At 37.6% G+C, this 576,716-nt stretch overlaps 1 protein-coding gene across 1 annotated transcript; it reads left to right on the top strand.

Annotated features, from left to right (window-relative positions):
• Positions 1-199,019: 199,019 nt before the first annotated feature.
• On the top strand, positions 199,020-522,743 carry KHDRBS2 (KH RNA binding domain containing, signal transduction associated 2; the record flags this gene model as incomplete). Its single annotated transcript, XM_080343013.1, has 9 exons — positions 199,020-199,110; positions 270,148-270,275; positions 322,244-322,360; positions 368,397-368,543; positions 421,503-421,630; positions 422,979-423,174; positions 493,806-493,888; positions 508,748-508,806; positions 522,646-522,743. The coding sequence occupies 9 exons, from the start codon at positions 199,020-199,022 to the stop codon at positions 522,741-522,743; spliced, it is 1,047 nt and encodes a 348-aa protein (XP_080199139.1).
• Positions 522,744-576,716: the final 53,973 nt, after the last annotated feature.

Genomic DNA, 576,716 nt, shown 5'->3' with positions numbered 1-576,716 from the left:
TAAATATTTATGTGTAATTTAAGTTTGATGAAGGATTGCTAAGTCAACAAATCCTTGAATTCTAGACCTATAGATATAGAAGATTTCTATATTGTCATTGCACATATGCCAAGAGATCTGTACAGGAATCTAGAGTTTCACCAGTGAAGCTTCATAAAAGTTGTTAGTGAAAATTCAAAAACTATCTCATTTATCTGTGTTATACTGATGCTGACATTTTTGCTGGTTTGACTGAAATCAAGTTAATTTTCTTCATGTAGTTAGAAACTATTCTTAGTATCACAGAATCATAGAACACCAGGTTGGAAGGGCCCACAAGGATCATCTGGTCCAACCTTTCTTTCAAAATGCACAGCCTAGACAAGATGGCCCAGCACCCTGTTCAGTTGAATCTTAAAAGTGTCCAATGTTGGGGAATCCACCACTTCCTTGAGGACGTTATTCCAATGGCTGATTGTTCTCTCAGAATCACACAATAGTTGGGCTTGGAAGAAATGTCTGGACATCATCTAGTCCAACCCCTCTGCTAAAGCAGGTACACCTAGAGCAGATTGCAGAGGATGCAGAAATGAACAGAGTACTCCAGATGTGGCATCTCCAGGGCAAAGGGGGAGAATAACCTCCCTCAACCTGCTGGTCACACTCTTCGTAATACACCCCAGGATACCATCCATGAGGGGTCCTTTTCCTGTGACTTCCCTATGCCCGCTGTTGATCTCTCAAGGCAACAAAGATGATGAAGGGAGTGGAGCATCTCTCTTATGAGGAAAGGCTGAGGGAGCTGGGGCTCTTTAGCTTGGAGATGAGGAGACTGAGAGGTGACCTTATTAATGTTTACAAATATATAAAGGGTGAGTGTCATGAGCCAGGCTCTTCTCAGTGACAAGCAATGGTAGGACAAGGGGTAGTGGGTTCAAACTGGAACACAAGAAGTTCCACTTAAATTTGAGAAGAAACTTCTTCTCAGTGAGGGTAACAGAACACTGGAACAGGCTGCCCAGGGGCGTTGTGGAGTCTCCTTCTCTGGAGACATTTAAAACCCCCCTGGACACCTTCCTGTGTAGCCTCATCTAGGTGCTCCTGCTCTGGCAGGGGGACTGGACTAGTTGATCTTTCAAAGTCTGTTCCAATCCCTGACATTCTGTGATTCTGTAATTCTGTGTTTTGCTGGACTGCTGTGCTTGCAGTGTCCACCCTCTGGCCTTCATTGCTGGGAGCATGCAGCTAAGTATCACTTTGTATCACTTTTCTTTTCTTATTCTAATAAATCTGTTTCCATTTCAATAACAAAAATCAAATAGCATATTGGTTTTCTTACACTGAAACAGTAGACATTATATTACTAAAAGTAAAAGGTGTTGGATACTGTGTGTAAATTACATCAGTTCTGTGGGACTGATCATGTATTCGGGGAACTGACAGATCTACACTTCTCTTTGGTATTCACTTCTTTCCTGGCAAGAGAAAACTTGAAATAGCAATAAAAATATCTTACACAAAAAGAGCATAATTCCCAACAAACCTTTTATGAGTTTGTGCAAGAATGACAGATTCCAGAGATCTCTTTTAGAAACTGCAAGAATTTAAGTGTTCTCCTAAAAGTGCAACAACTGATTTCAATTAATATTGTTATCAGCTATTCTGGCAAAAAGAGGTGAAATTGATTCTAAGAAGCTCCTGCCATGCAGAGACCATCTGTTCCATCTTGCGCTGCACACGAACTGTTAGGCAGGAATTTGGAGGCAGTCTTTGCAGCAGGAATTCATCCTGTTGAATACAAAACTGGACAACTGATGCCAAGGGGAATCTGGATATTCAGAGAATGGTTGGATCATCAGCACTCAAAGCTATCCCTGAACTCACAAATACTATGTCATTCTTTCCTGCCGAGTCAGTGAGCATACATGCATTAGAAAGCCACTTAAGCACTGTGGCAGAATGCGACCTCCCCTCACTTTCCCTCTCTGCCCCCTCTCTCCCCCTCCCTCCTTCAATATGGAGGAGTGGGCACATCTCCTCTCTTTCTCTGCTACTTGAGGTTAACAGCTTCTTTTGTTTGGCCCCAGAGCACCCTGGCCAGGGTCATTAGCAACGGTAGGGAGTGCCGAAGCCGCTGTGTGCCTACGTCCAGTGTGGGGGACATTTGTGGGGGGCAGAGGAGCTTCTACAATGCCTGCAGTCAGGTCTGATCAGATAAAAAAAACGAGACTCTCGTCGAGACTCCGCCCATTGTTGTGTGGGTCTCTCGGAGCACGAGCTTAGCCACTGCCGCCAGGAGCCACGGCCCGCCCCCGCTCCCCGGGACGGAGTCTCCGCTTGCCTCACCGTCACAGATGTGAGTAAAACTTCTCGCAGGATTGCGAGTATATTTATACTTCCCATGCACATTTGCATGTGTAACTAGTCTGTGCACATTTGCACGTGTACTTTAAATTATTTTCCTCGCACAATCGAGAGTGTATTTTCCTCCCGTGCTTCCATAAGCACGTGTGGTAGTCCGTGCACAGTTGCACGTGTAAGTGAATTTACCCTCGTAGAATCGTGAGTGTACACTTCCCGTACTCACTACGAGTACGTGTATCTCTTTAAAATAATCCCGCACCGTATTTAGGCAAGTGTGTACTTCTCCGGGACTCAGGGACGGCTCCGGCATTGTTTTGAGTGAAGCCACGTGCATGCACTCTGTGGACCGCCTGTTGTATTAGTTGCTGCCCCTTAATAATTTTCCTCAACTGATATCTGAACCTTTATTTAAGTCACTTTTGGAGTGCTAAAACCCTGTTTCTCACTGGTTTAATAAAAGTTGTTTTGGACCCTGTCGTCCCTTAAATTAACCTTGGGGTGCCTCTGTGACAAGCACACAGGCATGTAAAAACTGAAAACAAATATCAATTACTGAAGGCCAAATGGATTAAAATATTACCCCAATGAAAATCTGGAGAAAAAAAATGCTAGTATTGTTGTATAGGTTGATAAGCTATATAATGATGTATAGCATTATATAACTGCATATAATGTGTGTATTATTTTATATATTAGAGTATAAATTATAAGGTAGGTATGCACTTACCTTGTTTTATATATTTGTGCTGTTAATGGCACTTCTAAGGTGCTAAAATAAGTCTTCTGACCTATCCGTCTTTGAATGTCTGAAGTGCATGTTCCTCTCCATTGATTATAAAGTACAAACACTGAACATACTTTAAGTTAAATCAGATAAACCCCACCCCTGTTCTTTTACAATGCCGTATATTGCACCTGGTATTACTTCAGCGAGGAAAAATACTTGAGCTTTTTAATAATTCATACAAAGAGAATTTTAGTCACCTGTATCAGGGCTGCATGCACTTCAGCTTGGATTGTTCTACATAAATAAGACAAACACAACACCTGTTGTTTTCTTTTTTTCCATTCAAATGTTGGTGGTGCTTTCCTTTATGCAGGCAAGTCAATTCTTTCAAAATCTGTCATCTGACAGAAGCGATTATTGTCTGCTCAGTCTTTGCTACATGAACCATAACATTTATGTCCAGTGGCCCAGGGAAGGGACTCTGAAGAGCACATTTCTATATAAGAAGCTTCTAACTTTTTCACACTTATTTTTCTTTGAATCCATCAATATTTTTTACAGGATGTGTGCACATACAGGTAAATGTCTTTTGGCCACAAAACACAGTGTTTTGGGCCACTGAATTATGCTGTCTCTCTTTTAGCTGAGCTCCTGCCCTGTCCACACTGTTATAGCATCACTGAGGACCATTTGGGCTCCTATGTGTTCTCCATTACCTTGTGATTATTCACAGATTTTGGAAGAGACTTCTACACTTAAAATATCTATATTTCTTACTGTCAACTGAACTTAAACATGCAGCTTAAAAAACTTTCAATCCAGAGACCCTTTTATAATATACTGGAAAAACTTAATAAGAAACTTCATACTTTTTTTTCCTCCCTCAACTGAACATAGCTTTTGAATTCTTTTATGTTAGCTCACTACTTTTAAACCACCCTTAACTCATATAATATTGAGGTAAAAGTTAATTAATATGTTTATTTATCAAATGACAAATACCATAGTTTGCAATTTTATTAAGACAAAAACATATGGGTGAAAAGAAAGCTTTTTTAGGTAGCATTAAGCTCATCTGTCAAGGTTCCTTTCAGCTGATATAATCCAGGTAATAAAATAATGTTTATCATAATTCCTGGGCACTCACATGATTCTTACCCCTGAACTTCTGTTAACAGAAGGAAGTTGGATTTGGACATGTTTTCTTTTATGAATAGTTCATATATATTTCAAACCTTTCATCTCTACTAGATATTTATGACTAAAACAAACAAACAAACAAATGAACAAACCAAAACAAGACCAAAAAAACAAGCAAACAAAACCAAGAATGTGCCTAGATCTTCTTTAAAATTGCTACCTGCTACTGCATGCTTTGAAAATTTTAGACTGATGTAAGCCTCACCCAAACATTTTTACCTCCTCCATCAGCAACTTCAATTCAGGGACCAACATGGTACATATCTGCCTCTGATAAAACCACAGTTCTCTTTATATTCAGCAAAAAAGAAGCAGGGTTTATTTTAAATGTGATTAATTTCATAACAAGTCATATGAACACTGTAAGCTTGTTACCAGCATTTGCTTGACACTGAGTATCAAATCAGACTGGTAATGGTCTTGTTGGGGTAATGACCTTGAGAGATATTGAGACTGCAAAGAAAGCACAAGACTTAAGTCTACCTGTTTAATATTCACTTTGTGGGTTAAGGAAGCCCTAAGTTCACACAGTGCCTCTCTGGTGCCTCTTTTCATCTGTAAAGCTGTTTGCTTCAAAATAATTTAAACATCTTGTTCCTCTTGATCTGGCTGCTTCCATTTTTGTCTTCAGTTCTATATTATATTCTGTGTCATCTATCAACATAGTAACTTTGCCTCTCTCATCATGTGCAGTTTATCTCTAAATATGCCCTCCAGCTGGTATTTCCATGGTACTTCAAAGGTGCAACCATCTCTTCTGTGCTGTCATTGTTACCACCTCTCAATCAGTGAATGAATGTCTGCTCTGAGCATGCAGCAGATGTTGGTTCTCAGAATACAGGTCACTGTTATGTTTGTCCTCTACATTTAGATGTGCTATTTTGGGAAGACTGAGCTTTTACAGGTACAGTCTCTCTGTTGAAGATGGGATCCTGGTGTCCATCTTCTTTGTTATACTATTTCACACAAATATTCATGTATCACAGTCACATTTAACAAGCATTCCATGAATCCTCTTTCCATTTCTTGGCTTCCTTTTAGATGAAGATACAGCCAATCTCACATGTTGTTGTCATATTTGGAGCTTTCCTTGGTGGTTTAGATTTTTTCTTTGTGAGTTTTTTTGTTTGTTTGTTTTTTGGCACTGTCACTTTCAACAGCTTGGGTATTTCCATTCTGCATGTGCTCTAGAATTTACAGTATTGAGCTCTTATCTAAACATTGACAATGTGTGGGGCTGGTCATAGGTATCTGCAAGCACAGCAGTCTAGCAGCACATGCTGGAACCCTGCATAGGTGCTTGTATTGTCTGAAAATCTGAATACTACATTTGGAAATTATGTGAAACCTGTACAGAAAGCTGTCCATTGGTCCCATATGTGGGAACAGAAATGTCATACCTCTGGAATAATTCTATAATGCTCTCTGTGGTAAACCACACATCATAAGCATCATATGAATAAGAACAAGTAGTAGCAGACACAAAAGCAAAAGTGTTATTGGATTGTTCACGTTTTGTTACACTGAGAGCAAATATTAAGCTTATACTCAGCTAGACACATAAAGCACATAGAGACAGCTTTTTCCACCTCAGGTGACAGTAGCCAAGTAATGGAAAGAGGATTCATGGAGTGCTTGTTAAATGTGACTGTGTGTGATATCCCTCTTGCCTCATAACGATCTATGCAAGTTCTCTTTTTTTTTTTTTTTTTTCTTTTTTTAAGAAAACTGTTGCACAAATTACTTACAAATCTATAAATTGCCTCACTTTAGTAGAAACTCATTCAAATGATCTATACTCACATTTTTCTTGTGAACCTTCCTAGCATTTTCCCCTACAGCCCAGAGACAACCAAACCTTGTAGTCTGAGACACCCCACAACTAAAGTGTAACTGTAGTTAGCTTCTTTTTATGCAAACTCCAGTTTCTGGCTCTGTTTGTTTTAACAGAGAAAGATGCTCTTCGGAAACTTTCTTTTGTAGAAAGTTTTCAAAGACTTTTTGAATAACTGACAAGCCACAGACCTTTCCATAGAAAAGAAGCAGCAAAGCTAAAGGTGAAAGGCTTCCAAAGTCAGCACTATCTCAGCAGATCCAAGGCTTCCTATGCATCTTCAAAGCAATCATTTCTACACAGGCCAGCCAGGGCAGTATTACTAACCTGGAACTGATTGCTGACATCAATAGTTTCCAAAACTTCTGTATTTGAGAATAAACACAGGAGAGCTCCATGTCAGAAATAAAAGGATTGTCTAAAGTTGCTCTCCTTAGCAGAACTGGGCTGAAGGAAACTACGAATAATTTGAGAGCACTTTCAAAAGATACTACCTTTGTTTTAGACTGTATCACTCCTTCATCATAGCAATGGACTTTTGTCTTGTCTTCAATGATCCTGAACTTAGCAAAAAACTGCTACAACAAAAACAGCCTACAACAGATAGGAGTTGCTAGTTGGTCCTTGAACAAAGAAAATCTGTTCCCTAAGAGTTGCTCTTGGAGGTTCAATCTTTTTCCATTTTTGTCATGAAATATTTTGTCACAAAATGTTTTGTCACAGTGTTCTATTTTCAGCTTTATCTCCTCCTCATCAGCTATGTAAAAACTCTCTGTTGCACAAACCTTCTTTGCATTTAGCATCTAATTTTATGTATTAGACATCAACTTAAAGTCATAAGCACCATTTTCATTAGTAGATGTATGAGACTGGTGTTGTAATACTGCCTCGCATAGAATTGTTGCAGAAGGTCATCTACTAATGCTGCTCAGTTTTTCTGGAAAGACAGCGTATCTCTCTTCCAGGGTTGTAACTGTTCTGCGTACTGTCCAAAGAGTGCCACGAGAGAGGTGCTTGTTTGTGTAGATGAGGTTCGTAGAGAGATGGTTTAGAGGTAGACTTGATGGTGCTTGGTAAATGGTTGGACTTGATGATCTTAAATGTCTTTTTCAACCAAAAAAATTCTAGGATTCTCTGAATTTAACACCTGTCAGGCAAGTGTTATAATGATTTATAAAACAGTTTAGGAATAAAAGAAACTCTGTTTTACCAAATATGTTAAAGTTGCTTGCTGTTTGTTACCTTCAGTAAGAAAGTCATACAAGGTCCAATGTATATTTTCAAAGTTTAAGATTTTAAGTATTTTTTTCATTCTAATTAAGGCCCAAAGGGAGAATCCCTTGTTGTTATCAAGGGTTATTTTCATACTGGGATTAAAAGATCAAATTATATTTTAAAATGTTTCTTCTCAGTTACTTCTATTCTGAATAAAATGTTGCCTAGCACATTTATGAAGAGGTACTAGTATATCTCATCTATTTGAAAGTATGTGATATATAAGTAATCTTAACCGTATGCAAACAGGAGTACAGAATTTACTGATTTTAGAAGATTCATTGCATGTGCAATAATGTTGGAAAGGCCTCATGGTAACAAGGAGGTGGAGGAAAGCAAAGATTAAATTCTTAATAAAGAGAGGAATGCAGATGGTTACAGTATTGAGCTCTATGGGGTCTCTCTACCATTGCAGAATTACAGTTGATTCTGTGTCCTGAGTAGGCCTGGTCAACCAGGAGGGCTGAAAGAAAATACATGTATGTCTGAACTCAGATCCTTGTTATTCTTCTTTTAACGGATTTGAAATGGAAGCCAGTATTCAGAATAGCACAACAGTCTACCATGCTCAGAAAAAAGCAGATTCTGAAACCACATAAGCTGATTGTTTACAAGGTAAATCACACAGTGATATTTCATCCATTTACAGAAGCAGAGGGTGTAGCCTACTTAATCAAAAGAAGTGGTGAAGCTGGAAGTGACAACCAGAAAAGTAAATGTAAATAGCAATTTTTCATAACTGAATGACCATCTATAACACATTGAACATATGGGTGAGAGACATTTAATGATAAATTTAACATTCAGAGAGGATATTGTCATAATTTATCATGATATGTTTAAAGGAACTGGAGAATTCAAGCATATTTACATAGAAATAAATGTTGTATTATCTATATGTGGTTGCAGTAAGACATTTTATGTTAAGTTGTACAAGTTGTTTCACTATAATCAATAGTAAAGTTAAATCAACCAGTTATGGAATAAAGCATGATTCAAGTGACTGGAAGAGCCAAAATTTGGTCCTTGGCCAGTAAAGAACAGAAGATGTTGATATCACAAGCAACTGCATCAGCACTTTGACTGGAGCAGAAAAAAGCAAACAAAAAAAGACTCAGTAAGTATGTTTAACACCAGAATGTTAAATAGCACCATGCTTATTACCACCACTCAGTACTGACATCAGAAGATTTGCAACATCAATTAGCAATTGAGCAACTTGTTACAATATTAGATAAGAAAGATAGGGCCTGGCATTGAAATTAGCCAGGTATGTCTCTTTTTAGGTACCTCCAACTCTCCAGGAGGACATTACCAGTTTTCTAGATTAATATTTGAGATTAAATGTGTCAGTGAAATATTGTAGAAAGAGAGTTATGAGGCACTTGGTGATACTTCCAGGGAAGATATAATTACTGATGATATGATTATTGCTTCATCTGATGAGACTGAGTATGATAGTACCCTGAGAACAGTAATGCTAAAAGCAAGAGATGAAAATACTAAATATCACAAAGATACAGTAGAAAGAAACAGAAACAAAATACATGCTGGAACTTTTATGACTTCAAAGTGACTAAAAAGGTAAAAGCTATTGTGATATGATGAATTCCAACAAGGACAATGAGACATCATTACAGAGAAATTATATGTGAAACATGCGCATTGTAATAGTTTAGGAAATACTGTGCTATATTTTTCCGTAATATGGATTTATATTTTTGCCACATTGAGATATTTCAGAAATCTTTGTAACAGAAAATATAAAGTTCTTCCATGGTGTTTATAGCATGGTTTATGTCCTCAGTCACTTACAATTTTGAAGCTATTTAGACACAGAAAAACACTAATTCTCTGTTCCCAAGACTAGAAAAGGCAGATTTCCTAAGGTTTGTTCTTGTAGTTTATTACTGCCTTATTAAAGACTTTCTAAAGGTCTGTACAAAAAAATATATCTACAGAGTAGATCATCACTCATCCCACAGGCCCACAAAAAAAAATGTCAGATTGAACTTATTGGAATACATTCTTCCAGAAAAATTCAGAGGGCACTTTATCTTAAAATTTGAGTCTGAGTCAGCAGAGGTTAATCACCTTCAGGAAATGCCTTTTTCTGTTTGCTATCTGTACAAGGAACCTGGGATGATTAGCTTAGATGTCGAACATTTAGGTATTTAAGGAGATAAACCACACAGAGAGCAAGTGAAGATTTAATGCCTTTCTGTTCAGTATGTACATATAACAGGGAGAATCCCAGTATAATATGAGTTTCTCTTTTACCATAGAGAAGTTCCAAGATGTCTCAACATTGTATCACTAAACTTTTCCTATGCAAATTCTTATTTTATTCTGTTTGTCATCTAAGTATGCCTTTGAAATTCTGTTTAAATTATATAAATTGTCTGTATAGTATTAATATACTTTTCTTATTAATCGGAGACAAGGCATGAAATTTAATAATTTCCCCATGACAAACCCATGAAATTTATCAGCCTGGCCCATGCTCTGTACAGTGAACTATTTATAATATATGGTTGCTAAAGGCAAAGAAAGTTAAAATAAATGAATAAACATGCAGAACTTTTCTCCTTATGGTAATTTTATTAATTACTTCTGTGGAATATAAGTTTTACATTATTCACAAGCTGTAACCACATCCTTTGACATGGTACTGTATGTTATTAGTATTCCACTTGATACTAAGCAAGTAACTAATTCTGAATGAAAATTCAAGAATAAAAGGAAAATATCCTCTCTGATCATTTTAAGTAGCATGCATTTAGGAAGCAATCCTTCTGCAGCCTCAAGACCGTCCTCAGTTGTCATAGGAACTCAAGGCATTCCCTGTGACTACTAGTTCTTGCTGCAAATTCATACTGTCAGCTATTATCTCTAGTGCAGTCAACTTCAAGTACCGAAAAAGACAAAATCTCCTAAGTTGCATGATTGGCTTAAGGGATGAAGAATGAACAGTAATCATTCTCTCTATTTATTCTTTGGCACTGAATGGGCCTTACATCAGTTTCCACAGTTTCTCTCACAAATCACGAAGTCCAAATGGTCAAGTAAGCACTTCAAGATCTTGGTTTTTTTGAACAAGGACCACTCTTATGGGGCTTATTGAAAAACTGGCAACACATTTTTCAGTCTCTGCTGCTGTACTGGTTTGTTATCTGTTGTTATTGTTCTGGTTTGGTTTGGTTGCCTGGGCACCATCCACATGCTGATCAGCTTAGACTTATTTTTCAACATTTTCATCTGACTTTCTCTTTCACCATTCTGTCAACAGTTTCAATCAGCCTTGTATTTATAAATAATATTCTCAAACGAGGAAGCAGGGGAATTGTAAAAAACATTATTTGGAAATTTGAGGCATGCAGGAAAATTAAGTGCACATGCTGGAAGACATACCTTGGATGTGGTTGTATTAAGGTCTCTGGGGGTTTCCTTTCCTTGTCATGACCATAAAAGCCACTGAGGGTGATTAATCTGGATTTGGACATCTGACTTTGAGAACTATCACTTGCAATTACAACTCTCACCTTTGTTGCCTATGTCACATTTTGCATCTGTCACTAAGGCTTTGTAGAAGTGAGAACCAAAGTGCTTAAGTATGTTTCAAAAACCCAACCTTTGTCTAGATTCTGTCATTGTACTCAAAATTTTCCAAAATCACAATATTTTGCATATATACAGAGTTTCAATGTATAATATTAATTTTCAGTGGAGGCATTTGATGATCTCAAAGTTCTGCTTTAATCTAATTTTCCATCTGAGCTAAGGTCAAGTTTCTTTTCCGGTGACCAAGATTGTACCAGCAACTTAGGCAGTGGCTGGAGAAGAAACTTCACTACATTTCTCAGGTCTTTCTAGACTGCAGAATTTGGTGCGCAATAAAGTCAGAATAGGAAACTCAGATTTCAAAGAAAAAAGGTCTAGAATTTTAAACAGCTTTTAAACATTTATACATTATCTACTTTTTCCTTTTAAAAATAGGATGTAAAAAAGTGCTTTATGAAATTTTATAAAACACTCTTTTTTTATTCTGACTAATGCATATACACATGCATAAATTCAATATATTGTTGATAAAGTGCCTAAAATTTCTTAAAAATGAAAAATAAAAAATAGCATAGCCTTCTATAAATACACCACAAAACTATACAGTATATTCATCTAAGATTAACAAATTACTCTGATTATTATTAATTTGGCATCCTCATGATGACCTACACCGAGCAAAATGTATAAAGTTATACAACACCAAATAATGAGCTAATATAAAACCCAGCACTGCTTTGTATTTCAGAGAAGATATTCTGGTTTACCCCACTGGCTGATATCTCATTAGAGGGTTTGTTTGATTGCAATGATGGACACTCTTCACTCCCCAAATCACCCACTTTTTGAGACAATTTGCCCTTACCACCTTCATACTTGATCTATTATGGTACTTTGTGAATTTTAAACAAAACAAAGCTGGGTTTGTTTGTTTGTTTGTTTGTTTTTATCCAAAGGTCTTTAAGAGTAAGTCTTGTTGCAAAGGGACCATAGTTAAGCAGTAATGGGATGTTATTTTTGCCTAGGCATAAACTTGCTGAGAAGGGGGAATGAAAGGTCACAGTAAACTTAACTTCCCATTGAGCCCTCATTCTTGCACACACACATGCACACACACACACACATACACACAAAAAGCTGCTGCTCAGTGATACCACTTCTCTCTGCCTGATAGAAATGGTAAAATTGATCAGCAGCCAGGATTATTTTGTAGTGCCTATTCCCTTCCTTAGCAACCCTGAGCAACCCTGTACAGCAAGACTGTACTCCAATTATGCAACCTGTACTGGGAACATGTCCCTGGTTAAGGGGCAAACCTGACACAGTAAGAAAGTTTAGTGTCTCCCCAGTGTTTATGAGATTGCATTCAGCCTCAGGTTTTATTTTAAGCAAGCAATCCTTATGAATTAAGGTAGTTCTGAGTAGTGTCTTATAATTAATTTCTTCCACTTAAAATCAATGTCTAGGGTAAATGTTACATTGTTGCACAGAGTTGTTAACAATAAATGCAAACACTGAACACATCAAATAACCAAATTGTTTCACACAACTTCAAGCTTCTCACAGCTTGCCAAAGGCTTGTTTGGAGATGCTCAGCCTCACAGACCAGAAGCTAACACACCCAGATAAGTAAAATCAAGTACTCCGTCTCATATCAAAGATGCAGTCTGTAATTCATTATGCCAATTCAACTGAAAGTTATTGAAGAGTACATGTTTCCAGTACTGCCAGACAATAAGTGGATTAAACGAAATTATAATGCATGTGAAGGTGTGAAAGATTTTATATAAAGAACAGAAAAATTCAAAGCTAATGTTTCTACAGAAGGCAAAAATTGTTGACAGGAAATTTAACCTGAGAAGAAAAACATAACTCCGCAATGTCATTCAAGATGCATTCCAATCCCCAAATAAAGTCACTTCCCAAGAGGAGCTCCCATTTTAATTCCACTTCAAAAAAACACACCTAAAAAAAGTTAAAATATGGAAAGCTTGATCTATAAATAAATAACGAGTAACTTCACCAAGAAGAAGTTGGGGGTCTTAGTGGACAGCAGGCTACACACGAGCCAGCAGTGTGCCTGGGCAGCACCGAAAGCTATTAGCATCCTGGACTGTGTCAACTGAAGTATGGCCATTTGATTGAGGAAAACAGCTACTCCCCTAAACTAAGTCTTTATTACAAGACATCTGGGATATGCAGTCTAGTTTGGGACCCCCAAAGGAGATACTGATTAGTGTGCACAAGTCTAGCAGACTTGCTCCATCCAGCATTGTCAGGGGCTGGAGCACTTACCCTACGGGTAGAGGCTGAGGGAGTCGGGTGTTTTTAGCCTGGAGAAGAAGCAGCTTTGAGAGCATCTAAGCAGCCCCCCAGTGCCTATGTGAAATATGGTGAGGAGGAGATGGAGACAGGTTTTTCACAGCTGTGAATGTCAGGAGGTTGAAACAAAATGACCATAAACTGAAAAATGAGATTCCAACATATGGACAATTATGACCATGATTAAACACTAGACCAAGTTTCCCAGAGTTGTCATGTTGTCTGCACTCTTGGAGATTTTCAATACCTGACTGGATAAAGCCCTGAACAACCTGATCTTAATTCTTTGCCAGCCTTGCTGTAAAGAAGAGTTTAGATGACAGACATCCTGAGGTCATTTCCAACCTGACTTATTCTATGCTTTTATGATTCCACATTACCAAGATCTTGACTTGTGTAATCATTTCCAAAAAAATTCATCACATTAAAGAATAAGAAAATATGGGAAGTCTTAATATATTTGCTGAGTATATTAATTCCTTTGGGCTTTACTGCAAGCTGCTTTTTTATTTATTCATTTATTTTTAATGAAATGGGTACAGCATATGTAATGATGTTTGGAGAGATGGATGAAAAGGAATAAAATATAACTATTACATTAGAAATGATTTTGAGATCTAATGTGAAAAAGTATTAGGAGTCAAGAGCTGTATGGGTTTAGAGGGAGATCTGTTGGTAAATGATGATATAAAGCGAAGCAAGTTAAACAAGGAAAAATATGCACATATGTACAAATATGCCATAATACCCTTTAGTCTAAAATAATAAATTAAAATAGAACTGTAAACTGTAAAGAACTGAAAAAAAAATCAATTAAACAAATGTGAAATGAACTAGAAAAACTTAAATGTACCTCTTCACTATGAATCATGCTAAATAAAAAAGTTATTTTGTAGACTACTTAACAAAAGCAAAATTGTAAAAAATGAGATTTGGATTGTAGAGGTCATATATACAAGACTGAAAATTAGAACAAAATACTGATGCAAAAATAATAATATTGTAATTATTCGTTTGTGTGACATAGCATAAAATGAGAATTTTTGTCAGGCTATGTAAAGAATTTAGATCAATTTTCAGCCTGAAGGAACTTGAAATATAGAAGAAAAAAGGGAAATGCTGGTGATGTGAGTTGTTAAAGTTTAAGAAGCAAGATAGTAATCATGCTAGGACTTGAACTTGCATCTCTCAGGACAGTTCTGCAGTCACCAGCTTACATTGCTTTCATAACGACACACCAAGGCATTTAACCTTTCAGCAATGATGAGGAATTCTTCCTGCATAATGAAGAACATAAGATCATATCCCATAATCTTTCTTAAGACACCCTGTTTATATAGGAGATAGCACATTTGGCCAAAACTAATTACAATTCTCAGTTTCCCTGGAGAGTAGGTTTCTATCACCAGCTTCCACAAATAACTGACAGTGAATTATCAAAGTGAATTTCTGTAAGCACCTCACCAGCTGAAGTGTATTTGCATGCTAGCAGGCAGACTTCAGTTAAAAAGATTAAAATAATAAGCCAATCTACAGAAATCTGTATAAGTACATGAAAAATTGTAAACCCCAAATCCTTCACGATTATATGTATTATTCACTGAAAATGAAGTCCTCATCCTAGCTTTAATAATGTGCATCTTAGTGGAAGGCTTGGCTCTTAAAGTGGCACGAAGTACTGCTGTTGGCCGGACTTGCAGGAAAACAGCACCTCAAGTTTTCATAACTATGCCACATAACACTCAGTTTTATCTTCTGAATAAATACAGAAAAGAGTGGAAGCTCTAAGTAGTGCATTTGAATTTCAACCGTGTCCAATCTTTCATCCACCAGTTCTCCCAAGTCCTTCTCTGAAGGACTGCTCTCAATCCCTTCAGCCCCCAGCCTGTATTGACACCGGGATTTGCCTCAACCCATGTGCAGGACCTTACACTTTGCCTTGTTGAACCTCGTGAGGTTTGCATGGGTATGTTTCTCAAGCCTGTCCAGGTCCCTTCAAATAGCATCCTGTCCCTCAGGTGTGTCAACTGCACCACTTAGCTTGGTGTCATCTGCAAACTTGCTGAGGGTGGACTCAATCTCTCTATGTCATCGCTGAAGATATTAAATACTGTTTGTCTCAGTATGGACCATTGAGGGACCCCACTAATTAATTATTTCTATTTGGACTTTGAGCCATGGAATTTAGATGAGGAAATCTAAACCACAAATATATTTTATTTTCTAATTGTTATGCCTACCAAATGTTTGTTTTATCTATTTTCTCACTTTGGGAGGTTTAATAATCTGAAATTTGCTTTAATTTTATAAATTCTATTATTGATCTTCCTGACATTCAAATAGTCATGTCTTGGAGAGCCTACTTTATTCTAAGCAAAATATATCAATATTGTCAAATGCTACACTGCATAGTTTATAAATATATTCAATAATGAGAACCAGCAGTTTGAAAACAACCCCACAAAGATAAACACAATGGTATACAAGCTTTCATCTGAAAAAGAACTAAAGCTGAGTGCCTTTCAGACTCTGATGAATACATACCACCCGTGAAAGAGCTCTCTGGGCACAAGAAAAAGAGCGTAATTAAGTACACAAACAGAAAAGTGGGAAAAGATGGATAAATTGAGACTCAGGGAGACAGAAAAAGAATTTGACAGAAGAACAGAGACAGGAAAAAAGAGTAGGGAAAACACTGACTGGAATACACAACCTAAAGTGAAAGAGACAGCAAGAAACTAACACTAACAACCCAGTTCATTCTTGCTGCGCCAGTGCTGTGCTGGAAAAATCATATTTGTATCAGGGAGTACTAAACTCTGCAAAACAGCAGTAGCTCTGGACAAACAGGGGTTGGAGGGAAACAGAAAAAGCAATAGAGTTAAAAGAACATACCAAAGGTGAAGCGGATGTGAGCACAGAAGGAAGCAATAATGAATAGAGCAGAAGAGAGTCCTGGCTTCTGTGCCCTCCTCCCAGCCAGCGCTGCCCTGCTGGGGCAGAGCGTGGGAGCCATGGGAGGGCAGGGGGGTCGCAGGGGCGAGGGAAGACAACATGCTGTAACACCATGAGAGTCATCTTGGAAGAGAAGATGAAATACTAAAGATTGAAGTGACCTGAAGTATGCTCAAAAGAAGGTAGAAAAAAAAAGAACAATGGAAAGTTTTCATAAACAAATACTGCTGGCAGATGAGTTCACTCCAGTGTGCGTAAGCGTTTTTTAAGAATAAATTTAATCACTAATATACTCTGTTTTATTTATTTGTTTAGTTACTAAGTGAACTGAAATGCATAGACAATCTTTTCCTACAGTATCTAATGCAGTGAAATTTTCATAACAACTTCAAATTGGAGAGTGTTAAATGAAATTAATTTGAATAGACTTCATAATCTATTTTTAAGACATCTACACCTTTGCTTGCTAGTTCAGGCTACTTTTGAAGCCAATGGGAAAAAAAAAATGAATGAGAATCACCTTCCCCAGTTTAGAATCTTATCTTATAAAAGTACATGGTGGAGTGCCCTAGAAACCATATTTTATAAACACTTTACCTTGCATTTTTCCATATAGATATGCATGCACAATATCTGCACTTTGTTGATATTTAAACTAAGTTTTACCAGCAACCATGATTTAGAATATGCAATGCCATATTCATATGGAAGACTACCTCATAAAAAGGATGACATTGAAACAGATTAATTCACATACAATGCTCTGACTCAGACAAAACCCAGATTTGCTATGAAAGGGTGAAATAAAACATAAATATTTAATATTAGTAAGACAGACGGTATACAAATTGCTTCATATTTGTTCAATATTTCATTCCACACAAAGTACTGAGATATCTAAAACATCTCAACTCTCAGTTTCTGTGGCTTGTCTTTCACTTGAAAGACAGGGAGTTCATGTGACTTAATTACTTAACTGTAAAGAAGTTCATCAAGGTTCCAGTGCACCAAAGAGTAGTTGTATGCTTAAAATTAAGCACCTGCTTAAATTGTTCCCTCGTGTGACAAATGACCTAAAAATGGTGATGCTATTTTTATATGTTGTGAGGACATTAAGGAAGAGCTAGTTATATAAAATAACCTTGGAGAAAGTTAATTATATACAAGCTAATTTTATTCAAAGTACATTGAAGGACAGAGAAAAACTGCTGAATTAGAGAACAGCAGACTTTTATAAACTAAGAAAAATTGTAACAGAAATGTTCAGAGATTTTGATCATTCTTATGGGCCTTCTTTGTAGCTTTTCTAATTTGAATATACCTTTTTTGACATGGGGGTCAGATATGTATTCAAACTGTAGGTGCAAAATAATATATCCTTCGATTTGTTCTCTATTCTTATTTTAATAATTTTTAACATTTGCCCACTTTTTTGTTTAGTATGTTTCTTTTTGTTTGTTTATTTGTTTGGTGGGGTTTTTTTTGTTTGGTTTGGTTTGGGTTTTTTGACTGTTATGTAGCATTCAGCGGATGGAATAACCTAGTATAACTTCAAGAAAAATTGAAGTGAATGCTTAGCCTTCAATTTGACATATTTGGAAAATATATTAGAAGTCTGACTAGATGCGAGGGCTCTTGAGAACCCTTACGTATGTTGAAAGCTACCGGAATGACAAGTATTCCCAATATTTCCTACCGATGTGCAATATGTTGTGAAACTGAGCTTGGAAACTTCCAGCTCGAACCTGGAATTAGGACATAGTGCCTACTTAGGATACAGAAGGATTTGAACCAACAGAGGATAGAAGGATTTAAATGTCAATGCCCTGACTAATGTAGGAACATTTAGATTGACTTGTGTTTGGCCATCTAGATGGAGGTGTGTCAAACTTCATTCATCTTTTTCCATTCAAGAAGAGTAAGAACTTGTTAAGATTGAAGAATAATGAGCACAACTTTAAAAGATGCCCACAAAATTTAAGGAAATGTGAATTTGCTTGAGGATCTGAATTACGACTTCAAGTTTCAGGCAAAAACAAGATCAGTAAGGAGATGCTTCAGGATGGACTTTGTTAATGTGGAAGCAATACTAGCTTGCTTTCTTACCCCATCAAGGAACGAGTACAGTATTGCTAACAAACTGACCCTCTTTTCAATGATTTCTAGAGCTGTCACATGGATTAGAATAACAACTGCTCAACAGATTATATGGTTTAAAATTCCATTTTCTCTCAAAGTCAGTGCATCATATCAAGACTTGTAAAAATTTCTGCCCTGTTGGATGGCTTGCCATGGTTTTACTTTATCTGCATTTTACTTAAACTTGTCTCAAACCCATGCTACAGCTGAGGGATGAAAATGTTTCCATAAACAATATCATTTTTTATTTTTAAATAAACCATTTCTTAGAAGTCTTTTGCCATCCAACCTACTAATCACTTCTGCACATACAACGGAGGTCAATAGAACTCTACATTATCTTTTTAGTTGTACATACGCTATTTTCTCTGGTAATAAACATATGATAAGATAGAAATCTCAGTATTGTGGTTGCTCCCAATCTTTCCTGCCAAACAGCTTTCCAGGCCTTTTTTTTCATGTCATGACAAACAGTGAAGTCAACATTCCTATAATATATAAACAACCTCAATAATAGCATACATTAAACATACAGCAAGAAGAAATTTTACAGTCCATTTCAATCTCTGTTCTCACTGCCATGTGCATTGTTCACTTAGTAAGACATTATTTGTCTTAATAATATTTACATTTGGCAACATGAGTGTTCAGTGTCTTGAAATGCAGAATTATCTTTTCTGAAATACAACAAAAAATAGAAATATAATTATGTTTCCATACTTGTGCCTTCAAATATCTGTATGCTTTGATCACATGAATGCCAATTGAAGTGCCATTAGCCATTTAGTCATAGACAAGGACAGAAGAATCTGAACTCTTAAAAATCATCACACAGCTACTCTGTTTACCCTGATCAATCAAATACAACAACAGAGAACTGGTTATGACTGAAATCTTAGTGCAACAAAATAAATAACTGATTACCATAGCATTATTTTTCTCAGATATTAAATATATATGCATCTGAAGTCTTTCAAAACTGTTTTTGGACTGCACCCCATTAGAACTTTTCACATATGAATATCTAAATTTAGCATTGAAATACCGTTTTAAAATCATGCTGAACATCTTTTTTTAGCATGTGAATATCCACACAAAAGTGCCACCTTCAAGGGATGTAAAAAATACCCAGGACCACTGCCTTTTGGTGAAAGGCCACTAGCTAATAAACCCACATTAACACAGGGTGTAACTGAGTTTCCAGCATTCAGAGAGAGGTCCTTGCACAAACACATTACTTACCAAGGTGTCATCAATAATGAAATCTAGACAGGGGATGAAAGCTTCCAAATTAAGAGTGTCACTTTGGACTTTAAACCTACTATTTTTACAGCCTCCCTCTAGGAGCTCTTCTTGCCTTCTGTAATCAGCACCAGAACTATTCACTTGCTCCCTGCTAAGCTTTTCTCTCCATGAAGTGAAGGTGACAATGAAACACTCTTCTGCAAGTTCCTCCTGGCAGCATTCCCACAATGCCTGCTGGACTGTTTTGATCCCATTTCATATGTCCACAATTTAAGCAGCACTACAGCTGCTAGTCTCTGAATTGTATCGTATCACTGCAGGGCACAATCCTGTGGTACCTGAGTTTTGAAGTAATCTTCTCAGCCTATTTCAATTTTCACATTAAAGAGCATGCTGCCTGGAACTCGATGATTACAGGTTTGTAAGGACAGGATCAAACAGAGGAAGATGCTAGCAAAGAGTCAAGAGTAAGAACATTATTCTGCACGCTTAGCTGTTTCTCTTGTCTCCTTTGAATGAATTCAGCCGTCTACAGCAGCACCAATCTAAGCATGGCCTTGCAGATAGATATTACTGCAGATACATTTGAGTGAATTTCTTATGTGTGACTGCAGTCAGGAAAGCAATTTATGAGAGAGCAAGTTTTATCGTTATCTAATTGTAGCTCTCGATTATTAAGTGCAGGGACTGAAAACCTAAGAATACCTGCAATATATAAAGAGATATTGGAGTGAACAAAAGATTCAGCATTCTGATTCAATGTGAATCACGCAAAGCCATTTATTACAGAAACAAGCCTCCTTATATATGCAACTATTCTCTGATCACGCGTCCACGCCCCAAGCATGCATTCACTAATTGGATATCATCTGTGTTCATGAGCTGTCCACGCACTGGAGTCTCACTGCTGATAGGTTGTTTGATTTACGTCATGTTGAAGCCCTGTTATTGTAGAACTGCCTCACCCCCACAGCAGGTCCTGTTTTCAGCTTTCCGAGGTGGCCTTGAAATTCCTTTGGGCCTGGCTAGTTCAGTAACAAATCTCCATCTAAAAGAAACCCATCCACAGAGAGAGGTACGTATATGATAATTTACTTGAGCAATAAAACTATCAATTATTTTGTCTGCTGATTAAACACTATGAACACTGAAGAATCAATTTATTTTTCAGGGCAATTCACTTTCATAAACACACTAACTGCCCTTCTTTCCCTGAAATCTGTTAAATGTTCTTAGCTCACATTAAATCAGCATTTTGGTAAAATTACTGATGGTTAATATCATAAAAGATAGTTCTTTGACAGTGAAACATTCTGTCATGTAGGAATGCTAGCTAGTGAAGGTCCATCTTCATTTACAGGCTGGTTTTCTATTCAGAGAGATGTGGTCTACCTTGACTTCAGTAAAGCCTTTGACACAGTCTCCCACAGCATCCTCACAGCTAAGTTGAGGAGGTGTGGTCTAGACAATAGAGTAGTGAGGTGGGTTGCAGACTGGCTTAACAAGAGAAGCCGGAGAGTGGTAGTCAATGGTGCGGAGTCTAGTTGGAGGCCAGTATCTAGTGGAGTGCCTCAGGGGTCAGTACTGGGGCCGGTATTATTCAATATATTCATTAACGATTTGGACGAGGGAATTGAGTGTACTATCAGCAAGTTTACTGATGACACTAAGCTGGGAGGAGTGGCTGACACACCAGAAGGCTGTGCTGCCATCAGAGACCTGGACAAACTGGAGAGTTGGGCGGGGAATAACCTAATGAAATTTAACAAGGGAAAGTGTAGAGACCTGCATCTGGGCAGGAACAAACCCAGGTTCCAGTATAGGTTGGGAAATTACATATTAGAGAGCAGTGTAGGGGAAAGGGACCTGGGGGTCCTGGTGGACAACAGGATGACCATGAGCCAGCACTGTGCCCTTGTGGCCAGGAAGGCCAATGGCATCCTGGGGTGTATTAGAAGGGGGGTGGTTAGTAGGTCAAGAGAGGCCCTCCTTGCCCTCTACTCCGCCCTGGTGAGACCCCATCTAGAATACTGTGTTCAGTTCTGGGCCCCTCAGTTCAAGAAGGACAGGGAACTGCTGGAGAGGGTCCAGCATAGGGCAACAAAGATGATTAAGGGAGTGGAGCACCTCCCTTATGAAGAAAGACTGAGGGAACTGAGTCTCTTAGTTTGGAGAAGAGGAGACTGAGAGGTGACCTTATTAATGTTTATAAATATATAAAGGGTGAGTGCCACGAGGATGGAGCCAGGCTCTTCTCGGTGGCCAACAATGATAGGACAAGGGGTGATGGGATCAAACTGGAACACAAGAGGTTCCACTTAAATTTGAGAAGAAACTTCTTCTCAGTGAGGGTGACAGAGCACTGGAACAGGCTGCCCAGGAGGGTTGTGGAGTCTCCTTCACTGGAGACATTCAAAACCCACCTGGACATGTTCCTGTGCGACCTCATCTAGGTGTTCCTGCTCCGGCAGGGGGATTGGACTAGATGATCTTTTGAGGTCACTTCCAATCCCAAACATACTGTGATACAATTGACATATACATATTTACTAATGTTTTTAAAAAATTAATGTTAAAAAATTAACATAATAAACATTCTTACTGATGACATAAAGAGTAAACAAGTTTTAAAATTATTTTTCACCCCTGGTTGTGGGACTGCACTATGGAGACTGAGATCCTTAGTGGGTACTTTGTGTTATTTTCCTAGTACTTGGTACCATCTATACAGATATAAATAAAACCAGTTTTTCTCCTGTTTTCTTCCTGCAGTAGATGGTTAGTAGAAAGAATATAGACTACAGAGCCTTGGCTTTAACCTTATCCAAGGTGGTAACTCTGCCTGTACTGAGGGTGATGAGGGCTGAAATATTTTCTATCCCCTTCTTTTCCACTCAGAATAGAGAGAAAGAAGCACAAGAGGAATCATGCCTGCACAAATTACTGGCACAAAATATTGAATCAACATTAAGGATCAGATTCTAACATCCTTCCTGTTCCATTCTTCTCTTTGCTACTTCATTCATCATCAGTACCTCTACAATACATAAGAATCTGTCTCTGGTAGATTAAATAATATGCTCAACATCTCTCAGGTGTTCTCCTTCTCTTTTCAAGACTATGAATAGTGGGAGATCGGTGTATTGTATTTTGGAATCTTTTACATTACATGTATCCACCTACACATCTACACATGCATTTTTACATGGACATACGTAAGTACTATTCTGAGTTAATCAAGACTGTGTGAAAGGAAAGTGAAGTGGAATAAAATAATAATTCTTCTGTGATGGGCCATGGTCTCTAGATGAGTGTTTTCTACAGTTGGAGATTCCTGAGAAAGCTGTCTTTGCTGTACAAAGTAAATTTCACATTACTGGAAGTCTTTGTTTCATAAGTTCTTATTAATTGTATTTAGATAAGCTGGAACTGGGCCATCAAATGCCTTGAATCCTTTGGATTCAGTACTAGTCAGAATTCCCAAGCTTCATAGCTAGATAGATCCTTCAATTTGCAATGGCCAAGTCAGAAGAACACACAAGTAGCTGTGACCAAGTCATAGCTGGCCAGCATGAATCAAATTTTTCTAGCCAGCTGGATTTGATAGAAAGCATTATTTTTGGACATTACTTCTGGCCACTATTTGGAAATGAAACATCAGTGGGGAACCCAGGACATTTCTAACACACGATCTAAACTGGCAAGCTGAATACATCTCCAAACAAAGGAAATAATCCTAAGGTTAAAATAATGGTAATTAATATTTTTATGAATTAATTCATCATGATTTGAAAATTGGAATAAATAGACTAATAGTTAAAATCCCTGATTATCCACACATGTATGCATCTACACCCATTGCGGATTAAATATACTAAAATGAATTAAGAAGTTTGATTATTTTACTTCCACTATTTAATTTTCCTTATGCAATCATGTTTCTTATTCTGATTAAAATTAGCAATTCAGTGTGCCCAGTTTTCAGGTTAAAGGAGCTTGTACTTTCCTGAAAGATATATAGATATTTCTTAAAGGACATATTATGTGAAGAAGAAGATATCAGTCACAGTGACTTTTCAGTTGTCTGACATTCTGGATCAGATGTACCTGGATGTCTTAAAAACATGTTCATAATGGTTTTGCAGATACACTGTTAAAGTATGAAGGCATTCTGTGATTCTGCATGAGCCCTATTTTAGTTTGAAAGGCAAACTAACTCAGAGAACAAAGTTACAAGTTTTGTCTGATCAGATGGACTGCTACAAACATTTTTCAAGCTTACTTCTTACAGGAGACACAAAAATCTGATTTTTAGTGGCAGAGACATGTAATCTTATTTGTCAGAGCACAGCTGCCTGTCTTCTTAGTGAGAAGTTAGACTGGAGGTGATATCTCACACAAATTGACAGCCATGTGTTGTGGGGGTCACTTGCACTTTATGAAGTAGTTATGACTTGAAAGTCCTTCTGAAAGCTTAAAAAAAAAAAAGCCTTACCTAAGCAATACAAATAGTTACATATAAATAAATATTTAGGCAAAAGTTCTATGTAACTTGCATTGGAATGAAGCTGCAAGATACACATTTTTGTCACTTATTCTTTAAGAATATTTTCTACCTAGAGGGATTTAAATTTGCAAATAACAGCCACGGTTCTGTAAGGCTTTTGAAGCAGCTGCTGTCATTAGTTGTGCGTTATGCAACAAGAAGCATGTCACTGTTATTTAGCAAATAAGAATGCATAAAATAACACATGCAAATATAGCAATAATAGTTTATTGATTCCAAAGTAATCAATGAGCTAAGGATATTAAAATATGAAAACAAGTAGTGTAAAAATCATTTCACAGTTCTTCAAAGATAAACAATAATTAAGTTTTCTTCTTTGGGAACCTAGTTGCCTGATTCTGAACAACAATGGGGAGAGGGGTACCTTGGAGAAGACATCAGCGGCAAAAGAGCCGCGGATGAAAAAAGCCTCTATGTACCTGATCTTCCCAGTTAAGAAATGGGAGAGAAAATCTCTCAAACAATTAGCAACAACCCAAAGAGACTCAAGTTGATTCATGTGCACTTCACTGCAGACTGAACTAAAAGAAAAAATAAAACAAACAAACAAAAACAACAACAACAACAAATACCCCAAAAAACAAACCCAAACACAGAACATTTTGTTAAAGAAATAGCTATTTAGCTCTCTTGATACTAATCTTGAGACTAGTTGACAATCCTTCTAGGTTTTGGGGTGAGTTTTTTTGCAGGGTGGAGGGTAAAATTGTTTGTTTGTTTTCTTTTATTCTTAGAAAATACAGAATGTCATGACAAAGCAGATGTCAAACATTTTTCTCTAGAAGGTTGTTGACTTAAATTACATTAATGTAAATCTAAGCAAGACCAATAATCATGTATATCTTCTATTCTTATCAACATTTCATCTATTGAAAGTGAGATTACAATTCCTTGGATGATAGAAATAGGCACATATCTCAGTTTTAGTACTATATTTTTACCAAGTTAAGACCTTTTTCTGGTTAAACAGTGTTGATTAATATTTTGGTGTCTATGAAGAAATGTACATGCTTCAGTGCATAAGAGAATGATTGAGTTTGTTCATCAGATTGGATTTTAGCACACAAGAAATAGGCAAACTATTAGTTTATTACACTAGTGTAACCTATTTATATCAACATTGTTATTCTCTGCAAAGGTGGTATCAGCCATATAATACTACAGCTGAGAATGTGATGTCTGAATTCAGCCAGACATTATGGTGTTTGAAAAGGCATAACTAAAAGCTTCTGCTTTTCTTCTCAATTCAGTATGGCAGCAAACAATAATAATGAACTAGAAAGACAGCAGAAAAGGCCAGTCATACCTACAGAACATTAATTGATGTTTTCCACTTCATACTTCTAATCCATAGTAAAACCTTGGTCCCTTCCAGTTGCTTTTAAGTAGAGACTTCATTTATCTTTTCCATCATTTTTGTGTTGACGTGGACAATTCATCTGTTTGATCCAGTTGTGTTTATCAGTTGAATTATTCTTTTCAATTTTTCTTTAGGATTATAACCTACCTACATATACATCCATTCTTAAGTAAAATAGTTGTTGATTACAGGAGCTGGGAAAACATAAGCTTTTAGTTGCAGTTAACACAGAGTTAAGCATTTGTACTGAGCATTATGGACATGACTTTCTGTTCTGTTTTCTAATGGAAGAAATTAAAAGACTGTGACAATATTGACTAGATCATTAGACAAACACAATAGCAGCAAAAAATTACAATATAATAGGGCCTGGGATAAAGTGATGGTGGCTTCTCAAGACCCACAGACTCATTCTTAAAATTTGCCACAGAATATTTCTTTCCTTTGGCCTGTTATTCCACTGAGCACCAAAGAAAAAAGCTTGTGCTCATTGACTGCTGAAGCTAATGAACTAATATTTGGCAGCTGTGATGCTGAATATATTGATCTGCAGGTAACAGATTTTGTGAGCTTTTATAGGACACTTCTGAATTTTTTTCAAAACCAGAAAGTAGCCTAGAACATATATCGTTTAGGCATGAGCTCTCAGTCAGTGAGTTGTAAGACAAGTAAAACTGTTAAAATCATTATTACTTCAGGATTTTGCCTGATTATTTTTCTTATCAGCCCCAAATGAACCAAATCAAGGAAAATATATTCAGGATTAAAGAATTTTTTTCATACTCTTAACCAACAGAAAGACCTTGAAGTGCAAATATAGCAAAGATTTCCACCATCAAACCAGACAGTCTCAGTAGCAATAAAATGCAAATACTTAATAAAACCAGGAAATAATATGATAAAACCCAAAACTTAAACCTCTACATTTCTGGACTGGCAGCTGAAAGCCAGATAGGAGAACCTGAGGGCCTAAGATGCCGCAAGATCTATCTTTTCTACGTCACAGAAATCTGTGCCATTTTCTTTGAGATGCTTACTTTCCTCATTCATCTGGAACAGAAAAACTGAACTTTAAAAAATGAGGTGAGCACATCAGTGGTCAGGTTGCAATCACCTAGGGCAAGATATTCACACAAACTTCATATTAACAAGAGTTAATTATGAGACTGTGGCTTTTAGAATATCTTATAAACTATTTCTATCCAGTTAAGTACCTAAGTTAATAAATTCAGCTCTTGATTTTATGTAGACTCAAGTATGTACTCAATCTTATGCAACTCTCTGAGATGTGTGGAATGATGCATTTAATTTATTTGCAGAAATATTGCCAGGGCAAGGTCCAAGGTCTTAATCTCACTTTCTTAAAGATTCATTCATTGATTTTTTTTTTTATTTTTTTTTTTTTTAATAATTTGAGATGCTTAAAATGAGCTTTATTTAGCTCAAATGAAAGTATCACGTTTTGTGAGACCAAGTCAAAGAATCATATATTTGAAAATAGTAGTGGGATCGACCCTATGAAAGCATGTCATTTTGAGGCAAGATGGAGATATATTACAACTAAACTTACAATGTTATGTAGAAACCGCATTCCTCCAGTGTAAGTTTGTTCTAGGTGTTGGGAACATGTCTGTGGCTGAGACGTTACACATGGCATATGTGCTAGACTGACGGGTAGCAAGCTGGTTCCTCCTCTAACAGTATGAGGCTGCTCAGGTATTCCTGTCATCCTGGGGACAGCGTGATCCCGTATGATTTAAAGGAAAATGTACAGTTTAATCATTGATGAATGTCACACTTGGAATTTAAAGGGTAATTTATGGAGGTTTGCAAATCCGTGTGTCAAGTTTCTTAAAACATGGTATGGCATTTGCTAAACTCATTTCAGACAGTAAATACCTCCTGTGTGACAAAAGTACTTCCCTGGGTAAAAGTAATTTATTGAACATCCTCCTCTAAAAATGATACAAGATCATCCTTCCTTTGATCATTTTAGTACCTAAGCCTTCCACCTCTGTATTTGCAAGATATATGCTTTGTCCTATACAGAAGGAATCTTTTAAAGGATGCAACCTTCTACAACTTACCCTTTAAGTATTTCTTTATCCAAGAAACTCTTTCTCTTTTTCCATCTGTACAAGAAGGTATGTATAGAATTCAAGTGTAAAGCTAGAACCATCACGATGTAGTTCAACTTATGATGGAGTGCTTCTCACCTTGCAGAGAAACCAACCAAAGATTAGGATTTCAAAGCTCCTAAGTAACTTAGAAAAATAAGGGCACTAACTTACAAATAATTGCAGGTTCTTGGTATCAGAGTATGTATATATATTTTACACAGAAAAAGATACAGTTTTATACACACACACACACACACCAGTTGAACTTTTGAGATCCCTTCCAACCTGGGCTTTTCTATATATGCATATATAGACAGATATATATGTACATACAAAAATATTTTAATATGCAGTTAACATATATATATATATATAAAAGCATCTCAATTAATATTTTAAAGTCAGTATGTCTTGATCATATGATTAGACAATAATAATAATGTTTTCCTTTTATAATTCTTAATGGGACAGCTAGTAAATGTTCCTGCCTCATTAATGTTCTCAACACTTTGTGAACTTGGTTTTCAGTCCCTTTAGAAAATTATATTTAGCTTCTTAAGTTACTAAGGAGGTCCTAATTTTTTTTTTAAGGAAAGAAAGATAAAAAGTCCAACAGATAAATATGACTTGAGAACTGGGATCACTATATTTACTCTGTTTCTCCACTAGCCCCTCAGCACAGAGATTTTAACAGAAGTCTTTCTAATGTTATCATATCCCTGTGCTGGTGAATCAATAAAAGGAATAACTACAGAATGGTCCCCATAATGCATTTTTATTTGGAAATTAGTGAGGTTGCTGGAGAGAAGCTTCTCACATGCAGGGTATGAGGGCATGGAAGGAAGAAATTACTTCCTAGTTTAAGACTGAAATTCTCAAAACCTCTGGTTCGCAGCTCTAGCCTCATCACTTCTCCAGAAACACTAGTGTTCTGCTCAGGCCTTTCCCCTGTTCCTCCTCAGGGGTCAGTTCCTTTCCTCATTGCCTCTGCTTAGTACCTGTGGGCTAGCCATAACCTTGTCAAGGAAAAAAAGAAATGGGAGAAATACATAAATGATGATGAGTTTTTATTCTTAAAAGAATTTTGTAGCCAGTAGTTAGAAGGACATAAAAGGAGCCTCTTCGCTCTTCTTATTTTAACGGCTCCTGTTCAATGATCACATACTAATGACTTAATGCCATAATCCTGTGAGTAATGTGCAGTCATTACAGGTATGGATTGTACTATAGACTGACTCTCCTATTCATAGGAATTGTATGCCTGCCCTTAGCCCTTAGAAGAATATATCTCCATTGTAGCTCTGTGGAATGTAAGCAGGTAGTAGCTGTCTTGACAAGAGTAAAGCTGACACAGATGTTCTTCCACAAGCTTTTCTGACTTGCTTTAGTGGAACTTCAAAAAGATTAATTAGATGGACACCAGCCAGAATACTATGCAAACATTAGATCAACACACAACTTTACAAGTGGAAAACAATTATGCCATGGTATCCAGATGATCATGGGTTTAAGATTAGAAATGGCAATTTTAGAATTCCAAGAATGTATTTCTTTTATCTAAATTCATCTGCTAACATCAGTGGGCGTTTCTATTCTTTTTCTAAAACTTCATCTGCAATAATCATGTCTTCCATTACGAATGAGCTCAATGCAGTTGCTCAATGTGCTTGCCTGGCTACTAGAGGCTGTGGACAATCCCTCAGATGTGGTGAGACGGAGGCAGGCAGACTGAGGCATTCAGAAGGAAGGTCTTTGGTTGAAGTTATTGCAGGGCTTTTCAGAGTTTATACCAGCTCAGCCTGAAAGGTGTTTATGCTGTGATATGGAAAGACACATGCTCAGGGTTCTTGCCTTTGTCCTCCAGTTCCATCTATGAAACAGATTTTCCCCTCCACTGCCTCTATCAAAGAGGATCCTTATCAGTGTGAGTGCTCAGCTGAAGTGTACCATCCAGTTGCAGAGAACAGCTCTTACTGGGAACGCAGTGGGAGCAAAAGGTGAGAAATGCAGAACTCCCTGTGGACCCCAGGTTTCTGTGGAGATAGTGCTGGCCTCTTCCCAGGACTTCCTTTAACACTGAAGAAATGCCATCAAATCTTCCTCTTCATTCATGTTGGCTTAAACTAACTATACCCCAGAGTTGCCTATTTCTCTCCTTCATTGGGAAACTAGAGTGACTAGCAGAGTCAGATACCTGACTGTTAGATACGTAAGGCTAGGTGAGATGAACAATGCCATTAACAACACCAAAAGGCTGAAGATCACAATCTAACTGTGAGGCGATAATGGCTTCTGCTACATATACAAGCAATTTCAGAAGCATTTCACTTTGTAAATGTTAATGGCTGACTTGAGTGATTTATGTTCAACAGCCTGCTCCTTACTTCAGATCTTACTTTACAGATCTCTTCCTGTGATCTCAGTGAAGCTTAATTGTACCAAACATGATTAAAAGCCTTTCGGTGAATGCTGATATTCACTCTTCTCCTTTTTCAAATATTATGTCTACCTACCCAGTCTTTTGTAGAGTTGTGAAACTCCGCAACTCCCTATCCTGCAACTGATCAAACATGGGAGACATCTCTGTAGTTATCAGAACAGTGCTTTACCTCTCACAGAACCGCTCTTTAATTAATGGCTCCAAGGTCTGGATCCTCAAGCCATTTTTATCTTCTGTCTCCTTTCTTTTATCAAACACCATGTCTGGTACACTATCATAATTTAGCTTCACGTTAACCTATTTACATAATTTTTTAACTGTTATAATTAGTTTTTCTATGGTCTTCCACCAAAAATATGAGTGATACAAATGAAGTCCAGATATTCTATTAAAAATATTAGCGCTTTATTTCATTCTTCAACATCTTTACTGGGGATCCTTAGTCTTTGCTCATTACTTAAAGGAAAAAAACCTTGGAGTCAAAAAAGAAGGGAAAGAAGATACCAACACTATCTCTCTCTCATGGACACAGAAATTGATCATTAGCAACTAAGAATATAGGCTGTCATGTTAATATGTCATCTTTTAAATTTGAGTTATATTCTATACATATGTATGTGTGTATGTATTTTTAAAGAAGTATTTGTCCCCAAATCTCTTGTCTGAAACACAGTATGCACACACAATTTATCCAATCTAGATGGTATTGATGCTGCAAGGGATAAGTCTTGCATATATTGAGCAAAAACACCAAAACCAAAAATGAAAATGTTAATATGTTTTCTAATTCCCCCTGCATTAATGTTTGCTATCTTTTCTGTTTGTACATGCCCTAAAAATCTACAGAAAATCCTAGTCTTCTGACAATAATCTTCTTTTTGGTAGTTACCTTTTGTACATACATGTCGAGTAACAATCCTTGAGCCCTTGGACTAAATCTATACTGATACATAAAATGTTCCACAGACTGACTGTTGTCCTGAAGCCAGCTGACATCCATAAGCAAAATATTCTCACCCTCATCCCATATAGGGTGGCTACCTCCTAGATGCCTATTGGGAAAAGATTCTGATGTAGGGACCTCAAACCATGCTTAGACTCTGCTAACAATTTAACAGCATGAAAAAGCATATACCGATGTTTAGTCCTAGGCTCTGGTACTGTTTAATTTACTTATAAGTTATAACCTTAAGATCCAGAAACTACATCTTGAAAACCACTACTTTGGACAACTTTGGACAGAAAAACTTGCCACTTAAAGAGCATGTGCACAACCTGTTCAATTCACTGGTTTTGGAATCAACATTCAGTGCCTCCTGACTCTGAAAGTCAGAAATCAGAAATCAAACTCTGATAGTGAATGACAGCACACCTGTGGTTATACTACCAGTGTGAAGCGAAAGAATTAGAAGGAGCCAAGGGTGTATGAAACATAAAGGCTAGAATTAATGTGGACACTTGTTGTCTGCCAATATTTCAGACTTGCTTATTATTTTTACCAATTTATTTGTTCTTACAAGCCTTTAAATAGGTGAAAAATTATATGTCCCTTTGTGCTAGCCTAATGGGCTAGAACATCACTCCATTTTCCCTTCCTCTGAGAAACAAAAAAGGCTTCCTATAAAGCCTTTTTTTTTAACCTTCTGAATTATTTATAAAACATATTTGACAATCAGTGTAAAAAGTATGGAAGCATAGGGGGTAGCTCTCTGGGGTACAGCAGAAGCTTTGAAATATCCAAGTCCCTAGAACCACCAGCTTGTATTCAAGATAATTCTGTAGTGAGAGAAATAGAGCAGGCTTTGGAGAAGACCTGATAAAGTTCTCCCTGCTGCTAATGACATTGAACATCCCACAATAGCCTGCATAAAACAGAGGACTGCTTTTGTTCCCGGAGCCTGACTCTCCCTGGTCCTGTGAGGCATGAAGAGTAATCAAGAGCTTTTCCTAAACACTGCTTTCAACAGTATGAATCTACAGTGCAGATATCCACCAGTAAGTTATTATTTCCATACTGACAAAGGTGTAAATGGTGTTCTACAAAAAAGAACAAAAACAAAGAAAAATAACCCCCCCTCCAAAAAAAAAAAAAAAAATCTGTTCACTCTAAATAGTGCACACAGGAAAGTTTTTTCTCTGCTTCTTTTCTTCAGTGGAGTAAAAAGCCCAGTAGAACTGAATCAGGCTGTAAGCTAAGGAGCAGGCGTCTTCTCTGTTTAAAGGGTTTGAATGTCTCACTCTGAGATTCAGTAGCCCCACAACTTTATGATACAGTACATTATAAAACTTGAATCTCTTGTCTTGTGTTTATCTAAAATGTAAATAAATACACTTTTCACCCTAATTCCGATATTTCAGATTTATCCATAATTCATATTAAAATCTACATTGCCTCCATCTAACAACAATTTGTTGAAATAGTAGCCTGGGGCAATCAAAGGAGAGAAACATAAAAAGTCGTTATTTTTTTCTGCTTTGCTCATGTTTGTACTAACAGGAATGAACTCAAGAGGCACATGTGTCTTTAGGTTGTTTATTAAAGAAAACCACTTCATTATACAACCTGCATTTGCTCTCCTGTATTTTTGAACTGTGCCTCTATGTTTTGTTATCCTCCGGGGTGAAAGTACCTATGATATTTAAAATCCTAAGCCAGTCTTCTTGTTGCTGCATGAAGAAACAACTTCCATAATATCAAGAGAATTTCACTGGTAATTAATTTCACCCATTGATGACGTATTGTGTAAATAATTCATATATGTGTGCAATACCAGAATAATTTTAAAAGGTTTAGAGGCTGAACTGTAGGAAGAAAAGGAAACAGCTAACTCCACGAGACACAAACAGTAGGACAGAAGACAAAGTGAAAGAAAAGCAGGAGAGGAAATACAGGAAAAAGAAGTACTACGCATATAAGGTAAATAGGACTGAGGAAGATGCAAACAGAAAATTGCAAGTTAGAATTAGCGAGACAGAAACCAGTAAAATGAAAAGGAAGACATTAGTAAAAGAGAGATGTGGGGTAGGTTTTGAGACACATCACTGATAGGTGAAACAAAAGACAGTCTTTCCCTCTGTCTCATGAAAGCAGCCACAGCAGACATCCTGTTCTAATGTTACTCATGTGAGTACCTTTGTTCAAACTATATCAGGAGCTAAGCTCAATATGCAGAACTATTTCACTGTGTTGCAATAAATATGCATTGGAGTGGTATCTGTCTTTTCCAGTTGTCTGATTCATCTGTCTCTGACCTAAGAAGTACAAGAGAGACAGTGCAAGGACAGGCAGAAGAAAGAAGTCCAAGTAGAAATTCTATGCTACTATGGTAAATGTAAAAAAGAAAATAAAAGTCTAGTGTGACCCGGGGGAAAGAAAAGGAAAAAGCTGTGACAACCTGTAAACTCAGTATGGTGAATGACATTTTTCAAGAAATCTCTTACACTCTCTGCAATTTTTAGTCAAGAAATAAAGAATAATTGTCCTCAATCTTCCTTCTGTCTCTGTTCCTAGGACAGATAAATGGTGACTATCTAAAAATGGGTGATGATGATGTCTTGTCAACTGTCCCAAGTTTGGAAATACACTACAGAACAAAGTCTACTAGGAAAGTTGTTTTAATATTCCGTGTAGTTCCAGAAATGAAAGATAAAATTAGTTTTACAAAGCCTCATCGTGAAACTGGTTTGCAACTGTTACCTCGTCAATAATTATATATAACATTAATTAATAATTTAGGTTCATTTACATTCAGGTATTCATAAGACATTATAAAATTACATAAAAACATTAAAATTTTAGCTTGTCCCCCCAGAAGGTGTCATTTACTGTTTACACTGAAAGCGAAATCTACCAAAAAGCCTCAGCAACAAAAGAATAGAATCTGTTTGCCTATCCTATGTTGCCTCTACTTTCCCAACAGTAATGCAAAATAGATTTCTAAGTTCTCACCAAAAACCACACCTGTGAGATCAGGGCTTGGCTTTTGTGTTGTTTCAGTAAATATTCTTTCAATATGTGTTCATGTAGTGCACATCTGGTTTTAGTTGAATTCATGCATCAGCTCATCTGCTGAACACAGTAGTGCTAAAAAGACATTTTCTTATAGCAGATTTGAACAGATGTTCCTTCCCGGATTTATATGAAGCATCACAAAGTGTTAAATACCAAGCAGCCACCTTTCCATGGAAGTCTTCAGCAGAAAGACAAGTAGATTCTGCCAGCACAACCAAAGACACTTTGGTCATGCTGCAGGTGTGTGCTGTGGGGCAGGCTGAATTGCTTTTGATTCTTTGGCTGTCCAGATCAGGGGCTGGCCAGTGTGCCCTTCAGCTGCCCCCTGGTCGGTCTTCATGCATTGAATCTCTTTCCATTTGAAACACAGGAAAAGGGTAGGGGATGTGAAGACTGATGGTGTGTGCTTGGGTTTCATTCTGGGGGACAGGTGGGCTGCACTTGAAAATGTTCCTAGGTCCCAAATTTTAAATATAGCCAAAATATGAGGTATTTCTAATGCTCCACAGTTCATGTCAAATCAAAACCAAAAATCTTCATTAAGAACACTAATAGGATGTGCTGCTCTAAAAGGGAAGCTGGTTTTAGCCATACTATACAAAGAGCATTCTAGAAGAATGAATTTAAAGTTACAGCTTGCAACATTCAGGTCTGATTCATATATACATAAATGCTCTTATACTCTTTTTCACTAGTGTAAAAGAAGCCTTAAAGCAGAAATAATCCCATGCTGAGACTTCCTTTTTTACCTAAAGAAAAAGAGATGTCAGCATAAATAAGAATAAGGTCTTATTCCACATGCCGTCTACTAGGTAATTAACAGGCTATTCTCAGTGTTAGCATATGGTTACTGACATGTTGTCATACTCAGTTCCTTGGAAAAAAATTCAGTTATGTCTGGCTTTGCTGAGTCCATCACTCCTGGCTATGACCAGCTTGCTTTGTGCAATTTCAGTTTGTAAAACTTAGGACAGAGTAATTTCACTCAGTCTCACTCACCAGAAAGCTCCAGCATTTCTGCATCAGGCCTGATCACCACTGAGATATTTCTCTCTCACTTTCAGATCAGTGTTGTCACCTGCGTCAGACCAAGGTTCTTTATTCTCTGCAGACTTAATCAGGGCAGGATCAAAGGGTAGACACAAGAGCTTCCTACATGCTATATCAGAATTTTACAGGGTATATCCTGAGTCCGAAAGACTAGCTTGTCAGCCTTTCCTACTGATGTCAATCAACATTTTTCTCACTTCCGTATTTAACAGTGGAATTGGAGACCATAGCAGCAGTGAGGGTGTGAACCTGTTCTCAGAGGCAACCTAGGATCCTGAACCAGAGCACAGACAAGCTTCAGTTGCAGTCCAAGAAAACTATGCTGTTATATAGTGTATGTGCAGATTTTAGACTGGGTCCAGAGTCCCATCACAGAAAGAAAAGCAGAACTGGCTAAATACAAAGGTTTTAAGAGACCTACATGTTAACGTATCTGTTTTTTCTGAATGGCACATCAAGTCCAGTATTTCTATTTCAGGTAGGACATATATTTCAGAAAGCCATCTAATCTTTATTTGATCACTTATCAACTGTCCACGTAACTGGTTCTGTTGGTTAGTGATGGCTCACTGTAAAAATGCATGTTTCATTTCTAGTCTTAATTGACCTATGCTCCATGTTCAGGCTCAGGGTCTATCACATCGATGATAGATTAAACTTCCCTCCAGTGTTGGAAGTACCTGCATTTATAGACCATGATCAAGTCACTTCTTAACCTTCTTTTTTTAAACTAAATTAAGCTCATTTAGTATCTCTCTGTAAAGACTTTTTGTTCAGAACTTTTGTCATTCTTGTAGCTCTTTTTAAAGCCATTTCCAATGTGTCAATGCTGCTTTAAAATGAGTTCATAAACCAGAACACAGTACAGGTCTCACTAATACCACAGAGAATCAAAAACAGCTCTGTACTTCTATTTTTTCTTCCTCTTTCTATTTATCTAAGAATCACATTCTATTTATTAGCCATTGCCTCACTCCATGTGCCTGGTAAAATCTAGTGCCTCATATTGATTTTTACTGCCCAGAGGATGCTTTCAGCCAAAATCTGTGTTGGATATAACCATATTTCACCATTTCAGAATACTTCAAAGTCTTCAGCATGCAATCTAAGTATGTAACACCTTAAAACATTAATCTATTTTATAGATGATACCTGCACAAATAAAAGGAATATTTACCTTATGTCTACACCATCAAATTTTTAAAATTATAAATAGACTTGACATATTCAAAACTTGTGCAGGATATTGAAGGAATATCTTAAAAATACCACTGGAAAAAGAAAAATCAGAGAGAATAATACTATTTTTTTCATTATGGAAGCATTATCTGACTTCTTTATATCATATTCAGCCATATTAGTTATACAGTGGTGTTGAACACTCAGTTAACTGATCTGTGGGTGACTTAATGAATCAGATTTATCTCACAACAATGTTTAATTAAAATGTGATTAATGACCACTACCGTGCTGTCACAAAGATACAGAAAAAAGTCTCATAGTGCTTGTTCTGTAAAATCTTTTTTTTTTTTTTTTCTTCTTGTATGATATGCAGTTTTCTTACAAGTACTCAGTGACCAGGCAGAACATTTCTTTGCATCACAAAAATTTGTGCACCACCCGCCTGTAACACCATTGGTGCTATCTTGATATTTGTCATCAGAAAATCATTTTAATTTTCCTTTTTCTATTTGATGCTCAATTGCATAGAACTTTGGGTTCTGTATGGTGGCACAATTAAGCTACTTAAGTTGTCAAGCTGGAGCACCATCTGCCCTAGTGCTTTGCGTGGTAAAGAGAGGACCTGTCTCCTTTGTGGGCAGGCAACACTCAGTATTTTCATAAGGTCAATTCTGAGTCAGTACCTCAGGCAGACACTGTTGTGCCGGGACACCTGATGTAGCTCTCAGTGATTTAGTTCAAGAATTAGAGTCAATACAGGCATTGCACATGCAAGTCTGGAAGGTGTAATTTGCCACACTGCTGAAACAAAACAGCATCTGAGCTAACTTGCTTAAAGCTGGAATGGGCCTATTGTGGTCTTCATTGTAGGCATACTGCAGTGACTCATTTTATGTTTTGATCCAGGTAGGATTCAAGCTTATGTGGGATCTGGAAGTTTCTAGCTTTGCTGGCTGAATAAATTATAGTGGAAGAGACAGGCAAGAAGAACCAAATTACAGCACACTGCACTGTGATGACAGGATCCTAGAATTTCTTCTAAATGTAGTAATTCATATATATTTGTAGTGTATTTTTGCTCAACTTGAGTCAATATTACTACTCCATGGTGAAAAATACAAACAAAAATATGTTTGCTTTTCCATCACTGACATCCTCAATTTGAGTCTGAATACAATCCATTAAAGTTCTCATTTTTCTGCTGATAGCTATGGTACCAGGGGAAAACATTATTTTTTTCACATCAATTCATGCTTTATTAGGTTATTTCACTTGTCTCTTTTTTTTTTAAGATCCTTTCACAAGGGATAATTTACAGGTTACTTGCTACTCTTTTGTGAGAGACAGATTGATTTGTTTGTTTTCAGAAGCAAAGGCATAAGTAGGCTTGTATCTGGATAAAGAAACATCAGCAGCACAAAAGACAATATTTTGTCAGATTACCTAAAAGTCACTTATGTTAGGGCAACAAAAAAACATTCTGTTTCATATTCTTAACTATATGAGATAGAAATACATGTACAAATGGCTGAAACTATCAAAAGAAAAAAAAAGTTTAATACAGTTTTTGTTTTCTTACTACTCAGAGTATATTATAAGGCATTGAGGTGATGTCAGCCAGAGTAACAATTAACCAAGAGAATTCTAATTCATTTTTGCCACTGGTTGGGGAGCTATATGTGCTGTCAGTAACAAAGTGGTTAGTGATCACACAGCTCCAACAGTCTCTCCCATCACAGTTTGCCTGCATCTGCCCTTTGCATCAGTACACTTGTGTGACATTTTGCCACTTTCAAGGACAAAGCATCACCACAGACTGTTGCAATGCGTGTTTATGACAGGCACTCCACACCTCTCTGAGGAGGGAAATAATTTTAAAGACAAATAACTCCCCCACATGAAATCCAGAAAAATCATTGTATCTTACAAATAAAACAAGACAGTGATTTAATGCAAATACGATTCCTGATACCACATCTGAACCCATTTATTCCTTTCTCCAACTGCACTGAGAACTGTGGAGAAAACAGGGAGAGGGATTTGACATACAGAGACTTACTGAAATGGCACTGGAGAACTATGGAGTTAAAAATATTACATTCTTACTGTTCGCACTGGCAACTAGTGTTACTATTGAAAACTTTATCTTTCATAATATTTGCAATGGAAGTAACAGACCTGTAATTGTACTAATCACATAAGAAGCTGTTTGAACAAGAGGGCAATTTATTGTGGTCTATTTCAGATTGCAGTCCTTAAGATTTATTTTGTTAAGGGCACTTAAACCTCGTGATGAGCTCATTTTTAGCTTTCACGTAAGTCTAAATAAATCAGAGAGATCCTGGAGATATGACTAGGTTTTCATGCCAAATCACCATTCTTTTGGTTTACATAGCAATGTTATAAAAGGTGGTGAGGCTTGTCCAGATCACAGGTGTTGCAGAATTTGTCTAATTAAAGGTCAATTTGCTAGGAATTGTGAATGAAGAACACGTTCTACTGCACCAGCTTTTTTTTTTGTCTAAACTGTGTCATGAAAATCTCTTTCCACAAAAGACTTCCTCTGTAACAGGAGGAATATCTGTCTAGATATTCAAATTATTTAAACAACCATTCCAATGCACATATGCTATATATAAAATACATATTTAAAGTAATGATGTACTTGGGTATAAAAACTATATCTAGAGAATTAAAATTAAAATGTTCACTTGAGCTCTAGCAGATGCATCTTATTTAATTTCTAATACTCAAAAATTTTTTAAAAGTGCATTTTTTAAATTCTGTAGTACTGATTCAGCCTGAAGATCCATCTTAGGAGTGGGTTGTGTCCCTAGTAATAATCCCATAAAAGGCCAATCACATTTGTAAAGCTGACATGAAGGATGATAAAATATACATTATGATATGGGCCAAAACATCATTCTTAACACAAGGGGTTTACAATTTGGTACACAGCAGCATAGCCCCTTTCAGCTGCTAACAAGTGAGCTGGACAAATAAGTGATAGGTAACTTCTGACTGCCTATTATGTGTGGTGATATGATCCATAACCTCCCATTCCCATCTGTGGTTAAAGCTGTAGCTATGACACAATACAGGAGTTTCCTCAGCAAAACAAGCTAACAGCACCTCAGGTCTAACACAAGCTGCTCAAGCCTTACCTGCACAACTGGTAGTCCCTTTAGTATTTATCTATAACACTTTTTGATGGTGCAGCTTCCAAGAGGTGACAGGCTCTTCTCTGCTTGTTGTTTCTCAAGACTGCAAGCAAATTCAGCATTGTTTTCTGTATATATCAGAAAAAGAAATTTGGTTAGCACGTTTCATATAAAATACCAACAAGAATCACATGCAGTACATTACAAATTATCCAGCCTTTCTTTGTGGAGTCACTTCAAACTTTCACTACATTTTACAAATGAGGTAAAGCAAGATGTAAGGAACAGGCTAGGTTATCTATGTGGATTTTATAGTGTCTGATTAAAACACAATTCACATCAATCATGGTTGTTCTGTTGAACTGTAAACTTTGAACCAGGTCTGTACAGGAAAGCAGAGATGAACTAGATGTGTGGCGGTGTTGGATGCAGGTACCCAGGCTCTGGCAGCCGGGGCTGCAGGGGAGTCTCTATGAGGAGAGACCGGGGTTGTCCCATGCTGTACACAGACGGTTTCAGCAGCTCCAACCACCCTCCGCAGGGCACAGCTGAGCGCCCCAGCCAAGGTGGTGGTGCCTCAGGGAAAAAATATTTAAGAAAGGACTAATAATGCCAGACAGAGAGACAAGGAGGGAACAGAAAGAGTGAGCAAGGTCAGAGAAGGAGGAGGGGAACTAGTGATTCAGGGGCTGGAACAGAAATTCACCTGCAGTCTGTGGAGAAGACCATGGAGAAGCAGATTGTCCCCTTGCAGCCCATGGAGGACTCCATGCTGGAGCAGGTGGATACATCTTTAGGGAACTGTGGCTCATGAAGACTCCATGCTGGAGCAGGGGAGAAGTGTGAGAGAGAAGGAGCAGCAGAGAGGAACTGCTGACTACTGACCATATTTTCCCTCAACCTTTGACACCTCTCAAGAGTTAGTAACAAAGGAGTGAAGCTGAGGCTGGAAAACAGAGAGAAGGATAAGGTGTTGAGGTGTAATTTTAATTTTTTTCTTTTTTTTTCTTTTTTTTTTTTTCCGCACTACACAAATGTGTTCCAATTGGCAATAAATTAATCTTTCCCAAGATTAGTCTGTTTTGCCCATGAAAGTAATTGGTAAGTGACCTCCCTGTATGTATTCTGACCCACAAGAAACAGTTTTCTCCGTCTCTTTTTTTTCTTCAGATTCTAGTGGCAGAAAGGCAGTGTTTCTTTTATGAGTTTAGACTGAAACTGATCTGTGATTTTACCCATTTCCACTGCTTTATCAGGAGTGCTCCCAGTTTTTTCCCTCAGTGATCACGTTGCAGCTCCTCCACAGATTTACCGCTTTTCTGGCACCTGGATTTGTATAATTTCCTTTGCTTCCATCACATCTTTAATGTTGTCCTTCAGAACAAGAAGAAAGTTTAATTTGAAGAAAACCTAGTTGTCATGGTGTGTGTGTTAGGTGAGGGAAAGCCACTAACTTCTAGAATGTACTTATTTGGCTTTAGTCAGCTGTCTTGTTTATTTGGCTTAGATTCTCTTTTTTTACTGGCTACTGAGGAGTGACAAAACACATCAGTAATGTCCCCTCAGACCTTCTGCAAAAGCCTTCTGTCAACTAAGTGACTATACATAACAAAAAAACAACAAACAAGCCAAACCAAACCAAAGCAGACGAAAACTAACCAAACAACAGAATGAGAAACCCCATCAAAACAAAACAGGCAATTAAAGATCTTTGTGATGGAAGCATTAAAAGATCAATAAATCAGGCCTCTTTCAAACTGCAGAGCAGCACTTTATGAGACTGACATTCATCAACTCCACACTTGCTGACAAGGCTTAGCTCTTACTCATTATCCGTCATTATCAGTATGTATTCAAATAATTAGCCCTTAACAATCTTGCCCTAAGCTCACCATCAGTATGCAGTACTGATGCTGCACATTCAGAGCCGCATGAGGAGTAGGAATCAGAGCTGATGCTGCAGTTGTCAGTGAAGGTCACAGCCCTAGTGGCCTTAGTCCTCGAGACTGGGGTGGCCCAGCTGGAGTACTCTTCAGTGAAGGAGACCAGTACTGAAGTGGATGACTTCTTCCCCATTTTAGCCCTTCCATTGTTGATGTTTTTCAGTTCCTTCCTCTTCCCCAAAGAAAAGCTGAGGATCTCAACTGCTTCCAACAAAGCTGATATTTTTCAGCTAAGGACTTGTTCTGTTTTTCATCCCACTTATTCTGCAAGAGTTTTCTGATTCTACCAGGCCTCTTTCCTGTTTGCTTTTCATTCTTTTTTTTGGTTTTTTCGTTCTTGCAGATTTTGCTACTTGAACATGTTTTGATGTTCACTGTGCTCTATTGTGCAATGGAGACAGAAAGCCTTATTTACCCCTTTTTGGTTATGTGCTATTTTTATATTTAGGCCAAGTATACTCCTAGAAGCATAACTGTGCTATAAATGCTTATACTGCTTCCTGTTATGCTCTTTGTGGGTTCAAGGTAAGTAATGCCAATTATACCTGACTTAGCATGTCTCTGCTTCTCTGGCTGCAATATGCCCTTCATTTGGCCAGCAGCTCTCTGTAGTCTTGCATATCTACCTTTTCTCCATCTACTTATTCTCTTAGTAATGGCTTACTGATATAGAAACTTTCATCTTTCACACAGCATTTTTGGACAATTGACAGTTCTGAATTCGATCTACATGACAGTGTATAGAAATAAGAAAAGAATAATCTATGAAGCATGCTTCTCATGCCTCCTAAAATCATTAGATTTTTTGAGTCCAAAAAAATGAATGTATATCTTGTACAAAAACATGCTGAAATAGTAGAAGTAAGCCTGAGAATGAATGGTATTTATATACCATATATATATGCATAAGAAAAGTCTATTTGTTACTGCTGTGGTTTAACCCCAGCTGGCAATCAAAACCACAATAGCTGCTCGATCACTCCCCACCCACCACCACCACCACCACTAGGGAAGAGAATCAAAAGGGAAAGGAGAAACTTACAGACTGAGAAAAAAACAGTTCAACAAAATAGCAAAATAATACTAATAGAACAATAATTATATATATAAAATATATAATACTTATATATATATATTTTATATATATATAAAATAAACTACAAAATAAGGGATACTCAATGCAATTCCTCACAAACTCCGTCCATGTCGAGCAGCCAGTCCTGGGAAGAGAGCACCCTGGTCCTGAACAGTTGATCCAGGGGAGAGAGAAGAAAAGGCCAAAAAGGCAGAAAGGTCTGGAAGCCAACTGCAAAATAGCCAAAAGGCAAAAGGCTAAACTAAAATAAACTCCTGAACAGAGCTTAACCAAAAGAGAGCAGAACCATAATGTGTGTCCCAAGCTGGAAAGCCCAGCTCTCACAAAATACAAAGCATGATGCTAAAGGCATGGAATATTCTCATTGATCAGCCTGGATGACAGTCAAGGTCCTTTCCACCTATGCCACCCTCCCTAGCTGCCTCATACCTGCAAACAGAGAACCCAGAAAGACCTTGACTCCCAGATAACAACCAAGATTACAGTAAATTCTTATATTATCTTCATTCCAACTCAAAAACACTGGGAAGTTAATTGAAGAAAAACAATAATTCTGTTCTGGGGTGTTATCTTATTATTTTCCAACTAAATCCAAACAACAGCCATGTTAGCTATGAAAAAGAAAAGTTTCTAACTGCATAAAAAAATTATTTTTATTTCAGCCAAACCAGCACAGTTGTGCATTTTTAAAAATTAACATTATATCAGTCCTACAAATTAGCTTTATTTTGCTAATACAGAAAATCGGTAGTTAATTACTGATCTTCAGTAGTTAGATTAATAACACTATTATCATCATTAAAAATAAGAAACTTTGATACTAACATGATTAGAGCAAATTTCATGAATAAAAATCTGGTAATGCAATAAACAGCTTCTGCAACATACTGATAGTGCTTCATGTGATTTATGGTTTTGCTTGCATGTTTAAATTTTTCCCATGTGACACAACAGAAATGCAATGGGTTGCACTATAGTCTGAAAACTCAAGTCCAGTCATTAAAGGAGATTCACTTTTAACCAAATTTCGGTGGTGGTTTGAAGCCTTTGTGATGTTCTGCAGTATGGCTGCATATGTCCTCATTTTGTCCAAAACACACATTGCATTATTAAGCTGTTTTCTGTAGCCATGAATTTTTGGTCACTACATTTTTATTTAATGTATGTTGATATCATGCTTCAGAATAGTGTCATTATTTCTTCAAGGCATCAAATTCTAGGCAGGAAGACTAGTTAGTATCGCAATTGAGTTTTGCAGGTAGTTCTTTGATGATAATAATTCCCCGTTGAGTGGTACGTAATGTGATGTATGGTTCTTGCACATTCCTTTCACTTCACATCACAGAACAGAGAGTAAGTAAGGCACACAAAAGGGGGTCAGTGAAGATAACTGAGGATGAAGTTTATATAATTCATAGTTTTGACACGTTAAACTCTCTGCTTTATTGAAGCTATTTTCCAGTGACATGTGCTTTGGAAATGGTAAATATCATAAGCACAAGTGAGGAAAAGGATTCCTCAAATGTAAGAAGCTAATAAGGATGTGACCAAAAAAACCCCAACAATAATAATGTAGCTACAGAGAGGTACCATGAAATCTCTATGGTGTGAATCCAAAGAAAGGAGACAGATTATTAATTAAAATATACTGATAACTCGGTCATCTTAGCAGCAACCTGTGCTGGGAAGATGAAGAAACATCTAGTTGTATTCTGAATTATGGGCTTCCAGAGTCCTGCATAACTCAGCAAAAAAAATGCACCACTGTCAAAACTTCAGTTGTAACAGAGCACAGTAAGGAATATCCTACAGAGGACCATGTTCTTCATAAGTCTCCTAGAGAACCACAGAAAGGACTAGGACCAGCAAAACCCACAGTAAACTTGTCGTTTGTCAGCTATTTAAGCTGCCTCGTGCTATGGACCATAACTAGCTTCTCACACCTTGTTTAGATTTTATCTCATGATGGATCACCTCTTAGTGATGCTCAACTATGACTTTGTTTTCACTGAACAACCCAATTTTTGAAAGAAAGTGTGTCAATGGAAAGTATTAAAAAGTAGAATTTGGAAAGGAATATGAAAAAATTATTTTCCTTCAATGTTTTCTTACGTTTATTGCAAGATATAGAGGTTTTTTCCATTTTCTTTTAGCTTTACCACTTTATCCCAGACCTGAAGAGTCACAGATGATGAGAGGTAGCAAGAAAGGGTGGAATATATTTTCTTTTAAGATGTAGCTGTTATGTAGAGTCATGCATCTTTTATGAAATTACTTTTATGAAAAGTACCTACCCAAAGAGACACATATTTTGTCCTTTCCTCATCTTAAGGATAATCAAATAATTCACATCTCACAAGAACAAGACCTAAATACCAGACTGGTTGATCTTCATCTTTTCTGTTCAAGTTATACTGCTAAGGAGCAGAGAACATCAGATTCATGAGTCAAAGGACTGAGAAAGGTCAAGTGAGAAGAATATTGTCTCTGTCACTGTTATTGGGACAACCAGTCTGGTGAGAAGAATTCTACATTCCTGTCTCTGCTCCAGGATTTGTTTCTCACTGTTAATTCTATACAGAAATGCTGGGTAAAAATGCTAGAAATATTTGTCGTCTTTCTCTCACAGGTGCCATAACATTTGCATAATTTTCTTCAAAATTAAATGACATCAGCAGGAGCGGTACAGAACACATATCCATCAATGCCACTGATAGCTGTGTTTCCAAAATGTTTTTGGTACAACGTCTTAAAATGTCTTGATGTGTGCTATGTGTATCATGATCACCTTTATTGCATTGTGGGAGTTTGGTGGAAGTATTGTTTTCTTGGCTTTCAAAATCAAGTTTAGGCAAAAAGCACGTTATTAGGATATTTGTCTGGGATAGTTGTGGTAACTCACTAGTACTACAGGCTTCAGTAGTTTCAGGTCAAACAAAAAGGCACTTGTTCAGCTTATGCATTAGATGGAAATTGAACAGTAGGATTTTCAAGATGACATCTCTTTTTCTTTCTCTAGACTTTCTGTTGCATAAGTATCCCTGACTAAAACTTGTCACTATCCTGAGACAGACACAGTAGCAGAATATGGTACCTAAATCTATGTGACATTTATCAGTTCCATATTAATCTAAACTGCTTTCTAATTGTATATACCATATGCAGAATAGGACACAGAGAGCAATACATTCACCGAGAAGTTTCCAACACTGCTGTGGTCACTTTTAGTGTATTTGGCACGGAATAGTATGATAATCTGAGGAACTCTTATTACTGGTTACTTTAAATGGATCAGACTTGACTAACGTTTACCAACCACAAATGATAAATCAATGGATCAGTCAGATATTAGTACATACAGCAGAGCCCTCCTGCCTGGCTTCCATTTAATTTGAGGAAGCCCACATGTGCCTGCAGCCAACTCTCTGCACAGGCAGAACATTGTGGACAAATGTAAGTTTCTCCATGGTACTAAACACTGGTAAAGCCAATGTGTATGATCAAAAGTGTATTTCTACAGTCCCCACAGATTCATAATGATAATTTGTAGGGCCAGATTCATAGGTCATGCACACTTCAATCTTGTGAGCTGAATTAGACCAAAATGTTTTTTTTTCTAGAAAGGTAATTCTTTGAACTGAAGACAACAAGAAATGGACATTCACCACTTAACCCGATATTTTGTATGAGCAGCTTTCTACTCTAACTATTCAAAGCATGTTTCTCAATTGCAGATTTCTTTTTTTTTTTTTTTTTTTTCTGGTTTCAGCTGCTAGAATTCTTCTATTCTTCTATTCTTCTATTCTTCTTATGTCTTGTCCTCACAGACTGCTAAGATTTCAGAACCTGGCCTTTTCCCCTTTTAAAAGTATGTGCACCCCATAATCTAGTAATCTCCTTCTCCAGTTCTTCTCAGACCCAGAAAAAATGAGTTTTTAAAGTATGCTTTAAGATTTTTCAACATTTCTAAAGTATGACTGTTTCTCTTTTTTGATTATATCTTCTAGGTTTTAGCGTCTTTTTAAGAATGCATGCATTCGACTGTGTATGTACTGCTCCAATGTTAGCTGCACTCATATATAGCAGTAAAGTTACTCTCTATTCTTGAATCACAGTATTCTGGTTTTATTTGAAATTACTATTACTATCCTTTATTTTTGGCAAATCTTTATGCTGAGGACACCTGCCGAGTTGTTTGGTCACAGCCTATATATCCTATGAACTGTTTGTTGTTACCAGATGTGTTACTACACATATGGTAATGTTAGAATACACCTTAGCTACCAAATGAACCATGTCAATCTGCATATCATCTCTTTTTCCAATATTATTTGTTATTCTTCCATCTTTTATTCCACTTGTTTGTGTTTACCAGAAGTTATTTCACATTTTTAATTATTTCAGATAATTGTTGAAAATATTGGGTAGCAATGAATCTTTCATCAGTCCCAACAGAACTTTAATACAAACAATCTCACTTGAGGAAAAATCCATTTTCTTAATTGGTGCTCCAAATATCCTAATGGTACTGTATGGTTCAGGTTTGTGGGTTTTTTTTCATTTGGTTTTGGTGTGGTTTGTAGGTTTTGTTGTTGTGATGGTGGTTTGGTTCTGGGGTTTTAGAGGCAGAGGGGAAGGCTGGCATTGTTTTTGTTGTTGTGGCTTTGTTTTGTTTTGCTTAGTTTTAATCAGAATGCTATGCAGTAATAAGCTGAACTGAAATATAAAGTGGAATACTGCCAAACAATTTCAACTGCAGAGATGACTTGGACGAGGTAGACCTATATTGTTGCAAATGAACAGAACAGCGATCAGTTTAGTTGCAATCAGAGGATGAAGTTGAATATGATGTTGAGTAGAGATAATTATTCCTATGCAAGCTTATCTGCTACTGTCATGTTCCATTAAAGTGTGCAAGATGAGTTTTCTCTGTCTATTATGAAAATAACATTAATGAGAAAATGGTGAGTGTACAGCCAGTAATAAATGCAAGATCCTTTGATGTTTTTAATTCACAAGGCCTGTTCTGTTTTAACATAGTAGTTGTATCCGTTTGCTGAAATTATTTTGGAAAGTCAAGACAATCATTCAAAATAAAGAAAAAGAGCAACATTTATATACAAGTAACTAGTATTTTTGCAGGAACAAGTTGTAATGCATTAGCAGTCTATATATAAATGATGTAACAGAAAATAATTCTACGTGTTCATGACAGGGAAGCCAACACTTCTTTTAACTTAATTTAGTGTATTCCCTTTGCATTACCTTGGTTAATTCTAGAACATCTAGTAGGCCTTGTGCTCAGAGTCCAGGCTGCCAAACATAAAAAGTAAATTGTCAGGAGATGTTCATATGTTATTAATTTATTTTGAATTCTTCCCTAACAGCCATCATCACAGTACCATATGACCTTAAGATACCACTTCAGATTGATAGAGAACAGTCAAGGTACATTTCATATTAAAAGAACTTCCGATATTTTATCTTTCTTTACAATATTTAGATGAGTTTTTAGTATGTGCTAGATATTTCCCAGAACTCTGAAGAGTGATTTAGCATATGGAGAACATTAAATTGAATAGAAAGAGTGAACAAAGGCCAAAATCTCTGTTTAGCAGAGACACTAAGGACAGGAACATCATGACACTATCCCAGTATATTCATTAAAAATTTAGGGATAACTGGGAGCGCGCTCACTTTACCAGTCCTACTGTTTAAATGTTTGTTCACAAAAGTAGCAAAGGATGTGGACCCCAAAATGCATCTCTTCACAGCAACACACAGTGTATAATAATATAGCAATCACAGGATCCTGTTAATCTGATGAACAAGGGAACTAATTCAAAACCACTCCACAGCTATTCTTAGAGAACTCTCACCACAGCATTTCCAAAACACAAATTACTTTTATTTTTCTATTCCCATTCAATGGAGAAGTATTGACAATGGCAGACAGCATGCCACAATGTGGCCATAATATCTTAAAGAGTCTGATCTATGAATTAAAAACAAATGTAATCTTGTCAGACTCAAGAGTCTCTTGATAGAAGATGTTTTCATTGCTTTTCATTAGAAATCAACTAAAATTATGACTGCCTCAGTAATCCCAAGAATAGAAAGTGGTGTATTCACAGAAATGTTGTTTGGAAGGTCATCTAGTTCAGCCTCTCATTTGAAGAGTCACTGCTGTACCACAGAAGAGCAAGGCACAGTGCTGAGCAGGGCCCTAAACCTGCAGCCAAGCAGCACAAATGGGAAGGATCACTGAGGTCACTGGAAGCAGAATATACATAAACACTAGTGCCAGTGAGGAACAACAACAACAACAACAAAAAATAGGGGCACAAAATGCCAACCGCCTGAGTACCTTCAGTCATTCTTTGAACTATGACTTCCTCAACAGACAGTGAGGATCATATCTTCTTTGAGATCAATTCAATCTTCACAAAAAACCCTGGAAGGACCAAGAGGCAGTTCTTGTGTAACAGATTCCAGTCCATCTTTGATGCTCACTTTTAGCCTCACTATTATTTTTAAAGCTCACTGTCATAAAAAACAAAATGACTCCTCTTGAAACCATCTAGCATACATTCCCTACCGAAACAATTAATTTGATATGATAGAGGAAAATTGTGCTTTGATATTCAACTCCTGTATGTTAGAAAATGACAACATGGTTCTCCCTCAGAGATATACACTTGATTACTGCACTGTTTAACAGATCTAACATAAAAAAGGATTAATTATTGTTTCAAATTCCACAGTTACTGAAATTAATGTGAAGCAATCATAACACATTAATTCTGTAGCACCAGAGCATGGGACCCTGCCCTAGCAATTAATGCACTGAATAGGAAAGGTCTTGTTTAATGATTCTGCCTAGTGCATTGATATGAATTAAAAAAAATAATTTTAAGATGCTTTGTTAGATAGACCTTTAGACTATCCCTTGTGTTATGCCACTCATTTCAGAGATTACTGAGCTAAATCTTCCCTGAGTTGTGCACATTTTATTATTGTATATACCCAAAAGACTCAAAGGGGGAAAAGAAAGGAATCCAGATTTATTACGGTACAGGGAGAAAACACACTGTGCAGATAATGTCACAGGATGAGCAGATCTGGTAAGACTTACTACATTACATCGCTTCATTTAATCTGAGATCCTATATAAGACGTATGTTTGTTAATTGTCACAATAACTACAAGTTTAATGGGGAGATCTGAAAATCTGGCAGTATATGGCTAAATGCCCTGAAAAGATAATCATAGCCCAGATAACGCCAAATGTGAAATGGAGGCTATGAAGCAAACATTTAATGTTAAAATTATGTCCAAGTATTAAACAGAATTCTACTATTGTTTCTATTCCTTCCTAGCAACATTTCATTGTACCTTAATAAGCAGAGAGTTCAGACCATTACTACTAAAAGCAATTGGCAGCTCCATGTTTTCAGTCCATTCAGTAACACAGTAATTTCCAGAGTTGCTTCTGTTTATAAAATGCAAGTTTGAAGTCAACCTGAGTATTTTAGTGAAAGCATTCAAATGTCAGCACTGATAGTGGTCAAATACTAAATTTTGACAGAATGTTTAGTATAAATATCTCTGTGAATATAACTTAACACAAATAGCGGTTTTAAGAATTATACTATGTCCATAGACAGTTAGAGAAAAGAGCAAATATGATGAGCTTTTCAAGAATGGTTATTCTTAATGTCATATGGAAACAATGCTGAATTTAAGGAGTGTCTTTTCCTTCATTTTGTGTAACATTTATGATAGTATAATAATTACTTCAAATAATTCAAAGTTATATACTTGTCTGTGCAAAACACCAGATCAAAACAAAACAAAAAACAAAAACAAACCAACCAAACAAAAAACCCCAAACCAAACAAAAATGAGAAAAAAACAAACAAAAAAGAAAAAAACAAAACAAAACAAAACAATATTGCAGAAATTTTAAAAGCACCAAGCTTTGTGCCACAGTATGGAAGGTAGATTCCAGATAGAATAGAAGGTAGATTCCAGATAGAATATTTTCTATTTGCCTTTTGTGTAAGAGATGATGATTGATTCTTTGCAAGGTCTAAACAACTGAGGTAGTCCCACACTGAAGGTCATACAGCAAATTGTATGGACGTGATGGCAGGTAAACAGACAGACTGGAATAAAGCATATCCATCCACATAACCATCCAGAATTGGGCAACAGAAAGAAAACAAACCAGAAAATGAGGCTTTATGATAGGAAGGATTAAAATTGCAATTCCTGCCCTTGTATGCTAGAATGATTCTGGTAGCTTATGATTATACACCACAGCCAGGTACAGAGTTGCATCAGATCAGTAATTTAATAAAGCAGTAAAAATTCAATGACAGAATAGTTACCTTCTGACCGTTACTCTCAATTACAGCTCTGACTGTCAATCTAAATGACAGCTACTAATGTGTCATTTAAAACTAACAGCTTAGTCAGTGTTTCTCAATTATTCAGAGATTAATGTTCCCCAAAGGTGCTAGTAATAAGGAAAAAAAAAACCAAAACCAAACAACTTTGTGTACATTAACAGTACTGTTGAAAGCATAATCAAATTGAAGAAATTGGAGAACAAAAATTCGGTGATTTTTTTATTATGTCAGCAAGGTGGTCAGTATTTCTTATCTTACTGCACTTGTACGCTTAGAAAAAGGTAGAGGAAAAGGATGTACACAAGATAACAATAGAAAAGTGTCTATGTCACTTTGTCAGGGGAAACATCCTTAAATCTTATTGTCTCCAGAAAGACATGTGTGCATAGAGGTTCTATGTAAATTCCAGAATCAAAATTATTAATTATTATTTTTAATCCAGTGGCTAACTCTAAAGATATCTATACATTCTAACATTTCCTGAAAAATTACAGTTTATTTAACACTGGTTGAAAAAATAGACAAGAGAACATTTTTTTAAAGGTGAACCTTTTTTTAATAGATTACTTCAGTCTTTGATACATATTAAGGTATTTCCAGAATACGCATTTATGAAGCGGTTAACTTAAAGCTGTAATCATTTCACAGTAGAACTGATAGGAAAGTTAGAACTTAAAAAAGTTTAATGATGCAAAATTCTCTTAGATCATGCTTACATTTTTCAGGTTAGTTAGCAAGTTTTAGGAATATGTTGAAAAATACAGGCACAGGATTTTACATTACTTTCTGTTTAACAAAAGGAATTAAACATCTCAGTAAACTTTACACATTTGTATCTTTAGAAAAGAAAGAGACTTAAGTCATGGAAATAATGGATTGTCTTGCAAATCATACACAGGATACTAGTTTACACATGGAGAGCTATACCTTAGCAAAAATGACTTGTAGTTTTTGTTATCATTATAGATTTGTGTCAGTTTGTCTTGCATTAAATTACAGTACAGTATTTTATCTCTCTAGGCCTTGAAGTAACTCTGGGGTAGCCCTCGACATCTACTGGCTCAGCACTACAATGCTTAATTTTTATCTGCTGAGCCTCAGAGCTTCAAAAGCAGATGATTAACTGCAGTAGGATTTGGGATCACAGTTCAAGACACTTCTCATCAGTCATGTTGCCTGTACAGCTACAGTTCCACTTCTGTTTACACCTTGAACAAACACTGTTTCTGAAGATAAGTAGCATTTATCTCACATCTAAGTGCATTTAAGACTCAGCCATGACATATGAGGTCTAGGACACAATCTCTGCTACCAGGTGAACATAGGGTTCTCCTGTCTCTTGCAGTCTTTCTAGAAATACCATTTTAAAAGAGTATCATTTACTGTCAAACCTATGTCTTCCAACAGATCCTGTTTTCCCTCACCTCACTTGTCAATTCAGCCCAAGCCACAAAATTAAGTTTGTTTGATACATGTTAACATGTGAAGAAACACTAAGTACAAGAAGTGACAGTTTATTGTCTACCTAGATTTGGTAAGTCTTTCAAAACTGTTTCCCATAAGATCCTTACAGAGAAGCTGATGAAATATGGGCTGGATGAGCAGACAATGAGGTGGATTGAAAATTGTGTGATTGGACAGGCTCAGAGAGTGGTGATCAGTGGCACAAAGTCTATTTGGAGGCGGCTAACTACCAGTGCACGCTGGGGGTCAACAGTGGGTTCAAATCCTCTTTAACATCTTAATTAATGATCTGGTTGATTGGGCAGGCTACACTCTCAGAAAGTTTGCAGGTGTCACCAAAGTAGGAAGATGCTGATATGCCAGACAGTCAAGCTGCTGTCCAGAGGGACCTAGACAGGCTGGAGATATTGTTTGTCAGGAATCTCATTAAGTTCAACAAGGTGAAGTGCAAAATCCTGCACCTCTGGAGGAACAATCCCATCCACCAGTTTATACTGGGAGCTGAACAGCTGGAAATCAGCTTGACAGAAAAGGATCTGGGGATCCTGGTGGACACCAAGTCAACCACAAGCCAGCAATGTGCCCTTACAGGAGAGAAAGCTAAAGTTATCCTCAGCTGCAGTAGGAGGAGTATTGCCAGCACACTGAGAGAGGGGATCCTTCCCCTCCGCTAAGCCATGGTGAGGCCAAACCTGGAGTACCATGTCCAGTTCTGATCTCCCCAGTCCAAAAGTGATATGGACATACTGGAGGAAGTTCAACAAAAGGTCACAAGGGTGCTTAAGGGACTAGAGCAGCTCCCATATGAGGAAATGTTGAGATATCTGGGACTGTTCAGCCTAGGAAAGAGAAGGTTTGGGGGTATCTCAGGAATGTATATAAATACCTGAAGGGAGGTTGTACAGAAACAGAGCCAGGCTCTTTTCAGTAGTGCCCAGTGACAGGATGATGGGCAATGGGTACACACTGAAACACAGGAGGTCCCATCCGAACATCAGGAAACATTTTTTCACTGTGAGGGTAGCTAAGTAGTGGAATACATTACCTAGAAAGATGGTGGAGTCTCCATCCTTGGAGATATTAAAAAGCTATCTGTACACGGTCCTTGGCAACTTGTTTTAGGTGGTCCTACTTGAACAGGTGGATTGGACCAGATGATCTCCAGAGGTCTCATGTAACCTCAGCCATTCATTGATACTTTGACATTGATTCTATGACAAAACATTTTTACATGCAAAAAATAACCCAGAAATTAATGAATAAGAAACTATCATGGCACATATCCTTAGTCTATTGCATTTCTAAGCAATTTCAGATTTCCCAATCTGAAAATAAATGCAAAGGGAAGGGGAGGGAGAATTTACAATAATTCCTAAACTTCAACAATTTATTTCTTAGTGAAGTATCACTTGCCTTTTACAGGACTGAGGTTCTCCCCCTGAGAGTTGGATGTTTTCTTAGGAAAACTTATGATAATTAGGTCAGTTTTGGGAATAAGACCCCCAAACTGCAAGATTCTATTTCAATTTTGTGCATGTATTTTTCCTTATTTGCTTCTTGTAGACTGAGAAAATAATGTGAAATAATAGTTTTCGCATCCTGTTTTATAAAGAATTGCTTACCAACATATGTTTTGTTTTGTTTCTAATATTTCAGAGGAAGAGCCAAAAATCTAATTTAATTAAATTTTTGTGCTTTCCCTCAGCAATTATTTTTCAAACATGAAAGATAACTACTCTTTTCACTCTGCATTGAGAAACCAGTAGAATTCACGTACTGTCCTCTATGCATTCCATCTAATTGGGCTGGGACTAGAGAAACGACTGCTCTGCTCAGGTATAGCAGGAAGAAGAGTAACGAATAAAATTTGTGGGAAATTAAGTTCTATGATGCCAACTTTTGTGATCTAGCATTGGTCAAGACTTTTTAAAACAAAGCTATAAGTCCGTAAGTAACACTGAGGGCTTGATCTAAGAACAGAATGACATGGAACTTCTTTTCTTTTGTATTTTTTCCTTTCTATTTTTTCATTTTTATTTTTTTTTCTGATTAGTGTCTGTCTTCAGTCAAGATATATTTCACCTGCTCAGATGGAAGAAAACCTGCTGAAACAGCTTATGGCTTTGAAGAGTATTCTTTGTCTGTTCTGTCAGTCGGGATAAAAATAGTAGTGAGAAAATGGGATAAGAAGAGTAAATCAAGAGTTTATCTCTATTTATCTTTCTTGCAAATATTTTCATGGCATTTTCCTTCTAATAAGTGCAAATTCACAAAGCACAGAGAAGTAGTTTGACTTTGCCCACCAAACAATTAACAGATATTTAGCACAAGCAGCAAAGGGATTTTATGACAGGTAGAAACAAAATTTTTGTAGTTGGTCCATTTGCATCTGTCTTTTACCTAACATAATAAAAGTCCTATTAGTCTGAATGACTGAACCTGTGTAAGAATCGAATTATACCAAATGCTGCTATATAAATATGATGATTCTGGGATTACTTCATTGATTGATCTTCCACAGGAAATTCTGAGATTTCAGTCTTTATATAACAAGAACCATATGCCTGAAATCTCAGGCCTAGTAGCAGATTCCAAAATTATTTGCTTTATTAGACCACCTCTAAATATGTGCAGATCAGAGGAGACTACAGCATTCTGAATGAATGAAAGAAGACTGTCTTGCTTCACTTCTGCATCAACCCTACATAGGAAATGACATAATGCAGGGAAAATATTCTTTCAAGTACAATATTAGAACATAGGGATGGCATTTGTTTAGTTTTGAACATCTCAGCATTAGTTGTCTAAATCTAAATTAGTCATTATACATACCTGTACAGTTAATGAAGGTAAAGGTGGTTCCAGTTCCAGATAATTTGACGTCTTGTATGCTAATCCTTGCAGGAAATACTGTGTCCTAGAGGTCACTACTTGCAGATGACAGTGATCTGGGTTTAAGGTTTGGCAAGTAACTTTCAATTGTCTAAGTTAACTTAGATGAATCACAATGCAAATGCCCAATAACAGCTATACCATTTTAGTATTTAATGTCTCTTTTTTAAAAGAAAAAGAAGTCTCTATTTTTATGCACAAATTTCAACAGTGAACATTTGTATGTTGCTTGAATTTATTTAAGAAATTTCAAAGTACTTTACTTTGAGCTATAGTTTTAACAACAAAAGATTGGTTGAAAATTAATGATAATTTTGTATTACTTACAAGTTTATCTTCAATAAAAATAAGTCTTATTAAAAGATTGACATATGAATACATACAGAATTGAAAAGCTGTAAAAACAGAAGGCACTACAAGTTTTTGGCCTTTGTCACATGTTATAAAAAGAAACATATATAGAATATGAAACAAATGCAGACCCTGTTTGTAATTAATATTGAAAACAGCCATGAGAATAATATGTTCTGTATACAAAAAAAGAGCTTTGAATTTTCTTTGAATGATGCCAGTTATACTGGAAAAACACCTATGTTTCCCAGAATTTTCTTTGCCCTGGCTGACCAATATCCAGAATTGCTTTCGATTAGTTAATTTTGTGCTGCATATAACTAAAAAGACCTCCTTCCATTACACAAAATGAGATAATGATACGGCTTTTATGAAGCATTGGCAGAGCTATTTTACATGTACCAGGATATAATCTTACCCAATGAAATGGTACTTAACTGGAAACTATAAGATAAAACAGAAAGTTAACCAAGATTCGTATTCAAGATTATTGAGAAGTTTGTTAGATGTGGGTCATTAATGTAAACTACCTGAGAAGCATTACAGGGATTTTGCAAGGCTGACCCTTCCCCTTCTCCCAATGGTATTTTATGTTTTTAAAATGCTCCTCAGTAAAACAGAATGCTTTCTGTTCAGATTTGGGTTGTGAGGTGCTTAACGTTGATCACGTTCCTTTAAAGCTGTTTCTAATATTTTTTTGAAGCCTGAGTGCAGTGTATATATGTGACTTACTCAATAATACTTATAACTTGGCTGATTCTTATTTAAGTGGTACTAGACATAATTAGAATCAATGATGGAATAGACTAAAATAGTTCTGAAAGAGTAATAATTGGGGTCTAGCAGAAAATAGCATACCCAAAGAAAAACTGTTGAAAATTGAAATATATTGCATAAATTTTCTCTGCAGAGTGCATGAGATTGAAATCAGAAATTTTTACAGATTTCAAATCCTCAGAGAACAGAATCAAAAGATATATTTTAAACCTCATGCACACCTACCTTGAAAAAAAACTTGAAAGGATGTGGCTCTATGACCATCTTTCTGCACATGGCAAGCATCAAACTGGAAAAGTACATCAAGCTTTAAAGAAGCAGACAGTTTAGCAGCTAGTCAAACTTTAAATACAGATTTCCTTCTCAAAGGGAAATTATGTATCAGAGATATCTGTGTTTCAAAACCCATGAAATGCATAAAACATTTAACTTTTGTAAGCATTTGCTGACACAGAAAGTAAGCAAGTTTGCTGATGATACCAAACTGGGAGGAAGGGCTGACACACCAGAGGGCTGTGCTGCCATTCAGTGAGACCTGGACAGGCTGGAGACTACGCAGAGAAGAACCTGATGAAGTTCAACAAAGGTAAGCGTAGTTTCCTGCACATGAGGAGAAATAACCCCAGGTGCCAGTACGGGGCTGACCTACTGGAAAGCAGCTCTGCAGAGAAGGACTTGGGAGTCCTGGTGGACAACAGGTTGACCGTGAGTCAACAATGTGCCCTTGTGGCCAAGAAGGCCAACAGTATCCTGGAGTGCATTAGGAAAAGTCCACCAGCAGGTCAAGGGAGGTTATCCTCCCCTTCTACTCTCCCCTGGTGAGGCTGCATCTGGAGTACTGCATCCAATTCTGGGTTCCCCTGTTTAAGAAGGGCAAGGAGTTACTGGAGGGAGTCCAGCACCAGGTTAAAATATGATTAGAGGGCCGGAGCATCTTTCCTTTGAGGAGAGACTGAGACAGCTGGGTTTGTTCAGCCTGAAGAAAAGAAGGCTGAGAGGGGATCTCATCAATGTTTGTAAATATCTCAAGGATGAGTGTCGAGAGGATGGGACTAGACTCCTTTCAGTGGTGCTCGATGATAGGATGAGGGGTAACAGGCACAGTCTGAAGCGCAGGAGATTCATCTGAATATGAGGAGAAACTTCTTTACTTTGAGGCTGACAGAGCACTGAAACATGCTGCCCAGATAGGTTGTGGAGTCTCCTTCTCTGGAGTCATTCAAAACATATCTGAACACATTCCTGTGCAATCTGATCTAGGTGAACCTGCTTTAGCAGGTGGGTTGAACTAGATGATCTCCAGAGGTCCCTTCCTACACTAACCATTCTGTGATTCTTTGATTCTGTAATACCTACCTTTGTCATAAGAACATATGTAAAGTACTGTGTGCCTTTAGTGTTTTGGGGTTTTTTTCTCAACATTCAAGTTGTAAATTATAATTATACACTGGGATAACAAATGAGTGCTCCTGGGTCTTCCAGACAGGGATGTATATGTGGTACCATACCAGAGTTACCATACTGGGTACATGAATATCTTTATGTGAACTCCGCAGGGCAATGTTCCATGTCTAAGAGGAGAAATGGAAGAGAAATCTGAGGAGAAGGCCCACACACCAAAGGCAGCAGCCACCCACAACTCACTCCATCGTGGAAGAGTTGCTCAGTCTACTACTAGCATAGTCACACTTTTTGCCACTTAATGCTGCCTAACCATGCTGAAAATGCTCGCAGATCTCAAGTGACTTGAGCACAACAGGTCACTATTCCAAATACAGGTTCAGAAAAAAGTTGAAGTCTAAGTGCAGAATCAAAGTGAATTGGGAAATCTTTATTTTCCATTCTTATTTTGTTCAAATTGTTCATAAAGGAGGGATGAAAAGCCAAATTGTAAATAAATTTAAGTCAGAAGTTCACCGAGGGAGTTGACTGTCTTCGCTGACATTGCAGATGAATCTATCTCTTTATAATGTTTTAAGAGGCAGTAGCAAATCTATGCAGGTTGTGTGCACCCTCTTGAGTAGTACCAAACACAGTATTTAAATGCTTATCTTACAATAATCTCCAGTGCAGCTAAAAAGAATTTCCCAATGTTTACATACAATTTGCAAACTAACATTCTAGGCAAACATGTCACAGCAAACAACACTATTTTTTTTAACACCATTTGGGAATGGGAATCAAAGTACATATCAATGAAAAAAATCTGAAACAAAAAGTGAGTGACACTTACAGGCTATTCTGATAATTTCTGCTTAATATTCCTGATTCTCTTTTTGGAGAGTTTTGTTGGTGCTTTCAAATACTACACAGAGGAGGAAGTTTGTACACAGTAATTTGAAAAATTAAAGAATAAACCTTGATGTAAAGAAAAGGTATTTATCATTTTCTGTAAAAAACTATGCCAAGATTCCTCTGAGAAGGATTTTTTTTTTAATTATAGAGTTGAAAGACTAAACTGAAATATATATCTATAGGGATACCTGAATGTTAGTTATTTGGCAGAAAATATACATAACAATATTGTTAGCCTTTGATAACAGCAGATGTTGCACCACGAGATACAGACTTTCCAAACTGCTTTTGAAGGGTTGATGTCATGTCTTCAGAAGTGATGTTTTTAAAGCCTCTTGAATTTTCTCTAAAGGTGAATCTAAAATAGTACAAGAATATTTTTATATATTTTTAATATTGAATTAATATTTATGTTATTTTTATGTGTCAAGATGAGTTCTGCAGATTTTTAGTAGAAAGAAGTATTGAAGTTTGATGGGGTAATTGATCAGAACTGATGATTTCTTTTAAAGTTGAAGCAGATAAACTTCTCTGCCAAGCCACCGTTAGCCTAAGGTTTCCATATGTGTTCTATCTTAATTGTGTTCATTTTATCGTCTTTCATTTTTTCAGGTTTGAATTGTCCAGACCAAATGCAGCCACAGAGGATGCCAACTGTTGAGGTATTTTATTTAAATATTGATACCATTTAAATATTCATACCATTATTCACATTAATTTCTTGATAAGAATTTACCAATTAGAATTTAGACTACAGCAGTACTAATACAACCCAATACAAGTTTCTAAGGAATAGAAAGAGTATATTTAGATCAGAATGCATTCTATCAAAAGAAAACAAATAATAAAAGATCTGAAATAAATATTTTAATGGTATCAAAATAGATCTCTAGCATCTATAAAATAGTGCATTTGGTAGACTGGCTTCGAATATTTACTAATTTAAACAAATAGTCAAGCTGACCACATTGTTAATCTAAATTTTCAAATTAATGCCTTCTCCAGAAAAAATAGGGACAAAACCAACCAAACAAAAAACCAAATCCAAACCAAAACCAGATTTGGTCTTAATCTGACATACTAACTCTGATTGGTTTTAAAATTACTGTTCATGGTGTTGCAGGTTCCCAGATGATCTGCTGCATGACTTTAAGAAAAAATATAAATCTTTTGTTCAAAACAGGATTTAATTTTTTCCACACTAAATGCTTAAATAGTCTGTATAAGTTGTCAGTTTCCCCCGTCAAGGTACAAAGGCCCTACGCTGTCCCAGTCTCCTTACATTGCTCCTTTCCTCCTTCTCCACAAACTCCACCTATTTATTTACTTCCTTTCATTCCTGGGTGTGAGATCTTTATACTCTTCTACTGAATTGTAATTGTTTCAGGATGAGTAACCTACTGCTGTTGAACTTGGTTTAGAGTTTAGCAAAAACTCAGGGCTAGATGGACAGAAACAGGAAGTATGAAAAGGGTTTGCTTTGCAAGTCAGAATGACAATGGCAGAGAGAGAAGCCTTGGGGTCTGGCCCTTGCTCCAGGCTGGCACTGATGCTTTTCAGACACAGAGAGAATATTCTCAAGGAGGAAAATATTCAAACTGTTGAGAAGGCAGATGTAAGGCTCCCTATTTTCTCTTTGCAGGTCTTCAGCCCATTCCCATTGAGTATGCTATGCATAAACAAAGAAATTTCATCAGTAGATGAAGCCTGAGCATAGCAAGGGTGATACAAAAGTAAAGCTCACTGGGTATGATTCTACGATTCCTGGACTGTAGGAGTTAAAAGTAAATTGGGCAAACATGCCCAAGTCAATATCTTCTTTGATATCACTGACATTCTAGAGACTGCTGGAGTTGCTCTTTGTCTATAGATTAGAAAAAAAGGGCTCAGAAAGAAGCAGTGAACACTTGTGGTTTTAAGGCTTCTGGTTTTGATATAAGTACAAACCAATTCCTTATATCTCTGTTCACAGATTTATGTGAAATAATTGCCAGTATATAATTTTGTTATTTGACCAATTAGGAATATTTGTAAATTTTATTTCTGCTTGAGTAATAGCTCTAAATCCAGTTGTTCAGCATAGGCATCAACTACATATCAATCTATCAAAAATACTTCAATATAACAACCTATACAATTGGCATATCTATAGAATATGATTGTCATAGTATATGCCAACGATCTGCAAAAAAGTATTGAAACTCATGGTTAGTAGTTCCATGTTGAAGTTTTTTATAACAATTACCAAGGTTTTCTCCCTATATAATGTGCAGTAGATTATGCCCAGAGTGCATGTTGCAGCCCAGTTTAAAAGCCATGAAGAAAGAAGTATCTAATGAAAACACTGAAAGCCTTTCAACTACAGAGGTGTAATAGTACTGTTGAAATGATAATGATGGTTTTCCACAAAGCTACTTCTATAGTAAGCTAAATTAAATAAGAAATATATAGACTCTTAGCACTCTACCCATGCATTTTAGCTATGATTGTGTATTATAACACTTCAAAAACACAAAAACAGGAACGTTCATCTTTTCTTTGGGCAGTTATTAGCTCCATTTGGTAGTTGTAACAATCTTGTTTCTAAGACTTACATGGAGATTGCTTTTGCCAGTTACATGTGACAACAATATTTTTCCTAATCGCCTATTCTCACTACACTGTTTGAAAGGAAAGCTGAGAAGACAGTGTATCAGGTAGATCCATGTTAATGTTTACTGCATTAGCTCATGCATCAAACATACCTTATGGAGGAAGTCAGAGCAGAAAGTTGTGAACATTGTTACCACTTATTAAAACAACAAGTGACTCTAATTATAATTAAAACATTTGTCCAGGGAATTATATTGTGTGTTGAACTGAGATTAAATTGGAGTATATGATATTTTGGAGTACATTTTCATTTCACTGACAATCTTTTTCGCTAGATACCTAATTGGTACGTATTTTTCTATACATGAAGTATAGTAGACATAGCATATGTGAATGTCTTTCTATTTTACTGTTTTTGTTCAAAAGCTTGTTCTATAGTCTAGAGATTCTTCACTTGAAAAAAAAAAAAATTTTCTTTGTAATTCATGGGTTGGATTCTCTGAAAGACATATACATTATTTTTCCAAGAATCAATAGAATAACTCAGATTAAACATGTATCTTTTGACTTCACTCTTTTGCAAGGAAACAAGACTTGGACAATATGTCAGGTTATATTTTTCAAGGGATAACAGATCACTTTAGGATACACATGCCTTAATTCTTGAGGGAAGCAATCAAGAAAAGGTAAGAAAGAAAATCCAGCCTTGAAATTCTGATCCCACAAACTAGGAAATGTAAGACTTACTCTAACTCTAGATTTTTTACTTACCTAATCTTTTAAAATAAATGTTCATGTGTGCAAAATTCTTTGAAGTAGTTTGCTTTTTCAACTATTGCAATTTCTAATAATGTATTTTTCCAACCTGTTAAGAGGTGCAACTATGTTTGTCCATTTCGTAAGAATCATGATTTCATGTCCAATCAGTGGCATTTATTGATAGCTTATCATTTGGACTTCTGAAGGCCTCTAATGTGATCCTAAAGCACAGGAATGCAGATGATATGGTTCTTGTGACACATTATTGCATATAATATCTTTTGTTCGTGAATGAGACACACAATGATTTTTTAAACATGTATGTTGTATAAATGCCTATCCTCACACAAAGCACAGCAGCACTTAAAAGTTATGCGCCAGACTCCATGAATGATTCTTCACAATGCTGAAGCTACTTCAGTAGTCTAAACAACAAATAGACTGTGTTAAATATACAATGCTTTTACAGTATCTAGGAAAGAAAGTGAGGGAAAGATGAGTGACATTGAGCCTCTTTAAGTCAAGGCAGACCTTCAGTAATCAACTTCATTTATATTGTCTTGATTTCCAGGACTGAGGGAGCAGACTGAAGTGGGCATAAACTGCTGAGGGTAAGCATGCACCAGGTCACACTGATCCCACCTCTACTGCTTGACAGATGGAACAGTTCTCCAGTGAGCTTTGTGTCTGTGTAGTCTGGGCCCTTTCTAGCATACACCATAGAATCATTTCAGTTGGAAGAGACACTCAGGATCATCGAGTCCAACCATAATCTAACTCTAGTACTAAACCATGTCCCTAAGAAACTCATCCAAATGCCTTTTAAACAGCTGCAGGGATGGTGACTCCACCACTTCCCTGGACAACCTGTTCCAATGCCTGACATCACTTTCTGTGAAGAATATTTTCCTGATATCCAATCTAAACCTCCCCTGGTGCAACTTGAGGCCATTTCCTCTTGTCCTATCACTTGCTACTTGGGAGAAGACACCAACACCATCCACGCTACAACCTCCTTTCAGGTAGTTGTAGACAGCAATAAGGTCTCCTCTCAGCCTCCTTTTCTCCAGGCTAAACAGCCCCAGTTTCCTCAACCACTCCTCATAAAACTTGTGCTCCAGACCCCTCAACAGCTTCATTGCTTCCTCTGTGCTCTTTCTAGTACTTCAATGTCCTTCTTATGATGAGGAGCCCAAAACTGAACACAGGATTCAAGGTGGGGCCTCACCAATGCCAACTACACTGGTGATAGCCCTGAGATTTAGTTGTTCCAGGTCAGGTCTTGTCTTAATTTTGTTAAGAAAGTTGATATGAAGGAATTATGACCTAGCTCAAACAATGTAAGATAAGTAGGACACCAAGTATAATTGTTGAGATGGTGATAAAACAGGATGCAAGAGGAAAATTACTGAGAGAAGGTATAAAAAAACTAAGCCAAAAAAGCACAGAAGTCAATGAGCTACAATGGAGATCAACATTCCCCTTCTGACTTTCAGTTACTTGAGTCACTTATTGACTGTTTCAGTGAGGATTCGTTTTCAGTATTATGTGAATCTGTTAATAAAAATCTTTCTTTCAGAGTCTCTTTGTAAACATTAGAGGACATTGGAACACAAGTGACCTGGAGAAGAAGGGTTACATGTCAGTTTATCTAATGTACAGCATGTGATCCTCTTAGCACTGAGGCTAACATACTCAATACATGCTGGAAAAGACTGTTTAACCCTTGTTGCAAAAAAATGCATCCTGTTGCTACTTCCAGTGCTCCTGTCCTTGCTGCCACTCCCATTATTATTCTCATGAACATGACTGAGAAACTGTGAGAGTATCTGAGGCCTATTAATGTGTTATCCTCATTATTTGAGATGACTAAGATGAATCTATCCATCCCTGACAAGGTTCAAATCTTCAGTATATGGGAAACATTGACCAAAGTATCCAAAACTACCAAGAAGGTGGTCATTACTTTCTTGTTTTTTTCAGCTCTTTATCTTTACAAACCAACCATTTAAAGGGCTCAGTCACAGTAAAATCTGACTGTGAAAGATAAAGCTTTCTTGTAGATCCTTGAGGAGTCCTCAGCAGTGGTCACAGACTTCGTATAACTAGTCATCACATTTAGATTCCATATGGACAGGATGAGACTGGGATTGCCATACACTGACCTGCACATGGATCTCATGGCTGCGTTGATGGGGAGGACACTCATGCCACTGATGTTTCTTAGATTGTGGAGGCATGAGACAGGCTGTACTCCTAGAAGAGTACATCACCTTGAAACTGATGTTGCATCTGTTGTTCTATGTGTATGACTTTGATGGTCTCTACATACCTGTGTGGATGGTTATCAGGTGAAGACTGTCAGGGATATCTTTTGGCCATGAGACACTCACACATGTGTTTCCCGACTTTCTGTTGAGCTTTTGGACATTAGTGAGCCAATTTGCACAATAGTTTTTGGATTTATGGGAGTTTTACTCTCAAAGACTAGACAGTTAACAAACAGAGAATGGACCCAAATACAAACCATCCTCTCAGCATCCTCTGAGATTTCTTCTCATTATAGAAGGAACTGTTTGGTTTGCTCCACAAGAAACCCATTGGCAAACTTAGATTCAAAAACTGCTGTGAAACAGTAAGCAAAACAACAGTCCAGTGTCCTTCTTCATTGTACTTTTGACACTGTACACAGCCTTTTTTTTTTTCTCCACTTTTATTTAAGTGCTGTAACTACTATTTTACTATGCAGTGAGTTACATAAACAGAAATTCTCTTCCTCTCGCATCTTTCGGTGAAGGATATAATGATTTCTGTGCTTAGCAAGGAACTTAGTGCTCTAAGCAAAACTACCAGATAAGGCCTTTTAGAGGACTTTGGCACAGGGAATAGTTTATGAATCCTAAATCACCATCAGTGAGAGACTGGAGAAGCTCCCACAGTTGTCTCACAAAAACTTCAGAAAATAATTGGTCATTATGACAGAAAATTGAAATTCAACAGTATTTACTTATTATACATTTCTAACGGCACATTCCTGTGGACTCAACCAACAACCCTTTGCAGTATGTTGCAAAATTTCTGGGTTTATCATGTGCCTTTTACTTTGGTGTTATCCACTAATGAGCTTATTTTGATAGCAGCTATTCTGCAGTTTAAAAGTTAGGACCATGTAACACAAAGTATCTCACTGCTGGGAGTTGGCATAGTAACTCTAGAGAAGTTCTAACAAAATCATGGTTAAAACAGACAAAAAGTTGAAAGAAATGTCACCTGACAGTTGATTAGGTACTGCATAAATCTATTATACCTAATCGTAGTAGACTACATATATATGTGTTCTCAAATACTCTCAGCTATTGCACAACCTGGTTGTTTGACTTTTATAGTGGTCACAACAAAACTGAATCTTCAGGAAGCATGAGAAAATGAAACAAGTGTGGCTTTAGTGAATTAATTACCTAAACACTTGCTATGTGAAGAGACAACAGTATCTAAACAAGAATTATTAAATAAGTACAGGAGATAAATTTTCTATAAAGTCAAAGCTTGTTCTGTTGAGATTAATAGCAAAAATTCCCGTTGTTCTTTATGGGAGCAAAGTTTAGTCTACAGGTTATATGACATTCACTAAAATATTCATAAGTTGTAATATAAGGTTTAATATAAATATATTTCATATTTCATTAATATGTCAAGGTGACAACTAATGGACTACAGATAAGACAAGTTTAAGAGCAGATTTTCTGTTCTGTTTGACATTTCTTTCGTTAACCCCTTCAGACTTTCAGGGTCTTGTAGAACAATCAGAATATTTAATTTGCTCCCCTTGTCAAAAACCTCTGGTAATACAACTGAGTAGAGGAAGCAGAAAGACATATTCCACCTTTTCTGGGACTGAAACAAGCAAAGTCACTGGTTTAGAAATCCTCTTATGCAGGAGGCTGTGCTGGCAGCAAGAGTTTTAACCATTGGTAATGATTGCATCAAGTTGCACATAACCAGCAGCACTCAGCACAGCACCATGACCTACAGGAAACCATTCCATTTGTAAAAGGTCAAACATTCTTTGCCTTAAGCTTTTGAAATGAAGCAGAGAAAACAATTTCAGGGCTATTTACCACCCAGTTCTCTGACAGCTTTTGTCCTAGCTTCCTGTAAGAGATATTTGCTTTTACAGTCACAATTCTTTAAGTAAATATGATGCTTGTGGCTACAAAAAAAAAAAAAAAATAAATAAAAAATAAAAAAAAAAATAAAAGCATTTGATTGTTTTCTTTGAGTCATAAAGCTTTTATCTTGTTTCTAAAATCGTAGAGTTTGTCTAGCAATGCATTTTTTTTTTCAGAGCTAATGACTGATGTCCTTTCTATACAGTTTAGGCAATCAGATAATACAGATGATCATAGAATAATGCTAGTGTTTTTGCTGCTGATGTAAGTATGACCACACTCAAAATCAAGCAAAAATTGTTATTGTCAAGTTCCAATTTTATGTTGCATTTATAATCCTTTTCTAAGCTGCTGACTTTGGGGGAATATTTGGAAACAAGATATAAACTCCCTTCAGTATTTTTTAAAGGCAAAGCAACATACACGATCAATGTATTTTTTTAAATAGGCAATTGAGTCTTGACTTACTGTGGAAAATAAAAACAGAAGATCTACCAAGAAATCCCCAAACCCCTAAATTAAAATAAGAAATGCCTTATTCACAGTCCTGTGGATATTATTATGAGACAAAATGTTTTCCAACCTTCTGCCACTTGTGGTGAATTTAAACATTAGTGAGCTTTTTCAGTGTGTCAGAAAACCATGGCACAACTGTTAGCCTTTGCCAACAGCAAAGGGAGGCTCAAAATGACAAGAACAGTGTATGTCATAAAAACAGTATATTAGTAAGAAATACCTGCAAAGTTTGCACTAATATTGCCTGCAATATGCCATATCCCAGAATGATCAGTCATTTGTATAGGCGTCCTTATAGTCCCCTCAAAACTGAAAAAACTTCTAGAGTATCCAACACCACTTTGCTTTCCAACATTTCTCTTTTTGTTCCTGCTACCCTCTTTTGAAACATCCCTAAAGCGTCATCAAGTTTACAACTCCATAAATCTGCAAGAAAGCCTTGCAGTGAAATTATGGTCATCTGTTTCTAAATTAAAACTATCATAACAGTGGGGGTTGATATCTATAAACTTGTTAACTACCTATAAACAACACATTAAAAGAAGAAAAAAACTTTCACCAACATGATGTATAAGACACAATTATGATGTTAGTAAAGACTTTAGTGTTATTATACAAATATAGAAAAATAAAGAAATTTTAATTAAGCTGTTGATTTGTGTGTAGTTTGTAGCTATGTTCATGATACTTAAGAACGTTACTGAGATTAAAATCAGTAATTTTCTAACAATTACTGCAAATATTCAGAGATTACATGGAACCAAACTATATACTGCCCCAGGGAAAAAAAAAAAAAAAAAAAAAGTGAGGAAAAATAATTATTTCAATGTTAACAAAGCCAGATACCCATCCCTAGGACAGACTCCTTATGTAGCTTGCTAACTGCCACAGTTCTAAGGGGAAATCAAACAGTAAATAAAGTATGGAGAGATGGAGTGGCACATCCAGTGTCATCTTAGCTCAGAAGTGCAGTGTTGGAAACAATCATTGACTATTAGCTTTTAGTCAAAAGGAATGTTCTTTTATTTAGAATAAACTTCTTAGCCAGACTTCTCAAATCTTAGATATTAATAATTTTACCACCATACTATCCCTGATTACAGTTATTTTAAATTAAAGAAATTAGAAGAAAAAAGAAAAATAGTGAAGATCTCTCTCATCATCCATTCCCTAAAAACAAAAGACATCTATTCAGGAATAAGTGATAGCTTTTTAATTTATGAACCAAATGAAAGACATTTCTCCAGAGGCAAATTTCAGAATTTGACCATTGTGGTGAAATGCACTCCAGTAGAGGCAGGACACCTTATCCTAGGCCTGAATATATCCCTTGCCAGTAACTTACTCTAAATCAGTCTTCATTCTACAGATTTGCTCAGATTTGTTTACTCATGTTTTCCATCTTGTATGCATTTTTCTTTGTCTTTTTTTTTTTTTTTTCTGTCTTCTCCTGTCTTGTCTTTCCACAGTAAGCAGCAAATGATCCATTTGTAACATTCACTTGGAATAGCCTCTTTGTGTTTAATTGATTATCTGATTTTTTAAAGCGTTGTCTTTCAAGATTTCTGTCTTTTTTCTCTTGCCTGAATCCTTTCTAATCTTTCTGAGTAAAATAATATCTTTTCTGAACTTCTGAATTTTCTTGTGTTTAAACATAGCATTCAAAACCTGTCAACGTTTACTGCTGTTTTTAGAAATATATTTAATTTTTCCTTCACAGACAGCATCCACATATAAAGTAGTATGTTAGATCACTTTGTTGTATCATCTTGCAGTAGCTAGTCATACCCTTTCTTTCCCAGTCAAATCTGATTCAACATTTACTTTTCTTATCTTACATTGTTTTAGTTCAGGTCATAATTCCTTCATATCGACTTTCCTAACAAAATTAAGACAACGTGCCTTATTTAGGCAACACTGAATTAAACCTGACCTGGAACAACTGAATCTCAGGGCTGAGGTATGACCAGTGCCATGTAGTTGGCAGCGGTGAGGCCCCACCTTGAATCCTATGTTTAATTTTGGGCTCCTCATCATAAGAAGGACATTGAAATACTAGAAAGAGTGCAGAGGAAGCAATGAAGCTGGTGAGGGGCCTGTAGCACAAGTTTTATGAGGAGTGGTTGAGGGAACTGGGGCTGTTTAGCCTGGAGAAAAGGAGGCTGAGAGGAGACCTTATCGCTGTCTACAACTACCTGAAAGGAGGTTGTAGCGTGGAGGGTGTTGGTGTCTTCTCCCAAGTAGCAAGTGATAGGACAAGAGGAAATGGCCTCAAGTTGCGCCAGGGGAGGTTCAGATTGGATATCAGGAAAATATTCTTCACAGAAAGTGATGTCAGGCATTGGAACAGGCTGTCCAGGGAAGTGGTGGAGTCACCATCCCTGGAGCCGTTTAAAAGGCATTTAGATGAGTTTCTTAGGGACATAGTTTAGTGATAGAGTTAGGTTATGGTTGGACTTAATGATATTAAGGGTCTCTTCAAACCGAAACAATTTCATGATTCTATGATAAATCATCCCAAGTAGAAAACTCCTGCTCTGTATTTTAAGTGTGTAATTCGCAGATGTTATTTTGTATATCATGTTTTTACATATCATATATATACATACACAGTGAGGATTGCTCTTAACTATCAGAACAGTAAAACTGCTTCAGCACTTGCCTGTACAACAACACTGAGAGGATAAAAAGTATATTTATCACAAACATTTTAAACGGCTCTTATTGCATGACTGCCCTTAGGATCCAGATGTACACATTACTTGTTACAAGGTATTTATCTTGTAGATTTTTCTGTTAGACCAGAACAAGTAGTGTAAATAAGCTAAAATCTAAAATTCTTTGGAAACTGGCAGAAGACACTGTCAGTGTCACGCAAGCACCTTTTGTGCATACAGCAGAAAAATAGTAAAACTTCTCATTAGTGTCCAAAGAGTAAAATAGACCTGTGACTTATGGTGGGAAAAAAATTATCCTCAAATTGCACAATTCAAATTGTGATATCAAGTATCCAAAAAATTCAGTGTTACATATCAACCTCAAAATATCTAACAAAATACAAAACAAGCAATCACAAATCAAGGAAGACTGGACTGGTAAATCTGAGATAGCAAAGTTTTCCATAAGATGATGAATTAGTAATTATTTAAACAAATTAGTAGCATGGCATTCTAAATTAGAAGTATTTTGTCTTTATTTTCTATTTGTTTCAGATTTTTCAGTGTTTTTTTTGTCATTTGAGATAATTGAATTGTTAGAAGATGTGGCACAAGGAACATATATTCCCCCCCCCCCCCCCATTTACAGGTGATACTTTTCAAGATCACTGAAAGTTACCAAAAATACTTTATGTCAAAAACTGTGATCTAATTATTTTTCCTTGTCATAGAGTGTTCTCAAAATTCCTGCAAATCAGGCTTACTATTCTACTTTATTGCTCAATATGTCCTCAGATTAATTTATGAAGTGTCAATAAATCATAAACTCTTTTATTCATGCTCAGAACGCATTCAATCAATTTTACCCGCTGCTGAACTTCTGATATTATCAAATCTCTGCTCTATCTTTGTGTGTTTACTAAATAATTTAGGAATATAGTATTGACTGATTATACATTGCTTTGAAGTGAAGAGAATCTATAGTTATATTAAAATTTCTCAAGCTGACAAAAGCTCCTTCAGTTTTTGTTGGGAAGATATGATTAACATGTTCCTCAACAGAGCACGAAAGATACTGTACAGAAGATCTACGTTAATATGTTTTGTGTTATTCCAAGGCTTTAATCTACGTCTCATTTTCCTACTCCAAGATATCAGACTAGCCTGTAGCATTCACAAAGAGACAGAAAAGCCTTCTGTAGGGACTATCACTTTGATTCTTTCAGTGAATAGATGTCAGAGAAATATGAAAGGTGCACACCAGGCAGGTACAAAAGACAATGGGCTTGAGATTTTACTGAGGTGTGCTGGCATAGTCCAAAAGAAGGGGATGGGCCTTCACCTACTGAGAAGCCTATCCAGTTTCTATATCTTTCTGTGCAGCCTTTTGTATTGATTGTACAATAAGCAATCTCAATAAAATGTGATCTTTAATTTTTTCTCATCTTACAAAGAACATAGTTGTTCAGTGGCATTGATAGGGAGTATTTTTGTTAGTGTGAGCATATAAGAGCATAAGAGGTTGATTAAATGCTCTGATTACTTATGGTGGAAGGTGCTGAAGATTGCTCTTGCAGGACTTCATAACCTCAGATAGTATTTCCCACAAACTGATGACTAGAACACATGAGTTATAAACTATTACCAAAATTCAGTGTGGTCAGGGTAAAGGTAACTATCATGGAAGTCTAGTCATTGTCTTACTTCTTACATCAATTGTTTTTTTGCTTTAAAGAATTAAATGACATCTGACCTTGTTCTCCAGAAAAATAAGTGTAGGTAGTTACCCTCAGGCCATGGATACTGATCAGATAAAAGAATCTAAGCTATGCTAAAAGGGAGCACAACACTTTCTGTTTAATGCTACCTAAGAGCTGAATTTGACAACTCCATGTTCTGTATTAAAGTTTTTTAAGGTGGCAGCCCAAAAAGCTGCTTTTTCTTACTGATTTTACAGTTCTTCCCAGATTATACCCAGGCACCCAGCAATAGTTGGAAAATTAAGACAGTGCCCTGATGAAGGGCAGCCCAGCATAAATTCTGATTTCAGTATGATGCATTAGAAAAATATTTTAAATTAGAAATTTGAAATCTAATTTGAAATTAGATTTGTGGTGCCTATACAAACTAAATTCTGACTCCACACTCACAGATATAACTATATATGTCTGTAATATATGTATTTTAAATTCATGGATAAGTTGACAAAAGTTCAGTGGAATGGGCACAGCGAGCAGGCATAAAAAAGGGGTAGATGAAATTAAATTGAAGGTATCATAAATAAATCACTTTCAGATAAAGAGATTTTGATAGACACAGCAAGAAGGAAGAGGTGTAAAATGAAATTTTCTTTCAAGTAAAGAAAATATAATATACAACTCAGAAAAGACAGGAAAAATGTTGATAAAGACTTGAGACAAACAAAAGCATAGACATGGGAAAAATATTGTTCATAGGAATAATTATCTTTTCCTTTCCTCAACACAGAATTAATACCTGAATGCTGTAATAAGGTTTTATTTTGCTAGACTTCATTACGTGTTCAAGACATGCTGCCACAGAACATTTATTGGCACTTTATGAAGTGTTATAAATAATTGAAACTAAGCTACAGTAGTCAGTTGGATAAGTGCTTGAAATTCATTATTATTACTTTATCCCTCTCCACACTCAATAGTTCACAAAATTTAAGAGTTTCCATTAAATGTGCATCTTCGTATGCCAATGCAAACATGTCCTGAGAGGCCCTCACCGAAGTCACCCTCCTGGCTTCTCCACCTTGGGCAAGTGACTCATTGTGACTTCCAAGAAACACTCTCTCCTGCATACACTGTTTCCCTGGAGTATCTCCTCTGTACTCACGTCTGCAGTGACAGGGTAACTCAGAGAGAGGTTACCTTGTGCAGCTTAATGTTTGAGTGATGTAATTCTGCTGGGCAAAGTAGCATATATTTTGGAAATCCTAAATGTGGGGAGGAGAATTGAAGTGATACTCTCTGACATGGTGCCTTAGGGAGGCTGCCCCTTAGTGAGTTTTAATCATTGCAAGTGACACAAAAATGCTCTGATGAGTGTGCAAATAACAAAAATACTGCCCCAACTGTTCTTCATTGTGCTTGTCCCATCCCATACTAATTATTAGGTAGGAGTAGCTTTATTTCATTCTGGAAGCCACCTTTACCAGGAAGGTAGTAACTTGTGTATCCTCCTGATAACCAGGCTGATTCATCCAATTCCTAATTTAGTTCAGAGAGTTAATACAATTCTTGTATAATGTGGTGTGTTGCTTTTAGTTTTGATAAGCAAGGAATTGCATTCTGAATCACTTCTCAGGCACTGAATATAAAACCACCATATCATTTATTGTTTTAGTTTGAAAAGCAACTGTACTCGAATTGGTCATTGATCAAACGGAGCTTTTGTCTCAGATTACAAGAGAAATTTGATTGTTACTCCTTTAAAACAGTAGCTGCAGCAATCTAATCAGCCCTTTCATTCCTGTAAATTCCAATGTGATTTGGTAGCCAAGACAAACACAACCATGACTATATTTTCTACTGTTTTAGGTGAGTATGGGTTTGTTGTTGTATAGGCTGTGAAAACACCTACCAGGTAAGAGTTCTACTTTCTTGTGTGTTACACCTGCAAGCCACTTGAAAATTAGAGTGATTATAGAGTATGCATTATAAATTTATGGCATCCTGTTAGAATGTCTCATAGGTGCAAATATCAAGGTGTTCATCATACTTGAAAATATATGTACAGAATAAGTGTAAAAGATGAAAATCTTTTTATCTACCAATCTATGTAAATTATTCTTGTTACTGCTGTTATATGCAATTATACTTTTATTTTCAGCTAGATTTATTGAAGGATTTAATCAATGTTATCAGGAATGCATTAATTCCAAAGACAATTTAACTTTCTACAAATATCTATTTGACAAGAAACAGGAATACTACCTTTTGATTGGTGTGTAACCTGAAAAGCTCATTGATGCTGCAAGGTAGTTTGGAATAGTAGGTTCTATTTTGGGTAAGATAAAAACCTTTATATGTTTTTATTAGAGAAGTGCTTACATGGAAAAAAAAAAAAAAGTTCAATATTTTAATTCTTGCAAATTCAACAGTTTCTGATACTTTTTCTGTAACCCAAATCATGGTCTGTCTCTGGCATAAAAATTAGTTACTGTGAAAATGATTATCAAATAAAAAAACAGGATTATGACCTCAGATGAGAAATAATCAGGAGAAGCAGATGAGCTTCTTCTGGCTGTGAGGTACCATCAGGTGGGCATGAGAAAGCTTTAAAAAATGCCTTTATATGTTTTTAAGATGATAAGGTTTAACTGAAGATTGATCGATCTGTTTGTCCTTTCTTGGAAAGGGTGATTATCATGAGGTGTTCCATAAATAGAGTGTAGAAGTCCCCCAGAAGGAGTGTAGCTTGAAGAAAAACATTTTGAAAGAGATGGAGGGAGTAAATAATAGTTTCTGCCAGAAAGCACTATATGAGGAGATTTTTATACAATGTGAATCAAATACTGTTCTTACTGGAATGATAAAAAAGCTTGACCTTCTGCAGCTTTTTGATCATTAGCGATCTTGAGTACAAATTTTTGTGGATCTGCAAGCTAAATCAGGCACCCAAAGGACAACTACAGTGGCCAAGACCCTGGGTGAATTCCTAACACTCACTGAAGAATCTTTGATCAACGAAGATTATGAAGACACAGAAAAATATTCTGATCTCCAAGGAACGCCATGTTTTTGTTATATTGCTTAGGACATGGAAGAAATTAAAATTCTTTATTCCCTTTTAAGAATACTGAAATGTCACTATTCAAGAACTATTTATGTCTGCCTGTGCAATCGCTATCAGGTACTCAAGATCCTAGGGCATCTTTATTTCTTCCAGTGATTGTTTCTCTCAATGGCATATTGAGAATCTTTCAAATTGCAAAGTAAAGTACTTAATTGTGAAAAGACTAAAAGTTATTCAGTAATAAATCCTGAAGAAGAGTCAGGAATGGAGGAGTGAAGTTGAGCTTCAGAAGAAGAGTGGAGTGGGACAAAGTTGGTTTGAATATTTTGTCATTGTTATCACCATCCTACTCTTTTTTCTTTTTCTTTTTTCTTTTTTTTTTTTTTTAATTTGCAATACATTAAATTAATTTTCCTCAAATCAAGTGTACTTTGCCCATAACAGTAACTGATAAGTGATCTCCCTGTTTTTATCTCAATTCAGGAACTTTTCCGTCTTGTTTTCTCCTGCTGTCCTGCTAAAGAGGGGGAGTGATAGAACAGCTGAGTGGCTATCTGGCAACCAGCCAAGGTCAACCTACTATTGTAGGTATTCCTACATTCAGGTATTTCTTCTGAAAAAAACATATGCTACTTACATACTAGGCTAATGCATGACTCTTCCATGGGTCTCACCACAGACTAACACATCTGTTTGTTTTTCTCACTTCTGACCCATTTAGAGAACACAAGTGAGGTTCAACTATGACTACATGCTGCCATATCTTAAACCATTTGTCTCCTCTGAGATAAAGAGGAAAAGAAGGTGAGAAGGAAAAGGGAAGAAGCAAGAGAGAGGAAGATATAGAGAGGGGAGTTGGCTGTGGCTCCCTTTGCTCTGCAAACTGGGGGTGCTCTTACCTAAACCTCAATATCTGGTGTCATTCAAGGCCACCCTTTACTCCTACGTTAGTGCATTCTGACCACTACTCCAGGAAGGGACACTTGCATCCTTTCTGTCACACTTGTTTGGCTAGCCTGAACACCCTATGTGAATTTGAATGGCCCTGGGAACACATACATGTTCAGTAAAATCATCACCCTGCTTTTTAATAACTCTAAGGGGAGTCTAGGCACCTAGTACAAATGTTTGTATTTTAACTTCCAACTGAATTCTACTACTATGTTTATCTACATTAGTCTTAAACTGAATTCTACTTTCATAAATCTACTTGTAGCTTTCTGGACACTGGCCAGATTGAGTCTAGAAACTGTTTAGCTGTATTACCAGAGCAGTAAATCTCCTCAGTTCCAGCTGGGGAAATGGATTGTTTCCCTACTGTTGTTCTCATCCTTTTATTCTTTTTCAGCTGCATGGCTATAGCCATTCCTGCAAATAGCTGTCTTGGCTCAGGGTCAGGTAAACATGGCAAATTAGATTCACATATCCAGACCTCTCACTGTGTGGGCAGAGCGAAAACGTGACTTGCTGCACTTATAAACATGTGCTCATTATCAAAATCAAAAGAGAAAATACTCTGACACTAAGGTGCAATGGAACAAAAATCTGGGCATCCCTTATTATAATTTCAGAGTTAAACAATCATTTGTTCCTCTTGTAAGGAAGCTTTCTTGTCATTTTCAGCAGACTGTCCTATGTGTTAAGAGATTTTTTTTGCCAAAACCAGTAAGAGCTAAGTAATAAAAATAATTTCTGAGAATGTCTACTGAAATTCTGTTTTCATAATTAGAAGGTTAGGCTTGTGTTGTGGTTTAGCCCCAACTGGAAACTGAGAAACACACACCTGCTCCCTCCTCTCTCCCTCCCTCCCTCCCTCCCTTCTTGTGGGATAGAAGCATAGAATCATAGAATGTCCTGAGTTGGAAGGGACTCACAAGGATCATGTAGTCCAACTCCTGTCCCTGCATAGGACAACCCCACAGTTCACACCATGTGTCTGAGGGCGTTGTCCAGTCTCTTCTTGAATACTTCCAGGCTTGGGTCCATGACTGCCTTCCTGGGGAGCCTGTTCCAGTGCTCCACCACCCTCTGGGTGAAGAACCTTCTAATGTCCAACCTAAACCTCTTCCTACCATTCCCTCGGGTTCTGCCATTGGTCACTAAAGAGAAGCGTTCGGCGCCTGCCCTTCCTCCTCCCCTGTGAGGAAGCTGTAGGCTGTGATGAGGTGTCCTCTTAGTCTCGTCTTCTCCAGGCTGAACAAACCAAGTGACCTTAGCCGCTCCTCATACGTTTCCTCTCCAAACCCTTCATCAACTTCATAGACCTCAATGGATGGGGAAAGAATCATAAAGGTAAAAGTGAGAAACCTTGTGGGTTAAGCTAAAGGCATTTTAATAGGGAAAGCAAAAGCTATTCACACCAGCAAAGCAGGCAGGTAGGTGTTCAGCCATCTCCAGGACAGCAGAACTCCATCACACATAATGGCTACTTGAGAAGACAAATGCCTTCACTCCAAACATCATCCCTTCTTCTTCCCCCGGCTTTATATACTGAGCATGACATCATATGGTGTGGAATATCTCTTTGGTCAGTTAGGATCAGCTGCTCCAGCTATGTCTCCTCCCAACCTTTTGTACTTCCCCAACTTCTCGTTGGCAGGCCAGAATGAGAAGCTGACAACTCCTTGACAGCTTAACAACTAAAGCGTGCATGTATTATTAACATTATTCTCATATTAAATCCAAAACACAGCACTATTCCAGCTAATAGGAAGAAAATTAACACTATCTAAGCTGAAACCAGCACAACTTGGAACAATCTACCTTTAACAAGATAGTTCAAGGGAATAGTTATCTACCAATTTTTAAAAAATTAAGTAGAATACTTTGTGTCATAATAAATTAGATTATCTTTCTCATTTGAAGAAAGAATGAGGAATATAAATAAAATTATTACATCTATGATTAACAGAAAAATTAATATGTTTTTAAAAATAGAGCAAACAATCTATATATGTGGAGAGCCGTGATATTACAGATGCCATTATTCTTTCCCATCCATTCATTTTCTCATTTGTATTAGAAGTTATGTCTCTGTATCTTGCTGAGGAAAAAAAAAAAAAAACGAGCTAAAAGAGCTTTTTTTTCTTCTGTTTTACTGATGCTACCTCACATTTAGAAAGGATTTAGTTAAAACCTATTTCTTCTATTACCTGTATCAACAGTAGAATTGTACCTAAATTGTAATTTAAAAGGCCATTCAGTTACACACCAGAAACAAGAGCGTAGCTTAGGACATGCTGAGGCCAATTGCAGGAGAAAATCATGTTATATAACTGCAGGAGGTGTAATTTGTCTTCAGATCTTTTATGATGGGGTTGTATCACAAGAAAGATTGAGATCACAAGACTTTTTTTATCTCTAGTTGATTTTTCTAAGCTTGCTGTTATTGGGAAATAAACATTTTTGTCTAATTTAAACTCACCACAACACTATTTTTACAATCAGTCTTCTGAACATATCTATGCTACAACCCTTCACACAAATATTTTTTGATGGTAATATCCTAGCTAAGAGGGACACTCAATAAAACACACTCTGCTTGACATTATCTTGTATGTCCATTTGCAAATGAGCTTGATACTGGAGTTACATGTACAACCTATTCAGTTTCCTACTACTGCCCTGTTAGTGGCTCTGCTAAACTCAATTAAGGACAATAAATGGACCTGCCCCATATGTGCCAAGTTTTTTACAAGATTTTGGAACTTCCTTTATTCCACTTTAAGCAGTTTGAGACAGAGGTTGTCACATGCTGAGGCAATATTGCCACAAACATTTGAAGTAACAAAGACTGTAAAAAAGTATAAGTCATCCTAAAGTTACAGTCATACCAATTATCAGCCTCCAAACCCACTTTTGAACTTTCAGTTCCCTAGTTATCAATATCAGATCTCTAATTTTATTCTTGACTTTTTATCTTACCTTAGAATCCATCACACTAAATCTAATATTTGAATAAAACTTATGCCAATATATTCATTTTTGTCTCATAACCATTGAGCCTTTGCTCTCAGAGTTTTATGTTCCATTAAGTATGTTATTAAATGTGACTTTCTAGCTTTATTTGGAGGCTCTTCTCCTATTTTCAAGAACTGTATTCTATTTTTTGTTACTCTAAGAAACTGAATGCTCTTATTTTTTTATTTTGCTAGCCGACAACTTAGAATATTTTTGCAACATCTATAACTATTCTTGATCTTTAAAAAATGTATCAGTTTTACCACACAAATCATCCTGACTCTCTCAGCATGCATTTTCTTATAAAAAGAACAGAATCATTTTGGTTGGAAGAGACCCTTAACATCATCAAGTCCAACCATAATCTAAACATAACATTAAACCATGTCCCTAAGAACCTCATCTAAATGACTTTTAAACACCTCCAGGGATGGTGATTCCACCACTTCCCTGAGAAGCCTGTTCCACTGCTTCACAAACCTTTCCATGAAGAAATGTTTCCTAACATCCAATCTGAACCTCCCCTGGTGCAACTTGAGGTCATTCCCTCTTGACCTATCCCTTGCTACTTGGGAAAAGACACCAACACCCTCCATGCTACAGCCTTCTTTCAGGTAGTTGTAAACAGCGATAAGGTCTCCCGTCAGCCTCCTATTCTCCAAGCTAAACAGCCCCAGTTCCCTCAGCTGCTTCTGACAAGACTTGTGTTCCAGACCCCGCAGCAGCTTCATTGCCCTTCTCTGAACCCTCTCCAGCACATCAACGTCTTTCTGGCAGTGAGGGGCTCATAACTGAACACAGTATTTGAGGGGTGGTTTCACCAGCACTGAGAACAGAGCTCTTCCTCAAGCTTTCTTGCATTCTTCCTTTCCTAGAGTCCACCTTGTACTATGGTTTGCAATTAATGTTTTGTCGTTTTGGTTTAAACCATTATTGAGAACCTAGAAGTCATATGCCTCTGAGCTGTTTTACTCTAGTTAGAAATAGAGTTTAAGAGTTCATCCACCCAGAACAAACAAATTAAAATCAGCAAAAATGAGAGTTACTTTCACATTACAAGACCATAGATGGTTAGGAAATTCTACTCTGCTTAACTGCTCTATCACGCTGTCTAAATAATATTTCATAATAGTGAAGATATCATTCATATAAAACAAGTATAAGAAAATCTGGTTGCATAACTCATATTTGTAGCGTAATTAACAGTCATATAAAGAAATACTGCAGGTAGGCAGGAATAAAATCAGGACGGAAAATGTTGTGTTCCAATTAAAAAGACACATAAAAAGTGAAAAGAAAAACTTTAAGAATATATTGGAGCTAAGAAAGAAGCTAAAAGGAAAGGAAAGACACATAGCAAAGAAAATAATGAATGACACAAAGGACAAATTTCTTTTTGTTTGATTCTTTCTAGGAAAAGTGAACAGTGACCAGATTAAATAAGTTAATTTAAAAATTGAGTAGAAATTTAGGGCAAAGTCCAGAAAGAAGAGTTTAAAGAATGTTGAGATAACATAGAGGCATGCAAGTTCAGAGCATCTGATGAATATGCCTGACAAAATAATCAAAGAACTCTTTGAACTATCAAAGTTTATCTTTAAAATTTCTCTAAGAACAGAGGAGGTATCCGTGAGATGAAAAAGAAAAATATATCTGTACGGTTAGAAAAAACACCTTGAGGAACTCTGCACTTCAAGTGCCTGGAAGTATTCTTAAACCAGTGAGCAAAATTTATAGAAAACTATATGTTAATGAAATTATAGAAAAAAAAAAAAATAACAGGCTTTTCAGGATGATGACAAATCTGTCCGAATTCATCCTTTGGCATGAAGGTATGCAGGTTTTGGCTGAGATAGAGTTAATTGTCTTCATAGTAGCTAGTATAGGGCTTTGTTGGATTTGTGCTGGAAAGAGTGTTGGTAATACAGGGACGTTTTAGCTACTGCTGAGCAGTGCTTACATAGAGTGAAGGACATTGGCTGGTTGGTGGTGAGCGACAGTTTTCATATGCATCACTTGTCTTTCCTGCATTCTATTTCTCTTTGTTATTTCCCTTTTCAGTACATTTTTAATTATTACTTTTTTACTAATTTTATCCAATTTTATTCTATTTATTAAATTGCTCTAATCTCAGCCCATGGGTTCTCTCACTTTTACCCTTCTACCCATCCTGCTGGGGGGCAATGAGAGAGCAGCTGTGTGGTGCTTAGTTGCTGGCTGGGATTAAATCATGACAGAAGGGAACACAAGGTAAATGTTATATAGACAGAAAGATAATCCTTTGAAGCATTTTGGCACTATCTTAAATGGCATCACTGTAAAAAGGTGCTGAAATCTTCAAATTGTCATTTGCTGGGGATATCTCAGGCAAACTAATACAGCTGGACCGGATGATTTCTGAGGGCTTGACAAGCCCTGTCGTTTGTGGTTTCTACCCTTACAGTCATCTGCTCTTCACACTGCATTGTATGATCAAGGAATAAAAGTGGAATTTTGGCAATAAGTATGATTGCTTTCGAGCTCCTGCATGAAGACCACACTGAGTCAGCCCACTTTCCTCCCTATATTTGTGGAATCCATAGGCTACTAGCTGCAGTCTGAAGAAGTGGCTGTGATTTACATAGACATGCTTGCAAATAACATTGGAACCTGCCCACCAGGTTGTCAAAGTGGAATTGAATTCAGTGCATGTTCAACATTGAATTCAGGATCTTAGGCAGTTTTGCAGGCAGTATTGAATATTATGTTGCCCAGACCAGATTTTTTTTCAGTATCTAAAATAAAACAGCTAATATTAAGATAAACCAAATTCATTTACTAACTTGTACATAACTGAAGCTGGGTTCATTAAAGTGTGTTGTAGTTGTATATTTAGGTATGCAACAGATGCACCAAAGAAGAAATCAAACAAGCACAATACTCATGAATGACTCACAATAATTGTTTCCATATCTCTCTGTTCATGGAAGTGAGTTGTTTGGGTTTTTTGGTTTTTTTGTTTGTTTGGGGTTTTTTTGTTTGGTTGTTTGGTTGGGTTTTTTTTTGTTTTTCCACTGAACAATTTGTCTAAGTTTGCAAACACACAGAATTAGCTTACGTCTAAAAACAGACTTATAGAAAAAAAAAGATTAATCATAAAAATATAGATTTAGCTAAAGCTGTGAGAAAATTAAACTGGCTGGTGAGTAGGAGCAAGAGGGATAAAAGCAGCATACATTATAAAATACCAAACTTTCAAATGCAATTCTAGTGAACAAAAACTGTTAAATCTGCATTTCTTTGTCTTAGTCTCAGCAACGATTTATGTGCAATGGCTGAGCAAGCTGTTCTTCATTTTACTCTGATAAAGATATCAAAAACCGATATCCTGCAATACAAGAGTTCAAAGACACATATTTTATCTCAGATGCTTGGAGTCTTGGGTTTTGGTTAAGGAAGTGGCTAGTCTAACAATGTGCAATATCTTTACATTAGGAAAAAAAGCTTTGTTAATCTTTACAAACATGGTGGAGTAAATATTAAACTTAACACATTCCAAATGTGAATAAAAAAAATATATTATTTTATTGATCTATGTAGCACCTGAAGTTGCAGAAGTTGGGGACCTTTCTTTAAAATTATATTTTGTAGTGTTGTTCTGTTCAACAGAATAAAAGTTTAGTTGGCTTCTTTAAATGGCTGCCCACCCATTTGTGTATAAAACTCATTTTACAAGAAACTCATTTATCACTGTTTGTTTTGGTTTTAAGAACTTTATTATCTGTTACATTACTGAGTCAAACTCAGACACCTTCCCCATATCAATGAGTTACTCTAAATTGAGGATCAGATGTTCTAGACAATAAGAACATGGATTTTATATTGTACTTTTGCCTCTGTGTGAATGCAGGCAAAATAAGACCACATATGTGAAGTAGTCACAGTAATGGAGGTCTATCAAAATGGTGGTGTTAGAACAGAATTGCTTTCTGATTAATACTAATCTGCTTTTGCTCCCTGTCTCAAGAGCACACAGAGAAAAAATTCTCCTTAACCCTGCAAATTATCACTTTCTGTTTGTTTTCTTCTCTTTGTTTCAAGCAGCTAACACTATCTAGGAAACAATTTATAGTATAATTCTTTCTTTTTAATTATTCAAATCTTCTGAAGCTTTCAATTTTTCTGCCAAATTAGTAGTCTCTGCATGAGGTAAATTTTATTTGCAAATATACAGCAAGTAGAGTAAAGCTTTGCCCCTTCTTAATTATCTTATGAGGGGAATCTTTTGAAAAGGCAATAACCTGAACAGTAGAAGAACAAAAAATTTAATATATAATTTGCCAAAGCAAACATAATTCAGGAGAACTTTGGATAAACTTCTTCCTTTCCCCTTTTCCTTTCCCCTTTTCCTTTCCCCTTTTCCTTTCCCCTTTTCCTTTCCCCTTTTCCTTTCCCCTTTTCCTTTCCCCTTTTCCTTTCCCCTTTTCCTTTCCCCTTTTCCTTTCCCCTTTTCCTTTCCCCTTTTCCTTTCCCCTTTTCCTTTCCTTTCCTTTCCTTTCCTTTCCTTTCCTTTCCTTTCCTTTCCTTTCCTTTCCTTTCCTTTCCTTTCCTTTCCTTTCCTTTCCCCTTTCCTTTCCTTTCCCCTTTCCCATTTCCTTTCCTTTCCTTTCCTTTCCTTTCCTTTCCTTTCCTTTCCTTTCCTTCCCTTCCCTTCCCTTCCCTTCCCTTCCCTTCCCTTCCCTTCCCTTCCCTTCCCTTCCCTTCCCTTCCCTTCCCTTCCCTTCCCTTCCTCTCCCTTCCCTTCCCTTCCCTTCCCTTCCCTTCCCTTCCCTTCCCTACCCTTTCCTTTCCTTCCCTTTCCTTCCCTTTCCCCTTCAGTGAAGTCCTAAGGCTACCTTTCTCAGGGTTACCAAGATGTAGTCACACTAACTTGAAAAGCTGACTTTGAATGTCTGTAAAAGTCATGCTTTTTGTATTGTGTAGGTGAAAGGGGTAGTAGCACCACATCCCTTTTTCATTTGAGATCTTGGTACAGAACATACCAATCTACTAGCAGTCTGTGGTATGTGACCCTGCTCCCAAAATATGACCTAATCACTGGCTAATAAACCAATGCTAATAGAAGCAACAATATATCATTGAATACATCTGAAGACTTGTCACGGAAAAATAAAGCACTTTAAAAAAATGCATAGCAGCCGAGTAAGGGAGTTGAGGAGTATGTTCTTGGACTGAGGTACCTTCCTTGTTTAGCTGTCCAGGCTTGGTTTTGTGTCTGGCTCCTGTTCCCTTTCATCTTCTCTTTGGTGCTTATGAAACATCCCTGCAGGATTTAAGGTAACCACAGGGAATAGCATTTATTAAAGGACATATTATGTGAAATTCATTTTTTATTGGAATACATATTAGCCAAAATACATGCATTTAGAAGAATGAGATTTTACTGCCAGTGTTCTGCTTATTTCTTCCACAGTTGGTATATGAAGATGTTCTCACTGAGTCATTACCAAAATTCATTTTCTTGGCATATTCTCAGACAATCTCCTGTTCCTCTCTCCTACCCACATCAACCACCTTTGACAGCAGCCAGCCAGGTGGTTCACTAACTGACTTAATAACTTATAAATTCAGCTTGCATACAATTTCTGCAGAACACACTCTCTCACTACCAACAGAATTTGCCCAGCTAGAGTAATAAATGGGGTTACCTCAGGGTTTAAACAAATGTGAAGTGTGTCCTTAATGCAACCAATTTAATCAAACACATCACTGAGTTCTTCTAGTATATTATTTTCATTTAGCTCACATGAGACCTCCATTATACGTTTGATCAGTTTTAATTCCTCAGAAAATTTAATCCCTGGCACAGGCTAAGCCTACACATTCAAAATGAGAAACAGGATAATTCCTGTGTCCCCTTATGCAGACAAGAGTGAACCTTTAACACATTAATTATTTGTGCCTTTACTTACTGTGACATCCATAACATTTTTTATAAACTTTCCTGTACTTGGAATGAAGAGCCCAATTTAGATATTTTCATTATTTAGTTATCTAAGGCAAATGTCTATAGAAACTTGCAGCTGTAATTATCTGAATTTGTGACAATTTTTCTGCATATTGAACACTTCAGTTACATCTATTATTTAAATACTCGAGTACATTTCTGGCAATACAAAGGATTCTACAGTGGGCTTAACTGACAGGTTCAACATTTTCTTTCAAAATATTTGACAGCATTTATAGCTGATGATCCAAATGCCTACTGAAATTTGTTTGTGAAGGGGTAGCACAGGTTATTGTGCTTAAATCTACTTAGAAATTATGAAGCTAAACCAAAAGAAAACCAACAATTTTGAGTTAATTTGTATGTTGTTTTTTTTTTTTTTAAGAGTGATTCTTGCATGTTGTCAGTTAATCAAGAGGTCAGAGAATCACATGGGCCACACAGGGACTGATTTATTTAAAATTTAGTAATAACTGAGGTCAGATGTCAAAATAAAAAAATTGGTTGGGGAAATGTGTTTGTATTTCAGGATAGATCCAAGGTCAATAGATTGTTCCTACTGAATGACAACCATTTCATTCCTGGATAGTGTGAACCTTCTGAAAATTGAGAAATGTATATATCTCTACTGTAATTGACACAGTGTTGAGTTGATTGATTAAGTTTGTTTTTAAATTTAATACATACATTTTGATTTTCTGTCTGTTTTTCATGTTGTAAGAAACATCACTTTAAATCTATGTATTGGCATTCTGATTGCCGTTATTGGTCACATAGTCACTATGCATCTTTTTTCATCTCAAGTTCTGAAGGTCAAAGAATTTCATCCCAGCCTGAAAGCCTCAAACTTAGCCTAGGTTTACCTTTGTTGCCAGTTCTGTTTACATCATAGTGTAAGACAACCTGTATAAATATCATATGAATTATATATTAAGTGAGGAAATGGTCAGATTTACAGGAAATTCATATCTTCATATATATAATATTTTTCCCATGAATTACATAAACTTTGAAATCCAAAACCCTAATGGTAGCATTTTGCACAATAGTATAACTAACTTATACTTTTAAAAAATAAATGAATTGAGAAGTATGGATTAGACAAGTGGACAGTGAGATGGACTGACAACTGGCTGAACTGGCAAGCCTAGAGAGTTTTCATCAGTGACATGAAGTCCAGCTGGAAGCCAGTTACTAGTGGAGTACTCCAGGGCTTGATACCTGGGCTAATATTGTTTAGCAGCTTTCTTGATGACCTTGGTGATGGGAAAACATGCTCCCTCACCAAGTTTGTAGATGATACAAAACCAGATGGAGTGGTTGATACACTAGTTTGGTGTGGCACCACTCAGGGGGACCTTGACAGTCTGGAAAAATAGGACAGCAGAAATCTTGTGAAGTTACAGAATGGCAAATACAAGTCTCTCACCTGGGGAAGAATAACTCTAGGCACCAGTACCAACTGGACAATATTTCAGAGAGATAAAATGGACCAGTGAAGAATGGAGGAAGATATTACAGATACAGAACAAGAGCTAAGAGATGACAAGGGTGAACAAAAGGAAGAAGTATCAGGTAGTAGAGGAAGAAATTATGACAGTGTTTATACTTATTAGAAATACTGGATGAAATATGAAAATCAAGAGAAAGAAGCAATAATAAACTCATGAAATTATCCTCTGAGTAAATCAAGAGAAGTCTTCTGGTTTCAAAGATCTGCAATATAAAAAATAAGATATTCTCTGGTATGTCATATGGGTTTTGAGATCACTGAATACACCTTTCAGTCCTTTCCAGTCAGAAATATCATCTAAAAAAAAAAAAATTTTTTAAAGAAAAAAAGTTAATACCTTTCAGATAGAAATATGAATGGTATCTTTAAGAAAAAAAAAAAAAAAAAAAAAAAGCAAATATTGTGGCATTCCAAGGTCAAAGGGAAAAAAAGGGGAAAATAACTTCAGGAAACGAAGAAAAAAAGTGTGAAGAGGAAGATGGAATGATATGATGTTACTTCTGGAGATAAAATGCCAAATCACAAAAGAAGAGTTGGCATCAAAAATTATTTTTTTTCTGACTTTCTTCTTCCAGTGACTGTTTATGGAGTCCCATGTTAATCTCCTCAATTAATCTGATGGCTTTCAGGTTGTTGAATCTTCACAAAGAAATACTTTCAAAAAATATCTCCTCCAGTTTGTGGAGGAGTGAACACAAAGGAGATGTAAAACTGCCACAGAAAATGTGAAGAAAAGGATTTATAGGGAAGAGGGAGAAGAAGAACAAGGAAGGCAAACTGTCTGCAGACTAGATGCAGGTAGCAGTAGAAAAGCTGTGTCAGTATTAATACTACTTAATTTTTTATTAGAATGCATATGGCATTGCTTCTCTACTGTCTTGTTGCTATTATGTGCTGTCCTGGAATTTCATCTACTAAGTATTTGGAAAAAAGTATAAAATTCTGCTTGGATGTAACATCTGAAATCATCTGTATTTAAACAGGTAAACTGCTTCTGTGTGGGATCTTTTTTATTGCCTACTTACACTAATAGTGTTTCAGGATGTAAAACTAATGTCCTTGTTAATCTATTATAGTGAAAACTCTGAGCCAAGTGAAAGCTACAACAGGGACAGAGTTTCTCACACACAAATGCCTGTCAACAGGCAACTGCCTCATTGAAGTGAAACTGTTGTCTGCTTAGTCTTTGGGCAAAGAAAGTGGAAGGGAATGTGTATATCCCCATTATTTGTAGATCAACTAAATTCAGCTATCAGAGATACCCTGTAAAAATTTAATAACGATATTTAAGCCAAATGTTGTGAGAAAGATGGCATTTTGACATTTCAGGTCTATAGCCATTATACAAGAATGCTCTTAGAGGCATTTCTAAACTTTCAAAGAGAAAAAAAATCACACCCTGCGGCTACACAAAACCAAGACCATTTGCAACCTCTCTCAGATTGTTTTTCAGTCATGTATAAACAGGGAAAGCTGGAAAGACACATCTGTTGTAGTTCCCTGCCACTGCATTCTGCTGCAGTTTCTGGCTCATTTTAGCCTCAATTTGAGCCTTTTCTTGTTAAATGATGCAGGAGAACCTATCATGTAGCAGCAGCTCCAATGGGTTTGTCAGGTAAATCCATAGAACAAATTTCCTGCATGTTCCCCACTGGATCTCTGCTTTCTTCTGGCAATTACTTTGCCTGTCAGTCACCACACAATTAAATAGCTACCTGGCTGTGCCAGCTTGAACTTTTGAATCTGACAAGAGATGGCTGAGGAAGTTAGCTTGGAAAATAGTTTAAAAGGAACCACTCCAAATGCCACATCAGTCATCAGCAGTCCTCCGCAATCGTCATTGGAAGACAACAGGAGATTAGATATTATGAGACTATCACAAAGTTATGCAGATTATTTTTACTGATATTTAATTTTAAGAATAATAAATGCAAGTCACACTGTCTGGGAAGAAAAAGATATTGCAATTCAATAGAGCTTGTAAGTAGGAAGATAAATCTAGCATAAAAATTACCATGTCAAAGAATTTTTAGATGTCAAAAGACAAATCATCCCTAAAAAGTTTAAATAATATTTTACTTGCATTTTTCAAGTAAACAAAGTCTTAAGAAAAGAGGGCTCTTTCTGTATAATTATGAGGAGAAAAGGGAAGGGAAGATTCCTGGGAAATCTGTTTGGAAAATTCTTTGTGCTCCTGGACAAAACAATTATCCCCAGTAAAACTGGAGTAAAAGGGACTCAGTCTGGAGTTCTCTTTCTTTCAATAAGTGATGCTGGTTTGGTCCTTGGCTCTCCTAACTGAGAGGTGCCTCAAGTAATGCCTAAGAAACAACTGGACCTATAAATAAGCAACTTAAAACAACAAGTAAAATATTTCATATGCACATGTTGCACGAAAAAAAAAAAAAAAGAAAAAAAAAGGAAGAAACAGGAAAATAAGTGATTATAAAGTGGCTACTGTCATTGACATGGAAGAGTTCATATTTTTCTAAAAGCTACAGTAGTACCTTTGGCAGACAAGTACCAGAAATAGTTACTCAAAATTTTCTCCAGCAAGAACTACTTTATTTTAACAGAGTTCAAAACTGGAGGCCAGCTGCATTCTTCATTGTTATTATTACAGCTGTGGGTTTGTTGCTAAATTTCTGTTGCAACAGTGGTGCACTAATAACTCCCATCATGGGATAATTTCTTTGGCCATAACAACTTCTGTGTATAAATTAACACAGGCACCTTCACTATGCCCCTGGTTCACCAAGTATTTTTGAGCATACCAAACTTTATGCATTTGACCATTTTTTATTTTTTTTTAATGTTAGCTTGTGATTATTTGCTTTGCTGAATATGGTCTTTTGGTGGACTAAAATCATTCTCTTTTTAGTCCTTTGGTTTTTTTTCACTATTTCCAAATCAAAGCATACTGCAGAAAATTGTACTTCCCTTAGAGAAAAGCAATTCACTCTTATCAAAGCCATTTCAGTAGAAAAATCTGAGTGATTAAAACCAAAGTCAGAACTTGCTTTTCTCTCAGTGAAGTTTTGCATTTAAATGTGAAATTTATATTTGTGAAGAACATGTGGTGTATACACAACAGTCATTTCATATCTCTATAAAACTCATGTACGGCATATGGATAAGGTATTTCACTGGCAGAATTAAACAACACTGCTTCTCAGGAGCTTGAAATCCATTATATACTTAGCACTAAAACTGTGTTAGTTTTAGCTTGGTAAACTAGACATCAATTGGCATGGAGATAGAAGACATCAGGCAAGATGGAAAAAGGTTTCCAAAAGTCTAATAAAGTTGCTTATTTTTCATTTGCATGCACTACAGATTAATCCAATGTAGTCGCTGAAAGGAATGGCAAATCTTCCTTTGATTTGAATGGATTGGAATTTCAGCGTCAGGTTTTTATCACTTGGAAGTAAGTTTCAGATAGGAAGATGTGTCACTGTGGCAGAGATGAAAAAAAATGCATAATTTGCAAGCAATTTTAAAGAGAAGAAGGAACTTTGAAGATTTCAGACAGGATTAAGGTATTATTCCAATAAAAATAGGAACCCTGAAAAAAAGTGCGGTGTAGATTGGTCATAGAAAGTGGAATTAGGAACTTCAAACAGGGAAAGATGAAATGCTTAGTGACACATATAAGCAGTGCAAAGCTGAAATGTTAGAACTATATTATCCAAACTATTTCTGATCTTACTGTTATTCTTATCATGCACTTACAACAGTACCATAACTTTTAGGTAAAGCGACTTGCCACATGGTTCCAGACAACTTTTTCAAGTTTTCCATACCTCAAGGGCTACTATGAACTAAAAAACTGCTGTGCAAAAAAAGCAATCTACACCAGTTTACTCCAGTTTGCAATTCCAGTGTGTAGTCAGATTAAATTCAAGAGATTGTAACAGAACGGTAAAACAATGATAGGATTACAAAGCAGAAAACTCAGAAGTTAGGAAATTCTAGAACAGAGAGAGATGTTATAATAGATACCCTTAATAATTTGCTATAATAATCTTTATAAGATTATATACTGCGTAATTACATTATCATAATTGTCACTGGATCCTTACCTTATTTAGGAGAGGAGATTGCTTGTGGTCTAGGAGAGGGTCAGGCAACCTGAATGTTTTAGGCATGGTATTGTTATATGTAAAAAAGGAAGAAGTTATGAAATAAGCTCAAGTACATTTTTTTTTCTGTTAGCTCTACCTTCTATATACATTGAGTAGCTGCAGAGTTATACAACAGGATGATTGACAACAAACCAGTATACAATATAAAGAAATTATCTGCAGTCATATACATTCACATGCATTTAAACGTCACTAAAAGGATACCTAATTTCTTTTGGAAATGGAGAGACCCACTCCATCTTGCCCTTTATGCTGCCTTCAATAAATTTTTCTCTAAAATGTAATAACTGTTGTGTGAGTGACAAATTAGACAATACAATTAAGTCATTTTACAGTACTCAGTGCAAATAAGCATGTCAACATTTTTTTCCAAAGCATGAAATGGTCATTTTTTTTCCCACTCAGATAGCTCAAAACCAGAAACAATTAATTTTATCAAACCCCTCCTTCAGTCAAAGAAAATAAATAGCCTTGGCATTGAAACATGTCTGAAGAAAGGTCATCCAAGCAAGGAATTATTTTCAGTTTATAAAAGCCTCAAAATAGTGGCTAAAGAGGAAAACATCCCTTAACCATTCTGACAACCATTGTAAGTGTATTATATATATTATCTTCAAAGTGGTGTATGACAATCATTGAAGATGTGATTGGAAGCAAAGAATGTAAAATTGTGTCCCTGTTTCTTTATATTTCCATTCAAAATTTTACTGATCTTTGGACTGTGAACTTGGAACAGGCAAGATTGTTTTGCTTTCTGTCTTTACATGGCTCCTGAACCTCTGAACACCTAATCAGCATTGGGACAGTTGCTGGTAGCGTGAGAGCAGAGGAAAGTGAACACAAAATGTCTTTCAGCTGGTGCTGCCTCTTTTATGGATTCAAGTGATGAATAAGAATTATATGAGCTAAATAGCATCCACGGAAGAGAAGTGAGGTAGAGAAAAATATGAGGATATGGACATACAGAGTTGCTGAGAGCTTAAAAACAGCATCCAAAAGAGTGTATTTGACTGGGAAAGGGCAACACAAGAGCCACTGCAAGGCAAGTCAGCTCCTATCAATGGCCTCTGAGATGGAACATAATATTAACACACATAAAATAGCACCGGGAGAATGTGAAGTGTGTGAAAAAAGAGGCAAGCAAGAGCAGCATGGATTTGTAATAATACTATATACCCATATAAGTAAAACCACCAAACCATTCTTCAAATGGGAAAAGTTCATTCTGAGCTGTATGCTGGTAGATACTGACAGTCATCCAGATACGAAACAAATATGACAAAGATCCTTTGGATCCAAGAGTATGATAAGCCCCACAACCATCACAACCAGCACTCCAGACAGCTTCCTTAACAAAAAGTAGATGCTTGCCGCTCAGCTGCCTAAAATCTCATACTCTTGTGACAAAAGTTGTTGAATCCTTCTAAGAAGAATCATAGAATAGCTTGGGTTGGAAGGGACCTTCAAAGGTCATCTAATCCAACCCCCCCGCAATAAGCAGGGACATCTTCAACTAGATCAGGTTACTCGGAGCCCACTGTCCGGCTCAGCTACTTCATTGTTTCAGAATTAAACCTGTTAAATCCCTACAAATCTTTAGAAGATATGAAGAACCGTATCTGCACAAGCAGTGTTACATCTAGCTCTCCCACATATGCAATGAGTGGCACAACCTCCAGTTTGTGCCTGTTTGAAGGTACCACAAGTTTTCCGTCTCTCAAATCCTTCATCTTAGATGATGACAGCAGCCAGTCTGGGCTCAGCCTGCATTAGAGATCACCACTGTATAAGCTACAGAAAGACCATGGGCCTGAGAAGGGTTCCTCAGTGAATGTGGTCAGAAGAGCAAAGAAAGGAGACTGCCTGTCCCACAGAAGGCTTGGCAGATCCACATGTGAAAGCTGCCACATATAAACAAAGAAATAAAGGGTAATAGGAATGACCTGTCATGAAGAGCACAACCAGTGAACAAACAAGTACCCCATGACTGTTGATGCAAACAGTCCTACCCAGGAAAACACTGGAGAATTGAAAAGATGAGGAACACAAGTGACGTTATGCCTGTGATCCACAGTACCTGTCCACCTCTAAAAGAAAGTCTTGAATGGAAATTCTAGGACCACAACCTATCAGACAAAAGCGATAGTTTCTTATATAAAACTCATTATGTATAATTATTACTATTATTTTCTTACTGTGCATATTGTACAATGAAGTGAAAGATTCATTGCAACTTTTTGTTACTTAACTTATATTCTTCCTCTATGATTCTTATTAGTACCTAGTTACATGTAGATGCAAATACAAGTGTATATTTGTTCGAAACCACTCTTCACATTTAGCCCAATTTTATCACAGCTCTTGGAATACTGATATTTTCTTAAAGTCCAAGGTATTACAATCAAATTATGAGAATGAGAATTTCACTTTTCCCATACATTAAAAGTAAATTTCTAACATAAAGGACCAGAAAGTCTTAAGAGCTCAGAAACAAAGAAGGAGAACTCACAAATTATTTTTAAATTTTCATCATTTAAGCCATTATTATAATTCCTTGACAGAGTGCTGGTTGTACTGGGAAATTCAACAACTTTACAACTAGCTTTCAAAAATTCCCCAACACGTGTCTTTGAGGTTATAAGATCCATGGTATGCTTTTATGCACTGGAAAGAGATCAGTGATGAGAGAATTAAAAGGATATATGTTATTGCAATTTATGGTGTTGCTGTGGCGACACAATTTGTCAAATCATGTGAATACTGTTCAAAAGCTTTCTTGAGCTTCTTCACTATTGTTATTTTTCCCACATATATTTCCTATTTGTCTTTGAGAGATAACACATCAGACAAACTGGAAATACAAGCTACAAGGATGCACTGAGTTAATAACGTGGAAGACTTGTTTCACTATGCTGTAAAATATACCAATAGTCTGGAAAGGTATACCTCTTCCAAATGAAAGATAGAATGCTATGCAATGTAGTCCATTAAACTCTTACAGAACAGAGTAAATAGGAAGGAAATACAACAACAGAGATTAGCAATACTATACCTGAAAATCAAAATGTGCATTCCAGTGATCTCCTTAGGATACAGTCAATGCCTGCACAGCTCCTGAAGCCTATATATATGTTCAATTAAAACACAGTCAACTAAAAGTAACTATTTTTTAATACCAAGCCTCACAAGGTCCATTGTCAAATTTGTGATTTATGTTGCTTATTTATACAGTGCAGAGAGGTGTTTCACTGCAAGAGTACCTAAACTCTTTAGACCACCAGCCTGTCAGAATTTGTATGACTACATGAGATCAGCAGCACTCTCAACAAACAATCATCAAAAATGACATATTAAAATGAGCCAGGAAAGAAAAGGAAAATAATAATTTTGAATCTGGTTATGGAAAACATCACTGGCAAGGTGATACACTGACTTAGTACTGCTCTACTGTTTACTTATTTTTTTCATTGCATGGAAAGAAATCAGCTGGGTCACTAGTTTCAAACTTTTTCAGTTGCAGGTGTCTGTAATTTGAAAAAAAAAAAAAAAAAAGGAACTTGTAGATTATCTATCCCAGATACTCCTGGTTCCAATATATTCCCAAGATCTTGTGTTAAATGGGAAAGCCTCAAAAGACTGAAAGCTGCTGTAATGGACCAAAACAAGAGAGAAGATCGACAGCATGACTAGTGTCCTACTGCTGCAAATTTGAGAAGATTTTAGGTGAACTGGTGACACAGAAAAGAAGATCTAACCTGTTTCACTAAATCCATCACTTTTCTTGAGCCCCAAAGTGTTCAAGGTGACCCCCTTCATGCTCTGAGCTGACAGTCCAGCCACAATCTCAACCTGGAATCAAAGTGCTCAGGAGAGAGAAAGAATTCCTATCTGAGTTTGGAGGTCCACTTACTCCTCTTCAATGCTATTTTACTTACATTCACAGCCCAAAGTAAAACTTCATCTGATCCTTATTAGGCAGTGAAAATGTATAAGAATATATATAAAAGGAGACTGCTTTCAAGCAAGTTCAGCTTTCGCTGAAATGGCAGCTAAGGCAACACAGGTTAATGGCACCTAATTTTTTTTCTCCAAGGACAGTCAGTAAAGAAATATAGTCCTTTCTAAAGACAGTCTGAGTTTAGGCTGAATAGAGTGACAATGTACAAAATATAACAAAAATGATCTGTTGACTTGTGACAGAGGCTACAGTTCTTAGGAGAGACCATAATTTTATCAGGCCCTGGAGCCTTACTAAGTACTGAAAAAATGGTGCAGTAAAATTATGAGTGCTATTTTATTTGAATATATATAAAACCAAACAAACATATTAGCCTAGTACAAGAGACTTTAGGATGTGGAATATATTACTGGAACTCAGCTAAAAATCAGCAAATTTAAATGTTTGAATTATCATTTCTTAGGTGCCCCACACTGAAGTAATGCTAGTTGTTTTGGAGCTTTGTATTTGGGGTAGACTTTATGGTGTTGACAGCACGGGCTGCAGGGGGTCTCTGTGAGTAGAGGCTGGGTCTGTCCCATGCTGGACACAGCTGGTTCCAGTGACTCCAACCACCCACTGCAGGGCACAGTTGAGCCTCCCAGCTGAGGTGGTGGTGCCTCAGGAAAATGTATTCAAGAAAGGGTGAAAAACACAGCATGGGCAGCAAGGAATGAGCAAAAAGGTGTGAAAAGCATCAGTGTGAACACTGAGGTCAGAGAAGCAGGGAGTTGGTGCTCCAGGTGTCAGAGCAGAGGAGCAGCCCCTGGAAAAGTCCATGGTGGAGCAGATACCCAGACTGTAGCCCATCGAGGACAACATGCTGGAAAAGATGGGTAACTCCTGAAGGAACTGTGGCCTGCGGAGGGCCCGTGCTGGAGATGGAAAAAGTGTGAGAGGGACGGAGCAGCAGAGAGGAGCTGCTATGGACTGACCACAGCCCCCATTCCTCATCCCATCTCCAGGGGCATCTGGAGTGAAGAAGTGAAGCAGAGCCTGGGAAAGTAAAGAGGAAGAAAGATGTTGGGTTTGTGTTTAGCTTTTTGTTTCTCATTATCTAAATGTATTTTAATTGGCAATAAATGAAGTTTAATTATCAAAAAAAATTAGTCTTTTTTGCCTACAACAGTAGTTAGTAAGTGATTTCCCTGACTTTATCTCAACCAACGAGCTTTTCCATTCCTGTTCTTCCTATTTTCTCTGCATCTCATCCTGCTGGGGAGAGGATGGTAGTGAGTGGGCTTTTGGCCCAGGCTAACCTGCCACAGGCTTTTATAAACTCTCTTCCTTAACCCTTTCTTTATATCTTTTGTTGCCTGCCTTCTGTGTTATAGCACTCTTTTGGGTGAACAAAATCAATCTCAGTAAATTTGGCCTGTTTCATCTTCACTTTACAATGAGATTATGCTCCATAAGTGCAGGTTCCTACCCTTGATTACAAACAGAGCTAGGAGTGATTAGATCAGCTGCAGATGAGTGCTGTAGAAAAGAAAAGTTAGGCAAAATCAATGCAATCCTTTATATCCACAACTATGCTGAGGTCTTAGGTGTGCATGAGTGGCAGTACATTTGATTTGAAAGGAACTTTGAAGAAGACTATAAACAGAAGGTTTTGAGCTGCTGTACAAGAGAAGCAACAAGTTATGTTTACTTGAATACTCAGGGTTCCTCTGTGACGTCTTATAACTGACAAAATATATTTTAGATTAACAAAATGGTAGTCTGGTCTTCAGTTATGTAAAGTAGATATACTTAAATAATCTTAAAATCAATCTTTTTTCATTATAGATGGTAGATGAGTTCATACAACCACAATTTTCTCTTCTCTAAATGCATGCTGGCTAGAATAATATACAGATACACAGACTGTAAGAGATGATCTTAAAGATATATTGTTCAAGTGACTTATGTTTGCAGATCCACAGGTAGGTCATCCCAACAAAAATATCCTATGTTCCAATACTTGCAATTTAAAAGGAGTATAAAATAGTTTATTGTAGGATCCTCAATTAAGTGTTCATTTATTATAAAATACAGTTGGAACACACGCTGTGGTAATTGGTAAGCCTGTATACTGCCTCATTATAAAGCAAAGCACAAAAATAAAGCTGTCTTTTTAAAAATATGTCTTTGTCCAAATGGATATGAGCTTGCTGTAACATCTTTATATAGGCATATGTGGGTTATTTTTTTGCTGTTCAGTGTAATGAATAATCCACATTTTTTTCTGATCAGTTTAACAAACCACCTCATATAACCTCTTCAGATTGTTGTTTGTGACAGACCGAACTGTTTAACAGAACTAACTTAGTCATAAATACTGTCAGATGTATAGTTAGGGAACTGTCACCTTCCTCACATCACTGATTATTGCAGTATTCATTCTACCCACTGGAAAAGAATGGAGATGCAGATACTTCCCTTAAAATTTTCCAAGGATATATATGTATATGTTCAAAAGAAGTATGTACTTCATAACCCAAATTACCATAACTTAAATACACAACATCTTTAATTTAGTATTGCTCTGAAACTAAAAAGTGAACTGAAAGTAGTAATGCACTGGTGGGGGGACATACAGGCAATTCCTCCTCAGTATGATAATATTTAGATTGGAGATAATCTAATCATGGGTCAATAAAAAGGGACATTCTTGCGTATAGGACTCAGGTAAAATTATTAATGTTTTTTATTACTCAGGGTAGAACAACTTGACACCTTAAGATAAACTTTTTCCCTTCTGTCCAGCCCTCACTCCTTCTCCTATAGATCACGTAACTAAACATGTAAGGCACAAGCTAATGTCTGCAGGCAACATGTCCAGTAAAATTCTACACAGCTAGTCTGAAGGATAATACATGTACACTTCAGATGTAGATAGGTGTTTTTTGGTATAAAACACATTCAACGGAGAGGTGATCATTGGATAATTTAACAGCTATTCTTTATCAAGTCTCAATGAATTATGTGAGGAGAGTGATTCTTCACAGAGGAAAAATATTTGGCCAAATAAGGGTGATTTTCACTGAAAGGCATTATGATATCAGGGTAAAATCCAAGTTTACTGAAAAATCTGGAGGAATTAGAGGCTCTTAAGTATAACTATTGCTGAATAATTTGTCAACATGAGAAAATACGACATTTTACTAATCTCAGTCTGGAAATTGTTAAACCTCTTTTCCTGAAACTTTCCATTTTGAGACAGATACCCAGCCCATGAAATTTCAGTCTGAGCAGCTAAGGATTAGCAATGTAAAGTACAAATGAAAGCAGGATGCTGGGCTAGGAAGAACTAAGCAGCCAAAATAGAAGCAGCATTGCATAAACAGGTAATAGCATGTCATACTTCAGTTCTGCAGATGAAAGAGAGGAATTCTGCTTGTGCAGCTCTCTGCTGTGCCTTCTTATAAGCAAAGATTTTTCTTTTCTCCAACATATGCATTATTCCTTTTAACTTGCTAGAAAACTCACTTAAATTGTCTTGGTTTGTATCATAATCCACTCTGTATTGTTGAATTTCCCTGAAATATTAACAACTGTTTCAGGTGAATCCTGTGTTAAATTAAATCACAAAAATATATAGCCACCTATTGGAGTATGGACAAGGGACACATACTGGGGTGACTCAAGTGGCAATTTGGAAGCTATGAACCTACCAGCATAATAAAAATTAAGCATTCTAAGTTTATTTCTCTCCATACATATTGCATATCTTGAAGAAGCATTCATAAGTGTCAGATGAAACCAGTTCGTGAACTGGGCAGGGGATTGTGTCCTGACCGTCAGGCGCCTTGGTTCAGAAATGTGCTGCAGACACTTGTTAAAATAAATTAATAGAGTGAAATGTCATAAAGCTCTGAGAGAACATCTGTATTTGTAATAAAAATATGCATATTTTCATGAGCACTGATACGTGACCATGTCCAAAGAAGAACAATGAAGCCGGTGAAGGGTCTGGAGCACAAATTTTATGAGGAGCGGCTGAGGGAACTGGGGCTGTTTAGCCTGGAGAAAAGGAGGCTGAGGGGAGATCTTATCACTGTCTACAACTACCTGAAAGGAGGTTGTAGCATGGAGGGTGTTGGTCTCTTGTCCCAAAGTACAAGCGATAGCACAAGGGGAAAAGGCCTCAGGTTGCACCAGGGGAGGTTCAGAATGGATATTAGGAAAAATGTCTTCACCAAAAGTGATGTCAGGCATTGGAACAAGCTGCCCAGGGAAGTGGTTGAGTCACTGTCTCTGAAGATATGTAAAAGACTCGTAGATGTGGCACTTAGGGACATGGTTTACTGGTACATTTGGCAGTGCTAGGTTTACAATTGGACTTCATGGACCTAAACAATTCTATGATTCTATGTAGAGTGCTAAATTACATAGAATCACAGAATCGACTGGGTTGGAAAAGACCTCGGAGATCATCAAGTCCAACCCTTGGTCCAACTCTAGTCCGTTTACTAGATCATGGCACTAAGTGCCATGTCCAATCTGAGTTTAGAAACCTCCAGGGACGGCGAGTCCACCACTTCCCTGGGCAGGCCGTTCCAATGCCTGACCACTCTCTTATAACAGGTCTCTGCTGTGGCTTTAGTACCACCTACCTAATGCTCCCAAAGTAATTCTCTGAGGTGATTCAGGATCTAACAGAGGCCACAGACCCCCTCCAGGGGCAATGAGGGTGTAGGAAATGTCTCCTGGAGGCCAAGACAGTCTCACAGTACAGGTAAGAATGACTGCAATATGCTCGGGAAGCCACAGCATTGCAGAAGGGACTTGGGACTGCAGGGTTTGCTGGGCTGCAGGAAGTCTGAGTGCCCACTGAAGATGAGAACCTGCAGGATGGACCCCAGAAGTCCAATATCTTGTAGAAAAAGTGTTTGAACATCCTGTCACCCCACTGTGTTAATTCAGAGGTATCTGCTTTACATATATAATTTGTTCATTATATGCATTTGGTATAAATATTAGATATGAAACATTTCTGACAAAATTTGTCCAAAAATAGTCTGTGTTAGGGTCATCTCTTGAGTTAGTTTTTGTGACTCATTCTTGATTATCAAACATATATATTCTACATATTATTCCTAGCCTGAAAGCTCATGAGTGAGTCTTCATGTATCACAGTTGCTAGGGAGATAGATCTGTACTCTGAAGCCAAAATAAAGCACTATGGATTGACACAAAGCTTAAAATCTAGCACTTATATGGACTAGTGATTGGATGAAAAATGACATTGTGTTTTTTAAAGTGCAGATGTGTAAACGTCAGCTGAAGCCATATCTTCATACAAAGCACTGCCAAAATAAAGAGTATAGGCTGCTGAAATTTCTGCTGACCTTACTATGTGCAAAGAATGGCCATCTTTTGAGCTTTAGCTTTCCCTCTTCTTAAAGGGCAGCATCTGGACTACCCAAACTGTAGAGGAGGTTTATACAGAAAGAAGGATAAATGTTCTTTTCCCCTGGATTTGTTACTGTTTTATGAATAGAAATTGCTTTCTCTTGGAACACCTGGTTCTTTGGTAGAATTTTGGAAGTGGCTGAAACTCAAAAAAGCTAATAAAAGTATAAGAGACAAGAATGATGGAAACATCAGTTATATATAGTTTGTACTGAAAAGATATAAATAATTTTAATAGAAAATATTTTCACAGAAAATATTATTATGTGTAGTAAATAATAGCATTACTTCTTTAAGAAAACAGTTTGTAAATATATCAGATAAAAGGTAAATTCTGGGACAATAAATTCCAGATACATTTCAAAGAGAAACCACATAAACAGGTGCTTTATATAAGTTCTTTATTAACCCAAAAAGAGTAAAAAAACTGATATACTCTTTTAGTAGAAGTTCTGTTGTGTTCAAAGTCTATAACAATCATTTAAAAATAATTTATTAGCATGTAAAAAAAATCTCTTGATGGATTGATTGAAAATATGTGTTCTAAAATTCCTGAAATCTCCAGCAGAATTAGGTACTATGATACTAAATCAACAATTAGAAGTGCCACTCTGACCTTACAGTTGTGTTATCTGAAGAACAAGAGAGGAACGTGATACATGAAAAGACTGGAACTGCTGCAGTCATTACAAAATCGCCTTGTCACAGGATGAGGTCCAGTGATAAACAAGGTCAGGCTAGCATGACATCTGCCCATGGAATATCATTTCAATGTGTTGATCTGGGTCTTTTACAGCTACGTTGTTTTCGGTCACTTAGAAACAAGAGAGAAAATCCATTGGAAAAAAAAAAAATGGCTTACTTAACAACTAATTAAATGCAGAGGAAAACAGGCAATAAGCAGAAATATATAAATATATTATTGGCACAATGGTGAAAGCTGTTGTTGAAAAGATTGCCATTTTACACTATGCACCATTTATGAGTGCTTTAAATGGGAAGGAATCTGGGTTCAGCTGTTCGTCTCTGGAAGGAGTCTTTCTGAGAGCTGTGCCTTATTGGCACTGGGCTGTGTATTCTGGGCTCCTGTGGAGGGAAAGAATTGTCATAATTTCTCATCTGACTGTCTCATGCTCTGTGCACAGTGTGACTGAATTGGCTGAAGTAAGACAAATCTTATTAAAACTGTGTTTACGCCTGTTTCTAGAATGGGACTCTGAAAACATAGCACAGAGACAGAATGATGCCTTTTGCTTTCATTACACAAGATAATTATTCACAATTCTACAGACAAGATACAATAGAAATGCATGCAGAGTGGATATAAACCCCTTTTCCTATTTTATCTTTCCTTGTAAAAAGTAGAATTATCTTGTCTTTGATTTTTTGATAGCAAATAATTAAATGCACTAAATAAATACATTACTATTTCTCAAATTCTGTCATTTTTGCACAGTTTATTCCTCTTCAAGACATATGATTCCTAGTGGTTTCACTTGGAAATATATTTGAGTCCATCAAGGAGCAGTTAATATTTTATGTTCTTTTGAATTATGAGGAGTAATTGACTTGCTGTTCAGAATAGTATCCATTTACAGTACTCTGAAAATTCCTTTGCAGAATGATTTTAATTCAAGGAAAACTGCACTGGCAAAAATGGACATGTGAAGAAAAAGGAACATTGCATTTTATTATCATATGTATTTAAGACCTCTGTATGAACTCATCACACAGGCATCTATCTACATTAGAATCACAAAGTATTCATATGTTGCAGTATGAGAGGCTCCTTCTTCCCCTGAATCAGGGAGTAATTCTGCCTGCCTCTACTTGAATGCACACTAAGTACTGAGACTGACCATTAGAAGCCTTCAGCAAATTGCAGCTCTTGCATTGCATGCTGCCCAGAGGTTGCTCTTTCTTCTCCTTTCTTGAAAAATGTGAGTATCAAAGGACTATGAAAGGATGAGCAGGTGCTGATCAGTGTCCTCACACAACACTCAGCAGATCTGGTCAGTTTTATCGAAGGGAAAAGAAAAATCAGATTTCTAACGGGGGAACAAGAACCACCCAACTTCACTGCACCCTTAGGTTTACACCGCAGAGGTGGCATGGCCCTCTAACTCTTTACAGATTTCACTGAAATACAGGCAAGTACAAAATAGGCTATATAAAATATTTTTACTATGCACTTACTATGAGATTTCGATGTGAGTGATCTTAAAGGTAGGTAAACAGTAAGAATCAGAGTAGATACAAACCAAGGCAACAGTAGTTTTAACAGTCTTTCACATAAGACTGTTAAAAGAAGAAAGAAAAACGCTATAGAATGGATGACTGTTCTCAGGTGACTAACTAAGCCGATGAAGCTTCTGTTTTGGTAGTTTCCATTGCATTGTCAGTCCATACATAAAGCCAACAGGAATATTATAGAAAAACATATAGATAATACAAAGAAAACAGTTTGGTGCAGAACACTCAACGGAGATTGATATTTGTAACACACAAGTAACTGTGAGTTTCTACATATCTCTGCACACATATATGGTCATCATATAGAAATTAAGATATTTACAGATAATAAAGTTCAAAATATAGCCACAGTAGCACTTTTGTGTCCTTCTAATAAAAATTATATTCCATCTAAAGCTATTTCCATTGTGTGTCCATGGACATTTTCCTTTACTTCTTATGTATGAGCCTTTGCTTCCTAAACACTCTTTTTTTCGGTTTTAATAAGTCATCTGTAATGACATGGGCTTTTGGTTCGTTAATAATTTCTAGTCATTGCTTATTATTTTATTTGCAATGTTTTTAAATCTTATACTTAAGTTCTTTCTTTGTGCTTTTTCTGAAATGCTTTCCAATTTTACTGCAAGTCCACACAATCTGTAGCTTGGCTTGGATGCTTTAATGCGATACTCATTTCTTATTCTCTTTACCTCCCACACTTTTTCAAATCTTTTCCTTCATGATCCTCAGTTCTTGTTCTTATTATGCTGATATTTAACTCCTACACTTGCTGTACATTTGTTTAGCAAGAAGTTATTTTATCCTTCCCATGCAATTTATTCCTTCAGCCTAAGGAATTCAAAACAGATTCCCTACTGAGTGCTATCTTAATCAGAAAGGTAGCACTCCAGGGCTGACTCTCCACTAACAAGTCCCTCCACACAGCATTTCTCTTTGAGCCTTTAATATTTTATTCCAATTTTCAGAAATTTAAAAGTTGAGAGGCTTACCAGTAAATTAAAGTGTTAGATGTTTCAGCTTTTTATCACTTAAAGACACTATTCTGCATTTCTTCTCTTGAGATGTTTTTCAAATGTTCAAATTTTGCAATTGAGCTCTTCATCAGTACACAGGCCTAAGATTTTATTGCGGCACCCTATTTATGGCAAAACCTAGACGGAAATATCCCATATATGTTAAGAATGGCCACACATCAGGTTAGACAAAATCATTTTGTACAGTGTTACAATATATCAAGAAAAATAATATGAAAACTGAGGGGAAAAATGAATTCCCACTAAGCACAAAAAAAGTACAAGGAAAAAATGTTAAGTAGTTCATCTGAGTATTTATTCTGGGATTTGATATATATGTTTGGAAGGTAAGAACTATAACACATGCTGTATCAGAAACCAGAACCTGAGAATGAGGAGGAAAGTTTAGAGTAGCAAAAGCCTGATTTGTTGCTAGCATGGAAATCTTATTTCCTGATAGGTTCAAAAAAAAAAAAAAAAAGATTTTCTGAAGCAAAAACTCTTAATGTTTCATTTGGGACTGGTGTCATCAGGTGCAGGACACTGACAGAATTCTCTGTTAATGGTTATCTGTTAACCTATGGGAGTCTTATGGAATCCATATCCTATGCAATTGGTACTGTTAAATCTAAACTATCAATGTGTTGAAAGGTTTTCAGATCGGAGTGATAATTTGAGCTTTCTTTTAAAGGGAGAATGTCTCCTGTTCATCAAACAGCAATTCAATGACCCATGAGTAGCTGGGATACATTTGAGCAGCGTGCTGAACAACACTCTTCAGAGCAAGCACAGAAATAGAGGGAATTATGGAATGATATGAAGCTATGTATTAAATTATATCAGTGATCAAATTTCCTCTGCCTCTGAAATGTAAGATAGTTTTAAATCTTTATTTTAAAAATCTCTATTAAATCTATCAACCTAACTAGAAAACCTGTAGTCAATCGTGGTACAAAAACAGGCACTGCTGGAAAAGATATACAAAAATGTCCACAGTGTAACTGTCAAAGCAATATAGAATCATAGAATCACAGAATGGTTTGTGCTGGAAGGGATCTTACAGATTATCTCATTCCAACCCCCCTGCCATGGAAAGGGACACCTTCCACTAGACGCCCCTGCTCAGGTGTTTGAGAACAGTAGCACTGCGCAAGCGCAGTCTGTTGTCAGCAGTTTATTAAAAGCCATACACTGTCCGTGGTCTACATAACCAATTATTTTCAATTGTTTTATATGCAGCTTAGAATCAGTTTATAGTTCAAAGAACCAGTATTAATGCTATGGGTTTTTTTAGAATAAAAATCCTATTCTGTTCATTGTCATTCAGTAACCAGATTTGTAAGCAATTTACATTTTGCCTGAAGTCAGCTAATCTTATTATTATTTAATCTCTTTATGCACAGACAAATATCTTGATCTTTAGTTAGAGGGCTGGATGCATGTATGGGAAAGTGTTGTGTAAACATCAAGGTAACAAAAATCGCAAAAAATGACAAGAAAAAAACTAACCAGAAACATACAACAGTTGCAAATACTTATAGTTCTGGAAAGTACACTTCTTTTAGTCACTTCCAAATGTGTGAAGTTGTTCTACTCACCCTTGTAAAATCAAGTACAAGGAGAGAAGATGAATAATCATATATAAAATGGAGACTTTTTAAAAAAATAGTTTGTGATTACTCAGTTACTGAAGCACTTAATGCTTTTCTGGACCATTTTTTCCTCATTCTTCATGACATAAAATTCTACACACTGAAATGTGACTTTGTAAAGCTATCATATTCTTATTCCACAGATCATTTTCTTCTGTCTGATTAGCATTGTATCTATTCATTTTTTGGAATCATTACCTTTCTTCTTAGGCTTGAATAGCAAACGTGAATCCAAGTATTTGCAAAATGGTCTGTCATCACAGTATTTTTCTTGGCTTTGAAGGTTGTAAAGAAGAAGCGAGCCCATGCTCTTCCCTCCTCAGCGTTGTTGAGCCACAACTCGAGCATTTGCCAGTAGAGCAGGAAATAATCTTGACTCATCATTGCAAGCAATTTTCCAGGTCAAATCAAAGAGGGGACATGAATCACTCAACCTTACTCCAGCTATCCCAAAGCTGGCTAGGAATAAACTGTTCCGTGAAGACAAGTGACATAGCCATAAATACCTGGGGGAAAGGGCATTCCTTTGTTCTCTTTCTTCCTGCTATGTCAGTGTAGCTCTACGCTACCTTTCACAGTAGAGTGTAGTTTTAACATCTAAGCTGTTGGTTGCATCTTGATTGACATCTGTAAAGATGTCCCTGAGAGCAAAATTTGACCTACTGGTACTGTGTTGCTGAGGATTATAGAGGAGACACAAAGAATTCATTTTGACTCTGAAAAATTGATTAGAAGTAATAACAGAAGTAAAAAGCAACTTTTCATTTGTGGGCTTGCTCATGTACTATGGATTCTCGTCAACCACTAAAATTCTGAGACATCATACTTCAATGGTTTTCCATATTAGCGTATGGTTTTTCATGTTTTTAAATACATATATATATGCCTTTTCTTTGTATTTCAACTTGATTAGTGTTCAAGCTCTTACCTTGGACTACTCAGAACTGGTCAACAATTTAACAATCTGTTTAACAATTTAACAGTAGGCTCTTGACCAAAGTGCCATCCAGCTAATGTCAAATAATGTTCTTAATCCAAATGCTGTGATAAAATGGTTGTGGGGGTTTATCTGAGAATTTATCACACATCTTTGATCCAACAAGCATACAAGTAACTATTTCAAAAACTCTCTCTGCTGTTAGAAATTATTTCCTGCTGTTCACTGAATAGGAATTGACTGACAATATAAAAGTTTTACAATACAAATCACTCTTTATTGAGGGGAATACACTCAATTTCTTGGTTTTCATACAGCTCAGGAACTCAGTTTTAGCCATTTTTATCAAGCACACATGATATGATGAATGGCAGGAGGTCTGTGCCCTTACAGACTTTCCTTGGTTTGTTTACACGTAAAAATTCTGTGAGATAAGCTGTCTACAGGCTGCTGTCCAAAGTGTGACCTTGGTTTTCTTCTGCTCTGATCATGGGTTCTGACGTCCTCTGATATATCGGATGGTACTGGTTTGCCAATATGGTCAGAGAACTAATCTTTAACTTTGTGGTGTAGCTGCCCATCAGGTTAAGAAGCTGATCATGTGGCTGCAAAATGGCTGCATGATTCTGTGTATCATGCACATACACCATGCTATCTGTATTTCTTTGAGCAGTATCTCTCTGTGGGAAGCAAACACTAGTAATCTGTTTGGAATAAAATAGGCCGTGCTGTTTTTTTTATTTCTATTTTCTGTAGATGAGAAGAAGGATAGTCGGGAAAGCACTTTCAAAACACCTTGGGGAGGTAGACCATATGTACTGCACAGATAGTCCGGTTTGCAACACCCTTGTTATCAAACACATCTTCCTGTATATCAGTCTGAAAGAATTTGAAAAGGACTTGAAAATGTTTATTCTATGTTCTGGTTTTTTGTTTTGTTGTGGGAAAAATCAGCTGAAAACCAAGAGCTAGGCATACCACTTGGGCCATTTCATTTTGGACTGCCAAAATAAATCTTCATTTTTATAAAGAGTGAGCGTAAATCATCCAATGTTAGATTTTATGGCTGGTGTTCTAGTAAAGCAAATGCATGTATTCTGAGTTTTTGTTGGGTAATTTGATATTTGGTAAAATTTTAAGATTCTGAGGTGAAAGATAATTATAAAACGAGACATGACTCTGTATTTAATATCAAAGAAGAGAAGAAACTGACCTGGAGACATTTCTATGTAAGCAGAGCTTAGAGCTTTGAACTGCAGCATGAAGGATCAAAAGTAGAGAGTTAAAACTATTTTGTGGCCAATCCTGGATTTTTCCTGACAAGTTCATCTAGGCACTAATACATCATCATAACAACAACTCAATAATTCTGATATTTCAAATTTCATTGCAGTCTATAATCAGTTAAAAATCAATGACACCCCAGTTACAGTGTGTATGAGGGCTAGGAGTTTTTATTATTATTATTTAGATGCTGTAGAAACAGAATTTAATTTTAAAATATTACAACAATCTGTCAAGATTTTTAAAAAATATGCACAAAATCATCCACAGTGCAAAAAAGAAATAGGAAAAAAAATGCTCAAAAATGATGGTTTATTTCATAAAGTAACAAATAACAGAAAATATTAACTGTTAGTGAGCCAGCATATTTTAGCAAAGTGAGTTTATTTATGCATTTAAATAATTTATCAGATAATAGTGAGATGGTGGGAAAAGTCATAGGAAACCATTTTAAAAGTTACAAAATTGGCATTTGACACTGGCATTGAACATTGACAATTTCACAAATCCATTATATAATCATTTCAGGTAAGTGATTTTAAGAAGACAATAAAAAAAAAAATTATTCACTATAATAATGAATGATTAAAAACTAGACTGTGAAAAGGTACTGAAAGCACACAGACTACAATAGTAAATTCACATTACTATGCTGTAAGCACCAACAACCTAGTGATACTAGTGGCAAAAGCTAAACATTTGTTAAAGTAGTAGGATGAGATTTCCATATATAACTAAGTTTTCATAAAATTTATGGTGTCACAAAACTATATTATCACTATAGGCTTATGGTCTTTGCTAAAGATGGGATTTATTTCAGCAGAAAATGGAGATGGCCTTGAAATTTTCCACAAAAGTGCAAGATGGTTGAAATATTTTTTCTGTCTGTATACGTACCCTTACGCAAAGTGATAAAGAACAGGAAATGTGGGAGGAGAAAAACATTGAGGCTTATTCAAAGGGCGTCAGCATCACCTATTCCATCATAGTTTTGAGACTGATGTAGGTCCCCTTCAAGTCTGCTTGAAGAGTTTTTCTGAATATCCAGAAACTTCTTTTTCTTTACAACTCAGCTACATCACTGGACTCTTAACTGCCTCCGAATCTGATTTCACAAATGTCTTTGTAGTTGTTTTTAAAACGCCTTTAGTAATTCGGAGAACAAAAAATATTGGCAAATTATTTTATAAAGACACAGATGATCACACAGGAGAGAAGACAAAGGACAGTCCATACCAATATTTTAAAATATTTCTCAAAGTTTGAACACTGTGTTGGCACAAGAGTGGTCTCCAAGTAACCCAATGAGTCAATATTTGCTTTCAGAAGGGACTGGTTCTTTTCAATCCATGACAAAGTGCCCCTATTCCAAAATTCATGGTGTTATCCATCAATCCCTATTTTGCCATAAGTCTGCATACTGCTTACATTCATGTTCATTTCAAATGGAAGTGAGCCCTGAAGCTTAATCCCCTAGACACTTTGCTTCCACAGACTCACTGTTCTCCAGCTTTCACTGCAGCACCGGGCAGATCATCCTGCTGCTTCTAAGACCCTGAGTCCACAGACATTAGTACCCAACCTGTGCATCACCAGGTCACAGCAGGACCTGTCTGATCCCCTTCATCACGTATCTGCTGAGAGAACCAGAACACATGTCATAGTTTTTATTCCAGCTTTATACTTTTATACCTGCTGGGAGGATAAACAATGACTGATCTGGCATAAAGTGGCAACCCCTAGTCTAGCATGAAGTCTGATGGTATAAAATTAACCTGTCATCAGCCTTTTTGAACAGAGTAGAGTCAGCAGAGATTATATTGGATTGGCACTTAAGATTGTGTGATTGTAGCACTTTCAAACTGGGAGCAGGACCCTTCAAAAGGAATTTCTCATGTTGCTGAAGTGGTCTGAGCTAGTGGCTGCTTTTCAAATTGAGTCCTCTGAAGCAAAAGTATTAGAAGAGGTAGGGAAATTATAGACATATTTTCTCAACACTGCTGAAATGGAAGCTCCTTATCTGCTAAGTCCATTAAATTCAGTGACCTTCTGCTTTTATTCCGATGCTCCGCTTTATACATGAGTAATCCCACAAAGTGACTCCCCTCTGAAGGGAGGTGCAGGTGTTACTGACTGCCTGACTGTGTCCTTTACCTTTCAACCTCTCTGAGACGGTCCACGTTTCTCTCTCATATATTATAAATGTGACATCCTCCTGGAAATGTCATTGATTTTTTTTTTTTATTTTTTTTTTAATTCTGACATGTAAATAAAGATAGGATTGTATTCTGATGTGTTTTATACTTTTAGAAAGAAACTCTCAAGTTAATGTTCTGCTTCTTTTTCAAAGATGTTTCAGAAAATTTTATTGGATAAGTCAAAATGAGCTCAAAAGTCTATTTAGTTTAGAAACACACATACAAATTTGCACCACACCAAAGACCTGTGCACCATTCCTCCAGTTCATGCCAGGATCTACCTTGCTTCTGTAGCTCTATGATATAATGTACATAAATTGGCAAGTGTTTTGGCTATCATACATGTAATTGAAAACACTGATATGGACATATATTATCATAGTGGAGTGCAGGTGTGAGAACTTTCACTTAAATGAGACTCCCAGGTGACAGTTTCATCAGTTCCAGTTACTAATTTGCCCTTTCTTTTGTAAACTCTAGGAAAGAAACTGAAAAAGCAAAATAAAAAATAATACAAAAAAACACAACGAACAAGAAGACCCACAACAACCAACAAGCAAATAACAGCACAACAGTGCACTTATCTCCTTAAAATTATAATATCTATGGAATTCAAAACAATATTTTCTAGGGCAACTGCTTTGATCATTTTTTTTGTAGAAAAAAAAAGCTAAAATTTTACAGGTGCCACAAGGTAAGTGGGCTGACCCACAGTGCGCAACCAGGTCTTCTAAGGGATCCAGTTTCTGAGCTCAGTGGGGTTTGGAGGCTGCAATTTCTTGGCTGATGCAGGTTTTCAGTCTCAGATGACAGCACTGGGCAGGGAAAAAACAAAAGAAGGACTACCTGTGCAGGGGCATACAGTATCTTCTCAAACATCTTAGTGACTGTTCACCCCCAGCTTCTTTCTCATCAGCTGATATTCATACTGAAAGTGTGCAACTGCATTTTCAGTCCAGAGCCACAACAGTAGTCATAGCATTCTACCTACTGTGACTACAGTGCAGTCTGCAAAAAGCAGCGATTCTCCTCCTTAGTTTCAGAGGCTGGAGGTGGCGCATGCCTAGGGCTGCAAGTGGGTGGGTGGTAGAGACCACAGTTTGTCTTGACGCAGCAGTAGCTGTATCTGATATTAACCCAAAACCTGGCTAAGATAGAAGACTTACTAAAATACTGGAATTTCAGACACCGCTTTTAGAATCTTCTCTGTGGTTACAGTTATGGATAATTTATACAGTAGCTTTCTTTGCTTTCACTGTGGATGTAGTTGGATGAAAATCTGATGGGAAGGATCTTTGTGCATTGCTAATTTGGATGTGTCTTGACAAAGCAATGCTAATGACTACTGTTGTCTGTTTCATTCTCCAAGTATGTAATGCAAATTGATTACTTAGGTGCTTTGATCTTAATAATTTACTTTGTGGTAGCAGATATACTTAAAAGTGACATAAAAACTGTCAGAAATACCAGACAAGATATAGCTATCATTGGATTGCTTTAATGAAAATAATACACAATTAAGCTGTAAGATTTTTTTATTCTCAATATTCCTGGAGGCTAGCAATAGGAACGTCAGATAAATGAAAAATAAATCAATAAAAAGTTACCTAGAAACCAAAATAATTGAGCAGAAAAATAATAGTGACCATAAAGCATCCATTAATATTTGGAATTTAAATCACACCAAAACTTTCAATGAAATAACTGCTTGTTTAGCAACTATTTCTCAACATATACACTGAAATTATGGGGGTTATGTAAGGACCTGTAAAGCAAATGGAAACTTGCTGTTCTATACACACATTATTTTTGCATATGTTGTAATATAATGGATTGCATATGTTGTGATATAACTGGAGAAAAACTTTTCATCAAGAAGTGACTGAAGGAGGACAGCCTGTTTGTTTGGAGTTCTAGGGGTTTTTTTTGTAAACAGAGGAACTTATTTTTCTGAAAATGCAATTTCAGAACAGTGAACAGTATTTGTCAAATTGGTCCTAGGCCTAGACTTAAAAAACTGTGAGAAGTCAGAACAGTTTTTGAAATCTCATTTTTCGAACTTGAAATCCATAGTGTTGGTTTTGGGTTTTGGGGGTGGTGTTGTGGTTTTCCCCAAATACAAAAGGTCCTATTTTTTAAAAAAAGGCTTATTTTTCTGGGCAAGTGAATCACCAATTTAGAGCTCTAGACTAAAACTACATTCTTCAGCTGTATCATCCTGAGATTTTCAAAGGGGAATTGTAAATGAGAATATTGATATTCATATCATAAAACTTCCAGTGCAAGTAGACTGTAATGGGAGAGATACTTATAATGTAAATGTCTACACCTAAGGTTGCTGCCCTAGGCTCTCATTGGGGTAACTGTTATTGTGTGTGAATATCACTGTAAATTAGATTTAAAATTTTATTAAATTAGTAGCTTCTTTGAATAGCCTTACCTCTCCACTGACTAAAAAGAGAGAGGGAAGACTGTTAGAAACAGGTGGGCTGAATCCCACCTGAACTGCTTACAGTGGCAGTACCACTGACTCAGCAGATCATTCACAGCATAAATGTGTTGCAAGTATACAGTATTTCAGTTCACACTTGCATCCCTAAAACTGGCTTATTCATGTTATCAAACCAGAATCTCAGACAGAGGCGTCTGAGGTGCAATAACCAGAGAAATAACGGGTCTTCTGCATAGGTACAATGTCAGATCCTTAGCTGGTAACCATGTCCTGGTGCTGTTTGGTTCTTCCATAGCTTCGGACAGGTGATTCAAACTTGATCTGTGCTTTGTATCACACAACTATACCAAATCTGTTTAGGATTAGCAACCTGAAAATAAGTTTATAGTTTCACAATGCATTTTACTTGGCGGAAAAGCCTACCTTCCTTCTCATTTCCATCAATATTCTGCAGTTTACTAGTTGTGGATTGGTGAAGGGTATCCTTTAACAGGGTAGAGGGTAAAAATTGGATCTGGATCTCTCACTATAGTGAGAGAAAACATTATTGAGCCTGTTTTTCCACTCAGGAAAAGGGAATGTGTAACTACATCATTATTTGCCCTCTTTATGCCTTTGCTGCCAAACATAGTTTATCACTTTTGCACCCTTCACAGTCTTGGTAATTTTGTAGCTTAAGATGAATTCTTCAAGTAAGAACAAATCTTTCTCAGAGTGTGTTTCCTGTTTATAAACATCACTGGCAGCTGTCATCTTGTCTTAATAGAAGAACTAGTTTAGACTTAGAGTTTCAGTTTGGATGTGCAAATATATCCTTATGAATAGAATAGGTTCATTTTTAATCACAACGAAATTATGAAGATGTAGACCAATTTTTCAGCAGGTATTGACTTGTTCTGTTTGTGTTGGAGGTATCTCAAAAAGTTATGAAGCTTGTCAAATATTGTTTTATTCAGCTTCAATGTACTTGTGCAATTTGGCAGAGTAATGGATCTACATTATCAATACTAAGAGGCAATTGCTGATCCAGTGACCAAAGAGTAAGGACTTGCTCATGTTTTTGTTTGTGTAAGGAGCAGACTCTTCTGAAAATGTCCCTTGTTCTGCACCCAGTTTTCACCGTGAAGGAGAAACATGTCTCAGCTCAATAGGAATGTTGATACATATTTCTGGATCTTAAGTATTTGGTCTCTTTTTCCAGACACCACCTCCAGCATAAAGAAGAATTGCATAACACCACTTCTTACTTTATTGTATATGCAAACATTTTGGACACCTGTGTGTCCATATGAAATTTAAGCAGAGTTCCATACGATGCAAATGTTTGCTTTTGGGGAACCCGATGCAACATGATAATGTCATCATTATCACTGGATTCACAGGAATGCAGATGGAATGTTCAGTTTTCCTTTAAAAATTGAGTCAGACAAAAAGAAGGAGAAAGTTTCTTGCTTTTGTAATTTTAGGCTTGCTTGGATTCAGAATTCAAGAGGAGTCCAGATAACATGAACGAAGTACAACAGAGTCCTGTGCAGTCCATGCCTGTTCATGCTGTGCGCACTCCTGAGATTATGAGGTGATGTAAAGATATCTCAAGAATAATTAATAAGAATAAGAATAAGAATAAGAATAAGAATAAGAATAAGAATAAGAATGATGTCATTTTATTTTGACCAGAAACAGAGGTTTAGGAAAAAGAATCTCCTTAAGCTTTTGGATTTATCTTTTTGACTTTTTGCAGATAAATATTTTTTTTTGTTTTAGGGGTTTGTTTGTTTGTTTATTTGTTTTTCCCAGACTATCATTTCTTCATCCTTAATCAGGAAAGACACAACTATAGAAAATAAAAGTGAAGATATTTAGGTATTTTTGGGTTTTTTTCCCTAGTTTTGTAGCCATGTGGAGAGTCTCATTTATTGATTATTAGGAAGTACTTGCTCTTTCTAACTTAAATTTTTATTTTGACATATACTATGCATAAATTACCAGTAAGTTGACTTCAGAAAGAGCTGTGTCTTAATTAATGGCTGTAAATCTGTGCTGTTTTATAGCACTTTAAACTTATTCACAAAATTTCTTTTCTTTGAATTATAGAATAGCCTCCAAGCATTTTCTAAACAGTGACAGTAATTTTTTTATGCTTTGCAAGTAGCTGCTCTATTGTCATTGATTCTTGCTACTGTGTTGATGCCATCAAGTTACACTGGTGCTGTATAGCATCATATCATTAATATATTTTTTTGTACATTGAGTCCTTGAAATTTTATTGTGGTTTTGTCTAGAGTTACTGAAAAGCAGGAAATTGACTCAGGAGGAATTGCATTATTCTGAAGGTTCCATAGCTAAGGTAGCATTTCACCCCCAATGTTAAAATGTTTGTTCAATCTGTCAAAAGAATGATAAAAAATAGACTGTCAAACATTACTTGATTTCCACCTAATCATGTACTACGGCAATAAGATGCTTCAGTGCTTGCATTGCTGTTCTCTGTGCACACTCATCGGCAGACCTGGAGGTCAGAGACTGAAGGCCAAGTGCTGTCATCCATGAAGGAAGTGCAAATTAGACATCAATACTGCACACACAAGCTGGAATTCAGGTTTTGTAGCACTAGAATAGATAACTTCCTTGTCCTGCAGCAACTAGATCATGCACTGGCAAAAGCTTTTAAAAATTCCAGTGTCAGTATTCTCCCAGCAATGTTTATGATGGGGTCATAGCTGTGGGAAGCAGCCCTGTGACTCTATGACAATAATTCACTATAAGCTGGGCAAATTACAATATTGACTTCCTTGTTCCATTCCCTAAAGAACCATAATGGCATGGTTTTCTAATGCATGTCTTGGGCACACTGCAAGCAATGCTGTGCATTCAAAGAGGAAAGGTGTTGCCTCTGTGGGCAAATAAAGTGTTCTCGACCTCCTTGTCCCCCCCATATTTTAGAGAATCTTAACAAGTGAATTATAGTGATTCAGGACTGTGGTTGGTTTTTTGGTTTTCTGTTTATGCCCTTCAAATGCCATTAGCAGTTCTGGTAGTGTACCAAGTATAGTTCTAATTTATTTTGAAATAAAAAACACCACCAATGGAATTAACAAATTCTGAAAAGTACTCACTCCTCCTCTAATTTTGTGACAGTGACACATATAGTGGCCCATGGGGCTGTCTGCTGGCTCTACTTTTCGCAATCTCAGTCCCATAAATTTCAGTGCAACATAAAACCCAAAGTTTCTTATGGTCTGTTTGCATTGTTAGTTTCAGACAAAATCTAACTCACACTTTTCATAATTTGAGCTGATTGGATGCCAGCAAGCAGTGCTGCAGACACTGTTTACACGTATTTATAGAGAACAGTGATTCAGCTACAGAAGCCTAGTTTCTCAGCAGACATTTATAGTTCAGCACAATTTCACACCAAAATAGATAAATGGCTTTGGTTTCAGAGCTGCTAGGCATCAAGCCATGTCAAAACACAAAGTCACTTTTTTTTGCCTGTCATTGAGTACATAGAAATATTCCTGGCTTTGAAAATTCTTTAAGAAAATTCTTTAAGTTCTGTTTGAATACCCTTGCCTGTCTCCAAGACAGGCATGCACCTTTAAATACAATCCTATTTCTACATACATATCTTCACCTAATGATTTCAAGAGACATTTGATCCAAGCAATGTCAGACAGAACAGATTTTCCCTAGATGTCACAGCTAAGGCATTACCTAAACAACACAATGAAAATGGTTCTTTACACAGTGACTGCATGAATGTTCTGGGTTTTTTGTTTTGGAAGGCACTTAGAAACACAGACAGTTTGCTGTAAATATTTAAATAACTTCCTTAAAATAATTTGAATCCCTGACTTTCCCTCAGAAATCAGGACTACAATAAAATGGGGGAGGAAAAAAAAGTACAGCTTTTCAAAAGGAATTGTTGTGGTTTGCATTTCATTGAGTTGCAAAATTTTTGCTCTATCTTTATCATAGGCAATTAAAAAATGCTACAAAAACATGAAAGAATTTTCCAGCACCATGAATATAAGACTTAATTTCCTACTCCTCATTATTACCTGAGCCATTTGGAGGTTGAGATTCCAGAAAACTAATTAGCAGTTGTCACAATGGTTTCCAGGCTTGAACATCAAGGGACATCTTCCGGAAGCAGCATCTCCTTATGGGAACTTCTAGTGGGCTGGTGCTGCTGGTGAGGAATAGCTTATTGAGGCTGAAAATTTTCATCTGACAGCTTGAATTTTTTTTTTTTCTACAGCAAGGCAAGATAAACCCTGAAACAGGTTGTCCAGACAGGTTGGAAAATCTCCATCTTTGGAAACAGACGAAGTTTTACGGGACAAGACTCTGAGTAAGCCGACTTCATTGGACCTGCTCTGAGTGGGGATTTGATTAATGACCTCTAAAAAACCCCTTCCAACATTTTCTGTGAGCTAACGTCCCTTTATTCAAGACATGTTGTACAACTGTTTTGTGTGAAGGTACAGCTCTTCTCTAAAATCCCAGTATTCCTTAATTCAATGGAAAGTACCCACTGAATGATCAGTGCCTAAAATGTCATCATCACAGTCTATAGTGTTGGTGCTCTGTGTCTGAACGCAATCCACTATGACTTCAACTCAAGATTGTTTAGTGCTGCCTTTTGCTGTTAATGCTTGCATTTTGTATTGCTTCACTGCTGTTTCAGGGTATGATTGAGGTTGCTCACCAACAGAATCAACAGGGAAAAAGTAAACAGTTTGTTGACATAATCAGTCCCTGTTATAGGTTTTCTCAATTTGGCATAGAAAACTGTTGGAAATCTAAATCTCTGGTGTCTACTGTTTCCCTGTGCCAGGAAAAAACAGTATGCTTTGTATTTGTGTGACTGCTGAGGACAGCATGCTCCAGCAGATATGAGGCTGCAAGCCAGATCTTTGACTGTTTCTCTGATTCCTCATGGGTAAGACCCACGCTTTTGAGTGGTAAGAGTTTCATTCATGGGTGGTTCATGGTTGCAGAGACATCATGATTTTAATTTTGGTCCATCTTTTTGAAACACTCTCTACACTGCCTTGAAATTGAGTTCATCTTTTTGAAATGCCCTATAATACCACCCCCTCTGAGATCTGAGTGGAAGATAAAAGATGAAAGGAGGTAAGCTATAAGGCAGCAGAGAAACAAACTGTTCTTACACATTTACTTAATATTTTGGAAAGAACTTGTTGACTTCTCTGAAACCTCTGTGTCTGTTTCAATATTGAAGACATTGTAGAATATATTGTCTTTGTCTAGCAAACCAGCATACACAGTGCTGTCAAAACACAATCTTAGTAGAGCTCATTTTCCTTTTTGTTTTTTCAAGTTTAATTAAAAAAATGCAAATACTACTGATACTAGCCTGCTAATTGGTATGTTGTTTTCATTAAGGTGTGAAATGCTTTTATGGAAGAAAATATATGGAATATATAAAAGATCTACTTGTCATTCACAGGCAGATTCACAGCTGTGCAAAGAGCTTGAGAACCTAACCTGGACTGAAAGGATTCTTCAAGTACAAAAGACTTCAGTTTCAAGGACATTTTGTGCATCTAATACTCAGTGCCTTCAAAAGTCAAGAACTATTTTCCACTCCTAACACCCAAACAGTAAGGAAAGTTTTAAAGTCCAGTACAGCAATTATATTTTTTTGATTTAATGAGGAATTAGCAACAAATAATCACTGGTATATTCTTGGGACAAACTCCAATAGAGCTGAAGCATAAGACAGTAGCAACACAATGGAATGCTCCTAGAGCAAACCTTAGGCACATCTCTGTTAGGTGATGGCTAGATGGGACTTACGCATTTGTGTTTCAGGCACAGAAATCTGTGTTCAGATCCCTTCTTCTGAGTCATGTAGAGGACAAAAGTATTTCCAACAATAGTTGAAGGGCACTGAGTATCTTGACAAGACATTAATCATGGTCCCATCCTGCTAAAGATATTGTCTGTGTTGGAGACCCCATCTCTGATCTTTGTATAATAGTAGAAAGCGGTGGCATTCAATTATCATTTTGCAGTTCTCACCTGTGGTTATATATAGGCTTGTCCTCTGGTGAAGCAGACCAATATTTCACCATGGTTAGGCTTCATTTGCCTTGAGTTGTTTTGACAAGTTAAGCAGCAATCCATAACCAACTGTGTTTTTTCAAGATCATAGCTTACTCTAAAGTCATGATTTTGTAAAGGACACAAAAGGGGCAAAATAAATCTCTTGTTACAAGGTGGTGAATGGGTGAGTGCTTAACTGCCTGGCATGCTAATGTTCCAAACCACTGTTCTTCTAAGTTCTACATTTGTACTGTATCACCTGTATCCAAGTTACAGATTACATTAATTTAATGATAATTCGCTTATTACAACAGAAAAACAAACAAACAAACAAATAAAAACAAAACAGAACAAGCCCACAAACTCAAATAACATTCCTGTCCTTATGAGAATATTGTGCTTATAAAGATTGAGCGTGTATAGACTGCTTAGGGATTTGTGGCAACTTTTGGATGTATTTGTCAGTTACCAATTGCATCCCACCTGTTACTCTTTTTCTCTAGCACTTTTAAAAGACAAAAGAAAATCATCTTTGCATTTGTAAAATAATTATCTTTCATTATTTTCCCTGTGAAAAACTGATATTTTCTCTTTTCATATCAACTCATCTTTCCATTTCTAACTTATATGTATTAGAGAAGTAACTTAAATGAGTCAAGCCTAGGGAGATCAGAAAAAAAAGCAAGACCAACAGAGCTAGTTCAGCAGAGTATTTGTCAGAAAAAGATAAATTAAGAGTGACTTTAAAAACAAAATAAATCTCGGTGAACACAAGTGAAAGTTTGGAAGAGAAGACAGAAGAAATTTGGAATAGCATTGGTAGCTAGTGAATGGTTTATAGAATCTTCTTATTAATAGAACAAAGAAATGACAAAGGTAGTAATAATTCGAGGCTACCTATGCAAAGACAAATTTAAATTGAAGATTATATTATAAGCTGGCACAATTTAGGTGATATCATATTTAACATATTGGGCTCAAGATATTGCTCATGCAAGCTTCTGGGCCATCATCATTCAACCTACTAAGTGATGAGTAAAACACTAAATGAAACAAAAGATTAGCAACCTTATAGTGAAATGTGTAGGCAATATGAATTGCAATGTAACTGCACACAAGAGAGTAAAAAACTCCTGAAGCTTGTATTAGGAAAAGGTATTACGGAAGTTGCATTTTATAACTAAAATAAGACTAATTTTAGAAATATGTCTATTATTAAAATGAAATAAAAAGAATGTTAATCCATAGAATAAAAAACTCAGACTATAAAAAACAAAATAGGTAGGACTATAGGAATGTAATATAACCAAGGAGATAAAAAATAAAAGGAAAAAAATGAAGTGACAGTTCAGGCTTTATATCAAAAGGAGTATTCAGTTCAAGGATTTTTTTCAAAATCTATAGTTATATCTCTCCAAGTTTTCCCAGGCAAATTAAATCTGTCTGTCAACATGGAAGTAAAACAGATTTTCATTCGATTATGATGAAATCAGAGTTGGACATCTTCCTCCACTTCAAACTGGAGTTCAGCCTTTGAAAGGTTATCATCTGAGAGTAGTTTGGAGAAAAGCAATAATAAAGGCCTGAGAACAGAATAAATTAAAACGTTTGTTAGTGTCCTATCTAACAGCAATTCCCTAACTTGGTAAGAAATACCACATTTTTAATTTGTCAAATACTTCACTATATACTTGCTTTTAAACGTTTTGTGTGTTGAAACTGCTGATGTCCCAGAACACAAAGACTAAAAACACGTGTGAGTCTTTGCTAGGTTAGGGCAAAAAACCCCATTTATTTTAAAGTACAATGTCTGGTTGAGGGTGGTGAAAGAATATACAATGGGGTTAAAGTCATTTCAATGGTATTGGTATATACAAGTGCAGAAATAATTTAAGACAATGCAAAGAATGTGGTAGTAATATTGTAAAAGTGCCTTTAAAATTAAGCATTTTAGGACTTTTCTAGCATTATCAATTACTCTAATATTGGATAATCTTCCTAATATTTGGATTTATTTAGCCATGAATGTTTCCCAAAGGGAACATAGAAACCCCATCATTTAGGAAAGAAATATAAACTGGATCAAAATTAATGGATGCATATCTTTGGGAGAACAATACTGCCCTAGTAGACAAATCATCAGGCCTTATCTCAGTATTAGGAATATTGTCAACAGCTTATTTTCTTACTTAAAAGCATGAATCCGTTACTTTCTGCTGTTGTTAATGTTCTCGTCTAATTACTTAAAATAAAAATTACATCAATATATAAATAAGGAAGTGTATATTAAGTCCTCCCCGTTTTTTCTTCACTAGTGGTTGAGTTTTCAACTCCATAGGTAGAAAATGATAAAGTAGTACATAAGGTTGCATTTAAGAGAATTAATTATTTTTTTTAGTTAATTGCATAAATGCAGATTTATCTCCATGCTAACCAACTAGAGATTCCTCTGTAATCAACAAGTTTATCTGGCTGATAATCTGCAGGGATACTGAGTATTTGTTAATTTTTATTTTGAACACCAGCATTCTGCAACATTTAGAACTTACTTGAAATAAAGTGGAAAGTAAATCAACTCATACGAAGAAAGCAGGCTGTTTTCATTGATCTGTTCTCTTAGAAAGGATTTCTATAGGGCTGCTGAGAAAGTTCTTAAACTTTCTTTAGCAAACATAGCTAGTTAATTGCACTAAATAAAAGGTGCAGAAATGCTCAACTTAGAATTCAAGGTAGGTTCAGTAGTCAAACTACAGAAAGAATTCAACTTAGGGCTGGGTTTGGAATTACTTGCTCTCTTACTGCTATAAAGGACAACATGTTGATATAGATTAGTCCTCAGGCACAGCCATTGTCTGGAATACTCTTTTTAAGGCACATCCATGTAACTTATCAGCTATAAATCCAGATGTATATGCTCCTTCTTAAATACAGAATACCATGAACGGTGTTTCCTAAAGAAATTATTTTTACTGATTTCAGGATTGCAATCCAGCTAAACAGAGTTTTGACTTGCCAATCGTGCCAGCTGAATTCAAGGAGGAAAAAATTTTTAAATCCTTCCTCTTTGTTTCCTAGGGTTTCAGAGCTTTACACAATGCTCTGAGCAGGTAATTTTCTCCACTTGGTATTTAAAGCTCTTAATCTTCTCTTCAAGGCTTTTATTTCAAAATGTGTGGGTGGCTGGAAGGCTAAAATAGACCCTGTGTGACTTGGACTGGTTCGATATTTTTCCACTTTGAACGAGTGTAGGACAGGGTGTATATCACTGGAACAGATCATATATCAAGGACTAAAACTTCTGACTTTCTCTGAAGCCACGTGACAGTCCCCACCAGCAAGACTGTCATTCCTTCTCTTTTCTCTCTTCTTCAAGTTGCATCAGGAGGTGGAAGGAACCTCATGAAAATCTTGCAGTTGCAGGACTATCTGGGAAGGATGATGTGCAGTTCATGCCCCTTGATCCCCTGAAGTCCCTACAACGGGGACTCCAGGCTTCAGGTCCATTAAATGGCCAAATAAAAGAGGTGCGCATCAGCACCTCCTCCTTCCCCAAGTATTTTAAAGTAAAGTAGCAGCCAACTTTTTATTGACTCTGAAAATGCATTATTAAGTCTCTCGTTCAGTATGCATTGAGGAGCTTTCTTGGTCCTGTGGGAGTTTAGGCTTGAGGCACGACCTGAGCTTCCCAGTCTAGCTTGTTCTCCCTTTGAGGTAACAAAATAGTCCAAACTTTGTGAAAGTTTGAAGCAGATAATGACTCTTGCTACTCACTCTGATTGAACGACCTTTCTGCTGCTTGTTATTTTAAAGGTCCTATGCAACACTGAGAGTTTTATGCAAATAATGTCTGGCTTTGCCAGACAAAATAAATATTTGTCAACAAGTGGAATGGGTAGTTAGCCAAGAGCTTTCAGATGGCTGCTTCCTGGCTTAAACTCTTGGACATGTTACCACCAGCTAGTGGCTACAGTTCATGCACATGATGTTCTAAGCCTGGTTAGGCACAGACTGATATTATTTCACTCACTGCCAGTGCTGAGCAATGGAAGAAATTGAGTTGCAATCTGGACACAATGGAAGAAATCTGAGGTGCAAAGTTTTCTGATCCTCATCCTACAGAATATTTTACATCCTTATGCATAAACCCACAGAAAGGTACACTAACTTCAATAATAAGATATATTTTCCTGAATTAAATTTATACTTGCTTTTTCCTAAAATGTTTCTTGTCCTTTGTGATCAAGAAAAAAGTTCAGATGTAAAAGGTGACACTCTGACCATAAACGTGTACTTTGTTTAGACACTGAAACATAAAACAAACAGACGAAAGTATAGGCCTTTCAATATTCCATACTAATTTCATACCATATCCCATAAGGAGCTATCCAAAGATCTCAAAGTGGTGAACAAGTATATTAATCACCACAACATTCAACTAGACGTACTTTACAGGTGGGACTGAGATATAGAAGTTAAATAACCTGCCTAACATTATCTAGTAAGTTAAATGCAGAAACAGAAATTGTTACTTTTGGTCCTACAGTGAACGCAAAAATTTCCTCCGCTCTTGCTGTAATGCCCTTCTAGATTTCCATTTAATTTTTTTTTTTTTCCCACTCTTTTTACTTGTATCTGTTTTTTTGTTTGGTTGTTTTTTTAAATGAATGAAATGTAATGCTAGCACCAGTTTTGTAGCTACTGAACATGGTTATTTGGGAAGACAACTAAACTGTTTAAGATTTTTTTTCCTGGAAATTAATGAAGGACCAGCAAATTTCAACAAGCAAAAGAAAAATGCAAGCTTATTTTTCCTTCAGGCCATTTCCAAACTGGGTCATTTTAAGAAATGGCTCCGATTCATGGAGGAAAGAGTGGCTACAGTACACAGTAACATCCCTTTATTGATTAATATCTGAAGTTTATGGAAGTGTGATTTCAATTTTTAAAATGCAGATCAAGCAATTTTGCCATCATCCATTCTTCCCTGTCAAACATTTCACATATTCTTGGCATTGCCTTTGATCATCAAACAGAGCTTGGATTTGCTCTAGCACAACCCCTAAAACTGTATGTTTTACCCTTTGGTTAGCAATGTCTAAAGTAAAGATACATCCAATGGGGCACATGGACAAGATTGGACCAGTAAGGACAGCAGGAATCTGACATTTTTATTTAATATCCTTCTCGTCTCCAGTTTATAATAGTATCTGCCTTGGTATCAGGAGCACAGTTAGGCATAAAAAGACATAAAATTGAGTAAAATCAACTAAATAAAAAGAAAAATGTAATGAGACTTGCAAGGAGAAGCAAATGAAAAGAGAGAAGTGACTGTTCTCAGGAATTTTTCTTTTTAAAGAATGCCACCAGCAGTGAAAATGGCCAGCGTTCCTTTCCTGTAACAAGTGAGAATTGCTTACCACATTAGGGAACCGAAAAGAGAGTTCAAATAGAGGTTGTTGCATTACTGGCAATATTTGGAATATTACTTCACTAAGAAAGAAGGATTTCAAAGACCTTGAGGACTGGCACGAACAGAGAAAGGCAGGCCAACTTGTGCTGTTGACAAGAAACTGGGAAATGGCACAAGCAGAATCAAAGAGGCATTTTCTTTCCCTGTGAGCACAACAGAATAAAAGCAATTTGTCCCTTGAGAACGAATAGCTGTAAAGAGAGTGTACAAAAGTACATCTGACCTTAGAAGGCACTTGACAAAATAACCATGCACTTATATGAAGAAATACCTTTGTAGCCAACAGGCTGCAGGTAGCTCAACATGGCAAAGACTTTGGAATTTCACAGAATGGTTGAGGTTGGAAGGTGATTATGGAGGTCTTGTCCAACCTCCTGCTCAAGCAAGGCTGCCTACAGCCAGTTATCCAGTACCACTTGGAAATATTCAATTAATAAGAAATAATAACTTAACACACTGGGTCTCACAATCGGTCTTCTTTTCTAATAACAGCAGTTTAGTGACACACAGGCAAAATTCCTAAACAAGAATTATCCTGTGTACTTGCATGCAACCAGCCATTGAAAAAGCATTCAAAGGAGGTGCCTTGAACAAGCAGAAATGTTCCTGCAACTCTTAATCATTCGTGTACTGAATTTTATTTATTTATTTATTTATTCATTCATTCATTCATTTGTAGTGGAGGATCTTTCAAACTGAAAGGAATGCAGTTTTCATACTGGCCACAAGTGGTTAGAAGTGAGTTTAGAGATCCATTTGGTGATAATATTTGAGCTGATGTATGTATATGGTGCAGAGTGATAGACCTCATTTTCATCTATGTCATTATGTGTTCCATGCTTATTGCCTATCATTTGTTATAATATTTGGGATGTATGATTAATTCCCAGCTGAACAATGACAAGGAAAAGTGAAGTAGAATACAATGCTGTAAAAAAGTCTTAGTGAACATATGTAGTGTATTTTGCAGAAATCTCATATGCCTCTTACTAAATGGCTTGACCTTTTTCCAAGATTCTGATTTTTTGGGGTGTGGTGAAAAAGAGGAGACAAAGGAGGAAAGGAGCAGGGCACTTGTCTCCACATCTTCTCTCAGAGGAATAACCAGGTTTGTACTAGCTTATCTTATGGTTTTTTTTGGACTTTGCAATGTGACAGCTCACCCCACTGGCCAGACACGTGGTTGGCTACGTTACAACCCTACTTATATGGTTGCTTATATGAAACAGATCCATATGTCAAAGCTGAATACAGAATGTGTTTGTGATTGTTTTCATGTGTACAGTTCTTGTTGAGAGGAAAATCTCCTTGTTATTCTCTGTGCGACTTATCTGATGAATAGTATTAATCATCAGGAAGTGTATTAGTAATTACTATAAATAGCATTACATATAAGTTTTCCTTCTAATCTCTATTCTACTCACAGTTGTTCAAACTTCTTCAGCTTTATTTTCTGTACTTGAAAGGACTTTAAAGTAACACTTACACATTTTAGTCATTTTTCACTTAAAGATATTAGACACAGCCCTATTGTGAAGGAAGACTGGAAAGAACCTAGGCTTTTCTGGACCTTTCTGACTTTGATATTTTGGGATAAAGGGCTCCCACCAAATCATCAGAGGTGTCTTATATGGTCTAGTCAACTTGATATGTAGCTAAACCTAATATATTTAGCACTTTGTGAATATGTTTTTAATGCATGCAGGAAGTACCATCTGAATAAAAGGAAACACTTTTTTGCTGTGAGGGTGACTGAGCACTGGCACAGGTTACCAAAAGAGGCTGTGAAGTGTCTCCCCTTGGAGATATTCAGAAACCTTCTGGACACAATCCTAGACGATCTGTTTAGGGTGACACTGCTTGAGCAGGGCAGCTGGACCCCACAACCACCAGGGATCCCTTTCAACCTCAGCCACTCTGTGATTATGTTTTTCTACAAATTTCTACAGCTCTGTAGTGAATTCTGTATTCTCTGCAGTGTAACATACCACACTACAGAAACAATTTGTAGCTGGACATTGTCACAAAACCTGCTCTTCATCCAGGGACTGGTGAACACCTGTGCATACACACTCTTAATAGCAGGTACTAGAACACAGGGCTGCCACTTTGATCCTGAACACATTTCTCACTGGAAAGCAAGTGGCTCTTCTTGGCTGTTGCCTTTTGGCTCTGGTGCGGCTGCATTAACAATATTCCCTCCTTCTTTCCTTGTATTCCACTGAAAGAGCCAAATGTTAAAGCACTATCACAGTATGTGAATTCTGAGCCGACTGCAACAGGAATTTAATCCAGGTTGTCCATTCTGGGGATAATTCTCTAGGAAAAATCTCTACTTGATGTGGCTTCTAGATTTTGGAAAGTTTCACCTCTCCACAGTTGGATAATTATCCTTGTAGAAAGGATCAGCTGCCCAGGTCCAGACTGCAAGAAATGCAACCTGACTCTCAAAACACAAGCTATTAGAAGGGTCACAATTAAATACATTTTATGCCTTGCACTTTCTCCTCACTCACACTGGTTTTCTCTCCTTTCATTGTGAATACTTTACTGATTTCCACTTGGAAGCATCTTATTCAGTCCAGTGTCTCCATAAGGAGTCTTGGACTCTTATTTAGGTTTTCTGAGTAGTTTTCTGACCTTACACGGTAGGTATGCTCCATTTATCTTCCGTTCTGGAAAGCTATGTTAATACTTGAATTCTGGTATTTGGGTCACCGCAACTGCATATACCTAATTGTTGTGACGGCAACAAGACTGCTTAAGGGATAGCTGTTACATTATATAGGCTGGCAAACTTCCAACTGATGTATGTTACAATGGCAAACTTGTGGAAACGGTGTCTTTGCATAAAACACTTAATTTCCCTAAGTCTGACCCAGGGAAAAACATTGCACTGTTTGTGCTCTGTTACATGCAGTGAAGAATTGATCAGGTTGACTCAGACTGGGGGCATTTGGGGGTGTCTTCTACAGTTTGCCAAAAATTCCTTGTGTAAAAGGGTGTTCCACACACTCTTGCAGCTTTTGCAGCAACTGAAAAGACAAGAGTTAAGTGGGCTAATAGCTCCATTTTGTGGGCATTGTATTGATTTCAGAAACTCTACAGATGTCTGCCTTTTCCTTTTTGGCTTTTAGCAAATGGAGATAGAGTGGTGAAGGTGTTAAACAGGTACATCACCCATATACCTTGGGCTTTCAGTAAGATCCCTTGTTTAAAAAAAATAAATAAATAAAATAAAAAAGAGAAAAGGAAAATGCAATTCCTACTATTATTCTTTAACTTGGATCTAGCCCTTTGAAGAAATTTTTGTATGCTTTTAATTCCTTTCCTTTTATGATTTACAAAAATCTTGCTTTCCTAGGTACTACTTAGCCATTTCTCTTTAACAGGTAACAAATATATAAGTATAGAAGTATATAAATATGTAAGTATGTATGAACTTCACATCAAAGAGGCTAAGCAATTCTGACTGCAGAGTTTGAGTCACACTCCCCAAAAGATAAGTGCTATTTTTCTGTTCTGTTGCCTCCCTATGGACAAGAAAATCTCCAGACCATTTTCACTCACCCAGTCCTCCCTATTCACTTGATTTCTTGGAATGAGAGTTAGCACAATATGTTAAAGAACAAGAGACCATGATGGGGGCAAGGAAAGCTGTGGCTTTCTAAATACTGAAGACTGTATTTCTTTGAGTTAAAAGTGCTAAATTCTCTGTGAACTGTTGCAATTATACAAAGAAGTCTATTATGCTGGGGAAAAAAAATAAATAAAAAAAAGCTCTCTTTATATGGAGAAGGCTCTTATGAAAAAAAATCAGAATTTAAATTGTGAGGAAACAAAGCAATAAAACACTGCTGTATTTTTAAACATTCTTATTCCAAGGGAGATTTATTTATCAATTTGTTTGCTAATCATATCAGCAAAGCGACAAACTATTTGCTTTAGAATATGATTCATTCAACCAATACCAATGAGGACTCTTGCCATACAATTTTATAGTCGGTGTTCATCTACTTTTAATGCTAAACTTTGACAGTAATCTTGCAATGTCTAATTTGGGAATAACGGGACATGAGTTACAATAACTCAGCAAAATATGTGCCAGCAAAACTGTTTATTTGGATGAAACAGCATAAAAGAGGTTTATATAATCTTAAAGTAAGCATCTAAAATGGAATATAGGAAAAAAGAAATCCCAAATTACTTGTCAGCTCTCACAAAACACAGTTGAGTAACTGTATTTCTAAGGCTGTAAATTTCTTTGACTAGTATATGACAGTTTGTGAAGGTATCAACCAATCTTCTTTAACTAACCTTAACTAACTAAGTTCATCTCTAAGAAAGGAGTTAAATCAAAACCATCGTGTTTCACACTTCAGTCTTCTTTCAGCTAAGGTAGCTCAGACAACCACATCAGGCATTAAACAAATTCTCTGACATCAAGTTAATGTAATCATAATCCAATAGGAAAACCAAATCATTCTTATGTTGTACCTACATTTATTTAGAAGATCTAGCAAACGTATCATCAACCATAGATTTATGAAAAACAGTTTTAACCGTTTTAACCGTAGTATTGACATCAAAAATTGTGTCTGAGTAAGACAGCCTACTGAAACAAGGAACCAAGAAGAGCTGAAGTTCTTATAATAACTACAGATAGTCATAGAGGCACATAAATATTATTAGAGCAAGGAAGAAAAATGTGGGGCTTGCAAAATAATTTTTATTTTATAGATCTGTGTCTCAATCTTCTACTCTTTAAGAACAGTGATGCCAGAGTGTAAGATCAGCTGCCTTTTTCATGTTTTATATTATCTGTTACAGATGAAGCTTGCAAACGTGGTCTCTGACTTGTACTGAAATTACCTTCAGAGAGTGCCATGGTTGCACACTTGCAATTGATCAAGTGTGAAATACCAGTTTCTGTTTTCGTTTCTGTCTTTGAATGACAATAGTTGTCCCTCATTAATCTTTCATTAAAATAATAACCCTTTCTTAAAAAGGCAACACTCATTAATTCAGTTGAAGAACAATGACTTTTGACAAGAAATGTTTCTTACCTGGTTAATCAGAACACTATAAGTAGTTAATCTTCACAGCTTAACTATAATGAATTTTATAATTTTGCATATGTTTATGTTGGCTTGATTTAAGCAGCAGAGTATCTCACTGAAACCTAAAAAATTTCTGACTCATTTCATGGCTGCACAGAAATAATCTGATTAACTCTTCCCATGATAAATCTCATACTCTGCAGTTTTGTCCAACAGCTGCTAATTATGCACAAAAAATCTTCTTTATTTCATAAACACAGTTTTTCAAGTGTATCTTGTATGTTTTCTGTACACTTTATATAAACTTTGCCTTCTGATCTGAAATCAGTTCCTATGACTGAGAAATCAAAACTCTAATAAATATTACAGGTGTCATTGCAAAGTGGAAGGATGCTACAGGGCACAGATCTTCTGCATATTTCTGGTCTCTACTGACCTGTTTTCTGTGATTTTTTTTTCAGTTTTTTGTTTCCAGTCTTTCTGTCCACATTATGCTAAGTCTTTGTTTTCCCCTGCAACCAGAATGACTTTTTGACTCTGCAACCTGCCTGGAGGTTTGTGACTGCATGTTCCTGTCTCTTGCCACTTACTAAGCCAGCAAGTTTCTAGCTTCTTTGATTAAAGAATGGACTATTTATTCTCTGTTCATGTCTTTCATAACTGCACTTTTCTTTCTTAATCTTCTGGCATGGAGCCCTAAGAGATAGTCCAAGAAACTTCAATCACACATTGAATAAACACAGTACTAGATGTTCTTTGCAAAAAAAAAAAAAAAATAGGATTACAGAATTTCATTTTGCTTCCCTTTTGCTTGCAAGCAAGTCCTTTTTTATTCTATTGCTTCTCTTGTTTTTCACTGCAAGTGTATGTCCAGAAAGGATTTTGGTGAAAGATTTCAGTGAGACCAGAAATTGAGTAACTGCTGAAAAGAATACTTCTGAATTTCACAGGCAGCAGTTCATCCTTAGCACTTTGAAATTAACAAAATAAATGCATGGAAAACCTAGTTCTCTCCATCGTTTCTTCATATGAGAAAAGGTCATGTCAATGTTCTGCTTTCAACTGTATCCTGTATCTATGTGTATACAAATGAATGCTTAACAAATTAGTACATTTTTCTACTTAAACCACAAAGATCCATGGCATTGAAAGGCTACTACCAAGAAAAGTTTTCTGAAAGCTGACTCACTTTACCTGTGTTAAATATTCACTGTTTCTTCTAAATGCTTTCTTGGTGTAGGCAACTAGACACTGGTGAACAAGATGAAAAGGGTATTGAACTGAATGAGTGTAGTACAGCTTCCTGAAATTTCTTCCTCTTACTTTAATTATACTACTAATGCACAACAGTGCAGTGTTGAATCTTTAAATATTTCGCCCTAACTCATTACTAAGATGGCTTCCTATACAATTTTTTTTCACAATTGACAAGTCAAGAATTTTTCATTCTTATCCTCTCCTTTTTGACTTCAGTAAAAGTGTGCCTGAGCAGAGCTTTAGGATGTAACTCAGTTAATTTTCTCTGGGTTGGTACTGCAGATTTTTGCTTTTAAATGCAGTAAAATATCCCAAATGCTTATTAATAACTTCCTTGTGGCATGGAGACAAACAGAAAAAAAAAAAAAAAAAAAGCCATGTGATTGACATAAGGATTCAACAGTAACAATGAACTTCACAAGGATTTAGGTAGGCTGTAACCTTCATTCTGGTGCACACAATTTTGGTGTAATTGTTGTCACTAGTGAGTGTGAGAGAAAAGGCAAATCACAAAAAACAGTGACAGTATAGCCAGCAGTATTTGAGAATTGTGACTCACAGTAGAAAAGTATCAGCATATCACACCAAACATGCTGGACTGGCCCTCCTTTGACAAGGTAAGATGTAGGAGCATAACCAGTGCTGAAAGTACCTGCTTGCAGCGAGTGGCGAATCACCATAGCAACGACTGCATTACAAAAAAAGAAAAAAAATCAAATCAGTAAACCACTCGCAGTCCAAATGACCTTGGGAGGATTTTTCCTTTTTTTTAAGAGAAATACGTCTTATAAACATCAGTCATATGTGAGAAGCGGTAGAGGTAGATCTCAATATATATTTCTCACAAAGGTGTTTAAAGACACTGATTACAAACTGGGAAATGGGATTCTCTAGTATTGATTTGCATTCCATGTGTTAGACATAGGCTGTGTTCACTGAGAACCGTCTATACTTCGGTTCAACTTGGCTCTCAACATCAACAGTTGCTGTGCTTTGTACTTTTTACTGCCATGTAATAATTCAGATTCACTGTTTTAGCTGGAATACATGGCCTGTTGTGCCACAGATATTCAATTTTTGGTAAATGCCAATAGCTAAAATCAAATGAAGTAATTAGCTGAACTTTAAGAAACTATCTAACACTAGAGGTATGATAAGTATCTTTAAAAATTCAGTAGTGCTATATCATTGGCATCAGAAGTGAGGTTTTTTTTCCTTTTAACAAGGACTTCTCTAACCCTCATTTCTCTTTTCTGAACAAATAGTTGCCCAAGGTGAATATATTAACAACGTGTTGCACAGAAATGAGTGATAATATTGCAATCAACTGTCTGATTATTCAAGCAAGGAAATATTCATGGTTAAAAATGAAGGAAAAGCATGTTGAACTTTGACAGCTTGTATTTCATAGAAGCTCTGTACCTAGCTGAAAGCTGACACTGGGATGAAGAAATGGTTATCAGCTTTGATTTTCTGGCACACTGAAATTCTGTGTAATAGGGATAAACCTCTTCAGGGGAGGAGAGAAGATCTTTCTAAGGGCTCACCCAAGGGTGTGGAATGAATTCACACAGGAACCAATTATGATGGAAAATAGGCTAGAAAATACATGAGTATATCTTTCATCTTGTTGCCTTTAATGTCCACAGTGAGTTACAATCAATTAAAAATGCTGCTAGTTATTGAATAACATTTATAGACCCTTCAGCATTGAATATTCTTCCCCAGCCCATATTAAATTTGTGATATAATTTATGAGCTGATGTTGGGAACAATGTGACCATCAGATTTAAAGCATTGGCTCATATGGGATGTGAAAATTAGTTGTATTGGTGAAAGAGCTTTTTCATTTTTCTAGTATATATCATATTCTCTTTCTAATGCACTCATTTGGAAAATATTCTTTGTGGGTGAATGGCAATTCTGAATTAAGATCTTCTCTGGAAAGACCTTTTTACACAAATCATATGCCCAGAAAACATCGTGCTCTGCCTCTTGAGTGCCCACACAGCCAAGAGTAAGAGAAAATGTTGCTGCTGGTCTTCCTCCCTCTTCATCCTCCTGGTAGTATTCCTGTGTTGCACTTCAGCAGCACAACAAAGGAGAGGTATTTTGGGACAGTCAGGGACAACAATGCAGAAATTAATTTTACAGGCTGTTTTGCTCTTTTAGTGTGTTTGACCTGTCCAAAGTCTGCTTTTAAATACAGCAAACTCATCAAAACGACTGATATTCTATGTGGTTAAGGTGATATCTCACAACTGCATCAGTGAGTTATTCACTGTTTGTAAAGTTAACAGTGAAAAAGAAAAAGGCAAAGTACAACACAGAGCACCATAGTCAACATAATATATGAAACATTGAAATATATTAAGGATGTTGAAGGGTGAAGTCAGCCTAGCACAGTTCACATGTTTTCTAATAGACGAAGTAAATTATGTTTAAGCCTTATTATTTGAGGTTTTGTTTGGTTGCAATAAAATTGTTCTTTGAAAAATAGACTAAGATATCTGTTTGCTGTGTATGACTGGCTGGATAAATGAGTTCTTTTTAGCATCAGAATAATTTATATTTTGATATTTAAAATGCTGTGGTTACTTAAAAAAAAAATGAAAGCTGAAACTGGGAGAGAAATGACAGCATTTTAAAAATACAGTAATTAGTGGTCTCTATATTTAGTGAACAGTATCTCAGTGGAATTACAGTGAGTTACATACTTCTGATAATTATTATTTATTGATGCAGGCAACTTCTGCACAATCAAAAATAAATATAAGGAAGTCAAACCACCTTCGGTTTTGGCGTCTTAGCCATTTATTGCTACAGGAAATAAGTCACATTTTTAATTTTCACAAAAAGCAAAGATTTCACAACAAACCTGTCCTGTTGTAATGTTATGTAATATTTTCATTTTGGTTTTCATTCCTTTAAGAACACTTTACAATGCATATTTAACTAAAATACATATCATTTTGTTGCGTGTGTCAGCTACATTTTAATTGGTATGCATGAGACTATTACATTTCTTGTCACAGTGGATATTGTGCGTGTCCCCTAAGATTTTTATAAAGAACCCCTTCAATTAAAATTGGCAGATTTCCAAAGAAATTTTCAAATGTATGTCTTGTTTAAAAGGCATAGGTTTCTCTTTCAGTTATCATTTTGATATGGAAATAAGCACAGAAATCACACAATATTCTTCCATTAGAAATAGAAAACCATACTACTGGAAGAATCCAAATGGGTTTTTTTCATACATGCTAGGACCCCCCAGACCTTTTCTCTCTTCTGCACTTTGCTAAGAATATAAGTACAGGTAGAGAAGGTTAAATGTACCTTGTAAGTCATTTATAATTTTTTCCATCCTTCTAAAATCGTGCAAGCATTGTTTCTTTTCAGGAAGAAAATAACTCTAAAATTTTTACTGTACTTCAGGATAAATTGATACTGAGCTTTCAGATGTATTTTGGTAGTTTCCATTAGTTCTGTTGACACTATGGGACTGAAAAGTAAGCCATACACTTCTTCTAAGACACTGTTTAATAAAGGAGCTGTGCTGACCGATGGATGTGAAAGCCACATCTGTCTCTGACAGCATATTGTGTTTTGGAGGCCTGGTCTCATTGAGGCACTTATTCTGGAAAACAGTATGAGTATTTATTGACACTAATGACACTGGGGCTGGTGATTGTGGCACATGCACCATCTCTTTCTATGGTTGACTGTATCTGTACTAAATAACAGTATCATTACTTTACACTTCAAATGCTAAATGAAAGATTTTTTTAGCACTAAATCCGTTAAACTCTCCTATCAAGGAGCTAGGAGAAGGTAATGAGAAAGATCTCTTTCTGCTTTCACAGAAATTATGTTGAAAGACAAAAAGTATTTGTGGAACATCACACGTATTAACTCTGAGAGTGCAACCATGCTGAATGATGCACTGTGTACACCACCTACCTTGGCTAAGTGTGAGCGCTCCTAGCTCTTTACACACTGATTTTTCAAGTGTTAGGTTTCTAGCAGAGTGCAGGAGAGTCTTCTTCCTTTGATAAGCAAAGGCCTTTACATCAACATTAAGCTCATCGTTTCAGCAGAAGGTTTGTAATACTTCTGCCAAGTCTTAAAAACAAGGCTATGAATTTCTCTGTCTTCTAAGTATCACATCACAATAATAAACAGACAAATATAAACACTAAGAAGTTCAGCCACACTGGTGCAAAATTTAAAACCTCCAAATCAAACTTGTGTTTCACATGGTACCTGAAAAACAAAACGCCTAAGTTGTGGTTTAATAATTAAGAAAAATGCTATGACATATTTGCACAAAATTATGCTACTTTATATGTGGAATATGTTTTGTAAAAAACAAATAATTCAGAGATTTATATTGGGCCATACTTTCCAGTGCTATACCTTCCTTCTGGGTTATTTTTTTTCCTATATTTTCAGCAAAGCAGCAGAACAAAACCAAAACAGGACAGCCCTGGGAGCAGAGACTGGAAATAGATTCTCTGACCCTTCAGGTGAGTACCCTGACTTATAAACCAGAGAGGTGTCTTTAGGCCCCTTTGTCTTTGTATCTCATAGGCAGGGTGAAAGAGCTTCAACACAAGGGATTATGATCTTGTATCCTTTTCCTAACAGAAAAAAAAAAAAAAAAAAAAAAAAAAAAGTATGAAGATGTAAAGGAAAAGGTTCTATTTTTGACACACCTTTACTAGAGAACTGCATTATTATTGTTGTTGTTTTTATTTCTGATTGTACTCAATATTATAGATTAGTACCTTAAATCTTATTACTACTGTTAGTGACCTTCTGAAACTTTAGCATAAAGTATCAGCATAAAGAACATTCAGGAAGGAGTGGAGCTGAAAGGATTTTTTTGTATGTTATTTGTAGCTGCCACAATTTTTCACTTTAAATGGGAGCATCTCTTTCTCTCTCCTATTCTGGAATTTTCACATAAACTGGCTGCTATCCTGCTGGCTCCTCCTGATAAAAATCCTTTTCTCACCATCCTTTTTCACTAAACGAATTACATTAAATGTTAATAATTTATTGAGTACGGATATATAAAATCTCCAAAGACAGAAATCATTCCACAATATACATACAATATACATTGTCACAGAAATTATACATTCTGTAATTTTAATGAGGGAGGGGAAAGTAGTATTTTTAACCACTTTTGAACATTAAACAGCTTTAAAGTTTCCAATGAAATTGCTTCCACTCTAGTTACACAGGAAACTTTGAGACATGTCCAATTACATCTGGGCACAATCTGAAGCTAATAGCAAAACCCTCTCAAGGCTTAATGGTTGTTATCTCACATGTTTTAAAAAGAGGGCAAGGAAGAAGGCAGAGTCACTAAGTTTATGTTGTTAGGGACTGAGGTATCTTGTACAATAGTCCAAATCATGCTGACTTTCCTGGTCATACTGACTATAAAGAGACTGACTTGCAAGACTAATGCTGATGGAACACTAAGAAGGGATCCAAACTGAAACCCATGGAAGCCCACAAGAAGGCATCTGCAGGCCTTGATTCTGCACTGCAGCTAATAACAAAAGCAATCATCTGCTTTGTTAAGGTGTTTTTAAAAATACTTAACATGTCTTTATTGCAAATACATTAACACTGATACTGTGAACTTTGATTTTTTACTTGTATTGTTATAAACTTTGGCTCTATTTACATCATGCCCTCAGACTGGAGAATGCCTGTGTGTGTATTTCCTAAGATATGGCAGAAAAAAGTAGTTAACATGCAAAACATTACAAAGTAGGTTGGCACAATGAAAATGCCTGAAGCAATTAAAAGGAAATGTCTGCTTTGTTCTGATCTCTTAAGCTGCTGGCACTTTCTAGAAGGTAGCAGTATAAGGATATATTTAATATTGCTCTTTGTTCCTTCATTTTTGCCATTACTGAATTTTGTTCCATAATAACACTCCAGAAAATTTTGTACATGAATGACAATGAGAAAATGGAGCACATTATTTGACCATTGTAATAATAAAAGTATACACTAATTGGAGATTGTTGTGCAGTGATGGAGGATCTTGAGGTGGCTGGTACAACTGGGTAGTACCTGCAATAGTGTGGTGAAGTGTATAGACAGTGCCTCACTAACGGAACAGTATAATCATGGCCATTAGAGTAACTGCTTCTTTGCAAATATATTAGAATATAATTTTATAGGTCTTGAGAATCACATATACCTACAGCTGAACTGGAAGCTGCATTCTAAAAACCTTGTAAAGTCAGAGCACGCTGGTTTTAGAATGGTAAATTGATAAAAATGTTAACTTTTAGCTACAGTTAGTCTAAACTTACAACACACCAATGTACACATTCACCTCAAACTTTTCCTTGTCTTGTACACTTCCCTATGCAAATTAGTTTAAATTAAGTAGTTTGCCCTTTCTTGAGTATTTCTTCCATAATATTTACATAAAAACATTTACAAAAACTCATAAACTCAAATATTTTGGAGAGATGAGTAGGCTTGTTGTAGAATAATGTTTTAGAGTTCTCTTGTTAATGACATTGTGTAATTAATTGTCTGACATGATCTTAAAAGAACTGAATGAAATTCAGGGAAAGTAAATACATGATACCATATATGAACAGGGATACTTCATTATGCTAATTCATAATAGGACCCAACAGGTTCTTAAGTAGTTCTTAAGAAAAAGGCGACAGTTGTACATTGCCATGTTGTAAAGGAGGCTATCCTCATTGGTATTTGCATTTAACCTACAAGATGTGTGAGACAAATTCTTTGTATTGTTGATAAGGCCTCAGCTACATTACAAATAAACATATATAAAAATGTATATATGTATCAGGGAATTTGAGGTTCCTTTGACTGGATTGTTCAGAAGTCTGAAAAATTCAAAGCAATTTTAAAATCAAATTTTACCCTACTGACACTGATTATCAATACATTTTTGTGCTAGCAGTTAGTTCTTTCATATTATCAGTACTTATCTCTACATATATAAATCTGTTAGTTCTTAACACATGTATGCTACATTAGCTGTGAGTATATAGACCAGGGTGCTGATGCTGCATATTTAGCAGTGATATCGGTGGATCTGGATGGTTCTCGGTCTTCAGGCTTATTTGCAGAATCCGCTCCTTTCATTGTTCTTTGTTATCTTGCAAAATCTGTGCTTGAGTCCCTGTCTACACATTTTTCAATGCCTGCTATGTTCGACTGCACATATCTCTGTTTGATCAGTCAGTGGTCAAATAAAACACCTATACATGATGACTAGCTATGGTAGCATGTTATAAAACATTTAGAAACTGCTCAGGTACATTTCATTTTGACCCAAGTTAACATTAATTATATCCTGATTAAGAACCTTTTAATTTATAGGTGTCACAAACCTCTGCTTTGATGACAGGCAGAAACCTCTGTCTGGTCTGGTCTCTCTGATGCCCTTTCTTAGCAATAAAAGTTAATTCTAGATTGTTTTAACAAGACCTTTAAAAATGTGTATTACTAAGATCTGATTTGGTCTTAATGCCTTAGCTGAGCTCTAACACTTAAATCTAGAATATATAGCTGCTGAATCTTATTAATACAGCATAATTTACACATTCAGAAGGATCCTGTTGTACTCTCTTTCTCTCAGTTAAGAAGAATGAGAAAAAGCTGAAGAGGACATGTAAAAAAGGTTCTGAATTTGAAATTTTTGCCGCCATTTAAATTTTTAGCATTCCTTTAGAATGGTATCAGCTCATGGTGTTTCATTGCCCGGTTTTTGTTGTTGTTGTTGTGTTTTGGTTTGGGTTTTTTTTGGCAGGGGCTTACCAAGATGAAGTACGTTATTTTATTTCATCTGGGTTGTAATTTTAGGAAAAAAAATCATTATGTAAAGGAATTTGGAGATATTGATTTGTCTTTTGATCTTTAAATATCTTTAAAATCTGATTAAAATGTAATAAACTTTGCAAATTGTATCTCTATGACATCACAGGGGAAAGGTATATGTATATGAAGAGTAAAAATCTGTATTTTTGCAGGACTTTAGCAAAATTATTACAGCTCATGTTGCAATATAGCAAAGTAGATAAAATTATGTTCTTTTTCTATATTAACTTTTTTTATGTTAGATCTCAATTTAGCCAGTCATGTAAGTGTATCCTCTCTAAACATGAGTAGCATTTAGCAAATGGCATTTGCAAGTATACATAAAAAAAATCACTTATATATTTCACATATTGTATATAGTAGTTTTATTAGTAGTGATATTTTCTTCATATGTGGGCATTCTTTTAGTTTAAGTCAGCTGCTTAAAGCCTGTCTATTTTTTTAGTAGAAATGGCTTGTCAACAGCAATTTGATTGCTTTCAATGTGGAATATGTGGGAAAAAAAGCTCAAGATGTTAGACAAATTTCATGGTCCAATAAGCACAAATTTGACAGATGGAACTTCCTGGCATAGGATCTTTTCAATCTTATGATTCAAAATAGATCAGACAATTGTATAGATGGTATCTTCAGACCAGCTACCTAGAATGGAATAGACAAACACACTGGCATCCCATAAACTGTTTCCCAGCTGTAGTCAATGATATGGTTTTGATACTCTTGGATATTTGTGGATAGTGCAGCCAGAAGGCAGAATTGCATGCAGCTTATCTAATACCACCTAGGTCGCAGATCACATTGAATGATTCCAGTATCAGGCTCAGGGCTTCAGCAGTTTCCCCATATTTTTCAGAGATACCACTTCTAAAGGCTTTGGTGACAAACAAGCCCTCAGACCTCTAGGAATCCTCAAGAGGAAAGAAACAAATTAGTAGTAGGCAGAATGCACTTTCATTTAGACCATTTGGTGATCTTTCCAGCATCTTCTTTAGATAAACTTAACTTTTATGGCAATAATTGTTCAGTATGCTTCAAATTAAGTGAATGACTGCAGATATAAAAAGTATAATCAAGATGCAGATGACAAAAAAAAAAAATCTCTGATTACTTCTGTGGTTATTGGAATTTTTTGTGCAAGGAAAGACTGCATGATTGGACTTCATCCTGAGGTAATTTTTTGCCAGGACACAAAGATGAACAACATTCAAGCTAAGCCATCTGTATACACATTATTAAAAAAATGAGATAAATGTGAAGTCTAGTAGAGCCATGGATATTTAGATTTGCCAAGATGCGCAACAATACTTGCAAAACACTGTATCATGATTAGTCTAAACTTATTGGCAAAATTTACCCTTTGTCATAATATTAACATTGAATAGAATTCTGGCTAATATACCCTGAGTATTTTCTAGAAAACAGAGATAAACTCTTTCGGGTTGTCACTAAAACTGCACAAACAATTCATACTTTGAAAAGAAAATATCTGTATTAAAACATTTGTCAAATTTACATAAAATCCCAATTACTTTAAGAGGGGATAATATAATATTTAATTATTATAAAATCAACTTGAATTAACAGCTTATTCTTCCTCTAATTCACATTTATACCATTTAGTAATTTTATTTACTCTCTACTATGCCATAAAGCTAGCTGTTGGCTGTTGAGAAAATTGATAGCTGGAGCAAGAAAACAATAGCAATGATATAGAGCATTTATATTATATATTGCACCCCACTCTATGGGTATTTCATATTTCTACAGATGCATTAGCTGATATCAGATAACATATATTTTGTAGTGTAAATTACACCAAAGAGGTCTTTTGTAATGCCCTCAAATTTTTGTTTATGGAGAAACAAGCAATCATAGATTCTGTAAGAATAACAGAAAAACCCAACTTCCCACATGTCCCTCAGAAAACTGCATATTACCAGCAATAAGGTGGTTGCAGGTACTTAAACTTGACCATATTTATTCACACAGAGCCAGTGTCTGTGTCTCATATTAAAAAAACCCACACTTGACATAAGAGTGTTTGGTTAGAGGAGTATTCTTTGCTGCTAGAGTTTATGATATCTTGGTTATATCTCATTCTGACACTTTAATTAGAAACTCAGACTTAATGCTTGTATGTTTTCTATTCTGTGATATATGTAAGTAGTATTTCAGTCAAGTTTTCTAAAGATATTCAGACACTTCAAGACACAGACAGTACTCTAGTAAGATTTACAAAAGCTCATAGAAATGAATCAGGAATTTAATAGCCAGGTGATTTTTAAACTCTCACTGGGTGGATATTTGCATTTTTAGCAGCCCCAAAACCAAAAATCTGAGCTACATAGGCTCTAGAAGAAAAATAAGATATTTATTTAATCTTTTAAATTCAGTAAAATTGAATATACCTTGAAACTTTATTTATTTTGTTGTTTATATATCTAATTCAGATTGCTTTGCTGTTTATGTAGCAGCACAGTGAGGATTTCACATGCATCAATGCAATTCAGTGCCATTTATTTTTCATAGTGGCTTTTATATGATACATTCTGAAACCATCAATTTTCTGAATGACAGAACACATGACATTGAACAATGCATAATAAAGAAAACATGTTTTATTTTGGCAATAGACAATTCGTGACATTTTGGGAGGAAAAGGTAGCATACTATACTTCTGTCATAATAGAACAATCTTTTGATGTTCCCAATACAAAGTGAAAAAAGGTAATAAAGAAATATGTAGTAAGATTAAAATATGAAGCCCATGTAATAGATTGAGTTATATGGGTGCATATAACCATACAACCAAAATCAAGGGAGACTTCACTGCCCATTAAATGAAAATCTCTTTGTTCTAAAAATGTAGCTTAAAAGCTGGAAAATAAGTTGAGTGATTGGTGAAGGAGTAGTTTGTCTTTTTGTGGGTAGTTAAGTGAAATTTCTGGGCAGTATTAAGAGTAGATCTGGTGGATGTATTTTCAATACAATTACCTCAACTGGAAAATATTATTTTGGGATCATAATAAGGGCAAAACATCTCTCTGTGAAGAGGTTCCAAAGAATAAGGCTGAACTGCTGGTAAATATGAAAGAGAAAAATGTCTCAAGATTTAAAATAAACTCCCAGAAAGCAGTGATGGAGTTTCAAATCCCCTAGTACAGTCAGTGCAGTATGTTCTACATTGATTATCTGATTACAGGACTATTCAATGTTGCAGAAGGATTTTCTCCTGTCTCTTCTCTTGACTCGTTGCATTCCACATAGGATATCCACTTTTCTTTTGGATCAGATTACTGTAATCAATAGAGATTTGAAAGAATCTAGCAGAGAAAGATCTTGACATAGAAAATATCACACTCATTAATAGTGCTTTTATCCATTTAGTAGCAGGAGATTCCCTCTCAGCTTTTCAGTGAAAAATAGCAAGCTGTATAGTTTTGGTTTTCTTTTTTTAATTTTGATTAGAGTTATGAGAGACTTTAATAAAACTTTATTTCAATAAAGTAGAAATGTTACCTTCTGAAAGCTCACAATAACAGCTCCTTAATTCCCCAAAATGTTCACTCAGTCTCAAAAAAAATGCTATGAGGTGTCATTTCATTCATTATTAATTCTAGGTGTTTTGTAGTCTCTGATATTTCGTGTAATGTGAAATTTTGCTTTTGAGGTTTCAAGAGCTGGAATATCTACAGTCCAACAGGAATAATTTCCCTTCTCTTACTGCTTAGTTTCTATCTCAGATGAGACTTTCTGAGTGTTCTTTCTCCTCCTAAAATCAGAGAGAGGAAAGGAGAGAAATGGAAACATACTTCTCTTCAGAAAAATGGGGAAACATATTACAAGTATCCAAAAGTAAAAAGTTTGCCTGGCTCCATCCGCTACAATACTAGATATTCAGACATCATTTCCAACCCCAACTCTTTAGGTACTCAAGAACAGGAAATAATGATGTTTTAATATCTCATGGACAAATTTTTCTGTTACTAAAATTAAAAACAACAACAAAAAAGAAAAAATACCTTTACAAAGCTATCAAAATGCTACCTTTCCAAGAAGAATATTGACGATCTAGTTCCTGAGGTTCACATATGCCAAATTATATTTGTTTTCTAAAACTGTTAGACAATATCATAACTCTAGACTGATCAGTTGCTGAGAAGATGCTAACAATGAGATAAAACTTGTTGTTTGCAGCTGAAAGCTGAAACAGATGCCTCCATGACAGCTTTTAATGTTTGCTAAGCCTGGCTAGCCTGTATTTAACTTGTGCAACTCAATCCAATGCTCTGTGTTCACAACCTTCCACATATCCCATAATACATTTGAGATCCAAAATGGCTGACCAGAAAAAAACAGATGGAGATAACAGCTGAAGGGCTATGTAGAGAGGAACATGATGAAATTCAACAAAGGCAAGTGTAAGGTCCTCCACCTGGGGAGGAATAACCCCAGGCGCCAGTACACGTTAGGGGTTGACCTGCTGGAAAGCAGCTCTGCAGAGAAGGACTTGGGAGTCCTGGTGGACAACAGGTTGACCGTGAGTCAACAAAGTGTCCTTGTGGCCAAGAAGCCCAAGGTATACTGGGGTGCATTAAGAAGAGTGTGACCAGCAGGTCGAGGTAGGTTATCCTCCCCCTCTACTCTGCCCTGGTGAGGCTGCATCTGGAGTACTGTGTCCAGTTCTGGACTCCACAGTTTAAGAAGGACCAGGAATTACTGGAGGGAGTCCAGCGGCAAGCTACAAAGATGATTAGGGGTATGGATCACCTTTCTTATGAAGAAAGACTGAAAGAGTTGGGTGTGTTCAGCCTGGAGAAAAAGCTGAGGGGGGAATCTTATAAATTACTATTAATATCTCAAGGGTGGATGTCAAGAGGATGGGAGCAGATTCTTTTTGGTGGTACCCAACAATAGAACGAAGTACAATGGGTGCAAACTGGAATATAGGAGGTTCTGCTTAAATATAAGAAGAAACTTATTCACAGTGAGGGTGACAGAACACTGGAATAGGCTGCCCAAGGAGGTCGTGGAGTCTCCTTCTCTGGAGACATTCAAAACCAACCTGGACACATTCCTGTGTGATCTGCTCTAGGTGAACCGGCTTTAGCAGGTGGGTTGTCTAAATGATCTCCAGAGATCATTTCCAACCCCAACCATTCTGTGATTCTGCAATAACTGTCATGAAACAGGCACTTTGCTAACACACATATTGAAGTTTGATGGTGTAATACTGCATCCACTGATTGAAGGTGTGCGTCATTACAGACATAAGGAAAAATTTCCACAAGAGAAACTGAAAAGTGAAACAGTTTGCCCAGAGAGCAGCTTGTGCAGCCTCCATCCTTGGAGGTTTCCAAGACTTAACTGGATAAAGCCCTGAGTAACCTGACCTGACCTTATAGTTTTCTGTGCTTTGAGAAAGGGTGGCACTGGAGACCTCTTGAGGCCCCCCTCCCAGACCAAATTATCCTATGACCTTGGGGGTGTCAAGCCTACTTGCAATTTGTGATGGTGCAATTTCTCCATTGGTGTTGGGTTCCCAGCATTTTGGTCTTTTTTCCACAGACACCTACATACAGATTGTTTTTTAAAAAATATGTGATTCATAAGATTTTGAATGGGGTAATGCTCAGTGCCTTAAATCAGTCCACTGCCTCATCTGTGCAGAAACCAGCTAGGGAATTACCAGTGCACAGTGCAGATATGCACAATGCCACAAATCCTTTCAAACTGTCTGCACTACAGGTGTAAGTTTTAAAACTCTTGGCTTTCCTTCTTATATCACAATTATAAATTCCATATATGTTGCCACAATCACTGCAAAGAATGCATCTTATATCTTCAGGTACTTAAGATACATACCTTGGTAACATATCTTAGATATGAAAGCATAGATACTTCCAGAAGAGATCATTGCATTGCAATACATTTAAACTTGAAAGTATCAGCTCTGAAAAGCAAGATGATTTCTTGTGGAATGCAGCAGTTTTCCTCTTCTGTAACACAGGGACAAAGAGCACATACTCCACTCTTTCTAGAAGGGATGCTGCACCCATCATAAGCATTTTTCATCTGAGAAACCCGTCTTCACTCCACCCATCAAGAAGAAAGTCCTTTGGAGATACTTTAATATTTTTATTGATATTTAACAAATCCAGTGTATTATGTATTCAAAATGATTTAGTGACAGCTAGCAGAAAAAAAATGTATCAAGATGACGAGTTTTATATTTGCGCCAGGGAGATGAGACCGTCAAGCTTGTTCAGCAGACCACAGTTTTGTCTCTCAACATGTTTACTCTCAGAAATAGAGAACCGCAAGAACAGACTATGGCATAGATTATGTTTGACGTGACCAGCATGAAGAAAGCTGTAATTAGGAAAATGCATTCTAACCTCATTTTTAGATCACTATGTAAGACATGATCTTTTACGAGGAAGATGAAAATATCACTTGCTAATTTCTAAATTAGATAGATAAAATGCAGTCTTTTATATAACCTGTGGGATACATACAGTCTTTGGGACCATGGACTCTCAAGGTATCAGATCTATCTAAAGACAGGCTAGTTTTTAAGCTTAGTTCGTCCTTCTAAATACCTGAATACAGAGTGTGAAGGCTACTGTAGAAAATATTGTATGCTTACAGAGTATTAACAATTGAGTAATACCCTTCATTATTAATATTGCATCAAAAACAAATCTTAATAATAATTTTAGTCATAGCCTTTTATAGTACCAGAAAAAAAAGAAAAAAGATAATTAAAATATTTTTGAAATCTTTTATAAATACATATGTAAATTTTCTTATTTTAAATTTCAAAGTCATCTAATTTATAATATTATTTCTAAACCATTGCAGTTGGTTATAGGTTTATATCCTTATATCTTATTTAGTACAACATACTCTATTGGTTAATACTACACTTACATTACTCATGTTATAACACCACTCTCACACTGAATGGATTTATTCCTCAAGCTTTATATATGTGTATGTGTGAGTCATTCACCTTTGACTCTCATTATAACAATGGACAGAAGTCAGCACTTCTAGGGTGCCAGTCATCTTGATCTGTTTTCAATTGTTTCTTCAGTAGAAGATGAATTACACCCCAAAAAGTACTCATTTGTCCGATTGATTTTAAGCATGCAAAGGTGACTGTCTCAGATGTAGATGTTCTTATTCTAAACATTGATATCTTGTTAGATGCATCATCCCCCAAACCCCAGTTGTACATATATAAATCATTTCTGACAATCAGGAGGCATACTTGCAGTCCAGTTATGTCTGCTTGTTTTTCAAAGTACAAAGAGAAAAAATTAGCTATAAATGAATAATAAAATCAAATAAATAAACTCCTACTGATTACAAAATAAAGTTCAATCAAATATTTTTGTTCTGTAATATAGCATGCATGTATTTAATGATTAAATTAATGTAATGCTGGAAGTGCTTATTTCCTTCCAGTAGAGATAGCTTAGGAATGTACAGGACTTCTATGTTCTCCAGCTTTATGTTTAATTAGATTAATCCTAACCATAACATTGCAAGTATCCCAAAGTGTTCTTGATTCAAATTCATTTTTGTTTCATTATTAAGAAACATCATCACTGAAATCTTTGATTAAACAATAAACGTTTTAATGTAGGTGTCAAATTCCAAGCTGGCCAGGATGTTATGATGATAGATGTGGGAGATCATACTCCAGTCCCTTTTCTTTCTTTCTTTCTCCCTCTGACAAGAGCTAGTTAGCATTTCTATCATCTTGCAACTGGGAACTTTGAGGACCATTGACCAGCATCAGCACTAACCATTGACCTTGCCAACACTGTAGCTAAATATTTGGAGCTCTCTGTCTTTAGAACATCTCAGTCAGCTCTGCAGCAAATGTCAGTCTCCATCTCTGCACTGAAAATAGAGTTTAAGGAAGAGGACTCATTGCATGCAACTTCATATTTCAACTGGTCACTGTAGTACCTAAAATGCTCACTTATATATATATATGTATTTAATGACAAAAACTTGCACACTGGACAAGTCAAATTTTATTTCATATATATCAGATTTCTTAGAGCAGTAAGCCTGGTCAGCAAGCTGGACTCTGGATTTTGTGGTAACAGAGGAAAGTTTAAGTCTGAGGCCTGTTGTGAAATGGTTGTTGTGGATTTATTGTGATCTGGTAGTTCTGCTGGGCAGAAACTTGAACATTAGCAGAAAATTCCTCTCTTAAGTTCAGATGGATTTATAGATTATAAAGCCTCAAATAAAAAAAAAAAATAAATAAAAATATGCATGACCATTAGTATTGCTTTCTTCTGACTCAGTAATCCCATAGTCTGAGGTTTTATTCTGAGAATAAACATTAAGATCAGAAACTCCCTGGATAAAGCTGTCCCCAAGCTCCCTCTGCAAAGAAGGGTCACTGCTCACACACCTTCAGTCCCTGCATGAACCACTGGGGTGGTGAAGCATGTGCTGGGCATGGATGGCATGGAACAAAGCGAGGCAATACCTTAGTTTTTCACCCACCGTACTCATTGGCACTTTCTGCAGCCCTGTGGAAGCAGGTGTGGAAATTGCAAAAGTGCCCAGAGAAATGAGCTACGCTTTATCTCATGTAATGCATTCAGCAAGCCATGTGGCTTGTGCCACGTGGCAGATCTGCAGGTAGGAATGGGAAGTTAAAGTTCTCCGGGCATCCTATGGATTAGTTCATAAAAGAAACCTTCATAATACAAGGGAAAGTCTTTCTGATAACAAGACTGTACTTTGGTCATGATTACCTGTATAGGAAAACACTGTAGCATGAGATTTGCTTTGGGCATTTGGGTGGGATTGAATACCAGTAGAAGGTGAATAATACAGCTTCTTTTCATATTGTAGAAATTACAGTCCAAAAGATTACTACCCCTGAGTAAACAGAATCAAAGTGAATGAGACAAGATACAACCCAAGAGAAAAAACACACTTCAGAAGCATGCCTTCCTGCTACGGAAGTATGAAATATTGGTGTGGATGTAGCTCATATTGCACTTCCTGCCATTAAAGTTTATACTTTGGGGATTTTTCAAAGGCAAACAGCAAGAATGCGTAAATAAAATATAACCTATTTACTTTTGTACTGGGTTTCGCCTTGGTAGGTCCTGTCTTTCGCTTCAACAAAATAATGACAGGCCATCACACAAGAAATTTGTGGTTTTCAGAGTTTCTTTTGTTCCTTCTTTCATATCTGATGTGTCATTTTAAATGGTGGAAAACTTTTTCTTTGTTATTGATCTCCAACATTATTTTTGGAAATGGAGAGATTTGTAACAAAGCACGCTAGAAGGGCCTTTGCAGCAGTGGTCTTTTCTGAGCTCTTCTCTGGCTGAGGAGAGGATAGTGAGAAAATGGATACAGGCAAGGCATTCATCTTGTGAAGATCTAAGATAGCTGACTTCTGCCGAGTTCCCATGATCCTGAAGTGCTGTCCCAGCCATCAGCCTTTCCTCTATCTGCTAAAAAACTGAAGAAATCCCTCTCTGTTCTTCCCTCTCCTCCTGGCTGTTGCCGGTGTGGTGGCACCGGCTCTGTGTTCGTGTCTGCTGCTCCCAGGGGGGGTCGGCTCTCTCTGCTGCAGAGCGCTCAGCATCTCCCTGGCAGCTGCCGGGGGGAGAAATTGCCTGATCCAGTCCCATTTCAGGGCTGACCATAAGGTCCAACAGTAACAGGAGCAAAAGCCAACACACCTGAGCAAGCCCAAGAGGCTGGGGAGCTGTGTGTCTGAGCTCTTAGGAAGACAGATCTTTTCCTGATTAATTCACAGTTAGACAATTATCCTCACAACTGTGAGGGGTGAAAATATGTTTTGAAATGAAAGGCTGACCTTTGCAGAGGTTGATGACATTTGCCAAGGGGAAGATGCCTTTTTCTTAACGTGTGAGTATTTTTCAAGCCCTTGTTACAGTGTACTTAATATTGCCCACAGTTTGTAGGAGAAGGGAAGGAACACAAATTTGAACACTAGAGCTGCATCTATAGCTGGATTTAGGAACTAAAATTGGAGAGAGTCTCTGAAGTCATTAAGATAAATCCCACTCTGTCACACACATTCTACTGCACATTAGCACAGTAGCATCTTGCTTGCAAATAAGCAATTGCACATTCACATACAGTAACTGTTGATCAGAGATGCATATTATACATTCTCCTCATCACATATCTATTGACTAATGGAGATGCACTGTGTTATAGAACTGTATTAAAGGCTTATTTTTCCTATAAAATTATTATTCATTAGACATCCAAATTGACAGAAAAGTATTGAATGAATAAAGACATACCTGTGAAAATATCATTTCCTCAGATGATATCAAGAGACATAAGCCTATCAAAGGCAAAGGATCTAAGATGATATTTACCAATGTACATCTCAAACAATTTTAAAATTCTGGAAATAAATTAAACTCTGACCATTGCCGATTTCTTTGGTTTTATTTCTGCTTAGCCTTCTACAGTCTTTATAATGACATGGGATATTACCTAGAACACGGTCATGCTAAATAGAAAAAAATGTCTGTATATCCTGTTCATTAGAAGCAGCATACCTAAACTGGACTCCTTCTCCTACCCACGGCCTTACTTTTCCTCTTACCCTCTCTGCTCATACATTCTCGGCCAGCTGCAATTGTCCTGCCTGTATCTTGGCGTCTGACTGCTGCTAAAGTTTTCTGTGGCTACGATTGGTGATAGACCCTGTGGTGTTCATATGGTTTTACAGAAGAAAGAGAAAATAAGATGCATTTATCAGCTGAAGTATTAAGCACTTCATCCCAGTCAGATCCATTTTTAAATCTCTCCAGTGAGAAAATAATCTCCATTATTCTTATTCATTGTTACATCCAGGTTCAGTTGTGCAGATAAGTTTAGGTCAAAAGGTAGCAGCACTAGTAAATTACACTGGCTGGTATTGTTCATTTACATCTATGAACAGACAGCATCTAACTCTGACAATATTTGAGCTTTACTAATTTTCTGGATGTTCTTGTTTTAGGCTTCAGCCAAAAAGAAGGAATTCATTGCTCCGGTGTTAGATTTCCTTAACACACGTCCCATTAGAGGTTGAGCTCCTGGCCCATCCTGGGTTTTTTGGAAAATGCCGAGAGTGTCATGATGGCCAACTGCTCCTTTGTCCTGATAAGGCTTGTGCAAAAACTCACAGCTTGGATATTGTTTTCTCTTGTATCTAACATATGGTTGGCAAACATGGAAAAACGAAAAAATGTTATTGATGTGAATGCATTTCATATAATTCCTAATGTCTATTAGAGGCAATGCCCTGAATATCTAACTTCTAGCTATTCAAAATTGCAGCTTCTATTCAACCATACTGCTAAAAGCCACAGTTTGATTATGTTTGTCTTAAGGTATTCTCATCTTCTGTCCTAGCAACTGTTAGTAGGATTGAACACATCCATCCAAGACAAGTATCCACCTTGCCCCGGCTGTGTTGCTGCAGCTTCAGTGGTGGCACTGTGATGAGAATAAGGGATCAACAACTAAGCTAGTATACTAAGTATACTAAGCTAGTATACTGTTGAATTAAGAGTATACGGAAAGACAGCTTTAGTTTCCCAAACAACCAGTGGAGAGGAGGAGGAAGCTCTGAGTGTCTCCAGAGTGGGTGCTTCCATTTTAGTTAACTTGTGTTACTTAGGCAAATAGGATCTTTCTTTGGGAAGTTAAAGGCACTTTGTCTCATTCTTGACTATATGTAAGAATGGTGGATGCTTACTTGAGAAGGAGAGCTTTGCTGGGTTCTTAAAATTTCAGTGCAGGTAGATGGATACAAATTTTTTTTCTGTTATTAAAGTGCTGTCCTCTTTGCAGCCCCTCAAATTGTCTGAAAAGAACCACAGCTGAATGAAAGCAGCTACTGAGTAAAGCTGGAAAGTCTGAGAAAAGCTTGTCCATGGAGGGAAGCAAAGATCCCTTCAATTAGCATCCTGAACTGTGAAAGTGCTAGAAAATCTCAGAATTTCTGATTGATGCCTTTCCTTCCGAAACATCAAAGATCAGTGGTGGCCACTCTGTCCTGAGGCTTTCTGTAGCAAAGAAATAGTGCCTTCTCCTCCTGGAAGTAAATATACACATCATAATAGTTGTCTTTTTCGTCACATAGCATCGTTGCAGTAACTGAAGCAGCATATTTTGGGAAATATTAATATTCTAGCATACATTATCTCTCCACCTGCTCTAAGAGAATGAAGCAGTACTACATGCCATATTCTTCATCTTTGTGCTCAAGACTTGCTTCTGTTTAGAGTGAGAGACACACACCATTATCCTTGACCTTGTGATTTCTTGACATTTGTGTCTTGCCTTCTCATTCTAATTGATTAAGGTTCTTCTCTTCATGACCAGCATTTTGGTATTCGAATGTTTCTTCTAACAAAAAATTACTGACGCATTATTGGTTACAAACTTATTTGAAAAAACAATCATATGAATAAAGTATCTGTATACACATATAAATTTGATGTAAGCTGATATAACATGAAAGTATTAATAATTATGAAATAAAATACATGAATATGCATATAGGATATAATTTACTGTTTATCATCACTTTGACAGTCACAGCTACTTTTATAGAATCACTTAAATGCTTCTGTGTTTTGCAGTTTCTGGATGCTAATCCAGACACGAACAATGTAGTAAAACAATCTGAATATTCAAGTAAAACAAGTAAAAATTATTTTTTCTCAAAGAGATGTGTTAATTTTTGTATTACTCTACCATAAAAAAAAAAATAAATAAAATATGTAGAATCTGTTACTTCAGCCACTGAAAATAGACATCCCACAATGGCAGAAAAAGCATTGCAAGGAAAAAAAAATCTTTCTTTTTTGAAAGGACTTGATTGCAGAGAGTCTTTTCCCCATTTACATTGTCTATTATTTCCCTCCTGAAGTCATTCGGATGAAGGAGAAGTAAGTTATGTAAATCTTCCAGTAATTAAGCTGTCTTGAACTGGTGAACCAGTACATCAAAAGATAAAATGATCAAAAATTATAATGCATTCAGCTCAAAACTACTCTCATTACATTTGTAATACAGAGCAAGACTTCTGTTAAAACAGATTTGCTTGAATAAATTTAATCAGTGTACACATAGTATGTTGTTGCTCATTTTCAGAACTTTCACGTCTAACTTTGCAGACATTTAAGTTTTGTTGTTAAGTTTGGTTTTTTTTTTTTCCTTTAAATCTCTACCATCCAAAATTATTTCCAGCTTTTGATGTTGCACTTATGAAGAATGGCCACTAGAGTGCTGCAGGTATCCACTGAAGCTGCAGTTGTGTACATTTACCATCGGTATTTCAGTTTCAGATGTATTCTTTATATATATATATATGTATCATGTGTATTTTTTTATTTAAAAAGTAGATTTTGGTGCTAACTCTATACCTAAAATTCTTTAAGATGGCTATGTGTATAAGCAAGCTGAGATCTGATATTTTTGCATGTATAGAAAAGAAAGGTATGATGGCTTACTAGTTAGTCTGCAATTGGATAATGGTTTAGAGGATGGATAGTTACATTATATGTCATTGTCTTTTAAAGGGCTACAAAGTAAACACTGTTAAATGCACATTTTATTGTTGAAGCTGTCTATAGCATTATTTATATAAATATATGTGCCTGTATAACTGATCAGTTATCCTCAGGTCTAGTGTCCATTTCTGAATTAATATCAAGAGAAGATATAGACAAGACTTGTTTCTGAAACTTAAGTGCTAACATTAAAATCATCACAGAGATCTCAGTCGTTACTCAAGGTTTTGGCCAAATCTGTCAAGCAGAACCAGCCCAACAAGGAGTCACAGCTTTCTGTGCCACAAGGGTTATAGTCACATTCCCCGAGATAAGCCCTGAGTCTGGAACAAGCCATTGACCCCTGACTTCACACCGTTCTTGTTCCACCACCCAGCCAGTGATTAGTCCCTTTGACAGCAGCAGTTGTAAGAGCAGCGGCCTGACACGAGACCCTCTGCTAGATCCTATTAAGTGTTGAGGAGAAGTTAAGTGCCATCTCATGTTTCTGTGGTTTCAAGGCCGACCTTGGCCCTGTCTAGTACAATAAAAGCCTTTTGGTCACACTCCTTCATGGCTACAAGTCAGAAGATGGGACTGAAGTCAAAAAATCCGTCAAAAGCAGTTTGAGATGCTGCAGGTCTGACTGCATGCTTTAATTCAGTCCAAAAGAGCTATAAAAACATCACTTTAATGCTACATGAAAACACAGACAAAATATACCTCCAAGGTTAGGAAAAGAAAGATTAAAGTTGGGAAGTCTTGTCAGAAAGAAACTGATACTGGGATACAGATAAAAACTGAGCGTTTTCAGCCTTCTCTGAGGAGTCTGTCAGGACACAGCACAGGGAAGGGGGAGACTGCTGGGACAGATTAAGAAACGCAGTAGCAGTTAAAGAATCGGACAGACTGGCATTGCAAAGCACAGTTACAAGAGAAAGCTTTAAAAAATCCTTGTAAGACCCTGAAAGATGAGGAGGACTGAGGTCACTGTAACTATGACGACCAGCAAAATGGACAGAGGAAAAGAACAGGCAAAGAAAACCGAAACCAGAATGATTTGACACACACACATGCTCTTTCTGATCACTCAGGGGAAAAGGAGAGTGGCAGGAAGGAGAAAAAGTGTCACAAAGATAAGCAAAGACAGGCAGGGTTTCTTTTGCCTTCCTCCTTTGGCTTGTATTAAATTCCTTTCCATTTCACACCCTCCATCCTAAATTGGCAGTGTCAAACTCTGCTGTAAAGTTAATGAAGGATGTGGTTTTAAAGTGTTTGACGTTTAATATATCTTTTAAATGTCATCCTGTGCCAGGAATTTCTAATCATATTGCTAGGTCTTTAATCAGCCTCACAGTTTTCTTTTTCTACTTTTGTACCTACCTCGCATTACAAACACAAAGACCAAGTATGGAAATGTCTGCAAATCCATAGACATCAGGATATCACCAACACATGGATAAACAAGGATTTACCTAACCACCAATGCGGAATTAATCTGTGGAAATCTATAAGAACAGGTTGGCTCAGAAAGTATAACCAATGTGCCAAATTCTTCTTTCATTCAAGTGCATGCTACCTCAATTACTGATGTCATACCATTAATTTATCCATTCAAGATATTTGTATTTTAAGTAGTTTTTATTTTAATGCAGATTATGATCATCAGTGATTGTGGTGACGTAAGGGAAAATGAAATAGAAATATTCTGTGTCCTAAGGAGGGAGCAGGAGGAATCTATGACCCTCACAGTGGCATAGACACAGGGAGCTCCAAACACCTGTGAAGTCAAAGACGTCTTGTCTGGGCAAAATGCCCTTGGTCTGTGAAGTACTTTGAAGAGATGGAACTCAAAAGGGCCCAGCACCCTTGTTGCCACACTGGCTCGTGTTCTGTGCAGTGTGGCACACTGAAATGTCTGCTTGAAAATGTTTCTGGTTTAGGTCAGTTGGGAAAACTTCTTAACAGAAGGCACTATCAAGATATCACAAAATGAGAGTACCACATAGCTTTTAGGAAGCAAGGTAGCCATTCAACTACAGTAGAGTTTTTAGCCTTTAAAAAGTCTACATTGATGCCAGTAGGTACCAAATGACTTAGTTTCACAGAAGTTTTCTTCCGGGAGCTGGCAAAAATATTTTTCCATTATAAGACTTCCAAAAAGAACAATATATGGCTTTGCTTAGCCACAGCTTTAGGTGTCAATTTTATCTCTTTCAAGACAATCAATGTTCACATAAATCAATTAAACTTTTCTGATGTTTGGGATAAGCTTCTGCTCAGAGAAAAGTTGTGTGACTGCCTTACTGTGCTGTAGCTGTTGCTTTCTAGGCTACGTTTTTCATAGGATATGCAAAGTCCCAAATGTGAAAGGGTAGTGACATCCAAAACCAGGACGAGGCCTGCAGAGAACTTCTCATAGGTTATTATATCCTAGGAATCAAAGCACTGATAAGATCATTGTTTAAAATTTTATGAAATGACAAAGAGTGACAAGCTCTTGTCTATATGCATTTAGGACTCCATTCATATCCTTTTGAATAACATAAGCACTACATCTGTTGCATTTCACAAAATACCAGAAGGGATGGTTTGTTCAGAATAAAGAGGTTATTTTTTTCCTTTTAATCAAGGGCTTAGTTGAAAGTCCAGGCACTCTAAACTCCTCTCTAATTCCCCCAACTGGCTTAAATTGTCTGACATTTTACACATAGTTGAATTTCACTCCAGGTACAGTAGTAGGCAATTGCTGAAGGAGCTCTAAGCAAACTGCATTGCTGTACTTAAGAGACTGTTTTGTGTAGAGTGAACAAGAACCAAGGACCAGGAAAAGTGTGTCGAGAATTTCTTTATGATCTGCATGTAAGTGTAGACTATCCTTTAGGGCCAAAGTTGCATTTGTTAGCATTCATATTCATTTGACATCTCTATGTGGATATTTCTCAAAATTGATTCTACTATAAACATCTCTCTACATGTCAAGATTTTAACTGACATATGTCTTCAGGAGGATGTGTAGTCAGAGATGGGCACAGATAAAGTGGATTTTTCTCTTTCCCCCTACTTACGTCTGTTTTCTTCTTTTTTGTTCTCAGTAGAACTCCTAGGACTATAATATAGGAATCACAACTGAATAAAAACAAACAAAAACACACATAAAAAAACAAAACAAAACAAAAAGACAACCACACACACAAAACAAACAAACAAACAAAAAAAACCTCTTTAGATTTCCTGGTGTATGTTGCACTGAACAAATCTGCAAGGTTTAGTCACTAAGCAAGATCTTTAGAAATCTCAAGTCTCTCTGATTTGCCAAAAGTCCAACAGATATTTCTCATATCTATTCAGAACAGTGATGCAAGGCTATTGTTACCACCTCCTTTTGACTGTACCACCTCCTACACTGTGTTGCTTCAATTGTTCTTTCTGCTTTATAATGTAAAATATAATAGACTATATTTGTTTCCAGGGTCTTCCATGATCTCTTCTACCCTATCTATCATTTTACATTCACCATGGAGATGTCCATCCTGTCCCTGAGCCTCTCATCCATCTATTTTTCAAATAATTTTCTTGCAAAACATCTTCCTTCTTCCTTCCCCAGTGTTTCAAATGAACTCCTTGACAACGCCTACAATAAAAAATTGCTGATTTACGTTAAAAGTCCCTTAAGCTTCTCTTTTTGGCATAATTCCAGCAGAACTTTCACAATGACAAGGTACCACTACTACTATGTGAATTTCTGAAGTTTCTTGGTTTCCTCAGGTTTTTGTTCTCTGTACACTATTTCTTATGTTCAAGTTCATAATTCCTGATCTGTGGGGCAGGGAACATCTCTTTGTTCAGTATCTGCTTGAGGCCTAGAATCATGGAATCATAGAATCATTTTGGCTGGAAGACACTCTTAAGATTATCGAGTCCAACAGTCACCTAACTCTAGCACTAAACCATGTCCTTGAGAGCCTCATCTATATGTCTTTTAAAGACCTCCAGGGATGGTGATTCCACCACTTCTCTGGGAAGCCTGTTCCACTGCTTCACAACCCTTTCCATTAAGAAATTTTTCCAAATGTCCAATTTGAGCCTCCACTGGCACAACTTGAGGCCATTTCCTCTTGTCCTATCACCTGCTACTCAGGAGAAGAGACCAACACCCTCCATGCTACAACCTCCTTTCAAGTAGTTGTGGACAGCAATAAGGTCTCCTCTCAGCCTCCTTCTCTCCAGGATAAACAGTCCCAGCTCCCTCAACCGCTCCTCACAAGACTTTTGCTCCAGACCCTTTACCAGCTTCACTGCCCTTCTCTGAACTCTCTCCAGCACATCAATGTCTTTCCAGCAGTGAGGGGGCCCGAAACTGAACACAGGATTCAAGGTGGGGTCTCACCAGCACTGAGTGCACTGGCACAATCACTTCTCTAGTCCTGCTGGCCACGCTATTCCTGATACAAGCCAGGATGCTGTTGGCCTTTTTGGCCACCTGGGCACACTGCTGGCTCATGTTCTACTGGCTGTCAATCAACATCCCCAGATCCCTCTCTGCCAGGCACTTTCCAGCCAGTCTTCTCTGAGCCTCTAACACTGCCTGGGGTTGTTGTGACCCAAGTGCAGGACCTGGCACTTGGCCTTGTTAAACCTCATACATGCAATGCTGATCTGTGACTAGTAAAACAAAACAAACAAATAGACAAAACAAAACAAACAACAAACAATGTTAGAAAGTGTATCTTTGAAGAAAGATTTGGTTATGTTCTCTGGCAAAACTCCATTATTTTCTGAGACCCAAAATGCACAATAAAATGTCAAGTTACACTCAGATTGGAAAATATGTAGTCATGTTCCCAATTAATTTACTTTAACTTGTTAGAGTGCACACACTTGTTGAACAACCATTACAGAATACCCAACTAAATAACTGCTTCAGCAAAATTAAAGCATCCAAGCGAGTTATATTTTTTAAATGGTGTTACTAGATTTCAGAGTTGTGTGGTCTAGAAGTTGCCCCAGAGGTATGACAGTTCATTACTACAATAACATCAATTTTAATGGGGTTTTTTAGGAGCTCCAGAGAAAACAAGGGACCTATAGTGCAGTCAATTAAGTCTTTATTTGGGATACAGTAATCTCAAAGAAGACCTGTTGGGTCTGTTGACAACTGTATAGTATGGGAAAGACTTCAGTTCTCAGTACTATTTGCTGGATCAGAATACGTTTGTTTGGTTTTGGGGTTTTTTTGAAAAGTAGAAAAAAAATGAGGGATATTTTATTTTTATTGCACAAACGCCCTCACATAGTATGAAATCTGAATTTTGTAAGATGAACAATATGTAAATAAGACATCAAATTGCTAATTGGGACATCCTGAACAAAAACTAGTGACAGATAGTAAAGGAAACACTAAATGGGAAGTCAGCTAGAAGACTTCAGTAACCATTGAACATCTGCAGATGTTAGTATAAGTGAAGACAAAAGGTAATATTTTTAAAGTGTTTTTTTCAGAAAGTGTAAAAACAGCTCCAAGTATATTTATATCACAAATCCCACTAAAAATAAAAGGTAAAATCACATGGTTTTGTAAATAAAGGTAGTATTTCTGTCTGAATGTGCAAATTATTTTACAATTACTCTAATCTATTCTGGCAAACAAGACTATGAAAATGGCTCATATTATGTTCTACATTGTGCAACATTTTATTAATGAGGATTTAGTTTTAGACCCATACCATTAAAAATAGAGCCAACTTTTTACAGAAGAGATGTTTGATTCTGTAAATTATTTCTTCATGCGTGGCTCACTGAATTCCAGTGAAACGTTCAGGAACAGACTAAAATACAGGGGTTTTTAGAACTGTAGACAAACATAAGAACAAAAAAGCTACTTACAAGATAGGTAAGCCAGAAATTTTGGTTTGAGGTTATAGTAATTAACACAGAAATACAGTTGAAATAATCTTCCCAATAGAGACCTAATTTTAGCAGTTCATACTCTTAGAACTTCATTAAAATCCCTCTTGCTAGTGCCACATAATATTTTAAAGTTGTGTTTTCCTGTGAAGCTTGGCAAAAAACAACACAGGAATTTATTTCACAGTCATAAATTTGAATTTAAATAAAATATGGCTTTGAATACACAATTGTAACCCAGCCAATGAAATGGTTGTTGTCTCAGTCACAAATTTCATATTTAGGATTTACAGTGATAAGACTGAATGAGAGTTCCTTGACTGAATGTGAATTAGTCTTAGTCCTTCTTGTGGCCATCCTGTCTTTCAGCATATGTCTACATTGGAATTACTTCAGTGGGGGGCTGTGATACACAAACCTGTGCTGGCCTTCAACTGGTGATCTCAAGCCCTGGCCCCAACATCACAAAGGTGAGACCCCCCCTAGAAAGTGCATCTAGGTGTAGTGGTTCCCACAGCCCTGCCATGTGTCACAACTGAGAGAGGGCGAATGTGCATTGCTCCTGTGTTCTCCAGTGTGCTTCTGGGTTTCGTGTTCACAGACATCAAACTGAAATATGTGTGGTCACTTGCTGAGCTGGCAAGCAGTGTGGAGCTGTGCTGAGCCTTGTAAGGTACTCCCACCTTTCATGTGTGGATAGAATTAACTATTTCATTATTTCATGCTATTGAATCTCTACAATGGAAGCAAAAAATCAGGCTCCAAGTCTGAGTAAATATGATGTGTTCCTAATTACACTGTAATGATAGCAGCTACAAAAAGCTAAGAAACTGCTTACATATAAACCCCAGTTTGGGCAAGGCTTCTTGGAGAAAAGGAGAGCCAGGACTTAGTTCAGCATAGTGTTTAATCACATACATAACTTTTAATGTTAACCTCATGCATAAGTGCTTTGTGGTTTTGAGATCAAAATTGGATAAAAAGGCAACAAATAAATAGCTGAAATATTTTTCTTTGACATTTGTGTTTTCTATTTGAAAATATGTTAAGCAGCTCTACATTCTGAAGTAGAAAATCTTTGACCAAGTCTGTCAAATTAAGCAAACAGAAACAAGAGGTTTCATCTACTTCATGTAGAAGTGACTGCACCGTTTGATTTATTTGAAGGTAACCACTGAGTCACTGTCACAGAGGACTCACCTGTTCACAAAGAAATCCTCTGTCTTTTTTATATTCTGGACATCAGAGGGCTTCTCTGCTGTTGCTAGACAATTCCTTTTCATCGGCTTGTTGGGAAATGTGACTCTCCTCCCATGAGCTGTACTTCCAGCAGTCAGGAAAGCAGCTTGGTGCCACTGCTGCCTGCTCGGTGGCTCCAGCTACAGGGATGTTTTGGGAACAAAGACAGGCAGAAAGGTGCCTGGAGAGAGAGCAGCTACCAATGCCAGCAAGGTATCTCAAAGCCTTAAATTGTGGTGAGAAGCACACCCCACAGGGGATGGGAAGACCTGTGCGCTGTCCCTGAGCCCATACCAGAGTGGGAGTGATTATGGCTCTCAGGCTTATAATTCCATTGCCACCTACTTCACTAATGTGCAAAGGCAGCGAAGGGTGGCCAAATACGCTCAGAGAAAATGCCAGTGAGGAGATAAAAACAAGCCTGAATTAGCTTCCAGCCCCAGAGAAATTGTTCTCTTGTGTCTATTAGCTTGAAAATATTTAGATGCTTGAAAGGCCATTACTGGCTTGGGAATAATTAATTACCTTGATTTAATGGTTCTGCTTTTCTGAATTTTTGTCAAAATGAATATTGATTTATAAAGTTTTAAATGCCTAAAATGCCTATTCTGTTTGATATCTTAGACTTTATTGCTAGCTTAGTTCTAAGTTTCAATACTACTCCAACACCTCCATTGTAGGCAGCAACAAGCAGTGGAGAAGTTTTTCCCTGAAATGTATGCACCCATGCCACTTGTACCCTTACTGCAATACTGTTTGCCTTCAGTCTGTGACAAGAATCTGAATCAGTACCCAGTCACTTGAATGTACAGTAGGTCTGCTGATGTTTCTCAAATACATAAAATTAAATAGATATACAAAATCTTTCTGTGTTTAAAATCCTAACTAAAAATGAAATCACTATGGCGAAAGAAAGAATAAGCTGAGGAACTGTATAAAGCTTTAGTTTAAAACTGAAGATTAAAACTGTTGAATAATTGACTACCAAACCAAGGAAGAGTGTTGTGGTTGAAATGTTTATTGACTTTTTATAATATAATGAATTGCAGAGATCCCAACCAAAGTATCAGTCCCATTCTGACAAGTGATTTTGAGAAAGAGAGAAGTAGCAGTTCTTGTCCCTAGCAGTGCAAGTAGAGGAGAGAGATGAGGGGGAAAACCCTATTATCAACTTTACTTAAAAGCTGGAAACCAAAGACACATTCAGTGGCTGTAATTTGCCTGGGTACAGGTGGGACATTTTTTAAGAGAACACTGATACTAATTTCCAGTCATAGCATAGATATTCTCCTTTTGATTTGTTCCTGGTGACCTCAGGCTATAAACTTAGCAGTGTGTCCTGGCCTAAAAAGTCCGCTGTGCAAAAGAAACCAAATACAGAAAACATGAAACCCACCTGAAGACTGCAGCAGCAGTAGGTCATAGCCTGTGTGTTGATTGCTACCTCTAATCATCACTGCAGATTTTAGCTGGTTATTTGCTGGATAGAAAGCATCAAGTAGAAATTACTCTTAAGAGGTGATCTGATTGGAAAAGGGCATCAAGGGAGTTGTCGATATGTAACACATTTGCTGATATATTGTGGTAGTTGCACATCCCCCTGAGATCCAGAGTCTTCAACAGGGCATTTGATGGCTCCTTAGCATCTTTTATGTCCCACTGTGCCTGTCTCAGTGTACACACCAAGGGTGGTGTCAAGATGCTGACACTGACATCCTTCCCTACCCCGGGGCAGGCTGACTTCACCTCCACCCAGCTGGGGGGCTGAAGGGGTGGGGCCCTGAGTCGACTGACAGGGTCCTCAACAATGGAGGTGCCCAGAGAAGCGGAGAAGCTTCTGGACCATGTTGTAATGCCCATAGCCAGATCTGACCAGGCTATAAAATGGGGTCCCCATCAAAGGTCCCCTTTGGGTGGTCTTTTCGGAGCAGTGGGTCTGTGAACTGGAACCCTCCCCTTAGATAGGGACATGTCTAAGGAGACTTCCCTGGATTGAAAGCACCTTACCTCCTCCTGTGGTGAGTGGTTATTTACTGGGTATATCCTTGAATGAGTCCTTGCCTAAACCGGGCAAGTGTGACCCCTCAACTAACCCAAGCAAGTGATTATTTCTCCTGGGTACCCCAGAGTTGGTTTTGCTTCTTGTGAGAGAATGGGTGCACATTGTGGATCCTCCTTATTCTTATGTTGTCATACCCCAATAATCTTCTCAACTGTTATCCAAACCTGTATTTTATGTTGTCAACGGGCTAAATAATGTTATAAACCCTGTTTCTAGTCAGTTTATTGGCTATATTTTTCCATCTAGAATAAAGTCTGTTTTGGAACTTGTCACGCACATAAAACTGACTTTTGGGGTGCCTCTGTGTCATATATGTAGGATGACTCTTACAGAGAAGTGTATGAAATGAATCACAAATTTTTGTACCCTTGACCAGCTCAACTGAGCATCTATTACCAGTAAAAACCTGGAGGTGATAAAACATTGATTTGAAGAGCAAAAAAGTAAAGCTTTTTTACAACTGAGTTATTGAAAATTAAACAATAGATTTTCTGTCTAAGAAATTCACAATATGTTCATTTTGATTACATATACTACCTCTGGCAGTGATTTTGATTAAGAATATGAGCGTAAGTTGCCATCATCTTGCCTCAAGTTTTTGTCCCAGTGATTTTTTTCCCCCTTTTAACTTCTTAGAAGTTCCATGAGGTTTCCCTTGGATTTTATCTCCTCCTTGTGAGCACTGCTGTTCTCTATTGTCTAGACTTAAAGGTCTTGAATAGTACCTTAGAGTTCTAAATCCTGCAGAGGAAAAGATCATAAAATGAATCACTGAATGTTGTTCAAAGAGCTGAACTCAGAAGTGTACTATGCTTTTCAAGAAGCATAGCAAGATATGAAACCAATCGTTAACAAAATAGAATTTATTAGGAAAAAAAAAATATATATATATATATATATTATTTTTTTTTTAATAGCACCTTCTTAAAATTTAATCCAGAGTATTGGCATGGATTGTGGCCATGTTAGGACTGACCCATTAAACTCAAGCCTGTTTGTATTTTCATTGATTTGAACAACAACAAAAAACACAACAGGCTTCTATGACTAAGCTGAATTTAGTAGAGTTTGTACTATTGACTATGAAAGCTGATGTTAGGTGCCCAGTGAACATTTTTCTGTGAGGGTAAGTTTAGCTATCGGCTTTCTGATAGCTGTAACTGCAGTACCATTTTGACATTACAGTGTCCCATCTTTACAATTTAACATTATAATGTACAGTTTTAAAATGCTCTCATAGCATCAGCTGTCAGGAAACTTGCCTATGGAAAAGCTTTTGAGAAGAGGGATGGAAATGTGGATGAAGATCGTAAATTATGTTGGTCCGAGGCTTACATTATGAATCTATTAAACTATAAAGGTAGCTTAAAGCTATTTTAACTACCTCAATCATTTCTATGCTAAAGAAAGGGGCCGCAGATTTAAGAAGCAGCCTGCATAGACATAGATTGTGATAACATGGGAAAAATTAAAAATTGCATGTTAGAGTTTTTGACCAATAACAACAGGCTTCAAGTATTTCCAATATCTTAAGCAGTTTTATTTTCTGAAATATTCACTCAGTGTGTTGACTTCAGTGGTGACTATGAGGAGCCATAATCTTTGATGACCATAGATTTTGACAAATAACGTTGAAAATGTTCATTTAGATTGAGGTAGAGGCATAGTATCTGCATAGACAATGGATTAAAAAAATGACTTCACCACTCAAAAATAAGTCACCTTTAGAGGACCTGCTAAATCTGCCACTTTTTTTAAGTTCTTTGCTAAACATAACATTTTGGAGTGCTATAGTGCTTTCCTCAGACTTTTAGTAAAAAAAATAAAGGTCCGGTAGAGGCTTCTGTATTTCATGGTTCATTTCGATTCCATAGCTTGGTTGCTTTCTATCCCATAGCTTACAACTGCAGTATTGAAGGAATCCTTGAAACTACTAGGAATATAGTGGAAAAGGCAGGAAAGCCCCGTCAGGAGGAATGAAGAGCTTTCTACATCAAGTATTCAACAACTCATGCACTAGGAAATACTTGTTCATTATTGGAGAGCTGTTTATGGCACAGTGCAACATTGGCAGTACCACAGGTAGTCTGGGGAACAGGGAAGAGCTTAGCTATGCTGAAATGATGCTCTAACTTAGGCTATAAAACCCTACTGAGAAGCATGGTGTATTAATTTAGGTGAAGCACCTATAACTCGTGCTAACACACTCCATGTTACAACAGTTATCCTCACTGGCCAATGCCTTACACTATGTGGGAGCAAAGAAAGTTATTTACTTGCCAACTGAAAACTGGAGAAGAAAAGAGAAGATAGGTTTCCCAGGCAGTGAGCTGATAACCTGACATCCAGACCATCTTTCATTTTCCTTGCATAACAAGAGGTGGGGAACACATGTAGAAGTGGAACATATCTTGCAGCATACTTGCCATCTCTTGCTTTCTTTCCACAGTTCAACCTGGTTTCGAGATGCTCTTTGGAGTTTACCTGATGCATGAATCTTAAGCTGCTGCTCTAGATTAAATTTCATTTACACTTCCTGGTATTACCCAGGCTGCACCATGCCTGAGTATCTCAGAGTTTACCATTGTGCTTTGCCTTCCATGTCACTATGACTGTTCTTGAATTGCCTGTGTGACATTATCTACTGTTGCTATTGAGCACAGAGAGAAATAAAAATATGAAGTAGTCTAATAGAATAGCCTTTTAACATTACAAATTTTGCTAACTCTGAAAAGAACATAAGACTAAATTTATCTCATTGGTACACTCAAACTTGTATATTTTGTTTGCAGCTCAGACATCTGAATCCCTGGTACAACACACTGTAGTTTCTGTATGATGATAGCTAATTGGTATTACCAGCAGGGCATGTAACAATTATTTATGGTTTCTGTCTGTTGATTTTAATAAAAACAGTTGTTGTTCATGCTGAGGTTTTACTATTTGGTTGTCAAAACATAACACAACATTATTAAAAGAGTTAAGGTTAATTATGCATCCTTTTGAACCAAGCATTTACAGCAGTCAAATTTTAGCTTCTAGATAAAGCCCAAGAGTGTATTAAATTTTCTTGTAAAACTCTAAAGCTCCATTACTTTTGAATTTTTAAATAACTGGCACCAGCCTAAGAGATCAAAGATGAAAAAACTTTGGATGTTTTTCCTCCTACTTTCCAAAAAATGAATTGAAATTTTAGAAGAAAAAAAAAAAAAAAATGCATGCATTCTCTTACATACCATGGATACAGAAGCATCTCAATCTGGAACAAACAGATAGGAACTCTGGTTTTCTGGCAAAACAATCCAGAGGACACAGCATTCAGCTGTAAATATACCAGAAAAATGTCCACAAGATACAGAGAATTCATAGGAAAAGACAAAAAGAAAATAATAAGACTTTTAAAAACAGACTGATAAATCAAAGCAGCAGTTCTTCTTTTCTTCCTTCCTTTCTTCTCTGGTTAATGATTGTCAAGGTCAGCTATGAAGAACATTTCTGGAGAAAAACTAATTGGTCCTCTGCAAATCACAGGTGTAAAGTAGCATTTTGTAGGATGAATGATCAGAAGATCAGAGCATTTGAGGAACATAAGGCAAGAGCCAAATTATTCATGTAAAGTTATGCATTAAATAATGATTTTTAGGTATTTCTCAAAGTTTGGGATATTCATCTCTTTATTCTACTGTTTTACCTAAACAGCTCTTACACAAGTCTGTCGTCTTGTTTACTAGATTGTTTATTTGTAGATGGCTGTTCTTTACTCACTGATATCCAAAGGGCTGATCCTCTTTAGTGCAGCAGCTATCATTCATACTGACACTTTTCTGAACTTTTTTTCTCTAATGGTATGTTAGTAGCAGCCCACAAGCAAAATCTTGTAGTCTGCAAAGAATAAAATTAAACATATAGGTACTTATAGCTAAAGGTGTTTTATTTGTTTGTTTGTTTGTATCTATGGATATTTCATTTTTTCTTCGTATTGGCTTCAGTTTGGCCAGGCCAGCCCTCCTACCCTTTGTCATAAATGTGAGAAAAACATCTGTTGAACATGATACAGCTTGTATGTTTTCTGTTTTCTACCACATTTATTTCTATCTTTGTGCAATTTTCATCACTGACTTGTTCTAGAGGGAGAATAAGCCTGCTTTTGCAGTCTACATACTGCAAACTGGTGTCATCAGCCTATTACATCCCTGTGAGATCCTACATCGCTGCCAGTCATTCTTTCATGGTGAATCAGGTAGGTGTTGTGAAGTAACCCATCACTCAAGTGACTTGCAGGAATGTGTTGAAGTTCCAGCTAGACTGGAATGGGACATACAATATTATGCTGAACTTCTCTTTATATTGTTTAAATACTTACTAAACTTAAGGAAACAGGAAATTAGAATGTTGAGAAAATGTTGCTGAAAATAAGCTTCCACTTCTTTGCCATTATCACCTTATGTGACTAAGAGCAGCCCAGACAATTAAGTGTAAAGGATGACACCCTGTCAGTGGGAACTTTGCCATCGACTTCAATTGAAAATAGAATTTGCTTGCAGTTGTGTCTCAAAATGTCAGTGTAGGAAATGAACTTGGCATGTGTTATTTATTGTAAATGGATTAGAACATCACTCTCTTGCCACAGATCCATCAAAATATGTAGCATCACAGGTATCACTCCTATGTGTGAATTAATTGATGTACAACATCAGATATCTGATATATCTATTATCTTATTTATCTAAAAAAACCCAATATATTTTAGTTTTGAACTTCTGTTACTGAGTAGTAGCATCTCATATTTATTTTTAAACAAAGCTTTCAAAATCCACAGTTCTTTATATGTATTAAGTTCAGTATTAAAAATAAGATTTTTAAAATTTATTCATTATTGAAAGAATAGAACCTCTCTTCTATTCTGTTCACAACTAATGGCAAGAGTTTCATGTGATGAGGTTTCCTATATTATGCAAAAACTTGGAAGAAGGTAGTAAATCTTTGGTTCATAAACTAATTCAAAGCAGGCAGTTCACTGTGTGAAGATAAGCTTGCAAGGAGCAGATTAATCCTGATTTTGTGACTCACCTGGGAGTATAGTATGACTACTCTCTATATTCTTACTTGAATTGTAGGAGTATATTCATATTGATTTGTAACTGTCAAAACCATGGTAACATATCAGTGTTCACTCTTGTATAAAACAATTACTTTCAGAAATAATCTTTTGAAAAAACTAGAAGGCATTCAGTTGGATGCATCAGAACGTAATTTTCTGTAAATGCAAATTTAATGTAAAAAGTAACTGACCAGTACTTAGGAGCATCATATAAATTTTTTATGTAGTAAAATTTTGAAAATGGTCCTCCAGGTTCTGATTTTTCCTACTGATTGCAAGAAAACATCACTTGCACTTCTTTAGCATAAATTAAGTATGTTTGAAAGATTACTGTTTACAGAAATGCCAGCAAGGTGATGTAATCAGTATAAGACTCTACTTATGCAGGGATTCCAAGCTCATTTGAGGGTTGTAAGTAAAGCAGCTGAAGTGGACTCATTTTATGCAAAGTAAAACTATAAAGATGAGGAGTCAGGATTAAATTAAGCGAAAGAGCAAGTGAATAAACTAATTGGGAAGAAAGCACTAGCTAGAATGATAACTCTAGGCAAAATAGTTTTTCCACCATTCAATGGTTTACTTCGGTGGACATCAGGAACTCATTTAGCGTCTTCACTTGGTAAGCATGAAATACTATTGGCAGGTATTATAGAAAGCAAAATTTATAATTGTATATTTAACAATATAAATTGACAGTTTAATTGACAGCATAGTCAACAAGAACCCAAGGAAGAATTTTTTTTAAATGAGGGTGTTGAAACACTGGCACAAGTTGCCCAGAGACGTGGGAGATGCCCCATCATTGGAAACATTCAGGGTCAGGCTGATTTAATTGAAGATGTCCCTGCTTACTGCAGGGGAGTTGGACTAGATGAGCTTTGAGGGTCCCTTCTAACACAAACTATTCTATGATTGTGTGGTTCAAATTCAGCAAATTCTCTAAATCATGGATGCCACTCTTTCACATACAGAACAGGGTCTAAACACTATAGACATTTCAATGGAGATGGATCTCAGCCAATAAAATAGTCAACAATTGCGTATTCATATATACCTTCTACAACATTGAAATCTTTATGTTAGAAACAATTTATTTTATCTTCTGTAGAATCTGCCACTCATAAAGCTAAATCCCCTTTAGGGCACAGTCATCACTTATGACCCTAGGGTAAAATCCAAAATAATATTTAAATGTCTCTAATGCCTATATTTCTCAAGAAATTTCCTCAAACATTTAAAATTCTTTTCTATATATGCTAAAGGAAGAAGTTTTTCTTCCTACCTGCCTTTTAAGATCATCTGAGATTCATAAACTCTGGGTCTTGGTGCCTCTAAGGAATTTGGTAGATGTGTTCTGAGCATAATTAGGAAACAACTTCGAGTATTACACACAATGCAACTTAATTTTCAGTGAAAATTCATTCAGTGATGCTTAAGGTTTACTTTAATAATCTAGGAATTGTAACACTTAACATTATGTAGAAAATTACTGGACTGAGTTCTAGGGCAGTTTCAATGTAAGTCTACAATTCCTGTTTTCCATGGTGTGTCACAATAGTCACAGTACTTGTTGACTGCTAAGCCTACAAAATGCTACTGGGATCTCCATAGAATCAGCAACATGAACCATTAGGCTGGAAGGCAATCAGTAGCCAGTCTTTCTTGCTTAATCTCTCAAATTCTCAATCTGGACATCCTCTGCTGAGGTAAGAGGGCAAGATCACAATTTAAATATTAAGTTTGAGGAAATTTTTATTTCCAAAGAGTTGCTTGATGGTTTCTCAAAATTTCTGAGAAAGTGACATCATGTAAGTGACATCTCCCAGCTCAGGATTCAAATTCCATTTCTGAATCTGGATGCTTGTCTGCTAGACATTTTGATGTGAAGAGTTATAGTGTTTACAGTCTTTTTTTCTGTCTGCCTCTGAACTACATGTGTTGAATATGGAAAACAGAACGATGGAATATGAGTGTTGATGTCTTATGTGAACCACAGGAAAAACAGATGTTTCCAAATAGTGTCATCCCATGAAATTTCTTCTTCAGTGGCCAGTGTAAGAACAGAAATGAGAACACCAGTTTACAGTGTAATGGACATATTATCTGTTTCCAATACTGCTCCTTTTACTAATTTACTTAAAACTTCCTTAGGAAAAGATATGACCTAGACTCTTATCTCTCAGGCACCTACTTTTGTTAATAGACTTCAGCCATACCTCCTTTTACCTTCTCACCTTCTCCAGTAAATCTTGAATTCCTTTCTACACAACAGCCAAATAGCAGCAGTAGCGAACAATTTCCTTTGCAACAAAACAGCTTATAGACTTGCTTGAAGGTACATTGCTAAGAAACAGCAGACATAGGCTGAAAGCTTTCCTAAGGCTGAGTCTATTTTAGATGTGTGTTAGCCACTAAATTATTACATTTTTTAAAACAGGGATGTTACCATAGAGTACAGAATCCGCTCCTGTGAATTGTGTTAAGTAGGCTCTGAGAAAGCCTACTAAGTAGAGCAGATCTGTTTCCTGAATCTTAAATGGATTTAGGTGCTGAGCTGTGCAGAAGCAGAACACACAGTTGTTTTTCAATTCAAACATTATGTTCAAAACCTGAGATGCATACAAAATTAAAGCAGTGGGCATTCTGGATTTGTGAAAAATCTTTCATTTTAAATGCCATTCAAAGTCCTTTTTTTGGATTTAATTCACAAAGATTAACCTTGAGGATTATTATGTTGGACTGGGATATCTAAACTGTATGGTAGTAAAGTTAAGTCATATCACACACATCTGAAGACCTTAAATTATGTTTTAGCAGCTATACTAACCAGCATTCACATTTTCTTTCCATTGTCTTTTCAATTTAATTACAAAAAAGTATACTAAAAAAAATAAGCTAAGAAAAATATGAAATAGAAAACCCCAAAGCCATTAAGGAATTGATTCAAGTAAGAGATAAAAAGAAAAAGACTGTGAATTATGCCTAGTGGAAAGTTCCCAAAGGAACATACACATCATCCCAGGAAGTAGTCAAATTGTGGGAAAAGTAAGGCTTCAGTCCACTTGAGCTGATGAGCTTGACTCTTAATGGGACTCCTCCTTAGAATGTTCTTTGAGGCTTCTAAGAAATCATCCTTATGTCTACAGTTTAAGAATATTAAAAAACTGAAACACATAGATTTTCTTCAATGGTACAGGTAGGTCTTCTGAAGAGACAGCTAAAAGTCACGTTTTTACAGTTGTCAATTTACATGCAACAAAACCTTGCAAATCAGTGTTTCCATCACTGCCCTTTAAAACTTCTTAATGTGATTTTCAGTTGTGAATGGGAGATGTGTATGTCTGTACGACCATCCCAACCTTTTAGACTGTGTTTCTCAAAATGTGCAATGCACGTATTTAGGCATTTGCATTCACTTTAATTCTACGAGATGTCACTGAAACTCACTCTCACACTACACAACTGAAGTAGCCATATTACTATATTAGGAAATACCCATGAAGTTTGCAAATGTTGCTGAATTTTGACGGGTAATATGTCAAATTGCCAACAGTATCCTGAGCTGCATCAAAAGACGTGTGACCAGCAGGTTGAAGGAGGTGTTTCTCCCCCTCTGCTCTTGTGAGACCCCACCTGCAGAACTTCATTCAGGTCTGGGGCCCCCAATATAAGAAGGGCATGGATATGTTGGAGCAAATCCAGATGATGAGAGTGCCAGAACACCTCTCCCATGAAGACAAACTGAGAGAGCTGGGGTTGTTCAACCTGGAGAAGGCTCTGGGGAGACCTTCTAGCAGCCTTCCAGTACCTAAAGGGGGCCTACAATAAATCTGGAGAAGGACTTTTTACAAGGTATGCAGTGATGGGACAAGGGGTAATGGTTTTAAACTGAAGGAGGATAGATTTAGATTAGATATTAAGAAGAAGTTCTTCACCTAGAGGGTGATGAGGCACTGGAACAGGCTGCCCAGAGAAGTTGTGGGTGCCCCATCCCTGGAAGTGTTCAAGGCCAGGTTGGATGGGATTTTGAGCAAACTGGTCTAGTGGAAGGTGTCCTCACCCATGGCAGAAGGGGTAGAACTATATGTTCTTTAAGGTTCCTTCCAACCCAAACAATTCTATGATTCTATTTAATGCTTATTTTACAGAATGACACAGCTGATTAGAGTCTAAGAAACATGAGATTGGAGATTACAGAGATATTTCATTTTATATTTCCAGAGAGCTACATGTTTCCAGTATTTTTCCAGTGGAGCCAACAAAACCTGCTCAGCACAGAAACTGACCTTCGATTAATAGCTTCTAAACCTTTACAAATATCATAACTGAATTTCAAAATCAGAAAATCCAATTTTTCTACATAATAAAGCTTTCAATACCTGTGCCTGAATGCTTTGAAGCCTTTCAAGAAGTTAAAAGTTGGGAGATAAAATCTCTCTTTCCTTATAAGTAATTTTCTTTCTGTGTGACTGCACTGTCTCTTCCTACAACAAATATGTCGTATCAATGGCTGATAGTACTCCATGAACTTGTCATTATATGTCTATTCAAGTGACCAATTTCTAGCTCAATCACTACAGGTCTGTCATAATCCTTGAACTCATTTTATTGCCTCACTTCCAGACACAGAAAACCCTAATTTCCACCCATATTGTCTGTTGACTTGATGTTTTCAGGAAATGTGTTGGTGCATACTTGAGGATCTGTGGGATTTTCTGCTTTTGGGAGATTACAATACAAGTTATTTTTTTCCTTCTTTTGGATCATAGGGATGTCTTGGCCACTCAAACTAAAAAGGAAGTAAATGGCAAAGTACAGCACTAGCAATCTTCTAAGTAATTTCTTCCCCCCTCCCAATTTTGTGCATATCAATTTTGTTCCACTAGCCCTTGTACAATGAAACACTATGTTATCATAATTTGGAATTAGAAATCTGTAAACAATAAATTAATAAAAGGCTATTACTTTTCTTAGAAATCTCTTGAGTGGAAATGTGTAACACAAATACATCACTTCATTCTCATTAAAAAAAAGAAAAAGTAGTCATACTGATCCCTTCTGATCTTAAAGTTCATTAATTTAACTTTAATTTTCAAGTGGAGTAAAATTAAATATGCATTGTGAGTCTTCTCCTTTTCTGCTGAGACAATGCTGCTCATTATTTTCTCTTGTAACACCTTTTCTTTCACACTGGCAAGCAGTGAATCAAAAGTTAGATATTTAAGCTAGTGCTACCACGTAAGGTAACAAATTCCAATGATGCTTTTTTAAAAGCATTTATGCAGATTTTGTTTATAAATTATAACCTTTGCTAAGCTGTAGTGCTAACATAGTATTACTACTAGTAATAAAGTACTTAATAATAATAACTCCCATAGGTTTTCATGTTCCAGCACTCAAGATTTGCAAATCTGCTGATAAGATTTTTAACACGAATTAGGAATCAAAATATATATTCATTGTGCAAGTGTACAATCAACAAATAGCTCATTATCTTCCCTTGATTAAATGATGTTATGTAGGGCCTAAGATTTTATTATAATTGGAAAACTACCTAAGAAGAAGTAAATGATCTGACCTATCTTACAGATGCAGCTTTGGACAAGATGCTTTAGATGCTGTTGATCCGGGCCTGTACGGAATGTCCATGTCACAAGATGCAAATCCATACCTTACTGGATAAAGCATGGTTCACATTGTAGAGATCACCTCTGTATTCCTTGTTGAAATAGAAAGACTTTGCCTGGCAGAAACTTGTTGAAGTCAGTTTCTCGTCATTTGGCATAGAAAAATTAACCTGCTCATACATTGGTATCAGCTGACTTTGAGAGACATATAGAAAATGAGGGTATTCCTGCAATTTTCTAATGGCTAATGAAAGCTTCCATGATATAGAAAACACACAGTAATAACAGTGCTCCCTTCTCATCAGTTTTTAACCTTCAGCTTTTTCTTGGTTGAGACAGAAATAGCAATGTTACATTGCAAAAAGGCACACAAACTAGCCAGCATTAGATCTACGCTCAGCACTGGGGAACCGGGATGTTTTGTGAATCCACAGCCTATGCCTGCACTTTCTCATACATCAGTCAAAATGTATAATTGCTGAACACAGGACAAACCACTAAGAGGTCTCTGTCTTCATCAGTGATTATGATTGATTTTAGATTCACAGTCTGCAGTGCATAGTCCATATAACATAACATGCTTATCTGCTTACTTGGAAGCTAGTCTAAGATAATTAACTCAAAACAATCATGCTTAATTTTGAACAGAGTGACTTCTGTTACATAGAAGACTTTATTTTGTAGTTTCTTTCAATGACCTGCTATTGCTATTTTCTCTTATTTTCCCATTCCATGCCCAATAATTTGATATGGATACACAACTGCTGTGGCATATTGGTGGTACATGTATTATTGGAAGAGGCTCATTCCAACAGGACACTTGCAGGAGGTTTGTCTAACAATCCATATTTGTACTTACCATGTTGCACAGTTGTTCTAAGGAAGGTATCATCAGTTCAGTATTTCAGTTCTCCTCCACAACTGTAGATCACTTGATTACAGTTACACCATGTTCCTGAGCTGTTCCATACAGCAGCTAGACAGTACTACAGCACTTTTTGGCTGTGGCTGCTCATTTGCTGTCAACTCAAACTGTCTCATTTAAAGGCATAGCCCAAGTGAATCCGAACCAAGAATCCGTCTTTCAAGCAGATGTGAATGTTTGAATAGGTGGTAAGCGCACATGGAAACAACATGTGTAGGCCAGCTTGTCATGACACAGGTACAATTCAGAGGTAGCATCCTTACTATAGTGCCTGTGACATCTACGTAACAAATTCACGTATGGTGGTAATTCTGCATTGTTACCATTTCTTCAGTGCTACTCTGTGATACACACTTAACAAGGATCAAGGTTTGTAAAAATTAGCTGCTCCAAAGGACAGCACTGAAATGTGCTTGGCAAATTCCACCACAAACATTTCTAGTATATTTAAATGCCTCTTCTGTGTCAGCAAAAATAGAGGCATCTTTATTCTGAAGTAAGTTTTTTTCCCTTCTAAATCTGAGAAGTGACTTGTATATGACTTTTCAAAGCCTGACTATGTGGTTGGAATGACATTTGTAAGAACATCTTTATTTCAGCAAACATCATGAAAAAGCTATTAGTTCAAGAGATTATCACTCAAGCTATACAAATAATTTTTGTGATTCGAATTTAACAAAATTAGTTTATATGGTCCCCAACTGATAGAGAACTGAGTTCTTCTAGAATCAGTTGATTATCAACCAACTTGCAAATGTGCGTACAAGAAAGACAGGTCAGGTTCTTCTGAAATCTACTCTTGGGCTCAGGGGGATTTGTTATTTTTCAACTGAAAAAAAAAAAAAAAGAAAAAGGTCTTCTGAGATTTATTTCACTCAAAGTTATTACATTATTTTAATTTACTGTTGCATTTTACATCTTCTTCTGTTCAGCCATGAACAGCTGACAAAACACAAAATAAAGAATGATTATTAAAAGTTTTGTTTTAAATTCCACTTGCTTTATAAAAAACTTATCTCAAAGATCTATTCTTCAGCTAAACTGTGACTGATGATTTACATCTGATTCATGCAGAAGAATGTTCGACTTTATAAATATTTAAATCAAAGTAATAATTGGAAGAAACACAGTAGGCACATTTTGTCTTCTTAATGGATAATGTTTCTCTTTTACACTGGATCATAACATCTGAGTAGACAACAAAGCAGACATGGTGTCTTTCTTTAGAACCTATGAAATAGAACTTCCTCTGCTTCTATGTACAGTGCATATCAAATTTCCAATTTTGCATACTTGTTTTTAAAATGTGCTTTGCAATATTTCTGACTACCATTGAGAAGATAGATGTTTTGTATCTACTGATGTTTTGACTGTAAAGTATTAGAAATATCTAAGCAAAGTAAATAAATTTAACTCTTATGGACACAGGCCACAGGATCTGATCCAGGCTACAATGAGGTATTTGGATATTGCCAGTGTTGTAATGGTTAAAGCATTTCTTCTCATTTCCAGCACAAATTGAACATATACTGCTCTATTCTTGAATTACTGTTGTCTAGTTCCTAGACTAATGCTATATTTTACTTTTAATGATTCTTTTTTTACTCTTATGTTTAATGACATATGTTATTTATTAAAAGTGATCAGCTTAGTAATCTCTTTCAGCTGTCTTGTTAAATTGAACAAGTCGAGATTTTTGGTCTTTTTTTTTCCAGGTGGATTCTCAATTCCTACCACTATTCCAGTAGTCTTTCAATTTTTGATTTTAACTTACTTTATACAAGAAGGATAAAATTACAGGGTAGCAGGACATTTGATGAAACAAAATTATTATAAGTGTTAAGGTTTTTGTTTGTTTGGTCAGCAGCCTCTTGGTATTTAAAGAAATAGGATGATGAATATAAAACTAAAGTGTTTCTGTATACTTTTACTTCAGTGTGACTGATTTCAACTTCACTTTCATCATACTTTATGGAACTGATCTTGTTTAGCTTAGCTGTCTTTTCTAGAGTCATCTACAGTATGCTTCATACAGAAAAAAAAATAAATCTTTTCTTGGTTAAAAAAAAATTCTAAAAATATATTTTTATATATTTTTAAGTGTTTCATTCCTACCAAATCATAGTGCAGCAATGTGCAGAATTGTGAGACTTTGTTTAGTTTGTCCTTCTATGAGAGGATATTAACTCTGCCTAGCTAATTCTAGTAGGTGTTGGTTTGACCTTCTTTTAAAGATCTTAAATGAGATTGCCAAGCCCTCCCTGAGAAATTGCTTTCATCATTTTCATGCTTGTATCAAAGAAAGTTTGTTTACTTGTTCTTGTGATGGGTTAGGCTTGCATAACAGTAAAATGCCCACCCAGCTGGTGCCCACTCAGCAGGATAGAGGGAGAAAATAGGATGAGAATGGTCATAGGTTGAGATAAAACAGGGAGGTCACCTTCCAGTTACTGTCACAGGCAAAACAGATTTTACTTGGGCACATATTATTTATTTTATTGCCAATTTAAATAGATTTGGGTGGCAAGGAAAAAACAAATAAACAAAAAACTCCACACCCACACATTACGACAACACCTGTCCTCATCTTTTGTCCTGGTTTAACCCAAGCTAGCAATACAACAATAGCCATTCACTCTCCCTCCCCACCCCTCAAGTAGGGAAGAGAATCAAAAGGGAAGGGAGAAACTTGGATTGAGATAAACTCAGTTTAATAAAATAACAAAATACTAATACACTTCCTGGATGCCTCACACCTGTGGGCAGAGCACTCAGAATGTCCTTGACTCTCAGACCAGAGCAATTAAAATCATCAACTCTCTCCCAGCATGTTATTTCTTGTTCTCAAACTAAGTCCAAATAATGACTGTGTTAGCTATGAAAAAGAAAGGTTTCTAACTGCATGAAGAAAATTAACTCATTTTCAGTCTAACCAGCACACCTTTTTCCAAGGCTTAACTTTAATCCCTCACTTCAGACTCCTTTACAAACCAAATCATGCCAAGGAACGCAGGGGGTTGGGGGCTATGGTCAGTACATAATGCTTTCGCTCTACCACTTTTTCCTCCTCACACTTTTGCCTCACGCAAGCGTGGTCTCTCCACAAACCACAGTTCCTTCAGGAGATATCCATCTGCTCCAGCATGGGCTCTTCCGCAGGCTGCAGGAACATCTCTGCCCTGGTGCCTGCAGCACCTCTTCCACTTTCTCCTCTGACTCTGTTGTTCCCTCTGCTGTTTCTCACTCTTTTTGTTCACTCCTCCTCTGCTTGTGGGGTGTTTCTGCTTTTTCTTAAATACTTTTTCCCCAAGACACCACCTTCATGGCTGGAGGGCTCAGCTGTGCCCTGCAGTGGGTGGTTAGAACTGCTGGAACCATCTGTGTCTGGAACGGGGCAGCCCCAGCCTCTCCTCACAGAGACCCCCTGTAGCCCTCTGCTAGCAAAACCTGAACACCTACAAACAATACCGTTCATTTTTTTCAATTTTAAAATGAAATATTTATAAAGAAAATTTTGAGTCCTTTAGTTTTGGTACTGATCTCCACAAACAGGATTAATAAGTTATGCCCTGCCCCGTCTTGTTTTCTAGACTTAAAAAATTCCACTAATTTTGTTTTACCCAGAAATGTTTTATAAATCACAGCCCTCTCTAGATTCTTCAGTTAATTCACATCTTTCTCAAAGTCCGACACACCACAGTCCACCTGAGCCCTAAAATAAGCAGGCAAGCTTTTATGGGCTACAGCAAAGGCAGTTTTGGCAGCAAGCCCCCTACCCACCCTCCCACTTGCCTCCTGATTGCCTCCTGATTATCCCTTCAGGGAAAACATGACATCAGCTTCAGCTCAGGCTACAACAGGACTCCTAAAACCGCTCTGAAGAAAACAAAATTGGTTCCTCAGCTTTTATGTGTGCAATTGGTTATTCCTATATAATTGAGATGCTTGGCTGACTCTCATAATTGGGGCTCCAAAAAAGGAAGAAAATGTGTCTATGCTCTCAAAACTTCAGAATTATCTCTGTAGATCAGCACATTAATACTACTTGGTTTCATTGTAGCAAGCCTAAAAATAAAAATATTCACTGTTTAAATTCTAACATTCTTGGAGACATATTTTCTGAATTTGAATACATGCTATGAAACAATTAAATTTTGGTATTAATGTGAAGGAATGGTTTTCTGACTAAAAGCACGTATTTAGAAGAAAATGGCTCAACAATTTCAAATAATGCAATAAATACCTTCAATGTTTTGCATGAAATAATAGTGATAGAAAAAACAACAGCGTGTTGAAATAGTTCGTCAAAAACATGTATAACATTACCAAACTCAATAAAGAAATGTACTTGATTAACCCCCACAAAGGAAAACATTGTGATATGTATCCTGTTACTCACTGAAGACATTTGTCTTGCGTTGCCTAGACAGACTGTCACCATGTTCTCATCCATCTTGGTTATTCAAAGGGTACAACAGAACTATTGATTTGTATTCATTCTTATACAAATCGTGAAGAGATTTCAGCACTGATAGACAGTTCTGTTGTGTTCCTGTGCAGAATAATTTCTAAAGGAGGTAAATTTATTTATCAAGTGGCTGCAGTATATTTTATTGTGTCTATTGTTCACTATGCATTCAAATAAGAAAATACCAAGTTATGATATACTGATTGCTTAATGTGATTATTCCATTTTGTACACATTTATGATTAGTGTTCACAGTACCTCATTCGAAAGCAGCAGGCATGGAGAAACTTCTAATGCTATTATATATGTAATTCCTAATTTAGCTCAACTGATTAATTGATATTTTTTACACTTCACCTCAACTAAATAAAACCAATTTAGTTAACTCAAAAACACAGGCTATAGCAACTTGGAAAACACAAGAGTTAGGCTACGCATTTGACTATTTATTTTTACTTCATAAATTTAAAAACACCTTGTTGATAGTTAAATAGGCCTGTTTTTTCCTGCCATATTCAGTGCAGGTGCATATTCAAACAACACTAAATGAAAAATTTACAAATTCTAATATTAAGCAGCCCACAGAGCAAACCATTATTGTTTTTAAATTTGAGACTCAATGGCTTGATGTGTGCAGGTATATATTTTCTCAAAATTAAAACATAGCTGAAAATAATTGGTGCTGATTAACAAAACTCTTCATTTCTTCTCTTAGAGCAAATAAAAGTAGAAGAGTCCTGTTCTTGGACATTTTTAGCAGAACTTTAACAACTACACAGCAGCTCCAAAGACTAAATGTTTGATGGGCTGCATTCATATGAAGACAATAAGAGTTCATTGTTGAGAGTGAGGAAGACAAATATGTTTCGTAGTCTGTATAGCTACGTTCCCAGCAGCAAACTGAAGAAGCCCAGGCCATTCTTTGGCCTGAGGGCAGCTGATGTTGAACAACCCATAGTAACACCACTCAACTCGTACACTGCAGATGCTGCTCTCACGCCAACCAGCAGCGTGGGCCAGGCTGCGGACGGCTGGTCCCTGCCCGGTGGGCAGAGGGCTTGCTGCTCTGCCCCAAACTGTTTGCACCATCTAACAGGGATAACAACAGCCTCGCAGAGCAGTATGCCGGTAACCTATAGGTTTCCAAACACAATGTTTACCTTACCGTAAAATAGTTATGATATTAACAGGCTTTTTAAGCAGACAGAGATGGTATTCAGGGTACGTCAGCAGTGACTCAGGACATTTATACTGATCAGTCTCTGCCAAGTCAAAAAAATGAGAGCGTTTTCACTGCTCTTTCAGATCAATATGTATTTCATTTCTGGAAACTGTTGGCCTGCATCTCAGCAGAAGTTATCTGTGAGGCATCTGTAACCCCAGCAAGGAAGCTGTAAGAGTTTTCAGGAATAAATCCTATAGTTGTGAGTTGCTGCTTCTTCTGTACTCTGGTGTCCCCAAGGACACCACCAGCCCTGACTGTCATCTTCTGCCCACCTCCTTCCAGGTCTCCCCCCACCCTGCCCACATCCCAGGACCCCACATCAGCCCCCTGGGGCCATCACCCCCTGCCCCAGTGATGCAGCAGCAGGGCCCATGTCCTGACCTGTCCCCATCCCCACTTGTTTCTGTCCCCAGGGAGACACCTGATGCCAGGGGCTGGGGCTGCCCTGGTGCCCCCAGCTGCCCTGCTCCTGGCAGCACCCAGCGTGGGGAACCGGCAGCCCTCACTGTGCCCATACATGTAACATCTGCCACAGAAACTCACCAATCCTATCTTTTCATGGCATTCCAAAACATTCCAAAATATTAGATCCACTTCCAAAATCCTCTTTCCCATCTTGAAGACAAGATCTGAAAGTACATGAAAGGAATAGTTAATTTCCTACATGCAGAGAAATAATCTATAAAGCCAAAGAGAGAAAAATTCTCCAGGCATTGGATGAGACATTACTGAACAGAGAAAGATTTCCTTAAATAACCTGAGCAAGCAAGATACGTGTGTCTGTGTATTAATATATATACATAAATAAGTATGTACATGCACTGTATTTATAATTACAATATTATATTCACCTCTAGCATAATTATTGACTTGTAACACTGATGAATCTTTAAAGGAAAAAAAATCTGTTAAACAACAATTAAATGAAGACTACTAAGAATCCAGTATATTCAATATAAGCCACAGCTGTAACAAGTAAAGACAGTGTTGCATTAGAGCTTAAGTTTCAAGCTGAGGTTAATAATGGAATTTTCTAAGGAGAAAAGTGCATAACATACTAAAATGGAACTATCTGGTCTGTTTCTCACAGACTACATTCCTCTGAGGTTTTCAGTATCCTCAGCATGCATTGATCATCACAGCCAGTAAGGTTGTGTTGGTTTACTGCTTTGTAAGGGATTCTCAGCAATCTGACTTTTAGGTGAGAGTGCTTGTATTTTTTGGCTGAGGTTTTCATCAGAACAATGAGTCATCATAACACCGAATGAGAAGAATAAGGTTCATTATGAAATGCATGGAATCAATCATTGATGTGTGACACACTGCAGTAATATTTTCAGTTAACAGTGAAAGTCAAGCTAAGGCATATTTTATAAATGTCTTGCAAATCTAGCATTCAGACCCATATGAGACTTGTTTTGTGTGTACACAAATGTAAATGCTGTTGTAGTTTTGCATGTTGAATATACATGAATATCAGTGAAGACTTCTTTGCACGTATTCTTAACAGAATCAAAACTATGTCTTTTTAAGTCCTCAAATATACATTTTCTGATTTTCCACATATGCTTTTAAAACCTTAGTGTTCCCTATAACTGAATACATATATTCCATAGTTACAGGATGCAACACAGTTAGAAATGTCTATATCTTTCACAAGTGCCATTCTCAGTGGCTCAGTATCACCATATAGGCTTTTCATGTGACATCATGAGTGTTTTCCAGACATGCTAAGATACATCTAACTTTAACAGTTAATATCCCTTATTTGTCTCTTTCTCATTACACACATACTTGAGATGAGAAACTGAACTACTAGTTGTTGGCATTCCAACATCCACCTTTGAAATTACAATGTGACTGAGCACACACTGTCTTTACATCAAAGAGGATTAGGCCCTCTTCTCATCCCAGTCTTCCCTGATGCTTAAAATGATTTCATGCTATTTCTCCTAAGAGTGGTTTTAACATGATCATTTTAGAGATTGTTCTTCCTGTCACACCCACAGCCTAGCCAGCCCTTTCATTCTAACAAAGCCCTGTGCATTCATTTGCATGTAAGAGAGTATTAAATTATGCTACAATTCAAATATTTCAGAACAGGAGATTAGAGACTTAAGTCACATTAAATAAAGGAGGCAATTCTAACACATATAGTATACATGTCCATCACTTTTTTTTTGTTATTCCAATCAAAACAAAAAAAACTTATTTTTTGTTATCTTTTAATTTAATCAATCATATCGCTTTTTTCTATTATACTTTTTTCATTCGTTTTCTGAAGAAGTGGTGTTAATCAAATGCAGTGCAGCACAGCGTGATATCATCTTCTCAATACAGCTTTAGATGAACCCTGTTTGTAACATTTCAGATTTGCCTATCAGTTAGTAAAAATTGATCATCTTGAATTAGGAGCATTTGTACCAGTTGTTTTCCTCTGGTTTTTTTTGCATACATTACATGGGTAAGTAGGGTAACTTAGAGACAGAAAGCATAATGTTGATATCAGTTCATGAGAAGTAAAATGGAAGTTAGTAATTCACACTATTTACACAAGCAGTGGATTTTCTATCATTAGGTATCCTAAACCAAAACTGGCTGATTTTCTGAAATTCATGCATCAGCCTCTACAATTATTGGACTTTGTAAAGCAATAGATGAGTAAAAATATTAAATTAACCTTCAAAATATTCCATGAAAACTGGTTCATAAAACCTGCTTGTTGTATGTTTACAACTTCAATTGAGAAAAATAAATAAATAGTGGAGATAACTTACATCTCTGTAATAGAGGCATTCTAAAATACAAATCAGTGAAATCCTACAATATCAGCTCTACTAATTTGTCCCACTGCTCCACAGGTAGACTTCAATTTGCAAAAGGTCAGCATGAAGTAGACCCCTGTATCTTGCAATTAAAAATGATAGGGGCAACAAGCTAAAACACAGAAATTATTTCCTCTTACAACATGTTGAGAGCCAATGTTGTAACTGCAAAATGTTTGAATATTTGAGAGCTCCCAAACATTGACCTCAGTGGGCCTGTATCGATACCAGTCAAGGATAGGCCATTGTTTTTGTTACGCTCTAGACCAGATGTTTCATTTCCTGCCAAGTCTGCTACTACTAATCACTACTGGGTTTGGCCTTATTATAGTGAGTTCAGTGAAACACTAGAGAAAAACAGTGACACTACAAAAGATGTAAGAAGCATTTCTCTGTTCTTTCAGTGATAAACAAGCTTGATCCATAGATGTTTTACAGACTTTTGAGTAAACAAATGACTACATAGGATCTCAGCAGCATATGCTAATCCAGGTAGGCAAGAATTAGTAACCATGACAGATTCTATCATGTGCAGTTGTAATAACTCCCCCCTCTTTCATATGCAACATCAATCCAGATTTGACACTTGCCACTGATCTTGATCACTACTAGTGAAGATACAGGATTAGCTGTGCAAACAAGTAAAGGAGAAAGACTGGCATCTGATATAAATCAGTCACAAGAAAAAGGCTCTGGAAAAGTAAGTATTTCTTTTGTAAAAAGTGGCACAAACAGAAATTGTATTCTCTTCAAAAAACAATTGAAAAATAAGCAGGGTTTGAATTTCAGTTTGGGAAAATACCGTGGAATGTGAAATGCCTTATGAAAATCACATTGGGAAAGACCCATGTTCATTCATGTCTGTTGACCAATGTAATGAGCTGTATTTAATTATTTCCTGCTTATTGTATTTATTTGCTTATGTCATGTCCCTCCTAATCTTCAGGTGTGAAGAGGCTGCAGGTAGGGAATTCTAGATATCCCTCCCAGATCTCTATAATCACACCTACATCTCTTTTTCTTACAGCTACCTTTGCCCTGGGAAACAAGGGGTTGAGATTTTGCTCCCAATACTTCTCATTGCAGTGGATGTTAATGTGGCTGCAGGAAGAGCAGGGTTCCACACTTAGATCGTCTGTGGCTTTGGTATGCTGCCAGTCAAAAAGCAATAATGGAAACCCCAACAGGAAAAGAGCAATTCTCTGTAGTTTATTGCCCAGTCAAATATGAAGATAATTTCCTGGCATCAGCCATTGGTATTTTCCTGGCGCCAGAACTTTTCCTCTGTCAGAGTTCCTACAAAAAATGTAGGTATGCAAACTACCCCCAAAAAAAGTCTCCAATAATGTTCCATAAAGGAAAGTGTTTCTTAGTTAGACAAGCCAAAAGATCACTATACATACGATACAGATGAGATCTTACTATTCATTCTGTAATACTGGATCATCTTGGAACTCGAAGACTAAACATATTTCTGTTCCCCTTAGGATAAAACTATTATTTGTACAGAGATTTTGCTATATTATCTGTGCAAGGTACTGTATAATCACATAGAAGAGCAATGAGAAATCTTTCTGATATTTCTCAAAAATTATTGAAAAGAAATTATGTTAAAAATGCAGAAATGCACCGATTTTATAAAGAACATTTTGGAACATTAGCTACTATGTCATGTAGATTTTTTTAATTGTTATACACATTTTATCTTGTTATTTGTTTTAAGTGTTAAATGTCCACAACTTTTTAACTGCAACTGGTACAGGCTAGCTGTAAATTTTGATAATATCTGAATTAGACACATATAGCATATCCTAAGTCCTTCAGTTAATAAAGAGACATGACACAGGCACACCAGTCAGGATCACACATTGTGCTTCTGCACATAGACTATATACACTGAGAAAACTGGGGACTTGGCATTCCAGAAAGAAGAGCTGGTGTTGATAATTAAGGATTCATGAAAAGAAGTGGTCTCAGAAAGAAGAAGGTGTCCAGGAAAGAAGGAGGTGAAAAAGTACAAGCAGCAGCACAACACAAACTGGCACAACTTTTCTGCCTGAGCTTCCCGGATCAGCAGTGATCTGCCTGCTGGGATGGAAGGTAGAGACCTAGTGAACAAAGCAAGTTAGTGAGTAGGTGCAGGAGATAGCCAAGTAGGGCAAAAGCTCTAATTTTGTTGGTTCTCAAATGAACCAGAGTATCCAAAAGCAATATGGACTGTTGTTTCCTCTGTGTAACAATGTTTGTAAGGATTACTCTGGCTTCAGAATATAACATTAGAGCAATATTATCAAAGGCTGAGGAAAAGAAAGAAAATTAAATTAAAAAAAATCTCTACTTTTACAGTAAATGGATTGATATGGGCTTTGAGGTCACTGAAGTAGAGGACGCTCTTTATTTACTTGGCAAAAATCCAGGTATAAAAGACTTAAGTGAGTATAGGATCAATATCACTGGAATGACTTAAGTGTTCTCCCTCTAAAATTCTAAAGGAATAGTAAAACAGAATGATAAAAGAGCTGTAAATTTCACAAACAGGACCACAGGTTAATTCTTCTGTGAGTTACCAGATCTATTAGCATTGTTTTTTGTTTCACAGGTTGAAATCTCTATTTGTGGGATTTGTGGAGGAAGAAGAGGAATGTGTGCTGAAGTTCCAAGGTTAAGATATACTCAGGACAGGTATGTTTGTAAAAACACCTTAAGCTGAATCATCAATGATCAACCTCAGTTCTTCCTGAAGTTACCTGAGTTGTGGTTACCTGAAATGATTTTTTTTGTGAACGTGAATCACACATGATCTGAAGAAGTTTTACTGCATTTAGATACAGAGGCTGTGTTCCATCTAACCTAATGTAGTATCTGTAAATTTGTGTCCTAAATCTGTTTTAATTCCAATTAGACACATGAGGGAAATTTTTTCACAATGAGAACAATCAGTCTCTGGAATAATCTCCCCAGGGAAGTGGTGGATTCCTCAACACTGGATGCCTTCAAGATTCATCTGGACAGTTGCTGGGACATCTTGGCTAGACTGTGTTTTTGCCAAGAAAGGTCACAGAATCACAGGGTGTTAGGGATTGGAAGGGACCTTGAAAGATCATCTAATCCAATCCCCCTGTCGGAGCAGGAACACCTAGATGAGGTTACACAGGTCAGACCAGATGATCCTTGTAGGCCCTTCCAACCTGGTATTCTGTGATTCTACAATTCTGTGATTAATAAGCTGAAGTTCACTTTCCAGTCAAGGCACATAAATAGATTTCTAAGGTAAATGAGATGAATCCCCTTCTAGAGGCACTTATCTCTCTCCATTAACTATAAAGGAATGTAGCACTAACTTCCTTAAAGTCAGGCTTTGAGATCTATAGTTTCTATTGAAATGAATCTCAGAATGTTAAAACACAATCTACTTCTACAAAAACTATTTTCTGCTCTCTGCATTGTCTAATCTGTATTTCAACAGCAAAGTCTTCAGCTCTCATCAGTATGCCTAGATTTTTTTATACAATCCATGAGTAAGGACTTCATAAGTGAAAACCAGTCAGATAATACAGTGATTGGAAAGCAAACCAATATAAAAGGCTGTAGGTTATACTTTAAATCCTGTTCCCTTGTCAAGTGCTCTTACAGGACTGAACTAAACAGAAGTATTCATTTCATAAATATTTTCCTGGTGCTTGGCATCTGAAAATCAACACAGAGATCGGACCTTTTAAAAGGCAACTGGATGACATGATAGTGCTGCCCTTTTTTTTCAGTAGTTGAGTGGTTAAGAAATTAAATCAGTACATGTTTTGATTCTGGTTTTGATTTGAAGAACACGTCTTGCATCTTGCATAGTCAGTAGACTGTAAACTCCTATAAACAAAAAGTTTGTTAAAAGTTGCAGAACAGTAAACTATCTTCCATATTTCCTGGGATAAAGAAAAATTAGGCTCTAGTGTGGCAGTTTATGGCATTCTCTTGAAAGAAGAAACCTGGGTTGCAGTCTCTCTTTTAATGTTAGTCTCTGTACTAGATGATGAGCTCATGTGAGAGCTGGAATCGTATTGTCTTCTCTGGAAAGTGCCCTAATCGTGAGGTTACAGTCACACACACATACTCTCTTTTTGTCTGGTCGATATGCAATTGCTCCAAACAGTGAAAAAGCTTCAATAGAAGCTTCCATGGAAGACAATGAAGAGACTAAAATAGACTTTGTATTTGCAAGTCTAGACTAGTGTTTGGCTGAAATTCCTGAAAACCAGTATACATGGGGAAGAAGAAGTAGACCCCATATTTCACATTATGGAGGTCAGGTAGCTACAAGTAACATGGAGGTGACTCAGCAGTGTTACCACCACCACTAACACTCCATAGGAAAGGGATACTTTTCTAGGAAAGGGGTTTTAAGACTTCAGAGTGGCTTCCTTGCAGCATGGGAACTAGTTGGCAAAAACCATGAGGAGCCAAGGGATAAGACATTATTTTGCAGACATCTCTTACTTGGACTGCTAGTCCTTGTGGATGCCATACTCTGCTGCTTTGTCCTTCACATGTCACATAGGAAGCCCATGCACCTCATGACTGGCACCTGCCCCTGAGCAGCAATGGAGTTTGTGCCGTTCCATTAACATTCTTGAAACTGTGGCAGAATCAGAACGCTACTGGAAACCAAGGGATTACTTTCTGAAACTGTCTTGAACTGACTGCTAATTAGTGTTTTCTTTGATAGCCCTTTTCATAGCTGGATGCAGTTGGGTGAAAATAAACCACAAAGGGAGCACATTTATGTTTAGCATTAGTTTTTACTTAGTTTTGTAGATACATGTTAGAAACTGCAGTAATCTTCTTTATTTGTAATATATTGTAAATTGATATAGTAACCTTATTCAGTTCAGGAGTCCTTTTTTTATACCTCTCAGAAGTCTAATCAAATGAATACATTTCATAATGAGTTGGATCATGTGATATTGCTCAAACTAATCTGGTGACTTCTACTTTGTTACAATATTAGATATCACTAAAACGTAGTACAGGGGGTGAGATAAATTTTCCTGTGCCCTGAGGGCTTTTTCCATGTGATAGAGAAACAGGGATCTGAGATTACTTGTTTGGATTTTGAAAATCAGGACAGTCTTCTGGCCACATTTTCATGAAAAAATGCAGTTTACAAATTATATATCCAGAAATGATAACTTTTCTCACTCTTGTTTTAATTTCTATACTCATAAACCATAACTAGATTATGGTACATGTGAATTCTTCAAAGTTTCAGTCATCTGCTCCTGCTGCATCCTGCATTTGTATCAGATCAAAACCAATGTATGTACCCGCTGAATGATGGTCTCCAGACCCAGAGAACAAGGTATATGGGCCAGATGGAAATGTAGGTACAAACCATCCTGAATGGATGGAACTGATGAAGGTTCTATAAATTAGGAAGGAAATATTGATTGTATTAAAGATGTGTCCTTTTAGCCAGCAGTAGGTTGTTCTATTTTGGTTTGGGGTTGTTTGTTTGTTCAGGGTTTCTTTGTGTTTGTTCTTTTTGTGAGAAACCCAGTGCAGCCTTTGCTTCTCTCCTTGTCTTCACAGGCTTAAAGCCTGTTTTATTTTTAGCAGATGTTTGAGACATCTCTTGTTGGAGCAAATAAAGCACTCAGAATTCCGATTCAATGTGAATCACGCAAAGCCATTTATTACAGAAACAAGCCTCCTTATATATGCAGTTATTTCCTGATCATGTGTCGACGCTTCAAGCATGCATTAATTGATTGGATATCATCTATCTTCACAAGCTGTCCACTGCTGATAGGTCTGTTGATTTACATCATGTTGCTGCCTTGTTGTTGCTGAACTGTTTTACTCCCAGAGCAGGTCCTGTTTTCAGCTTTCTGAGGTGGCCTTGAAATTCCTTTGGGCTACTCCCCTGGCTAGTTCAATAACAAATCTCCATCTAATAGAAACCCATCAACAATCTGTCTTCTCAACAACTTAAAGAACTGATGTTTTGGCAGTATCCCTTGCAGACAGTTTAGCCACTGTCTTGGTTTCAGGTTCAGGCACTTAAAACATCTCACTACCCGCAGATTAAATTTAAAAATCACTTTTACCTATAAGCTAATCTCCATAATCATGTTTTAGTGACTGAGGTATGGTTTTCTCCTAGGCTTTAATTCACCTCCACCACCACAACATTCTTCTGAAAAAGCTGGCTTTTGCCTTGACAAGGATCTTAGGACATGTTAATGCTGGCTCTCTGACAGGTTCTAACAATAACACTTCTGAGTGAAGCAGTTCCACTCCGCAGGGTAGACTCTTATCATCTTGAATGTGTGATCAACCATGACTCCAGAATTTTAATGAGAAAACAGAGTGTCAGAGAGCTGTGAGAGGGGCTGCCCTGGCTATGTGGGATGAAAGCCTTCCATTCAAAGAACATGCAGAAATGGGTCATTCTCAGCTGTACTTCCAGCCGTCAAATTGCTGTAGTAGGAAGTTTTCAGTGCAACTCTTTAAGTGTTTTCTACATAGGCACTTGCATTAGGAGCATTCTTGGAACTACAGCTTGCTTTCAGAAAACAAGGGCTCTCAAATCATGTTGAGGTCACTGATAGCACGTACGTGCTTTGTTTCCCCTTCTCTAATAGAAGCATGTCTGTTGAGTAACAGGGACAGGTCTCACTGCAACTGCAAATGTTGACAGATGGAAAGGTCTTACAAAACTATTTGAATATAGAAGCAGTAAATGGCATATGAATAATTTGGGCCTGCAGCACCCAGTGGAAGGATAAAGGAAAATATATTTAGGACAGACCCAAGGCAGTCTTTGCTAGGCTTTAAAGCCACTGAGTAGCTATCAGAGACAGCTTTAAGCATGCAAGAAACATGAGAGGCCCTATGTATGTTTATACCTTATAGCATATACAATGTTCCTAGGCGATCCAATAAAAAAAATTAAGATAACAGAACTCAAGGTAGAAATGCACATGTTTTTAAACTAGTTTGTACACACCCTAGACCTGAATGCCTATAGAATACCTGTGAAGAAGGGATTGCTGTAGTTTCTGAGAAGTGTAATTTTATGGCCTACACCATTGGTCTTTTTTTTGGCACCTTTTTAACTACAAACCTGTGTTTATCTGTTTTGACTCACGAGGTTCCAGATAATTCCATTTTATTTTAATTGAATTGTTTTTATCTGATGCTGCAATAAATTATTTTGGCATAAATACAGTTATTGCATTCCTTTTTAGCTGGGCATCAACTTCATATAGTAATTCACTAAACTAATAGTATTGAGGAAGTCAAAAGAATAGCACAGTCAGACCAGCTGCTTCTTGAATTAAAACAATTTCTTCTTAAACCTAAACCTAAACCTAGAATTGCTTATTCCTTCTTCCAAAGCTGAATTTCCAGTCCCCGAGCAGCTTTAAGCAGGTACAAGCACAAAGCAGAAGAATACTGGTACATGTGAAGGCTTCATATGGAGCTGTAGCGAACAACTCACATGAGTTCCAGCTCTTCTCCTCTCATCCCAGTCTGGGCAGCTCTAATCCTCTTCCTTAATTTAAGTGAACTGATGTGGCTTTATCTATCCTATAGAGTCTAGGAAACTGATAACAGCACATATATGTCAGATCTAACACTACCAAGTTACTGATGTAAGGCACCAACTTCCCCCACCATCTAGCTTGACCCCTAGGAGTGTGGAAAAATTACAAAGAACTTTGATGAACAGATGAAGTCAGTGTTGGGTAACTGATAGTTACAATTGCTACTTATCCTTTCCCTTTGTTTCAAACCAGAACAAATTTCTTGTGAAAGGTCAGAAGGCAACCAGATAGAATCAATTTACAGGAATAGAGAGCTTGATAAGGTTAAGAGGACTTGAAAAAATCTACTGTTTTCCAAGTGAGAAATTTATTTGAAATTGCCCGAGAAAGTTAACAACAATTTGATGACTGTAGCACAGAATTGTCTCTTGGTTAGGAAGGAAGTGTTACCTCTTTTTGGTTTTGTAGTAAGGATAATTCAGGGGCAGGGGGAAGTAAACAATTTGAAGCATCTTCTTTAAGTAATTGAAATCTTATTTATAAAATTATAATACGGTTTCTAATCAGAACATAGCCTACAGTTCTAAATAAGAAACACAGATAAGTTATCCTATTACTACCAAAGGATTTTATCCTTATCTAATCAGATGCAGCAATCTGATCCATATGTCCAAAGCCATGTGCCTTGGGGGAGCAGGGAGTGAAGGTAAGTAAGCTGATACAGATATTCCATTCCTTTCTTGAAGTTGTCTACTTCCAACCTTATGAAGTATTACTGTTGTGGTCTAACCCAGCAGGCAGCTAAACACCACACACTGACATTCTCTCACTGCCCCCGCTCCCAGTATGGGGGAGAGAATTGGAAAAAAGGTAAACCTCGTGGGTCAACATAAAGACACTGTAATAGAACAGGAAGAGAAAATAATCATAATCGTAAATAAAACAAGTTATGCAAAATTAAATTGATTGCCACCTGTCGACCGATACCCATCCAGTTTCCTGCCAGTGGTCTCCATCCCCTGACCAACTCCCCAAGTTTATATACTAAGCATGAATTTATATGGTATGGAATATCCCTTCGGCCAATTCGAGTCAGCTGTCCTGGATGTTTCACCTCCCAGGTTCCTTGCTGAAAAGTCCTTGACTTGGTGCATTATCAACACCATTCTCATACTACATCCAAAACATAACTGTACCAGCTACGAGGAAAAATTTTAACCCAGCTGAAACCAGGACAATTCCTCACAGTAAACACGCTGTATTTAAACCTTTAAACCAGCACAACCCTCTCTGCTTAAACCAGGAAATTCATAAACCAGAAACAACTGCAGCAGGCAAAATTTACAAAATTTTCTTCCAATGTCCCTGTTTTATGGAGATATGTGCATTTTTTCTGCTAAATGAGTGGCTGTGTCTAGCTATGTAAGATCATGTACTAGGCTTTGTATGGTAACATATGCATATCTCCATTCAGCAGAAACATGTAACCTCAGTATAGAAGGCAGATTAATTATTTTTTTCTGTCAGATGGGTTAGTGACTCAGGAAAACTGTAGTATCAACCAAGAGAGATTCAGCTCTCTGAGTCTTACAGGGAACAATGGTCTAGTTTGGTAAGTCATCTGCCCCTTCATGAAAAGTAACTGCTCAGTACGTTATTTAGTACAGCTTCAAGCTTATGCTTGTGTACCTCTGTTTGTTAAGAAATGTCCTTCCTCTCCCTCTCTATGCTTCTCTTCCTACTTATTTTTTCTTATAATTAATTGTAAAAACTGCTGTTTATGGGAGAAAAAATTACAAGCAGAAATAAACTGAAAAAGTAGATGCAAAAACATATTGTCATGCATTTAACATTCAGCAGTCTCTTAGCCTTAGCTACACATAAATTCTTTAAAAATTTCACTGAATACAAGGTAGAAAGCAGTTTGGTTCAGCAGAAGACAGACAGCAGCATAGAGACTAAACATAAGAAGTCCGGTTATTTCTTTTATTACAAATAAAAAAAAGGCAAGCAAAGTAGGTGTTTGTGATTCTACAAAGAGTTGGAAGAGACATAGAATTATATTTAAAAGTCATTAGTCAAGATGACATACAGATACACCACCAGTCATCTGACATATAAATTGAATGATATAAAATGGAAAAGGGAAGAGAGTGGATGGAACAGAAATTGTTCTGAATTACTTGGAAATAGCTTAAATCTAATGACCAATCTGACATAGTCTTACGCAGCAACATTTTCTTTTGAGAAATGTTTAAGCTCCCAAAAGAAATTGTCCAAATAAGGTTGTCCCAAAAATAAAAATTTAAAAAAAAAAAAAAATAAATAAAGTCTACTTCATTTTCTGTAGCAAATACTCTTCCTCCTTTGGTTTTAAAGACCAGCACAAAACCAGACCTTCACCTAGAGTCAGTGCAGGACAGTGCTGGTGGACAGCATGACAGCAGCTCCAGCAGATTGGAGAACATCTGCTGCAGTGTCCTTGTGCCTGATTCAAAGTCCACTGTCAATGACAATACCCATATCAAAACCAATGGTCATTCAGGTAAGGAAGGAAAAAAAAAAAACCAAACACCAAAACAAAAAAACCCTCACAACAAACCCAAAAAAACCCAAAACCCAAACAAACAAAACAAAACAAAAAAGAAAAACAAACAACAAAATTTAGACTGATATTTTGTAAAGTGTATTCATGGCAATTTATTTTTCCCCTTTCAGCAGACTTCATCAGAAAACTTTTGGAAACACTAAAGGATTCAATTAACATTGTAAATACTAGAGTCATTTTGTGCCTGCACAAAATGGTCTTTTATGATGCAGGCAGTCTCTTCTGGGAAATTATTCCAAAGGTCCTCAAGAGATGTCCATTCTGTATTTAAAACATTAATGTTTTGTTGTATTGTAATAAGCAAGTTCTGTTTAAAATAAGGTATATGAGGACAAAAAAGTAAATTGCAAATACAAGAGCAAAGAAAAGTAGTTTTGCATAATTCATTAAAAATTATTCTAAAGTAAATCTCTTCAAATCCATCAGGCTTTGTATTTTGATATTCCTAAAAAGGAATGTAATTACGTTTTAGGTACTATTGGGTAGCTGACATTTACATATTTTGGGAAGTATCATTGCATTATATATTTCTCAAAAGTTTTTATTTTAACAGCTGCTGATTTCCCATTTGTATATAGTACACCAAATTTATAGAAAGGTATGGTAATTATTAAAAATGTTTTGTAAATCTCTAAGTTTAATTTGCACTTGAGATATCAAAAATTTAAAATAATGAACAAAATCCTATAAAATTAAGATCGGAAGGCAATAAAACTAAAATGATACTGACTGAGCTGGGACAGTGCTTAAACATAGATAGCAGTGACATAATATGTCCTTAAATTTCATCCCCTCAAAAAAACAAAACAAAACGAACCCAACAAAAAAATTACACCATAAACATGAGTTCATAGAGCTTTGGAATTACTTATTTGGAAAATTAAATAATAGCAAGATGAGACTGCACTTAATGCTCTGTTTAGAAAAAGAATGACTCATCATCCATTTGCTCCATGGGTGAACTGAGCTCTGCAATAGTTGAGGCTAATACAGCACAGGTCCTGAAACAAAGCAAATCCATTTGCTCTGGCACAAATCGCAAATAAACTCCATCATTCTGAACAGATTTAATGACGTTTGCTGAGCTTTTAACATTTTCATTCTTCTTATTTTATAGCTGGAGCTGGTCAGACACTGAAAACTTTTTTTCACAAACTTGCTAAATGTATGTCTGCTTTTAAAATCTCCTCTCTTTTAAGTTTCTTGACCTTCTCTATTTTTTGTGCACATCTCTAAGAGACCTATTATGAGTACAACTAAATACTGAAGACTACTCTAAAAAGAAACTGCCACAGGCATGGAATAGCTTTGCTAATGTGAAGAAGCAAGAAGAAGAAGAAGGGGAATACTTCTTAAAAGTTTTGAAACTACTCATGACCTAAAGGTTTTAAGATTTGGGTGCATGCTGATTTTTCTAAATCTTGTGGATGAGAATGCCCAGTGTGGACTAAAGATATTTTAGTAGTTAAAGTGGGAACTTAAAAGTGTTTTCACAGAGCACTTGTTCTCTTAGGAAAAATTACTCACAAAGTTGGTACCATTTTTCATTCTTCTGAACTTGATATGTCTATACCTCCCATTAGCCATTAAAATTACATTCATATATGTTCAGTTTTGATCAAATAAATTGTGAAATAACTTACAACATTTTTGCATGATTTACAGTTAATAAAAAGCTAATTTGCTTTTCAAATAATTTCATGTCTTCTACACAGTTTCTCTTCTACACTGCTAAAAGCCTCAAAACCATGCACCGACTTTTCCAGAAATTCTTTTTGCTATGATCCATCAAGACTGAAATATAAATGATGTATTGATTCTATTATTGCTTTAAAAACAGACAAATCTTTAAGAATTAGGTAAATACCACTTCACAGCTGCCTGCTGAACTAGAATATACATTGTCAGAAGAAGATATTTTCTGTGGGTTTGTTGTTTCATACTGGTAGTAATACCTGCATTTAATCCTAAATTAGACATCCAACTGGCTCCTAAATTTACGTGCCTCCTGAAAAGTGTTGTGTAATACAGTTCTTTACATGGAAAGTAGAGAGATTTAATTTCGCTTAAAGGGTAGTTCATTCCAACCCAAATTTAACAAGTAGTATTTTTCTTAAACTGTTGCGTTGATAGTATCACACACTTTAAATGGGTTTATAATAAACAATTATATGAATTTATACTTATGAGTACGTAAGTTGATATTCTGTATAGTGTCAAACCCTTATCTATGTCAGGCTTAATTTTGAACAAAATCTCCATAACATTTGACTGTGGTTTGGAAAAATAGCTGAAGTATTTTTGAACTTTTAGCACTGCAAACTATCTTGAAACTTGTTTAGTGAAGAATTTTCTTTTTTATTCCAGTTTGTTGATGATTTGTCTGGCATTTTCTTTGTATACTTCTACATTTCTGATAAGTAAATGGGAACTGGTTAAATTCTGTGGAGCTAAATATTGTAAATACATAAATAAGTGTATGTTAAATCATATGCTGAATGTGCTTCATTTCAGTTGTTGCAACATTGCAATAGATCTATGGATTAATAAAATATAATTTTATTGTATTGCCTGGCTATGGGCTTTGTGCACCTGATCGATAAACTAATTCAGCTCAAAGAGTTGTTGCCATTGTATCCTTCTTAAGGAAGCAAAGTTAACAAAATCAAGCTGCTGATTGATCAATTGCAGATGAATATTTTCTGAACAAAGCTACAAAACTTAAGCTAAGACCAAACAAATTGGATAAAAAGCTATTAATGCATTCAGGGAAAAACAAAATAAAACCAACCAACCAACTGAACAAAACCAAAATAAACCAAGCCACCAACAAAACACAAACCAAACCACAAAAATACCACCACAAAAACAAATAAAAATCAGAAAAGCCTACAAATAATCATAATTATACTGTATTATTAGCTTTCTTGAATCCATGCCTACAAGATTCTCTTTCTTTGCTTTCTACTTCTGATGAAAGTTCACTTCCTGAATGAAATAGTAAAAGTACATTGTTACATTCAGTCTACATTATCCTAGATGTAATTCAATCTCCTTATTTCTAGTGTATACTATTTGCATCCTCTAAACAATTCTGTTATCCCTAAGGTATAATACTTTTTTAAGGTATTTATAGATCTACTTACTTCTTAGAGAAAAAATATATGTATCTCATCCTTTTCCTCAAATAAATTCTGTCATTTTATTTTGAACATGGTCTGCCTTTCTGCTGCTACATGCCTGAAGTAGAATACATCTTGTCATGCAAATCACGTGCACTTTTTGGAAGACTTATTTTTTTGTTCCATCATCTGTTATACACTGACAAGCTTCTCTGGCCTTTATTGTCCTACACTACTGAAACCTGTTGGAAGTAATTTTCACTAATGCTGTTATGTACAAGCTAGATGTTTACATCTAATGCAGTTACTGACTTAATAACCAGTGAAATCAGATTTTTCATAGGATGACAAATCTCAACCAAAGATAGGTACCTTCAGGCGAGATGAATAAACTGCTGGAAGAGCCTTTTTCAACCTACAGACTGTAAAGTGTGCACATCTGTGGTGACTGCAGCAGACTTGGACATCTGATTTTTACATGCTTAAAGTTAGGTGACACCACCAACTTCTGTAACTTGCTGTGCTGAATAGTCAATGCTTAACTATAAACTGAAGGATTAGCTCAAGGAAGAGTCCTAGGAGTCTGGAAACTGCAGCTCAGCTATTCTAAATCCCATATCACCTCCTTTGTTCTTTGGTTTGTCCATTAGTTTTTATTACTGTTCTTGTTAACCTTCAAGGAAGAAAGTAGTATTAAATGGAGACTTGCATACTGGGAAAGGATGGTGGAAACAATAAAGAGAAGGGGAAAAAGCAAAAGAAAGCTACAAAAGGACTAATTTTGTATCATGTGAAAATAAAAATTAGAAAGCAATGTAATTGGAGATTTTGTGTGAAAAGGAACAGTTCTAAATCTTGGAGGTAAAGATTAAAGGGAAATTCAGACATCTATTACTTATCAATTGCAGTAAGTGTAGAAGAAATGGGTAGAGACTGTCCTGTGATCATGGTGAAGATTTTTGTGAAAGTGCTTCAGCTACTTGCAATGGATAAGATGTAATATAAAGGTCAGAAGGAACAGCAAAGATAGATCTTCAAATACGGGCAAGTAAAATATAAAATCTGGTGTTTACATACAATTGGAAAGGACAAAATTATAATGGTGTCATAGACTCACAACTTCTCTGTCAGTTTTGATAGCATCACAAGGAAGAAGGAAAAGAACAGACATTTTACACTGCATTTTATTCTTTGCTGTTCATTTTTATGTAAGCATTTTTTCTGCCTTCAACTGTTGTTCTATAGTTTATTAATTTGTTTAAAATAATTCCAAAATAATATGAGATCTTTCAGTGAGGTTATGCTTCCTTCCATGGCATTTACCCAGGGTCACCTTTTCAGTTACTTCCTCTTTACAACATCTCAAGAATGCTAAATATGAAATAGAGCTGTAACAGACATAATTTTGTTTGATGTGTGTTTTAATGAACTAAGAACTTGTAATGTGGGTATCATAAACCAAGTTATAGCATAAGCCAGCATTTATTGTACACCTGGAACTCACACTGAACTTTTCAGAAGTTTTAGGCTTGCCAAGTAAATTAAACCATTTAATGTCTTGGAAGGAAATAAGTACTGATAACATTTTTAACTGAAGCTGATTTATATCATTTATATGGATTAAAGACTGATCTGGATGACATGTTTCTACTTAAGAAAATCAGTGTTTATTCAGTTGTGTGAGTGGAGACATAAAAATCAGGGACTTGCCATCAGCTGTGATCTACAGTTACTGGTGTGCTTGCTGGTGTACACTTCCCTTACAGGTTGTGTGGCAAGGTGTTGGCAGTGCCAGGGCTGCAAAGACTTCTATAAGGCCAGACCCACCAAAGCCCAATGCGTCATCTCAGTGGTGTTACGTGGAAACAAGCTTTGCATTGACAGCTTGTGCGTGTTCAGATGCCACATTATCAAACAGTGAAGCCAAATGGTGCAGGGATCAATATCCACAGGCCAGCATGCAGAGATCAGATGGACTATGGATACAGAAAGTATCCCAAGAAGGAATTCAATAAACTAAACTAAAGGAGGTGGGGACATTCCATTCACACGTATTCCATTCACACGTATTCCATTCCAAGCACACGTATTGTTGCTTCTTTATGCCTTATATTATCAATTGCAATTCCACTTTAAGGGAAAGATATGGTTAACATACATTATAAGAGAAGCTCCCTATTTTATTTTTCTTTTTTTATGCTGATCTGTCATCAGTTCAGGAACCAGATAACCCTTACAGATAAAGCAAGTGAAACAGAAGAAATCTGAAAGCAAATGGTATTTCTGAAATTGAAAACTCTAGAAAAATCTGATCTTTGGTGTATGAGGTCCTAGATGTACTCACACAGACATAGATAACTGCACTGAATTAAGTTATTATATTGACTTTAATGTGATGTGTCAGAAGGGCAAATTATTGTCATCGTGCTAACACTGACCATTCATTCTACTGCATATTTTCAAAAGATCTCACAATAAGCATTTGGGAAGTTTGGAGATTTTCCTGCAATTGTTTGCTTCCACAGCCTTTTGACTTTATAGCTTCATGACAATGCATGCATATATAGTTGGCAACAGCAAAAATAAGTAATGATTGTTACCTATTCTATCTTCAAATAAACTGTAATCTGGTATGCTGTGATCCACTTCAGTATCAGACTGGGTAATTAAATATACTACAGATAAACTTTAATTTGGCTTGACACTTCAAACTAAAAAGTTGTAAAATGTGTCTTTGGTTTTTAGTAGCTAAGAAATAAATTGATCTCCAACTAAAAATGAAGTCATGCTTGATGTCATTTGAGGTCTATATTTCCTGTCTGACAGATTTTAATGCCTTTTTTTTTTTTTTTAATGAGGTATAAAGTAAAATTCAGAAAAGCACCTCAATGGCTTTGCAGCCTAAGGATCACTGAAAGTCAATTTAACTTTATAACTTTTGAAAAATGAACTTACAGGAAACTTGTCTCTGTCTGCTTTGCTGTAAAAAGATGTGCAAGCAAACCTGCTTCCTGTTCCTTTGACCAGAAAAGAAAAAGGAGTTTGATGAATGTAGCACTTCCCACTGTGTAATAAACTTAAAGATGTTTAAATCAAAGCTTCCTATGATCTAAGTACGTTAAGTACAATTAAACATACTGAAGTAGCACTACTCTTCTAACACCCCAGATGGAAAGCCCCCAAAATTCATTTTCCATATATGTGGCCATATGGTATGTTTTCAAATCTCTCAGACCAGGATTGCTTCCAAGTGAGGGCAGCTCAGATTTGTCTTGAAGGTGCTGTAAGAGAATACACCTATCACCAGTTTTATCTCTTTTTGAACTGAGGGGCACCAACCTGAACTATTCTGATGAACAGAGCTGCACAAGTATGATCTGAAGACACTGGTGTTCCCTCAAGCAAGACAGTCCTGAGCCGTGTTGCAAACCGTGTGCCATTTCTTGCTTCTCTGTTAACTGGGGAAGAAGAAGAACTATTCAAGCGGTAAATTGAATCAGGTAAATTATTAATAAAATATCTCAGTTCTGTGCTTCTCTTTGTTTTATTAGTTTTTCTTAAAAGGAGGACTTATGCCTTCCCTTTATCCTCATACCCAATTTGTAGTAAAAGCTGATTGGCAATTCACTTTTCAATTCTCCTATCAGTCTTCTCTGCCTCTTAAGTGTTTCACAAGTTTCACAGTTTTCCTGCTTCTACTCTTTCTCAGCAGGGAAGTTATTTTATTCTTTCCACCCCCCGTCCCACCCCAACCCCAGGAATTCTGTAGAATTATAGCACATTGGCCCCTGCCATTCTCTACATGTTCTTGCAAACACGTAATCCCTCAGCTATCTGCAAACTGAGTGGAAATTGTGCAAAGGCTGCCTACATGTATCTTAGGACTTTGAAAACACTGGGAACAAAATTTTTATGCAATGGTTGTACAATGTCTTCAAAACCTTATGGATGTCCTCACAGAGCTTTGTCTTGATTTTTACCTTTCTTCATTCCTTCATCCTCTGCCAAAAACCAACCAACCAACCAACAAACCCTGGAAAAGCCACACAAACAATCAAATCTATAAAACTGTAAACATCATAACAAAAAATATGAACAGTGGTAGGTGATTTAAAAGTGTATTATTGCAGCAGCTATCTACGTCATTAGAACAAATATTGTCAGTAGTCTTAGTGCTAAGTACTAAAAATCTCACATAGGAATTGAGCACACCATATTGTTTTGTGCAGTAGGCTGTTTGCTCTTGAGGTCCCACAAATTAAGTTTTAACAGCTCAAGATGAGTTAAGCATTTTTTTTTACTCTCAAAATCAAAATGTGTTACTAAATTGCCTGTTGGGAGAAATTCCTGGACAAATATAACCCATGACAAATCTATACTTAAAGCCAAATTCTAATTAAAATCAATTTTATTTACTCCAGCTGTAGATGCTTTAATTGCATAATACCTTTGAATCTGGCATGTGGGGCCGTGGGAGCTGTAGAGAGCTACTCCCGGAGGCGCAGGGTGGCAATTCCTCAGCAAACATCGCCCCTTTCCCTCGGGACCGCCGGGCACCTCCTGCGCTCTCTCCAGCTGTCCACAGCAGCCCCGGGCAGACATTTTCCGCGCCCTGTTGAAGCAGCCGTGCCCGGCTGCTGATGCTCCGATCGCACCCTCAGGGGAGGTGCTGTCTCGCAGCTCCGGAACGGCCACGCCGCTGGTGCGGCACCCCGTTAGCGGGGCAGCTCCCGGACCCCGCGGAGAGCTGGCGGGACGAGGAGCACGGGGAGCGCGGCAGAGCTCGGGGAAGGCACCCTGTGCTTCGCGGGGCCGCCGGGGCGGCGGGGGAGCGGGCAGGGACGGACGGCGGCAGGCTGCGCCTCCTCCGCGGCCCCGCCCGCGGCTTCAGTACCTTGGAGAGAGCCCGGCGGCCGGGAGCGAGGGCGCGGCGGGGGGCGGGCGGCGGGGCACACGCCCCAGCGACACGGAGCGACAGCGGGCACACGCCGACACGGAGTGACGACGGGGACACGCAGCCACAACCACGCACAGAGACACGGCCACGGGCGGCCACAGTGCAGACGCCGCCACAGCACACCCGCTGGCACGCGCACCCCCGCGTGCACAGGTGCTGCGGCCACGCAGAGACACGAGCGGGTGCACACAGGGACGCACAATAGGGAACGCGTGCACAGACGGGCACAGACCCACGTGCACACGACCACAGACAGACGCAACACCCAAACTCATGCACCGACGCAACACACACACTGAGCAGACCCCACTCCCACACACACCTTCACAGACACGTGCTCCCACAGACAGCCCCACAGGCACAGACACAGTCACACACGGACACACAGTGACACGCTTACGCAGCACACATGCCTGCGCCACTTGCACACACGAAACCACAGACACGCATACCATCACACGTGCTTACACTTCCACTAATACACAAACACACGGAGACAGACATACACAGAGTCACAGACACACACAGAGTCACAGACATACAGTGCACGTGCACACACACAGACCCCCGTGCACACAGACGCGCACAGATAGACACACAGACACACACATTCACACTACCCCTCACGCGCGCCCCCCGCCCCGGCCCGCGCCCGCCGCCCGGGACCGCCCGCCTGACGACAGCCAATGGCGCGGCGAGTCCCCCGCGTGTGCCCCACCCAGCGGGGAGCAGCAGCCAATGGGAGAGTTGGGGCGGGCCGTACCGCACCCCGCCTCCCTAGTTAAGGCCGCCGGTGGGAGCGGGTCGCTCAGTGGCGGGAGGGGGGGGCGGGGGTAAGAGGGCGTGCGGGGAGGGTGAGCAGCGGCACGCGCCGGCTCGCGCACGCCCCATCGCAGCCCCCGCGCGGCGCGGGGGGAAGGCGGAGGCGGCGCCGGGGCCGCGAGGGCAGCGCCCCCGCCGCGGGAGTGGCGGCCGGTGAGGGGCGGTGCGGCCACCTGCCAGCCGCGGGGCGCACAGGGGGGCGGGCGCCGAGGAGGCGACCGGAGGCGCGGAGCGAGCCGGCGCCCGCGCAGCCCGCCCCGGCGTGCCCAGGCGCCGCGGTCCCGAGGCGATGGAGCAGGAGAAGTACCTGCCCGAGCTGATGGCAGAGAAGGACAGCCTGGATCCCTCCTTTGTTCACGCCATGCGCCTCCTGGCCGACGGTAAGACCGCGCTCCCGCCCGCCGCGGCCCAACGCCCGCGCGGGGCGCCGCCGGCCCGCCGCTCCCCTAGCCCGGTGCGCTCCGCGGGGCGGGGGCCGCCCCCTTGGGTCGGCGCTCGGCGGCTCGGGCGGGGCGTCAGCGAGGAAACTCGGGTCCGCGGGCGGGCGGCGGGCTCGGCCGGGCGGCGGCGGTGCGGCCGCGCTCCCCGCCAGCCTTGGCGCTGGGAACGGGCGACGGGCGCCCGCTCCGCCGAGTGCAGCCTCGGCCGGGCGGGGAGCGCGGAGCGACGCGCGCTGGCGGGCAGCGGCAGGTGGCGGGGCTGTGCGCCCCGGAGCCCGCGGTCGGGCTGGGTTTGGGAGCCTGGGGCCGAGGGAGCCCGTCTGACGGGAGCGCGGCTGCGGCCGCCCCCGCCGGCAGCCAGCGGTGCCTCCGCTCCCCGCTCCGGGCAGGGAGAGCCCTGCCGCGGCTCTTGGGTAGCGGTGCATCGGCTCTGCTGCGGCGGGTGAGCCTCTGCGGGAACGGCTTCCGTGGTTCCCGGGTTTATTCGCACAAAGACAGATGATGCTGCTTTCTCCCTAAACTCGTTGTATCTTGTTTCCCATGCTTAAGTAGTGAGGCTTATATGGTGATACTATTATGCCGTTAATGTAGCATTGTTTTAGTTGACTACGCAATGTCAAGCGTTGATTGGGTATGGCTTATCAATTTCATGACACTGTTTCATCCCGGACATCATGATTTTTCTGTTAGATTTGTGTGGTCATCCAGAATATGCTGCTCATAACATTTTTGTTATTCATTGTGATTCACTCTGCTTTCCTTGCTTCAGTTGAACTAGTAGAACTGGAGATTCTTTAAAAAGTTTATAATTTAGTGTTTCCTTTAATAACTGCTCAATATAGTTATTGAGTGCAGGACTGGTGGTACAGCATTTCAACTTTTCCAGAAGTGTAATCCAATAAGTTCTCCTTATACTTCCATTCCTTCTGAGACAGATAATATTCATTTTTAAAATCCCTGTTAAATTTGGAACCTAATTTCAGAAAGAAGTAGTAAAGAATGGTGCATAAATCAAGTCAATCTGTCAAGCCCATAAATGAGACTAAGTCAAAGAAATGTATGGTTAGGCCCTTGAGAGAGTCACAAATTCAAATGAGCTCTCATTCAGAGGTGGTGAATAATTTCTAAAGTTCTCTTATGTCTGAAGGAAAATCATAACTAATTAAAACTTACAATGTTAGCACTAAGTGGCTTTCTCTGTCAGTAGTCTTTGTATTGTCTTTCTTTAACGTATGTTTTATTGATTGTGAATGAAGATACTGAGTCCACGCTTTGTTGGAGTGCTCCTGTTTCATAGCTTGAAAATTCAGTATTTATACTGACACACTTAGTACACATTTGTCATAGCTACCTTCCTGCTGAAGAGGCAGCCATGCTACTTTTTACAGTTGTTTTTCTAATATACGATAAACAAAGCCCGTATTTCTTAAAGGGACGTATTTTCTGCACCTTGCAGTTCGATCTTTTCCCAGAGGGGGGAGGTATCTACTGACCGTGTGTGCAAATGCATGGGAAAGAAAGAAAATGCATGAAGGACAAAATCGAAAGCATGCAAAGTAAAGTTAAAAAAAGGGAATATAATAGGTGTTTCTAGGCATCAGGTCCATGCAGAAATTGCATTTTGAGCAACTGTGAAATTGAATAAGTGATTAATTTTCTTATTTCTTAGTGTTACTAGCACTACGTATATTTCAGTGGATTTTTAAAAGATGAAGGTGAGTTGTCTGTAGGGAATGCTAATACCAGATTCACACCAGGTACCTGGCATTATCCTTCAAAACACCATCTGTCAAGCTTTCTAGAGATTCATTTTAGAGTCTAACATATGATGACTGTTAAAACACTTTCATCAAGGCAAGAGTACAGCTACTTAAGGAAACAATAATTAATGCACTGGTTGCTGCTGGTTATAAATGGAAAGGAAATGTATAGAATAGGCAGATCCCTAGAAGAACATGGGACAGTAGTGCAAGGATCTCTATAATACTGTATTTCCAGGATACATCCATGATGAAGAGATGCTTCCAGACTCTGGACTTCTTTAAAATATAATGCACAATCAGCTATGTACATAACAAGAGCAGCCAGGTGTTATTTTTACGTATGCTAAGCTTTTTCATTACCAGTAGATTTTGCATATAATACATAAGTGTCGATTTGAAGGCTTTTGCTTCAGTGTTGAGAGCTGAGGCATTCTCTCTGACTTGAAAGGGCTGTGATTTTTTCATGTCAGTTGCTAGAACCTGAGGTTGAGAAGGGACATACTGCTGTGTTAAACTGCGGAAGGGGGCACAAATGCTAAGCATTCCAGAAAAACAGATTCAATTCATGACACTGGATTTAGTTGTAAAGCTTTTTTGTGTGTGTGTGTGTTTTGGTGTACTTATTTTAAAAACAACAAATTGCTTATGTTTTTAACATGTAGGTCTGTGTCCTAGAGGTTGACCTGTGTCAGAGGCATACTTGAATCAGTAGCTATTACCCCTCACCACTAAGGGATGTATAGACGTTATTTACTTTAGTCATAATATGAGTTAGGGACTCCACAGTGCAATGTGTGCTGAAACCCACAGAAAAGGAACACTTCCCATGGCAGGAAATTTGCATACTTGCCAAACAACACAAAGAAAGGTGAGGAAAAAGGTACTAGCAATTCTTAGACAAAACGTGTGAAGGCGTTAAACAAATAATTTCTCCAAAAATCACAGAGAGAATCTGTGGTGGATTCTGAAAATGAATCCAGTCCTTAAATGACTAATCTAGTGCCTTAATGAGAAGATACTTTATTTCCCCCGGGTCATTACCTGTTTCATATAGAAGTAGCTCCTGCGTGATTATTACACTATTAGAAATGGAAGAGCCATTTATAAGTCATCTATTAGAAGAACTTGTGAAGCGTGAATGGTTGGTGATATTTACTGCAGTCTATATTAGTTTATTCAAGCTTTTGTGAAATTCTTTGAACATGTTTATTCTAATAACATAGTTTAGTCAGCAATGAAAACAAAAGACCTCTTTTAATTGTAATAGCTGAACTCCGAAGAATAGTCAAATCTCCATCTGTTCTGTATTAATTGAAATATTTTTGTGTACCGGGCTGTTTAGAAGAGCTGGAAGAATCACACTTTTTCATGGATAGTTTAAAATTGTTTTATTGTAAACTGGTTGCAGGTAGTTATTTCTTTAGGTAAGATTGTACTGCTTCTAGTAAGGAGATACCCTGATCAATATATGTGTCAGATAATGCTTGGTCAGCTGAAAAATGTGAATAGTGAAGAGTGAGTTTGTGAGCATTACCTATGTAACTTGTGATTGTGCCACAGCACACTCTAAAGCTCCAGTGAGAACTGAGACTCTCTCTGTTCTAGTGCTGCTTCCTAACATGGTAGCTAATGAGCTGCTTATGTGTGTTATTTTTGCATGTATATTTATTGCTTTGTGTAAGACCTCGGTGATGATGAATGTGAAAATAAGCGTGTGACTTTAGCTGTGAAGGTGTGGATGACACATAAAGCTGCAACTGGCTGGAACTGATTGGTAGTTTGAAACTTGTTTTATATCAGTCTTATTTTAATAAGCTAAAGCATCAGTTAATTGTATATGTACTTTTTTGACAACTAAATTGTATATTTGTGTATTTATATATGCATGCATGTATTTATATTTGTATGTGCGTGGCTTTGAAATATCTTGTGTGGTATATTATAAAAGCCAGCTGTATGTTTTGTAATATAAAGGCAAAAGACTTACTGGAAAGAGCGGGCCAAAGGAAGAACATCTCTCCCCATGGAAATGCCCAGCATTACTTGAGTAATGAGGCAGCTAATTTCTCTTTATGTAATGACAGTACAATTGACCTCGAACTTTCAGCTGGCATTCTGAAGACAATGAGAATCAGGCACGTAAGTTTAATCTTGAGCTAAGTCTCTAGATTATTCTGTGTGGCATCGCATGAGTGTTAAACCTCCGTTGTCAGACTCGTATAGCTCAGCATCATAAAGCTCCTTGTAGGACAGGGCATAATTATTCCAAAGGTATATTATTACTTAGCCTTAACACTCAGTGAGCATTAGTACAGTCTTTCATACAAGCCTGCAATAATTGTTCTAGCTAGTCTGAAAACTGTTGATGTAATGCAAGGTTGTTTGGTCTTACATTCAGGATTTTAGCTAATATATTCACTTATGTGGGTTTGGGGTTTCTTTAGACTCCTGGAGATTCATTTGCTTTTCATATAGGAAGGCAGAGTTAGTTCCTATGTGTATGTTTCTATCAAAAACCTAGGGCATTAATAAGGTTTCTATATGAAAATTACTTTTATTGGCAATATAGTATATGACAATCATATACTTAGCCCAAGATGTGGAAGGCTGTTTGTCCTGTGACCTGCTGAAGTCAGGCCTCTGAAACTTTTTAATTTTCGTCAAATTTTCGATTGAAAACCACTTGGGAAAGTGTATTTGCAGATTTATTAGTTTGCTCTGTTTACACAACGCTTTGAGTTAAAATAAGATTAATGTAAAATGGTAATGTAAATTCATACATTAATATTAATCTGTGAGCAGTCATTTTTCTGCTTATTGTTTCTTTTTTTCCTGGTGTTTACATCAGGTGAGACAAAATCTCTGTTCACAAAATAGTTGGTATTAATCATTGTTTACTTTACTGTCCCAAGAAATGCAGTGTAAATAACTGGAAGATTGACTCAGGGAACACACTAATGTTTAGAGCATGTAGTTTACATATCTTGGTTTCATTAAAAACCAGTTTTATACATCTATCATTTAGATCTTTTTCAATGAGAAAGGAGTAGTATCAGTGCAAACTCTAGGTGAATACAAGGTACTTGGTCTTTCTGTAAAGCAGTGATGAGCTTGCTATTACAGACTTGGTTCAAAACTCACTAAAGTTAATTGGAAACTTTCTATTGCCATTATTGGGCTATCAGGCAGTCCTTATACAAATATAATATATTGACTGATGCAGCTAATATCTTTGTAATCATGAAAATCAGGAGAATATACTGCAGTTTTTAGAACTGAGTGATGAGTTTTGTTTTTTTTAACATTTTTTTTTAAAGGTCATTTTTTTTTTATCATGGTGTGACAACATGGTATGTGTTCATTTACTTATGAAGTACTTTTGCCTTGCAGAATGTAGTGCAGATGAATCCCAGGTGATAACTGGATATAGGGAAAACAAAATACTATAAAATGTTATAATGAGTATAACAAAGCAACCTTTGTAAGTGTTTATATTGACCCTGAGTTGTTAGTCGTAAACACTAAGCTTTCCTTAAGAGGGAAAAAAAATAGATGTGATTAAAAAAGAAAAAAAAAATGTCTCTGTTTCAGACATCTGAAGCAGCTTAGGACCATTTGATCTGTGATCTTAGAAAACATGTACTTTGAAACATAGTAAATTCTCTTGCAAAGAGGGAAAAATATAAATACAGTAACTGTAGGTTAGATTCTGATACCCTTGTGTGGAAAAAAAAAAAAAAAATAGTGCTTTACTCTCTAAAAGGTGCCATTTGAATTGGTGGAGTTGCTTAAGGTGCAGTTCAGTGCCAACAGCAGAATTTAGTACCAACTATTGAAGGGAAGGGCAAAGGCATTTGCTGAGGCTGATCTGGATAGCCACAGCCTCATCCACACAGTGTGCACTGTTTTTTGGCAACATAAATGCTTTCCTTGGAAGGAGAAGCGTATTTTATTTATCCTGGGAATTCTTCTAGTAGATTTCTTTCATACCAGGTCTCCTCCGTGTATTCGTTCAGGGAACAACTGCTGTATCATCCGTGTCTTCCTTTATGCTTCAAATCAGATATTTTTAAACTCAAGGATTTACGAAATTGATAATATTTGCAGTCAGTACCTAGCAAAGGCTGGATAGCTGAGTAGAAGACCCCAGTCAGCTGCCCAGTTCCCAAGCCCATAAAACCTGCATCATGTGTACAACAGAGTGGCCATTCCTAACCAGGAGGTGGCATGATTGGGCTCCACATGCCAAAACAGAGCTTCATATCTATGCACCTTCTGCGAAAGGACTCATCTGGCCCAACAGTTATGTCAGATTCTTGTGTATTGGATGCATCCTTTTCTCCTTTAAGTAGTAGGCAGACAATATATACTGACAACCAGATTTGCTATAGCATGCTGGGTTATTTAATAGCCTATAAAACATGATATGATCAGTAGTGACTCCCAAGAAAAGCTATGCATCTACCTAGACCACCAAGCAATGCTGTAAGAGTAGAATGGTCCCTCCATGACATCTGAGGACACAGGTTTGGAGCTTTGAATATGAGATATGTTTGGTCTTATTGTAGAATGCACAAATGTAGCTGGTTTTTGGTAGTTTCTTTCCAAGCTTTATTAAAATAGGAATACATCACGCCTTTCTGCACATTGCAGCTGTACCATAGGCTAAGTGTACTGCTTCGATGAAACAGTGTTTTCTTGACCTGCAGGGTCACTGTAGTTATCCGGTATATATATTAATACTTCAGTTCAGGATTAGATTGCCTTTCCAAATACAAGCAGTTTTTAACTATTTCAATTCAGATCTCTTTTGTCCAACAAATTGCTGAATTTGAGGGAAAATTCAGTGCCCTCATGCCTAACCTCAGAATATACATTTTTCTTTTAAGCACTTTTGAGAATAAATAAATAATAACAGCGTCTTCCTCAAGAATTTGAAGTGTTAATAAAGCATGCATGATAGAAAAAATATGCTGGATTGCAGCAGATCGTGCATAAGCAACGCAAAGGTATATGTTCATCTCTTGTCTACCTTGCGTTTTTCAGTCCTAGAGCGGGTGTTGTAGCGGGGTTTGGAATATCAGTGCACCCTATCAGAGTAAGTGAAGAACCAGATAGATTTTAAAATGAAGTGTGCAAAGAAGGTAACTTTAATGATGATGCAGTGTAGCCTTTGACATTATAAACAAATCAGGACTATACAGTCTGATGAGAGAAATTAAAAACCATGACACTTGAGTAAAGGTCTGAGGTGCATAGTACATGGAGTTTTGACTTGTTTCTTCCTTGTACTGTATACCTTCAATGAATACCTTCTAAAAACCTCCATCTGTAAGATGCAGACTAATGCTGAATTTCATTCTAATCTTTGAGATCTCTCTCTGAAATGAGCTTTATAAGAAATATGTGTTATTCTTATTACTTTTAATACAAAATTATTCTTTTTAAAATTGCAAGCAAAAATAATCCTGGTTATTACAGTCTTCTGTAAATCCTGTCATAGTTTAATTAGAATCCTGCTGGAAATGAGTTCATCTATTTCCTTATCCTAAAAAGGACTGGAACTAATAAAAACTAGGAAGAAAAATTATCTGACTTCCAGCAGATTAAAAACCTCCAACCCCCCTCAAAAACCTCATGGAATAATTTATATCTGTTTCTGATTTCACAAGTTTTGCTGTTAAAATGCAATTTTTTTATTTTGAATACTGAAAAATTTATCAAGTGGAACTCATAATAATGCTAATATGGTAATACTGAAGATCATCCACATTTAAATAAGATGATACAGAGTTTTGCTGTTCATATATGGCTGCATGTGATATACCCAAAGGCATCTTTAAAACTTCAAATGCTCTGCTGGCAATGGGCATTCCCGTTTGTTCTTCTTGAGTTAGCGTGATCCAAAGCCTAAAAGACACAGGCCAGGTCACTGCTGCCTTTGAATTTCTCTGCACTGTGTGAAGTGCTCATCAGATACTGTAGCATCTATTTCTTGTTGTAAAGGTTACACCAAAAGATGTAAACCTCAAAAGCTTTTGATTTATAAAATACTTTGAATTCTGGGAATTGATGTAGCTATTGGAAAAAAGTAATACTTCATGTTAGTCTGTAAAATATTTATTAAAATCTGCATTCCTCCTTTTAGCTCTGCTTTGGATCCAGAAGGAAAATAATTCTTTTATAGTAGAAGCAGTTCAGATTTGCTGACTGGAGAAGGTAGGTATGTCTTCAGTAGGGATCAGAGCCCCTGGCCCATAATGAGGCAACTTTCTAAGAGCAGCACTGTGAATTAGAGGAAATGTAGTTTTCCTGGTAAGTGTGAGCACTGGAGTAATCCAGTAATCCCCTCTTGGCAAATACCCCTAGTGTAAGGCTCTCTAGGATTCAAATGGATAGTTTCAAAGCTCTCCTCAAATCCTTAAAGAATGAGGGCCTGCATGTGTCTGTTTGGAAAAATGGCTTTTTGATGTTGAAAAATTTATAGTTACCCTCCTATCTCATGGTGTAAATATTTATACTCCATAGCTCTCAATGTAGGCTCATATTGCTGATTTTCCTGACTATTTTTAAGTAAATTTGTTTCTTGCCCTTCATCTTTTTTGAGATTGCAGTAAGAACTTGTTGTTGTCTGGAGGTTGTGCCATGTATCCTCTGCAGTCAAAGCTCTAGCTGAGGAAAGAGCAGAACTTTATTTTTCCAAACTGCTTGGGACTGTGATGATTTTCTGCATCTATTTGCAACTTAAACTGATTTTTTCCAGTTCTGCTGAAATGAGTAGCACCAGACTCTTCAGTGACTTACTGGCTTTTCTGTTGACATTTGAAGGGTAAATTAAGAAATGATAAAGTGAAGGAGGATTCCAAGAGACCTTTATCCCTCCCTGTCTTCAAATAACTGTTCCGTAGAAAAATGGAGAGTTACTTTTGGTAAATGATGCTCTGTATCCTGGTGTATCCATAGGACTATGAAGCAATCAATAGATCTAGCTTTCCCACAGGTACATGTTTGCAATTATTTTACTAATATTTGTATGCAAACTTCTGAGCTTTACTTTAGCCGATTTTAAAGTCTGAAATAACTTCCTCCTCATACTCGTAGATCAAGGTAAATACATGAATTTTATATCAATTTATTGTTTTGCTCAAAAGCCATTGATGGGTAATCTGCCATGCTCAATTCTTGTATTATGTGGACTCTTTTTCCTGATCCTACATGCTCCAAGAAGGTTGTTCTGTCTTTATAAATACACTATTGCAGAATGTCCTGTGATTGATTATAATTCTATTTTATTTGTTAAGGCTTCTCCAGATGCTGTGTTACTGCTGTTACTGGGGTGGCTGGTTGGTTCTTTGCTTGCTGCAGATAATTTAATGTAGACACTAACAGGTCAGGTTGTGCAAAATCATCTAAGAAATGTTTTAGTGATCAGTGGAAAAGCAGAGGGATCTATAGGTCAACAGGGAAAGTGGGAAAACAGGTGTTCTTTGTACATACTTGATTACTCTTTCTGGAAGACTAAACTGAGAGGTAATCTTTATATACAATAGTTCATGTTGAGCTGGGAATGGCAAAAAGACATTCATATAGTACTGGCTTGTTAGAGTGCACAAAGGCTCTTTTCCAGCATGAAAATACTCATGCTACCCCAAAATGTATGAATAATCTGAAATATGTCAGGTGCATGGGAGAAGACCAAGTGTTTTCCAGTGCTACAAAGATTTTGAGATAATGTGGTTTGGTTTTTTTTGTTTTTTGTTTTTTTTTTTTAAATAAGGAATGTTTGTACTGTCAATTATCCAAGTGCTTCTTGTGTTGGAAGTAGAAGGAGATGTCTTGCTCACAAAGCAGAAATGGCCCAGCTTGGATGTGATTCACAGCTTGACATGATTCTGCATCCATCCAAACATAGGAATAGGTAGAAAATAATGAAAGCTAGTCCCAACTTGCTGCTGCTTTCCATTTCCTGAGAGTTCACCTCTGTCCATTCTCACAACCTTTAAAGGTTTTTTTTATAAATAATGAAAAAGTGGGATGGAGGGAAGAATGAGGAAAAGGGGGCATAAAATGCACGAAAGGTGGAAAAAGAAGAGAAAAATAATGGAATATTGTAAAGGAAGTGGAGAAGAGCGTAGCAGTACCAAAAAGGATATAGAGAAGAAAATTAAAGTGAAACATTAAATTCTGTTTTAATAGGTGTAAAATGTTCAGTTACTTTAGCTCTAAAACTGATGAAAGCTAGACATATTGAACCTTTAATAAAGACTTCTGGATGCTTTTAATTAAGTTTTTATCCATTAAAATGGACAGATAAAAGCAGCTGCTAATAGGCATTTGAAAATGCTGTTGGTTATTTAAAAAAGTAGAATTGAGGTTCAAGTCTTTCTGAAAAGCTTCTGTGAACAATTACGTAAGTTTGATAGCGTTGTATTTCATGTGTTCAGAGACACACTATAGGTGTCTGCCATACATATATATGTATTAAATTATGCAGTAATTAAATACAACGATCTATTTTGCAGAGATATTCTCAATTTTATAATAAACAGCAAATTAGATCTTCCTTGGGGTAACATTTACAGTCCTTTTAGAATATAGTATGGCTATGCAGTTAATAGTTTATTTATGCTTTTTATTTTAGACGGTAGCATTGTGACATTGAACAGATTGAAGTTTTAGGTACAGAGTTTACTTCGTTATTTACTTAATAGAGCATTCAGACTTTGGATTGGCGAGTACTAGCGTTAAGTGCTGTGAACTGGGACTTTAATAAGACCATCACTGATATAAATAAATAACAGATGAGAAGGATTGTTCAGATTCTGCAATTTTGGTGCTGCTCCTCCAGCTTCTTCCTTGGCATTGCCTTCCCCTGGGAACTGATGTCTTCCTCTACGCAGCTAATATGATTAGTGAACTTCCTACCCTTGGCCACTTTCATTTGGTTTCATACTCTTCTCCTATCCTTAGAAGGTCTGTGGAGAGGAGGAGATGTTTTATTTTTTTTCCATGGAGACCTGAGCTGGGACTAAAGTTGGCAGCTTTACTGCGGAAGGATGTCAGAATATTAGAGTTAATGGTGAAGAATAAGGCAGGTGACTGGAAAGTGTATCTTTAGGAGAGAGGAGGATTGATTGGTGAGGGGAACTCAGAGAGACAGAGCAGAGCACAGTAGAAGATGTCGGAATGGAGATTAAATCAGTTACTTTTTTTTCCCCTTTACAAAGCATAATGCTTATCTAAGCGATATACCTCACTTACTATATATTCATTCATACAAGCAGATAGTTACTGGGTGTAGATATTTTTTTTTTTTCTGCCTAAAAAGTGATGTATTTAATGCAATAGCAGTAGAGTATTGCTTTTATGGAAAAGTCTTCACTTCCATCATTTGATTATGCATGTTTGTAGGCCATAACCCTGCGTCCATACCTCGGTGAATGGATAATTCAGTGTAACACCGCTGAAGTTCCTTCGAAAGAAGATGATGTTCTCATGGTGATGCATACTTCAAGGCTGACTGTTCCAGAAGTGGTGAATTCTGTGTGTCTTACATCCACAGAGATAAATTTACTCAGGTGCTGGAATTTCCAGGCATTCTGGTGTATCCCCTAAATTATATTTAATTCATGTTCTTCCAGAAATGGGTCTCAAAGTATGTGAGTACTACCATGCCTAGAATCTGTGATTTCTCAGGCCAAAGATGAGATGATGGTAAACACTTTATCCAGCCTTATGGGGTTTTGCAGAAGAAAGGTTAGATGTGCTGAGATTATATTGAGAAGGTGTTCAGTGGTTGAGTCTGCAGCTTGAGTAGACAGCAGCAGCGTTCACAGTGATGTGAGCACCAATTCAGAAGCAGCAAAATGTCCTGCATCTTTAAAACTATCTTCTGTACTGTCCATAAACTTAAATGAAAAATGTTGAGATCAAAAAACCTGCTTCAAACTGCAAAAAGTAAAAACATTGTATAACACAGTGTGTTAGAATCTGGCAATTCTGAGGTAAGATTACTTGACTGTATGACAGTTTTTGTACCTTACTGACTTCTGTGACAAAGGGAATGACTGTAATAGGTCACTTCAGTTTTAAAGAAGGTTAATTTTCTCATCTTATGTAATAAACGTGTCATTAAAAATATATCCACATTTTGTGAAACATTGGAAGGCTATGTTGCAATTTATTTATTGTAAGACTTTTCTGGCTAGCTTTACCACTTGCAGCAGTAATGAGTAATTCAGATTCATTTACTGGCTTAAAACGAGGAAGTAGAGTGAAAATTAGGAAAAGATACAATGTAATAAGTTTTTGTTGTTGTTGTTTGTTTGTTTGTTTGTTTTCCCCACGTATTGCTTACCAGACTAGAGTCTGGCTGTCAGAGACCTGCGATGTGTGACCTGACAAATTCCAGGTGAAATGTTTGTTTTCCTGTTGCTAGCATTGGCATGTGTAGATGTGTGCAGATTGCATCTCAGTTGTGAGGCAGATGTATTACAGTGTAAGCCCTGAAGTCTTGCATCCCTTGGCTGTGTAAGTCAGCCAGCGTCTTGGAATATAGTGCAACTTTCTTCCCTTTCCACATGCTTTTATTCCTCAAGGAATCAAAGATTTGGCACAGAGAAAAGTGATGATGTATGTTGTTGTCTTGTCCTAGCATTGAGCTGGATAAAGACCAGAGCTACGACTTGCTCTGGTCTTGACTTAAGCAGTTTGACTTTAATGAAATATTGACCTCATCTAGCGTTCAGAGTCAGATTGTGGTGTTCATTCACTTTTCTTTCCTTGTATAAATAAAAATCCTGGGGGACAGATTCCTGCATTAGTTTCTGGCAGTGTGAGCTTTACTGCTAACAGAGGACAACAACACTTTAACTGTTTCCAACAAGTCCCAAAGCTTAACAAAAATACTATTAAATAATGAGATAATATTCCTAAATTGGCAAATTTAATAATTATTCTACTATGGCTTATAATTTATAAAATGTTGCTACATAACACAATACTGCTCAAGAAAGTTCTCTTAACTCTGAAACTGCTGGGAGTATCTGCATTATATTGCTTCTGCCTTCAACTACAGTTTGCCAGTAATATCAAAGTGATTTTAGATTTTGAAAGACTGAAGTGTTTTTGCGTGAAGTTTTGGATACTTCTTTTCAACATCAGCTTTGTTTATTAATTCGTTATTAGGGCATATAGTTTCAACCATTAAAAATTTCAGTGTCATTGTGTGTTTGTCCTGGAAGCTTTCAGTCCAGACAGCAACTTGCTGTCCATTTCTTTTCCTGGAAAAGGTGCATGAATTAAGGTAAAACTGTCTCATAACCTGTGAGACATCTGCCGCTTATGGTATTCCATAAGGTACTTTTTGATCTAACTGACAAAAAGCCCTCTGGAATTTAGTCCTTCATTTGAATGCTGAGTAGTGCAAATGCCATTACAAGCTCATGACCTCTGAATTCTATAACTTCCCCGTCTCTCATGATTTAAATGTTTATAACCTCAGGTGCATGGATGGGGAAACAATGTCTGGTCCAGAGGCATGTCACAGAAAAACAGTGCCATTTTACAGTAACAATTTACTGAAGACCTGTAGAAAATAATTTACCAATGCTAGCTAATCTCAGTTGAGTTTAGATGCCTAGAATTAGGAGTCTTGTAGGTTGAGAGTGTGTCTCGGTTTTTAGGCAGGCAGGAATCCAAAGATAAACCTATCATAAAAATATTACCATAACTTGAAGAAAAAAACCTGACAATTGCAGGAGTAGTCTTTGGCCATTTGGGTTCATTCCTAAAGGGATATCTTTCAGCATTTTTGTACAGCTTTACAAGCAAACAAGTAGTATTAAAAATCATGAGTATTGATGATTCAGCACTTTAAAGTTAATTTTAAAGATTTTTCTTTTATGCTCGAATGTGAGTCACAACTCATGTTCAATTCTAGTATTTCTACCCTTGTGGAATTATAGAATTAACCATATACTATAAGTAAATTCTGTGAATATCAGACTAGGAGATGATACAGTGTATGCTGCCTCAAGAAAATTTGGAGAGACATGTTTGAGGAATATATTTACTGCTAGTGAACAAAAGAAGTTTTCTTCAGAGGCTGAAATATGTAATCTCTTTGATTGTTGGTATTGCTTCATTTGAAATGGCTGAGTAACCTGTGCCCACTAACCATCTTTTTTGGGTGCCACCTTTCTAGTGGTACCTCACTCGATGGGTCTGTTGGATACAAAGGCCTTGTAATGTTTTCTTCCCAGGAACTGGATGCTGAGGCTGCGTAGTGGACAGAGGGGCAAAAAAAGTCCTGGTATCTGCAACCTACTATATATGTATATTTCACAGAATCACAGAATGGTTGGGATTGCAGGGTACCTCTGTAGATCATCTAGTCCAACCCACCTGCTAAAGCAGGTTCACCTAGAGTAGATTGCACAGGAATGTGTCCAGGCAGGTCTTGAATGTCTCTAGAGAAGGAGGGAGACTCCACAACCTCTCTGGGCAGCCTGTTCCAGACTCTGTCACCCTCGAAGTAAAGAAGTTTCTCCTCATGTTCAGATGGAACCTCCTGTGCTTCAGTCTGTGCCTGTTGCTCATCATCCTGTCGTTGGGCACCACTGAAAAGTCTGGTCCCATCCTTTTAACATCTACGCTTGAGATATTTATAAACATTGATGTGATCCCCTCTCAACCTTCTCTTTTCCAGGCTGAACAGACCCAGCTCTCTCAGTCTCTCCTCATAAGAAGGATGCTCCAAACCTCTCGTCATCTTTGTTGCCCACTTCTAGACTCATTCCAGTAATTCCTTCTTAAACTGGGGAGCCCAGAACTCCAGATGCAGCTTCACCAGGGAAGGGTAAAGGGGGAGGAGAACCTTCCTATATTTGCATAATGTCACTCAGTCTTTTCTACCATTTAGTGAGGAACTTGCACCTAAAAGTTCTTAATTAATATTTACTTTCTTTTTATTTTTCTTCTTCATTGTTCTTGCACTTTCCTTTTCCTGGATTGTTGTCCTGTGCCATGTGATGCCCTTGTCTCTCTTAGATTACAAACTCTAGGAGGCAGGTGTGAGGTGTTATAAATATAGTGTGGTAGTACATATAAATATTTTGGTTTATTTTTTTAATCACTTGTTTCTCAGGAAACTGATTACTGCAAAATAGAGTTGCCTGTAAATGACATCAGCAAGGTTTGGACTTCTGTTGTGGAGATATCTGCTGCCCAAGTGTCACTCTGTTCATGTTACCTGCTCATTCAGTTTTGATTCAGTTCAGCTCTTTCCTGTGGACATGTCTATGAAGATGCTTTCCATTGCCATCTGTAATAGGTCTGTTTGATTTGCTAACATTTGGTCTTTTTCAGTTAAGTATTGAACCCAGTATCTTTCCAACTGTTCTCTCTGTTAATATCTTTGGAAGCTGTTCTTGATTATCTCTGAAGCGTACCAACCGATAACTTGTGCACCCTGGTCTGCTTAGGAAGGCCTTCCTGCCCTTGCAATAGGATCAGTTATAGACTGCACTCCTCTTTCTTTTGCAAAATGATATAATCCAATCATTCTTAATGTACCTCTTGCAACACACTGTCGTGTTTTTCTAGGCATTACTTTTTCTTAAATAGCAAGCTCATTCTGCGTACTTCTGGCTTTATTCTATGTTTTGTGTATCCATCTGTTGTATTTTGACTTCAACAAATGTCAAACACATGAAGTTGTAAAACATGTATCCTCATCACTCTTCTGTCACTCTTTTTGCTTGTGTTTTTGAAGATGAGGTATTAATTTCAGAACCTCGTGCAACTAACCCAAGATACAGTAAGAGCTTGCATACTTACAAAATGTATGTCTTTAAAACCAACATCCTCCTTTTTTTTTGTTTTCCAAGTTAAATATACACTAATGTGTTCAAGTTATTTCTTTACAGGTTGCAGCAAAGTAAGGTCACACAAAGAGGCAAGTTCTTTCCATGTTCATTTTAGTCTTAGGTTGTGGAAGCTGCAAGGGAAAAATTATTTGCATCAACAGCAGGAGGAGTTCTGAAAATGCATCTTCCCATATTGAGAAAATGCTAACAGTGGTATGCAGGAGCATGCCACACAAATATACACCTGATAGGACTTTTTGCCGCTTGACAAAAATCCAAAACTACACTTTTATTGAAAAATGTTACTATGCTGCCATTAAATACTCTCTGTAAGTTAGGTGATTTAACTAGAGATGGTGTCCCATTGTTATATGTTACCTTATTAGCTGTTAATCACACCTTAATATCCCAGCTTTCTCCATGATAGAAGATTTTTTTTTATTAACTGTGACTTGTTGAGTGTTCTTGTTACTGCTACCTGCTCTTTCAATGTGAAAGGGCGATTCAGGGAAGATTTACTGAGGACCCACCTGAGAATCTCTTAGTGCCAGACTGCCATGTACATTTATTTGTCATTGACATGGTATGGTCGCTATACAGCTCCCTTTGAAGACAGGCTTTGCAGGCCTCTGTGGAATTTTTGCTTTGACATTAGATAATGTGTGCTTGGTTGGTTGTCCCCCTCCCGAATCTGAAAACATAGTCTTAGAATTTAGCGTCGTTTTATTGAAACTTTTGCTGTTGATGCTTAAGCTGGGAGGATGATCATGGCAACAATATTTTACCTTTAAACATCTGGTGTAGAGCATGCACAGAAAACTGGAAGCTGAGTGTATATTAATGTCAAGGCCATGTTTTTCACCCTTGGGACCTTCACTTTCTGTTACGTGTGACATAACTTTTCTTCTAGAACCGTACAAAATGTAAAATAGGGAGAAATGTTCAGTTATAGAGACTTCTAGAAACCTCAGAAGCACAGAACCAAACTCCCATCACAAAGAAATGCAATTCTTTGCTACTCTACAGTGGTAGAGTGATAATGGTAATTATACTGTTAAGGCAAATGGAGTTAACTCTGCAGAACTGGTTGGTTCCAGGTCATCTTTTCAAGGTCTGAAGGTTGTGGGGAGTGAATAAAAATAATATTTTTTAGTATCCCTTTTTCTGTCAATCATTTTCACACTCGTATGGGATGGTGAAATGTACATAAAACACAAACCTCCATGTTAGGACCACCTGATTTTAAAAAAAAGGGCAAAAAGTTTAATGGGTCAGATAGAATACACAATTATAGTGTTTTCTTATGTTTATGTGGCATTTACTGTATCTGGATTTGTTCCCACTGCCTCTTGTCCTGTCTGTCATTGGATACCATTGAGAAAAATCTAGTTCCATATTCTTTATACCCTCCCTTCAGCTATTTATAGACATTGAAATCCATCTTGATCCTTGTCTTCTCCAGGCTAAGCAGTCCCAACTCTCTCAGCCTTTCCTCATATGTGAGGTCCTCCAGTCTACTAATTATCCTTGTGGCCCTTTGGCAGACTCTCCAGTAGCTCCATATCTCCCTTGCACTTGGGGGCCCAGAACTGACTGAGCACTCCAGATGTGGCCTTTCCAGTGATGAACTGGAGGGAAGGATCCCCTCCTGCAGCCTGCTGGCAGCACTCCTAAGGCAGCTCAGGAGGCCGTTGGTCTTCTTTGCAGCAAGGGCATGTTGCTGGCTCATGGTCGACTTGGTATCTGCTAGAACAGGTAAGATTTGTTTTGCAAAGTTGCTTTCCAGCTGCTTGGCCTCCAGCTTGTACTGGTGGATGAAATTATTCCAGGTGCGGGACTTGACATTTCCCTTTGAGCTGTGAGGTTTGTGTTGATGCCTTTCTCCAGTTCGTTGAGGTCTCTTAAAATGGCAGCACAACCCTCTGGTGTAGCAGTCACTCCACTCCTCCCACTTCTGTATCATTTGCAAATTGCTGGGGGAGTGCTCTGTCCCATCATCCAGATGAAGATGTTAAATGGTATTGGACCCACTATTTGAGTCTTAGGCACTTAATTAAGTGCCTTAATCTGGAATTGAATGCTACCCTTACATGGATTCCAAGTGTGAATATATTAAGTAGGAAGAATATGGAAGAACATATGCAGATATTGTCAAGATGAGCGAGTAGACTCTTTTTCCTTGTTTACGATCTCTGTGTGGTTAATGGAGTTAGGAAGATTAGTATGACAAGTAGAACAGTAGGAGTCCGTGCACTTAATTTGACACAACCTGTTCTTTGTGAGTTATTCATAATATATCTTTGTCTAGTAGTTAAAATGCTACTTACACAGTAAACACTTCCCGTAATATTTTTATTTTAGTTTTCCTAGTGCTTTCTTCTTTTGCTGTTAGTTTTATTTTTCTTCTGTGTTTTGTTTTTTTGTTTTTTTAAATACTAATCTCTTTCAGTCCAGTAGCCTGGATTCAGCTAGCAGTCTCCTTTAGAACTTATTTTGCTGGCACTTGATTTCTTGTATTATAATTTCTTCTAATTTTCTTTAATAGTTTTGTCAGTGGTGTCACCATATTGTTTTTTATGTAGTTTGTCTGATCTTACCTTTAAACGTAACATGCAAATCACTTGCTTTTTGTTTAAGTAAAAAATTTTTTGCAACCGTGTTTGTCAGCTAAAGGCTGTCTGGTTACCATGAATCCTGCAGGGTATACTGTTTTCTTTGTACCTGGAAGCAATGTTGCACTGATTCAGGAGTTTTTGTGGGTACCAGAGAGCTAGTTTTCAAGAACTGATGTTTTTGTGGAATCAAGAATAAATAGTTTGCAGAAGACAAGCAGAATATTAGCCCTTTGGAATAATAGGAAGGTACAGAAGATTTATAGGAAATATACTTGCTCATGGAATAGGCAGGTGAAAATGTTATATGCTCTGATAAAATTGTTATTGCAGTAGTGTGGAACTATTTTTTTCTCTTTCATAGCAAATGGTAAATAAGAATATGCAGAAATTTTTGGCAGCTGAGTTTGGGACTCAGTGAGCGATACAAAAGGGAAGGGAGGGAAACGAAAGGACAAAAATTTTAACAGCATTCTGGGTTGACGTCTTGGAGATCGAATTGCAGGAGAGCTTTGCATCACTGTGTGCACCATGAAGAGGGTGTTCATTACATGTGGGATGAAAGTGGAATGGTCCTGCAAGTCTGCAGACCAAATGAAGCCTCTAACACATGCCATTTAAGACTCTCATTCTCATATATCTGGATGGATGCAGAAAGGCAATGGTGTAGGTTTTACCAAGAACCATAATATGAAGTGACTGCAGCTGTTTTTCATGTTCACATAATGAATGATGCTGCAGAAGTGAGAAGCAACCCTGTTTGCTGACTCTACATTCTAGATGCCTCCTCTGTGGGTTCTCTGCTCTCCTCCAGTTTATAATTTGTTGTTTACAATAAGATCAGTCTTGTTTGATTCTATTCACTTGACAATGGAGCTCCATCTCCAGGTTCAGCAAGGCTAAATGTTAACCTAGTGCAGAAGCTTGACAATAGTCTCATAGTAAAACTACTGAAGGTTGGAGGTACATTAATATCTAGTGATGATCATATTTGCCAACTGGATGCCTGTTCCTGTTTGGCATAAGACCCTTCATATTCAGTGTATGTATATATATATATATTTTATTCCCCCCCTCCCCCAATATATTGACTTCTTTATACTGGAGTTCTTCCCTGCAGGAAGAAGGCCAGCATTTCATCTCTAGAATTTTATTGCAAAAATGTATTATGTCTTTTAAGGCATGATGGGCTGCAGGCAGTGTTTAAACTGCCACTTGCCAAGTCACGTTTTGCTAATTATTTAGACATTTAGGTTGGATAATAAAATGGCCACTGGAAGTTCTTATGGCCAGCAGAGAAAATCAAATGCAATTATCTCAGTGACACCAATAAATATGAGCTCCTTAACCTGAGCTTTAAAGGATACCAGCTATAAGCCTATATTCATAGCAGTCTGAAAGATAATTGCATTTGAGTAAGTCAAATGTCTGTTTTATGTTTTACAAACTCAAGTAGTAAAGCTTTGTTTGATCTTCAGCCTGAAAAGTCTCCATCAGATCATCTCTAAGTCCACCAAAGTAGTGGAAAACTATAATTCAGAGATTAAATTATAAGGAATTAAGAGGAAAAATAGGAGTTGAAGGAATGAAACTGTAAACTTTATACTGTACAGGTTCTTTCAAATTTAAGTGTGGTACTGAAAGCCTGATAGGGTGCCCAAAAGGTCTGGGTATCTTCTGTGCGTGCAATTTCAGCTTAAATCTGTGTATATGTTTGACAGAACCTTTATTCAAGCTAAACAAAATCAATTCCTATCTCTTGTTATGCATTTTGACTCATTTTTAGTGCATTGTTCTAAGCTCAATTTTGTTAAACTGCTTCTTTAGTTTTACCAATTGAAAACACCTGTACAAGTTCAATAGAAGGAAAATATTTTGACAGCATCTTCCCAGATGTCCCATTGGAATGCATGACACACCATAACCCTTCTATGGTACTAGTGCAAGAGTGATTTTATATGCAGTAGGAATGAACATCTTTTGCCTTAAAAATACTTGGTTTTAAAAACTGAACAACTTTCAAAGGTCTTTAGAAACTTGAAACTGTTTTTTATAAAAGCAGACATTGTGATTTGTAAAAAAAAATTGAGTTAGCAGTTATTCAGTATTTCCTAGTGTTTACAAATAATTTGACCACTTCTACTAATAATTAATTATTTTGTTTCAATTTGTTATTCTTTCCTTTTCCCCTTTCAAAGATTGGTAGTATTTTAGCTTTTTCAGTCTTTTGAAATCTCATTGAATTTTCAGAAATACTTGCTAGCATTATAAATATTATCTCAGCCAGTTTTCCAAGTCCTTTACGGTGGTGTCTCCTAACTCTTTGATATGTGCTCCCTGACCCCTTAGATGCAATTCCTTTCTTCCTTTTTCTTCCCCAAAGACTGCCACTATCTCCTTGCTTTCTTCTTTTTTTTCCTCTTCTTTCTTTACCAGTAGCCACAAAGCAGATGAATCTCTGTGGCCCCACTTGCAGGGGCCCTGCATGGGCCCTGCAGGCAGCTCAAGAAGCAATACAAAGATGCTTATCTTCACTGGAAAGCCTTGATGTCCAGTTCCTGGACCATGGTGTAGAGTGAGAAGTGCCTTATGTGGAGCAAGTACAACTCGAGCCAGGACTGTTTGCTTGAGCTTTGTGCCCTGTCTTACCTTTAGGAGCTTAGTATAGATTTAATGATGTTCAGCCAATCTGAAAACATCCCACTCATCTAAGTAGTCTTTAACTCTAAACTGCTGCATGATCTTTCACTTTTTAAGATAATCTTACTCTGTTAATCATCTAATTAAAGCAACTTTTTTTTTTTAAAAACAAAATCTGAAATAAAAAAGAACTCATTAGCTTTGGGTGTTCTGATGTCATCTGTGATTAGCTTTAATGTCCCTTTTTGGTAGTCAGAAATGTGCTTGGTAGTGTTTCCTTAAATTTCAGCTTAATCTAAAAGTGTGACTTTGTTTGTGGTTTCAAGAATTTAAAAACAAATGAATAGCACCATTTCTAAAACATGTTGCGAGTAAATCTTTATTTCTTCCGTAAGGACAAAAATAAACCTATGAATTCTTGGGTTTTCATAATTGTATTCTTTTAAGGTGTCATCTTTATTTTAGAACAGCAAATTATAGTATAAAGTAGATGAATAAGAAAAATTGTAATATTGAACCAAGATGGAGTATTCATTTTAGATTATCTTTTTTACATAAATTCAACTACTATCCTCTACAAATGCATTTGTTTGTAATTTTAAAAAAATTAAATTCACATCGACTTTTTATGTTGTGAATTAAAATGGAATTAAAATGTTGGCCCTGCACATGTTTACATTCATTTACAATAGTCAGTGATTGAAAAACTGAGTCAAATGTCTATTTGATATGTATTTCTGTCTTGAACTTATCTTCAACTCAGTAAGTGAGAATGCTTTACATGGCTTGGCAACTCTCCTGTCAAATCTGGACTCTGCATTGGTAATGTCGAGCAAAGACATATCGAACAATCAAGAAACATGGAAGACCATCATTTATAAGCGAGTAAGTGTCAATGTAGCTCAGAGACCAGAGTTTACATAGAAATAGCTTATAGATAACTGCAAATAGAAATGATTGATAGCTAGCAAGCTGTTTCCTTTGTTCCTCATCACAACCTACAAAAATATTGTGGAATACTGAATGCAGTTACCCACAGTATTATAATGATGGGCCATAAAAATTAATATAACAGCAGCTCGGTTAGATAAAACAAATACTTCCATCCTGTCTGCTTGCTCCCCAGCCCCAGGTTTCCCTTCTTATTTGTAACGCTGTTACTAAAGCTTTACTAACTCATGTAGGCATTCAGTTTTATACTGCTTTGAACACAGGAGGGGGCTGTCAGTGTGCATTCTCCTCATGGTCAACTATTGCTGGTTTTCCTATACTTACTTCTTTTTATTTTCCTAAAGCAAGCCAATTATTTTGTTTTTGTTTTAATTTTCTCTCATTTGTTCTGGAAATAGTTTGGGGTTACTAAAGTGTGTGTACACACGTACATGTATTTTTATGTATGTAGATATGGGAAAAACAATGGGGAAACAGCAACTAACCAAACAGTTAAAGGCCACAGTAAATCAGTTCTCTATAAAGATATCATAGCAGATGGTATAAACTGGGGTAGTATAGTTCAGCAATCAGTCACCAGCAGAAAATGTAGAATCCAGTTCCACTGAACAGTAACATCTTGGCATAACTATGCAGATATTGTAGCGTTTTACTCCTAAACAATGCCTTCCCAGTAGTCACATATATATTAATATTAGTTTGCTGGGAGGCAAAAGTGCCAGCTTTTCTCTTCTGTGCTGCTTCGGCTTCCTTTCCCCCAGCGAGCATTTTCGAGAATGATGGCCAGAGAAGGCCACTATTCCCTAATCTGCTGGGATCTTCAGAGACGTTTTGCCTCTGCTCTGAAGCCTCTTGCTCTTATGGCAATAGGCCAGAGAAATGCCAGTAATGAGGAAAAAAAAATGCTGGAGCACCACCTCTAAGTATAATGTGTACATCTGTCCATCAAGTACTTAAAGAAAATATGGTCTGAGCATGAGCTTCATGTTTTCTAACATGAAATCGATCCTGGTTTCAAGCCTGATGTTTGAATTAAGCGTTTGAAAAGTACAATGACATTGTGGTGAACAAACAGCTTTGAGAGTATATTTTGACATAGATGGTCCCATTTGCAACACAATAGGTTTAAGATCCGCTACTGGTATATATGCTTTTCTTTTTGTTTTAAATAATACTATAATCTCGTAGAAAGTATCAGTCTTTCAGGTTATGGGAGATTGTTTTGGTGATATAACTATATATGTATAACCACACATACAATACAGCTTTCTAGTTGTATACTTTGTTTCACTTCAGGTTCTGTGATTACCTAAAGTGTGAGTCAAAATTATTATTTCATAAAACATGTGATTGAATAATATATTGTTTCTCTCTATAGAGATACCCGTATGATATAAAGCAGAAGTAAATTAGGCCTGGATAATGTTCCTCTAAATAGCTTTATAAGCTAGGTTGTAAATTTTAAAGAACAGAGACTTGGCCTGTTGTTTTGTGTCTATAAAGTGTCATATCTACTTCAGAGCATTATGCAAATTTTGGATACTCTAAACCAAAGTATTTATGAAAATGGAGAACTGGTAGAGCACACTGTATTTCTTAACCAGTCATTGTTGCAGACGACTGCAGTGTCACTGCTGTGCCACTGTCCTTACGAGAGCAGGCCAGAGATTGAGAGTTACAGTCCAGGAGGTTTCTTGAAAATTTCAGGTAAACTGAAGATTATAATTAGAGTCAGAATAGAACATTTGTGTAGCATGATGGGGTGAAAGTGTCAGAGTTCCTCCAAGGAAGATTGTGCTATTTCAGCCTGCTGGAGTTCTTTGAAAAAAAAAAAGTACATTAAGTACATAAAGGTTACCTGTCAGACATAATGTTCTAGGATTTTCACAAAGCCTTTGATATGATTCTTCATAGTAGGCTGCAAAGAAAATGAGTGGTGACAGAGGAAGGAACATAACTTAGGTATTGTTTAAAACCTGATTGTGCTGAAAATAATCATAGCAGTGGTCAGCGGTAGGACCGGAGTTAATGAACGCTGCTGATGCTGATGAAGAAAGGGGCTGCACAAGAGCAACATTTCCTTATATCTGTCACTTCTGGTTAGGAACAGCTGTTCAGGACTGTATGAAACTCCAAATTATAAGTGTGACACAGTAAGATGAACCTATGTTTGTGTAACTAATTTAATGGGTAGGGCTCTTAAGGCAGGAAGTTATTTGCTGTGGGTATTTAGTGCAGGATAAAGTACTAAGGGACCAACTGTGTCATTGTGATTAGGGCTAACAGAATGTCGTTATAAAACGTTATCAGAATGTTTTACTTGGTAAGGATGAGATATGAAAATATATTCTACCAGAAGCAATTGGTATCTTCAGTCATTTGACTTTAAAGAACCAGTGAAGTACAACATGGAGTTAACTGTGATGTGACTGATTTGTAATAAATTATGAAAAAGCAACTTCAATTTATTTTACAGGAAGATTAAAGAATCATAGAACATCCCAGGTTGGAAGGGACATAAAAAGATTATCTGGTCTAACCTTTTTTGGGAAAGGAAGCCTATACGAGATTATCTAGCACCCTGTCTAATCACATACTGAAAACTTGCAGTGGTGGGGACTCTACTATGTCCCTGGGAGGTTGTTCAGTGGTTGAAGACATGCTTTAGTGAGGTATTCAGGAAAATTAATTGATTGTATCTTTTTACCCTTTCAAAAAATAATGAAATGTGCAGACATTTGTAAAATTAAGGAGTGCATTAAAAACCTATAAAATGAAATAATTATGCACGGTAGTCATCCTGTGAAACTAATTAACTCTACAGGGCATTTAATAAAAAAGTGAGTCTTGACTTTCATTTTCTGTAAGTACTGCATACCTAGCAACAAATAAATCAAGATGACTCTCCACTGTGGAGTGCTTTATATATTCTTTTAAGTCTGTGTAGGGTTGGTGGAAAAAATGCAATCGGGTGAGGAAAGTAGTAGTGTTCCTTTTTTCAGGTGGTTGTGACTAAGCAAGTTCATGAACAATGGAAGTTCAGACTGCATCTGTTCACAGCTTTGAGAAGGGACTTCTAAACTGCCAGTCTTTCAGAGTATTGTGACTATTGAGAAGCTTTGGGTTCAGTTGGTCACCTCACTGGGAACAATCAAGTGCTCCTAAACATTGACTCTCTATGTCCATGTTTACCTTGTGTTTGTAGCTCATTAAATGATCCTGGTTATTTCATAGTTCTGAAGTCCCACATTCTTACTGCAAAGAAACATATATATATATATATATATATATATATAAAAACTCAAGGTCTATGCCTAACTGAATTCACATAGTTTGAGTGCACTGTTATGGGTTTTGTGGAACAGACAGATGTAACACTGTAATGACCACCACCCTGAACTGGATCACATTAGCCTGATGTACTGGCAGAGGCATGAGGCTTGGATGGAAGCATCTGAAACTTCCTCACTTCACAGTGGGCTGGGATGGATCTCTGCTGGGGAGCGTAAGATGTGGAACAGGGGTGAGGGAATTGAAGGGTGCATGTTCTTCTGTAACCCCCTGCCCATTCTTCCTGCCAAGACACAAAGGCTCTATAGTATTAAATGAAACAGAACCAGTTCTTGGGCACAATGACTGGCACTTTTGCTTACTCTGTTAAATTTGTGGGGTATTTCCTGGCATGGCTTTGGGGCAGTCCAACTGGAATTCTCCTGGACAAGGCCTGGGCATGGTTCAGAGTTTAGTGCAAGCTGACCACTCTTCAGGGTAGGCATTTGCCTTTTTTAGAAGAGTTTAGGTGAATAGATGTGAGTTGTGTGTGACAGCTGGTCTCAGGGCCTGGGAAAGGTTGTTGGCCCTATTGTATTAAGTTAGTAGGTGTAAATTGAGATGTTGATTGTGTCCAATCCCTTTCATTTGTCCTTTCTCCTGCTGTTACATTTGAACAGCTCCACATCTTGAGACTCCATCCCTCATGGTACGCTTTCCCTCTCTGTCCTCCACAAAGCAGCTTTCATACTACAGTCATGACTTTTTTCCACTTTTGAGTGTGTTTTAGGTAATTAATTCCAGCCTATTTCCCTAAGTTGCGATGTTTGCTGTTCCCTCCTTAAAACCTCAGTTATTCTGTGCAATTTAATAAATTATTCAGAACTGCTACAATTTGAAAGAAGGATTTAAAGAGCAGAGCACACGTGATCTCTCTCCTAGTTTCCTAATTTTCTGCCCTTACCTGCACACACTCCAACATAGTTTTACTATGCTATAGTTTTATTTTTGCAATATTTCAGGTTATAATTTCCAACAAATTGCTAGGATACCTTGAGCAGCCTGAGAACTGAAGCTTTTGAATAAAATCTTCTTTATGACAGTACCCGAAAGACAGAACAGGAAATCCTAAAAATTGTCAAATTAATTGAACAGTCTGCTGTAAAAAGCTCTCGATCTGTACTGTTTTGAGAAGGCTAAAAGGAGTTAAATGGAAATAGATTTTCCCAAGGACTGTTAATTCTTTAGTCTAAAAAAGTATTTTCTTGTTGTTTAAGATGAGAAAATATATTTTTTAAAAAAAAAGTTTTATTTTGAACTGTAAATGTATTTGTTTGTTTTTCTGTAACCACTGTGAACTTGCCAGTTCCTTGGAGTAGGAATGGGAAGAAAATTGGATTTCACTTGCAGTGTGTTGCTAAAATTAAGAACAAGCATATTTTATGAGTCTTGCGTAGACTGACCAATCTATCTCTTAGCATATTAAAACAGATTAGTGCTGATAACTTTTGTTCAAGTCAAGGTTAATGGACTAGAAAAAAATACAGTACATTATGTCATCATTGAAAAATACATGAAGCGATATTTCCCACCCGTCAAAATGTCTGATAGTTGGCTGGCTTGGATGTTTTGCAACCCACTTGAAGTCCGACTGTGCCCTGCGTCTGTTGCTTGTGCCTGGAGTGGCTGGCTTCTTTCTCTCAAGAACAGGCAAAGTGGTACAGACAGAACCCAAATTCTGTGCTACCACACTCCTATTAAAATGTCATTAATTTGGGGTATCTAGGAGACCAAGGAATGGCAATGCAGGTATTCTGAGGCATTTAGTCAGCCTAGGGAACACCCTGATGCTAGAAACATGTTTTTCCTTAAAATAAAATGGTATGGTGTTTCCCTGTAGTGCAAAGGTAAAGTAAGATTATTTTCTCTGAAGGTTGAACAGGGAAATGTATGTTTTTGCCTCTTCTGTTACAAAGACTATGAAGACTGTATTAAAACTGATTTATCTTGGCATATGCAACATAATTCAGAGCACTGTAAAGAGACTTAACTGGGAGGAGCTCATCTTATATCCAATATAGTTTGACTTTCTAGCCCCAGAAACAGAGACAAGAAATTTCTGAATCTAATGGTTCCCATTTAAGGATTGGAGCTGAGGTGCTATTCAAAGTTATCAACTTATGTACAAAGGGGATGTAGTTCTCTAATGTAATTTGAGAATGAAAAATGAACTAAAATCGTAATGCTCTCAGGGACATACTGTTGCTTTACAGAAGAGTGCTTAGAAGGACAGCTTTGCAATATATCTTAAGATTAATTGAAATATTAGGAAACTGAGTGGGAATTTGTCTATGGGTACTAATATACCAAAGTAAATGTTACTAATGAAAAGCTTCAGCTTGATTATGGGGACTTTCTAGATGAGATCATTTTGACGCTCTGAGTAGAATTTAGGCTGAAATTAGTAATGTTGGAAAGACATCTTCCTTCTGAAGTGTATTTTACTTTATATCACAAAAGAAATGTGATATTAATTTTTAAATCAGTAAAGTATTTAAATAAATTGGAAAAAAACCCCCACAAATTGTTAAAACTTTTAAAATAACTGACAACTCAAAGAGGTAACTGACTACTGTTCTCATCAAACTCTGAACCGTGCTGCTAGATCCATGTGCCATAACCCCTCTCTTCTAATAGACTTAAAATGGTCATTTCCTGCTGAATTAGGTGCCAGGAATAGTCTGTGAATACAGCACGGCCTGCCCAGACCCTGCCTGTGCTCTATCACTGTTCTCTCAGATTTGCACTTTTAGACCAATATTTCATTACGTTTTGTATGTTACAAGATGTATTTAACCTGGATTTTTTTTGTTTGTTTTTGTTTGATTGTTTGTTTGAATCCTCTTGTTGTTGTGGGTTTCTTTGTTTGGTTTTTCCTTTTTTTTTTTCTTCTGGATAGTAGAGCCTGGAAATAATTTAGGCTCAAAACACCCACCAGTTTGTGGTACAATCTGGAAAGTGGGGATGACACATTCACATTTGGCCTTGCATGATGAGTTATTTGGGATGATATTTTTCTTTCAATGTGTAACATTTGCTTGCAGTTTAGTTCTTTACTAAGGCACCTGCATGTATCCACATGCAAGATAAGCTCTAGGCTCTCATTACTATTGACGGAGATCTAGTTAATGCTGTCTGCTGACTGTCTGCTTCACTAAGCTGAGCTATTTTCTTGGCTTCATTATCTCTGTTGATAAGATATCTCAGGTGGGATTGGTTAATTTAGATGAACACGGTCCAGTGCCACTTTAAATGTCCTTTGTTATGGGAGACATCACTAGATCTGACAGGCACAGGTATGACACGGGGCCTGTGGGAGATGTGTACCCTTCCAGAGTGGCAGCTGGAAGTTACACAGGGCATCTGACATCTCAAGTAGTACTAAATCCTGTATGTAGGTAGCTGAATCAAATCCTTACATTTTCAGTAGACATCAAAATGTAGGTTTCTTAACCTGCTGCTGAATTCCTCTCAGATCTGAGACATCCGTGAAAGGTTTGAAAATAAGTCATGGAAACGCACAGGAGACCTGTATTGTGCTGGACTGGTGTATGTCAGGATCTCAGATTGTGCTGGGGGCTTAAGTTTAAGCAACTGAAGCAAGGGCAGTCCAGGAACTAAGTGGATCCTAAATCTTAAGGTGATGAGTATACAGAAGAATTGGTGTATTAAAACAGTCAAAGCTTGTATAAACAGTGTACGTTGGCAGGATAGGGTCGCTGTCCTTATGGCAAAAATCAGCTGCCTTACATTGTTTGTAGGATGTTTAAGAAAGGAATCATGCAGTGAAGTGTTTTGTTGCACAATTTTTTCAGTGTTTGCTGCCTGGATGTTCAGTCTTTGAGTGAAAGAATACTTTTCTACTTTTTTGTTGTTGAAGATTGTATATGTAGGTTCTAATGAAAAATGTATTTGGGTCATGAGTAAAATTGTTAGCTAATAAATTTTAGTTAAATTATTAACTTTGCTTTTTCTGAAACGAATTTTATGGCACTATGAAGTAATTAAGTGCAGAATAACCACAAGCCTTTTAACACTGAAGAACAAAATGATCTAACTTGGGCTGCTTTTGTAGTCTTATATATTAATATATTAAACTTGAATTTCATTGTTGAAAGATCTGGGTTTTTTTAAATGCTACATAGAACGAAGTACATTCATGCATGTATTCCAACTGTGCATAATAATATGAAGTTTAATTGTTGGGAGTTCTGCAAGTTTTGAAATTGGCCATCAAAGAGTGATGGGACTATCTGTAATGCTAGACTGAAGCTATATAATTAGTGTATACATTTAAGTCTTGTGGAAAATGTGAGGTTCAGTGCTGAAAGCGATGCATCATCTGAGTGTTGTATCCGTATGGTATTAGCAGCTTTGTTAAACTCACTAGTAAAAAGTCATTGCTCAGTTCTGACCAATAACTTATCTGTAACTCTGTTGCTTAATAAGGATACTCAGACCTTTACCACAGAGGAGACTGTTAGCATTGTGGGAAAATTCAGCAGAATGCTTACTGTATAGGTGGTTTTAAAAATTGTTGATTTGTGCTACATTAGCATGATTTCTCTGACCTTAAGTCTCAAAAGTACACGGATAACCTTGCACCCTATTGTGGCAAGAACCTCATATTTAATTACCATTTAGAGAAATCCTTGAAATACTCAACATAACAATACATTGCATTTAAACACATTCAGTTTTATAGCAGTCTTTAAAGAGATCAAAGCTGTCATGCTTATTACTAGTACCATCATAAATATGGCCAAAAATAGGTGAAAGCTGCTCTTTCCTTTTCAAAACATTTCTGCTAGTTCAAATGACAATGGAAGAAAAGTAGTCTTTAACATTCTCTTCAGTTAGTTTCTGGCCTAAGTTTCAAAAGTACATGTTCATCTTCAAAACTACCTTTAAAATGTGTTCACCTTTCCCACCCCCCCATATAAGTGTCTTTGTGACTTAAAAATATATTCATGTCATAGTGGTGATGGCTCTCATATATGGGGAGGAGGGTGGAAAAAAGCACTGTGCCCAGTAAGTCTCCTGAAATTTATCACAAAACGTGATGTGACCTAATGTGTAGTTTAAGCCTTACACTTCCATTTAGTTTTGCTTTTGTATTGATCAGTCTAGGTAAAATGACAACTTTATTGAACAGCTGAATTTAAGGGTAACATTACAATGTACGTGATGTATATTTGAGAAGTATTTGGAAGGGGTTATTGGAGACCAAAGAGGGAAGATTGGTGGTGTGAAATTACAGTGCCAAAATGGGAATGACAGAGAAGAGATCGAAGAGAGAAGAGTTTTTGATCACATGGAGTTCAGAGAGGCGGCTGGAAGGAAGCAGGATGCTGAACATGGAGCAGGAGAAGAGCCTCTGCCTGGGAACCTGTTGAAGTGCACAGGGTGTTCATCATCAGTCTTTCAAAGTGATGCCTCTTTTCTGTTCCTCTTCCAGGCTGACTCAGATGTTGTGGTATCCAAACACATGGGCAGTGCTGGCTGTAAACAGTTTGCTCAGGTTTTTCAACAAGGCTTGGTGTGTTACCACTAACATGCAGAAAGCAAATTTCTTATGTTGGTCATTGAAAAGTAAAAGAACCATCTGTATCTATAGAAAGCAGTTCAGGTCTTAAACTCATCTGAATTATTGAGAAGACAAGGGTACCAAAACATTTGAAGGTATCTCTTTATAGCATCCATGAGATTTGCAAAGTCTGAAACAAACAAACAAGATATGTAACAAAAAAGGGTGTGGAGAAGCACAGAATGATTACAGTGAATTTGATATTCTGATGTTGTGGACATGTATTTATGTATGATTTAATATAAAGCAGTATTAAGCTTTTTAATAAGATTAAAAGTAGCCATGGATAAGCCTTATTGAAATTCATAGCTGGATCTAATTAATGGAGATTAAATTCATATTTTAAATTCTGCAGGCAAAACAGTTAAGGAGTCTAAATTAGATTTCATTGCTATTTGAACAACAGAGGCCTAGCCTTTTCATAACATTGTGCTTATATTTCGAGTCCTGTTTGACCCTCACTTTCATATACTCTGAAATTGCCAGAAATACTAGAAAGGAGAGATATGTGAAAAATACCCATACTTCATCTGCTATTCTGTTATTATGGGGATAGGAGTCAACAGAGTTGCAAAACTAATGTTTTAATTGAGGTCAAATTATGGATTTATTTTTTTAATGCCAAAAAAATAGGCCAGAAAACCTTAGAGCAGGCGTTTATCTCAATACAGGGCTTTCTTCTCAACCCTTGACTTAACCATTCATTGCTGCTATTTTGGTAAACTTTCCTAATGGCATCAAGAGGCCACAGTAATGAATGTAGGAAAGTATTTAGAGATGTATATGTCATTACTAAAAACTGTTAGTGTGAAAGATAATATAAATGGAATATATTCCAATAAACAAAACACTCTTGTAATTGGTGAGCATTTAGTAGTGGTCATGATAGAAGTGAAAATTGCTTTACAATCATATGTTAACTTATTGGGAATTAAGAAGTTTATTCATTTTTTATCCAGAAGGGAAAGCATTCATGATTTTTTCTAAAATATTGAGCCAGTCACTAACTCTTCAGCTAAATGTTCTCAGCCTCTGCTTCTATTAACTCATGTTTTCTAAAAGGTAGATTATACATACTGGTGAGACTTATTGCTTGTTGTTGGCACATTTAACAAGTGTATCAATATATGTAATTCAGTGTTTTCAAATACCTCTAAATATACCATAATTTTTCTTTAGACTTTCTTTAGTGCTCAGATTCAACCTTGATATGTTGCACAAGACTGCTCTATATTATTTAAATCTCTTAAATCCTATTAGTGCCAAGACAAAGTGCCTCAGAGCCAATTTGGTTTTCAATCCAAACAAAATGCATCCTACTCGGAACAGATTACCTTGTGAATGTTTATCATTGTAAAGATCGATTATAAGATGTAATTTTTCAGAGTTTTATGGGAAAGAATGGGGAGGAACTGAGTTAGCCGTAAGATGGGAGCAATTGTATATCTGTCATCAGCTTCATGGGAGTTACTGCTTTGGGAGAAATATTAGTGGCTTGGTCATGGACCCTAAAGAATTACTAGTTGAATTAAATAAATTATAATAATAACTGCAGGTTTTTCTGGGGGGAAAAAAAAGATTGCTCCTGAAATAGTAAACTGGAAGCATCTTGATGTTACCCGTTTTGCTGCTCTCTTGTGACCCTACACAGAAAAAGATTACTGTTATTACCAACACATTTATCTTTATACTGCAAATATCACTTACCATTACTGGAAGCAGCACAACATGAATGGCACCATGTAATGTACAAAAACACTGAGTTTGTCCCTCTGACATATCCTTCTCCCATTTTGCTTGAACTCGCACATTGATGTGAGTTGCATTCTCAGCCCAGTAATGCTGTTAACACATTGTGAGGCTGTTACATTTCCATGGGACTGTGGCATCTAAATGTAGGATTGTGCAGTTGTCTCGTCTGCAACAAAAAGGAGAAACAGGATAGAACAAGAAGGGGAACCTGAAGTTTCAGGTCTTTTTCTTAATTTCGGATGAGGGTAGGGAAAGAGAAGCAATATATTTGAATGTATCAGAGGAGGTTTAGATTTGGAAAAATTTCTTCACAGAAAGCGTTGTCATGCATTGGAACAGGCTGCCCAGGGAAGTGCTCGAGTCACCATCTCTGGAGGTGTTTAAAAGACGTGTAGATGTGGTGCGTAGGGACATGGTTTAGTGGTGGACTTGGTAATGCTAGGTTAACAGTTGGACTCGGTGATCTTAAGGGTCTTTTCCCACCTAAATTATTCAATGATTAGGGCAACTTACTTTCATTTTGTATATCCTTAATCACAGGTATCTTACCCCTTTAGGCCTTGTTTTAAAAGATGTAGATGTCAGTAGTTTTAACTAGATCAGTCACCATCATCAACTTTCCTGCACTGTGCATCTCATTAAATAGATGTGTATCAATTATCATTCATTCAGAATGTTTACAGCTTTCCTTTCACTCAAGCTCAGTGATTCTATTAGCTTACCAAACTCTTTAATACTCCTGTTGGTGTTGTTTAAAAGGGAATTTGTCCTTATGGAATGCAATTTGGAAAAATTACGTTTATTTACTTAAATGGTTTTGTTAGTCTAATTAGTTGAAAAGGTTGACAAATAGGTCTTAGTGCACTGAGGCTGTGTATGTGCTTAAGTTCATGAATTGGAATAGTGAGTTATGAAAAAGAATCTAAAAGGTGCCATTTGTCACTACGTTGTGACAAGTCAGTTGTAAAACTTAATCTAGTAAGAGAAGGGTGGCTGACAGGCTGAAGGTGATCTGTGATCACAGGGAATCTTGGCAATTAGTCAGTTCTGTGATGGAAGGATACCAAATGTGCACTTTAAATTAGACAGTCTGTTCATTCCTTCCTTGATTACCTGATGTAGAAGGTAGTTGTCGCAGTTCATCAGTGTGAAAAGGTGAGATCTCAATTTTTTCTTCCACAAGAGATTTAACATTTTTACTACACAAAACAGATTTTGTTGATGTAGTAATCTTGTTTCTTTCAATCAACCTGTTGTTCAGCCAGTTGCAATTTCGGGGAATTACTTAGCGTTGAAAAAAAAACACAGATATTTTCTTTCCTTCTGGCTACGAGGATATGAATCTCTCAGGGATGGTTTAATATAAAATATTTATTTTTAATTTTCATCAAACGTGTAATCTATGCAGAGCAATCTAGTTTAACATAGTTTAGGTAATTAGTAGAGATATCAATTAGTGATAGGTATCAGTCTTTTAACAATCATTTTAAGTTGGGATTGAGAAATCAACCTGTGTTAAAACTTGTAGCATTGCCTTTTTTAAATTGTGACTGCGTTGTATTTTCTTTTTTCAATGTCAATGGACAGTGTGTAAAGGAACTGTAAATTGTCACATTACAGAAAGATAAATTATATTCTATGATAAAGATGCTCATTGGGATGAGAGTAGTGTTTATGTGGACTTTAATTTCAGTTGTGTTATTGGAATCCATCATTAAACCCTGCTTTTAGCGTGCAGAATGCTGTGGTTACAGTAGCCTGGGTTTCAACTATTATTCCCACATATGTTGGGTGAGTTTGGACTCTACTGCTTTATCTACCCATAGGTAACACCAGTTATGTTGAAGGCTTTTTGTGTCAACAGAATCACAAGGAAATCCTTTTTTAATGAGACAGTGGAGTGTTTATGTGTGAGTTAAGCATGGGTAGTATAGGACTGAGGTATTGTTTAACATTCCTTGCAAACTTCAGGTATAATAAACATCCAAAATTAAGAGTAGATTTGGGAATGATTTGTTTAGAGTAAATTTTGTGGCTGGGCGTGGATCAGAACAATTTCAAATGAAGAGTTAATCCACACCCATATTTCAGTCTCAGTTTTAAAATGTGTATATCTTTGTCTTTTACTTATTATGTAGTTAACAAGACTCTCCCCAGGGTGGACAGCTTAAATGCTGACTTTTGGGCATTGCTTTGTGGTAGTTTTGCATTCATAATAACGCACTAATTAGCAAAGCTGCTAATGGCTGCAGAGCACTGTTCTAGGTTTGGTAATAGTCTTACTGGAGCCTGAAACACTAAACCAGGCTACCTCACAATTTATTTTGACACAGCCAAAGTGTGCTGTATAGTTATTGTGATACTTCATCTGATTAAGCACAAAATAATAATAATGATGATTATAATAATAATAACCACCGAAATAAAGGGAAATAAATTAATACTGCTTTTAGATTTTTGTGAGAAAAATTAAGTTCTAAACTTTTCATAACTGTATTGTCACTAGTCATTTATGCCTAAATCTGTATGCCTTTATTAAATTTCCTTTAAATTATATCTATTAGTTAGGCACAGTGAGAAGTAGTTTGGATACTAATGTCATTACAAGGTAAGCACTGGAGGTGAATCAGCATGAAGATGACCTGCGGGCAGAACTCCTGGAGAGGAGAAACTGTGATGGTAGGGGCAGCTGGGGATGTGAGAAGAGCAGTGTGTTGCTTCAGAAAGTTTGGAGCTACAAGCCTGTCAAGCTGTTAAAGTTACTTTGCCTCTTTAAATGAGGAGCCAAAGATACTGTTTTATCTGTGGGACCTGATGAGATGCATCCACAGGTCCTGAGGGAACTGACAGGTCAAATTGCTAAGCCACTATCTATCATGTTTAAGAAGTTGTGGCAGTCCAGTGGAGTTCCCCCTGACTGGAAAAGGGGAAACATAACCCAAATTTTTAAAAAGGGAAAGAAGGAAGACTGAGGGAGCAATAGGCCAGTCAGTCTCACCTCTGTGAATGGCAACATCCTGGAACAGATCCTTCTGGAAACCATGCTAAGGCCCATGGAAAATAAGGAGGTGATTTGTAACAGGCAGCATGGCTTCACTAAGGGCAAATTGTGCCTGACAAATCTGGTGGCCTTCTATGATGGGATTACAGCATTGCTGGATAAGGGAAGAACAACTGACATCATCTACCTGGACTTGTGGAAAGGATTTGTCCTGCATACATCATCATTGTCCCTAAAACAAAGAGGTGTATTTGACTGATGAACCACTCAGTGGATAAGGAATTGGCTGGATGGTCACACTCAGAGTTGCAGCCGTCAGTGTCTGAGTGGGGACCAGAGACAAGCGGCATTCGTCAGGGCTCAGCATTGGGAGTGGCACTGTATAACATATTCATTGGCAACATGGACAGTGGGATTAAGTGCACCTTCAGCAAGTTTGCCAATGACACCAAGCTGTGTGGTGATCTCTGCATGCTGGAGAGAAGGGATGCTATCCTTGACAGGCTTGTGAGGTGGGCCTGTGCAAATCTCATGAAGTTCAACAAGGCCAAATGCAAGGTCCCACACATGGGTCGGGACAATCTCAAGCACAAACACAGGCTGCATGCAGAATGGATCAAGAGCAGCCCTGAGGAGATGGAGTTGGGGGTGTTGGTTGGTGAGAAGTTCAGCATGATGCAGCAATGTGCTCTTGCAGCCCAGAAAGCCAACCATGTCCTGCACTGCATCAGAAGAAGTGTGACCAGCAGGTTGAGGGAGGCAATTCTCCCTGTCTACTCTGCTCTGGTGAGACCCCCACCTGAAGCATTGTGTCTGGCTCTGGGGTCCCCAACATAAGAAGGACATGGACCTATTGGAGAGGGTCCAGAGGATGATGAGAGGGCTGGATCACCTCTCCTGTGAGGACAGGCTGAGCGAGTTGAGGTTGTTCAGCCTGGAGAAGAGGCAGCACTGGGGGAGCCTTATAGCAGCCTTCCAGTACCTAAACGGGACCTACAAGAAAGCTGGAGAGTCCTATCACTGTGTAGTGATAGGACAAGGGGTAGTGGCTTTTAACTGAAAGAGGGCAGATCAAGATTAGATAAAATGAATAAATTCTTCACTATGAGAGTGTTGAAGCACTGGAACAGGCTGCCCAGAGAAGCTGTAGGTGACCCATCCCTGGAAGTGTTCAAGGTCAGGTTGGATGGGGCTTTGAGCAGCCTGATCTAGTGGAAGGTGTCCCACCTCTTGGCAGACAGGTTGGAACTAGATGAGCTTTAAGGTCCCTTCCAACCCAAACAAATCTATGATTCTATGTTCAGTTTGTTTTTACTGAATTCTGATATGTTCCAAATTTCTATGAAGTTATGCATTTTTTCCCTATGGCACAGCTGACTTCTGTCTTCATACACATTGATGTTTCAGGTTGATATTTTTCAACCTCATGGTTTATGACTGTGTTGACTTCTCAAAGATATGTAAACCAGTGTTAACTTATTGCCAGTCCAATGATGGTATGTGCAATATATTATATTGCAGCAAGCCACATGCAAATTTTGGCCAAATAAAAATGTCTCAGCAGCATAAAATACTAAAAATATGTTGAACTGCAGAGGAAAAAAAGGCTCTTTGGAATATCTTACCCTCTACCCATGATTTAAACTGAATCAGCTGTGTTATAAGATTCCTCTGTCCAGATGGATCTTGAAAATGCCAGATGATGGAAATTGCACAACCTGTTTCAATGGATGCTCTATGCCACTGCTGATTTGGGGAAATACTTATTCTCCAGTGGTAGCCTTTTTGCAGATACATTTTCTATATACCTTTTCTATAGTGTAAACTACTGTCATTGCTTAAATTATTTCTTCTTAGCTCTGCACCATTGAGTCCTCACATTCAGCCCCCTCGGTGGAGCTTGGAAAGTGTTTCAGTAAATTAATTCTGCAAACCCTGGGTGTGTACTGCTCAGCTTAGTAGTCAGTTTTTCCAGCTTTATATGGGTTAATGGGTATGTACTCTCTGTATGTATCATACTCTCTGATTGTGAACTCATTAAAAAGATGGTTGAGTGTGTGTATTTTCATTTGAATATCTGCTGATGAAAATGTTCTATTGCAACCATCAGTCAAAAGTTATGTGGATTAGGGACACTCTTGGGAGGATTTCATGTCCATAAAATAAATCGGTACTCTGTGATATATATGATCTTTCTCCTGTAAGTTTTAAGTAATTTTAAATGAATTTCCAAATAATTGCAGCATGATTGAATTCCAGTGTGGTGTTTATATGAAAATGAACTTGACAGCATCCTTGAAAATTCAGTCCAACACTGTTGCTGATCTGTGACAGCTCAAATGCTGTTTAGCTGATGAGAATCTCAACAGGAGCTGGTGCAGTCAAGATGTAGATGTGTCCACCTGCATCAGTGCAGCACAACAGGACGAGGAAAGGCCGCGCAGGACAAGGACAGCACAGGTTTTCCATTATCCAGGTGATGCTAACAAACTGAGATGATTTAGTTCTTATAAATCAGAAGATGGCTTTTGCCCGGGAGGTGCTGTGCCAGCCCCTGTGCTGTGGCCTTGATGCTGGTGTGTGCCCTCTGCCTGCCTTGTGAAAGAAGGAAACAACACTTGGAAGGATTTTGTTGAGGGTTATGAAGTTGTGAAGGTGGGCTGTCCATGCAATAAAAACTGAACCTACTTCTGACCATCATGTAGCAAACTCCTTATGTGCAAGACTTAAAGCTGTTAATAATTTCTGTTTCTCACCTTAAATTTGCTGTGTTATTCCACTGTCATAACAGTAGCATGCTCTTTCAAACACTTAAAAAGCACCTGTTTAGAATTTATTTCTTGCGTGCAGTGTTCCATCATATGTTTTAATACTTGTAATTTTGTTCTTGGTCTTCAGGAAGAAACACATAGATCATCTCCTATTTGCATAATTTCACATGGGTAATCAAAAAGAACACAGTGTAGGAGGATCCAAGAATTAAAATTTATTGTTGCTTTAATTAATGCTTTAACAATCTAATCAAAATATAACAACCACTTATTTTTACTCCAGTTGTAACAATGCTAATGCAATCAAAAGAATAACATTTCTATTGAGCTTCATTAATAATACAATAAAATCAATAGCTGCAAATCTCTTCTGTTTTCTCACCTCTCTGATCATTTGTAGCCCTGGGTCAAGGGCAGGGATGGTTTAGTGAGTTGTCAGCATCCCAGTTCTTCACCAGGAAAACAGTATTGATGGTGGTGCAGGGTCTCCTCCCTCATACTGAGTTTGCTTAGGGTTATTTTTATCTATTTCAGCCCTCTATTTCTTAATGGATTATACTTTTTACTTTTCTGTTGATATCTAAAGCTTCTTATAGCATGATTGCTCAGGTTTTGGTTTTTTTTTTAGACTTTTCCCTATATAATATTATTGCTTTTGGTGAAGGAGAACCACACAAGTGAAAAGCTGACGAGAAGTTAAGCTTAAAAAAAATTTAGATGATAACCATCACAGCTTATACAAGCTCATGGAGTAGATGCCTGACCTTAGGTAATCTTTGAGACTAGACAACGCAGGTAAGGCCAACAACCTGGTATGAATAGTTAGTTTTATAATTTCCTGATCCACAGGGCTATGCTGCTACTAGGCTGTGATGTTAAAAGTGAATCTATTCAGAAATCCTTGGGTTACCTTAGCAGTGGTATTTCAGAGATACTTTACTCTTTTTCTGTAGTTAAAATTAATAGAGCAACCTGTAAAATATATACTTATTTTCTGGGGATATATCATTCTACCAATTATCTATTTATTTTAATAATTAAGTAACTTTAAACATTTACCTAATTAAAAATTTAATAATTAAATGCATATTGTTTCATAAATTGTTAGCAACTATTCTATATTGTTACACACCACTGTTATGATTGCACAGAACGTAAATAAGCAGATCACCTTCATTTGAACAAATAAAACATCACAGTTTTCTATCATATCCATATGTGCTTGTGACGCTTTCATGGGCTGTCACTCCCTGTTGCTCCCCACCTGTCTTTTTAGAGTTAGGAAAGCCAAAGAGGGAAAAATGAGGGAGGAGTGTGTGTGAGTCAGAAGAGAGTGGGGATGACTTGAGTAGGAATGTGAAAGGAGCCGAGAGCACATGTTGGTTGAAGCTGCAAGACAAGTGCTAGAAAGAAATGGTCAAGAGACCTGCTCCAGCGCATTTTGACTGTATTCCCCTTGCAGGGCTTTCTGCTCCAGTCTCTCCAGGCACCTCTGCCTGTGCCACTCAGTCACTGGATTGCTGTCATTTAGGCAAACTGGACACACACAAATCCATGGTGCCTGATGGGATATACCCACGAGTGCTGAGGGAACTGGCAGATGTTATTGCAAAGACACTCTCCATCACCTCTGAAAGGTCACTGAGAACAGGAGAGGTGCCTGAGAACAGGAAGAAAGCCAGTGTCACTCCAAGTCTTCAGAATGGGCAAGAAGGAAACTACAGACCAGCCAGCCTCACCTCCACCCCTGGAAAGGTGATGGAACTCATTATGGATGTCATCTCTAAGCATGTGGAGGAAAATGAGGTTATTGGGAATAGTCAATGTGCATTCACCAAGGGGAAATCATGCTTGCCAATCTGATAGCCCTCTGTGATGGCGTGGCTGACTGAGCAGATGAGGGGAGAATGGTGTATGTTGTCTGCCTTGACTTCATCAAGGCTTCTGACAATGTCTCCTGTAATGTCCTCATAGGCAAGCTCGGGAAGTGCTGGCTGGCAGAGCTCAGAGGGTTGTGGTCAGTGGTGCAGAGTCTGGTTGGAGGCCTGTAGTTAGCCCACCTGGACATGATGCTGTGCAACCTGCTCTACGTGAACCTGCTTTAGCAGGTGGGTTGGACTAGATGATCTCCAGAGGTCCCTTCCAACACCAAACATTCTTTGATTCTGTTTTCCCTCTCTTGTCTTTCTGCTGCCCCATCTGCCTTCTGACTTTTTCGGCAAGTGGACTTGTAACTGTGCCCTGTGGATCCACAATAAGCATGTAATGAGTAATGTGAAAACAAGTGTCATAAACAATGGCTTCCATTTGAGGTGACAAGTGCTTTATTCATTAATTGTGTCACTGTTTTGTGATGTTGTTAAAAGATGGAGAACCTCAATAGTGCATTTTGATAATCTGGATTGAAGGGATTACATCTAAGACTGGCTTTAGAAGTATTCCCTTAAACCTGTTTAGGTGCTGATGTTTGTTAATAACAGCTATACGGCTGTCCTCTCTATTATTTCTAACTTACTGAAAAGTCCCAGGATTTTCCTGTCTCCTGTCACTGTGTTTTGATCTCTTAGTATCTTTATTGTGGCATGTGTCTGCATTTCATTCACTACTTCTTCAAATAACTTTTCTCCTTATTAATAAATATCTCACTAGTTATTCTGTTCATTTTCTTTGACATTTACTTAAAGGTCCTGTATTTTTTTCACGATTGTTTCTTCAGAAGTCTTGCCATCAGTGAAAGATATGCTCAAATGAAGGTGATTTTAGTTGTGTATTTAAGTAGTATGTATGAAGCTTTTCTGATAAACCCTGAAGAATTTATTTAAAATCAGTGAGATGACACTTTTCTATATTTCTCTGACTTATATAATGGTGAGATGATCAGATTCATAGTTTTCCAAGGAATAGTATGTATATTCAAGTTTTAGTAAACAAACATTGTGTTTCAGCATTAGGTTGCATTGGACAGTCAAGACATTTTGAAATATATTCATGCATTCAACAATACATATATTAAACATTAATATGCATTTTTTCATAATTATAAGAAATATTTATAATATCAGTCTATAAAGAATTCATTATCAGGCAATCAAGATAAAGTAGTAGCAATGAAGTACATAAAAATAGCAGTGCAATTTATTTTAAACTTAGTAGAATAAACATAAGCAAATGCTTTTTCAATAAAGCATAGACCTACTATCATTGGGAAAAAGAAAACATACAGTAGCTAAATTACGTTCATTGTACTTGCTCTGCCTGATCATGAGAATTGAAAAGAAATTTATCTGACCAGAGGTATAGATTGCATGGACAGGTACTTTATTAATGTATGTGTTTTTTTTCTGCTGATTATGCTGCGAGGTGTTTGCTAGATAGACATACACAGATATAGTGGGGTTTAACCTGCTTACTCAACACTTTTTGCTTATGCTTTGATAGTCGATGCTTTGTAGTTTTTAAAAATCTTTTTGTTTGAAGAATCACATGTTTTTATGAAATAGAAAGTATACTAAATCATAGCTTTATTCCACAGTATGGTTTAGACTTGTAGGAAGACAAGTAGGTACGAGTATATGGTACTGATTATATGCATACCCTATTTGAAATACCTTTACTTACCTTCACGTATCTGCTGAGATCTGAGGCACTGTGAGAAACCATCTTCTGGAGGTTGCTAGACACCTTCTAAGCACAGTGTCTGACAGAAACTGCTGCTGAAATTCACTCTTCCAGCTCCCTGTTAGCCCCACGTTGGCATATGAAGGCTCAGATGGTGCCGTCTTTAGTCATTTGACTTTTCTTTGAGGACTTGACTATTTGGGGGTTTATTTACACGTGTGTTGTGATGTGATGTTGTAGTGGTTCTAGTAAAAGCATGATAAATACACTGCCTGAAAGTGGAGTTTCTAGGATCTATCAAATGGTCTGTGACTCTGTGGAGGTAAACTGGTATTTGAAAATGTAGATAATTTTTCCTGAAATATCTCTATATCAGATTTCATGAAGCCAAATTATAAATAACATGGGCAATGAATGTCTCCTTCAGCAAATACATTTCTAAATACTGTGATTTTTTTAAAGTAAAAATATAGATTAAAATAGTGTACTTCATAACAGAAGGCTATAAAGGCAGTGATAACAGACCTAATATTCAGACTCTCATATGAAGTACTAAATCTTGCCATTCTTTGTTTTTATTTCTTCACATTCGGTATTGGTTTGCATTCCAGCCTTCTTTGCTGTCTTCAGTGATGCTGATGTTAAGGTAGGGTGATTTGTGTATATGGTATAAATATAATTGCAGACTGTATAGAAAGCCCATGGCACTTGAAATACTTGGAAAAAAATCTGATTTTGTTTAGGGACTTTTAGAAATGAATATTGTAGTATACACATGGCTGCTGAATGTCAGCCTTCAACAGACATTTGATACTATTCACTGTAAATAAGGTAGCACCTCACATCTTTTTAGAGTATCTGGTATTCAGTGGAGTAGAAAATCAGATGTCTTCATCCTTATTGTGGTTTAAGCAATTTATGTGGAACCATTCTGACAAAGCGAGCGTGTTTTGAGGGTGGTGATGGAGAGTAACCAGAATTTAATGTGTGTGAACTGGAGACTGATGGTAAAACTTGGGACACATGGAGAGCAACCAGAAAGCTTTACACAGTGAGAATCCCACACACTGCTCAGCAGTGCTGCTCTTGAGGTAACAGGAGTGAAACAAAGATGTAATAATCTCTGTAAGAACTGGACTGATCTTTTGAAGATACAGAATAAGTATTGTGTTCAAGACCATTCAATAAAAATCCAGAGAGCTGGGGTTGTCTTATGTGCCATTTATTCATTCACTACCATTACAGCAAATGAAAAAACAAACAAAAAATCCCCCCAAAACAAAAAAAACCCAAACAAACAAAAACAAACCAAAAAATCCCCCAAATTAAAAAGCCTATTTAAAATAGAAAGAAAAATAATGAAAATACAGAAGATACTTGAGTGTAGGTGGAGAGCCAGTTTTGGCCGTGATCCTTTTGGCTTTATTATGAATTTACTATTACCATTATGTTCAAGTTATTTTATGCCTCCTGTCATTGCAGCATCTTCCACTGCTCTGATTAAGGAACTAACATCTGCTGTGAGGTCTTTTTGTTCTTCCTGCATTGCTCATGACTTAATCAATTTTGGACTATGACAAACACAACACAGAACAGAATAATTCATAACATTGGGTATATTTGACAGCTATAATGTTTACATTGCTGTTTTTGTAATTATTTATGCATCTTGCCTAGCTAATAGCAAGATTGGACTATTAAAATGTTTACTGATGCTTCCTTCAACTTGGTTCTTTACCATTATGATTCTAACACAATTACTATAAATAAGCGTCTTTAAACAAAAAAAAAATGGTGATCATTACTCTATTAGTTTATTTTCCAGTTGAATCCTGAATTCAAAATTAATTTAACTTGAACACATGGTCCTCATTTCCTGCCTCAGTCCAGTATGAATTCATACACAATGAGCAACTGAATTTACTTACTTTGCTCAGCAATCCTCATGCAAAATTACTGGCAGTATCTAAGGCCACCTGAGGACAAAGATTTGATGGCCTAGTAGAAGCATTTCAGAAGACTGAATAATTTGTTGAAGAATATTTAATATTATTTATAAAATGAAAATTCCATTGTGCTTGATAACCTTTTTTTTTTTCATATAGAATCATAGAATCATTTCAGTTGGAAGAGACCCTCAGGATCATCAAGTCCAACCATAACCTAACCTAACTCTAGCACTAAACCATGTCCCTAAGAACATCGTCTAAATGCCTTTTAAACACCTCCAGGGATGGTGACTCCACCACTTCCCTATAGAAATAATTTTAAATGGTCACAGTAGAAAGCACGTCCCAGTGCCATAAGGAATGATGTCATTCACTTCACAGTTTCACTGATACTGCACCCACACTACCTTATGCTCCATGAAATAATTTGAAAACTATAATCCTCATTAAGAATGTAGAGTTGTACATACAGTGCTATTTTTTTCACACAGAACAGTAGAGATTTGAGAAAATAATGGTTTCTTCTTCTTTTCTGCTTGCCTTTAGTAGATGTATGGAAGATATTAATCTGCTAGGAGGAAAAGGAGTAAAGCATTGAAAAATGTGCCTGAAGTATAAATAAATCCAGAGACTTTATTAATAGAATATGGTATTAATATTCTGCTTTGAAAAAGTTTAATTTTTAACTATATTTATTTATGACAAGTCATATACAGGAGAAACTTTTTAAAATTAGGAATAGCTTTTGCTGTCAGTGCATAATGCAATGCAAGATGAATGTTTAAGGGTGAGTTTGATCTCAGGTTCTGGCTGGGGAATATCACATTACTTTCAGTGCCAAATACATGGATGACAATTCAGGATGCTGCTCAAACCCAGGAGTGTCAGGAGAGTATGAAGGCTCACGTCCCTCTTTTCTGCCATAGGCACACAGGCAAGCAGGGTAGGCTCAGTCTTCCCTCTTAGTCCAGCAATTTTCTCACGTAGACTTTCTCCTCTTTTTGCTTCCACATCCTTCTCTCTGGATGACAGCTTAAATCTGCCTTACTTGTATCAAAACATTTCTGAAACAATCTTCTTTGTGGGTATTGTCCTTTCTTAGAGTTTCACTTGTGATTTTCTCTTTTACACCAAACAGGAGATAAGTTTCTGTCTTCAGATCTCTGCATAGCATGTTCTCAGTTCTGCCACCCAGCCATCCATCGTTTGTTACTGAGATATCATCTCCCAGCCAAGGTGTGCTTGCCCAGCTCACCTTCATCACCCTTCTTATAGCTCTTCGAGGAAATACCTTTGTGCTTCTCATGTGGTGATACTCCATGTTAACACCTGTAGACTGCACCTCAATTCCTACACCTCTGATTATTACTAGAAAAAATTCTCTTTGCTCGTTACAGCAACAAAATTACTGAGAAGCAATGGCTGAATTGTTATACTTAAAAACTTCTGTTTCTCTGGTGATACGTGCTTAACTATTCAAAATTGAGAAGCTTGGCATTTACCTTTTTACATAGTTTAATGGATCATGAACAGATTTTCAGAAAGAAAAGTCTTTGTGAGTAGTGGCCATGTGCAAACATTCATTGTTAGTCAGTTCATCAGTTTCATATGAGAAGACAATTCTGAAACTTTAAACAAACACCTAATGAAATTTAACAAGGAAAAGTGTAGAGTCCTGCATCTGGGCAGGAACAACCCCAGGTTCCAGTATCGGTTGGGAAATTACATATTAGAGAGCAGTGTAGGGGAAAGGGACCTGGGGATCCTGGTGGACAATAGGCTGACCATGAGCCAGCACTGTGCCCTTGTGGCCAGGAAGGCCAATGGCATCCTGGGATGTATTAGAAGGGGAGTGGTTAGTAGATCAAGAGAGGTCCTCCTTCCCCTCTACTCTGCCCTGGTGAGACCCCATCTGGAATATTGTGTCCAGTTCTGGGCCCCTCAGTTCAAGAAGGACAAGGAACTGCTGGAGAGGGTCCAGCGTAGGGCAACCAAGATGATTAAGGGAGTGGAGCACCTCCCTTATGAGGAAAGGCTGAGGGAGCTGGGTCTCTTTAGTTTGGAGAAGAGGAGACTGAGGGGTGACCTTATTAATGTTTATAAATATATAAAGGGTGAGTGCCATGAGGATGGAGCCAGGCTCTTCTCGTTGGCAAACAATGATAGGACAAGGGGCAATGGGATCAAGCTGGAACACAAGAGGTTCCACTTAAATTTGAGAAAAAACTTCTTCTCAGTAAGGGTGACAGAACACTGGAACAGGCTGCCCAGGGGGGTTGTGGAGTCTCCTTCTCTGGACACATTCAAGACCCACCTGGACATGTTCCTGTGCAACCTCACTTAGGCGTTCCTGCTCCAGCAGGGGGATTGGACTAGATGATCTTTTGAGGTCCCTTCCAATCCAGAACATACTGTGATACTGTGATACTGTGATACTTTATTTGTATGTCCTAATATTTAATAATGAAGATTAATAGGAAAAAAGAATATGAACATTGATATAAATAATGTTTACTAGAGGCAGCTAATTTTGCAGATCCCAAAAACATACTGTAAATAAATGAGCAAATAAGTTAGTCTTATTATGCACGTAGTAATAGTTGTATTACTTCTTTGTACTAGTTTATATTACTGTTTATTACTATTTAGTATTTAAATACTAACACTGTTACCTAGTGGACCATTTTTAAAGGATGTGCCCTGCAATGCAGATTTTAGTTCTTGATCTTTAGGTTTGAATAGGGTCCAGGTTCATGTAAATGCTTAAGGGAAATTATAATTTAAAAAGAAATCGTAACAACTCCTGACGGTTGCTTTGCTAATGATCTCATTTTTGTTTGCCTGTGTAATGTTTGCACTTTTCTTGTAGTCCTACTTGTGTGGGATGAAATTCCTTTAAAAGTTATGATGCCATTACCTCATCCTTCTGCAAATGTTTCCAGCAGTGTCGCCTCCGCTTTGGTGCCCGCGCAACCCTGCAGCATGACACTCTGTAGGCAGGTGGCAAGCTGAGAGTTCCCCCGGCATGCAAAATAGGCTGTTTTGGCTGTAACTGCCAGTTCTCATTCCTCCATCAATATTGTTGTCTCCTAATGTGTCTTATTTGAGTTGCCAGGAACACGTTCAATTTTTTGAATTTTTTTTTTTAATCTCAATGTACCATATTTATGCCTGTACCCAAATTTATAGTTGTAATAATATAATTATTGAGCAACTTTACTTATCTTGTCCTATGAGTTTTACACTATCCAGAATAAACTCTTTCAGAGGTTTATAACACTTTGTAAATATTTTGTCCAAGTCCAGAATTCACAGAGTTGAATTGGGTGCTCACTCTATTCGATACTTGAATTTCTTCAAAAATCTGGCTCCTACAAATCAGTATACAATCAGTCGGCTTTAAGGTTAGCATGAGGTGTCTTCTTGAGTTTTGAGGGTAGGAACTAGGTTTCTAAGTAATGCCATGGTTTTGAAAGTGTTACCCTTCCTTTTTAGCACCAACTTAAAAAATATTCTGATTTGGAAATCATTTTGTGCATTTTTCCCAGTGAAAGGAAGCCCCAAAACCTCTGATTCTGATCATTGTAGAGAGACTTTTGCTCCAACATGACAAGTGTGTTTAGAATCCAGACATAGGTTTATCCTTTGGTTGTCAGGAAATAAGCAGATATCCACAAGGGTTTCCTTTTCTTCCATAAGTACAAAAAGTAGTTATAAATTATAAAAATGAAGGATTTCAACATAAATGCAGCTGTTCTTTGTGTATAGATATCAACAGTACAAGAAAACAAAATATTGTTGCTCTGTATGGAAGATTTGTTACCTCAGCAATTTCTTACTGTGATAGCAATATAAATGAGGTTAAGACTAGTCCTTTGCTTTGTTTAAATAACAGTATTGAAGAGTGTAGAAGGCTCATTGCTCCAATACCACTGCTTGGTTGGGATTTTGCATAACAGGAAAAATAGACAAGCAAAACTGGGGGATGGATTGCTTCATGTTCATGGAAAACACATCATGCATTTTTCTTGTCTTATTCCCACTGGTTCCCCAAAGGCGTATTTCTTGATCTGAGCATGTTTGGTGGAATCTGAATCTCAAAAGAGCCCTTTCATCCTACAATTGAGACTATGTTGGCACAACGGTGGGAATGCACATTTCATAATGTTGGATCCAGTGCTATACTTCTCTGTGGAGAATTTTGTAATCCAGTCCTGGCCACGTTTGTAAGCATTAGGGACAAGGCTTTGAAAGGTACTTGGTCATCTGACTCCTCTTAATTTCAGTGTGAAATAAGCATTAAATCTCTTTTACGTCCAGGACTAAATTAATTTTTCCTTAAATATAACAGTTTGAGAACATATCTGTTAGCACTAATGCATTTTTATATTTATTTTTAATTTGGGGTTTTCACAGTGCATTTTGTGCTGATCCTCATGTCAGACAGTTGTTACAGCTTCTGTCACACAAGTAAAAGATTCTGCTCCAGTTTCATGATGTCTTTAGTTTACCTGACTCTGCAATGCTTATGATTTGATCTTGTTAGCAAAGTGTTTCCATGGACTCTTACACGTAGCTTTTTCAGACGCTGCTTCTTTAATAAAAACAGTGTGGTTTCTTCTGAAGCATTTATTTTCAAATCCATAGAATTTGTCTTTATTAAATGTTTTCCATGTAGTACAAGGTAGAGAAGATTAATAGAGGACAATAAACAATATCAAAAATATAAACTAGATCACAAAGGTAAATCTGCATATTTCCCATTTCCTCTTGGCAGATTGCCAGACAACCACTTATGAAAAGTTACATTATTCCAAGAATTTCGGTTAACTACATGAATAATTACACCATTTTTGTTTGAACATATTATCTTTATATTATAACAATAGCCTAGCCTTTAATTTCTGTGCTGCAGTTTTAATTGGTAAAGATGTTTGCTATAACAGCATACATCTTCTGAAAGAGAGCAGTGTACATCTTTTGATTAATGAAGTCTAACTCACTGGAGTGTTCACGTTAGCAGCATCAATTTCTAGGCAGAAAAGCTAGAAAATAATGCAGAAAGAAAAACAAGCCTGCTAGTATTCCAAGTCACTTTATTTATATGATGTTGTTCCAAAATCTGAGGTTTTGCCTACCAATGTGCCATTCCAATAATATTTTCTATTAGCAAGTGGTTGATATTTTTTTGGTTTGATTACAGAATAATGTTTTTTCTGCACTGTTCTAAACTACTGGTAGATATAATAGATGCATGGACTCACATAAAACATGTCTTTCTTTTTTTTTCCTCCCAAATCTGAATTTAATCAATTCTGTGGAAAATTCCTCTCATATATGTCTGTGTAATTTCAGTTGTAGAAATGTTTTGAAGTAGGACATTGTTGTTATTATCTGAATTGCTGAGACAGTTCATTTGTGTGGCTTTCCTTGACTTGGATGCCCTGGGCTTTCTAGGATACCCAGCAAATACCACAATGGCATTTAACATCTAGCCTATGGTTAAATTCCATTTATATGAAGAGTATAATCTGATGGGAGTTTTTTGTTTGTTTGTTTTAATTTTTAGTTTCACCCTTGCTAGGTTCCTTGCAGGACCTGATCTCTATACCCTCATTTCATTGATCTGCTGCAGCTTCCTTTGTCAGGTATTGGTTTTTTTTGCAGTAACACTGGCCAGGTTGTGTACCGCAGGATTTCTTCTCCAAACCTTTCCTTCTTTGCCTCTCCCTCCTCCCCTGCTTTTTTTGTCTTTCCATCCCTGAGATATTAGAACTGTTTTTGAGAATCTGCAAAGACTAGCAGAAATAATAGATATGACTTACAAATTATCTTTCAAGTTTTACTTTTTGTTTTTAAACCTTCATATATAAAGCCTCTAAGAGACGGCCCTTAAGGGAGTGACAGGGCCATAGGGAAAAGGCAGAAGTGACCTAATCTCAGAGTGAATACCACCAATTTTGTTTAATCTCAAAAAAACCTGACATGACCTTCAGAATCACTAAATTGTAATTCTCAATGCACCAGGCTCTGATCCATGCAGACATAAGCTATGTCTATAGAAGTATATTCAGTATACCTGGGACCATTCTTTGGTGTTGAAACTAACTGGCATGAAAATTGCGGCATCTGTGGTTTTTAGGGACATGGGTTAGTGCCAGTGTAGGGTTAACGGTTGTACTCAAGGACCTTGAGGGTCTCTTCCAACCATAATGATTCTATATCTGCTGTCCTCCAAAACAGGGGGTGCATACAGACTTTTTGTTTTGAGTGGTCCCTGGCCTTTTATAGTGTTTGTTCCTCAGCTGTGCCCCAAAATGATCTGGGAGAATGCTGGTGAGTCCCAGTGCTGCCAGCTCCATTCTGGCAATTGGGTGTTATTGTTGCTCAGGTTCCAACTCACAGGGACATTCACTGACACTCAGGGATTTTGTGATTAGAAGATACTACTGGTTAACTTGTAAAATAAGACTATTACCCATTCTTCTGCCTTTTTGCAGTAGTTTGTTCTCAAATGGAAGACGACAGGCTCTTCAGTGCCCCTGAGCGTCCGCTGCACCCTTATTCACATGAAGAGGTGAATCTGAGTATACGCTGCCAGTTAGGATTGTCCTGCATGTCCTTGCCCTTCCAGGAGTTAGGAAGACTAACCAGGATCTGGAGTGTTTGGCATCATTTCAACTTTGATTCCTGAGAACTGCCAGTGTTTTTGTTTTGTTTTGTTTTGTTTTTTCCCCCGTGCTGGCATATTTAGATAGAAAGGCACCGCCATCTAAACCTAAGAAAGTTGAGTGAGGAGCAAGGTTTGCTAGCAAGTTAAATTTAGCTCATAGAGACCCAAATTAATGTATATTTTAACATTTCATATGTATATATACAAACACATTTGTATTCATATATCTAATATATATATATATATGTAAATACTATAAATTAGCATTTAACATTAAGAGTTCAAAGTGTGCTTGATCAGTGAGAGGGTCTGTCTACATTTGACCCTTTCTCTTTCAGCTCCCATTCAGAAATAATTCTTTGTCTTCTCTGTTTAATATCTGTGCTTGTTCTCCACCTCAGGCACAGTCTTCACGTTTGTTCCCTTGATTTTTCATGTCCTGCCTGATAACTTGCTGTCTTCATCAAACAGAAGATTGACAAAGTATGACATGAACTTTTGCCTTTCCTCTTTTTTTTTTTTTTTTTGCTACTTTGATTGATCCTGTAATCTCTTTTCTTGTTTTTTCTGATTTATATTTCCTTGCATGTCTCTTCGCCATCTCCTGATGCCTTTCTCTTCAGATTCCTTGCCTCTACCTTCCAGCTTCATCCTGGATTTCTGTCTTTCTGGAAACATTTTATAATGAAAACCAAGCTGTATCTGCAGAGTATGTAATGCAGTCTCTTGTACAATACTTTGCAAGCTATCAGAATGCTTCATTTTATTTTTTAGAATGAAATAAATCATTTTGGCCAAGAAATGATTTTAAACCTTTGAAGGTTTCTGAGAAACCAGGAAAAAATCCAAGTGCAAATATTAGTTTGTGTCTCTTGTCTATTCTATCCCTTTTTTAAAAACAAAACAAACACCTTTTATTTAGTTATTTTTCTTTTAAAATTACTTGTACTTTCTATTTATGTAGGTGCATTAAAAGACCCATATTTCTTTTTCTGAACATCCTCCTAAGCAAGTACTTCTAAACTGGACATTGATATTCTCAGTCATCCAGCTGGGCAGCCATGGAGCTGTGTGTCTGCAAGAGCTGACATACTTCTGGTGATTTTCAACAATTCTACCTCTCCCCTGTTAAGATTGCTGGGTATTTTCTAACTGAAACAAAAATCTATGTGCTGTTTTCATTACTCCATCAAATTGAAATGATGAATCTGTGGGTGCTTCCAGCTGTTACAGGCATCCCTCCTGTAACAAAGGGAAAGCTGTGTGATTTTTGTCAGCATTAAAAAACTCAACAATATACATAACAAAATCTACTGGAGTATTTTTTGTATGAAATTATTATAATTTGCTGGGAAGAGAAACACTTCCAGAAAAATTTTTAATTCCTTATTAGCTCAGCATCAAATTGTAGTTCATTTGTTGGGCTGAGCCTGAGGGGACGAGTTTTGCAATGGAACAGATGGTTTTGCTACATAGTATGCTCCTGGAAGTTTTTTTCCTCTTTGAGAAGGAGCCCATGGCATTTTTTGAGCTCAAGAGCCGGTTTCCTGTGCTATTCAAGGCCACTGACACACTCTTCAGCATGCTTGAATCAGTGTGGGTTTGCCCAGGTTGTTTCTCAGCCCTGTACATCATTAGGAATAGGAACAGATTGACAGATGTTTCTTTTTACCAGCTGCTGAGATCGCCAGTGGCAGGCGTGTAACCAGATGAAAGACTGGTTAGTCTGAGACATAAAATTCTGGCAAATGGAACAGTTTCCTTTACCATTTTTAATGTGGATTACATTTTTCCCTCTTTTTCAAGTATTTAATGAAATGTAAACTGCAGCAGCACCATAAACCATTTCATCTGGGCATAGTTAATTTGGGATGTTGTGAAGCAAGGCAGTTCTCAAATCTGGCCAGCCTCAGAGCTCACTACTGTTCCACCGCTGTGCTAGCAAAAAAAAGAGATCTCAGCAGAAGGACTTCTTTGTATGCCTGTTAATCAACAGTAATAGTGAGGTAATTCATGAAGGTCCCATATAAAGTGGATGAGACCGGAAAGGAGATGTTACCAGATACACAAAAGTATAATGAATGTTTTTGTTAGCCTGACAGTTCTAAGTATGGCACTTGTTCTTTTTCACGCTTACCATCAAAGGCTTCTGCCAGCTACTTTTACTGGAGGAAAAAAATACTTCTAAAGGGAAGCAGGGCATATACCAGATTTGTATAGCTAGCTTCTGGATAACAAAAAACCTCAGCATTCAAATTGTTGGAAAAAAAACGAAACTGAAAGATACTTATGTTTTTAAGGTGAAATTTAATGTCTCTGTTTATTTAATTTTGTGATTTATATTCTACTTTTTTATCCTGTATTCATATTGGGTTCATAGTGCCTTACCTGGCTGCTGTACATAGTTCACTAAGCCTGGCAACCTCTGGGCTTATACATCACATATCATTTTACTGCATTCCCTCCCATTCATGTAACCTGTGCTTCTGCATTTATCAGGTATTTAGTGTTCTTCAAGTCCTAGGGAAAGAGCATTGAAATATCTTTTGTGGGAATTCTGAGGAAAAATTAAGTGGTCTGTTTGTCTGCCAGGCTCTTTTTCCAAATGATCAGGTTGGCTAATTTCAGCCGTATCTGATATAAGGATGAAAATTCACATAAGTGAAGTTCATACATATTGTTAAGAAGGAGGACTAGTTATTGTGTCCAGAGGAGAAAATGTGGTAGCTCAGCCCAACATCCACCCTGAAAGGTAGCAAATGATCCTTAAACTGACCTCTGAGTCAGTCAAAATATCCGCTGCCTCCTTATCCATCTGAGCAGACGAGAGATCTGGGAGGAAGGTGAGATGAAAAGGGCACACGGCACAAATAAGGAGATTGTGTGCAAGGACAGGTGATGAAAGATAGTGTTCACAAATCTATAGGAAACTGAAACTAATTAGTTATTCTCTTTTTACCTTGTATTTGTGGTAGTGACAACAGGGTAGGAGCAATGGATGAGGTAAGGTATTTGGAAAAGAGTCATAATGGACTTAAGTGTTCTGGGAAGACTGGATCCTGGAAAAACTTTTGTCATCTCCCACAGAGCTGATCTGGTCTTTGCCACATTGATTGTATTAGTGAGCTGCACTGTGCTTGAGGAGTGAACTCACTTCTCACAGTGTCCAGCATAGACTTTTAAGCCAGCTTTTACATCCACTGGGCCACGGGCTAGGATGCGTCTTGAAAATGGGTGCCATTGCTTTGAACCTGGCTTGAAACAATGAAAAACCATACTTGGGAGCTGAGAATATATTTGGCTTTATGATATGTTGCTGGAATAGCGGCAGCACTTTGAAGTGGAGTTGAGCACAACAAATGCATCTTTTTGATAGGGTGAAAAAATGATACCTGGCTGTTTTATGCCAGCGTGGCATCTTCTAGGCAGCTGGAATTAGAAGCATAATGCCTAGGTATCATTTATGGATATATACTAGCGTTAAGGGCTCAGCAAGGATTCAAACTTATTCCTAGACTGTAACAAATTAAGCAGGTGTGTAGATTCATCACAAGCCGGTGTCACTGCTGTTGGGAGCTTTTCAGGTTGCTTGCCAAGTTCTGTGACTGTCAGCGCTCCTGCGTACTCTGGGTTCAGTTTCATCTATAATAACCGGTCTTTGTTAGTAAACATGTCTGTGATATGTTTATTCTTGGCATGTGTATCCATACTGTCTGGCTAGTACAGCTGCTGACATGGATCTTAACTCTCAAAGGTTTTGTATATGGTTTTATTGAATAGGAAGCAAAGGATCTAGTGGAAAAGAAAAAAAAAAAAAAGGAAGGCTTCTCATAACTGATTTTTGGATATATGCCAGGAGCATACAGGGTACTCATATTGTTTGAAAACATTATCCTGAACCCCTTTCTTCCCTTTAACAAGATAACAGGCTTTCATATTTAGCAGTGACAAAGTGGGTTGCAGGCAGGTTAAAACAGGTCTTTTTCACCTATTAAAACTGATTCCTAGAAATGGAGGAATTGAAGGATATTTGCAGAAAATTAAACAAGTCTCCTTGACATCTGTATGTTTTAGTTTATTGCTGTGACCTCCACAATTAAAACAAGTACTCTTAAGGCAAGGTGACAGGCCTATGAAGAATGTGCTGCAATATCAGGCTGTGATACCACTCTCGGATGAGTTTTAATTCCTTGTGTGAAATAACCTGCTATAATGAAATCACATTACCTGCTGCTGACGTGTTTTCTTTCCTATTAATACAAGTTCTATTGCTTGAAATTTTCTAAATTTGCCATAAAGAGTCCCATTTCCAGGCAGGACTCAGGTTTCTTGTTTTTTTGTTGAATAGCTTGTAGATCCTTGCTGTGGCAGGATGCAAACCCCCCTCTCTCCCCCTCCCTCCTTCAGTATGGAAGGAGTGGGCACATCTGCCTCTCTCTCTGCTACTTGAGGCTAACAGCTTCTTTTGTTTGGCCCCAGAGCACCCTGGCCAGGGCCATTAGGAGAAGGGGGTGCCGAGGCGCCAGTGAGCCGCTGTGCACCTGCGGCCAGTGTGGGGGATGTTTGGAGGCTTCAGGGGCACCCACAGCCAGTGTGGGGGTGCAGAGAAGCTTCTGGAATGCCCACAGTCAGATCTGATCAGGCATCATAAAAACGGGACTCTCGTCGAGACTCTGCCCATTGTCGTGGGTCTCTCGTAGCACAAGCAAGATGCTGCTGCCGAGAGCCCCCTCCCCGGGATGGAGACTGCGCTTGCCTCGCCGCCACAGCTGTGAGTAAAACTTCTCCTCGCAGGACTGCAAGTGTATTTACTTTCTGTGCACATATGCACGTGTAACTTTCCATGCTCAATACGAGCACGTGTATAAATTATTTCCTTGCACAATCGTGAGTGTATTTTCCTCCCGTGCTTCCACATAAGCACGTGTAATATTCCGTGCACATTTGCACGTGTAAGTAAATTAACCCTCGCAGGATTGCAAGTGTATTATAAATTTAACCTTGCAGAATCGCAAGTGTACACTTTCCGTACTCACTATGGGTACGTGTATCTCCTTAAAATAATCCCACACCGTGTTCAGGCAAATGTGTACTCTGCCCGGACTCAGGGACGGCTCCGGCATTGGTTTGGGTGAAGCCACGTGCATGCACTCTGTGGACCGCCTGAATTATTAGTTACTGCCCCTTAATAATTTTCCTCAACTGATATCCGAACCTGTATTTAAGTCACTTTTGAAGTGTTAAACCCCTGTTTCTCAACGGTTTAATAAAAGTTGTTTTGGACCCTATTGTCCCTTAAACTAACCTCGGGGTGCCTCCGTGACGCTTGGTTTATGTTCAATCATAAGAATGCCCCGAATCTTGCTTCAGTTGCCAAGTGGTCTTTCCTGCATAGATAAATGGTAGCCAAGAACACTCAGGATCACTTAACTAACACTAAAATGTAGTTGCTGTTACAACTAGCACTTGTACCTACTTCTGGAGTGATTACTGGGCTGGTTTCTATATCCTCATGTTATGACTGTTTCATTAAACTGAATAGGAGTGGTAGCATGTCTCCTCTCATGTCTGTAGATCAGTATTTTAGCATTTGATACTTAGACATGGCTTGAAGAGTAGTATGAATGAGTAAAACCGAATGAGTGTGGTGTGGGCATGAGTGTGTTCTGTGAAATTAATTGAAAAATCTGCAGAAAAATCCACAGGAGACTTTAGACAATAAAATATCCTAAATTTTACTAATTTTCTCAACTTCAGCTTCCTCGGTTTCCACTGCAGATATGTAAGTGCGTAAATTTATGTTTCTGCATAAACCATATATTTTTGGACTTTTCTGACAATTTCTCCTGAAGAGGCAGTAATGGAAGGTTGATCATCTTTTAGTGTACATTACCGATTCTCTGGAGCAAGGATCTGTTTGTACAGACTTCAAAGTGGAAGTTCGAAGCAAAGACATGCTCCCCAGAGGGTTTGTGAGTGAAGGCTTACACACATTTCTGCTGTTAGTTACCACTGGTTCAGTCCTTCAATTAAAATATCAATTTATCCAAAAGGTATTATTTGTAATTGTCGCTCTCGGTCTGAAATAAGGTAAATTAAAATGTACTGCAACAGAAGCAGATCGCTAATATTCCATTGTGATAGGAAACGGTGTGATCTTCTGGATGAATTATGAAATCCTGGTAACATTTAGTGCATCTCTGAACATCACTAAACTTGACATTTGCCAGAAACAAACTTAATGTGTGTGTTGACTGTATGGTGTTAATGAGCACCTGGATGCAACTTTGCTGTAAAAGAATCCATTTGTGATGAAGCAATGACTGTTTAACAGATGTCATTGTGGAGAGGTAGATATGATATATATGATCATATATACCAGCACCGAATCTTTTATTTCCTTCTTCTACTTTTGAATAAAAAGTATATTTATTTTATATATAACGATTCTTTTTATATATGAGTGTGTGTACACACACAGAGTATTTTCTTGTCTGTATAGCAGTCAGAGCCAATCTTTTCTGTTTGCTGACAGAACACTAGGAAACAAAGGTCTTATTCTGAGACACTCTTCAGTCTCTTCCACCTCTCAGCAATTCCTCACATTTACTTGAGTTTCATCATCTCTTCCCCAGTGAACTTCAGTTTTCATGTCACTCTTTCAGATACAGTCGACTTTCTGAGCCCAAGATCTGAAATCACATCCTGAGTGGAAACTACTGTTCTGGAGGTTTGTAGACTCCTTTAGGATAACTATGTGAGCAGAGGTTATTAGCTCATTAGTGGCATTGCTAACTGGAAAACCAAGAGAGGTCATGAGAAGCCTGAACTCCAAGCAAAATTTTATACTGGTTCTTACCTTCAGTAAGTAGCATCTTTTCATAATTTCCAATACTGTGTACTTCCAGATGTCAGTCTTATTCTGTAGCTATTCTACCTTACAATACAGAAAAAACCCTAAAAAGCTAAGGAAGACCAGCAAAGAAAAAAAAAAAAACAACAACCTGCTGTTCATCTCTCTCTTGCTCTGAGGACAGAATAGCACACATTTTTATCACTAAAAAGTTCCAGCACTGAAGATAGAAAGTGTTTCCTTCTTTCCAGAAATGGTGAAGAGGCAGAAAAGCTTCCTTTTTGCTAGTTGTTTCAGCTAGGCAGAGCCACCCTCTCACGAATACCATCAGCTTTCAGATAGTCAGGGATAGCTAATGAACATCTCACTGGGGGACTTACTGGTGCCTTCATTGATTGATTCATCTTTCACCCCTACTTCTCTGGTCCGCACCATACAAATACAGCATTGATGTTTTCAGATCAATCTAGGAGAGCACTTCAGCATGTCTTAAAGTGCCTTGTTGAATGGACTTTAACACAGTAGAAGCTACAAAAATCTTTGTTGACAAAGAACTACTTCATTTTTCTTACGCATCATTGCAGTGCAGGATGCCTAGAGATATGTTCAGAAATAGATACACTCTTGATATTTTTGGTGGGTTTTGCTTTCTCTTTTTTTCTAGTCTGACTAGATCTTCATGGTCTCTACCTCCTCTTTTTATGAGTAGTTTCATTCTCAGATGAAAGAAAACTAGAATTAAATAAAAAATATTTCAGCAGCTTTCAAGTTTGCCTTTCATCTAACGGGTGGCATATTCATAATATCATCTAAGCTGCTCTGAAGGTAAGAAGGGAGAACTGTACTGAGTTCAGCTACTTAGTGAACTGCACCCCATCATTCTAGCAATACAACAGATGCCAACATCAAACTTGCCTCACAGCCTATGCAGGGAAGCTCCACAAAGAAAGATACATTGGACTTCAAAGGCACTTTTGAAAGACCCTTAGTCTTTAAAATCTTACCTGGTGGCTTGCTCTCTTTTTAACAATTTGATAAAAAATATATTTCATCAATGTTGTAATTATTCAGTCCTTTCAATAGGAATGTTCTCCCAACAGCAATAAAAAATAATATATTGTAGCTTACATTGCTGTCTTTAATTTTTTCAACAACTGTATTCAGCAGGCCGTTGCACTCAAAATGCATCCCAGATATTTTCTTTATACTGCATGTGCTGATACTGACCTTGAATGATTGCTGCTTGTTATTTTTACTGGGGAAAGACTCCACTAATGTGGTAAATTTTGTTTAAAAGTTTCATAAGGATACAGGGATTATGTGATCATTCTGTTTCTGTGTTCTCTTCTAACTTCATCTGCAGTAACATTTAAATATTTTGGATAACTTCAAGCAAATTTGACAGTATAGGTCTGAAAGGTATTGCATTTATAGGATCACAGGGTGTTCAGGTGTGAAGGAAATTCAGGAGGTCTCTAGTCCAACCTCCTGCTCAAAGTACAGCCAGCTATGGGGTCAGACTGGGTCACTCAGGGATTTATCCAGGTGGATCTTGAAAACTTCCCGTGGAAGAGATGGCACATCAACTCTGGGCAGCCTGCAGCACTGCTGGGCTGTCCTCCTGATGAAAAAGTTTTGCCCAGTAGAAACCTTTGTTTCACTTTTTCCTTGTTGTCTCTCATCCCCATTACAGACTGCGGTGAAAAGACCGACTCTGTCTTCAGATAGGCACTGAGGAGCTGCTGTTAGGTTCCCCAAAGCTGTCTCTTATCCACAATAAACAGGTCCAGTTTCCTCAGCCTCCTCTCACAGGTCAGGTACTCCAGCCCAGCCATCTGCAGTGGCCTCTGCTGAACTCCACTTTGTCAATGTCCTTCCTGTTCTGGGGAAGAAGGAGGCAAATCTGGACCCAGCCTTTTAGATATGGTTTAGTAAATACTGACTGAGGAGCATGATCACTTCCCTACGTTTCCTCTACATGTTGTAAAATAGCCAACTTCATAGAGGATGATGGTTGTTAGGAGCAACAATGAAAAAAAGCCTGCAGTATGAATGAAACTTTTAATGGACACTGCATCTTTAGATGCGTCCAACTTGAAAAGACCTTCAGTAGGATATCTTGTCTTACGGGACATCATGGAATCTTAATAAGAGAAAAATCTGTAAAATACTTGATTTTATCAATAAGGATACTTTCAGTAGTTCCACAATGTAATTACACATTGTAAGTAAAAGTACTTTTTTTGTTTCTTTGCAATCTGCAACATGTCAAATTGATGCTTTCCCCTCCTGAAAAGCAATGAATACCCATTTTCCTGTTCTTTCTCTTACCATTCCTGATTTTACAGGCCTCTGTCATTCCTTTTTGACTTGTATTTTAGAATTCTTTCCCAACATTATTTTAAAAGCCATTTTTCTTGCCTGAGAGCCAAAGTATTTCAGCTTCAGTTAATACAGTTACAAAGCTTCTGGTTATTTTGAGTGTAGACCAATACAGTTCATATCTGTCAGCAATAGATAACATGGACATGTAGATTTGTGTTAGGGAGTGGCTTAAAGATAAAGGACGTGAATCCATGGAGCAGTTGCACAATCAGAGTTTGTTCTAATAACAGTTGTGTTCTGAGAAGTTAATGGTTTGACATGTTTTAGGAGCTTAGCATAACCATGCCTCAATAGGCCTCAGCAGAGACTGCTGATCATGAGGGAACAGCAAGGACACTGTGACCTTGGCAAGTCTTGTAAACAACTCCAGGGAGGGGGGAGTTGAAAAGGCGCGAAACTCAGGCGGCCAGCTAGCCACAGGTAGGAGAGTCAAGGCAAATGTATCCTTTGGACTTGAGCCAATCAGCAGGTGACAAGTATGCATAATTACTGTAACCTCTATAAGTATGTGTTGTTAACGGCAATAAAGTTGAACAATGCGTTATCACTCACATTGAGTTGGTCTAGCTTGTTCCTCCTCCGCTCGCAGATTTGAGATTTGACCCACAGGTTTTTTTTTCACAGGTATTAAATTCATCAGTAACAGAGGTTTTGTCTTACTTGTGTCTGTTGTAATGAGAATGACTCCTTTATCCTCCCTTAATCATCAGACTAGCTGTGTGAGTTAATTGAGTATGTGTACACAGAGTGAAGGAATGTTGTTAACAGATGCCTGTGTTTCTGGGTGAATGCGGTGGGCCACTGACTAATTTTTCAGAGCTTGTGGCTGATTGCGCTGTCCTGATAATCTCTTCCAACTCCTACTAGACACTGAGTGACTTTTCTTTTACTTTTAAATTACCTCTCCTTAGGGGTTTGGATGTCCTTTTCATGACTGGGAACCTCTTAGGATGTTCCCTTCTCATGAATTAACTTCACTTTAATTTGTGCAACTGCTTTTATTGAGCCATCTGCTTCTTCTTTATTTTATTTTTTTTAAATTTTCTCTCAAAATCCAATAGCCCTTTGTTTGATTAAAACTGAAACACCTTAGAAAACGTGCCTTCATGTATATTTTTAGTTATTTGCTATGTTAGAAATACACTGGGATTTTGTGTGATCTTAATATTGCAGGCATTTAGGGTTCCAACTGTGTAATTTTTAAATGATCTTTAATTGAAAAAGCTCTTTTTAAAACAGAGATTACAGCAATGTAGTAATTATTATTTTTTACTGGCATTGGCTCATTCTTCCTCTTTCAATTCAAACATTTTTCCGTTCACCTGAAGAAAAAGTGCACGTCTCAGAGTACTGGATAACCTTGCTATACATCATACTACTACACACAGGCAAGAGGTTGGGGATATTCCCTATTTGGAAATCACTCCCATTAATGGAAACCTATCACTACTTAAAAGGGCATGACCTTGTAAAAGAAGCTCATGCTTCTTTAATGAAGCCAGTACTGCAGACACAAGAATGAGAAAAGCCAGCTAGAGGAGATGGGAGGTAGGCTTACAGGATTCCTTTAAGGGGGAGGCAAATGTTGACAGCAGAAAGGGATGTGTTGTGGATTTCATTTTTTGGTAGGTTGGACAGGCTGACAAGAACGTTCATTTTGATGAGTTTTGACATGACTTTTAAGTGTAGCAAAAGGATGTTTTTGCTGTGGGATGCCTAATTTTAATGGAAAAAATATATTTGTGACAAGTTTTAAAATAGGTGTCAAGTACTTTGAAATGAACTATAATTAACATCATTTTACTGGCACTGTAAGAGTGAAGCAGATAGTTTTAAAAAAACTAAGAGGTACTCACTCAGCTGTTCCATTTCATGCTAAATTAGTGAAGAGAAGGAAAAAGAGGATAGTCCTCTCAAAAAAAAAATCATGAATGGGCTGGCAGTATTTCCAGAATTTTACAGCTTCATGTCCGGAGAGAGCTGAAGATCAATTTTCATATTGAAGACTACCTCTAAAAAAAGTTAAAAATGCCTTCACTCTGTGACTCTTCTCTATTGGTGACCTCTTTTGTGTGGCTGTCATATGCATGTTCTCTTCCAGTTAAGAGGGGTGAGATACATGTGTATTATAAAGAAGCAAGTGTGAGAATTCTGTGTTACTGATGAAAGGCAAGAATGAATCGTGGCTGGGGATTGACAGTACTGTAGGAGGTAATTGAATATGTCTCTGTCTCTCTGCTTTAATTTAGTTAGCTCAGAGCAAAAGTGGGTGGAAAATGTGTGAAGTTTCTTCTCAAGGAATGCTGCTTTCTCTTCGCTTTTTGCCTGAAATGAATGTTGTTGAAAATGTTCTGTTGAGGAAGAATACTGCTGATCCTGGACCTTGTTTTTACATTGCTCCCCAAGTCCTAGAATACCTCTGTCTTTCCATAAACACAAAATGCATAAAGGTTGCATTTGTAAACATGCAGTTTTAAAATCTAAATATGTTGGTTACGTTTTCATAGTGTGTGTTCCATGTGAGCGTAAGTTCTTCCAGTTGGTCTGCAGGTTACAATTTGTAACTGAGGCAACTTGCTGCACCTCAGTGCCGTGAGCCAGCAAGTCGGCAGCTTGATCCCAATCTGAATATCTTCCTGACAGCATCCTACTCCTTCTGATCTGTGGTGGTCCTAGTCATGCACTGACACAAAGAGGGCAGAGTAGAGGGCAACTTCAGTGTGAGACAGAAATTTAATACTATTTGTCTTGGTCCAGTAATTAATCTATTGTACAACGTCTCTCTTTTAAGAAAATTCCTCTTCCTACCAGTCACACTTGAAATTAGAACGTTCATGGGACACCATTTTTTATTATTGACTTGGAGAATCTTTGCACATGGCCTGAAGAGTCTGTAGCATGTACTCCCTCTGCGGGCATTAAAGGTGAAGATCTGTACAGTGCGTAGCATGGAGGCAAATTTCTCTCTAAAGGCTTCAGGAGTTATATTTAAAATCTCTAGGGAGGAAGAAGAAGAAAGTAAACTTTTCCAAGGAATGCTACTAGCCATTCCATTTGGACAAGCATTCTAGGAAGTCTCATTGCGACAGAGTGGTGGAAGGCCAACAAAGTCGTGGCTCGGATCAGTAAGGGGAGAACTGATTCTGGGGGACACTGGGAGTAAAGTGTGGAGAAACAGGTGATGTGGAAGGACAAGAGGTTTTCTACAAAGCCACTGGTGTCATTGGTGCCAGGGCAGAAAGGAGAAAAAGCGACCGAATCTTCAGCTGATCATCCTATGGAAATGCAATAAAAGCAGAAACGACACACTCACATCAAATGTTCAACACAGCATTTTATTTTATAGACAAGTGTAACACAGAACAGTATGAGAAAAGCAGGACCCGAGTTTCTGTCCTGTTGTCGTTATAAACCTATGAGGCCTTGCAAGAGTCCATTTGGATTTTCAGACGTGTCCCGTAATGGAGAGTAGATCCTTGGCCCTGAGCTTTATAGTTGGATTTGCCATTTTTGCAGTTGTTAGGAGGAGCAGTTTAGGTGTAAAGCGGTATTGTTTCTGTGGAGCACTAGTAGCAGGGCATACAGTAGTACCCTAATTGGTAGGGTGTGCTACCAAGCGCTGCGCCAGGCAGGGCTGCGGGACCTCCGCCGGGATCGGCTCCTTGTCGCCTGCCAATCCCTGGCGGAACCTCGGCCTTCCCGCTGACGGCGGTCGCTCCGCCTGGAGGAAGCTGGGACTTGATGTTCGGGGCTTAGAGCTCGCCCCTGGCGGTGGTCCCTCCTCCTTTCCTGCTCCCGCGATGTTTGGTGCCAGGAGCTGCGGGACCTGTGCCGGGATCGGCTCCTTGTCGCCTGCCGTTCCCTGGTGGAACCTCGGCCTTCCCGCTGACGGCGGTCGCTCTGCCTGGAATAAGCTGAGACTTGCTGTTCGGGGCTTAGAGCTCGCCCCTCTTCATGGTCCCTCCTCCTTTCCTGGTCACGCGATATTTGGCGCCAGGAGCCGCGGGACCTGTGCCGGGATCGGCTCCTTGTCGCCTGCCGATCCCTGGTGGAACCTCGGCCTTCCCGCTGACGGCGGTCGCTCCGCCTGGAGGAAGCTGGGACTTGCTCCTCAGGGCTTAGAGCTCGCCCCTGGCGGTGGTCCCTCCTCCTTTCCCGCTCCCGCCACGTTTGGCGCCAAGGGCTGCGGGACCTGTGCCGGGATCGGCTGCTTGTGGCCTGCCGTTCCCTGATGGAAACTTGGCCTTCCCATCTACGGTGTTCTGTTCTCCCAGAAGAAGCTGGGACTTGCTGTTCGGGGCTTAGAGCAGGGCTCTCATAGAGATCCCTCCTCCTTGGCTGCTCCCAGCGTGTTGGGCGGTCAGGGCTGCCGGAGATCTGCCGGGATCGGCTGCTTGTTGCCTGCCGTTCCCTGACAGAGGTTCCTGCTTCCCACTGATGGCGGTTGCTCCAGCTGGGATAAGCTGGGACTTGCTCTTCAGGGCTTAGAGCTCGCCTCTGACGGTGATCCCTCCTCCTCTCCTGCTCCCGCCACGTTTGGCGCCAAGGGCTGCGGGACCTGTGCCGGGATCGGCTCCTTGCTGCCTGCCGTTCCCTGACGGAAAGCTGGCCTCCCCGCTCATGGCGGTCGCTCCTCCCGGAGGCGACTGGGACGTCCCGTTCAGGCCTTGGAGCTCGGCCCTCGTCACGAGCAGTGTTACGAGCAGTGTCTTGAGCCCTGCTCTGCGGCCGCCTGCTGCTGCTCGAGGGGTCGTAGCCCCGGGCGTGCTGAACCCTGCTGGGGCCATCGTCGTGCCGCCTCGGGGACCTGCTTCGGCCCCTCTCTGGGGCCTCGGCGCGGCCACCGCCACGGTCGCTGCGGGGCTGGCGGCCAGGGGAATGATGCCTGTTCCTTTCCGCGGAGCGGGGCCCAGGTGTCCCTTCTCGAGCATGGCTGGCAGAGCTGGTGCTGGGCTTGACCTCGTACACCACGTAGGTATCATCTCCCACTTTGCGGTAGATGTAGTAGAATGGCCACCGGCAGAGGGGGCACACGGCTGTTCTGCGGGACCACTCCAAAATGCAGGCGTAGCAGAAAAGGTGCCCGCACCAGCTCACGGAAGCTTCGTCATGAATGCTGTCCTGGCAGATTGGGCACATTAGGTCGTCAGAAGCATCCAGTGGCGTGTCCTGGGGCTCCTGGCTGGTGCTGGCAGCAGGGGAAGAGGTGCCATCACTCGGCGAGTCCTCCTCCGACACCATCTCGCGCTGCAAACGGGACACGTGCCGGCAGAACTGAGAAGGCAGGAAAGCGGGTCCTGGCCTCTGAGCAGCAGCGGCCTGAGCGTGGGGGTGCGGCAGGTCGGGACCAGCACCCGGGGCGCTTGCCAATGTCCTCGTGCAGCAGATCCTCTCTGCCCTCCGAAGGAAGCCTTCAGGATGGGGTTCTTTTGGTCGCCCACCTGCAGACGTCTCTCCCTGGCGGATGAGGCCAAGGCTTTGGCCCTTCAGGGCTGCCCCGGGCCTTAAAAGGCCTGGTGTCATGCGGGTCACAATGACTCTCTGGGGACATCACAATGCTTTTGGGGGCCACAGCCACAAGGCACAAGCCCTGAGCTTTTCTGTGCAATTCTTAGGAGGAGCAGTTTAGTTGTAAAGTAGTATCATTTCTTTCACTAGTAGCAGGTCCCCAGCTCTGTGAATTTCAAGCTAAATTCTTACAGAAACAGGGTGAAAGAGAAACTGAATATCTTTTTGTGTTTGACTTACGGGCCAGCGGTGGAGAATTGCATATTTTTGAATAACGTGCGAAGTGCAGACTTTGGGGATGTGGCGTGTTTTTAAGTGATGGTCTGGTTGGTGATCAGCCCATAACATCTCCTGTGGTTTACTGGCCTGGTGGCGTGGATCCCAAGGAACGTGGGGAGCCCGTCACCATTAGGAGAAGAGGATTTTCAGAGCTGGCTGAGGGCGTTCAAAAGGTTGCTTGTATACCAGCAATTTTTGAGAGAGAGCGGCAAGGAATCCGCATGGCTTCACTGGTAAATCCACCCCACCTTCAGCTGCTCCTCAGAGGACTGCTGGACATTTTAAAGATACATCTCCAGTCCCTCAGGGAGGGAATTCAGGAGGCTATTGAGCATAACAAGCAAACCTCCTGAAATCCATCTGCGCGTGTATTAACCTGGGCTGAAATCCTGCATGATATAGTCACCTATAGGTGTGAAATGGGATGGGCGGACCTGGGTGGTGGCACAGACAGGAGAAGGAGGGTCTGGCAAACCAGCCGCAAGCCTCTCCCCAGACGGCCCCCCCGTCCTGGGAATCTGAGCCCTTCCATGGCCGGTTGGACTGGTGGCATGAGGCAACCTGTGGCCTTGGGCCTGCCCCGAGTGCTGCTGCACAAGCTTTCCACTGAGCGTATATGGGAGCTGGTGGAATTGTTGAAGGGGAAAGCCCAGAACACAAGCAGAATGCCGGCAATTGCCTCCCACACACTGAGGAGTAACGGAACATCAACCCTTTTAAAACCTGCGAGGGGAATGAAATGAGATATAAAACTAAAAGCCGCAGATTGGGACCTCGGGCCTCCCCAGCCTGCTAAGTGAGTTCTTGCCAATGCCCTATGCACATACTTGGTTGCTGGAATGTGTAAGTTTACAGGTTTTTTTTTTTAATTTGGAGTTGCGGGGTAGAAACTGCTTTTAGTTTGGTCCTGGGCTGATGCAGTTTAAACAACCTGCACTCCATAATGTCCCCTGCCAAGTGCAGCAAAATGAAAGCCCCAAAATCTGGGTATCTTGTCCTGAGAGGCCACTAACAGCCAATGACTTTATAGCAAACAAAGGAAAAGACCAGCCTCCAGTAATAACACAAGTGAGACGGCATGTTATGGTGAAACTACCTCCCACTGGTATTGTGCCCATGACTTTAGCAAAACCTAGAGACTTATATGCTTGGGAGGCCCTTGGTGAAAATGGAAAACCCACCACATTAGTGTCCAGTGGATAATCCGAGACTTCTAACTCCAAAAGCCTGGTTCCAGGGGACCGAGGCCTGTTGTTGTGTTCTCTTGCAGGACACAAGGAAGATGGACAATCCTGCCACTCCTACCAAGGGACATATGGACAGGGTGGAAAAAGCTCCAGCTGAGAGTGGGTGGTGGTTAGAGTCAGTCTTTGGAATGAGAGTCACACCAGGGTGACACCAACAGGGCCATTCAGGAGGCAAAGCCTGCAACTGGAAACACTAATGAACTCTATGCATGACATTGCATAGACTCCATAAATCATCAGCTGCATGAAAACAGAAGGATTGTCCAAAGCCAGGTCATATTGCACTTGATCCTGTTGAAGGAAAAAGGTATGTACAGTAAGCTGTATGTACACTCCAAGCATCTGGGTGTCATTACAAGAACTACTACAAGGAAAATAACAGAGGACTCAGGAACAATTGTTGCTGTACTGGGGACTAACTGGTGAAAAAACTTTCAGTGCATTTGTTTTCCTTATCAGGATGGTTAACCAGCCTCTTCTAGTTTTTGGTAACAACTGTAATTGTTGTAATTTGCATCATTCTATTTTTATTAGTATGTTGAATTGTAATGATAATGTATAACAAAAAAATTACACTTAAGGTATGAAGATCCACAGTGGGCATTAAAACTCACCAACAGAATGCCCCCTTTTGAGTTTGGAGGCAAGGGATGACTGCATTACCACTCCAAAGTAGCCTGTCAGATCATGACTGTGGTCATGAGGTGGATTGTGTGGCAGTTGCACATCCCCCTGAGATCTGGAGCCTTCAACATGGCAGTTGATTGCTCTTTAGCACCTTTTGTGTCCCACTGTGCCTGTTCCCACATACACACCTAGGGTGGTACCAAGGTGCTGTCAGTCATTGTCCCTTACACCGCGTCAGGGTGACTTCACCTCCACCAGCTGGTGAGGCAGGAGAGATGGGACGCTCGGTCAGTTAACAGGGTCCTCGGTGCCCAGAGAAGCGGAGAAGCTTCTGGGCCATGTTGTAATGCCCACAGCCACATCTGACCAGGCTATAAAATGGGGTCCCCGCCGAAGATCCCCTTTGAGTGGTCTTCTCGGAGCAGCGGGTCTGTGAACTGGAGCTTCCCCTTAGACTGGGACGCTGTCTAAGGAGACTTCTCAGGACTGAGAGTGCCTCACCTCCTCCTTTGGTGAGTGGTAATTTACTGGATATATCCTTGAATGATTCCTTGCCTAACTCAGGCAATTGTGACCCTCACCTAACACAGGCGAGAGATTATTTCTTGTGGGTACTCTGAAGTGAGAGGCCTCTGGTTCTGTCTCTTGTGAATGTATGAGTGCACATTGTGGATCCTCATCATTCTTATGTTGCTGTATCCCAGGAATCTCCTCAACTGATACATGAACCTGTATTTTATGTTCTCAGAGTGCTAAATAATTGTATAAACACTGTTTCTAGTAGTTTTATTTGTTACACTTTTAAAGCTACAATAAAGTCTGCTTTAGAACTTGTTGTCTGCCTAAAATTGACTTTTGGGCTTCCTACACAACACTGCTCCCGCCACGTTTGGCACCAAGGGCTGCGGGACCTGTGCCGGGATCGGCTCCTTGCTGCCTGCCGTTCCCTGACGGAAAGCCGGCCTCCCCGCTCATGGCGGTCGCTCCTCCCGGAGGCGACTGGGACGTCCCGTTCAGGCCTTGGAGCTCGGCCCTCGTCACGAGCAGTGTTACGAGCAGTGTCTTGAGCCCTGCTCTGCGGCCGCCTGCTGCTGCTCGAGGGGTCGTAGCCCCGGGCGTGCTGAACCCTGCTGGGGCCATCGTCGTGCCGCCTCGGGGACCTGCTTCGGCCCCTCTCTGGGGCCTCGGCGCGGCCACCGCCACGGTCGCTGTGGGGCTGGCGGCCAGGGGAATGATGCCTGTTCCTTTCCGCAGAGCGGGGCCCAGGTGTCCCTTCTCGAGCGTGGCTGGCGGAGCTGGTGCTGGGCTCGAAGTCATACACCACGTAGGTAACATCTCCCGCCTTGCAGTAGTTGTAGTAGAAAGGCCACCGGCAGAGGGGGCACACGGCTGTTCTGCGGGACCACTCCAAAATGCAGGCGTAGCAGAAAAGGTGCCCGCACCAGCTCACGGAAGCTTCGTCATGAATGCTGTCCTGGCAGATTGGGCACATTAGGTCGTCAGAAGCATCCAGTGGCGTGTCCTGGGGCTCCTGGCTGGTGCTGGCGCAGGGGAAGAGGTGCCATCTCTTGGCAAGTCCTCCTCCGACGCCTTCTCGCGCTGCAAACGGGACACGTGCCGGCAGAACTGAGAAGGCAGGAAAGCGGGTCCTGGCCTCTGAGCAGCAGCGGCCTGAGCACCCAGGGCCCTTGCCAGTGTCCTCGTGCAGCAGATTCTCTCTGCCCTGCACTCTTGTTCACACAGTAGTGACAACTGAAAAGTCCAGCTGAAGTAGTTTTCCATTCCCTTGAGCAAAGATACCACTTTTATTGCAGAACTTCTATGTGCTCTCAGTCAAAAAGCAAATGCAAGACTGGGAAGCGGAGATCAGAGGGGCTTGCGTGAGTTTGGTAGGGGAGCTGTTTTTTCCCAGCTTTAGGTCTCCTCCGTCTTGCCTAGTGACCACGCAGTCTTCCATGTCTCTTCAATGCTGCCTTAAGAGAAAGAGTTTAATGTCATTTAAGGCCAACAGGGTCCTGGCCTGCATCAGAAACAGTGTGGCCAGCAGGACCAGGAAAGTGATCGTCCCCCTGTACCTGGCACTGCTGAAGCTGCACCTTGAATCCTGTGTTCAGTTCTGGGCCCGTCACTGCCAGAAAGACATTGATGTGCTGGAGAGAGTTCAGAGAAGGGCAATGAAGCTGCTGAGGGGTCTGGAGCACAAGTCTGGTCAGAAGCAGCTGAGGGAGGTGGGGCTGTTTAGCCTGGAGAAAAGGAGGCTGGGGGGAGACCTTCTTGCTCTCTACAAGTGAAATAAGGTTGTAGGGATGTGGGTGTTGGTCTCTTCTCCCAAGCAACAAGAGATAGGCCAAGAAAAAATGGCTTCAGGTTATAAATTGGATATTAGGAAAAACTTCTTCACAGAAACTGTTTTCAGATGTTGGAATAGGCTACCAAGGGAAGTGCTTGAGTCACCATCCCTGGAGGTGTTTAAAAGATGCGTTGATGTAGTGCTTAGGGACATGGTGATGGACTTGGCAGTGTTAGGTTGACCATTGGACTCGATGATCTTAAGGGTCTTTTCAAATCTAACAGATTCTATCATTTTAGTTTATTTTATGTGTACAAATAGATAACTTTCCTCACTTGTCTTTGAGAATTGCCTTGCTTACTGGTGTTCACAATGCCTCTGAGAAATTAATTTATTCATTCATTCATTCATTCATTCGTCTCATTCCAATACTGACTGCACTTGCAACACTTTTCCCTCCTTTATTCACCTTTGTTTCTCCACTCTGCAACCCTGTCACACAGACCTTTGTAAAATTTTGTTACAAATATCGTAAATGTACTTTCTATCTTTTAAACCTGTCTGAGCCAAGTATTTTAGTGCAGAATATTTCCTTGGTAAGCTCATGCTTAATGGATTCTTGCTCCCACTCAGTGCAGCTCACCACATTTTTTCCAGGTATATTAAAGTATTTTAGAAAAATGAAACTTGTCCTCCAGATGTGTTTAGTAATTGTTTAACTTTTTCATCCTAAATTAGGGAAGGTGTTCCCCATCTCTATTCTTCTAGGTTTGTTCTCTGAGAGGTTTTAATGAAGCTTATAACAGAGGCATTTGAGCCTTTACATAATTCAGAAATATTTGAATTTAGGTCTGTAACATCAAGAAGTGTCTTCAGTTTTGTACTACTCTTACTGAAAGTTAGCCATTTTATGCAGAATGTGACTTGATTCTGGCAGGTCACATTTATAAAATAGCATCAAGCTATGATGATTTGATCCTCTTCAAAAGACTGATAGACATAATCATAAGCCTCATCTATTCCTGCTCCTACTGAGATGATTTGGCTTCGGTTTCAGCTGAGGAGGAATCTTGGAGTGTGACCTGTGAACTGTCACCTCTGTCTCTGCAGTGCTGGTGACAGTCCAGGTTTTTTCAAAGATAACATTACATGTTAGATGAGTGCAGATAGCAGAGGTGTTCAGTGCATAGTCTGTATTATAATGTGTAAGTTTAAATTTTCTGAGGATGATAATATCATGTCACTGATTGCTCTCTTTTTTAATATTTTTCAGAAATTGAAAAATTTCAGGGTTCTGAAGGCAAGAAGGAAGATGAAGAAAAGAAATATCTTGATGTTATCAGCAACAAAAACATAAAGCTGTCAGAAAGAGTTCTGATCCCTGTCAAACAATATCCAAAGGTACTGTAAATATAGTCTAACAGTTCTTTAATCTTATTAGAAGGATGAAAAGATCATACACTTAACCATTTTTATTGACACTTACTATGCAGGCTTGCAATTTTTAAATACAAAACAAAATAAACAAAAACCTCACAAAAACTAGAATAGAAACTCCTATTTGAATTTACCCATTATTAGCTATTACGTGTTCTAAATTTTGTCTCAAGGCCTTTCACAAAAGCTATTGAAGTGAATGAGATTTTTTTTTACTTCAAGTAGGTTTTGTAGCTGTCCTTGGGCAACCTCTTGAGGTGTTTTCTTATATCCTGTTCCCTTGAAAGTAAGACAGGATCTTATATTAATTTTTGCTCTAGAAGATGCTTTCTTTTTTACATGTATAGCTGCCTGGGCACTATTTAAATTGACTTTTTAATGAACTGTATCTAGGGCTTATTTTTGGAGTGGGGCTTATATTTTGAGCATCCTCAAAAATCCTGAAAAAAACATGCTAGGGCCTGTATTCAGGGTAGGTCTTATTTTCGGGAAAACAGAGTAGTTGCTTTTTCACAGGTACTGTATTTTTAGAAAATAAAAGACCAGTTAAAAACAACAACAAAGTTCTATCAGAATAAAGTAAAGACATTTCAGTAACTCAGAAAAGTCAACGTGATTGTGCTACAGCTTCTTCATGTAGGAGTTGCCAGATTTTCTCTGGTGTAGCTTTAAAAGATAAAGTGGCAGGATTACTGGGAGCTTTGTCTTTGAAAATGTAGGCCCCTGTTTATATAATTCAGATGTCTTTTTTCCACCTACTTTCTTCAGATTATGTTTTGTTCTCTTCACTGCTACATACTGTGATTAAAAATGTATTTTTTATTGCAAAAGAGCCCCAAATTTACCTGGTTGTCTGAAGTTTTAGTTTACAAAAGGACAAAAGATACTATTGATATTTTTTTGGTTGTTGCTTACAGTTTTATAGTTTACCTAAACAGTTGTTTTAATAGTATTCAAACTCAAATGGTAAACATCTGCATTTATCTCTACAGTATTTTTTTCTTGCTGATTTATTATCACATGGTGTTTGGTTCACCATTAGCCTTGATTACACTCACAGCTTTGTGCTCTATACTTCATCAGTAAGAGCAATAAATTACAATGTGGAAAAAGCCTATCAAGCAAAATGAAAGGTGTAAAAAAATGAGATTAAATGATTCCAGCTGACATTTGCCTCCTGACTAGTGAATATAAAACTGAGATAATGTCATCATCCCAATGGTAAAGACCTTAGAAATGCACACAGTGCTATAGGGAGTTACCTTCTTGCTGCATAGCCTGAGGTGCTTTGACTAGATTTGTGGTATTTTGTGTAAATGCTATAGGTGACTTGAAGTTCTTAATAAGAATGTAATAGTGCTGTTACTTCATAATGGCAATGTGATAATTATTCAGAATACTATTTGATGACAATAGTAGAATGAAAGACAAACTATTTAAAAGACAAATGCAATAATCTGTCCAGTATAGTGCCCAAATATGATTAAATTAAGCTTCATTTACTTTAATGAGCTTGTTATATTAATGAGTAGTAAAAAATACAAAGCATCTCTACAGGTTTTGAGCAGTGAAACAAAAAAGATCTGTTCGATGGAAGTGAAATACTTATTCAGTAATGCAAAATGCAGTCTTGGAAAGTTTCTGTAATTGATTTCCTAGCAATATTCCGTGCTTGGCATGGAATTATTCCCAGAACTGCAGGTTTCCTGCTACCATCTAGTAACTGCCTTTCAAGGGTTGCATTTGCCATTTGTATTAATCTGCTGATTTCTGTGGTCTAGTGTAATTTTTTTTCTTGATGGATTGTATACTTTAGGATAGTCAAAATTAGTACACAGTGGGTGCTTCAGATTGCTTTATAAATAACCAAAAAAAGTAGTAATTGGGTAGAAAGCAAACAAACAAACAATAGTTTTATATATTTAGCAGAATATGGTAATAAGACCACTTGATCAAACCTGTACTTACATACAGTTAAGAGAATTGCTGTAGGATATAACCTGAGAGACGTTTATATTTGAAAAAGCGTTATTTTAAATTATTCATTCATTATTTGCTGATAAGCTTTTTCGGGCAGTGCTGAGTGAGCAAGATTCTGTAAATCTGAATAAAGTATCCATGAGTATAAAATTTTGGAAAAAAATTCCGACCAGTTAAAAAAAAAAGTCGATGGTTTACAGATTCTCTACTTAGGAATGAGATCAATCCTTTGAAGACATTCGCTCTTATTTTAGCTACATGTAGAAATACAAATTACTCCAAGGGAACCCTTGACCTAAAGGTTTAATGTGGTCTCTAGGTTAAGCTTCAGTGAGGGCAGACCCCTTCATTGACATCTGCAGAGTCAAAACCAGCAAGGTTTTGGCAAAAGTTAACTGAACACAGAAGGCTACACAAGCTGGTAAATGGCTCCTGAAGTTGCAGAGTAAGTACTACAAAATTGTCTCTACTCAAGTGTCTATGGTCTGATTTCTGAAATAGACAGTGCAGACAACAGGAAAATAAAATCAAAGGCTGTGATTAGCAACAGCTGTCTTGTGTTTCGAACTCTGTCAAAGAGATACAAGCCTCTCTTGATCTCTGTAAGACAGAGATCTAAAAACAGATAATAGCATTATTTGATAGTTCAGCAATGATAGTTTCTGAGATAATTATTTTAAACCTCAGCAGCCCGCATAAAAACAGCCTCTCATTTACACACACTCCTCTATGCAGCAGATACTTCTAATGCCCTCAGAATTTCTCCTGAAACAGTGATGCAGTGTCTTGTGTTTATTGATTCTTTTTGCTTAACCACAGAACCCCTTTTTTTGCTTTCATCATATGTGAATTCCAGCTAAGGTAGACCAAAAAAAAATACTCAGAAGACTATTTGTTACTGACTTGCTCATTTTTCAGCTTTAGTAGCTGCTCAATTTGAAACTTGCATGAAAATACATAGGGCTTGTTCATAAAGATTTCACAATTTACCATTTGAACGTTGTATTTCAGATACATCAATTAAGAGAAAAGAGTGGGTTATTAGAAAAAAATAAGCAAACACACATCTGAAATGATCTTGTTGCTGAAAAACAAAAGCCACAGTTTAGAGGCTTGATGGGCAAGTTTGTCATTTGCATGGCAACGCCCAGCTCTCAGAGAGTCTGAGGTACTGAAAGGACTTAGGATCAAACACCCAAACAAGTGTAACTTACACCATTGCTTACTGTCATGATTTTTTTTTCTGGAAATCCTTTGATTTTTGGTAAGAATTTTCTCTTCATGTGAATTAGGAAAAAAAACCATCAAGTTACTACCTCATCAACTCCTCAAACCACTACTGTATGTTCAAGATGAAGGAACCCAAGTCACTTCAAATATATAGCTTTAATGATTTCTTTCCTATTGTTCTTTCTAGAAATTAAATTCTTATTTGGGTAAATCTGATTTTGGGTGTTTCTTCTGGTCTATCAACAGGAAAATTAGTCTAAATCTAATGGATTTGAAATAACAGATAAGCTTATAGCCAAAATGCTGAGTTAAATTATTTAACTGTATGACACTTCACATTCAAGATAAAAAAAAGTCTGGTTTTATCAGATTTCAAATACATCAAAATTGCACGTTCTGAAAAAAAAACCCCAAACAATAGTTAGGCAAGGAAGAAATTTTCCAAGTTACTTAGATTGGGAGATCCAGTGAAGTTGGAGTGATGACACATGGAAATAATGAACTCTCCTTTTTTCAGTGGGGGACAGAAATCAATACGATGTTTTCTGAAGAATAGACTCTGTTTAATAATTTTCCTAAGATATTATTGAATAAGGATAGATTTGTCTATAAATAAAAGAGATGGGATATTTATTATATATATAATTATATAATACTAAATGAAATTATTTACAATTTGCTCTGTTGCTAGAGTGAGTCATAAAATCAGAAAGTTTTAAAACAAAATCTCAGTTTAAGTAAAGAATTACCTTTTTATTTTCCCTCTACTGGTTTGCTAGATAGTTAAAACTAGCAAAATACAAGATCCTGGAAGCATGTTCTGCTAACTGCCAGGATATTGTAGGGGTAACAAAGATAACAAGCAGATAGATTCTTCTGAATTACTTCCATGGCATAGAGTTGCAAACTCTGAGGCGCTGTCTTCAGAGGCGGTGTCATAAAGCCTTCTCCCTGCACAAAGGCCCAGCTGATGGGCAGTAATGGTCTTGTTCAGAAATAGGGTCTGGCTTTAGGTGAACTTCCTACCTCCTGCTGGCTTCTTCCTGGATGCCTGCATGTTTAAATACTTTTTTTTTCTTTTTTTTATTTTTTGGGGGGAAACAAAACAAAACAAAACCCTGAAACATAACAAAAAAGATACAATCCAGGCCTCTCCCTTTGAAAAGGAGATCTGCTATGTACATCTGTAGGTCCGTACATCTGTTATGGAGATCTGCTTTAAGAGTCTGCATTTCTAGGGAAGACAAGCTAATTACGATGTGTACTGTAAATTAACTTAAATTCCAGATTCTTGATATTCTTGAATTCATCTTCTCATTCTTAGTCATTTTTTAAATTGGTTGGAGACACTGCTCTTGGAACAAAATGTATTTGTTCAACTAAAATCTTGCAAGGCATTTTAATTTCTGTAATGTATTGAAATAGAATTCACAGGTGATTTGAACAACAAAGTCCTATGTTTCTTTTGTATATGATAGACCTCAGAGTGAATCTCCCCACTTTGTCAGAGGCCGTGTTTCAAGCTGTCTCAAAGCTTGCTTGCTCCCAGCTCCTCCACACGCGGTCACCCCGCTCCCCAGGAGCCCGCCCGGCAACAAGCCGTGACGGGAACTCCGCCTGGCTACCCTGCCCGGCGACAGGCCGTGAGAGGACAAATCCCCTACCGCCGCCCAAGCGTGCGGGGTGCGGGAGGGACTGGCGCGCCGGAGCCGAGCGGGGGCGTGTGCAAAAAGGCGCGAAACAGGCGTTACAAAAAGACCGCGCGACCCCCAGCACCGACCGGCACCTCCGGAGCGACGGACGCGCCCCGCAATGGGACGCGCCGCCCCGCAATGGGACGCGCCGCCCCGCAATGGGACGCGCCGCCCCGCCCCGCCCACCTGAGCAGCCGATTGGCCCCTGGGTCCCTGGCGGTAACTTTCCCTCGGCAGCCTGTCCCCTCTGCGTGACGAGCTGCCCGCTTCCATTATTTTGTTTCCCTCCTGTCCTATCGCTACTTTCTCTACCAACGTTCAGTAAAGTTCGCGAGTGAAGCGGCATCTGGCCTTGCTTGTGTCTTGATCTCACTGCGGGCAGTATCAAAGAAGCTCTCTGGCTCAGGATTTCCCACACCAGACACCAACACCACTTAAATCATAGAGGGCATTTGAAACGAATTTTGGATGAAATAATCATTTGCAGAAGAACTGCGTTTATACTTTTCCTTGTTCTAATAAATTTAGCATTGGTCAGTGGGATTATTTTGTTTGTTTAAAATAGTCCCCTATAAAATTACAAATAATTCCAATGACCTTGAACACACAGATTGTATTATTGAAAGACCTGTCCAGGTACCAGCAGTAATGCAGCTATCAGCACTTGGTCTGTCATTTCTAAATTCTATCAGTAACTAATTCATTAAATCGATAAAGTTCATTGGTGCTCAGTAATTAGAAACATTTATTTTTCATGTGTGTATGATATGTATCCTTCTCTCATATATGTTGTTACGTAGATTAGATAGAAGTATAAGTAGGAGGCTGCCTGTATGAGTATAGCAGGAATTTATCAGGATGAGAAAATATATATTAACTGAGCTGAGATTTGTCTTTGAAATTTCTCCCATTATACTGTATTTTGTAGTATATCAATTCTACTTTATAAATGTACAAGCAAAAAAACCTCTGAAGTAATTCAGAAGATCTATGGATATTATTCTCCCTAAAAATAAAAATAAGAACTCATTTTCTTGGTATACTTTTTATTCAGTACTATTTTAAACAGAGAGACAAAATCTCTGATGATTCTGTTCAGTATATTTGGAAGTTCAACTACAGGTATGAACACAAAAGAAAAATACAATTGATAGTGAGGGGAAGATGTCACATACTAGTGAAGATATGGTAAGAGAACTGAAATAAAACAGGGTAAAGATTTTGGACAGTCATGGTATCGGTAGAAGACCCTCATTAACGAGGAGAAAGTGAAAAAGTGTAGTCATGGCTGAGATGGAGGGAAGAGCAAATAAACTGGAGGATGGAACAGAAGATTTGGTGCACAAAAAGGAAATAACTTATGTGCATGGGGAAATAATTAGGAAGAAGAACATAAAAGAGGTAAGAGACAGGAAGAGTAAGAGACATGAAATTATTGAATTCAAACACAAGGTAAAAATAGCAATTAATTACTGCATTAAAAGAATGGTCAGGAGCAGGTGTAGGGCCCAGTCTGAACTGGTGGATATGCTCATTCTCTGGCAAGCAGTTATCTACTGATTAATATCTGCTGCCAAACAAAATGCTATTTTTCAAGAAATTTGACCTCCTCAATTTTTTTGTTTTGTATCCTTCTATAAAGACTTTTGAGAAACCAGAGTGAATTACTTTTCTCTTGACATAGTATTTTCAAATGTGTATGTTTCTCTGTATATTAAGAATCTATTTGGTCTGATCATTTACTGATCTCCCATAAGATAAATTCATCCAGGTGTGCTGTTCTTAAAAATAGTATGACACAAGCAGCTTTGTACACCTACGCATCTGTGAGCAATTTCTGCAGTTCCTTGAACAGATTTTTACCATTTACTAACCAGTAGTGTGGCTTTCGTTGTTTTGTAGAGTCGTATCTTTGTTTTGTGATAACATTCTTAAGGAACTTCTAAACCTGGCTTTGCAAATTCGTTCCTTTGTACTGTTTAAGAATTTGAGACTTGTTTAAAACCTTAGGTTTATGTAGCACATAATATAGATATTTTTGTTTTTCTAAGCTTGTCCAGTGCACAATGTAAGTTAAAATGATGTTGACTTTGGTGAAATTCTGTCCCTTTTGTGCTTTAAGGCATGGCTCTTTTGTTCATTGCTTTTGCTTTCTGTAAGTGTAGATACATAAAGTGTTCAGACAAGTCAGAAAAATAAACAGTAAGCATATGAAAGAATCTTTAAATTGAAGTGCATCTTTTACTATTTTAAAGATTCAAATGAAACTAAACAAAAGTTGTCACAGCACTGAATAATATTTCTTTATATCATTTTATACTTCATAAACCTATGATTTCAAGCAAATAACTCGTATGAACTCACTGGTGCTAAAGAATGTGTTCTGAAAGGTGAGCTTTTCTGGTCTTGTTCTGTCATTATTGTAGGGCTCAGACAATGAATATGATTATTTTTGTTTAGCATTCTCCTTATTTTATGTTTTGTTTCTCTGCAACTTGACAAGTGCTCTTCTGCTTTCAAAGCAATTGTCATATTAATCATCTCCAGGTGATTTGTGTGTTTAATTCCCTTTTATGTAAGACACAAGGAAAATGATATAGTGGAATGTCCATTAGATAGATGGACAGGAAAATATAAAATTTCTAAGGAAAATGGGACCTAGTCTGTCAGTTCAGTGAGTAGCCAGGGCGTCAAACTGTGATTTATATTGCTGTAATGAAATGAGGACCTTGTTGATGCATAAATTGCTTCATAAAATTGTTCCTGACTGCATAGAAAAACATTTATTCCAGACAACATTGTAGAGATTCTCTATATCGTTTAACCATCCATGGCTGTATAAATCTTTAGCAATGTAATTAATACAGCAGCAACATAATTAAAAACAAATGGCACACAAAATATTCCAAATATCAAAGGACTTTTCTTCTCCCATTTAATGATATGGTTTTTGAATGATATTTCACAGGGTATCTTTATTTATATATGCAGATATATAGCTCAGCCTCCAGCTTTTATTACTTTCTTCCTTGAACTCATCCTTAAAACCACAAATATGGGAACTAAATTGCTGCTTTGTGATTTACAAGGACTTAACTCTGTGCTATTATAGTGCAAGGCAGTATTGCCTTCCATATTTCAAGGTAGGCTTTTAGAGTACTTACAATATAACATTTCATATTGTAGAGCACTCAAAGGCCAAGACTAAGTTGGAGGCACTCTTTGTACTCAACACGCTCAATAAATAAACTGGTCTTGCTCCAGGGAGTTGACAGGTTGGAAAACACAACCTAACTAGAAAATGAGGCAAACAAAAAGGTCAATGAGAGAGAGATGACAGCTGGTAGCAGCAGGGTGGAATACAGGCTAGTCCTAGCCAATCAACAATGGGAAGGTTGGTCTTGTCTCTTGTTTTCTAAGTCACCAAAACTCTTGCATGCCTCTCCATTCTTCTTCTATTATTCTTGTTTGAGAGGAAGGGGAGGGGGGAGGAAGAAAAATATACTTCATAACACCACTTTAATAAAATAAGTTTGAGGGAGGGCAGAGACAGGTGACATTGTAGTGAGGGTTTGCTATAGGCCAACTGACCAGGAAGATTGACCCATGAGGCCCTCACGTTCACAAACCGTTGTCCTCATGGGAGATTTCAACTGCCCTAATATCTGTTGGAGGGACAACACAGCAGGGCAGGAGCAAGCCAGGACGTTCCTGGAATGTGTTGGTGATAGCTTCCTTCTCCAAGTGAGAAAGGAGCCAATGAGGAGAGGTGCTATGCTGGACCTTGTTCTCACCAGCAAGGTGGGGCTGGTGGGGAATATGAAGCTCAAGGGCAGCCTTAGCTGCAGTGACCATGAAATGGTGGAGTTCAGGATCCTTAGGGCAGCAAGGAGGGCACACAGCAAGCTCACTACCCTGGACCTCAGGAGAGCAGACTTTGGCCTCTTCGAAGATCTGCTTAGTAGAGTACCATGGGATAAAACCCTGGAGGGAAGAGGGGCCCAAGAAAACTGGTTAATATTCAAGGATCACCTCCTCCAAGCTCAGGAGCAATGCATCCCCACAAAGGTGAAGTCAGGCAGAAATGCCAGGAGACCTGCATGGATGAAAAAGAAGCTCCCAGAGAAACCCAAACACAAAAAGGAAGCCTGCAGAGGGTGGAAGCAAGTACAGTGAGCCTGGGAGGAATACAGAGAAACTGTCTGAGCAGCCAGGGACCAGGTTAGGGAAGCTAAAGCCCCAAAAGAATGAAATCTGGTCATGGATGTCATGGGTAATGAGAAAAGCTGTTGTAGATAGCCTTGGTGATAAAAGGAATACTAAGGAAAGTGTGGGCCCCCTCCAGAATGAAACAGGAGACCTGGTTACCTGGGGTATGGAGAAGACTGAGGTACTCAGTGATTTTTTTGCCTCAGTCTTCACTTGAAAGTGCTCTAGTGACACTGCCCAAGTCACAGAAGTCAGAGGTAGGGACTGGGAGAATGAACAACCTCCCACTGTAGGAGAAGAGCAGGTCTGAGGCCATCTAAGGAACCTGAACGTGCACAAGTCCATGGGACCCAATGAGACGCATCCACAGGTGCTGAGGGAACTGCTGGATGAAGTTGCTAAACCACTCCCCCTCATGTTTGACAAGTTGTGGCAGTCCAGTGAAGTTCCCACTGACTGGAAAACAGGAAACATCATCCCCATTATTAAAAAGGGAAAAATGGAAGAACCAGGGAGCTACAGGCCGGTCATTCTCAATTCCATGCCTGGCAAGATCATGGAGCAGATTCTTCTGGAGACTATGCTAAGGCACATGGCAGATAAGGAGGTGATGGGTGACAACCAACATGGCTTCACTAAGGGCAAGTTGTGCTTGTCAAATCTCATTGTCTTACAGCATTGTTGGACAAGGGAAGAACAACTGACATTGTCTATCTGGACTTGTGCAAAGCATTTGACGTCCCGCGTGACATCCTTGTCTCTAAATTGGAGCGACATGGATTTGAAAGATGAGCCACTTGGTAGATAAGGAATAGGCTGGATGGTCACACTGAAAAGAGTTGTGGTCAATGGCTCGATATCCACATGTAGACCAGTGACAAGGGGTGTTCCTCAGGGGTTGGTATTGGGATCGGTGCTGTTTAATATCTGTTTGTGACATGGACAGTGGGATTGAGTGCACCCTCAGCAAGTTTGCCAATGACACTGAGTTGTGTGGTGTGGTTGACTTGCTGGATGGAAGGGATGCCATCCAGAGGGATGCCTTGAGAGGTGGGCCTATGCAAACCCAAGGTCCTGTTATCTAGGTAAGGAGTAAGCAGCACTAAGTAAATACTATCACATATAAATTATTCTACTGTAAGAAATGTACACCATGGCATACATAGCATGATTGCACATCATTTCCTCACTAATTGTTGGTTTCCAAGCTGACAGACAATCTACTGTCTGGTGAGAAAGACTGTTTATGTCAACTGAGCAAGAGAGAATTAAATGTTCTTCAGCTGGTTATTTTTAACCGAGGAAAATTCACTGGACCAACGTTTAATTAAATATTAAAAGAAAAATGATACAGGGTATAGAGAATCATTCAATAATGATAATAATAAGTAACTTGTTTCTTAGAAATTAAGGAAATTTAGTTTTAGTTTTGAATGATCGATTTCTCCATCATTTATTGAGAAACGAACTGGTAAGGAGCAGAGAACCAGAAAAAAACTTATTTCTGAAAGACAGCAATTTGTTACTGCTTTTACGAGTAAGGAATTCTTTCTGTCTTGTTGTCTCTTTTCTTTTTTCTGATATACTGACAATATTGTTTCAGATCGGGTAAAAGAGGGCCCTGTCTTAGGCTACTCGTTATCACTTTGCTTTAAATACTGATTTTCTGATTGAGTGAAAGTGGCCTTTGGAAGAAACTTTTTGTGTGTGTAAGCTCTGAAACTTCAGCTCAATTACTCACGTAGGCACTAGATACTGTAAATGCATAGCTTTATATATATATAAAAAAGTGGATATGATGTAAGACAACATTCTGTGTCACATCCCAGCATGATGCAAGACAGTGCTTTTTGTTTTGCTAGTTTTCAGACCTGAGCCTTCATTCTCCAGTGTTTCCAGTGAATTTGTCATGTTGCCAAAAATAACCAACATTCTTACATAGACAGGTTATTTGCAGATTTCCAGAGTTTGTAAGTACTTTTACAGGTACCAGAAAGCACACCAGATTTTTGCCAGGTGAATGCATTTACATATGAAACTTTTAACGCTGATGTATGATAACTATATTGCCAAAACATCTTACTGATGATAGTATTAAGGCTTTTTTTCCGTGGAAACCTCACTTCTTTTCCAGAAATCCCTGACATCATGTCTAGGTGTAAAGATAGTGAAGGTGATTAGTATATACAGCAACTCTTGTCTCCAAATACTGCAAAATACACATTTTAAAATTCAAACATATAAATCACATTTTGGATGGGTTCTATCTCACTGCACTGTCATAGTGCATTGTCTTACTTTAGTCATAAGTTGCTCATGATTTACACCATGTAACAGACAAGGGAGTTGCAAAACTGAAATTTAAGCCATTTTTAGGAAAATGTCACTAATGAAGCCATTAACTACTGTGTTGTGCACTCCCGTAAGAGTAGCTAATTCATGTGGAACAGTTATAAACCCCTGAAATGAGTGCTTCATAACGTAAGCACTGACACTAACAGAATTCTAGAGGCATGAGTGATGTCACTGTAATTATCTTAGTGATAGTACAGATCACGGTTTAGTATTCTTTCAGCCTCTGTGAGAAGAGATGGTTTATTTCTTTCAGGTATAATTACATTTGTCATGTTTTTTTGAGATTGTGAAAGTCATACTAGTGTAAAAAGACAAGATGACTTTCAAAGTACTTCGTATCACGTTCATAGTATCATTAGAAGGAAGAGATGATAAAGGAAAAATGTGGAAAAAAGAGCTTTCTACCTTTCCGATAATTTCTTTGTCTTCTTCCCCCCCTGTTAAAGGGTTTCTTTTCAAAACAGTCTGTGGGATGATGGGAGTGGAAAATATGTTCTCTCATGGATGTACCTGAAGTATAAGATATGAGGAAGAGGAAATCTCTACAAATCCTCTCATGATTGATTCTTCAATGGAGAGATAAAATTCTGTTTGTTTCGTGTTTTTTTTTTTTTCCTGGAAACTAGTTACGAGAACACACCATGTCTCTGCAAGGATGTGTTTTGGTAGTCTTAGGCTCAAGCTCACAGACCAACTACATGGAGTCAGTTGTACCTGCAGGGGCAGGAGCAGAGATGGGTGCACATCAGCGCTTCATGATGCTGAATTTGTCTGCTTGGTAAGCAAGTTGACTCCATCTGCTCTAGACTGAGAGCGCCAAGATTTTCTTAATGTTCAAAATAAGGGATATGTAGTCTGGGAAAGGAATGACGACGTGGCAATTAATGTGTCCATCTGCTGTCAATATAAAATGATTATCTGCACGCCTATATCTAGCTTTAGTTCTCCAAATACAGGAAAGATACAGACAAAAATGGAGTGAGTTCAGTGAAGGGCCACTGAGATCATCAGGGGCTGGAGCACTGGCTCTCTGGGGAGGCTGAAGGATCTGGGTTGAACAAGTCTGGAGAAGAGCTGACACCAGAGGACCCAAGAGCAGCCTCCCTAGTGTCTGCAGGGACCATGTTGAGGAGACTCTTCACAGTGGTGCATGGTTGGGGATGAGACAAGCAGGCATAGCTTGAAACAAGGAGTGTTCAGACTGGAGAAAAGGAGAAACTTCATCAGCATGAGGACAGTGAAGCCAGGGAGCAGGTTACTCAGAGAGGTTGTACAGTTAGAAGTCATTCAAATAGTATTTGACTGCAGCCCATTAAATCATACGAACAATCTATAAATGAGCTTATTGGGGTTTTTTGGTAATGTTTTTTGTTTGTTTGTTTGTTTCCCCCCATAATAATCTAGTTGCAATAGCTCAGAATTCAGGAGGGGTTTGCCAACTTTCAGACCCAGATTTCTGAGAGGGTTGCTTCAGTACTTTTGTGTATTTGTTGTTAGCAGTAAGGAGTTAGTAATTTTAAAGGTAATTTTAGCTATGGCCAAAAGCGCCCACAGCTGTTGCATACTTAAAAATGCTCTTAATTCTGTCCAGGATAATGTTATGTTAGGGTTTTAGCCTATATGGAAGCCTAACATATGATCCAAATAAATAAATATAGAAAAAAATCTTTTTCTCTCACTATCAAAAAGCAGCATTCAGAATAGAGAGAGGAACTAATAAAAGTGATACAAATATAAAAGCTTTATTATATAAGCAGTTGCAGGGACTTGGTTACTTTCGTACAACAGCTGGCAAGAGAAAACTGCTAAAGAAATAACTTTTCATAGGAGATATTCAGTGCAATGAAGAAACAAGACTATTTTTAAATAATATATGACTTTTTAATTTGCATTTCTGGTATATTAGGAGTACTGTAATCTCAAAATGCCTATTTAGTCAGACAAGAAAATGAATGCTAATAACATGAGGCATCTATGCATGTGAGCTTTCTACTGCAAATGGGATCATAAGGGATGAATTAACAGGTACCACAGAGGAAGATATTTTCTGGGGAAGGAGATTCAGAAGTCATTTTGAGATAACGGTTTGACTTTGAATTTATCACTGAACAAAGTGATCAATCATTAAAGTACTTTAGAAACTAAAAGATTCTGCAAATGCATTGCCCTTTCATGCTTATCAAGTTTAGCTAAAGGTAGTGCTGGAACAACAGTGGGACAAGTCCCTTCAGTCTGAGCGGGAAGGAAAAGGAGTGAAGGGATCCTCCTAGAAAGGATTCCACCTCAACTATGTTCCCTGCATTTCCCCCAAAACTCACACGTCTGCAGACTGTATGATGTGCAATTTTAGAGGAAGTCAGTCAGTAAAAGAGCACCCTTTTTACTGAGAGCACTTACATTGGTTGTAGATAATTGCGGTTGGAATGCTACTTCATCATTGTAAGACTAGAAGCTTACTTAAAGAAAGAGAAAAACTACGCTCTTCTGAGGTGATTAATTTAATCCTAAACATTCAGATGTAAAGAGCTTTCCTAAAAGCACTGTTTTGTCTTCTTTGGCTAGAAAGCAGACAACTTCAGCTATAAAGTTAGTGAAATGAAACCGCCTAAGAAAACGTGGTTATTGTACTTTCGGAAGTACCACCTAAATGTAGAACCCGATCAAAACCATTGAAAACCATTGGAAAAGCCTCTCCAGTTCAGTTGTTTCTCTAAAGATGTTCTTTTGGCAATGCCTGGGGTTGTTCAGCCTGGAGATGAGAAGGCTCCAGGGAGACCTTATTGTGGCCTTTTGGTACTTAAAAAGGGCCCATAAGAAGGACAGGGACAGGCTTTTTAGAAGGGCGTGTTATGACAGGACAAGGGGTAATGGTTTTAAACTAGAACAGGGGAGAGTCAGGTTAGACACGAGGAAGAAATTTTTTTACAATGAGGGTGGTAAAACACTGGCCCAGGTTGCCCAGAGAGGTGGTAAATGCCCCATCTCTGGAGATATCCAAGGCCAGGCTGGATGGGGCTCTGAGCAACCTGATCTAGTTGAAGATGTCCCTGCTCATGGCAGGGGGTTGGACTGGATGAACTTTGAAGGTCCCTTCAAACCCAAACTATTCTATGATTCTATTATAACAAAGTTTATTGGATTTTGTGGGATTTTGTTTTGGTCAAAATGAGACTTCTCTGGAAACAGATAGTAATCTGAAGCGACATTAAAAATAAATAGTTCTTATGTATTGGCAGAACACCTTGAGATTAATGGCATATCCTGAATTATTTGATGGTGGCATTGCAAAGACTTGCATATATTTTAGATTTTTACATGCTTTGTTTAGTTTTAACTGAAGATAGTGCGAGTATTCTTAGGATGCATAAAGATATATTATCTTTTTTCTAGAACAAAGACTTCACTTATAGCAAGGAAAGTTAAAAGGTGATATTGTAGAGTGTGCTGTATTTGAAAAATATCTGCACAAAGCTGCTTTCCTAAAAATCGAACATGTTAATTTACTGTTCAAGCTCATTGTGAACATATTCTCTTCAACAGTTAGTTGCAGCCAGGAAATAAATAGCTGTAGTAACAAAGCCTTCATTTTCCTACCTCAGGTAACTTGAAATAAGTGAATTACAAGTAATTTTTTTCTTCAGTCAGTATGCTGTTTCTCATTTTCTGAATATTTGCCTCCCTCATACTTTTAGAACTAGGAAAACAGAAAGAAAACTGGCTATTTCAGTCTGGTACTATAGCTGTATATAACAGGTGTGTCAGAAATACCAAATATACCTCTCAGGGCCTGAATGGTGGAAATATATAGAATTTGATTCAATAATGTACCGCGTCACTTTTCTTCACATTTACATTACTTGATCTCATGGCCTCTGATGTCTATTAATTACTCAAGAAATGAGCTAAGAAAAATTTGGAGGTTTATTGGGCAGCACAATAGTTTATAATGAAAACCAGCAAGTATAGGACTCAGATATTGTAATGTACCTATTAATTGTCCCTTTTGATTTTTATGTAACTTTCAATTAATATATTTCTGTAACACTCATTATTACTCTGTTATATAACTTATAGGGAGAATGAGGTGCTCTGTTTTGGTGGGGTGCTGTTCTTGGATGCATCCTATATCTTTTTCTCTAGATGAAGGGAGGAATATTCTCTGAAACTTACAGAAGAATAACAGTAACAGTACTTCCAACAATTACTATCAACTAACTTTGCAGTAAGTCTTAAAGGAAAAGAGTGTACTGGTCTTAAATTAAAAGTAAATTTCTCAGTCTAGTGAGAGAAGGACTGAAAAGATGATGAGGGAAAAAAAAAATATAAGGTATTATGTGTTTTTTCTTTCCAGGGTACAGAAGGCCAATGGTTATTTTGGAATTTCAAGCATTTTTTTTTAGGAGTGTGGTTAGGAGATGTAGTAGATTTCATGTGAATCATTATTACTGCGCTATTCTGGCATCCAGTATATTTGTCAAGTTTTAAATGAAATTTCCAGCACAGGAGGTTTAAGGTCATCATTTGACATACATCTTGTGTTAATTTGAAAAACAGTGAAAAGTGATTGTTATTGTATCCATCTGTAGCAGTGTAACGGAATTTTACTAGACTTTGGAATAAATACATATAAGATGATACACATTTTTCAGCTGGGTCTGACATCTAACTTCATGAATAAAAAAGACCCTATTAATCATGAGGTGATAGAGTCACATGCACGGTATTTATCATTCTTGTAAGAGAGTGAGTTGTCTCTTGTTAATGTTTTGAGGATATGCATAGTAATTATACAGAACAAATAAGTCAAGAAAGTAAGAAATTAACTTCTACAGAAGCTTAAACATTGGTCTCTGACTTTTATGTTAATACTTTACAAATTATAGTGTGTGTAAGTGGTGAATGTAAATTCTTAATGCATAGATGTGTAGCGTGCATATGTGATTGCCTCGGTCAATAATAGTTAATTCTGTGGCCTGAAAACAATTTAAGGTAACTATATACTTGATGTGCAACATCAGATGTGCTCATACTATCTGTAGAAAGTATACAAAGACTGTGCAGCAAGTGTACAGAAATAGTATTTTCAAATAATCTTTAATAGTATAAATGATTAGTAGTTCAATATTATCACAGTATTTTTTCTCTGGAATCTGTACAGCATGTTGACATGTATAACCAGCATACGTGGAGAGGGATCTGTTATCACTTAGCTGGGAGCACAAGACTATGGATGCTTACTGAAATACTCATTTTTAATCTATAACAGATGATTTTGTGGGAAATGAATAATCTTCACTTCTGGTTCAGACTTTCAAATGTGATTTTACTTACATGCCCCTTGAAGGCAGCAAAAATTGTGACTACAGGACTATCCTTCTGATATGGAAATGAAATAATTTTATTATTTCAGTTTTTTTATAATAATCTTAGTGTCTTTTTAACAACAACAAAGATTAGAAACCCTGGTTTACATACTCTGTCCAACCTTATTTTGTATCTACGTATGCGTAACTCTGAAGGATTCCTGAATGTTTTACCTTTGCCTTTAGATCTTGCTTGCCTTTCTTTTCTTCTCCCCTTCTTTGCACTTCTTCCATCATTTTCCTTTGAAAATTCATTCAGTGCATTGTACTGATGGAAGTACTAATGTTTAGTACTGATGTACTTTATGTAAGTATTGGCAACTGTGTTAGAACAACTATTAAAAATTTGGGAGCTCATCTTACTAAGCTGAACAATCTACCCAGAGTCAGGAGATCTCAGGCTAGACTCTTGAGTGAGTGTAGAGGAACACACAACATTTAAACAGGTAGCTAGAAGTGTTTAACAAACCACTGAAATATATCCTTAAGTCTTACAGAGCTTGAATTCAGGTTCTTTTTTTAAGCTTCCCACCTCTTTCAAGGTGTCCTCTCTAGCACTATTGTTCACGCTGTTGTGTTCTGCAAAAAGAAGAGTAGTAACACGTTACTGCTACTCCATATTTATTTTTCTTACCTCTTAAAAACATTGAAGTATGCCAGTGTCTTTTTCTTCCTTAGATGCGTAACGGGACATTTTTTAAAGCTGCATTCCATAAAAATGGACAGGCTTTGAACTTACAGATGATAAGGTATGCAGGTATCAAAAGTGTTTGCTATTTTCCTGTGAGCCAGCCTATATATTATAAAAGTAGCCTTCGTAACTCCTGTTATCAACATACAGTGTAAGTTAGGAGTCATCCACGTGTATGATAGTGCCAGATTTGAGCTTTTAGAGCTGAAAACAGATTTAGTACAAAATGGAGAGCTAAAAGGAGATACAGGAGAACTGCAACATCATTTCCGCAATCCTTTAAAAATCTTTTGGAAAGTCTTCCTAATGGTTGTGTTTTCTTGAGAGCTTTTGTTTTCTTACATCTCTTGCACATACCATGGTTTCTGGCTCTTGGTCTTTTCTACTAGAACTTCAGTCTGTCATAGCATGTTGATGACTGTTTTGTGTCTTTGTGTGTGTAGGACAAATAGAAATTTTGGAGTACCTTATAGTATAAATCTGCATTAAGACTTGATGATCTACACAGTCCTCAATTTTGTGTGACTGTGAGAACTCATCAAATACTTTCTTCTCTCTGGTTGGGGAAATCTAGAACTGGAAACTGAAAATCACTTCTTCTCCCTTGAGCCCACTGCTGCCTTTGATTGGAGCCAGCTGTAAGCATCACACCTGCATGAGTTTTCAGAAGCTCAGCACACGTGAGGCTGTTACTCCCTGCATCCTCACACTGGCCGCTGCTACTGCCAGTTCTTTGTCTCATAAGACATTAATTATGAGGGTGATTTTTGAGGCCATAAAGTGGAATTCAGCAGGAGCTGAAATTACAAATTATATATGATGATACATAATGTATTACCTTTTATCAGCTGTCTCAAGTTACAGGACACACAAACCAAAGCAGTAATTGTTCTCCCAGTGACAGAACAGATCAGAGTTAACCACTGCAAGTCCCTCACTTTGCAGACCTTTCTGTACTCTTGCTTAGCATCCCTTAGTGTAGTTCTGTCTGATAGCTAATATTTTTGCTGGAAAGCAGCTACCATGAGTACGTATGACTGTTTTTCCAAGCTGTTAGGTGTCTACTGGGTTTTTAGGTGCCTGAACTGATCTATATGCAACCTTCTGTCACTTTAAAGGGAGTTTATTCCTTGCTTCCTCAGATCTGTTTGAAAATCTATGAGACACCTGCCTGTACCTGTGCATAGCGAATTACATGAGCAAAATGCACAATCTCAAGGCCATGTCTTGCATGTGAAGTGCCAAGTCATCAGCAGATGTAGTCTCACTAACATCGTTTCTTTTGGCTTCTTGCTGGTTGCAATACTTTATAGATACCAGACTGTGTTGCCCTTTTACTTTCTCTATTCATTTTATAGCTGACACCTGATGATGTGTTTGTTTTGCCTGTTTTTTTGTTGGTTGTCCCTCACACATTCTTGTCTTCCCATCTATTTCAGGTAGACTAGTTTATCTCTCTGTAGTACCTAACTCCTCTTTCATGTATTTCCTTAACAAACAGATGACATGGGTTGTTGTCTATATGTATTTTTCTGTCCTGACTCTATATATGTAGTATTTCTATGTATGATCTAAGTATTGACACATTAGTCCTTTTTGGGTACACTGTTCTCTTGGGGCGGGGGGGGGAGTTTTAATAAGGCATTGTAACAGGAAGGAGGAATGGATATTTCAGAAATTCTTATGTATAGGGCCTAATATTACAGATTCCGCAGGTGGGTTTTTTTATCTAGCTACTGCTGGTAAATTGCAGAGTAAAGAATTTCTTAATCCATGGATATAGCTGTGCATTTGTATCTATACTGATAGTACTACAACATAAAGCTTTTCTTATGACTCTGCTCCCATGTTGTCCACAATAGTATTTTATGCATCCTCTGTGAAGTAATTATATTTCTCATTTTCCAGAGCACGGTCCATGCAGCTCTTTTGTGGGCTGCTATACTCTGTTCATCACTGGGTTTGGCATTGTCAGACCCCTGAGAGATCCATGTCTTCTTTCCTTCTTACTAATTCCTCACCCTTCTCTTCACGTGGAGGCTTGTCACCACTGAATTATTCAAAAATCTGCCTCCCAACACATACAATGTAAACTGTATATATTAGAAATGAAAGTTAAGTATTCCCTGTCAGAATGTGTTTTTGACATAATTTTCTTCAAAACCTAAGCTTAATTTTAAAAAGATTCTAAAGTTATTTGGTAAACATAGTCCTTGCTAAGTTGGCATTTTGAGGGTTTCTAGGCGAACTGTGTGTAGGTGGTGCATTAGATCCTGCAGACAGGAGCCACTGTGACCACCAGGGTTTCATCATGTGCATCTCGCCCTTGGGGTTGAACTCTTACATATTCAGAAACTGCACTTTTCTTCCCAAGAAATCCTGCTTGCTTCTTGGCCTGTTCCTGCTGTGGCAGATAGCACATCAACATGTAGTGATTCTTTCAGCCAAGCGTATGGATGTCCTGAGGATGAGGTCTGTTGCTTGTAGGCAGTAATTGTGGATCTCCACTACATATGTCAATGCTAACAGGCTGCTTAAAACAGCAATGACTTAATAAAATCACTAGTGTTATCATGACTTCATAAAATCACATGTGTTATCATTACATGTTTAACTGGTGTTCATTCACTTAAAGCACAGGAAATGAAATAAATGCAGTGGGAAAAAACCTTACATGCACTTAAGCATGCAAATAATTAGTGTAATTAAATATGTCTTTTCAAGATTATTAGTGGAAAATTGTTGCAGAAAAAAGCTATGAAAAGCATTATAAAATCTAAATAGCAAATACTTTTATAAGAGTACAGTTGTTATATATGTCTACTTCATAAATATTCAAGAAGGTACTAATTTTTCTAATTTTGTATATAAGTTTTTTTTTTTTTTCATGGAATGACTGCTGTTTAATTGTTGAATATACATGAAATCAAAAGAATCAAAAAGCCAAAAATATGTTGTGCTGGTGGGATTGCTCACTATGATAGGCATTTTATTATTTCTTTACTTGTTTTGATTTACATATTTAATTTTATATGAATTTAGGTAATACAGTACATGCAATGTGTATGTGTTTGTATATCAATCTCTCTAATGCACTTCTGGTCTTAAATTGTTACAAAATGCTTTTATATTGCAGCATTATCTACTATAGCTGCATCTTTCATGTTATGTTCAGAGGAATTTTTTTTTGTGGCTTCTTGACTCTTACTCTCCAAGCGAGACATGGGAGGAAAGTACCAGACATCTGTGTTGTCACTGCAGGACACCCCTCAGAGTCTAGTGGATGAATGAAGAACTATTCTTCTGCAACCTGACTAGACCAGGTTCTTTATGGAAACGTGGATATAAACTGGATCTATTTAGTATTACCAGAAGGCATCTTAACCTATGTCAGTAGTCAGGGTTTGGAGAATGTGAGGTCAAACTCTTTGCTCTACCCACTTCTCCATTTTTTAATCAGTCTGGACCTTTTGTCCTTAGTTTTTTCCCTTTTAATTCCATAATGATTAAACAGGTGTTCTTGAACAGGTAACCTATGCTCTCCCATGGAGGGGTCACAACATTTGGTATTGTTTCCTAATGCATTAGAAAGAGGGGGGGAAAAAAGCGTTCAAATTTCTAGATAACATTTTTATATGATTTATTGCTCCCTAAGTTTGTTACAGTTCTGGGAAAAGAAATCACTATATTGCTTCAATGGGAAGTAATTTGTGGGTTGGAGATTAGAGCAATAATATATTTTGTTCAGTCAAACCTTATGGACTTACAAACAATCGATAAACCTAAGACCTCAAACAGAGCTAGCGATGTTTTTTAAAGATTTATTGTTGCAGTGGCAGCATGTTTGTGGAGTTAATAAGGGGCCATATGCCATTCCTGAACTATACCTGCAATTTGCACTGATGTCTGCTCAAGATGCACCTGAATGGGTTTAGCATATGTGCCTTCTGAAACTGAGGTCAGCCAAAAATTATCTATCCAGTTCAGTGCCTCATAAAGATTTTGTGACTTAAAAAGTTCCTGCCTTTCTAAGCAGGGCTGATCAAAGAGAAAATGATGATGTGGCTATAGAGATATTATAATTGGTAGAAAGAGGCCATTAGCATGAATTTCCCATCCTCTGAGCAGCTTCATGACTCTTGGTCACACAGTTTGTGATTCCTGCTTGCTAAGTCTGCTAAAATAATTCATTTTCTCCCAATCAGACTAATCCACTGAGCAGTTACTAACCTTGAAATTCATATCTTTATTTTGTATATTTTTAGTAACCTCTTCTAGCTTGACATAATTCTTACTCCTTTCTTGGTTATACCAAATAAATTCTAGTTTCATTTTGGAGAAATAAAGATACCATTTTCAGCACTTGATAACTCTGAACATAGAACGAGAATGAACTGTCCTCATTCAATTTTGAACCTGGAAAGATTTGTTGACAAGTAGTCTGTCACGTTCTGTCATTTCATAGAAATTTCTGTGTTGTATGAGCCCTTGTTAATACAGGAGGATGAATGCAGAAGCAGGACATTTCTATATGATTTTCAGTCCATCTGTATAAACTTCAGATCTCTTTTCCGCTAAGATTATTCTTCTGTTGTTTCATTTGAATTCCTCATGCCTTCATTGCCTTCTTAACAGGGGTTTCTGTTTCAGTGGATGTTGTAATTGAGAGAAACTAAATGAACTCCCACTATCCTCATTTGTCTCTAAGGCAAGATAACCGCTTATGCAACCTTCAGTCCAATTTTGGTCGCTGAAGCATTTTACTGGTTCTGATTAGTCCCACAGAGTGGGAGCATCCTCATCTTGTCAGTTCAGAAGAGTCATTAAAACTTGTGTAAGCTGTGGTGATGCATGAGCTAGGGGTATGTAAATTCCCTGGTAGTGAATCCATTCTTCATCTTGTCAATTCTTTGCTCCCTGCTGTTAACTCTGTAGGTAACCCAATGAAGCTGATAGAGGAAAAAATATGGAAAGCAGATTCTCTGTAAAAAGACAGCAGCAGTGATCCTTACATGTTCATAGTTAAGCTTTGGAAGATCTTGTATTAAAACTGATTTTCACCTCATTTGGACAGAATAACAACGTAACATAGCTTCTGTAAAAATAGGTTATAACAAATCTGAAATTTTCCCTGGGTATAGTAATAAAAAAATAGAGGAATCAGCACAGCAATTAAGTAACACCACTTACTAAAAATACATATTTTAATAGGAAGGGTTCAAGTAATATCTACTTCTTGAGCTCTTTTCGTTTGTTCTGCTGGCACTCAGTGCGTAAGGTTGTTTATTTCAGCTTGCACCAGTGCGGAGTTACGGGGGTGGTGCGCATTAGAGCTGACCTTGAAGAATATCCCCATTGCAACTGAAACAAACTAACTACTTAACGGATGGGTTTGATTGGATTTTTTTGTTTTGCTGCTTAACTTGTAGTGATTTTGAACAGGGGTGGTGGTTGTTGTTGTTGTTTTCTAGTAGATGCAAGCTCAAGTACTATTCTTCATTCACATTTCAGTTCTCCAATGACTACCCATCAGCTTGGCAGGATGGTGATATTACATAATAAAATTCAGTACAGAACCCTACCAGAGTTTGATGTAATGTAAAAATACCTGACAATATGTAAACAGGAATGTTGATGCAGTCAACACTATAAGAAGGAACAATTGTATTTAAAATTATTAGTATTGCCAGTGTGCAAAAATTAACTGTGGTATTTTTTGTTGGTCCAAATAACTGTCCAAAAGCACTGCACTTAACAAGTACCTGCCAATTTTCCTATAAAGGTGTTCATTGCTCTTGTAATGCACATACCAGTGCATTGTAATACCTTTTCAATAGAATTTGAGTAAGTACATATCGAGGCTTTTATTTAAAACTTCTTTTTTTAGTTACTTCAAATTAGAAATTGTGGGACTATGTGACTTAAATGTCTTTAATTATATGAACAAAAAACTTGACATTTTGAATTTATTTGTCAATTTATAGAGTAGTGGGTTTGCACTGAATTAGACTTCTTTCATTGAAAACTAAATTTGACAGTATAGGAAAACAAAGACTAATATGCTAATGCCACACCATATTCCCATATTTTTCTTTGTAGTTGTGCACATATCTGAGAAGCAAATGGACTACATAGGTTACTAGGTTAGACTCTGTGCAAAGTTCTAAAGACAGAGGGGTTTTATTTTAGGATTTTTAGTGTTGAAAATGTTTGTCACGTTGTTCTTGTACATGAGCTCGGAGAACTGGGGTGTGAAATATGGCCGACATTCCTTCAGTGTCACCAATTACTTCTATGAGCAAGGACCTGAGTGGAACTGGTTTTCCTCAGCACGGGTATTTGGTACCATGACTGGTGCTCTGGGCATTCTTCAGATCTGACAAACGAAACTGAATCAGTGTTGAAGGTGCCTGCCTTTCTGGAGAGGCAGCCCAAGGCCAGTCAAGATGCCCAGTTTTGAGTGTCCATAGATGCCTGTGCTCTGGCATCTCAATCCCACGTCCTCACCAATACCCACAGCCAGGATTCCCATGGCTCACCTATTTGTTAGCTCAGAACTGCTAATTGTTTTTGAATGATGGTGTGTCTCTATGTGGCAGTATTATTTTGTTAGGATCTGGCAGTGGTACGCAACACCACCCAAAATTGTAATTCAGTGTAAGTGAGGTAGAATTGGACCCTTACTTTTAAGTCTCTGCATGAAAGGGCTACACTTTGCTCTACTGGGTACACACCAAGGCACAGCTGAGGCAGATAAATAAATTCACTATCTAAATTGACTTAGTTCCTCAAAGAGTGGAATAGTCACACTTGTTTATTTTCAAATCTTGCTTTGTTATCTGACTTTCGGCAGTGGAGATGTTGGTATCCTGCTGGGCTTTTCGAAGTGTTTGTGCGTTTAGGGATTCCTGGTGTTGGAAACCTTAAACGTAGTAAATCCTTAGGTATGCATCGCTGATCTGCTAGAAAGCTGATGGCTGTGTAGAACGTTTCAGTCTTAACAACTCACAGATGTTACCCTTTAATAACATAGACTCTTACCTAACTGCCATTTTAACTCTATATTTTATCATTTGCAGGTCAAAACAACAAAATGATGGCTAATAATCAGTTCAGACATTTTGTGTCATCTTTAATGTATACCTTTATTTAAAAGCTGTTAACAGCAGGGTTTTCTCGGTGCACTCACTTTCAGTCCAATTTGTATCTGCACATTTTATATGTTAAACAGGGAACTCTGTCTTCCAGGTGGATTTTGGTCCACTAAGTCTTTGATTCTGAAAAATAAGAATTGATGTCAAGAGCAATATCTGAATGAGCAAAGACAAAACAAACAATGAAGGAAATCTTTACCAAATGGCCAGGGATATAATGTTTTGGGTTTTTTTATCTTATTAGCTTTTCTTTGAATCATAAACACCCATTTAGAACAAAAGTTAGTTTTTCCGTTGTGGGTCAGTAGACTGAGAATGAGATATTTGACTGTCACAGCTAGAACAGAAGAATGAGAAAAAATAATGTTTTTCATATTGATTTTCACCTATTCAAGTGGTTTTCTTTTACTTTTTGATATCTGAGCAAAGAGCTCAGTTATTTTCTGGTACTTTATTGGGGTCTATAGACAGCTTGTTTGTAGAGACATCGTACTTTAAGCCCGTATCAGCTTTCTCTCTCTGCCTTACCGCAGAGAAATCTATGAAGCTTCTTAGTTGGCTGTTTTAGAATAGACTAAATAGTGTAGAACTGGCAAGCTTGAGATGCACACTATGTGTTATCATGTATGTTCAAAAAATTGTTTTCAGAATAATGTAGTGTAATAAGATATCATTAAGTGTTTTTCATAGCTTCTTGTAAGTCATTAATTCGCATTGTATCAGAGGCTTTCTCACTGGAACTGTGTTGATTTCTCTTTAGAAATTCCAGCAGCATGAAACTACTCCTACTATAGTTCGTAGTGACCTGCCCTATCAGTAATTTGTTTTCCAGACTATGAAAATTGTTCTTCCTCTTATCTGTAATGATCCTCATACACACAGTGAGTGTACAGTGATAGTACTAGTGCGGAGCCATGCAATCGGCACATTTTTTGAGCATCACCATAATGACAGCGTGGTAAAGGGTTTTACCTCTCAGAATTATACCTTTTGTGTTCAGTTTAACAAAATTTAGGGTGTTTTTTTGGTTTCTATTACTGAAGACTGTTTTCCTCTTTACTTGTTTCAGATTCCTAATAACATTAAAATTATATGAGCTTTAAAAAAAAAGATAAGTGTGGTGCTGGCTATTTTTTTTTTTGCTGGAGGTCAGTCTCATACCCTTATTCCAAGACAGCATCTTAATCTGTACTAACAAATTTTTGCCTAATATGTTCTTAAAACAGATTTGCTTTACTGAATCCTGTTTTCTTCAATGCATGGGATGTAAACTGGTTAATCCTGTTTAAAGGATATTCTAATTACTTTATAATTTCTCTCTCTTCACATTATCCAGTAAAAAAGGACAGGGTCAGGACTTCCACGGTGTGCCCTATTCTCACAGCTTCTCACGTTATCTCTACCTCAATTCTCCTGAGTGATTTTTAAGCATTAGAGTAGCTCGAAGTCATGGATGGGGGTAATTCTTTTATTCTTCCCTAACTGGCAAGAAGGGACAATCTTCACTTGTGATCACCCAGCTTCATATCCTGCCAGTCACTACACCAGCTTTATCCCCCACCTGCTGTTCTAGTGTCTCCAGAGATCAGCTTTCCAGTCCTTATTTCCTCTGTGGTAACTTAAAGATTATCCCAGACATGTTTTATCATATATCCTGACTTTGCTGTTAGATAGGGCTCTGAATAAGGTGTTTCTAAGCTATGTAAGTAAAAGGAAAGTAAGTACGACTCAAAAAAACAGTGTCAAGTTAGAAAAAATGTCTGATATATATTGCACCTCTAATTAGCAACAATATATGCTTTTAGCAGTCATTCACTTATTGGTAGATTTTACTTAATGAAATCTACATTATCATTTTATTCAACCTGAACTGCGAGGCACTCTGCACACAGTTATATGGTTGGTCACAGAAGAGCCTCAAATAGCAGGTGAATATTTTAAAAGTTCTCCTTATAGTTACTGAGGCATTACCATGCAATCATTAATGAATCAGAGCAGAACTGTTTCCATCTGAAGAACAGCGAGCAAATCATTTTGAGAAAGTTTTCATAGAATGATTATTTTGTACTGAGATTGTTCCAATTATTAGTGAAAGGGTTTTTGCACGGCCAGTGGATGTTTCTAGAGCTATGTGTGGGTGGCTGTCCAGCACCTGTATAGCTTGATTGGCAGAGACAACTCTTTTACTGTGCTTGGAAAAAATCCAAAACAGTTTATAATGGAAAAAACCAAACTTTTGTTAAAAAAAAACATTGACATGAAAACCTGCCTGACCACATCGTTTCCTTTTGTTGATTATTATAAATGAATAAAAATAACAGTGCACATGCAGATTTTTCTCTCAAAACCTTGACATCAGTCTTGCCTGAAAAGGTGCTAAATGCTTTGTTTTATTCTCTGCTTTTGCATTTGTGGAGTACTTAATTAGTGAAACATTAAAAACATGTATATCAGACAGTATATATCTAATATATATATATATTTTTAAAAGGTGTTCTGTGTGTAGAGTTTTTCGTTGCCATCTTTTCATGACTATTTTTTTTCTGAAGAATTGTCTTCGTTTTGAACAAAGCTTTTTCTCATGGGAACATGAGGTCTGTTAACCACATAAGAAAATTAGTATATAGGTTCATTGGAAGAAGGAGTGATAAGACATTTTTAGATGTTAAGAAAGGCTAAGGTGAGTTGATAATAGAAATAATAGACAGTCACTAAGCAGATCTGCAAAATGAGTTTTTAATATGTCCTGTGCAACACATATTTTGAGCTGATGTTAACAGACTTAGGTTGAGCAGTACTTCAGACCTTAAATTAATTTCTTTGTGAATATGTAAAACAAACGACGTGAAAATAGTGTCAGGAAGTTTGCCTGGGTGTTTCTTGATGAAACAGACAAAGAGCTACTGAATTCATATTAAAGAAAGCTCTGGTATTCTTTGATTTCTAAAAGATGAAGGGCTTCTCCAAATTTTTAACTGTTCAGTTATTTTGAATGAAGGATCTTGGGATATGTGCAAGTTTGAGCACAAGAATATTATGCTGAACTTCTTTGGTGTAATTTGCAGACTCTCACTTAAAATTACCTGGTATCTTCCATTTTTAATCATGTTTACATTAGTGTCTTTTTTACACATGCTTTTTTACAGCAGACAATTGCAAGTAATTTAATTTCTGTTATGAGTCCTTTCATAGTGGTAGTATATATAGATTAGGAGTTTATTGATCAAATTGTTTGCTTTCTATGCAGTTTCTGTTTTTGACTATGATAATCACTGGCTCTCTTTGTTGGTGATACTGTTGCTGTTGGAAATAGAAGAATATACAGGAGATAATACACAGTGCATAAGGATTCTGGACCACAGGAGAGCCCTCTAAACCCAAGCCTGGCTCCAGCCAGCCCAGCCTGAGTGAGGCATCAAGCCTTTCAGGTACCAAGCGTCAGGTGCTCAGCAGCAGCTTGCCGCAGCCTTCTCAGCATCCTTCTTGTGATGACTGTAAAAATGCAGTTGTCACATGATTTAGATTATAATGCAGCTTAAGTAGGTCACAGCCTTAAATACAGACTCATAAAGCATTAAACGGGTGCTTTTGGAAGGCGGTATCTTTGTATTGTAAGCAGCACCAAGGAGGACTCGACGCAGTATGGAGTATATGAGTAAATCTTAAGTTCAAGCTCTGTGTATGAATTTGTATAAATGTCCCCAACCATTTCTTTCTCAGGGAGAACTGTGGGAATACAATTCAAAATGGTTTAGATTGTATATTTAAATAGTAGAATTATTAGAAGTAATAGTAGTAATAATAATTGTGGTATTTGCCAACTACCCACCCTTTTCGTTAGTTGAGATTGAAGTATCCTGGAGAGGTCTTGGAGTGCTCTAGTTGTAGTGTCTGGTCACTAACCACTTCTGCATATGTTCATGCATATGAACAGTAATGTGGCTTGTATGTACTTTGAAAATCAATCAGATACCACTAAGACACATGGATTAAAATGATGAAGAAACAGTAAATCTGTAGGGGTAATGCTGTAAAATGCTTTGCACCTTGTAGGATAAATAAGTCTGGGAATTACACTGTGCAAATTGATTCCTTATAGCTGCGGATCATCGTCATCATCTTGAAAATTTTCTGTAGATGCCCTTCTGATACAACTAACAGCCAAGGACTTAACATGTAAAGAGCAGTAGAACACTGGAAGGAGTTTTTAAGAAAAATATTGTATATGTATTATGTGTAATGTTATTTATATTTTTATATATACATTTTGTATATTATATATTGTTAGGCTATCTATATGTTATATGTATTATAAAATGTATGTATGTCTATATTATAATTTCAGTGGTATTGTAAACTATACCTTTAGAGATGAGGTCCTCTTTGAAGCCATGGAAGTCTGCATGTCGGTTTAGTTTGGGAAACAAGATTCACTCTCAAGAGTCATGTTCCAAACCCTTTTGTTAAAGAAAGGTTAGAATTAAAATAATTAATTATACAGTAGAGGACCACAGAGTTTAGGCAAGTTACATAATTCACAGAGTAATGACAATATTTTTTTGTAGAAAGTTCAATTATACTTCACGTCAAACTGTTCAGAAATCTGGAAACTACAAATAATTAAGCCAGCAATCATTCAGTTATTGAATTTTAGTTATCTAGTCAAAGGAGAGTGAATGGAACTCTCCATAAGGAATAGACAGCATTGGAATTAAAAGGTCACATAAATCATATCTTAATTCAAGAGTGTCCCTACGATATCAGAACTGGTGAGTATTTAATTAAGAAACACTTTTGCAGCCTAACAGCATTCCTCAAGTACTGGCTTCAGTTCATTGGGATTTCTAGAATTATTTTCGTGGTGTGTCTGTAGCAGTTTCAGCATTGGAGCCATTTAGCTTTCTAATTGTACAAAATGTAGCAGATAGTGTTGCTTTGCTGAGGGACAGCAAATACTCCCGTTCTGCTGGAGTTCTCGTTGCTGAGCACTAGTTGGAGGATGCGCAAAGGTTACTGCTCAGTGACTCTGTAACATAGGATGGATTTCACCAGTGACAATTCCCCAGAGGTCACTGAGGTGGTGGAGAGCAGGTGTAGGGTGAACCAGAGTGTGCTGTGTAAATCTGAAACACCTTTTAATGACAGCACCCCTGGACTGATCAGTAGCAACCGGCTGGTGTTCGGAGAGAACATGTGTAAGTGCAGCTTTGGGCTGAACAAGAAGATGAAATGTGGGCAAGAAGAGTGCAAAACAGCTACTGTTCTTTTAGAAAGGATCTCCACGTATTATTACAGAAGTTCTCTTGTTTTCAAGATTTCCTGTGAAAGATCTTTGTTTAATATGAATTCATTTTAATGGCCATGAATAGCTGAATGTCTGTTTGATGTGCATTTATATGATGGAACTTTATCTCGTAATGCTGAATTAAAATAATCATTGGCATTACAGGAAAGGAATTCCTTCACAAACTATTTGCCTCTGTATTGTGTACTATCTGCATAACGTGCCTTTCAAGAATACCTGTCACGGTCCATTCAGTGATGGACTCGTGATGTTTCGTTTACCTTGATCTCAAAGCGCAAAATTAAGGCAACCAAAATGCCAAGAGGTTATAATTCAATCAAACACTGTTACTTTATTATTTTACCCGTAAAGTGGCATGCGATAGAGAAAGTAGAGAAAAAGGGAAAGAAAAAGGGGGAAAGAGGGTTGGTTACCACCACGGGTCCAAAGGTGTCCCTATGGTCCCAGGTCCCGAACAGCATCCTGCTGGTCCTCTGTAGCGATCCGTGATCCTTTGGTGGGGAGATCTCAACCATGTCCAGTCAGGAACCATCTTTTATGCTTCTTCCCCCGCCTTGCTCCCATTGTTTGAAGCCAACCTCTGCCTTTGTTTCACAGTCCAGGCTTAACTGCGCAGGCTCGAAGAATCTCCGCTTTGCCTGCCAGAACCCGTCTGCGCTTGCGTGGCCTTGTGTTCAGGGGTCTCTTTCTGGTCCCTTGGGTGACTTCAAGACCCTCGCTGAGCCTCTGCACATGCTCTTCTTCATTTGCCTTAGTAACAGGGAGGAGGTGGGGGGCAAGTTTGACTGAAGCACCAGGTGAACATCCATCTTCTTGACAGCAGCTGTTGTCCCCAGGTCGGAGAGACCTGTGCAACACAATTCTCCTCCTCAGGCCTCTCTCCAAGTCATTGTCTGTTTCTTCTTGATGGCAATGTTCAGGCAGATACTGTTCTTTGGACCGACTCCTACAATACCTAAAAAGCTTTTGAAGATACTCCTTCATGGAAGGGAAGGTTTAAGGAATTAGCATTACTGAATGGCAAGACCAGCTGTTCTGGACAGTTTTCAAAAGGAAGGATCTGATGCTTTGAGGTATCAAGCTTCTGCAGGATGTTTTAACTTTGCTGGGTTGAAAGGCATTAAACACACTGCTGGCAGAGAGATAAGTTCTGATGTTAGTTGTCTTGCATCATTTGACTTGTCGATTTATTCCAGATATTAGTGACCCTTTCTCTGCACTACATTTTAATCTTCATTTCTTTCTCCAGTTCTTTACTTGAAACAGTGCAGAAGAAATGATCTCACAGAAATGGCTTAGTAATTCTGTGTAATCATCTGAAAGAGCACTGATTTCTCTGAACACACATCACTAAAACTGGTTGCTACCTTTCCCTTGTATAGCTTTTTATTCAGATAAAATAATTCTTCTCAGAAAACTGTTTCAATGAAACCATGTTTTTCCTTTTTAAAGTTATATCAAGGTTGTTCCAGGTTGCCTGAAACTGTGCAGTGATGGGCAGAGACTTGGTGCTGCAAGGGCTCCAAAGTCAAAGAATGGCAAAAGGTCAAGAAATGTCCATGTTGGCAATGTTCCCATAAGCTGTCCTTGGTGGCTTCCCCAGGAGCCTGTTTCTTTTGCCACGCTCTGAATGCAGCCAATGGTCAGAAATGCTTTTGAGATATGGGAATTTGTTGAGGACTAGAGATTTGTGCAGGGTGCACCAAACATGGAAATCAAAGCCAAATGTTGTTCTCACAGAACCTGCCTAGGTTAGAAGATACAGAAGTGAAAGATAGAAGTAATTTGTAATAATTTGCTTGGTAGTGAAAACCATGCTCTTTAAGGAGTAATCAGGTAATCAGGTTCTTAGTAGCATATGTGCTGTTTGCAATAGAGATAGTGTATTTTTTAAGCCTAAGGTATTATAGCTGTAATTCTCTGTGCTCCATCATTAAGACTGTTTACTGAAAATAATTTTTTCTTCCTAAACATTGCGTTAGTGTTGTTTGATATCCTCACACTGTGTTTGCCTTATGTCGAAGTGTCTTTGTCTCAATAATTATGTTGTTTCACTGAAGTAATAGGTATTTGTTACTTAAACAAAATATGTGATGCTTCTGTATTGGGAAGAGGTTAATATGATGAATATGAAATAAATGTTAAAGAATCTGACTAATACTACAGTTGATGCAGCAGTGATTGCTGTAATTATTTTTTTCCACATATTTTCTGTTACACGGCATAACTTTCTAAAACCTATACCATCTGGCTGAAAAATTTCCTATTTAGCTGTGGTGGAAAGTTGATATTTTATCTTCAAAATAACACTGTTAATTTATTTCTCAGTACTGCAAAATAATCAACTCCTTTCAATAGCGATATAAGACAGCTTTAATTTCAGTGTCAGAAAAGGTTTATAAGGTGTTTGATGTCCCTGTCTAGAAAAAAAGAAGACAGAAGATTTAGTCTTCTACACTTTTTGGCATGACAGGGGCATGGTTACCCTGAGTTTCTTAGGAAAATTAAGTGCAATTAATTTTCTTATCCTAATTAATTCTCTATTAATTTGGTTCAGAGATTAATTCAAATTAATACCACATTGATTTTGAGTAAATATGCCCAAACAAGACCTAAATGCAGTTTAACTACTTCACTTTATAATTTTTTAAAATAATTTTTTTAATACCACTATTTAAACAAAACCTCAGTCTTCTAAATAGTGCCTTCCACAAGAGCATCCAACAGTTGTTTATATTGGGTTTTAAATAAGGAGAAGATGTGATTGCAACAAGTGATCCTGAGATGTGATGTGTCCCCATGCTGGCTTGCTCAGATGTGTGGCTGAGCAGCCCTCTCTGCAGTGAAGGCTCTTGTCATGGGGATGACACCAGGGCAAGCCTGACCTACCTTTGCCACCTTCACGGGTGCTGGGTTTACCCTCCAGCTGCAGCCTGCTGGCAGGATGCTGTTCCCAGGAGTCTTCTTTCCGTATTGTTTGCCTGTGGCTTTCAGCCTTCCCATTTATCTATATGCTTTCCACAATTATCTGTTGTGGGTTTATAACAGCAGAAACCATAATCTCCATAGCTGAGGCACTCCCCACAGCTATCCTGACACAACCAGAATTTCTCTGCGTTCACATGGAACTCCAGACTAAACTAAAGCTCTTTCCAATGGTGCCCAACGATGGGATGAGAAGCAATGGGCACAGACTGGAGCGTAGGAAGTTCCATCCGAATATGAAGAGAAACTTCTTCACTTTGAGGGTGCCAGAGCACAGAACAGGCTGCCCAGAAAGGTTGTGGAGCCTCCTTCTCTGGAGACATTCAATACCCACCTGGACACATTCTTGTGCAATCTGCTCTGGGTGAACCTGCTTTAGCAGGTGGGTTGGACTAGATGATCTACAGAGATCCCTTTCAACCCCAGCTGTTCTGTGTTTCTGTGATTCCTTGCCTAAGAGATTTGCACAACACAAAATCTGTAGCAAAACACTCAATATTGGCATGGGGCAGTCCACCTCTTCCAGTTATTGTCTGCCTTAACTCTTGAGCTGCGTGTAGTCCATGACAACAAACTTCATCTCCCATACTGTGGTTTCTAATATTTCTGCATTAGCCTCTTGAGAATGCCTACACACAGCACATCCAGAAAGGCAAAATATACTCATCCACAGTTTTCCTGAATAATTCAAATATTTCTAAGAGGTTATTTCAGATATTTCTAATAGTTCAAATATATTTCTATGATGCATCATTCAGACATTGTGAAATGTTACTTTTTTTTTTTTTTTTTACGAAATGCATGCATTAACATTCACTTGATCCATAGAACTATTGATCTTTGCCTTTATTTGTGTTTTGTACTGAACTGCGTATTTTTCATTTCACATAATGCACATTTCTAGTGAGATAGGGTACTTTATTACTTTTGCAAAATGTGATTTGACAAAACTCCTTAGATTTGTTGATGCACTCCAAATTGTTTTTTCAATTTACTGCTAGAGCTCACAGTAACATGGTGGTTTACTTAGCTGGGTAGAAAGGGGAAAGTCATGTTTTGTTCTCCTTCAAAACATTTTGATTAGATTTATTTGGAATTTTATACTTCCTGTCTTAGAGTTTTTGAAAAGTGCTTTAGGATAAGGAGGGAGTTCATGCCTTCTCTCTTGTAGGGGTATAATAGTAATCGATAATCTTGTCTCAGCCTTACAGGGAAAGATATTTAAGTTATTAATATTTACGTGTAGTACTTTAAATATTGAATGGCTTTGTGTATAGGAAATTCTATTTTAATGCAAAGATGTCACAGGGTTTTAAGCGTCTTATAACATTAATCAGGATGAGACTTTAGTCCAGCAGGGACAATAAATATTTCACTCTTGGGTTTCAACTGTAACCACAGTGCACGTGGCTGCATCTACGCTGGCAAATTAAGCACCACCAGTGCCTGTGAGCAGCTGTTACGGTCTAGCCATGTCCTTTGCAATAAATCTCTGATATTCTGTAGAAAGGTGACTTCATAAAGATTGCATATTGGAAATCATGCCTGGCCCAATTAATTCCCAAGGGCTGATTGGAGATTGCTTGGGAAAGGGCTCATTGACTGGTCCAAAGCCTTGCCTGGTCAGTGGCATGATGTTCATGTCACCGATGCCCAAGTGCAGCACTGAGTTTGTCTCCTGGCCCTGTGTACGTGCAAATATGCAGCCTGCGCAGGCTCGTCTGCTCAGTGGTTTAATAATCTTAAAAGTCCAGCCAAGGCAGAAGCAAGAGCCGCTTGACTGTGGGACTGAGAGCGGGGCTCTGCCCGCTTGCTCCAGCACGGAGAGATGTAAACACGGGTTTTTCAAATCTATGCAGACGCATAATACAAATCACAATATGGTCATTACATTGCAATTATTTTGAATGAAATGAACCAGAACTCATCAATATGAATCTTTGAAACATGGAAAACAGTCCCGTGTTGCACATGATATACTGTATAATGTATATTTTAGTCAGCTTGAAGTTGAAATTCTCCAGTTTAAAGTTCTTACACAATTTGCTTTGAGCACTGCTCCCTAGTATAATGTAGCCCACTAACTTTTGGCGATTTTTAGCTTCTTTATATACATTTGCATGAGCTAATTTGGATTGTGCCAAAATGGAATTAATAAAATTAAATAGAAATTGATTGTGTGGCAAGACTGGAACAGAATCTTTATTCTTGAAGTTTGTCCTAAACATTGTTCTATTTTAATAATTTTAATATATAGTGGGTTTTATTTTTGATGCAAAAATGGGATTGAAATTGCAGTTTTAACTACAAGGAAACTGATCTGATTGGCTGTGTACAGTCACTTTAACCAAGTAAGGATTCGTAGTAATTAGATAAACATAATAGAATTGTTGATGATACAGGCTACAACAAAGAGTTAAGAAAGAAGCTGCTTGAAAGGGGAAACATACCCAATATGTTTTTAACTGGTATATTTTTTTCCGTCTTGCATTTTCCAGAAGTATAGGGAATTCAGGGTTCCTCAGTTATAAGAAACCATTTTGTATAGAATGGGAAAATATTTATAGCTCCTAATAAAAAAAATATTTCTGCTTAGTGCTTGATTTACAGTATTTGTTTTCAGATATGCTGTACTAAATTTTGCTCGCAGACACTGGCACATTGATTACCTGTAGCCTTCAGGTCAATGGGAGCTGTGCTCTGCTCATAAAGAATTGAGAAATTACAGTAAAATATATTTGGTGGGGTTCATTTAAGATACACAGACTTGTTTCTATACATATGGGTCTACTGAAAATGGCATTTAAAAAATTCATATTAGTATAAAACAAAAAATATTGATTAGCTCTGAAAGCTGTCATTTAGCAGTTTATGTCAGAGCACTTTAAATCTATTTACATGAAAACAAGGAGAAACTGAGTATGTTGAACATTTAATTAATTTCTTTCAATGACCTCTGTTTTCCTCCAAATATACAGTACACTCAGATAGTGCAAATTAAGAGTAATTGTGATAGTGAAACGATATTTTTGTCATGTTTCCTAAGACTTGCCATGTATCCTGTACTCTAAACATCTCTGAGTCATGTTCTTTTTGACTCATTGCTCATCTTCTCTATATCCTATAATTTTATATAAACCAATTTGATTGCTTCAATGTTAGTAATAACCAGTTCTCCATCACATTGTAACTACTTCTCAAAAATAATTATTAAGGAGATTGCCAGCTACCTCATGCCTATGGGTTACCATTGCCTCAAAACTTTATAAAGATAAAATAAATATTAAAATAAATCTATTTTACAGATAAACCTTACATTTTCACTTCTTTATCATGCTGAATTTTGTCATATCATAAATGAAAAGTAAAAATATGGAACTTTAATTAATATTACTACTTGAAAAGGCTAGTTCCCAAATATATTTGTTTTGGTTTAGCTATTAATTCTTTGCCTACATGGCAAGGCTATAAACTGCTATATTTGAAAATCATATTTACAAGAGATGGATAATAACTTTTTTTTTAGATTAATTCTTATAAAGTATATATCAGAACAACTAATCATTGAATTTTTAGTAAATCAGTAAGAAAAACCAGGGAGAAACACATTCTTCAGTCTCCTTGTTTTTTCCATGTGAAGCAGAGCAATAAGGATGTGAGAGTTGTATAAGAATCTGAGTGTTGAGCAATAATTCTGTGACACAGTTACATCCATATTAGTTACATTACATCGTTTATTATTCAGAAAAATATGCTAATTCTGAAAACAAATAGGAAAGTGGGATTAGGTCTAGTTATATATGAAGAAATGCAAGGAATCCATTTATTTGTCATATTTTTTGTAATTTTTTAAAATGAAGAATGTAATTTATTTATTTGCCGTCACTGTTGCAAAATTCTGTCTTTGCATATCAACAAAATCTTGCAGACACAACTCCAGTAGACTGTCAAAAAGTTGCATCTTTAGAGGTTAATATTTGGATCAAAGCATACTCCAAATACATATTTTTTTACTGTATCTGTTTAAGACCATTATGTTTGGACTAAAATAGATTTCCATATATATGCCTAAAGTCAAGTATTGCATAAAAACGTAATTACTTTTGCAGTAAAATACAATATGAAGGAAATGTTTTTACTTTTCTTGTTCCTAATGAATTTTGCACAGTAACATTTGGTGACCATACACCTGATGAAAATAGAACGTGATTTAGATTAAAGGGGGAGTAATACTTCCTTCAACACAACACAGAGATTTTCTCTGACTATTGCAAACTCTTGCAAAATATTGTAATGTAGTTTTTTTGTCCGAATTGCCCAGTCCTACTATGGCCTATCTAAAATCAGGTGTCCATAACCGTAAACAGTCTTCAAGGTGGTGTGATATTATCAATTTATAATTTATAATGCTATTCTTGGCTTTTTCCTTTACTCCTTCCCTAATAATTTGTAATATAGCACATACAATTTGCTTTTTTTTACTACTACTGTGCAGTGAGTTATCTGTCATTTTTCCTAATATAATTGCTGAGAAGTTAGAATCCGCACATCATTTATAAATATAAAGGTGGGATGTTTTTCAATGTGTTTTACACTTACTTACATTGAATTTCAACTGTCATTTTATCACCAAGTATCATCACATGCAGCTCTATAGCCAGTCCTGCCTTCAGAGCCCTGACTTACCTTAGCATCATCAATACAGTTTGTCTTCTTGCCATTCACTCTTTTTTCCAGCTGAAGTCTCTCACTGGACCCCTTCAGGATTCGACTAATGACTTTCTATAGTGTCAATACTGACCACTTACTCCATATTTTTCCTATCCTTTAAACATTTTTTTTTAATCTATGAGAGGGCCTTCCTTCTAATCCCATATCAGCCTGGTTTTCTGAAGAGCCTTTGTTAAAGGACCTTGTGAAATAAATGTCTTTTGGAAATTAGGTGTATGGTGTCAGTTTACTGTCTTTTCCATGTTTGTTCTTTGGAGAACACTGATAGATTGCTGAGAAATTATTTCCCTTTAAAAGAGCCATGTCAGCTCTTCACCTCTCTAATGTATTTATTTTCTGTTCACTTACTTAGGTTATTCGGATTTTTAGTAATTTAATTGGAAATTCTTATAAATTTTTTTCTTGCACTACCTTCCTCTCAACCACATGTCACAGTTTCCTCCATTATGAACCCAGTTTGAGAAAAGAACGTTTCATTTCTGTGTTCTGACCTCATCTTTCCTGAATATTCCTTTTATAGCCCGAACAGCTGTTAGCCCTAGCAGCTCTCTGTCTGGCTTCCAAGTCTTTGGAAAATATTTTATTTTTAATTTTGATAGTTTCTCTAAGTTGTTTGCTGGATCCTTTATGCTTCAAATGAGATATTTTGCTTTTGTAGAGATTCTCTGTATCCTAAATGTGTCCTCAGTTCCAGGTGGATCTCAGTTCTTCCTCCTAACACCATTATTTCAGGCCGTGACAGCAGTTTTGCTTTGGCACATCCCCTTCTTTCTGAATGTGCACACAGTGTAATGAGAATGTTACGGAGTGCTGCTGTGCAGGTCCCAGCTTTCAGCTCCCAAACAACCTACCTTTGGCCTCCAGAAGTTTTCTCCAGCAGTTCTTTTTTAATGTAAAGACTGCTAATTGCTGCCACTAGTATGTCATTGGAGTCCACACAGACTTCTTATGATGTCCACAGGATACATGTTGTCTTCAAAGCCACCAGGACGGGTCTCTGTCCATGTCATGGTAGCTGGGACATGGCATGTTGTTGCTGCAGGTGTACCACTGGGCCTGCCTTGAGAACATGAAAGATATTTTCTGGGGTTAGCAATTTCCCTGTACAACTTGTCCTCTTTCCCGCTGTATCTTGTAGATGGACATCCAAGATAAGATCTTTCAGTTGTTGTTTTTTGTTGTTGTTTGTTTGTTTGTCTGTTTTTCCTTCATACTTCCATGGTTTGGAAATAGGATTTTCACAGAACAATCCTTTTCCTGATTTATTACTGTTATTTTTCACTATTATTTTTCCTATCCTCTCATTTTTCTTCTCATAGTACTTTTTCTGTGTGGATGTACTAAATCAGAAACTTTCATGTGATAAATATTCTGTGATATTTCTTAAAGAATAGTAAAGTTCTAGGCTTACCAGGGTTGATTGCTGTGACACTGGAAGTCACCAGATAAAAGCCCCTCTAGGATTTGGTCATCTGTGTTCGCTGGCATGCTTGGAGTTCCTTTGTTTTGTATTTGCTAAAGATTGATGAGAAAACTACATTCTATTATTCAAAGTGTGGGATGGACAAGCCTAACAACAACCAGACAGCATGCAATGTCTATGTTCTACATCTACAAGCATTTGACAAACCTTAGTCTGGAAATGATGCTTTTAAAATACATTCGGAAATATCTCTTTTTCTGTTGTAATTATGAACAAAACAGAGGATGTTATATGTCATAAGAAAAGACCTGGCAAAGATGGAAGTTGTCATATAAGGCAAATATATATGAATTTAGATGCTTTAAATGAAAGTTAAAGTTATGCACTGCTTTTAGCTAAAGTAATCTTTCCATAAGGCAGATTTTCATCTTAATCTAATGATGAAAATTTGTACCATTTGAATTGTATAGAGTTCTAAATGGAGAAGGTCACATCAATCAGTGGTTGCCTACTGATTTCCTTGTTGCGGATTGTAGTGCACTGATCTGTTCTTATTTTGGTGCAATATTATTTACAGATGTATTCAATTTTAAGCCGAATAGGATTGTTGTGTAAATAAATTTACAGTCAGAAAACACTCCCAGAAATTTTCATGTGTGAAACAAATCCTTAGTTTTTACCTTTAAGAATGTATCAGTTTGTTTCCTCTGCATTACTATAATCTAAATTATTTAAGACATTTATGGTCTTTATTAAATTAAGAACTTCAAAGGACTTTTGAGATTTCCATGGAATATAATGTTACATGTAGAGTTACAGTTACATTTCCCCCCCTCAACCCCCGGTGGCTGTTGAAAGTTAATTTCCTTTATTGTTTCAAAGGTATTTTTTGTCACAGCTGTTGTGGGGTGTTTTGGTTCATTTCAGTGAGTACAGCATTTGCAGACAGACAAATATAAGGGATCACTTGGGGTGTAAATGCTCAAGGTCTGGAATTCAAAACATTTTATCAGTTATGATTCCAATTAGGAACTTGAATGCGGGAAGAGTAGATGTTGCTCTTCTGGCTGTGAAGGATCTAGGCATTGAACACCTAGCCCCAGGCCTGGAAGTTATGAATTTCACATATTTGTGTGAGATACCCAAGTTCATGCAGTTAATGAGATGAATGAGGCAGCAAACTGTAGATTTACAGCAGCATTCACTGACGGACTGAAGCTCAAGGCAGACAACAGTGTTGAACGAGACTGAGGTGCTGGAAATTCAGCAGACATAGACACCTGCCACCCAGCTGGGTCAGGACATGTAAATGAGCTTCAAAGGCTGAACCATATTCCTAGATACCAAGGTAATTACTTTGGGAGTCTCCTACTCTTAAGACATTCAAAACCCACCTGGACACATTCCTGTGTAGCCTCATCTAAGTGTTCCTGCTCCGGCAGGGGGATTGGACTAGATGATCTATCGAGGTCCCTTCCAATCCCTGACATCCTGTGATTCTGTGAATTCTGTCACTTCAGCCCTTCCAGGAGAGCACTCCTGGCTCCTTTGAACAGCTGGAGCTAGGGACATACTGGCTTGACAAGGTGAATGGAAAATATTCACCGACCTTAGTTTCCATTGATTGACATATTTAATACGTATTTTGCAAACGCGTTCATCCGTCTTGAAGACCATAGATGCGCTGAAGCAGGGTAATTATTATACAATGGAATAAATGTGGAGTTAAAACTAGATAGTTATTGAATATACCACAGGTATTTCATAATCTTGTGTTACAGGATAATTCAATATTATTTTAAGTGAGAATCAAATCCTAGCTTGGGGTGTGGGAATAAGAAAAAAGGTGCAAGTGAAACAAATTAGCAGGTCATTTCATATTTTACCAAGTAGGCACACGCCAGCCACAGTTTTGTTCACAGTTGCTGTATTGCAGTGGAAAGACTCCCTTCCTGGATACTGTTAGATATTACCTCCTGCGTTATCCAAAGGCACTTGGGCCCTCCAGCTCACGCTTGCCAACTCATTTGTCACGTACAATATGGCCTGTTCTTCTTTCAAAGTGTTGCCCTGGAAGTACTTTCTTTCTGTCTTACATTGACTAAGTCTCAAGCACAGTGTGCTGATTGCAAAGGGTTGCCATCAGCAAAGCATTGCAATTCAGTCTCAGGTTTTTAGATGTTTTTGCCAATCAAATGTTATAAAACTATAATTTCTAGTTTTGTGGTGAAACTGAGTAGGTATTCCAAATGGCAGTTAGTGAGTACTATGGGCTATCAGCGTGGCAAATTATAAACATTGACAAATACTCATAATGGGAAAAAAAAATCACATTCCCTGTATGCGTATTTAACACAGTGACTGATTCTTCACAGTTGGCAAGTCTGTTACATTTATATCAAATTGCAGAGTGATTATATATGTTAAGCTTGATGTTACAATCAGCAGTGCACAATGAAATGTAAATTCAAGGATCAGCTTTCATTGGTTACTACTACTGCAATTAGCCCTGTGTACTGTGGAGGAGGAGGCTCTGTGGACCCTTGGGTTTGCATGCCATAGAGGAAGGCAGGGTAGTTCTACTGTGAAGAATGGGGGGATCTTTGTATATGCAATAGGAGAATGGGGGGATCTTTATATACATGGTATGTTTGCTGTGGGAACCAACTGAAAACGATCTATGCCAGGTGTTGGATTAACGCTCGTTATTTTCCTTCCATAGGCTCATCACAGTGAGCAAAAAAACTAAGAGTCTGTTCAGTTGGTGTGCAGTCTGCTCTTGGAACAGAGTGCTGCAGTCTGTGGCTTTTGAGAATAAGCTCATGAGCAGTGGCAATATATCCAACAGTGTTTATTCCACGTTGTCTGATTTTGTATTCTGTCGGACAAGTAGAGGACAGTGTATGTTGTCTTAAATTTGTACAATTTTCACTTGAAGCGTAGTTGGCATTTAAGTGTGAATCAGATGGATGCCTTCCCTGAACGCCTTGGGAACAGAATTCAGCACAAATTCGGGTATTTGAGTTAACACAGTATTACTTAACTGTTTTCACCTTGTCAATGTTGTTCTGGAATGCCTTGCTCCTGTTAAAATGTTATATTGCATTAACACTTCAGATCAGCCAAGTCTTCATTAAAAAATCTCAAAAGATACTCAGTTTTCGCCTCTAAGAATAGAAAAAGGAAAAGGTAATGAGCTCCAAGGAAGAAAGATTGTGTTTTCATGCATTTGTCCTTAGTAATAAAGAAAAAAAAAAGAGGTATAGAAAATATAGGGAGAAGAGGGGGAAAGAACCAGAATTTTGTAAAATGGTTTTGGGTGCTTTCACAGGCTGATTTAATTTCCACAGAGCTATGTGGATTTGTATATGTCAATCCATTTCAAGTAATGCTTTGCTTTGATTGTGAACGTGACTTGAGAATAAAATTAATATTTTTATAGTGCTCAGTATATGTAAATTGATTTATTAATGCTGCTGTAAGTATAATTAATAATGAAAGGCAAAATCAAGTTCACTTATAGAGTTTTAAATTAGATTAACATAAAACATTTGTGATTTAATATCATGCTGTCTACAAAATTAGATACTATATGCATATATGTTAAATCGGTGTTGTGTCTGAATTAACTGTTGTTATGGTTTCCTTGACTCAAAAGAAATTAGAGTTTCATGCTACATTTTTACTAGTCCAGTATCACTGTCATACATGGGAAAGATACATTAGTTTTATGGTTGGGTATTCAATCCTAACTTATCCTTGTTGTTGTTGACTTAGAACTTAATTTTGCAAATATGGCATCTGGCAAAGAGAAATCTTTCACCTAATTTCAAATCTTATTCAGCTCAGTAAGAGTGAGAGGATGTGCTTGGAAATCCCACTGTATTACAACTCCTTTAGGTCTTCTTTCTACTTTCCAAACTCTTCAAGTTAGAAAAAAGTTGGTAGGTTGCTGCCAGTTTGCAAAGAGCAGATGGTGTTTATTACTGTGACCAATAAATTTTGTATCTGTGGGAGTAATAAGCCCAATTAGCCAAATGTTGATTGTTCTTTTAAGTGTTGTAGTCTTAGTACCTATTTCCATACCTGTGCATATGCTCAATATAAACTTATTTAATTGTGCACTTTGAAAAAAGCTTAGTGATGCACTTCTGCAGTGTGAATTTTTAGCATTCATAGAAATACAATTTTAGATAACGTCCTTCAAATGAGCCAGTCTTAGAGACACAGTTCCAAGAACTCGTTATTACTTACCTTGTCTTTTATTTGTTTCTATATAGTAAAAGTTGACTAATTCAGTCTTGCCTAGGATCAGTGTTAAAAGACAGATGGCATTTTGTCCTAAAGAGGGTCCTTGCCCTTTATTCCATAGCATATGACTTAAATACAAGGTTGAAAACCTTGTTAGCTGAGCAAACTCTGCAGTTTTTTAAAATATAGCTTTTCATTAAAGGGCAGTCAGCCCTCAAGGAACATCCTGACTGTTTGTGGACCTGAACTGGGACAGGTTCACTCACAGCTCCAACCTCCCCAGCCTGGGCAAAACAGCCTAAGAACCATTGCTGCCTGCCCTCAGCCTCCCTCGCTGCCCAGCTGGGCTGGACACACAGGGAAGCTTAGGAAAAAGCAGTGCATTCCAAGTTGCAGAAGAATTATAAGAAAGGCAAAAAAAACCCAAACAGAAAATGGGACATTAGGATCCTCTTTCCCATTTCTGAGTTGAGAAAGCAGGCTCTGGTGTGGGCCCCATGTCAAGCAGAACCTGGTCCTGCTCAGCTTACTTTGAATAATACCTACTTTCATAACCGAGCCCAGTGATTGTAGTGGTAATAAGTTCTACGGTCACTCTCTGACCATCCAAATAAGCACTAGTAGCCACATACATTCAACAAGACCTGTTTGATTTTTTAATACACTTGACAACTCTTCAGGGTCAAGATCATGTCTATGCAGCGCCTTGATGATGAGTCTCTCTGGATATCTCTGCAATTAAAATAATAAAACCCTTAAACTTCTTAATTGCAGATTTAATATGGATTCACAACTTTAATTGGTTCCTTGGCTTTTCCTCCATTACCTCGTGTCAGAGTTAAAAACAGAATAACACAAAATGAAGTGTTTGGGTGTCTGACAGATTAGGAGATTATAATGAATTGCACTGTTACTGCATGTATTAGAGAAGTAGCTGTTCAAATTTTTCTGAGTTAAGAAAGTTTAACTGAGTAAGATACAACAGACACAAAACTTTTCTTCTTAATCAGAAAATATATTTTAGTTGTAAGGCTCATTGAAACTGCTTTATTTAAATTCCACAACTTTTTACTAAATTCTGACAGAAAACTTCTAAAAATGAAAAGTGAGGGATATTTTTGCTATCTCAATGTGGACTTCTATCTGGAAGATGTTTTTCTGGAGCCGCTGACCATCTGTTTCATGGAGTTATGCCAAAAATGTATTTTCATTGTAGATTTAAATGTTTGCTATGAGCTAGTAAGTAGCCATACAAATATTGTAGCATCTTCTTCAAGGACACAGTAAATATGAACTCTCAGCGCTTTTAAAGATAAAAAAATGTGTAATTTTTTTTGTTAATTTCTTGGGTAAATCTTCTAGTCACAGTAGCTTTAATGGTTATTTGTTAACTTGGATTTAATTTATTCTTGAGGTAATTCTGTTGATTTAAACTAGAAGTTAATTTAGCGTAGAGTTTTCAGGAATCCTTATTTTCCCTTTGAGCATTTAATTTTGATTCCATTTTTCTTGCCACAGCCTGGCATCGGGTTGTTTTCAAAGCATAATGAAGAGATGAGGCCCAGTGAGCTCTGTGGGAAAGCACAGCCTCCTCCTTTGCTTCTGGGACCGCTGCAGTGAAGTTTCAGTGGTGCAATACTTTAAGGAGACCTTAGCACATGTCCTTTCAAGTGGATGTCCAGAGCCTCTCTGAAGAAGCACATTAGTTTTCTGCTTCTGTTTGCTGTCTCCTGACATGTTGTATTGGTTTTGTATGGCAAGGTCTGGTAGCAGGAGGGGCTACAGGGGTGAATTCTGTGAGAAGCTGCTGGAAGCTTCCCCCATGTCCAATAGAGCCAATGCCCCCTGGCTCCAAGATGGAACTGCTGCTGGTCAAGGCCAAGCCCATCAGTCATGGTAGTAGTGCCTTTGGGATAACATAGTTAAGAAAGGAAAAAACAAAACAAAACAAACAACTGCAGAGTCAGAAGGGAGTGAGAATATGTGAGAGAAACAGCTCTGCAGACACCAAGGTCAGCGCAGAAGGAGGGCAGAAGCTTTTCCAGGAGCTGGAGCAGCGATTCCCCTTCAGCTCGTGTTGCAGACCATGGTGAGGCCGGCTGTCCCCCTGCAGCCCATGGAGGACCCCACACCAGAGCAGGTGGATGCCCGAAGGAGGCTGTGACCACATGGGAAGCCCCCGCTGGAGCAGAGTCCTGGCAGGACCTGTGGCCCTGGTGAGAGAGGAGCCCAGGCTGGAGCAGGTTTGCTGGCAGGACTTGTGACCCCATGGGGGACCCAGGCTGGAGCAGTGTGTTCCTGAGGGACTGCAGCCTGTGAAAGGGACCCATGCTGGAGCAGTTTGTGAAGAACTGCAGCCCATGGGAAGAACTCATGATGGAGAAGATCATGAAGGACTGTCTCCTGTGAGAGGGACCCCAGGCTGGAGCAGGGAAGAGTGTGAGGAGTCCTCCTCTGAGGAAGAAGGAGCTGCAGAGACAACATGCAATGAGCTGACCACAACCTCCATTCACTGTCACACTGCACTGCTGGAGGGAAGGAGGTAGAGAATTTGGGAGTAGAGTTTAGCCCAAGAAGAAGGGAAGGTTAGGGGGAATGTGTTTTAACATTTATTTTTTGTTTTCTCATCACCCTACTCTGATTTTATTGGTAATACATTTGATTAATTTTCCCCAAGTTGAGTCTGTTTTGCCTGTGATGGTAATTGGTGAGTGATCTCTCTTTATATTTTCTTTCCCCTGTCCAGCTGAGGAGGGGGGAGATAGAGCAGTTTTGGTGGTGGGTACCTGGTGTCCAGCCAGAATCAGCCCACCACACATGCCTTGCTGAAGCAGGGCCCTAAAAAGTTCAGTCCTACCAAATAAGTTTCACAGAAATTCTTCTCCAGAAACAGCAAACATCACATCACTGTAATAAAAAATAATATTGTATCCTTATTTGGAATATTAAGTTCATTTTGGAAAAACAAACAAACAACACAAAAACATACTAGATATTGAAGACATATTGGAGTAATCAGCTACATACAGAGGGAGTCAAACTTGAACTCTGCAGTATCTGCCGAGCTAGAGAATGGGATGGGATGAAAAAGAATAGAATAGAATAGAATAGAATAGAATAGAATAGAATAGAATAGTTCCAGTTGGAAGGGACCTACAGCAATCATCTAGTTCCACTGCCTGGCCATTTCAGGACTGAAAAAAATGATAGTATATTGTTACAAGCATTGTCATGCTTAGAAAGTGTTGAGAAAAATAAAATTTGTCTTCGTAATCATCCAGTACTACCTTAAGATGGAGGAAGTCTCTTGTGCATATCAGAAGGTGAGGTACCCTTAAAATAACTGCTATTCTAAAGTTAATGAACTATCAGAAGTCCTAGAATAGGACCAGAAGAAAACTATAAGCAGGTCTGAATCAGTAAGGATTTTTTCAGGGGTGAATAATATCTATGTCTCCTCCCCTTCTCTTTACCACAGGACTGAATTTTGAAGGAATTTTTTTTTCCCATGAATAAGGAAAGATTTTTTGTGAGGATTAGTAGCTCAGAAAATAGGAAGACATTTTGTTAGCCCACAAAGGAGCTGATAGCAATGGTGAACAGAACATACTAAGAAATAACAAGCCCATGGTATTTCTCTTTTTGCTGTTTCTAGAGGAAATGAATTTATTTTCCCATTTCAAGGCTTCGTGCTGCTTTATCTTACAGCTGGAAACATTTATCTGTCCCATTCCTTATTTATCTAGGTTTTGTTATTGTTCTGAACACTGATCTGTGTATAAAACAGAAACAGTCACTGACACAAACATGTTTTCTGAATGGCAAGAATATTCCTTGTTTCTGCTTGTAAAACCCAATTAAAACAGAGTTTATAAAATAGATGTTACAGTTCTAGTAGGGATATATTTGAGCTACATCAAACAGGGAAACAAATACTCTTCTGAATGTAACATTCTGTTAATCATTGTATTTAGTTTGAGTCTTAAATGTTAATGCTGTAAACTATATATTAGATTATATTTTTTTATATGTATTATATGCTGTCCTAAGACAGCCAAAATCTTTACTAATATTTAATTAAGTTTTTTTGATCTTGAAAGAACCACAGGTTGGAGCTTTGTGCTGCAATATCACAGCAAATTATGATTCTTTGCTTAATTGGTTACCAGCATTCTTGCCCTGGATGCAGAGTGGAAAAGGGGAGAAAGATAGGTGTAGTTTTGAATAGGAGAGGTTTTATGGGGAGCATTTGGAGCGGCTATATGGTAGAATAACTTTTGGTATAGTTCTGATGGTGCCACGTGGCTGGGCGGGCAGGATGGTGTCTGAGTGTGTGTGACGGTTCTCAGCCTGAGGCTGCCGCTGGCTTCGGGGAACACCCTGCCAGACACCCCTCGTCACCCCTCCGAACCTCGCAGCCTGTGTCCCAGCTCCTGCGAGTGTCACAGTGAGCCTTGACATGCGTGAGCAGAGCAGCAGTGCCAGCCCACTGGTGTGATGGGTCTCACAAGAGAACTGACCATTGTATGGCTGTCCGCTTCTCCAAAGGGCAGTTTATCACATGTGGAAAATAAAGTGAGTCCTGTGTATACAACCAAGATGAGGATCAATGTTTGATTACAATTCTCAGCATTAAGAAATGAGGTAGTGATGAAAGTCAACACCTTCTGTCTGCTCAGCTCCATTAGCCCCATTTGCAGCTGTCAGGCTGGGCTCCTCCCCACTGAGAGAATTTGTGCTGCTCACTGAAACCTTCTCTTACTTGTCTGCTGGGTTTACCTACATGTGAACATAAAGGATTTAATTTTTCATAAGTTATTGAGTCAAAGTTACTCTACAAGTACTTTCAGACTCTTGAGAGTTTTGTGGTTATGGGCTGGTGCTGTGGGTAGGCAGTGGCCCTGGACTGACGCTGGGGAGACTGAGCACGATGGTTGAATGTCCGATATAGTGCACTGGCTTTTCTGCAACTTCAGACAAAACCAAATTAAGAGCAATTCAGTTATTCAGTTGTAAGTAACTGCTTGCTTCCTGATAGGTGTTTTTGAGAAGGTGGATGAAATGTGTCTGTCTGCTACATAATCCATATAATTAAAATCCCCAGCCCCTTATTTCCTGTGAAGTGATTAAAATCCACTTAGTGCATAGTCTATGCTGGCCATACCATTCCTTTGGAGCAGTATATCAAAGTAATTATTAGACAGTTTATGAAGTGCTTAAATATAAATGGTCAGCATAAATCTTCATAGAGTGTATTTTAATAGTTTTATTCCATTCAGAGAACAAATGGAGTCAAACCTTGGCTGGCCTTTCCATAGTCTCCTCCAAACTAACATAGCAATATAGCTCTTACAGCTTTTGAGGGGCAGCTTTTCTTAAAATGAAGAGACACTGAAAGGCTGCAGCAGTAGATAGTTTTTCTCTGACTGGTGATGTATAAGTGACACAAAAGATTCGATGTTGTAACTTGTGAACAGCTATTCTGCAGGTGAGGTGCTCCCTGCAGAAGAATGAAAGCTCTGCTGTTTACTCTGCCATCTCTAATAAACTTTCACGTACATTAGGTGTATAATTTTTGAAAACTTATTTCGACCGATAGATTAAGTCCAAAGTGTAATATTAAAGTCTCAATTCAGTCCTTGCCATTCTTTCCTCGCTGTTTGGTTGATTTTATTATGAAATGTAATAATCAATTTGAAGCCAACAACTTCTAAGCCAACAGTTTCAAGACAGAGGATTGTTGATGCCATGATTGGACATTATCTCTAAATCCTGCCCCAAAATGGAATAGGATTTCCTGAAGAGATGATAACTTTTATTAAATCAAAAGATAGATTTGGAAAAAAACCACAAGCACACAAGCTTGAAATTTGTGGTTTTTGAGCCTCAAAACTTGCTGGGTTTTTCTGCAACATTACCACTTAGCGCTTCTCCCTGTACATGTTATCTTGCTGAAATCAGTTATGTTGGTTTAGGTGGCAGTAGATTTCACCTTACATTTTTCCTGTGATTACATATAATTTTCTTTGATGGTTTAAGCAACATTTGAAGGAAGTTATAAATAATTTATAATTAAGACACTGAACTGAACTGAAAGCCAGCTTGGGTTCTGGGGTATCTGCCTTCATTCTGAGTTTGGTTGTTATTAACATGGCTAATGCACTTGTGTTGTTAAATTCTCACTGGCTAAAGTGAAAACAAGGATATTTTCCCATTTTTACCACTTTTAAATAGGAAGGTAATGCAAAACTAGGTGTGTCATAACATCTTTTTTAGACATTCATATGTATTTTTGACAGCAGCATATTCTTGATTGCAATTTCTTATTCTCATGTTCTTTATCTCTAAAATAAAAACAAGGCAGCGCTGATACAGTTACACACCTTTTTTCTTTTGTTGAATGCCAGGCCAGAGTACTGCCTGTTCCGCCTTTAACACAATTCAGAAACATCCTAAGCAAGTACTGATGGTTCCCAGTCAATTTCCAAAGACAGCATGTCATAGAGTTTTAAAAAAATTTTGGAAAGCATAAAAAATAATAAATTGAAGAGATTATTGATTACAGAATAAACAAATTACCGTTATTTGATAGACTCCCCCTTTTTGCTAGGTTGTGTCAGCATAACATTCACACCTCGTTTATTTAGTGTTCTGTCCTCTGATTTGCATGTAGATATCTCTCCTCTTCGTACAGAAGAAAAACAACATTATATGTGTCACATGAACTGTGCAGTGTTTAAGCATATTACCAGGTTGGTGCAAAAGTAATTGCGATTTTGGACCATGAATTTTAAATAATTATAACTAGGCTCAAACTCATCTTTATTACTCAAAATAGGAACCGTCACGATCAACAGATTTTTTTGTCATGCATTGGAATTCGATGAACTCTTGGAAAGCATTTTCTGCATTCTGCTGGTTGTGGAAGCGTTTTCCGTGCAAAAAAAAAGTTGTCAAGACGCTTGAAGAAGTGGCAGTCAGTTGATGAGAGGTCAGGTGAATATGGCTGATGAGGCAAAACTTTGTAGCCCAATTTGTACCACTTTTGAAGTGTTGCTCGTGTGACATGTTGTTGGGCATTGTTATGGAGAAGAACTGGGTCTCTTCTGTTGACCAGTGCCAGCTGCAGGTGTTGCAGGTTTTGGTGCATCTCATCAATTTGCTGAGCAGACTTCTCAGTTTAGTTTCTCAGTTAGGCATAGTTTCTCCGGGATTCAGAAAGCTGCAGTGGATCAGACCAGCAGCAGATTACCACCAAACAGTGACTGTGACCTTTTTTTGGTGCAAGTTTGCCTTTGGGAAGTGTTTTGGAGGTTGTTCTTGGTTCAACCACCAAGCCGGTCATTGCTGATTGTCATATAAAATCCACTTTTTGTCACATGTCACAATCCAGTTGAGTAGTTGTTCGTCGTTTTTGTGTAGAATAAGAGAAGATGACACTTCAAAAAGACCATTTTTTTGGATTTCTGGTCAGCTCATGAGGCACTCACTTATTGAGCTTTTTCACCTTTCCAATTTGCTTCAAATGCCAAACAACCATTGAATGGTCAATGTTGAGTTCTTTGGCAACTTCTCATGTAGCTGTAAGAGAATCAGCTTCCATGATTGCTCTCAGTTGGTCATTGTGAACTTCTGATGGCCGGCCACTACGCTCCTCATCTTCAAGGCTCTCGTCTGTTCCACACGACTTCTTAAACCACCACTGTACTGTACATTCATTAGCAGTTCCTGGGCCAAATGTGTTGCTGATGTTGCGAGTTGTCTCCGCTGCTTTACGACTCATTTTGAACTCAAATAAGAAAATCACTCAAATTTGCTTTTTGTCTCGAATATCATTTTGATAGTCTAAAATAAATATAAAATAAACAGCAAGTAAAAATATACAGCATGAAAAGCGCATTAAAACATAGCCACATTTATTTAAGGATGTATTCCAATGTCAAATGGCAAATTTCAGCAATGCAAAACACGTAATTCCTTTTGCATCAGCCTAATAGTAACATGTCAAACAAAGCCCAGCACTCTTTAAAATCCTCTCAGAAAATAGCCTTGAATATCTATCTACAGTGATCTATTTGTTTGTGATTTGTTCCATTGCTAGCAAACCAGATATTTGAAGCCAATACACAAAACAACACTAAAATCAATATGTAAACCATCAATTCCTAAAAATTCATCTAAAGCTGTAGCATTGCAGAATATATTGCTTTGCCAATAAAGCTGGTTAGCTCAGTAAAGAATGTATGCATTCTCTGGGTTTCACCTATACTGTTTGATAAGCAAAGATCTTGTTTAGCTGTCAGCTAAACCTAAGCAATCGCTGACCATTTTTTGTTCCAGAGAGGAGCCTCCTGAGGTTCAAATACACTATGAATGCTTTTGCTGCCTTTTGCACTGGATGAGAGGATACTTCCGTTCTCTGAACTTGTTTCCAGAAGAATTAGGCTCAGAACTAATTATGACTATTATTTTTTAAAGGAAACAAAACCTTTTTAAGCAGCTTGTTTGTTTTTTTTTAAGCACCTCTTGATCTAAAATATTTTTTTTTATTTGCTTTCTAGTTCAATTTTGTTGGGAAATTGCTTGGACCAAGAGGAAACTCCTTGAAGAGGTTACAAGAAGAAACAGGTGCAAAAATGTCCATCCTGGGAAAAGGATCCATGAGGGATAAAGCAAAGGTACTATGTCTGAATTCTGGTTGCAATTAGTGTTGATACATTTGTGCGTTAGCTGTTACATTTAGATTGCCTATATGATTGTTAATGACTCAATTAATAGACTTATAATAGATTCTGAATCCAAGGCCTGCTTGTTTTTTTCAAGTTACATCAATTACTTAAGTACAATTTTTCTCTTGCTATGCAAAGCTTACTTCCCATATAACTGTAGACCACCACAATCACTACAGTACCACTGTCATTTAAGTAATTAACCTAAAAAAGAAACCATCTTGAAGTTAATTTGTTCTGAGAGAAGTCTGTTTCTCCTGAAAAAGTACAACTTGTATAGATTACTGCTGCATTATTTGCTGACATAAATAGGTTTTGGCTTTCATTTGTCATTTTAGAGATGAGACTTTGAAAAGATTGATTCAGGCCCTAATTGTGAAAGAGATAATGAAGTTGACATTTTGCTTAGATGCGTGTAAAAATGCACTATAGATAAAAGAAAAATATTGTGTTTGGAATCACTTCCTGGTTGATGCACCTAAGGTACTTATTTGTAAGGTAAGGTACCTTCATGTGTATCTGATCCAAAGAACAAGTGCTGATTGCATTGTGGCATCTTACTTTACAGTCTGTAGAACATCAGTATTATGGTCAACACAGAAATGAAGACTGCTAATCTCACTGAACTGTATATTGCCTTCAGTAATGCTGTGCCTTGTTCTGCTTTCCTGTCTGTCACCTCTATCATTCGTCTCAGTAGCTTAAATAATGAAAGAAGTAATATGCCAGAATAAAGGAAAGAGTAGTCAGGATTTTATGGTTGGTATTATTCAGTTTTGGTAATGCATATCAGCAGTCATACTTGCATTATGAGGTCTCCAATTACAGTATCGAAGAAGAAGCAGCCATAAAACAGACAAATTAGGCACACAGAATGTATTTCTTTTTTTTTTTTTCAGAGATTTCTTTATGACATTGGGCATATTGACACTTCAATTATCTATTTAGCATTGTATTTTATGATAATAAATGTTGAATACACTGAAGATTTTATTTCTAGATATTGACAAGTAAAATATTTTATCACCTTTGGCTCTACTTCTGGAATGATAAAAAATGCCTCCCTGGATGAATGAATGGTTGTGCTTCTGAGTACCAGTAATTTGCATCAGTATTGCATCTGACAGCTCCATTCTCAGCCACCCACTCAGTTTATTGTTGCTAAGAGCAGCAATTGCCCAGACAGGGGAGAATGAAGGGCTTGTCACCAGCTAAAGATGTTTAAACACACACACACACAAGTCCTCTGATTTGGAGATCAATCACTCTTCTTATCATATCATTTAGATTTCATTGGATCACAACGAATAGTGCCAGAATGACAGTTATTATGTTCACTCATATGTCAGCAGAAACAAAATTCAGGGTATTTTTTTCCTCTTTATAGATTATTTAGTCCTTGAGCGTAATCTGAAGTATGAACTTCATGGAAACTCATTCATATGAAAATGGTGTAAAAAATGAAGTTCTAGAGCAAAATTGCATTAAATATGGCAGCGATGAAAGTAACTTCTGTAGAGAAGGCCTCGTAAGTGACTGTTATCTTAATCCAATTTAGACATTACTGACTCAAAAGAAAACAATATCTCTGTGCAATTACAGTGAGAAAGAGGAATTATCTGTTCTGTGTACATAATTTCTACCAGTTCCTAGCAAAAGAGTCTGAGAATGATCATGGGATGGGTAATAGTTCCAATTAGGATTTCGAAGAGGATATTCTAGCTTGAGATACTGGTAAAACTTAAAGAAAATATATTTGACTGTGAGCATAAATAATAGCGTGAAAGCCTATATTGCTAAAGTAAATACAACTTGCTCTGGTTAAAACAATTTTCTTGACATAAAATAAGCCCACTAGTCTCATTTACACAGGATTATTTTACTGATTTAAATACCAGTTACTGAAGTCTGGAGGCTTGTTGTAGTTATTTTGCACTATACAAGAAATCAGTTTAAGTGCATTGGTGAATGATTCTTCCTTCTGGAGAAATTTTCAAGAAAAATCTATGTTATTTCTCTCCGTAAAGTAGAATTTGCATAGAGCTGTCTATATTATGCCATGAACCATAATAATTCCTAGGCAGACTGCAAGCACATGTGCTTTTCCCTCCAGTCCAATGCAGCTGGATGTTGAGCTGCATCAGACCAGCAGAAATAGAATTTCTGCTGCAAAGTACTAAATAGGTTTATGCCATAAATCCTTAGGTACTTAGTGTTTGAAAAGAACTGATCCACTGATTTGGGGTGTTTTAGCACCAAAATGACAGTAGGCAAATGCTTGGCTCTAGAATGAACAATTGTGGCCAAGCTCTCTAATTTTGGGCATATGGAGGGGCAGTTTCCAGTTGTGGGAAGTAGACTTTATTAAGGTAGGTATATCTACTTTTCAGAATTTCCATATCTTTAGAAAAGCTATCTGTGGGTAGATTTCAGAGACTGGAGAATTTGGACTCTTCCCTTCCAGAGCCTCAGGAACGTTGTTAAGAGTGACTTCAGATTTTTTGAGTATGCACTGTACCTACAGTGTGGGAACAGAATAGATCAATTTGAAAAGGCAATGAAACTTACTTAAAATGAGTATTATGAACAACTGCAATTGTGCACTAAATACCACAGAGCTTAAATATGTGTCACAGAAAGCCATGTGATACCTAAGGGTAACTGCAGCAGTTTCGCAGAACGTTATTTGGGAAATAAAGAAAACTTATGATTCTTCCAGAGCAGGGTGGCTAATGTGAGTACTTAAAGCTCTGTGCTTAAGCTAATGCTTCTGGTTTAGCAGAAGTTTAGTTTTCTGTAACAGGAGAAAGATCCTACAGTATTCTGACAGAGAAACAAGCACCATCATGGAACATGGAGAGTCCACTAGAAACAGCAGAAGGTGATGCTGGCTTTTGGATACTTCTTCCTTTTGATTTGGCATGCAAAACTGTAGTTAAAATTTGAAATATTTATTGTCTGAAAAACTCCTATTTATTTTTCAATCATAGAAGAAGTGTTGTTCAAGATGTTGAGCATAGCCATGACCACTGAGAATTGTGCCCACCATAAGAACACAACCAATTTTCAGTGAGCTCTTAGAACCAGTTGTGCTCTCACTATCTTGTTGGCTTACATGCTTCCACTAAAGATTGTCATTCCTGTAGTAATATCATATTATAAATATGCAAAAACATTCTTCAGAACAGGTATGGGTGAGTTTAAGCATAGTCATGTTGAGTTGCTTTGGTGTTGATTCTTTTCCATTTGTTTTTCTTCTTTTTTTCCAAACAGCATGGGAGGTAATTGTAGAGGTAAACAAGCAAACTGAAGTGACAGGGGAAATCTCATTACCAGTGGAATGAATTGATTGCTTTCATACACAGATGCAAACCTTGTCCTTTTGAACCGTGCTATGAATGCTTTTCACTGTGCCATTAAAAAAAAATAAATGTATGCAGTGAGCTGGAATAGCTTTTTTTGACATAAACTATAGCAGTAAGAGCACGGATTCTCTTTAAAAGAAGTAGAAAAATTTGTAGCAATGTTTCTTAAACACTTCTATTTCTTGAACTAGTTACCTGCCAGAATTCTGTAGGAGAGAGCACAGTCTTGGGGCTTATGCCATTTCTCCATACTCCCTCGTTTTGATTATTTATATGAGTGGTATTTTTAAGTTCAGATTAATTGTACACCAGCGTGCAATAAACATGCACTAGTGAGTATACATAACCTGGTCTTTGTGTTTTGTGGAACTTCAGAACATCATCTGTAGAAAGCAAAATGGCAATGATTTCATGCAGATGGGAATGAAAAGAAAATTTTTGTAGGAAAACCAAGACCATTGAGGGCCAGAGAGAAAATAACCCCATTGGTTTCATTACAACTGCTTTTAAGGGCTACATGACCTGACTGCAGATTGCTGGAGCTTGGGGAGACTTTGTGGGAAGAGTCAAAAACATCCTCATTCCACATTTCTCTAAGAACCTGCTGCTGATTGGAGAGAAAATGCTGATCAGAGGGACACTGCTCTGAGGTGGAACCTCATCCGTAATAACAGGAGTGAGAGCAGTTCGACAGCGTTAATCACAATCCAGCCATGGTGCTGAGCTGCAACTTGACTTCAGCTCTTTTTATTCTGTTTTTATCAGTTTAACTGTACCAGGGTAGATGAGGCTGTATATGGTGGAATGACTACACAGAAGCAGTAATTAATAAGTATGGATATGGATAGGGCTGGTAAAAGAGGGCAAATGAATGCCATGATCCCAGGTTAATAACTGAAATGGTGAACAAGGCATAGGAAAAGCAAAAACATGTTGAGAAAGGGAAGAGGACTGGCTTGAAAAAAAAATAAACTGGCAGGTATAAATCTTTTGCCAAAGAAAAATTTCTACTTTGTACAGAATTTTACCTTTTTATTTCCCATTAACTTTATGGTGGGAACATTCAAATGAAAGGATGATGGAAATTCTCCAGTGAACACAGAATTACGTAGAAAAGAGGCATGTGGAGGCTCCAAAATTCTGAAGCAAAAAAAAAGGATTGTAAGAGAAATCTTGAAAATGTTTAAGTGTTGTAGTTGACATTTTTTCAGGGTAAAATGTTTGTGCTTTTTTTTAAAGAACATTTTTATTTCAAAAATAACATAAGTGAATATGTTTGGAAGAGCTGAATAACCTAAGACCAATAAAATGTTTTGATTTTGCTTTCATAACATTTTGAGTGTTAGCCAAAGGAAGATTTTTTATTGCATTTTATTCTACTAAACAATATGAAAAATTGCTTTTTTTTTCTTAAAAACTCTTTGTTCATCGCGTGCAATACACTAATCTGTTTAAGCTGAAGAGGACCACATTATCTTTGCAGGAGTCACAGACACTCCAACCATCTTTATGAACCAGTCTTTACTTACATAAAGCAGAATTTGGAAAATTATTGCCTGATAACAAGGCTATATTAGATATAGACATATTAGATAAAAGAAAGCTAAACCATCAATTACTACAATAGCACATGGGCTGTCAGCCACACATGAAGGAAATGTAAGTCATAGTGCTTGAGTTACATCTCCTGAATACTGAATGTAGAATTGCCACCCCAATTTAAGTTCTTAGTTTTTACTTAGAGAAATCCTGTCAACACCAATTCCCATTTTGCACACTTTCTGAATGAAATTTCAAAAGACACTAGAAAGTTAAAATAAAAATCACCTAGTGGTTCATTGCAGCAGATTTTACACCGGTGCCACTCCACTCGTGCTGGTGAGGTTGCTCACTCTAGCTTATGGCTATGGTAGTGAAGCCCAGTGTGTTGTCATGAGGTTTCAGCTCTTCAAGTTGGAGATACAGATCTGCAAATTTCAATAAAAAGCCTATTTTAGTTATTTAAAACAGAACCTGTAGGTTTACTTACAGCCTGCGGGGAATTTAGAGGTGGAGTTCATGCAAAATCACTGAAATGTTTGTTTCGTAGGAAAGATGTTTCTGTTTCATTGGAGTGCTCCTTTATCACCTTTAGCTGTAAAATCTCTAAAAGATAGAGCAACATGTGGCATGTGGCATTGTGTTTAGAAAACTGGCTCACATCCAGAAGCTTCAATGGCTAGATTTAATTCACTAATTGTTGATCACCCATTTAAACTTCTTCTGTTAGGAATTCTTTTCCTGTATGTAGAAGTATTACTGATTTTGTGTTTTTATCTCTGTAGCTATGGTACCTCACAGTTTACAAACATTTTATCCCACAAAGGCTGAAAGGAAAATTCACTAAAAGAGAAACCGATCTTCTTTTTAATAAAACCAGGACAGCACCACATTCCTGGCAGATGGGACCATCTCTTGTTTGGTAGTTTTTGCAGCTTCCACTGGCTACCTCTGGCTGAGGTGGGAATAAACTCAGAAATATGAGGCCATAAAGCCAAGACACAGTTAACAGGCCCTTCTGGGATAGATGCTTCCCTTCCTGATGTTCAGATGGTCCTGTCTGCATGACTAATCAATGAGATGCCTTCTGACAGGTAGTTTCTCAACCATCAGAAAGCTCATCTGTGTTAACAGGCATCTCCTTAATATCATTGATCAGTAACACTGGATTTGGAACCTGGCTAGAAAGATCAGCTGACTGTTATCCTTCACTTTGCACCGTTTCAAATGTTCTGCGATGCAATAACCCCAGGCTGTTTCAGTTTGTCCTATAAATTTCTGTGAAAGTCCATCTCTTTGTGTTTCTGTTAAGTTTCTTTGTTTCCTTGCAGCACAGATTTTTCCTCCTGAAGGTGGTTTGTCATATTTATGTTGAAGATTTCAAATGTTTAATCTGATTCTCTGAGTTTTAGAAACCATTTAAGTGCAGACCTCACTTTGCTGCAGAGAAAACAGTGTTTTCCCTGCTCCATATTGGGTTAAGAACAGGTCTCCTTTGTTTTGGCTGGATGGCTCAACCACATTGACCTTGCTTAGAGGAGCAAGCTGGAGGAAAGCTTCTTGAAAGCTTTTTATCTGGATATATATGTATAGAGGGAGAAAAAGATATGTGTGTGCGATACATAGCTGTAATTCGTGGTTGAGACTGTGATTCTATATTAGCCAGTTCCTCCTGATGTCTTCTACATATTGACTAGGGTTGTCCGTCTTTTATCAAAAATGTGAAATTCCCTTGCTCTTTCATGTTCAGCTCTTCTGTCTTCAAAAGATGCATGGTTACTTTCAAGGTTTCAAGACTGTTTTGTAACCCAATTCTAAACGTGTCTACAGATTTGAAGGAAATTCCTGGTAGATGACACCACTTCCATTTTAAAAGGATATAGCTAAAGTAGCATTACTCTCAGATTATCACCAAATTATTCAACAGTGTTGCTTTCACTTTGGTATAAAACTTACTGTCTTCTCAAGACATACGTGAATTAGCCTCTAGATCATTCCGTGTTCTGAATGTGGATGACGTGCCACCTTTTTTACATTCTGAGTTTCCTGCAGCAGGTGAAGAAGCATCATCAATACCAAACCACCCTTTATACCAGAGAAAGATACCAGTATCGTTCTAGGTCCTGAACCCCCCACAAATTGCTATTCCCTGCCTGTGTACGAGGCACTGTGGCTGCTTGTCTCTGCCATGGTGAGTTCTGCCTTGCTTGAGTCTCCCAAGTTCTAGAAGAAACTAGAGATGTGGCTCATGGCTTATGCTGCCTGTCAGCTCTGACTGGATTTCATGATCTAGATCTGAAGATTGGGCAGTGGGTCCACCTGTTGACTTCTCTAGTTGGGTTACAGTTCTTCTCTGGATCTTCTGGTTGGTCATTGTAGGAGTATATGAATATGACTTTGTTGTCCTATTAGAGAAGTCATTTATGTCTCTCAGGAAGCAACCTGTTCCTACTCTCAGGCTTTTTACATGTTTCTTATGAAAAAAGGTATGGCACTATTACAGCTGGAGTCCAAGTTACTGCAGTTTATTTTAATATAATCAGATACTTACCTATGTCCCCTCCTGAAAAGGGACACAGGTCACAAGGTAGCTGTTGTTCCTCAGTACTGGAACCTGTTTTCACTGCTGCAAGCTCTGTCCTACCATCACAGTCAAGAATTACCCATCAGGAATTACTGGGTCACAGAAGCACCATATTTATCTTCTGACCATCTCTCAGCCAGTCGCTCCCTGAGGCACCAGTAACAAAAAGATGATGGTGAATATCGCTGTGCTGGCGTTTCACTTAGTGTATATTCCCCAGGAGAGAAAATCCTAAATTGAACAAATAAAAAAACCAGAACTTTATGGCCTTTTTGTCTCTCAGAGACAAATTTTGGACTATAAATTTTGGACTGTAAAGATTGGAAACAGTCTGCCTCATTGATTCTATAATTTACTCACCAGTGATTTCTTAGGAAAAGCTATAAATACCAAGCATTTTGTGCAAGCTTGTGTGCTTATTAAAGGAAACTGAACTGAAGCCTCTGACCTTGTTGGTATGCTGTTTTTTTAATGAAATTATGTGTTATTGTATAGCAAAGGCTTATGTTTCTGCATGCACATGGAAAATGGAACACAGGTTTTTATTTTAAATTGGAAAGATGGCAGAAAAATTGAGATTACCATATCTTCCTATACTTGACCTGTATCAATTACTGATGAAAAATTAAATTTCATAGGTTGGTTGGATTCAAAGGTAGGTTAAAACAATCAGGAAAATGAAACACTCATTTAAGTTTTTAATGTGTTTGTAATTTAAACAAAATTTGAAAATTGTTGGGATTATCTCCTCGGACTCCTAAGGAAATGTATAAGATCTCCTCTAATAGTCTCAGTATCCCAGAAGTGCAGTTATTGTACTGCTGAAGCCAGTGGCAGTTTTGCTAATGACCAGTGAGAGGAATAAATCACTCTTAGTATTTTGCTGAGTGAGCGAATGAAATTAAAATGAAATCTCCAAATATTTCTCTGTTAATTATTAGCCTAAAGTTCTGGTCTAGAGAGTGAGACGTTAGAATGGTTGCAGAGAGTCGACCAGATATATCACTTTAAGTATTTCCTGCTGACTTGATTCATGGAGTGATATGATACTTCTATGTAATTAGTGATGGCATTTTCAAAATGGAATAACCAAGAGACCAATTTAACTCTGTGTTAAAAATTTCATACTCTAAGTCTGATAGTTTAGAAAATTACATTGTCTTCACAAAAGAATTATATCAGACTTCGAACAGATGCTGAAAAATTCCTGGTTTATTAATGATGCAACACAGTGGTGATATTAAATGTCTTCATCATTTCCCTCATATCCAATGTTAAAACAGACTTACGTATTTCTTAGCTCTAGCAGGATATTTGTAAGACTTATACTGCTGTTTTCAAAAAGGTGGGACACATTCTTCTCTGTGGCCATGCGGCCAACTGGGAGAACCCCTCCTCTCACCCATTGCACCTGCAAACACGAACAACATCGTCAGTGTGAGTGTTGGCACCGATGTCAGTGCGCTTGGAACAGGCAATGAGTTTTCTTAAAAAAATAAGCTTTCAAAGAACAAATGCAGCACATTGGTGTGTCAGAGAGAGGAAGATAAGAAAAAAAAAAAAAAAGAGACAAGGAAATTTTAAGTAAATGAACTCAATGGCTTACAGCAAGTCGTGGGACTGTAGGGCTTTTCACACTGGTGTTTTTTCCCATCTATACTTTTTCAGAACGGTGATATGTATTCCAAAGTATTTTATTTATCTACACATGGCTTCATAAAGACCAGGTCTGATCATGCTGAGTTTTATGATTTTTGTTCTTACTATTTTACGTATAGATAAATGCAAAAAGAACTGCTTTGAATTATTTGCAGCAATTACATTAAATCTCAGTTTTCTGTGCATAATGTTATCTCTACTCTTGAGGATCATGATAAATACTTTTAATATACTTTAATGAGCTACTGTTACAAGAAATTTTGCATTACCACAATAGAGGCAGCATTACAGTAAATTAAATTACAGTGCACACAATTAAATAGAATAATGAAAAAATCAGACTTGGAGCAACAACTCTTTGCAGTCCTCTGAAATTCAATTCCACGACAAACACAATAGGAGAAGATGGTGAGTGGAATTTAGATAGCTAAGACAGATATTATTTTTGTTTGTAATATCTCCATCAGGGATTAATGTTCTCTTATTCAGAGACATTGATTAGTCTCTGGTTTATTTTTCTGATTGCTATTGTAATGTACCATTCCTTTTTCATTTATCTACGCAACATCAATAAAACTTTAGAGCTATAACTTCATCCTGGTACGGTTGTTATGCAATCTGCAATAATTTGTGTCTTCTGAATGACATCTTTAAGGAAATCTGCACAGATCTAACTTGAGCTTATAGCCATATATTGCCAAAAAAACACCCTCCTTCCTTTCATCTTCCCTGAGAAAGTGAAATATTAATTTTACATACAACTCCTTTCCAACAGCTCCTTTCGAAGAACACTTAAGCATGAAATACGTTTCTCTCTTATCAAACGTAGCTAAAGTGAGGTATGTGTGCAGCTCTAGACAGTCATTACTTTGAATATGCAATGAAATCAGAAGGCATGATATTAACTTTGCAAATGGTGTTATTGATATTTTTTCCTTATTTTTCTTATTTCCTTTATTTTTTTGAGGTGAACTCAATCCAATATGGAGCTGACATTTGCAGTCAAGAGGAATATAAATTTTGTATTTAGTTCCCATCACCATGTGGCTCTGGCTTGCTTTCCTAGATTCTTAGTTTCCCCACAATAAAGGATAACAGTTCTTGCCCATCTACTTTAGAGGTGTCTACAGAGAATTAACAAGTTGATAATTATAAATCTCTTTGCAAACACTACGTGTTATTGCACTAAATTCACAGTTTTCTGAGTGCAGATGAGTGAGCTTTTATCCCTACAGAATACATCATGCTCCTAAGGACACCTGTGGTTGTGCTCAAGGCTTTCAAGTTCTTTTACCTCTCTTGTAGTGGTATGATATTTTACCTGCTTATGAAGTCAGATATTCTGTCAGTTTAAATCAGATCAACTCCATTTATACTCCAAAAAAAGAATGAATTTTCATTTTTACACAGTTTGAGTAGCAGTTAACATTTAAAATATGTACACAAAGCCATACCCTGATTCCCATCTTCTGTCATCTTTTGCCTTCCACACTATCTGAGAAGTTTCTTTGAAACCAAGTCTTTAGAAGTGACCTTGGAACTTAACGCCAGACCTTGATCTCATAAAATATGTTTAGAAGATGTAGGAACATGGTTGGGGTTTTTTTAGCTTATGGATGTGCAAAATGTTTTGCTGAATTTAGGCCTTACCGACTTCCCTTCCTGTGCTTACAGCCTCCTGCTGTGAAAGTCAATGGCTGCATGTTGTGTGTTTGGTGCTCCAGCGGATGAATGATTTAGGGATATTTATAAACTTTGAAAAATTCACTTGAGTCACTTATTGAAGTGGAAGGAAAAAAAAAACCAAAACCTTCTCTGTTTTTCTGTCTAGCTACGGGTCCCACTTCATCTCTTGTTATATTAAAGAAGTCTGTTACCAAATGCCTTTTATCTGGCACAAGAGGGAAAGAAAATAGATGTTTCCTTTGTATTATGTTGTTAATCCTTCTCCAGAGGTCCATTTACAGGGTAGGGAAATACAGGGAATGGCCAGCAAGCCTTACTTCCTTAATTAAAAACATAATTAACCACACATATAACTCTCTCAACTCTAGTGTAACACTGTTATTATACTGAGCCACTGGGTATTAAGAGATTTGATCCCTATGTATACATGTAAATCCAAAAATAATGTTTCACGTTTCTTTAAATGGATGTAGCAAATGTGTACTCCTTAATAGTTTGGCAATAAATTATTAATTCTCTTTTACTGTTTCAAGGCCAAACTATTGGTGTCAACTGTTGCAAACAGAATTAATGTTTTAGTTTGTTCTTTCAAAGATTTAGCTCCAACTGCTAAAACACGCTCCACAGAAATGAATCTCACGCAATAAAATATAGGAAGTTTTTTTCAAACTAGTTTTAAGTAGGAGGCTCAGGCATGTTCCTAAAACGTCAATGGCAAAAATTATGTGATATTGAAGCTCTGAATAAAAAAATATATAGTTTTTTTTTTTTTGTCCCCTTGATGACGCAGACCCCGGATAATTTGTAATGATGATCATACGAGTTTCTATCTTTAATAGTTCCTTTACTAGAAATAGTTACCTTTAGTTCTGTCTGTTTTCTGCCATCTTCTCTTTCCTCTTTCTTATTGCATGAGCAGAGCAATGTACTGAATCTGCAGATTTGCTTTCTCCTCCCTTGGTGCAGGTAGCTATCACAGGGAAAAAAATGGTGTCTCACACTGCTGGCTCCGTGCTAGCTGGATTATATGCAGTCTTTCATTAATAATGCAGATGGATAACGCTTATTATATACACCAAATATTTTTGGAGGAGAAATTTCTTATCATTAATTTTCCATTATTCCAGTTTTGAGTGGTCTGCTTGTCCCGCAGCTGTAGCTCAGCACTACTGCGCAAAAAGATGGATAAACTCTCACTTGTGAACTCTTTCTTCTCAATATCACAGAACGTACATGGGGAGAAAGATTCCTCCTTTAGCTCTTTCATGCAAGTTACTCTGTAGGCCCTCTGTAGAGCGGATGTCAGCCACCTCTTAAAGGGCAGTCTGTTACCTCTTTTGACATATACGTCTCTTAGATATATGGGATGAATCCCATGGTCTTCACTGACTTATACAACTAGTTTAGGCTCCACACCTGACTTCTGGGGAGCTAAAAGAGGAAAAAAAGGAGGAAATGGCCTCGAGTTGCACCAGGGAAGGTTTAGATTGGATATTAGGAAAGAATTCTTCACGGAAAGGGTTGTCAGGCATTGGAACAGGCTGCCCAGGGAAGTGGTGGATTCACCATCCCTGGAGGTGTTTAAAAGGTGTTTAGATGAAGTTCTTAGGGACATGGTTTAGTGCTAGAGTTAGGTTAGGTTATGGTTGGATTCGGTGATCCTGAGGGTCTCTTCCAACTGAAATGATTCTATAAAAGTATGTGAGATGGATACTGGTTGTTCCCGATCCCACAGTCCCTGAGGGAGTGAGACTATTCAAAATTCCTGTATTACTTTGAGGAAGCCAATTCTGTTCCGAGTTCTAGCAATAAAAAAGGAAAGTGTATGTCAAAGCATTTCTCCCGAGAATCTGCTTTTCTTCGTATTTTAGGGCAGAATTAGTCTTTTAATGTTTTAGAATTAGCTTTTGTTTTTTCATGTGTAAGTAGAAATTTCATTAATTTCATCTACCTATGTGTATTTCTTACGTATTTGGTACATCCATACAGCTTGAGAAGGTAAGACTACATGCACTGTAATCCTATAGTTAACTGAATTCGCAGAAAATATTTAATGGGTGTTTCAGTTCAGATAGGCATATGAAACAGCAATTTGCAAACTGTCCCTTCCTACTAGAGAATACAGATGGTACTGTAAACTATTGTCAAAATCTAAAAATAAAAAACAAACAAGCAAGCAAACCCTACAAAAATATAAAAAACCCTACAAAATGGTTCAGGGGGGTGAAACATTAATATTTTATATTCTGCATCAAAATTAAAATTATTTAGGGAATGAACTTATAAATTATGGGATTTTCCTAATGAGATTCATATAGGGTAACTGCTAATTTTCTTTCTGTGAGGTTTCTTGTTTATTACTTTCCTGCTTGGTCTAACAGATACAAGTGTATTATTATCTATTAATGCATATTGAGATACAATAATTTTAATGTAAATTCATGATTAAATGAAAATATTTACATGCATCACATTCAAATACATCAGTATTAAGAACTGCTAGTATAGTTTATAAATAAGGTTCAGAAGTCTTTTCACAAACACATTTAAACTGTTCACACATGACTGGAAACTCAGATCCAGTACTTTAAGTGCAGTGAACAAGGTGTCATTCATCATCCAGATTACATTAATTTTGGCTTAATTCATATACAGAAATATATTTCATAAGTATCCTGGCAATTTATACATGAAGGGATAGTCTAGAATCATAAACGGATAAAAGGATCATGGACAGCATTATTTGTTGTATGGACTTTTATCTCCAAACTGGGCTTCTCCATGGCTCAGCTTCTAAAATTAGCTTCTATTACACAGAAATAAGGGCAAATTTTCACATTTTTTAATTGTATTATTTGTAGAATGTAGTACAGCATTGAAATCTATGAGTTGTCACACTACACTGAACTGTTAACTCATCTAACATTATTTCCTGGCTCTGGAAATAGTATTCAGTGTTTTAGAAAATTATGAGGGGAGAAGTAGAGGCAAATAATATTCCTGGATAATTGAAAAAGCTAATACGATTGAAGAGAGAATTCCTTTCTGTCATGCATAAGTTGTCGCCTTACACCATGAAATACAAGATCGAATGACCCTTCACAATACATTAGCTAACGTAGAAGCATATGTTATGCTTTTCCATTCAGCATGCCTAATTAATTTTTGCTAAGCTATTTGTGAAAAGATTTCTTGTCGCATTGTATCAAGAAATGTCATTAGAATAAAAGAAAAAATCTTTTCTGTCTTTGGAATAAGTTACATGTATGGGACTGAAAGTATGGCAAAAGTATTGCAGGCAAATGTTAGAAGGGATACCGCAAAGAATATCTGCGGAAGAATATGTTTATCTAAGAGTTGAAACAAAGCTCTGAGAGGTGATACCAGTCTAACAAGTTTCCATATCTTGAGTTTGATTTATTTCTTTCATTTTCTGTAAGTTCAAGAAAAGGGTTTATTCACTTCCAGGAAGCATCATTGCTTTAAGACTCAAATATTACGAAAAACTGGGACTTCTTCCATACACCATTATATATTTGTGAGAGTTTGTTCTTTTATTTCTGTGAATCATTCATGATGTATGCTCTCATTTTAATTTTAAATATAGAAAAGTCATTCATTATGTGGTGGATAGGCCACAGTTGAGTGTCATTAAGAAGATGAATGTGCTTCTGGACTGATAAGAGTGTATCTGAGTGATCTGAAATGTTAGAAATTATCCTGTCAGCTTTTGGCATCTCAGGGGATAACAGCAAAAATGCTGAGACTACAAATGAAGTCATACTTTTATATCATTTATTCTTTTCTACTTTGTTTAGGTGCCTTTGGTGTCTGGATTGCTGTAGTCATTAGTAAGATCTCTGAGATGCTTGTAGTTATTTACACATGGTGCGGTTTTTGTTTTTGTTTTGTTTTTTTTAATGTAGGATTTTATTTTTGTCCTGTTTATTACTCTATTCTCAGTACAGCGAGGTCGAGTTATTAAATATGGGCCTGAGCTGGAGACACTGAGTACTGTGCGAGTCAGAGGACACGCGTGTTTCAGAACTTTGAGGAAGCTGAGGCAGAAAAGCAGGGGAAACTTCACCTTGTTCCACGTGTTGCTATTCACGTCCCCACAGGTGAACTCCTTGTTGTTGTGGCATCCTCCAGGAGAGCCTGTGGGTCTCCACTGGCTATAGCTCAGGGGACATCACTCTTCTCATTTATGTAGGTAAGGTCTATGCCTGAAACTAGGTGGTGTGAACACTATTTTGATGCACACAATGTCAAATTTTCATAGGAACAATATCTAGCTGCTTCATTGGCCTGGCAATGGTTATGTGACATCACTGCAGGGTATAATGAAATATATGGCTGAAAATTGGATATAAGCCAGCAATGTGCCTTCACAGCCCAGAAAATAATTAATACTCTGGGCTGCATAACAAGAAGCGTGACCAGCAGCTCAAGGGAGATGGTTTTCCCTCTCTGCTCAGCTCTCATGAGGCCCTGCCTGCACTATTGTGTCCAGCTCTGAAGCCCCCAACATAAAAAGGACATGGACCTGTTAGAGGGAGTCCAAAGGAGGGCCATGAAGATGATGAAAGAGCTGGAGCACCTCTTCTGTGAAGACAGGCTGAGACAGCTTGGGTTGTTTAGCCTGGAGAAGAGATGGCTCTGGGGAGACCTTATTGTGGCCTTTCCATATCTAAAGGTGGCTCATAAGAAAGACTTTTTCCCAAGGCCTGTAGTGACAAGACAAAGGGCAATGGTTTTAAACTGAGAGTAGGTTTAAGTTTGACATAAGGAAGAAATTTTTTTTATTATGAAGTTGGTTAGGCACTGGAAAAAGTTGCCCAGGGAAGTTGCAGATTACCTGTCACGGGAAGTATTCAAAATCAGGTTGGGTAGGGCTTTGAACAACCTCATCTAGTGAAAGGTGTCTATACTGATAGCAGCATGTCTGGACTAGATGATCTTTGAAGCTCTCTTCCAACCCAAACCATTCTGTGATTCTTTGATTCAATGACATAAATGCAGACTTAATTTGAGCAGGTATAATGATATCTGGGCTTGCAACATTCAGCATGAATGTTTATGTCCATTCTAAATGTTAGTAAGAGCATAATGTTTTCACCTTCTTAAGCTCCAAAGACTTCATAGGTGTATGCTGGAACTTGAGTTTGAATTCAAGTGCATATTTAAATGAAGTCTAGGTATTGTCAGATAACTGCTTCTGTGACTTTGGACAGAGTTGAGTAGAAGAAAATCTCTATGTCCCTTATTTATATTCTACTGTTATTTCTCAAATAGATACTGATGTGGGAAATCTCTGTTGTCTCAGATTTTTTGTCTGAAAAGGATCCATAATATAGTTTTCAGTTTTGCTTGTGATTTTTATATAACTAATTATGATTTCCAGAATATTTTCCCACTGTTTCGTCCTGCTACATAGTTTTTCAATGTATTTATATATATACTGAAATCTCATTAAGAGGTTTGGGTGGGATTAATTTTTGACAGGCTATAGTGTCATTGTTAGAGAAAGACATGGTTTTTGTACAAAAAAATAGTAAGCTTTTTCTTACCTTAATCAGACATTAAGATCAAAGTTACCAAGATGAGTAAGAATAATGGTTCATAAATATTAAATTCTTGTTTATAGGTTTCTAAATTTTCATCCAAAAATAAAAGAAAACAGACTTCTTGGCTGTCACTGATTATGTTAATGTGTAAAAGAAAAGAATAAATATCACATTGCTTTTATTACATAATTATACTTTATTATCTAACTATATCGTGTTTTAACTTACACTGTCTTACACAATGGAATATGCTCTGTGTCTCCATTCCTAATTGCATCACTGGCCTTTGTGTTTTTTCTTGTCCCAAAATCTTGTGAATACGAATATGAATATAATTTCAAAAGCGGTTGAAGTGGTACTCTTAGGCATTTCATAAACATGTTTCTGGCAGAATATTTGTTCAAGTGAACAGTCTTTAAATACTGCATTTCAATTTAGTTCTGGCACAGATAAAGACTTATCAAGCAGCTTTTGTAAAAATGACAGCGTATTTTGTGCAATATAATATAAAGAGAACACTGAAATACAAAGTAAAGTGATATTTTTCTAGGGGATATGCAGATTGCAATATGGTATCAAGTATCCCGCAGAACAGCTTATAATTGTTTTGTGAATTTGTATGTAAACTCTGAAACCAAAAGTGTTTCTGAAAATGGAAAATAATCAGCTTCTTAATAACATCATTTGTTAAAGATAAACTTTTGAAAGAATTATCAAGACCAACATATTTAGCCACAGTAAAAAGAAATAAGTTAATTAATACAGATAGAGTTTTATCTCTGACATGGTACAACAGAGAACACAGATTTAAAAAAAAAAAAAGTCCTCCTATATAATGAAGCTAGTAAATGTAGCTGGATTTCATCCAAGAAAAAAAAATGCTCTCTACTAGAGACTGAACAGTGTATAATTTGGTAGAAAATAAACATCCCTCTAGCTGCCAAGGCTATGCGAGCCGTGGCCATGGTTCTTATCTTGGGTTCCTGCTCTGCTTTCGCTGGTCCACCTTCAGCACACAGTGACCACACAGAGCTTTGGCCAGCTTGTTTAAATCCATGCTGTAAGTGAATACTGCTCCTGGTTCATATGCATAAATGTAGGTGTCTACATGGAAATGAAATGTGTAAACTCCTGTTGGAATCGGTGGAGATTTCATGAGCACCATCACTGGGATGCAAAGATCTCTTCATCTGACCAAATCCAGATGTCTTATTTAAGGCTAGTGACTTGTTCTCTGGACTCCTTGAACAGTGTTGAATATTGGTTTGCTTAAACATGGGTGTCTAGTGCCATTTAAAGTGCCCTGGGGTTTCACCTGCCCTGTACTGTGAGAGCATGAACTTTAGAGCACACTTGCCTTCCACCCTTTATATTTGTGAAGCTTTGGAAATCCACTAGTGTGATCTGGCACACTCTGCGTTACATGCCTCGTACTACCTGGATAATTATGTGTTGTGTGTATAATATGACTTTTGGTATATGGGTATGGTTGTGGAACAAGCATTTCTTCAAAACTGAGGTGGTTAATATTACTCTTGTGACTTTTCCTAATTTCTTAAATTCTTCTGAATTTCTTCTGGCTAGCTTTTAGTTTTTGCCTGTTTATTCTTTCCTGGGCATACCTTTGTTCCATATAATATTCCGACTCAGAAGCACCTTAGCTGGAACATAATACAGAGCTTCTAAATCCTTTTTATACCCCTGATACGTGCTATGAATGCCAGCTTCATCACCTGTGGATATTTAAACAGAGTTGCTTTAATATCTGACTCTGCAGTTTCTCAGTGTTTTCAGTCCCCAGTTTTGCTGCTAGACTGAACTTCTGAGTCTCCTAAACATTCTGCCAGCTATTCAGTTCTATTCATTTCAGGCCAACAGTGTTCCTACTGTATATACAGCAGTTGTCTTACTTGCTGTGTCCTTACTTGTTGTGCTTGAAAGCCCTTTTCTCTAATCGCTGGGCTCTGGTGGCCTGGGGCTTTGAAGGGCAGGCATGGTGCCAAGTTATCACAAGCCGTCAGTCTTGATTTCCTGAGTAAGCCCCGTAAAGAGGATGCTGTGGAGAACACCGCCAGCGTTAGGAAGCACAGCTCAATGTTTTTCCCGTGCACACAGTATTTTCATTAGCAAACCTGGCACTGGTGAGCATGATGTCAATGAAAGCAGACACAGTGGTCATTGAGGATTGGCCATCGTTGTTCTGCCATCTCTCCTCTCCCTGGCCTGAGGGGGCTGTCTTCCAAAGCATATGCAAGAAGAGTTGGCTCTGTGTGGTTCACAAAGTTTGTACTTCCATCAAGAAAGTGAACATATATAAAATTGCCTCTTAAAGCATAGTATTCTACACAAGAATCCAGATTTTCTTCCAAGAATTTGGTGCTTCAGAAAAGAGGTGTGAATTGGCACTTGCTTGCTTGGTGAGGAAAGGGTAGCCAAACTCACAGAGTTACCTGCAGCCTCCCGAGCAGTGCACAGTGCCATAAAAATCACACTGGGAAATACTGGAAATGCTGGAAAGGTGAAATGGGAGATGATGGCTTGAAGTCATGTAATTGAGTAGGTACAAGGCACTGTTTTGCAAAACAAGAATATAAAATAAGTGTTGTCTTCTGACAGTGCCTGTACCACTAATGAGCTCTTACATACTTTGAATTTCGTTTTCTTCGTAGTCAGAAAGCATGCATCAGTTCCTGGCCATACATACTCATCCTGAAAACAACTAAGCTTTTATGGAATTCTTTTTCATTTATTTTCACCTAAATGGAATAACAGGAAAGAGCTATCAAAGACTACCCAGCAGTGACATAGTCAGGAAAATCTTCATGACACTTACTTGGGAGCACAGCTGATAAAGCATTCTTGTGAATTAAGCATTTTTCTGCTTGCTTTAGTTTTGAACAATTCTCCTCCTCAAGCATGCATCAGATGGTATACTAGCTTTCCAGTCGGAGTGATGTGCTTAAAATAATTGTATTTTTCCAGTCAGTCAGAGTATTCATATGAGTAATCATCCTTACTGATTTTTAACCACTCCTTCTAAATGGGAGGTGGTGAAATAGATTTTTAATGTCTGTTGGCATTTACTGAGATGTATTTCTGCCTGGGGAAAAGTTTAATGCCACAATATCCAGTATTTATATTAGAGGCTGGCTTTACATGCTGCCTCTTTGCAGCCATGGTGTAAGGCTGTAGGAAAGACTTAGACATATTCTCCTGACCCTCCTTTCCTGGTGGTTTGAAAGATGTTGTAATACAGGGATAATTTCAGAGAAAGCTCCTCTCAAACCACAGGCACACTTAGGTCAGAAGATCCCTTTCTTTATTTCATTGATTTTCTTCTAATGTAAATCTACCAGGTGGACTTTAGCCCCATGGTCTCCTTCCATTCCGCAGATCATCTGACAGGCTCATTGACCCATCCATTGCAACACTGTGCCTGTTCTATCATTTCCCTTGCATTTTCTGTAATTTTTCTCATTAGATCTTCAAGTCAATTTTGGAGTCCTCGAGAACAAAAAAAAAGGTGTGAGACATGAGAAACAGAGGTTCACGAGCTTATAAATGAGCATGTTAAGAATGCTTACATGATGTAAAAAGAGAAGTTTACCTTTTGAAAGTAACTAGTCAGAGCATAACTTAAACTGAGAAGAGTTAATGACCATGGGCCATATTCACTTAATTTCTAGAAAGCCGATGGCACTCCAGCAGTGTCAGGGATAACTCAGAGTTTGAATATGTCCCTGAGAGCATTTGGATTTAGAAAGCCAGGGTACAAGCCAGGCTGCTGGGCAAAGGTAGGCTGGATATTTATTTAAAACATGAGCCAGGCACAGGGTGAGTTAATCAGTCTTCTGTATTCATGCCTTTTCTATTAGCTTTTCTAGTATTTGAACAATCACGTTTTGGTAGAAAATTTTAGAATCATATCCAGAAATACTCTTGGTAGTCCACTTTTCTAATTCCCTGTGCCTAAAATGCTCATCCGCTCAGAGAAATGAAATAACACTGTGATCAATAAAAACCAGGGAAATTCAGCTCACTGGCTAATCTCATGTAAAAGGCACTGACTTCAAAACGTCTGCTGCGAAGTACTTTGGGAGGAGAGAGCAAAGGTCAAAATTCAGTAAATTAAATACTCATTCCAGATGATTTACACAGCTGTACTTCCTGCCTATAAATTAGACACCTTTCCAACAAAAATCTGTGCCATTGCTGCTGTGTTAACATATTTGTGTATGCAACATAATATGAGAAATAAGGTCCAATTTTAGTTTTTAAATTTTACTTCAGATATGAATAGTAATATTTTCCTTTTCTTTAGAATCCTTCTAGAAAACTGAAAGGTGTTAAGCCCTGTGGTGTCTAAAGGAGGCTTTTCCTTTGTCCAGCCTGCTTTCGGTGAACCCAGGAACATATTGTTTTTGTTGAAAATTGCTGCATGTGGAATTTCATTGATTATTTCTGGTGTGGCTTAGTATGTTGTTTCTTTTTTTCCTTGCACTTCTACTGATCAGATAACTTTCAGGTAACTTAAGAAACCACTTAATAAAGGTTAACTGTTTTTGTCCCTTAAGTATTTAAATTGCTATGAGCTTCTCAGCAGTTAACATATCGGTCTTTCCTACGTGCTTAGAAGATAACTGGGTTTTGACTTTACAAAAAAGCAGAATATTAATTTCAAAACCTTTCAAGTATGGGTGCATTCACTTCTCAAAAAGAAGAAAAACTTCTCAACAAAAAAATAATTACATTTATCCTCTGGAAAATAGCATAATGACATAAGGTCCCGGGTGACAAGAGCCCCGAGTCCGTAAGCCCACCCAGCATGCTATGACACAGAGACTTTTCCTCTTCATGTTTGTATACAATCCAGCTTTGCCAGTGTGGCATTGCATCCAACTTAGACTAGATCCAGAGTGACACCAGCCAAGTCTGTACTTCATCAGGTTGTCCCAGCTCACCTTGTTGTCATCTTGGAGTTCCTTGGTCCAAGGAACTTAGTTCTGTGGTACACATATTCTCTGAGATCTAAAGTAAGAAGAAATAGAAAGAAAAAAGTGGGGAGGGAGTTGAATCAGGGCCTCCTCCTTTCTCATGCATTTCATAGGAAGGATTTTGAGATATCCAGCACTGTGGGACACGGCAACTGTGCAAAGTCAATGGAACTTGCCCTCAGTGGCCCTTTTTTCTGTGACCCCAAGGCACAGTTCAGTTGTATTTGGATGAGAAGGAGGGGAAGAGGAGCAGAATGAAGGATGAAGGGCAGAAGTGGTCTATGGAGCATTTCTGAAGTCCATGGCTGTCTGATGCTATGGTGGATAACACTGTGGTCATACTGATGCTTACTTTCACAAATGGCCCTTCAAGATTTTCTCCCCAGAGGAGTCTGGCTGAATGCAGGAGTACAGACAAGGCGCAGGGCTGTCTGAGCGGGCAGTTGTCCATCCCTGGCGGCTCCTTCTGCCTCCTCAGAGCAGGCAGCGCCTTTGCTGCTAGGGCTCAGGCTCTGTGCGGTGTGCTGGTGTGTGCCTGGCCGTGACAAATCTTAGCTCCCTGTGGGCTCAGATGGTAAGAGTCCGAAAAGAAATTATAATTGAATTCATAACTAATTGTTACAGAATCAATAACTGACCTATTCAGGATTATTCTTTTTCATTAATTTTCAATGCAGAGGTTTGGCTGTCATGCAGCAGTTCTGCAAGCTGGTTTTACCTTTCAAATAAACTGTCCATGATAACCTTTTCTCTTAATAACCTCTGGAAAAATAGGATCCGTTAGCCAGGCCATACCCAGTACTACCCAGGTTCTACACTGGTATGGGGAAACCTCCATGTTTTCATTACCAGATTTTCTTAAACCACATATACTTTTGCTATTAAAATATTTTGTATGAAACACTTTTTAAAAGAAGCAAGAACACGTTATCTTAATGTGCATAACCTAAGGAATAATTGCAGTCTGTTGGAAAGCACTCAGTATTGTATTCCCTCTTCAGTGCTTCACTATATAGAAAATAACTCTGTGATGAAAAATGCTACCAGTTATTCCTTGTCACTCTGTATTTCTGATGCTTTCCTTGTCTGCTGTTGGCCACTCTTCCTGCAGGCTTTCACCCCACAGACAGTTCTCAGACCATCCCCAACCAAACCTGAAATCTCTCCCGAGGTGGAGATGGGTCTTTACTGGAGGCAGTCACACCTGGAGTGGGTGCTCTGATTCATTTTACATTGTTTAAAGATGAAATGTGTAAGCATTATGTGCTTCATGGTATTTTCTTCAGTGGCATGTGCTTTTAAGGAGTACCTATGTTTTATTTTTCCACGTACAAGCAGAAAATTTTCCCATTACCTTTCAACAGAAAACAGACTGTGCAACAGCAATTTTATTTCCCCTAAGGATGGTAGCCTGTCATCTCTATTAGTCTTCCACACATTATCGTCACCTGCGTGCTTTGTTCCAGTACAATGAATTTTTACACCAAATATAGAAAACTAGTGATATTTGAGAGAAAGTAATCCCTGTGGCAGAAGGCTGTGGGCAGAAAGATGGAAGTGGAGGAGGTTAAATTTGTGCCATATGGTGAGCCCTGTGTCCTGTTTTGGTTTTCTTCTCTATTGTGGTTTCTGAGGGATTTCTGAATCTCAGTAACAAAGTAGCTGGGAATGTTACTCTGTTTCTTTCTTTTTGCTGGAGGTGATTTTATATCCTTTATAAATGGAAGTCATCCTATGGACTTCCAAGGGGTGCTTATCCATTTAAAGTTGTACATATTCATTAGAGTCCACATTAATGAGGGCATTCGTAATGCAGCACCCAGTGCAGTTAATCCAAATGAGAGCTCTGAGCATCATCAGAGTAGAAAAGGATAAATAGTGAGTGTTCCCAATCATACTGCTCTTTTGTTCTCACAGTTGTGTTTGTTTTGGTTTTTTGCTTACCTTCAGAAGAGAAAGGTCTTGATTGTTTTGTTGTTCAGGTTATATTGTCAGCATATACCGGAGGTTTGCAGTGATGCATAACAATGTATTTATTGTACATTATAGCAGTATGGACCATGGTGCTGAGATCCTGTTATTTGTTCGAGACATTTTGTGAGGTGCTGACTTAATGCCTTAAACAATGTTAATGGGGGTTATGAAGTAAATTGTCTTCACATTTATATTAGTACTGCCTCTAAATAAAAGCAGTGCTAATTTTCAAATTAAGAGGAGATACTAATGCTTCTTTTCCCACTAAGTTGTTTGCTATTAAATATAATTAATAGCTGCATTAAGTTTTCTAGTTCAAAATCTTCTCTTGCCTTTTTTTATTTTCCCCTAGTCTTTTGTCTGTCATTGTTAAAAATGTGTTTTGGTTAGGAGATTTTTGCTGAGGTTTCAGTTATACTGTCTTGTTTTTCATTGCTGGAATTGAGCTCAATACCTATATTCCAAGCTAGTTCACAGATATTTCTTAAAAGTGTCATTCTCCATAAAAATACAATATTTTCTTGGATATTTTGCAGTCTGCTGGTTTACTGGCAAGTTACAGAATTATTACTCCTCTGCTCCAAGTTGAAAGAACCCTTTGTTAAAGACTGTGAAATATAAATGGCCAATTACTTCTCCTTGCAGTACTGCAAACTTGAAATCTTTGGACCCAATTTATTTGTTTCAAAGAAGTACAGTTTTGTGTACCAGTTCCTGCTGGTGTTACCGAACCAGGCAGAGATAACAATAGAGGATTCCTAAAGAACGAAACTTTAAAATTACAAGGGTCGGGAAAATGTTTAGCGTTGATATTAATTAGACACTGAAAATTTTCTTCATAAAATACAGATTTAAAATTACCCTCCATAACCCTCATTTTCCTGCCACACTATTTAGTATTTTACCTTTGGGATTAGAAATCTGCTGAAAACCAGTGAGGAAATGTGACATCAGCAAACCCATAAGCTCAAGTGTGCTTGCTCGGGAGACCAAGAGTTGCCCCAGTCCTGGAGTGGGTGGCCCAGCTGAGTTCCCTTGGCTGGAGGGAGCCTTCCCCAGGTTGGTGCTGGAGGGGAACATCAAAGCATTTCCTTCCTGGGATGGAAGACAGAGAAGGAAATTTGGTCTCAGAAGTAGTCTCTGAGGCAGAGTCCTTCTTGGGGCTCTTCTTATTACCAAAGCGGCTTATGGTACGTGCTGTGTTCAGGTTGACTAAATCCGTCATCCCTCACTAAATGACTAGTGCAAGACCAGAAAGTAAGTTCATGTCACAGCTAAGCTTAGAGTACACACACCCTAAAAGAAAAAAAAAAAAAAAAAAATATTCACCTCTGTAATAAATGAAGTGAAATGAAGTCAAGTAAGAAGAGAACAGCACACTGTTTTCACATTGAATTCATTACAACACATAAGGAAATGAGGAAAGCAGGACACATCCATGTATAAATCTAATGGAATTAAATTTTTAAATGTAATACAAAGTAACAGAAGAATAAAAGATTGAAGAGAAGCTATTTCACCATCGGCTGAGGAAAGACGATGCAGGAACTTGCTCTAAGTACAGAATTACTTTGATAGTTAAACGTGGTTAAATAAGCAAAATTAAAGTAGGAGAAGGTGTGCTCTGTTCAGATTCGATGTTTTTAAACTGCTGCCATATTTTTCTAGTTGGCCATCTTTTCATGGAAATCAATATGAAGCTTAAAGGCACTTGAGCATTTTGGTTTCTGCTAATTTCAAGTACTGGCTGCCAGTGCCTATTTTCTCAGCCTGTTGACTGGAGAAATATTATTAAAGTAATCACAGAATCATAGAATGTCCTGAGTTGGAAAGGACCCACAAGGATCAAGTCCCCCTCTTGTCCCTGCATAGGACAACCCCGGAATTCACACTTTCAACAAGTAGCAAAATTAAATGGTTGGATGAGACATGCCTATTATGTCCATTTTATGTTCAGTGCATATACTTGACAGATTCATTAGGAGTCAGATGTGAGAATAAGTGTACAGTGCATGCACAGTACTTTGGTCATCAGGGCACACTTTAAATCACGGCACACATCTGGTCACTGATAGGGGTAAAGAGAGTGAACCACCCCACTCCAGCACAGGCTGATGCTGAGCTGAGCAGCGTCCATCCCTCAGGGTGAAGTCAGTTGTGTTCCGGATGTGCCGTGAGGTTGATCTGCACAACAGTGGGCCGTGAGGTTTATCTCAAACAGCGGGCAGCGCATTTGGCATCCCTGGGAAGCTGGCCCAGTAAAACTCCAGGCAGGAAGGTTTCGGTTACAGGAAGGGAGTAGGGTGGCCAAGGAAACCCAGGCACTTGGTGGTCCTGTAATGAACACAGCAAATTAATTATAGTTATATCTGTGTGTGCATGTTAAGTATGCTCTGGTGAAATACTTGGGAAGAATTTGATTCTAATATTAACATTAAATTTAAAAATTGTATGCATCAGTCATAAGGTCCTACTAGAGTTTTTCGTTCTCTGCTTTACTCCATTGTATGTATCTTAATAATATTGCTGCCATACTATCTATTTTGCTCTTTCCTTTGAGCTGACAGGAAGTTTCATGGTTAAAAAAAAAAAAAAAAAAGTTAGCAATATATGTATTTCTTGTATTTTGGACAAAATACAAATACAAGAAGAAATAAAAATACAGATATTTTGGAAAAATGCAAAACAAATCCATATGTCTGGCCTTTATTTTTTTCCTAACAGAAGCATTTCATATTTAAGCAGTTCACATGTCAGTAATAATAATCAAGTTACTTACCAGCACTCTGGCAATGCAGTGCTTCTACAGAAAAGGATACAGCAGCTGTCTCAGACATTAGCCTGAAGCTCCAAATACTCTGACTGACTGTCTTGGTAGGCAGCCGAGATTGTGAATGTTCCAGGGAGTCAGTGAAGCTTCAGCATATGTCTAATGCTGAAGTGCTAACCCAAGAGGGATGAAGTTAAGGCTGAGCATAACCAGTCTGTGTCAGAGGATCGCACTTCCCTGTTCTGCAAGGGGACTTGCTGATCCTGCTCTGTCTGTAATCGTATTATATGGCCATTTTAATGACCCGATTAAACTCATTGTTAGAGTTTTGCTCCCATTACTGGCATCTGAACACTGTCTCCAGACAAAAATAGTCTCTGGTAGTAAGAAATGTAGCCCTTCGATTTTATTTTCCTTCTTCAGTGAGAGAGAGAGAGAACATATGTCTCTTTTAAGTCTTGGCTTTGGTCAAACAAAAAGCCCGAGCTATTTTAATTTTATCTGCTAAAACAGAGTCCCAGTACTTGGGAACATGCTAGTTTGTCATTTGTCTTTGTACCTGTTCCAGCTTGAATCCTAAGCTCATCCATGCTGCTTTGGCTGAAGTAGCTAGTTTCAATGAATAATTTTTGTTCAATATGTCTTTCTTTGCAAAAAACAAACTTCACTATGGAGTCCAATGAACAACTCATTTCATTTATTGTTTGGTTTATAAACATAAATACAGATTATACTAACACTTACATACAACATTGTCCAAGGATATAATGAAAAGACTAAGTGCTTGTGCAACCAAAGATAAAAGTGAGGATCTAAACAAAAATGCTTATTTTTCAATACAGTATAATTTACATAGAGCACAGTAATTTATATTCAGAAATACAGAATAAAAAAGAAAATACTTGATTTAATTATGTATAATGTTGGTTGGGAGTTCCACTATTTCTAAGCTATAAATTTATTAATTCAATATATCTAGTAAAACATTACGTATCCTTTCCAGACTTGAATATTGATGTTTGTATTTTCTGAGGCCACTTGCAGCTTTACTTTTGTGTTGGGTTCATTTTTCAGATATGCTTTCAGAGATGCAACGCCTAAAGAGGGATTTGGGTGAGAAAGAAAGTGTACTCATCTTGTCTAAATAAGCCTAGTAAAGCATTGCATAAGTCCTTTTGGTCTTGTATGCAGAGTGCGCAGATGCTTTCAGGGTCTGGCCAGGAGAGCATTAATACATTAAGCGCTGTGATCCCGAGCCCAGTGGCTGCTGTGTCAGTGAATAATGCAGAGGATGTAGCACATTTTGCTTCTGGCCTTTGTGATTTCTCTCTGTTGCTTCTGTATTTCGATCTTTTCAGTTTACAAATCTTTTTTCATTTAATTAAACCTTAGCACAAGTGGCATATTCAAAATTAAAGCAATTCAAGCTGTGGTAGAAACTGAAGTGTAACTCTTTTATCACTCGCTATCTGAAATGTTTTTACTAATTCATATCCAATTCACGACCATGGAGTGGATGTTGCTGATTGCCTGGATGGTTCTAATGGATCCACTTTCGTCTCGCTCCTTAATCTCACTCTCTTTTCCCAGATGGGCTAAATCAGTAACGACAGTCTAAGTCCATTTTCCAATTGTGTGCTTTAAGGAACATATCATGGTTTACTTTTGAAAAGTAGTTTTATATATAATTAATGAAGAAGGCAGGACAGGCCTCCAAAGGAAAATGAAGATAATCTAATCTGTTCTGTATTTTTCAGTTCTCAGTGTAGGAATGGATGGGTTAAGGTACAGTGGCTAAAGCAAGACAGAAGGCAACAGTGGACACACTGAAATGTCTGAAGTCGTGTCAGATGTGGGGTTTCACAGCTTCTGTCCAGTTGAGATTTAGATGCTGTGCTCTCTTTGTAGAAATAGGGACACCCTGAATGAAAAGAGTAGTGGCCTTTGGGAAGCAAGGGTGTAGTTTGACTTTGGTGAAGAAACTCGCAGTTGTGCCTATGAATTAGAAGGAGGACTTGGACTTGATGATCTTAAAGGTCTTTTCAAACCTAAATGATTCTATGATTCTATGCTTGAGGAGCTTTGCAAACTAAGGAGGGAAATGATTTTTTTCTGCTTCTCCTGGGTCACTCTAATAAAGAATGCTCTAATCGTGCCATGAAAGAGACAAAACAAGAGAGAGCAAGACTGATAGATAGAGACTGAGGATTTAAAGCAGCATGCCAGCTCTGCATGGATAGTGGAAATGAACTCTGAATGGAAAACACCAGCACTGTGCTGAGCCTGAGCTGATGCATCTGCCTCCCCACAGACAGTATTAGAGTGGGGTCTGTGCTGTGCTTATTGCAGCTATGCAGCTTCTGGCTTTCAGCTGATGTGTGTGTCTTCATCTTGCACTGTGGGCAGGGCACACCATTTAAATGTGTTCTCCTTAGCCAAGTGAAAAGGTGACTCCTGGGAGGATGCATTGTGCCTTTTGGTCACTCTGAAAAGAAGTTTCTGTTTTCCCCTAGTGATGTCAGGTGCCTTCAGAAGCCAGCTTGTATAGCCTGAACTGCTCTTTGAGTCCTTGGATGTATGACATAGCTCATTGTGTCCTTGCCTTTCATTTTCAAATAAAGGTGACATTAATGACACAGAAGCTTAAAACATGATTTTTCAGATGAAAAGCACAAAGGCAAATATATGAATATAGCTGTCAAACATAGTTACAGATTTATGAAGATTCATGGCATCATATTCAGTGGAATTATGGTAGACCACAAAGGGCAGGAAAGCTTATTCAAATAGAAAATCATTCTTAAAAGCCCTTTAAACTCTGTAAAGTCATTAGAGAGTCAAATTTTTGAAGTCATGCTGCAACTCGCTATCAGTATTCCATGGCTATTTCTTAAACTCATCTTTTGATGTCTAGCCTTGCACCAACAGCAATGAGAACTCCTCTCCTAGTACATCTAGACTTTGTTACTGGTGCTCCTTAGTTAGGTAATACTGGGCCTCCCTCTCTGCCTCTTTTAGAGGAGGAAATAAGTAGCATTTCTCTAGTTTGTTCACAAATAATCTGTGCCACACCCCCTTTACCTGAACACTTTAGGAAATAGCAAACAGACAGCTTTCTTGTTCAGAAACCCAAACTTTCCTTTAAAGAACCTACCTCCAAGAAGGACCTTTTCCTAGGCTTTCCCTTGTGAAGATACATAACCACTTTGTCTCTCGCCTCTGTTTTTCTTTTGCTGGGAGCCAAACAGACCTCTAGCTCCAGACAAATGGGTACAGGACCTCTAGCTGCAGGCAAATGGGTACTCCACTGGTATGCAGGAAAAAAAACACCACCACACTCAATGGTTTCATTTTCCATTCAGGTGTCTTTTATATCCGCTGGTTTTAACCTCTCATTAGTTAACATGGTAATTACATGTTCGCCCCTGTAGCCTAAATGAGTGATGTCAAGTGTGCCACTGGATCTGATAACCATTAGTGAAAGATCCGGGCACCAGCAAGCATAAGCTGAATCCAGCACAGACTATATTGTGTTGAACAGCTCTCAAAGCTGTTGTACCCAGGTTTTTTGGCAGTACTGTTGGTGGCACATGTATGTCCATCACTCTTTTGGTCTCCAGCTGGCTCTCCAAGGCTGCCACAGAGACTCTGCCATGCTGCTTCTGTGGACACAGAGCTGCCTGCACAGTAACAGCCAGTGGGCAGCAAAACAGCGCTGCACAACCTGATGGCTGTGCTTGGTCAAGTCTTACGGTTTTCAATTTGTCAGAAACTGGAGCAGAACAGAGTTAATTTTCATACTGAGCAACAGTGAAGTAGCTAGTTATCTCCTCAAAAGACAAAATAAATATGGGAAACAATCAGATGCTGTCCTCTAAAACCACGATTACCCATTGCACAGAGCACAGCCACATCCCTTTGCCAATCCACTAATAGCAGAAAATCAGTAATGAAGATCTTACAGGTCTTCATGGCCTGTACAAATGTAAACAAACGATGTACCAAAAAAAGAGAAAGGTGTTGTTTCCTGCGTGCATTACTGCATACTGTTTTATGAATGCTTTCCTTCTAGCCCTCAATCTCTTTTTCTTCTGAAAATAAGAGCTGATTTTCTGTGAGCAGGGAACAGAAGGATTCTGTTTCCAAGTCATCTGTTTCTTTATGAACACACTTGGGAAGCAGCTAAAAAGATTCCCCAAAGTGTATGTTTGCAAATATGTTTGACCCATCTGGGTAGAAGGAATGAACAGAAATAAGAGAAATAAAATGCTAAGTAGTCTACTGAAAATAAGCAAGAAACAACCCACACTATTTAGATGAGCATTGTAATGAATTGTACTGGGAATGCTAAAGGGAACTGCTATGCATAAACCATTCATCAGTCATTCAGATTCCATAAAGTTAACACGAAAAGTAAACTTACATGATACAGTTTTTCAGATCCAAAACCAGAATATTTTGTTTTTTCAGTGCAGAAGACTAAGTCTGAATTAAAACACTTGCATGCTGTGCTTAGATTCAAAAAGTGATAGAAACAGTGGGTGGCAGGCTCAAAAGAGATGGCACAGATATATTGCAAAACTAGTCAGCAGTCACAAGCTTCGTGTACTGGCAAACGTGATGATTTGTTTCATCTTGGACATTGTTTCTGCAGTGACTCTTTGTGCTCTAGCCTTGAGGTAAATGATGCTCAAAACCATGCTTTCATTTTTTTGGACAGTATTTGTAGTTTATAGTAATGTTTTGTGTATTGGGAGGGGAAGCTACAAGACAAAGGAAAATCCTTCATTTTAAAGATGAATGCATAGCAGTTTATAGCAATACATCCCCTAAGTCCTGTATGTTCACAAACAGAAATAAAACCAATCCATCCCCTCACATCAACATGTACTCTCCAGGCTTCCTTTGGCTCTGCAGAACCTGAGCTGTTGAGCTTGTGCTGGAGTGGCTGGTTCTGGCAGACAGCCTGTCCCCCTCTTCCCTTCAACCTGTGGAAGTGTTGCCAACTCAGCATCAATTTTTTAGATTATTTTTTTTCAGAAATACGTTTTGCAATAGCATGCAATATATTGTGTAGCAATCGCGATAACATCATCTGGCTCTACATTCATTTAATAAAATATGCACTGTATAGCTACAGTTTCTTGACCTCTTAAATCTTTCCAAATTGTTACTACTAGTGTGGCTTCATAAGGTGAGAAGGAAGCACACTGGGCCTCCTCAAAGTTACAGGTATTTCAATCACATGTGGCTGATGTAGGGAAAAGGACTCTTTCTGAAGTTTGCAGGTAAAGCAACTGCATTCCTACAGCTGTAAACATCTGTCCAGCCACTGATCTCTTGATAGCTGCATAATCTGAAAAAAATAGCCTTTTCTGTTTTCTATGCAAAGGAAAGCTGGGGGGACCTCAGTTAGGAAAGTCCATTTTATTAACTTCTTCTTCCTACACATTATCTGGAGTTGTGTATCATCCTGTGTGATAGAAGGTGCTAGCAACATTTAGTCAAACATATTCGCACTGTAGGAATGAAAGAAGAGCAATTCCTAACCACAGAACTAAGCACAAAGCCAACAGCTTTGGGGCTTTAATTCAGCTGACAGTATGAAGCTGTCATTCAGATAGTCCAGGATCATTGCTGCATTATGGGCAGATGGTTGGTTACGTTTATTTTCCATATTATCTACCTAAAAGTGATATAGAATTTCTCTTCCTGCACAGCAGGCTGCCACGGTTGCTGATCTGAATTTCCACAGACACAGAAGATTCACATCTCCTGTCTCTGTGGCGAACATGACAGTTCCTCTCATTTGTCACCCTCCACGTGTCTGAGGAAACAGTGGCAGAAAGATTGAAAACCAGCATGAGCGGGGATGAAAGCGGTTGTGAGAAGTGGACACTCAGGGACCCTGTGTCCCCAGGGCAGATGCTCTGTCACCCTTTGTGCCTTTTTCTCCGGGTATGTACCGGCCTTGCTGCCTGTGTGGCAGCAGCAGCGGGGGCAGGCAGAAGCGGGCACTGGGGGATGCAGTCTGCCAAAACTGAAGCAGCGAGAAATGGTTGAGGAGAGTTCTTTGCCGCTGAACATTTCTAGCATAGAAACAGCCCATGGCAGAAGGGGATTCAGGGAGCTGCTGTGACATAGACTGCTAATAGCAACATTTAAGAAAAAAAGAAAAAGAAAAAAAAAGAAAAAAAAAGCCATTTCCCTACAAATGAAGGAAGGCAGGTGTTTTTCCCTCCTGTTAGTCACGTTACACGTGTGCCTCTGGGTGGTGGAGTGTTCTCTGCAAGGGGTATGGAGAATACACACCTGCAGGCTGGTGCTGGAGGAGGCACAACCCCAGGGACAGGTAGCAAGGACCCGGGGAGGGACAGTGCCAAAGCTGGAGACAGGTGACCCACGGGGACCGCAGTCCCCTGCCCCAGTCATGGACAGGGTCAAGGAACACTGTTAATGGAAAGGATGGCATGTTCTGGTTCCCGGAGAGGCCTCTCAAGTGCCTTCTCCAGACAGCTCAGTGCGTCTCAAGTCCTTGCAGTAATCTATTACTATATGTATTATATCTATCACATAATAATATATCTGTACTTTTTAAATATATACATATGTATATATAAAAATATATAAAAATGTAATACAATTTATGTGTAATATTTATATATAATAATAATATAATATATAATATTATATAGTATATTTTATATATACTATATCACATATATATATCGTGTGTATATATACTCTATATATTATTAGAATTTATACTATATATTATTATATGATGGCCACTGTGCTCTTATTGAGATTGGAGAGGGGCAGAACCTGTCCTTGTGTGATGGATTTACTGGCCGTGAAAGTACATAACGGGTAAACCACAGCTGAGAGAGGTTTCGTTAATCAGCTGGTGTTGCACAGCAGCGTTCCCACAGGTCCCAGGAGAAAGGTCAAAGCTTGAACACCACATGGCTTTTTCTGCTGGGAAACTCCGTCACTGTCAAACCCCTCTGTAATGTACGTAAAATGAAAATAAAACAAGTGGGGTTTCTCATAATTACATATATAATTCCTCTTAAAGCATACTAGTATCTGTTCTTGATTATACAACCGCCAACTGTTTCTGAGTGGAATAAAAATTACACCACGCAGCAGGAAAAATAGGTTTGAAGCTAGTAGCAGTAACATCTCAAACAGCACTTACCTAATTGCTTAGTTGTCCACTTCCTTGTTTGCTGTCCGTGGCATCAAGAGTGGAACGTGTAGGTTACTTGCAAAATAGTGCAATTTTCATCCAGCTTGGTCAATAAAAACAGGTAACACTTTAATATGTGTTTGAAGGAGAAAATTGGTATATACACTATTTCAGATTCATGCTGGTTCAGTTGCCTTTTACCAGATTAGTTAAAATGATTTAGCCGGTTTCAAAAGTGATGCCTAGCAGTATTTAAATTTGTCTAGCATGACTCCAGTACCTTTTTTTTTCCTTTTTTTCTTATGCTACTTATTTTATATATAATAAACCAACTGATACTGGGCCTGATTTTCACGTTTTTAGAGTTGCCAGTTGTACTTTGATTACTTCTTTATTAAGATGATTTTGGCAGATCCAAAAAGATATTTATATCCTTAAATTGATGTATTCACCTAAAGTCTCAAATCACCTTGAACACCAACCTCAACTTGAGATAAATCACGCTGAGAAAGTGTCTGTTTTACCTATGTAGTGCTCCGCATGACTAGTTTAGGCTCAAATATCTATATTTTGGACCTTAATTTAAAGTAAATGAATCCTATGCAGGGAACGGTTCATCTGTCCTCTAACTATCTTTTCAGACCTTTATCTCAGATCTGGCATGTCAGCAAATACGTGGAGTTGAACACAGCCTGGGGAGTTCAATTATGTCCTCAAAGAAATTGAGGTGTTTGCTCTTTGCACACTTTCAATGAAAACCAAAAATTCAGATGTTAACTGTAGCACAAGGAGCCTTTTAGGAGCCGAAGCTCTGCTGAGTTTTTGTGATGCACATATTCCTGATTTAGGATTTATTTTTTATTTTACTCTCTTTTCAATTTAGGAGGAAAGGGAAGGGGAGAAAGGAAATGTGTTTTCTTCAGCATTTAAAATCAGTCAGAACATTTTAGGATGCTCATACAACAATAAAAATGCCCTCATCTTTTGTCTCAAAGCTACGGATAAATTGTGCCATAAACAGGGCTGCTGTTCCATTTTATTTTACGTTCATTTGTGCTGGTATTGAAAACGAGCAACAAGGGAGACCACAGGTGCTAAAGCACTAAAGAACTGGAAAACAAATGCAATGCTTCATTTTCTGCCAGAGGCAGGTTACAATGTTTCCTGGGAAAAAGCTTTTAACAGAAGGAAATTTTGTGATAAACTGATGGTGGCATTAAACAGAATTTACTATAATTGATTAATGTAATCTGCATATTTTGTGATTATCTGAGATATGGCTACCGTGTAACGAAAATTTTGCAACACTCAAAGCCTGTGAACAAGGTTATGTCTTCTTGCATAAATCTGAGAGCATAAAGGGGGCTGGAGGAGTGCTTTAAATTGCCAAGGATGATCTGGACGATAAAATTTAAGTGCAAAATGAATATTAATTTTTAGTGCAGTAAAATTAGCCGACTCTGAAGATTGCTGATACTTAACCTTTTCTGGAGTACGGTGATCTGCTTTAAACTGAATTTTTAAATTATTTTACTCTTGCAATTTTACATTTGTTTGGCGTGTTTGTGATAACTCGTTCTGGTTTGAACACCATCAGGAGGTTCTGGGGAGAGGAGCAGGAGCATGCTGTGAGTTTTTAGAGGAAATGCTCTCTCTGCTTTTAGTCCTTAACGTCTTGGCCAGGCCAGTTGGGTACCAGTGACCCTTCAGCCAGAGGTAAGCTCTTCTGAGGTGAATGCAGACCTGGTGTTTCCTGTGGGGCACTACAAAGAACAACATGAAATTTTGAACATTATACTTCCCGGAGGAAAGTCCTTGCCTTCCTCCAGGTTTCTTTCTTTGTGATGCTGCGATTTTGTGTACCTCGCCAAAGGGGTAAGTGTGCCTTCCAGTGAGGATACATCTTTGTTTTTCTTGGGTAAATAATTTATTGTAGAAATTCACAGTGAGGAACACTGGAGTTTCTGTTGGACTCACAGACTAAGCTACCCCAACCAAAAGCTGCCATCATCCCTTCTGACCCCCCCAGCCAAGTTATCTTAAGATAAACTTGTTGGAACACATTTTGACTTCCTTTACTTTTGCTTTAGGAATGGTAGCTTCTTAAGTCTCTCTCTTGTGGTTCAGAGTTCAGGTCAGGTCTAGACTGCACAGTCAAGGAGCTGGATGTTACCTGAATTGTCCATGGTCTGAGTACTCTGCGCATTTCATGAAAATGAGCCTTCTAGTAAATTGCTATTAGAATTGCTATAATCACTATTCATTAAAAAATTCAGGGTTTTTAGTCAGGCTCATTTACAGCTTATATTGGACTAATATCCTTAGAGTTTTCCATTATGAGAAGATTAGAAAATGTGTTCTTCCATCTTTGCAGAGCAAATCACTATCATGGCTGAGATGACCAAGAAACTATTTGCAAGCAATTTTATTTGCATTCAGTAAATCTGTCAGAGATAAAATCATGATATATGCAGTGTTTCTGTAACATACTCATCTATTAACTACTTCTGACACGTTTGTAAGAAATCGTCCAAGAACTTGCACTCTCAGTAAAATTTGTCTAAATGAATGTGGTGTGAGTAGTTAGGTTTTCTGGATAGAGGAAAAAAATAATTTTGTCACTGAAATGCATGTTCTTTTCTTTCTCATTATGCAAAACCTGATCTTACAAGGAAAGGAAAAGTAAGTGCAAACTCCAAAGACATGTGTGACTGTCACTTATGAGACAAAAAATCAAATCTGTGAGATGTTAAAATTCTAGCTCAGAAAAAGGATATGTTTGTGAAAAAGTGGAACACACTGGTGGTTTTCAGGTATTTGATTTTTCTGTTATTTCAAATACTTTTTCAGAAGATAATAGTGCATTTTTTAAGTAATTTCAGATATTGAAACATTTTAGTCTGTGTAAATGCCATTAGAGCTACAGTGTTTGCCAATTATTTATGAGCTTCCTTTCCCTTTTTCGTTCCCCAGGGTCCAATTTGCCTCCACTAGTGTGGCTTCCCTCACCAATGTGGTTTCCGCATCACTGCATGAGAATCAAAGGGATAGAAATAATTCTATATTTGGTGGTAGGATCCTCAAATCCATTAGCTGCTTTCGTTTGCAATGTTGTGGTTAATCAAGGGACAGCCTTTAGGAAATAATTATTGGCAATCAGGCCAGTTGCAAGAAAATTAACTTTTAAGTACAGCTTATCAGCCAGGTCTTCAAACTGCTGGAATCCATACCATCCTCATTCCCCCGCCTAGGCCAGTATGCTCCATGAGGGAGCACTTATCCCAAGTGCTGAAGGAAGGACCTTTCCCGCATCATGGGTACCATTGCATTTCAGGGTACAAATCATTAACATGGAAACCTGCTCAATGGTGGAGACTCGCTAGAAAAAGCAATGAGGAGTTAAATGGGATGATCAAATCTAGCTTTTAAACTTCCAGTTGAACTGCAAAGGGTTGGAGACACAACATCGTGATCCTTCAAGAAGTCTCCTTGCATGGGAGAGGCAGCCACCCCAGGGGGCCAGGGGGTTAAGGCACCAGTTGCTTCTTCATGTGTCTTGCAGCAATTGTGATTCCTGACTTTGCAGCTGAAAGTAGCTGTAGATCTCTCTCTTCTGCACTCTCTCAGCTCTGATTATAATGAGCAATCAGAGCAGCTGAAGTGTTGCCTGGCTTTCTAGATGAAGCACTACATTGAACTCATTTGAATACTAAGTAGTAGCAGGATCTTTTAAACAAAATATGCGGCCTAAGGAGAAACACTATTAGATGTGAGTTCCATATTTAACACATGACTGCCTTAAGGGTACATGTCTATGTTATACATGTTGTTTATAAAAAAGATGCACCTAACACTTCAGCAAGCAATTACAAATATCACAGGATAAAAACACATCAGATTTTGCTGTTGTTTTATTCTGTATGCATATAACATGTAATGCCCTGCTAGATGTTGCCTGAATGTGAGCCAGCAGTGTGCCCAGGTGGCCAAAAAGGCCAACAGCATCCTGGCTTCTATCAGAAACAGTGTGGCCAGCAGGACCAGGGAATTGATTGTCCCCCTGTACCTGGTGCTGGTGAGGCTGCACCTTGAATCCTGTGTTCAGTTCTGGACCCGTCACTGCCAGAAAGACGCTGATGTGCTGGAGAGAGTTCAGAGAAGGGCAACTAAGCTGGTGAGGGGCCTGGAGCACAAGTATTGTGATGAGTGGCTGAGGGAACTGGGGCTGTTTAGCCTAGAGAAAAGGAGGCTGAGGGGACACCTTCTTGCTCTCTACAACTACCTGAAAGGAGGTTGTAGCATGAAAGGTGTTGGTCTCTTCTCCCAAGCAACAAGTGATAGGACGAGAGGAAATGGCCTCAAGTTGCACCAGGGGACGTTTAGATTGGATGTTTGGGAAAAAAAAAAAATAATGGAAAGCATTGTGAGATTGAGTCACCATCCCTGGAGGTGTTTAAAAGACACGTAGATGTGGTGCTTAGGGACATGGTTTAGTGTTGGACTTGGCAGTGTTGAGTTAACTGTTGGACTCGAAGATCTTAAGGGCCTTTTCCAATCTAGATATTTCTATGATTCTGTGCATTCACAGTTCCTAGTGAAAGAGAATAACATAAGAACTGGCTTGGTCTGCAACTCCTGCAAGTTGTAGGACTAAAAGCTTGGGTAAGAACACAAGAACTAGTGGAAGTTGAGAGGCCTTCCAATAGTTAGTTGTTTAAGGACATCATGAACTGCAGGAACAACAAGATTGCCAAGATATTCGCATTCAGCTTCTCATATGGAAATCTTCCCTTACTCATAATCATCCTTTCATCTCTATCTTTTTTGGTTCTAATACTTTTTAAAATTGGGGCACGAGAATGGTCTTCAGTATTGAGAGTGGGGGAATAGTACAGGTTTTGCAGTGGCTTAATTGTGTTTGATGTTTCATTTTCTTCCTTTCTTTAAAATACCTAATAGTGGATGTCCTTCTAATTGCTGTTGGACACTAAACGAATTCTTTCTGCAGAATGGAATGTAAAGCCTCCAAGATCTCACTCCTGAAATGACATTATCTAGAGCCTTTCATAGTACACACAGATAGAGCTGGTTTTTATCACTGGAGAATTTTTATTACTGTTCAACTCATTTTCTAGATAACTTATGAATAGTTTAACAGAATATGCCCCCAAATTGTTCTTGTAGGATTTATCTAGCAACTTACCTAAAATGAACACCTGTTTCCTAACTTTTGTAACGTGTAACTTGATGAGCGCTCCAACTGCTACCTCATTAAGGGAAAGGGCAGCAGTACCACACTTTTATTCAGTACACTTGTGTACAGAACTTTTATCTTATTTAGTCCCTCACTACTTTATGAATCCCAGAGAAACTTAAACTTTCAATGAGTATCAGGTCTCCCTCACTGTACTGTGGCACTGCTGGTCAGACACTTCTGTGCCTGAGGAGTATTACTGTGCACAAGGCTGGCTTCTATAGGTTTCAGGGCTAGGAAGCTATTGAACACGAATATATATGGCCACAACCTGGTGCTTAGGGTCAAAGTCATACCTAAATCCTGGGCATTAAGTTATTTTGCAGCTGCAAGCTAAGTGTGTAGATTATGCAGTTAGATCAAGGAAGGCTTGGAAATCTCTTTATGTAGGCACCTACAATAGCAATTAGGCACTGAAATAATGCCTACATGCTTCAGTGGATTTATTCTCTAGGCTGGTATTTGGAAAGGCATCCTTCATCAAATGGATGGTTAAGTAAGTAGTTACCTTTAAGTGTGTACTTAGAGATTTTGTCATGAAATTGGGTTTAAATATACAAATAAATTAATTCCCAAAGTGAAACTTCAGTTTCCTTCATAGTCAAAGGTAAGTGCACACATTAGCCCTCTGCTGGTTCACTCTTTGGAAACGTAAGTTTTTCCTTCTGCTTATGTGTAAAATAGCTTAGATATGGATTTTTCCTTCCAGAATTTTCCCTATGATAGAAATATTCTTTCTAATATTTCCCACACCCTCAAAAGGGCTTGGCTCTTTCAGGCATGCTCTGGTCTGCCCCCAGCTCCCTTTGAGCTTCTGCACTTCTAGCACCAGTTGCCTAATGGTTGGCTTCTTCTTGCCTCTGTTGGTTCAGCTTTTGCCTAGATTTGTAGTATGTTTGTAACTGACAGATAGTGATAGGTAGTCATTATTCTGTACAGAGGGTGCTGCTATTCCCCTAGAACAAAACTGCAGCATAGGGGAGCACAGGGGTGGGATGGAAGTGGAGACCTTGAAAGCAGGGGCACGGGATGATAAGGAAGGCTCTGGGGCTGTAAACAAGGAGTTGACATCAGGGTCAGTTACTGACCATAAATGGGCATGGGTTAAAATCACTTTATGATTAACAAAGAGAACAAAGAAAATGTGTACAGCACATGTAAAATTTAGCATATATAGTGAATTTGGATTGAAAATTATGTTGCAGAATGGTGGTAAAAGAGCAGTTTATATAGCATGTTTACAACCTAAAAAATACCCCAAGTGCTTCCTGGAGAGAGAAGGAAGAAACTATCACCATCAGTATTGTATATCTTGTAGCAAAGGACTCAAGATAATTCCAGCTCACAGCCCGCCCCAACCAGATGAAGCCATTAACCTTAGGACCCCACAGGACAGTGCAAGGGTGAACATAACACCAGGGAAAGCTCAGAGACTAGAAAGCCTGTGTATATGTCATTTTACCTGCATGTAATTTGAGCTGCAGTTGTTATTATGGAACTAGACCACTAATGATTCTTTGACTAGACGTTTACAATTATATTAAGAAAAAAAAATAGTACACTTCATATACGGTATATTTTTTGCCCATAGTAAGAGTATAAGAGCTTGGTGGGAGTTCAAACAGCCTACTTTGTAACTTGGATGCAACAAATTGGTAATTAGCCTCTCCTAAATAAAAACATGACATTTTGTACTCTCATTAATTAAGTCAGTCTTCTTGCTAATTCCAAATGCACCCTGAATGCAGTGTTCCCTGGTTGTGATCGTAAGTTTAAGGATGAAGATAATATTCTTAGGAAGCATCAGGTAATCAGGTAATTGTGCTTTTCTTAAGGTTCTTTAATTTCCTGCATGAGCTTTACAAACTTTTTATTGAAATTATTTGTTTATATTTATTGAACATCTTTGGCTTGTTTAGTTCTAGCAGCAGTTGTCTAATGACCAGATGATTCTTGCCTATGATGTTTTATCTTTTGCTTAGATTTGTTCAAGTGTAGGAACATTTGTAGGTTTAGCAACTCTGTCTCTGCACTATCAGCTTTCTGGCAGATAATTATATATAGATCACTAGTTATTGATCACAGTAGTCACTGGTTGTAACCTCAGGTTTGGCACATACCACTTTCATGTGCTACCTTTTTTCCTAAACATTTATTTCTTTTCACAAAATTTGTATTTTTGTCCATCTAACATTCATCCTGGGCATTCAGGCTCTTTCAATAGTGATGCAGTGGTTGTGTTGTCATCACATTTTTCTACTAATTCGTCTTTGTCTTCCTTCTCACCTGTCTAAACAAAAATATGACCTAGGTATAGCTTTGTACCTCTTTGCCTTTAAGATGGTGTTGTGTTTCATTATGAAAAACATTAGGAAATTAGGAACCCTTGAATTGAAGGGTCTGTTTGCCAAAGGCAGTACTGAACGTACACAATTCTCTTCTTCATTTCACCAAAGTAACTGCAAGAATTTTGATGATGCATCAAGTATAGAAAAATAATTGTTGTCATCTGTATCTCCAAAAATTTCATCTGTTGTAAGCAACATTATGTTTACATGCTTCTTTTGCATTATGGGATCTCTGTAGCTGACTGCGGGTGTTTTAAAGAGAGCAGAGTACACCCAGTGTCTTAGCTCTGCTGTGTGAACTCTTCTCATGTACTCATCGTCTTCATCTTCTTTATTCTTCCTGAAGTGAGAATAACTTCTCTACAAACAGGAGTCAAGGGATGGCTAAGCTCTTTTAGCTTTGCTCTGCCCCATTCCTTCTCATCCATTCTGCAGTTGTTCCATGGTTGTTTTTGTTCTCTCTTTCTCCTTTAACACTATTTGTTCCTGGGACCTAGGACCTGAAAAGTTTCTAACCCCCAATCCAGGTACCACTGAGAAATTATGTCTTCTGATTTAATTGTTACCATATAGTTCACTTGTTACTTTTACTATAATCAGTGTTTCAGACAGCACCTTGGTTTTTGCATTTATGTCCAGAATAAAAATTAATAGGTTTGCATTTGTCAAGCTGCAGGCTCATTAATTTTCTTCTGTAGCATTGTCCACTGATCTTATGAATAATGCCTCTGTAGGAACAACATTCTGATTATCACCTTTGTCTTGTCTCTGTGCTATGTTTCTGTTTGCAAATTCTTGAAAGATATATAATCCACTGCAATTCTCATATTGTTCTTCAAATACCCATTTATTTTCGTAGCTGTATTTGTTACATTATAGGAAGTTCCATGTGCTGCATTGGTGAAATTTATCTCACCAATTCTTTATGAAGGTTTCTTTTTTATTATTCTTGGATATTCTGTTATTTCAGTTTTATGAGGACATTTTTTATTCATCAATCTGGATCATGTTTTGTGTTTTGGTTTGGTTTAGGTTTTTTTTCTGCCATGTAAACTCCATTTGTTCCTTCAGGTTCCTTCCAGTAATTTTATTCAAGCATTTTGCTCAGGGTTCTGGCCAGAAATCAGTTCTCTGCCAGAACACATCCTTTTAAAATCGTAAGGCTGCTTTCTCATCCAGAGATAATTCATAATTTTTCTTGTCCTATATGTTCTTATCGCTCACACACTTCACTTTTGCAGAAGTCAGTGCTCCCCAGGTTTCTGCTATAGACTTTATAATTCTTTTTCCCTGCTATGGTCAACTGTAAATTATAAACCACAGCAGGTGTTTCAAAATATCTGTTATCTTTTATGAGAGAGTGGGTTACAGAGCTGTGCATCAGGTTAAGGGCAGGTGGACTTCGGCACCGTGTGACAGACACACTGTGAAGCAGCAGATGAGGCTGAAGGAAGCCTGAAGCACAGAGTATGAGGGGAGCTGGGTTTAGATATAGAGAATAGTACCATCAGTTTTTAGAGATGGAAGGAATTGGCATGCAGAAGGGAGTGTAAGAGGATCAGGATGAGGGGACTGTTGTTTCTGGAGGGTGGTGTGTGTGTTTCCTCTGCTGTGCTCAACCCACAGTGGAGTTAATCATCATAGAGTAAAGAAGGGCCATGTTATTTACCTGAGGATCAGTACTAAGAGTGATTGCCATCATTGAACCAGGAGCCCAGGGAATCTATTCCCTTCATTTGTAAAACAGAACTGATCAGGTCCCAGGTTTTTTGTTTTGTTTTGTTTGTTTTCCTAAGATCCAATGCCTAAGACAACAGCATTTTGCTTGTTTTCAGGGTGGTTCTCTACAGTGAATCCATCAGGCTTTCAATGTAACATTGTCTTTCACTGCAATTCAGTTCATGTCTATGTTGAGTAGGCTTGAGCAGTTACAATGGTAGAACACAAAAAGCTCTGAGAATCCGACAAAAGTTACAGACAGCACTGTGGGGAATAGCTGGACCTCACAGGTGGTCAAGGCAGAATTATATGAGAAACATCTGAAGTTCACAGGTATTAATAATTGGACTGGTGCATTAGAGACTTTTAGGGGTGCAGAGTCTTGCAAGGCCGACAGCACCCAGATAGCCTTATAAATAACACCATATAAGATAGATTTATTATTATCATCTCCCTCATTTTGCCTTCATGTAACTGATGCTAGAAAGTCTCATAATCAGTACTTACCAGTACTACATGGAGTGTTTATCCATTAGTGTTTTAGTTTGAATGAGAAGCTGAGTTTGGAGGAGAGCCTCCTGTAATCCTAAATATAAGTAGTGTGGATGCTCTGACCAGCAACAGGACAAGGGGTAATGGTTTTAAACTGAAGGAGGCAAGATTGAGGCTAGACATCGGGAATAATTTTTTTACGAGGGTGGCAAAACACTAGCCCAGGTTGCCCAGAGAGGTGGTAGATGCCCCATCCCTGTTAACATCCAAGGCCAGGCTGGACGGGGCTCTGAGCAACCTGATCTAGTTGAAGATGTCCCTGCTCATGGCAGGAAAGTTGAACTAGATGACCTTTAAAGGTCCAACCCAAGCTGTTCTATGATTCTACGATGGCGTTGTCCAACTTCACATGCTCCCAGGAGAGCCTGTTCATTGGTATTGTGCTTGGAAAGCTATATTACCTGCTGGTAGGTGTAACCTTCCATTTTGGTGAGTGTTGCCTCAACAATGTGATTTATGTTTGTTGTTTTGCTTGTTAAATGCTTGATATCTGACGTTACATTACATTAAATGTAAGGCTACATTCAGTCCTAAAATATTCAGTCATGTTCACTAGCTTCAGGAAGCAAAGCTTGGTGCAGTGCTCGTGTGGTCTATGAATTCTTACTCCTATGTATTTTTCCTGAAGTGATTTAAATTTCTATCAGTACACACACTTGCAATAAAAGAAGCATTTTTCTGACTCTTTACCCTGTTGTGGGAAGAGGTACTGTGTGAAAATTCAGTCTTTTACCCCATGCGTTTCACAAGAAAAAGTATCATTAGATATCCTTAGGAAAAAATGTTGAGGATCTCATGGCCCTAGCCTGCTTTTTCTAATAGCTATAGAAATTACTGCTGAGTACTGACAGAAAGGATGTGCTGAACCTGGGAAGAAGGTTATTAAATGATGTGTTTTCAGAACTCCTGAGTTTGTCGAGAAAATAAAAGAGAAATAACGTTACCATTGTTACTATACAAGCACATACCTAATTTACTGTAAGACAGGTCTGTGTTAAATCATGTTACTGATGTCTTAGCTGTGCAAAATCCTCACCAAAATAATGAGCAAAACATTATGTTTTACTTTTTCTACATTTGAAAATAAAGGTCCAGTTTTTTACAAAGTTTGTTGTTAGTCTTCTCCAGACAGACAACTTTTGGGGCTTTCTGGTGTTTTCCCTAAGAATCTTTAAAAAGCAATATGAAATAAACTTTCAGTAATTACTAGGATGTTTCTTTATAACTATTAAAACTTAATTCTGGTGAAATATTTTATGCCAATTTAATCCAGAAGCTGTAATGACATGTGGATTTGGGATTTTGGGTTTGTTTGGCTGGTTGGTCGGCTGGTTTTTGTTTGTTTGTTTGTTTATTTCCTCCTGAAAAGTACTGTAACATCTCATGATAAACTGTTATATTATGCACTGTTTTTTATGGACATTTCAATGAGATTTCAGCAATAAGCTAAAATGCCAAAGATGTTTTAACTGTAAAGATAAAAATATTCTACCATCTGTGCTGCTTAAGTTTTAGTTTTTAGTTGAAAACAATCGTGTCAATTTTCAACTGTTTAAAATCAAATAATGAATCACATTTACTGAGTTATGTTTTTATCAGCATCTGCAAAACTTTGAGTTATCATGGAGTCTGATCTAGGGCTCTGGAGCCAAAGAATGTACTATTGTGTATTCTGCAAGAGATCAGAAAGTTCGTGGTGCTAGACCTAGATAAAATTCTAGATAAAAAGAGCTGAATGTGTATTGTTTGAAGCATAGCATCATGCAAATATTTTTGGTGCCAAGCAATGGTGTAAGTTAAGCAAGGCTAAAATAAGTGAACACAGAATTAAATACGCTAACTAAATGAAAATTGTAATCTATTGTTACCATTTTTATGTCTTAAATCTCTTATGTTCATAAAGTATTGCTTTAGTATTTACTAAAAAAAAGATATAACTTTTACCCAATTTTAGACAAATTAGTTTACTGCTTTTTCTGTATGTTTTCAATCTATAAAATGTGGATATACATACATATTTTCTTGAAAATCATATTTCTCAAAATATTTTTGAAGACTGAGATTCCAACTCATCATTCCTTCAGCATTACTTATTGCTATCTTGTGCAGTAATGACATACATTTTTCATCATGTTGTCATAGCCAATGCCATTAACATCATCACTATCTTATATCTTCGCTTTTTATGCAGAGTTAGCTACTATGAATGTGTGTTACAATTTACATTCACTGTCTCAAAGCCTTATATAAGAAAGTGGATTGATGTTTCAGAACATTAACTAACATAAAGTAGGATTATTAGGCTTATTTTATAGCTGGAAAACTGGGACCCAAAGATTGGAAAGATAAATCTAAAATATACAGCGTGCAGATATTCATTAAATAGCTTAAAGATTTTAATAAACAATAGCATTTGTTAAAGTTCTCTAAAATGGTTAAATGGATCTATATTTTATTTTTTTGTGAATAGCTAAGATTCAGACTGATTAATACAGCTTTTCCATTATGGATTTAATATTTCAGGACACGCTTCTAAAGCATTTAGCATTTTTTCAGTGTGCTGATTAAAATCTGTTGTAGATGATAATTACGCTGGTTTTATCATTCAGACACTCAAAATTGATTTTTAAATCTTTAAGTGGCTTGTACTAGACTTTCATTTCTCAAAGGGTTTAGGAGTCTGCTTATATTATGTCCTTTTGTCACGTTCTCTGTAAATGCTAAATAAATGCAAAATTAGTAGATTCCAAGTTCTAAAAAGAACCCCACCCTTTTTTCACAGGAGGAAGAACTAAGGAAAAGTGGAGAAGCCAAATACGCGCACTTGAGTGATGAGCTTCATGTATTAATTGAAGTGTTTGCTCCACCTGGGGAGGCATATTCTCGCATGAGTCATGCCTTGGAAGAAATAAAAAAATTCCTTGTTCCCGTAAGTAACTTACAGCATTCTTCTGCGACTGGTTATGATTTTGCTGCATGGAATTTGTGCCTTCTTTAAGCACCTTTAGCTCAAGGAAAGGACAAAAAAAAGTCCTGCTGAACATTCATATTTCATTCTTTCATCTTGGGAGGATTCCAAATAGGCCATTAATTGTCACAGTTGATCCCCTGACATACTTTCTAGATTTCATTTCTAGCTTTCCCATTTGTCATTATTTTTGCTTTCCTTTCTTGTTTTTTTGAAGAGAAAGGTGGATTACTTCTTTTTTTTTTCTGGTTTCAGAAATTCATCATTAGTATGTGAGTACACTTTCAAGATTTTTGAATATTTAGTCTATAAAAACAATTTTCTACATAAGTAGGGAGTTATCTAAATGTCTTGCTAATGAGGTTAATGAATTTCTTGTGGAACAAAGAGCCTGAGCAAAACATTCCTCAGATGTTTCTGCTCAGCCAGCCAGTCATGACTCACACCACAAATTAACAATCCTCAGTCAGTTAGGAGAGCACAGAAGCATATGCTAAAGCTGGGAACATTTGCGGTTTGATTTACATTAAATATATCACTTTCAGATCATATTTGCCTTTTTGTCTATTGATTTTCCATCAAATTATTGGAAATTGATTTTCTTCACCTTTATACTATATTCCATTATATTTCCATGCTTAAAATTTTCCCTAGAATTTAAGCTTATGCATACTAAATACAAAGTAAAGGTTGTTTTGTGTAGTAGTAGAATTACATGAATTATCATCTGAGGTCTATGCTGAGATTATTTAAAACTCCAAAAATGTTCAGGACTTGCATTCCTTAAAAAAAAATATTATGGGAGCTTGTTAATATTTGTGATAAAAAAATGAGGTACAATAACTGTCCATATCTCTCAGCAATAATGGAAAGTGTCGATGAATGCCTTTTTGTTACAAGTAATACAAAGCCAAGATAAGAGATATTCAGATGAGGCACACGTATATTTGCATAGCAGAACTTAAACATTTTATTTCTTTGGGTCTTCTTGGAAGGAAGGAGAATACATTACATGTACAGTATTTAAGTACAATATTTAAAATGCTCAAATTTTTTGGAACAACTAGACGTCTTTTTAAGAATACAAAATGAGTAACTTTAAATTATTAAAAATAAACAGGTGGATATTTGTTTTCAGTAATAAAGTTTATTGGCACCAAATGAGTGTCATTAAATAAGCTACTTTTTAAACAAGTTGACGGTATCTTTCTGATTCTCTCTTTTCATCACCTATTATACTTCCAATTTGGGAACACAGATAACAAAATACTGTTTTAAATTCTGGGAAAGAACTGTGAGACAAGAAGGCATTTTTTTCTATGATTTTGGACTCTGTGTTGAACATACGATATGGGGGACAAATTAGGTCAGTGTCATAATGCTGGCAGCATAACATGGAATGACATTTTGGCTGCAAGTTATTGGTGAGGATCTGCCAAGCTGTAACACTGAATGAAAAATTATAATTAAGTTCTAGGTTCCCGAAAAATCAGGAGTGCTATAGCTAAAAGTGGTAACAGGGCCAACTACAAAGCTTGCCAGTATCTGTCCTTTGGATAACCCTATTTACAGTTGTTCATGACTTGGCCAAACTTGGATTTGTTTCTGTAAAAGGTTCCTGTTCAAAGTTGGCTTTGTGTGTCCTCTCCACTCTGTGAACCCCTTCCCTGTGCCTTCTACATGTTCTGCCCAGCTTGAGAAAATCTGTTCTGGGTGAATAAGGGAGAGAGCACAGTGTGTGAAGAGAGCAGCCTTAACATTTGTGGCATCATACTGTTGTAAATATTGAACATCTGCACAAGTATATATTTTGTGTGACACATTATTTATTTATAAGGATTATATGTATTTTCCAGCACAAGTGTAATACCTACACTGGATCAAATATTGCTATAAAAACAGGTTCTTTGTTACAAGATTTTGAACTTTGTTGGCAGCGGCAATAATCACTCCAAACAAGTAGCAAATGTACTTTATGATTTGTTTGTTAGTTTTATCCCCGTGCTTCATTTCAGATTTACAACAATTTACAAAGCAATTATTAACTGGCTGGTTATGACATGTGTCAAGGGGTTTACACTCAAAAAGCTTGCACTAGATAATTTCCTTTTTGTTCCGTATTTACAGCATCTCTTGAGTTTGTTTTATGATGTTTTGTTGTTTATAAGACCTAATTTATTGCAGCAGTGAATACTGGAGTTGTATGACAGGCATGAAAGCAGTAGAACCTAACAGTTTTATTTATACCAAATCAAGAATGTAATAAACTATTCAAATGAGTTTTCACATTGCTTATGAATTTTGTGAAGTTTAACTGAAATATTGCCCTCAGAAATTATACTGATTGTTTGTTTCAGTAAGATGGAAGGATGTTTTAATATTTTATGCATAAGTTTTAATGAGACTTAATTTTAAAATAAAGGCCTAGAAAATGTAATAACAGACAAAGAGAAAAATGTAGAATAGGACTGAGGAAAAAAAACCTGAACATTTATTAACTGAAGCAAAATTTTAATGAACAAATACTTTTGATTTAAATGTAGTTACTTAATTTTCACCTTTGACCTTGCCCAAGAATAGTGCCAAAATTATTACTAGTGAAGATTCCACCTCCCACGTTGGAGGTAGAAACCAACTCCTGCTCTTTATGCAGCTGTTCCAGGTGTTCACGCGTTTCAAGGCCGCAGGCAGATCGGCCTCAGGTGGTGTGTTGGGATCCCTCCAACAGGCCTTTCAGTGAATGACTGAACCCCCAGCAATTTGCCAGCTGACCAAGAAGCTTCATTTACTTCCTGGTGCTTCCATTTGGGAAATGGTTCGAGGTCTGCATGGAAGCTGCTGTCAGGGCATTGCTAACCAGGGGGACAAGATGTACTTTTGCAGCTGACCTTGCTAGTTCTTTTGTGCTTTTTAAGCAGAATTTTGGCTTTTGGGAGGGGTGTTATATGAAATTACTAGCTAGAGTTTGTACTTCATTTTCTTTTGATATTTACTCTCATTATGAACATTCGAATATAATAGAAGTATGATGGGTCAAAAGACCCACGGTTAAGTAAATGTGATTAATACCTCAGAGCTGTGAAACACAACTGCCGGCTCCACTTTTTTTTTTTTTTTTTTTCAATCTAGTAAAGATAAAAAACAAAATGTCCTCCCCCAAGTCTAGATTTTAGGGTAAAAATCAAATTTGGAGCTGATGTTAATATACTATAAGTTTTCTAACGTTGCCTAAGTACAGACAGCAGGGATGCTTAGGAGAAGGACATCTGTTTTGCAGATTGGCCTCTGTGGCCAACATAGAATCAATGAAATCCGTAGGTATCTGGCTGCCAAGTGTCTGTGACCCCAAACACCCAGGGACCTGGGTCTGGCTCTGGCTCTGAACGGGATGCTGGGTCAGTGAACTGGAGGGGAAGATGTTTAAAGTGGCCAGTGTTGGGGCAATAGATAACTCAGAAGCTTTTCAATCTCTACTGTCTTTAAAAGGTTCATAGCTAGTGAATGCTGTGAAACTTTCTTCACCGTTAATGAGCAATGAAATGCTACATCATTCTTTTCAGATACAACTATATCATTCTGATTTACCTCGACATGTACAAATATATTTTCTGGACACACTATCATTTCCATACATTAAGGGTCTATACGGTCTTTAGGAGTTCTGTGCTTCCTAACACATGCAAAATCTTTTTCTGATAACCATTTTTATCCCTGTAAGCAGAGTATTTTTATTTGACACAGTTAGCGTCCCTTGGGATGAGGAGGGAAGCAGATAGTGATAATTCATTTTATGTGCGAGTGCTCTGTAATAGAGAGCCATTATGTAGAGGGCAGGTTGCAGCTGCGGTGACACAACCACTTTAAAAAGATTGTTTACAACTGTGTGGTCAGATGATCAGAAATGAAACCAATTACCACATTGAGAGCTACTCTTGAAATTATTTGCATACATTTCCCCAGCCACTTGTATCTGCCTTAAATTGAGGCATACTGGCAACACTTAAAGGCTGGGAATAAACACATGGTCATTTAATGCAGTCTAGTTGATGGGTGATTGCTTGCAATGATCTGACTGTATACCTCAGTATTTTCTCAAGGTGTTAATCAGATCAGATCCAATCTAATCAAATTCCTTTATTAGGAATTAGTGTGATGAGGCAGCGGGTGAATGAAACTTTTTATGTTGTTGCTGTGATTTAAAGCTACAATGTCTCCCAGTCTTCCCTGAGGATGCCTAAATCTCTTATTTAATAGCTAACTTCAATCCTTTTATCTCACCTTGCTTTATACTGTTGATGAAATAATCTGCCTGCTAATAATTTAAGAAGAATAAGCGTTCTCACTGATCCACCTTCCAGCATCAGCTCTTCTGTCTTCCTAACAAGGGATGGAAAATTATTGAGGAAAAAGAGCTTTTCATTGAAAAGCTAAGTTAATAATTTCATACTGGAATTTACTCATAACAGAAGTTGGAATGAAAAAAAGTGAGATTTGGGAGGAATTGTAAACAAACTTTGATACCAGCTCATTTCAGTGGGAACAATTAAATAATCTTAGAGTTTAAACCTTTTTCTTCACTGAAAGTATGGCCAGGCATTGCAACATGCTGCCCAGGGAAATGGTTCTGTCACCGTCCCTGGATTTATTTAAAAGACGTGTAGATGGGGTGCTTAGGGACATGGTTTAGAAGTGGACTTGGCAGTGTTAGGTTAACTGTTGGATTCAATGATCTTAAAAGTCTTTTCCAACCAAAACAATTCTGTGATTCTATAAGGTCTTCCTCTAGCCAATATTTCAAAAGAAATTGTTGTACCTCAGACATATGTTTGCTGTATATGTATTAAGTCACACGCACTACAGACCAAAGTTACTAGTGATCTGTTACGCCATGTTGTGCTGGCTGCATTGTAGTATATACAGCACATAGTAGCAATTCTTTTGTCAAAAGAACGTTTTGACTTATAAAAAGTATATGTAGGTGTATGACATTTATTTTGCACATTTTTTATTAGTCATCTGAATTTCTTCTGTCCTACAGTATAAGACGAAATCTCTATGTACCTATGATTTCACGCTTCATAGTTTTGTAATCTTACTTTTGTTTCTAAATAAGCTATGTTATTGGGTTTTTTTTCAGTCTCTTTCAAGGAGGTCCCTTCCAATCCGTAACATTCTGTGATTCTGTGATATCTCAACAGGTGAAATATTTCCTTAACTATGACAGTGAGCAGAGGCGCAGCTCCATTTCTAAGAATAGGTATCTTTTATACCTGTCGAAGTAAATAATTTATACTTGCACATTCTGCAAAGGTACTTGCAGTAATAAATAATTACTCAGTTATTAAAAACTACAGTTATTTTAAAACTTTTATTAGAAAATTATTTGAGCAGCTTGTGCTGGGTTCTGTTTTTCCCAGTGTGCAACATCTTGGACAATGTCTTGTTCAAATTTTGATAATCAAGGAAAAAAAAATCACAGATTGTGTCAAGGCCTAAAATGTCATAGCACTTTACCTCTTCACAGCTTTTTTTTCCTCCACGTTACTTATCAAATCAAATTATTAAAAATCTGTTCAAACACAAGTGCACTCAAGAGAGTTATCATCACTTGTGGACCATGGTTCTTGACTTTTTACAGGCCGTGGAGAGGTTTTTAACCAGAGTTTTGGCCAATCAAGCAGCAGCACTTCCATAGTTTAAATCACTTGTTTTAAAATTAATGAAAATAACCCTAAAGCTGTCCCTCAAAGTGAAGGTTTGAGGGTGGAGACATACATTAAAATGGCCCTTTTAACTTAAAATGTTGGATTTCTTAACTGACAGAATTTTTATTTACTTATTAATATACAATATAGACTACTGGTTCTTTCTGCTTTGAAGCTATAAAATGGGCAACAACACAAAGAGCACATCATTCCTCAAATGTCTTCAGATTCGTGTGGTGATGGGTGGGTCTTCCATTGACATCCCAGACCAAAGAGTATCTTTTGCCTTGGCTTAGCTCCCAGCTGCTCCAAGGTGGTGTAGCTACTTCACAGCCTCATGTTGATACTCCTTCTTTTGAGTCAATTAAGACCTTTTTTAGATATGCCAAAGACAGATTTAGTTTGTGAAACCAATCCCATGGTGATCTGTGTCTGACACACAAAGGAATCGATAAAAAAGGCACAGGCTTATAGCCAGAGTCAGCCCTTTGTTTTGCTTTTCAGATAAACCAGAGACATTAACCTGATCAGGAATTTTACACTGATGATTAATTTGAGCATACTATTGAGAGATGGCTGTAGAGAGGTATTTACAGCTTGCTTGGTCAGTCTATATGTATCAGCAATTTTATAAGCTTGTCTTGCTGCTTCCTCTTGCCGAGGTGTAGGTTTTTCATCAGTGACAGATAAGAAGAACGGATTTGCATGCAGGTCATTAAATTCACGCAGAGAAATTTGAATCCTACAGTATTGCTTCCAGTTTATTAACAGTAGATTTGTAATATGTAGCAAGAAGTCGGCCCGGGTGTTGAACATTAGACTGTACAAACCCCTTCACCTCACAGGGGCCACCAGATCCTCCTACACATCTGGCATTTAACTAAGAGCTGTGTGTGTGAATATGAATTTGGCCAGTATCATCAATAAAGATTGGGTATTTGACCCAGTGAAGAGGCCACAACTTCATGGTCTGAAAACAAAATTCCATGTGATTCTATGTAAGAACAGGCGTGAAAAATGTGTCTAAAATAATTGTTTTTCATGCAAAAAATTACTTCATAATAATGAAAAATATGTGCAAGATGTTGTTATGTGTTTCCCCATCATGTATACTTGTCTCATTTTTTTCAGACATTGATATGATGAAAGAAAAGGACAATATTTGGATTATACGCATAAAACTGGAAGCAAGGAGCTAAGAGTTATTTATTTTGGTTGTTTCAAGGAATTGGTTTGTGGCTTAGCCAGGTTACTTTATCTCTGTTTTACTTATTTCAGCAAAACGTCAATAAGATTTTGAGGTTTAATTCATTTGTGGAGGTACACTCAAATGAAGAAAAAAAAAATCAAAACTCCTGCTTTGATTCCAGTTGAAAAGCATGCTGCAGATAATACCCAGGCAGTCTGTTGGGGTTTTGGTTTTGGTTGGGGATTTTGTTTCTTCGTTTTTAAAAAAAGGGAGAGAGAGAAATTTTTGGTGGCATTTTCAAACTTTATTTTTCATTGGTGTAGCAAAGGTCAGTGTAGCAAATTCTGAGGACACCGAGTTTCTCTCACTTAGGAAAGCATAAAAGAACTAGTACAGAGTAATCTTTCCTCTGTTGTGTTCTTTCAGTTACCCGCAGTCAAAATTTGAATATTTTCAAGGCTGTATCCAGACCGTCTTGCCTTATAACCTGTGGTAGATTTGTGTTCTCTTCCTTGAGCTTGTTAAATGCTTTCTTGAACCTTAGTTAAGTTTTTTGCCTCAGGAAAACATCAGGTGGCAACAAGTTAGACAGTTTCATTATGCACCATGTGTGAAGACAGCAACAAGAAAACAAAAGCCCTTGTTCTCTTGTTTGTTTTAAAGCAGCTGCTTGATATTGCATGAGTGCCCTCATGTTCATGCTTGGTTAAAAGCAGTGGATGATCTTGCACCTTTCATCACTCACATTGCTCTGGATTTTCATGTACAGAAACTGAGGTACCTCTGATTAACCTTGTGACATCTGAAAACCGTTTCCACATCTTGCTGTATCTTCCTTTGCTTACCCCTTTTTTTTGTTTGTTTCTGTTGGGATGGGATGGCCAGGATGGCACACTTCTGAAATGGTTCTTGAGATATTTTCTGGGTTAATGTCAGGGTTATTCCTAGTACTGCCTACCATTCTTCCATTTGCACTGATTTGATGTTTTCAGAATGCCATTTGTAAAAAGCCCAGGGCATCTTTCTTGAATGATAATAACTAATTTAGAGCTATTTACTTTCAGTATTTTCATGTTTATCAATATGTGAGATTAATTATTTTCATGTGCATTATTTTGCATTTATCAGCATTCAATTTTTTTCTTCCAGTTTATTTCTAGTAAAAGAGTATAATGAAATCTTTCAGCAATTCTTCGCAGTAAAAGATCCCAGCTATTTTTAGTATTCTTTCTCCTATAACCAAAGAGAGAATTATTAATCAACAAGGTGCTCTCTCTCACCTTTTGACAACTTTTGATATGGCTGGTGAGAGTTTTCATCTCCATCCATGGAGACCTTTAAAAATGTATGTCGCATTTGCACTGCGCCATGCCATATGGCATAAACCTGATCAGAAATTATTTGTATGAAGGATAAAGGTACATTTGTCCACAGAATGGACTTCTACAAGACCAGTGACAACAGCCTGAATACATTCAGTATGAGCAAATATGAGATGGTTTCAGTAAGTAAAGGATATATATTTGTACATATTCCTGATGTTTTAAAAAGTTTCAAGTGTCCTAATGGCAAGGAACAATATGACAAATCTTCATAGGCATGAGAGCTTTATCAAAGAAAAGGTAAGTTCAAATATCAAGTTGAAGAGATTGTTGGTTGACTGTGAAAACGACTTTCTACAGAAAAAATTGTATCTTCAGTATAATGTATTTCTGGTTCAGCCTCAGTGATGAAACGATGGCAAGAACTTATAAACAATCACTGTATAAAAATCAGGAAGAGATGCAGAAAACAGATTGATAGCAATTAAATTTATGAAATAAAAAATTCATATTTAATTGAATAGTTGTTAAGGAAATATGTGCCCAGCAATGCAATGATAATACAAATGAGCTCAAGGAACATTATAAATAAAAGGAATTCTAAAAAAGATATACACTTCAATCCCTGGAGATGGTAACTTTATCAATAACATTAATGATCCAGTAAAATGTTTCCATAAATATCAGTGGTGTAGCTGGAAAAAATATGGTATAATTTAGTTGTATCTCACCAAAGTGGTGCGGTATTTTGCAGTTAGTAGTACAATCGTGTTAATTTTAAGAAAACCTGTTTAGAAAAAAGCCAGAAAACTGGAGAAGGGGCCACAGTGTGCTGTCCTGTGAGCAGTTCTGTGAGCAGCAGAGCTAATGAAGGCTGATTTAGAATGACTTTGTGTCTCATGTTTGGATTTTGGGGGGTCAGGTAGGAGGTGTGTCCTCTGTCTGAAACTTTTACGTATTCCAGACATTCACAACCTCATTCATTTTTGGGTTATTTCGGTTGACATGTGAGGGCACTGACAGTGTCTTCCTCACCTTTCTGGATGAACATGAAACTGGGAAAGACTGACAGGTTTAGGACTACGGGACATCTGTCAGATACAGATGGACTTGACCAGTGAGTCGAAAGTTAATTAGGTTGGAATGACCAGTGGTGGAATAGAAACGTGGCCAGTGAAAGAAAACCTTGAGGTAGAGGCATGATTGCGTGGTGATGATGTGGTGGCCAGCCTGACACCAGCCCTTCACTCAATAGTTGGGAAAGATTGCAACTTCTTTTTTTAAAAAATGAGCACAGAATATAACCACTGCTTTAATGTTTTTATGTCTTGACAAAAATATTTTTTTCAACAAATCTAATTTCATGTTCAATGCAAAAGTTTGATAAAATTGTGTTAGTGACAACTGATATTCCTGTAAAAATCTATCATTTCTGTGATGTGACAGGGCTCAGAACGTCTTAATAAGAAAGTTTCCCTAAATAGGTGTGTCTGTAGCAATTTTCTTAAGGAGTTGGTATGAGAAACTTCTTTCTCTGTCAAACTTGGTTGGTTAATCAAATTTTGAAGAGTAAGATCTGCATCTTGATATCAGGTTATTTCATTTTAGCAGGTTTCTCTCTCAACACAGCAGGTTCCTTTGCATGAGACTTGCAGAGGGGCATAGGATGCATCTTATATCCTGCCTCCCTGCTAGGTTTAGGGACTTTACATGGGATACATCAAGATGAGAGACATGCCTCCACGTAAAGTAAATGTGATACTAGAACAGGGGTTTAGTATCAGAGGGATCATTCTCTGGAGCTGCCCATAGTCCATTGACTACAAAGGGAAACTGAAACAAAGTAAAACTCTCATAGGTACATAAGGAATTGTCAGTGGACAACGGGCAAAGGGTGATTTTTTTTCCGAGCAATGAGGACTTCAAAAGGTCATGAAGACCTTTGCAGAGAAAAAAAAAATACCACTTTTGGAGTGATAGCTGTTCTTTTTTTTCATTATTTGCTTTACATCATTGTTACTTTCAAGGAAGTGAATAAGTAATGTTTTTTTCTAAAGACACTATTTCTGAGATGTTTTAATTTCCAAGTCCCTAGCCTGTAGGATTTCCTTAGATGCCAAACACACATGGCACAACAGTTACAACAGAAGCAAAAAGCAGTCAAGAGGTGTAAAATAGCAGTAGTTACAGCAGATTAAGGAAACCAGAGCTGTTATCTCAGAGGGGCTAAGAAAATCCCCTCAGTGTCAAAAAAGGCAATTACATATGTAACAGAGGGCTAATTACATATGTAACAGAGGGCTGAGTCACACAGTAGACAGGTGTAATTGCTGCCCAGTCATTATCCTTAAACTGATTGGTTGAAAATCAGTGAAAGGAACCAGTGGTAAATGAAACAAAGATTTTGCTCTGATTTTGACTGAGATTTCTTTTCTGCCTATAAACACATCAGAAATTGAGATTGTGCCTTGGGATTTGGCTGGTGTACACTTCTCTGTGTATCTTGCTTTAAAAAGCACTTAATAGATTTACATCGGTATGTAAAACACGCTGCATCCAGGGCAGGAGCTTGCTTACCAAACTGAAAGCAGGTGCAGTTAAAAACAGAGGTGATATGTTATAAAGCTGTGAAAAATGTGTGCGTAATGGGAATCCTGACAGTCTGTTTTACTACAACATCTTCAATGTGGTACGGTCCATTTATCCAACAAACACTTCCTAAGCTTACCTATAAGCATGTTGTGGGAGACAGTGTCAAACACCTTGCTGAAGTCAAACCAGACAACATCCACGGCTCTCCCCTCATCTACCCAGCTTATCTAACAGCCTAACATTATATCATGAAAGACTACACTACATTATAGTACTATACTTTCTAATAAGTATAGCAATATATATAATTGCACAGAACACAATACATAAACTATAATAATATATAACAATATAGAAAAACTCAACATAGATTCTCTGTTCCCCAGCATTAAATTAAATAAATTAGTGTCATAAAATGGTATGAGTCCCAGATATGTTATTGCATACCTGAACGAGAGTGTGGTTTTGCCATCTCCATCTGTCTTCTAAATAGCCTGAATATGTTGCAGTATGTTTAAAGAGATCTCTGCTTTAATTTGATTAATCAGCCTCCACGTAGAGCTCAATGTTTTGCATGGTCAGAAATAATATTTTCTGCTGGAATGCAAAATACCATTTTGTTTTGTAGTACAATCATGTATTGCAATATCCCTTAAAAATAACTTTGCCTGTGTCACATTTCAGACCAAACAGCTATCTGAGTCATGTCCTTACTATTAAAATGGCAAGCAGGCAAAATCTGAAAGTATTTCATTTTCTGCCAAATTCTAGCCTGATTTTATGTAAATTATAGGGGCCATAGTTGAAGGCTATTTATACAGTATATCAACTAAATCTTGACTTGTACTTCAGCCCTGTTATCAGTTCTGAGCTAGAAGTTATTTTATTTAATTTAATACTGGGGAACAGAGAATCTATGTTGAGTTTTTCTATATTGCTATATATTATTATAGTTTATGTATTGTGTTCTGTGCAATTATATATATTGCTATACTTATTAGAAAGTATAGTACTATAATGTAGTGTAGTCTTTCATGATATAATGTTAGGCTGTTAGATAAGCTGGGTAGATGAGGGGAGAGCCGTGGATGTTGTCTGGTTTGACTCCAGCAAGGTGTTTGACACTGTCTCCCACAACATGCTTATAGGTAAGCTTAGGAAGTGTTTGTTGGATAAATGGACAGTGAGATAAATCATGAACTGGCTGGATGGCAGAGCTCAGAGGTTTGTGATCAATGGTGCAGAGTCTGGTTGGAGGCCTGTAGTTAGTGAGGTTCCCCAGGGGTCAGTGTTAGGTCCAGTCCTGCTCAACCTGTTCATCAGTGACCTGGATGAAGAGAGTGAGTGCACCCTCAGCAAGTTTGCTGGTGATACCAAATTGGGAGGAAGGGCTGACACACCAGAAGGCTGTGCTGCCATTCAGCAAGACCTGGACAGGCTGGAGAACTGGGCAAAGAAGAACCTAATGAAGGTCAACAAGGGCAAATGTAGGGTCCTATACCTGAGGAGGAATAACTCCAGGCACGAGTACAGGTTAGGGGCAGGCCTGCTAGAAAGCATCACTGCAGAGAAGGACTTGGGAGTTCTGGTCAACAACAGGTTGACCATGAGCCAGCAATGTGTCTTTGTGGCCAAGAAGGCCAATGGGGCATATTAGGAGAAGTGTGACCAGCAGGCCGAGGTAGGTTATCCTTCCCCTCTACTCTGCCCTGATGAGGCTGCATCTGGAGTACTGCATCCAGTTCTAGGCTCCACAGTTTAAGAAGGACAAGGAATTATTGGAGGGAGTCCAGCGAGGGCTATGAAGACGATTAGGGGCCTAGAGCACCTTTATTATGAAGAAAGACTGAGAGTGCTAATTCTCTTTGGCCTGGAGAAGAGAAAGCTGAGAGGGGATCTCATTAATGGTGATAAATATCTCAGGGGTGGATGTCAAGAGGATGGGACCAGACTCCTTTCAGTGCTGTCCAACAATAGGATGAGGGGCAAGAGGCACAGGCTGAAGCATGGGAGGTTCCATTTGAACAAGAGGATAAATTTCTTTACTTTGAGGGTGACAAAGCACTGGAACAGGCTGCTCAGAGAGGCAGGAATGTCTCCTTCTCCAAAGACATTCAGAACCCACCTGGACACATTTCTGTGCAATCTGCTCTGGGTGAACCTGCTTTAGCGGGTAGACTAGATGACCTCCAGAGGTACCTTCCAACCCCAACTGTTCTGTGATTCTGTGATTTCGTCCAGTGACCCTTGCACCAAAATCCCCAGATTTAGTGGCACATCCTGCTCTTAGGTCTTCCGGCTGCTCTGCATTCCAAGTGCTCCGATACTGCCTGGCATCCACAGCAGAGAAGGAAAACAACCTGAATGAGCAGCTCAGGACATTTATTTATGGAAAAATTAATCTTTGTGGTCAGTGTGATCAGAGATTGAGAGTTATTAAGGAAGGGAGAATCACTTTTTGGTACTAAACCTGGCAGTTTTCCTTCTGCGTACAGGAGTTATGTGATGTACCTGAGAGGTTTCTCTCTACTGGCAGAAACTGACTGGTGTTTTGTTTCTAAGGGTGACAGGTTTCTTGTGGCTCACAACTATTTCTAGGCAAAATAGTTATAAGGATAGGGAAAGAATGCACCTGCCCAGTATCATGTTGGCATCAGAAGAGCTTCTTGACTCTTCTAAGCCGCTTACACACATCATCTTTAGGCATGGCTTGAGCATGATGGGAATAATCTGGGCAGCTCTGTGTCCCCAGAACTTGCAAAGAGGAAATCAGGGAGAATGTATAGATACACGGATTTTGAAACCTGGAAGTATGACTGTTCCCTTGAAGCTCCAGCTCACACAGGGCAGTAAAAGTTCTCCTAAAAACTGTACTAAATACATGTTTTGGAAAGATATAAAATCTCACTTCAAGCGCTCCAGACAATCTGGAGCTCTTCATCTTTCTGCTAAGCTTTAATTACCCTTACTGGTAGGAAACTGTGTCTGTTTTCAGGGTTGGTGCTTTTTTGCCCCTAATTGGCTTCTGGTCAGTAGTTCTGTGCCTTTGCCACATTAAAAGCACCTTTTCCTCTTTCCAGGTATTGGTTATCCCCTTGGGTGTCCGGAGAGAGAGAGTGTCAAACAAATCAGATGTTTCCTCAAACTAGTTTTTCAGTGAACAGAATATAGTTGTTAAGTCTCATTTCATAAGGTGTTTGTTTGTTTGTTTTCTATTGACTGCTCTCTCATGTCAGCTCTTGAATCCTGACCCGCAGTCAGAAGAGCCACTGTAGATTTGTGACAGTAGTTCAGCCTTTATATTTTTACCAGCCAGAAATTTACAAAGTAGTTCCAAAAAAAACCGGAAAGAGTTGATATAATTGTCCAAATAGTAAGAATATTTACTTGTGTTGTGCCCAGAAGCGATTTCTGAGGATACCGCTTTGCATTTTGATTTCTCTCAATAATAATTTTAAAATAACTGTATCACAATAACAGTCCATGAATTATTCAGTGTAAACCCTGCTAATTCCATCTCAGTTTTAAATCAAGGCATTAACTGATAAAAAGTTCATCTGAGGTGCTTGATCTGGCAATGATTGCATACAGTGGAAACAGTCTCATGTCCTATTAGAGAAGTAAAACTTTCTATCCACACCAGGTGGGATAAATAAAACCTCAGTTTCCATTGCAAATACAGAACCAAAACATGAGTTAAATGTCTCAGTGTTTTCTGTAACAGTCTTCACAACTTCATCGAGAAGCATAACTCTGTTTGACCTACTTTTTGGAGCGGGGCAGAGGAAAATTGAAGGGAGTAATCATGTTCTATTTTCAAGTGCCTGTATGTTGTACTTAGTTGTACTGATCACTCTCATTTCACAGATATATTTTGCTTCAGTTTTCAGTCACCTGCACTGAAAAAATACTTGTCCATCATTCTTACTATGATTTTTACATTGTTTTGGTTCTGAAATAGCCATTTTAGCAAAATAGCTTATTGCCCAGTGCTGCCTTTTTAATATCTCTGGCATTTGAGATATGTGGGCAGCCTGCAGGATGCTGTTCCACAGCACCCAGCTTTCAATAACATTTCTGGCTGCAGACTCACATTCCCAGATAGGTATGCCAAGAACAACCCAAGTTTGAAAAAGCTGACCCTTTTAAAATGTTGCATGTATTCCTGATACAAAAATTGCAGAAAACATAGCAAGATCAGTTTGTACCTGGGCATCAAGTAATTTTCAAGTTGAACCTGTACTGTCAGGATAGTTTTACTACTGACTTGACCTACACTGAACTTTTCTTTAAGCGATTACAACCTCGCCTGTTTCAGCAACATTATATGGACTGTTTCAAAACAGTAGACCCGATTGCAGAGATGTAGTGATTTCAAATTGAGTCCATCTTTTTGAAACACCCTGTAGTTTTGTTTCGGTGTCAGGTTATGATACCCAGCAGATATCTGCAAGATGAAGTCAAGTCCCATTATACATTTTTTTTTCTTCCTATGTAGTAAGAGCAGAGGTTTAAGGAACATTGTGTTTTCTTGCACAGGTGAGATGGTCTGTAACACATACACATCTACACTCTGCCCTTTGCCTGAAGAAAGCTCTAACTTCTGTTGTTTGAGGGCCTGAATCTTCTCTTATGAACACTGTCCTTGAAGTAAAGAACCATCTTCCTATCTCCTCCTTTCCCACCAGATAGTACCTAAAAAGGGGATCTTTTCTGCACTTTGTTTTCAGTACCACTACATACTGTACTACATCCCACCACTGAGCTTCTCATTGAGATCCTCTAATCTGCTGTTTGTCCCATCTCTCCCGTCTGGAGATGGGACCCCATTTAAAGCATAAAAGAGTAGAGAAAATAAAAATAATGGACTGAGAAAGTGAAAGGAAAACCAAAGGGAATAAAGAAAATTAAATTAAATTAATAATAATTCAAAAAGTTAATAGCAGTAGAAATATTCTACCTGTGGTTACAGCATTGTTGAAAAATTTAGATGCCTTATATTTTGTTCAAATTTTCAGGGAAAGTAGCTTTTAAATCAACTGTAGCATGAATATTTGTAATTATTTTAGCTATGAAAAATGAATTTCAAAATCCATGAGAAAACAAGACTTGTTTATATTGTTTATTTTTATGGTTTTCATTGAAGTGTGATGTAAGCATTTCATAGGAGGGCATATGGAACGACTGGTAAACTACACATAAAAATTACACATTGCCATTAATATGTTAAGCATTGCATGTCCTTTATTTCAAAGAGAAATTATGATCAATTATTACAGCGTGCTCGCGCTTTTGATGGAATATTAATAGCTTTAATTTCATTGAGATTGACAGACCAGCTAGGGTCCAGTTTCCCATTTGAATTTTTGCTATCAACAAGCTATTTAAAATGTCATAATACCTACAGAGATGTTGTGAGAAGGCCAGCATGACAATGTTACCTTTTCTTGCGTGTTGGTTGAGAAATAACTGGCATTAACTGTAAAATTTACAAATAAATAATAATAAATAAAATAAAAATAAAACAAAACAAAATAAAATAATTTTGTTTAAAAAAACACACACACCACAACCACAAAACTGAGCGAGGTCAGGGGTATGGGGGGAAGGTTAGAACAGCAGGGGTAGTGAAAAGTCAGGAATAAGCACAGCTGGCAGGAAAGATCAAATGCACAATAGAAAATATTAGATGATTCAGAGAAAAAGGCACTAAATGGCATTTTCTAATTTATTTCCATAGGCATCAATATTAAATGGATCAGATCAATTTTACTCTAACGAAAATTCTGTAGTGAAGTCACAAGTGCTTTATCAGGAATATGATGGGAGTTTTGTCATATAACAAAGGTTTAAGAGGTACTAAAGTTAGTCACGTGTACAAATACTTCATAGTTTGTGGCAGCTGGGAAATAAATCTGCATTTTATTCAGCACAATGCTTGTACCTATTTTTTTATTAATAAATTGTCTCATAGTCACCCAAAACCTAACATTTATTGACCTTGCAGTTAATATTTTGAACAGTATTAATAGAAGACTTGGGTAAGACTCTGCTAAAAATATTTATTTCTTGAAGAATGGTGTTAGCCTTGTGGACACACATTCATATACAGAGCTGCACACACTCACACACACAAATGCATTGGCTACTACAAAACAGAAAGTCACACGAGCGGGTCTGGGCTCTTCCCACTAATTTATGCTCCAGGACAAAAGTGTGGAGAGGCTGCAACTCCACCATTACAAATGCATTAGTACTTTTCAGTTAACTCATCATCAGCTATCCACTCCAGAATACTACTATTGGTAATCTGGGCATACATAGATCAAGTACATAGAGTTATGCACTTAATATCAGCTCTCTAATTATCTCAGCAGGATAATGACAGAAAAATAATTTTAAAAATCATCACCAAGTTCATGGCCAAAATTTGCCCTCGGAAACAATAATGGTGGATCTGATAAGTGAGCAGTTGTATGAGGATGGTAGAAAATAACATGTAAGAATTTAGGCAGGTTTAGCCATTGAGAAAGACTAGACCACTTCTTCTAGAGTGATGGAAAGTTGGCAGGTTGGAAGGCAGAATGAGGGACTCTCAGAGCTATCCAGTTTGAGTGCTCAATTGTAGCCACCATCCTGCAGGAAAGACTGAAATTTAAGCTGTTGTCCTGTCCAAAGTAGGCAGCACTGTAACTCTGAACAGGAGATCTGAGAGGGCAAAGGAAAATTATGTCAAAGGTGCTGATGCTGTAACCCAGCACAAAGGGCACGGTGCTACAGGAGGAATTCCTGGCTTAGAGCCCCTGTTCCCAGGGCTAATCCTGAGTTTTTTCTGATGATGCTTAAGTAGCTCTGTATGCAATCCTCTTAATGAGGAGCAGAGCCTGTGGCTTTCTTCTCACAATGATGCATAGTCGTGATTCGGAGATCTATGACTTTGATGATCCACAACAAAAGATCTTACTATGCAAGCTGGTGGTTTTATAATGACATTTGTCTTATGCTAAGATTTATTTGTTTAATTCTAGCCACCGAAAGAGTAAAAAAGAATCTCAAAACCCTAATGCTAATGAAATCTTCATGCCTCTGGGATGTCACAGGATTTTCAGAGGCTTTGTCGTGAAGGACAGGGAGTAGCAAATGGGTAGTCAGTTGCCTAGGGTATTTGTTTGCAAAACTTTGTTCAGTATTTGGGAACAAGGTAGAGCATTCTCTGATGATTACTTGGTCTAAGTTGAACTCAAGGAGCAGGAACTTCAGACAAAGGTTATTGGACATGAAATATTTGTTTACTAAGTCATGTGTTTGCAGTTCTGAATGGTAAAGGCCGTGCAATGGAATGAGGAGTAGCTCAGAAGTTTTGTGCACCCGAGGTGGAAGGTAGGTGTTGGCAAGAGAAGCCTAATGACATCTACTTGGGTCTTTTCAGGACATCTGTAAAGAAGCAACTCTTGCCTTGACTCACCATTGCAGAACTGCTTGAAAGACTCCTCTAGGCAGCTGCAGGCTGGGGAGACTATGAATTTAAAGTTTAAAGCAAAGGTGGAGAAAAAAATGCTTTCAGTGTCAAAGGAGGGTGTTGGAATGATCTTCCCCTTCAATAGCTGGATAAAAGGCACGGCAGGATGTGCTCCTGCTTGCCAGAGGAAAGGAAAGGAGAACACAGCAGGACAGACTTGCTAGAGATTCCTGGTTCAAAATGGGTCTGCAATGGTTTAGCTAGCATGATTCAGGAATGCTTAGGTAGATAATCAAGGAAATTACAGTGAGTATTTATCAGCAGAAACAGCCCTTAGTAATGCTGCCATTTAGCTGATTTTGGAGAATGAGAGTTAGCGTGGCTTTCTTTATCAGTCTGCTGGAACTGCTTGAGATGGGGCTCCCTCTCCTCCTGGGAATGGCGGTTTGAGTAAGGGGTCTTTTCAGAAGTTCACCGATCATCTCTGTTGTGTTTTCATATATATGCATTTTTATCTAGGTTTTCCATGGGGGTCTTTAGCTTTTCTGAAGAAAAAGAGAGGATTTGAAGGGCTTCTCAACCTAGAGTCTCACTGCATTTTTGGAACACAATTCTGACTTCTTTTGTAGATCCTGGGGAAAATAGTAAAAGTATGCAATTCCAAGCAGTGTAGTGCAGTTTAAAGCTACTTGGTGATACATGTAATTTGTGGGAAATAATTGAAGCTGGACAGGAAGGAGAATAACTAAATTAGATTTTTGACCTAGGATCATACCAAAGATTTTTTTTTGTAGTTGGTCAGTATGGAGTTACACTGAGTACAAATTCCTTGGATAAGAGTGTTAGCAGGGTAGAGGCAAGAAATACAAGACTTGCTTTATTTTGTGTTGGATTTTGACCATGGGCTATCTATAGCAGGAAAGGATTTCCAGGTTTATATGTATGAATAAGGGATAAAAGTGACTACATTGTGTCCATGGACAGATGTCATAGCACTGATAAACAGCCCAGAAGTAAGAGATCTATTACAATATTTTTTTGTGTGCTTTGAAGAGCACTCGTGCTCAGAGAAACAGTCAACGTTACAAAGAACAGATCTGCAGATGGAGACAAGATCCCCTCCAAGGCTTTAGATATTTTAGGGCTGAGAAATTTTAGTGGAGAGTAACTAGCTGAATTGAAATCAGAGAAGCAATTTATTTGCTTCAAAGTTAAGCTAGAAAAGACGGAGCTTGATATTACCATGAAGCATTCATTTTAATGAAGAGCACTCTTTGTCTCATTATTTTAATAGGGTTTGCTTAGGTATATTCTCCTTTTGTAAAATTGCTAGTTAAATTTACAGATTGTCAGGCCATAAATATAAACTAGTAAACAACTGAACAGTCGTTTTTCCAGTTAAAAAGCAAGATTTGGAGATTATATCCTCAGGAGGTTTCTGAGAGTGCTGCTAATGACATTTGTTTTCATGGAGTTTATGTGACTGGGAACTGTCTCCTATTTCCTCCCTTCCCAAAAAGGTCCTTGCAAAGAAATAGGGTACTTTATAGGAAAGAAAGTATAAACACCTCCCCACACATAGTTTCCCATATCTCTGTAAGAGTCTATATGGTTCCTTTTTTAAAAGACTTAGATCTGGAACTGGCAGAGCAAGACCATGACGTACTAATACACTAGCTCAAATTGTAGGACTGTACTTACCAAAGGGGTGTAGGAAACATATTCTAGATGATGATTGGCCAATACAGAATTGTCCAAATTATACAAATGCCCCAAATAAATAATTATTATGGAAACAGAATTTCCCTTTATGTGCAGGGATGTTTATGGTTGTCGATATTTTAAAATTGTGTATCAGCAGCAGGTTATTAGTGAAACAAATAAGAGATAACTATTGTCTTTTTAACTAGATTCTAACATTGATTAAATATTGAACATTTAATAATTTCTTTATTTTCTTTAGTGTGATAAATACAAATAGCAGTGTTTTCATTTTCAGATACTTGGTGTTTGCTTTACCATTTTTCTGTCTGACTTTTTGGTGTTAGTTCATACGCTCAAAGAAAAGATGGAGTTTACACAAAAGCTTGCCTAACTTACCATTAAGTCTTTATCTTCTCTTTTTTTTTTTTAATTTTAAATGAAGCATTCTGCTGTGATACAATAAGGGGAAAAATAAAGAAATGTGTTTTTCAACTATATATTTGAAGAAATTTTCTAATGTACCTGTGTCATCTATGTGTCAGAAAGTTTGAAATAAAAAAAATTCAGACAACGGGGAGGAGTACAGGCTTTAAAGATGTCTACAGGCTATGTGAAAACTGGTTTCTTGGTCAAGAGGAGCCTTAAAATAGTATCTTCATCAAGGAAAGGCAGAACTTCTTTTTGAGATAAACATTCTAGTTTGTACATTTTAACTTTCCCAAACAACTTGATGTAGCGGGAGTAAATCTGTCTTGCTGTTTTATGAGCCAAGTGGTGAAGGCACTTGAGCCAGGCTTGCAGTGCAGATGGAGCTGGGCTGATGGCCTTGGAGGGATCCGAGGTGAAGCAGCCACTCTTTTGGGGAAGGGGGACAAACAGGAGACTCTGGGGCCAGGGATGTGGGAGAGCTCCCTTGGGGCTTTTATGGTGAAGTTTCTGGTGGAAGTTGGCAAGGCTGGATTTCATTCAGTAAAACTCCATGGGGAGCAAAGGAAACCAAGTCTTATGTTTCTTCTGCTAGAGAGAATAACAATTTATTCTCTCAAAGCAAGATCACTGTAAACGTCAAATGCAATTTGTACTAGAAGTACTAGATTTTCTTCTTTAAAAAAATAATAAAAATAATCAAATATTGGAATTTGGTGGCTGAGAAACTTTGGCAGTTAAATATCCCACGACTAGGGAAAAATGTTGGTCTTCTATTTACTTACTCTGAGATTAAACATATTTGGAAAAATTTAGTACTACCAAGTTCCTTAAAAGTCTTCCAGTGATGACTTCCTGAAGAGTGTGAACTTTTGAGCAATGCTTAATGTGTACGTGGGGGCATTAAAATCATTTTGGTTTACTGCTTTTGGACAGGCATGGGGCTGTTGAGGGAAGAAGGGCTGTTATTAGCCTCTGAGCCTCACAGGCCACTTAACTGCCTGCAGGCATACCAATTAAGTGGAATTATCATCCCAATTAACCATTGTCCCTTGCCAGTCAAAACTCATTTTGTTTAATTCAGCTCCCTAGGAAAAGTCCCAATTAACCAGATTTCCTAATTATCTACATCCTGATTAAGTGAAGTATACCAGTACAGCATGTATTAAAGGAGCACTTTCATGTTATTTCTTAAATCCAAATTTCCAAATTTTTGTTTTGGGGGTAATGTTCTCAGAAAATGAATTTGGGTTTTTGTTCTAGTAGCTGCAGACTTAAATTTCAGTTGGGCCACCAACAGAGGTAATTATTTCAGCAGGATTTGCCAAGCAATTGTTATTTATAAACAAAGGCAACAGAGGTGTTTGTATGTCCTGTTTTAGGCAGAAGTTTTGTTCAGTTGGGATGGAGCCATGAGGTTAGTACTTCGGCTGGCAAAAGCGGCCATTCCTTCTTGAACTCAAAAGGTTTTTACAGACTCACATGAGCTATGGGGCCATATTTTTTAATATATTTGGACACTGAATTAGGCACAGTATGTATCGAAAAGAATGCGGTCTCTGCCACACAAAACACATTCAGATTATATTCAGCACATAGTCATTATGCTGTTTGCTTCAAGGTACGATTTAGTTTGTTGACAGAGGACTTCTGAGATACTCCCTGGGACTGGGAGGTGCAAATAAACATGAAGCTGAGTTGCCTTCCAGTGATGTATGACCCTGATACGTCACATCACATAAACGAAATAACAATAGAAGTCATTTGGAGGTGGGGGAGCACTTGAAGAAATTAAGAGCCTAAGATATCTCATTCATTTGATTAGATTATATTGTAAGAAAAGTGTATTGCATTTGTGATGTTATGTAGCTGAGTCTACTAATTGCAATGTTATAATGATTTTCATCCAAGAAACTCAGATCTTGACTTCACAGGAACATTTTGGGGAGGAGATAGAGGTGAATCCATTACAGGTACAGAGTAAAGTTCCTCTATGAATTTCTTATAAATCGGGAATAAAAGAGCTTAATACACCCAGACATTTTCTGTCCCTTGTCATTACATCTTAATTGACTGGCCTGAACTTTCCTTTACTTCACTGTCAAATAAACCCAAGACCCTTTCTGAAGCTTTGTATGACCGCAGTTACCCTCACTGACTTGCTCGACACGGGCTTAAAATCAAAGTTGCTCTTCAGTTCTGAACAGGTGATCATAGACTGGGGGGAATCCATCACTCTCCCTGTTTTTGCAGAGGTATGAGCTAAATCTGCCAGCACGTGATAAATAAGCATAGACAGAACTTTTCAGCGATGCAGAGGTTTTCATAGTAACTATAATCCCATATGTCATTCATTTGTCATGCACAAAAAACAGATTTCCGAAATAGTCTGACGACCTAACACATAAACCCACAACCATTTCCATTCTCAGATGGACATGATGGGTACCAGGAGGCCTCGCCTGGTGGAAGGAAGCTCCCCTGGATGCCTCAGAGAGCTCTGCTACTTTCAGCAACTCTTAATTGTTGAATGAACATTTTTTAGAATCTTCTTTTATGGCAATCCGACCATGACCAAGCTGAGTCATGAGGAACCCCATATATAAGAATTAAGCCCTGCACTTAGCCAGAAAAAAACAATCTATCAATCCTAAAATATTAGAAGTGTAGCATAAAGCAAAAATAATAACCAAAACAGGCAGGAGGTGCACAGGCTTCCCCCCACCCCCTCAAATAAAAAAGAACAGGCTTTTTTGTATTTTCTGCTTGGCTTAGGTATCTCTATTTATGTTTTAATCAGATAAAAGTGGTAGTGAAAGAGGAAAGAAAATGTCAGTAACTTGATTGCCTTCACAGATTTTACTGTGGGAGATATTAAAAACATTAACAATAGATAGTATCATAAGAGCTTTCTGATAACTTATAATTCTCTCCACCCAGCTGGGAATGAAAAAGCTTGAAAATGTTTCCCAAGTGAAAAATTTCTCTGTCACAATGAAATTTTCATTTTCTGTCTTTTATGCTGTGACTTTTCTGTCAGACCCACTTGGGATGTATTGAATAAGGCAATATTAAAAAAACAATAATTCTCCAGAGTGCTCCTTCAGCACTGTCACAGAATTTGAAAGCAGCTGAACTTCACTCTTGTCATTCTGAGATGAAACATTTCCATTCATGTTTCTTCTTGAGGTTTCCCAGGTCTCAAGATTTGCTTATATTTTTATGTTCTTCATAGCCTAGATAATATGTAAAATCCAGATTGCAAATCAGGACACTTTGATTAAGGATTATAGATGGTACATGTATCATCCTCAGAAGTGAGGGATCAACATTCAACTGATATTACTTCTTTTATTTTTTATAGATTGATGAAGTAAAAGAGGATTTACTTAATTTGCTGTTGACTGGATGTGTTGTATAGCTATATTGATGACAATGACTGAAGGTGTGAATACCAAAAGATGAAATTACCAAAGCCAGAATTTCAGGAATTAACCTGCCTAAGATTAGCCAGGTACTCATGTACTCACAAAGTCTCTGCAAGCAAACTGTGCAAAGCAACTTAAAATGGAAATGTTTCTTTTAGCTGTATGCACATAATTTATACACTAAAAAAAAATAAATTAAAAAAAGCTTTTGCTTTTTTGAATTTTTTTTTTTTTTGTTCAAGGCCACTGAAAATTTAACTATTATTCATGTGGCAAATGCTTAGAAATGTAGTATTTTGCAATTTTTTTCTTTTTTCTCAGTGAGGGTGCCAGAGCACTGGAACAGGCTGCCCAGGGGGACTGTGGAGTCTCCTACTCTGGAGACATTCAAAACCCACCTGGATGCCTTCCTGTGTGACCTCATCTGGATGTTCCTGCTCCGGCAGGGGGATTGGACTGGATGATCTTTCAAGGTCACTTCCAATCCCTGACATCCTGTGATTCTGAGATTTTGTGTTAGAGCACATCAGTGTTCAAAAGTCCTGCCTCTTCCAAGCATTCTGGCTGTGAAGTTCTGTATAAATTGCAAAAACTCAAGAAAAAAAAAACAGAAAAACCTTTGAAGGATAAGGCATAATGCCTGAAATTGAAACTTCTGAAGGCAAGTTAGACGAGTTCCAGTGCTCTAGAAGGAAAATAACGTAGAAACCTGGAGTTTTTCCCAATTTTAATTACTTTGATTTTTTTTTTTTTTTTTTTTGTTTGAGTAATACCATCAATTGGAAGACAGCATGAAAACTAACATGCTAATTATAACTTTGTGGGATTTAGAGGTAGAAGAGAGTAATGCAGGTAATCTGTATCCCCCTGCCAATTCTGACTTGTTCTTGTGAAAGCGATCCATGTGCCATTTATAATCTTATACAGAAAAATCAAAATTAGTGACGCTAAATTTGTTTTGTTGTTTCTGTCTGTAGCTTGTGAAAATGTTTTTGCATTTAAGTAACGAAAGAAATTCAAGTTAAAAATATTGCTGTGTTCAGTTACAAGCAGTACTGTTTTGAGTTTTCTTCAGCATGCTGAAAGAAATAAACCAGTCTAAGTTTCAGCAGCTCTTAATGACAACTCCAAATCATAGCAATGGATTATGGTCTTATCCCGTTTTTAACCTGCTGATACCACGTGCCTCTGCGCATTCCTGTGAAAACAAGTTATAGAAATTCACTACGTATTGTGTAAGATATTTTGTCTCACCTGTTTAAACCTTGCTCCTGCAAGGTCAGTGGACTGCCCCCTGCTACTTGAGTTGGAGTGGAGGAGACAGCGAGGGGAGGAGACAGATTCGGTGTATTACAGTTCCTTATTCAGTTTATCCATGGTCAACTTATTTCATGAAATTAGCACACACTAAAACACGGGAGGTTCCCTCTGAACTTGAAGGAACTTTTTCACTGTGGGGGTGACGGAGCGCTGGCACGGGTTACCCAGAGAGGTTGTGGAGTCTCCATCCTTGGAGATACTCAAAAGCTGTCTGGACATGACCTCGGGCAACCATCTCTAGATGGTTCTGCTTGAGCAGGGGCATTGGCCCAGATGATCTCTGGAGGTCTCTTCCATCCTCAATCATTTTGTGACTCTGTGAACATTCACCTCTCTGAACAGAAAAGTCCAGGTGTCTGAAGTCTCACAAAATACAGCTGCTTCATCCCCTGATTCATTTTAATTACTTTCCTTTGTACCATCTCTCCATTACATACTCCATTATATGGTTATCCATCCTCCATGTAACTCCATTACATCCATCCTGACATGAGCAGACAAGAACTGCAGTTGATACACAGGATTTTATGTAAGAAGTAAAATGCACTGTCTTGTTCTCAGTACCTTTTTTGACTATTCCTGTAGCTTTTCTGGCTTTTTAACTGTCACTTCGTATTGAGCTGTTTTGGATATTAGGGTTGATGTTTTCCCTCCTGTGGAGCACTTAATCTGAGATACTTTTAACCTCATTGACCAGAGAATTCAACATCAAGTGTTTTGAGAAAACACTGCTCATTGTAGCAAGGGTCTCATTGACTTTGATTGCAGTTCTGATTGCTGCATGACATTAAGTCAAGTTCTGGGAATCGCATTTTGGAAACTGAAACCACTAAGAACAAGAGTTGGCAGAGCTGACTTGCCCAGTCCAACTGATCTGTCTATCCCATGCTCTTCTGTCTCATTCACTGTATAGTTCCTAACATTTGTAGCTGATAAAACAGCTGTTTTACAATCAGTGTTTTTCAGTACAAAAAATACCTTGAGCACTACTAAATCCGTACAGTGACTGGCAAGAGCTCTTGTTGGAACAGTCATTTCTTCTGCCCTGTCTATGGACAAATTAAAATTAATGTAAAGTATCTATTTTCAAAGCATTGCAGGCAATCAAAAGTAACGCATAGGAATATAGGCCGATCCCTCTCCTGTCTTTCAACTGTTACTAAAAATGCATATCGAAATTAAATAAAACTGCTAGTTAATCAATATGGAACTTTTTGCCTGCGGATTTTCCAGAATGCGTCAAAAGCCTATTTTTACTTTTGTGATTAAATATTGTCCTTTACTGAACATATATGAATATTGGTTTAGCAACTGTAGACTCCTCTAAAATTCTTATCTCTACCATTTAAGAATACCGAGAACATATGGAAGTCACTCCATACTTCTTTATTTACAATGTTGTCAAAATATTGCTGGCAGCTGTGAAATCCCTTGGGGAGAATTGAATCAAGTAATTGTAAGAATCAACTGTTTGCAGTTCTTTGTGTTCTTTGTGTCAGTGAGTAACCATTCTCCACTCTTGTTCTCTGGCAATTCTTAAACAAATTTTAAATCATTGCATGTATCTATAGTTAATAAACTATTTAGAGAAAATTACAAGAAATCTAACTTCTCTTTTCTCAGTTTACTATGGATAATATTAACTCACATTTGTATGTTTGGAGATCTTCACTGCCAGTTGCTTGTAGAGAAGCTATGGATGTTGTATATTAGTCCAGAAATACAGAAAGGTATTTCATTACTCTACGTGCTGTATGTCAAGCTTAGGGAAACTGGAAATATTCCCCAAATGAAGATAAAAGGAAGCTCTAACAGGACCATGAAGACTGGAGTGCTGGTAGGATGCTCCTTCCACTCTGGGCTCATTGTTGAATATATATATATATAAAATCCTGAAAGCATAAGCCATTCTCTTGTCAAAGAAATTTTAATTCTAACTGACAAGGATAAGAATTACCTTTTAGCTAATGTTGCTACTTAAATTCTGAGGTTACAACACCCATTCAGGGAGTAGTCCTCAGCTTAGGGGATATTAAATTCTTACCTGCAGGTTGTATTAGTGCAACAGAAAGAGTGGGATGTGTCTTCTCCATACTGTGCAGCTCATCTGGTGTATGAGTTGATGATTCACATATACTTCAGGGAAATGTCAAAATGTGGTTCTGAACTTTGTCAGGCAAAGCTGCTCTCAGACTCCCAGAGCAGAAGTTCCAAGAGGGAAGCTGTTGCTTCAGGTGCCATGTTTTCTCTTGCCGTGTTTTGCGGTTTAAAGACAGCAACACTGACAAGGACATTTCCTGAGACCCCTGATGCTGTGTGTCCTGGGCATGTATGTATATATACATATATATATATATATACACACATACACACATATATATATATATATACTAGACAGAGCCTCTCAAGGCACCATGATGAAAGTAGACCTGAAGTTTAGAAATCAAGCCACAGAGCTCATACCCTTTAAGCCTGCAGCAGTCAGGAATGGTTGCCAGAAGAAAAATCTATGCTCCAGCCAACTTTGGAAAAAAAGTACAGGTAACCTATGACATTTTGTTGCCTTCGGGATCACATAAATCTGAGCAGGAAAAAGTTCAGGATTGTAGTTATGACGTTAGAACTAACTCTGCCTTAATCTCCATTTTGGTGTCTATGGTTTTCAGTATTCAAGAATGCTGAATAAGGAAGGCATGGTGTCCCATGTAGAAAATTCCTGCTCCATTATCTACAATTTATAAAGAGAAGGCAAACATTGTAATATGCAAGTATAGGTAACAACTCTACTACTCAATTTTCCAGTTTCATGAAGAAACTGTTTTGATCGGTATTGTAATTTCACTTGGGCAAGGCAGGGAAGAGATCTCAGCAGATGGTTGTCATAAACTCCATACCTCATTTTGGAATTAGTGTACAAAGCTATCCAGCTTGGCACTAACTACACAGCATAATTTTCCTGCATGTTCATGCCAAAAGAAACCTGGCATGGAGAATATTTTTTCTAATTATTTTCAGATTTTATGAATCAACATCAGATCTGGTTAACCTGTGGTTGCTCTGTCCATAAATCTGTATGTTTCGTAGTTTTACGAGGAAAAAAAAAAAACAACAAAACAAACAGTTATCATACAGCAGTGACCTATATCACTGATTTTTAGCATTATTGGGTAACTTAATTAGAATGATCAGTAAGTTTTCTTGCTACTGCTGTTGCCTGATGGTGAGTCTAAGCAAAATGGTTGTGCCTAAATTACAAGAGAGCTTTTTGAGAAGAGACAAGTTTAGAAGACATACTCATAAGGACAAAGTTATCATTGTTAAGATTATTTAAATAAAACTCTTCTTATTTTTGTAACACTTTGTTTTTAACGGGGAAACAATTCCTCACTGTATACTTGTATGAAGGGAAGAATAGTAGTATCATCAGCATAAACTCTTACTCACCTATTGTCCCTGTCATCTACTGGCTTGGTAGACATAGTATCCTAACAAGTATTTTCATTTCATCCTGACTCTGAACTAAATAGAAACCAAAACGCTGTGCAAATGGAGGCCATCCCCTACAGGGCAGTCAGAAAGCGTGTTGGTGCAGGAGAAGTTTCTGAGGTTCTGTGGCTGCTTCTTTAGTTAGTACATTCTGAAGCTAACAACACATTGTCTTCAGAAGTACCTCTGAAGTAAGGATAAAAATTACTTCTGAAAGAGATTAGGAAGGTATAGAAAAGGATTGAACGCCAACAAAGGCCAGGAGCTTCTTGCTTAACTCTGTCTTATCTGTGAACAAAGGTTTTTCACATGAGAAGAACAGTATGAATAACATTTCAATATCAAAGACTCAGGATAAAAATAATGAATAGAATCACAACAGAGAAATCGGGATGTCTGTGTTTTAGACCTTAAAAACAAAGACCGTTGACAATCTTTTCTACAACTTAATAGTATCGAAACAAGTGGAGTTGATTCCTCTGAATGCCCTAGCACCAAACTCCTATCTTCTTTTACACAGTTCATTAGCGACAGTTAATGAGCAACAAAGGTAAAGACTTTTCTTCTTTGCATACTGGGACACAGGCACCCAGTAGCAAGGGCTGTGTGGCAGCACCACCACCACGGAATCCCCTCTGCCAGGAAAAGAAGCAAAGCCCAGGGGGGGTTCTCCAACCACCAGCTGATACCCTTTCTGCTGTTAGAAACTCTTCCTCCGATATTTTGGTGTTGTGTAGTCTCTGTCCTCAGCTTCTTTGGTGTCTGACTGGTGTGGCTTAATACAGGAGACCAATGTCTTCATAGAAGTAAGACTAACAATTCTATCAAACTTGAATTTGTTTCATCATTTATTGTATCATACAGAGACATAACAGGAATCGTTTGTATAGGATATACCATTAAAAAGTAGAATGCCACTTTGAATTTGTCTCTTGAATTCAGCTTTGTAACCAAGTCACTCATCTCAATTGGAATAATTCAAATTATCCGATATTAATTAATCTGGAGAGAAATGTCCCAAAACTTTTTTCCTGATTGTTCATTCCTTTAACAAATGGCTGACACATAACTTTGTTTAAAAAGAAAACACAGAACTGTAGAAAAGAGGATGGCCATTTCTTCTATGAAAAATGATTTTTCATGTCTACACTTCACTGAGATGTTACATATGCTCTTTTTCCTATTCTTGAAAAAGGACTTTTGGTGTGTTCATCTTTATGATACATGTGACTGATGTGTGAGTCAGGCCACAACCTCCCAGAATTCAGCAATGTGAGAATTAGAAGAGTTTCCCTATAAAACTTTAGGCTGGAAACACAGATTGGCTTTAAGACCTATTAATGGGATAATAGAAACCAGGGAGTTAAAGTCCAGGAGAGCAAGCAGTGCTTGCTATTTTCTCTTGAATCTAAATGAAACTTTATGTGCTTTGTAAACTGATACTTTAACTGATATGATTGAATGAAGAGGAAAAATGAGCCCTTTATGATTATTATCTTTTTATTCAGGGCCAGGGGAAATTAATTTATAAGTAATGTACCTGCCCTTTACACTGTTGTTCACGTTTGTGAAAGCTCCGCTGGCTGTTCTGTAATTATGCTAATGATAGCTTTGACCCACTGTTCAATGTAGGAATTCTGATGCTTAAACTATGCTTCTGTGAGTGGATTCTTCTGTTTTCAGCCTTTTAGTATTTACTTTTATAAGTATGCTAAAAAGGCAAAAAAAAATACTAATGTGATAATTAGTAGAAATAAAATAATGTATTTTGCATAGTGATTTGTACATATGTTTCAACTTCTCCATATTTTGCATTTTGCTCATGCAGGAGGGAAACTTTTTAGTGCATAGTTTACCTTTTTCTTTGGGAATGGACAGCACACATAGTTTGGATGAGGGCAAGAGTGGGTCAGTCCCCCATGACTAGTAATGTTTGGAGTATTAAGGAGGTGCCAGAGTGATGTTGTTTTGACCTTTTTAGTCCTGATGACTAAATATGTTCCTAATAAAGAAAAATCAGATCAGCTAACTGTGAACTTGTAGGTGAGTTCCCAGATGCCCATGAACTTGTAGTCAGGTGCTAAGGAAAGATAAGAATTCCTGCTTTTAGTTCACTGTATAACCTTACAGAAGATATTTAACATTGATGCAACTTGATACCTAATTAGGAAAATTAGCATAATCATACTTAATTACTGTGCCTATTTCATAGGGGAATATGAAGATAAATCAGGTATAAGAGCTTGAAATATAAAAAGCTTTGTAAGTGGATAATATGATCCACTTGTTCAGTCTGCTGACCTCAACTTATAATGAAGTAGCTGTAACAAAAGAATGTGTGAGAAAGATTTGTGTTAACTAATGATCTTTCTGCTAAAATGGGGCTTAACATATCTACATCAGAGCCTTCTCAAATTGCGAGAAAATTATCTGTGGCAACAACACAGAAAATGGCATCAAAAGAGGAAAAAAGGCAAGACACTGAAAATTACGTGAAATTCCTTTCTTGATAATGACTTGCAATTCTGTTGTCAGTCTGAAAAAAATAGTTTTCCACAAAGACAAGGATGACTGTTGACCATAATGTTAGTGTCTGAGATGGTAAAATAAACAATGCCTCTTGAAATGTTGCATCATTTAGTAATATGCTACAATATCTATACAGGTATGTAGAGTATTATAACCTTCTGTTGCTGAAGTGCAGCAAAGATTCATTGCTGGGAAACAGTGTGCGTGGACAGACTAGATCAAACAAGCACAACAAGCGATGATGATACAAGTGACCCACTTAGGCAGGGAAAAAAGAATGATAACTATGAGAAACAACAGACAGATGGCTGTACTAAACATAACAGACTTCTTAAAATGTCTGTTGCCCAAGGGTATAGACTTAGCTACAAGTTGAATATTGGCAGGTCATTTATCCAGCATGTCGGGGAAAAGAAAAGGCTGTAAAGAGGAAAAAGAAGTACTGGGCAGGAACTGAACATACTATCCTTATGGTGCCCACTGTTTGCCCAGGAGATGAAAATGAGTGAATCTTTTGTAGAAGAATAAAGAAAGCTTTAGGAAAAGAAGCCCTTAGAGAGATTATTAATTTAATTTATCCTCAGGTACCCTCATTCTGTTACATTCCCCTTCACTTGTCCTTTCTCATAAACATGATTAATCCATGCTGAAATAGCTAGATGCCCTGTTTCTAGGCCATAGTCCTATGGTGGAGTGATCCCATCCTGGACTATGGGTTACAAGTTTATAAGTGGGACTCCACTGATCGCAGACAGTGATGCTCTTCCCTGTCCATTTTAGATGCCGTGAGGTGGAAAAGATGTTTATTTATTTTCTTTAGCAAACTCCTCTTAATTTTCAACTGAGAAAAATCATATCTCCTTTGAAAAAAAAGTGAGACTGATGATCATGACAAGACTGGAATATCAGGTGGAACCAGAATAACAACGGTGAAAGTTGAATGATGTTTAAAATGATGAGAGGGTATAAATAGACCAGAGGAAAAAGATGGGATTGGGAAACAAGAAACAAGGAGTGATCACAGGGTGAGTGGTGACTGGAAAAAGGAAGACAGCTTGTTTCACCCATGGCCTTTCAAAATGCATGGCCAGACTGAGGGCAGACAGACAGGACAGACGGTGGCAGTGACAGAGAGCAGCGGCTGGGGAGGTTGGAGGTAGTCGAGCAGGTGCTGCTGGAGTCATCGTAACAGAGTGACATCCTGACAAAGCCTGTGTCTCAGTAATGTGCCCCATGGTACCGTGAGATTCCTGTGGAGCCTGTGTCTGCCCGAGTGTGTCTTTGCTGCGGTCGGTGCTTGTTTGACAGTTCTTGATTTTGCGGCGACTTTGTTCCTTATGTCTTGTTTGTTCACTTGTGATGTTTTGTAGACCATCTGTTTCTTCCCTCTCTGCTTTTTCTTCTGTTTGTAAGATCATAAGTCATGTTCAGTGTATGAATGTACACTCTTCACCTAGTATTTTAAATAGATTGGATTTTGATTAGCACAGAGCTTAAGTGCCTGCTCTTACTTAGACCTTTAGACAAATGGCCAGATTCCACTCTTGTTTACCCTTATTGTAAATCCTAAGTAACTCTTTTGGATGTAATACAATTCCACTATATGCTGCTATAAATGGCAAAGTAATTTAACCGAGACGCAGGCCACATCTGGCCGTAGGAAAGGTGGGCGCCTGGCAGTTCAGAAGGAGCTCCAGTTCTCTTCTCCACTGCACAGGGCCCACAGCCCAGCACTGGTCATGGCCATGGACACCACCACGGGGGCTGCTGAGGGTGCACTGTCAAAATGGGAATCACAGCTGCCTCCTCTGTTTTGCTACAGAGCTTTTTGTTCGAAAACTCATGCCCATTTCAGCTTTAAGTCCACCATACGACAGCTTATCATGACGGGCACAAGCTCCAGTAGTTTGTGTACCACCCCAACCTTTTGCCACCCTTGTAGCCTGGCTTCCTGGACCCTCCTGCCTCCACCTCCTAGTGCAGTTGCAGAATTGTCAGCAATTCTGTTGCCACCAGTCCTTTAATGTCTTGAGTAGTGGTTTTCTGAATGAGAATTCCAAGATATTTCTGGCCTCATTTTCTTGCAGTTTTTAGCAGTGAAACAAGAGGCTGTATTTGTGTCCTCCAAGCAAGTCAGAGCATCACAACACACACAACTTTACAGGCAACATCAGCAAGTTACTTATTTTCTGCTCCACACCTGGGTCATGCAGGCTCCTGTCATTGTCAGAAGTGATGTGCTTTACAGAACAGGGAAAGAACAGTCACTCTCCACAAATTTCTGCTGAGATGGGTGTTTAAAGAATAACTTGTTTCTTAAGATGTCAGAAATGCTCAAGGACAGCAGTGTCAGTGGGAGGGTGGGGAACCAGAAACAATCTCTACATGTCAGAGATCAACAGCTGTAACAGCACATTTTTGCACTTGAAAATAAACATTTATGTTGCCTTGGTTGGTCACAGAGCTGGATGAGGGAGGCGCTTGAGAAGGTCTGAAGAACGAACTGATATTTGGGAACCTGTGCCTCTGGGAGGCCAGTGGTGCTTTGCTGTTGACCACAACAGCTCCAGCACTCCCGAATCAGTGCTTCCTTCTCTTTTACTAATGTTAATAAAAAGTGAGATGCAGATGATAGCAGTTATAACTGACAGTCTCTAGGTTTAGTGACAGATTTAATGATAATAATTTTGCTCTTCATTGGATGCATTCAGTGATTCTTTCTAAAGTTTGTAATGCCTTTCAAAACAGTGACATGACTAACCAAAAGAGCTTTTTTCAATATGTAAGATTTCTTAGCAACATAATTCAAAAATCTTTCAAATAAACATGGAATAAATAGAATAATTCAAGTAATCAGGCATTAAATATAATATATTTGACACCAAGCAGGATCTGTTTGCACACACAATCAATGAAAGAACTCATTAACAATGCTGTTGTAACTCATTAACTTACTGTTCTGCTTATGATTTAAGTTAACCAACTAGTAGAAACATTCTAAACAACAATAACAAAAAAAAAAAAAAAGAACAAATCTTTCTTGGTTTCTTTTTTTTAATTTTGATTTTTTTGACTTATTTGTGTACGTGAGTTAAACTGGAATTTGTGTTTAGTGATTCTGTGAAGGTAGGAAACTGCAACATGTATCTTCCAATACTGTTTTCATATATGAGGAACAGACCTGAGCCCATACACGGTTTTGACAGGCTGTGTGCTAGTTGTCAAAGACCTCTACCACATAATAAATGGGAATCAAAAGATTGGACAATAGTGTCACCAGAGACATTGCAAGGTTATTCCCTGATGATTATAAATGCATACCCATAGTTTCACACACATAGCCCCTGGATAATGTGAAAAATCAGAGCAAATAAACTGTCAACGCAGGTGATTTCATGTGTTGTTAATACAAGGAGCAGATTACCCTGGAATCCTCTTTCTGATTTCCATAATTCTTCTTCATTCCTCCAGATAATCCCCCTGACTTTTTTGTCCCTCCTTTCCTCATTGAACAATCTCCAGTGGCTTCAGGCTAAATTCCTTTCCTCTGTTCATATAAGTGCAAATTTTTTCCTGGCCTGAGTATGGTGACCAGATTTTAGCTGTTCAGGATGAAGAAGTGGGAGAGGACTCAAGGAAGAAATTTAAGTCCTAGAAAGGTAGCATTTTCAAGGTTTCCCAAAAACAGAACAGCAGACTGAGTTAAAGGAAGACATATTGCTCTTTTTCCTCAGGATTTTCTTAACTGGATTGCTCACAAGCCTTTTGATGGGGGTGGGAAGGAAATCCTTGAGTTGACAGAGTCTTCTCCACTGACATGCCTCTGCAGCAATCAGATTACACTGTGAGCTCTATCTGTACAGAGGAAAGAGCCTAGAAATGGTACATTTTCATTTCAAATAAGAAGTTATGACTCTCAGATTTCTTTGATGTTCCAGACAATGATTACTGGAACTGACACAGCCTGACTTAGTTACTAAAAGAAAGTTTAATAACTTCTGATAGGTTATTCTTCAAACTTGTGTTAGAGGCATTCAGGTTGATTTTTGTTAGAAGTCACTGAAGTCAGATGTCTATTTTCCCTGGCTTTACTTTCCTCGTATTTTTCTGTTGGGTAGAAAAATAAATTACATTTGTAATGAAAACCAATCTTCAGCCTTTACTGTAGCACTGAACAGAAATGTTTTCCTGACAAATGGTACACGGTGTTGCTTTCCATAGAATACATAAAGAAGCAGCTTCTTTCCCTGCCATATTTAATATAGTGATGAATATTCCTTTGGCCTCAGAGTAAAAATCAAGAAACTTGTGGTCAAGTCTGGCTTTAAGTGATGAGGCTGCTCAGGTGCTTAAGTAAGCAAAGGAAGAGCATTACAATACTGCAGGACATAAATTTCTTGCGCCTGTATCGTACCAATAACAATTCTTGTTCTACAACATACCACATAAGTGGCAGTCCTCCTAAGACAATTATGAAATATTTATAGCAAGCAGTGTATTTTGTCAGCTGATTAGGACATTTCCATGAATGCAGATCTAACATTTTACTTCGTAAAAAAACCCATTTGAGCAACAGAAACCATGATTATGGGACCTTTCTGATGATTTTGTGATCTTTACTGAGTGGATGCCAAAGCCCAAGAACGGGAGGGATTACTTATGCAGACTCTGATGTGATAAATGCCTTTTTATTTGCTCCAGGTTAAATTGTGCATCTAAAACGTTGCTGTAGATAGCTCTGCCAAGGTCACTTTATGGCCAGTGCCCAGTAGACTTGTAAATCACATGAAAGTGTTCAGTAATTTAAACTGTATTTGAATTTTAGTAATTTGGCCTTTGAAAGCCTTCAAGTACCTTTCTTGTCAGGGTAATAGATTTAAAAGATCTGGATGAATGAGCAATCTAGTTGTGTTAGATGGCTAGCATGCTGTATAGCTGACACTTTTCCTATACCATTATAGAATAAACCACTGCTTCTTGCTATACTGAAGGAAATAAAAAAGCAAAAATAAGGCAAAACAACAAAATCACCACAGATAATTTACCACTAAATACCAGACAAATTGATCTATTTTAAATAAGCCTGTGATACTGTAAAGAACCAGAAAAATATCAGAACCAAAAACAAAATAAAAAAATGAGCTGATAGATCATGTACTGCATATCTGTCCTCATGTGAGGACATTCTCTGTCCTGCGGTCTCCAGTTTACCAAAGGCTCACTTGCCCAGTCTTAGGTGTTCCCTAAATGACTTTGTCTATTATTTCCCTGTCTTCCTTATAAAAAAATCCTGCAAATTCAGGTGAAATGCCTACTCAGGGACAAATCTCAAAATCATTCCTGTATTCTCATATTTTTTGCGTATTCTATTCTGCAGTCAACCATAATTCACACTTTTAGGCAGAGACAAGCATTGTGTAATGCAGTCCACACGTTGCTTAGCTAATTCTTTGCTTTGTGTACATGTTCAGTGAGATTTTTAATACCTGCAAAACTGGAAGCAATTTTTAAACAGAAACAGAGATCTGTCAATGAGTCCTAACTGTATATCTTTCATGTAAGGGCATTTTTCTATATATATACATGCACATATACGCATATGTATGTATGTATATGTACACACACACATACATATATATTCGTTGTGTTTTATGTTTTCCAGCTTTTAAATAGTAGTGCAATGTCAGCCTAGAGGGAAGACATGTAATATTTAATACTTTAGCGAAACATAATTGCTAAGAAATGTCCTCATGCTAAACTGGAATCAATCAGTACGATGGTGTAATCATATGCACTTAGTCATGGGTAGAAAATGCTAAAACAGTGAAGAAAATCTCTTTCTTAAGCATTTTATTATCTGAAGCCCTAAGTGGACATAAAGCAATGCAGGGTAATACCATAAAGCATCATTATCACGTTATTATATTCAGGGTTGAGTGACAGTGTAAAAGCTGAATTTGTCTGATAAGACATGCAAATTATTATATTTGATATGTTTTAAAATAATTACCATATTATCCATCATATAGCACTTCATCTTTTGTTTTATGAAAGGAAAAAAAAAACCCACTCTGTTACAGAATTGTTCATTCAAATGAAAAACCCTCCTTCTAGCATGATTATGAGAGAAAGAAGAATCTGGATGTGTGATCCAGATGGAAGCCATTGCAATGAAGATTTTCATTCTGGATGGCAGTGTGTTTGAGATGTTTTCCTTTCACCCTGTAACCTTGATGAATCCTCAGCACAGGTGTACACTGTGCTTGGAATAAAACAGTGCACCTGGGCAAAAAATGTGCATGTGTTTCTTTCTCAGCCTCTGTGGAGCTGGACTGTGCTAGTACTCAACCCTAGGTACATACAAACAATTCTAAATTAGTAACTCATGAGTTGCTTTGTTATTGCATCTTCTTGGTCTGTGCCAGGTGAACATGAAATATAGGGACTGTAATTTTATATCAGGCTTGGTACTTGTGTTAAAATGAGAAGTACTGATAACCTATGATGATTTACATCTTACTTCTACTTTAAAAACCTGTTTAATCACATCAGTGTCTTAAATGGATGAGCATCTTTATGTAACTTATACATCTGGTGTATTAACTTTAAGTGCGTGCTGCAGTACTCAGCTATCTTAATCCAGGGAATTCATTATCCAACATCTGCTTTAGAAGGCAGATTGCAATATCACTGGTGACAACTAGTTTCCATAGTTTCCACTGGAGTAATATATTGTATTTTCCACATCAGCACTCACTGATGAATAGCAAGCAAGTCAAATCATGGAGCTTTACAATAACCAAAGAGGAGGAACTACAAAGTTTTGCAGATAATTAAGCTATTGTAACCAAATTCAGCAAAGACAAAAGCATTGTCAATACAGGAGAAAAAAATAATCTAACATTTCTTCTAGGTTACTATGAAAATCACGTTCTAGCACTGGCTATACTAGCCTACAGGCTCAGAGCATTGACTTGATACTTAGCAAGCTACTTGTTGAATTTTATACAGAAAACTTTATACATATTTATTCTGTTCTACTTCCATGCCCCAAAGCTTTCCTGTAAAGCAGAATGATAACCTTTAATTGCTATAAAACATCTCTATTCCATATTAATAAAAAGAAAATATTTGGCAGTACAGAGGATCAACAAACACATTTATATATTATCCGTCAAAGAAGAAATATTCACAACTAGATTACATATCACTTGGGGAATTAAAAAAAAAAAAAACCCAAGGATTTTATTCCCAGGCAAGAAATTGCATAATCCAGTTCTGAATATTTTATTGTCTGATTTTTTTTTTTTACTTTAATGGATTAAGTGTGTGAGTTCACTTACGCTTTTTAGATTTTGTATTCCATGGAACAGAAATGGTCAAGTGTGATACTGCAATGTAATTGAAAGCTGTAAAAATTCAAAAGTGAAAAACTAAGTTCTCATTTAAAATCTTGCCTTTAACTGTAGACAGATGTGCTTCTCTCTGCAAATGTTTGTCAGCGATGTACACAAAATGCTGCTTTCAAAAACTTATTATGCTTGTAACATGACTCATCTACATTTCTGCATTTTGAAATGGCCCTTTGAACTGGAGAAAAAAATACTTTTCATTGGTGTAGTTTACGTAACAAGAAGAAATCCTACAATAAGTCAAAAAGTTTGATACTTCATTAACTTATGACTGTGTTTAAAAATATTTAGGAAATGTGTGCCATGTTTAGAAATGCAAATGCATTTTCAGAGTAATGAACACCTGTTCCTTGCAAAGTCTGTGTTTGTGAATACAAGATGAGTACAAATACAGGCACACACAATTGCACATAGAACTAGTAGATTTACAACTCTGCGCAAAAACAGTTTTTGCGTTTCCAGTCTTTTGTGGCTGCCAACCATGTGCTTTGAAAACATGGCTGTGAATGTGTGCGAAAAACAATGTGGCGATAAACTCTTGGTAGTCTGAGCTGGGCATGTTCTACCATGATGATCTGAAACTTGCGTGGCAAGAAAATCTCAGACGTAAAAGAAATAGAACTACTATGAACGTTAAATTGTATCTTAAAAGAGATGGGGGTGATGCTGTGAATAAGAATTAATTTACATTTGCAGGAGAGTGTGATGACAGTTGAACAGATTCTTTTTCAAAGTGACTTCAGCCCACATTGTCAGTGTTTAATTCAGCGTAAGAAATGAGTCATGCAACTGCAGAGTTTTGTATGGGCTACTAGTATGAACCTGAAACGTGTTTTTAAGCTGCCAAATAATTTATAACGTAGGTTCCTTTCACAGAAACAGAGTTTTTGAGGTTGGAAGGGACCTTCAGAGGTCATCCAGTCCAACCTCACTGCTAAAGCAGGTTCTCCTAGAGCGAGCATCCCAGGACCAAGTCCAAATGGCTTTTGAGTATCTCCAAGGATGGTTGCCTCTCTGGGCAACCTGTGACAGTGTTCAGTCATCCTCACAGGAAAAATAAAATTCTTTATGTGTTCAGATCAAATTTCATACATTTCAATTTGCACCTATTTCCCCTTGTCCTATCAGTAGGAACTACTGAGAGGGTCTATCTTCCTCTTCATTCTTTCATGTTTGTGCATGTTGGTAAGATACCCTGAGCCTTCTCCAGGCTGAACAGCCCCTGCTCTCACAGCATCACCCCATGAGAGCTGCTCCAGTCCCTTATCATCGTAGTGGCCCTGTGATGCACTCATTCCAGTAACTCCACATCCTTCTTGTACTTGGGACCCCAGCACTGGACACAGTACTCCAGGTGTGGTCTTGCCAGTGCTGAGTAGACAGGAATAATCACCTCCCTTGACCTGCTGGCGGTGTTCTTCCTAATGCAGCCCGAGATACCATTGCCCCTAAGGCACATTGTTGCTGCCTGGTCAGCTACTTACTCACCAGAACCCCAAGGCTCTTTTCTGCAAAGCTTCAGAAAACTGCTTTCAGCCAAGGGAGCCACCAGCACGTACTGGTGCCGTACTACTGCCTCCCCAGGTGTAGGACAAGTTTATCTGCTGACATCTTTATAAAACTTTTTTTCTACTTACTCATCAGTGCTTGAGAACCTATTGTTTTTGGTAATTTTTTAATCTTTTTGCTGTGATCTGTGGAAATTCTGTTTTCCAAATCTTCAAATATGTGGCCCTGATTGAAAAGGAAAAAAAAAAAAAGGAGGTTAGTTGGAATTAATTTGAAAGAAACAAGTGTTTTTCCAAAAGCATAAAACAAAATTATAGTTAAATAACAACTGCTTCTAGTAAAGTAAGGAAAAGAAACAATCTTCTCTTCTAAGACCTAGCAAATTTAGGAAAACTTAGCCACCAAAGCTTCTGTGGATTTGAATCAGGATGGATTCTTGTTCCTCTGCTGAATTTCACTGATGTTGTGACCTCTTGCAAAATAAGAACCAGAACATCTGGTAAGATGTGGATATTGAAAAGAAATTATAAAAGAGAAAGAGTGAAAGTGGGTTTTTCTAGTGCATTGCTCGAACAACTTGAAGAATGTTCTGTTTGGAAGCTCTCAAATTACTAGTTTCTCCTAACTGTGAATTATGTTTGCAGAAATAGAAAATTCAGAAATTACAAGAAGCAGAGACCCGATAGGACACAGAAGAGTTTTTCTAATAAGTCATGCTTGAGTCCTTAACCAGTCCCCGAGCTCCCCTCAGATGCTTGGTTTAAAAAACAAAAGGAAAAAAGGCAACATTCTGAAATACTGTGATGGCTGTATAAAACTGAGTCGATGAAGTTCAATGATGAAAAAATCTGTGTTTTTAACTGCAATATCAGGTCTGATAATTCTCAGAATGCCTCAATGAGGCTCTGGGATGACAGCAGGAAAGACTGGACTTCAAAATTTCAGGTTAAGACAGAAATTTTCAACCCAGGTTATTTATAGGAGGTTTTAGGAATCTGGGAGCTCGAGCAGTGGTGTAAATAACAGCACAGGTTAGCCAGACCTGCCCGGGAGAGAGCTGGAACGGAGAATTTAATCTCATAAACCTCAGGGCTGGAAGGCTTAAATTCAATAAAATAATCTACCTTTGCTGCTAAGTAGGATTAGTTGCAGCCACCAGAAGCTGGGAGTACTCAGCACCTTGAGGTGTGATGAAGTCTTATGTGTTTGCCCTGGCTTGCTATGCTGAATTTAAATGTATAATGAGACCTTCATATCCCGTACCTATCCAGATTTGGCATTAAAATGAATAGCAGAAATTAACAATTTAATTAAATATATTTTAGTTGTAATTAAATACATTTCAGTTAAAATAACTGATCATCTGAATTATGAAAAAAAAGAAATAGTCTCAATTAATTCTATTTATAACACTCTTTCCTTCAACAAAACAACAGTGATGAAGTTAATGTTATTTCTTTAGTGTCCATTCTTAGTTTCTGTGATAAGCTGAATTATTATATTGAAAGACGAGGTATTTAGTTGACACATTTAATTAAATTTAGGGCATTTTACTTGAATTGAATGGAAAAACAGAAGGAATGTCTAGCATGGATTTCCACACTTCTAAAATCAATAACGCAGAACTGGGTTAATCATAGCTACATAATAGCTTGGAACTAATTTGCTTTACAATCACGAGTATTCAGTTTCAAATACTTACACTGTAAGTCTATATAGTTTTTTAGTTGGGAAACATGTAAGGTGATGGCTATTTATTCCATTGGTGTTAAGATAGCTCACCAGAGGTTTTTTAGCAACACAGAAGACATGTGAGAAACCAACACTCAGTGTGTCATTCAACTAATAATTTTGTGTTCACAGCTGAGGCTTATTAGCACTAGCTATTATTTTTAGATAAAAATAAACTTACATTTTTAGTAATGTGACTAAAACCCCTGTATCTCCACAACTTGCTACATGCCCCAGCTTTTTGTGACACAAAATCAGTGGGATCTTTTTGTCAAGAATATCAGGGAAATTTCAAACCCCCAATAGTGATTCTAGAGCAAAATCAGGAGTGAGATTTGAGACCATCCAGGGTTGTCCTAACAGCCAGCAAGGCTCTGGCTGCCTGTTTTGAGTGTGTTTGTGGGGTTTGTTTGGGTAACGGTCCTGAGCGCAGGTGCAGTTGGTGACTCCTACATGTGGGCTCTGAATAGACATATCACGTTTGTGCTGAATGGGAAATCTGCTTGGCAAATTCAATTTATGTGCTGCTTATGTTGTGTTTCTATTAAAACAACAACAACAAAGGGTTTATAAGAAAATACACCCCTAGCTTTGTGAGTCAAAAAAAAAGGTTGAAGAAGTCATTCTAATGAATCTAGTATTATCTAGGGATATAATAGCTAAGCCTGACTTTTTTTTATTCCACTTGCATTTCTCCATTATAACAGAGGTTCTCCTCTTGAGAATAGTTTACTCCTATGTCCAATGCATATCATCCACATTACCTGATGCAGGAATAGACCATATTGGGAGCAACACTTAAGTGTATGTAGCAGCTGGGATGAAATACAGAATTTCATATACTAAATGGAACATCTTGCTATAAATGCATCTATTTCAAAACTGTTTATCCACGTCTGGGTACTGTTTATAAATAGGTTTTTACCTGTAATTTTCTGGAACCATTTCACATGCCAGCCTACATCTCTCCCTCCAGTACACTGGCACTCCTTGGGTTAATACTTGTGCCTGATCTGGATCTTCAGTTGCTTCTGTTTATATATTGTCAGTGAGAGGGTCCTTCAGCTGTGGAGCTTATTTCACTTTTCCTCTCAAGCCGAGATTGTTCGATCTAAAGCCAGTCTTCTTGTGCAGCCACCTGGGAAGGGATGGCTGAGATGCACGAGCCATGAAGCAATGTAAGCTAAAAGATTTTGAGAGGCAGAACTTTTTACTACCTGATTATTAAAAAAAAAAGGCAAGCAGTGGTAATTGGGTTAAAGTACTTGAAATCTTCTTTAATGCATGCTGCAGAGCAGAAAAGGAGACATCATAAATACAGATGCCATATCTCCTGGTGAATAATCTTATTTACAAGGGTTTATGCAATAACAAAATGTATTCAAAATAAATAATAACAAATAGAGACTTGATAATATTTTTATCATGTTATATATTAAACTATTGAGCTTGAAACTCTGACAATGTTTTCACCTATATCTGGCTGAATTAATTATAGCGCTTGCTCAGTTTTATACACTTAATTCCTAATCTTTCATACACCCTGTACTTTAAAAATATTGGAGAGATGCTTGGAAATGCGTATATCTGTACTGGGTACATATTTTAAGATTTTCTTTGTAAAGTTTTTTCTATCTCCTGTTTACTGTTTGTCATTTCCTTAGTCATCTTTCCTTTTGTCTCAATCCTTATTCTAAAAAGACAAAACTTACAACATCTTACACCTGATGCATACCTACCTAATGGAATTATTAAAGCAGTGTACTTGAAAAACTACTTTTTGCCAATCTATTGGGCTTGCTTTAAATTCTGTTTTTCAAATGGCATGATTCCCACTTTTCTTATTTTATACGTTTCTTCCTTTTCCTTTTGATAATTTTTTGTTTATTTATTTCAACATTTGCACTCTTTCTCACTTTAATTTGGCGTAAACTTCAGAAAGTTGAGTCTAAATTATTTTAATAGTTTTAGTTTCTGTAACAGTTCAGACAGTGACCCTGAGATTCAATAGCAGCATCTTTTCACAGTCCCTTCCTCATTCTTATTGAATTTGGTGTGGAGCGGCGGACTCCTCGCATTCCTGCTTGTTCTCTTGTGATTGTCCTCTGTATCATTACTCCGGTTATCCATAAATATCTCAATACGGAAACTAATTTAGGTTATAGCAGCTCAAACCAAGCAGATTTAAAATATCTTTGATTCCAGCAGTGAAAATTGCTCTTGTATTTTTATGGTGCCATTACAGAACATCTTCCCAGCATGTTTTGTTTGATTTTTTTCCTTAGTATGTAAAAAAGTCTTGGCTCTGGGGAGGACGTGCTGTGCTGTTTAGCTTGGGTTAGTCAGATTTCTGTGTTGGAGGGCACGAGAAGTGCAGGTTCTGTGTTTTCTGCCTCGACCTCTGGCTGTGGAGAATGCCGAGGCACGGCTGCTGCTCCAGAGCCAAGCCCGGTGGGGACCTGAGGTTTCTGGAAGGAGTTTCCATGCCTGCTGCTGCGACTGACAAAGAAAGGAAAGTCTTCATCCTTTTTTCTCTCTGTCAGTCCAGCTTTGCCCCAGGCTGTGCCACCAGTTTCTTCTCTGCCCAGCAGCTGTGCCAGGCAGTGATGCTGCTGGCGCTGCTATCTCCTGACTTAGAATCAAACCACAGCTATTAATAGATTTTGGTATATGTTAGTAGCATTATGAAGAACATATGTGCTCTGCGTTTATAATAGACTTAATGCTTACCAAGACAGTCCTTACTGCAAGGACAGCCCATGTTACCTTAACCGTATATTGCAATAAGACAAAAAAAAATACTAATGTTGCTTTAAAAACTAATTCCTGTGTCACGTATCAAGTTCAGTCCCAATGTACAATGTGTGATTCAGTTTGTACAGAATATCACCTAATGGTATTTTTAAAAGTTCTAAGATGATTCAGGTGCCATAAAAGAAAGGGCCGTAGTCAAATATTTTCTTGCCCAGACTTCTCATCCTTCATTGCTCTTTCCAGTCTCTTCTGGTCAAGCAACATGTTTTGTTTACTGTGCCATGTGGGACCCAGCTGTAGCCAGGCTGGATGAGACAGGAGCACTAAACAAGAGTAAATGTGTCTGAATTTTGCTGGCTGCTGTTGCCATTCCTGTTATCCTTGACAAGGGGGCTGCAAACCTGCAGGAGTGGTTTAGCGGGGGGCAATACAGGTCCCACCCGGCATGGCTGGAAAAAAAAAAAAGATACATAGGCACTATGTATAGCTTGTTACTTTTGTTGGCTTTAATGTAGACTATAGTAGACAGTTAGTCCAACCTTAAGAGTAATTAGGGATCTCATTAGCAGTGGAGCTCCAACAAACAGTTGGAGAAGACACATGGCAGTCTCCTGCCTCCTTTGAATCAACTGAGTTTTCCCAGAGAAAGACCAGCCATATCACATTTCTTCCTTCCTAGAAGCCAATTTAAGCACTCACTGCAAATCCACAGTGTATCTTTAGGAGTAGGTGGCTACACCAGCCGCCCAGCTGCCTGCTATATGCCCTCTGTTCATATTACCAATTCAAGTGGCAGCTGTAAATAAGCACAAGCTCTGGCAGCCAGGATTCACTCAGAATTAAATTCAGGGATAGGGAGCTGTCAGCTAACCTACTTCTGTGGCATCGTAGCTGTCATTTGAATGAATTACAGACCATGGTATCCATTTCTCTGGGGGCCTGTGAGCAAGAGGGGTGGAACAAATTGGGGCAAATGGCTCAAATTTAATAAAGGTTTCTGCAAGTTTTTCAAACAGACCACACCCATCTTCAGTGTGGTTATTTTGTGTGGCTAACAGCATTTCCATGTAAACTGGAATAATCTCCTCATGAAAGCTCTCTTTAGCATTACAAAAAATAAATTTACTATACAATTAGATGAGACTTATTTTGCCCTGTCCTAGCAACAACTAGAATATCTGTGTTGAAGTTTCATAGCAGTTACGTATGCACAGTTTACGCTCTGGGACTGGCAGCTTCTCTTCAGATGCTGAGAAGCAGGACATCCCTCCTCCCTTCCACACTGCTTGTAGAGTGTGGTGCCCCATGCTGATGATGCCAGGCAGATTTAATTGTGCATGCTCAAAGAGAAAAATGACATCCACGCTTGGGTTAGTGCTCTCTGTGGCAAGCTGACAAATCCCCCAGCTGTCAACTAACCTCAAAGGCAAGTGTACGTGGTTCAAGCTTATGTCTGCTTGAATTCTGCCCATGGGCATTTATAAGCTGAAACTCATATTGGCTGCAACACATTCGGACTGCTACTGAGAGAAATGTATGGCCTATTTTATGTGTTTCAATCTCTAAGGGTGAGCCACACAGTTAAGGTTTATTTCTCAGACAGACTATAAACAGGTAAAGACAGCAATTTTTTGCATATGTGGCAAGTGAAAGGGCGTAATGTTTATGGCTGTGGATCTGGCTAAGCTGCTGATTGCTTAGATAAAAACGTTTCTTTCTTGGACTCAGATGGATTATATTTATTTTTTTATGTATTTATTGGTGTTACCGGCTGCCAGAGAACTGCATGCATACAAATAGCCTTATGTAAGTGCCAGTATATATGGGCAAATGCAAAGAGGCATGTGTTGCTAATGCAATATGGGAGTCACGGAGGAGGACTTCTGGCAGAAGCATTGTCACTTGTGGTGCACTACAGGCTGTCCATCTAAAGCTATCATTACCTGGCACCTATGCTCTAGTGAAATAATCAAACCAGTCTGCAAATGGGCAAAAAGCCATCTTAACAGATGGCTGTGACTGTAGGTATCCAGGAAACTATGCATATACATTAAACATGGGTTCAGAGAGCACGGGTCTCATCTAGGAACATCAAAACAGCTGTCAGTTTTGAGCTTCTCCATATACTGTTGAGAACATATGCCATACCCATCAGACACCCACGCCAGGTGGGCTAGAGCCAGCACCCACTGTTCTGATGAGCTTTGTAGGAATTACTTGGTTAGGCACAGTCTCAGCTACAAATTAATCTTGCATTTTGCAATGCACTTTGAATTTGTATCAGAGAGACAAAGAACGAAGTTTGAGGATGCAGGTGCATCCACCTAGTTTGCATGCCCAGCTGAGGCACTGTCTCACCCAAGTTTTAGGTGATGGAGAGGGTTATCCAACCTACCCGGCACAATTGTCTATGTTTCCCAAGTAGAGAGTGATAGAAAGAGGCTTTGGATATGTGCAGGGGAAAGAGTGATGTGTTTATATTTTTGATGCACTGGAGTCTTAGAGCAGGATCTTAGACTATAAAAAAATATCAGGAAACACCAAATATCTCTGTAAGTTTGGGATTTAGTTTCCCAGACTCTTCTGGTACTGAGCAGCCAGTGCTATTCTTTTTTGTAACAGTCTGATATTAAATCAATCATCTAGAAAGTGGGGATTTCTGGGTTCTTGATCTCTTCAGAATAATTAACTGCAGATCCTGACCCTGTGAGTCCAGCGCGTGGTTCTCACCGTGCTTTGAAGCTGACTCATGGCACAGTGAACACAGCGAACACAAAGACTCCAGGAAGGTCCTCACCACCAGTTATTTTCACAAGCTTAGTCCTTCCCCATTTACACAAGGGAGCATGAGGATGATGTCGCTTTTAGTGCCCCAAACCAAAAAAGGACCATATTCACATCACCTGGCACCAGCTAAAATTCATTGGGACTTATGCGTGCTGTTGGCTGGCTGTGGGTTTCCTGAAGCATGGTCTCAATACAAATTCTAGGCTAACTGAAATTTAAGCTGCCTGAAAATAGCCGCAAGGTACTAACATCAAGATTTAAGAGAGATACTCTAGCTTCAGTGAATCAGTGCAAATACACGGAGCTCTTTTACTGATGCTGGGAGCTGGACAGGTTGCAGAAGTGTCGCTGGATTCGGATCCATCTTCTTTACTTTCTGCTAGCTGAGCATGGGAAGAGAGGATCACAGGCTGAGACATAGGTATGTCTGTGAATGTGGTGCTCTCTGTTGGTGGCACAGAGATTCAGAGAATATTTTGTGCCTGAGAGGGAGTGTCCCATAGTTCAGGAGTGTAGACCGAGAACTCCATGACTGTAGGACCTCTGCATAGGCCAGCTGTACATTTGAGTTTTTGATGCCTCGGGGCCTTTGGGTGGCACGTTAAGAGTTATAGAGAACATAACCACAAGAAAAGCATTTATTTTTGTGACTACATTTCCGCCCAGGTGGAAGGTGTTAGTATGTGATTGTTTCTCTGTAGAATTAAGATACTTGTAAATCTGTCCTGGTAGTAGGAGGATAGGCTGCTCTTTGCAGGATGATGGCTAGCTTAACTGTGTAAGGAATGTGTGTATGCTATAAAATTAATCTGTGTAAGGAATCAAATGAGCCCTATTCATACTTCAAAATTGTCGATGTGAAGAATTGTGATTATCATTTTAGGTTTGACTTGCATAACTCTGCATTTTTTAGGTAGCTTGTGTTTAACCTAAATTACTCTTCCCTTAACTATGAAGTTAGAATGAAATGCAGCTGTCACAGATAAGAGTAATGATATTTATTAATAGTGCAAATCATTCATACACACGGAAGGAACTTAAACATGCAAAGCACATCAGGACAGGAGATCACAGTCCTTAAGGGGCTGATTTATCCTTGGCTTCTATGAGCCTTTGTTATGCTAATGATAGATATATATTCCTGAAATCCGTCCCCTCTGTCTATGCCTTACTCTTTGATTTCTTTATTAGCTCTCCTCCCTTGTCAGTACATGTTCTTTTAAATTCAGATCAAGTTTTGCAGCTTGCGTCATACTTCAATATTTTTTACCAAAATGGTTTCCTGAGTTCTCCAGCAGCTTACATGCTTCGTCCTCTTGCCTGCTTCTCTCTGCCACCGCTGCCAGGAGGTCCCTGGCTGAGCTGCCACCAGTCAGACTCTGACACCAACAGCTTCCCTTTCTTCCTGGAGCAGTCAAGGCAACTAACCTAGTTAATAATTCCCAGCCCTCATTAATAAACTGCTTTTTGGTAATTTGGGGTAAACGAGTTTATGTACTCTAGAACGCTGAAAATTTTATCAAATTATGTAATTTGGTTTTTAGGCACTTACACAAACAATAGAATTTATGGTGACCTCGGGTGCTACTGATTTTGCTGAGGTTGTAAATCCTGGGTGTTTCTAAAGTCAAGATACATGTTTAGGTGAATAGTCATGGGTGTTTAGCTCACCCACAGCAGTTGTTTGCAAACATTGACCACCATGATACAAGTAGATGGCATCCTTAGTATCATCAGTAAATGGAAAAGCTGTTTACAGGTAATAATGTCTTTAAGGATATAAACAAGACCAAAGCATTGATGTTCATGTAGATTATCAGTTGTAAGAATAGGTATAAGACTATTAGAGAGCTGGAAGAAAAACTAAGAAGTACAGAACATTTCTGGTGAGTTTATTTTAATATGAGGAATGGGTTTTTTTCTGAAACACAATATACTACTGCACTGTGTAGCTACTTCATTATGCTTTCTTCACTACAGGTATGTCTTGCAATATCTTGTATGTGCTCTTGGGACTAGATATATATGAAGCATCAGCAGCATAATTTTGCTCATGTGCTGGGCTCTGAACTCAGCTACAATTAAATATTCAGCAGGATACTCTGTCTCTAGCTAGAGTCATGTAGCAGTTCTGAAAGATTAATTCTGTGTTATGTTTCTGTTTAATGAAAGAGGTGAAGCAATAATTTCGGATTTCAGATTTAGAAGCTTATTATTTTTATTATGCTTTTTAAAGGGCATGTAAGATTAATGATCTATATGGAGATTTGGGGGTTTTTTTAATTGAAACCTTTCTTTTTCAGGGTACCCTTCCCAGCACTTTAATTACAGTCATCCATGTACTTTGCTATCTTTTCCTTGCCATTTCAAAATACATTGTACATGTTTCTTAGCTGGGCATGCAGTAAATAACCTGTAGAAAAACTAAGAGCATTGCATAACAAAGTGGTACAGATTTACATATTGCAGTATTTTATAATTTTAATTTGGATTTTATGTTTGGCCAATACTAAGATTTTAAGTTATATGTGTATCTGAGCAAGCAATAGCAGCTTAGAGGAAATTTCTGGTAGAAATTAATTTATACAGCAGTGTTACAAAGGAGAGGGATTAAAGCAGCAACACAGAAAGTTCTAATTTCTATCCCTTGCAGGTCCTTTCTCTCCCCTGCCTCTGTCTTTTTCCTAGAAAATTTACTTGCATTATTAATGGAGTTCAGTCCTAGAACCAGTGTGGAATGTGAAGGGTAAACTCAATCAGCAGGTTTGAAGTCCTAATCCTTGTAAAGCCAGTGTGAATAACAGGTGATACTAATCAAGGCACAGTAGATGGTACCTGTTCAGCTATTGCTGTAAACGTGACCATATTGATTCTATTTGTGTTTTTCCCTCTGTGTTTTACAGAGGAAGATGTCTTTGGCTTATTCACATTAATGTTAGAATGATAGGGAAAAAGTGAAAAAGATTTGGTGATTGGTTTGAACTGAAAGCCATTACCTGGTTTATTAGCAAATCAGGGATTTGGTTTTTAATTATGATTCTGCTGCAAATATCATGTATTATATTGTATAAATTTGGCTGTTTTCTGAATTTCATTAGTATATGTTATTTCAGCAGCACTCCCTAGAAATTTAGAAGAGAAATTACAACCAGGTCTGCACTGTCTTAGTACACATAAGATCAGCATTGTATGTTCAAACAGATTTCCTGGACCTTATATTTGGTTTTGTGGAAAGAAAGAAGATTAACTCTTTTGTGAAGTCTCTTTGGGATGTATTCCTGAGATTAAACACACACATCCACACACACACATCCACACACCCCAAACAAACCAACCAACCAACAAAAAACACATTGGTGGCAAAGCTGTCTGAAAAATTCCTCTCATTCCTCTCCCATTTCTCCACCCCTTCATCATTCCTACCTGCTTCAGTCCACCACCTTCTCAACTGTCTAACACAAGAGTTGGGTTTTGTCTTCTAGAATAAGTTGATTCATTTCATAAATCAGATTTACCAAAGGGCCCTCCTTTCCAACAATAGCATCTATTCAACAGGGAAATCTATAAAGAGTATCCTGGGCACAGAGGAAGATGGATGACAACTTCACAGAATCACAGAATTATCTGTTTCAAGAGTCCTCTAGAGGTCATCTACTTCAGTCGCCCACTCCAAGCACTTCTACTGCCACCAAAAAACAATAAACCAGGGAAGGCAAGGTTTTGTCTGGTTGAGTCTCAAAACTATATGTGTAGACTGTTCCAGGTTTGCACTGTCCTTCTGGTGAAGGACTTCTTCCTCATGGGCATCCTGAATCTCCTAAATCACCTCTTGCAGTTATTGCCCCTCACTGCCAAGGACTTTGACTCCATCACTGTGCAGCTCCTCTTTAAGTGTGTGTTTAGTCTCTTCAACAGACTACAGAAGCCCACCTCCTTCAGTCTCTCCTCTAGGCCCCTGACCATTCTCGTAATCAATCCTCTGTTGGACCTGCTACAGTTTCTCCATGTCCCTCTTGAATTGGTGGGCCAAACTTGGACAAAATACTCTTGAGACCCAGCCAGTATAAGGGAATAGTGGCTTCTGTCAAGCTGATGGCAGCACTCTTCCTAATGTAGCCCAGTACAAAAAGTACCTGATTCCAAAGGAGAGCACCTTGTTGGGTGATATTCCACCACTTGTCCACCAGATCACCTTCAGCAATGCTTTGACTCACTCTGTTAATTCCCAGCCTCTAGGCACGTGTGGCCTTTCTTATTCCAGCCCATAGGCAGAAGACTGCGTGGCTTCTTGTTGACCCACAGGAGGTTTACCTTGGTCCTCCAATCTTCTCAAAGTCCCTATAAATTGCAGCTCTGTTGTTCAATGTGTCAGCCATCTACTGCTAGCATCATCGGTAAATTTCTTATGCCCACTTTGCTGACAAAATAAGTTTATTATATCTATATGACTTCAGGAAGTTGAGAAAGAGAATGAATGAGCAATGCCCCGGTGCCATCTCACTGATCACTTGGTCTTAAACTTGGCTAAAAAGAGGTGTCACTTGTAATGCGTCCTGGACAGTCCCCCACCCGAAAAGCTGCATGACAGTCAATGGCAGTCGCCTATGGGAGGATGGAAAGACTGAAGGGCTGATATTCAATAATCCTTTCTATTTTGAAACACTAATTAGCTTCCACACAGTTCTGCTGCTGCAGACCCAGCTACTGCAGTGGCCTCTTATTACCCTGAGCAGCAAGCAAAGAGCTGAATACAAAAAGAAGGAAGCTAAAGAAAAAAGGAACTTCTGTCTGAGACAAAAGCTGCAAAATAAGTAAAAATTGCCCAATATTGTGTCTTGTGTATCAGCAAGAAAAGGAAATTCATCCGATGTTCTGTTTACTGAGCCAGCAGAAGCTTGCAGTGCTAGAGTCTTTACCCTGCAGTCTTACAGTGACCCTGTTTTATATAATTTAACAAGTTTATCTAGTAAACATAGCTTCGTTACTTATAACTCCTAAAGAGAAACCTCTTTTCAGAAGTTTAGTGGATATGCAGGATAACTGAAGGCTACATTCAATGATGCTAATTGGTATTGGACCAAATGAATCTAGTGTAAATTTTGCATGCTAAGGTGCAACACAAGGTGGAATTTGTGTTTTGAGTGCATAAAGGTAGCCAGGGATGTCTGCCAAAAAAAAAAAAAAATATATATACATATATATATATATATAAAAAATGCAATTTTTCATCTAATTTCAAGCTGTTTGAGATTGCTGCCTTTTGTATATGAAAGTCCATTTGCATCTTGTATACAGATAAGTTCTTGGTGTTTGCTTTATGTTGTGCCTTCTGTGCCTTGTGTGTTTATTTTCTGTGTACATGTTCTTTAAGGCCACCTTAACTACCCATATAAATTTCTGTCCACATATTTTAGGTAGTTGTCCACTCCCACTGGATGTTTTTTCAGCATACAGGTGGTAGTGTGAAGTAATTCACCCAAATACCATCCATGTAGCTCCTGGTTTGGGTGGTTTGGCAGTTCAACCAAAATACAAAGCTTCAGCAAGTTTCACCTTTTGCATTTCAGGATTATAATGATGAAATTCGTCAGGAGCAGCTGAGAGAACTGTCGTATTTGAATGGTTCTGAGGATTCAGCACGTGGACGGGGCATTCGAGGAAGAGGGATCCGTGTGCCACCTGCAGCTCCTTCAAGGTGTGGTAGCCAAAGCTATTATGTTAATAATTTTAGAAAGTGTAAAGAGTGGGGAAACAAGCATAGTTCATTAAAAAAAAAAATCATATATACATCATGGTCAGTAAATCAAAATGTTTTTCTTCTGATAATTTGTTTGGTCTGTGTTGTGCCAGGTTCTAGGAGCTACAGTTCACAGATAGCAGTGGGTAGTATACAAGTATCAAACTATAAATCAGAGCTATGAAGCCAGTGCAAGAATATTTCTAGTAAAGAATATTGTTATGCCAATACAGAATTGGTATGGTCAGTAGCATAAAATCAGTGGTCAATAAAATAGCATAGTCAGAGGAGGCTACATAGTCTGCATGCAACTTTATTTGCATGCATATTGTATCTGTAATATATTTTGCATTATATGTTATTTGTTGTATGTGTTATCAGTTTGATATGAATTTTATTGGCATCATCTGAAAACATTGGTGTATGAATGTCTCCTGAATTCTTCCAAGTATTTTTTCATATAAGGGCAACAGATAGCTCTGCTGGTTCTTAACGCCAGTGTATAATCTTAATACAGTCTTTCAGACTCATTTTTCACTGTGAACCCTTAAGAAACTTGTTACCTCAGGCATCTAAGTTACCCAGATACTTCTAGGCATCCATAGATATCATTTCAGGATGAGTCTTAAAAAATCCGCTTTTATTTTCTAGCAAATGGAATTTGGACGTACCTTATTTTATGCTGGCAAAGGAGTTGTTCTTTGGTAATTGAACTGGCTGATCTTGCCTATGACCTCTCTTTTTTTTTTCCCCTGAAGGTGTCATGTTTTCCCTCAGTTCTTTTTGAATGGAATTTTTTATCAGTAGATGATGCACATACACAGGATTTTTTACACTTGTCATTCATGACCATCTTCCACTCAAAATCTTTGGGGGCTCAGAAACTCTCTTTGTATACAGTTGTTCTACTTTACCTTGCAAGTTTCTCTCATCCTGCATCATCTTCTGCCAATCAATTTTTCCCACCCACCAATAAACACTAGAATGAGAGTGATGACTGCTCTTCTAAAATAGTTTGAGAGCAACAGAAAAAGTTCCTCACACGATAATCCAGAATTTCATTAGTACAAGCAACAAGAGGATCAGGTGTAAAAGGCATTGAGTGGCTTAAAAATAATGTCTTTTCATAGTATGAGTTCTTCCTGAGATATTGCCTAAAAGTGCTTGACATTGTAGCTGCTAAAATGCCAGTTATACGATACTTTAAATAGTAGTAGAAATATAAGGGCCTTTAGAATGGAGTAACGTTTGCATGTCCTGCCTTGCTGCTCCCGCTGAAGTGATCACTGCTTTTTGCTCCCCGCAGGGGACGTGGGGGTGCGATTCCTCCGCCCCCACCCGGACGAGGTGCCCAAGCACCCAGAGGAGCGCCGGTGACCCGTGGAGCCCTCCCCGTCCCCCCAGTGGCAAGGGGTGTCCCCACTCCTCGAGCAAGGGGTGCCCCGGCTGTCCCGGGCTACAGACCACCCCCGCCACCCACACACGAGGCCTATGAAGAATATGTAAGTAACCACGTGTGTTTATAACATACGTGAGCCAAACTCTGTGGTGAACATCAAGCACCTCTAGGTTGGAAGATTCCAGGCCAATAATTGCTGTGTCTCTGCTACTTAACTCCTGCTGGTGAATTATAGTCTTAGTGATGCGGTGTGTCTGCAGACCTGTGTGTTTTGCGTGTTTGGGGTTCGTAGAATTGTTCACAGCTTACTTCGGGATATGAGAAGGTGGTGCTGGGTAGGTCTCAGGGCATCACAAAGAGCAATACAGATATACTCACGAGTATATTATAACTAAAAGCTATTTGTTACTGTAGGCAGGTTCTTAGGAATAACAGATTTTATCCTTTGTGAGAACACGTTTTTTTTGTTCTTCCAAATCCTTTTTATTACCTAAAAATATATATATGTATATCTCTGTTCACCATAGTGCTATAGTTACATAACAAATAGAAATTCAAGTAATTTTCATGAAAGCTGATACAATGATGCAGATTTAGCAAGGAGCAGTACTAACTGTCACCTTTTCTTATGAGGTGTTAAAAATAATTGTGCTGTAAACATTAAAGCTTTCAAGTGATCTTCATTAGTGTTCCCTCCTGGAACTATCACCATAACAACAGATATTCAAGTAGAGGAGAAGCCACCATCAAGTATGATGTCTGACTTTTTCCAGCTGTGGCAGATCCAAGGGTAAGATGCACCTCTCATCCATTCCGTAATCCTATCACACTATAATTGAGAAGATGTAGTTTTATTCAATTAATAGTTTTCCAAGAACAGAAGAAAGGAAATTGAAACAGAAATTAATCTTTGTTGGTAAAGCTTTACTCAGCCATCTGTATTTGCAGAGTAGAGATTAGATCATGGCCACTTTGAATCAGGGATACACATTTTGTTAATGCCAAGAACAACAGCTGCAAAAGAGGGGAAGAAAGTCACTCTCTGTTGTTATTTACCTCAACAGTTTCAATCTTTAAATGAGATAAAAGCTCTGCTAAAAAAAATGAATGTAAAGAATATACCCTTCCTTGATAGACAGTATATTATCCATTAGTAACCAAATGTGAGAGACCTTCCTTTCTGTGCAGAACTGTGTCTTTTCCTAATCCATGAGTGACAAATTTCAAAACAGAACCCTTGTAATGTGAGATTAAGATTACAGGTAAATCTTCTCTCTTTTTTTTAATATTTTTTCCCCATCTACAGTACTGGTAAACGTCCTAGAGTGTTAAATAGTTTTTTAGGGAAGGTTTCTTATGCTTTTTCTGAGTGGCAAATACATGGAAAGCAGGAGGAGAAGTTGAGGCAGCTGTTCTATCAAATTAGGAAATCATTCAGCCAGTTCCGCGTTGTTTCGAAATGGTGACACTCTCAGGAACACAAAATATACACACAATTAAAGGAGTCATTTTAGTTTGCGATAGATTAGTCCAGTAAAAACAAACAAATGTGTTTGTGTTTCTATTTTGACTACTTAGATAGCAGCAAGAAACATCTTGCCTTATAGGAAAAATTCAGATATTTTGGAGATCCTTCCATCTTCTGTGTCCTTTCAACATCTGTATTCCACAGCTGGGAATATAGGGGCTTCCCCTGACCTGCTGTCATCCACCAGTTTGCAATGAAAATCTCTTGTCATTTTGCAAAAATTACTTATGGACTAAGATAGTAGTTAAAACTGATGGTGTGCAGATAGAAGGAAAAGTTCACTGTCATATATCTATATATGAACTTGTAAATCATATTTTAGGGGAAAATATTTTTAATTTTGCCGTTTTCTTCGCAAATGCACCACTGCATCACATATCTGACTGGATACTAAAAGCAAGTGGATCTATTTGTTGACTAGCAACAAATGTCATGTGTAATTGTTGTTCTTTCACACTGAATCCTAGAGATGAAAAACTAATTTATACTGAATAATTTATCCAATTTACTTTGTCTCATTTTCTGCTTGTAGGCAACCCACCAGCATATTGCAATTTCTTTATGTGTTTATGCTTTTCATTTTTGTTACGGTATTTCACTCTAATTTTTGCCTACTATATGCAAGCACCATTGCTTTGATGAGTTGTGCACATGAATGCAATGTCACTGATTGTGAGTATCCACATTTTTGATTTTTCTTTTCTCTAACAGAATATAGTCATTTGAATGCTGAGCTGAAAGTGAACTCAAGAAAAAGAATAGAGTGGCTGCAGCAGAATTTTTTAAAATGTTTAAACAGCTTTTCCTGAGCAAAATCTTTAGATATTTGCTCAGCTCTACTAATCAGAGCTTGTATTGACTGTTTGACCTTGAAACACCTCACTGTTCAAATCAGTTTGGAAAAGCATTTAAAAGTTTGAATCACTCCTTTATAATTAGCCAGTATCTAAATATTTTGAGGTTTCCTGATGACCTTTCTGAGACTTCGTAAAAGCAAATGTCTAAACGTTTATCAAGAAAAGTGAAGTCTTGTCGTTGTATATTCATGTTCAACATTTTGAATGTCAAGCCTAAAAAAAGGGAAAATAATTTAGAAGAACTTTCAGAAAATAAGAGGGCTAGAGAGAGAAGGGGGAGTGACACACCTCATGCCTTTTTCTTTACTTGCTTTTGAAACAGCTATAGAGCTTTTATTGGGTGCAGCATAGATAGTATCTCAGAGGAGGTTCAGAAGACTACCCACAGGAGGAGGAGGTACAGCCATTAGAAGATAAATGCAGAAGAAATAGTTACTAAATGAGCCTTCCTCACTTTAGAAAAAGCTCATTGTGTGTGAATTTGGAACAGCTGCTGTGCAGCTTCTGGGATCAGAGAGGTGGTCCTGCGTTTGTAACCTGGTGACTAAGAGTGCTGTTCAAAGTGACTGATCTTAGTTCAGTGTGACCAATCTGTACGTGCTCCTGAAGGACAGGTCCACCAGGGTGCAGTTCAGAGCAGAAGGTTGACTTGGTCATTGTGAACTTTCTTCGGAAGATTCTTTCACAAAGCCGAGCTTAGCCCTTGTCATTACTCTCTGAGATATAATTTTATACCACTAGTCCACAAACACGACCATACTGAAGATGTCTCTAGCTGCTGAAAAGGATCCAGAATTTCATTAAAAACCAGCCTTCTGGACCTCGGGTTCCATTGTGGGTTTTTTGTTGTTTGGTTGATTGTTTTGGTTTGGGTTTGTTTGTTGTTGTTGTTTTTACTGAAAACCACACAGTATGGTTTGTCATTGTGGATGACAATTGTGGATGACCAAGGCAGGAGATGGTAAATGAAAATGAGTTCAAATATTCAGTCAATATTCAATATTTCAGTCCTGCATCATCACCTTTATTGACAAAGAGAATAGTAAGATTGATTTTGTGCTATTTTTTTCATTGAAAAAGTTAAGATTTGTTTGGTTGAACATCTGCTTTTATGATCGATTTGAATATATAAGTAATATAGTAAGCATATAGTAAGGAAAAATAACACCGATGTCATCCTTACAGATTGAGGGGAGACTTCTGGAGACTTTTCTTAACAAGTATAAGGAACTTTAAACGGCTAAGGTCTTATTGGTGGCTTATGAAACAGGCAATAGACATGACTGATTGAGGTTCATGATTTATACAGAAGTGAAGTGTTTGAGTAGGTCTTCTGCTGGAAGGAACATTCTATTGAAACAGTAAAGCCAGTGTTCAGCACAATATGTATTAATCTGAACATGCAGACTTTTTCACTTAAGGTTAAAGCTAAATAGTTGAAGGGTGCTTAACCCAAATATAAGCCAAAAATACCATTGCTTTCAGATCTGTTTTGAAAGGTATTTGACTCTGGAGCTGTATTTTTCATTCTGAATCAGAACCTAGCAGTGAGCTATGCAGTGATATTTTTCTTTACGTTTTTTAAGAGCAACAGCCTTTCTAAGAGGCCTAATGTGAGTCTAGAAGTGATTTAGCATTTCTTCCCTTAACCCAGATGCAAAGAATTACCAAAACAGAATAAATTTGGAACTAAAATACACATTGCTTTTATATTTTGCATTTTTGCTCCCAGATAAGAAAGAAGACTTTTTACTCCTGGATAAAAAAGGGGACATTTGCACAAAAAGCCATTCAGTATGAATACTTAGATGAGTTTCTTGTATTTACAAAGAAATACATAATTTGTTTGCAAGAAATAGGCCAGTCTGTCGAGACACTGAGAAGCCAGTACAGCTCCTAGGTCTAGGACAGCCAGATTAAAGAGCAATTTTAAATGCAAATGTTTCTCTCACTTCTCATTTCACTGATCAAACTAACCAAATGCAGCTTCTTGATATCTCCTGGAGTAAGTGAAGAGCAATGCTTTTAGAAAGTCTCTGGAAAAGAGCCACATAATAAGATAGATTGTGCTTTTAATGTCATGCTGTTCTTCCTCTCATTTCAAGCTATTTAAAATGAAAGCAAATGCCACATTCAACTGTTTGTTCTAAGCTCAATGGTTATTTACATTTTTCAATAGTTTTCAAACAAACTGAAACAGCTATGCTCATGTTTATTCAGTGCCAACCTAGACAATGAAAAGACTGACAATAAGAGGCATTTTGTCACACTTTAACATTTTAAAAAGGATAATTAACATTTACATGGGACTGTGGTCCCCAAAAATGTGGTTTCGGAGGCTTTGTTTACTGTTATAGGCTGGATCTCATAGGGCTTTTAAATCCATTCTGTCTGCCACTTGCGAATGTAGATGGAAATTGTGTATGAAGACCTACACGTCCTCTTCATGGCATGTTTGCGCCTGTGTTACTGCTTTAATGAATACGTTAAGGTGAGCAATTGGTACTTAATTCTGCTACTTGTGAAGTCCATTCCTGTATTTTCAGTGAGAGTGAGGCACAGACAACTAAGAAGACTTGTTCCAAACCTTGAAATAGTGAAATATATTGGACATAATGATGGTCAAAGGGGATTATTTCCATTATTTTCTCTAAATTGATATTTTCAAGTTTTAATATGTACCACCTATCTATTTCTATGCCTCTTTTGGATGAAAAAAAAAATCAATGAAGAATGTACTGAGACTAAAGAGCATTTGAATAAAGCTGGAATTATAGACATGGGAATCCGCACGGCTGAACACCACATTGATTAAATATGATTGATTACCTATTTGTTCGCAAGGCACATAGAAAAAGAGCTAAGCTATATTCAACTTACATCTTCTGTGGCTTGGAAAATCAAATTTTATTTTTACCATAATAGCGATAAACAGGATAATGTTTATATTATGTGAAAGACCCTATTGAGCTTTAGATGAATACTGCGAATTATGGTCTCACAAAGGTAGAGTGGATTTTTCTGTTAGTTATTCAAACTTCAGAGAATTTGGTCCATCGATACTATAAATGTACTTATTGCAAAAAAATACAGCAAAAAATACAGAATTAAAGTAGTAGCAACTTTTTCATGTTTTTCTAAGTGCAAAACCCACAGTCAGCATTAAGCCCTCAGTGTCTGGGAACCTGTAGTTCTAGAGATTTTTGCTTACCTGTGCAAACTGTAGTTTGGATCTTATTCTTATAGAAGATATCTGAATAAATCAGACTTGCCCCATGAAACCAAAGGAACTGTCCTGAGAGCAATGCATCAATAAATGTGAATACTGCTTTCAGATTCATCACTTCTATGAATTTCTCACAAATTGACCATGTACTCTAAAGCAGACTTTATTATATTGGTTGTTTGATTCATTTTGATTTGATTGTGATAATCATAGTTACTCAATGGGTTAAACTTTACTCATAAAATACATAAAACTCCCAACATCTACTTATGAATGCTGCAGAAGGATTTTGTGGAGCATAAGCCCTTCTATTGTCCCCTTCATGCTTTCCTTGGCAAAAATAATTCTCCTCTTAACATTAGTTACCAAGTTTTCAGTTCAAAACTATTTTCTATGCTAGACGGAGAATAAAAGAAAATGCTGATGCAGCTGTATGTTTTAGTATTAGACACGATGGTAATACAACTACAACCTAATAAATATTTATATTTGTTATATAGAGATCTAAGTGAAGGGCATCTCTCAACTGATCATCCAGCCTTCATATGGTCCTTAAATATTCATGGTGTATGAGGTTATATTCATAAGATCCTACATAAAATATATATGCAGTATTTTCCATAGAGACAGAATTTGCCTGCATCATTCACTGCACCATTTGATCATTAAACAGTGTGATTGTTCAGGAACCTGTTACCAAAAATACTTGTCTACTGTCACTTGGATCTGTCACAACATGTCACTTGGCTGTTTATTTGATGGAGAACAGTCTTGGTTGGTACAAAATATCTCTATAGGTATATGCTGGCTAAGCATTATCATGTGACTGTGTCTGGATCCATGTTGTCCTTTTTATGACAGGTTGCAAAGGTGAGTCATAAGCTTTTTGGGTTTTTTACAAACTCTTACAAACTTAGGGAATTATTGTTAAAGGTTTGGGACAAGTCCAATTTAATTACAGTCCTTGTGAGTTCAGTTACTCTGTGAATTCAGTTCAGATGGAAGGCTTGGGTTTTCTCTTTCACTTCTCAAAGTTTCTTACCCAGATTAAGTTCACCAAGGTATTAAAAAGTTGAATAGTTTTGGACTGGTGAGTTCCCGGGGAGCCAGACACATTTAAATTCAGTGGTAATGAGAAAAGCTTGGTGCAGGCTACTGTTTCCTGCAGACTGGTAAGCACAGAGGCTTCAGCTGTGCCAAGCAATTACAGAAGCCTTGAGCTCTGGTTTCAGGAAGGGCTCTGGGCGGTAAGATGCTGTGGCACTTACCATTATCACACCAGCCCTGCCTCCAGCGTATGAGCTTTATTCATGTGGTTTTCAGTCTAGCATTTTGGTAAACTCAGATTAGTGACTTTATTGTAGTAGATAAACAGCATGCTCTTTATATCAATAGATTTCATGTACAGCTAACAGAGTACTTCTGGTTTATGTATTGTATTTATTTATTAGGAATTTTCACTGTAGCTAAAACATGAGCTTTATTAATGTAGTAAAATGCACAGTTCAAGAACTGGTTTATATTAATGGAAAACTTTTATGGATTGTTCCAAAGTAGTATTTTAGTTTTCCTGGAATTTAAAGGGCATGTATTTAAAAAATACTTCATGTTGCAGGAAGTTGTCATCAGACTTCATCTGTATTCTTCTCTTCGGTATATTTGTGACATTGTCATCTTGCAAAAATTAATTCTGCATGGAACTGCAGAGATACATACATATCAACTGCACTTAAAATCAAAGACAAGTATTACAGAGCGCAGTTCTGTTTCATTCTGTGGCTGATGGACCTTTTAGCCAGTTGCCTCTATCCATACACTTAGAGCTTACTCAGGATAATTGAAAAAGGGGATTTGTATTTGGTACAAGAAAAGGCCTGAAAAGTAGTCTTACATGCCTGTGATCTTTTCTCCCTCATTATGTTCAGTGTATTTGCAACCCTGAATTTCAGTTATACATAGGAAGAAAAAGGTTTGTGGTCAATGAATTATTTCATGTATTTGGTTGCTGAAGCACCTGTCCAGCAGTATGCCTGTTCTTTCTTGGTATTTAAGGGAGGCTCAAATATATATGTGAGCCTAGATTCTCATACACAAAGGCAGGCATATATATACCCCACGTGTATATTGTTACAGACGAAGCTGCCTCAGGCTGTCCCTTGGCTGGAAGCCATCCAGAGACACACAGCAGTGGTTGCTTCCCCAAAACAGCATGTGAATGTCCCATTCTCTGCTGCTTTGCAAGGGAGGAGGCTTTATGACTCTCCAACTGCCTTAGCGTTTCCAGTAAATCTTTACTTGGGTATAGAGATATGTGCTTACATTCTGATACAGATATGTGTATATGTTATCTGTAGCTACAGCACAGAAAAATGTAGTGCATTTCTTCCAGCGCTCTGTTTGTAAGCACTTTATATTGCGCAGAGCTCCTCTGCAGCCAGCAGTGTGCATGAGTTACTGTGTAAGGACTCAGTCTGAAGGGTCAGAGAAGTAAAATCTAAAGTGTGTGATTTCTTCTTTAATAATATACTTTTGGAAAAAAATATGTAAATGTAGAAAACAAGTATAGAAAGGAAGAAGATACTAACAAGTATTTTAAAAAATTGTTTTATTTGTATAACCAGATGAACTGGATGAAGTACACATTTTTTTTCCTTCTTGAGCAATGATGGTATTAAAGTGACTGGGAAATTCAAATGAATACCTCTTTGTCAGGTAAATAGGTCAATGTCATTTTCAGATATGCTCATTTTTTAAACAATCAGATCAGTTGTATTTTATCAAAGGTGCAGACTTAGTGTGCCTCTTCAAACTGTAGCAAAAATGTTGAGAAAATTGATCTTGTTATGAAACACAGTACTGTGAATTTGACCTATAGGGCTCTTAGAGAGTCTGGCAATCACTACAAGAGGGAGATGCAGTATAATGGTTCTGGGACAATAAAGTACAAGACCAGAGATGAAAAATATTCTTTTGCCATACAGACCTGTTTTTTTTTCCTGATGAAATTATGATTGCTTGCATTTTAATAGCTTCTACAGTCGTTACAAGTGCTGTTACTCATAGACAGCTAATAGCTCACTTTGACTACCTGCGGTTGTTTTGTAGCTCTTAGTGTGCTGTAAAAATCTGTGGAGTGCAACATCTGAAATCATAAAGAGTGCAATGTTTGTGAAGAGGAATTAGGTAGGTAAATACTCTCTATATTTTACTATCATAAGAATACATTAGTAACCCAAGGACACACTTGCAAACATACCCCTGTGCTACCCTACGCAATACAGTAAAACTGCCTTTAAATACTTCTCAAAATCAGTATATCTGTCCAAGTGGAGTGCATACCATTGATTATCAGTTCTTAATAGGTGCTTTAGCTGTAGCCTTGGTGTTCATGCTGTCCTCCAACTCTTCTGGGCCAATTAGTGAGTTTCCATAATGAAAATATTAATAATCCTTTAGGTAGCCTACTACCGCCAGTTCTTTTGATCACCAAATGTCTGTCAGATGCAATTTATGTAAGTCTAATGAGGACACAGCAACTTCAAGCTTAGAAAGTCCATATCCTGTTATCTTTCATTTGGACTTTCCAGTCCTGATTGTTGTCTCTTCCTGTACATCCTCTCAACTTCAGACATCCAGATTTTTAGAAGGCTGAAGTGGAAAAAAAAAAGTCCCAAAAGTGAGTCTTATTTTGGGGCAATATATAAACTCATGTACTGTAGTTTTTTCATATTTTAGTTTCTCTTTCCTTGTATTAAAATCACACACTTTTCCCAGTTTCCTTCATTCAAAACTTCTCTAAATAACTTGTTAACACTATTGATTAATCTTTCTGAGGATGAAACTATACAATGAGCAAGTACACATCTGAATTATATACATTTGGATGTTTTAAAAATAAGATTGTCAAAGAAAATCAATTGCTGAACCGTTTTACGCACGACTGGATTTCTACAATAACACGTAGCCCGTGCACTTGTTTTTATCAAGACTTTACATGTGTATACCAGTCGTTACACATGCTGCAGCTGGGATTTTTCTGAAATAACTTGTATTAAAAAAAAATATATACATTAAAATTCAAACTATATTTCTTTCTATTTTACCAACCAGTTACCATCAATCATTCTACTTTTTGAGCAAACACTGCCTGTACTATTTAACTGACATGCAGAGTTAAAATGTATGCTTGTTTCTTTTAAAATAAATCTTATTTTAAGAATATATAATTCCATTTTTATTATTTGTTTGCATCTCATTGCAGACAATGGCTTCAGGTTTGGTGTGACTTAGTTTGCTTTTATTGTCAAAATTGCTCAGGTATGTAAAAGCTCACCATGTTATTTGAATTTTATTTAATTATCAGTAATAATAAAAGAATAAATGCTTTTAGTAATAATAAAAGAATAAATGCTTTTAAACTGAAACAGAATTTTGGAAATTGGGATTTCCAAGTATTTTTGACAGAACTGCATCAGTTAACTAGAAGAAAAGGGCTTATAAACAAGTAAATCAAGGTCATGTAAATCAGGCTGTGGGGGAGATGCAGAAGGGACCTGTGTTTTGTTGCAAGTTAAATTTTTCCAAATTTAAATGTGGACAATGTAGCAAGAAGGATGGGAAAGGGAGAGGGAAAGGGAGAGGGAGAGGGAGAGGGAAAGGGAAAGGGAAAGGGAAAGAATCATGGAAATACAGTTGTTGGGTCTGAGTGCATCCATCAAATAAATTAAAAGCCACAATACTTGGGTCATTTTTCACTTACCTTGAACAGCTCTTTCAGTTTCTTGCAAGGCCACTGTTCATGCAAACACCCTAAACAAATAAATCCAAAAAGTCATCCGGAGTACTTCTAATTTATTTCTCTTGAGGTACCTATCATAAGTTGCCGTTTTGGAAAAAGCAGCAGAGGTGTCTTGTGTACGATAAACTTAACACAGAGCAACCAGAAAAAACAAACGAAAAAACATAAAGTTTTAATTGTGTCTTATTAATTTCACTCAGGTTTCAATTGTTTATTTTCTATGGGGTAGAAAATTGCTTATGCAAGTGATTTGTCTCGTGTTTGCATAGTCTTATTGTGTGTAGTAGTGGAGTATAATTACAAGTGAGGTTACTACATCAGTTGTAGATGTAGTCAATAAGTGTATGGCTGAATCAGTGGTTGGTATGTGTACTATTTCTTTCCATGCATAGTGCAATAGAAAAGGGAGCGAGTGTTTTCTTCCTGTAGAATATGTTGCAGCCCAATCCACTTGAGCCAGGAATGAAGATTTAAATCCCTAAAGGCAGAGGAAAAAGTGAAATTCAGAGTGAAAGGACTACTTTTATTCTACTCTTTTCAATTTCTTTTTAAAAGACAGACTTGACCTCTTGCAGAATTTGTAGAGCACTAATGTGCACACCACACCACCAGAGAGGTCTGAGTACTGAGAGCAGGACTTGACTTCCTGCAGCCCAAATAACGGCACCTAAATCTTGGAGAGGATCAAGGCTTATGCAAAGCTTTGTTTTCACCCTTTCCAAGAGGACAGCTAAAGGGTACTGGAGGGTACAGCACTGTGGGTACCATTCTTGGGTACTATTCTTAGTTGCTTAACTTTTCCTGTACATCATACAAGAAAGTACATCCATCTTGGATGTCATTAATTCCTGTATGGTTCTTTTGTTTATCCAGGATCCAGAAATTTAAGATCCTAGATCACACGAAATTTTCAAACAAAGTAGGCTTCTGAGTCCCTAAATTACTTCTGAAAACAGGACTTAAATTCTAAATAGCTTATTTTTTTTACCCACCATTCATTTTGTAGAAAACTTACAGGGGGAAAAAAAAAAAAAAAAAAGTAGGTTTTTTGTTTGGTTGGTTTTTTTTAAATACCCAGCTACCTATCTGCTTTGAGGAGCCTATCATCATCTTCCTAGGAAGAAAGCAGACCACAATGTGACAAGTAGGCAATACTATTCTGATAGTCCCCAATTGAATGAGGACATTGTTGAGGTGAAATTCAATTTTGAAATAAAAGCCTTTTAAAGGATCTGCTTTCTTTCCTCAGGACCTCAGTCAAGCTGTGTACAGAGTACACAACCATTTGGTTTTTGTGTTGAAGGAAAGGAATTGTTATGAAGAACTAAGCTTCCACTCTGTTTGGAAAATACCAATTCATCCATACTTGATTGGAGTTTATATATTTGAGGATAATCAAATAGGTCACTGGATGCAGTGTGAGAAACTGTTTTATGTTCTGTAGAGCAGAAGTAATTAATGAAAGCTGAAAGACATTAAAATAAACTTCCCAGTTTCAGTAACATGAGGCTTTCACTTCCCTAGTTGGGTGATAATCCTATTGAACATCTCCTTCAAGCTATCTCTGTTGCCAAGGTAAGCGTGAGTGTATGAACTCGTACAACTCAGATGTTGAATAGCTATGATAAAAAACTAGGACATTATCTTGGGGAGGGAATTACCTTTAGTTATTATTCATGCATTTTCTGTCCTCTCAAAATCATGCATGTTGACATAATAATTTGTTTGGTAAAGAAAACTTTTGCTCTACTAAAAATACTGGTTGATTTTACACTATCAGTTTTATTACATTACCAGAGGTTGTCTTCTTGAACTGTCCTGAGATTGCTGACCATCTTAGAAAAACAAAATGAAAAATCCAAGGATATACTTTTTTTCCAAGTTCAAAGCATTATGAACCTGATACTTATTTATTTCTTGAAGCCTGCTTGATGCAGCCTAGAATTTTATGACTGCTTTATCTGTCCTTCTTAAGTAAAAAAGTTTCTGAAAGTCAACATAAAAAATGCTGTAAAAAAGACCAAGTGTTGCTGTAGCCTACTTCATCTACTGGGAGGAATAGAGTACAGAGGCAAAGAAAATGAACACCAAATTAACAAGACCAGCAGAATTCTCAGAATGTATACAGATTTACATACAGGGTCTATAAGTTGTCTTATTATCATGGTCCTCTCTGAGCGGTGGAGGAACAAGCTGAGACGACTCAATGTGAGTGATAAAGCATAGTTCACTTTATTAGTTCAAACAGCGCATACTTCAAGTCTACAATAATTTTGTCTACTTGTCACTCACTAATTGGCTTAAGCTCTAACGATTACATTTGCATGGTCCTCCTACTTGCGGCTCACTAGCTCTGCATGTTTTCTTAAAGTTATCTATGAAGCTATGCCAAGGGCGCAGTGTCCTTGCCAATTCTGCGGATGCAGTCAGTAGTCTCCACTGCGGCCTAGTTTTGCTACTTATACTAAAGGCTTTCAGAACAGGCTCTGCTCGTACAACTGCTCTGTAGACCCATGTGCTTTGTCCTTAAGCCATTCGCTAACAGTCCTCAAGAGCGTATATTAAAAAAACTTTTAAAAAATAGAAAACAACAAATATATTGGGCTTTTGGAGATAAAGAAAGTCAGCAGTTTGTGTTGGCAGGTGGTCTTGCAAGTCTGTATTCCATCTCCTCAGCAGAGTTCAGAAGTATAAGAAATGTAATAAGTCAAAAATCCGTGAATGCATCACTGTAAATCCAGAGTGGCTCTTCTGAAAAATGAGATGGAGATCAAAGTGAGCACAGTTGTATTTCTAGGTGGAAAATTAGATATTCCAAGAAAATTACTGCTGGATGGGCTAAAGCAAGCTTTGGTCCCCTGAGGTACTTCTGGTTGCGCCACCCAGCAAATTGTCAAAAAAGTTACTATGTCATCTTATTCTATTTAGCAATAGGCTTAAAAACCTCTCATCTGGGAGTAGCAGTAACAATTTTGAGGCCTTATGCAATCAATAAGGATTTAATGTAAAGCAGATTCATTTTTTCATGGATGGAGTTAGGACAGTGAGCTGAAGCTCCTAGGTGTAGCTGTCCTTACTCTGGTAGGTAGCTGGAGGTCAAGAGAAGAGGGAATCTGAAATGTGTGTGGTTATCTTTCACTCCAGATAGACTGGGGCTGCAATGGAAGCCATAAACTTGAATGTAACATTTCAGTGTGTGCCAAGCAGTAAAGAATTTCCCCAGGACTGTATGCAACCTGCTCTTTCAACAAGATTTCTGAATAGACCCAGTTAGCAGGAACAAGGTAGAAAATGTAATAGATTGCCTAAATATTAGTACAATCCAGCTGTAATGGCTTGATTTATTTATTTTTATTGACATAGTGCTTCCAGGATTTTAGATTAGCAGTTTAGATTTAAATACGCCTAAAGCAAATCCCAAAAGACAAATTGACTCTGGATTAGAGTTGCTTGTCCTTTGCAGTCCTTGGTGGGGTACAAGTACAGATAAATGCCCAACAAAAAGCCTTGTTTAAATTTTAGCAAGCAGCTGTCACAGGCACAGGAGCTATCCATTACCACTTTTGGAGAAAAAACCTCATCATACGTAATCTTTCAACTAAGAGGCTTATTGAACACAGCAGGAATGTAAAGATTATTCCAAAGGGTGCTGGCCACTGAGTTGCCCTTGTGATTTACAGCCGCAATACCATGCCCTGCATGAGTTCTATGACATAACAATCTGTCAGTTCTCAGAGCTATAAAGTCATCCCTTGGAGATAACTGAGTCAGCCTCACCTTGATGGTCACTTCAGGACATGACTATCATTTCTTTACTTAATAATAAAATGGTGATGTGATTTTAAATGTCATGCTTTAGGTGTAAGACTAACAATCCTATTAAACTATAATACAGGTGATAGATATTGTAAGATACTGTAAGTACTAATCTAGTCCAAGGTAATGTATTAGCTCCATTTCAAAGTGGATAGATGGGAACTGACAAGGGCCCACAAGCAGCTTGGGAAAGAAATGGAGAGTCATAACCAGGTTATATAATGAGATGTTAAAAATACTCACAATCATTTTTACTCAGATATGAGGAACCAGAGTATTCCAACCATCTTCAGCTGTGAAGTGCTATGATTTTATTTATTTGTGTTTATTGAGGATTCCAGAGTTGTTTAGATAGTGTACAAATATGAGACACACACAAGCATCATTCTTCAAATAGTTTTCATTGTGTGTAAGAATTTCCTGTAGTGATATGCTGGTCCTTAAATTCATCAGCATGGGGAGTGAGTGCCTTACAGGAACACATTAAATAAGGCTGATTCTTTTAGATACAATCCTTCTTTCCATAAAGTATGAACATCAGTTAAACTAGTTGTATCTGACTGAGAACTTGTGTATGTTTAGACAAATTAGTAAGTTTTCTTTGCAGCAAGAGGGCAGGAAAAGCTTGTGACAGCTTCATGGTGGAGCTCACTTCATCATCTCTGACTGGTCTCTGAGGAGTTTCTGTCTCAGGGACAGGGCAAGCTTCACCTCATGATTTACAGCTGCAATACCAGCCCCTGCATGAAAGTCATGACATAATTGTGTGTTGATGTTAGAAGCTGCAAAGATTTAATTCCTTATAGAAAGTTCAGTTCTTCCTGATAAGGGAACTTTTCAGCCAGCCTCTGATTGGTAGAAGATCTTTGAGATTTTTCAGTCTACTCAGCATCTAGAATATGAAACTCAGCATCTCTGAGGATCCCTAGAGAGAGAAAGAGAGATATAAATTACGCAGAGGAATGAGGACTTAGATGTTACATGTGTCAGTAGTTAGATTTTGCTAAGAACTGATATCTTTAGGCAGATATGCCACGTTATGGCATCATATACCAGGGTTCAGGCCTGTTCTCTCACCCTGTTTATATTAATAGTGAATACATAGCTGGGGGAGCTCTGAAACTATGAAATACTCAACTAGAGCTAACCAGAGTATACTGATGGCTGTGAACAGGATCTGCTAGACTATCAGATACATTTGTAATAGTCACTAACAAAGCTACAAGAAGTTCTTAAAGAAGGATAAATTTTATTGAACTTTGAATTTTGAGAAAGATAGTTTTTTAATAAAAGTTATACATGAAGTAGTTGGGAATGCAATGAAAATATATTCAGGTCTCTATTCACAAATTGTCTTAATATTTTCTAATCACTGAGGTGCTTCCTGCACACCTGCACTTTCTGTGAGTCATGTACTTTGCACATGAAAGTTATTAGCATAATGACTGACTGTTTTAAAAAATGTTTCTATTAAGTGCACAGAATTTCTTTTTTGGGCAAATAACCACAATATGAATCATGAACAATTTGTATCTGTAATTAATGTTTTAAAAGGCAAAACAGAAACTGATAGCCATAAGCTTGATATTTTTCTTTGCAGACTTACTGCTGACATACAACTTTTCCTTCACAATAGATTTCTGACAAAAAAAATACAAGAGTGGCCTTTGTTGCAGTCATCCCCTATAAATATTGCTGATTCATGTAACACATTACTATCTGGATGTTGATCCTTCTGGTATACTTGGCCTGGATTTATTCTTGGTAGTGCTGACTTTAATAAAAAGCTATTTTATGTTGTGTGTGAGACAGAAAATTCAGTCATGCCCCAATGCCATGGTTTGTATTCTTCAGTTTTTTGTTTCACTTCCTCTGTTCTCACCCAGAAGCTTTCTAGTCTTTCAACTTACCTAATTTTCAATACCTTTGATCTAAGCTTTTAGAAGTGGAATAGAAGTTACAGAAATCTCTTCTGAATCCAGGACTTGTGTCTGCAAGCTGCACTCTGTAGGCAATATGTCACCACTGTCATAGTGAATGTGGTATTAAAAAGCACATTCGTCTTGCCAGATGAGACTTTCTCAGCAAGATATGTAAGAGATTCTACAAATAGCTCTTGGTACCAAAGAAGCTTACAGTGAGAAGAAAAATAGTAAAAAAACAAATAAACCTTTCCTATTGCATTCTCTTGATTATCAATCCAAACCCATAGAATTAACATTGTAGTTATCATGCATTATTTACATGACATCAAGTATATAGTAGGCACTTTGCAAACATGCATTAAAGCAAAGCCTTGGCCAAGATACGCACTTTCTAACAAAGTGTGGACCAGTGGCTGAGGTAGGGATGGGTAAGTGATATCACTGATGATGATATGTATCAGGATGCAGCCCTAAGGTATTCATTTTGGAAGGGCGGTTCATTGAAAAGTTGATACAAAAGAGCCAAGACATTTAAAATATTTTGCTACAAGTAAATCCAACTTATGCACTTGACTTTTAGAAAGTCTCTTAGTTCCTAACTTTAAAAAATATCTCTTCAAGGAATCTGTTCATCAAACACTGGGTCCAAAGTTGCTTTATTCTTGTATTTTAAATTGTCATTTTGCTTTGAATTAAAGACAACTCTCCCTGTCCACTGAACTTCCACAGATCTTAAATCTAAATTGAATAAAAGCTTTTTGTGATTCTGAAAGTCTCTGATTGTAGTCCAAATCATTAATAAGGAAAGCTAGCTGTAGAGAATTAATGATGATGATCTTAACTTTAACATCAGGATATTCCTGTGGAATTGTTTCTTCTTGCACTGAAATGAAGTAATTGATGTAGGTTATTGTCAACACCAAAGTTATTACACAAACCTTTTTTTCTGCCAATTGCACCTCAGCTAGATGCAAAAATCCATCATTTTCTATATGAAAATACACAAAGGTACACTCATTAAGCAGCAGAAACCTAATAGAAAAGTCATACTTAATCTGTACAAAGGATGCATTTTCTAGTGACTTGACAGTCATGTCTGTAGCTAAAATTATATAATAAAGTAGAAAACAAACGAAAGGAAGGCAACAATGAAATTAATGCTCAAAATATTAAAGAACAGATTGAGAATTTGGAGTTGGATCTTGGGGAGTGAAATCTTCAACAAAGAGTAAGAATCAGAATTCAGAATTATGATGTCACAGTCTTCAGTATTTGCCCCAGACTTGAGCTTCATCATATTTCAGTCAATACCACAACAGCTTGCTAAGTGCATCGATAAAAGGAAAACTGTAAAAAAAAAAAGGGGGGGGGGGGGGGGATTGAGATGTTCATCAGTCATTTTGGTGTGTTTCTGTAATACTGGCAAAGAATAAAGATCGCTTATATGAGAAACACTGGCTCCCAAAACACTTAGTATTCTATACAGACTTATTATGCAGTATTATCAAACCACAAAAAAATCGCATAAACTTTCCTGTAGTTTAATCAAAAGGAAAAAAATACAGATGCAGTGCATCAGCTTAGTTTCACAAGAGTAGTATTTATATCTTGCAAGCAATGACATATGCTGAGAGCAACACTGTTTCCAGCTTGGGAGGCAGCACTGTTTTTTCCTGAGAATTATTCAGCGCTGGTTTTTTTCCCCAAGAATTATTCTGTTTCCTCAAACTGTGGCAAACAGATATTTCAAGAAGTGTACAGTTGCAAGACTATCTCAGACTGGTTTTGCATCCCTACAAATTATACATTCACTGATAATTAAAGTGTTTTGAAAGAGAATCAGCAAGAATAAAATAAACCTCCAGACAATACAGTGTAAAAGGAAATTGCTAGAATACATCTTGAGTAGACAGCGGACCAGCTCTTTTACTCTGGATTAGAATTGGTACACGTGTACTGAATCAGGTTTAGACAATACAAATAACCTGAAGGAAACCTTGCAGCAAGAAGGGAAAAGAGATATGAGGGAGCAATCAAAGATAAAGAAAGCAGATGATGAAAGGGAGCAAAGGCAGCAAACTTCAGTTTTCAGAGAAAAATATGAAGATAATGTTGAAATAATGGAATGAAGTCTCAGGAAAGACAAGTATTTGGAATAGTGATTTTCCTTTATCAAGTTTGTCATCCTCCCACTTCCAACACTGACCATCATGGTGTTAAGTGGTTTTTGCCTTGTTCTTCAAACCAATATCCAAGTCCAATTTATGACTTGAGTGTGGGAGGCAACTTGAAGAAACTTGATGAACATTATCACTTTCTTATATACATATTTTAACAAAGTGGCACAACTGTTATCTGGACTACTTCAATTTCTGCTGGGCAGCTATAATACAGATTATAAAAATGCAAATGGAAGAATTGAAAAGATAAAACAAAGCTAGTTTAGCAAGACTCAAGATATGACAAGAAAGGTTGCAAACATCTTCCTCCTTCTTGAACAGTTCTAGTAGTAGTGATCACACAAAAAGCCCTGGGCTCACAGGAAAACAAAAAACCCGCCTTTGAAGCTCTTTAAACAGCTGAAAATTTCATTCAATTCTTTTATGTGCAATTTAGCATTTTGAGCATCATTTATTTCCAGGAGCACTTTAATCCCACTAGCATTTCCTTCTTTTCCAGTCACTTATATCAACCGGCAGTAGGAATGGCAAAATAGAGGATCACTAGAGATATGTGGGGACTTACCTGCTCTTCTGCTGGGCTCACTTTTAACACTTAGTAGCAACACTGAGTATTTTTACATGAACTGGCAAATCCTGTTTGGATGTCGTTGCACGTATTTAAATTCTGGAGCCTTTGAACTAGTAGGAGAATAGTCAGCCTGTGCTCTGAGTCATTTGAAGGCCTGTGGCAGTGCTGGAGCAGCACTGCACTAAAGCTCATCTTAGTGTATGCTACTGAGTCAGATACAGCCATCCTCGCGCTTCTTACTGACTTTACAGTTACTTTCAAAATGCCACCTAATCGTATGCGGAGGAGGGAGTAAATAGCCTGGCTTTAAAGAAATCCTTCACAACAAAGTTCTGCATTTTCCCCTGCAGGACTTAAGGAAGGTAGTGACTCATCCTCCAGAATATGTGTGGGAGCACATGAAGGTGTTCAGTCATTGAAGTAATATTGAGCAGACCACCATAGTTCTCATAGTAGTCGAGAGTGTGTTATACTGATGATGGTAATGTGTTACATGTACCAACCGCCAGAATTACTGGGATGAAGACTGATTTCCTACATATATCATCAGTGCTGTAGTAATCTGCAAGAGTAAATCTTGGCAAGTACATTTCTGTTATTTGAGAAAAGAGGATTATATTAAGAACTGGCTCTAAAAGACTTTCAGGAGGAGACGGACTGAGGAACTGGTGGTTCCTGTTACGTGTTTCATGTAAGGAAGAAGGTAAAACTTTTGCAGAAGGGAGGGGACCCAAGTAAATGGTGAGAGAAGTCCCCAAACTGTTTCTTGTGCAAGAAGTACATTTCAAGTGATTTTTTAAAATAGCAAATGAAGAAATGGTGACATTCTTAGGATGCTGCACAAAGACTGAATCATGACACCAGTAATATCAGAGTAATTCCTGAGAAGGCCTGGCACTAACAAGGAAACAAATACGGTTACAGAGGCCCATTCCAGAAAATGTGAGAGCTGTCTGACAGAAGGGATAGTCTGAAGAGAATCCTGGTCAGTAACAACAGTGAGCAAAGCAATACTTTACTGTCTTACAATTTTTTCCTTCTGAAAAATGTCAAAGAGTGTCATCTTTAAAAATATTGTTTATTTGCAACTCGGTATGGCTAACACAATGTCCAGAGATTATTTTTTTTAAATGTAACACCACAATGTAAAAGCCTCAAAATAAATCTCTGCCTTAGATGAAATGTCATTCCACAAGTTGTCATTGAATTAATTATGTGGTGTTGTCACAGAAAGGTGCCATTTTTCAGGATTATCCAAAAATGAAACTAAGCATGCTGTCACAATATATTTCATCATAGCTAATTTAAGTAAGAATGTGTAAATTTTCACTAGCTTAAATTATTTCCTTTACTACAGTATCTCATCAAAAGGACAGATTTACAGGGTGCTATTTTCCCTTCTCCAGAGCATTTGTATTATTTCCTTAAGTTCTGCAAAACAGTTGGAAGATATCCAGACTATAGTTTAAATTGCATTTCCAATCATTTTAGTTTAGCCCTTCATTTTTCAACTCAAGTCCCTAAACTGTATGCTGAATGCCTTTAAATGAAGAAAATGCAGTGAAAAAATTCCCTTATTCAAGACACATCCACTGTATCTGCGTAAAAACAAGCTTTTTATCAAATACCTACTACTTGTTCCATCAGTGATCAAAAAAAAAAGTGTGTGTGCATGTTTTATTAGAGGACTGTGTGTGATTGTTGGAGTGTGCTACAGTGGTTTAGGTCTGGCTTGCAGCGGTTTAAAATGGGCTATGGAGGCTGGACCTCTAGGGGAACTTTTTACTCCTTTAAACCTTTAGATTTGTACTGTGTTTTGTAAAAGTGGTTGCAAAGAAGAGTACAGTCTATCTGGGGCTGAGACCCTGGTTCTTGCATTGATTTGGGCAACCGATTTTGGTTCTCACTTTTGCTGTTGAATCTGTGAAGGCCATAAAGGTTAACAGAGCATGTGCTGCAGAGCACCTATTAAGCAACTAAGGACGGATCATCTGGTACAAACCATCAGAGAATGAATATGGGATTACTTCGGGACTTCTCATACACAAAAGAGTCCAGCAGGCCTCATATGGGCACTAAGCTTTATCATATAATGCAGAGCAATATTTAGTTAGAGTAGGAGCAATATTTAGTACATTAGTTGCATTGATGTAAGTTGAAGGAGAACATATTACATGTGTTAAAATTCACAATTGCATAGACAGGGATCATTAGGAACATCTTATCTGACCTCTTGTGTTACTGGGACCCCTTTTCCATGTGCTTTTTGAAACACACACAAAAGAACTGAACGTAATAGTCTATCAGCAGTGGAACAGATCTTCGTCTGTTGCATGAAGGGGTAAGACTGATGGCTTAGCTGGTCCTCCAGCAAAGTAGAAATACGGAAGATATTCCCTCACCCCCCAGCAATTGTAGCTGGAGTTACTGGCTGTTGCCGTCCCACTCGACAGTATGGTAGAATTGTCTGAAGTCAACCCAGCCCCTGTTTTGCTACTGAAGAAGTCACCTGAGGTCAAGGTCTGGCTCAGAGCACTTTTTAAATGAACTGCAGTTTCAGTGACATGCTGTGGTGTTGTTAGGATTGAGATTCTTAAACATTTTAAATTTCTCTGCAGATATGACCAGGGTTTTCTTCGCAGTTTCTGCTGAAATACCTGTAACTAGAACATATTAGCTAGGATGAAGTAGATCTTATATAACTTATTAGTACAAAACTTAGCTATCTGATGGCACAGCTTCATAATGCATGCCTAATACGGATTTGTTTTAGATTACAAATGAAAATTCCAACTTCAATTTTTCAAATTGCACCTTAAAACTGTAATGCCAGATGCTTTTTTCTTATATATTGTTTGCTCTGCTACCAGAGCTTCAATTCACTCACCTGGTTTTGAGAAAAACTTGTATTGCATTAAATTTTAAATTAGATTTAAGAGATTTTTAAGTCATAACTACAGAAAGACTTAGAAACTCTATCAGAATTTCTAGCTGCTTAGTTCATTCTTAGGTCTTTCTAGAGGCAGTACATGGAAGATATTGAGGACAATAGGCTTTAATTTTGACCAGGGTGCTTTATCAAGAGGATGATCTCCTTCCTGTAGTATCACTTGTCAGCCAGAAACTCTGTTCTTCCCCATGGCTTATTTACAGAAAATCATGTTGGAACCACCACGGTTTTAAGAAAGACTAATAGTGGGACTTAACATGCATTCCCAGGAGACACACATACACATATGCACATAAATACATATACACATATATGCACATGTACATGACCAGCCATATGGAACAGGCAGAGAGGCACACTCAGCACTCACACAGACACAGGCAGTACCAGCAGCCCCGTCCTGCTCCCCTCTCTGGCTGACGAGGGTGAAGGTCCAGGAAGGAAATACATACATAGTCACAAGGTGGATCCCCCAGCAGCTGGGCTCAGACACTCAGTCTGCCCCTGGATCCCAGTCCCTCCAGTTACACTCAGGTGTAAGAGCTCCTGAGGTCACCTCAGCTGCCCCTCTCCAGCTGCTGATGCTCAGGGCCCTTTATACACACCTAAACGCAGACAGACGCACAGACAGACACACTCCGACCCACAGTCCCTACAGTAACATATAGTCCACCAGTAGCTGGTGGTGGATGCTCCCTCCTGTGCTGGGAGGAGCTGGACAGGGTGGTATCTGGGCTGTCCCACCTGCCATTATCTCCTCGTGCTCTTTTGCTAGCATCTGGAGGAACATTTTACCATATTACCTAACAATAGTCATTAGGGCAATTAAACAGATGTGCTACAACACTTTAAATAATTTTATTGAATTTTAGAATATGCTAAAAAAAAGGCTCTCAGGCAGCTAAGGAAAAAAACAGGCAAAATAACCAGCAGCAACCATTTACGTTTCAACATGAATTTCACTGAGATACTGTGTGAGCAATAGCCCTTATTTTCTGTGATAAACTCATTTTCTATCCTTGCATTGTGGTAGGTAGCAAAATAGGGATTCTCTGCATTTTAGGAGGAAGCAGTAGATTAAACATCATTTAAACTTAATTCTAGCAAGGAAGGCAATATAACAACAATTTCAGATGTGAGAGAAGCTGGGAGCACATAGGTTGAAGGACTTTTTTATGCAGCTTAGAGTAAAAAAACAGTTATTTTTCTCTCATGGCACTAAGAATGGAACCATAATGGCTTAGCATTGTTTAAAGCTCATAAACTGCAACCATAAATCAGCAAATTAGCTAATGATTGCCTCTGGGTAGCAATACATGATGAAAAACAAATGAGGAAAGGTACTCATGCATTACACTTTGCAGCTACTGGAAAAATTAAAGTTCTATCTTCATGAAAAAACGGTTAAAGGGATGTTATGAAGGGTTGTGCCCTGGTAGCAGAACAATTACTGATCCAAATGAGCATGTGTTTTAATAAATGGTACTATGGTAAGTCTGCAGTTCGGTGCTAACAGTTTTAAATTATTCATGCAGTAACTGCAAAGTTGTATCTGCAGTGGGAAAGTGTGAACCAGAATACTTTATTTCCAGCCCTTTCTAGATAGTGCCAACCTTGGGTACTGCAAATACACGTAAGTAAATAACCAAACAATATCACACAGGGATATCACTATACCAGTGACCTTCAGTGCAGAGACAGTAATGGTAAACAACACCTCAGACCTTGCAAACCACAAATTGGTCTGTTGCAATTTTGAATAAAATAGAGTAACAGTATGGTTGGAACAAAGCAATAATGTTGATCTCATAGGCCCACACCCATCAGGCTTGTACCTGCAGAGCATAGGAGATTCTTGAAACTTGCACAATGAGTCTTTAATTCCCATGTTGCTTGTGCTCAGCATCTTTTTATTGTCTTTTTGCTTCCAAATTACATTATTTTTAATGTGAGCTGACTATATTTAATTGTCTGTGTTGTGGAAAAATCAAAGTAAATCTTGTTTCTCTTCGTTGTTTAACATTTTCCCAGAGAAATTCTGCAGCTGAGATGCCTTGTGTGTTTTTTTGTCGCAGCATGACTCACGACATTTTTTTACATTGTCATGCCTGTTTGTTTGCAGTACACCATGCACAGTAATCAAGGGTCTGATCAAATTTTCATCTCTTCATATCAATATGGGTTAAGAAATAGAGTACATGCTTAGCTCATTCAAGTAAGATAGTTCACGTACACAAAATGTTATTATTCTGGCTATATGGTAAAGCTTGACGTTTCTACCATTAATTATTGCTAGTTTCTATTGTGACTGATAATAACCAATATTTTTAAATGCTTTAGGCAGGTATAACTAGTTCCTTGAAATTCAGAGGAGGCACTTAAATTTCCATACAGCATATGAAGATCAGCCCTTTTTAAATGAGGTACCTCTCCAGGACTCGGGAGCCACTCTCTATCACAAGATTTTCCTTCATTTTAGTATCCATAACTATAACTTTAGGCACCTCACCTTGACCCCAAACAAGAGAGCCAGGGTGCCACATGCCACTCATCCCCAGAGCCAGGAGTGGGGAGTGCAGGGCGCTCGCACCTGGTGCTGCACAGGGGACACTGAACCCCAGTGGCTTTGCTGTACTTCTGCAATGTGTAAATCCCCCAAGCGGGAAAGAGTTAAATTTTTGTATTCTGCATCTTAGATAGTCAGTCTAATCACTGCCTTCTTAAATAAGAGAAGTGTCCTCCCTGTTATTTGGAATTGGTGAAGTGGGAATCTCTAGAATCATCCATTGAGTTGGGTGCTACAGGTAAAAGATTTACCTTATGGGTAGTGTCTGGAGTTTATCGTATCAGGAGGGTAACATTATGGCAATTCTGGTTACAGCCAGAAACTGATACTCAGACATTTGAACAATTTTAGTGATAAAAGCTTACATATTTAATAGCAATTTTGAGAATTTGAGTTTTAGACTTGAGTGTCTAAAAACGCAGTTATGCAGACTTGTAATCCCAAGTGTCTTCAAAGTGTTAGTAAGCTGGGGTACTTTCAAATGCTGTGAGTCATGTTTTCAAAAAACCTTAAACCACATCAGGAAGCTGTCAGAACCAGTCTGTTGCTAGAAAAGAAAAAATGAAGAAATCTACAGGCTAAGGAGTACTAATCTCACATCAAGGGCATTTGAAAGTGGTGGTGAAGGATCTCGTACACTTGCCATTTTATACAAAGGCTATGAAAGATCTTTTGATCAAAATCTTATGTTTGTTCCACTCTTTGATATTTAGAGGTCAGTATTATTAGTCAAAGCACCCTCTTTTTGCAGCATACGGCCTACTCTTCTGGCAAACGTCTGGCTTACGTACGAAGGCATTTGCATAAGCCAAGTTGCCATCAACACTGGTTTTAAAAGTTTTTGTGTTTTAGTAGTACCCAAGGACTTCAGAAATCCCTTGTGATACACTTAGAGTATAGTTATGTATGATGAAAAACACTTTATCCCAAAACATTTACAGTATTGAAGCTTTCTTGCCAAACAATGAGCAGGGCTGAAATAAGGGAAGAAGGCCTTCTTTTGGGAGAGTACCATCAAAGAAACACACAAAGCATGGTTTTTTGGTCCAAACTTGTTTTTGCAGAGACCACTTTGTGATCTTATATATATTGTATTTTCTTATTAAAAGATAAATTGTTGCCTTTTGACATTTTGCTGCAAGCAGGTGTGCTTTGCAGACAATACATCTGTAACAGTTCCTAGGTATATGAAACCAATTGGTTTCAGTGAGCTTACCAGTTATCACTGCTGATAGTTATATCGACTTTTACTGAACATAATATGATAGAGCATAGAGCAGTGATGGGGGACTCTTTGCCAATGAAATAAGTATCTGGAGTCTGAATCCTGTTTTCACAGTGTTGTAAGTGTGGAATAGTTCCAGTGAAGGCAAGGGTTTATCAGAGCAAAACTCAGGAAAGAGAACTGAGACTGTTTGCAATGGTTTCATAAAATTAATCTTTTTCAGAGGTGAAAACAGTCTTATGGGACGTATTTCGTTTCCATAATGTTCATCTACATGCAGTTCCTTGGATACTATTGAAATAAATAACCAGAACCTATTTTCGGAATCACCGTCCCTCTTTATTGGCTATTTATGGATTCTAGATTTCATATTAGACATGATATTAAATCAAATTATCTTGTGGTTTTATTAATTACCCCACCTGCCCTCCTTCTCAGGAAAAGGAACACATATTCTACAGCATTATGCAGAACCATCCCCCATTGTGGAGGATATTAGCAACTTCTAAAACTTGCTTTTGCAGCTTTTAGTAGTCTTAAGCAGACTGTATTGTCTTGCCAGTATTTTAATTGTCACATAGAGATAAATAGAATTCTATTCTAGTTTTATATTAGTTTTTATTTTTTTAATGAAAGCCATCTTCTGTTGTGAAAATGATCCCAAGAAAATGTTAAACTGTGCTATTTCTCCACAAAGAATACATTTTCTACGGAGACCACTTTTGACCATACATACAAAGTACTTTATAGTTAAAAGAGAAATTGCTGGTATTTTACCATTTTAATAAATACAATCCCAAAGCTGTTGTCTGAGGTGGTGTATAGTGTGATATAGTGGAGTCATGGGAAATATGCACTGAGATGTTGCCAGTAATGAAACTAAATCACTGCTTTGTATTGTATTACTCTGTTTTACATCAAGAGCTGCAATACTTAACTATGTCGAAAATAAGAACCTGTGTAGAAAGGTACTGGTCAAATAATGGCTGCTGCGAATTAAATCATATTGGCATGGACAAGAAGTCAAAGTGTTGATATTTTTATACTCAGAACTACTTTTCTCCCCATATGTAACTATGAACTCCAATTAGTAACAAAATGTTAGTGTCTTTGAAATCAGATTTTCAGATTTAAAGTTCCAAGAAGGCTGGTAAAAGTAAGTTTCTGTTTGCACGCTTAAGCACTTTCTTCCCCTTATGCTTGCTGAGACCAAGTACACAGGCAGTGGTGAGTGAAGGTTAAACAATTCCCTTACTTTTGGAAAGAAGGATTTCATGTCAGCATTCATTTCAGGTGGCTGCGTAGCAGATGATAAGATGATGACTCTTTATCACTGAATCTGATGCAAAGAGCAAAAGATAAATCATGAGTTAGGCTTAGATCCAGTGTTGTACACAATGGCACCTAACAAAGCTATAAGAACCTGAAGTACAGGTTCCTTGTCCTGCCACTTGGTCGAGTCTTCCAAAAAATATAAACCCTCTGTAGTCATCTAAGAAGGATAGGAACCTCTGAAGATTAAGAAAGAGCAGTTGTTTGAATGGAGGAGCTTACCACTGACGTGACTGAGATGGAAGTCATTCTGAGACATTCAATCTCAAAAGATAAAAATCGAAGTACGAATATCATCTTTTTCAGGTTTCTTACAAGAGTGAATTAATTCACGTGTTTTATCCTTATTAAAAATATGTCTACATTAGGGTGACATTTTACTGAAGAAAAAATAAGGAAAAATGTCATCTTCTGCAGTGACTTGCTCAGGCAAAGCAAGAACACAAAATAAACAATGACCACGTCTACATTACTGTTTGAGTACCACGAGACACTGAATAAAAGCACAAGGCAAGTTCATACCTAAAAGGAGCTACTCAGGCACCTGTCCTGGTTTCATCTGGGATAGAGTTAATTCTCTTCCTAGTAGCTGTTATAGTGCTGTGTTTTGTATTTAGTATGAGAATAATATTGATATACACTGATGGTTTAGTTGTTGCTAAGCACTCAAGGACTTTACCATATAACATCATGCTCAGTATATAAACCTGGGGAAAGCTGGCCTGGGGGATCGCTGCTTGGGGACAGGCTGGGCATCAGCCAGTGGGTGATAAGCAATTGCATTACACATTTCTTGTTTTATATATTCTTCTATCATTATTATTCCCTCTCCATTTGCTATTAACTTGTTTTTATCTCAACCCACAAGGCTTTTTTTTTTTTTAAAGTCTCCCTCCCATCTCACTGAGGGAGGAGTGAGCATCTGTGTGGTGCTGGGTTGCCAGCTGGGGTTCAATCATGACAGCACCTCAGATCGCTAATGCAGATATATCCAAGATGCACACAAGATCTGCTTCATATTACTCAGCAAAACAGGGATCATGATGGAAAAGATCTGTTTGTTTCCTTAAACAGACCCAGCACAGAGATTAAATCCACCTCTGCTTTAGTGAGGAGACTGGAGCAAAGATGCAGTATAATGCTCTGTAAAGGTTACATCCAAAGGGCATCTTCTGCAGCCTCTTGAGTCCTGAGGAGCCCTTGGGGAACCCCTGGGTGCAGATGGAGCGGAGCAAAGAACATGGCAGAGAGCAGGCCATACAGTCTTTGCAAACTGTCAGAAGTCAGAAGGAGACAATGCTACAGAAAAATTTTATAATCACTGAAAGCCATATGCTCTTTTTTCTGTGGGTTATAGTTTAGCACTGCTGGTTATTTGCAATTAGGTAGCTATTACAGGATAAGAGAGGAAAAGTTGGTAAATAAGGCTCAGCTATAAAATAAGTTGCTGACTAACATTTCACAAATACAAAAATAGAAAATTATTATATTTTCAGGACAACCTGAAAGAGTCTTCTGAATGCTCAACCTATCCTACTTAAAATGTCTTTCACAAAACTCTTTCTTTCATTAAAGTGGCCTTTCTCATTATCATGGTCTCCATAGCTCCTGGCATTGTCATTACTGACATATATGATGTGTATCTGCAGTATTTGTAGGTACGTTTTGCACCTCTTATTTAGATGTTTGGCAAAGCATTGTTAGCACTAGACATAGTACATGCTGAACAGCATATTTTATAAACAATAAATATTAAATCTGAAAATATTTATGTGTTTAGTTTTCAAAGAATTACTCATATATAAGAATATTTTTAAACAGGAGGTTTAGTTTAGCAATTGTTCCATTTTCTCATAATGATTGTGATCTTTACAGTGCAACAAACAGTTAAGCATTAGCTTCGTTGTAAGGAGATGAGTATAAACTGAAGTTATTTTTGGGTTGTATATTTTTTATAATGAAGCACACTAAAACAGAACAGACTGTAATTTTTAATTACTAGTCTAAGGTGAATACAATTAGCACAAGTCCAAGTTGAAGTCCCAGTGTGACAATAAAATAGACAATAAATATAGCTTATTATATGCTATACAAAAAAGTGTGTCTCAACACTATCTTATTTAAATGTGTATGTGTAGAAACTTGATTTGAACTGCAAGAATTTGCTGAACTTATTTCAAGCTGAACATATATTAATAATTAGAATATTAGGAATAACAGGCTTCAACTTCATTAGCAATTTGTCTTTATTTAATACTAAAACAAAAAAAGCCAGACTGAAATAAAATCATGCATCATTTTAGTAGAGGTACAAAAAGAGGAACCTGTAGATATTGTTAACAGAAAAAATATGAAAATTATTTCATGCATTAAGTGACAATACAAGCACAAAATAGATGAGTAAAATCACTGGATTAATTTTTCCTGATCAATGCTAAAAAAAGAGGGTCCAGATGTTGATGTTCTCATAATATTGCTTGATATATGATCCCACTAAAACCTATGGAAAGAATCATGAAGTAAAGCATTGGTAAGGTATTCAGTTTAGCAAGATAAGAAATTTTAGCCAGTAAATGACACAATCAAAATTCTTGTGAGAAAAATAATGAAAAGGGCCATAAATGCATTATAAGAGGTTACTGTTGGTGTCACCTTTTTCTCTACAACACTTAGATTTCCCTAAAGGTTTTCTATTCAATTAAGACCTCAACCTATCTGTCTTAGGAAGGACACGATGCCACTGGGTACTTTGTTATATACTTATAAACTGAAGATACATCTTGAAAACACATCAAAATCCAATGCGGGGATGCAAAGGCAGCTGTGCAGAGGAAGTATCAGGAAGATCTTGGAGAAATGGCCACAGAAATGGCAGGTGATGCTTGCTTTTAATGCTTTCTGCATCACTGTGAAGGGGACTCAGTGGAAGGGAACGAGATTTCTGCAGGGTGACTGGCTTTGGGGCAACTCCCTGCCTGCTGCTGACCAAGCCATTGCACTCACCATCAGAAGCAAGTTCCCTGTCTACAAGAAAAGTAAGGACACGTTGCATTGTGCAGGGTCTTCAGGTATTTACTGTATGAATATGCAACTAGGGAAAAATTACTGCTTCCAAGACAACATACGCACACTTCATGGAATGTGCGTGCAGGTGTGTGTGTGTGTGTGTATGCACAGTAGCTGGGCTCCACAGGATGCTCCTTGGACAAGGACGAAGCCTGGGATGTGCGCAGCTGCAGTGCAGGCTGTGTTACATCAAGGGGATTTTAGAACACAGGACAATTTCAGACCAAAGTGGCTGCTTCTTGTGTATTAATCTGCCTTGTCTGAGAAACCTAAATGATTATTGTTAGAAGAGTGTATGCTAGGCTTTAGTTTAATTTGTATTTAGACAGTATCTTACACCTAGTGAGCATGTGCTATGCAAATAAGCAGCCCCTTGATTGCTGTGCAACATTATTAGTGACAGTGATTTGTGAAAAGACGGGTACAACGTAAATAGTGGAACATACAATATGTAGAAAAGAATGTGCCAGAATATATGAATGACAGAAAATTATCAAAGCTATTTCAAAAGTACATTTTATAGGCTGCAGCAACTGCCTGTCCTGGGATTTAATCAGAAACCAAAGCTTTGAAAAGATCCCAGGATGAGAAATAGAGGTAATATAGAAGTGTCACTCAGGCCAGCAGGCAATGCTAACAATTGCCATGTCTTTGTCAAATGTTCATCACTCATTCTAGTGTCAGGTAATGACCATACAAATTGTAATTGTATAGAACGGGCAAGATGTTTAATCCAAGCAATCATCCTTGCTATTTTATTGCATCAATGTCTAGTAAACTCATAAAATGTTGAAAAGACTGTAGTATTTAATAAAAAAAAACCCTCAGAAATAAATGCACTGGAAAATAGGATTAATGATATAAATTTGTGGATTAACATAAATCCTATTTACTCCTACTTAATACAGCATTATAAAGCAAGCATGGTTTATGTAATAGGGCTTAATCTTGTTTAATTTCCTTTCTTAAGCAAATATCCAGTTGACCCTAACATATATAATACAAAAGCCAATTTGTGAAATAATTCTGTAGATCCACAAAATCTCTTGTGATTAAGGGTGGTGAATATACTTGACACAGTTGTGTGCAGGCTCCAAGTTATCCGTATTACAACCTTGTTCCACAGTTGCTGTGAAGGTAAACCTGTCACTAAAATCAAAAGGAATTGAATTTTTCTATTAACTTAATACTCCTCCCCTTCCCCCCCGTTTTTTAAAATTTATTTTATTTGGAAAGACTTGGTAATTTATACTCTCCAGCTGATTATACACCCATTAATATGATAAAATTTAGTTGTTTAATAAATGTGCTGTGTTTCTGTGTATTTAATCATTTGATATATTTATGTGTATCTGGAAATAGTTTTCCAACCAGTAGTTTTCTATTCTGACTATAACTCATGAAATTAGCTTCAGCAGTGAATGATGATAGCAGGCATGATTTTATGTGGATAGTATACTTAATTAGCAGCTTTCTTACAAATATCTTTTTGAGTCTATATTACTGAATAATAAAAATAGCCTTGTTTGCATTTGAATAATACTTTTGTCTCAAGATAAAGGTTAATCATGAGGTTTAGGATGCATGGAGCTGAAATGCTTTATTTGTTACTGGACAGAGTTTCTCCTCCGGGCTGTAAATTTGTTTATTTTTGTCCAATGTCTTTGAGCAGTGTAGATAAACAACATTTGAAAGTTAGCTAACTCATAAAATTGCCGCAATTTCAAAGCTGACAGCAAGATATTAATACCCAGAAATAAGTAATCTCAGTTTAGCTACTTGCAATGAATTTAATGTCTTTCAGATTTTTTTAGACATCTCTCTAACATCATTACTGTCATTTTTATTGGTTATAATTAATTTCTAAGGCTTTCAGAATATTTGAAAAGCTTGCATTTGCATGTGAAATATTAAGTATATTTTCCCTGGACAGTCCTGTAGAAAGTGCTATTAGTGCTTACGACTGCACCTATACTCCCTTGAGCTCAACATGGTCATGCTAATGATTTTCATGACTTTACATTTGTAGTGATACCTTCTAAATACCAGCTCTATTGGGTGTAGTTAGTGGCTGGAATTCTTTTCACCATGCAAACATTTTCCTTATTAACCCCACTGCCCATGTGCCACTTATCTTGATAACCCTTTTTTTAGTTTGAGGTAGACTATTTCAGAAAGTCAGGCTTTGAAAGTACTTTTTCCAGTTGCTTATGAAAAAGCAGCATTTGTAGAACCATATCATACAATAGTTTGTGTTGAAAGGGACCTTAAAGATCATCTAGTTTCTGCTGGTCACGCTTCTTTTGATGCAGCCCAGGACACAGTTGGCTTTCTAGGCTGCAAGCGCACATTGCCTGGTCATGTTGAGCTGCTTATCTGCCAACACCCTCAAGTTCTTCTCAGGGCTACTCTCAAACCAGTCTCCCCCAGCCTGTTTTTATGCTTGGGACTGCCCTGACCCATGTGCAGGACCTTGCACTTGGTCTTATTGAACTTCATGATGTTTGCACATGCCCATCTCTCAAGCCTGTCGAGATCCCTCTGGATGGCATCCCTTCCCTCCAGCGTGTTGGACTGCTCCACACAGCTTAGTGTCATCGGCAAACTTGCTGAGGGTGCACTCAATCCCATGTCCATGTCACCAACAAAGAAGTTAAACAGCACCAGTCCCACTACCGACCCCTGAAGAATGCCACTCGTCACTGGTCCCCACTTGGACATTGAGCCATTGACCACAACCATTTGAGTGTGATTGTCCTCACCCCAGACGAGCTACATACTGCACTGACTGAGGAAGCTGCCAGCACATTCATCCTCAATGGAAGTGTCACTCAGCATAAGCAGAATTATTCCAGTCTGGAAGATTTGAGATTTTCAAGAAAACTCCTCCCTAATAGATCTCTTTTCTTCCCCCCATCACTTTCAGAAAAGTTTTCATTTTCCTTCAATTAATGTTTCTTGATGATTTTCACTTTTAATTCTGTTTCTCAGGCAACAGAGATTACATGAATTGCTGCTAATGTGTTGGTAACTACAGCATCCAAAGTAATTTCCTTGGGATCAGACATAAACTTCCTAACCCCACCTTCCATGTGTTTTGTGACACAACCCTGAAGCTGTCTGGTGCAGTTCTCTGGGAATGCTTTCATTTCTTCCAATGCATTTCAGTACATCATATTTTCTTTCAGTACTCATGAAATTAACAGATACGGTCGGTACTTTTTCCAGGTCATTCCAGATTTTGATACGTAATGCCATCTCATTTCCACTGTCTCCACATGTTTAGTTGATGGTCCAAACATTTTGGATAGATGACTAATAACTACAGCAGAGAAGTTGCACAAGTTGTTTGACAAGCTGTTCTGGTACATTATTATATAATTAACAGCCTAAACTTGCTGACTGCATTTTCCAAAGACCAGACAACTTCTAAAACCCACATAATTTAGTATTTCCATTAAGTTATTGAAAGCAGTAATTTATTGTTTCCAAAAAGCAAAGCATTTTTATTTTTTAAAATCCACTTAAAGTGTAACAACTGAATATTCAGAAGGCATTAAAAGAACTCCATCAGTAAATAACTCAATAATGGGTGATTGTTTGTGAAAGACATTTTTAAAAAACATCATGTCAGCGGTGCAAATGATAGTGCTGCTACAACCTTGAGAAATGGGCTTGTCACTAATTTGGTAATTACCTAATGTGATCATGAACTCTAAGTGTATTTTATAGGCTGTTATAAAGAACAGGTGATTCATTTAAAAAAAATATTCATTGGCCTAAATCTGTGAAATAAATTAGCTTTGGATATAAACCTCACAGCCAACATCGGTTATGCGTGTTTATTTTAAATCACATATCACTATGGAATTCAGTGGAAGTGTTTAAAAAATCCCCACAAATACATCCTTTGTGCTCCTTGATAAGCATATTTAAGAACGACTTTGTGTGGGTTTTTTTGTTTGCAGAAGCTGTCATGACACCATTAATGCTGTGCAAGGATGGTTAGGGACAGATGACTCATGGCCATGCTCTTGCAGTCAGATCTGATTTCCGGAACAACAAGCCCTCAGAGGCCCTTGTACCTACAGACACACGCTCCTCTGGCTCCCTGATCTCCTCAAGACACTGTTGGGAGAGGGGTCAAGGTGTCCCAATCCATCCCGACACCTTAATCCACTTGTCCCAGTCCAAGAGTTCATTCTCTTCAGTGACTCTGACAACAAGCATTAATGTGTTCTCACTGGGGGGGTGCAGGGGGTAGGGTGAATAATCTAGAAATATTAAACAAAATCCTGTCCACTACCACTACTGAATAAAAGTTAAGAAAGCTTTTTTTTCAGTCATTTTTTCTAGACCTCACTGTTCAGACAAAATTACAATCTACTTCAATAGCTCAAGTGCTGTGTCTGATTAGCTCTTTAAAATACCACTAAGTGGTGGGGCTTCATGTATTTCCCTTGATGCGTCAACCTATTGCCTGATGGCTCTCACAGAGAGGAAATATTGTCTGTTCTTAAACACTTAAACACTTCTGCTTTCATATTAAAGTTGAAAATACTTCTCTTTAATGCCATTCTTTTGGGAAGGAAGAAGATCATGCTCTAATTTATGTTACACTGTGTATTATAATCTTTGAGCTACCCCATGTATCTCAAATATGAATCTGGAGTTCTAAAATAATAGAAGTAAATATCAGTATCATTTGTTCATTCATTCTTTTCTACTGACACTTCCTTATACTTCCCCTTCTTTCCTTTTTCTTACCTATCTCATCTTTTGAATTTTATTTGCTCCCTTTCTTATTTAGTGTATTACAGTCATCTTTGTGAAATCCAACCACTTCATAAAAATGTGCTGAAATTGCTTCAGCTGAGATTTCTGTATCTTCCCCACCCTTCAGTGCTAATTTCAAATGTATCTACAGTTTTTTGTAGAAGAGTGAAAGGGGATTTTTTAAAATATATTTTTGTAGTTCTTCGATATTACCAGAAGTTTTTCATCACAGAAAGAGGTGCAAATTCTAATAGTAGTTCCAGTCATTTCACATATGCCAAAGAAAAATAGCAAAACCTGACTTAAAACATGTATTCATAAGTTATTCTTTATTTTCTATCAGCTTTCCCTCCTAGTATAATAAATGTGAATTGAATTAATCATTTTCTGCGTCAGACATTATGGATAATGTATTTTTGCTACACGGTTTTAATTCATTCAGCAATATGGTACAAGCTGAAATTGGATTTGCCGTGCTAATCCTTTTAATAAATATTCCAGAATCTCCAACAATATCATCCCACTCCTTGAATCCTTTCCCTTTCTCTGTGTACTTTCATATTAATTGGAAATGTCTCATCTTTACTTCTAAGAGCATAATGTTTTATAATGCATCATCTTTCATGTCCTTAGTCAGTGCACTTCATATCTACTTCTCTTTCTTGCCCCTTTTCCTCCTTTTCTTCCTCTGAGTCATACTGTTTGTGGTGGTGGTGCTTTCCACTTCTGACATTACAGACATTTTCAAAGGTTGCTTCTCTTCTTTCAGTCATCAATAAAACAGTGCATACATGTACAATAAGAGGGAAGATAAAAATAGTAACGGTGATAAAAGACTTCTTAAATAAATGAAGTCTGAACTGTTAAGATGCTGGCTAATGTATGTAATCTTTTATTTAAGTAAATGTTATTACAGAAACCTGAAGTGTACAGGCATGCTTTAGAAAACAAATTTTAAAAATTATGTCCAATATATCAAGACGTCTTTCGAGCAATAAATTTGAATTTCCAACATATTTGCATTACCATTCCATCTTGATGTCATCTATGCAGCTATATATTTAATAACTCCACCCAAGTCACTAAATAAAATACCGAATAGCACCGCACCAGGGATAAAGCCCTGTGGCTCTTACTGTGTCTTTCTATTTTCATAGTGATTGTTGATAATTATTCTTGTGAGTATGATTTTTCCAACATTTCTGAACCCATCTTTTAGATTAATAGCTGTTGTTTTATCAGATGTGTTTCCCTAGCAACTCCACCAAAGGGCAATTCAGATCTTACACAGACCAAATTATCTATAAAAATGTCATTTTTTCTCAGTTAACAGTATGAGAAATGTAAAGCAACAGTGCTCTCAAGCTAAGTATATCAGTCACGTACCTAAAATTAAGCAGAAAGATTCTGGGCCATTGTCAAAAGTAAAACCTGTGAATTTCAATAACCAAGTCTGAAAAGTTGAAAAATTAGAGTAGGGGAATTAAAATGTCTTTCAGTGGACAGAGATCTTAATTAAAGATACAATGAGTCAGAATCTAAAAGGAAATATTTTAGTGTTAATGCTTGCTGCTTTCAATTGTGAGTCTGAGGGCATACAAAATAAGAATTTGGTTTTTTGCTTCTTGGTAGTGTGTAGGTGCTAATTCACATTGCTACTAAATAATAATGATCAACTTAGGGTATTTTTTGCCATCTCAGAATAGAAAGAGCACTGAAGGGTGAAAATGTGATACAGAATATTTTTTTTTTAAATCCAATAAATGCAAAAATGCAGTCCAAAGGGTAAATTTTAAATTTGTCTGAAATTTATGAATGAAATAAATAAAATGCTCAGAGATTATGTAGTTGCTTCTGAAGAAAATAACAACTGAGCTCACTCTGCAACAGAACTTAAAAATCAAGGATTAAACAAGTATAAGTATCAGATACAAAAGTCTGTGAAATAATGTTTTATTTGCATCAGTGGGAATGTTAGCAAAAATAATATAATCAACATTTTTATTAATTTACTTGCAGAGAGTTGTGAGATTTTTGGAGACTGAGCTATTAGGAAAAGGAGGTTTTGAATATTGAGAGAACAAGTGATACTCAGCTCATTGAAAGTTACTGAACAAAGTGAGGTTAAAATAGGCTAAGCTGTCAGAAAATGAATACAATCTCTTACTAAAGCAAACATTGTTTCGCAAGAATGGAGTGCCAAAAATATTTATCCCAGTATGCTGTAATTACTTAGCATGTGGAGGACATGGAGAAAACTCAATTATAAAAGACAATGAGAGAATAAAAATTTTGTCTACAATGAATTTTTAAAAACCTCAGTTGCCACATTGTTCCTGGAACAATGACTTTTCTGTGCTTAGAGAAATCATTGAGGAACAGAAATTATAAGCAGAATAAAAAACCTCTTGGTGCCCATAGGCCCGTAGTTGAAACAGCTATGTATCAAACAGCTGTATTATGTATGCATGTATATGATGTTCAGCTATAGAATCTGAAGAGTGAAATAAAACCTTGCTTCTTAGATTCTTTGTTCTTTTCAATAAAATACTAGAAGAAGCAGCAGAAATCCTTTATTAATGCCTGCAAAAAGTATTTTTTCATCTACTGATAACTTTTGCCTGTTATCTTAATTATCTGCATTTGTTCAGTCTTCTCAAAAATAAAATCTTATTCTACTAGGCAAGGTTCTTATCTTTTATAAATAGTTCTTAGTATTAATAATTGTAGTGTTTCAAGCTTCTTTTTCCATTTCAAGCCTGATTTTGTCTTCTGTTCACCAACAACTAATAAAGTATTTTCAGCTTTGAATAGGTGTGCATGATATGTGGTCAGAACAAGGAGTTTTCATTTTAGAACTCAGTTGAAGTTATTCATGTGAGGTACATCTGGCTATAAAACAGCATAGATTTAAACATGTGTCAAAAAGTCTTTCCCTGTCTGTGCTAGATCACAAATATATAAAAGTGCCTTCAAGAGATATGATGTAAGATTAACTATATTTACCCATGCAACCTTTGTAGCAGGCTCTAAAGAATAATTTGATACCTTGGTCTGCTGAGGTGAGGAAGGAACTACCAGCTGTTTTCCAGCAAGTTTCCCCAGCCCATCTGGTTGCTTCATGCCCTGAGGGATGTTGCGAGCAGAGAAACACCCTTGGTCAGTAATTTTCAGTAACCAAAGTTAAAACTGTCTCAAAGTTTTTCTGAATCATGCCAAATCTATAAAAAAACAAACAAACATAAGCTTTGGTAGGCATATAGCACCAATACTTGCTCAGAAACTGCTGAGGGTGTGAACCGGATCTAGTTGGCACATGTAGTTAACTATACCTGATGCTTGTCCAACCCACTGAACATTGCAGTGGAAGGGATTTCTTAGGTGATCTGCTTTAGGTATTTATTACTGCTGTGTAGTAAATCTGTCATAAACCTTTGTTACATTTATCCTTCTTCTACTCATTTTCAAAACTTTAATTACATTTTCATTTGCAATGTACTCCAAAGCTTACTGATGCTGCATCAAATGGGCTTCTAATTCCATTTCTTTAATGTAAGTGTTCTGTTTATTATGTTCCTGGCATAGGGCACCATCCCCATCTGGACAAATTTATCAGAAGTGCTTGCAACCACTACTTGAAGAGTTTATTTTCCAGGTTGTTGGGTTTTTTAAAATCCTGTTGCACCATTTGGACAAGAATTCTGGAGAAATAATCAGAAAAAAATTTCAGGAATGATCCAGATGTATTTAATCCAGCCTCAGTCCAGAGACAGGGACTAGTCTTCCATTTCTACAGTTCATTGCTAAGGCTGCCAAAGCACTTGATTCTTTCCCATGGAAACTCACCTGGTTAGAACCCAGCCACCCATCCAGCCACTCTGAGCACCTCAGAGTCCAAGTACACCAGCACAGTAATGGACCTTGAGATGAAGCTTCTTGCTATCAACCACTCACATACCAAGTATGGAGCCACAGATTTCTCACATTTATCTCTAATCATAGTAGTCAACTGCAACCCTGAACCTGAATTTGTAAGGAATTTAATTTGTAATTAATTCTTAGGTTACTTATGAAATTTATTTCTCTGTGTTTAGCTCCACTGCTTGAAATATTTTGTGGAAGTACTGTATTGTGATTGTGAGATGTTTCTCTGGAACACAACTTGCCAGTCATGTGGCTTTTCACTTAGAATTTATTAACAGAAATTACCCGTATTATCTTTAATTAAGATTTCTAGCTAGTATTTAAGATTCAATATGTGCACACCAAGAAACACTGTTGTGGACATAGTAAGTATAATTTATGGACACCACTTTTTGTCTGAATTATTAAGAATGGTATAAAGATTGTATTTAGACACCTGTCATTATAGACACTTACCTTGTTCATACGTATATATTTTTGTCTGAGTTCCAGGAACAGATGAATGACTCAGACCACCACCTAAGCCAAATCAGAATCCCTGACAGTCAATGGGCACAGATCTTCATGATAAGTGTAGGTGTTCTACTTTACTCCAACATTTGCTTTTTTTTAGGCTGGAACAGATCAATTAAAGTCTAGAGGTAATGCTAAACATTTGGAGAAATACTGAATGCTATGGCTGATTTTGATTCCTAAGACTGAATAAAGTCTTTTCCTTTATATGTGCAAGTAATATGGAAAAGCAAAGAAAGTCATGGCAAATAAATTGTAAGGCTTGCCATAATAAATTCCAATTTCATTGAAAACATTGCCTGTGATCAGTGAACCTGTTAATGTTGTGTAGGAAATTTATGCGGTCTCCCACTTAACAGACTGTACATCTCCTGCAGAATAATCAGGTTGAATGTAATTTAAAACCAAAGAACCACTTTAGTTTTCTAGACTGAAGAAGGAATATTGTGCTTCTTATAAATCATAAAGAACTTGAACCCAAGTTGGATGGATAAATATGATACGGTGTTTTTGCTGGATGCTAGCATGTGTAACAAAGGGAGCATATACAATTCTAATTGCTTTGGACAGTTGAAGTTGTCAATCTATAAGGCTGCACACCACATAGTCAGCCTTGGGCACATCAGTAGTCTAATTACAGAAAGTCTGGCTCTTCACCAGTGTGAAAACTTGATTTATTTCCCATTCAAGTTGTTCAAGAGAGCCAGAGTTAATTGATTTTCCAAATGAGTGTTAAAAATATAAAGATCCAGCTTCATTAAGTGGAGGCTGTACTTATTATGCACCACTGAGCTGTCAGTCCATGTAAAGGTTAGAGGGTAATATTTCACAGCCGTGTATACAAAACCACAACTTGAAACAGTTTGTTTTCCTTACAAATTATAGTTAATATCTGATAATTGACCCTTGCTGCCTTTTCTTTTTTAAAGAGGAACTTAAGCCGCCTGAAAAAACAAACAAACAAACAAACAAAAACACAAGCAAAAAAACCAAGCTAAATATATTAAAGTAGGGTAATCCATTTCATGTTATGTTCACAATTTATTTAAAATTATCACAGTATTTCTTCACAATGCCAGTGTACTTTCTTTATTCATAAAAGGGAACAAGCTGAGTCCTTTTCTTCTGTTTGAAAGCTTCCTCCTGAGCATCTTGCAAACCATCAAATGTATCACAAACAAACAAATCATAATTTCCTAATCTCGTGACCTATGTTCTGTTGGAATTCAGCAACCTGGTTCTTCTAATAGCAAAATCTTAATTCAAGAAACAAATTTAGGAGGTATTTTGAACCTCTTATCATTCCTATCAAGGCAGTAAATCCAACAGATGCTGCGCTGCATTAGCAAGGGCATCACCAGCAGAGACAAAGTCATTATCCCACTGTACTCAGTGCTCATCAGGTCACAGCTGGAATACTGTGTTCATTTCAGTCCCCACTGTCAAAAAAAACATGTGGACATGGAGAGAGTCCAGAGAATGGCCACAAAGAGGATCAAAGGACTGGGAAAACATCATTTGAGGAAGGGCTGAGAGAACTGGGCTTGTTCAACCTTGAGAAAAGAGAGCGTAGGGGAGACCTCATCACCATGTTCCAGTATTTAAAGGGTGGCTGCAGAGAAGATGGAGACTCCCTTTCTACAAAGAGTCACATGGAAAAGACAAGGGAGCACTTACATGGAAAAATGTTTAGGGTAACCAAATTGCAGACTATGCACTTGGTCAGCAGACTAATTGTGGTAGTATGTCTCATTAACAATGCTGAATGCTGTAATAGCTTTTCCTCAATCGCTGCTGCATTTAATGAGAAGCAGCATAACACAGGCCACATTACTGGCCTGACAATTTGTTCTATTGATTCATCATGCCTGTTTTACTGCTGCCTACCCAAAAGGACTGCAAAATATTTGTCAGGTATTTGTGGGTTTTGGTATCTTAGCTCCACAAACGTACAAGAAGACTATCTCTTACAAGCATTGCCACATAAACTGGATTTTTGTTTTTCCCCTTTCCCAAGTACCAGCTACAGTCTTCAGTAAGGTCAATTGATGAATACATTGTAGAGGATCTGAAAAAAAAAAAGGCCGACAAAATTTTTAAAAATGCTAGTAATGTCATAAAGGTTGCCTCTTCCATTTTATTAAACTTAGTTCTGCCAGCATTTTATAAAACTTAGTTCTGCCAGTATTTTATAAAACTTAGTTCTGTCAGTATTTTACGTTATCACACAATTTGTTATAATAACCTAAATATTTCCCTTGCACTGTGTGTAAAATATAATGGGAGAGACATTTAGAGAAAGCAATGCTAAACATTCATAGATTTTTCTTGGGACATAACAAGGACAAGACTGTACTTCCAAGCACTGAGTCATATGCAACTGTCATAAATGCCTAGTTGCAAGAGCTCCCATATAATAAATGTTCTTTGAGAAATTACTCAAGTGAAATGAAACATCAAATAAGTATTTCTACTAGATTATGCTCATAAAAGCCCTGGACAGGAAAATGAAGGCACAATTAAGATTTTACAAGGACTGAGTGCAAATTGTAATTAGAAATATGCACAAAAAACTGCATTATAAATAAGTGGTGATTCACTGGCTGATGAAATCAATAGAAAGATTCCCTTGTGAGGTCTGCCTCTAGAAGCCTCTCCTTACATAATTTTTACTTTCCATTTTGGCAAAGACTATCCACAGCATCAAGAGAATCTGTGATTCATTTAGCTGCAACAGGGTCTTTGCACATATTTAAGATAAATTGAAAAAGAAAGTTGAATTGAGTTAAAGGACATGCTAGGTAGCGCAGAAACCAGCCCTATCCCATGCGAGGATGTTTAGGTTTCAATATCACACACTGGAGGGTGCCCACTTGACATAGAAATAGTAGGAAGAATTACATAGGATGTGGGGTCTTTGATAATGCTAACCATTAATTATATATGTAACCATTAGTAAAATGATAACCTTTTCATTATATAAACTAGTTACGTTTGCCTAATTAGAAGACTTTCTAAAGTTCAGAGCAGGTGCGGGATCCTAGGGCCTTGGCACTATATACTGGACTCATGCTTCTCACCAGAGAACAGAGCTTTCAAAGCAACGAGAAAATCTTTTTTTACCACTATACACGTAGTGTACAGTATCTGAATCATCTCCTGTCTGTATTGGAAAGAGATCTGAGGCAGTTGCCGCAGCTCTTACTTTCTCAGAAAATCTGACTTGGCAAGAGAATTTAAGAGCCGTATGGGTGAGTAGTAGCTTACAATTTCCTGTGAAAGTTCAGATGCTTGCCTTACCTATGAAAATTAACTCAGTGCTTCTTTTTTTCTTTTATCTACTCATAAAAAATACGGCAGAAGCTAGTTGTGAAACTCTCGCAAAATAAAGTTGTGGGGATATCAAACCATCAAATCCATCAGAAAGATAACTTTTGGCATGTTGAAAATGAGATATCTGGAGGCATATTACCTGACAGACCTCCTCCTCGAATCCATGACATTATTCTAGCAGTTGTATTTCACATAGGCAGAGCCCAAAGAGATGGGTCATAGCCACCTGAGGGGCTAGAGATGGGTGACAGACATGGAAGGTTGTGTTGGTCATGACGCAAACTAACTCATGCCAATGCCTTGGGCTTACATGCTAGAAATAGGAATAGACTGACTGCTGAAGTCTAACTTACCAAAACCTTTGTGTTTATAAGTCGTATATGCTTACAAGAAATAAAGAAATTACAGAATAGATGTTGTATTTGAAAGAACACTGTAGCATAGTTGTCATTATGTAAATGTCAAAATTATCAAGCAGGTAAAAAGCAGTAACAGAATCAGAAGATTTGAAGAAGCAGAATCAGGCACAGTTTATCAGAATAGTAATGACAATTTCCAAACTGTAATGCAAAAATGTTTGCCATGTATATACTTAACAATTGACTTCTGCCTTTCTGCAATCCAAATAAAGGAAAAATCACCCTGCAACAAAAATTAACATGACCATTTCCTCTTCCCTTGCAAACTTCGTGTATTGATTTAGAATAAACTTTTGCTTGCAACATTCTCTAATGGCTCTTGAAGGGTTATGACAGGGTACCCTAGCTTAAGGACTTTGTTGCCATGTCTTCTGGTAATCTCAAAAAAAAGGGAAACACTGCTGTTCATAACAAATCTCTTTCTTTCCGTCAGTCACTGTCCTTATTTGATACTGAGTGGCAGTCTTTTGAAGCAATCTGTTCTATAAACTCATGTTTGTGCTCCTGAAAATTTCTGTGTCTGTATAGGATTACCTGTTCCTCATATATACAGATACACTGCTCAGTTTGTCATTGACTAGGAATGGGGTTTCATTACTAAGATCTAGAAAAAAGCTGGAAAGATATACAAAGAGTTATGAATGAATGTTGGCATATATACAACAGCTCTAATTTCATCCATGTATTCTGAATTTTGAAGTACAAGGCTATTTTCAAGCAGACTTCCTCAATCTTGAAAATGGTATAAAAAACTTCTCTTTATTTTATTCTAAATATTCCTTACTATGCTGTTAAAATCTTTAATGTCAGTGATCTGTAGTGGAACTATGTCCTGATTGTCTGATTTCTGTCTTTGCTTATCATAGTTATACAGTCTTTGCAATTATCGCTATGTGGAAAATAGAGTAAATCGTACTTTCCTTTCAGAGCTAGCTGCATAAACCAATACATCATTTGCATACATTGCTTGAATGTACTCGTCAGACACAGGGGCATGAATTATTTTAACCAAATATTTGACAAATTAAGATTCCAGCGTATTTTAAATATTGTAGCATTCCTGGTTTACCTTGGGCCAACAAAGCAGTGATGTGGTCCAACAAATTCCTAACTGTAACAGCATCTAAATGTCAGTAGCTTCACGAAAAATTCATTTGCACTTTGAAGAGGTATTTAGATCAGAATCTTCTCTCATGAGCCTTAGGTTCGGCTGAGTCAGTTAATGAGGAAATTAGCCTGTGCATCCAATTTGCCTAAATCAGTAAAGAAGGCACCACTATCAACAGCAATTGATTAAACACCTTCATTCAGTCAACTATATAAATCAGAACCTGCTAACTGCCTCTCTTCTGCTAAGTAGATCAACTGTGCTGAAGGGAAGAAAGAAGATACTTCAGTCAGGTAAATAGTTGAACATATGTTAGTTTGCATTGTTGTTTTAGGTCTCAAAGTTAGGCAAGGATCTTGAGCAAGTGATATTTGCAAGTTGTAAAAATTTCTGCAGAAACTGTGCTGATCGTAAGGTAACAATGAGGGAGATAAATAGGTGTTTCTAATGTATACCTACTGCTAGTCTTGCTTATGTAAACAAAACAAAATCTTCAGTTGTTTACTACATGTTGGCACATCCATGTAGGTTCTGTGGCAGAAGTATAGAAATGAATTTCAGTCCTCCATAGTTCTGTCAGTAAATGTGCACACAGTTTTGTGAGCTCATATATCCATATCATCATGGTCAAGGAAATAGTACAAGAGAAACTGTAAGATTCAGACCTACCAAACCTTTGCAATTTTTGTTCACTAACTTCAAGTTTCCAGACCTGGAGAGCTGAGGTGTTCAGACACTTTTATTTACTTCTAGAGGAAGATCATCAATTGTTTTCTTCTACAGGTTCTTCAGTATCTGGCACTTCAACCTTTTAATTGGCAGTGAAAGTAAGATGTTCTCTGGACAAAAATCCTGTCGTTGCTACCTTCCATTTAACTTAGCTTTGTGCATTTAACTTGGTTTTATGTGTTTTAATGTTAGCTTTTCTGTTGTCTTCAAGGTGTCTGCCTTTCTCCATTAAATACAGTGTTGCAACCATGAACTTAACCTTAAAAAAAAAAAAGTCCAAACTTTGCAAACTTAGAAAATGATCACTGTCCTATTCCACTCAGTGGGGTGAAGGTAGAGTTGGCTTTTAAATACTTTGTGTAGTAGCCAGTAGTAACAACAGTTATTCAAGAGGTTCAATTAAATAATAAATTTACTAAAAAAATCAAATTACAGCAAATAGTGGCTTGGCAAAAGCTTGTAACTATATCATAACACTTAATAACACAAGAACAAAATTCACAGTGACATTTCCTTTATGTGCCCAGAAAGAAGTTAGAAAGAGAGAAACAGATTAATATATCAGAAGATAGGTAAGATTCCACCACTTCACAGGTCCATCAATCCAGCAACAATTTCTGTAGCTCTCTTGGTGGTGGGTGCAATGAGACTTCACTTCTGGAGTGAGAAGTTTTTTTTAAACTTTGGTTCATTTGCTTGCAAGATAGGAGAGGGTGGCTCATCTCCTCCCTCTGCTCACTCCTCATGCTAGTTAAGGAGATTGTTCCAGAAATGAGTCAGTGGTGCCCCAAGTGTAGAAGTGAGTCAGTTGGCCCTCTAGGGGTGGCTGGTGATATGTTATTTCCCCTAGCTGGTCAGTGATCGCTGAATGACCCTGCCTTTGTTCCAGCCCAATTAATGAGGGCTCAAGAAAGAGATACCGTTAATGAGGCCCTGGTTTTGCGAAGAATAGATAGGCCTCAAGGAAGTGGGGAGTCCTGTCTCCACAACACTCATCTCTTCCTCCCTGTCAGTAGTTGCAAAAAACAGCTGTTTAAGGCATAACGAGGTACATACCATGTCCATCACAATCGCTTCATAAGAACTGTATAGCATAAAATGAAAAAAAGGTTCTAGTTATTGATCTAATATGCTGGTTGGAAAAAAGGTACATTTCAGAGACAAAGGAAGTGTCCAGACTATATTCTTTTTCACCATTTTGTTCTCTCCTACATTTAATAAGCATCTATCTTAGCGGCCACATATTTATAATAACTCCTTTGCAACCTTTTATATAGCTCTATTCTTATTAATAAGCAGTTCATGTCATAAAGATTGCACTTTTTCTTTGGTCAACAGTGTTTCTGAAACTGATTGCTGAAATGGAATTTAATTGTAATTAAACTGTGTCTAAGCAAAAATTAGACCTAAAATACTACTGAGACTGAATTTAAGACAACTTGGAATTGTCTAACTTATGAATTGTATATTTGAACAAAAGCTTCCTTCTTAAGGCATTGTCTTTGTCTTTTCTATATTGTTTGGTTTGGGGTTTTGTTTGTTTCATTTTTAAACTTGTATGTGCTTAGCAGAAGTGGGAAGTCTGCAAACTGTGTGAATATCACATGAAAATCATTGAATGTTTAAGAAAAGCAAATATATACATGCTAAAACTTCATAGTGGTTGAATATCAGCCATTAAATCAATATTTCTTTTTACAAGCAGAAAATAAGGACAAAATTAGCGTCTCAAAGCCAAATTCTCTCTGAATGGGCTGCCCACTGAGATAAGCACTCCCTACATAGACATTATACCAAATGAGAGAGTTTTTTTTAGAGACTGAATTAGAGTTTAATTTCTTCTTTGCATCCCTGCCACAAAAAGCTAATTTAATACTATTATCAAGAACGATTCCTTTAATTACATCAAAAGATCTACAGACCGACATCTATAGCTTTAACACAGACTGCACTGGATATTTGAAGATGCTGTATAAATATAAATATCTGAGGGTATAGATATCTAAAGAAACAATATATGTGTGCTATATACTACTTACAAAGCTATTATCTTGTGATGTTCTTCCAGCTTACCTGTGCATTCACTAATTCAGTTCCATGCAGACAGCCAGTCAGTTCATGGAGCACAAAGGCAAAGCTTCTGCAAAATTTAAAGTCAAGTCTCACCTTGAAACCTGACTTCCCTCCCCTTCTAACTGTATTCTCCCACCTTCAGTTCACAGTGCCTGTAGATCAATTCTGTGAATCTACATGAGTTTCTCCACCCTCATGTGACATAACCCAAGCTATTTACTGAAAATCTAGCTGGCTACTGCTTAGCTGAGATCAGAATTTGCTGCCAAAGAGTGCCGCAATGACATTTCAAGTCAGACTTGTGTTTGTGTAAGTAATTTGATGTCTTTGAACAACTGTGAGTCAGGTACACCTGATGAAAGCTGAGAACTGTAGCACACTAGCTGGTTTATAGCACACTGTGAGGATTGTCCGTATACTGGTGGAGTATTCGAAAGAGCAAAAAAATTAGGACTTCAGTGGCATGTTAATTAGGTCTATAAGTAAAATGAAAGTGGAGTCAGAATAGAGACAAAAAAGCTCTCTCATATCCCCTAAATGTAATTACATATGCCAGGTGGGACTTTATTAATAAAGTTGTACCATGACCAGGTCAACATAGGCGATGTCATGATAACGGCAGTACTGAATGTACTGCATGCAAACTGCACTGATGTCATCTACACCGTGAACTTACAATGCAGCAGCCTGGCTGTGGTAACGCACTCTGCTTCCAGTTTTACTCCATGGTAAGGACAGCTAGCAGTGGCACACAGCAGACACAGCAGCTCACAGAGCAGTTTGCACAGACACGCCCGTAACTGTGCAGAGAACATCAAACACATGCTCAGTGGGGGTGATGATGCACCATAGGGCACAGTCCCACCATTTGCTGGTGCAACTTTTTGTGGTGCATCAGAGGCCATATAGGAGTTCCCAAGGGAGGATGCAGTGCTGCAGGAGTGCCTGCAACCCCTTGCTGAGGCTGGGGCAACAAGTGCTGGACTTTTCACTTGCAGAAGGTGCAAACTGCTGTCATCAATTTGTCATCAAACAAAGGAGCTGCAGGAGAACATCAGCAGACTGTGCACCAGCCATGATAATGAAAAAGACAAAAAATGGAGACTGACCATCTCTCTGTCAGGACCCTGCAGATACAAGAACCTGAACTCGCAACTGTACCAAAGGAGGGGCAGGCTGAATCTGTGGTTATCGCATTGGGAAATGGAGACTCCTGGTGATGGCAAAGGCTGGAAGCTTGTGACTGCTGGCACCAGCGGAGGGATCCTGCCTCATCTGCAGCTCTGCTGCTGCAGAACAGGTTCAGTACACTGGCAGCAGAGGGGGAGCTGGGAGCTCTGTCTGGTGAAGCACCTGAGCCACACAGTAGTACCAGGAGGAGGCAGAGAGTGACTCACTACTACTGGGGATGGAGACCCCATTTGCTGGCCTCCCAGCTGCTGCATACTGCTTGCTGCATCTAGGGCGTTGTGGAGAGACTACTGAGGCTTGACTGACTATCAGACTATTACCCAAATTGTTTTTCTGTGGGCACGTGTTGCTGCCAGAAGAGACCTGGCGTGTATTGATGGTGGCTGCATGGGTCTGGGAGTGAGGGCCAGTGGCTTTGGGGCCCTTATGGTTTACTCCTCAATATTGCCAGTGAGGGGGGAAGGGCTTGAGAAGGTTTGGATGGATCCAGTAGGTCAACAACTGGCTGTGCAGCTGGTGCCCACAGGGATTCAGCTTTTACAACTGTGGGACCCATTCTGAGAGCTGAGGACTGCTAAGAACACATGAGATGCACCTGACAAAGTGTGTGAAGGCATCTTTGCCAACAGGTGGGGAGAGGCTTAAACAATGAGGGAGGGAAAAGAAATCCAACAGTCATGTGAAGAAGTGGTGAAGGTTGGCACACCAAGAGAGTGGTGTGGACAGCATAGGCCTTGAAAACAATACAACAGGGCAGAGAGAACCACACTCAACTGTATGTTCAGGACTAAGAGGTGCTGCATTATGGGGGTAAACTCCCCTTTTCTGAGAAAGCAGTACAACTGGGTGACTCTCTGAAGTTCTTGTATGTTAGTGCATGCAGCATGAAGAACTAACAGGAGAAATTAAAGTACCATTACAGGGCTTCAGTTTTATTGTTTACAGAGACATGGTGGAATAGCTCACACGACTGGAGTGGTGCAGTGAATGGATGCAGGCTCTCTAGGAGGAACTGGCTGGGATAGCGAGGAGAAGGATTTGTCCACTTGAGACCAGCAAGGATGCATGGAATGACCAGATTTTTGTGGTTCTCTGATAGCTAGAAACAAACTTGAGATTTTATCTAGGGGGAGCATATGTCCATAGGTAACTGCTATAGAATAGCCATCCTTGAATTCACATTCTATCTTACCCAAAGTAACTTAACATTTTCCCAAAACCCTCAATCTTTAAATGTCTATTTTCTGTTCCATAAATCTACAATAGAGATTCATATCAAAGCACATTTTTTATTTTAAGCTATTTCATAAAATTTATTATTGTTAAATGCATTAAATGGGCATTAAAATTTGTAATTAACTTAAAGGATGGCTGTATATGTACCTACATTCTGGAAGTTTGAAGTTTCCACTCCACAAATATTTTTCCCCAGATTCCTATTCATGTACAAACACCACACAGATACACTCTTCTTTACATCTGCTTTACATAATATATTGCTGCTGGAAGAATCTAAATTGGGTTGCAAGAAAACTTGATTCTGCTGTTGTGCCCCTGCTGGTTCCATGGGCCTCCTGTTGATATCAGTGTGAGTTCTGCATACTGAGGAAGCGCTGAGTATCTCAACTGAGATCAGTCACGTAGATCTAAGAGAATTTTCCCTGACTCTACAGCATTATGTGGGCTGTTTTGTTTATACATTATAGATGACCTGTTTTCTGAAAACTAAGCTTTCATCCTAAAGTTAAAACTCAGTACTTTTCATATCTATATTTCTATACTAAATTCAGATTTCCGTTTGCTGTTCCCTCAACGGTATTTGTGCAAGACATGTTTGTCTCTCTTTTTGGAAGAAAAAAAAAAGCTATATAAAAGTAGTTTTCTTTGTATAGGATATCTACTGTGTTGATTCGATGCCTGTTCTGGGCGCTGATTTAGCGGTCATGCTAGATGTGCCATACTAATAAGAAATACATTTAATCCTGCAAAACACTTGCCACAATTTCGGTACAACTCTAATCCAACTTGTGTTAGATCAAAGTTTAAACTCTCACCGTGCTTCTAAGGACCTACTTTTACTCCCCTTAGATACAAATTTTCTATACTATCACAGTTAATTAGTAGCCAGATATGCTTGAGAAATTTGCCCCAAAAGTACAATCCTAATAAAACTAGTGTAAAGTACACCAAATTATATAAGAATGACTGGAAAAACTGAAGATTTTACTATCTTTTTTTAATATCTTGTCATCTTTCTAGGTAGGCTTGTTTGAATATATTATACAAGTAAAATACATGTGGAAGACTGAGCTACAGTCAGCATGATTGGATAGAAAAATATAGGTTTGCCCTGTGTGTAAAGCAGTGCAAGAACAAGGGCAAGATTACCATGATGATTGCCATAAGCTGTCTGTGTTTATTGAGTGATCTATTTTTGCATTCAATAAACTTAGGTTAGCTCCTTTTGCTGCAAGGAAGATATTTATCTTTAGATCTTAGGACCCTCAGCCAAAAAGATGCAGTTTTCTTAATGCTGTTGTTGGAAATGCCATGATTCTTCTGCCTTTATATAGCTAATTCTCCTACAATGTTCATCGGGTTTTGTTTTGACTCATCTACAGAACTGGAGAAATTTTTTTTTTTTTTTTTTTTTTGTGAGGAAAGCAACCATCTTTAGTATTAATTTTTAAAAAAGGGGGGGGAAAAGTATTTGTTATAGACACAAAAGCTGATTTACAATCAATAGACAATATACTAACGGGCTGTTTTCCAGTCACTTAACCTTTGATGTGATTCTAGTGTCAGCATTTACAGTAGTGCTGTGCTTCTAAGAAGCCAAAGAGAGCAGAGAGAAGCTCTTGCTAGGTCAGCTAGAATCACAGATTCAAAGGACCTGTTTCCTGTATACCACCATGCACTTTTACCTTTTTCTTAGGAATATACTAGCATGAATTTTGGCCATTTGAAATAAAGTTGAGCAGAACTTAATACATTAAGACTATTGAACAATTAATGTCATTGAAATAGTGACATGTCGAGCTAACCATGAACTGCAGATGTAGGTTGGCCAGAAAAAATAGCTTTATGCTCTTAAGGTTATAACTTTTCTAACCAAACAGCTGAATTCTTTTCTAAGCCAAAATAGATTTTCTTGAATTCAGGACAAAATCTGATGTGTGACAGACCGCTAGATGCCATCTGGACTCCTTTCCAGATACTCTGCAAGTTCAGCTTTCTGCACAAGGCTCTGTCTTCAATTCCCTTGATTTTTGCTATGCAAAAACTGCACGCAGCTTCACAGGACTGTCATGTGGTCTCTCTGCTAGTTAATCGCAAATACCCAAAGTTTTACTCTTAGTATTTTGCTGCTAGATTCATCTTTTTCATGTGAAATGCTTTCTTATGTGCTTGTCATATGTTAGCAGTGACTGTCACTTATCTGTCTAGATAGACAAGCAAGCATTGTCCAGATGGAATCAGGCTATATTATGCACACAGGAATATTCCCATATTCCCTGCATTTTATATTAGTTAGTATGTTTCTCACTCCCGACAGGAGTTTATTTATAGTTAGTTCCTTCGTTCGCTATTTTTACAACGTACAGTCTTTGTGCATTTCATGAATTATAATCATGAGTTACATTTATGAATTTAAATTTGACGTGTTTTATACGCCTGTCTGAAGCTAAAGTTTGTGCCTTGGAGAGGGATATACTGTGAGGTGGGTATAGCACAGTCTAAAGACTTGAGGCAATGCTACGTTATGGGTACAAACTGGAACACAGGAGGTTCCACTTAAATGTGACAAGAAACTTCTTCATGGTGAGCATTCCAGAGCACTGGAACAGGCTGCCCAGGGGGTTGTGGAGTCTCCTTCTCTGGAGACATTCAAAACCCGCCTGGACGCCTTCCTGTGTAACCTCATCTGGTTGTTCCTGTTCCAGCAGGGGGACTGGACTAGATGATCTTTTGAGGTCCCTTCCAATCCCTGGCATTCTGTGATTCTGTGATTTTTGCGGTGCTGCAGTTTTCCTTGGCTGGGATTGTTGACTTCCTGGCTTCCATGGAGCCAACTCTGAGAGAAAATGCAGAGCAGGAACTGAACCACCAACCTGCTTCTTCCTCCTATGCCAGGGTAATGAGTGTGCCTGCCAGGAGGAGATAATAGGTCTGCTCTCCCCCAGAAACAAGTTTTGCTATTGCATCTGAACTTTTTACAACTCTTTCATAGGCACAAATATACCTTCAGTAACAGTAAGGAACTAATTAAGTTACCTCAGCTAGAGAAAATATTTCTTAGAAATTCCTTGCTACACACAGAAACACAATTTTAGAACAAGGAAGAAACATACATCAAAGCTGAATGTGAAATTGTCTCATTTTGTTATGCAAGATGATTTGACTTAATTAGCTCTCAAGCTTTCTATCCAGGAGAATAAGAGGACATCACTTTTGCATAAAACATGTAAGATACAGTTACAGAAAGATGACAAGGATGTTTTTGAGGCACTACGTAAATATCTCACAATTGAACATCCATTATATTCAAACATACGCACGTACAGATACTTCACTTGAGCTTCAAGGCCTTGTGGTCCATGCTGAGCAGGAAGGATGGACATTGTGTGAAGATGCATAGCATAAGATAAGCTTAAAGAGCTTCTATGTGAAACTAACAATAAGTCTGGAAATTCAAAAATTAACTTTGAAATGTTATCTGTCCGTTTCCTGTATGACCTAAAGGTATGTTAAAACCAAGACGTGCTCTGCAACTCACCTCCTCATGGCAGTTATAAAACATTTATCCAAAGTAGCAGCATCCCTGGAAGATAATCAGATACAAAAGTACAGTACACAAGTTCAATGCTAAAGGTGAATTGAAAACAATATCCTCTTCCCCCCATCCCAGGGTTTTAATGAAACATTATAAATAAAAGCAGTTTTTAAAATATATTTAAAATAACCTGCAGAACTGTAGGTCAGCAAGCTGGACTTTTCTACTGGAAAACTGGTAGATATTCTGAATAACCAAACTGACCAATGAAGCTAATGCATGAATAAAAAGCTTTGACACAAACATATGCATGAGGTATTCAGGGAAAATCAGTGCAGCCTGTCTAGAGACTGTGTTTTCAAAAATATTATAGCTCTCTGCATGAGACAGTGCAAAAGTTAATAGGACAAAGGTGACAGTATTGGCAGAGAACTCTTCACCACCACTAGCTTTGGATTAGATAATTTGAAAAAAACAAACAAACCCTAAAACCACCTTCTTTCAAATACCAGATATACTTACGTAAGTCATAATTTTCTCACAAACCGAAAGGTTAGATGAATGTCACTCAGTATAATAACTTTTGATCTTCTTGTGATCTTGTTCATTTTTTTCTTGTGCTGTTATTATAAATATGTGATCAAATAATATTAAATGAAGGTCTGGAGGACAGCCTACACCTGTTCTCTGTTAGTGAAATCAGATAAGGAAATGTTTTGACAAGGCAAAAGAATAAGTCTGTCAAGTTAGCTTAAAACTGTTCAAAGCCTGAAGAATAAATTTGAAAATTCATCAGGTGTTATGAGATAAAGGAAGAGTTCTATGAGGGTGGATTGTAAGGAACAAAGCCACATCATTAAGCTTATCAAGACAGAAATGTATTTCAGTGCAATTTTAAAACATCTCTTTGCAAGAAAAAGTTATGTGTTCTAAGGTGGTACAAATCTATCATTGAGTTGATGGAGCTTTTTGAGAAGATACTCATAAAAGGTTTATAAAACAGCCTTTCCAATAGCATCAATATCTCATCTGCTCTTAAAGCTGATGTAAGCAAGAAATGACTCATAGCATTTAGGAAGATGATGATATGGTCCAAGTAATTCTGAGGATTATTCATTGCTGTGACACAGATTTTCACCTTGATTCTGAGCATGTTAGTTACATTAACACTTCTAAATGTGGTTTTCCACATCTGTATCACAGGGATAGTGATAATTATTTATATCACAGGTTTGCTTGAAAGTTGAATTCTTCAATACATTAAACAGAATCAGTATAGTTATTTATGTTATTAATATATTAGGTTTTGTTATAAATAATGGCAACTAGAGTATAACACATTTTTTGAATTTCTGAATTAATACCTGCAATTACATTTCCCAGATTTTAAAAAGCAAAAACTTCCCACTTATTTGCTTTTCTGGTTTTGATACCACTGAAGTCCATGACAGTTTTAAGGAGGAACCGCACTTAGGTCAGTGGGTAACTTATTGTTCACATGCTGTAACTTTAGAAACATATACAGAACAAAATGTCAATGACTTTTCTACCACATGGATTGAGCAATCCAGGAGACAGATTCATCATGCAGGATTTCTTTTTTCCCCTTCTACTTGCCATTTCTGTGATCAATGCTAGTTTCTATGAAAAGCAGGGAAGTTGATTCAGGAAATGGAAGTATGCAGTGCTTTTTGCTTCCTCATTAGAAGGCAAAGCAAAATATGAAGTATTGCTTCTCCTTTTGTCAAGTTATCATTCCAGAAGACATTTAGAAGACTACCTGTAAACAAAGGAAGCTTTTACAGAGATATTACATACTCAAACACCAACATATACATCTTGGATTCAAAGGCATTTTGACGATATAAATGAAGAAAATTAAAAGATTGCTATTTCCAACATTTTTCTATGCTAAAATATTGTGGTTAACATCCAAATTGCAATGTTATAGAAACTTGATACAGCATGCTTGAATTTTGCTCAGTTATGAGTAAATAGGTGTGTCTATTTATGAAGTCCATTGGGAATAATTATGATTTACAGCCCTGAATCTTCTTCTGCAGCTAGAAAGCTAAGGAATAAAGGGGAGCTATATCCCTCTTAGCCCTGCACCCAGTGGTGCAGAACAGGTAATTTTACCTCAGTGTTCTGTTTCTGCTCTAAGGATGTTAGCATGTTGTAAAATAACTAAATATAACTAAATGCAACTCAGAATAATTACTGGACGATGGCCTGCAATCTTAAACTTCCTTCTCCAAGAGTATATCCTCCCAAAAAAAGCTGGATATTAATGCATTTTTCTGCAACCTCTCTGTCCTGGATTAATCTTTAAAATTGGGAGGGGGGGAATAAAATTACATTAGAGTATCAATATCACAGAATATCTTAAAGCCTAATTGTTGCAATAGCCAAGCTCACTGGAAATGTAACTTCAGGCTGAAATACATATTGAATCAGCTTTGGCACTTTGCTGCAGTGTTGTGGTATTGTGCTCTTCTGGGAAGAAAGTGGTGGTATCACCTGTGTTTTGTGGACAGACTAGTCACGGGTGTATGTACTAGATATTCTTGGGACATGCCAACTGGCTCAAAACCTATCTGGATGGTAAGTGGAGAACTTCTATAATATTTAGTGGACACTAATTAGGCATTAGTAGTATACACTTGTTGAGCTGTTCTGTTCTGCCAAGATCAAAGCAGCTACAAGCCTGCCCAGAAGGACTATAGGTTTAGGACTATAAATTTTAGGACTATAAACCTCAAAATCTTACGTGCCTCAGGACTTCAGACATAATTGGTAATTAGCTTCAGTTTTGGAGGATCAGTGCTTGATTAAGACAGCTCCTGGCTCAGAACACTAATCTAGCTAAACCTTTCATCTCACAATTCAGGTTCTGTTGGACTGCCTGAGCACAGGCTCTTGTGCCATTTGAGGCACCCTGTAGCCTTCAAGACATCCCCAGGGGACCAACAATGCCACGTAGGGCACAGGTGAGATCTCTGCCCTGCTGGACCAGAAGGCAAAAGCCAGGCATGATATATTAGGATGTCTAAAATGACAGCAGATAACTATGCACAGCTGCTGAAATGAGCTCTCACTCATTTGGTCAGATGTGACACACCTAGTTTTCACATTGGCACCAAAATGAGTTAGTCTTAAACTATACAACCCCACTAAATTGTGTGTTTTACACCCAGCAGACACTGAGAAAGACCTGTTTCAAAAAAAGAAAATTGACTTGCTTATCGAAATGGACTTCAATCTCAAGCTTTTAGTATGGATTTTCTTCTTAAACCTAAAGTGACTTTTATGTTGTCTGTTACTTCAAATTTCTGCACTCCACATCTTGAAACACAAGAACCCCTTGGATCCTCAGATACTACCATTAGCAAAATGGACAAGAAGAATGTTGGTTTTAATTTCTACGAGGAATGTTTTCAGTTCTGTCTGGCTGCTCTGATATTCACTTCTGTGTTGACTGCAGATATATTCATCAATCTGCCTCAAAATTGAGATACAGCTTTCTTCAACTGGTAAGATGACTACAATTTTCAAGCTGAAGGTTTATCACCAGTAATTCAACACTTTATTTGAATGATAATAATATAGCATTATTTCAGTACTTGCAATCAAGTACTGTAAAAGTCCTCCCTACATTTGATAATTCTGAGCCAGGTTCTAGGCTTCCCAGGTATTCAGGGTGATGCTCAGGAGTTCACTGATCACTCTTTACTGATACATCTCCAAGCCTTTTACCAAGGGAACAAGTACCACTCGCCTCAGTGACTTAGTTCCTATTTAAAATTAATGCTAAATAGACAAGTGAATATTTAGTACACCTAACTGAAATCAATGTTCTTGGCTGGGTACTGGTATGTACAGAAATAGGAAAATCAGGAAGAGAGCTTCAGTTTTTATATTTTTAGAGGGATATCTTGTTGAAAATCATCATCAGAGTTAAGTCAGCTTCCTTTGCTTCGTAGATGAATTAACAGAGTGAGATTTTGGTAGAGGTGATGGCTTTGTTTTAAGACAATGAACTTCCAGCTGTTGTTTTGCTAATCTGCTCCATCCTCCTGCAAGTGGCGTTCTTGGACTCAGCATGAGGGGACTCAGAGGTGTCAAATATTTTCATGAGCCTGACACAGATATTTCTTATGATAAAACTTGAATACAGAGAATCACTAGTGACAAGAAGAGTCATCTTCCTTTAAATCTATATCCCTTTAAGTGAACAATTTGTTGCAGTCAACAGATATATTTTTATGTACTTTTTTCCTTCAGTCTTTTAGTATCTTCAGCATTTACTATCAAGTTTTACAAACTTATGCAACAAGCACCTTATTAAACTGAAAAAATAGAGTTAAAGAAAAATGTGGGGTTTTTTTTAAGTAATGTTTTGATGTTTTAAGTAATCTTGTGTATATTTTTACATTAGACTAATTTCTTGTCTTGGGTAGGGAAAAAACCCACAAACTTACAACAACAACACAAACAACCAAAAACTGAACAAAACCACAAACAAACAAAAAACACAAAGAAAAAAACACAAACAAAAAAACCACAAACAAACCAAAAAAAACACAAACACCACTCTGTCCCATGGATTTTCTGTTTCAAAACCCAGCTGAATACTGTAATGAAGCACTAGATAAAGTGCTGACACTGCCTCTGTGAATCATTGAGTATTTTTTTTATACATGGATTCCTGAGTCATTGACCATTACAATCACAGCTAAATTGATGTCTTTATTTTCTCCAGTGCATTAACAGAATAAGGACCTGCCAATGAGGAGATATATTGCAATTGTGGAATAGTCATCTTCTAGCTGAATAGTTAGTGACGAACCCTCCTATTTTAGAAACTTTTGAGGCTTTAAAGAATAGTGACAATATCTTCAATCTCTGTCATTAGAGCTTGTAAGATGAGAATAACCTTCTGCTCATTTTTTTTAAATATTGAAGCAGAGCATAAGAGTTAGTTGGCCTCTTCTCTGAACTGATAGTGCAAAAAATATATCCATATGCTTCTCCTTTTCTACCTGAATAAGTACCGACTTCTCCTCTTTGACTTCATTATTTAGCTATGAAAACTCCATCCTTCAGAAGTTCCAAAGCAGATAGAGTGACTTTTTGAACTTGTTGCCTAAGACTTGATATAAATTTTAAAAAAAAAAATCAATTTAAAGATTCCTTTTAACATTTTTGCCCTTTAAAAAAGAGACACAAGTGGATTTTCATCTTATCCAGGGCAAGGTATTGTCACAACATAAGATAAAAGTGAGTTTGTAAAGTGCTGAAGTGATCTTTAACAGGAAATAGAAATTAACAAATTATCTTTTCATTCCATTGCCCAACTTTCTCTTCTTGAAGTAGAATTAAGATATATTGGAATCTGTGTTTCGTATTTTTAAAATATCCCCATATAAAAATAAAAGAAAAAGAAACAAACAGAAAAACCTGTATGTTACCTTCATAAAAATAAACAAAGGTTAAAGCTAAGAGTCTTTTATGGCATACAGGGAAATATGATAACTGAGGACATGGCCTGCATGGTAGGTCATGATGGAAATCTTTTTATAAAAATCTTGTTGTTTTGTTTTGTTTTTTTCTAGAAAGCTGGAGAGATAACATTAAAGTTTTGTGTAGGACTTGCTTTCACGAGTTTCTGCTCACGTGTGTATGTTTGTATGTGTTGCAGGGCAGTGATGGGATGACACATAGTTCTCCCTAGAAGATTAATGCAAATTGGCTTTGCATGTAAGCTTTAAAATTTAAATTGTTGAAGAACTAAAAGCCTACAGCTTTGCTTTCAGTGATGAATATGGAGCTAAAAGGCTTCTGAGCTTAGTGAGAAATTCTAAGGAATGACAGCAAAATGTATATATTCAAAAAACCAGCAATAACACAAGGTTTCAAGTACATCAGTCAAATGTTCCCTGCAATCTATATTGTGCTTCTACTTTTATGGCCAGAGAATAATCTCTTCAAACTTTTTTCTTTTAGAAGGTAGTCAGACTGTCACATTTGACACTATTTATGAAATGTAGTTGTTAAAAAGAGGAATGAGAAATTACTCCTCAACAGAGATTTAAATGAACATAACTTCCTTTCTTCCTTTTTAGTGAGCCTCAAAACCATGTACAGTCCTACAATGTAATTGAATGAAAGGGAGGTAAATATTGCTCTTACCCAAGAGCAAGACATATGTATATATTCCTTAATGTATTAATATACAGTGTACAGTAGAAGAACCTGATTCTTACAAAAACTTGTATTTTTATAACTATAACTGATGTTATGATTGCAGTGGTCAGCTAGAAGCCTTGCTCTTGGTTTCTAGGAGCTCCTCAAACTCTAGAACGACACCTTTTCCAAAACATTGGTGGATGTAAAGTAGAATAACAAAGTTGGTCTGATTATGCTTTATAGGCATCAGTGCATGTTAAAATGTTCCTATATTCAACATCTTGTTAATTATTGGTTGGTAAATATACTAAAACAAGTAGTTGAAAACAAATGGATAAATACTGCTAAAAAATTAAGTTATGAGCTAAAGAGGACTGAAAGAAACGTTGAGATTCTCCAGGTCCATTTTCAATTACACTGTTGGACACCACCAGGAAGCTGCAGAGTGACTGGAGCAGTTGTGGCCCAGGATGGTCTGTGCAGCTTTGGATCCAGCCCTAGACACACTTGAGAAAGTTGTTGAACTCTGCTTTTAGTGTCTCTGTTGCAGTGTTTAGAGTAGAAGAGGTACTAGATGTGAACTACTACTTCTATATAGTAAATAAGAATCAGTAGCAGTAGTAACTGGACTGTTTGACAGTCCATTAATATTTTTAATCATTTTTTGTTCTTCATTTGTTGACAGGCTGTGTCAAGAAAGGTCAGAATCACTGTTCTGAGATTAGTAGTCTCACAATAAACAGGAGTGTTGACCTTTTTTACCATCTCTTATGCTTATTTTTTCTTTTCATTCCTTACCGGGCATTAGAAGAATTAGCATAGAGATACAAGGTGGTGTTTTCAGTATGTCAATTTTACCTGATTCTATATCTTTAATGCACTTAGTTAATATATCAAACATACGGTCCATTTTCTGAGTTTTCAACCATGAATACTAGCTGGCAGGAAAAGACTAAACCAGACCAAAGTGATTGCAGCTGCATAGCAGAAAGAGGGTAGCATTCAATACAGAAACTCTTCTTACTATTCCTCCTTCATTCCTGTGTTCTGACACAGTCTGGGATCATGACGCATCCCTGTTTTTGGTGCAACAGTCAGGCTGCACCACAGTCTAGGACTATGCCATACATAACAAGATTTTTGTTCCCTGTTTAGTATAGATTTTGTTACTGTGATCCACATTTGCGTCTCTTTGATCACCTTGGGAAAAAATTCGATCTGGTGCACAGCACGAGGTCTGTTGGGTCAGCCATGTCTTGCTATGGAAGTCATATTCTGAGGTCTGTAGGGGCTTCCCATGACTCTCTGGGTGGATTACAATGCAATAAAATTCCATCAGACATTAAGGACTTAATTCAGGCAGGTCATCATCTATTACCACCTGAGGGCCACTTGTCTTAGAAGGCTCTCACTTTAGGAGGGCAGTCATACTGTTTGACACTCTTGATCCACCACAGTCAAAGATGGCTGGATATCTTTTCTAGCATGTCTGCTTACTAGAGCCAAGGAATAGGGAGTGATTTGTGGATGTAGGGATCTGTTTAAGGTTTTTATGAAGATTTGGGGATTCTGGCTTCCTGCTGTGCTATTGGCTGATCGGTACATCTCTGCATCATGGTTGCATTTGACTTTGAATCTTTATATATTAATTATTTTTAAAAGGAAACAGAAGAGTATAACATAGACGTTGGTGAATAATGAGAATACTGAGTTGGGAGAATACATTTCACTGGTACAGTGAGATATATTTAGTTGTATAGGATAAAGTTAGCAGAGGTGTCTGACACGAAGATCTATTAGGCTGTCAAACAGTCTCCCAAGAGAAATGGTGGAATCCCTACTACTGGCAATATTTAGAATTCGATTAGAGAAAGCACTAGAAAATGTACTGAAAGGAGCAATCATATTTGACAGGAGTTCCTAATAGATGATCTGTTCTTTTCCATCACTAATTTCTCTAATTGCCTGCTCAGACTTGAGGGAATAACAATTTAAATACTGCCTCTAAGTATCTCAATAAGTATTAACCACTTTTTACTGTTTTGCTCATTATTATATTAAAAAATGAGAAGTCCCATCACATTCTACGTTTGCTTTTAATTACACCTGGCCTTTCTGCAATAATTTCTGTACAAGATTGTGCTAGTTAAGTTCACTCTTCTCACACATCTTTTAAAACCAAGAAGAAAATTCTGCATTACCTCTAATCCTTGCATTTTATACATCATGCTAGACTGTATTTCCTAGTCCGACAATATGTTAGGAAATGAAATCTTACAGTTAAGATGCTGTGAGCTGGCAATTTTTTTTTTAATTCCCAGACAGTACACAGCACCAAGAAGGATTTCCAGGAGCATTTTTATTCAAACATGATTAGCAGCAGTGCAAACATTGCTGCATTCACTATAAGCAGCACTTGTATTATAAGCTTAATCATTATCATAAGCAGAAAAAAATGAGTTAATCTCTTCTGCAACTGATACCAACTCAACATTTTGTTACACTAGTACTAGATTAATTTTCATAACTTTAAAAATCTACCTATATTTTTCACAGTAAGTTTCATTGTGTCAACTCTTCAAAACTGAAGTTTGAATTAAAAAAAAAATGTTTGTTCAATTCAAATATTCAGGCTGCAACTTCAAAACTTAAATCAAAGGTATCATGGAACTAGCGAAACACTGTTTAGCTGTGTGGCTTAAAGCAACACCAAATAAGATTTACCTTCATTATGTCTTCTAAGTACTGTTTTGTGGTCATTTATAAGGTAAGAAAAATACATTCAAGAGTCACAATGTTTATATAAAGAATCAAAAGTTATGCAAAATGCATAAATTATATAAACAAGACAATTTAAAATTCGCTGACCACCTGTTTTTTTTTTTCAGAAATATTTTTCTATGAAACTAGATTCTAGGAAATATGTTACAAACTATCTGTGTAACAATGTAGGACATTTGAAGTTTGATTCAGCACGAGAAGTCATTTATGAAAAAGATGTGGGGTGTCTGGCAAAGATTAGGATATAAAGATTGCAATGTTAAGAATGCCTGAACTCTCATCTAGACCTGCTTCAGGATTGCTAAATAAATAAATCTTAATCTGTCCTGTGTTTTAAGCACTTTAAACAATTTTGTCTCTAATTCTACTGTGAAGTTTTGTTACTGTTATGTGTTACTAATTCATGAAATCCTTAATGATTAGATACATTTTAACAGAGCATAAAAGTGGATCAAAACCAAGGGATTTCACATAGAATTAACCTATGTATTTTCTCGGCTTTTCTTGACATAGAAAACATAAGGCTATTTTTATTGAGCGTTTTTGTTTTATAGTGTGGTAAAATTGGAAAGATGTCCTGTTAGTCATGATGACTCTTGCAAGTCTTTTCCTGAGGGAATTCTATAAATTCAGAGACATGGGCAGTTTATAGAATTTGAGGATTTATTTACCAGAGCAAATTATCTTGCATTTGGCCAAGCTGTATTTAATCTGCCTACTTCCAGCATTCATAATACATCAGAGTGAAGTTTGATTTAAAATTAAATGCAATTCAAGGTCCTGTAAAACACCTATCAAAGTATTTCTGCTCTTTGCTAGTACCTCAGCATTTACTTGCACGTTTACAAGCGCTGAGATGTGAGGTCCTGTGGTCCAGTTTTCAAGGGTTGAAAAATAAAAAGGAGAATACCTTGGAATTCCCAACCATTCAAGACCTAGAAATTTCATTTCCTGGGTTATTATAAAGCTTATTTAAGCTTGAAATTGTTTACTTTTAAGACATTGTGTCTAGCAAGTCAAACCATTGTCAAATGCTTAAACCATCATTAAGTTGCTAAACTCAGATAGAAGAGCTGTCAGTCTGTACTAGAGGCTTGTAATGATTTCTGTATGTGCTATACAAGACAACTTACTGCTCCATGGCTAGATTTTATGTCAGCTCCATCTATTGATTATGCAGCTGGGGGAGCATCAGGATGCACAAGAAGTTCACCATCTGCTTTGCTTGAAATTTTGGAAAGAGAACTATTAGATATGATAAAGAGATTAAAATTAATAATGGGCGTATTACAACCCATCCTCCCTTGGCAGCCAAAGGCTGTGTTCTACTCTATTCATTTCAGTTCACAGGAAAAATAAATCTTTCATTTAAATGCCATTTATTTGATATATTGTCGCCAGTGCAACTTGCTGCTGTAATATATTATCACTCAAGTACTATGTAAAGCAGTACAAGTCATCAGTAAAAATAGCAGTTAAAAATGAAGAATGTCTCCTGTGAAGACTGTCTGAGAGAGTTTGGGTTGTTCAGCCTGGAGAAGGCTCTGAGGAGACCTTATAGCAGCCTTCCAATACCTAAAGGGGATCTACAAGAAGGCTGAAGAGGGACTTTTTACAGGGGCATGTAGTCATAGGACAAGGGGTAATGGCTTTAAACTGAAAGAGGGTAGATCTAGATTAGGTGTAAAGGAGTAATTCTTTACCATGAGGGTGGTGAGGCACTGGAACAGGTTGCTCAGAGTGTTCAAGGCCAGGTTGGATGGGGCTTTGAGCAACCTGGTGTTGTGGAAGGTGCCCCTGCCCATGGCACGAGGCTTGAAACTACATGATCTTTAAGGTCCCTTCCAACCCAAAACAGTTTATGATTCTATGAAAAGTCCTTTCTTCAGGAATCTCAGAATCGCAGACAAGTGCAAAAATGCAATTTATTGCAGATAAACCAAGGTATCTTCTTTGTGTATTTTTCATCTCAGCTTGCTGCTTATTACTAAAGTGAGTCATTTTATTGATATTGGAAGAAAGACATTTTTCCGTGAGACATTCCTGTTCAATAAGAACTGAGTAAAGGATTGACACTGAGGTTAGGATGCTATCCCGTAAGGAGAGGGAATATGAAAAAAAGCACAAATAAAACAGAAGAGGAAATGGTTTCAGTAGTTCAGTTTGATGGTAACAAGGTTGGGGACAGAGAAAATACAAGAAGTTAAATGGACATAAGCAGTAGCTCTGACTCATTAATTAGAAGTCTTAATGTGACTTCATGGGCATAGGAGAGCCAGCAGAAGGATTTGAAAAAATAAAGACGATAGCCAGATGAATGTTGTATTATAATTGCAGCAGCAAATTATGCTGAAGGCTAGTCTTGCAATTATGGAAGGAGTAAGAAAAGTCTCATTTCTATTAGATTTTATTTTACATTTTCATCCCATTCTGATTTTCTGTTTCAGTACATCAAAATGTATTTTAAGTGTTATTCTGTGACTGTGATTATACTGAAATTTCAATTATATTATTTAATTATATTATTGATTATATATTTCTATGACTATGTGAAAAGTGTTCACCTCTATATGTTTTACCATTCAGTTATAAACATATTTCGTATTGCTGGCATGTGAAAAGTAAGACTGATTTCATTAAGAGGTCAAATGTGTTGAGTTTACTTAGTTGCCTCTGGCAACCACATCTGCTCTGGGTTGTTTCAGCACTAGAGACTCTAGTTCATATATTACATTCATGAAGTCCAAAACATAGAGCTCTACTTGTTTCAGTGGGTTACTATTCCTGCTTTAATTTCAGCATTATTTTTATTATTGTTACTACTGTTTATCATTTTGATGGAGATAGTGCCAGTCATCTTTGAGTTCATCTTCAAAACACTTGGTAGGTCTCACTAGTGTAAGGAATATGTATAATCTTCAAAAAACTGATAATATCTTTCTTTTTTTCCTGATCCTAAAGGTATGGCTGAAGAATCCAAGACCAGCTATGATAGCAGGCATGCAGGCTTATGGAATAATGTAGTCAGAATTTCAGTTTCTAAGCGTAAATTATGATTCTGAGAATCCTTGCTCAGCAACAGACTAACTTTCCAGGTACTTCAGCAAGATTCATTTGCTCTAACTGCAGGTTTTCAACAATTAATAATTCAAACCTAAGTTCATTACATTTTGTACCCCTCTTTGTAGTCAGTAGGGATAAATTGCCATTTGTCTAAGTTATGTAAAATTAGTATATTGAGATGTGTTCCCCACATCACTCAGGGCTGCCTGTGCCTTAGAACGACTTGAGGACTGAGTCCGAACTCATGTGTGTGACTGTGACAGAAGGCAAGTCCTCCCAATTACAGCGCTGTAGAGAGGCTCAGCCAGCTCATGGGTTGTGAACACATAGTGATGAACAAATAGAGAAGGAGGTGACAGTAGTACAGGTCTAAGTATAATAGCTGTGATCTCTTTTAACTTTGGTTAAAATTGCCATTTCTCTGACATGATCTAACACCATAGGTGCTCTTTGCAGTAAAGATTTTAAGATTCATTAAGCTAAACAGGCAACATGAGTAGCCAAGGGCATAAGTCATACATCTGGAAAGAAAAGACCTCCCAGATGTATTTCTATTTTCTCTCCAGTGTTTCACATACGGTAAAAGGAGCAGGATATAAGATTTTCCATAGCTGTTAGCATTTCCTGAGTGCAGGTGTGTAGTCAGTTGCACACAAGACTGTCTAACCCGAGATCTTCTCTGAACAGAGTGCTAGATGCTATTCCAACCTGTCCACCCATCCCCATGCATCATTCACAGCCTTCTGATTGCATTCTGGGTCTCAGGTCGCTTCAAAATTAAGCCTAGCAGCACTGACTTTTACAAGCTCAGCTTTCTCTGAGCAGTAAATTCTCTCCAACTATGAACTAACTAACATACAATACATAAAAGTTGGTTATTTAACACATCCTTTTAGAGAGCAATTCAACTTGTCCTCAAGTGTCAGAAGAATGTGGGATGAATTACTCTCTAAAAATGTTTTATTTCTACTGTGTGATTCTTAGGGAAAAATGCCACTAGGTTAGTGGTAGACAAGTAGCTCTTAGCTTTCCAAGCTAGGGTCGTATGGGTGCATGAGAAAATATGGATATGGCCAAGTCACAACAGAAAAGAGAGTGAGACAGCATTGGTAGATTTACAGAAGCAAGGAAAAGAAAATAGTGGAAACTCTGCAAAGGCCCTTTTACTGGGAAACAACTGGTTTCATTTTACTTTACTGGAGTTAGAATTAGAGGTTGATTTTTATACCCTGACCTTTTCTATGGTATAGTACTAATTTTTGTGTAGTGCTGGGTGCAGCTTATTTGAAGGGCTACACTGGCTCTCTGGCTGCAGACATTTTTCTTGTTCACATAATTGCCAAGTAAAGTAGAGAGTTGTATAACTCACTTTACTTTGACTTATTGTTGTGTTGGTTTTTTTTTAAAAAAAAAAAGTCCAGATATTTTGCAGTTTGTTACTTTAGAAAGAGTTGGGCTACCTTCTGTAAAAAACTAATTAGTGTTGACTTTGTTACAATGTATTTTATCATGTATTACCAGACCATACATAAAATATTGTGAGTAGGGCAGTTTTCATTAGAAGTATTAGAATTATTTTTCTTCTTGGTTTCCCAGAGCTGAAACCTACCATTTTTCAGGGCATGCTGTGAAAATCCTATTTTCTAAGTCTATTCAGAGAAGAGGTGATTTAAACTTGGTGCATTTGAGTGTGGGCTGTTATTTTTTGAAATAGGGTTTTTAGCAGTAAGTAGGAAATTCAAGTTTAAACAGATCGGATTACGTTAGATTATGATACCCTTGTTACTGATGATGCTTATTATTTTGTTTGTATTTCTAATGTTTCTTTCAGCATCTGAAACTTGAAGAGGATTTGAGTAAATCTAAATAAATAACATAAATCTTTCTCAATGATATCTTGGGTGTTGAATCGTGTTAATACTTAATGTTTTCTCTGGCAGTAGAATATAAGCCTTTTTTCCAATATGTCCCTTTTTTCTCCTTTATCGTTTTTGTCCCTGTCTACAATTTTCTTTATCTGTGGTAAAGTAGTGCGCATTTGCTTCTGAAGTGAGTGTTCCCAGTGCTAATTTCCTATGCTATTCTGAGATTCTTCTGAGAGTTTTTCTTAACTTCACTTCGTGGGGAAAGACTGGTAAATACTTAATTATGTTCATTTTCAAATTAGTCTTTTCTTGAATTGAATTGTGTTTTAAAATTTTCCTTACTTTTTGCTTTTCATTTGGTTATTATTTTTTAATGCTAAACTATACCAAACCTCCTCAAAGTCATCCACAATTGTTTAGAAACATCGTTAGCCCCACTGCAGCTCCAGATGTGTATTTCTGTTCCTTTACCTCTGGTTTGGGGTGTATCACTGTAAGGCCAGAGCAAATCCTAGTCATTGAAAAATCTACTTTCCTTTTCCCTGACATAAAGTGTTTTTCTTATGTTTTGGAAAGATGTTTTGTTAAGAAATACCTGAGATATAGATACCCTGGCCTAAAAGCCTAGCCTAGAAATGGCTATCAGTTTAAACATTTCTAATAGCTTCCCTGTTTCATATTTTTCAGTTCATTCCCATAAGCTTTTTCTTCTGAATGATGGTGGCAGCTACCATGGGGAAAAAGACTCCTCACACAGGAGAAGAGTCTTCCCAGGCAACCAACCCCAGTCCCTCAGATAGCCTTGAAAATCAAACCTTGTCAGTAACTTTTTGGAGTTCAGAGAAACCTGTTTCCCTTTGGTCCTGCTTATCTGCACCTTAATTAACATCTTGAAAGAGCTCTGAAGATTTAGGGAAGCACTTTCTTCCCCTTCATTGAAACTGGGTGGCTTGAAAATATCAGGTTTTCATACTAGTTTTGTAATATTATGATGAGCATGGAGATGGATTTTCCAGTGGTGAAATCAAATCAGATCAAATCAGATCCAAAATCACTTTATCTGAGATATTCCTGCTTGAAAAGCACAGACCTCAATTAAAAGGTGTTAGAACTTAAATACAGGATGGAAGGTCTAAGTATTATATACATATATGTGAAGATTTCTGGTGAAATAAATTAAATTGTAGAAATTATAGAAGAAAAAATGCCATATTCAACACTGGCAGCATGGGCAATCAACACTTTTTCCTTCAATGAGTTGAGGATACAGCACTTCTATGTTACTTAGGTTCCCCAAGAGGACATCTCTGTTCCTATCAACATATATACAGAATTATTATCAATTTAATATGATTTGTTTATTTGTTTTTAATGCAAGAAATAATAGAGTGCATGAAGGAGTCTGATTCTGTTGCTGAGTAAGAGATTGCTCTGCATTTGGAAAGGGCGTCCTGGGTTCTCATCTCTGGATTTATACAGAAATGCTCTTGGGAGCACCATCCTCAGCACACACAGAGCACAGACTATATGAATTTGAACATCCACAGACTCCTAGCTTCTGGACCTTAACAGAGTCTACATGGTAGCTGGGTGTTTCGTGTCAAAATATGCACACGGAAGAAATACTTTCAAACATTAAAAGTGTAGATTCTGGGGAGCTGAAGGTTAAAGAGAAGAAAACTTCTCAGTGAGTTCGAGGCACTTAAGGATGTGAAAGGAGCTATTTTGAATCTCAGTTCCAGATGCCTAAAGGATTCCTTAGGACAATGATGTCTGGCTGCAATACACCATATTAAGCTTTGAAAAAATGCTATATGTGCCTTATATAAATAGTTCACCTGTAGGATTAGAAGATAATTCTCATACAGATTGACACAAATAAGAGAACATTGTCTAGAAAACACTTCTTTATTAATGTGCATTGTGTTTTTTTGCTGTGTTCCAACCATTCCATTTGTATTATTTGGACTGTATTGACCTGCTCTGAGCCTTTAGGGAGGCTGTTAAAATCTGTAACGTGAACCCACAGAAATGTCAAATATTAACAAGTGTTCTCTGCCCTGCTGATGCTGAACACTGATCTGCCTCAGGCGTCAGGAAACTGAGAGAGCTAATTTGTAATGGTTGCGTTTCCTGCTCTCTCATATGGTAGGTAAACATGCTGAAATGTCTTTCCTCTTGCTACTCAACTTTATGTAGGAACCTGCATCTCCTCGTGTTCACAGTAACAGGATCTTGCCCAGTAGCACACTAATCGATGTGACTAACATCCGTCTGCTGTGGTTCATTGTTTCTCTCCTGTCCCCAGGAACAAGATTGTGCCATAAAATGTTAAATATATCACTGTAGTCTTTTTGCTGCAAGTGTACACTAATGAAGACATGTCAAACTGGTGCACTTCCACCTGAAATGGAAGATGACAAAGTTTGTGTGGACTTCACATTCTGGGAGAGGCTGTTCCCCAGTCTGAAAATGGGACTCTTCCTCCTGCCCAGATAAGCTGATGTGGGTGCCTCAGAAATGGAGTCACCATCCAAAGTTCTGTTCTTCCTTCAGGCCACACAGCACCCGAGGGTGAAGTCTCCCACCTGGAATCCATACTCACCCTTGTTGATGGGTAGGAGACCAGAAGGACGGGCAAATTGAACATGCTTGACCTAGGGAAGCTGAATGCTTCTTCCTTTGAATGTTCTCTTTAAATCAGGACTACTGGTGAAGTCTAGTTCAATACCTTTGTGGAGTTTAATTAGCAGAAATAATGAAGTACCAAACTAACACTCTATTTTGTTTGTGTGGTTTTGGTAGTGTACCAGAGTGATTGTTTATTTGACTGCAGTTGCTTTGTAGCTGTCTCATGCTGTCCCTTCTATCGCGACCTAACTAAACTTTGCATAGCTTGTGGGAAAGGAAAAAAATTATCTTCTGCTGTAATTAATATTGAGTCAAAGATTTTTAAGCCCCCTATTTAGGACTTCCCATAACAGGAGTTTTTTCTCGTAACTATGAAATGTTCAGTTTCTATTTAACTAAACATATTTGCTCCTACAATTCATAGAGAAAAAGTGTTTCTGTACAGCATTTCTTGCCTACTCTGTTGTCTTGTCATATGAAAAGAATATATACAAAGTTATCCCCTGGATTATCTCTTTATTTATTCATTGTCTGGTTCCTGAGCACTCTTCGGTTCAAAGGCAGCTACAATGGGTGATAATTGCCCATGGACCCCTCAATAAAAGATTTGGGCATTAGATAAGCTGAACCACGAACTTGTGTCTCTGGTGCGGGCAGACTGGACATTTGTATGAGCTGTCCTGTTGGGACCCTTAACTTAGGTGGGAGGAACCTGTATTGAAGTGTTCGTTAACTTGTCACAGAAAACCATGTCTTTAATAAAAAAGTGGGATGCCTAATGAAAGAGAAGGTGCTTAACCTAAGTTAGCTATAAAAATCATAACCCATTACTTCTTCCACAAAGATGCACACATACTGTTTCTCAATAGGTTGTTTGGGTTTCCTTTTTTAAAAGACTGACTATTATGATCTTATAACAGTAACATTCTTTATAATGTTGTGCAGTCAACGTATTTTTCCTGCCATTTGTTCATTTCACATATAGGTATTTATGCAACCACTCATATAACAAATTTCTATGAATTTGTTGTTTTCATGATCATTCATCAGCATTCTACATAGATCCCACTGAAGCACTGTGGTTTGGACAGTACACTGCAATTTATCAGTGAATAAGCTGAGTTCTTAAGAGTGTAACTGATTTTTTTACCATTGCAACGTACAGGTTGTTCTTCATGATTCACAGTTCTCATCACTAGGCTGCATGATTTACATAATACTGGGCAAAATTAGCATGTGTGTGTTGACACAAGTTACTTTTACAGCTTGATAATGTGCTTTGATTTATCAGTTTTCTAAGCTGTGGTGTTCTACTTTTTCCCTAGGGATACGATGACGGATATGGGGGTGAATATGATGATCCAAGCTATGAGGCATATGATAACAGTTATGCCACCCAAACACAAAGGTAAGCATTTGTACTTTTACATTAATTTTTTTAGGAACACTTTTTCTCTTTCAGCTTTTCATGTAAATTTCCTGTTTTGTTTTCCACATTAAATTCTGCAGAATCTCTCAGTACTTTAAAAAGCTGTCAAAAAGTAATAGTGGCAGGGTTTATATATAGAATTATTTAGATGAAGCAAAAATGCTAGCAGCTATACTTTCAAAATTGGTGCAAATGAGGTGTATTTTTTGAAAAAGCAAGTGATTACATAATTTTGCTATCTGATATCATTCTGAACTTGTTTGTGCATTTTTTTTCCTTTAGTAGTGCGAAGTTGTCACGGGTATCTCATATTTATGGCTTTTACGATGTTTTGGGCAAAAACAGAGGGAGATAAAAAAATAATTATGGTGGTAAATATGTGCCACTGGTTGGCATCCATCATCAAGGTAAACTGTAGAATGGAATTGCATGCCTGAAATAAGGGTGAAGCTATCTGTTTTCAGCAAAGTACTTTCTCAGAAACTCTTAGAATTGATACAACCAACCCAGTTTGGAAATTTATTTTATGTCCTTACTGTATGTGATAATGGGGAAAATTACATTCACGTATGTTACGATTTGTGTCACTAAAATGAAGCAACAACATGATCACTTTTCATGTACTCATACCCCACGGGCACTCATCTATTAATTCAGCATTTGATCCGTGTTTGTGAAATATGGAATAACAGCTTTTTAACAGTTAAACTGAAGAATAAAAGGGTTCTTCAGCCAATTATTCAGAAATCACCCACATGGGTTGCTAAGGGTACATGTGAGACTCTGGAAGGGCAAATGAAAGTTTAACAAGAAAAGACACAGATTTTAACTCAGTTAATGTGATTCTCACTGGCCAAGAAAGCAATGTACACATACACAGCTCTTCACTCCGAAGACCAGAGGACCTTAAACCTGCTTTTTGTTTAACTGTCTTTTTTTGTTGAATGCTTTGCTGATAAAAATGCCTGTCAGAATTACATTCAGCTCCAGAACTGCTGCAGTGAGTGGCTCTTCAGCTGATAAAAAAATACTTTCTAAGTATTTTTATAACCAGTGAAGTATATTTGAAGGGATTTGTCACACCTAAATGTGAACACCATCAAGTATACTTTAACAAGACTTTTAAGTAATTATACATTACTTGCTGCACCCATCATGTCATTGTGTGGGTAGATATTCTTGTTGTCAAATGTTCTCCCAACTTATTTGAAAAGAATTCAGCCCATCTTTTGCTACAATAGGGAATTGTCACAGGAGATATTGCCTCCAATGTAAAAATAATAATTAGTTGGAAATCTTTCTGCTATGACATTTCTTTATATCATCTGAATTAACCTGTAATTTCTTTGCAAGTTGATGTTCCAGGCAACTAAATGACAAATATATCGAGTTTATGAGGAGTGTATTATAATCCAGCTAGAGCTGGCAGTGATAATTTGACTCAAGAAAGAAAACTTATAGAGTCACATGATTTTGTCAATTAAACAGCTATTAAGTTTAGTCATCAGATATGTTTTTTACTAATGTGGGCTACCTCCAGGATACCTAATCTATTTAAAATCTGCCACTAAAACATTTGCATTTGTAACATATGGCAGGACACACAGTCATGTTGAGTGCCACTGAATGCTGCAAGTAGTCTGTTGATTTCAAAGAGAGCACTTTCAAAACAATGCACTTCTCATTTCAGAGATTTAAAGAAGAAATGGACCGTTAGATATGCAGTTTGGATTTCTGTACCTTATTGACCATTTAGCTTCACAGAAACGCCTCCCTACTGAGCCAAAATAATAAAATACAATTAAATAGTATGACCCAAATATTTGTTTATATATATAAAAAAGTTTTCTCACAGTTTCAGATCTTGGTTATTAGTATACTCCAGTCATATAGGCAAGACATATCATGCACACACCGAACAAAGAAGATAAGCAGTACTGCTTCAAAATACTTACTCATCTCATCCCATGTGTGATTTACAGGAGGAAAAGGAAAAAAAAAAGATAACCAAAACAAACAAAAAACACACAAAAAAACCCCAAACACAAACAAAAAACCCCAAAAACAAACAAACAAAACCTAAATAAATAAATAAATAAAAACACCAACCTTGTAGACAGTGTCTGTGATCAGTGAGTCAGTGAGAAAAATATTATTACTTCCCTCTGCAGGGATTGCCTGAAATTCTAAAGCATGAGAGAAGAAAAAATTGTAGTTGGTGCCTTAATACAGAGTGCCAAGATTTCTGTTCACATTAAGGGCAGAGTTTCCACTCGCTTTTTGTCTTGTTAAGGAATCGACATGGAAATTCTCAGAGGAGGTACAAACTCTTGCCTGTCTCGCTATGCACGTTGACCAAGCCTGTTGACTTTCATTGCTCCAAATAAAAGAATGTGTTGGTGCAGGGGGCACAGACAGATGGGATGGGGTGGGTGGTTTGGATGGAAGCTGAATTCAGAGTGCTTTTGAGCTGAGCACATCCTAAGTCGTGCCTTGTTCCCCGGCTCACCCAATGCACAGAGTGAAGATAATGTTCAATCAGGCTGCCACCACCACCCCTGTTACCTATACCCTTGTCTTCCAGACCATATGTCTGCTTCCCATTTGCTCACCAGAGGCTTTCTGTCCATATATATTCCTTCTCAGGGCCATTGGACTTTCATTACCAAAGAGGTTTGATTTAGACTTTTTTATAAATTAGGCTCTGTCAATCAGAGAAAATGAGCATGCTATTAACATACACCACGGTGCTACAACATGGGATTATGATTTCGTAGCAGGAGCACCAAAAATACCAAGCCCTAAGATCATCCAGATGCAAGGAGAGATAAATGCTGTGTTTCTGTGCACAATTATCTGAAGATAAGTATCTGAACCTAAAGGTCAGAGGCAGTGTTGCTGGCCCAGCAACACATTTTTATAGGCCCTTCTCTAATGAACTCTACTAGTACCACCCTTCCAGACAGAGAGCTCTGTCCTTCATGACAGCAGTCTGATTTTTAGGCTGAAAATAGGGGGATGGGATCACTTCTGGAAGAGACTGTGACAGTCTTGGGATCAAACTGGAATGAAACCCACAATAAGTCTGCATGGCTGAATGAGCTGAGAGGCTTCTCAAGGGCACTTTGACATAGACACAATAAGCAACCTGAAAAAAGAGAACAGCAGGACCCTCACTATGGTAAGTGCAACCTGCACCTTATTATGATTGGGGTGACTGATTTTAGGAAGGAGAGAATTTGGGGCTATGACAAATACAGTCTATATTGCATGAGACATATCTTTCTTTAACAGAAGCTGTATTTCTAAGGCCACCTTTTTCCCTCCTCACTGTCCTGTCCAGGACACAAGATGAAACCTTAGGACAAAGATTTAAATGAACAATTGGCTGCCCTTCCCAACTGTGTGGAGTCTTGTAAATAATGGTTATAGACAAAAGACTACAGGTTTAGCAAGGAGATTTAGAAAACCTGCTCATTTTAGAAATTTGTTTATAATGATGTCAAAATACAGATTTTAAGGTAATTAGAATGAAGGCTTTGTCCAGTGCCAAAGAGAACAAGGAAACAAACATTTCAGTGGGCAGGAAAAGACATCAGATCTGACGTATTTCCCATGGGCGATATTGCAGGGCACTTTGAATTTCTTGGCGAAACCTCTTTTTCTTCTCTCTTCCTCTCACTTCCATACAGTGTGAAGATGGCTTTCAGTGATAAGTACATCTGCCTGCCCAGACACACCAAGAGATATGCAGTAGTTGTTAAGTTTATACATTACTCCCTAGGCACTCGGAAGTCAGGCAGCGAACACTCAGACCCTTTCTGCCAGCTAGATTTACCTCTGGAGTCTCTAGTCTCACAACTTGGGTTAAAAATATAAAACCAAGACATGCTATTCAGAAGTGAAAATCCCTTTCTGAGTATGATTGCTAGTCCTGCTCCTCACCATTGCCTGTTCACCCATGTCAATGGTGAGGGACAGAGGGGAGGTAAGGGAAAGAATTAGCCTAATGTTCTCAAAAAGCCGCATCTCATCTCAGCAACCAGTTAATATCAATCTCAAGTTTTCCACTCCCCTTACACTTGCTACTTAAAAACTTGTAAGAAATATATTCTTATTGTCTAACAGAATTCTGGCATTAAAAAAAATTACTATCACTGCACATGTGTTTAGGTAGATTCAACCCTCACCTGTGAGACCTTCTGTCAGGTGCTGCCCAAATTCCGTTGTTAAGGTAGATGTCATTCCCGTGCAGGCCTGTAAAGGTTTGCTGCTTGTCCACTTTTTGATGATTCTTAGCAACTCAAGCACACTGGTATTTTCAATGGTTTCTTACCTTCAAGCCATGCTGGAACGTGTTGTGGCAACCGTTCTTACTTTTAATTCCCACTCAGATGTTGATTCACACAAGTAAATATGATTTTTACAGGGCAACAGGCAAGTTCCTGAAACAAAACTCAAAAATGAGAGAAGTATCAATTTCCAACTCAGCTGTAACACAGAAGATGTAGGAGAATCCTATTAGTTTTCAAAATATAATACACTTTTTTATCTTCTTAGCAGGAACTTTTAAGTCAGTTGAACCACCACTGTCCAGGATTCATGACCTGGGAACACTAGATCACAAGGAGAAAAAGATGAAAAGTTTTGTGAGAGAATCTACAAGATCTGCCTCTCTGGTTACTCAAAGCGTGGTAGGAGTCACACAAAGTGTGGCCAAACCCCTCAACAAAGATCAAATGAATAATTTTGTGGCAGTGGATCAGTTGCTGATGAATCAGCTGAGAACCACAATGTCCAGGAGAGCCATCTTCAGCTCTGCTAACACATCCACTGACCTTTGTGTCTCTGCCAACACCAGCAGTTTCATTTCAAAGGTACCATGTCTCACAGCCAAAAGATAGACTAAGGAAGTCTGGGACTGACAGGTTAGTCACGGGACAAACCGTGAATAGTACGTTCTATTTAAGCCACTTGTGCATAACCTTACCAGCCATATGTAGTGTAAACAATGGGGGAAAAGCAAAGTCAATGACTGTCCATTGAAGCTTAAGATTTGTGTTTGATACAGCGTCCCTGTTCCACAGTATTATGTTAGATAACTGCCAAAATGAAAGTATCTTAGGGGACCGAAAAAGAGAGAAAGAAAAGGTGCAGTATCAGAGAATTTCAAGTTGATTGGCATAGCTTTCAACTAACTGAATTATACTTAACTCAAAAGATACAATTATATCTAGTTCATACCCATAGCTATGCTGTCATGTGCAAAGTCCCACTGAGCTCCTGTGTCTCAATGATAGTAACAAAAGTATAACAAGAAGTTTCAGGGCATATATGGTGCCTATGTGCACTTTCCTGCTATGGCAAATGGTTGCTATGATCACATCAATGTAGTAGTATCTCAGTGATTATATGTTCATAATGATACCTATCAATTCAACCCTTAACAGGCTCTGCAGTTCTGATTCATGTTCTTATAATGACTCAGACTCACTGAAAATTTCAAGAACATATTCAACCATTGAGATTGAATATATGACAAACTATTGACTTTGAAAATAAACTTTGTTTTCCTGGTTATTCTTGTTTCCATTGTTAAGTTCATTCTGTCTACTGTACAGCTTGTGTTAACAGCTCCATTTTGTGCAGTATGGGCTGCTAGTACAGGGGACTTAGGGATCACTTATTTCTGATCTGATAAGAAGGAATATAACATGGACAACCATTCAGCCCATGTCACTTTTGTGGCTTATGGTACAATCACTTCAGTGATGGACTATTCTTCTCTCCAAGCTCCATTTGTATTCAGCAAAAATGATGGCCATATGTTTCAGTAACAGCAATTTAGTCTTAACATTAGGAGAGAGTGAAGAACACTAACAGATCTAGAGTGCTTGGTAATCTCCATCACTATAGCTTTTAAAACCACATTAGACAAATTTCAGTGAAAAGCCATGTAAAGAAATTTGTGTTCTTATAGGTAGACAAAATTATCTGGGTCACACGTTAAGATCACTTCTACCTCTATTTTCTGTTACCTTTTCTCCTCTTTGTTCATGCACAACTACGTTTACTTCAAGGTAACAACACAGGATAATCTAATTGGGCTAAGGAAGCTGTTTTATTACAAATAGAAAGTAACTCAATTTTCAAAATCCATTTTGATGTATGGGGTGTTTATGACTGATAAAAATCCTTTTAGGAACAATTAAAGTAAATCTGATGTTTCAAGCACTAAAAAAGTAAATGAATTTTTCATAGAGCAGGATCCTGGTTTTCATATGTTTCTCATCTGTTATTAAGTTACAATACATAATTCTAGTCTCTTCCTTCAGGATGATCTCATAATAAGTATATTAGATCTTAATTTTTCAGAGGTAGCATTTTCATCTAGATACACAGATGTACAAAAACTGAAGACTGTAGCACATCTCACAGTACAATGCAGCACTGGATGACCTTTCTGGTTTAGACTGTCTCCTTATGCTGGAAAGGGGCAAAATTCATTAGGGGGGAGAAAAAAAATCTTATATACAAAAGTATCAAGACACTGAAGAGTTATGCTACTATTATTTGCCACTACAAATAAAATTAATATCATGGGTAACTCATGTGAAGCATAAACTATCTTAGATGCTCCTTGTAGCTTCAAGTATTGATGTAGACTTCTTACAACAGTGCCAGGGCTTATACAACAATAGTTAGTGCAAATTGCAACCTGAAACCTGTTCTGTCAGTCTTCTCACTGACATCTCTATTCATTAGAAGAGTAAATAAGTCTTGCACAATTCTGCAAGAATGAATTGCTAAAAACCTTCTGCTGTGGATCTAAGGGACAGACAGCAGTAGCATTCAGATTTTTTACATTGTTTTTACTGATGTGACAGATGTCTTGGAGCCACCCAGTTTAGAGGCCACCTTCCTGTGACTCATGTTAACAGCATTAACTTTAGCATCACTGTAAACTCTACAAATCCAAGTATCTGATCAGCATGTTACTGTGCTGGAGTTCTACAACTGAAAAACGTATGCGTTCTTCAAAGATCTTTGAGTCAAAGTTCCTGAAAAGCTTCTACCTGCATGGCAAAAATTACTCCTATATTGTGCAGAACCTTTTTGTGCTAATTTTTTAAAGGAAAAATCAATTTGAAAACTCATCAAAATCTAATTAGAACAGTTACTTGAGAAGACCATTGCCAGCAGCAAATAGCTCTTGTTCAGCAGATAAGTTCTGATCCCTATTTCTGGACTCAGTGTTAAAATGACAGCTATCAGTTTCCTTACAGACATCTAGGGAGAGGAGAGAAGCCTGGCAGACTTCTACTAAATTCCAATATCGTGCCAGTGTCTCTAGCATGTTTGTACCTATTACTTGCAATGCAGTTCAGTGTTTCCTGAGGTGTCCAAATATCTCCACTCTCTCCAGTGGAATCTTCAGTTATAACGCTGTGGAGAGATTTCAAAGCAAAAGATGACAGAAATGCTCAGCATAAAAATAACATTTTGGCTGTTTAATTGAATATCAAAAAATCTACAGAGCAAATATTTTTGAACAGTCTTAAGACAGAGACTTGGAGCTGCCTTTGAGAAACTCGCAATTGCGTTCTTTCATCATGTCTTGCTGAGGAACTTATGTAAATGACGGTTCTCAGATTCGTATATTCTGATGCGTTCAGAAGGAAAACACCAAGGGAGGTCAGTGATCTTCCTTGAATGTACAATGAATCTAGTAGGTATTTAAAGCAATTATCAGATACCTTTATTTAATCAATCGGTCCCACTGTTTTTGATTGCTTGCTTTTTGAAAAGTTTCTGCAGACCAGTTGTGGAGAGAACTATACTTAACCATAGTTAAATGAGACAGTTTTGTCCTTAGTTTAAAAATGACAGCTAGACAGAACTGTGAATAATCATTAATTTAGTAGATTATCATGTTTAAATCTTTTGCTGTTGTGATCAGAGGTTTACTCACTTCTCTCTCACTATCAAAATATTACTGTACAGTAAAATATAGAGACACATAAATATAATCCAAGTTGCAATAGGTAGAGTGGCTATACTGTTCTTTGTAAAATGGGATATTCATTCTTATTTTCTCTACTGTGCACTCACTTTTTAACCAGTATGCGTTGTATTTATACTTTGCCATATTTCATTTTGGTTTTGTCCTTATAGCCACCTGTTCATAAATAAAGATTTCCCTGTATTTTATTTCCAAACTGTTGAAATCGATCAAGCCAAGAAGCCTAGAATATGACATTTTATGTATCTTCACAGCAATCCACTTATGGCATTCATCATCAGAAACTGTTTTCAAATGCCACTTCTCATTTATTTGATTCGATGAGCAAAATGGAATAAAATTTCATTACTCTGAAGTAGAGAAAAGTTTTTCCTCTAAAACTGAGTAGGATTCCTAAAATTCTGCATCATTCCCTTTGCAAATACTGTGTCAACAGATATTTTGTATTATATTCTGAAATAGTAATAATTCTGTGTCTGTGAGAAAAGTACAGTGGAATAGACAATATTTGGATAAAAATCACACTGTGCCTATGGTTGTAGCAAATAACCAGTAGATTATTTTCTATTTCAGATGTTGCAAAAAGTTCAGAACCCAAAGTTATCTTCCAATTACGATGGCTCTCCTTTCCTATGCTTGTATAACTCTACTATCTTCATTACTTATTTTATTTTTTAATTCAGATTTGCAATAGCATGAAATCAAACATAGGAAGACACCAGAGACAGTTGAGATCTAGTTTAACTTCAGGTGTGTTATAAGCTACTAAATAAATCCAGGGAGTACAATCAAACTCAAGGTTTCGTTAAAAGGGAGATTTCATCCACTGAAACGTTCATGTTATTCCATTAGTTCTAGAGATCTGTTCAGTAAAGGACTATATTCATGATTTAAGGCTGAATCCTACAACAGGTTCCTTTATTCAAAAGATTTCTCATCTTTCCTATAGATATAACGCTCTGTTAAAGATAGATGTTCCAGTAAGTTTCAGATTCCCAGGAGGATTATTCCTTTATTCACACATTTCCACTATGAAATATTATGAAATGTTATTTTACAAAAATGGCAATTCATGTGAATGCACATCTTGCTCATCTGTCTTCCAAGCAGAAGCATACTACTTTTTGTAAATAGCTTTTCCTTCATGGCCAGCTATGTGTTAAATCCTGCTGGCTCCCTCCTTCGTGTAGGAGGGAGAAGCGTTCCATACGCAGTCTTACATAAACTGACTGCAGTAGCATTAGACAGGATCCTGTGAGCACAGAAGCTGAGTATTTGATTGTATCCATTATCGATGTTGAAAGGTGTAAACTCGTGAGAATTACTCAACAGAAATGATATTGAGAAAGAGGGAGATAATGGGAGATAGGAGACAAAGACCTTAAAGGATCCATTTGAGGAAGTGGAGAAGAATGAGAGTTGTCTAAAATATTGAATCCCACCTCTAGGGATCCTTGTGAATTATCCTGGGTCTTAGCTTGACTCAAGAATCTGTTCTCTGAAGCTAACCCAAACTGGGATATATCTATAAGGAGTGCTAAGGTTTCATTTATCTGTGTCTGTCGAAAGTATCGATGCTGATTGCAAGCTGACAACGGCTGGGAATCCCTCTTCAAAGAGTGCCAATCCTAATACACAATATTGTTTCACTCTCGTTTTGTTGAGTGAAACAACACAAAGTGGGTTATTTTTATTTCTTCAAAGGATAACATGGAAGTTTTTAATCTGTTTGATTATGAATCTGAACTGTGGAACTTCACTGGCACCAGCTGAATCTCTAGTTTGGACCAATTCAAGTATTTTACAAAATAAGCCTTATTATTATCTAATGGCTGAGTTATAACTTCAAGGTTGATCAAAAGCCTGTTTTCTAAATTGACTAACTTTTTCCTAAATATTTCATAATAAAAGATTCCTATAATAGTCTCCCATTTAAAAGGTACAACCATTAAGAAGAAAAATAAGATATAATCATATCTTCACAGGAGGGGAAAAAAAAGTTAAATTTAAATCATCAGGTCTTAATCAAAGGCTTTCAGTTTCTTAGGATCTTTCAGGATAGACTGTAGAGCACACTTCACCTATACAGATCCATGTGTTAGCAGAATTTAAAGCTGATGAACGATGGACCCTTTCAGCTTTGCCTTTCGTAGGCCCATTATATGCTTGCAACCATATTTTGTGCTCCACAATTAGACAACAAAAAGTTAGGTGCATCTCTCAGCAAGTGAAAGCAAAGAACAAAAAGAGAAAGAGGAAGAACAAAAAATCCCACAAAAGACATGAGGGAACAAGAAGTACTCAGGTTCTACAGTTCTTGCAATGTACTGCTGCTTTATATTACAGAAGCCGTAGGAGCAGCCGGGGAACCAGATGGCCATGTTGGCAACTCAGGGTGTCTTGCCAGCAGCTTTCTGCAGGTGCAGGAAGAGATTGATCAAAGGCTAATGCACTCAATTCATTAATGTCATGATTTCCTATACCTAATGACGTTGATCTCTGAGTAGTGAACATCACCCTGACCCCAGGTAGCTTGTTGACCCAAGAGTCACAGTTTTGTGGCTTCAGTCTTTTGTTTGCTATTCTCTGCTTAAACCACACTAGAGCACCATTCTCTACAGCCTTTTGGGTAACACGCTGTGTGGTTTCCCATGGGTGTTGACAGTCAAATTGGGATTCATTTTCTCTTAGCTAATGTCAATTTGAAAAAGTTCCAGTTAACGAGAGCTTAAAAGCCTTAAAAGCCTTTTTTAAGGTTGCTATTTAGATAGAGTCTCTGTATTTGAGCCTTTCTCGTACCACAGGAGCACCAGATAATACAGATTGGAAGACATCTCAGGAGGGTTTTATCTCTCAAGTAAGGAACATCATTTGTGGGTTAGGTTTTTTGTGGGGTTTTTTTTGTTTGTTTGTTTGTTTTTAAACTGATCTTGCTTTATCTGCATGAAGAGAGGACATCACAATTTTATGGAGACTTTGATCTCAAACCGTTAAAAGTAATAGGTTTAAAAGCATCAACCAAACTCAAAAGTTTAAAATATGTATAAATAGGCTATTATTGTGAAGATTAAAAGTATGTGTAGTATTAATTTTCTTGCCCACAGAATGGGATCAAGGAGAGAATCGTACATCTTTGTTGGAAAAGTTTCATATAGATAGAGAAAAATTGCATCAGAGCTTCTCACAATGCAAGCCATTTGAGATATAAAAAGAATTAAGTTGCTTGTAGGATTCATAGTTCCATGTATATCAATTCTTCCACAAGTGTTACATGTAGAAAGTTCCTGAAGTCTAAGTCATGGCACATCAAGACCTCTATGTTTCAGAAGTCCAGTGTTAAGGTATAGTGCAATACTCAGAAAACTTTGGAGTAAAAGCTGAGAAGCTGACGATGAGATCATCTTATCTGCTTTGTAAAATGTATTGCGTCCTGCCTTCAGGTGAGCGTATGTACTTAAGTAAATTACACCTCATGTTGCTTGAAAGTAATGAATGGTAATGACAGATAATAGTGTCTTGTTTCCAATTAGCAGTACCAAGAGAGCCTGAGGTTTCTAGATCACCGTATTTTCCAGGAACAGTCTGAGAACTTTAGAATTAAATAAACAAGTTTTATTTATGCTGAATGCATTTGTTGATTATTTCCTTCCTCAGCTGGGCATGATGCAAATGAAGTACATCTCTCATAGTTCAATAATCTAAAAAAGACCTTATGTATATAAAGCCATATTCCATCACTCATTTTTTATAAACATCATCTTTTGTCCACTTTGCTAAAAAGCAGAGGGAAATGTTTACAAACACATGCATGTAATAGATTAGCGTGAATATTCAGAAAGGTTTAAAATAGAGCCGACTAATGAATAAGCAGTCTGGCTCACAAAACATGAGTTTAAATCAGGTATTTCATACTAAGAAATTTTCTTCACTTAGGTATTGTTCAAAAAAACTTCTAATATGAGTTGGCAAGGAATTTGAAATGCCATTTTGTCTCAAATCTATGAAAAATGTGTATTATTCAGGAAAATAAAGCTGGAGAACTTAGGTCACAATCATGTATTGTACTATGAATTATGTGTTTTCAGAAATGTGTTAAGTATTGTGCTCACAGATATCAAATATGCAGTATATAACAAATCACTTTCTTTCTACAGTTGCAATACAACTTGTTATTTTAATGGTTTGTGTATTAACTTTGTATTCTATTTATAATGTATTTCAGTTCAGAATGTTCCCTGTGCAGGATTTTTATCTCACATTGTTATTGTCTGTATGATTGTGTGTTTTTTTCTCTAATAAAAACATACAACAACAAAAACATAGCAATGAATTTTTACTTGCTGTTGCAAGTGTTGACTTTTGCTGGGTGTTATGTCGATGGTAGTAGCTCAAGGCCCTACTCGGTGACCACTGAAAGCAGGACTGCTGTTGATAACTTACGGGCCTTTGGATTGGGTCCCAAATGTGCTGCTTTTAAAGCTGACCTTTGGATGCAGCCGCTTTGTTTTATAAAATGTATCAGGAAGAATTATTAACATCTTATCTACTGACAGAAAATGGGAGTTCTGGGCTTCCTCTTGTAACTCCACTCACTAGTCCAACAGCCTCCTCCACTCAGAAAAGCAGGCATTATGCCAAAATGCACCTGCTTAAATTGTACTACAGTAGATTTTTCATGCGGCTGTCTGCCAGATTGGGTGCTAAGTCATCTGTCTGTTCTGAACATTTCAAGTAATTTCTTAGGTCTAAACCATGAGCCCTGTAGATATGACTAGATACATTACTTAACCCTGATGCTGCCAGTGCGCTAGTTCACCTAACATAATCCTATAATTGTATTCAACTGACTATTAGAATCATTGCAAATATAGACTGCTTAGTATATTCAACAAATAAAAGAGATATCCTTCCTCCTTTTTTTGCACCACTTCAATAGGAGGGTGTATCTATTTATATAATTATTTTTCAAACAGCTGGATGGCCCCCATTGTCCTGGAAAGTAATGCTCTGCAGTGATTATGTCTTCAGGAGCTTGGTTGGCATTGGAAAAGAATCCTTAGAAGTATTAACTTCATTTTCATTCATGTCACTTCTGTGTCCACTGTCTGCAACTGCTTTAGCAAATGAGTTTCATATGTCTGAGATATTGACATCAGCGTATTATCCACTCACATGAATGACTTCTGGCTAAATTGCTAAATTAATGCACAACTATTATAGTTGCATTTTCAGTTCAAAGAAACTCCACAGATGTGTGTGGCTGAATACTGACTATGAGAACTGTGCCTAGCCAGTCAAGGGATGACGTATCCCAAATCAAAACAGGTTGACTGTCAATTCTCAGATACAAGCAATCGGTGCTTTTAAGTGAGATACAGCACATGAATTATTTTCATAAATTATTCCAAAATTAGTTATGGATAGTTTTGAAGTCTGAGAAATTAAAAATCTGATTACAGGCAGTTTGTGAACAAAGAAGTCAAAATTAGTTAAGAAAATAAGTTTTATAGATAGCTTGTTTATTTCTTGCATCTGTGAAATAATTTTACTTCCAGCCCACTGTCAACTAAGCTTCTCTTTCACGTGTAAACTAATATTTTTTAAACGGTAATCCAATATAGAAAATTGTCTGAGCAATAATGTTATAAATACTGCAATACTGAGCTGATTGCATGCTTCTGTTCATTTTGCAAGAATCTGTCTCACACAGTGTAAAAGGAAAAAGAAGCAAAAGTGACAATAAAAAATTAACAACAGGGAACATGTTACATTTTCTGCTTGGTTCACTGCAGTCAGAAGAAATACAATATAGTAGAATTCCTGGAGTTTTGAAGTTTTTCTGGGAAGACTCTCATTCTTGTTGTGTCTAACCTGGTACTAATAACAGCAGTAGTCTGATCTTGAATTTGGTATCAGGTACCAAAACCACAGTGCTAACTGTAAACAATAACAGTCAAGCAAAGGTGTGAATCATTCAATTTCCATTTCATTATGTCTTAGAGGTCATATTTTCTGGGTGTCCACTCCAGGTGATAGCTGAGGATTGCTCATTATCAGGATGCAACTATAATCTGAAATCTTTGGATAACATGTTAATATCACCATATATAATTAATTAACAGAAAGCAGTGAAAAAGTGTGTTTGAGGCTCTCAGTCTGATTTTCCACTCCTTGACCCTCGGTACTTTCAATATACATTTTATTGATTACTGTATAAAACTTTCTTTTGGTGTCCAATAACTGCAAAAGGAAGATGGCTATGGAGAATCAGCTTTCTCTCCACAAGCAGTGGAAACATAATGTCTTTTTCAGGAGCAAAGCTGAAAACTTGACCGTGTTTTGGGTAAAGATAAGTAGTTACAGGTTCCACACAATACAGTACAGTCAGCTTTGGGGAAAATGAACTATGCTGAGTTTGAAACCGCAAAAACATTTGGAATTACAGATAGATAAATGAGATTAACACCTCTTTTGGCAGTTCAACAATAGTGAATAATAAAGTGGATGGTCTTTTTTCAGACCTTATTTTTGCAAATAGAATTTATGTCAGTGTTTGTCACATTTCCTAGGTTTACATATTTAGGACCAAACTCATTTTATCCTCAATAGATAAGAAATGTGATGTGCTATATAATAGCTGTTATTGTCACTGACACGTTTTCTTTCATATTTTTTAAATTCTCACTATCCCTGAAACTAGCTGCACTATGCTATCATGTAAAAGTGCTAAAACACATCTCATTTTCTGTGCTCTGTTTTTGGTTTTAGTTGGTTACCTATGATAATAATAACATGGCTATCTGAATCTGTTACAGTGTGCCTGAATATTATGACTACGGTCACGGAACAAGTGAAGAGGCTTATGACAGCTACGGTAAGGTCTATTCTATCTTCAGCAAAAGTGTGAAATCAAAAGAAAAAATCTGTCACTGACAGATCAGAAATTATTTACACATACTTTTCTTCCTTTCTTTCTCGGCTTTTACAAAGGCAAAGCAAAATGGATTTGTGTAACTTTAGGGTGAGGTTTGACTTATTGAAGTAGGACCAGAAAATTGGACAGATCAATTTTGATCAAAATTACAAAGCCAATTAATCACAGTCACAGATCAGTTTAACAGCAACACCGAAGTTTCTGATTAGTGCCTGACTGAATTTCACAGCGTTAAGTTTCAGTTTGCTTGATGTACCAACCACACTATGCACCTGCCACTGTCATATGCACCACTTCAACCAGCACGTTTTGTGAGATTTTGAAATGTGGCCCTAGTCAGGGTGGAAGGGGAGGGTGCTGTACCACCATGGAAGCCCATCTGCACTGTGACAGAGGAGTATCTCATGCCATATGGGGCAATAGAAGAAGAGGGAGCACTGCACTCTCTGCACCTCCCCAGCGAGTCTGTGTCTGAGCTCCAGTAGTTGCACTTCATGGGAACTGAGCGCATGAGATGAAAAGAAAGTATTGCTCCAATGTGTACAGCACATTTTCTAGGTCTGTTTTTTTTAATCTTAGTGATGTTTCCATAACTAATTAGAATCTAGTCCATTTTCTCCTAATCAATATTTTTCAGTTCATTGTACCATCAGATGGCACAGTGAATCTCACTCTGACATTTTCACTGGCATAACAGAGCAAAGCTGACTATTGTCAGATTAAAGAGTGACCGCAGTATACTCAGCAGAGATGTCACACTTGATTTACTACTAATAATAAACTATCATAAGTTTACATGATGACTTCCAAAGCATTGCAAAAATGAGAGGTGCTGGAAATGACACTGCAAGTAAAAGTTGCAGTAAGGAGTTACACAAGTATTGCTGCTTGAAAGAAATAATTTTATTCATTCAGCTGTGAAGCAAATGTCACTGTGATGCAAAGCTGCAGTTTCCTTTGTATTTATACAGAAATCCTGAGACATTACTGAGATGTTGTCAAAATTATTGCATTGCATAATCAGAAATAACCTACTTTTTGTATAATCAATACATTTGGATAAGACAAAGTGCAGTTAAGCATATTTTCAGTGCTAAACAAGTAATAATAATAAATTACCTATATGAGTGTGTGTGGTTCAGTTACCCATTGTTTTGTTTCCTTTTGTTTTGTTCACCTGCAGTGAAAGATCTTTTCTCTGGTCTACAGACACCCTCTCCACCTCTGCTCCCAAGTGCATTGCTGAGGCTTTGGGCTATGCAGAAAGGCTTAGTCTGAGCTCAGCAGTGAGAATTACCACTGTTTAACTTTTAACTAGGCTCCCCCACACGGCATCTCAGTGTGTTTGGGCAAGACATTTAAAGTAATGTCACTCTTCCTCCAATCCCTCATTTGTAAAACTAGAAGAATATTACTTGTTTTCCCAGCAGGGGTTTTGAATTGACTAATTAGCTAAGGCTTAGAAAGTATTCAAGGAGTGGGATCATGACTAAATTTATGCACTGCATGGAGCTCCTTTTTTTTTTTTCCTGTTTTTTGTTTTGTGTTTGGGGTTTTTTTTGTTGTTTGTTTGTTTGTTGTGGTTTTTTTATCTTATCTTTAAATATATTGTTGATAGTTGTGGAGTTTCTTTTTGCTTAAACTGTTTTCTGAGATGGCATTTGAATACAAAGGTCTGGAATAGTTTTACCGGTAAACTGGAGTAAAATTAAAAACGAAGTAATATTCCAAATTGCGATTTTTCTACTTTCTGAAATCAGACATTTTTATAGTGAGTCTTTGTGCTCCTGTTGGTTCACTTTAGCAGATTAAAAAGTTTGCTATTTCTGTTCTCTGTAAACCTGTGTGTGAACTTCCTTCATCCCAAAGTCACTACCATTTACCTGAGGTGGTAATCTGAATATATGGAGCTATAGAATATACGCCTAACTTCCTCACTTTCTGAGTTCTTGGTACATATACTGATGTTCTGTCCATATCTGGCTTTCTCAGTGCCTCCCCACCCAGCTAGTAAGCAATCTGGCACCACCCCTTCTCATCCTTGTGGAACTTTTACCCTAATTATCTGTTCCCAGAGAACTGCTCCTAGTTCTTTTTTCTGGATGTTTTGCAATTCATTGTGAGTCTTCTGAGTCCATCCCACCGTTTAAAATCAACTGTCTCTTCATTTTTCACCTTCCTGTAGAAATCAACAGTCTTTCACCCTAGTCCGGTTTCACACCTTGTTTTACCTTCCAGAACAAGGCCATATTCCTCCTTTACAATTCTTTCTGACACACCTCTGTAATTCAGAATCCCCCCAAATTCTGAATAAGACCACACAGAAATTATACATGAATATAGAATTGGTGTCTTGTTGTTGTTGTTGTCTCTTAGACATTTTGTGTAATGACTTGTCTTTTCACCCTTATCCTTTCCACTAATGGTATCTGAATTATCAAAAGTTGACTAGCTTGGCATTTCTTTGTTTTCTCCCATGCATCCTTTTGGTTCCAGTTTATCTTTAGAGAGGACAGTTTTCAATACCAAGAAGGTTTTCTTTTATTCTTTTTCATGAAGTAGATTCAAACAAATAACAATGCTGCTTTGTACTTACATTTTTTTTCGAAAGTATATAAAGCTCTCTGTAGTTTGTTAAGTTTTATACAGCACCGTAGTACTCCTACATGAGCTGTCTGCTATGACTTGTTTTTCTATCTGGGCTGCTGAGAAGTAGCGGGTGGGATTTGTGTCATGGGTTTTCCTATGCTACTTATGGAGAAGTCTGATCGAGGTCACTGCTTCCTCAGAAGTTGTTAAGATTTATGTATTTACAGATTGTTCATGGTAGGATTGCAAAAATCACAGGCATGTTTCAGAGAAGAGCCCACCTGAACACCGTATCATTCTCAGAAAGTTTGTCACTTTTTGATTAGATGGAAGTACTAAACAAGAATGGACCTAAGTCACTTATCTGAGGCTGGGCAAGATTAATTCTTACACACTATTCACTGCTGTAAAATAGACAAATTGAGTTAACTGTCGTGATTCCCTGTTCCATTTCTGATGTGAAGGTTCCTTAGAATTCAGTCTCCTCCAGATCCAACCAAGGAACCTCACAAGACCATAGCAAAGTCAGCTGAGAGGGATATATGTAAAATCCCACTATTTCCCATTACTTAGGGAATGAAAATTCATAGCACAGAACCCTCTCATGCAGTTAGACACTTAAACTGCATTGTGATTTGATATGCTTCCCACCCAGTCTCTCAGAAGAATCAAAGTAGAGACACTTCAAAGCATTCCCTGCAGCAGCCTCTGGGCACCTGGAAATACTCTCCTTAGGAATTATGAGATTCCTACAGATTTTTGATAGGATCAGGATTATGCAGCTACTGCTAGAGAATTTTTAAGATTGCTCTTCTGGGCTGAGGAATATAAATTTGGGATCTATGCCTGAAAATCATCTTGTGGATGTAGCCCTTACAGGCTTCCTCATGTGAGTAATAAAGAAATCTCTTTAGCAGGCACTTTAAAACTAAAAGGCCAGTCACTTAAAGTACTGTACAATTTTCAAGTGTGAAAAGCATCCTCACCTCTCATTACACTCAGTAAACTTTATGATACTTAGGTCACTGAAGGTCTTGATATCTGCAGATATAAATGTAAATCTAGGAGTCTTAAGTTGACTGTCATTGTAACTTGATGCTTGTGTTTCAAAACAGAAGAATTAATTTAATTAATTAGTGAACACAAAGTTGATATCCATTGCTCTCTCATTATAGTTTAATAATTTTGTGGATTTTTTTTTCTGGCACTGTTGTTATCTGAGGAGGTATCAATTGAAAACATGAATTTAATGATTTGTCCTATAAATCAATTAGGGTAAAATGTACAACTGAAAACTTGATAAGTAAGAACTGTTCCTGCCCATATGTACTGTCCTGCGCAAGTCCAAAAAGCACCTTCCCTGGACAGGTCCACTGTAAAGGAAAAGTCATTTGTAAACCGTTCACATTCTCATTTATTTCTCCTTTTCCTTGTCTTTAACGGAACCGGCATTCTCAATAGAAGTGTTGTGCTGTGTTAGGCCACTTCAGAAAGTTACCAGAGATAGTATGACTTGCTAGCAAGGCACAACCAATACCTGCCTCACAGTTGTTTCATCCAAATCCTTTTTCTCCCTTGCACTGCAGAGAGCACTCAAGGTTTTATTTATCAGATGCTGTTTCTGTCCCAGTTCTTCCAAAGGCTGGGGCCTGAGGCAGGTGAGCTCTGCCAGTTTCTGCTGCAGGAGGTTGAAGAGGCTCCTGCCTCTACTTCCACAGGCTGAAACTGCCATAGTGAGGATGGAGGAAAATAAGAGTGTGCACATTGTCAGATTCTGTAATTCAGAGCCTGGTGCATATACTGCTTTGTGTATTACCTGAAAATGATGATGATTTGTGTTTTTATGACAGGCCATGAACTGCAGTATTCTAGACGCCAGTTCACTTGCTACTACAAAAAAGCAGAAACCTTAGGTAGAGGGTGAAAGGAGAGGGTTAAAGTCTATAACCTCCTAAACGACCACAATTAAATTAGAATAACACCATCTGCCACAGGCCTTCAGCAAGAGTTAGGAAGGTTAATCTGTGCCTTGTCTCCCACACAAAGAGGGAAGACCTAAGTGAACTTCACACACATTCCTTCAGCTCTCCAGGAAAAGCTTGCAAGGCTCTGCAAGGAGACATTATTTAAATACGTTCTGTCTTCACCAAAAATTTTTAAATGCGCACATTTTCCTAATTAACATGTTTTGTAGTGCATATCCTAGTCCAGTTTAGCATTAAGTGCCCACTTGTAAATGACTATTATTTGGTTTTAGGATCATTCCGTCTTTAATTAAAACTGGAGAGTGTAATTGTTTGGTATAATTCCTTTTAATATAAGTCATCATTTAGGTTATGAAGTGCCACCACAATGATTTAACTGACTATTTCACAAATAATTCCCTGCCAATCATTCAATACAAGAGCTTTGCAGTTGTGATGACAATTAATTTACTAAGTAATGCTCTACACAGACAGCAATTTATAAACACATAGGGTTAACAACTAAAAATGTACAGCTATGCTCCATTACTTTTTTATTATCTTGTTAATTTTTTAATTTTGCGTTTCTCCTAAAGAGTGTATTATCTAGTATTTTTTATAGAATAGCAATGATATAAATAGTTTCTGCTGAACAAGTAAGCATAAATATATAATGATAGAATTGAGGCAGGGAAGGGTGTATGGAGGGCTCAAACTTCAGACATTCTGATAAAAAAGGTCAACTGAAGAGATGCTGCCCTAGAAGACATAAATTCTCATACTTCATTACGAGACATAAGGATGCTCATTTCATTAGGAAACTTAAGTAACTACCATCCTAGTGTGAAATAAACCCTGTATTGATTAATCTGTGGCAGTGACAAAGCCAGATGAAGCCATGCTGCAAAGTATACAGGAAAATATTTGCAAATTTTGAAAAAGCACTTCTTAGGAATTGCTCAGCAAATGAAAGTAAGAGGTTTGTTCAGCTCTCAGGTCCAAGTTTCTTCTTCCTTTTTAATAACAACTTTGATAATATAGGGTTTTAGTCCTAATATTCACTATGCTCTAGGGTTCTAAGAGTTTCCTGTGCTATTTTTCTAGCCTCGTCCCATTTAAGTCTTCAAACGTAGGAAATCAAGTGGTCAGATAAGGTAGTGACTGATATGCAGATGTAGGAGACATATGTCTGATTCTCCTCATTTGATTTCACATTGTTTGTGCTTGCAGGCAAGCTCTTTACAAACAGTAAGTAATAAAGCCTTACTAATGTGCACTGATAGTTCATTTATATCATCTGTGTGTATACATTTGGTATCTGATAGAAAATATCACTGGCAACATACCAAAGAAAATTTTTCTTTGGTTTCTAGGTCTTAGGGTATCTTAGCATTGATTAAGCATCTCGGAGTTAACAGGACACAGATTGTGCCAATGTGGTGGAGCTTTTCTGCTGTGCCTTGACAGCGGCTGGCAGGCAGGTTAGCACATGCTCATTGCTTCTAAACTAGCATAGAACCTGGGGTGCTCCTTTCAGTCAGATTTTCCAGTTATCTCCACATATCACGCTTCTTTTTCACATCACTGAGTCGGCTCAAGGTACATGACTTTTAGTCTGAAACTAAACCAGAAGATGCACTCCCAACATTGTGAGAATTCAGTTCAGAGGCTCAAAGCAGGACCAGTCTGAAATGGCAAAAATCTCTAGAAGCCATAAAGTGTGAACATCAGGTCCTCAGCATCAGCCATTTCACTCTGCAGATCATTCCTGTTAGTATGCACTGTGTGCTAATACTGATATAGCACCGGTGTCCTGATGCCTCCCCCACCTCCAGGGTAACCACCTTGCTACATGTGCCGTGGTTCTTTCACACAGGATGCCAGTGTGTGTCATGGGCCTGCATGACCACCTTTATTTTGGGGTGGTAGAGGCATCAGGTCTCTCCCTGAGCATGAGGCAGGTGTACACTCAGCCCTGGGAGCTCAAAAGTGCTCCTGAGTCTTCGTGTGCAGCTCTCTATCTTTCTTACACCAGAAACATAAGGCATTGAAGATTTCCACTACATATGGACAGAGATATACCAAATAAATTGTCCTCCTTTAATCTTCTGCTTCAGTCATTCCTATACTTACTAGGGTATCAGAGATCCAGTTCCTACTCTGTGGGACAGAATGGACTGTGGAAAGCATTTCCTCAATTTTCTGCAAAATTTTATCAATTCTTTTACTGGAGGAATCACCTTAGCTGTCTCCCAAATAGTATTCATTCCCTCAGAAGAGATTTATGATTTTCATAAGAGCATGATTTTGAAAGTCTGCAGGAAAAAGAGCACATTTTGAATTCAGCTATGACAGCTACTGTGGGGATGATACTAAAGTTATTGCTGTTTTGTCAAATCAGTGTTTTAATTAGGCTATAATTCTTTAGAAAGTTCCATATTTAAACCTGTCACATTCTTTTAACAGACTGTATATCCTAAAACTTTTGTACTTCAGTTATTATGGTGCAACACTGAAAAAAATATCTGCATGTAGCACACAGAAAGAGAGTACTTTTAATTTATAGCGACTTGTTGTGCTTCCTGTATTACTCCTGAATTACAAATCATTCTCTATGACAGAATAAGAATAAGTAAATCATGCAAAACTTTCCTATGTAGTATTTCAAATGGTAATTTCACTGCCTTTCACCATGGGAACCGTAGAGTTGGAGAATCTAAGACAAAAGTCCTTCAATACTGATACGCGTGTAGTGTTGACCGTCTGTATAATACAAGACACAGTATATCACTGCACATTTCATACTGTATTACCACAAAGTAATAGAAAATTAATTTTTACTGAAAATAAGAGAAAAATAAAATTCCCTGCACATTGTCACATTCACACCCACCTCACAGCAACACTGACAATACCCGCTCTACTCCCTGTGTTGTACAAAACCCGTTCTTGAATGTTTTTGTCTGAAGTAGTATTTACTTGTCCAATTACGACAGAAGAAAAGCACAACTGTCTTTCCTGTGTGGATTTATGGGGCAAAATCCTGGCTTTGTCAGTATTAGCTGAACTTTAGTCATTAGCTTGTTTAGGGCAAAATTCCCAGTCACTGCTTGGTACTTTGTCTCCACCCATCTGTTCATGGAGGGAGAAGTTTGGAGGCTTACTAGAAAGACAGCACAAATTGACTTATCCAAAGAAAGTCATTCTAATTTTCAGTGTTCTCATTTTAAAGTTAATTGACTGGTTTCTACTGGGTCTTCTACTCAGCAGATCTATAGCACTTTTCCCTTACTGCTCAGGCAATTAATTACATCTCAGAACACTCCAGGGAGGTAGGTATTCCTGTCTCATTCTACCAGTGAGGAAGCCATACCACAAAATATTAAACAATTATCCAAGGTCACTGAGCAAACAAGGAGTAGAGCTAGTAATCACAATTCCTGAATTCCACTTACACTCCATCTCTAGTGCAATGTGCTCTCCCCAAATGTATGCAGTATAATGACCTTGCAGAGAAGGCAAAGATTTTTTTTCCTTATAGGAAAGAAAACTGTTTTATTCTGAATTAAAAGCAGCTTCTGTGTTTCTAATACCACTGAAAGCTAAGTGGCAAATCAAATTTAGCCATTACCTTAATTGCTGTTATATACGTCTTAACCATTTAAACAGAATAGCTTTTTTTTATCTCTTCCCAGCCACCTGTCCCAAAATAATTAACCAGATAGGAATAAAATTGTGCCCAAAAATTGTAGGCAATATTCAGATGCTAAATAATTTACCAGGAGGAAAAAGAAAAAGAAGAATCAAGTCTTTGTTATTACAGGAAATAAGCAATGAATATAAATGTAAGAATTATTAAGAAATAAGATATTCATATGCAAATCACATACTGTTAATATGTATTTTTTAATTCTAAAGCATCCATTAATATGATCTGCCTTTTAATTACTTGTAGTGCTGCCCTCTTTGCATTTGTGAGTGAGTTTCACTCAATGCTGGAAAATTCCATGACAAGGTTCCAAAATGCTGGCTGAAGAGTAGAAGAAAAAAGTGCTCTGAATATGTGCTTTTCTTGAATTTTGTGTGAGAAGACATTTAGGCATGTGATGATACCACTGCTCGGGGTAGAATTTTGCAGTAGATGGAGCACTATGAATTGTTCTGTGCTCTCAGTACTGCATGGGTAAAATAGTAAAACTCAAACAACTTCAAGTGTATTTTTGTCTGTTATAAATTATTCCATTTAATGACCCTGCATTCAAAGGAATTTCACAGGTTAAAAATACTTTGACCTTTTCTCTCTCTGACCCTCCAGTGAGAAAAAATAAATAACATAAATTCTTTGTTTAAACAGAGCTACTGAGTCTACTAGCAACTGATCAAACAATCATCTTGAAATATAGTCTCAGCTAATATATCAATGAAGTCTGTAATAGATACTGGAAGTATCTGAATTGTATCTGAATTGTAAAAAACAAAATACTAATACATAATTTCAATCAATCATAAGCCAAGGGTGCTGATTGCCTCTGATAACAGCAATTTAAGTGACAGTTATAACTGCAAGGACGGATTTTATACAGACATGCTGGTATGGTCACAGCCTCCATAAATGCTATAGGAAACTACAGACACAAGCTAGTGGTTTGCTCTTGTCCATGCTTATGTTTTCACATCACCTGCACAGTCTGCTGTTTCCCATGCAGAATGTGCTGGATTATCTTTGATTTTACCAGTGACTTGCACAAAAAAAAAGGCACTGCATGCTGCTTTGCTAACTAATTGCTGTCTCATCTTCTGGCTGATTGCCAGATACCCATGGTGGACATTCGGATAGATCATTGGCTTTGTCATTTAGGACATCATTCCCCTTGTGCCAGTGCTCTGCCAAAATTATGTCTGTTGAGCACCCCTAAGACTGCTAATTGCAGCATGTTTTGCTGATGCAAGGCTGAAATAGTTTTGTATTATTCCCTTCCTAAATAGAAAATGCGAAACTACCATCCAAAATAAGTAGAAAGAAATTCTACCGAGAAACAAATTTTAGTTTTGTTATAGTTCTGCCACATACGAAATACTCATATACACTACAGATGAAAACACAGTCCATGTTTAATACAGCACATAGGCACCAGTTGGAGGAGAACCATCATCTAGGAGATGAGCAGTCAGGAATCAGGATTGACTCCGTTCTCATGTCTTGCATGCAATAAAATACAATGAGCAGAAGCTCATATTGAAACACAAGGAAACTCAGCCTGGTAACCTGGCTGCCTGGGTGAAAGGTCTTTTGACCCTTTTGTTACCCAACAAGCTACCAAATCTCAGTGTGATTGCTGAGGTAGTCTGTGTGGCTTCAATCCTGTAAGGCTGTTCCTGAAGATAGAGCTTTTCATTCTCAGGAACCCACCTAGATGCTGAAAGAAAAAAGATTACCTTGGAGTTCTGGAATTGAGATATGAAAAAGCAGCTTTGCACATCAAGGAACCTTTAATTACTAACATTCAGATGTATTGTTCTTCATTAAAATTTCCTGTAGAAAAAAACCACTTATAATCTGATTTTGTTTTCCCCATGTGGCTGCATCTTGTAAGTTACTGACATCATGTGGTTCAGAGACTCTTTACAGTGCTGCTTCATTTCATCTTGCTTTCTCCACAATAAATGCATAATCCTTTACTGCTGTATGAGTGGTAAAGGCCAGTGGTTTTACACTTGAAGACTCTAATCCCAAAACTTTCATCTATGTTTTGGCTACAGATTCCCCTGTTAATACAGTAGAGTCTATCATGCAATATCAAAAAGAGCTGTTAACTATCAACCATCCTCTCATATTTTGATGATGCTGTTACCAAATAGATATAAATCCATTGTGATATTGTTGAAGTTTGAAATCAAGCAAATTGGTCCACCATGATACAGTAAAAAGAGCGTAAGAGACTTGTACCACAAACCAGCTTTCTGTTCTTGTTCTATGTCAGAAGCTGGTACAGCCACAGTAGCTATTTACTTTAAAAACACTGTTAGTCAAGGAAAAATAGCTTCTTCCAATGGGTAATATAAAGTCATTTTTTACTGTATGAGTACTGTGAGAAAGACCGTACTTTTCACCTTTATATGAAGGTATTTCAGTCCAGAGATGCGGGAGGATACTTGAAGGGAACAAGAAATTTGTTTGTCTCTATGTTGTACCTTTAGTGAGTATTTTTACTACTCTGGTTGTTTTCATTTATATAAATAAACCTTCTCCTTTTTTGTCTAAATCATACTTCTCCCCAAGGTCTCTCTGCAAATGCAGTGACACTAAAGCAAAGGGTAATTGAAGCTGCAGCACATTTACAGCAAAATGCCATTTTTAAAGGGTGTAGTGAAACGTACAGCAGAGGCAGAATGTTTATATTCGCTGTATGGAAACTGATTCTCTGTAGGAATGAGAGACCTAAGGATTTAGAACTATATCATATTGGCTGCCACTTCTTCAACCCTCTAGGCATTAGCTTTCCACAGTTAACTTTGGTTTTGTGTGACCATAAAAGCCCTGATATTCAACAAGAGAATATTCTGTGCAGCTCAGAGAAAATGAATGGAATGCACCAAAAAAATCACAACAGGAACATTTCTTGCTTCATAGCAAGAGCAGCTGCTACCAAATCTTCTCTAGAGATGTCCACTCCTAATAAGAACTAGCCTGAGTCTTACTTCAGCTCTACAGCTGACATTCCCCTCTCCTCAAGCTTTTCCCTCACACCCCAAAGCAATGAGATAATGAAATGTAGTTGCAGAGAATTTATCTTGCAGAGTAGAAATAGCTTTCAGATTTTTAACGGCTTTTTATGTCTTATATTTTTGGTTTTCTGTTTTCACGTAGCATTATCTTATATAATTCCTAATTATAAAAAGAATACTTGATACCTGTTTTAACCCTGCAGTATTTTAGTCTAGAGTCAGTCAATTATTTTCTTACTGGCCACAACAGTCAGCAGTGATTAGTGAAAGCAAGAAACCAGCAATAAAACCAGGCCCATTAAAAACCAACAGGCTAATTAACTAAAATGCATCAGTTTATTCAAACTTTTTTTTTCTGTTACCTCTGCCCACCCCTGGAGTCCTTGGAATATAGGTAATTTTTTGCATTCGTAGATCTGTAGCAAGATTAGATACCTCAATTAGTCAGGTAAGAAAAGGCCAGGTATTCTGGTTTTCCAAGGGGCTATTCTGCTGTTTTCCTACTAAATGAAAGTGTATATATAATTAATTTCATTTATTTTTCAGGAGCAGTTTTTAAAATCTTAAAAGACTTTGAATGTTATAAATAAACAAAAAATAAGCAGTGGCAACTTTTAATCTTCAAAGGTGAATATCAAGGAGGAATTAATTCTTAACAACGGCAGTATTTTTATTCCTTTTTAAAATGAAGTTTGTACAATAAGGGGGCCAGTAGATATATAATACTTCATTTACTCTAGGAGAATAGCCTGTACATTACTAATGGTTGACTATCTTAAGCCAAAACTGGAAAGAAGTCTGTGTCATAAAACTTTGAACACTTTGACAGCTCTGATGTGATGGGAGGGGCAAATTCACCCCTTGGTTTTGGGAAACGTAGTTGATTTCCATGCAGGCATATCTGAGATGAGGAAGTTAGTGGGCCAGTGACACCTGTACCCAGAGAAGCAGCCAAAAGTCATCAGGAGATAAGAAGGAAATAAGCATCTCTCCAACCTACATTGGAGGCCATTCACAATTCAACATGACACGAACATGTGATAATATTGTGTGTGCCTACACTGCTGGCTGGGCCATGAGCCTGGGTCTGGTCTGTGATCGAATGGATCGACTGACCATTCACACTCAAAATTCACTTTAATAAACAACCTGACCCCGAGCAATCCCTACATAGTATAAAGCATGCTCTGCGCTGTGATAATTTGGGGGGAAAAATTGGTGCTTCGACCTTGGCAATATTTGCAGTCGCCAGTGTCTCCTTTGGTGACTGCCAGAGTAAAGCATTTGCTGGGGTTTATATTATTCCACAAGCTCTCAAGTTTTGGTTACGGCTTCTCAGCTGAAACATGGTGTCTGACCCTGAGCACTGTTTCAAGTCAATGTGGTTTACTGTGCGTTAAGAAGTAGACTATTTACACTAACTCGGTCACTCACTGTGTCTTAACTGAAAAAGTATTTTGTGAATACACCTCTTAAGTGTAACCAAAGCTATGAGTGTAGAGGTTTTTAAGTTTTCTGGTGAACATGTATATGTCAGATGTGTTCCATGATTCTTGTAACAGGAGTAACATTGCACTGTGCTGAGATACAAGACAGATGACATGCTGCAGTTTCTGCATTTCCATCTTGATCACTGTGTGTATGATCAGCTGAAGTCAGTGGGAGACAAAACCATAAATCATTTGACAAACCACTAGGTGATTTAAGAGAGAGTTCAGTGCTGGACCACAACTTTAGGTTGCTCCTTTGGAAGGCTTAACTTCCAGAAACACCTTGTTTGTGGGTAAACAAACAAACAAACAAACAAAACAAAACAAAACAGAGCGGGGGGAAAAGCAGCTTTGCAGAGGCTTTGTAAAAGCCTTACAGTTTTTAACTTATTCTTCCCAGGCATATTTCATTCACATAAGTTTGAAAAAGAATTCTAAAGATAATGCATACTAAAAACTAGTTGGCAAAACTATTTGCTTAATGTAGTACCTTCATTTCTACACATTATTCTTCTTCCGTTATTTCTTTGTTTAGGTCTCAAATGGAAGTAAAAAATCAATTGTATTTCTATTATCTTTTCATGATTGAATTCCTCATCTTATTAACATACCAACTGCATTAAATGTTATTCACATTGGTGCTTTAGCTTGAATGCTAGAAGCTCAAAACATCAAATAAATTCTGATCTGACAGACTACTGCAATGATTTTTCCAGAGCTGACTGTACTGCCACAACACTAGGTATTCTTTCTCTTCTGAAAGTAAAGGAATAAGGTGGGTTTTTTTTCATCCTGATGTAGACGGGTTGCCTGTGGAGAGAAGTAGAGGATTAGTTTTCCTTAAGTTCTTGTGGGAGAATAAAGAAATGGATTGTGACAGCATCCTCTTTTTATTTTTGTAAAACTTTCAGCCAAAACCCCAGAGAATTTTGACAGCCATTAGCAGTGGCATCACTTTCCTCTTTCAAGTTTAGATATTTACAAAACATGTTTTTCTCTTCTGTTTTTAGCACAAGAAGAATGGGCCACAACCCGTTCCAGCCTAAAGGCACCACCTCCAAGGTCAGCCAGAGGGGGTTACAGGGAACACCCCTATGGTAGATATTGAAGGTCCTCCTCATCTGTGACCTCATCTCAAAGACAATTAGTAGCCTGTGGTCTCCACATAAACAGCAACAAGACAAGTAATAGTCCATTTCTTTTCTATCCTAGGGATCACTGCTCATTATTATCCTATGTACTACTTGTATTTCCTATAACAATGGAGTGACATTGGCATTAGTATTATTTTATAACACGGACTTAAAAAAAAAACAAACAGACAAAATCCTTTGGCAAGCGTTGTCTATAAACCATTCAAAGATGATGTTCTGTTGGTTGTATTCATTGCTGTGTGTAACTTAAAAAGCATGACACTGTTACAGATCTTGAGTCTCTCTACATACTAGCTAAGGCTGAGTTTTTGTTTAGGGTTGCTGAAAGACTGTAATATGATTCTTTTTTCCTTTTTTTTTTTTTAACCAGACTATAATCAAGCTGTAGATAAGATGTTTTAACCTGTCTTTTTTAATATATGTTAGTTTAGATTAAGATGTTCGATATTAAGTTTGTAAATTTAATTTTAAATGCTGTTTTAATGGGGTTGAAAACAAGCAGCTACTGTATGTATGTAGCTAACTGAATTTGTTCAGTGTTTTAACCTGTATTTGTTAAAAAAAATCACATAAAGTTCCATGTGTAAGCTTCTCTAAATAGGAAACCATAATTTTGTCAAATATGTTTGCCATAATTTGTCAATAAAGCTGAAACCTTTTGTAACAAACTAAATTTGGAATTACTTGTTTTCTAGCTTTAAATGCCTGCTTTATTTCTTTTTCAAGAGATGCCTAAAATGTTTTTTATATAAAAATTACAAAAATGAACCCAAGCCTGTTTTAAGATTTTTTGTGTAAGACTTTAAAAGTTGTATTAATAACTTCTGGTTGTTAAATAATTTAAAAGTTAACAAACTAAACTGTTTCATGAATCATGGTTAGTATCCACTAATGTATAACATGTTAATGGAAAAAAATGCTTTAGAACAATAAATGGATTTTAAACTATCCTCTAAGCTTGATCTTGCTAAACACAAACTCTGATTGACTTGTTTGTATTAGCATGTCTCTCGTGAGAATGTAATGGAGTTTAAAGAGGTAAGATTACCACTTACCACTGTTAGACTGTCTAAATGCTAGTTCTTCAACCTTTGAGTTTCCCCGCACATTAAATATCCCATTCAACATGTAAGCATTGCATAGATTCACCTATTTGTTTTCACTCAGAAGAGTGCGTTGGCTGCATTTTTCGTAGTATATAACAATTTGTCTTGATAAACAAATCATCAGTGTCACTGCCCAGTTGTTGGTATTCAACTTCAAAAACTTTATTTGTAATTTTCAGTGCTAAATATCACCGCCCTTGAAGGCAGTTTAGAGGGCTGATATTTCTTTTGAGACTATCAGACTTGATGGCTGATGATTATTAAGGAAATATGTCGCAGGACTCAAAGGATGACTAAACGTTAAACAGGTAACACTAATAGTAACTCTGTAATTTTGAATATGCAACAGTAATGTTAAATATTCTCAGTTATTAAGTTACTGATAGTTAAAAAAGTAAACCTACCAAAAGATAACAAATAGGTATATAGGCTATTAAAACAGCTAATTAACATTAACTAGTGACAACAAAATTATGCTACAATATATAACCCTCAAGGTAATAAACAGAACTAAAATTAACAATAATAGTAATGCAACTCTTGCTAACAACAAATATATAACCTAAATTTTGATGAAAACAAAACAAAACAAAACCACAGAAGACTTGATAGGAGGGATGCCAAAACTGTTAATCCTTTAGATACAGTACAGTGTTTTTGTTTACAGTGGCTTTTTGTCAATGTGATTGGTTTACTTTTTTGATGAGACTAAAGTACAGGCCTATTGCTGTTCAGTTTGTGAACAAAATCTCTTGCAGCTGGAGTTGCATGCTAACTCTTTTTTAATAGTTCATTAAGCGTATGTTTTGTCATTTGAAGTGTTAAATGAATTGAGTAGGCTACATGATGGTTACATTGAGTTTATTCTGTCTCCCTATTTCAGGGACTCTCAGGCACTGGACAGCAAAGCAGCAGATCTGCTGAGGAGTGGTCAGGTAAGCTCTGCTGCATCTTAGGGGGTTTTCCTATTTCTTATTTTATCTGTACTTTTGTGGGGTTTTTTGGCTAACACACAGAAACATATTCAGCTAGAGTTTTAAAATAAATAATTCTTTGCAGCAATGTTTCTTTGCATAGCAGGATAGTGATTATGGTATAATGGCAATCAAAACATTTGCTTTTATATGGTACCCTTCATTTAAATAAGAGAAGTCTTGTCATCCAGCCTTTTAATAGTAAATATTAAGATGATGTACTTTATAACTGCTCCTGCTAAAAACAGGAGTTGGTGTTTATTAAAAGCATGTCTACATTTTGGAAGGAAACTAGCCACATGACATAGAAAAATACAGTACTGGCTTACTTTTGCTTTTTATGCTTTAGAATGGCAGAGACATTAATGATATTACCATTCAATGGCATGGATCGAGGAATAACTTTCTATATTTCTCTGTTAAATACATAAGGGTGTATCTTGGACAACATTCTTGTATAGACTTCAGGTTATATAGGAGGTTTTTTTATTGATGTCAAATATCATTACTGGAAACAAACAAAAAAAAAGATTCAGCTCAGATACAACTTTGTCTACTCGCTCGGAAGTGTCAACCTGATCACAATAAAAAAAGCACAAAATCTTTTTCTCTGTCCTGATTGTTAAACTGAATAACAGTTAATAAACCAAAATGATGATGTTATGCAACAAAGACACAGTCCCAGACACATTTATTATGCTGGCATCTTTTCCCATGATTCTGATCAGGCTGATTTAACATTTTCAAGCTATTGGTGTATCCAACAGTTACTTACAAACCACAAATTGTGTGGTAGAACAAGATATAAAGTGCTTAATTTTCCTTTCCAAAGGGTTGCCTCAGGATCTTTATAAATTGGTTTGATTTATGTGCTACCACCACCCTACAGGCCAAAGGGATCTAACATGGCATTAAGATTAGTCTGCATATTAGTCACATCAATGTGAGTGTACCACTATAGTAAAAAGATTTCATCTCTCCACCTTGCAAATACTTACACAAATGTGCTTCAGTCAGTAAATGGTATATCTATACAAACAAGAAAAACTCACACCACTGATATAAACACAGTTCCATACTGGTATAACTGTGATTATAGATTATTATACATTATAGATTTTACTATATAAGTATTTCAGGAAATGCTCGTATGTCTGACTAAAGTGATTAATCACACAAAACTGTGAGCAGGTCATACCTGATATAAGTCAGATCCAGGACAAAGTACATAAAATTAATTTCTCACTTGTGCATCAGATTTTTATGTGAGGGTAACTAGTGTGAACGCCTTGAGGATGGACTCCAATAAATACAGCTTTAGAGCAGAGCAGTGTCCTTTAATATTATTGTCTTAAAGTCTACTCTACAGCTATTGAATGTGTAGATTAAAAAAAATGAAGAATATGTCAGGAAAGTGATGCATTGTGAAATATTCTTATGAAAGAATTATTTAGAAAAAGTAGGTTAATAAGTTAGTGCAAGCAAGTGTTTATGCAAACATTTGTCCTACTGATTTTCAGGAAATTAGTATGAAAAATTACCCATGACTGAATGTGCTGTTCTGTGCTAACTACAAAGTATATTTCACATCAGTTTCTGAAGAAGTCTTACAATTAATCAGCTATATCCTAATAAAAAAATCCACCTCCTTAGTTTGTGAAGGAGTGACACAAAAGTCTGGTTATTCTAATTAGCAGTCATCTTAGGCCTTCCATGAAAAGTTGGGATGTATTCCACACATCCACCGGTCAGGTCAGCTGTAATTCTGAGGTCCTGAATACTTACAGGCATCATCAGAACACACAGAATTTCACTTCTGCTACAGGTAATTCCAATTTGGATTAATTCACATACCATGTAGTTTTGTTTGCAACAGGAAGAAAAGCTAGTATAAAATATCAAAACAATGAGTAAGAAACACTGAAAAAAGAGAACCCAAACTGAAAAAGCAAAATTTCTATTAAAAGATTTCTAAGATTTTTTTTTTGTTCAGGTTGACCTCCTATATACAACAGTTTGATCTTTAAAAGAAAGCAGTGCATTATAATTTTCAGTACCTAAAAGAGCAAAATATATTATTTTAGAGAATTGCACTAAAATATTCTTAATTGTACTTCTGCAGCATCAAGATAAATATTCTTTTCATTGTTTTCTTTTTAAAGTGGAGCTGTCTACTTTTGAGACATTCTTTGCTTTCGTGAGATAGTAGCTAATATATGCACTCCTCCTTGAAACCCTCATTACCCTAAGTAGGTAAGCTATTGCATTATAAATGCAAACAGTACCCATTCCAAAAAAGTATTTGTTGTGAATAGAATCAATGAGCCAGTTTTGAAAGTGAAGATTTCTGGAAGTAGGTTATGCAACATTTGACAGTTGGCATTGTTGAAGTGGGGATTGGATAGGGGCATGGATGGCACAAGTGATGGAATCTGTAGCTACGTGTGTCATCCTGACTCTGTTTCACTTGCTGAAATTCAGTCTATGAGGAGGGAGCAATTTTCAAGCCCATCTAGAGACAGAGTAGGAAGGAAGTGCCAATGGGCCAGGTGCATTGTCACCTGCTGGGGCAGGACCCATGGAGCTGCACCACCAGGGAGAAGCTCAAGGAAAAGGAACAGAATGAGGAAAAATTGCACTGCTGGACCTTTTTGTCTAGCAGAGTTGTTGTATGTATTCAAGAGTAATTCTAACTGAAAAAAATAGCCTTAGAGTAATAACCTTTATCAGCAAAAGGAGTAGCACCATGTAACTATGTCTTTCCTATACAACTTATCTTACGCTGTTTGAACAAGGTGATCTTAAATCTTCATATGAATAAATGAAGAACCTTAGGAAGTACAGTATACCTGGCCTCACCTCAAAGGCTATTGACAATGTTTTTCTAGCTCAATGAGCGCCTCAGCCTCCATTCACAATAACAGAGCTGCAGCCATAAAGCCAGGAGATACTCCGTACTGCACATACCCCATTCAGTCCATAACCCAGCAATAATTACATTCCATTATACTTGAACTTTTAAACTCAGTAACATCAATGTTAGTGGAACTGAGTGAGTGCATGCAAACTAGGTCACTGTGTCTGTGGTGGCTATGAAGGATGGGATGTGAACACCTGTCCCTAAGCATGGCAGGCTGGAAGAGTCTATGTCTCCTATCGCTGCCAGACCACAGCCAGGACTGAGGCACTGAGCTGAGGATGTAGAATTTAGTAAAGCAACCAAGTTACTATTAGGATCAGGATAATGAACATGTATGACTCCGTCAGTTAAAAGGCTTAACATTTTATCATGATAATATGGATTTATGGTAATCCTTATGAAATATCACCCAGGATTCATACCTGGACGTTAAAATCAAGAACGAGCAAGCAATGTATTGTGTTCAAATGAAAACCAGTTTCTTCTAGACTAGTGATGTGTTTCCTTCATGTTTAACGGTAGAGGTGTTGTTTTGTGTACTGTCTTTTTAAGAAGTCCAACATTTTGCAAGAGTCAAATAATGCAGTTACAAAATTTTAAATGATGTTGAAGGAGAGTCATAGACCAAGCTAAACATCAGAGAGAATACGTTTTTGTTAACATCTGAAAGAGGAATATGATCCATTAAGGAAGGGAAGTCCTAGAAAGTTTTCCATATTGTGTTATATTGACTTGCAGAAGCAAGTTAAGATAGTTTAAAGATGAAATGGGGTATATCATTGTTCTCTATACAACCTACTTAGAGATACTTGACACTTTGTAAAGTTTACTGGTACATTTCTCTTCTTTTATGAAAAAGTACTACCTAAAATGAAAAGATAAATGGAAAACTCTACCTGAATTTCCTAAGCAGCTACAAAATTAGACAGAAAAATTATTTTCCTGTAGTATTGTGAAACAAATACCAAATATAAACAAAATTATAATCTCCCTACAGAATCTATTTATTAACAACTTTTTAGCAAAGTTATTAAAGGAATTCATTGTGGTGTGTTTCGGGAGGTTTGGTTTCTTTTTGGTTTTGTTTTTTCATAAGTATTACTTTAATTCTTTTATAATGCTGTAGAACTTCAGTAAATGGCTCAAGATTCCAAGATGAAGTAGTTTGGGAAAAATATTCAAACAGTCAGAATCATAGGTTATAAATACATTTTATGTGACAAAGAACCCACTTATCCCTATATCAGAATGTATGTATTTTGAGGGTTCAGGAGGTCAAAGTTCATTTGTAGATGCATTTTATCAAGGTAGGAATAAAAATAATAATAATTTTACTAAGAGATTAAAAGATTTTACAAAAAAAAAAAATCTTAGTTTCCAAAGATTGAAAAGGCTGCCTGTAATTAAAGACATGTCAAAATAATTAAGATCATATTCGTTACTATTTCAAGTCATCTTCTGTTGTCAACAGATTAACTGAAGTACAAAATAGTCCTAATTAATAAGTAAAATCACAGGAAAAGCTGAAAGATATATGAATATTAAACAGAAAAACAAGTCTAATGTCTTCTGAAGTTTTCAGACCTGAAAAATATGCACTCTGTGACCTCCATCAGTTATTAGAACCCAAGAGTTACCAAAAAAAGTGTCATGTTATCTATTTCACTATATTGCTCTATGGAGACAGAAAAGGCACAAAGGTAACCTTCTCGGGCCAATTGGCTTCAGAGATGATCACCGTCTTCCACCCTATTGTTAGCTAATTACATTTTTCTAGTCATTTTGTTTGGTTATTGGGACCTGACTAACACCTTTGAAATCATTAAGCATTTCTTTGTTCTCCAGTTGGTTTTGTTTCTGGTCCTGTAGGTTAGATGCTAACATTCATTTGGAGACATTAAAGAAAATTACTCCCACTGAAAGATTTGCTGGTCTACCTAGTTATTAGACAAATAATGAGCTTTTCTCATTTAGTGAAGAGATGCTGTTTACAGTATTTATTTTCTGAAACAGTGGAATCTAAAGATGGACTGCGACTCCCAGTATAAGCACAGGAAAGATTTTTTTGTCCTTTCATGATCTCTGATTGACAAAATAATTTGTACTATCACTCAGCAGAACTTTTTAAAGTTGTTGAAATATGTTTCTAAATCATGCATATCTGGAACAAATTTTTCATTCTCAAACAGAAGCAATCTCTGTCAGCTTAACCATAAGAAATGCAGGTTTCTAAACTTCTACTAGACACATCACTGTTTTAAAGGTTTGCTTTCCTTATATAAATCCTAATAAAAGACCGTGTTTAGTGCTTATCAAAATACATAAATGCATCCTTTCCTAAAATAGTTTAATTAACTTTGAAATTTAGGATGCTGTACCAGAGAATAGCAAGAGTTATTGAGAAAGCAATTTCAAGCTTTCATATTTCACAGTATCACAGTATCACAGTATGTTTGGGATTGGAAGGGACCTCAAAAGATCATCTAGTCCAATCCCCCTGCTGGAGCAGGAACACCTAGGTGAGGTTGCACAGGAACATGTCCAGGTGGGTCTTGAATGTCTCCAGAGAAGGAGACTCCACAACCCCCCTGGGCAGCCTGTTCCAGTGCTCTGTCACCCTTACTGAGAAGAAGTTTTTTCTCAAATTGAAGTGGAACCTCTTGTGTTCCAGCTTGATCCCATTGCCCCTTGTCCTATCATTGTTTGCCAACGAGAAGAGCCTGGCTCCATCCTCATGGCACTCACCCTTTATATATTTATAAACATTAATAAGGTCACCCCTCAGTCTCCTCTTCTCCAAACTAAAGAGACCCAGCTCCCTCAGCCTTTCCTCACACGGGAGATGCTCCACTCCCTTAATCATCTTGGTTGCCCTACGCTGGACCCTCTCCAGCAGTTCCCTGTCCTTCTTGAACTGAGGGGCCCAGAACTGGACACAATATTCCAGATGAGGTCTCACCAGGGCAGAGTAGAGGGGAAGGAGGACCTCTCCTGATCTACTAACCACCCCTCTTCTAATACACCCCAGGATGCCATTGGCCTTCTTGGCCACAAGGGCACAGTGCTGGCTCATGGTCATCCTGTTGTCCACCAGGATCCCCAGGTCCCTTTCCCCTACACTGCTCTCTAATATGTAATTTCCCAACCGATACTGGAACCTGGGGTTGTTCCTGCCCAGATGCATATTTCAGATATGTAAGTCAGAAGAAAGGCTTTTTGGAGGAAGATCACACCCTTGCTGTAATGGTACAGGTCATCATTCACATATTAAAAAGAAAAATAAATGAAAAAAAAAAAAAAGGCTGTGTAGTTGATTTGTAAATCCAGTGTATGCCCAAATAATTTTTCAAGGTGCTGTATAGAAATGATCAAAACTTTCTGGTATCTCTCAGCAAGTTTTGGGTGTACAAGAAGGATAGTGGAAATGCTTCAGTGCCTCGATAAGGGTAGAAATAATTCTGAAGAGAATGATTCTTGTTTCTTTGTATTGCTGCTGTACTCTATTGATTTCATTGATGTATAGGTTCTTATAATACAGGGTTGTTACAAAGTGTAAGAGTACCTGCTTATGTCCTGTCTGGCACTATTCTTGCCATGCTGGATGCATTAGCTGTTGACAGATGGCTCACTCACTGGAAAACAGTGATTACCTTTGTTATATGCCCTGGCATTACAGGACCTTCACACTGTGTTACCACTAACAAGTCAGGGGTGCAAACTGCTGAGCTGCTCACTTATGACTTGTAGGTGCTTTTTTTCTTTACTTCTGCACAGTAAACAGAACAAAATGTGTACATACACAACCCATTATATTTTTTCTTGAATGTTATAACAAACCTGTACAACCACTGGCAAAATTCAGTGGGAAGGTCTTACCCATGCAGCTTCTTTCTTTTTCTTTTTCTTTTTTGTTTTGTTTTGTTTTTCTTTTTTTTTTTTTCATCTTCTTCCCAGAAGAACATAATTGTTCCTGTGCCTACTTTAGCTGAAAAGGTAGTCAAGGACACCCTCATTCAGACAAAATGCTACTATTCTTTGATAATACAGGACTTCAGCTTAGTATTCTCAGAGTATTTAAAGTGCATAGGGTTCTTATTCTGTGTATATTCTTACATACCGTTTTAATATTTATATTAGAATCCACCATGTAAGGATACAAACAACTGACAGGAGTGCTCTATTATGTTGGATTCCAGTTAAGCAAATTAGCATTTTGATGGAGAATTCAGTCCTGCAGGTCTTATTCAAGTTGCATTCACTGAAAGTCCATGCTGACATTAAGGAACGAAAAGGGAGTATGAAATTAAAAAATTAATCTGCAGTCATTTTTACAATTGAATTCAAACAGAATACATATCTGTTTAGAACTGGATTGTGTCATTCCAGTCAAAGTTCTGCTTAGCAGGCGATGTGAAATAACCTTGACCCAGGAAGAGTACGTCACTTACATCACCAGCATGAAGATTCTACTTTTTATATCATCAAAACTAATTTTCCCATGTGCAAGAAAAATACTTAGTTGAAAGTACGTGAATACAGTGCTCATTCAAAAGAAAGGAAGACACCTATCTGTTATTATAACACCAAGAATACTGCAAAGCTCTTATAAAGTTTGAGTAGCACCTACAGAACTTAAACAGAAAATCTGCATAGAACTCAACATGCTCACTGAAGGAAGCACATATTTTAACCTCTGCCTTGTGCTGCAGAATTATAAAAACAGTGAAGCTGAATGATTTGGCGAAGGTCACTCAGCAGGTCAAGGAGATGTAATAAAGTGCAATTAGCAAAGCAGCAGGTGGGGGTGAGAAGATGCATCAGGAAATGAAACCAAGGATGTATTCAGAGCTGTGATTTGAGAACTGCACTCTCTCATCCACAGTGCAGATATACTGACATCACTTGAAGCCTGCTGGACTTTTCTAGGCAACTGTATGAAGCAGTTATACCACACGGTGCATGTAGTAAGCATACATACGTATGCAAAATTGACATTGAAGAAAACTGTTGTTATTATTATCTTTTTCTATTAGCATTATAGCTGTATTTTTCTATATCTGCAACACCTGTTGCCATGGTAAGTTTCTCATGCTGTGTGTCTTTCATGAACAAGAAATATTTCTTTAAACACTGAGAAAGGCTTGAAAATCCTGCTAATGCTCAATGCCTTCCCCACGGCACCTAGCACAATAGACTTGGACCCTAAAAATCTACATATTAATGATCTTTATAGCACTGACAATTCTAGAAATAACAGAATTTCTATTTTAGACCTTTTGAGGGCAAATTGTAGACTCAGAGTTGTTTGGGTTTTGTTTGTTTGTTTTCTTCTACTTTGGACTCCACTTAGCCAGAGTAATGGAAATATGACACTAGGCTTTGCAATACATAGTCAAGCAAAAATATATTTAAGGATCCAGAAAACAGATTTCAGTCATCTACAAAATGTGAAGTTACCTTAGTGTGGCATTTGTGGAAATTGAGCACATTCATCACATAGCTTCAAATACCCAGCTATTGCCACTATAGGTACCTGAGGTATTTATACATTCAGTAGAGTAGTCTTTACTTGTAGAAAATAATTCAGAATACCTAACTCAGGTACTCTAAAATACTGGATGTACCTTCTCTACCGTTAGTTGGTTGAAGAGACTAAGTAACTAATGTGTTAAAAAAAAAACTCCCTTGTCAGCCTAAATCTTCAAATTATCTCCTGATCCATTGATTTTAATAAGGATGGATTTTAATTAGTCTCTCATAGACCTGATTATGTTAATATTATCAAGAAATGAAACACAACTCCAACCCAACCTTTTTCTCACAAGTTCCCATTCTCATCCATACCAGCACTCAGAAATAATTTGCTCAGGCTGAATATAATTACTCTGCTGTATTGTCTGCACAAAGAGTGTGATGCTTCATAAAATTCACTGCCACAAACCTCCTTTTTTATTACATTGATAAAAGCATACTCATTCTACTGTGCATGGACCAAGAGCTGTCATCTCAAGTAGATGATTGCAGGTGGGGAAGAGGTACTAAAGGCAAGACTCCATATATTTGTAGCATTTTAAAAAGTAAGAAGTTAAATGAGAAAGCTGAGCTAAACTGGTATTGCTGAAGTTCCATACAGTAACTTTACCAAAAAAAGTTCAAAAAGTTAAAAAAAAATTCAAAACTAGAACTGGCAGTATTTAGCTCATTCCATTTCCCCATTTTTGCTCTATTGTGCACGTTCGTTGTTTTAGAGACCCTAATCAGATGATCACATGCTCTTCTGTTCTACTTGTGGCACAGGAATATGTCAGAACTGTTATGTTGTTATTCTTTTTAACTGCTTTATCTCATAGCTTGCAGAATTTGGAAGGTAGTGTCTTCTAAGAGTTTTCTGTCATCCACACTAACCCTGTGTCACAGAGATGCTGTATGAATCTACATAGGTCATTTAAGCTAAAATATTAATGTGACAGCTAATTTTGTGTTCTTCAGTGAATGTCTGCCCAACTTTGTCTTGATTTTCAGATTTTCGCAGCCCTTAGGGAAGTACTGTACCTTTTCAACGGTGTTCAGGGAATTGAGAGTGTTCAACATCATTTGCAATATATCAGTGGGATCTGAAGGACTGAGCCTCAGGTTGGGAATCTCCACAGCCCTGTGTTATGGACCTGCCATTATCGCCATCCCTAGGACATGGCAGCACTCAGAATTACGGTGATCTTCCAGTCTGTCAGGTGAGCTGTGGTTTTATCTATATCTTTCTAGTTAATGCCAAATGTGAGACATTCAATTCAGCTTACCTCATTCTGCAAAAAACAGGATTATTTTAAACTAGTTCACCCTATGCTTGCTATCAGGTGAGAGCTCATACACAGATACTTAAGATTCGTGTTACTTTGAGGCAGGATAATTTCATAATGTATCTAAGTTCTTCTGCTCTCTTTTTGTGGTAAAGAAATACAATATTTAATCATCTTTGTCACAGAAGTAACAAAAAATTGTATTATACAGCAAGTTGAACATAGAAATAGTTTTTTAAAAAGCCAAATATTTGGAGACATTATCTCACCTTGGGGTGAGGTAACTCATTGAGATGGTCATGTTAAAAAGCAAATTTTGCAGATTCTTGGGGGTTATGCTCTGTTTTCCACTTGTTCATCTAGAAAAATCTTGGTAATTTCATGAGCTGGTGTGAACATATACTTAATAATGTTTATAAGGTTCAATTACTTTAGCATTTTTGCTACAAATTATGGACAATGAAAACCAGTAAGAAAGTAAATAAATGTACAGCTGCAGACATTTGGATGGAAAACAGTAGACAAAAAGGAGTCATAACACTAGTGTTTAAGACAGATACAAATATTTAATTAATTCTCATATCCAGAAATAATTGTGTCCTGTGGAGAGAAGGGTAGCAAAGGGTACAGTAATTAAAGGCTCTTTCCTCTTGTATATACTAAGGAACGTCATCTAATTATATTGGAAAGTATAAAGCTAACATTTCCCAAATATCCAAACTACTCCTTTGGAAGTTGTATTTTTCTCTAATGAGTTTATTTTTAGCCATATGTCATATAAAAATACAATTTTTGCATTTATTTTTTAGAAATGAACTTGTTTATTCAGCAAACAGCATGTGAAACAAAAGACCTTTTTCAGTCTTTGTTGATGGTATCCAGCAATGTCCAGAAGGTTTCAGGTAACAAGCAGAAGTAGTAGCAATAGCTAATGTGTGGCTATTCTGTGGCTGCTCTGGCAGGTGATGAACAGTGGCAGCAGAAATACCCACCTCATTTCTGTACGCACCGTCACTTCCCATCCTTCTGGTGCAGCCACGGTCCTTCCCTCACTCCTTCTGACTGTGCAACAGAAAACAGACCTGAAATTTAGTCTCCTGCACTGCAGAACAGCATGAAGTCCTTTTACGGGACTCCATTCCTTGTGATCACATGTTTTGAAAGTAATGAGCCTTTTTTACCCATGCTATTTTTGGATTTGCTCTCTGCAATTGGCGATAAAAAATTGAACTATGCCTTGCTATAGATTTAGATTTTTCTCTGCAGAGAAAGAGCTGAAGGAATGTGGCCAAAAGCTATTCAAACCTAACACATCCCTAGACTTGAGAAGAAAAAATCAGTGTATTTCTCAAGATTCCTTCTCCTAGCTGAAGCTGGAAATAAACACCAGGTCACAGTACTCACACTCCAGTTTTAAGCAGGCTATGAGTGAGATAAAGGAATTGGTGAAAATATGCAGCTTTCTTAAGAGTTTACTTAGATTATAGTTAAGTGTGATAACATTTTGTAGATAGTAATGCAGGGCTCTTAGAAATATTTTTCACAGTATAGCAATGTAGAATAAGAAGATTGATGCCTCTATTATTATTTGTGCTTTGCACATAGCAAATGGAAGGAGAAGGGGGAAGCTGTTTGTTCTGTATCACACAGAATGCTATTCATCAGAACCAAAATACTTATAGGCCAATCTCTTAACCATTGGACTGCATTTCCCTAAATGGCTTAAAAGTTGGATTTTCACTCATTGCCTAAAGAAAATGACTTAGTGTTCTTGAAAATTCAGAGTAGGAATTCCTTTTGGCTTGATAACTTCAGGCTTTAATAAGTGAAGAAGTGTTTCAGCAGGGTGGAGGAGCCTACCTATATTTCCAGAAGGTGAACAAACCTGTAGAGGAAGAAAGGGGAGTCTGATTTTTTTCTCATCGTAAGCAAGACAGAACTTCATAGTAAAATAGCAAATTTCATCTGCTTTCACGACTTTGCATTTTCTGATGATCTTGCTTTTCAGCAATATCAATATATATGTACATATATACTCAATTCAGATCCAAAGGGCAGTTTAGCCCCTTTCCAGGTATGTGTCAAAAACAAGTGGGATGAGCTTTTAGATGACTGAGGTTAGGTAAAATTATTCCCAACCTTAATAATTAAACTTTTAAGGAACAGAATTTTAAATTTCAGTTATGGCAGCTACTTATATTAAAAGCTACAGATTGTGTGTGTCATGTCATCAGTTAAATTGTCTAGAGCTGCGGGAGCAGAAGGCTTGACACATACGTTTGTCCTTGGAGTCTGAGGTCAGCCTGTTCTGTGCCTGCTGCTCTGCTGTGGAGCGAGAGGTTGAAAAGTGGCCATGAAGAAGCACAGCCTGATCCACAAGAGCTTTGCTGTGGTAGAACACAACATTCAAGGCCTTCACTTTGAGCTCCCCATGCGCAGCGTTCACCTCATGGGAACTTGCCCATGGATTTTCCCAGAAGTGGATTTTCTGTACCTCTCTAACCTTTGCTAATTCTTTGCCCTGGTGGCTTTGCCAGTGAGATGCTTGTTTATTAAACAAATGGGATTTGCTTAGCAGAAGGCACTTATTTTGATAACTCTTAACATTTTTCATGAGATAGGTTAGAAACTTCCGTCTCTATTTGAGCACTGAAGACATACTTTTGTTGTCAGAAGTGCTGAAAGCCTGTAGCTTTCACCAGCCTCAACCTCAGGTTCTCAAAAATCAGGAGTCATCACTGGCACACAAGATCTAAATATCCTCACCCAAAACACCTTTTTTGAACTTCTTGTTTTGCATCTTTATACAGACACTGAAGAAATTAATATATTACAGATTTTGTGACAAACAGCTGGTATTAATGAAAGCCAGAGAAGTACTGAAGATGCACCTATTAGACTTCTGTATCACTAGTAACTTGAATTGCAGCTGAAGTGAGCCTACTTTATTTTTCTAAAAGCAACCCTAATGACTGGGATATGTTGCTGTACTCATGCAATGTAGTGATGTTCTATGAAAACAGGTAAGCAAATAAGAAAATAAACTGCATAAGTATACACATTTTTCTAAAGGTAGGTAGAATTAAATGCTGGAGAATGCTCAGCCTGAAGCTAATAGATACACTGTGGTCCATACTAGTAATAAATACGTTAAGCTGCAAGTTAATCGTAGAACTTACTGGTGAGTTCTGTAGCTACATCTGTAACTGCTCTGTGGCATGTAGGTTTGGGTAACCAAGAACTGCATTTAACACTGATACAGAGATAAATGTTTAGTTGGAGCTGAATCTAGCCTTTAGGCTGTGTCCTGAACTCTCTTTTCTCTCAAAGTCAAATATTATTTTTAGCTTTTATCGACATGACCAGCTGACTCCACTCAGCATTAGTTTCTGGTCAAATGCACTTCTCCCCCTCCATGTCTACACTGACTGACCAAAGAAGTTGTGTTCTTCAGACATGAAATGGATTTTTATAACTGAGGTTCACGGTGCAGATTGTTGGAAGCTACACAGTGACGTGAAAGGACATGTAATTGAAAGGCTGTCAGAAGATAAAAGTGTATCAAGCTTCCCAGGGCATTCGCATTGCAACTCATGAAGTCGGATGACATTGAAAGAGCAATTCAGCGTTTAATGCATGCACCTCTGGTGGCTCTGCTCTTCCACGGCGCTAGCTGTTGAAGTATCAATCACAAAGGCTGTAGTACAGAATTTAATACAGGAATTTTCCATTAAAGAAGTTAGCTGTTGCAGTTCACAGTAACTTTCCTTCTAGCTCAACTTGCCTGCTGAGGACACAGCACTTTGTCCTTGAGTAGGCAGGATTGCTTTCTTCCTTTTCTTCCCACTGGAGCGGAGAGGAAGTTGAATGTGAGTACATATGGAGCAATGCACAATGAGTAACTGCAACACATGCATATATTATGATTCGATTTTTTTTAAATGTCAAGCAATAATACATGAGAAATAGAAGTAACTCTGTAACCATCCTGAAATTCTCTTAAATGTGCAGTAACACTGTAAAAGATGCCTGTATTTACGATAAATAATAAAACCGTAGCATTACACTAATCAAATTCAAATCAGTTCAACTGCATAATTTTCAGTGAAGAGGTACTTATGAAACACAAAATGAACTCCAGAATGGAAGGTTCATTGGTTCCTAATCAAAAGCAGTCAGCTTTAAACACCAACCAGTCGGGTGATAAGTTTGTCATTTCTCAGCCGTGCTCTTGCAGAGAAGTTGCCAAGAAGGCTTGACAGCCTTTAAACTTCGCAGAGCATTTTTTTGCCGGTTTCTGAATGTCATGTTGATCTACAAACACTCCTGGGAGGCTGGGAGGAGAGGCAAAGTAACAGCAGTTCTATTATAATATATTTGTAGCGATGAATGCCAAGCAGAGTTTATGGTGTGAAAAAATGTGTAGTTCCTGAAAAGAAATTTTCACCACCCATCAAGTCTGGTTCTTTCTTGTCTAATTGTGTCCAGCTACATAGGGGGACTGAGGAGTCTCAATGATTAATTGCCTAGGTGTCAGAGAAGTACAGGCTTGTGATGCATCATTAAAAGCCAAAGAGCAGGGTGTCTGAATTAAAATGGGAAGCTCTGAATGAATATAATACTGCTATATACAATTAACAGCACAAGCCGGAAATCAGTTCCTTTCATAATTTAGAACAATGGCACTTCTGCAGTGAACACATATTTACAGTACTTTTACTCTGCTTTCTACAGGCTTAGTACAAAAGGGAGAGAAAAAAATTAGTATGCACCAAATGAGTAACAGAGAAACCTGTCTTTGAACTATTCTTTCCTTTTAATCAGCGTGAGCTCTGCTAAATAGGGGAAAGAATTATGAGTAGGTGGAGAGCATCTAGGTTACTGCGGGTAAATCACACTCAGGGGAATAACTTTGCAATTTGAGCAACAGAGTCTGACCTTTATGTGACTTGGGATGAACAGGTCTTCTCTGTTTTAACCCACCATGAACAGCAATTGCAAGGCAGTCAACCTGCAGTCGCTCAACCATCTTTCTCTACGTGAAAGTCTGATTTTCCCTCCTTTGGCAGTTGTACCGTTGTCCTGGAAGAATTCTCTGACTAATGCCTTCTGTTTCACATCTTCAAGTGTGAGACTCCATAGGTATTTTAGCAATTTTCAGTATTGTTTGAAATCCCATTAAGCTTCTGAGATTCTTAAATTGCTTCTTGGAGTTTATTTGTCTTGTAACTTAGGTTATAAAAGTAGCACCATAAACATTAATTGAACAACCATTTAGCAGTATGACTGTTTGTTTTGGGTTGATAGAGGTCATAAAACTCCATACCCTGTGGTGGAAAACAATTAGATCTGATGATGAACATACTATTAAATATATCATTACCAGACTTCTATCAGTTTAACTTTAGAAAATAGCAACCAGCTGTAGCCAAACCATACCCAACTGATAGAAAGTCATATTTTGTCATGTGATAGCCTGTTATAAATATTGTCATTTCTAATGTTTTATGCTAATGACAGTGACTAATGGTAGTCATTATCTCCATTCATTCTCATAAAAAATTTCCTTAAGAGAGGGTGTTCATAACTAGAAAGCTGTTTAAAATTAAACTGTGTTTTTTTCTAAAAGAGAGAACAGGAAAAAAAAATACCAAAAGGTTGGCTAGCTAATTTGTTTTGTTTTGAGTGTGTTTGACAACTACAGCTGTTGTTAATTGTGCCATGAGTTGAACAACTATTCCTTTTAGAAATGTTTTTGGCATACTAACATGTATTCATGTTATGTCTTCTTGTGGTCTCTGCAGAGTGGAAAAAATGGTCAGACTCACAGTGGAATACCCCTGACCAGAAAAGGAAGCCTGATACTGCCCCTGCAGAGCCTAAATATTAAGAACATTGAATTTCCTCATCCATTTCTTACTTCAGTTATGAATTCTGCTTACTTGACAGGTACAGAGTACTTCATTATGTGCATGAACAGAAATGCTTAAATGGATGAAACAGCTATTTACATCTGATAGGAGCTAAGTGGGACATTAAATTAATGCCAAACAAGTAAGTGTTCATTTTAGTTTCATTATAAATGGCTGCAGCACAGCAGTAATGTCTGACTCTCATGTGCTGACAAGTTCTATATTTCTTACGAACTTCCCTTAGAGCTCAATGTAGAAAGACAAATTCACACTCTGCATGATGAAATTAGCAGCAGATGCATTAATAATTGAATAAGGATCTCTGAAGACATGCCGTAGTTCAGCAGGAGAAATGGTGACTGGCTGGTTTTAACTAGATGCTTCTGTTTTATATATATATATATATATATATTTATATTTATATTTTTTATTATTTATTTATTTTTATATATTTATGTATTTTTTTATATATGCACTTACATAAGCCCCAAGTTGAGACACACTGCCTGCATGTAGCCTTTGTTATCACATCTGCTTCCTGCTTTTAGAAGACCTTGCATAGTTACGTTTGGCAGGTCCATGAGCAGACTGCCAAGCATTATTCTGGGCGGAGTGTGGCCTTGCTCATCCCTCCTTATTTTGTCACTGCTCTCAAACTTACAGTCAAATTCAACACATTCCCTTCTGAATTTGCCTCCAGACAATGACTGGAATATGAGCGACTGAAAGACTTTTACTGTATGCAAGACTCTTGCCATAGACCTTCACATCTGTAGTTCCTGTAGAGTTTGAACATTTTCCTGAAGTGCAAACCCCACCTTCTCTTAGAAAATCATTAAGATACTGTGCTGCAATCTTAATTTCCATCCTTGTAAGCAAAGTTGGTGTCCTTTGATTGAACCACATGCATTGCAGATTCCCAGGTTTGGGAAAGAAAGGAGCCTGTGCATTTTGGACAGTAACAAAACAAGAGGATTGCCAGAAAAATACCTCAGCTTTTTAAAGATACTACCAGTCCTCGAAGGATAATCATTCCTTACACAAGTAGTATCATGCTCAGAAGACACTGAAAAAACAGTATGACACCTCATAGACAGCAGTACTACTGAGGTAAATTGTCCTGGGTTTAAAATCAGCACTTCATTGCACTAGTGCCAAGAAAGTGATAGCGATTTGAATAGTCTGAGAATTTGTGTCACTAAGAAGAATAGGACAATTTAGCACATTGTTACTAGATTAACTCCACATAGTTGTCAGCTCTGCTAGCTGCCTGTGCAAACTTCAGGCACTGGTTTCGAGTTGCACATTTTGAACTGACCTCTGTGTTTCGCTTTCAGAATAATACTTTCCATTTCCTTCATATATGTATAATATATTTCATTGCTGTTTAAAAAAAAGTAATGTTCCCATCCTGTGAGTTTTTAAGGAAAAGACTAAATACATTAACAAGATCATGTACTGCTGGATGAGAAGTGTATACTCAAATTACATAGATCAAAAAGGAATAATGAAGGAATTGGTGGGAGCAGGGGAAGAGAGATCATGAGTCATTAACTACGGCTTTATTCTTCACATGTCTGTACAGTGGGTTTAATCCTATTAACTGCTTTCCATTCATTCTGTTATTCCCATGGCATAGGATTCTAAGTCTGCTCCAGGTTAGTCATGAATATTATACAGTCCAATAACTTTTGTATCTTTTGTTATCATATACAAGGCACATCACAGGTGTCACTCTTTATTCTTAACATCTGAAGTAATCACGGAATTTCACTGTTCCTATAGAAACAAAGAGATTTTTCTAAAGCATTCTGGTAAATTAATAAACCAATGGCTTTCGTCCAGGTTTTGCAAGTCACTGGACGTTCAAAACAGCACAGCAAATTAAAAGAACCCTTTCTCTTTTGTTATCATGGTAATTTTGCACTTGAGTATATGAGCATTTGTTAATATCAAAGCTATTGAGGAAGATATGGAATGATTTTCTTTTAGCTTCACCTTGAAAAGTAGCAATAAATGTTGCATTTCAAATTACAGCTTTCCTTGAAATGTGATATCATTAAAAAAAAATAAAAACCCAGCAATCTTAGACACCATGTTTTTGTCCCTTGGTGACTTCCAGTCAGAGGTAAACTGCTTTGAGGTAAAAAGATAGTTTTCTAATTGCCAGTGCGGTAACCTCAGCCTGAAGATCAAGTGGCTACTTTTTTGGTTATGTCTCATCACTAAATGGATGCTTCTGATGCTTCTGCAGGCCAGTGGGTTTTTTTCCCTTGTATATTCGCAGCCCTCAGTCTTCATACTTTGCCTCAGTTGCCCCTTTCTCTTATTATTTTTATGTCTCTTATGAATTGTACAGATAGTGTTTACATGCACCACTGGAATAAGTTGGCAAGTCTGTTGATAATCCGTTTGTGTATGTGTACTTTTGTACAGATTTCCCAAAAGAATAAATCATACTTTAAACTAGATATGTGAGCAAGGAAGTGAGGAAAAAACAAACAAACGAAAACCCCACAGCCACAAAACACCAGACACACACCCCTTTTTTACAGTTTTTTTCTGAATTTGAATACTGTTGTGGAGAAACTAGTAAATGTTGCACCTTCCATATGCATTCTGCCAAGCACGAGCTCTAGGAATGACCAATACAGCTGAAGCAGAACAAGACTTTGCAGCAGCAAATCATTGCTGCTAGAAACAGGACGGAATGCCAGTTCTTTGCTTAGGAGCTCTTGGGATGACAGACTAGGCATGAGCAGTGTCCGTAGAGGCCCTTAGCCCATATTCAAGCAAAACATGACATATAGATATGGTCATTGTGCCTATCCAAATTAACCTCTGAGGGCTGTGATAACTCTGATGCACTGACAGAGCTAAAAATTCAATGCAGTCCCAACTTTTGAACTTAACAAATCAGATGCCATGTCAGTTACAATTTGAGAAAGTAGGACCTATTTTTCCAATGTTCCATATGAGAACTACAACCTCTGCTGATCATAGGAAAAGGTGTGTAATTTTACCAGCTTTTCCTTTCTACTTTCCAGTCTACTGAAAGTGACTCTCCCATCATGGTTTCCATCAGTTCCCTAACATTTCTTAATCCAATGTTTTTACCTTTCTTACTTCCCTTCTGTCTTTCTGATGATGCATGGATACTGCATGAGATGTCTGCTGACTTTGGAATTAAAATGTCTGTTTTGAACTTCACTATGCAAGCATTTCTAAAATTGGGCACTAACTTAACACATGCAGTTCCGAAGTCTTCACTGTTGCACAGAGGACCAGCCATTAGAGAAGCAGACTTTTTCTTAAAGGCCTCATTTAAGAGTTGACTTTCCCACCGCTAAAACAATAAATCCAAATTTGTCTTTCAGATACTCTTCTGAAATGCCGGTGTCTCACACAGTGAAAGAGAACTTTAGCTGCAGTTTCCTGCTCTTTCTGTTACCCCACCTTTGCTAATCACTGCTCCTGTGGAGCTGATAGGAGATTTGCACATAGATGTGTTAAAGCAATTTTGGTGAAGGTAGGCTTTTGCAACTTAAAAATGGCAGTCTTCATGGGGAAAAGGATGAATGTTATGGCATGAATAGATAGTGGTTGCAATCCCAATCCAAGCTGGAGGTCCATTCCGCATACTTTCATCCTTTTGTAAAGAAATGTTCAATATGCATATCCACAGATGTATTTGCATGCTGTGAATGTCTCCTCTAGAATACTTCTATATTTGTCATTTTAAGACATGAAATTTTTTGAACATATATGGTGGAGTAAAGGACTTCCAAAAGACAATTAAAAGTTCAAAGACTTCAGTTAGTACAGCAATTCCTGAATACAAGCAAGTGGCTTCTCGGTTATTCCATAGATAAATGCACTAAGAGAGTGAAGGGAACTGTTAGAAGGACAAGAATATTGAGATGGAAATAGAAAGTGGATACACAAAGCAAGAGAAGATGGAAGACTGTGACTCACAGATATTGCCTAGCACGACCAACTGAAACTCAGGCCAGGGACATGGGATATAGTGTGGATCTCAACAGCGTCCTCATAGAAACTATCCATAATAGGTCTAGGAGTATCTATTGCTCCAAAATTAGGTGACAATGCAGACTTAAAGGATGACTTGGAGCAGCTCCTGAAAACTCCTATCCCAGACTTGAGCAGAAAAGCAGATGTTAACACAGGAAGTTTCCCTCCCAGAGCAAAAGATTTTGCACTCCCTATAGCTTTAGCATCATGCCAACGTGAAGCTAAAACCTCCAAACTGAACCTAGCTTTTGGCTTGTTTGTTTCTTTATAAGAAAAGGTCAAATAAGGGCTGGCAATATATGCATCATTTTCCAGAACACTAAATGAAGCAACAAACTTAGTGTTTATGTAAATAAGAAATAACCTAGGTCATTCTCATACTTTTACAGGTTTTAAAAACTACAACCATCAGCATGAGCCACCCCCATCTCTCAGGAAATGGAGCAGGAGTTAAATACTGCCTGTGTTGTGAGCAGGCTACAGCTTCGTGTTCCACTTCAGCATAGTGGATTTGACAAAATGAGCACTGATAAGCAGTGTAATTCCCAATGGAGAGGGCTGTACCCAAAAAGAGATGACCTCTTGGTTAGCCAGTGCCCAAACCTGAGCTAGGTGAAAACTTAAGAATAATGGACATTTGTAACAGTAGTGATGGGTTCCCCAGGAGCAAAAACTACCAGCACAGAAAGTTCCTCCTCAGTCTCAGGAATATGATATCTCATTTTTACCTGAAAGGATAAGAATATATATTCCTTTTTGTTTGTGTTTTTGTTTGTTTGTTTGTTTGTTTTAATTTATTTATTTAATTAATCTTTAAGTTAAATGTATAGAAGAGAGTTCAACACCAGCATTCCTCTGGAAGATGAAAGTGGGGTTTGGTGTTTTAGTTATTTTTTGAGAGGTAGGAGATGTGTTTTCACCAGAATTAGGGCTGTTCCTGTTGCCCATAAACACATATTTATGATGTATATTAAAAGAGTTTTAGTTCAGTGCTTACTAATAATTTGGCTTAGTGACTTGTTCAAGTTCATTTTACACTTAAAAAAATGTGAAATGTTTCTCTCTGGACCCTTCTGGTTTTGCTTGTTTCTAAATTAAATGAATAGTAAGATTTTCATCAGTAGGCTGCACTGACTTTTTAGTCACTAGAATTTTTCAAGTATTTTAGATGAAGATTCAAGCACACTTTCAGCATGTAAAATAATCTAACATTCTAATTGCACTTCACATTCAACTATTTGCTGTTACTTGGACATCTGTTATGCACAGAGCAGCTGATTCTATTGAGATGACCACAATGACTTCTATATATTTTCAATGAATTGAAAATCAAGGGGTATATATTAGTATTCATATTTCTGAAGTACATCATTCTGCATTTTGTCAAAATCCATGTTGGCATGCCAGCGTCTTTCTCAGTTGCTTACTTCAACATCATCTCTGAAATTTCTTAACTGTCTTTTTAGATCTACCCTATTTGTATTTTCCTGTACTTCCTATTTTGACATTTCACTTTCAGCTATATTCTTTTAGTCAACATCAATCTTTATATGAATACCAAGGTGGTACAATATTAGTCTTCTAATATGGCTTTCCAGTCATTCCTGTTGCTTATGGCCAGAACATCATCCAGCTTCCTACCCTCTCACAATCCATCTTTGTTTGGAGAGATTTTTAAGTTATGACAATAATGACATAGTTCAGAGAGAAAGATTTTTGGTAACAGCTGCTTGGTTTTAATTGGCAGTTGAGTGGAAAGCATTTTCACTGTGTAGGTCCTGTAAGTTTTGTCCGTGAAATCATAAATGTCTGTCTCTGCACAGCACCACAGAACAGGTACAAATATTGTGAGACTTTTGCAGCATCTTCTAGTGCATCATATAATGACAACACTAGAAAAAGTATCCTGAATTGGATAGAAAAATATTATCTATGTCTACTGCTCTTGTGCTCCAGCTCTCTTTCTCAGCGTTTCTACACTCTCTGTACCCCAGAAATATTTTCTGTAATATTGCAATATTATTAGCATTCTCAGATACATATTTTTGAATAAAACCCAATTATTTTGTAAATATTCGTGAACTGTAGAGAAGCACTCAGATCATCCCAGTATCTGTGAATTCAGCTGGGAGAATGAGCTACGTGTAACAATACTGTGGCAAATAATTCACTTGAAGAATATAATGCATATGCTTCAGAGGTACACATACGTCAGTAGAATACTGCATATGCCCGTCCTATCAACAAAAGGGCAGGTATTTCCATCACATGGAAATTGGTTGGCACAAACTAGTTCTCTCTGAGAATGTGGAAAAGGGACAACAAAACTGATTTTGTCAAGGACAGAGAGAGAGTGAAGGGCAACACAAAAGCAAACAATATATTTAGGCATATACTTAAAAATATTTGAGTGATTCTGATCCAAGCAAAGGACAGTTGACAGTGATAAATGTAATAACCCTGAAAAATAAATATGAGAACTCATTTAAGCTTTTTACTAAAACCACAAAGAACTGACTTACCATAAGCTATAAAATATGTCATTAAATCATCAGCCTTTATGAATAATTGCCTTTTGTGGTTTCTGAAATGCTCCTTTTTCTCCTAGTACTCTGAGTAACTGTGTACAACTGCAAGAATTGATATCTGTAAGGAAGTTCCTGCGTCAGACCAAGAAAGTAAAAAATAATGATTTTTTTAAAAGTTATATCTTACTACAGTAATGAGAAATCCTGTTCACCTCAGTGGGTCTAATCATAGGTGTGTAGGCTGTAAGATCGAAAATGATACCGTGCTAAATGTAAGAGTACAGAAGACATTAATAAATGGGCTACGGCAAGTCATTTCAATACTGTTTTGTGGAGGGTAGTCTGTGTACCAATGAAAATCTCCATGATTTTTATTAATGCCACTAAAGTAGCACACCACATCCAAATATTTATAGACATCAGGCAGATTCACTTCAGGATGAGCCCTTCATCTATATCAGAGGTACCATTTCTTGAAATGTAAACAGTTGGCATCTGCTGAGCCATAATCCCTAAATCAGAAACACAAATGTTTGGATTAACAAACACTGACTTCACTGACTCACTGACTTCAGGAGATTTGAAATCAACCCTTTAGTTCAATGCTACACATGATGTGGTGTGAAGCAACTGAGATTTTATATTCTTAAGATTCAGAGTAATAAAAATCTATTTATTTTCCTCATTTAAAAGAGTAGATGGATCTGATACTGGAAAAAGTTGAGGAAATATAAACATAAGCTTGTGTGTACTATCATTGAAATCTATTTGATTTTTTTGTATATAAAGTTTTAGTGTTCCATTGCACCAAAGTGTTTAATAACTGGTAAGTGTTTCAGTACAGACCTGGAGCTGCTCTCTGTCATATTTGTAGCGCATATATATGAAATACAGAATGTAGATATACATAATAGTCCATTGTACAAACTAAAGCTGTAACAATGAGCAAACTACTTAATGCTGAGGGCATAAATTTGAAATTCTTTTCCAGAGTAGTTTATTTTTGGACAGGGTTTTTCTTGAAAAGATTAAATACAGAGCTAGTGGAGAGCACTGAGAAGTTGGAGAAGGGTGAGGAAAGTACTCTGTGTTGTAGGTATTCGTGCTCAGGACCTGAGGCACAAGCAGTGATCTTGGAAGTCCTGTGTTTGTGCTGTGGTTTTCAAGATGTATAGATCCCTGTAGAAAATCCATAATCAACATTTGCTGAAGTTTCAAGGCTTCCAGTCTTCCTCTTCCCAAGTCATGTTCCAGCTGCTGCCCCCAGCTTTATGCTAAGGGCTCTATAACTTGTTGGAGCTTCTCCAGCTCTATGGCAGAAGAAGGAAACAAGGGCTCCAGGTCAGCCTACCTCGTGAGGGTGTTTCTCGCAACCTCTGCTCCTAAAAGTAGTTGGTTGGTCACTGCAAAGGGGAGCTGGCAGTGACCATTCCGAAGCAGCAACTCTTTGGAGCCTGAGGTGATCACTGGACATTGCCTTTGGCAAGATGACAGGGAAACAGTGACATTCCCACTGAATTCTGCGTAGCTTTTCACACGCTCTGCACAGGTGCTCAGTGTCCATTGCTTTTTTTTTTTTTTTTATTCCACAAATCTATTTGGCCTCTGAGTAAGTTAAAGGAAAGACTGGGATTGTCCACATACAAAAGACTGATGCTTTGAAAATGTTACAAATAAAAATTAAATTCAGTAAAATACCCCTAAGTGCAATTTTAATTGTTTTAACAAGTCCTTTCGTGCTCTGTTTTCATGTTCTGTTAATTTCTGGGCACACCAGATTTCATTATAATCTGTAAAAAGAAAGGAATTTTTTTAAAATTTGTTTTTAGGTTATGTATTAAATTTTAGGCCTTTGCATTAGAATTTCTATATTACTTTAAGAATATCAAAATAATTACTTTTTCTCTATGCAAACATGCGAGTTTTGCTTTCATTCCTACCCTGTCATAAGAAATCCAAAATTCTAGGCAGTATAATAAAATATGGCCTGAATCCTAGTGTCAATATTCACCTATTTCCCTTTTCAAAATAGAATGTAATTTTACCAGACATCACTTTAACCCTGAGGTAAAGGAAAGTATCTCTTGCCATGTTAAATGATAAGCTGTGTAAATTCTGGCTGTTGGGGATCTATTCTGTTCTGCCAATAGAAGAAAAAGCTATTTCCAGTCATTCTGATTTTTAATGTTCATAATTTGAAATAACCCATATACTGATACCGTTCAGGGGAAATCTAGTTTTTCTGCACATTTACCGAAAAGGTCTTAGAAAACAATATAAAATCATATTATATTATGGCTGCTTCCTCAACACTAGAATTGACATAGTACAGTGCATTTGTATTTATAGTTTGTACAGTAGTACATTTGATCCTTGGTTTTATTATTATATTGTCATATAATTCATGTCTTTCAATATTTTGTCACACTGAATTACTTGTTCACCTGAAGAAAGGGCAGAAAAATAAAACCTGAACTTCTTTAATTGTAGTCACGCGATGTATGTAGGAGTTTGAGAACACTGCCATACGCCATCCACGGACTGTGACAGGCAAGCAGAACACAAATATGGGTGAAAACAAAAAGCCTTTTATTTCTGATTTGAGAGATTTTCTGTGCCAGCGACAATACTGGCAAAGAGCATCCCAAACCTTGGCTTGGTCCCTGTTGTATAATAATATTTGTAATTCTTGCACAGAAAAGAGAATTCTTCCTAATTTCTCAAAACACATAATATGGGTGGTCACAGCCACCATTAGTAGGATCTGTTCAGAGTTTTTCACTTTTTTCTGTTGTTTGTATTTTTGTGAATACTATTTTTGTGAATAATATTTTTGTGAATACTATTTTTGTGAATACTAAAGCCACATTATTTTGTGAAAAATCTGTGGAGAATATTCTTAGAATCACAAATGTATCTGGGAATTTTTAATCATTTGCATTTTAAATAGCCAAGTTTTGCTTCATTTTTGTGCAGTTCATCTACCTGCATACCACTTTGATGAGTACTGCAAGGTTAAGAAATACCCTGCAGGAAATAAAGGGTTTGTCTTTCTTCAAAATGGGTCAGTGATTATGGACTGCCTCATTACCTATGAAAAATAAAGGCAATTTGCATTAAATAAGAGTAGATACAAAGACCTAATGGATTCACAAGTAAGCATAAAGTGGTATTTGGAGAACTGGGTCTGAAGAAACTTGCTTGTTATCTATCTTAAACTAAAAATTTATTATGGAAAGTCTTGCTACTGGGAAATCTCTCCAGCTACCAGGGAATTTGTTTCCTATAGGATACATGTATAGCTCATGTCTTAAGCGAAGAGGCTGAGCTACTTAATTCATTGAGAAAATGTTGTGACTTTTCTAAAAACAAAAATTTAAAAAATAAGAAAAGAAAGCAGAAGAAAAAAAAAAGGAAAATATAAGAAAAACCTTAATGGTATAACCCATTGATAAAATTAAATTCGCTTTCTTGGGTTGGGCTTACTGGTAAAATATTTGGGAGCACAAAAAAATATTTCATAAACACTATGAGATTTCATGTCATGTAAAATCTCTGTCCTTTCTTCAAGGGCCTGAAAATAAAAGTGAAGTTTCTACCTAAACTGTATTTTTCTAACTAAAATCCAGAATGCCCTGAAAAAATTAAGCCATGTCTAGTTAATGCTGTCAAAATATCATACTTCAACTGTTCATGCTTCTTTAATTAGACTTCACTCTTTCTTCCCTCTCATTTTGAATTATATTTGTGCAGTTGTTATTCTTCAGGCTCTTTTTTCACAGTCCCTTGAAAATAAAACATAAAATCAATGATACTGAACTTTATGTAGGCTTAATACTAGGCAAAAAATGAAAGTGCCTAGTCCCGCTGTCAATAGGATGCATCTGTGTAGTTCTCCGTGTAGCACTTTAAAGCAGGGTAAGAGACAGCAATCTCATTCTGAGAAGAGGAAGAGCCATATGGCTCCATTTTACGTGTGCCTGGTTTTATAATAGCTCTGAACAAAATATTAGTGATCCTTAAAGAGATTCAGATTACTCATGTAGATGGGTAAAGTAGCCGTGCACGATGCTGCGGAGTTCCAGTCTTTTCCGTGTGCTACCCTGTTCGGAAAGCATGTCAAGGATTGCAGTTTATCAAGAAACAGGATAATTATTTCTTCCAAGGAATCTATAGATTCAACAGGAGATTCTCATGGTTTTTGTGGTTACTTGAGATCAGACTACAGCATTTTATACATACCTGTAGTCTTTAGTGCCTCCAATACGAATACCTTTGAAGACATCCCCTTGCAGAACAGGATAGTCGGTGATGTGCCATACTGCTATTTCAAATATATAGACACTAGAAAAGGTTGTAAGTTCACATTTTGGACACTGTATGTGTGTGCCTGGCTACCCACATGTGCATCCATATGAATACTGTACCTCTGAAAAGATCTTAAATGACTTATTTTGGCTTTGCTCCTTCCTTTCGATATTGAGCTGTCTATACAAATTGAAAGTGAGAAAACAATTAATACAGTACCTAGTTTCATTGTAAAGCCCTCCTGATTGATGATTTGCCTTCTCCTGGGGCACAGCACTATAGCACAGACCAGTTGATAAAGCCTGCAGCTAAAACTACTTCTTGGAATTCTGTTCTTTTCTGGGAAAATGTGTTTTTCATTAATACTAATGTTTAGACTCAGGAAAAAATACATCTAGGCAAATGTGCTGTACACAGAACTTTAAGCTATTGCTTTGTTGATGACACTGATCTGTGTTCCAATGAAGAGTCATATGAATTGTTACCTGTCATTGCATACCCATGTTCATTTCTTAATATTTGTGGGTGTGATACAAATCACTTAAAAGAAATTCCCTGCCCAGACTGGGCGGTTTCCTCTGTTATGCCAATATATTTTTCCTATTGTAACTTTTGGTTTCATAAGTGCTTATACAAAGATTCTTACTTAGTGCTTTTAAAATGCTGAGTGATCTACAGAGAGAGATAACATAAACAACAGTTTACAAATGTCTCTGATAGAGGCATTCATAACATTGACATCAAGGTTGGGTTATTCTCTCTCAAGAGCACCATTAACAGTCATTTTATCACCATCAAGTGTGTATGTAATTCTGTAACATCAGTCCCAATGCTGGGCAGTTCTCCTGTTCAGAGGTTAGCTATAGACAAAAACATTTTGCTATTGAAAAGAAAGTGGAAACTAGCCAAAAATGTTAAACTTCCAGTTTAAAGTCCTATTAATACAGGCATTTACAGACAGCAGAACCAAACTGTGAACACAAGTGACCAGTGTATTAATTTTTTTTAATTGTATAGAAAGGGAGAGCTTGTGTCTTAGTTTTTGTTTTGATTAATAGTTTATTTTGGTTTTCGTCTGTTTTAATCCTGAGTTAGCCAGAAAAATATTAATTTTGAGAAAGACACAGTGTCACTATAGATAAGTTGGATAGGAACTATGAGTGGAATGCTATTTGAAGACAAATACAACCTTTGAAGAGTAAATAGGTAAACCATATTCAGAAATTAGCACAGCATTATTTGTTCACATTTGTGAAACTTACTGGAAAGCCATGTGCCATTGTGGCTTATGGGAAAGGATGCTGAAAATCAAACAGATGTACAGAAAAGAGTTCTGAAATGAACAAAAGTTAGAGAAAATGTACCAATAGAGAAACATAAAAGAAACTATCCGTTAATTCAGTCAAGAGAAGACTGAGAAGTAGCTTGACTACAGCCTTCAGGTACCTACAGGCAAAAAAAGATTTCTGACAATTAAGATCTCTTTAATTTAGGAGGAAGGAATGTACAATTAACTGGAGCCAAATTAACAATGGGAGGTTTTAACTATTGGAGCAATCTGTGTCCTTCTGAAATATATGCTACATCTCATACGGAAACTGCAGAGGCTAGTAGAGAAAATTTAGGGGCCGCACAGGAGTTTAGACTAGACAATAATGTACAATTTCTTCTGCCCTTAACATTTATTTTTGAATTTAAGCATCTGTAAATCAACAAAGATGAATAAGGTTAACAGAATCTGGCCCTCAGTCATATATATTTTATCATTTAATTACATTTCTATTTGAGCATTATAATTCAGTTCTCTTCTGACTTCATCTCTGAAACTCTTCTACAGATCCCAGAAATAGAGTCTTTCTTATTGTAATAATTAAACTTTGAACCAAATAGAAGCTCTTCAGCTTGAGACTCTGAAATGTCATTAGGAAAATTTAAATAAACATCCTTTTAGCTTCTTTGTTATGAGTGAACACAGAAATGTTATAGCACAAAAAGTATTAATGTCTGTTGTAGCCCTTGAGCTATACAAATGTGTGGTTCTGTTTTGATCATGCTTGGTATGCTGTGTCTTGACTAGGTCTTATTCCATTCTGTTTCTACAGGTTAGTGAGACATTAATCAAGAAAAAAAAAAAAAACAACTAATGAACATCAATTTGAAACACAGCATTTGGAAAGGTCAAAATGGTACATTACATCCTTATTATCCAAGAGAACAGATGAGTTTAATATCCTGGCAGCATTTTCCTGTGAAGAAGATATTAAACAAGAACTGAAAATGGCACAAGGTTACCTCTTCCTTTCTTATGACAAAGATTGTAACAAGATGATGAAACTATACAGAATAAATCTCTTTCTGCTTTAATGTTCACACTGTGGATCCTGCCTAGACTTCAAAAACTTCAGCTAACCAAAGAGCCAATAGACATGCTATGTGTTTCAGGTCCTCTACAACACACTCTCCTGCTTCTAAAACCCAATTTCCATTAATATTTTCTAGTTTAAAAGTTGGGAAGACATGTTAACAGAAGGTACACAGTGCAATGAGTTTTGGCAAATGCTGTGTTGAACTGAAACAAAGAATGCACTGCCTCAGCATTGCTTACAATGTACATTTTTCAGCTTCTGTTTGAATAGGCCTAAGAACAGAGATAATGTATTGCAACATACAACACATTGCATGTATCCTGCTTTGGAGGGTCTCTGAAGGTATGGAACTGTTTGAAGACAAAGGAATTTGTAGTATATCCCATAAGCTGTTTAAAATTTGATTAATATAAGGAACTTTCACAATTTGCTTCCTTAAATCATCTGTATAAAGACTCTTACTTTATAGGTCTAAGGAAACAAAAAAAGCCAAACCTCTGGAACTTGAGGTGTTGTATTTTAACACTAAAATACACCACCAAGGTGCTCATATTAAATCTTATTATGATAACCAAACAAATGGTATGCTTAAAAAAAAAAAAAAAATGGTATATGGTGTGCACCCTGATTAGTTACTTGTATTCATTCCAAATGAGATAAAAGAAGTCTACTGTTACATAATAATGTAACAAGTGATAGATTAAAGATTTTCATAATTATTAAAAAATACACTTTACATTATTCCAAAACATGTCTTAAAGTATTGCTGACTGAAGTAGATGGATTTGCACAAGCTCACAAGTAGGAATCATATCAAACCTCTTTTTTCCACACCATCTAGGGAATATTCCATGGTACATTACATGCAGCAAAGCCATGAGAAAAGCCATTGTGCTTTGGTCAAGAGAGAGAAAGTGAACACATCCAAAGTATGTTTTCAATGTCTCAAGTTCATATTTATATATATATGTGTGTGTGTGTTTTTCATTTCCTCAGGTGACTTTTTTTTCCACTGGAAAATGTAAATGTATTTTTCATCTTCTATTTTGCGGCCATAAAGTAGGATGGCTTTTTCAATGCATTAAGAATGTGCAACCTATTTTGAAACTTCAAAGGTTTTGCAGAACTACAGACAAAAATCCCTAATGGGTGTTCATTGCATAAATGCCTATGAAAAGGTCTTTTTAAAATATGTTAAGGGCAAAAGGCAAGCCAGAAATAACATTGGGCCTTTACGTGATGAGCATGGTCACCTCATAAACAGAGATAAACAAAGCCAAGACATTTAATGCTTTCTTTGCCTCGGTCTTCAACACTGAAGATGGACTAGAGGGCCCCCATAGCCCTGAGTCAGAGAACTGTGGCTGCATGAACAATAAACTCCCAATCAATCTGGAACTTGTAAGGGATTTACTACTCCAGCTAGATCCCTACAAGTCAATGGGGCCTGATGGAATTCATCCAAGGGTGCTGAAAGAGCTGGCTAATATCATAGCGAGGCCTCTCTCCATGATTTTTCAATGCTCCTGGGAATCTGGAGAGGTCACAGTTGACTGGAGGCTGGCAAACATTGTCCCAATCTATGAGAACGGCAACAGGGATGACCCTGGCAACTACAGGCCTGTCAGCCTCATTTCTGTGCCTGGCAAAATCATGGAGAAGATTGCTCTGGGAGTTATTAAAAAACACCTGAATTACAACAGTCACTGGTCCCAGCCAATATGGGTTCATGAGGGCAAAGTCCTGCTTAACAAACTTGATTTCTTTCTATGACAAGGTTACCCACCTACTTGACCAAGGGAAGCCTGTTGATGTGATCTTTTTGGATTTCAGTAAAACCTTTGATACTGTCGCTCACAGTATTCTCCTGGACAAGCTGTCCAGCACACAGCTGGATAAACACACAATGCAGTGGGTGAGCAATTGGCTAATTGGCCAGGCTCAAAGGGTTCTAGTAAATGGGGTTATGTTGGGCAGCCAACCAGTCACTAGTGGGGTTATGCGGGGATCCATCTTGGGGCCAGTGCTCTTCAATGTCTTCACAAATGATTTGGACACAGGACTAGAGGGAATACTAAGTAAGGTCACCAATGACACTAAATTAAGAGGAGCTGTTGACACTCTCAAGGGCAGAGAGGTCCTGCAGAGGGCAGGACAAACTGGAGAGCTGGGCAATCACGAACCACATGAGGTTCGACAAGGGCAACTGCCAGATTTTGCAGCTGGGACACGGCAACCCTGGCTGTACATACAGACTGGGGGACAAGATACTGGAAAGCAGCTCTGTGACAAGGATCTGGGGGTTCTGGTCAGTGGCAAGTTGAACATGTGCCAACAGTGTGCCCTGGCAGCCAAGAGGGCCAACTGTGTCCTGGGTGCATCAAGCACAGCATTGCCAGCTGGGCAATGCTGCTCTGCTCTGCACTGGTGTGGCCTCACCTGCAGCACTGTGTGCAGTTCTGAGTGCCACAGGATAAAAAAGATATAAAGCTACTAAAGAGTGTCCAGAAGACAGCTACAAAGCTGGTGAAGGGTTTGGAGAGGAAACTGTATGAGGAACAGCTAAAGTCACTTGGGTTGTTCAGCTTGGAGGAGACTTACGTGAAGACCTCATCATGGTCTACAGCTACAAGGGAAGGAGGAGTGGCAGGCACTGAACTCTTCTCTTCGGTGACCAGTGACAGAACCTGAGGGAATGGCAGGAGGATGTGCCGGGGGGGCTCAGGTTGGACATTAGGAAAAGATTCTTCACCCAGAGGGTGTTGGAGCACTGGAACAGGCTCCCCAGGGAGGTGTCACGGCTCCAAGCCTAACAGTGTTCAAAAAGAGACTGGACAACACCCTCAGACACGTGATGTGAACTGTGGGATTGTCATATGCAGGGACAGGAGTTGGACTCAATCCTTGTGGGTCTCTTCCAACTCAGGACATTTTATTATTCTATGTGTCTATAAAAAAATCCACCTGATAAAGTTTCTATCAAGTTCCTTGTGATTTAGCCAACAGTCCTTGCAACTGAAATAACTACAAATAGCTGTCTTCTGCTTCCCAACCAGATATATCAGCCATCAAGTATGCAGCCTACAGAAAATAATAAAACTAATTTTTCAATTCCTGTTTGTTATTCACAATAGAAATCCATTTTTTTTTTTAAATGCATTACTAGGAACTCTGACCATATATACTTTTGCTATGAAAAAATAAAATAAACACCATTGTATCCATTTTTTAAAAGGTCATGGTTAGGGACTGACTGAGTAAAGAATCCAAGGTGTTGAGGAGGAGACTCAATGCATAGTCATGCAAACAAATCCAGGATTTCTCAGAGAGTGAGTCCAATCTATCAGATGAAGATAGTGGGGTTTATTACACTCCTTTCAGTTCTCCTGTGATTATGCGAAATGCTGTTACTGTGTCATATACTTTTTAACATGGGGAATGCCTTGAACACATTATGCAGCCATATGTAGTTGTTTCATGAAATGGATTTTTTCCACAGTCATTATTTTTTTAAAAATTATCAAGATAATCAAGTGCATCTTATGAACCAATATGCCAGTTGAAGTTAAACTTTAAGAGGCACCTCCTTTTATCACTTGTCTTCAATAAATCATGTGGTGGTTGGATATTTCCATGAAGTCTTTCTTTAATGAGGAAGGTGAAGAGTAAAAGTTGAATGTAAACTCTTGGACCTGTGAACACATGAGGACATCTCAAAGCAAAGGGTCATGTAATCCTCAGTGAAGTAAATTCAAGAAATTAACAGCACATGAAAAGAGGATGTGGCTGACGCAAAAGGTGTCATATTGAAGCCAGATCACAAAAGAGAAACAGCACACCATGTGCAGCACACACTTTCCCACACACATTTTGCACCATTTTAATCCCAGTAAGAAGGGCACTCAAACTCTGTGCAGTATTGCTCAAACTACCATTTATTGCAGTTAACACTGTAAAGGAAAAAAAGGTAGCACAGATAATCTTCAGATGCTGGCAACCCCAGCTCTGTCAATTGGGCCTCCAAGCAGAATGCAGCATCCTGTGCAGATCCTGTCCATGTAAAAGTTACCCAATATTTCAGTCTTCTGAGCCCTTGTAAGGTTTTTCCTAAAAGAAAATAAGTCCATTTATCATTTTTACTGTCAAACAAAAAAGAGGTGCACACAAGAATTTGTTGCTGCTGTTTTAGGTAAAAGCAAGGACCTGCAGGTGGTACAATGGGTGGGACCAAGTGGCAGCTGCCCGCAGGCTGCATCATTGCCAATAGCCAGATACATTTGTCCTGCAGCCAGAGGATGGACATGCACGGCACAACACACACCTGAGTGTCATTTTGTGTGCACAGCACAGTGCAGGCCTATGGTTTTTCAGGGTAGTTGCTGTGTGGGTCACTAACTCCACCAGGTACAATGGTCGTATGGTCAGGATCTCTGCATATGCATACATACATACATGCTTACTTTGCATCTACATATAAAAAGCTCCATTTGAGCTCCAAAGTGAACCAGTGCGTTATATTCAGATCTACTCGCACTAAAAGTATGTACATGTCTATTGAAAACTCTGCTTTGTTCAGGTCTCTGTGTCCATCAAGATGGAATTGTGCAGGTAGTTGGATAGGTTTATAATTACACAATTTATACCTACAAATGCTCTTAAAAGGCTATGTAAGTACATGTTTGCAAGTGTGCTTTCTATGCCTGCAGGTCAAAATCTGGTTGCACTTGCATTGGAATTTGTTTTGTTTTGTCACACAGTGTTACTAGATATTATATGAATAAATAATCCATGAGCTAGAAAACACTCAAAAATCAAAGGAACAAAGTCAGTTGCATTATTAAAGAAAGATTAAAATAATTTGACACGAAAGGCATTTTAGAGACAATACAGCCTGTCTGATTTACTGACGTGCATGGAAGCTAATACATCATTCAGCCCTGCTACCATGTGACAGCTACTCAACATCTAATGGGAAATGTGTCCAGTCCGGTTCATAGTGGACAGATGTCGGCATCACAAAAATCATCATCACAACTGGCACTAATTGGCACCTTGGTTGACAGTCTCAGCAGAAAGGCCAGGGATTGAATCGGTGTGGAAGCTGCCTCGCAAGCACCTCTGGCGTGGGATGCTGGGCTCAGGTCTTCTTTCACTGAAGCCATGCTTAGTGTTACACATATTTCAGAGGTACACAGACAGATCCTGACACTCTCTATTTGCCTATAAATTCTATGAGCATGCACATTTCTCTGGAGGTGATGGCTCTGTACAAAGGGTTAGACACATCTCAGGGACACTGAGGCCTTCCCACAGATGCTGGTTAACAGAAGAGCCCGTGATCTTAGGTTTGGAGTGGAAGAAGACTGAATGAGATGAAAGCAAAAGCTGACGTAAAGGAGAAGCCACACATGACCCATATAGGGCTCCAGTTTCACCCAAGTGTTTCTTAATTTTAGTTTATTTTAGGTGTGACTGTGATTCTGTGGACTTCTAGTAACCACTTTACTCCTCCACGCCTCAGTTTATTGTTTTGTATAAGGGTCATAGTATTTGTGTCACTCTCAGATGTGATATGAAGCTTTGCTAACTAACCAATGCCTTGAAGTATTTAAACACCTCTGACGGAAGTCAACAGACACATTAAAACTCAGGCTTCAAATTTATAAACACTTCCATTTCTTAATAATCCTGTTAAAGGAGTTGTAGGCAATGACTATTGAATGTATCCATTTTGCATTTACCCATATTTCCATTCACTCTGTTGAACGTTAAGTAGAGTTTCTTCTTCCATGCAGACTGCCTTGTCCAAATCAGCAACTGAAACTAAGTTTTCTTTGGTATACAAAAACGTACACTGTTTGTGGGTTAATTATCACCTTTTTTTTTTTTTAGCTCTATAGACATATGTTAATAAAGGTCAATAAGGTGACTGTAGGATCTGAGAATCTTTTTATAGCAATACAAAGAAGTAAAAAATGGTGGTAAATTTGATTGCAATTAGCAGCAATAACTGAAGTATGGAGAGGGTATTAGAGCTCATTAGTACCTTTTTCTGAATAGAAGAAGGGCAGGCAGGCAGGAAGGCAGGACAGAAAGCAAAGAAAGTAAAGAAAAAGAAAAATTAGGGAGGTTGGAAAAAAGGAAAGAAAGAACAGTTCTAGTTTCATGTGTATGGAAAAAATGTTGAATTTGTTACACATGACTTTGTACTATACAGATAAAAGTGAGAAAACCAAACTGGAAAATTGACAAAGTCAGGTAAAATGTATCAGAAAATCCTTAAAAGGTTATTTTTATCTGTTTGTACCATTGTGCTTGAGGCCTACCTTCATATGAATCAATAAGGGTATAAAATAACCTGAGCACTTAGAGACTGTCAAAACACCACCAAGCCAGATTCTGATCTCTCCCTGTTGATTTTTCAGTGCTGTATTAGATCTGATTTCAAGGAAATGTTTTCTCATTTACATGCATCTACATAAATTCAGAATCAAGCCACCAGCTTTTGCTTCCTCCAGTGTTAATTATGAGCAGTGGCTGCTACAGTGTACTCCTAAAGACACTCTGGAAAAAGAATGTGTCATTGTTAGCCTAATGAGGGGAAAGAGGGAGAGAGATTGCTAAATGCTTTCTCTCTAGCCCAATTAAAGGAGAGAGAGTGAGACAAAGAGAGGGGGAAGGCGTGCTAGAGGGAGAGCCTTGTACGTGATGGATTTCTTCCTGCCTTTAGCTGCAAGAGCATTCTTGTTAGTTAGAACTGAAAAAGACAGGAGGACTTGGGAATACAAAGGATAAATCCTTTGACTGAAATCAGACTGTGGCAGCAGGGACTATCAGCCTGAGCTGAACACTAACTTCCAAAAAGCTTGCTTGGGAAGGAAAGAATATGATAACAAGTACTTTGTTTTCAATACTGTTCTTAAGACAAATTATGCTTGCAAATATGAAGGAGCAAGGTTTGTCTGCCTGCAGAGAGCTTCCTTGGCCATCCACAGTCACCTTTCAGGACTGCTCTAGAGGAGAGAAGGGCTTGGACTTGGCCAGTCTGGACATTGCTGAGCTCATTGACAAGTGCCAACTCACTGTTTATAAAACAAGCAGAATTTGATCCCATGGAGTTTTGTGCTAGCAACATCAGATAGGGTGTCTACATCTCAATCTGTATTCTAGGTCCCAGACTCATGCTGTCACATGGGCTGGGCCTGGGCATTGTCAGGAAGGATGGTAGCTCGCCTGGCCCAGGCCTGTGCCAGGTACCATGCCAAAAATTTCACATTACAGATGACTGCAAGCCAGTACTCATGACCACATGCCAGACCAGTTTTGTTTTTTCCGTGATTCAGAAGTCTCTGGAGTTGAGTGTGTTGTTCCATACTCCAGGTGCTATGGCAGAGGTCGAGGCTCCTAGCCCAAGCTAAAAACTGTGAAGGTTTGCATGTATATCACAGAAAGTGAGGAGAGTCTTTTCTTTCCAAACACACAAAAAAGCGCATTGCATCTAGTTGTACAGTGTGACAATTTACACACATTATCTCATATGACAGAAGAATACCACCTCCATTAGGCTGCAGCAGAGATATAAATGTGCTTGCTAGAAAGATTTCTGTGCGCCCACATCTCTGATACTGACTCCAAACACAGCTCATAGCACCTTTCTGCCATGCTGTGACCACATATTAAAAATATACCCAGCCCATGGGCCTCAACCTGCATGCTGATGACTGCATATGACCCATGGTCTGTGGCCAGGTCCACAGTGTCTGCTACAGGACAAACACATGAGCAGGCTGATTATGGGTGAGAGTCAAATGAATATTCCAGAGCTTCAAATTTAACAGGGCCATGTGGCTACATGAAGATGTAAGTCTTTTCCATAGGTTATAGAGACTTATGACTGAAGGTAACTAGGAAGGTGGGAGTTTTATTGTCATTGCCTCAGCCACCAGCCTCTGATGGGATTTCGGGATTATATTGCGCACTGTTCTGATTACCTGCCCAAAGGCCTGAGCCATGCAGAGAGCAGAAATTATCTTGCATCCCTATTTATATATAATGCTCAAACACTGAGCTGAGCAATAAAAAGCAGGCTTGATGTGCCTGGTATAATCCAGTCCACAAATGTTGAATTCCTGTTACTTATTTTAAATCTCTCCATATTTCCTTGCCTACTGACTAAAATGTAGCAGCTTTGTGAGATAAGCTGTAGCTGCCCTTTTACCAGTTCAAGTGCCAGAAGCTTTAGCTAGGGAAAATGATTTTCTAAAGACTTGCTGTGCTCTACTAGTCTTACATATTGCAGTTTCTCCCAGTAAAAAAAAAAATAAAAATAAAAATGTTGAGAAAGTTCCTGAAAAAGTCTTGCTTTACCAATCTCTTGCTGTAATTATTTTTTAATCTGTGACTCCTGACTCCCAGTCATGGGAGACCTTTAGACCTTTTGGCTTACTGCATCATCAAGCCCTGCAATGAGACCTATTTTCTCTATTTATCTGAGCACAGACAACAGAGTAAAAATATTTGCTTTGGCTTCTGGTTCTCCAGATTCTGGCTTCTGGTTGTCCCAAGCCTTTCCGTCAGCAACACAAGACAGGAATGACTTAATGAACTTTGCTGTCTGCCCAACAGGAGGTGGTGGAAAAAACAGCCTGTGCTGCTTCGGGGAAAAGGGTAAGTCTACCAGGAAGACAGGCAGTAGCCCAGACTCATGCAAGCAAACCCAGCCCAGCCTTTTTTGTACACACAGGAGGTGAGGAAAGGCTGCAGTTGGGGTCCAGATGCTTTCAGTCTCCTTACAACATTCTTAGATTATTCCAGATTTCTTCCTGGATATTTATATGTTATTAATATTCTAACTAATGATTACAATGTCATAAGATTTGCATTCAAAACTTTGAAAGTTGGAGTCTCTCAGAGGTCATTTCACAGTATCACAGTCACAGTATCACAGTATGTTTGGGATTGGAAGGGACCTCAAAAGATCATCTAGTCCAATCCCCCTGCTGGAGCAGGAACGCCTAGGTGGGGTCGCACAGGAACATGTCTAGGTGGGTTTTGAATGTCTCCAGAGAAGGAAACTCCACAACCCCCCTGGGCAGCCTGTTCCAGTGCTCTGTCACCCTTACTGAGAAGAAGTTTTTTCTCAAATTTAAGTGGAACCTCTTGTGTTCCAGCTTGATCCCATTACCCCTTGTCCTATCATTGTTTGCCACCAAGAAGAGCCTGGCTCCATCCTCGTGGCACTCACCCTTTATATATTTATAATAAGGTCACCCCTCAGTCTCCTCTTCTCCAAACTGAAGAGACTCAGCTCCCTCAGCCTTTCCTCATAAGGGAGGTGCTCCACTCCCTTAATCATCTTTGTTGCCCTACGCTGGACCCTCTCCAGCAGTTTCCTGTCCTTCTTGAACTGAGGGGTCCAGAACTGGACACAATATTCCAGATGTGGTCTCACCAGGGCAGAGTAGAGGGGAAGGAGGACCTCTCTCGATCTACTAACCACCCCCCTTCTAATACACCCCAGGATGTCAGAATCCTTTGTCCCTTTTATGTTATGTTTCTTAAGAAACATTAAGCTGCCCAACTCACATTTGTAATACTGAAGTTTTCTCTACTTTTTAATTAAATATTCTGGCCCACTAAATTCTGACATTCTAGCAGTTCACTCTGTGCTGAGTGCTAGCAAAGTCAGTAAATACATGACTCAATACTTTCAGCTACTCTGTCCTGAACTGCAAATATCACAAAATCTGAAACAGAAATATTATCCCTGATGTTTGAGAACACGATACTAAATTCAGTTTGATTTAGTCATAAAACCTGCTACTGTGGGAGATATAATGGCTAGCTAATGAAATGGTACCATATTTGCTTACAAGTAGCATCTTTTTGAATATCATACTTAAAAACAAATTAATCACTTATTGTTTCTGTTGGGAGTTTAGCATAATTGTAAAATTTAATGGACAAATGTGTTCCATTAACTTCAACTCACATATAAGGGGCTGAAAAACCATCACCTAACTGTATTCCTCTAAAGTTTACAAATGACAGGTCTTTGTGCCTCAGCCTGGAAATAGGGGCCCAGCAATGATCTAAGGTGATGTAAGGAGGAAGGAGATGAGTAGCGTCAACATTAGTATGAAGCAGATACTACTCATACACTTACTGGTAACTTTCCCCTTCCTGTCCAATGTCAAACACTGCAAAGTCTGCAAAGTCACATTAAGGAAGTTGAAGTTATTAACTTACACACACAACAATTTAATTTTTTATATAAAAATATTGTAATTAAATGGGAGAGTTGTCTGCAAAAGCTACCAGAAAAAAATCAATATCAATCAGTAAGAGCAACACAAAAGGCCAATCTAGTCTGAATTATCAGTCAGCACTTCAGCAACTTTCCAATTATTCCCATAATTTAGAATGACTCTTGCAGTATTTCGAAATTATGTTTAAAACTGTAGTGGTTATTAATCAGGGAGATATGACAAGCCAGCATCATGATCAGCAGAAGGATGGAGACAGATACTAGATCATTTTGATCTTACTGAATTATTTCCTTTAAGCACAAAACTTCTTGCAACTGTATCTCTACATCATTCGGACGTCCAGAATAATGAGCAGAATATCTCGTGGTGGTTTAGAGGGCTTTTGCTACATGCCAGAAGAAGAAAAATGAAATTAAACTGTACCTATGCCCAAAACAGCATAAGTTTTTCATTTGTATAGGCCTAATCTTCATTAAATCTCAATTTCTTAGCCATTAGAGTGGACAGTAAGATCTGCAGTAGCCCTGACTGTGGCAGACCAGAGCTGGAATGAATTGTTAACACTGCTTGTTTAGGGTAGATATTTCCTTAAAGGAAATGAAAACATTGGGGTTTTTTTTTCTTTATTTTTTGAATCTCCAGGGCTCCAATTTTTGTTTGTAGCACTCATTTACATTTTCGCTATGCAAAAAGCAATACTGTTAAAATTTCCTTTACAATATTACTTAAATACTTGTGCATTTAAGAAGCCAGGCAACATTTATTTTTTACTTTTGAGCAATTTTGAGGCTCTTGCATCCATGTGCTTCAACAGGCTTCTGCTTTTCCAGTGGAGCTGAGTTATGTCTTGGGTATCATCACTTGGGTATTGTTAAAAAAGAGAAATAATTTTGCTTCTTGTTTCTTATTCCAAGCAAAATAACTGGCTAATGGTGGCATCAGTGGTTTCTCTGCTACTTTAAAGTACTATTTTCCATGGATCAGCAAAATTTTATTACAATGCTCAGTAAAATCTGGCCAAATTTACTTTTATTATCTTTAATAAATGAAGGTTAGTAAGGCTGTTTTTTTCAAGTAATTCTCATATTTTTTGTTGATTTAAACATTAAACAAAACAATTTATTTTTGTGTATTAAAAATGGGAGCTCTCAAGCACAGGGTTTACATAATCCTGTTTCTGATTAAAGCATCTCATTTAGAGAAGCTAAAAGTGCCAAAAACTGCAGACAATAAAGTGTTATCTGAGGAGTATTTTATTTCTAAGAAATAGTTCAGACAAACCTGCTCCATGTAATTATCCACACAAAGAGCTGCTGGATTCTGTTTTAGTTTAAAAAAATCAGAAACAATTTTTAAAGCTTTTCTCCATGTTAAAGCCACTTCAATGCCAACAGTACACACTGAACAAAATCTTTAAAGTATCTCCAGAAGATCCATAATTCAGTTAGTTTCTGAAGAAAGAGGAAGAGAGCTGCAAGTAGGATTTGTTTGGCTGTTACAGTACTAGTCTAAAAAACCTGTGTCATCTTTGGTATCAGCTGAATTAGACTGAAGCAATCTAACTTGTTAATTTTATTTGATTCTGGCCTCCACCCCTAGATAAGAAGAGCAATGAAGGCTGCAAGTCTGGGTAAACATTGACCTCACCACTATGCTGAAGCATCACCCTTGGCTCTGATGTTGACAAGGAATCTGCCAGAATTTCCCTGTGACTATCAGAAAGACACTTTATCCATTTATCACTAAGCTTTCCTTTTGTGAGGTAAAGGTAGTTACTTTCCATTTTGCCAGAAGCAAGTGAACTAAGGGAAAGAGCCTTCTTTATCTGCCATCTTTTAGATACTCTCCTTATGCATCTCACCACCAACAGAGATAGACCTTTAGACTGAACTCCATGTGATCTGTCTTCTGGTCATTTACACCCTTTCTACTCAGTTGCTTTGAACCAGTGAATCTTATGCTCTTCTTCTTTCCACAATGCTTTTTGCAGATACACTTGATCTATTTTACGTAGATCCAAAACTCAGAAATATTCTCGCCAGATGGTTACCTAGCATGTTTGTTAGTTACTAGTTGAGTGTGTGCTTCAGCTATCAGGAAAAGACATGTACAGGTGTCAAAGAGACTTTTAAAAATTCTCTAAAATGTTACAGACAGAAAAATTCCTTACAGCTTAGTTACAGCGTCTTCTGTGAAAGCACGGAGTTTGGGAAAGTTCACGCTTCAGAAATTTCCACTGAAACTGTAGTACATTCTCATTGAAAAGGAAAGAGGTTTGTTGTGACATTCTCTGATTTCCCAATGATTTTCCATAAGACTTGACTCTTCCTAGTATGGAATAGCATGCAACTGAATGACAAAAAAATGACTGTGTTTACACATGATGTTTGAACAGTGAAACATAAACCAATCCAGACAATGCTAGTAACACAGCAAACAGATGAGGAGGGGATATATAGGGCTATGACGACCAATCTAACCATGTGTCTGCACAGATAATATAACACATAGGAGAGAATGAAGTTATTTACTGGCTGCAGCTCCTGTATAATGCCAAGCTATACCTCTCCTTTTGTACCCTGCCTTGTTAATTTGATGGTATTTCCTCAACTGAAAACAAGTGGGTGAAGTGTCTTACTTATAAGCACCTGTGAGAAGGTTGAGGTTTAGATTATAAAAAGGGGGCTTGTACATGTTTTTCTTTTAATTAAAGCTCATTTGGTAAGTGTACAACTATGGTACAGCAGGAAAAGGCACCTTATTTCTGTAACTTTATTTACAGTTGTGTCAGACTCCATTTAGTTGAATGTTCAAGAGCGATACAACACAATAAGCACAGATCAAGAAGAAAATGTGCAAAGCAAAAGTGTAACTTTTTAGAGGTATGATAGATACAATACACTTGATCTTGAAGTATTGCCACAGTTTCCTACACTCATTGAACAGATAATTTCATCTTCCCTATGTATCTGGGTGATCTTTATATCTGAGTCATCTTGATATACTATACTGAGTGAAATATTTATGTGAAAACTCTGAAAGTTAGTTCCTCAGACAGATACTTTGTTTCTCAATTTAGGGATGCATTTTGAAATTTTTGTGTGAAGTTTTACATTTTGAAAATATTTGAAAGCACTACACTTTGTTTTCTCCCCATATGAAAAAATGAAATGCATTTTAAAATGTATTGCATTTAGAATGAAAATTAACTTCACTAAGTCTTATCTCGGTAGGTTGTCTAATAATCCCTAGAAAATAAACTGGAAATTACTATGACAAAGCTGAAGAAGATGAAAGAAAAAACATATTAAAAAAAATTCAACCCATAATAACGTTCAAGAACTAATGCATTAGAGTAGTCAGAGCCATAACATATTCATGTTCTATATTGAGGACTCTGAAAATCAGTTTTAAATAAGCAGTTATAAACACTTAGTTGGTTCAAGGAATTCTAACAATGTGAGACTGCATGAATGATAAACAGCTAAGCAGAAGGAAAATTATTTGCTTTATCCCCAAAGCCACAGTCTTTCAGCATCAGAAACTCCATGAAATTGGAATATATGGGTACACACTTTTGAAATATCGTCTTTTCATCCAGTCAAGGTAAACAAACATCTTGCACATTTCAACAATGAATTGAAGAGTTTCCTTTCACCCCTGGGATGCAAAATGAGAGCAAAAATAAGCATTGAATTCATGCTTTGTGATTCACAAGCAAGCAATTCTCTGCCTTGTTTTCTCTGAAGAGTGTACAGGAGTCTGCCTGTGTAGTTTGTGGAACGAAATCCAGAATGCACTATAGTTAACATATATGAGAAAGCGTAACAATTCCACATGTTCTGCCTGATTTCTGCTGCTGGAACAGCCAGTAAAAATATAATGTCACTCTCTTCTTTTGGGGAAGAGATAGATCTCGAGTAGAATAGCAAAGCTGTTATTATGATAACACTAGCAGACAAGGTGTGGTAGTATTTGAAATGCATGGTTTGAGTAAATAAATAATTGTGTCACTTTTATGCATATTTTATGGACTGGAAATTTTGGAGAACAAGGCTAACAAACCAACCAGACTAAGCAAACGATACAAAATTTCTTTTCCAAATCTGGAAATGTCTGACACTTCTTGAGTGAAAATGTGGGCTATCTTCTTTTGATATATAATAGTTGAGCTTTCTGCTAATACTGCAAATTAATGTGCTGCTCCTCTACTATCAAGCATCAACCAGAGCCAAGGCTTCAGGTGGTAGCAACCACCCCCATGTAGGCATGTGTCTCTGAATCAGAAACCATAGTATCATCACCATCTACAATCCCTTATACTTTAACTGGGTTACAGCACACTGGTCTCTAGTTCTATGCAGGAAAATGTAATTTGGGAGAAAAAAAAACCCTAGCTTCTGGATGGATGTGAGTTTCCACACCCACTCATGAGAAGTGCTGACCTCCTTCCACTTTCAGTGATATGCAAAAGAGAGGTTTTTCTGCTGGTACATTGTATTACACAGGTAATCTGAGATAGCTTCTGTCTTTGATACTTCTGCTTATCACATTAGGAAGGTATGTCTCATTTTCCTCTTTACTGCTCCCAAACAAACAAGCAATTGTTATTACTCTGGTTTTCATTGCTTTTCATTTTTCCTCTCTCATTTTTATTTAGATCCTTTTTTTTTTTCTTTTTTTAAGCTGGAAAAGTACTGAACTATCTGAATAGTTGTTTCCAAAGTGCCTTCTGCAAAGAGTTTGATTTTACAACCACTGAGATGCATCCTCAGCCATATGTAGCAGACCAATGCTGACACTGAAATGTCAGGATAATCAGAGAATCACGCAGAACTCCATACTGCTAATGCACAGAGCCCTGGGGTCATTTTCTTATCCAGCATGATTCTCTAAATGTGTTGGTCTGTATTCATATTGGATGTAAACTATTTTACATTGCATGCTTAGCGGAATTTAAATGTGATGTCACATTAAGAAAGCATAAAGGAAAAATGCTACTGCCAAAAGTCTTTCACAACATAGCTGTGCAGGGCACCCATTCTTCGCTATTAAGGATTAATTTTAGCAATGCTCATAGTCTTTTCTTGGCTCAGTTTTTCCCCCTCTGCTCATAGGAGTTTTTAGTGTACCGACTGGGCCTGAGTCTTAGGTCTATCAGATAGCCCTGTTCATTGAGCTATCTTGATGAATCAGAAAAGGAATAGGCAGCCTTTTTAACACATTTCCAAGGGCACATGTACAAAACCAGAACAGAATAATCGAGTGTGCTTGTTAAACTAAAGACTGCACTGTGTGGCAGTCCATCCCTGGTTCTGCCACCCATGCAGCTCTGGGGCTGCAGACTGGGACGGGCAGCAGCACACTGTCTTGTCACTCCAAAGACCACCAACCACCTGATTGCTCCCCACAGCCCTTCCTCACCCTTCCTTTGCTCTGAGAGAGATGCTATTTACCACCACTCCGTGTCTGTTGGCAGTTGTTGCATCTGCCCACCACTAGTGAGTGCACTCTGCACATCTAGAGTAGATCACTCACACTTTGAAGGACCTCCACTCATCTGCTGGGCTGGTTTGAGGAGGAGATGAAGACAGCAGACTCCACTTCCTTTCTCTTCACCTCACTACCTGTGCAACACAGGCTGGAGTCCTGTTCACCTCCTCACAGATATGAATGAAGTGGATTGCAAATAGGACACCCTCATCAGCCACCCTGCAGATGATGCCTGGGATGGGTGATGAGCCCGAAGCTGCCATAACACAGCCCCTGCTCCCACCACAGAAATTTAGATCAGCACAAGTCATTCATGAAATTTCTTGCAAATAATAGTCCTCCCCTTTCACATTTGTTTTAACTCTCCCCAGCTCAATGTCTGGCCTGACTCTGTTTGAACAAGCCATGAGAAAAAGAGCTTTCTGACAGAACAATCTCATATGAATTGAATCTATCGTGCAACCATGCTGCAACTACATTTTTCAAAGCTATTTGTTTTCAAAGGTTATTTTTACATTTTTTTGCCCCGCTTGATCTTCCCTACTTCTAAAACGCCACACAGGAAAATTTTTTGTCAATTTACTGTATAGATAGTAGGGAAGTGGGAAAAAATATTTCACTTAACACTTGGATGGACAATCATTCATAAATCCTCATCACAGGTGTGTGATGCTTGATCCCACACAAAGGCAGGATTTCATTTCAGTCTGTTTCTGCCATTACAACTAATGCAATCCCTGCTTTTGTACTGGCCCTCAAAGACAAAACACTGCTTTCTGCATCATGTTTCAGTGAAGAGGAAAAGTGGCAGAAATGTGATGTAGGGTCTGACAGGCTGTGGGGATTAGTGCCTTGCTTAGTGAAATGGGTTCCAGGATAAAACTTGACATATACCAGGGAGTAAAGGTCAACCTTTCTGTCAAAATGTTAGGTCTAATTTTTCAGCGTCTTGCGCCTTCCTTTTTAGATATCTATCCTGAACACTTTCAGCAGGAAAAGCACCCCAAATTTGTCTCTTTCAGGAAAGACTCAGCTTTAGTGGATGAAGCTGTACAGCGTGAAAGTTTTCCAGCCATATCTGATGTTATGCACATAGCTTTTTTCAGAACTATGTGTCCTGTCAGGGCATATAAATTCAACAGACTTGGTAAACAAGTGGCCCAAAGGGAGCTGCTACTGGCTGCGTTATAAATATTCAAGACCCAGTCAGCCATAATTAGTTTACTCCCTCATGTTCATTTTAATATGTCCCCCTCCTTCCAGTCTGTATATTTTGTTAAGTTCATCCTTTAGAACAAAAGCTTGCCCAGGGAGTTTTATCCTTCAAGTACAAAGAAAATATTCTGACCGTGCAATAGTGCTGTAAGTGTATCGCACACATACAGGAGAGAAAAAATTCTCCTTTCTGATAGTAACTCCAGAGTTTTATCTTCCTCCATATTTCCTCTGAAAGAAAACAACACAATTTATATGGGTTTTTTCCTCCAAAACTTGTATCCTTCTGTATTTTTCTTGGTTATTGAATTTTTAAATATGAAAGCATGGAATTTACAGTCTCATCTCTATTAATGGTAAAAGTGGCTTTGCTGCCGTATGACCCAGAAATTCTGCGAAGTGCCTTCATTCCTATCAGAAACATTGCTCAAAGCTGGAAAATATGAAGTGCTGCAGTTTGTGTATCACACAACATATTTTATTGTACATTTGCAAAATGAAGCATAAACACATTAAAAAATTATTGGTGATACGAAGGCAGAACAATCCACAGAAAATCTAGCTAGTTGAAGGAACAAGGGATAAATGAATTGAACGAGAAATTAGCTCTTCAAATAGTTATTTCTCGTGTTTAACACTTGAAGGAAAGTAAGCTGAAATATTTCTGAGTTTAAAGAGATTAAGTTCAGATAAAGCATTGCCTGTCCCTTTCTAAATACTGACACTCCAGCTCAGCAAGCTCACTGCACAGCATCTCCTCCTCCTCCTTGGTCAGAACCCTGTCTCAGAATCTGGCAAGTGGGGACATGGCAAGCTGAGTAAAGGGTGATGAACCTATCTGATTATATCAGACATCCACTGCTGTCGATGTCGTCTTCCTGTTCTACAGCTTTTTCTAATGTAGAATGAAGGTTTTCGAAGTCAAACACTGAAATGGTCATGACATAGGGTCCTGTCCCTGGAGAGAAATCCAGACTAAGGTTTTTGTGGTGCACATCTTATATAATAGTTCAGTAACTGGAATAGCTGGATTTTATGTTACTAATCCACACTTAAACCGTGTTTCAAAATGGGGTTACGTTACTGGCCATACCATTATAGAAATATAATTAGGATTATCCTACAATTTAATAACAGAGGAGTGCTCCTAAATGCAGGACTTGGAGCTGTATGTAACTTCAGTCAAAGCTCAAGGAAGTTAACATCAAACTTACCCCCTCAAAATGAGCAAGATGGGTAAACTGGTAACAACAGATGAGGAGAAGGCTGAGGTACTCAATAACTTCTTTGCCTCTGTCTTCACTGGCAAGCTCTCTTCCTACACCTCTTGAGTGGACAGACTGCAAGGCAAGGATGAGGGGAGCAAAGTCCCTCTCACTGTAAGTGAAGATCAGTTTTGTCACCACCTGAGGAACCTGAACATACATAAGTCTATGGGACCTGATAAAATGTATCCGAGAGTCCTGAGAGAATTGGCTTATGTAGTTGCTGAGCCACTCTCCATAGTATTTGACAAGTCTTGGCAGTCAAGTGAAATTGTTGGTGACTGGAAAAAGGGAAACACCACACCCATTTTTAAAAAGGGTAGAAAGGAGGACCCTGGGATCTACCGACCTGTCAGCCTCACCTCTGTGCCTGAGAAGAGCATGGAACAGATCCTCCTAGAAGCTGTGTGACAGCACATAGAGGACAGGGAGGTAATCTGAGACTGTCAGCATGGCTTCACCAAGAGCAAGTCCTGCCTGACAAAGCTAATGGCCTTCTATGATGGAGTGACTACGTCAGTGTACAAGAGAACTACAGATGTCATCTATCTGGACTTTGACATGGTCCCCCACAACATCCTTCTCTCTAAATTGAAGAAGTATGAATTTGATGAGTGGACTGTTTTATGGATGAAGAACTGACTGGATGGTCACATCCAGAGGGCAGTGGTCAATGGATCAATGTCAGATGGAGATCACTGACAAGTGGTGTCCCCCAGGGGTCCATACTGGGACAAGTACTATTCAGTATCTTCATCAGTGACATAGACAGTGAGATTAAGTGCACCCTCAACAAGTTTGCAGACAACACTAAGCTGAGTGATGCAGCTGACACACCTGAGGGATGGGATGCCATCCAGAGGGAGCTGGACAAGCTCAAGAAGTGGGCCCATGTCAACTTCATGAAGTCCAACAAGGCCAGGTGTAAGGTCCTGCTCTGGGTCAGGGCAATTGCGAGTATCAATACAGGCTGGGCAATGAAGGGACTGAGAGCAGCCCTGTGGAAGAAGACTTGGGGTACTGGTGGATGAAAGACTGGACATGACCTGGCCATGTGCACTTGCAGCCCAGAAGGTCAATCATATCTTGGGCTGCATCAAAAGGAGCATGGCCAGCAGGTGGAGAGAGGTGATTCTGCCCCTCTACTCTGCTCTGGCAAGATCCCACCTGGAGTTCTGTGTCCAGCTCTGGAACCCTCAGTACAGGAAAGACATGGACCTGTTGAAGCAGGTCCAGAGAGGGGCCAGCAAGATGATCAGAAAGATGGAACACCTCTCCTATGAGGACAGACTGAATGGGTAGTGAAATGTTGGAGCAGGTTGTCCAGAGAGGTGGTAGATGCCCCATCCCTGGAAATATTCCAGGCCAAGTTGGTCAGGCCTCTTAGCAACTTAATCTAGTGGAAAGTGTCCCTGCTTATTGCAGGGGGGTTGGACTAGATGACCTTTGAAGGTCCCTTCCAACCCAAACTATTCTGTGATTCTATGATTATACTTCTTTGTCTTTGGATACTGCTTGTTTTTCAAGACCAGCATATTGCATGGGATTATAGTGAATGGAGCTGAATAAACTTAAAATTTCTGTGCCTAAGCGTAAATGAAACTGATCTGGATGATAAGCTATCTGCCTTTGCTTGTGATGGCAATACAGAAACATGGGCAAAAGAATTCTCTCCATAGGACCAGACTAAATCTAGTCCAAAGGGAAAATCCCCAAAACACCTGTGGAACATCTGGTCTTCATCTCTAACTATCCTTCTTCAAATCTGATATACTGCACACTAATGTAGGTATAGCCCTATTTGCCCTAATTCCCCTTCAGACTAGCTTTTTCTGATAACAGTAGACAAAAACCACATAGGAACCTAAATGTAAGAATTCAGCTAATATAGTGTAAAAATTCCACCTCGTTTTCATCCCTTACACCTAACTGCTATGCATTAGAAATCTGACAGAGAATTCTGTCAAATTGAACTATTGAACTCAGGGTGGCAAAAGTCCCTCCCCAGGCAAGACATTTAAATCATTTTCAAAGTTAATTTCCTGCTCCCAGACAGAGAACAAATGTAATTGGTTTTACTTCATTCTTCTGGTGAACAGGAAAATGTTGCCTGCATACTCAACAAGGAAAAGTGTCCTAGAAGGCAGCTAGAGCACTCGCTTTGCACCACCAAAGAAGCCCCTTCTGCAAAGCGATGTGTGTGGATCAGCATGTGAATGGGGATTCAGATTTAACCTGTCAAATCTTCCTGGTCTCCCCCTAACCCAGTTTTGTAATGAAATTATGATCTATTTACAAGGTAACAGCACACATGGGAGATTGAAAACAGTCAGAAAAAAATATAGGGTAGCTTCAGGTATATCTTTTAGAAAAGTGTTTATGCATTTTAAGAGACCTTCCCCTGGTCCCTCAGGTTTCCTGGTGACAAAGGCTTTCCCAGGTTCTAAGGATATTGCCATGAAAACTTCTGATAACAAAACTTCAATAACATTGGAAAGAAATTAATGAGGTTACCAGATACTAAAGAGAGTTTGTAAAAGGATGAACAAAAGTGTGTATATATGTATATATGTGCATATATATATGTATACAGGAACAAATGTTTATATACAAGTATACGTGATACAGCTTAAGATAAAACAGGGTTAATTAACATCTAAGTCACTGTATGATCAAAGGTAGAAGACAAGCAGTATTAACTTCCTAAACAAGATTTGTCAGATTCTATTTCTGCATGCATTTTTACAATTACACAGTGAAAAGTATGTAATAGCACCTGAGCTCCTAAGTATTTCTTGTTTCTTTTGAATGAAAGTTTTTTTTATTTTTTGTGCAGTAGTAGATATAAAAGCACTTTAACTAAAATTTCCCCAATTTCAGCATATGATATCTGACTTTTTATTGCTCTACAGAGCCAATGTTATACTTAGGAAAAAACTATAATACTGATATGGTCAATTTAAGTTTACTTAGCAGTAATAAGCTTTCAATCCATGGAAGGAAAACAAGTGTTCATTGCTAAAAGCATAAATCCTCATTTATATTTAATTTTAATGTTTCTGCTTTTATTTGTGCATTGTATGCAAGTACAAGGATGGATTACTTGAATGGATATACAGTTTTTAAGTATAGTATTTCTATAAATCAGGGAAAAAAGTAAACTTCATCAAGCTAATGCTGTAGGGATGAACAATAATAACAATTACAAACTCACCATTAAAAAATAAGTAGTTCAGTTCACTGTGAACTATTTTTTCAAGTGATTGAAAAGTTGTTCGTTTCCAAGGATCTCATTCATATTAGTTGGTTTACTCAGAGTGCATCTCAGTTGCTTTACTCCTTACTTCTGTCTGTCCAGAAATTCCTCTTTCTCCACCCAAATTTATTCCTAGTGACTGACAGAAAGCACTCTTCCCATTGAGCAATAATGTAACTTACCTTACAGCATGTTTAGTCCTGCCACAAAAATTAAGACAATTAATGCCAGTGTTTACTTCCTTAATTTTACTTTCTCTGACAAGCCTACATAAACTCTTGCATAACCAAAAGATTCATGTACCCAAACTACTCCTCAGTGAAGCTCAAACTGTCCACGGGACTAAAATTGACCCTTCCTGACACTTAAAGAAAAGGAAATATTTCTTCAAATATGCTGAAACAAACTCAGCATGGACAAACTAGCATGCTAAATTTTCAAGGATCGCTTCTAGACCCTGCTGTAACAAATTAAAATTGCCTAAAGGTAATGGGTAGAAGAGGAAAACCAGGAGTCTAACTGAAAACCGCAGGATACTTTTCTCTCATATTGACCTTCAGGAGTATGTAATGGACAAGAAGCATCCTAGTTTCATTCAGAGTTTCTCTATTCATTTCTTTTTAAGGTAGGTACTACTAAAAGTCTATCTTCCTACAAATCCTAGACTATGCCCTACGTTTAATATGTGTTATCTGCAATAAAATAACTAAGTTTTGTTTAGTTAGCAAAAATATTATAAACAGCATTTCCTTGCCCAGGAAGGCAAATCGTTCAAGGTCTTTTTTTTGTGTGTGAGCTTCCTCTGTATTGCAAATGTTTCACTAGTTGAGACTGTATTTTGATAAAAACTTGTATTTGAGCAATATGATGTGAAAACACTCCATTTATCTACCTGCTTTGTTGTTTTTAATGGGATATTATATTGCCATGGAAGAAGAACTCAAAGTTTTAAATTTAGGGTTGATTTTTTTTTGTAAGTATTGTCTATTGTCCTGCAGAAGGTTACAGGATCATTCTGCGTTCCATTAGTCAACATTTTGTATGCTCAGCAAAATAATCTTTAAATCAAGTTACACGATTAATACAGTGTAATCACCTTTTTTTTTTTTTTTTTAATTGAAGAAATGTTGGTGGCTGTGATTTAAAACAAGTCCATTTATGCCACAGCATAATAAAGCCAGTGAAGACAAATCCCATAATGCCACATTTATTGTGTATCATCAGCCAGGTGATTATGCCACTAGATATTTTCACTGTCTAACTTCAAAACACAGATAGTAAAAAATTAAAATCAGGAGGTAAAAGAAGAAATTAATTGACTGCTTCAGGTTATTTGGCAAGATAACATGAAAAAAAAAATGGATCCATGTAAAGTATTTAAATAATACAAGAGTGAATGCCTTTTTTAACAACTTTTAGCAAATGCTAAGTTCTCCATTAAATGAACTTTACTGCTTCTTCTACTTCATTACAGTACATTTCTTGGC

This window comes from Nesoenas mayeri (genome assembly GCF_963082525.1).
Source record: "Nesoenas mayeri genome assembly, chromosome: 3".
In the NCBI taxonomy this organism is placed as follows: Eukaryota; Metazoa; Chordata; class Aves; order Columbiformes; family Columbidae; genus Nesoenas; species Nesoenas mayeri.
The sequence above is the reverse complement of the archived record's forward strand: the minus strand, read 5'-3'. Positions and strand labels throughout refer to the sequence as shown.